This window comes from Felis catus, chromosome C1, assembly GCF_018350175.1.
Source record: "Felis catus isolate Fca126 chromosome C1, F.catus_Fca126_mat1.0, whole genome shotgun sequence".
NCBI classification, from domain to species: domain Eukaryota; kingdom Metazoa; phylum Chordata; class Mammalia; order Carnivora; family Felidae; genus Felis; species Felis catus.
The window spans coordinates 167,784,383-168,361,098 of record NC_058375.1 but is presented as its reverse complement, the minus strand read 5'-3'; the positions used below and the strand labels follow the sequence as shown (position 1 = coordinate 168,361,098).

At 36.7% G+C, this 576,716-nt stretch overlaps 1 protein-coding gene, 3 long non-coding RNA genes and 1 pseudogene across 8 annotated transcripts; 2 read left to right on the top strand and 3 right to left on the bottom strand.

Annotated features, from left to right (window-relative positions):
* Positions 1-282,850: 282,850 nt before the first annotated feature.
* On the bottom strand, positions 282,851-519,279 carry LOC123379192. Of its 4 annotated transcripts, none has more exons than XR_006583372.1 (4): positions 385,581-386,480; positions 380,743-381,431; positions 336,706-336,818; positions 282,851-291,590 (listed from the first exon to the last, which is right to left on the bottom strand). It is a non-coding gene; the product is annotated as an uncharacterized LOC123379192 (long non-coding RNA). The 4 variants fall into 4 exon arrangements; XR_006583370.1 differs by lacking the exons at positions 282,851-291,590; positions 336,706-336,818 and adding exons at positions 374,456-379,868; positions 518,796-519,279 and having other exon boundaries at positions 385,581-385,708; XR_006583371.1 differs by lacking the exon at positions 282,851-291,590 and having other exon boundaries at positions 335,298-336,818; positions 385,581-386,478.
* On the bottom strand, positions 313,748-316,122 carry LOC109502760. The gene is made up of 2 exons (XR_002745053.2): positions 315,554-316,122; positions 313,748-314,205 (listed from the first exon to the last, which is right to left on the bottom strand). It is a non-coding gene; the product is annotated as an uncharacterized LOC109502760 (long non-coding RNA).
* LOC123379193 lies at positions 452,260-460,071 on the bottom strand. Its single transcript, XR_006583374.1, has 2 exons — positions 454,870-460,071; positions 452,260-452,692 (listed from the first exon to the last, which is right to left on the bottom strand). It is a non-coding gene; the product is annotated as an uncharacterized LOC123379193 (long non-coding RNA).
* On the top strand, positions 474,411-475,025 carry LOC101081069 (annotated as a pseudogene).
* Positions 519,280-519,402: 123 nt separating the features above from the next.
* Positions 519,403-576,174, top strand: CWC22 (CWC22 spliceosome associated protein homolog). Of its 2 annotated transcripts, XM_003990908.3 has the most exons (21): positions 519,406-519,539; positions 531,227-531,366; positions 534,499-534,637; positions 539,216-539,283; positions 541,214-541,324; positions 544,489-544,734; positions 548,287-548,415; positions 549,931-550,099; positions 550,479-550,532; positions 552,324-552,459; positions 552,553-552,759; positions 552,852-552,914; positions 557,321-557,425; positions 558,810-558,891; positions 562,623-562,683; positions 566,443-566,520; positions 567,188-567,340; positions 569,021-569,148; positions 570,673-570,774; positions 570,871-571,091; positions 575,332-576,174. In XM_003990908.3, the coding sequence occupies exons 3-21, from the start codon at positions 534,611-534,613 to the stop codon at positions 575,916-575,918; spliced, it is 2,727 nt and encodes a 908-aa protein (XP_003990957.1). In that variant the 5' UTR covers positions 519,406-519,539; positions 531,227-531,366; positions 534,499-534,610; the 3' UTR covers positions 575,919-576,174. The 2 variants fall into 2 exon arrangements, with proteins under 2 accessions (XP_006935454.1, XP_003990957.1); XM_006935392.4 differs by lacking the exon at positions 531,227-531,366 and having other exon boundaries at positions 519,403-519,539.
* The last annotated feature ends 542 nt before the right edge of the window (positions 576,175-576,716 follow it).

Here is a 576,716-nt window from a genome sequence, read left to right as displayed (position 1 = left end):
CAAGTTATTAATATGCTATGCAAAGGCTTGCCAACATTACACAAGACATTCTTCTAAGGAGATAAGTAGATATCGTAAATCAGATACTTTAGCCCCCCCCCCCACGGCCCCCCAAAGATAAGAATAGGTCCTGCCCTTGAATTCTGCATACAAAGATCCACTGCACTAAAATAATTATTTTCTCTTGTCATTGCCTGCTGCATGTACTAGCATTAGGTGCATTTTTTATCTGAGGAATAAAAGAGAGTTACAGCATACATTTCTTCTTAAACCACTTTTATCTCACCTCCTTCAGTGAAGTTAGTATCATTTTGTTCTCCATTATAATTTTGAGATTAACTACCTCTTTTTTTCCAGAAAAATCTCCAAGAACTAGAAAAAAGATCTTTTTAAAATAAACAAACCAAAAAATACATTTGGAAAATGACCTTTCTTTCCTACTCATGTGATTATTTAACTATGCATTCCAAGTGCTACAGACAACATATGACCTAACAGTTTGGTTGAAGAAGAAAAATGCATCACTGGGTAAAGTGCAACGTTAAGGGGTTAATGATCTCAATAATAAGACACTAAGAGATGCCCACAATTTAACATTTGAGGGAGATTTATATTGTTTATAAAATTAGGAGGCTTTTTTAAAATTTATTTTTTTATTTTTAAAAATTTTTCTTTAATGTTTATTTATTTTTGAGACCAAGAGAGACAGAGCATGAACGGGCGAGGGTCAGAGAGAGGGAGACACAGAATCTGAAACAGGTTCCAGGCTCTGAGCTCTCAGCACACAGCCTGACGCGGGCTCGAACTCATGGACTGTGAGATCACGACCTGAGCCGAAGTCGGACGCTCAACTGACTGAGCCACCCAGGCGCCCCCAAATTATGAGGCTTTTAATTTTCTTTTTGGCCCATTGCATACTCCCACTACAGTGAATGAGTGCTATTTTCTGTATTTTCACAACTATTATTGAATAGTTCAAATGGCTAGAAATCATTGCTCTTAGGAAAAATAATGTAGCACCAAACAAAGAAAGGCAGATGCCACAGTATAGCTCCCAGTTCTGTAAGGAGATGATGAGAGTCACACACCTTAGGAATACCCTCCCCATCATCACAAAGGCTCATTTTTGTTATGTGCATTTTATATGCATTGCCTCATTTAATCCTCACAAAAATTTCGTAAAATAAATACTACTCAAAATCCATTGTATATCAAGAACCTGAGAAATTCATTTATGACTTATACAAAAAAATCCATAATTACAAAGGCAGTGCTCTAAACATTATCGTGCCCCTTTGCCTTCCTGAAGGTATACAGGAAGCAAATTGGGTACTGTAGTACCTATAAGTAACAATACACAGTAACTACGATCATAAGCTCTGAAGCCAATTTGCCTGGATTCATATCCTAGTTCTGCTACTTAAATGGCCAGTAAGTGAGTATTTACCCTCACCTTTCTTTAGGCAAAATAGCAAAGCCTATCTCATAGGGATGTGGTAAAGTTTAGATGAGGTAGCATGTGCAAAGTGCTTAAAACACTGCTTGGCATATAGAATGTCCTCAGTAAACTAGGTGATTGCACATGCATTAATTCACCAATTATTTATTAAACTTTCCCTGTGTGCAAGGTACTTGGCAGTTTGGAAAATGAAGGACACTCTACATTCTCAAAGATAGACTCTAACAGGGAAACTTGCACATCATTAAATAAATGTCAATAATGGCTATACATCTATTGCTAAAAGAGTTTAAAGAACAGAAAACATATATATGAGTATAGATGAGAGACTGCTTCATGGATGAGGTGTGTTAACACATAACCTGGAAGAATGGCTGCATTTTGGAGAGGTAGAGGAAAGGTGGTGGGAAATAACTTGTTGACCTGGGTAGATGAGATAGCCAGATAATCTTAAAATCTCTTCCAAAAAAATCTAGGGTCTATCATTCTTTTACAGTAGGTGCACTACCTATTTTCTGGACAAATGCACAGAATGTGCTTCTAGGCACAAAAGAAAAGTATATTAAAGAAGAAAATTGAGGTCAGTCATTTCAGTGTCCTAATCTTCCACAAACAGTTAGTTTGTGTTTTTAATTTTTTATGAAGCAAAAAAAACGATGATTTCATTTTTTAATTAGGGAAGTCTTTTGGTCATCCTAGACCATTTCTAATGTGTGTGGTGGGGGGATTCCCTAGACACCACCAAGCAATTCTCAGACACCAGGGCATCCAAGAACTCAGCATAGTTCTGCCATTATCTACCCAGGGGATAGCAGCAGAATCCACAGGTTGAGGGCTCGGTCCTGCAAGACAGCCCCTCTAACTTCTGATGCCAGTCAAGAGCCCAGGTTGTCATCTGTGCCTCTGACAACCTTGGGGATTTCAATGACCCCCTTATTGGACTTCAGATGCCATTTGCAAGTCCACGTTGTTACTGTACTTGTGACTGACTGGCTATAAGTCAGAGGTTCCCATGACCCCCTCCTAGCATTTGATTAATTTGCTAGAGTGGCTCACAGAACTCAGAGGAACATTTCACTTACTACTACTTACTCTTTTTTTTTTTTTCAATAAAATGATATAACTTTGGAACAGCCAGATGGGAGAGATGCATAGGGCAAGGTATGGGGATTGGGTGTGGAACTTCCATGTCCTCTGGGTATGCTTCTCTTTCCAGTATCCATGTGTTCACCAACCCAGAAGATTTCTGACCCTGAACCCCGTCCTTTTTTTTTTCTTTTTTTGATGGAAGTTTCATCACATAGGCACGATTGGTTAAGTCATTGAGCATTGGTGACTGAACTCCATCTCCAGCCCTTCTTCCCTCCATGGAGGTTTGGGGGTGAGACTGAAAGTTCCAACCTTCTAATCACACAGTTGACTTAATTGGCAACCTGCCCCCATTCTTAGATGGGGTTCAAAAGCCACCCATTAACTTAACAGAAGACACCTTTATTACTTTCAACACTTCCTAAATTCCAAGCGTTTGGGGAGCTCTGTGCCAGAAATAGGGACAAAGACCAAATATATATTTCTCGTTATAAATCACAGTATCACAAAAAGGAAGAAAACCAATAGCTACAATCTGAAATTGGTCTGTATGTGATTGTGTTAGAACAGCAAAGTCTTATCTAAAGGGGAAGAGTTTGTCATGGATCTTTACATCTTATCTCTAGAATGTCATGTCTCTACACCTCCTCCTTGACCCCTCTTTTCACTTCAGTTTGGCATTTAGGTAAGCAATCTAGAAAGGATAATGGATAGACTGTCAGACTTAGTTTGTCTGAAACACCTCATGCTCTCCATAAACCAGCTGCTTGCTCACCCTCCTACTCCTCACACTGGCCAGATTAGAAATTTATGTATCATCATCAACTTTTTCCACTTGCTTGTCTCAAAGATCTGGGCCTTGAGATTAAAATTCCAAAATGTCACTAAGATTGGTAGCTTCAATCCCTATTATCTTCCCACTGGACTGTTACAATTACTTTGCAATTGGCCTATTTCCTGTCCATTTCCCATACAATTCATCCTAAATGTTTTGCCAGGAAAAAAAAAAAGTCTAAAGAATACTAGTTTCTCAGCTGAAAAAAAATTTCAGAGTCTTCCTATTTTCCACAGAATTAGGTTGATACTTGGCTGCCAATCAATGCATTCTTAAACCACACCCAGCTTGCTTTCTCTTCCATTCTTGCCCTCTTATTGCCCTTTGTTGGAGACTTCAACTTAAACACAGAATACAGTGATCATTCTTTCGAACAGGTTTCCTCTCTCGAATGCCTACCCCCTCAAAGATCTTCCCATTGAAAGTCCATGTATTTTTGAAAACCAATCTCAGTAACTATATCTCTGAATCTCACCAGGAATCCCTCCTTTCCCTAAATTTCCTATCACTTTGTATTTACCTTATGGGACATTCAGCATATTCTAAATCATGTTATAATCACATATGTAACATTTTCAATGAGGAGTCACTTACATTAAAAAAAACAAATACCCTCCACAGCACCTAGCTTACTGCCTTAAATAAAAGCTCTGTAGATGTCTACCAAATGAATGAACAAATGCATCAATGAATCATGGAGAGTGCAAAAGTGAAGATAAGAAAGACAGACACTGGTCAATTTGCAAAAACCAGATTCCAAAATTGTTTCACTTACTTAGTGCAGATCTGAACTCAGTCTTCTGATAATTACATACACACTATTGCTCTATGTAGTAGGAGTGGAATGAGAAGGTGGGCTTTTGTTAAAACAGGGAAATCCAGGAATCGGCATTTTCTGATAAGAGAATAGGTCTTTAGATATTGTTGACATATAATTCATCATCATTGTTTGTCTACCTAGACAAAAATATTTCCATATTGAAGTATTTTTAAATGTATAATGTAAGATAAGTTGGCAGTAGGCTGTGAAGGATACAAAAAGACAGATGTAGATATTGTTCTAAATTTATAAAGCTTATAAAGAATGCTTCTTGCCTATCTATGGAGAGATACCTGTAATTGTGTCCAGCAATTAGTTAAGGTTTATTGTTAGAGTTTAAAGATTCTGTGGACTCTAGTGCTTCCAGGTTCTTCAGCTTATAAAATTTCAAAGTCATCCTTGAACCTGAATATGCTATATACATTCGAAAGACAAATAACACAGGAAGCCTGCTATTCTTGTACTGACAAACACTCACGCTTTATATGACCTGATGTCACACACCTACTGGATTCTAAGGTTACTGAAGGGTAGAGATGAAGCTTTGGAATCAGATAATTTCATTCCATTTTAACTGTTTCACAAGCTAAAAGTATCACTTGGAATTTAAATCAAAGCCAGCTTTAATGAACTAAACCAACCCTGGATGAAAATGCTCATTTCACATCAAATCTCAAAGCTGATTATGTATGTATGCTGTTCTCAAAGGTGAAATTCGATTGGCTCCAACACTGACAGCTCTGTTGGAAGCTAGTATTACAGCCACTTATAACTCAGATGAAATGAGGCATTAGTTTGCCTGATAAAATGAACAAGCCACAGTGAAAAGATCACTGCCACAAACAATTTTTTGCTAACAAGATTTGGGGGTGACTTAGTTATGCATTATACACTCACTGGATTCAGGACTCAGACTCTGAAAAGATAGAAAGCCGTGCTTTAAAGTAACAGGGCAAAGGGGCACCTGGATGGCTCAGTTGGTTGAGCGTCCGACTTCCCCTCAGGTCATGATCTCACAGCTTGTGACTTCGAGCCCCGTGTCCGGCTCTGTGCTGACCGCTCGGAGCCTGGAGCCTGCTTTGGATTCTGTGTCTCCCTCTCTCTCTGCCCCTAACCCACTCGCATCCTGTCTCTGTCTCTCTCAAAAATAAATAAACATTAAAGTAACAGGGCAAAGAAATCCCCTGCCCAGATGACTTATCTGGATTGTGACCTCCAAGTATCCCGGATGATCCAGCCCCTGCCTCCCCTTCAAACCTCCACTCTCCCACTTCCTCAGCTGCTGCCAGCGCTATGGAGTGTCTCTGCACCAGGCTTTTCTCATGGGCTCCTGCTTATCCGTGGATTGGCTCTGTGCAGTACAGTCATCACTAGTCACATGTGCTAGGGAACACCTAACATGTGGCTAGTACAAATTAAGCTGTGCTGTGTTGAATATACATTGGATTATGAAAGTTTAGTATATAAAAAAAATTGTTCGTATTGGTTACACGTCAAAGTGGTAATATTTTTGATATTTGGGTTAAAAGAAAATTAATTTGACCTGTTTCATAATGTGGCTACTAGAAAAATTTAAATTTCACATGTGGTTTGTATTTGTGGATTGCATTATATTTCAAATGAACTATAGTGCTCTCTACATTAATTCAGATGTCACCACAGAGAGCTGAATTTGTCAGAAGGCATTTTTTAAATGTTCTCTATTTTATATGCTGCCGTATCCAAACCACCCTTTATTTCATATGAGGCATGAAATAAATACGTGTGGAATGAATGAATGATTGAATGCATTATAGATGCGCTAATTAAGAGCTCAGATTCTGGAATCAACCTGCCTGAATTTCCATCTCAGTTCTGCTATTTATTAACTGTATGAGCAGGGACAAGGGCTTATTCTCTCAAGGAGTGGTTGTTAAGATGAATTCTTACATCTAAAATGTTTAAATCAGGGTATGATATGTAGTAAGTGCTCAATAAATACTAGCTATGGATAAGTATTATTCCATTCTATAGACAGAAACATAAAGCACAATAATGCTAATCTTTGGTTACTGAGATGGTGAACGGGAGCCAGGATTTAACTCTTGAACTACATGACTCCAAGATACATTTTCTGCCCATTATATGAATGTAAATCAATAGGTGATATAAATTAAAAAACCTGAAGTCAATTTTAAGTTGCTTCAATAATGCTAAAGGAGGTTATATGATTCATATCTGCTCATCTAAATGATATTGGACTTTGGCCTCTGAGTATTTTTTTTTTTAATTTTTTTTTCAACGTTTATTTATTTTTGGGAAAGAGAGAGACAGAGCATGAACGGGCGAGGGGCAGAGAGAGAGGGAGACACAGAATCGGAAACAGGCTCCAGGCTCTGAGCCATCAGCCCAGAGCCTGACGCGGGGCTCGAACTCACGGACCGCAAGATCGTGACCTGGCTGAAGTCGGACGCTTAACCGACTGCGCCACCCAGGCGCCCCTGAGTATTATCTATTAACAATGTGACATGTGCTAACAATTATTATATTGGCTAATATTTGTGTAGTCTTATTAGCAGCAGGAATTTTTCTTACCTAGTATAGTGCTAAAATATTCAATTAGTGTACCAGCTTTGAAAGCGGACACTGTTCATCATCCTCCCTACTTTCCAGATGAGGAAACTGAGGTACAGAGAGGTTAACTACCTTGCCAAAGTCACACAGCTAAGCAGTGAAGGAGATAGAATTCTAACTCAGCTGGTGTGGCCCCAGAACCTGTGCTTTCCCCCATTTCTGCTACATCACATTTTCCTCTCACATTTTATGCTTGTAGAGCAGTAAAAGATGGCTGAGCATTCAGCCTTATAGTTGCTGCGATTAACTCTAAGATAGGAACTGACTTCTGGTATTTATCAGTAACAGTACATTTTCTAAGAGAAATTGTTTTTCTGACTCAAGCTGTGGAATGGACCATCTAAAAGTAAATTTTCCTTCCAAAAGACATCTTTGTAATCCATACAAACCTAGGCCATCAAAATCTCTGCTGTACTGGGGACTATTTCCTCTGAATTAGACTTAGAGCAAAGAATAAATTATCCTGCATGTCATATCACATCAGGCCCAATCAAGCTCAGTAAGTGACTATTTGCTTCTCTCTTCAGAAGCCCAGCACAATAGATCCTGTGCTGATGACACTTAGAATATTTAAATAAAGCCAGACTAAGTTTATGATTGAAGAAGCCATCATCTGTCATTAGAATGAGAAAATAAATTTTCAATAGTAGACCACTAACATGTTCGAATGGCTCAATTCATTTTCTAGCAGGTCATGGCCAATATCCACTACAGAGAAGCCTTGTTGAAAAACAATCCTCTTAAAGAATCCACTTTGTCTTGATGACAAAGAGGTGTGTTCTTCCCCAGACAAGAAATGGGGGGAAAATAGCTAAACCCTCTAAATGTTTTTACATTTCAGTGATTTGGTTCTGCGACATTCTATCCCATGTGAGGGGGGAAAATGAAACAATGGATAAGGAAAAGGACAGATTGTTATTAGTGAGCACTCTTAGGTATATGGCAGAAGCAAGTAAAATCTGGAAACCCAGCAGCCAGAGGCAGCCTGGAAGAAAGAGGTAGTGAACAAGAGTCAGAGAGGCCAGGTTCTGCCTCCACCTTGTCACTCACTCACTACCTCTGTGTATTCAAGCATCTTGCAGAACTTTTCCAAGTAATTATAAAATGAGAGGGTTACGTTAGATCATAAGATCACTTTCAGTCTCTAAAGGATCTTCCTTACTCTGTACATATGTCTGAGAATTCCAATGTCTAGAATCTTGTTAGAATATGCTGGTCACAGGGAGATGCTCTTCCCCATAGAAACTGATGTGGAAGGACATGATGCTCTCTGGTTGATAAAGTAGCAACATTCACACTTAAAGTTGTGAACGGTCATCAAGGAGACTTAACTGGGAAAATACATGTGATTCTGTGGTCAAAGGGTTTGGGAACACTTGCAACTCAGAAGCACAGAAATAGAAGTGAAGACATCTGGGTGTGTTAAAATCTAAACACGTATTGTCTTTTTTTTTTTTTTTTTAAGGAGGATGATGTGAACAGAGGATGCATAGTCACCCTGGAAAATGGATCAGGGAAGGCCATGTAGATTTGTATTATTTACTTATCTATCCAGTTCTGAGTCTGGGAGTGTGAGCGAGAGGCATTTCCCTCTGTGAAGATGGATGGGCAGATCAGCCCCTAGAGGTTGATGCATGTGTGTTCCAATCAGATAATATTCACTTGCCTTGTTCTGATTCTGCTCATAGCAGGCATCTGTTGGCCCACAGGGACAGAGGCAGTGGGAAGACTGACATCCATATCCAGTTTTCCTATGGTTATATGTTTTTTGGAAATAAGTAAACATGCATTCTGGTGGGCTTCCTATGAGAAACGGGTCTCAGGGAGTATATGTACCAAGTGGCCAGCTCAAGTATTTAAGTCTACCTAAAATTGTATTTCTCATTCTAAATTAATTCACTGGCATTGTACTTGAAATATATCCTTCTCAGTGAGCTTTATTAACGGGGGTCTGTCCCTGAGAGATGTACCTTTTCTAAAGATTCTGGCAAGATAATGTTTAAAAGTACATATCCTCAAGTATTCCAGACTTTGGATTCAGTCTTCCTTTTAAAATGCAAACAATAGTCTTGGTCTCTATGCTACCTGATTAGTAGTGAATCCTGTCTTTTTCCCCTCTGAGTATTTCTTAGTTTCTCAGGAATATCGACAAGTCCTGAAACCCATCCTGGTGGTCACTTGACATCTCTGTCAGTGGTTTTCCTCCCTCCCAGCAAGTTTCTTGGTCAGTTGCTTTTTGCATATCCTAACTAGCACTACCATGCTGCTGAGGAAGACATCCCTATACAGCATCACCTGTATCATCACCTGGCACAGGCTTGAAAACAAACCCAGTTTACTTCATATTACAGATGGGGGCTTATGAGGGGCACCTGGGTGGCTCAGTTGGTTAACCATCCAACTTGGGCTCAGGTCATGATCTCACGGTTTGTGGGTTTGAGCCATTTGTCAGGTTCTATGCTGACAGCCCAGAGCCTGGAACCTACTTTGGAGTCTCCTTCTCTCTCTGCCTTACCCCCATTTGTGCTGTCTCTCTCTCTGTCTTTCAAAACTAAATAATAATGAAAGAAAATGTTAAAAAATTAAAAAAAAAAAGATCTGGGCTTATGAAAAGAATTAGAAGAAAAAGGAAAAACTTCTCAAAGTTGCACAACAGTATCGTTGTGAGATGAAAATATTGTTATGATTTGTTGAAGACCTAGCCCTTAGTACCTCAGAGTGTGACTGTGTTTGGAAATAAGGTTGTTGTTGATGTAATTAGTCACGTTAAAATGAAGCTGTATATGAGGAGAGTGGGTCCCTAATCTAAGTGTCTTCATAAAAAGCAGATTTTTGAAGAAAGAGAAAAATAAACCAGGAGAACGCCATGGGAAGGCTGGGGTTAGATGCCCACAGCCAAGGAACTACCAGAAGCCAGGAGAAGGCCTGGAACGGATCTTCCCCTGCCACCTGAAGAGCGAGCATGGCTCTGCTGACACTTTGATCTTGAATTTGTAGCCTACAGAACAGTGAGACAATAAATTTCTCTGGTTTAAAGCACTTGTTTGCAGCACTTTTACAGCAGCCATAGCAAACTCGTCCTGCTATTATGGCTCCTTCAAACTTCAGACTAGGCCTCAACACAGGTCCTGCTGCATGTGAGCCCCAGCTGGCTGCCACACTGCAGGGGACAGATCACCTATATATAAATCTGTAACTCTCAGGGGCAGGGATGCTGGGCTCTCCTTACCTACTGCCTAAGCCCTGCAACCAACTTCCTCGTGTCCCCTGTGACATTTTAGAAGAAAAAAAAATTCTTTCTTTACAGCTAGTATCAGGTCTATTTCATAGCCAGGATCAAAAGGAGTTCTGTAGATGTAATTCTGATTATAGTGAGAGAAGTTGTCTCAAACCTCATCATTACAAGGTAATGTTTAGCTTTATCTTTTATAACCAAAGAGACCCCTAAAGCATTCGCCCCAAATAAAAAAGTTTTCTTCCCAAGGTTGAATTCTGCATATCATTTCAGGAAAGAACTGTAAAATAGTAGCTTGTTTTCTCTCTGGTCATTTGGGCTTTAGGGTATAAGGCACCCTGTGTCTTTTTTTAGCTGCTGTGACATTGATGAACTCACTGTGGACACAGTGTGAACTTTTTGGTAAATGTCACCTCTGGAGGCACCCTGGCTGGTATTTTCCATGTGCAGTGAATAGTGTCCATACTCCACTCACATCCCCATATCCCCTCAGTACTCACTGTTCTCATACATGCTAATGGCTGGGAGCAGGCTCTGCCTGATGGTGTTCTCTGGCCTCAGTATGTTTGCAACACTCATAAGGCAGGATGAATTGCCAGAGTTCACAGCCTTGGGAGTGGTCCTCAACCAGTGCAAAACAGGAGATGGTATATCATGATCAGGGTCCTCTCTGACTGTTGGATTGTGTCCCCTCAAAAGATATGTTGAAGTCCTAATCCCGGGCACCTGTGAATAAGACCTTATTTGGAAATAGGGTCTTTGCAGATCTAACCTGGTGAAAAATGAAGTCATACTGGATTAGGGTGGGCTTTCATCCAACATGACTGGTACCATTACAAGAAGAGGAAAATTTAGACAGACACAGAGGGAAGTTGCCCATGTGAAAACAGAGGCAGAGACTAGAGTTATGTTACCATAAACCAGAGAATGCCTGACGCTACCAGATGCTGGAAGAAGCAAGGAAGAACCCTCCCCTACAGGCTTTGGAGGGAATATGGTCCTGCTACCATCTTGATTTCAGCTTTATGACTTCCAGAACTGCAAGAGAATAAATTTCGATTGTTTTAAGCCATCCCAGTCAGTGGCACTTGGTTAGGGAAGTCCTAGCAAACTAACACAGACAGTTTGGCTGGGCTATAGTACCAGTTATTAGTTCAAACACTAATCTAGTGTTGCTGTGAAGGTATTTTGTAGATGTGCTTAACTTTAAGTACAGGAGATTTCTTTCGATAATATGGGTAAATCTCATTTAATCAGTTGAAGGGCTTAAGAGCAAAAAATGAAGTTTCTGCCTCAAAAGTGCGGCATCAACTCTTGCCTGAGTTGCCAGCCTGCTAGTCTACCCTGCCTTACAGGTTTTTGACTTGCCAGTCCCAACAATTAATGCTCCAATTCCATAAGATACATCTCTTTATATTAATAATCATATATATACATATGTGGTATTATTGTCCTTATGTGATCCTGTTTCCTTGAGTGTGGGCAGGATCTGACACTTGTTTGTGACTACTAGAGGTGATGGGACATATGCCATTACATGCACATAATCACATTATATAAAATTTCAGCATCTGCCTGGCTAACAGTGTCTCCTTTTTGCTGGCTTTGAATAAGCAAAGGGTCATGATGGAAGAGTCCATCTGGCAAGGTACTGAGGGCAACCTCTGACTGACAGCCAAAAAGAAGAAACTGAGGTCCTCAGACTGGCAATTGAGGAGGACCTGAGTGCGGCCAACAAACATGGTAGGATATAAGTAGAGGCATCCCCAGTCAACCCTCACATGAGACCACAGTCCCAGACAACACTTTGATTGCAGCCTTTGAGACCCAGATGCATATTAGTTAGAAATTTTGAGCAATTATGGTGACATACTAAAATGGAAAAAAAAAGGAAAGAAAGAAAGAAACTAGAACTTGACTCATCAGAATCCTGGTTCAAGGGCCTTTCTGCTCTCCAAAAATTCTGGAGAATTTGTTAGAGCTGAGAAAAGGCTCTAACTATCCTTCGTACAAGAGTAAGCATATAAGTGTGGCTGTGGATATATGCATGCGTTTGTGCTTTGTAAGAATTTAATTTATACATTAGTACCTCTGTTCATCAGTACCAATCTCTATCTCCATTTCAGAGCAACTTGGTAGTAATGAGCATCAAAGGTAATCATTTCATATGAGGAAATAGAGGGTTATTCAGCTATTAGTACTCAGAAAAATTTGCCTTGCTGGCTTTCCACTTCCTGACTGATATTGATTCAATTGGAAAACTGCACAGATGTGACTGTTTCACCTCCATTTAAAGTAATTAGAATTAGTGAGAGAGTGTGTTATTGTCATACCTATTCACTAGTTTTCACAATTTGCCATGAACTTCTGGGAAGGAATAAAGGGAAACCCATGTTGACCTCTGGCAGGCCAGATTCTGGTAGCAATCAACCACTGAGCTCATAGGATACCACTTCCAGTAGGTTTTTCTCATTTATTTTTCAAAAAAATTATTATGTGATTTATTACCTTAGCATTGATCTATAACTATCATGTTGAGGAAAATGTATAAGACCTGAAGTCCGAAAACTGCTTGGAAGTATTCAAAGTAGCATGTACCCATCAACTTGCCCTGAATTGAAAAAGCAACCTAAAAGCTAGGGCATTCCCCTCCCCTAGGAGAAACTTCAACATTATAAGATATAGTAAATGATAGCACTCAATTTTAACAAAATGCCAGGGGAAAATGGGTAACTCCACCCTCTGTAAGTGCCATGAGGGACTTTGAGAAGCATGGAGATCTTTTATGCCCCACTCTATGCTGTTTAAAAATCTCCTAAGATTTTTTCTAATCTTTAATTCAACCAATTTTACCTAGCCATGTCTGTGTCTTTCTGCCAATCTTACCATGACATTGGTACATGGTGCAGTAGCCATAGAGTTGGGGTTGGGTGTGGACATAGGGGACAGAATAGATTAGCATGTTGATATTGTTTGTGTCTTGTGTCCAAGTGATGAGATTACAGATTATTTATTTTTGCTTATTTTTATTTTATGAATTTTCTAAAATTAATATGCATTACTTGAGTAATTTTAAAGTTATTCAAAACTAGTTTTGAAATAATGTGGATATTAGGACATCGAGTTTGATTTGGTATATATATACCATATATAAACCAACTTGGTTGTGGTTAATGTCTTTAGCTGGTGATATTATGATTTTTTGCTTCTATGTATTTTAAAATTTATAATCAGGGTAATGCCAATACTTAGACTTTCAAGGGTATCCTCATACTCGGAAACAGTCTAGAAATCACCACATGGGCTCTGGTCACTCACAGCGTAGATCACTGACCAGCATTGTTGACATCACTTGGGAAGTATAGAAACTCAGGCTCCACTCGAGAACCAATTCATTCAACATCTACCTTTTAGTAAGATCTTGATTTGTATGGATATTACAGTTTCACAAGTGGTTGTGGTTGTGTGGTTAAAAATTCATTACCCAGGGAACTTTTTTTTTTCCCTCTATGTTATCAAGGCTCTTTACTTTCCATCTTAAATGTTCTGATTGGCAAATAAATGCTGCTATAATTGGAAGTGATTGAAGTCTGATAATGGACATTTGGTCACTTCAGGGTTTTGTATAAGACTTATTCTCTGTGATATTTTGAGAAAAAAAATACATACTTTAGGTTATACATGACCTATGTGCAAGATAAAGTATGTACAAGAAGAAACTTTGTCTATAATTAACCCTCAGCAGTGATGGCGATAGGAGGTATTCAGAGTTAGGAAAGTCAAAATGGGGGTATTAAGAGGTAAATATGGTCTTCCTGATCATAACTCTTGTGTTCATCATTAATTGTCTGATTATGAAAGGATTTAGTAATCACACCTATATGTAGCTTTAGATTTTATAAAGAATTTTACAAATTTTATCTTTACCACTACCCAATGGGATAAGTATTTTAATTAGGAGCATTACAGTTTAGAGACATTAACATCTGGCTAAATATTGGAGAGCAAATCAGTGATGTGACCTTGGGTCAAAGCTTCCCTTTGTACCACTAGCCAAGTTTAAACAAGGAAGAACCATTCTTATGACTTCCCCTCCTCACAGGGTCTCTGGCTCTGGCTCTAATACTATTCACTCAACCATGTGTCCTTCTCACCTACCAATGCTGGGTAATGTGTGTGATGCTAGGCAGAAAGCAAGGAAACATGACACATGTCCCCATCAACAAGGAGCTTATAATCTGGACAGACCATCCTTTCCATATTTTATGTTTATTTAATTCAATATGTCAAGTACTCATGTCATTGTCTTATAAACATGATATACCTCACACTGGGTAAAGGGCTCATTCTGGGAATCATTTTTCCTTAACTTCTAGCTCAAAAACTTATTTTGTGACAGCCCCAGGTATTTACCTTATATATAAATCAGCAAGTTTATCTTAAATATTTGAGTCCATTTTCATCAGAATACTTTTTCACATTTTCATTGTGTTCTCAACACTTATTCAACAGAAAACAGGAATAGAATTTCCCAGACTAACAACTCTGAACCATTTCACCATTTCAAATGGAAATCCCCCCCCATGTGTGGCATACTGCACCCCAGAGAGCCTAGAACAATGTTAGCCTGCAGGGCTGTTCCCAGTGGGAAATGACTGCTCAATATCTCCACCTAAGTGGCAGGTTTTGCCTCTCTGTGTACTTGGTCACAGGACTCATTAAGATCACTGAAAGGTTTTAGTTAATAACAAGACAAAAAAAAAAGTGTCTTCAATAATGAATGCTTTAATGGAAATAACAGCTTTTCTTTCCATGTTAACTAGAAAATGTTCTAAAGCAAGATTTGCTTTATAATAGAGTACTCTATGCACACAGAAGTTTGTTTTTTGTGTTTTTGTTTATTTTTCAACCTCATCTGCATGTATTTACTCATTTTGGTTAGTGATCTCAGATATGACCTTGATAGGCAGCAAAACAGGGTGGTTAGAACATGGCATCTAAACTATATTTCCTGAGCATGAATTGAAATTCTACGAAGTATTACCTGTATGCTCTCAGGTGAGTTACTTAATCTCACTCTGATTCAGCTCACTCATCTGTAAAATGGGAATAATAATAGGATCTCAGTATCTCAGGGTTGTCATGAGGACTAAAGTACCATATATGCTACTGTTAAATTGTGTCTTTACTGGAACTGAGTCTAAGCATCTTCCCTCAGTAGGAGTAAAATATTTCCCTTCTATCTATGTGATAGTGTAACTCTTTATACCCACAGAAAAGGATGGCACAGTAGAAACAGTACTGAACAAGGAATTAAGAGATATGTGCTGGAAGCTCTAATTCTCTTAATTAGCTTGGGGATCTCAGGTAATTTCTTAGCCTTTGAGATACCATTTCTTATTTACAAAAGAAATTAGGGTAGGTATTCTCAACATTCCCTTCCAGTTCTAAGTTACAATGATTTTGAGTTTTTGTTTAGGGTTCTATTTAGATTAGAGAGGGAAATTTGCTATGACTCATAATTGCTAATAATTGTATGTATAATGTAATAATTCATATTTGAAGCTGAAAGAAAAAACATTTTAGACCTATTTAGTTAACAGCTAAAAGCTATTCCTTACCAAAGTCTATTCCAATTATTTGGTGTTTATACCATTGGACACAGAATCTACTGTATTAGGGCTAACTGGATCTCTTGTAAAAGTCACTCCAGAGAACGGATATCTATGTGCTAAACCACACTTCCAGGAAAGTGTCTAAAATAACAGCAGGAATCTGACCCTGAAATAGCAGGCCAGCGCTGTAACAATTTCATGGCTCTAGGGTCCAGTGCAAGGCCAGAGCAGTCCAGCCACGAGAGGCTGAATCATGGCCAATAGCTCATTATCCTGCAGGAGGAAGGGGGCTGTAACTGAAATACCCTGCTGCTAGGAGTCTTTGAAGACCCAGAGCCCTCACATAGCGTATTCAGCAGATGGCTTTAGTTAGTGTGACAGTGTGTTGTGTATGTGAATCTAATAAAACACTCCTGACTTATACCAGGGCACAAAGTCTTAAAATCTGTCATCCATGACTTTCAATAACAATTGAGAGTGAAAAAGTCTTATCCAAGCTAAATATGAAATGTAAGAGGTCACGTTTGTGGTGTTGATGTGGTTCCTGGACCTCCTGATACATCCATTCCAGGATACATGTTCATTCGGAACTCTTTCAGTCTGTCATTCTGCATGGACGATAGCCTATTTAAATCTGAGGGAAGCCTGACATGGTTTATAATTCTCACATGACCACCCTCCTCTAACCCACATAATCCCATATAAAACAAAGTGGGAAAGTAAATCCCTGTTGAGATGTGATGCTAAGTGACCACCACTGCAAAACTACAAATTAGACCTTGGGTGTTCTTGAAACAGGCATAACTGCTAACGCTAAAGTCCATCATTTAATTACTGTAACGGAGGAGATTTTGCTAATGGTAAGGAAAAAAGTGATAATAGTTGGTAAATGGTCTCTAGATCAGCACCGTCCAACAGAATTTTCTACAAAGATGGCAAGATACTACATCTGTGTGCTATCCAATATGGTAGTCACTAGCCATATGTGGTTATTGAACATTTGAGATATAGCAAGGGTGACTGGGACACTGAATTTTAAATCGTATTTATTTGAACTACTTTATATAATGTGGCTAGTGTTTATCATTATGGACAGTGCAGCCATAGAGCCTACAAAGCAGGAAACCTGAGTTATTACCAGTTAGTAAATAACTTGAATCTAAGCCCTCTGCCATTATCTCTACTGGCTTTTCTCAAAAGCACTTGAAAAAAAATTATATAAATTTTACATTAATTTCCAAACTGGATTTGAGTAGTGTTGTGTAAATCTAGCTCCAAGGAAAATGGCAAGGTAGGTGATGTCTGTTTTTCACTTGTGGTTTTTCCTACCATCCATATTCTCCTTGATGCCTGTTATCTTTTTCTAACCATCAAGCATCAATCCAACCCCAACCCCACACTCCATATTTTGCTCTACTGTTTATGAACTATTAGTTCATAATTTCCACTAGGTGAATTTTCATTGCAATATGTGACTATTGACGACCAAACCATGTCTTTGGATACCAAAGTCAATGCTTTTCAAAGCATGGCCTGAGAACCCCTAGCAATGGAGCCATCTAGGGGATAGGAGAAGTATATCTTGAAAGTTTGGATTCCTGGGCCCCCTCCCAGATATTCTAATTCCAAAATCTCTGGAAAGGGAAGAAGGAGTTCTCTTAGGACCAGCAGAACGGGTAAAAACACAGGCTTTGGAACGAGGCTGCCTCAGTTTGAATTCTAGTTCCAGACTTTATTAAGAGTTAAACTTTGAACAACTGACAAAGCTTCTTTGCAGTTCCACTTTCTTTCCTATGAAAGGAAACTTAACTCAGGGTGTGAGAGAAAGAAAAAAAACAGTTGATAAAGTGCGAGATGCTTCAAAGAGTACCTGATACATATATTAAGCACTATAGTAACCATCATTCTTGATACTTTTAGCGAACAACTTAAATGAGTCTCATACACATTTAAGTTTCAGAACTCCAGACAAAGGAAAATAGTGAAAAAAGTAGAGGAATAAGGGAACCCATGTTGTGTGGTAGTAGTTCCTATCTGGGATCTCTGTGTTTTCAGCTGTAAAATAAGACAGGGTTATCTGCTCAGAATTAAATGGGTATAGAAAACAAATGTGAAAGCCAAGCTGCACGAAGGTTTGCACATGAGAATACCAGATTTGGTATTTTGAATGGAATGAGATGCGTAGGGGCTATCAAATGGACAGTGTCACATTGGATAACCACAAGAAGGAAGAATCAAACCCACTCATGCAGGAGGGAGAAGTGGTATCCCCATGCGAGTGCAATTTGCAAATAGTTGTACTTATAACACATAAAGACTTTGAGTAGAACCATTGTGCATGCATGCCAGGTTATAAAGCCTTCCATTTCACAAATCACATACACCTGCCAATTGGGACAGGCACTTTTCCCTTGTCAGCAAGCTGGAGTGAAAGCTTTGCTGATCATCATCCTGCCAGCTAGAAAATGGATCTCACCATCAATTTATTCTGGAAGTGAGAAGCTCCTTGCCTCTGGGAGAGATTATAAAATGGAGTCATTTTACTCCTGACACCTTCAGAGTCAGTTACTCCTTATGGGACAACTCAAGATCCACGTTCTATGCCTTTGGCAAGAAAACATTTTCTACAAGCTACTGGCTAACACCTCACAGAGGAGTTTTATTTAAGGTCCATGTGGGACCAGAAAACTAAAACCAATAAATTGACACTTTCTAGAGAACACAAAATACCTCAAGACTGAAACTGGAAGACAATTTTTTCCCTTTTCTTTCAGTATTATTTTTATTCCAGTATTATTCTAAATGCATGATTAAATTCTGAAAGTAGCTTAGAGTATGTTTTGACATTTTCTACCTTCTCAATTTCCGAAATAGATATGTAAACTAGCTCATCTCTCATTTTACCTTAGCATACTGTACTCTCTTTCCATTAAAGAAATCATGCATGCTGCCCTCTTTTGATAGGAAATACATTTTTAAGAGACCTAGATGTCTGTCATGTAAGTATTTTTCTATGAAACATGTTTGTGCTTTCCAGCTTACTTCAGAAGAGCAAAGGTTGATCTAATTGCCCAGTATATTTATCTGTTGCCATAGGGCAGTTCAGTTCAAGCTTCCCTTGAGCATGGATCATCTAGCTGCTCAGAAACGGATTTGGGAAAATCGAACTGGGGGTACCCCTGCTACAAAGGAGCCCTGTGAGCTCTGGTCAGCTCTGAAGCTGAGCCAGGTTGAGCCTCCGACATCTTGGAGAGATTGTTATCTAAGCCTCATCATAGAGTATTTCATTAGCCAGAAAGAATTTGTCAGTAGTTTTGTTCAACAGGCCTTGTCCTCCTGAAAGACTATGAATAGAAAATCCACCAGATTCTGACTAGAATGAACAGGGTCAGGTGGATACTCAAGAAGGTCATAGTGACAACTCCTGGGGCTGGTAAATGTCTTCACAAGATTTTGGGCATAGAGAACCAGACACTGAACATATTACTATTAATCTGTTCTTCATACCAGGTTGAGGTTGAGTCAATTTTTTTGCTCTCAATTTGGAGTTAACTTCATTGCATGAACACTGAAATAAATGAACACAATTGTACAAGCTTATTGAGAGAGAAGCCTTTATTTACATCCTTCCTTTTTTCTGCCCTCATCATAATTACAAAGTAACTTGTTCTCCACTGCTGCAGAAAAAGAAATACCAACACCAAAGGCAAAGAGAAATATAATCTATTGATTCTTGCTTTTGAGATTCCAGTGGCTCAGTCTAGATAATACGAGGTTCATTTAAGAAAGTTTTAGAGATAAATCACTATGCTCCATATTTTATATCACTGGCTAACTTTAGTGCCCAAGCCCCCATGCAAGTTTTCACTTAAAGTGGCTTTTCACCTTGTGGGAATTCATGGACACTTTTGAGAATCTAATAAAAACAATGGACTCTTGCCTTTGGCAATATGTCTAGTAAGTGCTTCAGCTGAGGTCCAAAAGGTTGCTGCCTATGTTCTTCTCTAGGATTTTGATGGTTTCCTGTCTCACATTTAGCTCTTTCATCCATTTGGAATTTATTTTTGTGTATGGTGTAACAAAGCGGTCCAGTTTTCCCAACACTATATGTTGAAAAGACTTTTTCCCATTGGATATTCTTTCCTGCTTTGTCAAAGATGAGATGACCATGTACTTGTGGGTCCATTTTTGGTTTTTTTATTCTGTTCCATTGATCTATGTGTCTGTTTTTGTGCCAGTACCATACTATCTTGATGACTACAGCTTTGTAATAAAGCTTGAATCTGAAATTGTGATGACTTCAGTTTTGTTTTTATTTTTCAGGATTGCTTTGGCTATTTGGGGTCTTTTGTGGTTCCATACAAATTTTAGGATTGTTTGTTCTAGCTCTGTGAAAACATGCTGGTGGTACTTTGATAGGGATTGCATTAAATGTGTAAATTGTTTTGGGTAGTATAGACATTTAACAATGTTTGTTCTTCTAATCCATGAGAATGGAATGCTTTTCCACTTCTTTGTATCCTCTTCAATTTCTTTCATAAGTGTTCTATAGTTTCTAGAGCACAGATCTTTTCCCTCTTTAGTTAGGTTTATTCCTAGGTATCTTATTGTTTTTGGTGCAATTGCAAATGGAATTGATTCCCTGATTTCTTTTTCTGCGGCTTCATTATTGGTGAACAGAAATGCAACAGATTTCTGCACATTGATTTTATATACCGTGACTTTGCTGAATTCATGTATTATTTCTGGGAATTTTTGGTAGTATTTTGGGATTTCTACATAACAGTATCATGTCATCTGCAAATAATGAAGATTTTCAGTACTATGGTGCGGCCACTCTGGAGAACAGTATGGAGGTTCCTCAAAAAACTAAAAACAGAACTACTCTACCATCCAGCAACTGTACTACAAAGGGTACAAAAATACATAGTTGAAGGGGTACATGCACATGCACCCCAATGTTTCTAGCACTACTAACAACAAAAGCCAAATCACGGAGAGAGCCCAAATGTCCATTACTCAGCCATCTAAAAGACTGAAATCTTGCCATTTGCAATGATGTGGGGGGAGCTAGATGTATCATGCTAAGCGAAAAAACTCACTGAAAGAAACACAAATATTATATGATTTCACTCATACGTGGAATTTAAGAAACAAAACATGAACATATGAGAAGGGGGAGGGGGGAGAAGAGAGGGAAACAAACCACAAGAGACATTTAACTATAGAGAAGAAACTGAGGGATGATGGAGGAAAGATGGCTGGGGGGGTGGGCTAAATGGGTGATAGGCATTAAGGAGGGAAATTGTGATGAGACTGTGGTTGTATGTAAGTGATAAATCACTGAATTCTACTCCTAAAACAAATACTGCATTACATGCTAAGTAAAACTTAAATTAAAAAAAAAAAAGTAAAATGCTTAGAGTAGGATAATAACCAAAACAAACAAACAAACAAACAACAAAACAAAACATTGAACTCAATCCCTGATAAAAATTATCTCGTACGGACAAACAAAATTTGGGCATACTTTTAGGGGGGTCTTGGACATCATGAGGGCATATATTCCAAACAATCTTATTTTAAACCAAAATACTAAATACAAAAAGTCTAAAAAATAGCCTTTGGGAACTGATACCCTAAATTTCTACCTTGACCCTGTTGTTGGCTGTTATTGTGATGTATTTTAACTAGACTTTAATTCTCTCATCTGTAAGATGAATATAATAAAAGCACTATTTCCTAGAGGGTCTGTGAGGATAAGACGATATCATGCACATAAAAACACTTAGCATCACCCTAGCACATAGAATTCAACTGAAGTTGATACTATTTTGATATTCATCATTTAAAAACAAATATGGATGGGATTCAACAAAATTGAGAATTAGCCTACATGTTGGCATTCTCCTGTCATCTCATCCCAGAAGTTGTCCTGGAGGTAAAACAAAGTGAATTTGAAGAAAAGAGATAGACAAAAGTTGACAGAAATGCTTGAAGATGGAGATGTGGCTGAGGAATAAGGCCATGGTGGAGGGAAAAGATGGGGAGGGTTTTAAACTGTTTTTTTTTTCTTATCCTGGCCACATGATAGTTCCAGGGACAGCTGTGCCTATCCAGTGGCACCGGGTGAGCAGATTATACCCAGGCTGCACAGGAGATTGGCAATGGGCTCGGAGAGATAACAAAAGAGCCCAGTGATTATGGCAAACCCCATAGCATCATCAAACTCATCTCTGGCAATAACCAGTTACAACCAAGGGGTAAGTAAGATTGATGAGGAGATAGCAAAGAGGGGTGGTCAAGTGCAGACTACGGCATATTAGGCTCTTTGCCCAGGATCATCAGTACACCCCCCCACCCCCTGCCAGTTACCTTCAGCTCTCAGAAACCACAAAAGCTAGAACCTGGGACTCCTTATTTACAAAACCAGCCACAGGGAAACAAGTTTAAAGGCAAAAATAACTAGATATCTGAGGAGCATAACTGCTACAAAACAAAGACAACAAACCCAAGTACAAATATTAAGTGAGCCAACTCTTAGTTTTTACTTTTTTTTTATATATATGAAATTTATTGACAAATTGGTTTCCATACAACACCCAGTGCTCATCCCAAAAGGTGCCCTCCTCAATACCCATCACCCACCCTCTCCTCCCTCCCACCCCCCATCAACCCTCAGCTTGTTCTCAGTTTTTAACAGTCTCTTATGCTTTGGCTCTCTCCCCGTCTAACCTCTTTTTTTTTTTTCCTTCCCCTCCCCCATGGGTTCCTGTTAAGTTTCTCAGGATCCACATAAGAGTGAAACCATATGGTATCTGTCTTTCTCTGTATGGCTTATTTCACTTAGCATCACACTCTCCAGTTCCATCCATGTTGCTACAAAAGGCCATATTTCATTTTTTCTCATTGCCACGTAGTACTCCATTGTGTATATAAACCACAATTTCTTTATCCATTCATCAGTTGATGGACATCTTAGTTTTTACTTATTTGCTCATTTATTACCCAAAATAAAACTAATGAAAATTTTCAGAGGATTAGGAGAGAATAGTTGGAATATGAAGCAGAAACAAGCCTTTTAAAATAAGAACCAGGTAGGCATACTTGGTGTGAAAGATATGTGAGTTTCAATAAATTATTAATGCACTGGATAAATAACTAAAAGGATACAGCCAAAGAATAAAATAGGGTACTGGAAAGTAGGCTAGAATATTTTCCCCAAAAAAGCATTTGTAAAGAAGAAAGAGAAAAGGCAAAAAAGTCAAAAGATATAGTCAGCAATAGGAATAACAAAATATATATTTAAGAAGTCCCATTAGGAGAGAGAAAAAATGTATGTAGGCAAAGAAAAGAAACTATTTCAAGACATGGCACCCAAGAACTGAAAGGGGTTAGAAAACTTCAGATTCAAAGGGCTTCAGAACCAAAAAGCATAGAGAATAAGATATCCAAATCTATAAACATTATGGTAAAATGTATGGATATTAAAGACAAAGAAAAAATCAAGAGTTTCTTGATAAAATAGACAACTCATAAAGGAAAACAAGTCACACATCAAAAAAGCACACTTGAGTGTGGAGTGGAATAACATTTTCAAAAGGCTTAAGAAAATAGCTTTCTTTTTTCAAAAATTTTTTAACATTTATTTATTTTTGAGAGACAGAGAGACCATGAACAGGGGAGTGGGGGGTGGGGGGGAGCGGGAGACACAGAATCTGAATCAGCCTCCAGGCTCTGAGCTATTTGTTAGCACAGAACCCAATGCGGGGCTCCAGCTCATAAACTGTGAGACTATGACCTGAGCTGAAGTCGGACCCTCAACTGACTGAGCCACCCAGGTACCCCGAAAATAGCTTTCTATATAAAATGTAATGCTATGTTGCTATGTATGGTCATTAAGGGACATATTTAAAAGGTTTTTTGGGAAGAATTTGAAAACTCACACTAAAATTTATACAGCAGAAGAAAAGCCCATAAATAGCTAAGTCAGCTTTAAACAAGAAGATAAAAGGTGCATGGTGGGGTAGCAGGGGACGGACTTCCCCTTCTAGATATTAAGACAGAACCAAAGCTGTAGTGATAAAAATCAGCATAGTGTTAACTCTGGAACAGAAAAGCAAACCAATGAATAGGAATAGAACTTGGAAGTAAAATATAGCACCACAAAGCAACGGGAAAAAGGATTGTTTATAAGTGGTATTTAGAAAACAGGCTCACTATATGAAGAAAAATAAAGTTAACCATATATATTTTATAGCATATATGGCAGTTTAAAAACATGTTAAAATTTTTTTAAATTAAAAATAAATAGGTAGATTTAAAAATATAGAAAAAAATTTTGTGACCTAGGAATAGAGAAAATTTTGTAAAACCAAAAACATACAAAGTATCAGGCAAAAATTAAAATGGATTTTATTACATCAAAGTAAAGATTTCTTTCTAATGAAGGACTATATAGAAAAGTTAGCAGATACATGGACTACAGAGAAAGATACTTATATATCAGCAAGAAAAAGGAATCTCAATAGAAAAATGGGCAAAAAAGATGAACAAGCAATAACATATGAAAGGATGCTCAATGCTACTGTTAATCAAATAAAGGCAAAATTAGACAATAATGAGATATCACTTTTCATCAGTCAGAATGGCAAAAATACGAAAAAACATTTAATAACGAATGTTGGTAAAGATGAGAAGAAAGAGAAACTCAGAAACTGCCACTAGGAACATAAATTGGTACCGATGTTTCTGAAAGAAAACTGGTATTTTATTTACTGGATTAAACTATTCATTTTCCTCATACCCAAGGATTCCAAACCTGAATCACACCCAGGGAAATTCTCACACAGCTTCCTAAGGGAACATGTAAAACAATGTTCATACATATGATGCCAGGGAGGTGGAAACTACCTGGGTTGTTGTAAAACATGAACCATGAAGATAATGGGAAAACCATCTATAAATAAAAATAAGGAGAGTAAGTGAATGTACATCCCACAAAGTGGACAGATTTCAAATGTGTTTGATATGAAAAGTAAGAAACAGGCAAGATTAACAGTAAAATATCCTGTATGTAAGTTAAAAAAAAAATACCCTCCTACAAAACAGCACTATGGGGATGTGTGCACAGACCTGTGTCACAAATAGGGTGGTACCTATGTGTATGTGGAGAATGGAAGCAGTGTTAGAAAGAAGAAGAAAAATAGTAGTTTGAAGACTTGAAGTGACCAATGATGACAATGTGCAATTAGCTGAGGGGTATAACTAACACACCTTTATACTTAACACAACTCAAAAATACAAACAAATCCATACACCGTTAAGGCTTAAAACAAATTAGAAAATAAGGAGGCCTAGATAGAAAATGTTAAAGAAACCAGAGTGAAACTTTAAATTTGGGTAGATTTAAATATCTTTGGGCTCAGTCTAAGTGCCGGGGTTCTTGACTGTGCTGTGCCAGGCGCCTGTTGTAGCCATGCAGGGAGCAGACTCAGACAAGCCCTTCAAGCCTCCGGAATGCACTGACAGCCCAGGAACGCCCCCCAAACACCCTGTCTGAGGCTGGCGGAGAGGTCCCTGAGCCCCAAACTCTACCCTGACCACCAGACCTGGGCCCCAAGCAGGGGTGCTGCTTCCTGAAGCACAGGGGCCTCAGTAATCCCGGACTGCTAGAATGCTTCCAAGCAAATAAAATCACAGGTTCAATACTGCTCCACCTTAATGAGTGTGATCTTGAAGGTCTTGGAATACGTACCTTGGGCGACAGAAAGAAGGTGAGTAATTATACCCAACAACTGAGTGAAATTCATGTTGATGCAATGAAGATAATTACTGATCCTATCCAGGGCCACATTGAACTCCACCCTCTCCTCATCCGAATCATGGACACACCTGAATTTCAGTGGCTTTGAAATATCGCACAGTTGGGAGGCAGTTACTATATTTTTACAGGTGCTTCTCACAATTGATTTGAACACAGTCTAGGTGTAGGGTATCTAGCAGGATGTCTGGTTCATGCACTGCGTGAAAAACAACCAGAGCTGCATAAAGTGAATGAGATGTGCTTTGTGTTCAGAAGATGGCCTTTGTCATGATCTCAGTCATGGGCCATTTTCTGCTATGTTTGATGGAAGATTTATTCCACTTGCTCACCCATATGTGAAATGGATGCATGAGCTCAGTGAAAATGTCTGAGCAAAATAAATAAATAAACAAACAAATAAAATATCTTTGGAAGAAACTGCTAAGAAATAACTTTTTAAACTTCTCACAATATAATATTTTCTTTTAGGAATAGTTTCCTTAAATATATCTTGCTCTTTCCTATTTTCAAAGGATCACATATCTGATGTGATATTAAAATTGTCATTCAAAAGATAATGGAACCAGTCATATCTAAAAAGATAAAACTGCAGAAATTGTTGAGAAGTCACCTAATATTTAGTAATGATTATATAAATAATAGTGTCACTGTTGTCTGGAATTAATATTTCCAGGTGCGCAAAGAACTGTGCCTATAGCTCACAAAAGATTTGACACTAATATTACATGGTCATCATTTTTCATAGGTTATTACATCAATTCAGTGCAATCAGACCTGGTGGTATCTGATCTTCTCTGTCAATATCAGAAGGATTTGTGGCCACATTCTTATAACGAAGAGTAAGACTAGGCTGTTTGAACTAGCCTATGGCAGTCATGCTGATCATGGAGATGACTCACGCAGAAAGAGATGGAGATTGAAAAGAAATGACTAAAAAAATCAGGGTGGAAATAGTTTCAGAAATTGGAGAAAGTACTATTGGAATCTCTCTATTCATGTTTCAGTGAAAGATATTTTTTTGCCTCCATATGGTTCCTGTAAACTGGTCACTAACATTAAATGTTCCCATATCTGTCACTACCAGAGTACCTATTTCCAAGACACCAAATCCTTGTCCTTTGCTACAGCCAAGCCTAATCATTTCATGAACTCAGTTTTACCTTCTCTTCAACCATGACTAGTGTGAATTAACATTATGAAATGTTGATATTTTACTGACTTCCTCCCGGCCCTCTTTATCCCATTAATCCTCCATTCTATATTTAGAGACACTTTTCATCTATGAATTTACACATTTCTTTATCTTCCTTCCTCTACAGCCAGAAATAGAGTTGACAAAAACAGCCATGCAGTGACACTTTTTTTAAATTAACATACTCTTTCTTCTTTCCTTAAAGAAAACTGACCACATGTCTTAATTTCTGAATATGGAACTTTTTAGCAATGCTCTGGATACATTCTTATCTTCCTATTTAAAACTAGCTCCGAATTCAAACAGAGGGTTGCTGGAGGGATTGTGGGAGGGGGGATGGGCTAAATGGGTAAGGGGCATTAAGGAATCTACTCCTGCAATCATTGTTGCACTAGAATGCTAACTTGGATGTAAATTTAAATATATAAAAAAAAAGGGGGCGCCTGGGTGGCACAGTCAGTTAAGCGGCCAACTTTGGCTCAGGTTATGATCTCGTGGTCCGTGAGTTCGAGCCACGCATCGGGCTGTGTGCTGAGAGCTCAGAGCCTGGAGCCTGTTTCAGATTCTGTGTCTCCCTCTCTCTGACCCTCCCCCGTTCATGCTCTGTCTCTCTCTGTCTCAAAAATAAATAAATGTTAAAAAAAATTTTTTTTAATTAAAAAAAAAACAACAAAATAAACTAGTTCTGAATTGTGATTTCCATGCCTCAAGTATGTCAACCTTTGTTGTAATTCCTTACAGACCACTGAACACTATACACTGTTACATAACTTGCTGAATCATTTTGACCGTCTTATAAGCAATCATCAAAATTTTATGGATGCAATGATTCACAACGATTATTTTTCTTCTAAAAGGAAATGTCTCCCAGATGAACTTGAAATGAACAGGTTGGGCATTGTAACCAAGCATATCATCATTATAACAAAATACTCCAGGAAAGAAGCAAAATTCCAATGCAACAATTACCCAGAATCCTCTAGGTCTACTCATGTCAACTGAGAATTAAGGGAGGAACTTTCAGTCGTTTGATGACAGGGCTACAAATTATACACGGTTCAGATGCTAAGGCCCAGGAGGAAAAAGCCTCAGAGTTTATACAATAGTTTGTACTGTTGAATGAGTGTTATTTTTCCATTAGATAAAAACACACAAGGTCTCTGAAACCGTGACTGAAGAGAGGGAATCCTTTACACTCTGTAGAATATTGAAAAATCCTTTCCTGAGGGAAAATAATAAAATAATCTTATGATGTTTTTATTAACAAATGTAACCTTTCGATTCTCAGGCAATTTATCTAGTTCTGGCAAATATATGCCATCATTAGTGTATTCTCTGCTGCCTCATGATTTTTGCTTAATAATAAAGTATAGAGTGTTTTCATAAACCACAGATGTTTATTTAGAAGTTTATTACTTTTCTGCATATAAAGCTTAAGTGTATTTGCGAAATTTCTTCTCCTTCCCTCTGTCATTTTCCTAATTAACAATTTTCAGCATCCCCAGGCTGGGGTGCATTGGCTTTGTAGCTAAAAGATCAAATACTTAATTTGAACTGCATAAATCAGGAAGAAATAGAGTACCAAAGAAAGTGCTCAGCTCCCTCTTGCAACTTCTTGGCAGAGGTGTTTACTTTGCCACAGAAATATCCCTCAGGAGTCTGTAATTAGAGATGGAAGGAGGAAGAAGGAAAGGGGGGATGAGAAGGGAGCAAGAGAAGGAGACACTAATATAATTGGGCCCTACTCTTCTCAGATATTTTACCTAACAATTTACTAATTGTCATTTTGTTGATATGACCAGGCCTTAAAATCGCTATCCCTTTTCCTTTTTAATAATTTTGCTCTATCAGAGGCGCCTGGGTGGCTCAGTCAGTTGAGTATCCAACTTCAGCTCGGGCCACGATCTCGCAGTTCGTGGGTTGGAGCCCCGCGTTGGGCTCTGTGCTGATAGCTTGGAGCCTGGAGCCTGCTTCGGATTCTGTGTCTCCTTCTCTCTCTGTTCCTCTCCTCCTCATGCTCTGTCTCTCTCTCTCTCAAAAATAAATAAAGATTTTAAAAAATTAAAAAAAAACAAATATAATTTTGCTCTATCAGAGCTATCCCTTTATTTGAAAGCCTCTGGATTCAGCTACAAAAATGTCATACACCAGGAAAAATAAATCGTGGTGTGTCTCACTTCAAAAGCTGACACATGAAAGATCCAAACTTATTAAAAGTGACTTTTTTTTTTTAATTTTTTTTTTCAACGTTTATTTATTTTTGGGACAGAGAGAGACAGAGCATGAACGGGCGAGAGGCAGAAAGGGAGGGAGACACAATCGGAAACAGGCTCCAGGCTCTGAGCCATCAGCCCAGAGCCCGACGCGGGGCTCGAACTCACAGACCGCGAGATCGTGACCTGGCTGAAGTCGGACGCTTAACCGACTGCGCCACCCAGGCGCCCCTAAAAGTGACTTTTTAATTGAGATATAATTCACATGTATAACATTCATCCTTTTAACATGTAAGGTTTAGGGGCAGCTGGGTGGCTCAGTCAGTTATGTGTCCTGCTCCTGGTTTTGGCTCAGGTTATGATCTCACGGTAGGTAAGTTTGTGGGATGGAGCCCCGCAGGGGGCTCTGCACTGATAGCATGGAGCCTGCCTGGGATTCTCTCTCTCTCCTGCTCTTTCTCTGCCCCTCCCTGGCTCAGGCTCTGTCTGACTCTCTCAAAATAAATAAACATTAAAAAAAATAAAAAATGAATAACCTGTAAGGTTTAGTGATTTTTAATCTGTTGGCAAAGTTGTGCATCTATTACCTCTAATTCCAGAACATTTTCACCACTCTAGAAAAAAACTCCATACCCATTAGCAATCCTCCCCATTCCCTCTTCCTATCAGTCTTTGAACTAACTTACTTTCTGTCTCTGTTGATTTGCCTACTCTGGATATTTTACATAATATTTGTCCTTTTGTGTATGGCTTCTTTTGCTTAGTATAACATTTTCAAATTTATCCATGTTGAAGCATGAATCAATATTTCAATCTTTTTATGGTTGAATAATATTCCATTGCACAGACATAGCAAGTTTTGTTTACCATGTGGGTTGTTTCCACTTGTTGGCCATTACTAACATGTTTTGACTGCAATGAACATTCACATACATGTTCTTATGTGGATATACGTTTTCCATTCTCTTGGGCACATGCTCCAGGGGTGAAATTCTTGTGTTATGTGTTTAACTTTTTGAAGAAGCTGCCAACCACAGGATTTCTTTAGATTATGAGTTCTCTTGTTCATTTAAGTTATGCCAACTTATTACAAAAATCAAATTTGGCAAAACTGCAAAGGTTTCTTACTAGAAGAAAGTGATGCCCTGAACACACCTCTCAGTTGAAATTATATAGTAACATAGGAAAACTTTTTACGCGAGGAGAGAGCTGAAATGCTGAAGACTGATATTGTCATGGTAGCAACTTATTTATATCTGGTATCATTGGGGAATGAAATGGTCTCTTCTGGGGAATTGTTAAGCACGTGGCTTAAAATTTCTAATACTAGGCCATTTTTAGTAGAACCCTTTCTGAAGTGCCTTTTAAGATAGAAACTCCAAAGATGATTCAGCCATTCTTGATAACTTCTGGGAATGTGCTGTGAACATCTATCATAGTACTGTTTAAATCCAACTAAACAATCATGGAGTTATCACCTGAGATATATAAAGCCATCTGCCATTATAATAAATTCCCATGCCTTTTGAGATCTTGTAATTATTTTATAGATTTTTTTCTTCTTTTTTTACTTTTCATTTACCAAAAGGCTACATCGCTTGTTACTGCCAATGAGAATGTTTCTGAATACTTTCTATTAATTCTCATTTTCTTGATTGTGATTTTTTAAAAAGTTTTAATGTTTATTTATTTTTGAGAGAAAGAGACAGAGTGTGAGTGGGAGAGAGGCAGAGAGGCAGAGAGAGAGAGAGAGAGAGAGAGAGAGAGAGAGAGAGAGAGGTTGGCTCCAGGCTCCATGCTGTCAGCACAGAGCTCAAAGCGGGGCTCAAACCCATGAACTGTGAGATCATGACCTGAGCCAAAGCTGGATGCTTAACTGAGTTACCCAGGCACCCCATCTTGATTGTGATTTTTAAGTTAGAATGAAACCTTCATTTATTTTAGAGCATCTCTGAGTCTCCTGAATGGGCACACAAAATTTTATGTCTCTATACGTATATGCATTTCCTGGACAGAAATTCTTTTAAAATAAGAAACCAAGAAAGAAATCCATGTTGCCTTATGGCAATAATCTTTGTTCATGATAAAATACAGCATCACTGCTTGTTAAAATTATCATTGGTAAATTCTGGGTAAATATGATACTAATGTAAAAATTTATTCTTTGTCAGTATTATGAAACCATACACATTTATTTTGAAGTCTTTGGGAAGGATAGATCTTTGATAGATCCTTTTCCTCCAAACCACTCTAATTTTGACATGATTCATTTTGAGTGTAACAGCAGGCCCTGTTGTCTTAGAAACCAGTCCTGGTTAAAGGTCTTTAGGTCTTACATTTGTTACACCTCAAAAATGTATGCACTCAGCTCCCCCTTATCACTTTACCTCTTTTTTAAACTCTTCCAAAGTTGTTTTCAGATCAGTTATTTTAAATGTCATGAAAACTACTTAACATATACTTACTGTGTATAAACAAACTTTATTTTATTGAGAAAGTCCTCAGTTGGGAACTAATAATCTAGGTATGGCCCATTCTTAAACCTATACCTTCCTTTCCTAATTTTGCTAGAAAATGCATTTTCTTGCAAGTGCCATAAGATTCTATTGGTAAGTCAAACTGAGATCCTATTCTCTGACTCCAGGAAAATCAAATGTCCAACACTAGGATATTAGTTACATAAATTATGTTCCATTCATATGATGGAATATTGTACTGCCATTAAAACTATGAATCATAAAGAGCTTTAATGACATAAGGGAATTCTTATATTAATTCTGTTAAATTAAAAAGTGAGAGGTAAAACTGAACTTATAAATGATATATTTTATGCACAAAAGTAGCAAAAAAGATTAGGAGGAAATGATTATTAAATATGTTTGCCTCTGGATTTTGAAATTATGTATATAATTCAAAGTAAGAAATCTGGACTTTATTCTATTGAGAATAAAAAAAAATTAAGATTTTTAAGTGGAGAGCGGCATCATTTGGCTTACAACTTAAGAAAAAAAACATATATAATTGTAAAGGGCTAAGAAAGTCATTCGGAATCTACTGCTGTAATATAGATGTAAGCTTTAAGGGACTCAAACCAGAGTGATGGTGCTGGGGTGATGAAACCTGATGGTATATATGTATGTATATATGTGTGTTTATTCATTTATTTTGAGAGAGAGAGAGAGAGAGAGAGAGAAACACGTGTGTGCAAGCAGAGGAGGGGCAGAAGAGAGAGAATTATAAGCAGACTTCATACTCAGTGCTAAGACTGATGTGGAGCTCGATCCCACGACCCTTGGATCATGACCTGAGCCAAAATCAAGAGTCAGACACTTAACCACCTGAGCCACCCAGGTGCCCCAAAACTGATGGCATTTATTATATAAGTTAGAGCTAAATATGAAAGGGCTAAGGGTTTTACACCAAACAACTGAGTATATAATAGTGAATTTACTGAGAGGAGAAATATTTGGGGAGGAATAGATTTGGGAGAATAGCACAAAGTGCTGAATATTAATTGCTTTATTTTTACCATATTAAATTTAAGATAGCTATCAGATGGCTAGGTCCAAGTTTACAGTAAGTTGTATCTAAATATCTGGAGCTTGGTGGTAGGGCTGGAATCAGACATCTGGGAGTTAGCAGGGTAGAAACTATTTAAAGCCAGAATACTGCCTCAGACTGACAAGGGAGAACATGTTAATAGAGAAGAAAACATGACAAGGGCTAATGTTCTAACATATAGAAGAGGACTTGGTTACTAAGAAGTGGCAAATTGTGAGAAGTCCGAGATTTTGTCTTTCTTGAAAGCTATCAAGTTAGCTTGGTAAAGTTTCAGGGATCCTTGCAAAAGACACGAGGCTCCTGGGTCAAAAGCAAAGGGCTTTATTACTCCTAACAGAGCAGGTAGCGTGAGCATGAGCATGTTTTCATCAACTCCCCTTGCTCCCAAGTTTCATGGTAGACGATGCCAAGGGGTCCAGGTGGGTGCTGTACATGTAGTGGATTTGTGCCATAACTGAAGAACTGTGAACTTAGAAACTCAAATCTTTCTAATAGAGAGTAAGCCTTTTTCACTTCTGCCCCAGAGAAACACATTTTTTTTACTATACTGGGCAGTAAACAAAGCTATCCTTTGTACTGGGGAGAAACACCACCTATTTGCTATACAAAAATGCATGGAAAAAAAATAGTATGAAATGAAGACACCCAGTGCCTTTGTTTGCAACATGAGCTGAATGTTCCCCAAAATGAAATAAATAATAGAAATAAATTAGAAGAAGTGGGTAAATTAGTAAAAGTATTATTGAATGCAGTGAAAGAAAAGCCTATAAAATGGAGAGTTAGAAGATAAATGAAGTCAACCACATCAACTGCTGTTATGAGACCTTTCTTAGACTTAATTCAGTGCTGGGTTCAAAAGTTTGATTAAAGAGAATTGAAGAGAGAAGTGAAACTTGAGGAGGTGGAGACAGGGAGCATAGGCAGTGAATACATATAGTGAGTATAGGGCCTAGATGGAAGCAGAACTTCTTGGTATCTAGTGGAAGTTTTGAAGTTACCTATGTATACTGATGGGGACAATCTAGGTCAGAGCAAGAAAATGATGCAGGAGATAATGGGAAAATTTGCAGGAACAAAAATTTTGAGAAAAAATAAAAATGGTTAACATTTGCAAAGTACTTGTTATGCCCCGTCCTAACGTAGTCACTTGGCACATACTAATTACTCCCCACTCACTTTGAATGAGGTACTTCTATCGTCCCTAGGTAATGAATGAGAAAACTAAAGCGCACAGGTGAAATATTTTATCTTCAGTGTTAAGGACTGCATGGTACTACCTCAGAAAACTGAAGGACACACAACTAGAGGGTTAACAATGGAAAGGGAGAAAGACATTTCTTCTCTTTCAATGGAGGTTTGTGTATAGATGTAGGGTGAATTTTCTTATGGGAACAGGAAGCAGTTCTCATCTGATAGCATCAATTTTCTCTCAATATGAGACAGCAATTAACTAGCCAAGATGAAAACAACAGGAAGTGTCAGAAACTCAAAAAGCACCACCACCACCACCACCACCAGCAGCAGCACAACAAACAGGTCTGGAATATTCATTTTCATTAGAGAAGTATGATTACCTGGCAGCATGTGAATGGTCATGAAGATTCATGAATGTGGATAAAGAGTAAGAGAATGTTTGGATTTGCGGAGGGGCAAAGGTATTGAGGGAAAAGGTGTGTTTATTTTGATAGACCCAGAACCCAAGCTGGGTAAGGAAGGACAGGACATGGTGGCGACCGAGAGTGAAAAATAGGAGAGTGAATGGATTGGAGGACCTGATGGGTCAAAGAGTGGTTGGAATGCAAACACACAGCAACAGATGGAAAAGACTGAAGGCCAGAGCAACAGCTTCAACAGCTTGAAACGGAGAATTTTTAAAGTAGTGCAGTTAAGGAGGACCATATCCTTTGAGGGGGGCATGCCAAGGAACTGGACGCCAGCTGTGGGATGGGTCATCACTATGGATAATAAATGGCGAGAATGAAGATGATTACAGTGAGTCATGTAGTAGAGTAACTAGTAACTATGGGATCCAGGTGGGGAGTGCAGTTGCAGGAGTTGGGAGGTGACAGCAAAAAGGAAGAAGAAAGGCTGATAGAATGTACTTCAAAGAGGGTGGCATTGCTGCACCAGAAATGTTTTAGAAGCAAAAATGAGGAAAAAGGAGGATACCTACTCTATTTAACAAAATAATTCTGTGTCCTATAAATGGTGTAAATGTACTGAAATCCACATACTTGTATCAATGAAATAAAGTATAGACCTATAGGTATTGAAACTATGTTTTTACAAACTGATAGTATCTCAAGTTAGACTACAAGGGAAATGATTGTTTAAATATACCACGGCTCTAAGTATAACAAAATCTGAAATATTTCCTTTGTACTTCCTAGGAATGACGACTCCTATAAAGAATAAATGATTAAGATGTGAGAAAATTAATTTGATTGACCAATGTGCTTCTGCATAGAAACACATCTAATGTGAAACTGGCAAAATCACATAAAATGAAATGAGTGCATTCAATTTTATGTAACTACTATTTATCCTAAGCTTTTTGTTTGTTTGTTTTTAAGTTTATATTTATGCTGGAAATAAATATAATGAACAGTCACATAGGTTGGGTGGAACTTACATAGTAAATCATCTAATTAACTAGTCACTTGAAAGTGAAAAAGAAAATTTGGGATCTGTTGTTTAATTGCCACATTTCAAAAACACATTTTAGTTGGCTGCATCTAAAAAGAAATAATAATGTGAGATCATGAAAGCATTTCATAGTAATGAGTAGGGTCTGGTTTCTATTTATTGCATATACAAAGGATACTGACAATAGTTTTGGAAAAATGAGTAAAGCTCTCAGAATAGCTAGCACAGAGATATGAAACACTGGTGTGAGACAGATCAATTATAATACTATCTCCCCGGAAGAAGACAGAATTTCTTCTTTTTTTTTTAACTTTTTTTAAATGTTTATTTATTTTTATTTTTGAGAGAAGAGAGGCAAAGCACAAGCGGGGGAGAGACAGAGAGAAGGAGACACAGAATCTGAAGCGGGCTCTAGACTCTGAACTGTCAGCACAGAGCCCGACATGGGGCTCAAACTCATGAACCCTGAGATCATGATCGAGCCAAAGTCATACGCTAAACTGACTGAGCCACCTAGGCGCCTGAAAAAGACAGAATTTCTTAAAGCTATAAGAAATGCCTCAGAATGATATGGTTATAATTAGTCACTTTTGCAGTAAATTCCAGTTTTAGCCACACACATTCATAGGAGGGAAACACACTGGCCTACTAAGGACTCATCTGTTAGATCAACTATTATTGTGTTCATATTCTAGCATCCCCTCAGACAGGGTCTTCCTTACACATGCCAGCTGAAGGTTCCAATGTCTGAAATGCTTTCTTTGTACTTTCCCTTTGTGTTAAACATTGCCTCTTTCACGTCCAAAATTAATATATCAACAGTAATTAAACATCAAGTCCCTAACACTTTAAGAACAGTTATTTTTCCCCTCTGGGCACCTATATGAGGTAATGGAGATGGGAAAGGATAAACTGAAATAAACTATGAGAAAGAAGAGGGAATATATCTGGTTTGTATAGACCTATATACATCCATATATCTATATCTGTATCTGTATCATCCATCCATCCATCCATCCATCCATCCATCCATCCATCCATCCATCCATCTTGTATAGAGGGTTGCTTATGCTCTGCTGGTCAGACTAACAACATTTGGGGAATTACTTTCTATCATGCCATATGGTCATCATAGGAGAGGATGACATGATAAGGAAAATACTTTTGATATGATGGTAAGTGAGAAAAAATAAGCAACAAGAATAAAAGCGCTCAAGGCCTTACAGTGGCTCATGAAGCCCTACTCTGACTTCTCCCTGCGTTGGCTCTCTTGACTTCATCTCTTGCCTCTTTGCAATACTCCCTGCACTCCACCCACACTGGCCTCCTGTCCTGCTCCTGCTAGAGGCCTTAGCCTGGCTCTGTTCTATGTCTGGAACTCTCTCAACCTTGAAAGCCACATGGCTAATGCTTCACTTCCTTTAAGTCTTTGTTCTAATGTTGCCTTCTCAAGGAGACCTACTCTGTTTATGCTTATGTTATGTAACTATAATGTCCCTCCTCCTCCCTTGTACTCCAGACACCATCATATTCTCTCTGTTTTCTAAACAAAGTATTTATCGTCTTCTAAAAGTAATATAAATTTACTTTTTTATTGTCTTCAATCCCCTAGAATTTAATCTTCATGAAAGCAGAGGGTTTTTGTTTTTTGTTTATTGTTTTTTTTTTTTTTGGTCTTATACATCACAAACTTCCTAAAATGATGTTGGCCTTAATACATATTTGGCAAATGAATGGATAAATAAATGGTTTTGTTGCTATGTAAATACTATGTTAAATTTTTTATATGTATATTGTCAAAGCTTCAAAAGGATAATGAAAAACTAAAAAGTATGATTTGTTAAGGTGACAGGATAATGAACAAATGTTGTCTTTTTATTTGGTGTTTAACTACAATTTCTAAAATATTTGTATAATAAGAAATAAAAATGAAAATTTGGGGTGTTTTTCTTCCCTTTCATGTAATGCAGGAATATAAACACATATGATGATCAGTTGTGCACTGTGAAACAGAGAGATGGCTTAATTCACACTAGTCAATATTACATATATTTACCTTCCTTTGAACAAATTTTAGCCTGCATCAACTAAAACATATGGCATAGAGAGCTTCAGGTGTGAGAACACATATATTCTCTCAGAAATACATTTTAACTCTAAGTTCATAAAATAATTTGTGACTCCAAATATGTGTCTAGAAAGAAATTTTATATGGAGTTTTGCCTTATTTCCAAAAATTCTTTATCTATGTCAATGTCTAGTAATACCTGAGATACCTATTTTTTCCAATTAAAGCTAGATGATGAGTAAGTCACAGGCAATTCATTAAAATGATGCCAAGTATTACAGCATTAGCACTTAAAGGATAAGCCAACATTTCTCACTTCTTTCTAATTCATGGTAATGAGTTTTATAGTGTAGTGAGCATGGATTACTGGGTGAGATGAGTGGTTTATCAATGCACTGCATGAAAAAAAAAGTACTTCAAAGTCTCTACATCACTTCTGATATTTTTACTCCTACTTCTCTTTCCATATGATGGCATGCTAATTGTCAAAAGGATTGTATAGAAAAAGCTCTACCAATTTTAATTTTAAAATAATCATTAAAATAAGAATTTTCCTTCCCAAGTAATGGAATAAGAACAAAAACATTATTTACTTCACAATGAATTTCTGAGTTTTTAAAACAAACAAAATGGTTTTGTTTATGATTTTACCTACTTGTTTACAGACTTGGCATGAAAAGAAGGGGAATTCAGAATAAAAGAAAAAGTATAAAAAGCTTTCTTAAATAATACTCTTTAATTGATACTTTAAGGTAATATTTGATGTCAGTGAAAAGATTTACTGTAAGATATCACCCTGCCACACACCAATTCGTGTTTATTGAAAAGAAAATGAAAAGAGGTATATCTAGATAATAGTCCTCAAATACTGTCACTTGTATAGCAAACATTCAATAAATATTTGTGGAAATAAATGTATTGCTTACTTACTTCACTTGAATGTAGGATGACAACTTTTTTCGAAGACAGATTCACCAAGGTACAGTTGACATGCAGTCACCTTTTTTAGCATATAGATGCATGAGATTTGACGAATGTATATATAGTTATATAACTGCCATAGCCATCAAAGTATGCAAGTTTCATTCCTACCCAGAATTCTAGGCTCCTTTGTAGTCAACTCCTCCCCCAAGCCAAGAAGAACCCCAGTCCCTGGCAACAACTAATCAATTTTCTATCAATATAACTTGGCCCTTTGATTCATTTTGAGATGTTGAACTAGCACTGCATTCCTGGGATGAATCTCATTTGGTCTTGTCACCTGTCTCTATACATGTTCATGAAAACTATTTTGGACTTGTCCTGTACTGTCTCTATCTGGTTTTGATACCAGGGTAATACTGGCCTCATAAAACAAGATAGCAATGTATTTTTTAACTTCATTTCCTTGAAAAGTTTTTGTAGAATTGTCACAATTTCTTCCTTAAAAACATGATAAAATTTGCAAGTGAGGGCCTCTAGGTCTGGAGTCTTCTTTCTTGGAAGCTTCTTAACCATAAACATAATTTATTTAATAGATGTCACAGTATTCAGATTATCTCTTTCTTCTTCAATGTGCATTATAGTAGCATTACTTAAGGAATTTGTTCATTTCTTCCAAGTTGTCAAATTTAAGGACACAGAATAGCTTGTTATTGTCCTTTTAATATCTGCTATTTCTACAGTGATAGCACTTTCTCACTCCAGCTGTTGGTCATTTGTGTCTTCTTCTCTCTCTCTCTCTCTTTTTTTTTCCTGATCAGCCTCACTAGAATGTTATCATTTTATTGATCAAAAATAGTTTTTTGGCTTCATTTTATTATTTTTATGTTCCGGACTAAACATAATTTGGGCTTAATTTGCTTTTCTATTTGTAATTTCTTAAGGTATAAACCTATAGGATAGGTTTAAGACCTTTTTTTTCTTTTTTAATATTAGCATTTGACATAAATTTCTCTGTAAGCTCCACTTAAACAACATCCCACAAAGTTTGATATGTGATATGTTTTGATTTTCATTAAATTCAAAATATTTTGTAATTTCCCTTGTGATTTCTTCTTTACCTCAAGGATTGTTTAAAAATGTGTTATCTAATTTCCAGATATTAGAATACTTTGCAAATGTCTTTGAATTATTTATTTCTAGTTTAATTATGTTATGGAGAATTTATTATATGATTTAAATTCTTCTAAAATTGTTAACATTTGCTTTATATATTGGGGTATGATCCATACTAGTGAATGTCCCATGAGTACTGGAAAAATGTTTATTCTGTTATTATTGGATGCAGAATTCTATAAATATTAATTAGATGAAGTTAGTTGATAGTGTCTTTCAAGACTTTTGTATCCTTCTGGGTTTCTGTCTACTTCTTCCATTGATTTTTGTGAGAGGAGCACTTAAGTCTCCAAAATTAATTGTGGATATATCAAATTCTCCCTTAATTATCTCAGTTTTTGCTTCATGGAACTTGAAGTTTTGTTGCATACACATTTAGGAATCTTATGTCTTACTGTTTAATTGCACTCTTTATCATTACATAATGTCCTCTTTTTTCCCTAGTAGTCTTCCTTGATTTGAAGTCTGTATGTTTGATATTAATAGAGTCACTCCAGCTTTATTTTAATTAGTGTTGGCATAATATATCTTTTTGCATTGTTTTGCTTTTAATCTACATTTTTCTTTATACTTAAATGGTTTCATCTAGACAAAGTAAAGTTGGATCTTATTTTTTTATCTGGTAAAAACTGAATGTGTCCCCCACAAATTCATATGTGGAAATCCTAGACTTCAGTGTGATGGTATTACAAGGGAATCCTTTGGTAGGCTCTCATGAATGGGATTAGTGCCCTTGTAAAAGAGACTGCAGAGAGCTCATTCACCCCTTCTGCCATATGAGGACACAAGAGAAGATGGCTGTCTATGAAGTGGGCTCTCTCCTTCATCAGAAACCAAATCTGACAGTGCCTTGGTCTTGAACTCCCAGTCTCCAGAACTGTGAAAAATAAATTTTTGTTGTTTATAAGCCACTCAGCCTATAGTATTTTGTTATATTATTCCATCTGTTCTTTGTTCATTCTTGTCTCCTTTTCTCGGCTAATTTTGATTTAATAATTTACATAATTCTATTTTATCTCCATGATTAGCTTATTATATATACTGCTGTAAAAAAATTTAGTGGTTGCCCCAGAATTTTCCATGTATGCCATTAATAACAATGTACTTTCAAATATTAGGCTGCTTCATTTAGAGTGCAATTCTTAAAACAGCACACTGTCAACTCCTCCATCTCATCTTTTGTGCTATTGATGTCATCCATTTTACATTTACATATGCTATAAACCCCTCATGCATTGCTACTAGCTTTTCTTTCAACACTTAATTATTTTCTGCAATGTATAAAAGTAAAGAAAATGTATGGTTGACCTTTGAACAATGATTTTGAATTGCATGGGTTCACTTATACATATTTTTTTTTGTAAATACAATACTATAAAGTATGTTTTGCTTGTGGTTTTCTTAACATTTTCCTTTTTCTAGCTTATTTTATTGGAAGAATACAGTATGTAATACACATAACATATAAAATACGTATTAATTGACCATATATGCTATTGGTAAGGTTTCTGATCAACAGTAGGCTCTTGGTAGTTACATTTTGGGGGAGTCAAAAGTTACATGTGGATTTTTGACTGTGCAGTGGGTCAGCACCCCTACTCTCTGCACTGTTTAAGGATCAACTGTATTTTACATTTATCTTCATTTTAACTATTCCTAGAGTTCTTCATTTGCAAGTATTTGTATAGATTCCAGTTTCTGCCTACTGTCATATTCCTTTTGCCTAAAGACTTTTTTTTTGTTTTGCATTTCCTGTGGTGCAGGCCTGCTAATATTAATTAGTTAATTAATTAATTAACTTATCCTTTAGTCTCAAAAACTTTATTTCACCTCCATTTTTAAATGGTCTTTCTAGCATTTCTATTTAACATTTTCTCATAGCTTTCATCTTTTTGCTAAATTCTGTATCTGTCTAGACCTGTTTACATTTTCTACTAGAAATTATAATTTATTATTTACTAATGATAGCTACTTAAAATTTCCTAAGGGACATTTCCAATGTTTGTGCCACTTCTGAGTCTGGTTCTGTAATTTGATTTGTCTCTTGATAGTGGGTTCTTTTTTCTTATTTGTGTGTTATGTATATGTATTTCTTAATTGAATGCCAGTCATTGTCTATGGCACAAGTAGGGAGTGAGGCAAATAATATTTATGCTGGGCAATGGGTATGTCTCTTCCGTTAATCAGTAGTGTGGGAGGTGGAGTCAGTCTACTGAGTCTCTGAGCTTTGATTTGAGTTTTGTTGTTGCTATTGTTTCCTTCAGGTTATCTTGTGTTAATCTTGGGAGCTATGCTTCCAGAAGGTTTTTCCTAAATGTTCTTGCTCCACCCTCAGCCTTCAGCCTTCCCTTTGTGCTTTCATCTCATGGTGGGAGTCTCAATTCTCTTACCTCTTTCTCAGGAACAGACATTTGTTGTCCGTTATATGGTATTTTTTTTTTAAGTTTATATTTATGTATTGTGATAGAGAGATAGCAAGTGGGTGAGAGGCAAAGAGAGAGGGAGACAGAATCCCAAGCAGGCTCTGCACGGTCAATGCAGAGCCTGATGCGAGACTCCAACTCATGAACACTGAGGTCATTACCTGAGCCGAAATCAAGAGTTGAGGCTTAACTGACTGAGCCACCCAGGTGCCCCTATTACTTGGTAGTTCCTAAAGTTATTATAATAGTGACGAGTTTCTCTGTTGTCCTGCTCAGGCCTCATTCTCAGGCAGGTCTTGTGCTCCTTGACCTTGGAGCTGGAGCTTTGTCAATGATTTTTTTTCTTATTTCATAAATATATTTATATCATAGAGGCTTAAAAAATGATTCCTCAGAATGATTCCTTGTTTTTCTAGAAAACTAAGTCTTCTCATAGATTTGATGACTGTCTTATAATTTAAAAGGGAGCTCTATCTTTCTACTATTATGTTGTTATTTTTTCCTGGTATTCTACGAATCCTATTTTCTGAGTTCTCTCCATATCATACGGCTGATCATCCATACACTACATACCCCAATAGGGTATTGCAGGCTGAAGTCTAGAACAGGCCCACAGCTTTTTATATATAATATAAACATATATATATACATACATACATATACACACACATACATATATATACACATATATATAATGTTTATATACATAATATATATAACACATATATTACATATGTGCTACAATGGCAGAGGTGAGTATTTGCAGCTGAGGTCATATAATCCACAAAGTCTCAGTAAGTACTATCTGGCCTTTTATAGAGCAAGTTTTCTTATTCTGGTCTAGAAATTGTAGAGTGTAGAAATTGTAGGAATTGTAGGTCTATGGATCTAGAAAGGTAGAGTGGTTCTGAAGTGTCAGTTGGGAGACATCTAGCTCAGGGTACAATGCAGAATAAATCTGCTCTGTGTCCTTCTTAAGTTTATTTTCTTCAAATGGAAGTTTTCCCATTCATTCACTCATTTGTCTTATGGCATGGTTCCTACCACCTCAGGCACAATTACCTGGAGTTCATTATAAAATGTGGCTTTAAATTCATAGTTCCAGTAATATATTTCATTGATTACATATATATATATATATATATATATATATATATATATATATATATATAATAGTTTAGAAACCCTGCCAAACTTTCTTTATGTATCTACTTCTTTAAAATGCAGAAGCGTGGGTATAGTCTGGCCAAAATTTCCCGTTTGGAAATAATGTCACAAGTTTTTTCCTATACACGTTGGAAGGTAGCAAGAACCTGAGTTCTCATTCCTGTCCAAAACCTCTCATGCCAATTCATTTCAGTTTGCTTTTCCGACAACTGGCAGAAATGGCTTGCCTGTGAATTTTTTTTTAATGAATCAATGTCCAACAAAAATATCAACAGATTTAAGTTTCAAATAATGACCTCCTTTACCAGGCAAAAGTTAACACTATTTTTTTTAACTGGATTGGAAATACCTACTGTAATTCCATTTTTCTTTCATCAGTTAAAAAGAATTCAGGGTTTTAGCCAAAGCAGGTTTTCAAGCATAACTTACATTCGTGTTGCTCTTAGTTCCACCCTTTGAGCAACAGCATGTGAAAAAGTGCTTCAAGTAACAGCTTCTCTGAGATGAAGTCTTACTTCTTCCTTGATAACTTCATATAAATCTATATACATACATGTGTAAATATGTATGTATATGTCTGTTTTACATACATACATACATACTTTTTCTATCAATTTAAGTTACAGATGGTACTAGAAATCATGATTTAATGCTTTAAATGCAGACCAAACCATGCCAATTGAAAAATTTAAGAATAATCTTGCCATTTATATCTGGTTAATATTATATATGAGTTTATATTTACTCTTGTCATCTTCCAAAATTTGGCTTCCTTGAATTTCCTTTACTTTTCTGTAAGTATACTAACTTCTATCTCCCTTCTTTCACAAAACCCATCTAAGGTAGAAGAATATATGTAATGATAGGCAGTTTCATTTCATCTCTATCTCTAGGTTTTACAAAGGACTGTGATATTGTATAGTGTCCTCCTATAGAACTGTCTTATTCTCACCCCAACTCAGAAAAAGATATTGAATCAATGCCAGGTTTTAAAGCCAAAGGTAGGAACTTAGAAGAGTCAGTTTCCAAAGTCAAGAACAGGAACATTAAAGGACAGACTCAAAAGAAATATACAAGGAAAACAAATAACCAAGAAATCTTAGAATAAGAGTTAAAATACTAATTTTTATAATTATTAAATTTTAGAATAGTTTGAATGCTTACATCATTTTATTGCCATATGTGATATATAGAAAACTCCCCTCCCCTCCAAAGATGCCTATGTTCTAATTCTTGGAACCTGTGAATATGTTACCTCACATGGCAAGAAGGATTTTTATATGTAATTAGGTTATGAAATTTAAGATGACAAGATTTTCCAGGACTATTCTGGTGGGTCCAATCTAATTACAAGGGTGCTTTAAAAAGAGGAAGCAGAAGAGAGTCAGAGGGAGATGGTACTATAGAAGATCAGTAAAAGAAATGCAAGATGAGTGAAGAAGATGAGTTTGAAGATGAGTAAAGAAGGACCATGAATAAAAAAAAAATGTTGACACCCTCTAGAAGCTCAAAGAGGCAAAAAAAAAAAAAAAAAAAAAGATTCTCCCCTAGAGCTTCCAGAAAGAATTCAGACCTATTGAGTCCTTGATATTAGCCCAGTGTGATGCATGCCAGACGTCTGATATATAGAATTCTAAGATAATAAAGTTTTATTGTTTAAGCTGCAAAGTTTGTGGTGACTTGTTACTATAATAGAAATTCATGCATCATAGTTTTCATAGCTATTTATATTCTGCTGATTTGTTGTTCACTAATAATTTTCTTAATACCATTGCTTCACTATTCCTGTTTTCTACTTGGATTAAATCTTACTCTAAACAACTAATTATATGAGAAAAATAATGTTTTTATCAGTAAGGGCATAAATGTGGGATTTTATATATCCTTCCACCCATGAGCATAGCTTTCAATTATCCTTGCTCATAAACAACAATTTGACAGAATACTTTTTAAGTTTTTATTTATTTATTTTGAGAAAGAGAGAAAGTGTATGTGTAAGAGGGGCAGAGAGGGAGGGAGAGAGAGAATCCCAGCAGGCTCCACACTGTCAATGCACAGCCCAGTGTGGGGCTTGAACCTACAAAACATGAGATCATGATCTGAGCCAAAATCAAGAGTCAGCCGCTTAACCAACTGAGCCACCCATGCACTCCAAAAAAAATTTTTTTTTGGTCTGCCTCATTGACAAAATAGAATTTTTGAGTGACAATCTTTTATTCCCTTTACTCTCTAGATTTGTATTAATATTTTTTTCCTCTAGCTCTCTCTCTCACTCTCTCTCTCTCTTTCTCTCTGCTAGACTATACTTTTTTTTTTTGATAGGAAATCTTTGTTTCCTATCTATAATTTTTCACTTGTATCTGTGCAGATCTTTTTGTATTTCTCCTCTCTAGATCTTTTGCCTGAAACACACCAATCTTTTTTAAGACATTTTCCTTCTCATTATTTGTTTTCTTTATCTATTCCTTGGATTCCTATTTGTATGTTATAGCCCCCAGATCTGCTTTTCACATCTCTTCTTTTTTCTCTCATTATTTTTCTTCTTTTCCAAGATTTTGACTTTAATTAATACTGATTTAATGTTTAAAAGCCTATTATGCTCTACCACAACCAGACGTTTTAATTTAGAAAAATTTTATTTCTTTAAAACTGCAGCCAGGCCTTTCGGATCCTGGATTACTCTAATTTTATGCATAGTATTCTTTAAAGCATAGTATCCTTTAAAGAAGATGGGTCAGAGATTTTCCAAACTTTAGCCTTCTTCATTCTCTCATTTTCTCTGATTCCTCAGAATAGGTACTACCTCTTGAACTCAGTGATGTTTCTGTTTTCTCATCCTAAATTCAAATCCTAACTCTGCTTCTTTCTAGATATATAAGCTTGGGTAAGTTAGTAGTTCTCTCCAAACTCAGATTGCTTATTAAAAAAATTCCTATAATGGCACCTACCTTATTAGAGATCGTCTAGGGATTAACTAAAATAATACAAGAAAAAACTTAGCATAGTGCAATGTACATGATAACTGCTTAATGAGTGAATGTTGCCATTATAATCATCCCTCTCATCCCCATCATAACCATCATCATTATCACCATTATAGAAGAAGGTCTATTATTGTCTAGACAGGAGCAGAGGTTGGTTTTATAGGAGTGCTTGGAATTTTATTTTGATCTGATAGACTAGATTAAAAGAGAAAAATAAAATTTAGACTTACTGTAGTGTTACTTTGTTACTTACAAATTTCACTTCTCTGGGAACCAGTCTGGATGGCACCTGAGGCCAAGCCAGCTGCAACAAAAAGCTTTATTTCCAGTTGAGGGTGTCTTTCCCCTTGATACGGCAGTCAGAAATTTGCTGAGGTATTCTGTTTCAACCTTCATTTCTCTTATGTGCTTGTCCTTACTTCCTCTTGATGAAAGGCAACCATAGCCATTCGCCAACTCTTTGCCTGACTTGGTAACCCACATCAAAAGTGTTTGTATGAGAAGGGAGCAGTGAGTATTATCAAGGGTTCTCCAACTAATGTGGGCAGTCACATGGGTGTGTGCCTCCAGCCTCTGCCCCTATGAGTTGGGGGTAATTGTATGGCAGTGGGGTGGGTTAGGGTAGGGGTGGGAGGATGTTGAAGCCTTGTATTTGTTTCCCCTGCAAGGAATGACTTCACAGGTGGAGATCCATAAACTCTCCTTCCCTTCCTTAGCTATATTCTTAGCTGCACTTACATTGCAGAAATTTCTCAAAGTTTTTGGACATGAATATCTCATTCTCCTAATTTTCACTTGATGTAGCTTTCCCACTTTTATATTCTATTTTCCATTTCACTAGTCAACTAGGAGGGCAGGAGTTAGACATGAATGCTCATATTAATGTTACAGAAAATCAACTATTACTCTTGAAATAAGTTTTCTTTGTCAAGCTCATCTTATACTCAATAAAGGGCTCACTGTTTAAAAATCATAATAAGGCAAAATGTCTTCTAATGCTTTCACATTATGACAAAGCTGTAAATGTGAATCTTTTTCCATTTTTTTAAAGTTCTCAAATCTTATTTCTACTGCCTTAGAATCTATTTAAGGTCCAGTAATTTCTAAAAATACTTTGCTCTATTAACCTAAAATGATCTAACATTACTCTATTACAATAGCAATGAAAACTAAGCCAGATTTTTATATCTATTGAATTTCTTATATTTTCAACTATAGCCCAATCCTCCTATAAAGCTGTTCAGCCCTTTAGATACTTAGTTATATATTGTGGAAATAGAGCCCCTCAATAATGTGAAGCAATCTAAAATGCATAAAAAATACTTTCAAGGAGATCTCTTTCCAACTGTGGTTAAACAGATGTTGAATACATTTTCTGTTTTAAACACTCTCAGTGTGGTGTGTTCAACTTCTTCCTGCTTAGCTAAGAATGAAATAATCAGATTTTTAACTTTTCCCATTAAATCACTGAAGATAATTGTTTTGTGATGTGGAATGTTTATTTTAGATCATACATTAGTTTATAAGATTCAATCAATTTTTCAGCATTTCTTAGTTCTCTTTTTATGAACTTCCACTTAAAGCTAAAAGACTCTGGAATAAGCTTTATTGCTAATTCCTTGTTAAAATCAATTATGTTTAAAATATCTAGAACATTACAAAACCATTTACAATTGCAAATACAAAGGCAATAAAAACATATGGCAGGTCTGGGCTGGGTCCTATTTGTGACACTAATAACAGTTGAGAAAATCTCTAAGATTAAAAAGTTAGGAAAATTTATGTTTTGACTTCTCTTGAAAATATAGGGTTTGTATATAGAAACGGAATAGGCATTCACCCAAGGATGGGGATGTAAGGCTTTTTGAGAGGGATTATCTCACTCACACTACAAAAATATCTCTTGTACTGATCTGTTGATGAATATCTAAATTGTAGCAGTGCTTATTTACTTATTTGTTTAGTGGGCAGATCTTTCCCTCCCCCCTTTCCCCCTTCCCTCTTTCTCTCCTTTCCCTCTTTCTCTCCCTTCCCTCCTTTCTCTTCTCCTGTGTATGGGTGTAATCTGTAAGAGCAAACAGCATTTAGGAAGGCATTAAACATACTGAATAAACACATATTGAATTGGATTATTTTGTTTTGTGTGTTCCTCTCTTAAAATAGTCCTGGGAGAGTTGAGATGTTAAGTCTCTGTCATAGTGATTATCAAAATTTACTGGGCATAAAAATAATCTTGGATGCTTCTTAAAATGCAGATATCCAGGCCCCATCCCTTTGAGATTTTGATACAGGAATCCTTGGTCCACATTGTCTGAAACCACTCTGCAACATATTAGTATGAACTTGTTTATTACTTTCCTCTGGGGAAAGTTGAGAGTTCCTGGATGGAACCAAGCAAGAACAGTTTAGTTGAGAATGTGAGTTAAACCACCGTCATTTACACAGTCTCATTATGCAGGAATTTGAGTAAGAGAGTGAATTTTAGAGTGGATATTAAGCAGCTTCTTTTTGCTTCTGCAATTAAGCATGGGGTAGTCAACCACACAGTGTTAGTAAGGTGGCCTTCTTCACTCCGCACCCTTACATCCAGTCAGTGATTTCTCCACTGGCCCTTAACCAGTGACTCATAGTCTTCGCTCCATCTCCATGGCATTGCCACTGCTTTCATCAGTTTTAGCATTGTTGCTAGACTATCATGATGAAGTAACTTCCTTGTTGGGTTGCTCTACCCTCATCCTCTCCCGAATTGCTGATGAGTCAGATTTCTAAAAAAGCAGATCTGATGAGCTCACTATGCTGCTGAGATTCCTTCTAAGGATCTTCACTAATTTCAGGATAAAATTCAAATGTCTGAGCAATTTGTGAGGTGATGCTTATGGCTCCTCCCTACACTGACCTCCAGCCATGTTGAACTCTGTCCACATCCCTGGACAAAACTCACTCTCTCACATCCACAGACTTTGGCTTCCTCTCCTTGTCTTTGCCTGAAGCACCAAACAATCACCAAAGAAGGCTGACTAATGTCTAATCATCCCCTAGAGTTGTATGTAACTTGATCTCTAGATTAAAAATACTATGACATTAAGAAATAAATATTCTGCATAAATAAAATATATGAACTTAAGCAATTCTCTATCTTTCATAAAATTCTATAATCAGAACAGCAAAGAAGTATGACTGTCTTCAAATGTTTTGGGGATAACTGGACAGAGAAATGCAGAAGAATGAAAATGGACCACTTTCTTACAACATACACAAAAATAAATTCAAAATGGATGAAAGACCTAAATGTAAACAGGAAACCATCAAAATCCTAGAGGAGAACACAGGCAACAATCTCTGTGACCTCAGCCACAACAACTTCTTACTAGACATGTCTCCAGAGGCAAGAGAGACAAAAGCAAAAATGAACTATTGGGACCTCATCAAGATAAGGAAAACAGTAAAGGAAACAATCAACAAAACTAAAAGGCAACCGATGGAATAGAGAAGATATTTGCAAATGACATATTGGATCAAGGGTTAGTATCCAAAATGTATAAAGAACTTACCCAACCCAACACACATAAAACAAATCATCCAGTGAAGAAATGGGCAAAAGACTTGAATAGACAATTTTCCAAAGAAGATATCCAGATGGTTAACAGATACATGAAAAGAAGCTCAACATTACTCATCATCAGGAAAATACAAATCAAAACCACAATGAGATACCACCTTAAACCTGTCAGAATGGCTAAAATGAACAACTCAGGAAACAACAGATGTTGGCAAGAATGCAGAGAAAGGGGGACACTTCTGCACAGTGGTGGGAATGCAAACTGGTGCAGCCACTCTGGGGAATAGAATGGACATTTGTCAAAAATTAAAAACTGAACTACCCTACAACCCAGAAATTGCACTATTAGTTATTTATCCAAAGGATACAAAACTGCTGATTCAAAGGGGCACATGCACCGCAATGTTTATAGCTGCACTATCAACAATAGCCAAACTATGGGAAGAGCCCATATGGATGGATAAAAAAGATGAGGTATATATATACCTATATCTATCTATCTATCTATCTATCTATCTATCTATCTATCTATCTATCATCTATCTACTTACATACATTGGAATATTACTCGGCAGTCAAAAAGAATGAAATCTTGCTATTTGCAACAACGTGGATGGAACTAGACGGTATTATGCTAAGTGAAATAAGTCAGTCAGAGAAAGACAAATATCATATGATTTCACTCATGTGGAGTTTAAGAAACATAACAGATGAACATAGAGGAAGGGAAGGAAAAATAAGTTAAGAACAGAGAGACAAACCGTAAGAGACTCTTAAATACAGAGAACAAGCTGAGGGTTGCTGAAGGGGTATTGGGTAGGGGGATGGGCTAAATGGATGATGGGCGTTAAGGAGGACACTTGTTGGGATAACACTGGGTGTTATATGTAAGTGATGAATCACTAAATTCTATTCTTAAAACCATAAAAAAAGAAAGAAATATTTCTGCCTTCAGAAAATCTTTAGTGACTATACAAAATATTAACTATGTACTGAGTCCAAGATTACAAATTATTATTCTTCCTTTATGCTTTTTTATATGTTCTAAGTTTTTTGACCCAGGTATTTACTAATTTTGTAAATGGGGAGAAAAATTCTTACAATTTTTTGATGAATGACTAATAACAAAACCTGTCATTCCTACATAATTTCTTTCAAGGAGTTGCAAGTTCATATATACTCACTCACTTGTAATTTGACATGTTTCTTAGCAAGGCTGAAGCCTAACGTATTCTCACTTTACAGACACAATGAGTAACTTGCAAATAACATTTCAGGGAACCAATGGCAGAAGGTCTTAGGAATGTTTGCCCATAATCCTCTCCTAGAAACTACTGGCAAAGGTCCTAAAACTCAAACAATTATCAAGTTGCTACCATTTATTAAGCAGTCAAGTAGTATAGGTCTCTGTATCAGGATATCCAGCAGTAAGGAGACCTTTTCAAATAGCAGATATGGTCCCTGCCCATTAACCCCTAATCCCCTATATCATTTAGCAAAGACACCACAATACCCCACTTAAAGTGACAGAAAACATTAAAAGTCTGTTAGCCACTCCAGGTCCTTGATTAAAAACAAGAGACACAACACTGGCTACATTGAGCAGGAAAGGAATATACAGGAAAGATCTTACATAGCTCACAGAACTCACAGAAAGTCAAAAGAACTAAGCTCTGTAAAGAGAACACAGCCAGAGTCAAACTATAGGCCTGATCTGCTTAAGCCTCTAACTGTCCTACTGTCCTGCCTCAGTACCCTCTGCCTGCTCCCCACCAGGGTGGAAGAACTAGACTCTCTGTGTCTGAACCTCTCCAGAAGTCTAAATCTCCTGAAGCTATGGCTTGTTGGTAGGCTGACTTCATATGTTCACGACCGCAATGACAAAGGAGCAGGGAGTTCTCCAGAAACAGGACATGTGTTCCAGTGCTAGGTAGAACTAAAAGAAAACAATGTTTGGCACACAGAGTACCATGCCAAACCAACAGATGCAGACACACGAACTGACACAGTGTGGCTCTGAGCCTTGGAGGAAACACTGGCTTGTGAAAGGATTGGATTTATCCGTCTTGGGTTGTTAACATGCTTTAGAGAAGAGAAGAAGGAGTTGCTTGTGAAACTGTCCTGAAGAGGAGGGAAAGACTAATGCAAAAGAAGAGGGGGAGGAGGAAAGAAGGAAATTTGAATTAGAGGAGAAAGACAGGAAAGAGGGAGAAGTGACCATGGATGGCATATAAAGAGAACAGAGACATAAGAAGGAAAGGAAGATGCGGGAGGAAGGCATGTGAAGACCAGCAGAAGAAACTACAAAAAGCCATGGATCCCTGATCTCTATATTCATAGCACTGAGTTACTTAATTAAGATTCTAAGATTAGAGTATTAGTACTTTCCACTACTTATTAGTACACACTCAGTAATACTAGTTATAGAAACATTTTATCCATTAAATAATAACAAATCCTATTAGTGCTATAGCAGTATAGGTACAAAGTGAGGATTTTAAAGGCAGGCAGAAGGAAAATATTATATTATTGGCTCCTATCCCTATGTAAGTTTTTAAGAATGTATAGTTTTACAAGTTACCTACTCTTTTTGTAGTAACGACTATAAGTTTCATGAAATGTTCTATGCAAATATGTACAAGTCAGTAGCTTTCCTCATCTTTTTCTTTCTCACTTGACCACCTATAATCTTTGTTAATAATACTTGATTTTATTGCTTACGTTTGTTTATCCTAAATAAAATACATACTGTCTTAAGCATCTAATTACTAATTCCACAATTTAAGCTAATTTTTTTTTTCTTAGCCTAGAGTAGAGGTAGTAGGAATACAGTGGGTAGGAAAATGAAGTGGGATTTATACCTGGGATGCAGAGCTGGTTCAATACCTGCAAAACAATCAATGTAATTCATCACATCAATAAAAGTAAGGAAAAGAACCACATGATCTTTTCAATGAATGCAGAGAACACATTTGACAAATCCATGCGAAGTTTAGTGAAAAAAAGTGTATTTATTGGCAAAAAAATGGATCCCAGTTATTTATTCAATCTTTATTATTTCTTTAGAGTTTTGTTTGGTTTTGTTTTTTTTTTTTTAATTTTTAATGTTTATTTTTGAGAGAGAGAGAGAGAGAGAGAGGCAGAGTGTGAGCAGGGGAGGGGCAGAGAGAGAAGGAGACACAGAATATGAAGCAGGCTCCAGGCTCTGAGCTGTCAGCACAGAGCCCAACGCGAGGCTCAAACCCACGAACCGTGAGATCATGACCTGAGCCGAAATCGGACGCTTAACCGACTGAGCCACCCAGGCGCCCCTTCATTAGAGTTTTAATATGGGTATCATTTAAGGCTAATCTTAAAAGTCATAATGGGCAAACTATGTATTCCTCTAAATTGCAATTAGTGAGATAGAAGCAGATATAGTAATACGGTATTAGGATATTGAATCAAACAGAGGTCCACAAGAGAAGGTAGAAGCAGGGTTCACTAAGAGACTTAGTGCAAAAAACTCTTACATGATAGGGGGTGCTGACTAGCTACGTATGAAATCCAAAGGCTAGTGGCCTGGAAACCTCTGAGCAGGAGCTGACCTTGCAGTTTACAGAGGGAATTTCTTCTTCCTCAGGAAAACATCAGTTTTACCCTCAAGGCTTTCCAACAGATTGGATGAGGCTCACCCAGATTATGGAGGATAATCTCCTTTACTTAAGGTCACCTGGTTGTAGATGTTAATCATCCCTGAAGAAATACCTTCACACAACTAGCGTTTGATTAAAAAACTAGCCAACTTGACACATAAAACTTACTACCACAGATTTCAGTGAATAAAAAGAGATGCCTGAGCAGAGTTGGAACAGCAAGTCAGCAAAGTGTGTGTTAAAGCCTCTGCACAGTGGCAAGGGAGGCTCCGGGGCCAAAGGAGATTTTTCTGGACATCCAGTGTAATTTTTAGAAAGACAGATCTACCCTGAGATTGACTGGAAAAAGAAAGACAGTTGTGTTTGAGAATCTCATAAATCATATCTCTAGTGAGGGATTAACAACAGAAGCAGCTGCCACTGACAGGCTTCTCACTCTGCCATGTCCTGTGCTAAGCATAATCTCATTTCATTTCACAAAACCCTCATGGATTAATATAATTAATGCTTACTTATATAGCTGAGGAAACTAAAGTTTAGAGGAATCGAGTCTTGCTTAGTAAACTAACATTTGTTGAACACCTTTGATGCGGTAGAACACTGCTGGGCTTTTATGTGACTTGATCTTTATCATATACTTTCACATGTAGAATTCTCCCCTATTTTATACGTGAGACTTTTGAGAGCCCAAGAGCTTAAAGAGCACACGCCACATTAGGGTCCAGGAAAAAGTGGATTCAAATACAGATTTTTCTACTCGAAGTCCATATTTGTTCCACTGCTTGATAGAATGTCAACAATCACTTTTCACTCAGAAGGATCCTGATCTTCAAAAAAACAAGAAGAATTAATACAAAGTGGTGACAGGAGGGGAAGGGGATTATTTGTAACTGGCTAGCCAAGAGAGACAGTGGGTCACTGTGGTAGCTTTCAGGTTACAAAAATAAGCAGAGAATTGAGGAGTGTGTGATATGTCCCCCAAGGAAGGGTTTATGTAATAAAGGTAAAGCATGTACGTGTGTGTGTGTGTGTATGTGTGTGTGTGTGTGTGTGTTTGTATACATATATTTTTGAGGAATTATTACGTAAACAATGAGGCATCCATCCATTCATACTATTGCTTTACTAGACGGAACCCAAGTAGCTAATACAGGACAGAGGAGAAATGATGGTAATAACAATAATGGAGTAAGAGTTTCCTAACCATGGTGTCACAATTCGTATGTTCTCCATAGTCTTTCATGAAATGTACATTAAGTATTATAACTATTAAGCGCTGAAGCTTGTGAATAATTTTTGTTCCTAAATCAGAGCAGCTACAAGCTATATCACTCTCTCTCGGTTTGGTCAGTCTCAGTTTGGTCAGGAAGACAAATTCCCTGCAATTATTCTAGAAATAAAGAATTCAATACAGAAATTGGGGTTTCACAAGTGTGGCAGGTGTTGGACAGCTATAGCACTGGGCCAAAGAAACAATCACTAGTGATTTCAGTTTCAAGTCCTGGAGTGGCTGGGAAAGTTGGGCTGGCGGTCAACCTAAGAATTGCCGTGTCTGGCCACTGGGGCTGCAAAGCAGACGCTGGTGGGGAAGTGTCTGACATTGCCGTAATGGTGGTCTCCCGGGAATAACAACTTTCTCTTTCCACTGCCTTCCAGATCTTCCACAGGTGCTGCTCTTTGGCAGACTAGCCTGAAACCAGACAGGAAAGGGGGTTCTGGGAAACAAGTCCCCGGCATCAGAAGGGAGTAGTGGTGGCACTGAGTTTATTTTTACTTTCTCAAGAGGCAGAGGAGGAGTGAGGTTAAAGCTAAGACACCAAGAATTGTATACAGGGGTGTATCACCTGTATGAGTGTGTCTACACCATAAAAGAGAAAAAAAAGTTTGAAACATCTGCGATAAAATGTGTGCCTGAGTGGCCTATGAAGACTGCAGGCCGATGTAGAGCCATTTGAATACAGCATGATAATCTCTATCAATAGTAATCATCTTTTTAGTGATGATTTCTTCACACTAGATCCCATGGAGGGAGGAAAGGAAGAAGATCAGGTCAGTCTACATCCCTTGCGACAGCAGGCGTCAGCCTCAGGAGAAATAGCGGCAGCAGCAAAGTCATCACGTCCTGTAGCAGCATAGCAGGCTGCCGTCCAGCTTGCGTGTGTGTAATTCCCCTGGCTATGCTGCCTGCTGAAGAGGCAAGGTTGCTTTTCCACCACGGCTCTGATGTGACCCTGAAAACCTGGGCAATTTAGCTCACTTATAAAACCAGACCATAAAGCAAATAATTGAAAAACAGCACTAGAGGGATGGCTGGGTGGCTCCGTCAGTTAAGCCCACCACTTTGGCTCAGGTCATGATCTCACAATCCGTGAGTTCAAGCCCTACATCAGGCTCTCTGCTGTCAGCACAGAGCCTGTTTCAGATCTTCTGTCCCTCTTTCTCTTCTGCCTTTCCCTTGCTTGCTTTTTCTCTCCCTCAGAAAATAAGTAAACATTTTTAAAAAAAGCACCATAAATTCAGGGTAAAGTACCTTACATAGATGAAAAATTAACACCTTTTAAAATAAGGTTTTACTCTTTGAGTGAGGCAGTATGTGCATTATTATTACTTAATAGTTAATGAAGGCCACCAGTGTGCCAGGTTTGTACCCTGCACAAACAGTTGTGTGTAGACATAAGAGCTGGATTCCTATAATTATAGGGTCATGTGGCATATGGGAGAATGGACCATATCCTAGAGCAGTCCAATGAACAACATTAACCATAACTGGTTTATATACTTCATTTCCACCAACTGAGGTTTCATCTTTCTTGATGACATTAACTTTTATATTATAGTTCACTGGCTATATGAGACTTATTGAAAATTATGACTGCTTGAAAAAGAGTTAAGCTCTTTTTGTCCGGTTGTAAATTGCCCTTAAACAGATTTCTTTTTTATGTATATGAAATACTCTTTCTTTTTTTAAAAAAAATTATTATTTATTTAAATTCAAGTTAGTTAACATACAGTGTAGTATTGGTTTCAGGAGTAAAATTCAGTGATTCATCACTTATATGTAACACCCTGTGCTCATCCCCACAAGTGCCCTCCTTAACACCCATCACCCATTTAGCCCATCCCCTCACACAAAACCCCTTAGCAACCCTCAGTTTGTTCTCTGTATTAAGAGTCTCTTGTGGTTTGCCTCCCTCTCGATTTTAATCTTATTTTTCCTTTCCTTCCCCTATGTTCATCTGTTTTATTTCTTAAATTCCACATATGAGTGAGATCATATGGCATTTGTCTTTCTCTGCCGGACTTATTTCACTCAGTACAATACATTCTAGTCCCGTCCATGTTGCTGCATATGGCAAGATTTCATTAATTTTGATCACCAAATAGTACTCAATTGCATATATAAAACACATCTTTATCCATTCATTAGTCAATGGACATTTGGGCTCTTTCCATAGTTTGGCTATTGCTGATAGTGCTGCTATAGACATTGGAGTGCATGTGTCCCTTCAAATCAGCAGTTTTGTATCCTTTGCATAAATAACTGGAAGTGAAATTTATGGGGCATAGGGTAGTTCTATTTTTTAATTTTTTGAGGAACCTATGGACTGTTTGTCAGAGTGGCTGCACCAGTTTGCATCCCCACCAACAATGCAAAAGCGTTCCCTTTTCTCTGCATTCTTGCCAACATCTGTTATTTCTTGAATTGTTCATTTTAGCCATTCTGACAGGTGTAAGGTGGTATCTCATTGTGGTTTTGATTTGTATTTCCATGATGAAGGGTGAGGCTGAGCATCTTTTAATGTGTCTGTTGTCCATCTGGGTGTCTTCTTTGGAAAAGTGTCTATTCAGATCTTTTGCCTATTTCTTCACTGGATGATTTGTTTTTTGGGTGTTGGGTTTGGTAAGTTCTTTATATATTTTGGATACTAACCTTTGACCCAATATGTCATTTGCAAATATCTTCTCCTATTCCATCGGTTGCCTTTTAGTTTTGTTGATTATTTCCTTTACTGTGCAGAAGCTTTTTATCTTGATGAGATCCCAATAGTTCATTTTTGCTTTTCTTTTCCTTGCCTCTGGAGACATGTCTAGTAAGAAGTTACTGTGGCTGAGGTCAGAGAGATAGTTGCTTGTGTTCTCCTCTAGGATTTTGATGTTTTCCTGTCTCACATTTAGGTCTTCCATCCATTTTGAATTTATTTTTGTATATGGTGTAAGAAACTGGTTCAGGTTCATTCTTCTACACTTTGCTGTCCAGTTTTCCCAGCACCATTTGCTGAAGAAACTGTCTTTTTTTTTTTCCATTGGATATTCTTTCCTGGTATGTGAAATATTAGTTGGCCATACATTTGTGGGCCCATTTCTGGGTTCTCTATTCTGTTCCATTGATCTATGTGTCTGTTTTTGTGCCAGTACCATACTGTCTTGATGATTATAGCTTTGTAATACAGCTTAAAGTCCAGAATTTTGGTGCCTCCAGCTTTGATTTTCTTTTTCAATAGTACTTTGGCTATTCAGGGTCTTCTTTAGTTCCATACAAATTTTAAGATTATTTGTTCTAGGGGCACCTGGGTGGCTCAGTCAGTTGAGCATCTGACTGTGGCTCAGGTCTGATCTCACTGTTTGTGGGTTTAAGCCCTGTGTCGGGCTCTGTGCTGACAGCTCAGAGCCTGGAGCCTGCTTTGGATTCTGTGTGTGTGTGTGTGTGTGTGTGTGTGTGTGTGTGTCTCTCAAAAATAATAAAACATTTTTTAAAAATGATTGTTCTAGCTCTGTGAAGAATGCTGGTGTTATTTTGATAGGAATTGCACTGAACGTGTAGGTTGCTTTGATATTTTAACAATATCTGTTCTCCCAATCCATGAGCATGGAATGTTTTTCAAATTCTTTGTGTCTTATTCAATTTCTTTCATAAGCTTTCTATAGTTTTCAGCGTATACATCTTTTACCTCTTTGGTTAGGTTTATTTCTAGGTAGGTTTCTTATGGTTTTCAGCGCAATTGTAAATGGGATCGATTCCTTGATTTCTCTTTCTGCTGCTTCATTATTGTGTATAGAAATGCAACCAATTTCTATATGATGATTTTATATCCTGCAACTTTGCTGAATTCAGTATCAATTCTAGCAGTTTTTTTGTGGACTCTTTTGGGTTTTCCATGTAGAGTATCATGTCATCTGCAAAGAGTAAAAGTTTGACTTCTTCCTTGCTAATTTGGGTGCCTTTTTACTTCTTTTGTTTTGTGATTGCTGAGGCTAGGACTTCCAGAATAATGTTGAACAACAGTGGTGAGAGTGGACATCCCTGTTGTGTTCCTGACTTTAGGGGGAAAGCTGGAATATTCTTTCTACTGGGTTTGAGAGTTGCTGGTGTTGAATGATATATTTTAAAGAGGGGTAGTAACTGTATTAGATACAACATTTATCAAAAAGAAAATAGTTTTGTTTAAAAAAATCTCTAAATATTTTAAAGAAATAAACCAATAAACTGTACCCAAATCTCTGCACCTTCTTGGATGATTTGCCTACCAAGGATACTTTTTTCCATCTTAGAAACAGCACATTCAAGACAATAATCATATTTTTGAATATTGAAAATGAGTAATTGCAAAGAGAAATAATGTTGGGAGAAATGGATTTTAAAATGACACACATTCACCAAAAATCTCTGTAAGTTAAAGAGTTCCTTCCAACAGGAATTCTTATGCCATTCCATGGGAAATTTTGTTTTGTGGCAGAAAAATAGTAACAAAATCTTAGTTCATTAATTCTGATGCCTAACTTTTAAAAGTTCTTAGAAATCAAGCTAATCTGCAATAAGAATGGTTGAATTTCCATAATTTAAGGTACAGATGAGATAAACATTCTCAAACTCAGGTGCTTGTAAATTTTTTATAGTACAACAGTTTGCCATGTACTAATTGATTCACAAGACATTTCTATTACTTCCACAGCTGGGACTAGATATAATCAAGAAGAACTACTGTGGCACCCAGAAATAAAAGTTAATGGAACTTTTGCTGAGCCACAAAGAGAGTATTTTCAGTGTTTGGCTAAGGGTTCAATTTCACACTTGAGAACTTTCTTGTCTGCCCTGTTTTTCGCTGGTCTGTACCACTAACACTTCAAGAAAGGATGGAAAAAACTGAGCCAAGCTGACAGGAGTGATGTCTTTCAGGCAAGAAACACGACTGCCAAAGAAGGCAAATGAGGACTTTATACAAGTGTAAAGCCAGCAGGGTATCTGGGGACATCACATTTCATTGCTCTCTTCTGTTTACTACAAGATATAAAAACAGTCGTTTGCCACTTGGGGGATGTTTCATGAATTCACTGTTATAATTCTGTAACTGGATATTATGGCTTTAGGGAACTAAATGAACTTTTCAGGAAGATTTTTTTTTTCTCCAAACTGATTCTAGAACAGATTCTAGTAATCCTTCCATAGGTAAATGGTAACTGTTTAGGCATCTCCTGTTGGTCCTTTCTGGCCAAAACAAAGAACTTCAAGAATTCTTATCCCTTTAAAATTTTTTTTTAATTCCACTTAAAACTTAAGAAGAGCAAAGTATTTTTAAAGAAACAATTCAGTTGCTTTTCTTCTGTCTCTCTTTTTCCAGCCTTCTCCCTCCTTCTCTCTTGCAAAACAGGTATTTCTTTCCCTGTCCTTCCCCAGTTTCCCCATATGTAAATGAATTCTTTTGATTCAACTTTCAATTGTCTAAGCCAAGGTCAGTTGGCAGGTGTAGAGAAACTTTACCTGTAAGAGGGTTGGTAGCTAAGGAAAGCTGAGGCTCAAGGAAATTGGGGAAAGCCATTAAGTGGTAGAACTAAGATTTGAAGCCAAAACATTTTTATCCCACTTAAAAAGAGATGTTTATTTAATTTGAGAGAGAGAGAGAGAGAGAGAGAGAGAGAGAGAGAGAGCGCACATAAGTGTGCATGAGCCAGGGAGGGGCAGAGAGAGAGGGAGAGAGAATCCCAACCAGGCTCCATGCTCAGCACACAGCCTGATGTGTGGCTAGAATTCACAAACTGAGATCATGACCTAAGCCAAAATCAAGAGTTGGACACTTAACCGAATGAGCCACCCCAAGTGTCCCTCAACAACTTTTAATACTATTTTCACTGTAACTTATTTTGAGAGGAAATCATTATTAATATGCTAACCACAACTGAATAACTTTTAAAGATGATTTTATGAGGGGTGCCTGGGTGGCTCAGTCGGTTAAGTGTCCGACTTCAGCTCAGGTCATGATCTCACAGTCTGTGAGTTCGAGCCCCGCGTTGGGCTCTGTGCTGACAGCTCAGAGCCTCGAGCCTGCTGTGGATTCTGTGTCTCCCTCTTTCTCTGCCCCTCTCCTGCTCATGCTCTGTCTCTCTCTGTCTCAAAAAATAAATAAAAAACATTAAAAAAAAGATGATTTTATGAATGATCTCAAAAGTATTCTCAAGAATAAAGTCAGTTATAACTATGTTTCCCAGGGTGTAGTCTCCATTTTTAGCATCAATATTAAAAGAAAATCTACTCAGTGCAAACTTTCTCATTACTTGTAATACTAACAGTGTCTTTAGTTCTTAATAAAAATTTTAAGATGATGTATTATAACCACTTACTTGTTCACCAATATTTATTGAGTGCCTATTGTATTACTGTTCTAAATACCAGGGATGCAGTGGTAAACAGCCAAGATCTCTGCCTTGTGGAGCATCCCTGCAAACTATGAAAAGCTAAACCATACAAAAATAATATTAAATTTTTGGTACTGTTAGAGAAGATAAATAGATCTGAAGGCAAAAAAAAATGTGTTATATGGTTACTTCATCTCTAGAGCCTCAATTACGAGCCATCTTTGTTTTCAAAAAAATTGTTTTAAAGAAGTGATTGCCAACTTTTTCCTACTGGCAAGCTTAGGGCCAAAAATGGAAATTAGGAGAAAATGACGACAAATGGCTCAGACCAAATATCCAGTCTAAGTTAACTGAAAGATCTGAGGAGTTTCCTGGAAAATATCTAGAAGTTCCCAGAAGTTCCTATAGTGCTGTCATGGCTGTGCTAGGATGCCCATGAGAAGCTATATGCTACATAGATGTGCACAAATTTCATGGGTCTTCTGGATTCCTCTTTAAGTCTACACCTCAAAAAAAAATCCTCATTCATATTTCTCAATTGTCTCTGATTTCTCTACCTGCCAGAGACAAAGCATCCAAAAAAGATTTTTCTCTCTTACTAGAGAATCCAGCCCAGCAAATATAGCTCATGATACCACAGAGAGAATATCACCCAAATATTTAATATTTAGCCACAGAATTAATTTCCACATCTCCAAAATGTGGAAGATTTAAAATGCTTAACTAGCTTTTAGGGTTACTGTGAAAATTCATTAATAAAGAGCCTTGAGGAAGAGTATTTGTGAAGCACTTGAAAAGGATAATTACAATGAAAGGCACATTTAGCAGGCATGTAAAATGTGGTTTAGTTTCCTTTGGTTATGAAGCTCATCACTGTACATAAAAACCCAGATTTTGCATGAATGGATAAGCCAGTTAGAAGAACTCTTGATAGTCAGTTCTGCAAGATATTATATTCAGTAATTAATTTTATAATAACTGATTCACACATATAAAGTAGTCCATTTGCATAAAAAATGACTGCTTAAATGACAAATCAATTATTGCACACAAAGTCAATTATTATACACTTGTTTAAAACTGAATATCATAATTAAAATTTGAGTAATTTGCTGTTTTTCCTATTGCAACACAGTTCAGTAATTAGTATTCTGGCTCTGTGAGATTAAGTATCTCCATAAAGTCATTAAAATAAAAATCCCTAAATCTAATGCATAGTAAATGCATGATAATTTTAATAGTCAAAGAAAGTTTTTTTTTTCTTTTTTAATAGAAACTATCATTTGAGCCTCCTTCTCCTTTCTAAACCTTCTGACAGGGTCCATATGACTATCGGTTATCACTTTTTTTCTGAAACAGAGGTGGGGGTAAGAACTGAGGATGTAAAACTACAGGACAAGTATCCTTCTGATCAAATGAAATTCACTTATATAAAGTAATTGCAAATCTTTTAAAAAGCATCAAAAAGGAATTTATTGGTGAGTTTTCTAATGGAACCTGTAACTCCCAGTGAATAGAGAATAAGCTCTTAGTTTGTTTCAATTCCACAGAAATACTCTGCAAGTGAAAAACATTCAAGATGGTAGCAGAATCATCATGGATGGATAAAAGAGTCTCAGAGGCACTATTGAATAAGTCTTTGCACTGAAGAGGGCCACACAGGCCCACATGGTCATATGGATCAGGCAAGTTGCAGGTGTTCACAAATATGCTTCTCCTTAATGATTTTCTATGAGCAAAGTACACACTGAAAGACAGTTGTAGCTTCCAGTTTTATCCAAAATCTGACCCCTTTTCACTTTCTGTACTCTACCACCCTAGTCAAAGACACCATCATCTCTTACTGGAATAATATAATAGCTTCCTAACTCCCACCCTATCCCTTCTAGTAGTTCAACAAAACAGTCAACATAGTCCTTTAAAACCATAGCTCAGATGAAGTTGTGAACAGGTAAGTTAGCAGATAACTCTGCTCAAAACCCCCTGATGCTTCTCATGTCATCCACAGATGTCAAAGCCTCTTCCATGGCTAACAAGGCCCCTCTTGACCGACCTGGTAGTAATAGAGCCATGAACAGAAATGAAGAAAGTAAGAGGTTGTACAGTGTTAAGGGTGCTATTTGAGAAGAGGTGGTGAGGGAAGCCCTTTTTGAGAACGAGGTATTTGAATAGAGCCCAGAACGAAGTATGGGATTGAGCTAAGATGGTATCTGGGATATTGGTGCCAGATGATAACTATGGGCATGCCAAATGGAGAATGAGTTTGGCATATTGGAGGAAAGGAGGCCAGGGTGGTGGGAGCAGAGGCCCTGGAAGGGTGAGGGGTGAGTGGAAGCAAATGAAGTTAGAGAAAAAGCCAGGGGTAGGTTTTATAAAACTGCTGGATAGCTATTCTCAGTGTTCTGGGAAGCTATGGAGAGCTTTCAGCAGGGGAGTGACTGGATCTGACTCATATTTTATGAAAAAAAAAAAAAGATCACCCTGGCTGTTGTGTGGAAAACAGACTCAACAGGGGCAAGTGCTGAAGCCAGGAGAGCACAAAGCCTTATAAGGGAGAATTATTCATAACAGTGGTGGGATAATATCAAGAGCTCCTTGGTAATATTTGGGAGCTGAGATAGAAGGCCCAGAATGGCAAATCACGTAGGTAAATATAGGAGCAGAACAACATGGGGCAGCGCCCTCTCAGTCACCAGCACAGTCATTCAGAAAGTTCAAAACAGAAGCCCAGTGTTCAGTGTACTCTGGGTTATTCCTCCTAATGCTGAAAAGGAACAAGAAAAACACTCCAGCAAGAAATACTGCATTTTTTGATCCTTCATGTGGAAAGAGAGAAAAATAGGATCAGGAGAAATAGCACATGCAACTATCTACACAGGCTGGGAAATGTATGGCCAGATTGGCCCTTCTTAGTCATTTATGTTCACATAAATAAAACACTGATGGAGGAACTCACCCTTAACCCTTAAGGAACAGCTAAATGAGTAACAACATTGAGATCTATTTTTTCTTTCACTGTCCTAATGTATGATTTTCTTCTTTTTCCCTAATATTCCATCTGTTAAATGTAAGTGGCCTAGAGTTGGTTTTACAATAAAAAAAATATACTATGATACTATGTGGCAACTGTACTAATTTCTTCCATTAGAGTTAAACATCTACTAATTCAAACCCATGTCATCTGCCTATCTATGCCACAATCCTATTGACCATGACCTAAAGAGGAACTGATGAGTTAATAAAATCCGTTAAGTCCCTTGGACTCACTGGACTATGGCTACCAAAGGTGACATTTACATTTTTGCACAGAAAAAATGATTTGAAGCTTCTACCAGTATGAAATTCTATATAGTATCCTCTCTCCAAGTGTTCTTGAAAGAAAGGCCTGTTTCTAGAAAGGCCAGTTGTTCTCATATGACTAACTGGAATGGTCATTAGGTAACAGGCTCACTGTTTTTTTAGGTAACCTATTCCCTGTGGATTGGGAAAAAGTATGGCATAGCAATCACCAGCTCAGGCTCTGAGTTCAGACTCTGGATTGGAATCCTAACACTGCCACTTACTAGCCACGTGACATCGGCAAATTACTTCATCTCTATATACCTCAGTTTCCTGAGGTGTAAAACAGAGATAATACTACCTTCCTGCCTCCTAGTAATTACCACTCAGACTCATGTTATGAGGAATAAATGAGACATCTGTAAAACATTTAGAATAATGTCTGACTTCTGATGAATGATTAATACATATTAGTGATTATTATCATGTCTTGGAGAGGGGAGTTGTTTTCAGCCTCACTACTGCCCCCACTGTGAATACCCATCTTGAGAATGCCAGTGTCTGGGTCAAGCATTCTGTACTCAGGTGTCCCAAAGCTGTCCTTCTTTAGTGCTGAGCTCGGGATAAAGGTAGGAAGATTAACTCTCTCTTTAAATTCTTGGCTTATTTTTCTTGGTCTCAAACAGAACTACTTAGATCCATCATTTTGTCAAGCCTAGACTGTGGTCTCTGTTTGTTAGTTTCTGGTCTTCTCTCCTCCATTTATGAGGGTTCAAGTTCAGACCTTGTGCCTAGCTAGACAGGGAACAGACCTCTTAATATCCTCTACATTCTATTAGCACCTGTTTCCAGTTGAACTCTTCTCCTTTCCCTTACAAACAAATGCTCACATACGTACCAGAACATGCAAAAGGAATGAGGGAGAGGAGTATTTTCCACACCACTGAACTTCTAGTTCTGTCAGCCAAACACTTTCTATTGTATATGTTGGAGTTTTATCTACCTAATAGGGTTATATTTAGATGGCCCATGGTTACTGGGTTGAAAAGGTGTATTATATTAAAATAGGTTAAGTGTGGATTTTAAAACACAGAGGCCAAACACATATGGTTCAGATGCAATAAAAATCCTATTTCTTACTTGTGAACAATCCAAAGTTGATGTAACTGTTGGGAACCTCTCTTCCACTTGGCAATTCAGGGAGTGACCCAGATTTCTTCTCTTTTAAGGCTCTGGACATTGTGATCATCTGTATCTAGCTCTCTAAAGGAAAATAGAGCATAAAGGAGGCATGTGTACTTCTAACAAGACAGAGCAGAAGAGCACACATCTTTTCCATTCACAGTCCATTGTGAGGTAGTCACATGCTTATACTTAGCTGCAAGGTCTGTCAAATGCATTCCCTGGCTTGGCATAACTCCCCAGTTCCACCTGTGTACTCTAGAAGGGGGGGGGGACATCTTTTTATGGGCAACTAGCCATGTCTGCACATAGAAAAAAGAAGTTCACATTATCACAGTCAAAAGATCAAAATACTTAAACTTCTCATTCAATTTTAGAACTGCATTACTCCAGATTAAAATTATAGCTCATCAGTGAAATATTATAAGGTAAAACTGAATTGTTTTTTTTAAAGGTGTAACTTTAGTTAAGTATATTTATTACTCCTGCATATTCTCCATAAGGAATTATGGTTTAAATAAGAGAAAAAAAATTACTGACAAAGATTATTAATTTCAGTCTTCATTCCAGAAATCACTTCTGGTAAAAATTAACATTGGCCAAAGAAGAATAGTAAAGAAGTAAACACTGGGACCTAAACACCACCTCTTTCTTTCCCCCTTTTCTAACATCCAACCAAGGATTTAAGTCTCTGCCAAGAATGGAGAAGGTGGTAGGTACTTCATGGTACTCATTAGCAGTATTTTTAAAGACTATTTTTAACCTTAATAAGTTAATTCAATTCATGCTCAGGGAGCTGCTAAAATTACTAGATTTCAAAGTGCTAAACAAATACTCCTGACTCAGGCGGCATCTTTTTCTACATTACTAATGCATTACACATAAGCTTTCCTAATATTGATACCGCTATGCAAACAGTACTGTCACTTAGAGCCACGTTCACCTTTTGTAAACAAATGATTCAATTAATAACCCTCACTAGGGAATAGTACTTTTGACTTAAAGGTTGCCTTTCTAAGATTGCTTTATAAAACAGTCTTCACTTTCCTGGAGCTTATGACCTACGTGCAATCAGGATTTGCTAATGAACTGCTCAGCTGCTGAGCTGAGTAAATAGAAAAGGCCATTTCTCTTTGCTCTTTTCACACCTTTTAATTGGAAGAAGTATGTTTTGGTCTGATTCATACTTCTATTTTATGTGTTAGAAACATGTGTGAATAAGAATTTGGTTGAAATTCTGCAGGCAGCAGAGGTCATATTTTTTAACATGGGCAGGATGGTTACTTTAATTCGACAGGACAAGATTTAGTAGATCATGAGTGACATGATGGATTGGTTTGAGAATTGTATTCCAACCTGAGTGAGTTTTAACTCTCATAATGTGTCTTTCCATGTTTCTAAAGTAATTATTTTCCAAGGAGAATATACAAGGTGGCCGAAGGGGGCTAAGAGAGATTGTATTAGTTAAGACTCTTTCTGCTTGCAAGTGATAGAAACACTTCTCAAAACGGATTAAGCAAAAAATAAAATGTTCGTGCTCATGTATGTGTGATGTCTAGGGTTGAGCTGATTCCAGGCAAGGTTGGTGTATCATTGGGTATCTCAACAGGAAACAGCTGGCACACTCACAAAAATAATGACAACAGTTTATTTACACAAGGGCTACTATGTAGATGTGAGAATAGTGAGTGAAAATGAATTAGTAACCCAGGTTTTGTGAGACTAGAGCTCTTACCACCTCTAGGCCTGATGATCTGAGAGGAGGGAGAAGTTCTTAGACCCTGGAAGGAGTTTTGACAAGTCATCCTGAGACAGTCCTGTCAAGGGATCTAAGGGACCAAACTGCCTCATCTCTCTCTGCTGGGCCTCCTCAGCCTCCTGCCCTCCATGTGGAAGCCAGAAGTAATTCATGTGAATAGTCTCCACAGGTCAGACACCTGAACTAGAGTGCCTATGGGGAAAGGTGGAGTGTGGCTCTGAATAGGCAAATAGAAGCTATCCCACACAGTTCAAAAGGATACCTTCAGGGCTGGGTCTCCATCTCCTACACCTTTACTCTCTGTTACCCTCACTGTTAGACATGCTTTCCTCTCATGGTAACAGAAAGACCAGTAGCAGCTCCAGGCCTCAATTTATCAACCTAGCCACCACAGAGGGTTTCTTTTTTCTGCAAGTTGAACATAAGTTCCCAAACTAGCTCACAGATCCTTCCCTAAACCAACCACTGTACCAATTTCAGATTACGTGCCAGACTCTGGAGCTTGAGAGGATTCAGCCATATCTGAACCAAAAACAAACGAAAAAAAAATTATAGAAGACTGCCTCCTTAAAGGGAAAGGCAGGAGGTTATTATTGAGGTTTCCCTCAAAGGGAAACTGATGCTGAACAGGTAGATATGCACTGAATAGATACCCATTTTGGGGACCAAGATTGGAAGCAGTGTGTGACCAAATCCACTCCTTGCATCCATCAAGCACAATTTCAGTTATTTTTTTGTTTCTTTTGCCAAGATCCATCCCGAGATATCTCTTTTCCTGGGATATACCTACTAGGGAATCTGAAGACCTAATATTTCTTTATCTGTCAGTTCATTTCTTTGGTAATTTTTCTTTCCTTCAATTGGAAAACAACCCTATTCTCCCCTGTGAGGCATGTAAATGAAAAGGGTGATATGTTTTTTTTTCGGAGTTTTAACATGGAATCTTTAGATCCTAGGGAGTTTAGTTATAAACTCTATGGTTCTTGTGAACACCTGTAATTATACATAAATACATCATTTTAATTTTTCTAAGAGGGAGAGTCCATAGCTTTTCTTGGATTTTCAGAGAGGTGATCCCTTAACTAGTTAATAGCCTTTGAATGCTCACTCTTTTTCATGAACAAATATCCTTTCTGGTGCTCACAGCTCCTATACAGAGCAGCTATAAGAATATTTCATCACTATCTGAATTCAAGAGAATCCAGACTCTTGTTTTTTTTTTTGTTTTTTTTTTTTGGTTTTTAAGGTGTAAGCAGGCAGGCTTACTCTATGCAGCAATAACCATTGTCTATAAAAAAAAAAGAAAATATTTAAATATACCAAATTAAACAAATTAGATACTTAATAAGGATGCCCCCCAAAAATGATGGGGGGTCTAGTAATTAGCTATACAATGGAAAGAAGTTCTTATAATTGTCTAAGGTTAATTCTATTGTTAAAACTCAACAAATTTTCTCTTCCATGTTGATTTTCTGTGCCTATAAATACTATATTAGCATATTGGAAGTGCTGAAAAGTCTCATGACCAAAACATATTTTTAATCTTGATTGAATCAGAGTTTTCACTAATTCCTATTTATCATCTTGCAGAGTTAGTGCTGTGTGCCACACATTTTCGGAAACATCAAGGTAAATATTTACTAGAACCTATTCTGGATCCAAATTTGCATGGCTTTCTGACAGGAACAGGGAGGTTGGAGAGGGGACATGACAACTAAATAATAGTTTTTTCTCTACTACTTTGTCATAGGTTCTGAGCCTACTGCTGTGTCTCTAGGAGGTAATCCAAACATAGAAGACTCATAGTTTCGGCAAAGCCCTAGCTTCTGGATGGGAGAATTTACTAAGAATTGTATCATTCATAGCTGGGTATCCAATCAGGAAAGAGACAGAGGACCTGCCATCAGGATGCTAAGCAAATACATAAATGACTCTGATGGAGCATGGGACAAGGTCTCATAAGAAAAGTACAACATGAACTGGTTTGGAGTACAAAGCAAGGACAGCATACATTTAGGCCTAGACTTTAGATGCTTTTAATGTACATGCATAACTCTCGGAAGTCAGTGTTATTATCCCATGTGATGTTCAAGGTCCCACACTAGTTAGCAATTAAGCTAGGATGGAAATCTAAAGTCCTGTGCCCCTACACCTGTGTCCTCACCATCACACATTGATCTGAAAAGATCCCCAGGAGAGAAGGAGGTCCTGGAACATGAGCAAGAAGTCCTTCAAGAAACATAAGGAAAGGGTGCATTGGTCAAAAGGCCCTGTTCTAGTATATAACACGTTCCATGGCTTTTAGTAGGAATTTGTTGTCACATTATTAGTGCTGTTATTTATGATAAACCTGAATAAAATAGAAAGCACAAAATAACCTTCTCAGACCTAAGAATATGCTGAGCATTAAAGAGTCAAAAACTATCTCTGAGTTCTTCAGTCTGAACGCAGATTTGTCGAGCAATGCTAATTGACAAGACAAAAAAAAAAAAAAAAGAAATAGATTAATTTAAAAAAAATTCACATCCTTTGGGACAGACCCAAATGTGGATCTGTGCACTGGTTGTGTCTGATCTTCAAGATGCCTGCTATGTCTTTGACATACCTTGATGCTGTAGCAGTTTCCCTGAATCTCGTTAATGTCAGCAGCCAACCAAAATTAGCATAAAATGAAACAATCTGGGATTGCCAAAAAGATCTTGAAGCAGTCAGTATAAAACAGCAGCCAATGTGGTTATATACCTCTGCCCCATGGGAGACACATAACAAACATAAACCAGCAGGAGTCCAAATGGCAGCTGAAGAACAGGTTGAACTGAGCAGCTTTCTAGAGACACTGCAGCCCAATTTCAAGTGGCATGGCAGAGCTGAGAATGAACTTGAAGCATCGCTGATAGACAGAACAATATGGCAGGAAGTATACCGAGATAGGGTGACTCTTTGACTAAAGGTGTCAAGCAGACTGTGAGGAAATGAAACAGATCCTCCCGTGGTGGCTGCAGCTGAAAATGAAAGGGCAATGTCTATGTGTCTGCAGTGTGGAGAACGCCGCTTTGCTTTCTCCAGCATCAGCAACGCCCATACATCCAGATTGTGAGCACTGACAGAGCAGATTTTTTTAAGTTTTTGAAAAATCTGACTCACAACAATAACCCTTTTAAAGTACTGAGCATTCACACATTGTTATATACCATGGCATTATGTGCTCAGTATAGTCCAACTTCCGAACATAGTTGGTCATTATCATGCTATTGTACTAATTAATCATTTTTATTGCCAAACCACATGGGCTTTTTCTTCTAACCCAAACCAGACAAATGGGGGAACATGAGGGAAAGGGCAAAAGTATCTTAAAATATTATTACATAATTAAAAAAAAAAACTAGAGAGGTTTAGCTAGAAGAAACAAATAACGCCATTTGTTGAAGTAAACAGAACCAAAATAGGGACATAAGGGTCTTCAGATATTTGAAGGATTATCCTACAAAAGAGGTAGTAGATTGTTCTTGATTCAAAAGACCAGAACAAAAATAAATGGGACAGGGGGATCCTGCAAAGAAACAGATTTTAGTGGGGCGCCTGGTTGGCTCCATCGATTAAGCATTGGACTCTTGGTTTTGACTCTGGTCATGATCTTATAATTTCGTGAGTTCGAGCCTCGCATCAGGCTCCATCAGTGCTGACAGTGCAGAGCCTGCTTGAGATTCTCTGTCTCCCAATCTCTCTACCCCTCCCCAATCTGTGCTGTCCCTGTCTCTCTCAAAATAAAAAAACTTAAAAAAAAAAAAAGAAACAGATTTTAGTTCAGTGCAATGAAGAATTTTCCAATTACATTTCAATGTTACAAAACAATGGATAGCACTGAGGTAGCCCCTTTGCTGGCAGTGGTCAGTGACTAGAGAACTATCTGTGATGAAATAGAATAACCTTTTTAGTGAGTCAGAGGTTAAAATAAATTTACTTTATATATTTGTTGTTGTGGCTGTTGTCTCTTATTGTTCCTACTGGGTTGTAAACTCCTTGAAGACAGGAATAGAGTATTTATATTTATCTCCACAGAGCCGAACAGAGAACCTTGAACACAGCAGTTTCTTAAAACCTATGATGAAATTGATGTTACAGCTTATTTCATGTTGAGACTACTATGACATAAAGAATTCAAAAGTATCCATTCAATCCAATTCAGCTAATTAGTCCAAAAGTAATCAATTCAACAGATTTACTCAAACAACTAAATTTTCTAAGACAATGTGATTCTTTGTTATCAAAGTGCTTAAGTCAGTTCATGTTATGTGTATCAAAAGGGCCATGTCAGCTGACTATACTTTCCATTCTCCAACCTTATACTATCAATAGGATCTAACAATTTACAAAAGAAAGTAAAATTTATACTTCTAGGGGATTTGGACCAGTCAAGTAAAAGTAAAATCAGACCAGTGTCAATACTTTCTAAACTTAGGCTGCGCTCACCTATTCTATTAAAAAATTTAAAATGTATCAAATTAAAGAGCGATTTCAGTTATATTCTTTTAAAAGTTAATAATTGTTTGATCCACTTCAAAATATCATGTTGACCTTTGAAACTTTCACACTTAAGCCCATCTTTAAAAGTATGGCACTGACGTTTTTGTCTTAATAGATGTTTCATTAAGGTCACTGCTACATTTACGGCAATAAGTAGAGGAGAATAAAGAGCTCATCAGCATTGTCATAGTACGCATTGAAAAGACTGAATTATGTGCTGAAGGAGATGAATTGATAATCATTGGCAAACTACTGACAAAACTTCTGTCTTAAAAAGTATCTCAGAGAAAAAGTGTTTCCATGGATATTTCTCCTCCTCCAGCATATTTTTATTTTGATAAAATATACCTGTAAATTAGGGTTATCTTTTAAAGATTCAAGCTTCGACTCTGTGATTTAGCCTCTAAATAGCTCGAAGGGATCACTGTCATAGCTACAATTTCGAAGTAACTCTGAAAACCTGCCATTGAATCCTCATTGAAAATGGGAGTTGTTAGGGGCGCCCGGGTGGTTCAGTTGGTTAATTGTCCGACTTTGGCCCAGGTCATGATCTCGCGGTTTGTGAGTTCTAGCCCCGTGTTGGGCTCTGTGCTGACAGCTCAGAACCTGGAGCCTGCTTGGGATTCTGTGTCTCCCTCCCTCTCTGCCTCTTCCCCACTTGTGCTCTGTCTCTCAAAAATATATAAAAAGTTAAAAAAAAAAAAAAAAGAAAAGAAAATAGGAGTTGTTCTCCTGACCCAAGAAAGTAATCGAATTGCTGTCTGGTTTTTTAAAAAACAAAAACAAAACAAAACAAAAACTCCAAAATAAAAAACAACACAGAAGGAAACTGAAGAAATATTAAAATAATGAGGAAATATGTAATGTGTGTAGTCTAGAGGTATACTCTGAGCTATTTAAAATATCCTTTGTATAAAATGAAATATCAATCTAATTCCAAGTGTGGAGAGCGAGCATGGCAAATCCAATGTAGCTGCAAGGCAGTTTACATTGTATCTTACCAATGTTCAATTTAAGAAAAGATTGAAGAACATCAGGCTGCTATAAAAACAATTTGCACAGAATAAATTTGGTGCTTGCCAACCATTTCTCAGAGAAAGCAGCTTTCCAGCAGAGCTAGGATGTCACGCGACATGGGTTACTGGTACTCACGCAGAATGATTATTAGGCCTAAAATTAGTTCGAAAAATAGATTTACAGAGGTATTAAATGTTTGAAATAAGAGCAATATCTGCCATCTAAATCATATTTAAATTTTGCTAACTGAGAATAGGTAGTAAGAGATGCATGTTCCTTACAGAAACTTACAGAGTTGTTTTTTCTTTTCTTTGTCAGATTTTTGCTACAGCTGCCTATAGAATAATGGGTTAAGGAAAGACAGTCAACATCTATGAATTAAGCTTCTCTATGTCATGCTATTGAGGGATGGGTAAAGGGTCAGAAAGAAGAGGGAAGCCTGGAGGAGGGGTGGAGACACCAAAAAAGTAAATGTCACGGTCCCAAATGCTAGAATGTTTTATATAAATAGGTACAGAAATCATGGAAATTCAGAGAAAATTGGTCATAGGGAATGAAAAGAATGATTTTGTGGAAGATATGAGACTTAAGATAAATCTTTGAAGAAGAACAGAAATCAATAAGGGTTGTGAAAGGGAAGCATACTTCACTGACAGCAAATCTTAGTAGTTCAGGGCAAAGGCTATGGGGTCAGACGCCTGGCTTCAATTTTGCCACTTCTTAAATTTGTGTCCTTGTGTTTGTTTTTTCAGCTGTAAGTGGGGATAATGAGAGCATGTGCTCCTTTGGGTTATGTGAAGGATTAAATAAGGTAATATATGTAAAGCTTTTAGAACAGTGCCAGGCACGTAATGAATACTCAGTACAGTTAGCTATTGCTATCTCCATCAGCAACATCTGGGTTGAAATTCCTGTTATTAAATTCTCTTTAACTTCATTTTTACCTCATTATATATATTGCTTTTCACAAAGAGTAAGCCAGAGGATCTCAGTTGGTTGGGAAATAAACATGGACTTCAAAAAATCCAGTTGCTTTTTTTTTTTTTTTTTTTCAAAACTAAGCCAAATTCTTCTTTTTCTCTCTCTGGATGTATGAACACAGAAAATCTTTATGTTGTATAGATGCATTGTCCAATGTGAACTTTAAACTCTTCATGACATTAAAGCAGATACATGCCTAATGCCTGAAAGAAAATATTTGTGAAATAGTAATTGAAAAAGGAATGCAAACTTGAGTAAATGTGACTGAAATTATAAAAAGGCATATAAACATATGACCAAAAAATTGGAAGGCAATATGAATTTAGTAGGGGAAGAGCTATATTATTTCTATGCTATTGTAATTTCGTTTAAAACTTATATATTTAAAACATGTATTCACAAATAAAATAACCTGATGCATAGTACTACAGGAGAAAGAAGTTTTATTTTCCTATGTGTCAATAATCACACAGTCCAGCTTTGTCAGTAGCTGAAAGGTCTCCCTATCTTTTCCAAGTGATTATTGTACTCCCTAGCCCAGTATCTTCTGTCATAAAGAGTTGTCACTTTTCTTTAGATCTTATTGTCATGTTTCCTTGCATCTCTGTTTTCTTCTTCATCTAGAGCAGGAGTGTCAAGTGACCTTGATGAGTTATCAATGGGAATTTGGCTTACAGAGAACACTATTTAATTCTGTCAATCCCTATTAGACACTAATGGTTGCCATGGTATCAATTTGAATCTTTCTGCTTCCTTATGGTTTACCATCAATGTTTTTTCTTCACTGGCATAAAATTGGGATTTCCCTCAGAAGACCAGAGTTAATACATTTGAGAGTTGGACTAGTTGACACCTAGTCAACTCTTCAATAAATTAAAGCAATGGAAGATGTTTAAAACAAATTGCTAAGTGGCCAGCCAGTTCCACTGCTATCTGGTTCGGTAATTTCTTAAACATACACTTTAATTAGTATTTTCTCTAAAATACTGAAGCCATAATAGTGGAAATAGGAGTATATACAGAAACCCTCCCCACATAGCTAACTGGGCTTAATATGCTAACCTATGGTAACCAAAATATTACAACATTTTCATGCCCTGAAGCCCTTATGCTTTTAGCTGTTTATGTTGATAGGTTCTTCTGGACCACTTTGCAATCATGGGATAATTTTTCTGAGAATACTGAGCTGGCACAGGATAACAGTTTGTTTTCATAAACCTGTAGCCAATTAAGATATCTGGGGGAAAGAAAAAGACATCTGTCTGGGAATCAAGTCTGTATCCTTGTCCTTAATTTACACTACCCTAACTAGCCACAACCACCAAATGTCAACTCTTTTCTCTTAAAAATATAAAGTGTAGTATTGTTTTGCAAAATTACTTTCTCTTAGTAGAGAAAAATCATTTCAACTGTATTTCTCCTTACTGAAAAACTTCACATTACACTATCATCACACTAAACCCTTAAGTTCTTGTGTCACGGTTTTTTCGGACAGTATTGTGCTAGTGAATTTACTTTTATAAAGAAAGTCCCACACTGGGATATTATGTCATTACAATCCTACCTTCAATTAACCTTCTTTCCAGTGGCTAAATTAACACAAATGAGATAGGATGTCATTCTAAGCTATATGACCTTGGTGTTAACAACTGGTGGTCATTTCATAAAAGCAGTGCCTTGGTTAGAAAAAAAAAATCATTTTGAACGCATCACTGCACATAGGTTTCATTTATCTCTTAGTCCTTATTATACAGTGATATTCCTGGAAATCAGTAGCTACATATGTCAGTTTATTCTGGTTTTCTCTCCTTCCTAAATGAAATGTTCTAAAATGGCCAAAATAGCATTAGGTCTTCCACTTTACATTCGTTAAGTCACGCAGGAAGTTAATCATCTGAATATAACCGAAAGCTTGTACCAGTTTCAGTAAGGCAATATTTATTTTCTTTTTATCTTCAGTGATAGAAAGCCTAACTGGTAGAGGAAATTAAGCCTGACAAGCCTCGAGATGGTCTGATTTCTAAACAAATATTTTTTCTATTGAAATTTCTCAAGGCAGAGATGTTCAACACCATATAATGAAAGGGAATGAATGTACCCCTCGGTTAAGACTAGGTGAATCTAGAGAAGGTAATGGTCCATGAGTGAGAAGTGGAGAAGGAGAGTTTCACACCTCATTTTCACACTCTTGGTCATAAGCACAATCCTCTCTCCATATATCAGTGCAATTTGGAGAGATGTGGAGGACAAGCTTGACAACTGGCTGCTTTTATTACCTTGAATCTCAGGTAATCTCAATTTGAAATTCTGAAAATCTTTGGGTAAAGAAGATTGACAACCACTGTTAGCCTGAAATTGACTCTCAGGTTTTCTTACTGATTTGAAGATTGAGCCCATACGTGTATCAATTATTACTTTTATGTCACTGAATAGCAAAAGGCCTTATTAGCAATGAATTGCAAGACTATAAGGTAATTATATATTTTTAAATTACCATTTTTATTAAATTACTGCAACTTAAGATCATACTTTTCTACTGGAAAAGAATATCAAATAGGATAAAAATGATTAGTGACAATTGTACTTAGTAGACTACCTGGAAGATTTTCCATTCTAAAATGGTTGACCAAGCATAAACTTTTACCTTGTTTCTTTTGACAAAGCCCATTAAAATGAAAGAAGATACACACAAATAAGAATAAATCTGATATAATAGAACCACTACTGTCAACAGAACTGAAATTAAGAATTTCTAGAAAAAAGAGAACAGTTAGAAACAGACAAACTATGAAACCCAACATAGTTGAAGATTTAGAAGATCTCTGCAAAAAACAGGTCAACCCAACAGAAACAAAAAAATAACCCCAAGATCAGGAATGGGTGTTAGAATAGCAGTGAGCTGTATAGCAGTAGGCATGAAAATTAATTTAAAAGCTGTGGCATATTTATCCCAATCTCAATTTCCAGTTGCAATGTTTGTCTCCAAGAAAAAGCTATTATTAGAAGTCACTCAATAAAATGAGATTTGTTGAAGGAAACTCTCAGAATTAAGATGGAAGTGAGAAGAAAAGCAAGGCAGTACCCACTCCCCCCAGGTAGTCACAATGGTAGTCATCATGGTGGACAAGAGGCCACCTAGAGAGCAAACTCTAGACACGAAAGGACCAGCAACTTTCTGTCCTCACAAACTGAAGCCAGCACTTTCTGTGATCATTCCTTGGTAGAGGAAGAGCATTTTTCATTTGTGTTAGGAAGACTGCATATACCTAATAGTATTATAAATATGAATAAATCCAACATCACCAAGCATTTGGGGCAAAATCATCATTCTGAATGAATGCCAAATGAAAATGTTGATGTAAAAGGTAAAAGAGAACTTTAAAATGAGTAATATTACTATTCTCAGAGAAATTCAAAGGGCTATCATATCCACACAATAAAAATAGACAGCCATTGTGTGTCTACTATACTTAAAAAAAGAAGAAAAAGAAAGAAAGAAAGAAAGAAAGAAAGAAAGAAAGAAAGAAAGAAAGAAAGAAAGAGGAAAGGAAAGGAAAAGTTCCCAAAGCAAACAAACAAAAACACAGACTGCTATGAAAAAAGAATTAAGTCTTTGAAATGAAAATCATGGCAGTGAGAAAAAAAAAATCTAAATAGCAAATAGCAGGCCTTAAGGATGTTTCTCTTTGGTTTTCTATATAATCTTTCATGTTAACTGAAGTTTCACCTTCAGGCTCCAAATGGTGACCCTTCAGCCAGTTCCTGGTCATCCCCTCAAGGTCAAACAGTAACTGGCACTGCTACAAATCTCAGATTTTTTCAACATCTAGCATGAGACAGAGTTCTGCTCTGGTAGCTGCTGTGTGAGCCCCAGGGTTCACTAACTTCCATAGGCCTGAGCTGGTCAGGACTGATGGTCTACCCATGGTAACAGAGGTAAAGGCAATCTCACCCAAACCATTTGAAGGAGAATGGGAGTAAGGTGAATCTGTCATGGAAAAAATAATTGGTAGGAAAAAGGAGGAATTGATGCTGCAGGGCCAATCAACTATACAAATCAAACATGTCAATACATAAGAACATAGAGGATCTGCATAACATTTTTAACATGGTGAATTTTAACAGTCATATGCTCGTAGATGTAATAATTAATAAATAATATAGGTAATGCATAAAAGGTTAATACATTTCAATATGAGAATTCATACAGGTCTTTTTTTTTTTAATTAACCTTGGGTCAACAGAACTCAATATTGACACCAAATGACAGAAAAAAAGGTTATAATTACAGAAAATATAAAGGCATTATTAAAAATGTTTTAGGTTATAGACAAATTCAAAATGGAAATTATAGATTATTCAGACCCTGTGTAAATGATAATCTGGGTTATACGGAAACAACAACTAGGGTGTGGATGTCAGGGGACCCAGACTCATTTCCTTTTGCTGATCAGATCTGTGACTCCCAGCATGCTACCTATCTCTTCTCAGTCTCATTTACCTGTCCTCTTTACTTTGTTAGCTTAGGAAGAAAGAGGGTTTTTAAAAATATTCTAGTAATTATCTATCTATCCACCTATGTGTATCATAAATATATTGCTACATATAGAAATATACAAAGATATGTGTGTATGTATGCTATTGTTATTTTCAAAATAATATTGCTGATCCTAAAAACACCAGTTGTCATAACTTCTAATGTTACATACAACAGTAGTAACCAAGCTTTTATTCTCTGTGTTTATATCTTAAGACAATATTTTATATCACACATACAAAACATATCCCATTATTTGGGGTGGTGTGGAGGACAGAGCACAAATACCAAGCCAGTTGCCTTGACTTTTTAAAAAAAATTTTTTTTAATGCTTTATTTATTTTTGAGACAGGGAGAGACAGAGCATGAACAGGGGAGGGTCAGAGAGAGGGAGACACAGAATCGGAAACAGGCTCCAGGCTCTGAGCTGTCAGCACACAGCCCGACGCGGGGCTCGAACTCACGGACTGCAAGATCATGACCTGAGCCGAAGTTGGCCACTTAACCAACTGAGCCACCCAGGCACCCCGCCTTGACTTTTTTTTTAAATGCAGACTAATCACTTCATAAATGTATAACAGTATATACAGAAGCCTGCCCAGGTGTTTCAAAATAGAGAGATTTCACCCCCAAATTCTCTAAAATACTTTTCTGGAAGCTAACTTTAAAATCTTTTTTTTTTTTTAAATTTATTTACTTATTTTGAGAGAGACAGAGACAGCATGAGTGGAGGAGTGGGGGAGAGAGCAGGAGAGTGAGAATCCCAACCAGGCTCTGTACTGCCAGTGTGGAGCCTGATGCGCGGCTCAAACCCACAAAGACATGAGATCATGACCTGAGCTGACTGAGCCACCGAGGCACCCTCTCTGGAAGCTATCTTTGAGAGCTTCTCTGGAAAATTTTTTGACAACAACTAAATACTGCTAAGAATGATTACATTTCATTCCTCAGACCAGTTGATATTCATCCCTCAGACCAGTTCATATGTTTTCATGAAATCATGTTCAAGACTCTGGTTCTTAAAAACTTCATCAACTTGGGAAATATAGATTATAACTTGTTCACTAATTTATAGTATTCAAAATCATATTTGGTTATAAATATTTGCAGTATATCATGAAGAATAATGTTGGAGTCAGCCCTATGGAAATCCAATATTTTCAAAACTTTACATCTACCTGCTAAAGATACCAATAGTCACTGATTTTTTTTATTTTTGAAGATGTTGAAATTTGTGTTATCCTTGCTATAGTAAAAATGGGAAAACTATAAATATGGGTGTTATAGATATGACCAAACATAATTTCGTTTTATAAGCAACAATCCTCAATATGAATCAAGAGGGCTTCATGACCAGCATTCACACCCATTCAATGCAAAGAAAATGATCTGATAGTTAACAGATAATTTTTGCATTATAGAGTTCCTTGATGATGAAGTTAAGGCCATTTCACAGATGGATGAACATAGTTTTGAAGGTCAATGATTGGAGATGAACAATTAGTTCATCTGCCAAATCATAAAGCAGAGAGTTGTTGGACCAATATCATACTGCTGCTTCTAATCACTGCTCACCCTGTCCCCTGCTGCAGCCACATTTTAGCACATTCTCAATGAGTAATGTTCACACAGCTTCAATGATAGTGAAGAGCTCCAAGTGTTAAGAAAAGAGCATTTTTTCCCCTCATGATAATTTTAGGCAGAAATTGGGCATAATTAAAATTTAAACATAAATTTCATTCCTGATAGCCAATAAAGAATGAGGGCCATAATTTGATCTTTGGGAAACAGAGAATTTAATATTATTTCTTAAATCTTCTATTCAGTTTTGACTATATATTTTGATAAGGAAATACTCTAAAATATCATTTCAATTTCCTCTCTAAGTAATGTTTTGGCACAGTACTCAGAATGCAAAATTTCACAAGAATTTCTCAAATGGTGTGATTTTTTTCCCCTCTAGTGATTAAGAGGACTATATTAAATAAACTTTCACAGCTTTTAGAGATTGCTGGTATGTTTTATTACCATTTAACCTCGTGTACTTCAGTGAATTGCACTTTCAAAAAAAAATCAGTAACATAATTAAAAATAAGCTTTTATATTTTTATTCAAATAGGAAGGCCACATGGTCTCAAAGCTCAGTGTCTGTAAACATAAAATTTGGTGAGAAATTCTGACTGTCTTTTGTAATATATATGAATATAGATTTAATCACCATTTTTTTTTTTTTTGGCAAAGATCTTAAACAGTCACTCTCTTACTAGCAGGTGAATAAATGTGTATGTTAGCTGATAGGTGTGAGATGTTCTATACATCTACATATGCCTGAGGCTCAACTGAAATTTAATTTCCATATAAACCTATACCTGCAGCCCGATACCTGACATTGTTTTATAATACTAGAGGACAGCTTCAAATGACCCAGCTTTGACATGCCCTCATTTCCAACATGTTAAATCAACTTACAGATGAAATATAAGATATAAAGTAGTAGGCTTGTTGAGGTGCAATACTAGCTATTGGAAAATCCACATTTACTTTTTATACTAAAGTATAACTCAGAGCAAAGAGAACAGATCTGATTTAAAGTTTGATCAATTTTGACAAATGTATGCACCACTGCAACCCAGCCCTGATCAAAACATGAAACATTTCCATCATGCCAGAAAGTACCCACGTGTCACTTCCCAACTATCTTAACCATTCCACTCCCCATTCCTCTGCTGCCAGAAGCAACAACTGTTCTGTTCTCTATCACCATAAATGAACTTGGCCTGTTTTAAAACTTCATATAAATGCATGTAATCTTTTGCATCTGGCTTCATTCACTGAGCATAATTTTGTTTGAGATTCATCTATGGTTTTCCATATGTCACTAGTTTATTTCTTTTTATTGCTAAGTAGAACTCAAGTGTATGAACATGCATGGTTTGTTTATCTATTCTCTTGCTCATGGAACATAGGCTGTTTTCAGTTTGGGGCTATTAAGAATAATGATGCTATGCATATATTTATGAAAAGTTTTTGTGGACATCTGCATTCATTTCAACAAATACCTAGATGCTGAATTGACTGATGATAAGGATGAAGTATATTTAACTTTACTTCTTTATGTCTTTTAGTTTTTCATGCCTTATTGTACATCCAGTTTAATCTTGAATGAAAGTAATAAAAGCTGATATTTTTTCCTTGCTCCCATCTCAAGGGGAAAACATTCAATATTTCACTATTCAGTATGTTAATTGCAGGTTTTAAAAAAATGCAGTTTATCAGATTAAAGAAGTTTTGTTTTATTCTTAGTTGGCTGAGCATTTTAGTCATTTCTGGAATGAAGCCCACTTGCTAATGATTAATTTTCTTTTTATGTCTTGTAGATTCTCCTTGCTAATATATTTTTGTATGTGTCTTTAATCATGAGGAACATTAGTCTGTAATTTTCTTTTCTTCTATTGTCTCTGTATGGTTTTGGAATGTGGTTATACTGGCCTCATAAAATAAGTTTGGGAAATATTCTTTCCTCTGAAATAATTTGTATAGGATTAGTACTACTTCTTCCTTAACACTGATAGGATTTCATAATAAAGCTATTGAGACCTATGGTTTTCTTTTGGGGAAAATTTTAAATTAAGAATTTAACTTCTTTAAGAAATGTTAAAATTTTAATTTCTTGTAACAGTTTTGTTAAATTGTGTTTTCAACAAATTTATCCACTTCATCTAAGTCATCAAATTTATTGGAATACAGTTGTACACAATAGTCACTTATTATCTTTTTAATGTCTATAGAATCTGAAGTGAACTCTGCTGTTCCATTTTTTCTTTTGTCCCCAGTTTTAATGAGAAATAACTGGCATACATGGCTGTATAACTTTAAAGTATCCAACGTGATGGTCTGATTTACTTCTATTGTGAAATAATTACCACAATAGGTTTAGCAAACATACATCTTCTAATACAGATAAAATAACAAGAAAAGAAAGGAAAATACTTTTTCCTTGTGATACAAACTCTTAAGATGAAGTTTAAGATTTTTTTCTATGTATCATACAACAGCATTAGCTATAGTCATGATGTTATACATTATATCCCCCTACTTATTTATCATATAACTGGAAATCTGTACCTTTTGACTACCTTCCTCCAATTCTCCCTTCCCCTTCCCTCTGTCACTAGTAGCCACAAGTCTGGTCTCTTTTTCTATGAGTTTGGTGGTTTTTTTTTTTTTTTTTAAGATTCCATATATAGGTGAGATCATGCAGTATTTGTCTTTGAGCATAATTCCCTCAAAGTCCATTTATATTGTTACAAATGGTAGAATTTCCTCATTTTTTATGGCTGAACAACATTCCATTATATGTATCTACACACACACACACACACACACACACACACACACACACACACACACTCTTTATCCATTCATCCACTGACAGACACTTAGATTGTTTCCATGTTGTGGCTATTGTAAAAAAAAATACCACTACAAACATGGGGGTACAGATGTCTTCTAGTGTGTTCATTTCCTTTGGATATATTCCCAGAAATGGAATTGCTGGATCATAGGGTAGTTCTGTTTTTACTATTTTGAGGATCTTCATATTGCTTTCCACAGTGACTGTACCAATTTATAATCCCCACTAACAGTGCACATGCATTTTCTTTTTTTTGCATCCATGCCAGCATTTGTTATCTACTATCTTTTTGATGGTGGTCATTTTAACAAGTATGAGGTGATATCTCACTGTAGTTTTAATTTGTATTTCACTAAGGCTATAGTGATGTTGAGCATCTTCTTATGTGCCTGTTGGTCTTTTGTATATCTTTTTTGGAGAAATGTCTGTTCAAGTCCTTTGCCATTTTGTAATAGGGTTACTTAGCTTTTTGCTATTGAGTTGTGGGAGTTCAGTTGTGGGAATTCTTTATATGTTTTGGACATTAAACCCTTATCAAATACATGGTTTGAAAATATTTTTTCCCATTCTGTAGGTTATCTTTTCACTTTGTTGATGGTTTCCTTTGCTGTACAGAAGCTTTTTTGTTTGGCGTAGTCTGGCTGGTTTATTTTTTTATTTTGTTGCTAGTGCTTTAGCTGTCATATCCAAAATATCATTACCAAGACCCATTCAGGAATCTTTATTCCTATATTTTCTTCTAGGAGTTGCATGGTTTCAGGTCCTACATTTAACTCTTTAATCCATTTTGACTTACTTTTTGTGACTGGCATAAAATATAGGTCCAGTTTAATTCTTTTACATGTGAATATCCAATGATGCCATTTATTGAAAAATCTGTCCTTTCTCCATTGAACACTGTCCACTCTCTTAACAAAGATATACTTTGCTTTATTTTTGAGCCTTCAATTCTGTACCATTAGTCTATTTGTCTGTATTTATGCTGATATCATACTGTTGGGTTGACTACAGTTTTATTGAATAACTCGAAATTAGGAAGTGTAATGCCTCCTGCTTTCTTCTTTCTCAGGATTGGGGGATAGGAGTGTTTTTTCTACTTCTGTAAAACATGCCATTGGAATCTTGACAGAGATTGCACTGAATCTATAGATGGTTTTTGGTATTGTTGACATTTTAGCAATAGTAATTCTTCCAATCCATAAACATAGGACATCTTTCCATTTATATGTCTCTTCTTCAATTTTATTTATTAATGTCTTATAGTTTTCAGAATTGAGATCTTTCACCTCAAACTTATTTCTAGGTATTTTATTGTTTGATGGTATTATAAATAAGACTGACTTATTTCTTCTTCAGAAATGTCACTACTAGTGATAGAAATGCTATTTATTTTGTATATTAATTTAGTATTGTGATTATTTACTGAATCCATTGATTAGTTCTAACAGTTTTTTGGTTGAGTCTTTAGGATTTTCTTCATATAAAATCATGTCATCTGCAAAAGAAATAACTTTTCCTTTTCCTTTCCAATTCTGATACTTTTCATTTATTTTTCTTGTCTGATTGCACTAAGATTTCCAGTATTCTGTTGAATAGGAATTGTAAAAGTGGGCAGATTGTCTTTTTCCTGGCTTTTAGAGGAAAAGCTTTCAATCTTCTACCATTAAGCATGTTAGCTGTGAGCTTGTCATATGTGACCTTATTATGTTGAAATAAATTCCTTCTATGCCTTTTAGAATTTGTTTAGACTTTTTATCATGAATGGACATTGAATTTTGTCAGATGCTTTTCTGTGTCTATTGGAATGATCATGAGTCTTTTCTTTTATTCTATTAATGCAATATATCACACAATTGATTTGCATACGTTGAACTAGTCTTGTATTCCAGGGATAAATCCTACTTGATCATGGTGAATAATTTTTTTAATGTGCTGCTGAATTTGGTTTGCTAGTATTTTATCTAAAAATTTTATGTCTATACTCATCAGGGATATTAGCCTGTAGTTTTCTTGTAGTGTACTTTCCTGGTGTTGGTATCAGGACAATGTTTCTTAAAATGAGTTAGGAAGTGCTCCTCCTCTTCGATTTTTTGAAAGAATTTGCGGGCTGATGTTAATTATTTTTTAAATGTCTGGTAAAATTCACCAGTGAAGCCATCTGGGGTTCTGTGCTTTTCTTTGGTGGAAGATTTCTGATTATTGATTCAATCTCCTACCTAGTAATGGGTCTATTCAGTTTTTCTATTTCTTCCCAATTAGTCTTGATAAGTTGTATGTTACTAGGAATTCTTTTTCTTCTAGGTTGCCCAGGTTGTTGCATATAATTGTTCACGGTAGGAACTTATACTTTGAGTTTCTGAATTAGCAGTTGTAATGTCTCCTTTTTCACTTTTAAGTTTGTTGATCGGGTCCTTTCTCTTTGTTTCTTGGCTAGTCTAGCTAAGGGTTCATCAATTTTATCTTTTAAAAGAACCAACTCTTAGTCTGGTTAATCTTTTCTTCTTTTTTTTTTACTATTCTCTATTTATTTCTACTATAATATTTATTATTTCCTTTCTTCAGTTTGTTTGTTCTTCTTTTCTAGTTCCTTAAGGCATAAAATTAAGTTACTTCTTTGGGATCTTTCTTGCTTCTTTTTTCTTTTTTCTTTTTTTTATTTATTTATTTATTTTTGGGACAGAGAGAGACAGAGCATGAACGGGGGAGGGGCAGAGAGAGAGGGAGACACAGAATCGGAAACAGGCTCCAGGTTCCGAGCCATCAGCCCAGAGCCCGACGCGGGGCTCGAACTCACGGACCGCGAAATCGTGACCTGGCTGAAGTCGGACGCTTAACCGACTGCGCCACCCAGGCGCCCTCTTGCTTCTTAATGTAAGGAGTTTATTGTTACAACTGTTTTGCTGCATCGCATAAGTTCTAGTATATAATGTTTCTGTTTTTGTTTGCCTCAAGAAATTTTATTTACCCTTTAATTTCTTTTTTGAGCCACTGGTTGTTCAGGAGAGTGTTAATTTCCATGTGTTCATAGTTTTCCAGTTTTATTTTTGTTGTTGGTGTCTAGTTTCATGCCATTGTGGTCAGAGAAGATACATGGCATGAATTTAATCTTATTGAATTTTCTAAGACTTGTTTTCTGGCCTAACATATGGTCTGTCCTAGAAAATTGTTCCATTTGAACTTGAGAAGAATGTGTATTCTGCTCTTATTGGATAGAATGTTCTGTATATGTCTGTTAGATCCATTTGGTCTAGAGATCCATTTGGGCTATAGGTCTGGATGACCTATCCATTGTTAAGAGTGGGGTATTAAAGTTCCCAACTATTAGTATATTACTATTTATTTCTCCTTTTAGCCCTGCAAGTTTTTGCTTTATATATTTAGGTGTTGACCATTCAGCCCATAAATATTTACAATTGTTGTATGTTGACATACTGACCTGTTTACCATTGTATAATGACCTTCTTTGTCTCTTTTTACCATTTTTAAAGTTAATTTTGTCTAAGTATAGCTCCTCTTTCTTTCTTTTGGTTACCATTTGCTTGAAATATCTCCATCCCTTCTCTCAGTCTATATGTGTTTTTAAGGCTAAAGTGAATCACTTGTAGGCAGTATATTGTTGGATATTATTTTTTTATCCATTCAGACTTTATCCATTCAGTCTTTTGGTTGGAGAATTTAATCTGTTTACATTTAAAATAATTCCTGTAAAAAAATAAAATAATTCCTGTAAGATAAAGACTATTGCTACTTACTTAATTGTTTCCTGGTTGTTTTTCATATTCCTTTTTCTTTTTTTTCTTATCCGTGGTGTGTGTGTGTGTGTGTGTGTGTGTGTGTGTGTGTGTGTGTGTTTGTGTGTGTTATATCTTTTGGTATCAATATGCTTTGACTTCTTTATCATGTTCTTTTGTGTAAGGCCTTGTAAGGCAGGTCTGGTGGTAGCAAACTTCCTCAGCTCTTGTTTGTTTGGGTATATCTTTATATTTTTATCTCTCCTTCATTTCTGAAGGACAAACTTACTGGGTACAGAATTCTTGATTGACAGTTATTTTTTTTCCAATATGTCATCCCATTCTATTCTGGCCTGAAATGTTGCTATTGAGAAATTTGCCAATAGTCTTATGGGGGTTCCCTTATGTGTAACTTCTCTTGCTGCTCTTAAAGTTTTTTGTCTTTGACTTTTGACAATTTAATTATAACGTCTCAATGTAGCCCTATTTGAGGTCATTTAGGCCTCATGGATTTGGATGTGCAGTTCTGTTCCCAGGTTTGAGAAGTATTCAGTTATTATTGCTTTGAATATACTTTTTGTCCCTTTCTCTTGCTCTTCACCTTCTGGAATTCCCATAATGTGAATATTGCTTCTTTGCATTGTGTCCCATAATTCCTGAAGGCTTTCTTGACTCTTTTTCATTCTTTTTTCTTTTTGTCTTCTCTAACTTCAAATTTTCTATTTTCTATTTTCCACGTTGCTGATTCATCTGCATGGCCAAGTCTACTTTGAAAGCCCCCTATTGAATTCTTCAGTTCAGTTGTTGTATTTTTCAATTCTAGGATTTTTGTTTGATGTTTATAATTTCCTTGGTGAACATCTTGTTTTATTCATGTGCTGTTTCCTAATTTTGTTTAGTTGTCTATGTTTTCTTGTAGTTCATTAAACTTCCTTAAAAGGATTATTCTGAATCTTTGGCAGTTCACAGATCACCATTTCTTTAGGGTCAGTTTTAAGAAAACTTTTTTAAGCTTTCTTTTGTGGTATTATATTTACCTGATTTTTCATGATCTTTGATTTATTATATTTATATCTATGCATTTGAGTAATGGGGCTCCTCTTCCAGACATTATAGGCTTGCTTTGGTGGAAAATCTTCCACCAGCCAACTCAGTTTGGGTTTCTGGGTGTTTCTGTTAATAATGTCCATAAATAGGCAGAGGCTATACTATGGTCTACTTTTGAGCAAGACAACTGTTTGAGCGCGGAAGATGGAGATAAGAGAGTGTGCCACCATAGTTATATATGAATGTTAGCTTAGTTCCTTACCCAAGGGAAGCCATAGGATGGGCTCTGACATCTCTTGGACTCTTTAGTCAGGCTTATGAGACTGTCAGGACTGGTACTACAGTTCAGTAATAGAAGGGGCTGTGAATAAGCTTCCTTGCCCTGGCAGGGGAGCAGGCCAGGACTCAGGGCCTATATAGGTTGTCTTTGGAGGTCCAAATCAGGCCCGAGTGTGAATTCCTTGGTCAGAATGTCACTGGTTTTGCTCTGCAGATGGGGAAGCCACAGGCTGTGCTCTCTGTTCTAGTGCCACTATACATAGGGCTACTGAACGGGCTATATAGTTTCCTGTGTGCTCTGGTCAGGTCTTTGGTCAGACCAGTAAAAGATTATATTCAGTAGTAAGTGGGGCTCTAAATTAGATTCCCTTCTCAGGCACAGTGAAAGTAGTTTTAAAACAAGTAAAGCTTTTTGTTTTCTTAACTCAATCCAACCTGCACCCCAAGTTTCCTTGTTGAACTGGGCCACTGGCTTTGTTCTGCAAACTATCAGCTGTGCCTGCCCTTCTCTTGGCTTGAGTGCCACTGGGCTGCACAGTTTCTAGTTGTTGGCAGCCCTTCTGGTCAGATGGGACTGGGACACACCTTCCAGAGTGGGTGGTATTCTCAGCTCCCTTGCTTGGGCTGGAGGGGAAGTGACCACTCCAAGCTACTCTTAATTTCCCAAACAGGCTCTATGGTCAGGAGTTACCCTCAGCCTTGGTTAGGATTTAATTCTGCTGACCTAGCATGAGAACATTCCATGCTCCTTATTCTTGGAGTGATCAGCTTTGCTCACCTACCTCCTGGCTGCAGTGTCACTGGACCACACAGCAGTTAGGAGTTGCTGCCAGACATTCCGTTCAGATGGGGCTGGAATATGCTCTCCACAGCAAGTAGGGCTATGCTATGACTCAGCATTTTGTCTTGGTGTAGGGTAAACTGGGCTCTATGGCCAGCAAAAGCCCTCATTTGAGAATCTGAATCAGACAGATATACACCCTGCCAAGTTTCCTGGTCAGAGTGTCCTCCTCACTTGGTTCTGCAGACGAGCAAAACCACTTGTTGGGAATACTACTTGAGCACTGCAGGTAGAACTCAGTCTGCCAGGATCCATGTGCTGGTTGTTGCAAGCCACCTCACTTTTTCTGTCACAAATTCCCAGAGGTTGAGCCCTGTAATCCCATGGTACAGGATCAGAATAGGAGCTCCCATAAAGCAACCTGCAATCCCGGGAGTGTATGGTTGGCCCCCCCAGGGCTATCTTCTCTCACTGGGGGAAGGAGGTTCAGGGGAGACCACTTTGTGTGGTGTGGAGCTGGCTGGGGGAGTGGGCAATGTGGTTAATGTACAGCCACTTCTCTTACCCTTCTAATGTGGTCAGTCTTCGTGACTGTGGTCATGGGGTACTTCAACCTCACTTCAAATTCTAGGATTCTATCAGTGGTGCCTTATTCTTGAATAGTTGTCAGTTGTTTTTCTTGCAAGGGGAAGCAAAGTCAGGAACAACCTCTGTTGTCATCTTGGTGACATCACTCCCTAGTCACATTTCCTTATAGCCATAATTCAGTTACTTTGGTAGTCTATCAGTAAAAAGTACTTAATATTTTCCAAATAATGTAATACCATCAGGTACTATTATTATTTTATTTACATTTTATCAATATTCCATTACGTACAAAATAAAATAAAAGAGGAGTTACAGGGGGAATTATTTATGGGCTCTAGTTAAGTACAATCTGTTACTCTACATTTACCTTTTTAATAGGAAATCATTTACCTAAATTAAAAAATTTCTTTGGTAGTTGAAAAAGTAATCAGAATCTATGTCAATATACTTATGCAAGATGCAGTCTAAATGAAAACAAGTAACAAAATAATCTCGAGAAACTGAAATCCCTGAATTTTTCAGAGTTTTTCCCAGTTGGCATATTTCACTGTACTATTCTATATTATTTAGAATTAAGATACTAACCTGTCATATTGATTATGTAAGGTTTTTCATTTTTATAACTCATCATCTAATTTTAAAATAATCTTTGTGTATGACAGAAATGAAAAATAATATTTAAAGATAGTAACCATGAATAAAATTTGGCAATCCCCACCCTACAAACTTATTCTGAAATGTTATAAACAGATGAACATCTAGCTATATTGTTTTCATCTCTAATAATCTACATAATAAAAATGATTGACTGAAAGAAGTTCACAACTTTATTTCTATTTGCAAATCATAAAATATACCATATTAAGCAGACTATATCTATTAGACTAGGTTGAAAGATAATAATAAAGTATTTGCTACTGTGCCTAAGAGACCTTTGCAGATGTAATTTTTATTTTGAGAGAGTCTACTCATATTTTATGTATGCTCACAGCAAAGGGCTGAAATATACAAATTATATACACATACATGCACACACAGCTAACTACATGCATCTGATTTTTAAATGCATATGTACTTATTGATGGACTCATAAGGAAGAGTTTCTCTACTCCAAAGCTTATGGATTTTTTTTTTTTTTTTTTTTTTTTTTACAAAACAGGACAACTAAGGTGCAGTGAACTCCAATTACTTGGGAGTTTGTGGGAAGAAATGCTGTGAAAAAAGCATCCTGACTATCACATTATACAGCCAGTGATCTTTACTGTTATTTAAGTATTTAGTTTTAAAAATGTACCATTTTTATCCTAGGATAAGATATTTAAAAAGTAAACCATTTTTAGAGTTTATCTAACTATGTCAGAATGAAACAATAATTTACACTTTGAATGCAGATGATGACATCACATCTTGATTCTCTTAACCCTACATTCTCCAAAAATCATTGGTCCAGTTCACATCACCTAAGACATATTTTTATAAAGTTGGATTAAATTATTCTTCAATAGTAATGTAATTAGGGTTAGGGTAACTAAACTAGTGTTTAGGGTAAACACTAAAAACCAAAGCTTAATATTCATAATTTAGTAGCATCCACATTCCTAGCCATTTCCCTCTTTAGCTTTAAAATTAATTGCTTTCTGAATAATATGATTGCTCATATCTTATCATATTACTCATATCATATGGAATACTCAAATATTTGGACACAGGAGGCATATTCATCCTATGTGCCTCCACAAACGTAAATACAGACTATATATATGCTTCTCGTACCAGGTTATAGTTGGCATTTTATTTGTATACTCCTCTCCCCTGCAATAGACTGCAAGTTCTAGAGACAGAGATTATAACTCTTTTAATCACTACTGATCACTATTTTAGTACAGGTATATAACTAGTAATCAATATAATTTTGTTGAACTTTTATTCATTCATTAAACAAATACTTATCAATGCCTTCTGTGGGCACTGTGATGGGCAATAAACATTCTGACATGAACGTAACTAAGAAGCTCATAGTGTAATAGAAGAAACAAATAAAATGGTGTGACAAGGGCAACAACATAAAAGTACATCATTTATAAAAATCTCAAAAAAGAAGGAGGACTTAATTCTCTCTGTTAAAGTCTATAAAAGATTCCAGAAAGAAGTGACACCTGAGCTGGATTTTCAACAATGAATGGGCTTCTGTCAGGCAGAATATGGAGCAAGATGTGACAGAATTCTAAATAAATGGTGCAGTATTTGAAAAAGCACATTGGACATGATGATAAAAGTTGACACAGCCTATATCCCTGAAACATAAAATAAATCAGTTCTTAGAGTATGTGGCAGTTCTCACTCCACAAAGAGTGAATTCTCACTCCAAAAATTCCGTCAACATCTCCTTGATATTTCTGTTACTTGATCCTAGTCTTTGATAATATCATCATTATTAGAGTTCTATTCTAATTTAGTCAGTATGTCCCATTTACCAGCATGAGGTAAAAAATTAAGTTACATTTATTTTATTCAAATTAAGTTTTTTGAGGCTCTTTTCCATTTGTTCAAAATCCTCTCATTATTGATTGCTCTTAGATCCCCAGGGATAATTTCTTAATCTGAAGGGTCGTCTTGGTTACTACCACCTCAGGGATAGAATCCCAGAAAGCATTTCCTGTCAGAGGACCGGCCTTGTTCCTGTTTGCTGTCCTGTGGCTGCCCAACACTGATAGCTGATACAGGTACAATTCCTGCCCTACTCAATAAAGTGTTTACTGCATCCATGCTTGGTCCTAGATGAAGGTATAAACAAGATAGTCTCATGCTTAGGTTTCATGGTTCCACATACCTCCCACTTGGGCTCCGGGTTTGGAAATTATTTAATAACACATATCTTTCTCTTTATACACACATAACACACAACCCTTTTTTTCCCTCAAACAAGCCCAGATCTAGAGGAGTTTTCTATTTCACATGCTATTCCATAAACTACCTTATTGTATAGTTCCAGAAGGGCTAGAGGCCTTACCTCTTCCAGGTACACTGCTAATCACCATTTCCTATTTTCAGGTAAATGATATCTCTTCCTGTGAAACTCCTGAATCCAATCCACCTTCTCAATTCTTCCCAACTAAACTTCTTAAAGTATAACTCTTCTGGTGCCAGTTAAATTCTGTTATTGGTTCTCTAGTGTACATTAAACTGTGGCCATACACAGCTTAGCATTCATGGGTTCCCATGTTCCAGGTTTTTGGTCATTCCACTGATAGCACACCCCTTTGTATAATTATACATTTAGATATGCTTCTAGCCATAAGAAATTAGACAACATCTACTTCTAATTCAACCATTTTACTTTGATGGTGAGGAAGCAGACATGGAATTTCAAAGTTCTATTATGGAATTTACATGTTCACCATTGTATATTCAATGCAAAGAAGAGTGCCTGGCCTACAGAAAGTGCTCATTAAATATTTATTGCATGAATGAAGGTTCATCCATTAATTTTTCAGTTTACTTCCAAGGTATATATCAAAGTATATACAGAGAGACTGGACTCTCACAATACTCATACTGTATATTGAAACAAATAAAAAATATACATCTATCAATATTCACCAATATCAAAGTGTGTAAATGCAGAACAACTGTAATTCCCATATTACTAATAAGAAATATGTGTTGAACACTTTAGCATGTGTCAGGTATTCATCTAATACTGTACATGTATTAACTAATTTCATCTTCAAAACATTCCTCTACCACAGACCTTATTATGTCCACTTTGCAAATGAGAAAAACAAAGCCTAAAGAAATTAAATATCAAGTACAATGAGAGAAGATGTAAGAAACTTTTCACTACATCTTGTGTAGGAGTAGATAATGTCACAACTAACTTCAACTTCTCTGGCCTAAGTATCTGATTGGGTGGAAATGCCAAAAGAAAGATGGCAAATATCAAATGAACTCTTGGATTTGGAAGTGTGTACTTTCAGTGTTTGCTTTAGATTATTTTGTGTTAGAGGAAGCTCTAAGACATTCAAGAAGATATATGAAAATGACAATTGGTTAGAGTTGTACAGAAGTCTTGAGTGGGGAATATAAATCTGGGAATCATTGACTTACAATTTATAAAGTGTCCAGATATGCGCACGCATGCACACACACACACACACACACACACACACACACACGTTCAAACACACATATACACACATATTCAGATATTAATATATGAACTATGTCATGTTGAATATAATTTAGCCCACCTTCTAAATATATCATCTTATGACATTAAAGCTTGGGTATCTGTATCACTTAGGATTGATACTAGCTGCCTGTAATAGAAGCCAGGTTACAAATATTACTTAGATAACAAGTCTGTAAATAGGTATTTTAGGGCCAATGAAGCTGTTAAGGGACCCATTAAGGACCCTTCCATCTAATGCTGCATTTGCATTTGTTGTGCTGTGCTATATTCTAGGCAGGAAGAAGAAGGAAGTGAGAAGGAGGAAGAGTAGTGTCTATATCAGGAAATTAAAACATTCTATATTGTTTCTATTGACTGGAATGTGTCACATGGTCACCCCTATTTAAAAAAATAAAGGCAGCTGGGATATCAGGTTTTTACCTGAATATGTTGTAACCCCAAATAAGATTAAGATTCTTTGTTAGGAAAGAGAGAGAGTAACTATCGGATAAACAACTGATGTTTCTGCCAGAGTCACAGAGTTTTAGCACTTGAGAAGAATTTGAAACTGCCTAGCTAGCATAAACCCCTTCATTTTCTAGATGAAAACAGTAAGAGATTTGCTCCAGGTTACCAGGTGTGTAGGCAGAGTTGACAGGAAGTGAAGTAGGTAAGAACAGAACCTGGGTGTTCTGGCTCCTCATTCAGTGGCACACCCATCATATTACAATGCTGCATCAACTGCCTTAAGGTTTGTCATAACTGCTCTATTAACCTTATCCCAGAGCCTTTCATTTCCTGCTCGGCTCATAGTTCTTTATGCAAATGGCCACTATCATACTCAGTATACTCTATTGTAATTATTTGTTTGTGTGCCTATTTGCCCTATAAATTGGAAATACCCCCTGGAGCAGCCATTGTGACTTACTCATCTTCATTTCCCTGCTCCTTCCCCTGAGGGTCTCAGAGAACACTCAGCGTGTTGCACACAGTTAATAGGTTCTTGTTAAATGCATTAACCTGACACAGAAAATATAACTTCAGGATATTTTAGTGGTTTCTGATGGAAGAATATTAAGCATTCTTATGATACGGAATTTTACCCCAATAGCCTCTAAGTCATTGGTGAATATCATCATTATTATAATCTTAACAATCATAGATCTTAGGGCTAGTAAAAAAATCAGCTGATTTACTCCCCATGTTCTCATACAGTCTTGTTTTATCAGAATCAACTAGGGACTAGAGACATTACATTGCCCAACTTCACTGGATCAAGCCAAGAGTCCTCCTTCTTAGGGCATTTATTGTTGTTTTGTTGTTTTTCAATACAAATGTAATGTACTGATAAATTACATTTCCAAACCTTAAATAATGATATATTCCACTTTCATATTTTATATGTTCAAAGTCTAAAGGGGTCTATTCTATTTTAGAATACTGACCCTTTGATATATCTCTAGGTGAAGAAGATACAAAGGTTTTCACATGTTGGCTATTGTAAATGGACAACAAAAAAGAGATCCAAAATTTATTATCAAGATTAAACTTGAGGTTTTCCACTTCTAGGGATGATACTCATAATACATTTTTAGCATCCCTCCAGGGCAGCTTAGATATCCTACTTTCTATTTGTAACTGGGAAAATAGAGGTTAAGATAAAGGCCAGAGCAACTGTCAGAAACCATTAGTTTTGCTACTCTATAAACATCCATTTGCTTAAATTACATTGGCTCTTAGCATCCACACTTTTACTATATGTAACATGGCCAATGCTATTTTCTCAGCACTTTACTCATTTGAAAATGAGAACGTGCATTTTATATGATTAAATAAATTATACCAGGCTAGCATATGACACATAGTCCTTGTCCCCAAGACCTAAATGAAATCAGGGAACCTTATTAAGAGCTAGAAAATAGACATAAAGACAATCAGGTGCAGAAGTAAACATGAGCTCATGTATTTCTCATATTGTATATGTCAAATATATCTTACCTATTAATAGCAATCTTCATATTTTTGTTGTGTGTAGTCATGTGAGCTCTATTCCCCTGGGACATGAACTTCACTTAGTACAAATTTGTTGAATAAAAGTGATTCATGTTTCTTCATCAATTTAGTGCAACTTACAGAGAGAGGAAAAATTTTGGAAGTTATTTGAACAATGAGAGATTGTTACTTAAGTCAAACAGGATCAGATGAAGCTTACATATGTCCCTAATGTATCCATAGGGTTAGAGCCTAGGCTTCTGTTTACAAAATACATTCTTATTTGCCTACTTGATTCAATCCAACTATTTCTAAAACCTCAAGATATAAAAAAAGAACAAGTTTTCTTACTTCTAGATGAGAAAAATGAGGCTCAGAGAAGTTATGCAGTCTGCCCAAATTTTTATAGCTACTAAGACCCAGAACTGGGAGTCAGAGCTCTGTCCCGCTTGCTCTGGGTTTCTTTTACTTCAGTGTCTTTTCCTGTTGTTAGAAATGCAGTGATGGTGTTACAATACACATTGTAAGAGCCAAGCTGGTACTTCATAGATTTGTTTTTTTTAAAAAAAAAACAAACTTAAGTCTTTATCTATTTATTTTGAGAGAGGAAGAGAGAGAGAGTGCACAAGTGGGGGAGGGTCAGGGAGAGAAGGCAAGAGAGAATTCCAAGCACGCTCTGTGCTGTCAGTGCAAAGCCCGAGGTGGGACTAGATCTCATGAACCCTGAGATCATGACCTGAACCGAAATCAAGAGTCCGACTCTTAACCAGCTGAGCCACCAAGGCACCCATAAAAATTATTTTTTAATCTAGTTTAGTTACTAAACAACTACACTCAAGACAGGTAATCATTTGAAACCTCAATCATTTGACAAAAGTACGAAATACCTGAACAGTAATTAGTTCGGCTACATAATTGCTACATTTAATAATTATTCTTTTTAATTCATAGTTTTCTAATATCTACCTATGTATTGCTCTGGGACAAAGAGACCCTTTTCTGTGATATGTGTGCCCTGTAATCCTGGCTTTAGATTGCTCCATGAAAAGCTGATTAGGAGTAGAACCCATTAAGGTCTACATTAAAATAACTGTGGGAAAATAATGACTCAGAAAACTGACACAGGGAGCTAAATGGAAAATAAATCCTTTAACCCCTGGTCATTCTTTTAAAAATGTATGTATTCCTTATGCAGGGATGTTTTAGAAGTCAGTTAAAAACTTACTTCAAAAAAGATTTATTGTGAATAATTCAGAACCTTCTTCCACACAGCACTGCTCTCTTGTATCCAACCTGCCATCCAAATAACAATATTATATATACTACCACTACCTTTATATTTGTATCTGTTTAGTGCTTTATAGCTGAAAAGAGAATTTTCACTTATTTCCTTGTTCTCTTTCTTTTTAGTTTGTGCATCCTTTCCCACCTATATACCACTGTATTTCTCCAGTCATCTCTTTTGTCTAAAATGTTAGCTCAGCATTTATTTGTTTATCAAAGTAGCAAAACATGTGTGTGTTTAGTTTTGAGAATATAGAGAAAGCCTAAGATCTTTAGCTAAGCAAGAAGATAAATGTCCTAAACGTCCTGCAATAAATTTCATGACAAAATATCCCATAAATCACCCAGGAGGTCCTCATTTTCTTGGATCATAAAGACTTGAGAATTTCAGAAATGTAGTGATGCTGTCATCATCCTTTGATACTCAAAGGTGACTCTTGTTACCTATGTCCTCATCTCTACCTGACGTTACACTTGAACAATGCTTAAAATTCTTGGTCCTTTCCATGCAGACTAGGCCCCGTTACTGTTAATGGCTGTCATCAAAGGATCTGGTTTATATGTGCCTTGATTTTCCATGCTATAAGTTCTGCTTAAACATTTGAACTCTGTATGTCAGGTTAGCGGACCTGCTGCCAATCTTCTCTTATCCCATAGCTCAATTCTCCTGATTGAAATTATGTAACCCTGTAATGTTTATTTCACTCATGCACATTACTTAGTACTTATTGGAGTACTTAGTACTTAGAGGAGTAGCAGGGAGAGAGGGAGACAAAGAATCCGAAGCAGGCTCCAGGCTCTGAGCTGTCAGCACAGAGCCAGATGTGGGGCTTGAACCCACAAACCATGAGATCATGACCTGAGCTGAAGTCAAGATGCTTAACTGACTGAGCCACACAGGCACCCCTGAATTCGGCTGATTTTTTATCTGATTATAATCTGACTTTGTGACCTTAAGAGTATTTTTCTTTGCTCCTCTGACAGATGTTCCAAAAAGATTAAGAAGTAGAGTTTTGACATTTTAATTTAAAGCTAAAAAGTAATATTTGGCTTTAGAAGAATGATGTCAAATTTAGTGCCAAAAATATTTCAACTCTTTTATTTCATTTAATACTTGAAAATATTCAGGAAAAGAAAATATATTCTTGGGAAAGAAATGGGAATGGAGACATCCTTGGGAAAGCAGATAATAATTGCTGAAGTACCTGATTCTTGATGACTAAAAAGGCATCAGAATCATTTCCCCTTTCTATCATTTTGCCCACTTTTTTCAAAAATATGTTTTAATGTTTATCTATTTTTGAGAGAGACAGAGTACAAGCGGGGGAGGGGAAGACAAAGAGGGAGAGACACAGAATACGAAGCAGGCTCCAGACTCTAAGCTGTCAGAACAGAGCCCAACGTGTGAGGCTTAAACTCATGAACTGTGAGATCATGACCTGAGCCAAAGTCGGACACCTAACTGGCTGAGCCGTTCAGGCACCCCTCATTTTGCCCACTTTCTAAAATGAAGTTTGCCTTTTTAAATTGTACTTGGATCAACTATTAGATGTATTAAAGTGTCAGCTTTAAGATAAAAATTGGTCAAAGGCATCACCTTGATTTTTATAATTTTATCCCTTGAAAGTTACAATTTGAAGTGTACATTTAATAATCTTAGTAATGGGCTATGGAAATGCCAGGTACAGATATAGGTATCTTCTGTGGCAGAGTATATTTTCCCAAGATGGTTGCACCAATGTATACATCACATATTACATATTCTTACAATCTGAAATAAACACTTCAATCAAGAGGTAGGGTGTCTCTATTTATTCTTTCTAGATCTCTATCTTCACCCTCCCTCTTTGTCTCCAGTCACTGTGAAAACCCAGCCACCATGCAGTATGCAAGACCATACTATCCAACATGGAGAGAACATATAAAGAGTTCAATACTCTAGCCAATAGCTAGTCACAACTCCACTTGATTTCAACCCCCACCCTTGGAGTTTTCCAACTGAGGCCCCAGGCATTGTGAAAGAGTGATAAGTTGTCCCCTTTGTGCCCTGCCCCAACTCTTAACCCTCATGGTCCATAGACATAATAAATGTTGTTTCATTCAAATATATTTTGCATGATTTATTATATAGCCATAGTAACTGAAACATCATCATACTAGAAATATGAACTTGATGTTTTTGTTTTCTATTTTTGGCTTCTATCATCGGTGCACTTCTTGATTATTTAAAGGAATGATGAGACATAGTGCTACCTCATCTACTCCATTCTTTCCATATCACTGAATCTCCTATGAAGGTTCAATAAAATTCTAGAGGTAGGACATGGAAAAACTATATTTCAAGACTAAATCAGCAATTTAGAAGCCACATGGGAACAACATATTCTTTAGCCCTATCTGTGGTAATACCCACGTACAGAGATATTCAACTTACTTCAACAGCTATTTATTGAGTATCTGTGTGTACAAAAGGAGAGAAAGAGGGAATTAATGTTTATTAAGTAAATTGTACATGGCAGGCACTATTAGTTCCTTAAATATTTATAACAACCTCATGACACAAGGCTTCACCACAGATGAGACTCAGGGAGGTTAAATAACTTTCCAGATCTAACTGCCAGTGGGTAGCTGAGTCGAGATTTAAGCTTCCATCTTCATTATGACAAATATATGCTTTTTCAACCTGCTTTATTTTTGTAATGGGATAATAGCAACTTCAACAATTATTATGCAAATTGAATAAATTCATAAAAATGACAGAAAAAAGTAAATAATATTAAATATTTCTTAATATTGTTGTTATACAATGTGCCTTACCTTTCAATTTCATTCTAGATACTGTGAAAACACAATAATGAGTAAGATACAGTCTTCACTTTCAATGCATTTAAGTTATAGCTTTGGATGTGTTGAGTTAGAGCTATGGTTTAGGTGTTGAGGCAAATACACACAAAGAACTATAATAGAAATTGGATTTTAATTAATGACTCAGGAAAGGTAGAGTAAAATTCTTACATCCAGTTAAGATTTCAAGAAGGTCTTCATGGATGCAATGGTGGCGATGATGCACCTTGATGGTTAAGATGTTATTTCAGTAGATAGAGTGGCTAATTCCATGTGGAAGGAATTGCATAGCAAAATAATATAAAATCACTGAGAACAAGTAAAAAATTCCAAGAAATTTAGTACTCCCAGAGGAAAAAAATCTCAATTTTTTTAAGATGGAAGAACTGGATATATTTACAGGCTTAAGGGAAGAAGTCAATAAAGATTTTAAGGATAGATATAGAAAGACGATGGCTGTCCTTAAAGAGGTGAAAATGAATTAGGTTGAGGGAAGTGGAAATGGATGTGGCTGTGAATAGCAAGTGGGGTCTTATTCTTAGAGAGTAGAGGAAAGTGTGCATGAAAGGATAAGGAGAGGAAGAAGGATACATATGGCAGCCTCAAGTCCTCCACTGAATAAGAAAGGGGATTATATAAGGGGTAGAGGCGAGAAGAGGGCTTGAAGAGGATGGAGAATATTTAGAATCATTTTGAAAGGGAATAGAAGAAAAATTGAGGACAAATCCAAGGTTTGTCAGTAGAGTTGCTCCCACAATAAACATTGCTTGTTCACCTCCCATGTGGTAGATGTTGGGAGCACCATAATCAATAAAGTAGACACTGACTCTGCTGTCAAGCAGGGATTAGGAAAGTAAATGGGAAGTTACCATTCAGTATGATATAGCCAAATAGAAGCTTATTGCATAGACCTCTCCAAAGGCACAAAACATCTAATTTGTGAGTTAGAAGAAGACTTTCCAAACCACATGCCACCTCAATTGAAAATAACAACAGTGTCAAAAGCAGTAGGTATAAACCAAGCAAAGGGAGAGAGGAGTGGGGGGAATGTTGTAATACATGGCTTGGTGGGTACAAAGACCCACAATTTTACGAAGTCTAGCGTACTTTCCACAGAAAACAGTATCTCCTTTCTTTTAGGAAGTCTAACATACTTTCCATAGAAAACAGTATCTTCTTTCTTTATATGTTACACCAGGAGTGTGAATTAAACCCCCAAGATATTAGGGAAGATTTTACATAGAAGAAAAAATAAGCTCCAATCTACATTTTGGAAAGATGTCTTAGTCAAAGCTCTCAGTGGTAAAACACAATCCCACTTGAGCTGATTTAAGCAAAAAGGAAAAATTTATTAACTATATATTATAGTGCTTTTCAACCTTTTTCATATCCTGGCATAGACAGAAAATAATAATATTTATACAACACCCTAGAGAAAAGAGACGAGACTGCTTGTGGCAGGAAGCAATCAGCCTGGGGACTTGAGCTGCCCTGAGGGCTTGATGGGTCAATATTGAAGCACACATCTTCAGCATACCAGCTGGGGAATCTCAGATGCATTATATGAAATTATAGACTCAGGGATAAATCATGAACCTGAAAGACTGGCTAAGCCTTATGCAGGGCTGATGCTAGGAATTCCAAAGCCAAGCATGCTTCTCTCTCTTTCTGGGGCAATGAGGTCTTACCTCTGCCCCTTTCTGTATATACACTTCTTCTTTCTCTCTCCATGAGCTAGATTCATTGCTTCCTTGTATATATGGCAGAAGATACTGCCTCATAACTATCACATGTGTAAATTCTTCCAGTTAAAACATTTAATAAAGATAAATTAGAAGTTCTTAGTGTTAACCCAAATCCCATCCCCCCCCCCCAAAGTATCAGATTGGCCCAGATATCCATTCTGTTTGAAATTTTTTGTAATAAGTAAGAAACATAGGGCCACAGAGGCTGATCATCATGTAGTTGGAGGGGGCATTTCCACAGAAGGGGCTGCAAAAGCTAGCAGGTTCTGGAAGGCCACTCTGGCTACAACATGAGTATGTCCAGAAGGAGAGGCATTATGGGAGTCGTGGAATTGAACTGAGAAGCTGCTGCAGTAAGCCAAGAAAAGGTCCAGAATGGCCACGGCTGGGATGAGAACAGGAATAACAAATTGCATAGATCTGAGCAACAGTAAATAAGGCAGAACTAATAAGGCTTGGGCTTTGATTGCAAATGGGTGTAAGAAAAAGGAGTTAGATTTCTGGCCTGAACAATGAGGTGAAGAGGATGGTATCTTTCACTGATAAAGGACAAAAAAGAATAAAAGCATAAGAGACGGAAGAGTTTCAGTGTTGGATACAAATTTAAAGTTTCCTTGAGAAATCCAAGTAGACATATCCAATAGGCAGCTGAGTAGGAGAGACTGGAGTTCAGAGGAGCCATCTAAGAAGATAGATTTGGGAGACCTTTAGATGATGGCTAAATTTTGGGGATGAAATTGTGCATTAGAGAGTTTAGGATGAGAAGATAAGTGATACAACAGTGGAAAAACCTCTACGAAAACCTAGATTTTGATCAGAGTCAGAGGCCTAGGCCTCCAAAAGAGATGGAGAAAGAACACAAAAATAAATGAGGAGGGGGTGAAAGACAAAAGAAAGGATTGTTTTTCTATAAGTAGGAAGCAACCAATATCAGAAGTGCCAAATGCTGCCAAGATATAAAATAGAATTAAAAGGACTTGGTAGATTTGCCAATAAAGACTTCAGCAAGAAAGCAGTTTAAATAGAGGGGTGAGTACACAGGCCAAATCATAAAGCATTTAAAGGGTAAATGAGAGGCAAGAAAGTAGAGCATGAACAAGACTTATGAGAAGTTTGGTTATGAAAGAGCGGAGAAATATGCCAAAAATTGGAGAGGGTTATGGGCTCAGGGAATGTTTTGTTTTGTTTTTAAATATGTCGCATTAATTCCACATAATGATGTGGCTGGCTGGTATCCCTGAGCTAAAAAATAGAGCTTGAAATAGTGTCAGTGGCCCCAAAACAGTGCTGCAACTTTGCATCTTTGCTCCATGTGCCTAAAAATGCAGAAAATGATGCTGAACTTCAGGATTTAAAAGTGGATCCTCTAGTCATTATACACATCAGGTGAATTAAAGCCTTCAAGAAGCTGACAGAGATCGTGGTCATACCACCTATATGAGAGCACCCCCAGAACATGGAAGGGCCTCTTATTGAAAAGGAACAACTATTCTGAAGCCAAAATAGGAGTCTGCCTTAAAGGAAAGATAACCCAAAAGAAATACAAGAAGAGACCTCAGGGCTATGAAATACATGGCATACAATGTGTGCAAATAAAAAGGAAAGGAGGGAGGGAAGGTAATAGCTAAAGGAGAGCTTGAGATCAAGGAAAGGGGTGTGTGTGTGTGTGTGTGTGTGTGTGTGTGTGTGTGTGTGTGTGTGTTGTTTTTATAGAATGGGAGAGACCTAAGCCCTGAGTATCATGCCCAGCACATAGCAAATACTCAATACATATAGTTATAAAGGAAGGGAGGGAGCAAGGGTGGGAGGAAGAAGAAGGAAAAGAGAGAGGAAAGGAAGAGAGGGAGGAAAGCAGTCTGCAGGCTCAGTAGAGAGACTCCCTGAATGATAGTGTTATTGACATAAAGCAGAAAGAATAACTAAATGATGACTAAAGTCCCAGTGAAATCTGAAAAGAATGGAGTCTAGAACCCAAGTGTTTGTTTTTAAGTTAACTACAATGGGTTTATTTTTAAAGTGACTAATATTTACTAAATAAGTAAAAAGTTTTGGAAGAGAACTAAGAATAGAAATATCTGAAAGAGTAGAACAAAGTCCCAAAAAACAAAGTCTGGTAACACCAAAGATAACTGCCACATCTTCAAAATGGTCCTTTTGGGGTGAGCTGAGCTACTCTTTCTTGGCTTCCATGAACAATAAAGGAAAAAGATAAACATAGACCCTGGAAATTGTTGATTATTTATACAAAAACCTAAACTATCATCTCTAATGAGAGCCAGACTTAACAGGATGTTGAAATGAGCTGAAGCCCCAAAATAATAAACATAACATCCTAATTGAGGTACAAGATAAACATGCAAGATTTCAGAGGAGATGACCAAAAACAAGTTTTGTGATTATTGATCTCTTACCCCTATTTAGCACATAAAAGGGGGTTTGAGAAGAAGGTTGGAGGAAAGTGGAACTTTTGCAAGGAGCTGGTATTTGCGAGATTCCCTCCCAAGGGGGAGAAGTCAGAGTTGCCTGTTCCCTACCACATTCCTAGGAAAAGGGGTTTCTCAGGCATCACTCAGAGGGTCTGATATGTGCTCCCAGAGCCTGAGGAGTCACAGTGTGTAGGTTGTCACCTCACACCTAAGGAATCAAGATTCACAAGCTGTGGCTGGCCAAGCACCTGAGAACAGAGCCAGTAGGGATGGTCTCCGTGCTTCTCAGGACAGAAGGGATGAGTCTTTCCTCTGGACCAACAGTGGAACTCCTGTAACAGAGATAACATGAGCCTTTTTAAGACTCTGCCTTGAGGGATAAAAGAAGTTGAGCAGAAAGAAGCTGGTGGTACCCTGCTGGAGGCAGAAGGACTCTAGAAGACATTACAAAGAAGCAGTTTGAGAAATATATGTTACCTCTGTCAAAGTCACTGCGATGAGAGGTCCCCAAAGGGAAGGCGTCTCCAGGGAGCTCACTAAAGTAACACGCCAGAAAAAATTGCCAAGGCCAGAGGGTTGTTACCAAATCTTGAACGATTTCTGCAAGTAAAACTTTCTTCCTCTCTTAAATTTACCTCCTCTGCCCCCATCCAGATTCCAACCATAGGAGGATCAAAAACTGTCAGAAAGATGAACAAAGGGATAGAATTTCTATATTGGGATTGAGAGAATCTCGCTAAGCCTTTTCCCTCATTTGCCACTATAGGATGCAAGCCTGGGTAGATACAAGGAGGGAGCAATTAACTTAAAAATAAATTTGGAGTGTTAATTATTATACCAGACTGGACATATTAATTATGGAAATGAGACCGTGATCTGTGCCTTGAAGTGGCTGGGGAGTTTTCATTATCAGCAAGTGACCAGGAAAGTCATGGGTTTGCCCAAGAATTCAAAGGGCAAGTTAAGTGTTAACCTCACATAAAAGGCTTGAGTGGTGGGAGGAAAAAAAAAACCATCAAGTTGTTTTCTGGTTGCCCTGCAAGACCCTTCTGTTCATCAAGATATTTACACAAGTATTCATAATCTTTCCAATACTTGCTCCCTCTCTCCAGGCAGTAGAAAAAAATAGACATTTGTAGAATCTTGAAATTTTTACCTGTCTTGCAACTTGAAATTTTAAAAAGCAATAAAGGAATGGAAAAATCAGATGTAACCTAAAGTTATTTCCTTTCATAAAATGTTGATACACAGTTTCTTTTCATATGTTTCCTGGGAGAAGTGAGTTAGAGAAAGTTTGAAGGAAAATGCCTTCTACTTTCAGAATATAATCTCTGCTGAATGTGTCCACACATTCGATTAATTTACTCTTTCACTAGTGTGGTAATGCCTATTCTTGAAATATACTTCATTAATCTGATGATCCTAGGGAAATGCACTTGATAGGAAATAATGAAATCTGTAATACGTTAATATTAAGGGCTATTTCTGTCCTGGCTGATTCTGGTTTCAGACTATAAATTATCTGTTCTAAAGTGGAAAGTTCCTTATTGTTTATTTTCTGAGAATTCATAACTAAACTGTGGAATCCTGATTTCCATGAGTAACACTTGAAGAAATAAAAGCAATCATTTGGAGGCGAACCAAATTCTCTGCCTATGAAAAGCAACCAACGATATACCCAAGTTAAACACCAGAGTGTGGGGTAATTGTCTCTGTCAAAATCACACACTGATTAGCTGATTTTTTCATGTAGTGCCTGACCCAGGCATTTAGAAATAAAGCAAGTTTGCACTGACTGAACCATTCTTTCAGTACACTATTGCCACCACACATTCTCTACTAAAACCAACTTTTGGTTAATAGCTTGTTGAAATATGAGTGTTACATTTTTATAAAGGTCTTTTGAGGCTTTAAATTTTGGAGGAGTAAAAGGTGAGTTTATGTTTTCCTGCAACAGATAGAATTGTTCAAGTTTTCACTGGAGGCATAATGTTTCCTTAGTTTATTGTTTTATGATGCTGAAATTTTTGCTGAGTTTGAATGATAAATTCAAAGAACAGATGTACAGAAAAATGTTTCTTAGACTACTTTTCTTCTACTTGAAAAATCACAACAAATGGAAAATATTATATGTATTAGAACAAAAGTGTTTCTTTTAATTTTTTTAAATGTTTGTTTATTTTTGAGAGAGAGAGAGAGAGACAGACTGAGCATGAGCAGGGGAGGGGAAGGAGAGAAGGAGACACATAATCTGAAGTAGGCTCCAGGCTGTCAGCACAGAGTCTGATGCGGGGCTTGAACTCACAAACTGTCAGATGATGACCTGAGCTGAAGTGGGACACCTAACTGACTGAGCCACCGAGGCATGCCTTAAAGTGAAAGTTTACATGCCTTGTTAGGAATGTCTTTGTATGTGTTTTCTTCCACTGGTACTAGTTCTCTAATGGTATAAAACAGAAAGGACAAATAGTATGCTTTTACCAAGGTCGAACAAAAATCCAGAAACAGAATTTGGACTAACCTGGATTCAAAAGCCTGATCTAAGCCCCCAACTCATGTTCCTTTTTATGGTCTAGTGAAAGGAAATACTTCTTACTCATCACGAATCTAGAAGTCTCAAATTCACCCTCTAACTCCAAAATCCTTTTTTTAAACTTGGTGCAGGGTGTAGAAAGTACAAGAGCAGTCTTTTATATTACTATTGAGCAGTATCTCTGGGAAGAGATTAATAACTGCTTAGCTTGGAGTTTTACCTTGTGCCAGAGAAGGCCTTTGCATGGAAGCAATTTTAAAAACTCCCACTGCAATCATTAAAAATAAAATATACACACAGTACTGGAACTCAGAGCCCATTGATTTGCTTCTACTTATTACCTCAATTCATATTCCCCAGGAAAGGAGTATATGACTTTTGGAGGCAGAAGGTACAGCTCATGGCCAAAATGGGGCCAAGGCCCTCCTTTTAGAACCAGTGTTGTTACAAAGACAATTGCCTCCTTGCTCAGTAAGTCATTGTATTCCTACAATTTTGAGAAAAAAATTCACTCAACAAGGGCTGATCCAAATAAGAAGCATTAGGAATTTCATGCCAGATAATCAAGAATACTTTATGTCACATGAAGTTGAAGCTCCAACTATACTTCCAAAATTCTATAGTAATTTATGCCCTAAACGACTCAGTTTTTAAAACAAAAATTTGATGTGGTGCTGATGAGATTCCTTTGGGTCATCTTCCTTGTCTTCTTAGCTTTCCTACTGTGTAATGCATGTTGAGTGTTCACGGAAAATCTTGGACCAGCTGTACAATCTATTGTGCTGCCCTAGTTTTCATGCCCACCACTTATTAGAGTCCCGTGGCTTCAGCTTGTTCATTAATTTTCTTCATATATTTGCTCAGTAAATTCTAAGCCACAAAAGCTAAGGTAAGCATTATTTCTGGAGACCTTGACCATACTAGGGAGTGAAGATTTAGCAGTTACCTCAAAAGACATGGGCCCTCCCATCATACTGTTTATATCTAAGTAGAAGAGAATGATGGTAAATCACCTCTGACATTATTAATTATTCAAGTACAACTGTGGTAAGTGCTATGAATGGCAGGATAGGGAACAGTGAAAGGTTTTAATGGAGGAATCTGAACTAATTTGGAGTCTTGAGTGTCTAGGAGTCAATGGGGCAGAGGCATTTCATACAAAGGAAATGATAATGTGATGAGCATGAAATGGAAAGAACATTGTGCACTCTAGGAAATAAAATAAATCAGGGTAACTAAAGAAGATTTTTCATCTGAGCTTCCACTGAATTTTAGGATGCTATAAGATGTCACCAGGGGTCTCATTAGATTGGGGAAAAGTGGGGAAGATTTTTTTTAAACTTCACACATCACACATTGTTAGCACTTGCAGTGGTGGCTATTTACTGAGTGGCCCCAGTAGAAATGCCATCAGCAGTCATGCAGCTCCATCTGACAGTATGCAGTCATACTGTGTCACTTGGTAGAGTACATTCTCAGCTGTTTCACGAGTTAGGGGAGGTCACTGACAAATGGTGAACACTGTGGTACACCAAAGGGAGGCTGGTAGATCTCTGATGACATCAGCCTCTTCCTCCAAAATTGTCTCCCGCACTTTCCTCTTCTGTGTTAACCATTGCCTCAGAGGACTGACTGAACTCTACGGGTGTAACAGAAAATTGCAAAGTAACTTTTATTCTAAAGAAGGTATTTTAGGTGTCATAACTCAGTTTATTTCATGATGCTTTGTTGTTGCTGTAAATGCTGCAAATACGGATTGCAAAGGTTAATGGTGAACTATTTTGTAGTCTCATTGTCTTACACTTCATCAGTATTTATGTTTTCTAAAATGTCTGATATTCCATCATGGCAATTTTTGAAGACAGAGTGTGAAGTGGATAAGTAAGATTCTAGGCCTAGGTATACGAATGCTTCTAAGTCATTTCCCTGTATTAGTATGAGAAGAGATACAAAATAAATTCATTTCTACACTAAAAACTACTTATCAATGAATTTTTCATGGGTTGGTTATCTAAATTGTATTCCACTGTGCAAATCACATCAATGGCTGCAGGAAAATTAAAAAGACACAAGTACAAATCATAGCCATTTGACAAGTAAAGGGGTTATTTTAGACAAAACCAAAATATTTATTTTAGAGTAAAACTTTGTTTAAAAAAGTCACATTTAGTGAAAAGACTCAGGAAGCAATTATTTAGTAACAGAACTCATTGCCCAGAAAAATGAAAAAACACCATGCACTTGGTGAGAATCTATTAATACCAGCATATAAATATATAATGATGAAAATGCTGACAAGTTGCAGTATGAGAAATTGAAAAGGTCCCATATTACATGGTATGATAAGTTGTTATATTGATGATATGTCACATGATGCTGAAGAGCTTTGGGGTAATAAACTAAAGAACAACAGCTTCCCATTACAGGGTGATCAATCAACACATTTCATTAGTAAATGTCATGTTGTAGAATTTGTATGATTTCTAAATGGTGGTGAAATTTAAGAAAATTTTCTGTTGCGTTTAGCCTGCCCAAATGAGCAAAGGCCAAGATTTAGTTAATGTCGTGCCATCATGTCTAGAAACAAAAGGCCTGTCTTGGGAAACTATTAGCATCTGTGTTGATGATGCCCCATCAATGATGAGCTACATGAAGGGTTCTGACTCTATTATAAAAAAGAAAGGAAAGAAAGAAAGAAAGAAAGAAAGAAAGAAAGAAAGAAAGAAAGAAAGAAAGAAAGAAAGAAAGAAAGAAAGAAAGAAAGAAAGAAAGAAAGAAAATAAAGGTAATTCTAATATTGTCTCCCAAATTACCACTTCACTGAGAGGTACTAGTGTCAGAAACTCTTCAACATGAAATAAAAAGATTATAGGTAACATTGTAAAAATGGTTAACTTCATTAAACAAAGATTCAGTTTACACAAGAATGTTTAGAAATGTAGAAAATATAAATCTGCTACCTACAGACATCCAAGTACTTAGCATAGGAGGAGATCTCTACAGGGTGTGCAAGCTGAAAGGTAAATCACAGGAATACTTAGAAGGACCCACAAGGCCAGGTTTTACTAAGTGCTTGAGTGATAAAGAATAGCTGCAGACTAACCTGCTTAGCAAAAATTTGTCATTACATGAACCAGTTGGACAAGTTTCTGCAAGAAAATGTTTTGACTTCAAATGACAAGATGTTTGGCTGTAAAAGCAACAGAATCATTGGGGGAAAAACTCATGTTTCAACAGGAAATCTTGAAATATTTCCCATGCTACTTGGATTTGAGAATGAGATTATCAGCAAGTCTCTAGTCTTATTGAAATCCACTTGGAGGAACTGCAGAACAAAAGCTCAGTTTTCCCCTCACATTCAATACAACTACCTGGCTAGGTGAGGGGCCCTTTCTCTGACAATATTGCTCAGTCTAAGAACCTCATTTATTTGTATTTCTGAAGTGAAAAACAGGCACATGATTTACATGAATGAGGTGAATTTCATTCTTTGTTTTTAGTTTATATATATATATATATATATATATATATATATATATATATATATATACAGGCTTCTAAAATAGATCAAGAAAACAATAAATGTACTTATAGATTTTGTAACTATCTAGGCCTATATTTGAAGCTGATATGTGATTCGGCCAAAAAAAAATCTTCTTCAAAGTCTTGTATAAAACTGTGCTAAGCTATATTTTTTATTCATACTGATTTGTCTAGTAGCTTTGCTATGTAACATTGTCAATAAATTGTCATTGTTGAAATAATATTAATTAAAATCAATTTATGACCTTTATCTAAATGAAATCTATAGAACATATCATTAGAAAAGTTAAATTCCATCTTGGCTCAAGGAAATTATTTAAAATACATTTAGTAAGTTTGTTTATAATTGTTTTTTTTTGTTTTTTTTAACGTTTATTTATTTTTGAGACAGAGAGAGACAGAGCATGAACAGGGGAGGGGAAGAGAGAGAGGGAGACACAGAATCTGAAACAGGCTCCAGGCTCTGAGCTGTTAGCACAAAGCCCGACGCAGGGCTCGAACTCACAGACTGTGAGATCATGACCTGAGCTGAAGTCGGACGCTTAACAGACCAAGCCACCCAGGTGCCCCTAATTGTTTTTGAATCTATATAAAAAATAATTTTTAAAACAATAAACTTAACTTTTCTAAGGAAAATTTGGACAAAAAGTCATTTTTAGATTTAAATAAGGAAATACACAATGATTCTTGTATATACTATCCATAATACATAACAGGTCTTATTAGCATTTCATAGAGGATAAATTTATAATAAGATTTTTTGGTCTATCTGATAGTAAATTTATGATAAGATTTTTTTGGTCTATCTGAATATCTTTTTAAAAATCAAACATAAAATTTTTAAATAAAGCCAAAGTTGAAATTCCCTTTACTAATTTGTTGACTTGAATTAGAGTTGACATCCTTGTGGAGAGGTGGAACAACATGAGAGTAGACTAATACATTATCCAAAATAAAAAAGATCCACTGAAAAATATTTTCCACTCAAAAGAGCTTTGACAAGATCTTTCATCTCCATGGTTAAGTTTATTTTTAGGTATTGTATTCTTTTTGATGCTACTTACTGTAAATGGAGTTGCTTTCCTAATTTTCTTTCTTATGTTTCATTGCTGGCACATAGAAACACAACTGATTTTTGTATATTAATTTTCTATCCTGCAACTTTACTGAAGTTGCTTACAAGTTATAACAGGTTTTTTTTGTAGAATCTTTAGGGTTCTTTTTAATATATCATATCATCTGCAAACAGAAAATTTTTCTTCTTCCCTTTCCAATTATGATACCTTTTATTTCTTTTTCTTGTCTAATTGCTCTGACTAGGACTTCTAGTAAGATGTTAAGTAAAAGTGCTTGAATGGGCATCTTTGCCTAGTTCTTACTCTTAGAGGAGAAGTTTTAGCTGTTCACCCTGAGTATGATGTTAGCTGTGGGTTTGTCATATATGATGTTTAAGTATGACGTTGAAGTATGTTCCCTTTAAACCCACTTTGTTGAAGTTTTCACCATGAATGAATGTTGATTTTTGTCAAATATTTTTTACACATCTATTTAAATGATTATATGATTTTTATACTTCATTTTGTTAATGTGGTATATTACATTGATTAATTTGTGAATGTTGAACCATTCTTGCATCCCTGGAATAAATCCCACTTGATCCTGATGTATGATCCTTTGAATGTATTGCTATTTGATTTGCTAATATTTTATTAAGGATTTTTACATCTATGTTCATCAGAGAGACTAGCCTGTAATTTTCTTTCTTGTAGTCTTTGCATGGCTTTGGTGTCTGGGTAATGCTGGCCTTGTAAAATGAATTTGGAAGTCTTCACATTTCTTTATGTTTTGGAAGAGGTTGAAAAGAAATGGTGTTAATTCTTCTTTAAATGTTTGGTAAAATTCACCAGCAAAGCCACATGATCTTGGATTTTTCTTTGTTGGGAGGTCTTTATGGATTCAATCTCCTTACTAGTAATTAGTCTGTTCTGATTTTCTATTTCTTCATGATGCAGTCTTCATAGGTTGTATGTTTTTAGAAATTTATCTATTCTTCTAGACTATCCAATTTGTTAGCATATAATTGTTCATAGTTGTCTCTTATGATACTTAGTATTTTTGTGGTATTAGTGGTAATGTCTCTTTCATTAATAATTTTACTTATGAGGGGCATCTGGGTGGCTCAGTCAGTTGAGCATCCAACTTCAGCTCAGGTCATGATCTCGCTGTCTGTGAGTTTGAGCCCTGCGTCGGGCTCTGTGCTGACAGCTCAGAGCCTGCAGCCTGTTTCAGACTCTGTCTCCCTCTTTCTCTGCCCCTCCCCCACTCATGCGCTCGCTCTCTCTCTCTTTCTCTCTCTGTCAATAATACACGTTAAAAAAATTAAAAAAATTTTTACTTATGAGACCTCTTTTATTCTTGGTAAGTCCAGCTAAATGTTTGTTTGTCTTTAAAAAATACAGCTCTTATTTTCATTGATCTTTTCTACTGTGGGTTTAGTCTCTATTTCATTTATTTCCACTTTGATCTTTGTTATTTCCTTCCTTCTACTAACTTTGAGTTTCATTTGTTCTTCTCTTCTAGTTCCTTGAGATGTCAAGTTAAGCTGTTCAAGATCTTTCTTTTTGCTTAATGTAGGTATTTATTGTTGTAAACTTCCTTCTCAGAACTGCTTTTGCTGCATGCAATTATATTTGGTATACTGTATTTCCACTTTAATTTGTCTCAAGAGATTTTTTTATCTCTCTTTTGACTTCTTTGACCTATGATTGTTTAGAAGCATGTTGTTTAATCGCCACATATTTTTAGATTTTTCCACATTTTGTAACTGATTTCTAACTTCATACCAGTATGGTTGGAAAAGATGTTTCATATGATTTTAGTCTTCTTAAATTAAAACTTTTTTATAGAATAATATATGATCTACCTGGAGAATGTTCCATCTGTACTTCAGAAGAATGTGTATTCTGCTGTTGTTAGAATGGTCTGTATATGTCTGTTAGGTCAATCTAGTCTAACATATAATTGAAGTCCAAAGTTTCCTTACTGATTTTCTGCCTGGATGATCTATCCAATGTTCAAAGTAGGGTGTTGAAGTCCAACACTGTTATTGTATTACTATTTCTCACTTCATTTGTATGTTTATATTTGCTTTGTGTATTTAGGTACTCCAAAATTGAGTGCATAAACATTTACAAATGTTATATATTCTTAAGGGATTCATCCTTTTATCATTATATATAATGACCATCTTTGTCCTTTGTTATAATCTTTGGATTAATGCTTATTTTGACTGATATACGTTTTCTATTTTACTTCTATATCTGTAGTATTATATGTTACTCCAGTTTTCTTGTGGTTTACTCTTGTATTGACTATCTTTTTCCATTCTTTTACTGTCATTCTGTGTGGGTCTTTTAAGCTGTAATGACTCTCTTATAGGCAGCATATACTGGGAATATTTTTTTAAATCCATTCAGCCACTGTATACATTTTCATTGAAGAATTTAGTTCATTTATGTTTAAAGTAATTATTGATAGGTATGGACTTACTATTCCCATTTTCTTCATAGTTTTCTAGTTGTTTTGGAATTACTATGTTTGTTTCTTCTTTTATTGCTCTTTCCCATTGTGATATGATGATTTCCTGTATTGATATATTTAGATTCCTTTTTCTTTATCTTTTGTGTATCAACTGTAGGCTTTTTCTTCATAGTTATTCTGCTTACATAAAACATCTTATATTTCTAACAGTCTACTTTAAACTGATAACAGCTTCATATGCACATAGAAACTCTACATTTTTACATCCTCACCCCAAATATTATGTTTTTGATGTCACAATCTACATTTTTTGTACCTTGCATGTCCCTTAAAAATTATTGGAGTTATAGTTTTAATATTTTTGTCTTTTAACTTTTATACTAGAGTTATATGTGGTTTACTTACCACCTTCAAAATACTAGGGTATTTTGAATTTAACTGTATCTTTACCTTTACCAGTGAGTTTTATACTTTCACATGCTTTTCGGACTAGTTAGCATCCTTTAATTTCAGTTTGAAGAACTCCCATAACATCTCTTATAAAGCCAGTCTAGTAGTGATAAACTCCTTCAACATTTTTGTTTGTTTGTTTGTTTTCGTCTAGAAAACTCTTTATCTTTCTTTCGGTTCTGAAGGATAACTTTGTCAGGTTAAGGGTTCTTAGCTGGCAATTTTCTTTCTTTCAGCACTTTTCATTTACTGTGCACTCCCTTCTGGCCTACAAATTTTCTGCTGAAAAATCTGTTCACAGTTTTAAGGGGGTTCCCTTGTGTGTAGCAAGTTGCTTTTCTCTTGCTGCTTTTAAGATTCTCTCCTTGTCTTTAACTTTTGATAATTTAACTATTATGTGTGTCAGTATGCATCTCTTTGAAATAAGGGCTGAAGTTCTAATATATAACATGGTAACCATAGTTGATAATACTGTATTGTATATTTGAAATTTGCTGAGAGTAGAACTTAAATTTTCTTATCAAAAAAAATTTTGTAAAGGGTAAATATATGGATGGTTGGATGTCTTAATTAAATCAATGGGGGAAATCCTTTCACAATGTATACACATATCAAATAATAATGCTATGTATTTTAAATATACTACAATTTTAGTTTTCAATTATTCCTCAATAAGATTTTTTAAAAAGCATTGATAATTGTTATTGTATTATTTTGTCTACAAGTTACTGTCCAGACTAGTATACTGAGAGCTGTAGATATTCCAACTGATATACATGGTTTTCTGGAATCTGAAAATTATTTCAAGGTTCCCCATGGATTTAAAAAAATGAGAAACCCGGTCTAGAGAAGAAGTAAAAGATTGGCATATACTGGATAAAGTTGGGAATGTATGTTAGGATTAGATCCGGAGTGGAGCTGCCAGAGACTTAATCTCGGTATCCCCTCAAAATTAATATGTTGAAACCTAGTCCCCAGTGTGATGGTATTTGGAAATGGGGTCTTTGGGAGGTAATAGGGGATGAAAGAAGAGCCCTCATAAACATGATTTTTTCTCCTATGAAAGAAACCCTAGAAAGCACCCTTGTCCCTTCCACCATGTAAAGACCCAGCAAAAAGATTGCCATCTAGGAATTAGGAAGCAAGCCCTCACCATCCCACACACCTGCAGGTGCCTCAATCTTGGACTTAACCAGCCTCCAATAATACTGAATACTGCTAAGAGAACAAGATTAGGCCTGAAGATCATGTTTACTGGATTTTTCCAACAAAGAGTAAAGAATGACATAAGCAAGAGTAGATTTGTTAAAGGTGTAACTGCTGAGGCCAAATCAGGTGAAGGGAAAAATGGGGATGAGCAAATGGGATGCAGCAAGTTGAGAAAACTTTGAAATGTTTAGTTGTGAGGGAGAGTAGAGAGATAAAAGTGGGTAGCAGGTAAGCCTAGGGCAAGAATACAAATGGTGGCTCATATGTCAAATGTCTAAATATTTAAAAGTTATAAATCAAACTGACATAATGACATAATGACATAATGTTAAATAAAATGTATTTTCTTACCTTTAAAAACTTTATCTTTTAACAATCAGGAAGGCCAGGTTCAAATTTGAAATTTTTGGACTTTTCAGAATTATGCACTGGATTGTGACATCATGTAGAATCCTTGCTCCAAGTCTGTATCTTTGGCCAGTAATTTGTTTCTCCTTCTAGTTTGGTTCCCTTAGGTACCTCACACTCAGGGTGTGAGGACATCCCAGCCTTCATGTCCAAGCTCTATCCACACCCCTTGTATGTTACCCCAACTTGGTCATATCTCTGACTCAGGTGCAATGAAGTCCATGCTTAGAAGGATGGACCTGAAAAAAAGGCTGTGCAGGTCCTGGAGGTGGGCTTAGGTCACAAGTACTTGAAGCATGGTCCCAAAGGACAGAACATGACCTGTGAGTAGATATATCTGCTTCCCTGTGGCTCTATGAAGAGTAATATGGTATAAAATTAGACCCAGGCCCTCTAAAGCACAGGGTCGGTGTCAGAAGTCCCTCTTCTGGAGTTCTGAGGGCAGTAGTAGTAGCTTAAAAGAAGGGGTATTTTTAAAACTCCAGTTGCATTTTTCCCTCCTTTGGAATTGAACTGATATTTTTGGCAAATAGGTAGAATGACCTGCTTCTACACCAGTTTTTCCTATTTGACATTATCTAGAGGAGGAGATCGATAGGCTGTAGCAGGGCTTCAAATGAAACAGGCTGGTTACCAAGTTCTTGTAAGACATTGATTTGTGAGTTATTTATTCAAGTTCACTGAATAAGCAATTTACAAATCACTTTTCATTGAGCTTGATTCAGCATTCTGAAGTAAATAAATATGGAATCTCTATCAGGCTTTTAGTGTTATGTCAGTCTTTCCTAAATAGAGGATGCTGGATTTATGCTACAAATCTAACTCTATTTTGCTATATTTGGGCTCTGTTTTCTTGTTGTTATTCCTAGGATTTGTATAAAGGCTGGATCTACATTAGCAGAATAAAATGAAAAAGAAAAAAAGCTGCAACATTATTTGCCACAATAAGATATTTCAAGTAAAATGATTTAGCCTTAATTATCCAGATTAATTTTCTTCTTCATTTTGAGTCAAACTGTCCAAACATACAGCTTTTTCCTAGTATTGTTTCTTTTAAAATTTGACAATATTAGGTAAAAACACCAAGTCTTACATTGTGTCTCTAAATTTAAAATTAGCAGAGTTTCACAAAAATATTTTCCATATGATTTATATTTTTCTCTATAATAAAATAAATAATTCACTACATACAATACTTGATATAATGTTATAAACTGTACAGATTTTGGACATATCTCATTTATTGCATTAAAAAAGACAATATTAATGCTCTGTTCCCATTTCCTTTCTCTCCTTAAAAATCCAAGAAGGGTGACAGATGTAAAGAAACTGCATTAAAGTGCTGTTCAGTTGTTTAAGAAATCATTAGAGAACAAGATAACTAGAAGAAATTATCTAGCACCTATCAAACAATTAACTATTTTGATCATTAATAAACTGGAAGAATCAGAGGGTCAGAGATATGAAACAAGGTCATTTAAAGTTATTTTAAAATAACAAATTGACCTAAAGGTTAATCAATGAAAATTATTCCCAGAAAGTCTCCTGTTACATGGATTTATACAACTATATTATGTGGTATATGAATGCCTTATGAATTATTCCCACATATTTCCTTCTATCTCTCTCATGTTTGATGTAGAGTATAATAAGAGGCCCCAAAGTATCATTTAGAACTCTTATGAATTATTTGAAAATAAGAAAGATTTCAACAGTGTTGATCACATTAATAATTGCTTTCCTCATTGGGATAAACCCAGCTTTTAAAAAATATTGATACTAAGGCAGTAGGCAGAGGCTGACTCATACAACACAATTACAAGCAAAAGGAGCAGAGATCCACAGCCAAGGGTCAGGTTTTATAATGTTTTCCTCAAGTTCATGGGTACCAATGTGCCCACCTTCTTTTGGGTATGAAGTCAAAAACAGAAAGTAAATAAAGAGACAGATGGCAGGGGAAGGCAAAATTGTGTCAACCCACTATCTTCTTGGTGCTGACTAATGGGGGAAATCTGTTTTTATCTTGGATCTTACATATAAAGTGACTCTTGCCCACAAAAGACATTTAAAATGACCTTGCCACTCTCTCACTGCAGAACACCAATGGTGCATTCAGAATGCTGATCAGGCAGTGGGAACACTGGTCAACGAGAACACAAAGACTCACAAATGAACAGCAACTCCAGGTAGCCATTCACACTAAGAATGCACACAAAGCATTTGGGGGACAAACTAAGTCTTCCACAGAAATCTACCAAGAATGATTTGGTGCTTAAAGTTATCCGTTGTGTGATTCTTTAAGCACAGACAGGAAAAAAAAAGAGAGTCTCAGTCATATGAAGCTTGAAACAAAATTATAGATACCATGGTACTAGAGAAGAATGGCACTCATTAAAGGAGATTCTCTCCTGACCAGAATCTTTGAGTTTTTAATTATTCCTAAGCAAAAAGGGAGTGGTAGACATTGAAAGCTAACACAATACGTGGCTTTTGCAAATTCTGTATATTAATATGCACATTAGACTGCATGGAGTTCTTATCCTAGTGTATCAATTTGATCACTATCAAAAAATCCTTTTGTCATTTTTTTGCAAAATACCAAGCTGAAATCTCCTCCGAGTACTGCTGTAGTTATATAGTTGAACTGGAATATTTCTAGTGAATATAATGGGAAATCCAGGTAATGTGTACCCATCTGAATGGGGCATATTACATAAATACTGCCTTTAACCAAAATTAATGAAGTTGATCAAAAGTAGAGAAGAAAAATTTTAAAGTTTTGCAATAGTCCTTAAATCTTTCCTAGAAAAAATCACAGTATATAAGTAAATATACTCAATATGAATCTCAGTTATACATGCCTCGATGAATTAAAAATATAATTTTAGGGGCGCCTGGGTGGCTCAGTCGGTTGGGCGTCCGACTTCGGCTTGGGTCACGATCTCGTGGTCCGTGAGTTCGAGCCCTGCGTCGGGCTCTGGGCTGATGGCTCAGAGCCTGGAGCCTGCTTCTGATTCTGTGTCTCCCTCTCTCTCTGCCCCCCCCCCCACCCCGTTCATGCTCTCTCTCTATCTCAAAAATAAATAAACGTTAAAAAATTTTTTTAAATAAAAATATAATTTTATATTCTATAACAACTTGAATTAATTTCAAGTCTCCCAAGAAAGAAGATACATACCCAGTGAAATCTGGGTTTCTATTCTTCCGTCTTAAGTTTATATCAAAGGTCCAAGCCACGAGAGATAGGAGAGGGGAATCAATTTCAGGATTCTTGAATTATTTGGGCACAAGGTAAGGTCTGACCTTAAAATAACCCTCAGCTTAGTGAACCTGTGGGTAGCTCTGCAAAGGTCTCTATGGCTCACAGTGAACTACAGGGAACTCAGAGTCGTTTCTTTTTTTGAGGTCTTATACTATCTTTAGGCTCTGCCCAAGAGAAGGACATAGATGATGCCACCTCCATGGCCCATTAATATATTTGCATCTCATTTTTTCTCCATCTCTCCTTTCTCTAGCCTAAGGGGATTATTTTCTAGACTAAAATTTAGGCTTAGGAGACCTTTCCCTTGTTCCTTCTAAGTATTTAGTCTAATGTTTGAACACTTTTCCATCCTAAACTTAGGCTTACAATTTTGGAAACCAAAGTTAGGATAATGTATGGAATTTCTCTTCTCTCTGTACACCTAATCCCTGAGGGATTAAACATAGAATCCACTCGCTATTCCAATGAAGTATTTTAATCCAAGAAAAATAATCAGAGGGGAGAAAAATAATACTGGTCAATAACTAAAATAAAGAGGCGTTTTTCCCCCCACAAAGTAGAAAATGAAATGACCAAAAGATGACAATTTACTTTGAAATCCTAATACATACATCACATAAAATATTGCCACACATATGCTACTACAGCATGGCTTTAGGCTTTATATCATCAATTTTCATAGGTCATAAAATGCAAGTAATCAATGAGTAGTACCTGGAACAATAGTTTGGGCTTAAAACTTGGTATTAAAGATCTTTAAGAAAGAACATTTTTTTTTATAAAACTTCCAAATAGGCCAAAATATTATGATTTCCACTTTCTAAATGTCACCATGTTCTATGCCTTTTGCTTTTAATGATAACCAGAAATTTCTGAAGACATCCAGCAGTAGTCATGACATCAGACAGGAAGAGACAGCCCTCTGTATAACATACACCCAGGAGAGACGTCCTGCAGAGGAAATGTCATGAACAATGTTATGTCGGGGATTTCTCTAAACCTATCATTGCCAGGCACCTGTGCTCCAGGGCATCCATCCAATCAACCAGAGAGTAGGCACCTTGCCATTTCAGCAGATGGGTATTAGTGTTGAAGGCAAAGGAACCATGTACAGTATATATTTCAATTATAAGTGTGGAGACTTGGAGTCCCAGTTGGAATCATGTCCATTCCTTTCTGCGCTGGTAACAAGCTAGAGATTGTACCATCCAGAATGTACTTTACACAGAATTAGCTTTCAGGAAAAATACACATTTACAAAGGGAAGAATATATTTTTATGACAAGTCAAGAGTCAAAGGAAAGAAGATGAATACTCCTGAAGAAATATCCTAGGCTTTGTATTTCTACTGAAACAGCATGGAGAAGGCAGAGGGGAGGGAACGTTGCCACCACACAGATATATTATGGCAGAATTAACAAACTTTGAAAGCTTGTATATTCCTAAATGTCAGTGTGTTTCAGGTTTTTGAAGTGTTCCAGTCAAACAAACCTCAGAGGTGAAGTGGCTTCTGGAACAGGACAGGATCATCTTTCATTTTTGGTCTGTATATTCTAGACAAAGATACCTAAGTCCATCCTTCCAGGTCATACTGGCTTACACACTGTTAAATTTTAAAAGCGTTTCAAGTAAAAATATTTAGGTATTATATTGATACGATTTGCTGGCCAGTTACTATTTCAGTATGTGATAACACAGAATACTATATGACTCTGCATTTAACTATTTACCTAATCTCATTATCATCATCAAAAATTATATAAATACTCCCTTAATAGTTTACACATTGTTCTGGCCAGTCAGCATGATAAAACAGGTACCCACACCTGGGCGAATGGTGGCAATTATCTAAAGAAACATCATCTAGATTGTTTCTTCATTCAAATACACACAAGTCTTCTTAAAGCTTTTACTCTGTTCTAACTAACTTAGGTATAGAAAAAGAGGTGTTTTTTTTTTCTTTTTGTCCTACATGGACTAAAAATGTATCTATTATTGCACTTGGTACATCATCAGTTCTTATGAAACTATTTTATAACACCTGGGGTTAGCATATGGGAAGAATGTCAGCATATCTCAGAATTCATCTAGACCCTGAAATATCTCTAAGTTCTTGCTCAAGGATTCAACTGCTTATTTTACAGACCACAAGAAATGCTGATTTCCTACTCCAGACAAGCAGTCACAGCTCAAGGGTCAAATGGGAATTAGGTATAGTGTAGGGTTCCTGCTGAATACACTCCTGTGTGTCTTATGGTTATGTACCCGTGGCATAGACTTTAGACCACTGCACTTATTCCAAAACCTGATAGCTCTGCTTGCTTTATAAAATACTGCTCAAGGCTTACTCTCCTTTAATAATTCATTCTGGTAACACAGAGACTGTAAAAAGTAGCACCTGCAACACTCGAGGGAGCTGCACAGGCAACCAGATGGCAGAACCAGTAGCTAGAGAACACGAGTAATAGTAGCAACAAAAACACCCACAGTACTACTGTCTGTCCAATATGGATTAAGTAGCCATGTGTTGAATCTAATTCCTAATCTTCTCTTCATTTCCAGCTCAGGTAAACTCCTGTCTTCCCTTGCTCTTAGAATCTTAGGGTTAAGTTTGAAACCCCCAGGCTGCTCTCACCATCATCCTAAAATAGAGGTCCACATGAGCACATGCCCAACATCAGGCTGGCCCGGATCTGTATCCCCACATAAAAAACAGATTTTCAGGTCTGTGAATATCCACCACACACTGAGTTACATTTGATCCATCACATCAGTGTCATTGCATCCTAATAACAATAGCAACCACGTATGAGCACTTACTAGGCATGAGATACAAACCACTTACTAACACTGTTAGTAACTAGCTTCCTAACAGTAAATGTCCAGGAAAAATTACCCTAGAAGACACGGTGAAGTAGTCAATGATTTGTACCCATATGTGATATCATATGGAAATACAACCTCCTCAAATGAAGTATGATAAGGCTGTTTCACTGAAGTCAAATACCATACACAGCATTGCTGCTTCCTATGTGATTTTTTTCTCTTTTTCTAAAAGGGTGAACAACTATTGATAAATAACAATAAACAAAACAAAGTATAATATTCCCTCAATTTAGATGATAGTAATTTGCATTCCCGGAAGTTCAGTGGGTTTTAAAAGCATGCCAAAACTGTATGTAGTTAGGTTCTAGGCTTAGATAATTATAAAAAGGACTTTCACCTACATGAATGTCTTGGGAGCACTAAAAAATAGTTCAGGGAGTAGTCCAGTCCTCCATGGTGGGACTGGCCCACACATTGCAGGGTGTCCCAGCCCTGCTTTTTGCCCCCCACGTGCTACTGTCTTTTCCAACCCTGTGATCACCAAAAACTCCCTTCCGGGAAAGCACTGCCCTCATCCCACTTTGGGAGCCTCCATCCAAAAGAATAGGCATCATTATCCTGTTTACAGATGAAAAACCTGATTCTTGGACATTTAAATAATTTGCCTAATGTTAAATAGCTAGAAAATGAGATTCAAACACAGGCCTCTTCTGTTTCTGAAGAATGGGCTTTTCTCTTTACACTATCCTGACTTCTAATTATTCCTCCAATTAGAAAATTCCCAGGTAATGTAATTAGGTAGGGCAGAAATGAGGACTGAACAGTCCCTGGACTCCAGTCTCATATTCAAGAAATTTCTACCTATAGTAAGCTTTGAGTGAGCAGGAAACCTCAAGACTTCTTTATTACTCTATCAGTTCATTTTCTCATCCAGTTTTCTAATTTCTATTTTGATTTTAAAATACTTTGACCAAAATCCCTTAGAAGTTAAAGAAAATTAAGAATATAAGCTATGAGACAACCCATCTTCATTCCATTTTATATATTATGAGTGTTAGCTCTGCTACGCTAGCTACACTAATGTAATTCCAGGGCAGCCTACAATAGCAAGGACCCTTCAAACACTGAATGCTTCCTTCAGTGGAATCATCACCTTTCTGTCTACTGAAAGAGCCCTCCAGTTCTTCACTTTGGTCCATACCATAGCCACATACTCACTTGACAACTGTGTTCTCACCATATGAGACTACAAAGCAGGGATTATCTCATCAGTTAAGGATCTGTCCTCATACTCCTTAAACAACAGCCATTAGTATTTCCAGCCTCCCGTTCCAAGAAACACTAAAGCAGTGGTTCCCAAACTTGAATGTGCATCAGAATCATCAGGAAGATTGTTCAAATACAGCTTTCTGGGCCCCACCCCAGAGTTTCTGATTAAGAACATCTAAGGTTAGGGCCAAGTTCAAGTAAGTTCCCAGGAACTTCTGATGCTGCTGATCTGGGAACCACCCTTGGCAAGCCATTGAAGAAACTTCCCTCCACTGCTATCTGGCTGAGGAAATATTATATAGAATTTGTGTGGTGACTAAGGAACTACCTATATATTCTTGTGCACGTTCCAATTAAATATTGAACAAACTGGGTGCTGGAACCTTTATTATAGTTATTTAAAAGAAATCCTTGAACTCCTGTTATTATGAGGTAATAAGGAGGTGTGACTATCGAAACCAAGACCCTAGACACTTTAACTAGGAGCCTTATTACCCAGGGAAATCATGCTATATTAAAGATGCCAACACCTAAAATTTTAATAATACAATATTAGTAATAATAACAACTATTATTTATTGAATATTTACTATAGGCACTAAGTATACTTAGTATAAGTGTACTATGCACTTTCCCTGAATTATTTCCCTGAATATTAGATTTGCAAGATGCAGTTATTATTAATTCCTATTTTACAGTTGAGCAAATTGAGACCCAGAGAGGTTATATAACATGTGCAAGGTCTCACAGCCAGAGAAGTTGCTCTGTCTGCCCAACTCACCCTGCTGAAAGGTTCCCCTCAACAGATCTTCCTCTTCTTCTTTTCATTAGGTGTTCCCATTGACTAGATCCCACCAGCCATGGGACATGGTTGTTCATGAACTTGACAACCATTAACATACTTCTTCCAGAAGCATTATGTCTAAAAGGCAAGATTTGCATATGAAAAAAGTACATGAAGCTAATTAAAGAATTCATGATCTTATGATCTGGATCCTAAAATCATACTGATCTGGCAACTAACCATTTGGCAATGGGACCACTAGGGCACTAGAAAGTTTTCCATACATGGCATTTATTTGTCAAGTTCATAGGCCTCACATTTCTATAAACTGTGATAAATTCAGAACAAAGTTTGCACACTTTATATTAATTTTCGTTATTATGCAAGCATGGTTTTCACTTAAATCAGGACTCTGAGAGACCACTGTGCAAAGTATGGTTTGAACATTTTAATAACAGGCAGCTTATATGGGAGGAGTTTTAAAAGAACTTGAAAATTACAGTGAGAACCTGGCTTTATATAGTCTCTTCAGTCATATGATAAGCTGAGGTAAAAGCTCTAAATAAGGGGAAAAAAGCAGTCCAAATAAATCTTTGCTTCATAATGGAAAAATAAAAAACAAAACAAAACTGCTTTTAATAAATGACTGTAAATGTTAATAAAATGTCAGTAGGGTAAGTGATCAACTGTTGTGACATTAAGAATAAGAATTAAGTAATACATATTCTAAAAGGTTAGCCCACAATTGGGGTGTCATTTTACTTCATTCATGTTACAGCCTTATAAATATACCATCCTATAAACACAGTCTAGAAACACACAGTGATGAATACAACCATCAATCATTGTAGCAAAATATTCCTCAACCAAAGCCGTTACCTTTTGATAGAAAAAAAATCTGTAGTGTTACTTCTTAAAATTTTTATGACAACATTGATGTTTTGCTTTTGAATTAATTGTGCTTTCTTTGATTCCTAACACCCCTCACAGGTTATCTTTAAATATCTAGATTTCTAAATAATTGGGTCATGAAATCTTTTGAAAATTGATTTCCTACTATCATTTTGAGGTATTCATTTTTAAATAACATAGAAAAAATGATTTGCCTCTAGATCTTCCTTGTGAGAATGAACTTTTTACCTAAGGCACATTTAAAACAAAATTTTCTCAGATGGTTCATGACAGAGTAGTACACTAATAAATTGCAAGAAAGTCAGAGACTGATTGCAGTTAATAGTTTCCACACAGCATGACAATTACAAAATACTCGCTTCTAAAAAAAAAACAGTAGACTTGAGATTATTTTATCATTTCAAAAGAAACTCAGCTAACTTGGATTCACAAATTGGACAGGTGGAAATTTTGAAATAGTATTTCCCACATGTTTTTCTAATGGTGGCATTAATTTTTCACTGTCTCTGAGCAAGGTGAAAAAAAATGGATAAAAATGAAATACACATTGGGCAAAAACAAATGTTCTTTTGCCTTTTCCCAAGTTCTACTGGTGTGATTTTAAAGGAAGCGTGAAGCAGATGCCCTCAATCCTAGTTCTCTAGCAGTTTCCATGACTGCTTAATCCTCAACACTTGTGGATTGTGGCTGAGCCCAGAAAGGGAGGGATAAGAGTGAGAGTTGGAAACAGAGCTAGGAACAGGAATGAGGACAGAGGGAAAGGAAAACAGGACATCAGGAAAGATAGAGATGAAAACATAATGGAATAGGCTGAAGATGAATTAAAAGTAGAAAGTGAAAAGTGAAGAAAACTGAGATCATGACAAAGTGTCTTAAGGGTTCTGGAGCATCAATGCCTTGATTACTTTCCCTCCAAATACGGTTCTATCACATCATTCATAAAGCTCATATTTAGATAGTAGAGGTTCTATCCCATCATTTATAATGGTCAGATATAAAAGCCAGATATACACATGTGACAAAAAGTTCACTATATCTTCTAATCATTAACTGGAACAGAAGATACTGGAACACACAATGATAATACTTCCAGTAAACCAGAAAGGTACATAACACATATTTATCTTAATAATAATTTTTTATATATATTTCTTAAACACTTAGAAGTAATCATTTAAAAGTTATGAAAGTGAATTTTATGCTTTCAGCTTTTCAATAGTTATTAACCTCAAAATATTTCGTGACGTTACTGTTTTTAAGCAAAGTCACTTATCACATCCAAAAGTATAGACATCTTCCCCAAAGAGGGTCTCTACAAAAATGTCAAGGCATCATCACATTCAGTACATGATTTTGTCCTCATCCAGGTTAACCAAGTAATCAGACAAAGAGGAGAAAATCACACTCAGGAACTGTAAAATCTGGTGATTGATAACTATGCTGATTGTAAGATAAATAGCAAAATACCCAAAGTGTTCATTTCAGAAGATCTGTTCTCAATATGATGTGATCATATTTTAAATTGTATACGTTCCAATATGTATTATTAACTCCTGTCTGATAATAACGATCACAAAAGCAAAAACATTTAAATATGCTCTTATGTGAATGCATTTGTCTTAAGATTTTTGTGAATTCAGAGAAGGGCCAAACGTGGACCCAACTATACCCTCACAACCTTAGGCAATAAACACACCAAACTATTTCCAAAATCTTGAAGCAGAACGTAATATCCTTTTATAAATCTTTGATAATTATCATAATATTAATTTCTCAAATGATGCACATAAGTGTTAACTAATGCTCTCTTCTATTTACATGTCTACTAAACTTCCATAATAAATAATAAATTCTGATCACAGATTCTAGCCTTGACCTGTTGGTTTGCCCTAAGAAACCCTGGCATCTCATTCCCAATGCGCCAAACCACTGAGTGGAAATAGCCGGCAGCTGGTGTCAGACTGGTTTGCAGCAGCCCATATGCAACAGGCAACCTGATCCCGATGCTTTACTGAGGTGCATTATTTATGGCCCCTGGCAACTGCAAGCCACATTACAATGCATTATGCAAGTATTGCATCTGTGGTTCAGAACTGGAGGAGAAACAGATTTTATTAAATACAGGTCATATTCGATACGAAAAAAGAAATAAATCATATGTGCACTCCACAAGAAGAGTACTCTAACATCTATCTAAAAAGCTATTAATAATTATTCCTTTAGTGTTGAAGCACTTGATGCTATTTTTATGCAAGTTTTAGATCACAGATCACAGTGGAATGCCAATTAGATATTTCTGGTTCTGGCCAGGTCTGAGTCATTTTATAAAGTCCCATATAAGAATTGCTTCCAGTGCTGACACTGGCATCTGCTTCTATGCCAACCTGGATAAAGGCAGTTCTATACACAGGTATGAGGGGTCAGCAGGTGTGCCTAGGGTAGAACCAAAACCATCCAATGGTTCAAATCCTGTGCCCTTATGCAGCAAGTCCCCTATAACCTCTCTTCTTCCACTAAACACTGGGTGCTTCTCAGAATACAAACAATAGTAGATCTGTAAGTTTTCTTCCCATTCTAACACTTTTTTAATCCTCAATAACTCCAGACATATCTGTTCAGACACAAAATAAGATTTATCTCCTGGAACCCTCACAACTATTCCCCACTAAACATATTGAGAGCTTATTAGGTGACAGGCTCTTACTGAAGTGTTTTGCATTCAGAATCTCCTAAAGATCACAATAATTCAATGAGAAGTAATCAGTACTGATTACTGGAACAATATCCTTACCTCTCCTTTTGGTTACTTTGCTTGGTAGTTTCATGACAGTGTACCTAAGTTGGTATATTTTTCTATAAGCAAATTGTGTGTGTGTGTGTGTGTGTGTGTGTGTGTGTGTGTGTTTAAGACGAGCTAAAAAACAAACAAACAGAGGGAGACTGGAAAGAACAAGTGAGAGAAAGGAAAGTAAGAGTAAATACTATTAAAAACCTGTTTAAGTTTTATAAGCCAAATACAATTTTTGCAAGCACAAATTTTATTAAATGTGATTTAAGAAATGAACAAAAAGATCTTAATCACTTTGTCCCCCATAGCACTCTCTACATGCATTCATTATAGCACACAGCATTTAGTTGATACACAAAAATACTTTTTGAATGAATGATGACGACTGAATGAATGAAAAGTCTTAAAGCACCAATGTTTTCACTACTCTCAAGAAGCTCAGAATAGGTCCTTAGAAGCCATTCTGAAAGAGACCAACTTTCCAAGCAAGTTCCTTAAGCAAGAGTAATGTTCAAGCAAATGTATTTGGTCGATCCTCTTTGCCAGCCCAGGATATAAATTTTTATATCTGTTTTAATACTTAAAATAAATGCTAGAAAACCTTCTGTGTCCAAAATAGTAGACCCTCTAGTATCTCTCTCCTCTTCACCTTACCTAAATGCTTGTACAATATATCTGGAAGGCTCTTTCTTTCAGTATGAAAGAAACAATTCTCCTCTGAAACAGAAGTGAGGTGATTATGTGAGGTAGTAACAATTTCCCAAGAATGCTAGAATGGGAATGATTTGCCTTTTTGGCTAGTAATAGATGATGAGTTGAAAACTTGTTCTACAAAAAATTTTTAACAACCTTATGAAGATATAATTCATATATACTACATAATCTAGATTATAACACCATACTTTAAACTCATAAACTCAACCATTGTTCCCAGAATATAATCCTTACCCTAATGCCAGTTTGACTGAATGAGAAGTAAATTCACCATCCACCAAGATCTGGCTATTGAGCTCTGGTTAACAGTCCAGATTTCCTGTGGTACATACTGAGCTATGCTAAACAAATCTCCCTTCAAAGAAAGACAGGCTGCCCAGTGTAGGGAATATGGTCAACAGATAGCCTCCAGCTCTCAGTGCTTTTAGCATTTGCCTCAGCTGCACAGTTTCCCAACCCAAGATTCCATCTTTCTTGGGTAACTCAGATCCAATCACTGAGTGAGCCATAGGAATAAAAGCTTAGCCTTTTGGATTGACATGGGACACTGATGGCCAATACTCATTCCAGAACATTTGGCAGGATGGATTGAGACATTGCTGGGTTGCTTCACAGTTTGACTTGTTCCTCTTCCCAATACTGTTCCTTCTCTTTCCTTTTTGTAGGTGTTAATCTCCAATAAACATTTTGCATCTGAGATTCCATCTTAGTGACTCAAGAGTTGATGGTTGTTCTCAGGAGTGGTCTGAGAAAGTAGGCAGTAAGACAGTTTTGAAGCTGCATCACTTACACCTAGGTAGTAATAAACGCCCCATCGCTTGTAAAGATGAACCACCAATAGCCCCTGGCACAGGTGGTAATCTAGTTTCACAACTAGATTAGGTGGTGAATTAGGGTGTACCAGTGAAAATGAGTGCATTGGGTACAGCCAATAGAGTATTTGAGACATACAGAGGAAATAGCAGCTATAAAGGTTACAGGATTAGATGACTATTTCTAAGTTCCATCGATGCTCTACAGAAAAGTATTGCACAGTGAAGGGTGAGTAATAGGAAGTTGAAATCCAGGTATGAAATGTAGGGAATCTCTTTGATTACTTACATACAAAGAAGTTCTCATTAGTCACAGGGGAGGGCAGGGAAAGTTGAAGACCAAGCCTAAATCTAACAGTAGGAATGCCTTTATTTTAAAGAAGATTAAAAACAAAAACAAGGAAGCTATATTATGAATAGTTCAGAAAAATGTGCAGGTTTGTTGGGAAAAAAAAACAAAATTGCTGTATGGCCTACCCAACGTGAACTGACAGGAGCCAGGGAATAGGCATGCAAGTGGATTCTGAGGTATTTGAGCAGGGGAACTAGAATATGACATTGTATAAGAAAGAGTCTACTGACTTTGAGCTCCCTGTATCTACTGCCAGATACACCTGGCAAAGACCCCAGGGCATAGTGTGAATTTGCTACCAGGATGGCTCCCAGAAGCATGGAAAAAGTGATGGCTCATTCTGAGAAAAGTTGAAATGCCATAATTATCATGGTAGACAGTGACAAAAGGAATAAGGGGCTCAGAGAAGTGGGTATCTAGGAATGAATATATATATCATGTAAGGTTGGAAGACCCACCAGATGATCAAGTTCCATAGGAATGCCCAGAAGACACACTATTTACTAAGCCATAGGAATGCTGTGGTGAAAGGGGTAACAATATTACCTAGGAGTGTAGGGGTATCTCTCTTCTATGAGCCAAGGTTGGCAATAGGAAAGACTGTTACATAAATTGGCTTGTTGATAGCAAAAGAGATAATAGGATTCTAAAACCACAGAGCTAGGTAGCAGCCTTTAACCTCCGAAAGCCAAGGAGTTTCAATCACTGATTGTAAAGACTAAACAGGTCAAAGTTCCAGTCAAGAGACCAAGCTTCAAAAAGTTAGAGAGATAATTAACAGAACACAACATTCTAAGGGTCATAGAGATGTATAGACAACAAGGGTGCTTCTCAACTGTAACAGAAGAAACCAAGCATGAATGACCAGAGGGCTGAGGACTGCTATCTCAATAAAAATTTATGATCCACTTCCATTTTTCAGACCTGAGCTATTTCCCACACCCATAACACAATGACTGAAAGATGGCTGGATATTTAGAAGGAAGGATCCTAACAACTACAATAACAGCATAGGATTCCTGTATTTCTTCCCCAAAGGGATACATAGCTATTTAGACAACTATACCTTGTGGAAATAAAGATATACAGACACTTTAAGGGCAGTTGCACATCAAGTCAGAGTTAATATCTAGAGACCTAAAATGTTACGGTCCCCCTGGAAGAGTGAGGGCATGTGCCAGTTCATGTCCTCTGTGAAACAGATGCTAAATTGGAATTAGAAGTGGGAGAGATTTACTGGGAAAAATTTCTGTGAAAGATAAAGAAAAACAAATAAGAACACGCAAAGAGAGTCTTCAGGTTTGCACCAGGCCTATGCTAATTATCTGGCACTCTTGTGTATGTAGAATCATCTAAACGTCATGCAAAATACCATTGATCCATCGTATTGGTGACCTTTTTTGGTTGAGCCAGAGATAAGCAAGAGATGGCTAGCATGTCAAAGGTCTTGGTAAGTCACATGCATGCCAGGAGGAAGAAAATAAAACTTTATTAAGATTCAGGAGACTACTGCAACTATAAATTTTTAGGAGTCAGGGTGTGCCAAGACATCTCCTTAAAGTAAAAACCAAATTATCACATCTTATGTGCATCTTACCATCAATAAAGAAGCATCACACTGGTCAGCCTCTTCCATCTCTGGAGTTAGTGCATTCCACATCTATATCCAAGATGATAAGACTGTCAGCTTTAAGTGGGTTGCACAGCAGGAAAGCACTCTGCTTCAGGTCTTGGCTGCAGTGCAAGCAGCCCTCATACTTGGACCATATGATCAGGCACACCCTGTGATGTGGGAGGTATCAGTGGTGAGAAGAGATGCCATATGGCAAGTCCCAATGGGAGACTTGGGTCCCCATCATAAAGTGGGTCCCCTGAAATTTTAGGGCAAGGTCTTGCCATCTGCAGTATAGAATTACACATCTTTTGAAAAATAACTTCTGGCATGCTTCTGGCCTATAGTAAAGATGGAATGCCTGACCATGACTCACCAAGTGAACATATGGCCAGAGCTAGCCATCATGAGTTGAGTCCTGTAAGACTCACCAAGTAGTAAGGTATTGTAGACCCAGAAGCAATCCTTCATAAGGAGAAAATGGTATATCTGTGACTAAGCACAAGCAGGATTAGAATCAACCACTGTTATACCACGCTCCTCCCTCAGCTCATTGCTATAGCTGTATGGGGAATCTTTTATGGCCAGCTAAAGAAGGTGGACATCCTCCTAATGGACATATTAGGTGCAATACACCTTGTCATTCATTTTAGCTAAAATTACTGAAGTTATAAATATATTCAGGCTTACAGGCAGTAGTGAAAGTCCTGATCAACTCTGCAGGGACATGAAAAGAAGATTAGAAGGTAGAGTATAAGGAGGCTGGATTAGATATGTGGAATACCTATGAGATGGATGTATGTGAATGGGCATTAAGTATGAATATCTGTGTATCATAAGTTCTTGCCCACTAAAGACTCAGTAATCAAGTAGACAAAATAACAGCCAGTTAATGTCAGCCAGCCTCTGTCATCAGCCACTTCAGTGCTGGCTCAGGGATCAGATAAACAAAATGGTCATAGTGGCAGAAAAGGAGATCATGAATGTGCCAATATCATGGACTCCTACTTATGAAGGTCAGTTTAGCTATTGAATTTCCAGTCTGCCAACAACAGATATCAGTTTAAAGCCCCTGATATGGTATCACTGTTTAAGCAGTTCATCCAGCCAAATGATCCACTTCCATCCTGGAAGGACCATTAGTTTATGTTCATAGGACTAGATACAACATGTATTCAAGACATGGGTTTGCTTTCTTTGCCGAGGGGCCTCAGCCAGCACTCTGAGAGATTATGAAATTCCTGATACGGCAGTATGAAATCCAACATAACATATCCTCAGACCAGGACACCACTTTACAACATAGGAAGTGCCACTGTGGGCCAATGACCATGGCATTCACTGGTTATATCACAAACCACACTATCCAGACACTGCTGGTCTAGTAGAGCTTTGAGATGCCCTGTTGAATGAAAAGCTAAAGCTCCAAATGAGAGCCAAAACTCTGTGAGGATGGGCTATTATCTTATAGGATGCAGTGTTTATACTGAATCAAAGAACTTTATACAGCACTGCATCTTTGAAAGGAAGAATGCAGGGAACCAGGAACCAAGAGGTAGAAATAGGAGTTGCCACACTTACTATTATATATTATAACAAATAATCCACAAGGAACTTTGTGTTTTCTGTCCCTGAAACTCTGTGCTTTGCAGGATTAAAGGTCCTGATGTACGAAGGGTGACAATTTCACTAGAGGACACCATCAAAGTCCTACAATCTGTGAGTGCTGTCTGAAGATTTGGGGCAAGAAGAGGGTCATCATCTTGGCAGGAATAACTCAACTGGATCATCAAGGCCAATGGACACATGAAAAGATGCTCAACGTCATTCATCACCCGGGAAATACAAATCAAAACCATGCTGAGATACCACCTCACATCAGTCAGAGTGGCTAAAATGAACAAATCAGGAAACTACAGGTGCTGGAGAGGATGTGAAGAAATAGGAACTCTCTTGCACTGTTGGTGGGAATGCAAACTGGTGCAGCCACTCTGGAAAACAGTGTGGAGGTTCCTCTAGAAATTAAAAATAGAACTACCCATGACCCAGCAATAGCACTACTAGGAATTTACCCAAGGGATACAGGAGTGCTGATGCATAGGGGCACATGTACCCCAGTGTTTACAGCAGCACTCTCAACAACAGCCAAATTATGGAAAGAGCCTAAATGTCCATCAACTGATGAATGGATAAAGATGCAGTGTATATATACAATGGAATGCTACTTGGCAATGAGAAAGAATGAAATCATGCCATGTGCAGCAATGTGGATGGAACTGGAAGGTATTATGCTGAGTGAAATAAGTCAGTCAGAAAAGGACAGTTATGAACATAGGACATATGAAAACATATGATTATGTTTTCACTTATATGTGGATCTTGAGAAACTTAACAGAAGACCATGGGGGAAGGTAAGGGGAAAAATAGTTACAAACAGAGAGGGAGGGAGGCAAACCACAAGAGACTCTTAAATACAGAGAACAAACTGAAGGTGGATGGGAGGATGGGGGAGAGGGGGAGATGGGTGATAAGCATTGAGGACAGCACTTGTTGGGATGAATACTGGGTCACTGGGTGTTGTAGGTAAGCCAATTTAACAATAAAAAAATATTCATTAAATAAATAAATAAATAAATAAATAAATAAATAAATAAATACTCAATCATCAAGAAGAGGTAGGACTGGTTACACCAAGGAGGCTGGGAAAAGTACATGTAGGACCCAGCTAAGCCACCAGGGGGTGGCATGGTACTCCCTTGCCCAACTGTGAGTGTGAATAGGCAGATAGAACAATGCAGGCATAAGAAGAACATGGTGACCAAGAGATCAAGATGTCTTCTGTATGAGAGTCTGGGTAATGTTACCAGATAAGCCACCAAATCTAGCAGAGGTGGTGGATGAGGGTATAAGGAATCTAAAAGGAATAGTACAAGTGAAGGAAAGTAACTGTAGCCTTGAGATCAACTGCAACAGTAGAGCTGGAGTTGCTTCTGTTAATCTCCCTCTTTTACATTTCCTATCAGGAAAAGAGGTTTGGAGAAGCGCCTCTCCAACCATTTACAGAGAAATGTATACATGTGAGAAAAGGGGGAAGTGTGATAGATATGGAGATGTGCCACTCAGATCTTCCTTCAGTGAAGAACTTGTTGTCTTCAGGGTTTGCCCACAGCTGTATGAGTTACTATTGCTGCTAACAAACTACCCATCAAACTTAGCTGTATAAAACAAATATTTTATCTCAAGTTTCTGCAGCTCACGAACCAGCATATGGCTTAGGTAGCTCAAAGGCCACTTGTGAGGTGGTAGCCAAGTTGCTCACTGGAGCTGCAGTCTCAACTGAAAGTTCCACCGTGTGGGTTGGGGTTTGGAGGGTCTACTGACATGGTTCCTCAGCCCCTCACCAAGTAAGCTTCTCTGGAGGGCTGCCTCACATCATGATACTGGCATCCCCAGGGTGAGTGATCCAAGAGAAAGCATGAGAGGGAGACTTACCCAATGTCATACCCTTTCCAGGGTGGCTGGAAAGGGTACTGAATAACGCATCCAGGGACTGAATAAGGCACAGATTGAAAGACCTAGCCATTTCACTCTGACATGGGCCACATCCAGGGACTGAATAAGGCACAGATTGAAAGACCCAGCCATTTCACTCTGACATGAGCCACAGATAGTACCACGTGCCTAAAGTTCCCTGTAAGGTTGGCCTGGGCATTATCAAGCCTGCATCACAGTTCAACTTCTTCCTATGGTCAATCCAACCACCTCACCTGCTGCCTTCCTCTCATAAAAACTGATCCCTAAGAAACATCTTGTATCCAAACTCCATCTTTCTTGAGGGAGTTGGTGGGGGAGGTGCTTTATTTCTTTTCCCATCATTGCTGAGTGTCTTCTTCCCAGGAGACTTCAAGTCTCCTTTTCTAATTCACTACTTCCTCCCCACTGACTAAGTCTATAAGCCAAAAGACAGGAAGTCAATCTCTCCTAAGCCATAAATGGTCTTGTTATACTTTTCCCAAGTTAGCAGCCACCTCCTGACCTTATATTTAAGAGGGTTTTGGTTGTAGAGATGGCAGAGGAATTGGGGAGAAGTTCTCAGGTTACTTTTCTTGAATTAAGAGGTCTACACAACACTTAGTAATTTCACCTAAATAGAGACACAACTATCTCAAATGGAAGTTTCCTTAAAATTTCACCAGAACTACCTAGTAAACAAATAATGGTGTCAAGTGAGAGGTTCTCTCAGGGAGGTATATGGAAGGTGGTGGGTGGTACATCAAATGAAGCAAATATTTTTGTTTTTTATTAACTATCTAATAATTTTTAAGAAATTAAATTTGGAACACATAAACTATTTTGGTGCTACCTCAAGATAAATATTCTCCATTGAAATATGAGTTTTCCAAATCTTTTGAGAGTATACAAATAATCAAACATAATATATACGATTTAGAATTACAGTTCTAACACAAATGCAAATTAATTCAAAGGTCCATAGTGAGATCATTCAGCCATATGGTCACTAATGAAGTTCCTAATTGCTACAACATCAACACTCCTGTCAGGAGGCAAGATGGAGAAATTCTGCTGTATTTTCACTTCCTCAGAATATTTTTAAAAGTTTAATTGAATTTCAAGAAAGTTTTCATCTCTGAAACATTTTTTTTACACGGAGGAACACTGCAAACCTTCTAATTATAAAACTTAAAAAAATTTTTCAATGATAATTTCCCAAGTTGTATAATGAATAAAAAAATCAAAATACTATATTCATAATTTAGCATACAAAATATATGCTAAATATTAATTTACTCATTCATCCAGGGCATATTTATTGGCATCTATAATGTGGCAGGAACTAGGCCTTGGAGAGATGTAGCAGTAATCATCCCTGCCTTTATCCCATCCCTTCATCATGCCTTCATTCTACCCAGGGAGACAGAAAGGAAAATAATAAATAAAATGTAGAATATGTTAAATAGTAAAAAGTTCTAAAAATACAAGCAGATAAAAGTGATATAAAATGTCAGTAAGGGATAGAGATAAGAGTTTAAAGTTTAGATCTTGTGTCGAGGAAAGATCTCACTGGGAAAGCCTCTTGAGTGAAGACCTGAAGTGAGGAGATGAGCCAGGCTTCCTCTGGGGAGAGAGCACCCACTAGTGGAGACAGCAATTGCAAAAAGTCCCTGAGGCAGGATTTGACCTTGCATGAATAAAAAATGGCAAGGTGGTTAGTGCTGCCATTGAGGAATGAAGGAGGACAAAATACTAGAGATGGGGTCTGACAGGTGATAGATCATTTACACCTTGAGAGTCACAAGGAGGTCTTTGGCTTTACTCAGAGGGAGAAGTGAAGCCTTTGGAGAGCTTTGGGTGCAGGCAACATACCAGGATCTCAATGAGGTTTTAACAGAATCACTCCAGCTGTTCAGACAAGTAGAATGGGGTAAAAATAGATGTAGGGATACAAGTTCAGAGTTAGATGAAGGTGAAAGGTGATGGGGACTTGTCCAGGGTGATGACAGCAGGGCTGGTGAGAAATGGTCAAATTCTGTAGTACTTAAGATTTCCCCAAAGTCCAGATAAAGGAGCGTGACTTTTGTTGTTGTTGAAAAGTGTGATTCTAAAATATCTTTAACTTTTATAACGATGTTCTATAAGAATAATGGTGCTAATTATAGACATACAGACATATTCAGACTTATAGACATTATAGACATATTTATTGTCTGTTTGCTTATTTTCTTTTAGCAAAGAGACATATTACTGAAGTTTAGCACTTAACACTGCCCTGTAGATAATGTTTATTGGTTAAGCTTTTTATGATGTCCCAGTTTAGTATTGAATAATAAAATGTTCAAGGATTTATAAACTTTTGACCTATTATCATGTTAAAGAAGATACTTGGAGGAAAACCCTATTGAATAAATTCTTTACCTTAGTCAATTCTAGATAAGTAAAAGTTAACTGTGGCCTGCCTAGAGAGGGCAGGAGAAACTGGACAGAGTAGAGCCCTGTGTTTACAAAGGCATTTGGAAACTCTTCTACTAACAGAAATGTCTCTCCCCTCCAACAAAAGGTGGAGTTCTTGATTCAATAACTACTCAAATACTCAGAGCAGTTACACTGTGATCTTCATCATGTTTAGAGAGACATCATTTTTTTTCCTGATTCATAAAAACCAATATATGTGACAACCTAGGACAACTCCTAGCAAACTGACCTAAAAACCCTTAAAATTTTCCAGCCATTTTCTCCAAGCTGCTTCTGCTGATCTCCTATTCTGGCATGCCTTTAAGTTCCCCTTCCCCTTACTCTGTCCTACCCTTGAACTCTAGTTATGATGTTTAATTTTATGTGTTAACTTGACTGGGCCAGAAGATGCCCACATATTTCGTCAAGCATTATTTCTGTGAGGTTGCTCTTGGAAGAGATTAACACTTAAACTGTTGAACTGAATAGAGTGCTCTCCCCAGTGTAGGTGGGTACTAACCATCCAACCCATTGAGTGCACCAATAGAATAAAAAAGTGGAGGAAGTTGAATTCTGTCACTCTTTCTGTCCCTCTCTGCCTATTGAACTGAGAGATCACTTTTCCCTTTATCTTGGACTGGGACCTACACTATCCATGCTTTTCAGGCCTTCAGACTTGAACTGGAATTTCCATCCCTGATTTTCCTGAGTCTCCTGCTTGAAAATGGCAGATTGTGAGATTTCTCAGCCTCAATAATCTTATGAGCCACTTATTTGTAATAAATCTCATTTATATCTCTCTCTCCCTCCTATTGGTTCTGTTTCTTTGTAGAACCCTAATACATGATTCAAACCCCATGCATCAAGACTCAGTGTAGAAGTAAAACTTTAATTTTGTTTTTGATTTGACAGAGAATGAGCAAGAAAACTTGAGTGGGGGAGAGGAGCAGAGAGACAGAGACAGAGACAGAGAATCTTAAGCAGGCTCCACACTCAGCACAGAGCCTGACACAGGGCTTGATCCTATGACCCTAAGATCATTGCCTGAGCAAAAAGCAAGAGTCAGACACTCAACCAACTGAACCATCCAGGTGCCCCAAAGTAAAACTTTTTATATTAAACCCTTCCCATTTTTCTCCAACTAAAAAGGAATTAATTTCTCTCAGTTCTAATCATATAGCATCCTCTACTTCTCTTATTTCTTCCTTTGGCCTTGTACCATGCTACAGTCCTTATCATAGCCATTAGAGTACAATCTTTGTACTCTCCAGTTTCCAGAACAGCTCTGTGAATGTTTCTTGAATCCATTTCATTTCTAATGGGCCTTTGTTTATAATTAGATGTAATAAAAAATGAATGCCAATTCTTCAAACACTTAGCATTGTGGTGGTTGTTAGGGATATTCGTATCAATTGTATTAAACTGGCTCAGTGATTTGTTCCTGAAGGAGAACCTAGGTAAAGAAAGCCAAATTATTAGCATCTTAAAATAGCAGGAAAAATAGAAGACTAAAGACAGAAGAATCAAATGGTATAGTCAGTGGACACAATCAGGAAAGGGAGTAGGGTCTCCAAATAAGAGCAGAGAACAAGATCTGAACTAGATTTAGGCACATGGAAGCATAAAAAGAAAAGGGCTTTGTGTATAGGACTTAATACCAGGAAAATAAAATAAAATTTAAAAATCAGGAAGGGAGAATAAAAAAAATCAAAAAGATTCTGAATATTTAAAAGGATGACACAAACCTGCAAAAAAGAGAGATAAATTACAGAGTTTATTAAGAATAGTTCATTCATTGTCCAAATAATATTTATGGGTATAAAACACAAAATTTATGTTGGAAATTTTTGTAATCAGTTAATTGCAAAATGGCATCTATAGATGCCTTTCCAAAAATAGAAATATAATCCAGTCTAAATAAGTTGAAATCAAGATCAAGAATCTATCAGCATGACACATTTGGAAATAGGAACAAAATTCCTGGACAGAGTTTATTGTTATTAACACAGGGGGTCCAAGATAACTCTCTTAAAAAGAAGATGAAGGAAGGAAGCAACACACAGGATGAAAGCATTCAATCCGATTCACATGAGTCAGACTTTTACGCAATGTCAAAATTATTAAATGATTACAAGAATACAAGGCATTAAGTGACATGGATAAAGCAGAATGAGGTCTAGGACATTAACAATGGCTCCCTAGGTCCTTTCTTCCCACATCGGACATGCACCTGTAGTCCAGGAAAATGGATAGGAAAGGGAGACTCTTGGATTCCTTACATAGTGAGATAGGTTTAAATTATAAAATGTTTCAATTTTTTTTTTAATTTTTTTTTTCAACGTTTATTTATTTTTGGGACAGAGAGAGACAGAGCATGAATGGGGGAGGGGCAGAGAGAGAGGGAGACACAGAATCAGAAACAGGCTCCAGGCTCTGAGCCATCAGCCCAGAGCCTGACGCGGGGCTCGAACTCATGGACCGCGAGATCGTGACCTGGCTGAAGTCGGACGCTTAACCGACTGCGCCTCCCAGGCGCCCCTAAAATGTTTCAATTTTATACCCAATAGAGTTTCATAGCCATGTGACATTCTCCAAGGAGCCATGTCATTTATCGTAGGTTTCATTTATTATAGGTAATCTTTAGTCAGGGACTCCTGTTAAGGGCATTTCAGCAGTAAGGTCTCTTCCTCCCAGCAATTAGCATTAGCGTATTTACCCAGAGGGCCAATCTACAAGATTAGACTGGATCATCTGCCTTCTTTTCTTTCCTGAGGGGACCTCCCTCTTGTGAAGGGGAAGAATGGATCCCATCATCCTGGCCAGCTGCTTTAACATCTTCTTCCCAGGAAGTGCAAGAGATTGTTTCTTATGTAGTATTTTTGTAAGCAAATGTAAGATGATTTTAGGAAAGCGGGGTTGGGGTGGGGGGGGGGAAGAATTTTAAAAGACTTAAGGTAAACATGTGCTTATAAAATCCCCGAGTCCACAATTTGAAGGAAGTAAGAATGATATTTGGAGGAAGGGTAAAATAAATGGTAACTTGATTGAGAATACTTCGGTGGTAGCCTGGGGAGAAACAATGGCTAATGTGTTTAAAGTGCAAAGAATTTGGAATGTTGTCATATGATTGGTAGCAACAATGATTCCCAGCCTGGCACTATGCCATTAGGGGTGAACTAGATCACCTCCCCTCGCAACTAATATATGCTTAAACATATAAACCACATGTGATATCATAGTAAAATGAGGCTTCCTGCTTCTTGCAGCTGAACAAGATAACAGCTGCTCTATCCCTAAGTGAGTATCAAGACATCATTGTGACCTAGAACCCGTTAGAGGATGTGGCTATTGTGACCCCAATAGCAAAGTCTCTGAGGAGTGGACAACTAAAAACTCAAGGGCTAGGGGGGAAGCTGCAGCCTGAGGGGAGAACAGCACATGCGTCATGGAAAGTTGCAGGGCAACTCTCCTGACGGAAGTTTCTGAGGAAACTCTGAATTGTGTTCTCTGGAAAGGGTCAGTTTTGAAATCCGCCAGGCTCACAGAGCACCAAGTGTCCAAGGAAAAAACAAATCACATAACTTTCCCACCCTCCTATTTCTTTCTGTCTCTCCTTCTACCTCCACATTTCTTCCATTTAGAAACCGGAAGGAAAACTATCAACACTGTCTAACATTGAGGGAAGAAGGAGGAAAGATCAGTTTTCCCTTATTTGACTTCTGCATGCTGGCAGTCCCAAAAGTTTGAATATTATCTGGGACCAGACATTTTTAATTACTTGAGATTTTGGGGTGTGTATGTGATTTCTGTTACCTAAGAGTAATCAGAAAAATTTTTATCCAGTCATCCAGATAGGAACAATACCCAATGAACAGATTTAGAGAGACTGTGAGAGACTAAATAAAATTGCTTTTGCAATTATACTTTGTGAAAACTTACTCTTCAATGTATCAGTCAATTTACTAACTTTAATCTTAATATCCCTATAGAAAACATAGTTAACATAAAGTTACCTAATTGGGAAAAAAAATTAAGGAAATCAAACTGACTCCTAAAGGAAAAGCATATGATTTAAACTATTGTTTCTATTCATTAAAATAATGATCAATCATTGGCATGTAATCAAACACTGCATATTTGTTATTTTACAAAATGAGGAAATATATACAGCCAAAAGAAAAAGAAAGAAAAATAACTGTATTCTACCTTCCGGATAACTACTATTAACACTTTGGATTATATCTTTGGAAGTGTTTCATAGATGGGATCCTCTGTGATTTTTTTTCCCCACTGACAAAGTATCCAATTTCCATTTCAATAAATATATAATTTCTTGATTTTAAGGGTGCTATTATAGCCCACTGTTATTAACCACTTTTCCCCCTCACTTTTCTACTCATTTTCCCCTACTTTTCCCCCCACTCATTTTTAGGACTAACTCCTAGGAATAGAACTGGAAGTTCACCATATAAACTTTATTTATGCAAAATTATAATATATATATTATATATATTAATATATTATATTATATACAATATATGATATATATTATATGTAATATATGATATATATTATATACCATATATATCATATATAATATAATATATATTATATAAATATTATATTATAAATTATATTATAAATATATATTATATAATATTATAAATATTATACTAATTTCCACTTCACCCTTAGCAATGTATCAAAGTAATTTTAATCTTCACCTATCTGAGAGTTGAAAAATGGTACTTTCTACCTGTATTAGCTTCCTAGGGCTGCCATAGCAAAGTACCACAAACAGAGGGCTTAAAAAAAATTTAGCATCTCACAGTTCTAGAGGCTAGAAGTCTACATGCCAGCAGGATTATGCTCCCTCTGAAATGTGTAAGAGAGAATCTTTCCTTACCCCTTCCTGGCTTCTACTGGCAGGCAGTAGTCTTTATTGTTCCTTGGCTTAAAGTCACTCCCATCTCTGCCCCTGTTGTTACATAGTATTCCCGTGTCTGTGTTCAAACCTCTCTCTTGTTATGAGGACACCAGTCCCATTGATTAGGGCCCACTCTAATAACCTCCCCTTAACTTTTGCATCTGCAAAAACCCTATTTCTAAATAGGGTCACATTCACAGGTACTAGAAGTTAGCACTTCAACATATTTTTCTAGGAGACACAATTAAACCTATTGTATTGCTCTTATCTAGATTTCTGTGATTACTAGTGAAGAATTTTCTATATTTTATTTAAAACTTTTTCATGTTTGGGGCACCTGGGTGGCTCAGTCAGTTAAGCATCCCACTGCGGCTCACGTCATGATCTCAAGGGTTCATGAGTTTGAGCCCTGCATCCAGCTCTGTGCTGACAGCTCAGAGCCTGGAGCCTGCTTCAGATTCTGTGTCTCCCTCTCTCTTTTCCGCTCCCCCTGCTCTGTCTCTGTGCTGTCTCTTTCTCAAAAATAAAATGAAACATTAAAAAAAATTTAAACTTTTTCATGCTTAATCCTTTGTCCATTGTTCTAGTAGATATACAGGTGTCAAAAATTTACTGGTAATGTCTTAATATATAAGACATGTTCGTTCTTTTATAGCAAGTATGTTGCACATGTTTTCTAATGTCATATGCCCTTCCATTTTCCTTACTCTTTTTTTTTTAACTACAGATAGTTTAAAATGCTTATTTAATCAAATTTATCAACATTTTCCTCAGTGGGTTCTGACATTAGGGATTAAAAAAGAATCCATCCCAAAGTATTAAACTGATAATTGAGTATATTTTCTTCTAGTACATTTGTGATTTCATTTCACTAAGTATTTCACTTTTAGTCTATCTGGAATTTATTCATGGAAAGATGTTTATATATATAAAGTTAGAACTTCAGAAAATATATAATATTATAAGAAAGGATAATTATGTTAAAGTCTAATCAGCCAAACATTACTACAGAAACAAGCCTGTGGTCTGACCAAATCAGAGTTATTGACCCAGAGTGAGAGACAGCACCCAGAGAAACCATGAAATGCTACCCTCCACAAGAGGAAGGAGAAAAATGTCTTTTGTGAGCTTTGTATCCCCACAGAAGTATGCTCAATGCAAAATAAGGGGCTCAGGGATCACTTCTGTATTGGTTAGTGTTTCTGAGCTGGGATTGAAAAAGCTGAGTTAAATGAGGTTTGGGTGCTGTCAACCAGACAAAGATGGCTTAGCAATTGTGTATCCCCAGTAAGAGATGGGTGTATCAAAATGGTCTGGGGACATCATTAGTAAACAACAACAACAAAACAAACAAACCAACAACAACAAAAAAACCTAGTTACTCAAAGAGGGCATCGTTTTGGTATTTATAGTTGCTCTATCGCCTTAAAAGAAACAGTGGTTCCTATCAACTTTGGAGCAGATTTATCAGTATCGTACTCATATCCTGATGAGTGGCAGGGCCGGTTTTTCCTTTTCTTATCCAAGCTGATTTTTCACTATTCCAGTCCCAGAAAAGTTTTTAGTTTTTCAGTGTATTTGTTATATATTTAATATACATATTTATATATCACATGTATTTATTTTATAATCCACTGGGAAATGAATCATTAATCACATTTTCACATATACTTGCCTATTTCTATTCATTTTTTTTTATTCCAACAAACTTTCTGATGATAGTGGCTTCAGAATTATGTTGTTTTGATTATGGCTCATATTGATTCTTATTTTAATGATATTCTAATCTTGAGTTATAATACTAACACTGTACTATAAGAGTATAGTATAATACTAATATTGCAAAACAGGCTTAGTTAAGATTAACTTCAACTATGAGTAGAGGAACCCCAAATAACTGGTTTTCCCCTATGTCAGACAGCAGGCTTCTTGTTTTTATTACTCAATTGTGGATAGCCTTAACTTGATGGTCCTGGATAGGAGCAACCATGCTTCTAGCTGCAGGATGGGGAAAGGAAGAAAGATTGAGGAAGGGATGAAGATGAAGAAGTGAAGAGCACATATACAGTTTCTTAAGGAAGACTTGGGAAGCTGCTACAACACATCGCTGCTTCAATTTCATTGGCCAGAGAGGTCACAACCCACTTGCATGGGAGGCAGACAAATATAGTCTTTATTCTGGGCTACTAGGAGATGAGCCAAAACGTCCATTACCATGAAAGAAGGGGACAGTAGACATGAGAGCAACTGGCAGTTCCTACTGTAATGTGCCCAGTGTGTCTTCAATTCTTTTATTTATTCCTTTTGCTGATATCAAAGTTATTCTTTCTTATAGACTTATGTATCAATAATCATTCTCTAAGTTTTATTACAGAAAGTAACTGACCCTAGAATTCCCTCTACACCCATGGTCTTGCTCCATACAGGCAAGCAGCATCTTTGAATATTTCATTTTTAAACCATTTTTCAAAACAATAGGTTTATACTTCCTTTTTAAAAATGTTTACTATGGATGATAAGAATTTAGCTTTTTTACCACTTCTCTCCCTCATCCACATTTTACCCATCCATCCAGAATACAATTGGTTTAGATTCTTAGATCAGCATTCCGTTTTTAATGTAATTATGGTAAAATGTTAAAAGCTGAGCCTTGTAGTATAAAATTACTTCATTATTTTATACCGTTATACCTTCTCCCAATTAATAGTGGTTGCTTTTTTGTTTTGTTTTGTTTGCTTGGTTTTCCAATCCATCTCTACCTCAGCCATTCTCTCAACAACATTATCTTAGACTTCTATATAAATCTCAGCTGAAATCTGTACTGGTTTATTGCTAGTATACATCTCTTACCCTGTACTTCCCTTCACTGTCCCCATGATGATTCCATCTGCTTCTCTCCTGTGTACAACCCTCTGATTCCTGGTTCCAGGTTCCTCATTCTTGGTTCAATCCCACTTTTTCATGCAGTAACTGTTTCAATAGTTCACTGAGATTGTTGACTGGAGAGGGAAGTTTTTTAGAATTTTCCCTTTTAAAAATATGATACAAACTTATTCTTTATTTAATGTTTAAAAATATATGTTGAAAATCTTGATATCTAAAGCAAACACACGATTTCTAGACTTGTTATATGCTATGAACTCCTTATAAATGTCTTAATTTGATGCAAACATCTTGGAGAATCAAAGTTTTTGTCTTCTCTAAAATCCTGAAATACAATTTTAAAATACCTTGACCTGAATCTACTTTTTAAAACTTTGTATATAAACACTTCCAGTCTTTTTTGTGTGATGGAATCAGGCCTCTATTTTGGCACTTTTATGTCTAAGGTAGAGAGGGTCCCATCTCTCTGAAGAGGTATCTCTTAGGTTCAGGAAAGTGCTTTGTTGCATTTATGTGACACTATTGGTCAAAAAACAAACAAAAAAAAAACAAGAAAACAAACAACAACAACAAAACCAAAAAGCAAAAAACAAAACAAAACTAAGATAAAAGCCTATCATTGACAGTCTTTCTATTTGGGTTAGCCATGAATTTGATCTTTTCCTGCCACAACACCTGAGAGAGTCCTGGTATGGGTCGTTGGAAGGACAAGGAGCTACACTGGAGAGCCCTTGTCCCTCCCATGGGGAGTGCTTTTCCATGTACTAAGATTGCAGAGATTGCCATTTCTTACACCTCATAAGAGCACATGCTTTATCTGAAAGAAGAGCTAGAATTCAGCTGGTTCCACCTATAGTCTACCCAGCAATATTTAAAGTTTTTGATACATTAGTATTTTTCATTTGCTTTAGCAACTTGCTTCAACTAACTTTGTTTAATACCCCCATCACCACCCTTTGACAGTTGCAATGATTTACTAGAGGAAATTTTTAGAAACTTTCTCTTCTTGGAGCCCCATTTATCTCTTCAATATTCCTTCACATTCTAAGGACAAAATGATAACATTTGAGCACTAAATTAGAGTTTAATCATTTCGATTTGAAATTTTGGAGAGATAACATGGAACTATTTTAGGAACTAACAGAATGATGACAGTTTCTTTCCTATTTCACCAAAATTAGTTATTAGGATCCAGGGTTTAGGACAAAAATTTGTCAAGTACCAGATATTCTGGAGAGAGCAATATTAGGAAGGATGAAAGTCACTTCAAATTTTATTAGAAGACAGTCAAAGTGGCGATGCTACTTCATCTGTCATCCAAGAGCTTCCTAACCCATCTATATATGCTGAAAACTACATAGGAAGGAGAGAGATTTGAGAGGCAGGGAATAACCCAAGTCCTGACACAATGGCTATATTCAGGGGAAAGGTCTACAGAGAGTCAAAAGGGAGGGAATCCCTCTATAAAGCAATCTAATTACAGAGGTTGGGAATGCCAGTAGAGCAAGAAATCTGGGATTTCATTCCCTAACAGAATACTTCTGGCAACAGCAAATTTGCTGATCTTATTTGAGCTAAAAAGAAAGTATAGGACAGAGAAGAGCTCAACCATGGAGCAGCCTGCACTTCCATCACTTGGCATGGCAAGTTTGTGACTCAAGTAGATACAACAAAAGTTAGCCAGACTTGTGCACATCCTAGGATCCCCATCCAAAGTGACTGCCTGCTGGAAGAATAACTTCAGTAACAAGCAGCTATGGGGACCCTGCTAGGGTATATATTAAAAAGGGGCAGTGGAAAAATCTTATCAGCAATAAGGATGCCCCCATAACACATCTGAAGAACTCAACTGTGCCTTCCATGAAAGTGATAGCATTTGTGTGTCTTCCAGCAAGAGAACATTAATGGTCAGTCAGGGTTCTCCAGAGGAACAGCAATAACCAAGAAAACACCACAACACCAACTAAAGAAGAAACACCTGTGCCTTTCCATCTTTCTTATTCCCTCCTTCCAGGCTCCAGCCCCCCAAAAGATGTTAATCCAGAACTAAGAGTGAGAAGACGAATGAAAAAGTAGACTGTGCTTCCCCACAACTTCAAGATAAAGTCCAGGAAATTTATAGATGGCACTAGAAAGTTTGGGAGTCTTACTAAAGTTTGGCCAAGCAAAGAATCTTTGTCATCTTCAAGGCTTTATTTTTTTGTATTTTGGTTTTTTTCTGTGTGTTTTGTTTTGTTGCTTGTTGCATCATAGATGTAAAAAAAAAAAAAAAAGCTATTATTACATACTGTTTCTATCATTCCTCCCAGTTGTGAAGGCTCCAGGACAGAGGTCCTCCAGGAGTCATAAAGGGCAGTTTAGATAAAGGGGTGAGTAAAGGTTTTGTCATTATTACAGAAAAGTGGCAAATCACCCTTAATATCTGATATGACTTACATTTAAAGTGGTGACCCTTGATCTTGAAGGTATATGACATGTTATAATAATTTTGCTAAGGTATCCCCTAGGTGGGGAGTGAACCTGCTTCATTTTTGGTATTCTTATGTTAATGTAATTTAAAAAAATCCAATGTATCTAAACAAACAAAAAAATAACCAGTTCATCCATTTCTCCACCCTTTTACCCTGTGGCTATGGCAACCACCAATCTGTTCTCTGTATCTATGAGCTTAGATGTATGTATGTATGCAGATAGATAGATAGATAGATAGATAGATAGATAGATTCCACATATAAGGCAGAACATACAGTATTTATCTTTGTCTGACTTATTTCACTTAGTATAATGCTTCCAAGTTTCACCCATGTTGTCAAAAATTGCAAGATTTTATTTTTTATGGCTCAATAGTATTCTACTATATACATATAGGCCATAATTTCTTTATTCATTCACTCATTGATGGATACTTATTTTCTACCTGTAAACTTCCTTGTAAAATGCATTTTAGCAGGAACCTCTCCTAATACATACATCCTCAATTTCTGATCACACTTGATATCTGATTGTAGTCCTCATCCTCTACATTCCCCCAACTGATGTCCTATCCCTTTGGCCTACTGTCATCAGGAATCCTATTAGGTTGGTTAAACCAAAATTCCTCCTCCTGGTCTCTGATGTTCCCTTGTAGGAAGTTTTCATCCACTAACCTCCCACCCTGTTTCTTATCTATAAATTTCCACTTTCCCTTGCTATGTTGAGTCCAATCACTCTCTTTCACTGCAAAATTCCATTGTAGTGGACCCTAGTTCTATTCCAACCATCATGAATAAAAGTTGCCTCCTGTGTTTTAACAAATGTCCTTGAATATTTTTTTAAGATAGATAAGTACTCATTTCTATTACCACACAATATTTCTAACTTATGCTTGGGTTACTACATGAAAATTTTCAGTGAATTAACAAAACCATGTTAAATAAAAACATTGAATCAATTGTTCAATAGAAATCAAGTGAAATCTATAAGTAAAATTTCTAACAACAAAGAAACAAAGATAAACAATTTCTCCTCAAGGTATAATATATCCAGAGACGACCAGTACTAGGGCAGTCAAGTTAGACCTAGCATAATCACATGAATAAACAGCTCATGACTATAGATGGCCTTGGTTCCAGCCAGTAGTCTGTGTTCCCTTGGTCAGGTGTTCCTTCTGCTTTAGCTCCCAAACACCAAGACCCACTTTGAGAAATGCCATGAAGTTTCAATATGTTCTCTCAGGTTATGTGTACAGGAGGAAAAGATCATAGAGTCCAACCTCCTTCCCTTGGTCATGACAGATCACTTGGCCTCTGCATGAGCATTTTGCAAATTATCCATCTGTGGTTGAAAAGCTTTTGTTACCAGAATGTTTTTCCTTATATTGAGCTGATATCAGATGCCCTCCTAACTTCTTTCTCTTGGCTCTAGTTCTGCCTTTTGGAGGAACACAGACTAGGTCAAATGCCTTTTCTGTGTGTTAACAACGCAAATGGACTGTAATTTTCCTAAATCAGCTCTTCAGGATAAACATCTCAGGTTTTTAGAACCATCTCATTATCCAGATCTCTGGGACTCCCTTTCTCACTCCTTTGTCAACATTACACTTCAAAGTGTGTCACCTGGAATAGTACATAAAGCCACCTGACTAACTCAGTGCTTCTGATTTCTTCCTTTGGTCTGGTCACTGTTCTTCTAGAAATAAAGCCTAAAATTTCATCATCTTTTATACTACAACAATTTAAAACAAAACACTAGATCAGTGGCTTTCAAACCAGCCTGCATATTAAAATCATCTGGAGGAGGTTTTAAAAAATACTGATGCTCATGTCCTGACCAAATAAACCCAACTCTCTGGGGAAAGGCCCAGGTACAGGTATGTTTAAGTGCCTCAGTGACTCTGATGTGTAACCAAATGAGTTTAGCTCTTAAATGCAGTTTGTCCCAACCTATCTGTAAATGCATTTTTTATTTGAATGTAAATACCAGACTTTTGCTTTGTTCCTATGTAATTATGCTGATAATAGGAGTCCCGGAATTTTCAAATGTAATTTTATAAAGTCAATTTTCTTTTTTATTTTTAAGTTTATTTATTCATTTTGAGAGAGAGAGAGTGAATGAGAGCAGGGAAGGGGCAGAGAGAAAGAGGGAGGGAGAGAGAGAGAATCCCATGCAGGCTCTGCACAGTCAGTGCAGAGTTGATGCGGGGCTCAAACTCACAAACCATGAGATCATGACCCAAGCTAAAACCAAGAGTCGCAGATGCTTAACCTACTGAGCCACCCAGGTACCCCTATAAAGTCAATTTTCAACGAAGTTAGAACATTAAATTACTATTGAAATCCATAAAATGTTTAGAAAAGATTTTGAAAAGTAGAGAGATTATTTTAATTTAATATTTCTTACACTGTTAGGTTTATACATAAAATACTTTGGTTAGCACGTACTGTAAATAAAGGCATCTTAAGAGCATACTGTGAATACACTTGGATGATCACTGATAGCAAATTACATAGCACAGTAAGCATGGGATACAAGAATGGTTTTCTAAATTCATGGTCTTTCCAAATAAAATAAGCATTAATTAAAAAAAAAGAGAGAAAGAAATCCAGGTATTCCTGGGATGAAGGGAAAGAAAATCAAATTGGATATGAGGTAGAGGTTTTAAATGGAGCTCAACTAAAAATAACTTTTTAATAATTGAAAATGATCAAAGAGTTATAGGATCTGCCTGAGATAGCCTTAGGGGACAATAAAGGAAAAGTCTGCATAGCCCAGTTGGGACAGCAACTGGAGGAAAAGATGAATCAGGCATGGCTATGTTCTTACCCTATTAGATTCAGCCAATTAATAGCAACAAATTTAGAAGAAAACAAATACAAAATGAGATAACTTTGTAAGAGAAAAGTGTACAAATAAATTTGGTTTATACTTGGAATAATGGGAGGTGAGGATGACAGATATTGACGAATTTCAAGAATGTAAAGTTGCTGATGAACAATTTTATGTTTCATGATTTTTAGAAATCAATTTTTGCTGAGCATCAAGTGAGGAAAAATAAAAAGCTACTCTCACCTGGGTTCTATGAGAAATTAAAAATCAGAATCTCTACCATTTGGTAATTACAGCTAAGTAAAGCAGATGGATATAAATATATATGCAATTGTTTATAATACAAGATATAACATGAAAAGGGCCATAAGCAAGAAATAAACGCAGTGATAGAATTCAAAGTAGTGACTATTTTTAGCCAAAGAATCAAGGAGGGCTTTTTGAAAGAGACAGCATTTGAGCTGGACTTAAAAATGGACGTTGAAATTTATCAAATGCTTTTTTAAAATTTCTTTTAATGTCTATTTTTGAGAGAGAGAGAGCAAGCATAAGTGGGGGAGGGACAGAGAGAGGGAGAGACACAGAATCTGATGCAGGCTCCGAGCTGTCAGCACAGAGCCCAATGCAGGCCTCAAACTCACAAATGAGGAGATCATGACCTGAGCTGAAGTCTGATGCTTAACTGACTGAGCTACACAGGCACCCCTATCAAATGCTTTTAATATTCTGAGGTTTTCTTCTTTTGATCAAATTACATATTAACTTTTTTCATAGTAAGTCATATATTCCTGTAAGAAAAAAATGAATTTAAAAATAATATTATGTTGGATTCAACTTATATTTTGGACTTTTGCACACTTATTCATGTATATTCCAGACGACTGGTAGGTGTTTTTCTTTCTGTGTAACTCTTTATAAAATGTTATCATCAGGTTAACATAAAATGAATCACGTAGCATTCCATCCTTTTCTATATACTAGCAGAATTTACCATGGTGATTTTCAGTCCCTTGGACATTATGAAAGGATTCCCCAGTAAAACTCATCTGTTTTGGATTTTTTTTTTCCTCTAAGGTAACTGACAATTCTGATGGCATTTTCTGTTTTCTCCATGGCAATGAACACACCAACAGCTCTGTTGACATTTGTTACTTCTTCCAAAGTTCATTGTAGTGATATTTCCTAGAAATTGTCTATCTCACTGAAATGTTAGAATTAATTTGCATTGAGCTTGAGTTTTCTTTCCCCTTATTGTCTTAAGTCTAAAGACTTCTTTTCCATTACATGTCATTGTTTTTTATGTAATTTTGTTTATACATACTTTTAGTTGGGTCTTCTAAAAATTTCTTGGTTTACTTATTTTTACCAGGAGGGCTGATCCCCAAGAGGACTAAAGTTGAGAGGCACAGAGGCAGGTGGGAAAGGAAAAGGAAGGTAAGAGTTTCATCAAAGGTTTCATTTTGTTGATAGCAGTGAACAGAGGGGAAAAAAAAGCAAAATGGGCCTTCCGTAAGATAAGAAGTATTGTTTGTCACGTTACTATAATAAGGCTTTTTGAAGTACTATTTTATTAACCCCCTTAAATGACTATTGTATCTTTTCTTTTTAATTACTTTTCAAAATTTTTTAACGTTTATTTATTTTTGAGAGACAGAGCTCGAGTGGGGGGAGGGTCAGAGAGAGAAGGAGACACAGAACCTGAAGCAGGCTCCAGGCTCTGAGCTGTCACACAGAGCCCTACGTGGGGCTTGAACCCATGAACCATGAGAACATGACCCGAGCCGAAGTTGGATGCTCAACCGACCGGGCCACCCAGGCACCCTGAGTATTGTATCTTAATGGGCAAACACATTTATCAAACTGAAGGTCTTCAAATATAGGTGGTATGGGCTAAGGCTTATACTCATCCGGAGAAAAATACACTGAAAATGGAGAAATGTGCGTGCTAACCAGGACACAGGGCTGGGAAAACTGTTTTTAAGCATTTTGTTTATCTTACTCTTCCTCGTCCTTTGTCAACTGAGGATGATACCCACCTCACCTTTATCATCCAAGGGTATTTTGTTAATAAATAAGGAAATACACAAAGTATTTCAAATCTTTATAAATGGATGGTTAAGAGAAAACTGCAATGTTCTATTTTAAAACATATTTAAAGATAGAGGTTTCCTGGCCAATATTAGTAAATTCGCATTTCTACCAGAATATTTATCATGCGCCTTAATTTCAGTGTCTTAGATCAAATTGACTGAAATTATGGTTATTAAGCAACTGGAACCTCAGTTTGAAACCCCTCAAGGCAGCCTTGTAACTCCTCACTTAGGTAGAGGCACTTGGCAATGTTAAACATCAGACTGTCTCCATATTGAAATAAGGAAAGCCATTCGTGAGGAAGCCTCCATTATTTATTTTGTTGGCCCTCTCCTCTTCTATCAGCAAGCACGAGTACAATGAGATCCCGGAACAAATGAGCTTATTAAGATCATGGTTAGACATATCGTTTTTCAAATCACACTCTACAAGACAGATATGCTGGCAAAGCTGTAATAAATGTCAAGGCTCAAGGCATCCACCATTCTTTTCAGCAGCCCGATGGCTTGGCTAGAAAAGCTTTTCATAAATTTTAGTGCACACCTGTCAAGTGGCAGGTGTGATAGTCTGCTATCGTGTAGCCCGAGCTGTGCTTGCTGGGCTGGCAGCACAGCCACCATGTGCAGTGCAATCATGTGCTTTTCTCTGTTTGTGACCGAGGAAATCTATGTGATCACACTGAGAATCGGTGCGTCTTGGCAGATCTGCCGGTAGCACTCATCATGCAGAGATTATTTTAGATTGGCTGCCATGAGGTGTTATTTCCCATTTGTTAACACAATGGGGTTTCATGACTACGACAGCTGAAATACATTCATTTGTATATGGGTGTTGTCCTTGTTGCGGAAATAAAAGCCCATTCCATCTTTCCTGGATTCCTTTAACCTTTTACAGCCGATGCTCTACCTGAAACAACCGCAGTGCTAATCACGTCACCTTCTCACGAGAGGAAAGAGAGGGGGAGAAAACACACTTTGGTTTCAGTAAGCTGGATTTGTGAGTCAGAAATAAACTTTTTGGTTCAAAGTATAGGAAATAAAATTATATTTCTCATACATGCATACAAATATGATTAGAAAATTTCTGAAAGGAAACTCAAACTGTTTCTAGTGATACCACTGAAAAGAAAGGACGATTTGGAGGTTGGGGAGTCAGGGTCTCCCATTCTGTTCTCTGTATATTATGGAAATGCTTGAATTGCTATCATAATATTTTCATATATCCCTTGTGCAATAAAAGAAGGAAACTTTAAGACAGGGAAACCTAAATATTAATATCAAGGTGAGAATTGATATTAATCCTAATATCTGATACTGATATTAATTCTACTATCTGATATTAATTCCAAAAATCCTACTTGGATGAACAGTGCCATATAGAGTGCTGTCATATTTTCTGTCACTAAATCCTCACATTCAGTGGGATGACTGAACCAGATATTGGCATTCTCACTTACACAGGTAAAATCTGAAACTTAATGAAGTTTAGTGACCTGCTTAAGTTTCAGACTAGGTTTTCTGATGTCTACTTGTAGCTTCCATTGCTTTCAAGTCCCTATCCCCCACTAGCTCATTATTTTCTACTCTGGAAGCAACAATAAATTCTAATACATTTGCTATAATACATACCATCGTTTTCCATTTTTTAATATTTCTGACATATATAATATATACGTATAGATATAGATACATGGTATATTCAATTTACCAATAGAGTTGCAGTTTTACATTAATAAAACACATTATTTAGGGGCACCAGGTGGCTCAGTCGGGTAAGCATCCGACTTCAGCTTAGGTCATGATCTCATGGTTCATGAGCTTGAGGCTTTTGTCAGGCTCTGTGCGGACAGCTCGGAGCCTGGGCCTTGCTTTGGATTATGCGTCTCCCTCTTTCTCTACCCCTTGTCCACTCACACTCTGTCTTTCTCTCTCTCTCAAAAATAAACATTAAAAAAAAATTTTTTAAAGAAAAAAAATAATACACATTATTTAGAATTTTTCAGACATAAAGAGAAATTTAGATTCTGGAATATAAACAGAAATTTCAGTACTAAGCTTTCCACTGAAGAAAAATCAACCACAATTTTGTTTAGCATACCAGATTCTATTTTGCAAAATCATGGTAAATGCAAAGCCTCTGGTTTGTCAATACATGGATGTCTGCCATAAATACCATTTAAAAAATAATTGGTAAGTGGTCTCAGTTGGAAGAACATGGGACTCTTGATCTCAGGGTCATGAGTTTGAGACCCGGGTCGGGTGTAGATACTAAAAAAATAAAAATAAAATAAAAAGTAACTGATAAGTGGTAATATTAGTTTCTACTGATGGCACAGTCGAGTCTACCAGAATTACTAACAATTTACAAGTTCAGCACAGGCACATCTTTAAAAATCTTCAATCTACTAACCAATAATTACTTAGGGTGATAATTTAGTAGGAGGATTTTAGGAAACTGCTTACCTGCCCACCCCTCCTTTATTCCCACATCCTTGACTTTTCATGGTAATATAATACCCTATAATCATTTTTCTTTCTTTTTAAAAAAATTTTAGTGTTTATTTTTGAAAAAGAGAGTGAGACAGAGCATGAGTGGGGAGGCAGGGAGCAGAGAGAGAGGGAGACACAAAATCTGAAGCAGGATCCAGGCTCCTAGTTGTCAGCACAGAGCCTGACATGGGGCTTGAACTCCGGAACCATGAGATCATGACCAGAGTCAAAATCGTATGCTTAACTGACTAAGCCACCCAGGTGCCGCAATCATTTTTCTTTCTTCTTTTGTAAATGGTTCAGAGAAGACAATATTGAAAAAAGCTCTTACCTCATCTTTATTATTTTAGTACTAAAACAACCTATATTCCAATCCATGTGCAGAAAGCCTGCATTCATATGCTAAAGACCCCTTTGTGACCTAGAAACTTTACCTGAAATTTTTGACACTCACTCTAGTGACTACCAAATCTGTTCCTGGCACTCTCAGGAATTAGAATTGGGGTGGAAATGGGGGAGAAATGCTGGAGGGCACTAAAAATCTTCAAACAACATCAAAAGGTGTCAGCAATGACAACTAATCACAACCACCACACAGCAGGGTCTTCTGTGCCTTACAAAAGCACCACACTGCCCCTTAGCCCTGTCACTGTTTGACTCTGTTCCCTTTGAGTTTTCCTCACAAGGCAAAGTGCCAGCAAAACTGGACTTCCTTTTGGGGCAACTAACCATGCTTCTGAACTGGGAACACTGGCTCTCACTCTCTGTCATTTCATAGGGTAAGCTCAGTTCAACATTCACTCTGGCAGACATTCACTGCAGCCATCTTCAATTGAAGAAAAAAGCATGCTTTGCTTTGTAATTTTGGAAACACACCTGCGAAGGAGAGCGGGCAAGTGACTGGCACCAAACACAGGATGAGAACCCCCACCCCTTTCCTCTCCCAAATGAGGCTATGGCTGTGACTGGCACAGGGACTCTGGAGAGCGGTCAAGCATTTCCCGTGAATGCCTGCTGAACTAGAACATCCCTGCCGCCCCCCCCACCCCCCACCCCCAGAGATGGTTGTGATTTCTGCATCCCCTACCTGTTCTTAAAGTCCTTGAATCTGCACTAGTAGTGACCCCACCAGGGACTTTCTGACTTGCTGGGTGGAAGAGCTAGAAGAGTGTTCTCTTTCAAGGAGGTTGGAGGCAAGACAGGCTCATCACATTTAACAAACAATTGCCATTTTGGTACTTGTCTTCATTTGAAACCTTGATCTCTGCCTTCCAAGAACTAAGATTCATTTATTAAGTGTAAAGATAGATTTCTAAGAGCTTTACATTAATTAAACAGTAATTAAGGTCACCAAAGGAAAAGATCTCACTGTTACCCAGATTTTATAAGTGAAAAAATATCAAGATACAGAGAAACAGGGATTTGAGAACAGCTGTATCTTAAGTGTCATATCTCTCTCAAGTCTGTGGCCTTAATTGACATGTGATACTATTTCATTTACTGATTTCTCTGTCAATTGGTTCTTCCTCTGCCTGTATTTCCATTTAGACCACAGCACTTGAAATTTCTAGGTTCTCTGGGCATCTCATACAGCCTCATGTATTGAAAAATAAACTATTTTAATTAAACTGTTCATCTTGAAATTAAAACCTTTGAGATTTATTGTATTAAAAAATCTTTAAAAATGAGTGAAAGCTGGCCTTTGTATATTGTACAGTATTTTAACTTAGAATGCTTAGGTGTTGTACTCCCAAAGCCGAACACTTCATTGAAAAGTGATGCATTTTATGAACCATCTTTTACCTCAGAGTCCCAAGAAAATGGGAGAAGGCACATCTGACCTTGAAATCCCTGCTGACCTTCTTAGCCCCTTGTAAGAAATACTCTAGCACTCTGTGCACATGTGCCTTTTCTTTCAGTGTCTCTTGAAATTGTCGCTTGAGGGATTGAGAAGGAATGTGAATAAGACAGAAAGGACACTTGTGCTAATTCTATCCAGGCACTAACATTCTAATCTTAGATGAAATAAAGCATCATGTATATGTTGATTTTAGAAAGGGTTTGATGAAAGCTCTGGCACTTAAATCAATCTACAGCTTGTTTCCAGCATGAAAAGAATGTTTTAACTAGTGTCTTCCTCTACTGCATTTTGGGGTGATTTCCTTTTCCCTTTCCACCCCTGAGGCTAGAAGCCCAGCGCTGCTCTAGGGACTGCAAGTACAGAAATAGCGCCTGTGGCATAGTCCCTGCTCTGTGGGATTTCAAATGGTGTCACGGCAAGTTCAGCACCCTGTGACACAGGGCTTCAAGCGGGCACCGTTACGCTTCTATTTCAGCTTGCCAACTTTCCAGGTTTGAATTTCAAGTTGCATTAATTGTTCCATTGTCCTCTGGAGCTGTCATTCCCAATTGCCTTAGAAACAAATACCCACATCTTGCCTAAACTGGTGATCAAAAATTTTAAGTAAATGAACACTGCAACAGAGACTATCCATCTAAAGGAAATGTTCATTAGATTCTGACAGGGAAGCCATTAATACTCGAATAGTTTCAGGGATTGTAATCAGATGCCTGATTAATTCAAAGCCATGTTCCGCTGGCAGCCTATGCAATCCTGAACAAAATGGCCAGATCCCTAGGAGGTAAAAATTTAAAAGAGACATAGGACCTAGAAATAGCTTCTTTGCTGGAACACTCGAGAGTAAGTGATAAGTAGTTCAGCTGCTTCATTTCTCTGATGTTCTTGCAATAAAGGCTTGGCTGACTGCCTTTTAAATTTTTTTAGGGGTTTATTGCATTCAGCTTGACTTGAAACTGTAGTTTTTACTCAAGGAAGGTGTGGGGTGATTATTTTTCATTTGTAAAATATAACTGCTATTTTAGTTGGTGAATTGTAAACATGCTAATATTCCCCTAGCTGCATTGCTAGAGGTTTTTCCTCACCCATTAAGACATCTACTGGCTGCAGTTCTAATATCCTTCACTGAAGGTAAGCAACACTAAAATGTGAATATTACTTTACAGGCACCCCAAGGCCCTGGTTCACTTGCTGTTTGACTGGGCTGGCATAGAGAAATAACATGAAAAGCTGAGATACATCATTCCTTTACAGGCAGCGAGGTGAGCAACCTACCATTAAAAAAAGACAAGAAAAGAAAAGAGAAATAGCTACCATACACTGAGCCCAGACACCTACCAAACACTAAGCGTTCAGTTTCATTACCAACACCGTCACTGACATGACAGAACTGTGCTAGGTTATGTATTTCCTAAAAATTTTTTTTCACAAGTATGTGAGATACGTAGTATGGTTATCTGTTTTTACAGTTAAAGAAACCGAGTCTAAGAGAGACCAAATGACTTGTTCAAGTCCTCTCAGTTAGTCAGCTGTCCAATCAAGGTGGGAACTCTGGTCTGATTCCAAAGCTAAACAAACTCTAGCCTGGACCAAGCTGCTTTTAAGATGGAGAAGTTAACTCAGTGCAAACTACTAGTTTCTCGCATAGCATGGAAAGAAAGTCAGTCTGAAGTCACTTCTGAGTTAAATAACATGTTCAAACTTTACTTGCTTATTGTGGCAAGTCACGAAGTTAAGTGTATAATTATAAAATTGTTTATTTTTTTTACAATAATAACAGAATCACTTTTAGTCTTATGTCTATAGTAGGTTTTTTTTCTTAATATCGCATTGGCATCCTTTCAAGTTAGCATATACTTATCCAATATTTTATTTCTCATAACTGCATCCCACTTCATGGAACAGATAAGCCATCTGTATCTACACATTCCTCTATTAGAGGGAATCCAGGTTGTTTCCATATTTTGCTATGACAAACAATGCTATTATTAACAGCCTCCATATATGTACACACATACATATATACTGACAGACACACATATATGTATACTGTGTGTTTATATGTATTACGGGTATGTATACACATACACACGGGACTTTATTCTTCTCGATTCCAAAAGTAGAATGGCTAGCCAAATAAACTAATACAACTTTTTCTGAACTGTTTAGCTATTTTTCACACCTCCCAGCAATGTAGGAGAGTGTATGCTTTTCCAGGTCTTCCTTAGACCCAACTCGTTGCTTTTTTCAGCTTTTGAAAACCTGATGGTGAAAAAACTATTTTACATTTCCCAACTAGTTAAGATGCAAATATATTAACGTACAGTTACATTTTATTTGCTACTAAATATTTACTACATTAGGTGTTGGTTTTTCTATTTGATTGTGTTTTTATTAGGTTGTATAAGCTTATGGTATAATAGTGTCAAGGGCTGTGAAAATCTCCAGTTTTACCCTATTTGCATACTAACAGTTAGTTTACTGTAGTTTTGTGGATACTGGCAGAAGACACAAGATGCCTGGGCCAGAGCCAAAGGGCATTCTTTCTTATACCACATGAGGCATCATGAACATCAGCGTGTTTGTTCCCGTTCTCCTTGCCTCCAACTCCACAAAGGTGTCGATGGGTCCAGAGGAGGCTTGCACATGAGTTTACACCTTGTCTTGGTGTGTCCTTCTTCCTATGGCCATTGGTCTTATTTGCACTATTTTCATGTTAAAGTCAATATAATCACATGGAAATCATTTCCCTAATTTTGGTTACAATTATTGCTTTGCTTCTAGTCCAAATGAAAACAGTTATTATCTAACTGATGTTTTATGAAAATCCATGTCCTTTGTTTCTGTTGTGTTTTTGCCCTAACAAATGAGGGGGAGAAAAAAACCTAGAAAGGGAAGCCCACAGGGACTTTTGCTCAATCAAAATAAAGACTTAAGGTACATAACTCCTTTCTGTCAATGTAATTGCTATAAATTCAGAAGATTAGCAATATCAGGACCCTATCTACAGGAAGACAGAGGTTAGACAGATCCATGTTTTATGGGGCTTGAAGCTTCTGTAACTGTAGAGGGGAGTGTGACTGAAATGTAAGAATACAAAATTATAAACACAACATGGCTTTGGCCTGCAAAAATTTATATGGCCCATACCAATGTGAGTCCCTACAATGTCAGCTAAGCTTCTTTAGCTTCACGATAAATCTTCTCTATATGGTAAAGGATGTGAAAGACAAGGTTGAAGCTAATCATAATTTGAAATTATTTTGCTTTTCTAGGCCATAGTGCTACCTTAGAAGCTCAGCTAAATATGTACCATTGGTCCCTCAAGGCAAACATTCCTTAACTTCTGCCCTTCCTGACCTTGGATTATGCTGAGTTGCAATACAGGACAAATGACGTTTTGTTGAGTTTAGCCACTGGGTACAAAAATTATCACATCAGATCCACCTCCTGTGCTGGGCAGGGCAGGGTGGGGGCGAGGGGGGATAGAGTAAATGCTATAGCAAGTGTTTGTAAGGGTGAAATCTATGCTAAGTGGATTTGAAAGGTAAAGGTGGCAAGAAAAGAGCTCTAGAATATATACTAGATAAATAGCTCTAGAAGAAGTACTAGAATATGAGGGATGATATTTAGGAATGCGCATGGAATGAATTGGGAATTAAGTATTTTCAGACAGCCTTACTTAACCCTGTTTCATCTTTCTGATTATTTATATGTGCCCTATTTCTTTTTAAAGTAACAGTAACTGCCTTCTTCCCTCTTTGACTTGCCCCAGTCACTTGGTTCATGTTTCAGTTAGCTTTAAAAAAAAAAAATCAATAATACTGAATACCTAGAATTCACATGGTACTCTATAAACCATTAACACAAAGATTATTATAATGTTCCCTACCCTTCCAGTTTTCTTTTAGAAATAAAACCAGTACACAGGTATCTTCAAAGCTAGATAGAAAGTGCCTTGTGGCATAGAGATCAACAGACAATTATTTGAGTTTAAAGAAGAGGGGCGCCTGGGTGGCGCAGTCTGTTAAGCGTCCGACTTCAGCCAGGTCACGATCTCGCGGTCCTGGAGTTCAAGCCCCGCGTCAGGCTCTGGGCTGATGGCTCAGAGCCTGGAGCCTGTTTCCGATTCTGTGTCTCCCTCTCTCTCTGCCCCTCCCCCGTTCATGCTCTGTCTCTCTCTGTCCCAAAAATAAATAAACGTTGAAAAAAAATTAAAAAAAAAGAAGAAAGATTTATGAGAAGTAGTAGCATTTAAGATGCCTGAATGATGAGGTTGTCTACAATGTAGACACAGAGTGTTCTAGGCAGATGAAGGGGCAAAGCCTTAGGTGTGGGAGGAGAGGAAGAAAATTTCAAGGAATGGGAAGTAGTCTAGTTTTAATTGGATGATAGAGTAATATTAAAGAGATTAAGCAAGAAAGGTGATTGTATTTTATCACTGAGGTCTTTGCACTCCCATCAGTTGTGAACACTGATGTGATCATCAATGGGGAGGTGTTTTCTTTAGGGGAATAGATGAACAGTGAGGTAATTTTGGAAAGTTAACCTGAAAGGAGTAGGTAGAGCAGAAAAAAACAAAAAAACAAAAAACAAAAAACAAAAAACAAGGGAAAGTACTGGGAGGCCAGGTTACAGAACATACAATAGGTATGGAGGCAAAAAGGTCATTTGCAGATCTCCTTGCAGAGGTTAGATCTTGTGATGAAAATGGGAGGTGTGGGGAGAAAGAGGGTGACAGCTTTCCAGGAATCTCACAAGTTTGGGATCTTGCAGGACAATCTAAGCACATTTATCAGGCTGAATTTTTCATGTTGTTTTTTTCTTTAACATTTTAGGTAGAATGCTGCCCTAATGCGCGCTCTCTCTCTCTCTCTCTCTCTCTCTCTCTCTCTCTCTCTCTCTCCCCTTCTCCTGTGCCTTCACCTATCAGGAGCATCAGCCATTTTACTCAGCTTTGTTAGTGGAATAGTGGATTAATGCTCCCCTGCTAATTAATATCTTAGACATTTTGTGGCGTTTCAAAAGAAAAAGCAAGCTCAATTCTTCTTAAGGGGATGGGTCTTCCCTGAATTTAAGACAAGAAACTACATGTGATAAAAACATGCAAACATCAATACTACCAACTGTCTCCAGGTGTACAAAAAAAAAAAAAAGTGCACCAAGACATAGCTCCCCAGGGAAGGGGGTGGAAAACACAGATCTGTGGAGAAAGGTGAGGTGGCTACTGTCAGATGGTGATGCTATGCAAAATCTCTGACTGAGGACAGTCAACACACAGCAGAAGAATTACTATGTGGTTTGGAAAGCAGGAGTATATTTAAGGTCAGGACATGGGTAGGGGGCATGGTATACCAAGGATTTTCCTATCAACCATGAATGGCCTGTTCCTCTCTTCACTTCCATCTTGTTCTCATCGTCACAGCCATACCCATAAGCAACTAACAGATTCAATAGGAAAGGCATTCTAATGCCATAAAATATTATATGACATCATCTCCTCCCCATGAAGTATTTATTTCCATGTATTTTCATCCCCTCAGTTTTGTAAGGCAGAATCGTGCAATCTTGATTTTAACTATAAAATGTCACCAGATTCCTGATAGTCATGATTACAGACAGAATGTCAGTCAGAGGTTCACAGTAATTGATATCTGTGCCAAAAAGTGGATCACATCTGACCTGAAAAGTAGATCTACTTGGCACCATTTGGCAAGGATTTAACACTTTGTCACTAAAGCTAGCAGATGTGTTCAAAATTTCACTGTGCCCCTTGCTACATATGATGGTGAAATCACCACTTTAGGCTAGGAACTAAGATTCTAGAAGTGCTTCATACCTTACTGATTTTGTGATATTCTGCAATGTTGTTTTGAGTATCTGGTGAAACAAATAAAAATATCCATAAACTGTAAAGCCCTATGTAAATGAAAGTTCTTAAATAATTATTACTGCAAATGCCATAATTTCCTGCGATACTCATATCCTGGTGTTGGTGGAACTTAGCGTGGGCCATTAGAAATGACTTTTCAGAAAATTCCTGAGGCACCCAGATTTTTCTCTATGACCCAGCTAGTATTTACCGGCAGCACAAGTACCACCCAGGGGTGAGCAAGCAGTGTTTACTTCCTAAGAAACTAAGTCAGAAAACTGTGAGAAAATACAACCAAAGAACAAATCCAGGTTTTGTTGGACTAAATGCTTATAGTTTGGAGATCTCTTTTAGAAAAAGAATATAAAATCACAAGTACATTATTTGGTACAAAGTACACACACACTTAGATTGAGGAAAGAAATCACAATAAATTACAAATTTTAAAAGGCTGACAACACAAACATACAAAGTTTCAGAAAAATGCAATAAATGCTTAACACATGATCTAAAGACTTTTTTCCAAAAACTTTTTTGCTGTATATATACTCTTATTACCTTTTTTATATAATAATCATTTTATACTATTTTCCATAGAGAAAGCATGACAATTTAGTCTTTCCTCTAGCATAGGTGATTGAGATGTTTTTTATTATTTATAATGGAAATGTATAAAACATCGTCCTTCATATTTAGATGTACTCTTTGTTTGCTGTTTTAGATTTGTGCTCTCATACTGGGGATTCCAATAAATTTTGTGATCTCTTTAAAATATCATATGCATAGTACATTTGTAATTGTATGTATTCATTATTGAAAATATTCCTGACAGAAGAGAACTTCTGTTTAGATTTGATGTCAATGAGAACTGAATCTTCTGCTTGCAATTTTACACATCTGCTGTTTGGAAAAATTTGCCACAGAGTGCTTCTGGCTCTGTACATCTGTGACTTTATTTATCCTAAGCTGCCTGCATATGTCCTATGACAGATGCTGTGGGGACCTGCTCATATTGTGATATGACCTGCACATTCCTGACATGACAGCAAGTGAGATGGCTCCATGAATAACTTCTAGAAGCAAGTCCCACATTGAGTCATGGATGTGCCTAAATATCTCATGTACACATCTAAACTATACACAACACAAATACATGTCTACTCAAACTAAATGTATTCTTGACTCTACTTCTTTTCACCTACATTTGCAAAATTCTCAGTTACAAAAACACTGTAATACAAGAGGGGATGGATTTAGGAGCATTTTTGTGGAAGGAGAGAGCAGTCTAAGGTGGGGGTGTCAAAATACCTTTCTTTGCAATATTATAAAATCATATGGCTATATTCCCACCGTGCTAAGGCCATCTTCAGTCCTAGGAAAGGTTCAAGCAAATAAGGACCCTAAAACTTAAGTTACTAAATTAGCCTCATGGTGAGTCTGCCTCTGAATCAATGATATGTGAAAACAAGTGACAAACACTGACTGCATTCACCTTTTGCATTTGTATCACAGAAGAATGTCAAGTCTAGATCAGTGGTACGTTACAGTTCTTCAAGCTTGATCAAGGATCAGGGCTGTAAGGTCAATTAGATACAACAAAAAAGTTTAACCAGGAAAACAGGATGACAAAGTTGAAATTCTAATTGAGACTTAAAGAGAATCAGAGGCAAGAAATGGGAATAAAAAGTTAATGATCACAGTTCAGGATCACTGGGAGTGAAAGCAAAGCAGGAACCATACCTAGAGATGCTTTCTTCATTGGACCCTCATTTTCTGTTAACACCTAGATATTATAAACTTATATAGCCAAAGATATTCAAATAAGAACCTGCCCACTCTAGGAGTTTATATAAAAGGGAAGACATGCTAGTGTTAGTCTAAGTTGTTTAACCATGACGTAAACTTCTCATCACTGGTTTAGTTGACACTTCAGTCAACTAAAGTGGGTTTATCAGGAATTTCTTACATATAAGACTATCATTGCGGAACCGAGCTAAGGAGATGCTGTGTCACTAGTGCTTCAGTGGGAGCGCAGGTAATCGCACTGACTTATTTCTAAACATTTTCTTTAGTGCTATCAGCCTTACTGAGCTTAGGAATTTACAGTCACTCAGGAGGGAGAGAGTACAACAAATTTTTTATTTATTACCAGAAAATAAATAATTTTTCCCCTCCCCTCAAAGAAACACATCACATTTCCAGGGGAAAAAAAATATCGCTTCACTTCTTTTGGCTCTAGGTCAACTTTGGGAAAATCATACTAGTGAAGGTTAGATTAAGAGATTCAATACTTACTATAGTTTAACTGCAGGGTGCCTGAATGGCTCAGTCAGTTGAGCGTCTGACTCTCGAATTCAGCTAAGGTCACGATCCCAGAGCTGTGGAACTGAGCCCCGTGTTGGGCTCCTACGCTGAGCCTGGAGCCTGCTAAAGAATTTTTTTCTCTCTCTTTCCACCCCACCCCACCCCCGCTCATGTGCACATGTGCATGCCCTCTCTAAAAAAAAAAGTAGTTTCACTGATACTCTCCTTCAAATCTCTCTTTCCTGGGAAAACTACAAAATTAACAGGTCTTGGGTAGAAGTCAGAAAGCAAATGGAACTGCACCCTCCAAAACAATGTTGTCCAAAGAGTGATTTTAGGCCCAGCAGCATTCGAATTCTCAAGGTACCTGTTCAAAATGCAGCATCACTGGCTCACAAAAACTTGAAGGAACCATAGTCTCTGTGTGTGGTCCCCATAAGTATGTGTGGCTAACAAGCACCCTAAAGGATGCTTACAACCATTGTACGAACTCCTAAAAGTGGTAGAAGCTGCCATAAAGGAGTGGGGCTTGTTTAAGTCAGGGTCCTGAAGTACCATGAAGACAACTCAAAGAATGGCCTCAAGTCCTAAATCTCAAGTACAGAGACTCTCCAAGCATGGATGTTCCTGCATTTGAACCCTCCCTTCCCTCAGCTATCCTTCCTGCAGATGAATGCCTTACACATCAGAACAACAATTCCATTTTGCTGCTTCCCTTTACTGCTCCCCTGCCTTTTCTTCTTTCCTTCTGTCTGATGCAACTTCATTTTGGGTGTTTCCATGGCCCTTCTGCTCATTCTAAACTCCCAGGTCTGAAAGAGATCTCAGATCCAACCAGTGCTTTAATTCCCTCTTCAATATTCCTGAAATGTTTCCCTAAGAATGTTTGAATAGATTGACTCTACTGAAATGGCTGCTTGTTTCATTTTTAGACACTGCCTATCATTACAACCATCTTCCTTATCACCAATCAAAATATATCTCTCTAATTAGCACTACTGGTCATAGTTCTGACTTCTGGAAATACACTTCGGGTAATTGCATTCCCTTTCCATATGACAGTTTTGGCTGCTCTCCTATTGATGGGTATTCAGCTTTAAATATTTTGTAATGTATCCAGGATGAAGGTACTCTATGAATGTGAACTGGGCATTAACAGTCTCAATTGCCATTCCTATGATAATAGCTTCATAGCATAACCCTAATTAGATAAAAACTATGAGGTTCCCTGTGCCCCTCCCTAGATAAATAACCTAGGTCTAGAATAAACCAGCCAGAAGCCTGAGGAAACTTGTCTTTTTGTGTTGCAGTAGTCGTTCTCAAACCAGGGTAATTCTCTCAAACTGCCCACACCTTCATCCTGAGTACAGGAAACACTTGGCAATATCTAGAGACATTGCTTGTCACACTGGAGAGAGAGGTGCTATTGCCATTTAGTGAACAGATGCCAGGATACATCCTACAATGCCCAGAACATCCATCCTTACAACAAGGATTATCCAGACCAAAATGTCAAGTGTTGAGATTAAGAAATCTTTGTTAGAGAAATCTCAAAAAAGGCAACATAGAAAAACGTATGCAATGATTACTTGTTACTCACTCTTTCTTGGGATTCCTTTCAAAATAGCTGAAATTTTCAGATTCCATGTCACTTTTCACCTGAAAAATTATTAATATTATTTTTATGAGTTAGGACTATCATTGACATTGTTCTCAGTCACTTAGACACTGTCTTAATAAAAAAGAAGTAAATGCTGGACTTTTTGTTTTTTGCTTCTCTATAGTCTCTAACTGTTCTGAAATAATCCATTCTCTTCTATGACTGGGTGGCTCAGTCAGTTAAGCGTCTGACTTCAGCTCAGGTCATGATCTCACCGCTCACTCGTGAGTTCCAGCCCTGCATTGGGCTCTGTGCTGACAGCTCAGAGCCTGAAGCCTGCTTCAGATTCTGTGACTCCCTCTCTCTCTCTCTCTCTGCCCCTCCCTACTTGCGCTCTGTCTCTGTCTCTCAAAAATAAACAGTAAAAAATTTTTTTAAAATAAAGTGAAACAAATGTCAGCAGAGGAGAGCCTGGCTTTGAGGTCAGATATTCACTATCAGCCTTCCATAAACTTTGCCTTTAATTCTACTCTAATGAAACAAACTTTAATGTAAATGTGTTCAAATTACATATTGAAGGTGAAGACAAAAGTAACTTTTAGACATTATTATTAGAGTTTTATAATTATTCATGAAGTATTTAATGTGTGCTAGACATTTGGTCAGATATATGTTATGAAGATAGAGAGGACATGATCCCTAACTTTAATAAAAAGTCTGGTGAGAAAGTAAAAACTATTTACTCAGAGCTAAGGACCTTCCTTCTAATTCTACTAAACACACACACACACACACACACACAAAGAAAGAAAAAGAAAAGAATAAAATCACAAGAGCCCTTCTTTATACTTCTGCCATTGAATCTTCCTACCCACCAGCATCTGTAGCCATGTATGCTCTGCCTCCATATTGACTCAATGGATTCGCTATCTGTGTCCTATATAGGCCACCTTCTCTCACACACTGAGTCCCATCTCTGCCTACTCCAGAACTTTTCTCATGCAATTATTCCCTCACTTTTCTCCCTCATCACATCATCATTTCTTCTCTCTTCTCTATCAGTGTTTAAAAGCATGCTATAATATCTATCCCAGGCAGTCCCCATCTCCTCTCTATCCCAGTCTCTTTCCAATCTCCCTTCACCTTCTTAAACTCTCAGCATCATTTGATATAATCCATCACTACTACTTCCTTTAAAATCTTTTTTTTTTTCTTTTAACTTGAAATTTGGTATTCCACGGTCTCCTGATTTTTTTCTTACCCATGTGGCAACTACTTCTCAGTCTTCTTTATTGGACCTACTTTAATTTCCCAACCTTAAATGCTGTAGTGTCATTTACTCTTAGGTGATCTCATCCATTCCAATGGCCTTCTTTAGGCTGATGACTCTCAAATTTGTATCTCCAGAGTGAACCTCACCTCTGAATCTTCATACTTGTTCTAGGATTTCTAATGGATATTTCTATCTTAGCAAATCCAAAACTAAGCCTTGATTCTCTTGTCTAACTTGCCAACCATATTCTTCTATATGTCCCTATCATAGCTGTTATTATCATAAAGCATCCAGTTTCTCAGGTAAAAAACCCTGGGTACCACCATTGATTCCTCCCGTATTTCTCAATATTTTTTCTTCCAATCCATCAAATGAATCCTGTGAGAACTACATCCCAGTAATATCCTGTTCCAGCCAAACCCAAACCATCTCCATCTTTTTCTTGGGTTCATTTCCTGGTTCTCCAAGAAAACTTCTGCTCTGGTAAATCAGTAGTCAGTTCTCCCTGCAGTAGCCAAAGCAAATCTACTAAAATGGAAATTATGCCCTATCACTCAGCTCCTGGACACCTGGAAGTAGTTTTCCAACACTCAAAATAAAATCCTAAATCTTTGCTGCATCCTATTAGACCATAACTTATCTGATTTGGGTTATCTTCATACTCCCATTTCCTATCATTATTCTTTTTTTGCTCATGATACTTTGTGGGCCTCTTTGCAAGTCTCAAACACTCTTCCTCCTTAGGATCATCATACTCACTACTCCCTAAAACAATCTTGCCCCAGATGATGACATGGCTCACTCCATTCATATCCCTGCTCAATGTCATTCCCTAAGAGACAATCTTCTCTAAAAAATAACACTCTTCTCTGTTCCCCCATTCTGCTATAATTTTCCTCCTAGCATTATTAGCTAAGACAATTTACTTTTCTATTTCCTGTATATCCCACTACTATATAAACTTCATACCCACCGAGTGGTTATTTTGTTCTCAGCTCTATTCCTAGTGTCAAGACTCTGCTTGGGGTATAAGTCGCTCAAATATTTACTCAACTACTAAATGAACTGGTCTCCATATTCAGCCTGATATCACCTAGAACATGTAATCTCAACTTGTATAAACTCATCTCACTTCACATGTATACAAACATTATACTTTTGGAAGCAATAAACCTGTTGTTTACAGTTAACTGAAAATAAGCATTCCTTTATAATATCTCCTATATTTAAGCAAATCTTATCCTAAGGTGAGAGCAGACAACATATAACACAGTAAATATAATGCCACAGCACATCAGTTAAGTACAAATCAACAATTAAAATCATTACCAATATATCACATTTGAAAGCTAATTTTCAATATTTTAAATAATAAGCAAAAATTTACAAGAGGTTGTGTGCTTTGGGAATGAAATAGAATGACCCCTACATATCACTTTAGAGATGGGAGTAATTTATACTCTTCAAAGACAATTGCAGTATATCTAATGGCTTTAAACAACATTTTGATACAAGAAGCAATATCTGTCTTTTCTGAATTAGGTTTTGATGCATTGCCTGACATCTAGGATTTGAAGTTTTACACACTGACAACATTGAAACTTCACTTTGTCAATAGCAAGTGGAAACATATATTTGAGAATCATTTTAATAACGGTGCAACCTAAAAAAAATGTGAATAATGTTAGTGAGTCATAACATGCAGAGATAAATAGATTGTTCCCACTGTTCTTGTGTAGCCTTAGATTAATTGTCAAACTTCCAGAAGCACTAAAAATGAGAATTGAAGAGTAGCTTGCCTCAAATCTTGTTAAGAATAAAGATTCTGACACTTATTTGGCATTAGAAAGGTGACTAAATGTCTTTCAATAGGGTATTAAAGCACTGGATTGGGAGGAAAGAAGCCTGGCTTTTAGTCTTTGCTCATCCACGAAGTAGTTGCATGGCCTTAAGCCTCACCTTCTTTTTTCTAATAAAAGAGGGCAATGAAATAAAATAATTCTACCTTGTGTCTTCCACTTGGGGCCAATTTGCAATTTAAGTCACAAAGCTACTCATTAGAAGAGCTGAGATTTGAATTTGTATCAGTCAGGATAAGCAAGGTTATGCTGGGGAAAAAACCACCTCCGAGTCTCAGTGAGTTAAAATATTAAGTCTATTTTTGACTCATACTACATGTCAGCAGGCAGAGTGTAATCTTACTGATCATTCAAAGACCCAGTTAATGAAGGTGCCATCTTGCCATGTGTCCACAATCACTGAGGCAGAAAAAAGGGAACAGGATGCTTGAAGCTTTTGACCAGAAGTAACACACACTTTCTCACATTTCATTGGTCAAAGTCACAAGAACACATTTAACTTCCAATGTAATGGAGAAATGCATCTCTCTGTGGGCATGGAAGAAGAATCAGAATCTTTGAGAAGCTCCATTGACTACACAAAAACTAATCTGGGTCAAGAGACCATACTGTTCACTTCTGTGCTAGAGGGAAGCTTGTTAGAACTGCCTGGTATACAACGTATCAACAGTGCTTATCTGTTTCTGATGAAAGTTTACTGAGAAAGAGAGGGGAGAAAAGATACAAACAAACAGATATATTTCATATAAGGACTTTCTTTAGGTCTTCTACTTAGACACAAGATATGAAATATATTCATGATATAAAGATACATGTGTCATACATGACCCTGTAAATGACTTGTGATTGAATAAAATCAAGAGGAAAGTTAAACTTGTAATAATATGTACAAAAATTAAAAACAAAAAAAATTTAATGTTTATATTTGAGAGAGAGAGAAAGAGAGACACAGAGGGAGGGGCAAAGAGAGATGGAGACAGAATCTGAAGCAGGCTCCAGGCTCTGAGCTGTCAGCACAGAGCCCGACATGGGGCTCAAACTCATGAGCTGTGAGATCATGACCTGAGCCAAAATCTTATGCTTAACCAACAGAGCCACCCAGGTGCCCCAACAAAAATTTTAAATGTTGCTATCATAGAAATAACCAGTAATAAAGAAAAAGTCAAAGCAGCCAGATGATTAAAAAATATTGCAAATTTTGTGAACTTTTAATTGTTTTAATTTAAAAATTAGTTGAGAGTAAATTCTATGTAACATTGAAAGGCACAAAAGTATCCATAGTGGAAAGCATGTAATCCTCATGTATTATCCCCCAGTCATCCAGTTCTTATTCTAGAAAACAACCATTGTTTTTAGCATGTGATCTTTAAAATTTATGGTAATTTTTATTTCACAGATTCATGTGTGTAAAGCTGAATGTACCAATCATTCACGGGTTCTGTTTTCTGGGTTTTTTTTCAGTCATTCCTAAATAGGTATTCTAATGCCAGAAACAATACAAAACAAAAACCCAAGTTTTTTTTTTCTAGTAGTTTTATGGTTTTATTTTTTCATTTTAATATGTATGAAGTACATGTAGAATTTATTTGATGCAGAAAGTGAAATCAGAATGCTATTATTTTCTTATAGTTAGATATCTGATTATTCCATGAATGTTACCACAAAATTCACAATTTCTCCACATATGAGAAATTCCTGTGTATTTATGTTTATTAGGTATATAGGTCTCTAAGTTTTTATATCAATATTACAAGCAATATTTTAAATTCAGCATTTACTATATTGTGACACAAATTCAAAAAAACTTAAAATACTTTTTTTACTTAAAAAGTCTGAAGGGCTGGGGCACCTGGGTGGCTCAGTTGGTTAAGCATCCACCCTCAGCTCAGGTCATGATCTCATGGTTTGTGGGTTTGAGCCCCGCATGTGCTGTCAGCACAGAGCCCACTTTAGATCCTCTGTCTCCCTCTCTCTCCACCCCTCCCTGCTTGTGCTCTCTTTCTCTTTCAAAAATAATAAATAAACATTAAAGTAAAAGTCTGTGAAGGGAATCATTTCTAGGATAGTGAAGTAAGAATCTCCAAAAGTCTGCTTTTCAATTAGATTAGAAAAGAAACTCAAAAGCAACTCTTTTAAAAATCTGAAAATAAACCAATAGTTGATATAATCCAGAAGCATTTATTTAAGAAAACTGGCTGCATCTTCCTAAAAGCAGTAAGCTTTGTGAGACTTTTTGTTTTTGTGTTTGCTTCATGGTATTTTTAATTCGCCTTGTTTTCATCTAACTACCTCTGTGTTATCCATGAAAACTGACAACCTTCCAATCTACTGTGAAAACCATCAGCCCAGTAGTCACTTGTTGGGAAAGAGTAGATTTGGAGCTCCCCAAGCAGCCCCATTCCCAGATAATTGTCAGTTGACTTCTCTGCCAGCTCTCTGAAAACAACTGCACACATGGCTTATATTTATTTGACCAGACTCAGAACTTGTTCAGTGAGAAGAACCCTTTCTTGGGGATATTTATCTAAAACAATCAGTGACAACTGTGTAAAATTAGTTCAGGACAAACAAATAGCAAAACTAGTGAAGGGGGGGATAAGATTTTTGGAGCAAATGCATGTATTAAAGATGTCCAGTGTTCAACAATAACACAAAATCATTAGATATGCAGTGAAGCAGTAAAGTATATCCCATACACAGAAGAAGTTAACAGAAACTGTTCTTGAGGAAGCCTAGATGTTGGACTTAAGACAAACATTTAAATCAACTATTATAAATATATTCAAAGAACTACAGGAAACTATCTTCAAGGATGAAGAGAAGTATAAGAAAGAATTTTCACCAAATAGAAAACAACAACAAAGAGATATACATTTAAAAAACAGAAAAACTAGGATTGAAACGTAATGACTAAAATAAAAACTACTAGAGAAGATCAACAGCAAATATGAGCTGGCAGAAGAAAGAATCAGCCAACTCAAACATAGGTCAATTGAGACCCCTTGGTGTGAGGTATAAAAAGAAAACAAAAAGAAAAATGAACAAAGACTTAAACACTTATGGGACAACATATGCAAAATGAGAGTAACAAAGAAGAAAGGAGCATAAAGAATACTTCAATACTGGGGCACATGGGTGGCTCAGTTGGTTAAGTGTCCGACTCTTGATTTCAGCTCAAGTCATGACCTCACTGTTGTGAGATCAAGCCCTGTGTCAGGCTCTGCACTGAGTATGGAACCTGCTTGGCATTCTCTCATTCTCTCTGCCCTTCCCTGACACTTGTGTGCATTCTCCCCCCAGCCCCCTCTCTGTCTCTCTCTCAAAATAAACATACATTTTTTTAAAAAAAGAATACTTGAATACTAATATAAAACTTCCCAAACTTGATGAAATACATGAGATTACCTATCCAAGAAATTCAATAAACATCAAGTAGGATAAAGTAAAAAAGGTCCACACCTAGATGCATCATAGTTAAACTTTTGAAAGCTAAGGACAAAGAAAATCTCAAATACAACATGAAAGACAGGAATAATAATGTACACAGGACTCATAGCAAGGTGAATAATTTCTCATTTTAAACTAGGGAGCCCAGAAGGCCAGTGGCATGGCATTTGCAAAGTGTTGAAACCAAGAATTCTATATCAAGCAAAACTACCCTCCAAAAATGAGGTTAATAAAAATAGGTGAATAAAACCTAAGAATTCATTACTACTAGACCTTTCTCACAAGAAATAATATAGGGAGTCCTTCAGGCTGAATTAAAAGGACATTAGAGAGAAATCTGAAGTTACAAGAAGAAATAGAAGCATAATAAAAGGTAACTACCTAAGTATAAACACAAAAGAGAGTAGGTGTATTTTTTCCTCTACTCTTACCTTATTTAATGGCAACTGAATATACCAATTATAAGACTGCACTGATGTTTGTGATGTACAAAGATGTAATGCACAAAAACTGTAATGTATAAATAAGACAACAGCACAAAGGGTGAAGGGAATGTAGACATATTGAAGCCAGGTTTCTGTAGACAATTGAAATTAAACAGATATTAATTTTAACTAGATTATAGTTAACATGTTAATTGTAGTCCCCAGGGCAACCACTAAGAAAATAAAATTTTTTTAAAAAATAAGGAAATTAAAATGATATATTGGAAAATATCTTTTTGACATTAAAAAATGGAGGCACAGAGGGGGAAAAAGGCATATAGAAATCAAAGAGCAAATTAGCAAAGTGGATAAAAAACATTATTCAACTATACTCTGTTAAAAAGAGACCCTTTAAAAGATACAAGTAGGTTGAAATTATAAGGATGAAAAAAGACATGTCATGCCAATAGTGATGAAGGGCGTTAACATGGCTATATTAATATCAGACAAAATATACTCTAAGATAAAAATTCTAGACAGGAAGTATTATTTCATAATGATAAAAGGGTCAATACACTAGGGAGGTGTAATTTAACCAAATATGCACCTAACCATAGAGCCTCAAAAAAACAAAAATAGAATTGAGGAAATGGACAATTCAACAGTCACAGACACTTCAGTACCCCACTTTCAATAAGTCTTCTATTACAGGTTCTTAATAGAAGAAACAAGCAATAGATGAGTCCAAAAACACTGTAAGCCAACTAAAACTGACATCTATGAAACACTCTATTGAACAACAGAATACAGATTTTTTTCTCAAGCACACATAGACTATTTTCTAGGACAGACCATTTATTAGACCATTAAAATAGGCCTCAATACATTCAAAATGTTTGAAGTCACCCAAAACGTGTTCTCTGATCACATGGATGAAATTAGAAATCAACAACCAAAGGAAATTTGACTTCACATATATTTGGAAATCAAATAACATACCTAAATAAATGAGTCAAAAATGAAGTCACAAGAGAAATTAGAAAATATTTAGATATGAATGAAAATGAAAAAACCTGGCATCCATATGGTAAATAACTCAAGTAATACTTGAGCTGCAAATGCCCATATTAAAAAAGAAGATGTAAACTGAGTTATATACATTGTGTGGTATTCCTGTTCCTGTAGTTTCATGAGTATTTATACATCACATTCAGTGTTCTGTATAAACCTGCCTTCATTTCCATTTATTAACCACCTCTTCATTTGAGAGAGCACTAGCATCTATTGTTAACTCTGTTAACTCTTGTACTGGCTACTGAGTTAAACACGGACTCATCAGCTCTTTTCTTTTATCATGAAAGTGCGTTACCTTGCAATTCATCAAAAGTTTAGTAAGCCAATGCCAGCTTTACTGTTGAAAAATTAAAGGAAAATACAAATTTTCAAAATCATCTTTTGATTGCAAAACTGACACATCTATGAGGTTGCATTTCATTGTTGTACATTTGTTTTCATTCCTTTGTGAAAAATCACCTCATTTACTATAATATGCTCACAAGTACCCTTGTTAGTTTTGTTAGAATTTGAAATTTGAAGACCATTTGAAATACACACTGTTTTTCTATTCTATGTCACTTGCAAATCTTTAGATTTGTCCTTTATTCCATTAACTGATATCCTGTATTTGATTCTCAAATATGTTGCTCTGCTAAATATGTCATACCTGAGAAATTGCACTCCATCCTTTTATTAGTATAGCCTTATTACTATAGAATTTATTGCTATAATCTCTACAACTCTTCCTTTTTAGATTACAATTAGTACGCTTTTAGTTATTTAAACATTAAAAATTTGAGTATGTACATTGAGGCCATTTAAAGTCCTAGCTAATGCAATACGTTTTATTCTTATATCATTTGCACCTGCTGTCCATACACACATGATAAATGTGAAGGAAAGTATATTAAAATATTTTGTCCTTGCACAATTTTTGATACTGATTCAGTAACATTTTTTATTTTTTTAAACAGGAAAAAAGTGATAAAGCAACGAAAAGACTAAAAGTTTTAATACAAATGCTTAAGATCATTTAAACTTTGCTGGCCAACAGACAGACTCACATGTTAAATTTATTTACTAAAATAATTATTTTTCAAAAGTCATTCTTTTCTGTAGTTTTGGTATGAAACTGTCAATACCATAAATAGTAAAGGAAAAACAGGTAATTTTCAGTTGTATTGGTGTTACCTAAAGGAGCAGTGTGGAAGCAGATGCAACCAGCCAATTTTATGACTTGGATAGTGCTGATTTTATGACTTGGATAGTGCTGATTTTATTTTTTTCCTATGTAATCATATTAACCAAGACAAACTATTTCATCATTTAGTGTAAATAGCACTTTCTCCCATATCTACCAGGAGATTTCTGTGACATATTGTCTTTTAGTTGCAATAAAAATGACTGAGTTGAAGCTAGGGAGGAAAAGAGGAAGAAGAAAATCTCAAATCAATAACCTAAACTTGCATCCTAAAAAAACTAGAGAAAGCACATTAAACTAAATCCAAAGCAAGAAAAAAGGAGTAAAAATCCCAATAGAAATAAGCAAAATAGAGAACAGAAAAACAGAAAACCAATAAAAACAAAAGTTGTTTCTTTTTGAAAAGATGAACAAAATTGACAAATATTTAGTTAGACTCACCAAAGAGAAGACTTACAGGGTACAGAGAAGGCTTAAGATTCAAATTATTAAAATCAGGAATGAAATAAGGTTTATTTCTATTGACTTTAAAGATAAAAAGGTCTATAAGGAAATACAATTGTATTTGTGTATGACAAATTGTAGGCCAACACATCAGATAAACTATATGAAATGAAAAATTTGCTACTAAGGCAAAGGTACTGAAACTGACTCAAGAGGAAAGAAAATCCCAATAGATCTTTAACAAGTAAAAAGTTTAAGTAACGATAAAAACAACAACAACAAAAGCTTCCCACAAAGAAGAGCCCAGTCCGAAGTGGCTTTACTGGTATTCCAAATGTTTAGAGAAAAGTTAACGATTTGTCCCTAATTCTTCCCAAGAAAAGAAGATAAAGAAAAACTTCCCAACTCACCTTATGAGGCCAGTAAACTGATTAAAAAAACACATCACAATGGGGCGCCTGGGTGGCGCAGTCGGTAAGCATCCGACTTCAGCCAGGTCATGATCTCGCGGTCCGGGAGTTTGAGCCCCGCGTCAGGCTCTGGGCTGATGGCTCAGAGCCTGGAGCCTGTTTCTGATTCTGTGTCTCCCTCTCTCTCTGCCCCTCCCCCGTTCATGCTCTGTCTCTCTCTGTCCCAAAAATAAATAAACATTGAAAAAAAATTTTTTTTAAAAAAAACACACCACAAGAAAACTATAGGCCAGTTGTTTTATGAATACCACTACAATAATTCTCTACAGAATACTAGCAAACCTAATCTAGAAACATGAAAAATAATTACCCATGATGACCAAATGGGATTTATTCCAGGAAGGCAAGGTTGGGCATTAGCAAAATCGATCAGTGAAATCAAGGACAAAAATAAATGAGCATCTCAGTAACAGCATAAAAATATTGGTAAGTATCAAAGACCTAAGTGAGTGGAAAGATATCTCATTTTCATGGATCAAATTAAACTAATTAAGATGATAATATTCACCAAATGTATCTATAGACTCTATACAATCCCCGTCAAAACTCTCATCAGGCTTATTTGTAAAAATTGGCAAGCTGATCCTAGAATTCATAAGGAAAGTCAAGGCCAAGGGTAGCCAAAATAATCCTGATTGAAATAATGAAGTTCAAGGACTTCTACTTCTTGATTTCAAACCTTACTGTAGAGAGGCTTTCAATGTCTAGTTCTATAAGTAAGGGGCTGCAAGTCACTACTCCATCCTTCCCAAAAGTAAAAAGCTGAATAGAATGAAAAATCAATAACTCTCTTAGGACCTAACAGAGGGCAGGACTCAGGGGACACCACTGCCTCCAAGAGTAGAGAGATGGACAGGTAAATATAGGGAGAACTGACTTACCAGAACAGAGACTGACAAGTAGAAGCCACCACAGGAACCAGTGCTGGGAAAGGAAAGCTTGAAATGTTACTGACAAATTACTAGAGGCTCAGTGTGGACAAGTTTCAAAGTTAAAAACTCCAGCAGCAATCAGTCATAAGGGGGCATCCACAATATTGTGCCATGTTGCTCCAGGGGCTCCAACAGATTCTCACAAACACCAGAGAAAAATCCCCTCCCACTTACAGCAGGGGGAAGGGAAAAGTAAAGATTGTGAAATACACCAGAGCACTCTGTTCTTCTTAACAAGGCCTGCCCTCAGGAGAAATTAGTTAATCAGAGCCTAATCTGCTAGAGTATTATAAGAACCTAACTGGTCTGGGGAAGGAAAATACCCAAAGCTGTCTATAGCCATCTTGTTCCAACTAAGCAGAAAAACAAATGCAGAAACACTTGTAAAAACACAGTTTAGAGGCACAGGCTCATTAAAAAACTGGTCTAGTTGAAGACTATAGAATGCTTCCCCTACTGCCCCACCTCATCACCACATTAGTAAAGACCTATTAATAGCAGTTTATTTTACCCATTACTTCATGTCCAGCTATCAAGAAAAAATTACAAGGCAGACCAAAATGTAAAACAAAAGAAAACAAAAAAACATTTAAAAGATGAAAAATCCTCAGAACCAGGGATGTTGAGATGATCAGACTAAGATTTTAAAAACATGATTCATATGCTAAAGATGGTAATAAAGTAGTTGACATATAAGAACAAATGGACCATGTAAGCAAAGACAAAAGTCCTAAGAAAGAACCAAGAAAAAAAATGCAAGAAATAAAAAAAAAAAATCAAGGCTATCCCTCACAACTGATAAAGAGATAAAGAGATTCCTAGACAAATAAAAGTTAGACTGTTAAACCAGCCTTATAAGAAATGGTCAGAGGACTTCTTTAAGTGAAAAAGAAAAGACCATAATTAGAAGAAAATTATGAAATTTAAAAAATCACTAGTAAAACACTAGTAAAAGCAAACATACAGTAAAGGTGGTAGATTAATCACTTATAAAGCTAGTATGACAGTTTGCAGACCAAGGTAGTAAACCCCTATCTAAAAAATTCATTAAAGACACAAAAAGATGTAAAATGTGACAATATAAACATAAAATGTTGAGGGCAGGGGAATAAAAATGAAGTTATTACAGAATGTGTTTGAACTTAAAAGACCATCAAATTAACATAAACTGTTATATACTTACCAACATTATATGTGAACTTCATGGTATCCCCAAATCAAAAACCTGTAATAGTTACACAAAAAATAGAGAGAAAGGAATCCAAGCAGAACACTAAAGAAAGTCAATCACAAGGAAAGAGAACAAGAGAAGGAACAGAGAAGTACAAAAACAACCAAAAATATTAACATTGTAGTAATTACACACCTACAAATATTTTTTTTTAAAGCAAATGGTCTAAATGTTACAATCAAAAGACACAGGGTGACTGAATGGATAAAACAAACAAGATCCATCTATTTGCTGCCTATAAAAGACTCACTTCAGACCTAAAAACACATACAGACTGAAAGTGGAGAGATGGAAAAAGATATTCTATAAAAATAGAAGTGGTAAAAAAAAAGCTGGGGTAGTAATACTTGTATCAGACAAAATAGACTTTAAAACAAACACTCTAACAAAAGATCAAGAAATGCATTAAATGATGACAATGATAAAATGATCTAACAGGAGAATTTAACAACTGTAAATATTTATGCACCCAGTATAGAAGTATCTAAATTCATAAAGCAAATATTAACATACATAAAAGGAGAGATTAACAGTAATGCAATAATAGAAGACTTAACATTCACTTACATTCATGAATAGATCATCCTAACCAAAAAAAAAAAAAAAAATCAATAAGGAACAGTGGCACTGAATAAACACATTAGACCAGATGAACTTAAGAGATGTATACATTCTATCCCAAAACAGAATACATGTTCTTTTCGAGTGCACATAGAACATTTTCCAGAATAGATCACGTTAGGCTATAAAATAACTCTCAAATCTAAGAACACTGCAATCATAGCAAGCATCTTTTCTGATCACAATGGTATAGAACTAGAAATTACAAGAAAAAAAAACTGGAAAAAAAACTCCCATAAACACAGACACACTAAACAACATGATACTAACCAAACAGCCGGTGAACAAATAAAAAGAAAGTAATGTGTGTGTGTGTGTGTGTGTGTGTGTGTGTGTGTGTGTGTGTATACACATACATACATACATACATACATACATAAAAACTAATCAAAATGAAAACACAATGGTCCAAAATCTTTGGGATGCAACAAAACAGTTGTGAGAGGGAAGTTTATAGCAATACAGGCCTACTCAAGAGACAAGAAAAATCTCAATCAAATCTTACACTTAAAGAAACTAGAAATAGAAAAATGAAGCCCAAAGTTAGTATAATGGATATAAAGATCAGAGGAAAGAGGCTCCTGAGCAGCTCAGTCAGTTAAGCCTCCAACTTTGGCTCAGGTCATGATCTCACAGTTCACGAGTTCAAGCCCCGTGTTGGGCTCTGTGCTGACAGCTCAGAGCCTGGAGCCTGCTTCAGATTCTGTGCCTCCCTCACTCTCTGCCCCTCCCCCACTCATAATCATCTCTCTGTTTCTCTAAAAAAAATTAAAATTTAAAAGAAGATCAGAGCAAAAATAAAAGAAAGAGACAAAAAAAATAATTAAACCAAGAGCTGGGTCTTTGAAAAGATAAACAAAACTGATAAACTTTTAGCTGGACTCATCTGGAAAAAAAAACGGGGGCCCAGATTAGATATGAAAGAGAAGTAACAACTGACATCACAGAAATACCAAGGATTTTAAGAGATTTCTACAAAAAACTGCATGTCAACAAATTGGACAACTAGAAGAAATGGATAAATTTATAGAAACATACAATCCTCCAAAACTGAATGAGAAAGAAGTAGAAAATCTGAACAGACCAATTACTTACTAGTAATAAGAATTGGTAATCAAAAGACTCCCAAGAAACAAAAGTCCAGGAATACATGGTTTCACTGGTGAATTCTGCCATGAACATTGAGGGTAATATGCTAAGTGAAATAAGTCAGAAAATGACAAGTACTGTATGATCTCACACATGGTATCAAAAACTCAAACTTTAAAAAAATTTTTTTTTTAACATTTATTCATTTTTGAGAGACAGAGAAAGACAGACACTGAGTGGGAGAGGGGCAGAGAGAGAGAGGCAGAAGCAGGCTCCAGGCCCAAACCATCAGCACAGAGCCTGATGCGGGGCTTAGACTCACAAACTGTGAGATCATGACCTGGGCCGAAGTTGGAGGCTTAAGTGACTGAGCCACCCAGGTGCCCCACAACTCAAACTTATATATGGAGAACAGATTGGTGGTCTCCAGAGGTGGGGAGTGGGGAAAATTCATGAGGATGGTCAAAAGGTCCAAACTTCCAGTTATATGTTCTTGAGATATAATGTCAGAATCATGACTATCAATACTGTGATGTGTATTTTAAAGTTGCTGAGAGTAGATCTTAAAAGTTTTCACCACAAGGAAAAAGAAATGTAGCTATTGAGGGGAAAAAACCAACATTGAGGCACTACAACATGAAAGAGTGCTGTAACATCAGTATTTACTTATTAGTCATTCAACTCTTTTGCTCTTTGAACTTTTGTGAAGTATATGGGAACTGTGAACATGAGAAATAGTTGGAAATGAACTGCTGACAAAGGACAACAGAAACAATGGAACTAATCAATTCTGTCTACTATGTAAAGTAGTTAAATTACTGGACTCATCATAGACACCTTTAGACTGCACAACCAATGTTGCCAACAGTAAAGATTGAGCACCCTGGACTAGCTCCTTTATTTTTCTTCCCAGGATATTTTAGGTATTTTTGCAAACACATTAAATCCTCCCCTTATCATGACATGAAAGAAAAAAAAGCCTTTGGAACCCCCATTTGGGTTCAATGCTCATAAACGGGAGAAGAGTAAAACAGTTAACCTCTCAGAGACCCAGATTTTTCATCAGCAAAATGGACTTAATACCTTGTTGAGGGATATGCAAAGATTAAAAGATCTTTTTAGTACATTACATAAAAAGACCTGGTATAAAATAGAGATTAAATAAATTCTTATTGAATAGATTAATTTTATTAAATAGTGCCTGATTTTTGCTATTATTTCAAGCCATTACAATTTTACTTCAAAAATTCCATTTCTTACACTAAATGTTAACCCTAGTGGCTTGGAAAAGCATATATTTAATGCAAAGATGTCCCAAGTAGTTTACCTACTGGAAGAATGTGGCTCAGTCACTGTGAAAGCACTCCACAGTCCTTGCTGAGCATTAATGGGGTTTCTATCTGCATCTCCACGTAGGAGAGGTTCTTGAAAGTATCACGCATGATCTCAAGAACAAAACAAGGTCAATCTTTCAGCACTAAGTTAAGGATTCTCCATGATAATGCTGTTCCCATTTAAAAGGAGCAAAATGAAGTCAGTTTCAAGACCACAAGATGCTCCAGGAGTTTTAACGTCACCTCTATTTTATCTGGTTTAAACTGCTTAATTCTAAGATTTGAGATTGCAAAAAGAGATATAAAAAAGTTTACCCATCTTAAATAGATCTTTTCTGAAATATGTTGAAAACTAAGTAGATTGTTTTAAAGCTGACCTGTGTCCACTAAAAACTTGAGTTTTTTTCCATATACATGACAGTATTTCAATCCTTCCAATATATCAATACTTCAAATAAAGATAATCAGTAAGAACATTTAATTTACTATAATCTGTATTTGACAGTGTATCAGTAGGACTAAGTATATCACATAAAGCTACACAAATGGATTAAAAATGATTTTTAAAATATGGTGTGTTTCTCAGAAAAAGGAAGGTGACAATAGAAGCCAGTTAAAGGAATTGTTTAAATCTTCTCCAAATTTAAGTTGGGTTTTATCAGGTCTCAAAAATGTAAGGATCCTCAACTTCAAATAATTTCAACGTAACAAATGTCATAGTATTTACTATGTGCCAGGCACTGTTCTAGCCCATTAACTTCCTTCCTGTCCCATTCAGCATTTTCACATGTGGGCCCTTAAAAAATCTTTTATTGCTTTTCCCTTGGTTCTCAGAGAGTATTGGGGATAATTAATCATGTTCTCTAAAAAAAATTAAAAACTCTGTGCTTCAAAAGGACATCTTCATGTAAGTGAATTGTTTTTTCAAATCATGTCAGATAATGAACGTTTATCCACAAAATACAAAGAACTCCTACAGCACAAGTTTTAAAGAGGCAAATAACCCAATTAAAAGATAGGCAAAGGATTTAAATAGGCATTTCTCCTATGAGCACATGAAAGAAAAAAATTCAACATCATTAGTCACTAGGGAAATGAAAAAAAAAAAAAACCTTCACACACACACTAGGATGGCTAACATACCAAAGATAGTGAATAACCAGTATTAGTTAGGATGTGGAGAAATTGGAACCTTTATATACTGCTATAAATGTTTGGAAAACAGTTTGGCAGTTATTTAAGATGTTGAACAAAAAATAGCTGTGACCTAGAACTTCTACTCCCAGGTATATATATCCAAGAGAATTGAAAGTCTCCACACAAAAACCTGTTCATGAATGCTCACAGCAACGTTATTCACAATGGCCAAAAGGTAGAAACAACTAAAATGTTTATCAAGTGGTGAATGGACAAATAAAATGGTATATCCATAAATGTGGCATTAAGTCATAAAATAAATTAGGTATTGATACATGCTATATACCATGGATGAACTTTTAAGACATTAGGCTAAATGAAAGAAGCCAGGCAAAAATAGCTACATAATGTATAATTCCTTTTATGTGAAATTTCCAGAATAGGCAAATCCACACAAATAGAAAGTAAATTAGTGGTTGACAGGGTATGTATGGGGGAGGAAGAATGGGTAAGGACTATTAATGGGTGATGAAATGTTCTGAAATCAGACAGTGGTGATGGTTACACAATTCTGTGACTGTCACTAAGTTATACACCTCAAAAGCATGAATTTTATGGTATATGATTTATATTTCAATAAAGCGGTTTTTAAAAACAGTCTGAGTCATCTTTAGTTTCAAATCTAACCTACAAAATATAGACATATTCTCTTATAAATACACACACATGCACATCCAGGCCCACAGTTTCTGGGTATTTGAAAATGCATATATTTGACTTCTCCATAATTGATGAAAAATCAACTTGCTCTGTGTTGTAAATTAGCAAGTTAGTTCTATGTAGATATATAGATCTCTGGACTGTCACAAAACTCATTTGACTATTTCCAGTATTTATCCAACATAGTATGATTCATATGGATCATTCCTGGAAAGATTCCTACACTTTCCTAACTTGAAGACATTAACACATTGTATTGATTTCTATCAGGCCAGTGTCATTATATTAAAAACTTAAGTATGTAAAATTTGTCAGTCAAAGCCATTTCTTTATATCATTTAAGATGTGCCACTAGTTAGATAGCTATGAGAACTAAATAAAGTCCAAATTAGAATATCTGCATGGTTAGTCTTTCCCCCAAAATAACCCAATCTGGAAGACAGTATTATCGCTTCTGCAGAGCAGTAAAGTCATCAACTTATATAGGTCATGCTCATTTTTCTCTTCCACAAATTTCTTATCTATTGCACGCAGACCCTCTTTGGGAAACCACTGGTATGAGAGAGCAACAGAAGTGTGAATTTTTTAAAACCTTTTTCCGTCAATATTTTCCTTTAAGATCTCCCTTGTTCCATTACAAGCTTGGAGCTCAAGTCATTTTCTAGTCAATAGCTCTTTGTATCTTTTGACTGAACCAAGAAATAAAGAGACTCTCTATGGAAAATCAAGCTGTGATTGACCATTACAAAAGAATCAATTTTAGTCAGAAATACATCAGTTTGTTTCACTTGACAATTAAACTGGTTCAAGAAAACTAGGTTGTAAATACTGTGACTGACAATAATAGTACATACTGAAGACAACCAATTAAACTGTCAACTTCATATGAGCAAAGAGTAAATAATTTTTAGGATCTTATGACCCATATCATAGAAATGGCATTGGATAGCAGAATTATTGAAAAGCCATTTTAATATAACTTTACAGAAGTGCTATCAACTTTATCCCAATTGTTTCTTCAATATACCATAATGAATATTAATACTCTTCCTTATTTGAATGGCAACCATAGACCTTATAATTTAGATCACTTTGGGAAAATTTTTATTTGGACAAATTTTATCTGAGGAGAATTACAAAGCTAGACACATTTAATGTAGTATTATCTAAACTTTAATACAAGGAAATTAAAATACTAAGATTATGGCTTCTTAATACATAATAAAATATTTAAATCAAGTACTTTAGATACAGGCTACCCAAATTGTTCTTGGCAAATCATACCCTGATCTCCTTTATGTCTTAAATTACTAACCAGCATTGGTATCCTGTTCCAATAAGATTAGTGTTTTTATGTACAGAGAGTAAAATTCTCCATTTGACCTTTTGAGACGCTTGAAAGATAAAAAGAATTGATTGACTGCCAAAAAAGGGGATTTAAGTTGACATTACAATTTTAAGGTTGAACAGCTATGTGCTAACATATCTGGAAAGTGTACAAAATTCTTGTTGTTACATTTCTGTTTTTTGTTTTTTTACATCCATGCTAAGTGTCCTTGGGTGAGGTAAGAGTAAGAGGTAGCCACCCAAAACTCTGGCTACAAAAAAATGGAACAGCCAATTTAGCAGAAAAGTAGACGCTCTTAAGAAATAAGTCAAAATTGACACCAAAAGTCATGGGCTGCTGCCATAAAGACAAATTTTCTCTACAAAACTAATTTTTGCCTTGTATGGCTTTTTACTACAATTTTAATTTATCTGTAATTAAATTTTGGAATATTTCAAAAAAAGAGGAGTATCTGGCCTTTCTTGAAAAAAAAAAAAGTCACAAAATCTGGAAACCCCAGGCTAATTTTTCACAAACAGCAAAAACTCAGTAGAAGTGAGTGAAGTATGATCCCTTAGATGAGGCATGCTAGAGCATTGTTTTCAGACTGTTTTTAGGATGTATGGTGATTTTAACCTATCAGTGTTGCTGATTATATCACCCATCCTAAGCATCTAAGTGTATGACCCCATCAAAATAGATTTAAGTGCTTTTATTAAAAACAAACAAACAAACGTTTTAAAAAGTTTAAATTGCCCCAGAATTTCTCTTCCATACTTTTATTTTGATATAAGTAATGACTTTGATTAGTCTTTCAAGGTATTAATACATATATCAGGTCAAGTCTAGGTTTCAAATCAGCATGAAAAGAAAGCCTTACAAACCTTAGGCACCTTGTGTTCTCCACTTGCCACAAGCTCTGCTCTCCTCGGTCTCCTTAGAATCTACCATTACAGCTAATGAAAATTACACACATATGAAAGTGAGCACAGTTAGAGAAAACAGAAAGGAAGCAGTCCTTCCCAATCTGGCATATGTATTATTTTCCCAAAACACAAAATTGGAATTTCAAGATCTAATCTGGAATATAACCTACCCTTAACATTAATATTAAATATATACTGAGTAGACAACATGTTGAACATTTAATAACATTTTTCCTAGAACTAAGTTCATTCTCTCCAAAAAGGTTTCTGCCATTCAGAGAGTCAAATGGTGTAAGCCAAATATTATTAAAAGTCTTTGGAGAAAAATATACCCTTAGGCCATGCAATTCCCTATCTACCACAGGGTCTCATGTTGTGGAAACAATCACTGATATATCCAAATATTTGCATACAAGGAAGTTCTTTATAACTTTATTTATAATGGCAAAAATGAGGGGACAATATAGTGTTGGTTGAGTTTATTTGGTATGCTAGAAATGTAAAAGATAGGGGATTAGTTAACTCCACAAGACAATATTCACACTATCAAATGAAGTAAGCAGGTCCAAAGTAATATGTGTACCAAGATCCCAATTTCATAATATATATGAACACAAAAATGAAAAAATGTGCATCAAAATATCAACATAAATAAGATTTTACGTATAGTGGACTGAATAATGTCTCCTCAAAATTTACATCCACCTGGAACCACGGAATGTGACCATACTTGGCACAGGTAGTTAACATGAGGTCATACTGGATTAGGGTGGGCCATAAACCCAACGACTAGTGTCCTTTTAAGTGATGATACCCAAAGACACACAAAGAGGAAGGCCATATGAAGAGACGGAAACTGACACGATGCAGCTACAAACCAAGGAATAGCAAAGATTGCCAGGAGCTACCAAAGCCTAGGAAGAAACAAGGAAGAATTCTCCCTAGAGCCTTCATAGAAGCAAAGCCCTACTGACACCTTGACTTTGTATTTCTTGTCTTAAGAACTGTGAGAGAAAAGATTTACTGTTTTAACTCATCAATTTGAGATCACTTGTTATGGTAGCCCCAGGAAACTAATACAAGTAAGTGATCTTTATTTTCCCCTTCATGTGTATGGTTTTTGTCTTATTTTATAAGTTAAACATGTCAATTTTGTAAGGAGAAAAAAATGTCATCAAAAACATATTGTGGCCTAATAAATACCTAATAACTGATAAGTTTAGAACTTTAGAAAATTAGAACTTTAGAAAAGTTCTAATTTACCCCTTTTAAAGAGAAAAAAAATCTATGTTGAAACATTCTAAAATACTGAAGACTATCTCAAGTTCCAATGTTTTATTATTTATCTTCTACATTTATAAGATTCAAGGAGAAACAAGCAAAATCTTTCTCCTCTAAGAATAATCAAACATCACTAAAATGTATGAATAATAAAACCAAAATAAACCGAACAGCTTGGTAAAAGCAATAAAGAACTTCTGAGACCACAATTATGTTTGGTTCATAGAATATTGATTTGGTTTTAGTAAATAGATATACTTCTCAAGTGGGCTTTCAGAAAATTCAATATGGACCAAGTAAGGAAAAATATACTTCAATACAAGACCAACAGAAACAATCTAAATAACAAAATGTTGAAATTGGAAGATTTAGAATTCATCTGGTACCTCTTCCAATAATTCAAGAGTCCTCCTAACAACATTCCTTAGAAGTGATTCAGTAGAATACAATTTTCTAAGTACCATACTTGCCAAGGATGCATCACTATTTTATCCAGTGACTGCCTCCAAAGGTAGAAGCTTACTTCTTCAGAAAGCAGTCTATTCTGTTCTTTTACAATTCTAGCTCTTAGAAAATTGTTATGTTGAGACATAATTATTATATTCTTCTCTCTGGAATAACTTTTTATTCTGCTTCCATACTTTTTCTTCCTTCTTCCAGTTATCCTTCATAACCAATCTGTATCATAGCTTGAAGTCATAAATTTAAAGATATTTAGAAGGAAGTCAAGAGACTTTGAATTTCTCACTAATGACAAAATTTTCTTTATGGCATTATTTATCAAATTCCTATACAATATTTCAATACAACATTCAAATAAAAAAAATAAAAGTCCTCTGTGTGGACAGGCAGGTCTACTTTAGGCATCTTTCATGTGGAGCTGACTTTGACTGTTGCCTTCCTATGAATGTCACCAATTGAGTTAGGGTTACCAGGCATCTGAAAATCACCGCCAGCATTCCCCTTAGATCTCTACTTCACTAGGCAAAACACTCCTGGTTACCTTTCCTGGCTTTGAGACTCTTTATTATTCACCCTCCTGGTCATATCTCGGGGTCGTGACATGGAACCCCACATCAGGCTCTGTGCTGGACTCTCAAACAAAAAAATAAATGATGTGTTAAAAAAAAAAGGAATCTAGTGTTCCAGAACTGTCAAAGTTAAAAGATGAATGAGGTATATCTTTCTGGAAGAACTGTACACAATGCTTTGGGAAAACTATTATGTACACATTAAAACAAGTATTTTATTGGATAGAAAAAAAATCATCTGCCTGGATGTATGAGACAAAATATGGGACTTAGAAATTCATTAATAAGGCAGATCTTTCCTATTGAAATACTTCAGAAGAAACACTGGAGAAGTACTGATGTGGGAATTCTCCAATTGAGCAGTTTAACACTCTCCAAAGTGGGAATAACTTCTTCAGTCTAACAAAAAAGAAACTATTTAAGAATGGTAAATTTTACTATACAATTTTACAACTTCTTTACAATTTTACTATACAATGGCATATATGGTCAGGAGGCAATTCTCCATAGGTCTCTCATTCCTGCATGTCTGGTAGCAGAGGCACTGACAAGCTTTTATGAATCATCTTTTCAAGGACATTTATTTAGCAACAGTTTGGGAAACAAAGATAGGACATATTCATTTGCTGTCCAGCATAATAAAGACAATGGCTCCCTACAGAGCAAATATTGGGCAGATTTTCTTCCTGGTTATTAAAAATATTGCCATGCTCTAAGCTTGGGGGTACTATCCTGTAATGCAACCCACTCCATGTACAAACATCACCTGGCTCTGGTCATGTTGCCCCGTGGGAACTGAGGCTGCTGACATTTTGGTACTGCTATGGCTATGAATAATAAACTATCTATTTTCTCTCATCGAGAGGTCTCAGGTCTTCTGCCAGCATCCATGAAATTGTGGCAGGCTAACTTATTGGCTTACAAATAGGGTAAAATCTCAGACTCTTCACAGTTATTGATTTTACACACACACACACACACACACACACACACACACACACACACATATATATCAATAGGTCTGAAATGTAAATGATAAAGAAAAAGCATTTAACTATATAAAAGACAATGGGTTAATAACTTAAATTTTAAAAAAAGCTTTTGAAAATCAAGAAAAAGATGAACATTTTTCAAATGAGCTAAATGTATGAATATGTCATTACCCCCAAAATGTTGAAGTTAAATGCGATAATAAAAAAATTTTATAAAAGAAAAACATGTTTAACCAAAGAAAAATTTATATAGAAAAAAAAAATTGTAAATAATGACAACACTGAATTTAACATAGATTTCCAGCTTGTGGGATTCTAAGTGGTAAAAAACATTTTTGGAGGGAACTTTGTAATATATATCACAGTTTCTAAGAAGAATGCATCCCACTTTTAAAAATCCAACCTATAGAAGGAATTAGACAAAATATTATTTCATCATTTCATATATTGTGTATAATAGGCAACAGCATAGATATCCAATGACAAATGAATATTCAGTTTTTAATTATGATGTAGAAACATAATGGAGTATTATAGCATGCTCAAAATAATTTAAACATACATTTACTAATAAGAAAAGACAGGACATTTACAATGTATTCTGAAGTGGGAACAGAAGCATTACAGGAAAGCTACTATAGTAGAGTCTTGTTTTGATGAAGAAAATTTCTATGTATAATTTCCCATAAGGAATTTGAAAGCTTATATCCCCAAAAGTTGGCAGTAATGATCTTTCTAAAATAGGGAACTCAAAGTAGTTTTAATTATTCTTTCCTATTATTTTAAACTTTTATAAACTTTTAAAATCTTAAAAGAAACTGTTACCTTGTCAATACTGTTTATCTTGGTCCTTTGTGAGCTCCATCTCTTTAGTAAGTGGTCAAAATCCATGTGTTCACAAAGATTTCTCTAGTTGTCCGTATGGAGTGGTCAGTGTCACTAGTCTGAATGATCTGCAGTTTACCTTCTCTCATATTTTAGAAAATATACAAATATACAAATCTTTGTCATTTTTTGCTCCTTGAATGACAGAATGCAAGTGTATGCTCTCTGCCATGTAACAGCCATTTAACTGTGTAAAGAGGTTGCCTCTTTCCTCTGCCTGTTTCCATCTTCTCTGGTATAAACACATGGCTTCATCAGTCTTCTAGCACTTAACACCTACATCTTTCTCCATCACAGGCACCTGTTCCCACATTTCTTGGAGCTCTGAGATCACTGCCTTCTTAAAACTTAAGAAAACATTCTTATGTACCTAGTTTAACAGAGTAGAAAAGACCACAATTTCCATCATTTGTACATTTAATTCCCATCAATGCACCTCTGTGTGCATCTTTTAAAAAGTGGTTATATCCCTCTACTGATGCATATTGAATTTTTCACTTATGAAAACTGTTTTCATAAAAATATCGGAAGATGATAGAAATCCAATTTGGCATTTCCTAATTGATTTTGTATTTAACTATTTTTGTGTGTATACTCATAATTAAGTTTAGGCCTTCACCTTTCCCCCCTACTATATTTCATTTTATTAACTCTGGTCTTTATTCCAGTCAGAAAACTGTAATACAACTTCCAAGCTTGACAAATCTAGGTGAATTATATATGCCTGTAATTAGCCTCCTTTGTATATTTCTTATGCACATGTATCTTCAGAAGATATAGTTAAATAGTTTGTTTTCCTTCGGAGATTAAGCTGTCATCTTGAGAGGATCCTAAGTGAGGGCACTAGAAGTTTAGAAGGAAGGGAAACAGATCATTTTAATAAGAGCCTCAAGCCTTTGAGCAGGTAATATAAATGAGTGAAGCGGGTTCCTGCTGGACAGACTACATCATCCAGAGGAGGTCGCCACTTCTGAATGGTGCCATAAGGAAATGTGGCTACTGCTCTGATTTTTCATGAGAATCCAGAAAGCTGAGTTTTTATGTGAAATAATTCAATTTTTAAATTAATTTTTAACTTTTTTTTAAAGAGAGAGAGAGAGAGAGAGAGAGAGAGAGAGAGAGAGCGAGCGCACACCATTGGGAGACTGGCAGAGAGAGGGAGGGAGAGAGAAAATCCAAAGCAGGCTCCACACTGTCAGCATGGAGCCCAATGGGGGCTTGAACTCACAAACCATGAGACCATGACCTGAGCTGAAATCAAGAGTTGGGCACTTAACTGCCTGAGTTACCAAGGAGCCCCTGAAATCATCCTATTTTCAATCTCTTCATTTAATTAAAAAAGTTTCATGAGGGGCGCCTGGGTGGCTCAGTCGGTTAAGCACCTGACTTTGGCTCAGGTCATGATCTCACTGCTTGTGGGTTTGAGCCTCGCGTCAGGTTCTGTGCTGAAAATTCAGAGCCTGGAGCCTGATTCCAGTTCTGTGTCTCCCTCTCTTTCTGCCCCTCTCCCACTCATGCTCTGCCCCTTTCTCTTAAAAATAAATAAACATTAATTTTTTTTTTAAGTTTCATGAGTTCTCTTTCCAAATTAAATATATCCACAAACCAAATATACCCTGTGGATGGTCAATCTGTGACCCCTGAGTAGACAGAAGCTAAGCAAGAGTCTCAGCATCCAACTGCCAACTACCGATGGCATGCCATGCTTTACTGAGCATTGATTCAAAAAGTACTTATTGGGGTGCCTGAGTGGCTCAGTCGGTTGGGCAGCCGACTACAGCTCAGGTCATGATCTTGCAGTCTGTGGGTTCGAGCCCCGCGTCGGGCTCTGTACGGAGCGCTCGAAGCCTGGAGCCTGCTTCCGATTCTGTCTTCCTCTCTCTGCCCCTTCCCTGCTTACTCTCTCTCTCTCTTAAAAATAATAAACATTAAAAAAAATTTTAAGTACTTATTGATCTCTTTCTATACTCTATAATCAATGAAAAAAATCAAGGTCACCAACCTATTAGCATCTACCCAGAATCTAGAAGAGTTTCAAGAAAGTCAAAGTTTCAAGTATGAGTCCCTCTAAATTCCTTTAATAAAAATCAGATCAGGATTTAGCATGAAAGCTGTTTACCTCCTAATCACCATAAGGAAAATTACTCACAATATGAATCTTTCATAATCTAGAGATACTTCAGTGCTTTGGGATTTTTAATGAGACTTCCAGGGAACCTCACCTTTGTTTAATATAACTATTATACAACAGTTGACACAATGTCAAAATTCCATGAGCAAAAAACCTCTCTCCTTTGACCTATAGCAACTGTACAATTCTATTTCATGCCTGACAGCTGATTCTCACAAGACCCCTGACATACCAAACACAATCCATGACAGCTGATTCTAGCTAACAGCAATCACTGCAGACAATTCTTTTTGGCTAGTTGTCTGAAAGAAGCAAGAATGAGTTATATATTTGATCTCATCATGTACAGAGATAGTCTTTCATTAGACCAAAATCTAGAATTACTAGGAAAATTTTCAGTTTGTAAATTGACATATTACTTTAGGAAACACAGAAGAACAATTTGATGACATATTTCAATATCATTGTTCAAGTTCTTCTCCATCCCTCTCCTGTAGCCATCCTTTAAGCTAAAGGAAATTCTGTTTAACATGTAGGTTTCCAGGTCAAAAGACTGAGAGTTTCAGTCTTCCACCTAGAAATGACTCCTAAATCTGCATTTTATTGGACACTCTAGGATTTTAGGAAGCAGGACATCTGCAAAGTATACCTAGAAAGATACTATCTAAATCTCCATTGCTTCCCCAAGTGTTACCCATATAAAAACTATATCCACCCTCAATTCTCCATCTCCTTGATACACACATTACATATTATTCATATCACTTGCAGAAAACATACTAAAAGAATGCACGAGACACAGGCACCAATTCATTTAGCGACTGGTAGTCCCTACCAGCCTATCTCCAATTATTTCTTCCTCTCACTTCAGAAACTGACTACAAAAGAATTTGGCCAAACTTTGATTTTTCAAATATAAAAGCTTTAAATTTATTTTGAGAGAGAGAGAGAGAGAGAGAGAGAGAGAGAGAGAGAGAGAGAGAGAGAGAGAGAGAGAGAGAGAGAATCCCAAGCAGGCTCCACACTATCAGCATGACATTCCACATGGGGCTCAATCTCCCCCATGAGATAATGACCTGAGCCAAAATCAAGAGTCAGACACTTAACTGACTGAGCCACCCAGACACCCCTATAAAAGCATCTTTAAAATCAACATATTGGGGCACCTGGGTGGCTCAGTCAGTTAAGCATCCGACTTTGGCTCAGATTATGATCTCGCGGTTCTTGAGTTCGGGTCTTGCGTTGGGCTCTGTGCTGACAGCTCGGAGCCTGGAGCCTACTTCAGATTCTGGGTCTCCGTCTCTCTCTCTCTCTCTCTCTCTGCCCCTCCTCTGCTCGTGTTCTGTCTCTCTATCTCAAAAATAAATAAACTTAAAAAATTTTTTTACAAATCAACATATTGATGATATATAAAGAAGGTTGCTAACTCTCCTAAGAGAGAGTGACTTTGAAGCAGCCAAGGCTTCATCCACCACCATTAGGACCTGAGGGTACAAAGAGCTCAAGTATCAGTCAGCCTCCAGGGCCAGATAACAATTGGCTAAGCCCCCAAGAAAGACAGCTCTGAAACCTATTTGTGTGTGGATTAGTTTTAGGAACCTCTGGGAGAGTTTTGGCTCTAACCCACTAGGCCAATTAATCAAAATCTGGCTTCATGTATGGGTTTCTCTAATAAATAGTTATTTCCCGTTGTGGGCAGTGATTTGGCTGTGGATTTGGGCCCCTGTGATCAGATTCTTCCAAACAAAGTTCAGCACTGGGAGTAAGCATTTTAACTGGTTATGCTGGCTTATCTGATAGTAAATAGGAGTCAACTATGTGGGTAAGGGTGTGTGTGTGTGTGTGTGTGTGTGTGTGTGTGTGTGAGAGAGAGAGAGAGAGAGAGAGAGAGAGAGACAGAGAGACAGAGAGAGAGAGACAGAGACAGAGAGAGAGAGAGAGAGAGAGAGAGAGCTGAGCATTACAACCTTCTCTAACAAATAAGTGACTCAGCTATAATGCTAACTAGCCATATCACCCTAGCAAGTACTTCAACAAGAGCACCCACTAGCAGTACAATTACTCAACATAGTACTAGAAGTCCTAGCTAGAGCAATCAAGCAAGATAAAGACATAAAAGGCATCCAAATTGGAAAAGAAGTAAAACTACCTCTGCAGAGGATAGGACCTCATTTATGGAAAAATCCCAAAGTCAACCAAAAAGCTGCTGGAATTAATCTATGAATGCAGTAAAGTTGGAGGATTTACATACAACAGTAATCAGTTGTATTTCTATATACTAACAACAAAATATCTGAAAAATAAAGAATACCATCTTAATCACAATAGCATCAAAAAATACTTAGGAATAGATTTATCCAAGGAAGTGAAAAGTCTGCCATAAAAATTGTAAGACTTTTATAGAAGAAATTAAAGATGATACAAATAAATGCAAAGATAGCCCATGTTCACAGACTGGAAAATTTTGGACTTCCAGTTTTTATATACAAAAAGGAGTTAGATTTAATGATGGCAAAAGACTCCTTCTCTAATGCTCTATGTTTTGGTCTTAAATTGCATTGCAGTCTTAATACCTCATTTGTATATTTCACCAACAAAAGTGTAAACTCCATGATATTATATATTATGCTTTTTTCCTTCATTGTATATGAAAGTATGTGTTCCTTTTACTCGCAAGTTTTGATAGACTGGTAAATAATTTCCCTCTTCCTCTAAAGTATACTTTCTGTACTCCCCTTAAGGTTATATATGATCATGTGATTCACGTCTCAATAGAATGTAGATAGAAGGGAGGTGCACTATTTCCAAGCCAGATCCATAAAACCCTCCTACACACAACTGTCCATTCTTTACCCCCATATAACATATAAACAGAAAACTTGAAGGTCTGGAAGAGAACGGAGCCACAAGATGGAAGGTACTTGTAACCTTGAGTTACAAGTACCCATGGAGAGTTATCCAGATTGCTACCTAATAAGGAACAATCATGGTGAGTTGTAAACTGAGCAAGAAACAAACTTTATCATGCAAATGCTGTGAAATGCAGTTTTAAAAAATATGTATAAGCATTTAGGTACCTAATACATGGTAGTACCTCAATTATAATATCATTTACTTATTTACTTATCTTCCTAAATAGTCTAGAAACTCCTTAGAGACTGGAAATATGCCTGTTCTTGCTTGCCAGCAAGTATCTATCTCCTGGGAGAATGTCTGGTATGTAGAAAGGTCTCAATAAATACTGTTGAATACATGAATACAGGAAAACATGTGCAACAGGTATAAAAGTTAATAAATACGTATGGAATTGAAGCATAAATGCAGAGAGAAATCCGTAATTTGCATACTGCATTTCATTTCTTATTTTATCTTTCTTCCTCTGATCCCTAAAATTTCAAAATACTTTGAAGAGAATCTTGGTGGGTTTTATTAAGCAATATAGTAAATTCAGTCCCAGCAATGGATATTTAAGCACTCTGATGTTCCCTGTCCTCATACCGTGTCAATGTAACTTTTTCTTCCATTACTCATATGATTATGTTTCTATGTGACATTCTAGCAGTCAACCGATATTGCACCTGTATTAGCACCAAAATTAACTATGCTAATTTTGACTTATTTGTTCTGATTTCTAATAAGTTCCTCCCAGCCAGATAGTTCCAGATGCCTGCCTAATACAACACGCATCTCTGTATGAGTCATCGTGTAGATCATATTAGATTGACAACCCCAGTATCAAATGCTGAAAGGTAATCTCTTTGTCTTCTTTGACTGTAAAGCCAAATCAATGCCAACAGGTATCTTTACATGTTATTGTACTTACTGTCAGTCAGTGCCAAAACAGATGATCTTAACAGGATTAGAAGTAACATGGTGCTTAAAATGTGTGTGCTGCCTAGACAACAGAGTAGATTGCATCTGTTGCCTGGGATACACATCAACAACATCCAACAAATAAGCTATACAGTTTAGTGTCTGAGAAAAGCCCAGAAACTGCATATCAAGCAAAAAGTTGAGGAGGAACTGCCTTAGAAGACAAGCACAATCCATGTAGTCACAAAAGGGATGAAGGCCAAAGCACTAGCTAAATATCAGATCTGTGCACCAAATTTTAACAGGGAGAAATCCATGAAGACCCTACTTCTTACAGTGGTCTTTGACCCAATGATTTTATGCTCTAGACAGCACCTGTTCAGTCGGACTGCATAAGGTAAAGAAATTGTTTGCCTATAGACAATTTTCCATTGACCTCTAAAGGTCATATAACTATACATATGAACAATTTTGGTTCTTTTCTAAGACTCATTCCCTAGGTTATCCTGTGTTGTGCATCATATGGTAGATTAAAGAGGGCCACAAATTCTTGGACATCATTCTTATCAAGAGGACAAGCCTATTTACCTTCTTCAATCTGGGCTATTTTGACACATGATATAGAAGTGATGCTAATTCAGCCCCAGACCTAACCATTAAGAAACCTGGCACCTTCCACTTTGATCTCTTGAGGACCTGAGGCTCCAAACAAGAGGTATGACAATCCTGCTGGAGAGACCACCTAATGAGGACCTACAACTACATTGAGAAAAAGAGGGGCCAGTTGAGGTCAGCCTTCTACCTGTCACCATCAGAACACCAGGCTTGTAAGTTAAGCTGTCTTGTTTCCTTCAGACTAGCCAAGAAACCAGCTGGATATCACCAAAGGACCCCAGATGACAGTTTAAGATGCAGAATAATCACCTAGCCAGGCCCTGATGGAATTCTTCACATAAAGAGTTGTTGTATGTAAAGGTACTAAGTTTGAGAAATTTTTTATACAGAAATAGATAACTAAAACACATGGATATCAAACACAAAAATTTGGTGGTACAGCTTTTATGTCAATCTGGATCTATACACTGATGATCAAACAATAAAATGACTCCAGCAGAAGAATGGAGGGGAGGAATCTAGGTGGACAGTTACCTGCTGCAGGGGGAGGACCCTCAGAGCTGGCCTACCAGAACTACAATCCCTCCAATACTCCACTCAGTCACCATTCCTGAGCTTCTGCTGACTAGCCTAGGGGATTTTCTTCCAAAACCCATAAAATTAAATTAGAATTCACTGCTTAAGCATAATGACTTCCCACTGTTTATGTGGGTTATCATTTACAACCAACTGGCATTTAATCAAACCACTATTTTTATTTCAGGACCAGAGGCCACAACATTGTGTTTTTTCTCTATGTCCCTGTAGAGCCAAGCAGCTTCATCCAAGCTGTGAAGGGATATCAAATTGTTTATGAAAAATCAGCATGCAGTATTGTTTTCAAATGTATTTATGATTTCACACCAACTTAGTGAGGATTTAGTTCATTTTGCTGATTGACACATAATTTTACATTTACATATATAATAATGCTAACATTTCCTGGAGAAAAAAATATTAAAGGAATGTAATCACATTCTGATACAAATTTACCTGTGAGACAAGCTTTATGTCTGAATTCTGACTCTGCCCTGAATTGGGAGTATATAGAATACATCTGTTATCCAGAGCCCAAATGAATAATGTCAGCCTTCACCTGATGCCTCCGATGTCCACATTCTTGCTCCTGCAAATCCCTCCACCAAGAATTCCCTCCCTCTCTCCTTTCTACCTCTTGAAATCATCAAGCCTCAGCTAAATATCAAATCTGTAATGGCCACTCTTGGGTTTGTCTGCAATGAACACCTTTTTTGAATTCTGAGATACATTGTTCTCTTCCCATGCAAGCCTTATCTCCCTCCCCACCTTGACCCCAACTATCTACATAGCTGCAGGAAAATAAAACACATTTCTTGCTTTAAACCAGCCAGAGTTGATTTCTGTCATCACTTGCAACCACTTTAGTCCTGACTTCGCTTTCAATCTTTTCCTGTCTCAAGCTGCAAACTGTCACCTCTGCATACCTTAGAGTTATGTTTATTCCAGTCTTAAATTTCAAATGAACTTGTAATAAATTAGATGTTCTTTGTGGTGGATACCTGATTGTTTACTCTCCCTAAGACCGAGCACAATGTCCTCCTTGCACATAGTTGGTATTTATTTGGCAAATGGTGTTAAATAATGTAGCATCTGTCAAAATATTGAAATAAAGAGAACTGCAGAGAATCTTCTCTTCCCTTTGATAAACTTTAATGACAGTGGAAATGTGAATTTGGTAACACACTAGCTGGTTACTATGAAAATCACATATGCAATCTCTCTCCTACCGTAGTCCCTTGATGGTACTAATGCTGGGGAAAAGAGCAAATTTCTGTCTACTGAAGAACAGTTTAGTTAATATTAGGTTTACACTATCTGTGTAATTTGAGCCATGGTATAACCAATTTCATCTAATAAAGCAGTATTATGACAAGGCCTATTAATTTATTTAAAAGAATTAATGGGCTTCAAAATTTCTTAAGAGCTCATAAGGCAAAACTTTTGAAAATATATAAATCTCTATAGTATTTCAGGTAAGCCACTAATTTTCAAAAGCAGGTAAAGTAGGGTTTTTACATATATGAGCAATCTCAGTCCAGGGAAACAGGCATTTTATTTTACATGTGCTGGTAGCTGTCATGATCATGCCACAGCTGTTAGAAATTACAGGTTTTCAGTAGCAAACATCAGCCATCACTGTAATTATTATTATTTTATCAAACACAATCACAGGGAGTATTTTAGGCTGACAAAAGCCTTCTAGGTCTTTGTTTATTCACTGAACTGCATTTTCTGCCCTCCATGCTGACTGAGTTAAAGTTCTCGTACTCCTGATTTAAAACCTATTATTAGAGAAAGCAAAGGTTCCCATCTTTAACACAAAGTAAGATTGTTGCTTGCACGGAGGGAACACTAGTCTGAGAATGTAAATAAAAGAAAGCACAACCTGAGAAGCCTTATTCAGGGGGCTTTCGGCAACATTCCCAGAGAGAGACTGCAGACCGCCATGCAAGGTCAAGAAATAAGAGTAAGCCACAGGCAAATGCCAGGATAATGGAATTCAAACCTCAGATACAAGACTAACAACTCATGAAGGCCAAGTTTTCTATCTAAGCAGCAGAATAGCGAAAGCTCCCCTCTATAGCCTGCACATTTCACCTCTGCTAGTGAACCATTATTGTCATGAAAAGTCTCTCATGGCACAGAGGGACTTTTCTTCTATAAACTCTTCCGTCAGTGTGTAGAAGAAGATTCGATAAAGGCAGAGAGTTCAGTGATCTAGTGCCTAAGAGAAAGAAGACAGAGGTCAAAACTGCTTGCTCAGAAAACAGATGCTGAGCCAAGTGCCGGCCAGCCGGATATTGGCATGGGGCATTTCTATCTAGGTTATAGCCACTATCACCACACAATTAAAACTGTATATTACACATTAATATTATACATACTTTTAGTGCCCAGTTATGTCACGAACAAGGTGTGGAGACGATGAAACTTGCATTGCAGAGCATATTATTCAGGGGGGAAGAAAAGATATTCCACCACTGCTTTCTTGAATAAAATGGGGAAAAAAGTTATAATACCCTTAGTCTATGTTATGCAAAGAAACATTTCATATTTCTGTCAATAGTGTAAAGTGTCTCAGGAGCTGATGCTATAGGAAAACCATGACATGATCTCTAAATGGTTGTAGAATAGTATTCTCTCATAATAAGAGCTTGGAATTTCATTATTTGGCTCATAAAATCCTAAACTCATGAATAACGTGACCAGTTACAGTTCCTGACACGATCTTTTGAAATGCGAAGCACCTTTTCCATTCAATTAGGGATTTTTTTTAGAGGAACTCAGAGTTTTAATATTAATGTTAATGAATGCTGAAAAAGATGACCTCTTGTGTACCTAACATAACAGTAGGGAATAAACAATCCATTCATATGCTGAAATGCCTTACCACTTTGGCAAGCTTAAACATCATTAGCTTCATCCAAATATTAAAATATAATGTACATCATTACATTGGAAGCTTGCACTTGCTATTATTGTTTGCTCCTAGAGCTTCCCATTTAATACTATTACAATATTCAGAAAGGAAAGGTCTATCTGAGGCTCAGTTGCTCTAGGAACCAAACAAAGCTGGGCCTACTTAGAGACCACATACTTGCCCTGAAGTTGGAAAGGATAGTGAAAATCAGTTTAACCACATCAGTTTACTCTATTAGTCCTAAGAGAATAGAAAAAAAAAAAAAGAGTCCAATTTGGGTCACTGGTCTGTCTTTTCAGTGCCAAATTTAAGGGCTATTCTATAAGGTCATATTTGAATATTTAACCCAGTCAAACTTTCTCCTTTTATTTTTCACAGCCCAGTAGTCACACCATTAATTTCCACTGCAAATTAACCTGTTGACATTTCTCCAAATGATCTATTCTAAAATTAGCCATTACTCTCCTTCTGTTTAATTTAAAAATCTGTTAAAAGGTTTTGAAAAGTAAAATTCACACATCACAAAAGTAGACATCAATAACATACTCTTAGTTTCAGAAAAATATTATACCAAATAGGAAATGCACCAAAATTTCTAAGCATCTAGAAAAAAAGAAATGGGGGAATACTGCCACTTTCAAAGGTAAAAACTGAAGTATAAAAACCTTTCAAACAAAAATATGTAAACTTTAAAGACACTGCAGTCAGCAATGAGGAGTTAAGCTGTGTATTACTCACTCAATATATATATATATATATATATATATGTTATATATACTACATATACTCAAAATATATACTACATATACTCAATATATACTATATATATACTCGTATATACTATATATACTCAATATATACTATATATATAGTATATTGCTGTAAATGTGTATTGCTCATATATATATAAATGCAGCAAATATCCAAAATACCTCAAGATATAAAATGATTATTGTTGGCAGTGTGATGAGATTCAAACTCTGGAGAAGCACTGCAAAGCCAATTCATTATATCAAGGTAAATCTGAAATAAGTGCCCAAATTTGCCCTGAGCAGTAGGAACAAAAATCAGATCTTTTCCCCCTTTCTGTAGTCAGAGGCCAGGCACTGTGCATCATCTCTTCAAGCCTTCCTACACAGAGATTGCCAGCACACACAGATGTCCTTGCACAAAAGAGGATGAGCCCACATCACAGGTGCCTTCTAGTCGCCTAATTACAGCTCTATTCAAACAAGAGATAGGGAGAAGAATCCCATTCGGACAACATAAAAAGGTATCACTAAGATGAAGGTGTTTGCACACCGCTGCCCACCAATTGTATTATTTATCTGAAGAAAAGTGTTTCAGAAAGGAAAAAAAAATATTTGGGGACAATTGAGAAAGTTTGGATTTCACTGAATATTAAATGACATTACGGAAGCATTAGTTTTCTTGGGTGTAATAAAATACTGGAACTAGGTACAAGAATGTCTTTATCCTTAGGAAAAGTACACTGGAATAATCAGGGAGAAGTTCTAGCAAAGCAAGAAAGAAAAAAAGGAAACAGCAAATCTCTGAAGATTTGACAATTTCCAAAATAAAAATGTCAAATATTGCATAAATAGAATATGGTAACTGATTATGGATCTGAATTCTTATGATAAAATTTCTCAGTTAGCCCGACTAGTTCTTTTTAAAGAATTTAGGAGGTAAATTCAGCATAGACAGATCATCATTTCTGGCATGTACCTTTCAAAGGACCACGTTAGCCTTCAATCCAATATGTACCTTTTAATCCACCACTTTGGCCTTTCGGCGGTATGTGTGGTGAGAGCTGACTGGGAACAACGCTGAACTCTGGAGTGAGACTGTAAAACCAATTTGCTATATCAAGGTAAATCTAACCTGTCACAGAGGGACAGAGGGGCTGAAGGGCTGAAAGGCTCAGGGGAGGAGCGTTGTATTGTGGATTGAAGGACGAGCCATCGAACCTTAGTAAAACCTAAGTGTGTAAGGAATATGCAGGTCTGATGCTGGACAGAATGAGGCATAAAGGGGCCAAGTCAGAGAGAAGAGCTCTAGTTATTCAGAGTATTTTTTTGTTTCCTTAGCTACATTATACATGCCACTCATTTACAAATATTAATTGTATATACAAGTGAAAATCAATGTCTCAAAATCTTAAGCTTTAGCCTCATCAAGCTTTGAGGAACACTGGCTTAAAGCATAAGCAAAAAAAATATCTATAAATTCTCTAATAGATTTTAAAATGAAAGTTCTACATCTCTACTCTAGGTGTACAATGTAGAGTATAAGTGATATTTTATTTTATTCATTCATCCTTTCATTCAAGGAAAGTTTTAGTTTTGGGTACACTGTTTTAGTTTTAGGCACACTTTCTCCTACTCTTTTCTTTTCCTACACCTTGTTTTTACAGGCCTCTACCTACATCTTATTTCCTTACTTGTAGATAGAGCCATCTGTTGATAATGAATTCTAGGAACCCCCGTCATCTAAAGGTTTTTCAGGATATGTGGAACTTTAAGGAACCTCTGATCGCAAGATGTTGGAATTACCAAGAATTAACCTAGGAAATTTTCCAGGGCTAAAGAGCGAGTGTTAAATGTTACAAGATGCCAAGAGCTTACACAAAGATAAAATTATTCTTTTAGACTTCCTAGGATAAACATCTGAACTGGGAAACTAAAGACAAAGGTCTCATTTTCAGGCTCATTCTCTCAGTTCATCCTTTCTATATGCCCACAAGGGAAGAAGGTTTTCATGATAGTAACTGCCAGAAGTTGCTGATTCAAAAAGAGATTGTGTTAAGATTTTACAAAATGGGAAGTCAGTAAGACTTCTACAACCTTGTAAAAATGACTGGCTTTGAGAGAGCTTAAATATGTTGCTTGTCACCATGACGCAGTGATAGCCCAAGGTTAATAATTTTCTACAATTTGGCAGGCCATATGGGTCTCTATCTTCTCCACATTATTCTAGGATCCCAAAGAAACCATATTTGCTGAGGATGGAAGGGTACCAGGTAGCCACAAAGTATTTGACTTCAAAGGGAAAGGTAACCACTTGACTGTATATATAATTCTCAATTGTTGACAATGACATATAGGGAGGCTTAAGCTCCCCCCACAACATAGTGGTTGGAGTCTAAGAGTGAGTGTCCTGAGGGAGTCAGGTGGAAGCTGAATCACTGTTTATGACCCAGCTTCAGAGCTATGTACGAAACTCTACCATAGTCACAAGCTCCCCTAGATTCAAGGAGGAAATAGCAACCCTACTTCTTCATAGGGATAGTATTTAAGTCACATTTTAGGAAAAGTATGTGAATTAAGAGATACTATTGTGGACATCTTGAGAAAACACAGCTTGCCACACTCCCACAATAGGATTTCGAGAGCTGTTAAGAGTGTGCTAGATCATCTATTCTCAACTTGACATTGTCTCTACTCCTACCCGCATTCTCTTGTGCATGGCAGAGGAAGAGTCTGGAATGACAGTTATCAGAATTCCTTTCCCCATAACTTCTTGCTTAGATTCTCCCAGGGGATATACTTGCAGGTGGCTTAGAAAGAAAAATAGAAGGTATTCTCTAACAGCAGCTGCTCACCATAGCTGAGACCATCAGCAGCATGTTCAGCTTGTGAAAGTGTTCCTGAGAAACATCCATTACAGCACTTGGGATCATGAATGGGGGCCCTTAACCAAGGGGGAATGGGCCCTATGCTTCTTTCAGATGAAATTTATCATCATGGTGTGAGATTTTCTTAAAAAAAGAAACTGAGGTCTTGAATAGGACATAATGTAATCTACGCACTAATCTAGGGTATAGATTAATCTGGAGATGATTTAAGTGTTTGAAATATTGACGCTTTTCATCAAGAAATGTTTTCTTCTTTGCCTCCTCAACAAAATGCTATAGTCATCTTTACATAGTCTTATTATTGTGGTAATTGTTAAATATTGTGGTAATTGTTGATATTGTGAATAGATGAATTTTTCCCAGTATATTTTTAATTGCTTATTAATCTTGCACAGTACCTTATTAAAGATTAAACTCAGCAAAAGGAGAAAGAAATCCAGAGATATTTGTCAGTTTGTTTCCCTGCGTGCACATTCCCTACCTGCTTAACAGAAACCACAATATGCTTTACTCCTCACCCTTGGAGAGTTGTGCCTTCCAGGAATATATTAAACCAAAAAGAAATACCAAACGAAAAATAATGCGATTATATTCTAAGTGCAGAGATAATGTTTGTGTGTTACTAGTAAGCAGTATGATTAACCACGTAAAAGAAATTCCAAGAAAAAATTAAGTACTGAGCAAAATATTAGTGGTTTTTCACAACTGAATTTAGTTCATCTCAACTAAATTTCCTTAATTTATCTACAGATTATTGTCAAAAGCCCTGTATTCACTCATTCTGACCCCACAACTTAAATTTTTATTATACAAGAAGCACCTCTTGGAATGAACCCCTGACTCTGGAAGTTTACATTTAAAACATCACTGGCTTTTTAACAGGTTAATCCCAGGTTTACCATTAATTCTATGCCTCACCGGCAAAGCTTTTTAAAAATGCAAATGACAAAACCCTACAACAAAGTCTCTGAGATTGTTGTATCTTTAATAATCCATATATATATGTGTATATATATGTGTGTGTGTGTGTATATATATATATATGTATATATATATATATATATATATAGCCAGAGTTGAAAACTCTGTACTCTCAATCCTCAGAGAAATTATAAAGGCTCTCTTAATCAAAATATTAATGATTTATTAAAAATAGCCATCAGTGAGCAGGTGCTAACATCCACGTATTGTGTTAAGTACATTTATTATAATTATATAGCAAATCCCTACCCAATTAAAAGTATTACATAATTTCATTGATAGCCTTTCTCCCGGAAATTTAGTAGGAAAGCATCCAAAGTGTAAGTTCCATGTACAAGGAATTTTTCTCATTTGTACTTAAATAGATTCTGCAATGGAAAACAATACTTATCTAGCTATTAAATATGATCCACTGGACACTTGGATAAATTGATTGAAGTGATCTCTAAACCACTAATAAAAGATTTTCTCAAAAGCCTCAGAAATCTAAGCACTCCATGCCTGTCACTTTCCCTAAACAAAGAGAATCTCCCAAAATGTTATTCTGGGGAGCACTGTAATTTCGAGATCTTAATAGGTGAATACAGAACTGCTTTGCCAAATAAGTTTGAGAAATTAGAAATGAAATTAAATAGGATTCTTTACTAGAGGATTTCTTATAACCTCTTATATGACAATGTGTCTAATAAGTTAGGAGAGATACATGTGGTATTTCCAAAATATATTTAAACATGTAACTCTTATTGAGGAAGCATACCTGAAGACCAGTTTTTAGAGGCAGTAATTAGAAAATACTGAAATAAGAAATAAAAATATTTATGATAAAGACTTATATATACCTGGACAGTGATTTAACTTTACAAAGGCTTCATTGTCAGTGGAAATTTAACTTCAAAGATCCAGTGTTACTCATTTTGTTCACTTGTTTTTTTCCCCAGAAGTTAGAGCCTAAGATAAGAATCTTCATGTAAATAGTTCATGCTGGGAACTGTTTCCAGGGAACCAGAGTCGAGGACCTTGGTCCTCAAGGGGAAAAGGGGAACACCAACCCAAAGATGTGTTCAACTGCTTAACACTGTGGTCAATTAGGGCTTAATGGCCAGCCACAGGGCACCTGCTTTTGCTTCAGCTAATGGTCTGTGACTATGAGAATCTGATTACATCTGAAAGCTGTTAAGGGTTAAGAATTATCCACTGCAATGGCTGACCTTGCCTTCTGTTTGCCAGCTCTTAATTATTATTATTATTTTTTGTTTATATAGGTCACGCAAAACCCTAGTTAGCTGTCCCTCTATTTCATCCATAGGAACACAATACTCTATTAGTTATTGACACAGGTTCCTACAAGTCAGGGCTGCTACTCTGACTTTGCTGCTTATATTAGTATATTGTTGTCAGGTAAATTCTGCCATTTGATCCTCTACTATTTTAGAAACGTAGCCATCCCACGAATACTACAGAGCCTAGGTAAATGGCAACATCTCCTACTGTCAGTGCTGGCTGCACATTAGGGAATTACAACCCTTATTATGCTTTTCAACAACACAAGTAAGTACTCACCACCAGGGTCTTCATTTCTTGGCATTTTAATGAAGGAAGTTTCCTCCTGGCCCTGCTGAGGAATCTAGTCAGCGAGTGGGTACTCTGTTCTCACAAAGTGAACTCAACCCAACAGTTTCCTTCGCCAAGCCTCCTCATCCCTTTCTTAATACTCTGCCAGGGCAGTTCCACTCCCAGCAACTCTACTTGATTAACTCCAGTCATTGTGTCCAATCTTCAAGGAGCCACCCCAGCGGCACATTAGGGCCAACTGCAAGTGTTCTTACCAGGACCCTGGGTCACAGGAGGGGACTGCCACACATCCCTCCCTACCTGGCCTTATATTCTCCCTTCTTAGGTCCAACTCCCTCAAGATCCTCTCCCATGTGTGCTACCCCAGTTCCAGCTGGTACAGTCCTTTGGGTGAGTATATTATTTCCTCCTGGGCTGTGCTATTTTCTGATCCTAATTAATGATCTTCAGTCAGTGAGGGAAGGGGGGCGATTTTGATAAAACACACATCAGTTGTGAGGGAGCCACCACAGCTGGGGTGGTTTTGGTCTCCAGGCAACCAGGAGGCAGCTCCCCTCTAGAAAGGCACAGGAAGCTGTTGCCCCTAACCTGGAGGCCTTGAGTGAAAATGGGGAGTGTCAGGTTCAATTTGCATGCAGCCTGTTGCTACAGAAATAGCCATCGCAAAAAGGTAGGCCAGGAAGTTGCAGGGCAGAGTATAATAAGTATCTGACAAACCGATGAAGCATTTTAGGTAGGTTTTAGTTGTGAGGTAAGCTGTCAGTCCATTACTAAGGATTTAATGAAAGAAAGCAGCCAACAGCGAGTGGCAATAAACACCATCAAGTGTGAAAGAACAGGTGGGCCCCACTGGTGAATTGGCTGCTTACTAAAGGGAAAGGGCAGAGCAAATAGAAGACAAAACACCAACCCTTGTTCAAAACAGTAATAGACTCTTTTTTATTTGGGATTCATTAAGTCATCAGAGATCAAATCTGAATTAATAAAAAATTAGCAAAAGCATCATCATGGAGCAGCTCCTCTGATAAGCTTGTCATTAAAAAATTAAGAAATTGCACAAAAAAATATGTATTTGGGTACCTTGAAATAGCTCTGACTTACTCAACAATTTTGAATCCAGGTTAAAAGTGAAAGGAAAGAAAAAAAAGTCAACTTATTTATCTTTTAAAGTTTATTTATTTATTTCGAGAGAGAGAGAAAGTGAAAGCAGGGGAGGGGCAGAGAGTGAGGGGAGAGAGAATCCCAAGTAGGCTCCATGCTGTCAGCACACAGCCCAATGTGAGGCTTGATCCCATGAACTGTGAGATCATAACCTAAGTCAAAACCAAGAGTTGGACGCTTGACTGATGGAGCCACCCAGGTGCCCCAGGATAAAAAGGTCACATTAGAAAAATAAATAGATTTGTGGGGTGCCTGGGTTGCTCAGTTGGTTAGGCATCTGACTTCAGCTCAGGTCATAATCTCACAGTTCATGAGTTCAGCCCTGCATGGGGCTCTGTGCTGACAGCTCAGAACCTGGAGCCTGCTTTGGATTCTGTGTCTCCCTCTCTCTGCTCCTCTCCTACTCAAACTGTCGCTTTCTCTCGCGTTCAAAAATAAACATTAAAAAAAATTAAAAAAAAATTTTTTTTCAACGTTTATTTTTTATTTTTGGGACAGAGAGAGACAGAGCATGAACGGGCGAGGGGCAGAGAGAGAGGGAGACACAGAATCGGAAACAGGCTCCAGGCTCTGAGCCATCAGCCCAGAGCCCGACGCGGGGCTCGAACTCACGGACGGCGAGATCCTGACCTGGCTGAAGTCGGACGCTTAACCGACTGCGCCACCCAGGCGCCCCTAAAAAAAATTTTTAAAGAATAAAGAAAAAAAAGAAAAAAATAGATTTACAACCTGCACATCTTCTTTTTTCTTTTCTTTTTTCTTTTCTTTTCTCTTTTCTTTTCTTTTCTTTTCTTTTTTTCTTTCTTTTTTTTTAAAGCATGAACAGAGAACGGACAGAAAAAGGAGGACAGAAGATCCAAAGCAGGCTCTGTGCTGACAGCAGTGAGCCTGATGAGGGGCTGGAACTCTCAAACTGCGAGATCATGACCTGAGCCAAAGCCGAATGTTCAACCAACTGAGCCACCCAGGCTCCCCACAACCTGCACACCTTGATTTTGGATGATGTATCCGTAATTAAAAGGGCCCTATTGCATAAATAGTGTCTATCACTTATTTAAAAAATTAATAATAATCAAAATAAGACAAAGGAAGTTGGTTCTAGCAGGGTGGCATAGCAGCCAAGGGCCATCCCCACTTCTGACTAAAACTAAAAATTCTGGAATAAAGTACAAAAACAAACAACTATCTGGCTGAAAATTCAACAAACATAAGCAGGAAGATTATACAGGAGAGTGAAAAACAGAGAAACAAAGAAACAACAAATGTTATTTATTCTCTTCCAACTTTGCCCTAAGGAAAGGTCTCAGTGCAGAGCAACATGTTACCATTGGCATTAAAATCCATGATAGAGGGGCCCCTGGGTGGCTCAGTCAGTTGAGTGTCTGACTTCATTCAGGTCATGATCTCGTAGTCTGTGAGATTGAGCCCCCTGTCAGGCTCTGTGCTAACAGCTCAGAGCCTGGAGCCTGCTTCAGATTCTGTGTCTCCCTCTCTCTCTGACCACCCCCCCCCCCACTTCACTCTCTGTCATTCTATCTCTCTCTCAAAAATAAATAAACATTAAAAAAATTAAAAACAGTGATATAAAATCATCTTTTTTGGCCAGAACAATCAAGAAAAGAGCCCATGCTGGACATATAGTTTGGGGTCAGGGAGTCTGAAGGACAGAAAACTCCAGAAGGAGACTAATTCTGCATATGAATCTATGTAAGGCTCAGCCTAACCCCTCAATGATGCGTTCATAAGAGGGATCCAAGGAATTAGAGAACTTAACCAAAATTTAAACAACTGCCCACAGAAGAAATAAACAGATCTTATTAAGTGAATATAGCCAGGCTGATTGCCTGCTAATATGAAAATTAAATTTTCTAAAGGACTATTGTAGCTGCTTCCCAGGAAATGCACATTTTGCACATTTTGATCACCAGGTTCTGGGGCACAAACAAAAAAAAAAACAGTTATTAATTGGCTCTACCCCCAGAGCTCAGTGCAGAGGGGGCAGACAGAAACACCCATCTTCCCCTGAAGGAAGTATATCTCTATACTTTAAAAGTTGCAGCCTGACAGCTCATATGTAATTGCTGATTTATATCCTTCTCTTTGGGACACTGACAGATCTTGGCACACACTCAACTCCTGAGAGCCACTAAAACAAAGAAGACAGCTTGAATAATCAAGAGATTTGAGAGACAACCAAGAGCTCAGATTGGGCTGAATGATAAAGTTCATCTCCCACATAAGACCACTCCATCAAGACTGGGAGAGGTGGCCATTTTATATAGGATGCCAGAAACCAATAAAGAGGGTCAAGAAAAATGAAGAAAAAGATAAACCATGTTCAATACAAAAGAACAAGATAGAACTCTAGAAATAGACTTTAATGAAATGGAAATATGTGATATACCTAATAAACAGTTCAAAATAATGATCACAAATATGTTCATCAATATCAGGAGAAAAATGCATGAACAAAGCAAATTTTTGAACAGAGAGAAAATATAAGAAAGTACCAAACAGAAGTCACAGATCTGAACAATACAAAAACTGACCTGAAAAATTCAAAAGGAGTTCAATAGCAGACTAGGTGACGTGGAAGAAAAGATCAGAAAACTCAAAGACAGAGCAGCGGAACCCATCAAATCAGAGGAGCAAAAAGAAAAATAAAAAGAATGAGAATGGGTGAATATAGTTTTAGGGACTCATAGGATACCAACAAGTACACCAATATTTGTGTTATAAGGAACTCAGAAGAAGAAGAGAGAAACAAGCCGAAAGCTTATTCAAAGAAATAATACCTGAAACCTTCCCCAACTTAGGGAAGGAAAAAGACATTCAGATTCAGGAAATTTAGAAAACTCCTGATGAGATATATCCAAAGAGACCCACACAAAGACGCATTATAATTACATTGTCAAAAGTTAAAGACAAGGAGAAAATCTTAAAAGCAGAAAGAGAAAAAACTTGTTACGTACCAAGGTACCCCCATGAGATTATCAACATGTTTTTCAGTAGAAACTTTGAAGGACAGAAGGAAGTGGCATGATGTATTTTAAGTACTGAAAGAAAATAAAAAGTGCCAACCAAGAAGATTTCAAAGACATATCTACACTCCTGTATTCACTGCACCGTTATTCGTAATAGCCAAGCTCTGGAAACAATCTAAGTGTCCACCAATGGATGAATGAATAAAGAAATGTGGTGTGTGTGTGTGTGTGTGTGTGTGTGTGTGTGTGTGTGTGTGTAATGTAAAACACAGTGACTATAGTTGACAACATTATCTCATGAAATTGAATTAGCTAAGTGTAGAATTTCACCAAAAAAAGAGAAAAGAAAGGAAAAGCAATAAATGTGTGAGGTAATAAATGTGATAATCAACTCAATGTGGGGGAATGCTTTTACAAGGTATATGTATATCAAAAAACCACAATGTATATACACTTTATCTTACAATTTTAATGTCAATTATACATCAATAAAATTGAAATTTTAAAGAAACACAATGGAAATTTTAAAATGGAAAAATGCAATCGCTAAAAAATTTTAAAGCTTCTGGAGTAAACAAAGCAATTTTAGAATACAACAAAGTTGGAATATTTACCCTATCTAATTTCAAGAGTTATTATAAAGCTGCCATAATCAAGACAGTTAGGAATTTTGAAAAATCTGTTTCATAGATCTGTTCCACGGATTACTGGAATAGAATAGAAAGTCAAGAGATGGAACAGATTAGAGCATCAAGAAATTGCCATATACATAGATGGTCAATTGGCTTTTTGACAAAGGAACAAGGGCAATACAATGAGAATGGAAAGTCTTTTCGAAAATATGATACTGAATAAACTGGATACCCAAATGGGCAGAAAAAAGAATATTTACCTCACACAGCAAACAAAACTTAACTCAAAATTGATTCAAGACCTAAATGTAAAATCTAAAACTGAAAAACAGGGGTGCCTGGGTGGCTCAGTTGGTTAAGCATCCAAATTCAGCTCAGGTCATGATCTTGCGGTTTGTGAGTTTGAGTCCCACATCAGGCTCTGTGCTGACAGCTCAGAGCCTGGAGCCTGCTTCAGATCCTGTGTCTCCTTTTCTCTCTGCCCCTCCCCTGCTTGCACTCTGTCTCTCTGTCTCTCTCTCTCTCTAAAAAATAAACATTAAAAAAGTTTTTTAAAATAAAAAAACTAAAAAACAGATGAAATAATGGGAAATAATTGTTGCTTTCTTAAAGTACACAAAAGTTTCTTAGAATACTGAAATCATAAAACATAAAAAGGAAATTGATAAATTGGACTTAATCAAAATTAAAATATTTTATTCTTCAAAAAGATACTACTGATAAGTTGCACTGTTATGCACACTTGGTTGAATCTCAAAGACTTATAGAAGCCTGTCTCAAAGGTTACATACTATATAATTCTCTTTATATAGCATTGGTAAAGGACTAATCTATAGTAATGTAAAGCCTATCGGCAGTTGTTCAGAGTTATAGGTGGGTGAAGGAGTAACTATAAAATGATAGCATGAAAAAGTTTTAGGGAATGATAGAACTGATTTTTTTTCCTGAATATTGTGATATTTTCATGAATTTATATACATGTTAAGATTCATAGAACTCTACACATAAAAAAGTCACATTTATTATATAATAATTTTAAATATTAAAATAACAGCAACAAGAAAAAAAGCCCCAAACTTTCCTCAGAGTGGTTGCCCAAATAAACACACCACTACATTCCTATTAACAGTATATAATATGAGAGTCTCTTCTTTTCCCATGCTCTGGTCAACACTCGGAAATAGAACATTTTTATTACGTTTTCATCTGAGAAGTGAAAATGGAATCTTAATGTTATGATTTGTGTCTCTTTAATTATAACAGTAACGCCTTTTCATATGTTGAATGGCAATTCACAGTGCTGTGTTGTTTACAGAAGACTGTATGGTTGTGTATATATGTGTGTGTTGAGGTAAAGTAGGGGAGTTCTCCTGTTAACTTCCTATTTAAATCCCTTGCTCATTTTTCCTACCTTTTAAAATACATTGCTTTGTATAAACTTATAAAATAATGAAAAGTGTTGACTGATTTAATTTGGCAGGATTGTAGAAAACACTAATGAAAATAATCGGAGCTGAGATTAGAAACATTCTTTTTTTCCCCCCAAAGATCACACATGGCTTTGAAAGTCATGTTAAACCATCCATATATTTAGAAATCAGCAGTCAAGTTGGTAATGATCTATATTCTAAAGCTATTGTACGAGAAGTGCTGGCATGACCAGTGAGCTAGACTGGGGACTGAAATTAAATGGACAGATATTTATTAAGTCTAAGAAGTCTCAAAGGAACCGTATCTAGGGTAACATATGGGTTTACCAGTATTTTAAAAGAATATGCATAGGTAATGTAAGTGGAAAAATTGGAATTCAATTAATGGCATATTCTTGATTAAATTTCTGTCCCTGATTACCAAGAAATGTTTTTCGATTTGGTACTGTCACTGGGCCATAAATTCCAAGAAAGATGAGACTTACAGTTATCAATCCCCATTGCTAATGTGAACATCATTAGACTCTCGACCAGATTAGAGTTCCCTTTTCATATTCTCCTATTATCCCCTGTATTTCCTCCAAATGCTTATCTAGCAGAGTGCCAGTAAGTTTGTATCTAATTTTTTTTTTCAAAAGAGAGAGAGAGAGAGAGAGAGAGAGAGAGAGAGAGAGAGAGAACAAGACCACCCCCTTTACTCATGAGTCAATATATCAGCCACCATTTTTTGCTATCCTCTAGATGAATTGGCTTATTTTAAACTATTCTTTTTTTAAGTGGGGTTTTAGTATCCCTAAAAGCTAATGAATTAGTTCATTTATTGATGTATTTTAGTCATTCTTTGTTACTATTTTGACTTCTGTATGATCAGGGGTAGACCAGGCAGAAGACAGTAGAGGAATATTGCAGTCACCTGTCCCCACTTCAGAATGAACACTATCTGCATTGCAACTGTGACTACTAAGTAGATGTGACATTAATCAAAATTAAATTATAAACCAAGACCAGAATAATTAATTGCTGAATATCAACATAGTCATATTTAACCACAAAACTAAACAAGTAAAATAGTCTGTTTTTTTTTCAGCTAAAAGAATAAAACACCAACAAAACGTGTGTTCTTTAAAATTCTGTATAATTATATGATTAAATACACTCTCTCCCTGTACCCCATGTAAATTAGAATAACTGAATGTTTGAGGAATACTTTCAGCCTAAATATTTACTCAGGGAAGTGAGTTACTTGTAGTTTGTATAAACAACTTATTTAGGCATAATGTTTATTTCTAAGTAGTAAAGTAATGATATAAAACTCTTTGGAGCTGAATTCTGCAACCCTCTATAATGTTTGCCATTTTAGAGTATATTACATTTTCCCTCCTGTAAACATTTTTAATGAAGAATTTAAATGCATGCAACCATATGTCTCTTTTCCAAGCAACAACTACTCAGAGGAAACAAAGTCCCCAGTGATCAGTTCGCTTATGTGTTAAGTAAAATAATATCCTAAAGAAGACACACATTAGAACACTTGATGTATAATGTAGCCTTTACCATATTTCATGCAAATATAAACCCTAGACTATTTCTACAACTATGTTATTCAAAAAAGAATATTTAGTAGAAAATTGACTTCAGAGATTAGATCCATGCCCAGGCATGAGGCTGTTAGGATGACTCACAGAAGAAGCTGCATGAAGCATTAGAACTTGAAAAGAAGGACTTAAGAAACCACCCCATCCAAGCTTCTGTTATTACTGAAAGACCACTTACAGCCCACTGCTCTGAGAAGGGTATGTTTTTCTTCCAAGTGAGAGCTACACACACACATTGCACACAGTGGCCCCTCTGCCTTCCTTCCTGCTACTATTACAAAGCAAGACTGCTGTTGAAACTTATGACCGATATTTTTAAACATTTTTTCATGTTTATTTATTTTTGAGAGAGAGAGAGAGAAAGAGAGAGAGACGTAGAATCCGAAGCAGGCTACAGGCTCTGAGTTGTCAGTACAGAACCTGAGAAGGGCTCAAACTCACGAACTGTGCAATCATGACCTGAGCCGGAGTCAGATGCTTAACCGACTGAGCCATTCAGGCACTCCTAAACTTATGACAGATATTTTACGTTATAATAATCTTGGCAGCCATTAAACAATTCTAGTTTGGACCTTCTTATTTTACAGATGTTCCAAATATCAATAGCAGAGGATATTCTACTGGGGTCGAGAATATTTGAGATGCATGTTGCCTTGTGTTGACAATTTTCAGGTCAGTATTTATGATTCCTTTCTAAAAGCCATTGACCTGCTTTACGCTTTAATGTTTTTACAAGTGGCAGAGTTATAGTTTGACAGTATATACTAGAGTCAAATTTTATCTTAAGTGTCCATATTTGTATCTCAGATACGTTTAATAAAAAGAGGCTCAAAATTCTGCTTCTTTCCTGATCTGTTGGATGCAACACTTTATAATATTCATTTATTACCAGAGTTTTAATTCTTCAGTGCTTATAATCATATTTTTAGTGTTCTAGTGGGAAGATGGCATACCTTTGGTTTGATAATGTTTCCCAAAAATTATGTTTATGTTATTGGTATTGAAATTTACTGTTTGCACAGTATTATTGATCTGCCCTGAACTTGTCTCTATAGTCCTCCAATTACTGTGTCATTATAGAATTGGCTAATGTTATGATTTTCAAATCAGATTCCTGTTGTCATATTCATATTCATTGTATTTCAAGTAATCTATTTTTAAACACAGTAATATTGAACTATCTCCACCAAACCCTGTACTCAAGTTTTTCTTTGACAATTTACACCCAGACATTGAATAGCATAAATCCTCTTAAACTGAGATTTGTAACTATCTTTCTGGCTGTTGAGTATCTGGAAGATTGATTAAAAAAAGGTTTGTAAATAAAACAAGACAAGATTAGTGGAGTTTGCCAGTAATTCAAGTAGACGATTAGACCACTTACAGAAATGAATACTGTAACTTGCATTAAAACAGGGGTTAAAAGAAAGCTTGCCATTAATGAATAAAGGGTAAATTAAATATTAGTGACTATCTAACAAAAACATGATATAACAGAAATTTTTACAAGTGAAAATGGGCAATTTTGGGGGGTAGTGCCATTATCACCAACTATTTTTCTTTCAGAATAAATGGCTATAATTTATATGATGCATTGTAATAACAGGATGATGACACCTTTTCTGTTTCCTAGAAGCATTACTACTGTCCTATTCATTTTCAACTTTGACCAATGGTGAATTGAATTTGACTAATCAGGCAGTAAGAACTGTATTGCACCCATTGTTGTCATTTAGATTGAGAAAGTGAGGGATACAAGTTTTAGAAGTACTTACAATGTTTAAGAAAGTAAAAATAAAACAGAAGTGTTCACACAGCAAGTAAAGAACTATGTAGAACACTATGCAGCTAACTTTGAATTGTATGAGTCATACTATAGGGATATAAGATCACTGAGTTGGAAATCAATGCGTAGCACCATGGGCTGGATAGAGAAAGAAAGAATTAAGTTGAGACTTGAAAATGGAAAGATCTTCAAGCAACAGGAATAACCCAAGACTGGTGGAAAGAGAAGTAGAAGGATACTGGGCAGAATTACTTTAAACGAACATTATTTGTGGGGCACCTGGGTGGCTCTGTTGGCTGAGCATCAGACTTCGGCTCAGGTCATGATCTCAATGTTCCTGAGTTTGAGCCCCATATCAGGCTTTCTGCTGTCAGCACAGAGCCTGCTTTGGGATTTGTCCCCCAATCTCTCTGCCCCTCCCCCACTTGTGCATGCTCTCTCTTTCAAAAATAATAAACATTTAAAAAATGAACACAATTTGTAGGGGGAAAAAAGCCTAAGATTAAACTCTTGCTAAAGATGATATACCAGGTAAATGGGCACTAGACAAAAGTACACACAAATTATGTGTATCTAGTAAGAGAAATACACAGGAATCCTAATGAAATTCACAGTTACTGTGTTTAATTGTTATTTGAACAATATGAATTAAAACTATTGTTGAAAGATCATGTGGAATAAGGAAGTCTATTAAGGCAAAAGTTAATTTCATGGTTTCTGTTCTGTTACTCCAAATAGTGATTCCATTGTGAAATCCACTGGTGTAATTTAAAATCCTTTAGTCAAGCCTATGAGAGTATAGAATTAACAAAAAGGATACCAATCTATTAGTTTTAGTGCTTACAGCTGAGATTATATATTAGCATTTTTCTATGCTATCCTTTTTTATTTATGAAGAATGTGATATTACCTAGGTGGGCATTATGGATTCAATTAAACAAACAGCTATTGGATATATTAAGTATATTTGGGCTTTTAGTAAGTGTCACTATGGTGAGACATGCAAATAAAGCACTGAGCTATTTCTCCTCCCTAAGGTCCAAGATTTTGGAGATATGTAACATTCAGTAGGTCAAAGAGATGTGGAAATTCAGCTTTCAGTGAATGTGGGACTCAATCAAGAAAAAGAATTATAGACATCAGGAAAGGCAGAAGCAGAGTAGCAAGATGGAAATTAATAGGTGGTGTTAGGGGGAAAATAAGGGTCAGTGTTCAGGAAATTGAGGGTTTCTGTGAGTGAGATAGCCGGATATGGCTAGAGATCACATGGCTTGAACAAGATAGAAGTGGACTTGGGGAGTTAAGGAAAACAAATCAATTGAGAAGAAGTAATGCATAATGTAAACAGCAGACTTTGATTCAAGATTTGAACTCCGGTATTGGTATTTGTATTGACACTGAAGTGTGTAAGAGGTGAGTAAAGTTAAGAGTTTAGGAGTGATTCAAAGATGTGAGAAGATACAATTAAGTATAACTTAAACGAGTGTGTTAAACATCAATAAAAATTCCTGCAAAAAATACGCTAGGTATTTAAGTCTTCTGGATGTGACAAATTATAGTTTTAATGAAAATGGAGGGGTGCCTGGGTGGCTCAGTCAGTTAAGCATCCGACTGACTCTTGGTTTTGGCTCAGATCACAGTATCACAGTTTGTGAATTCAAGGCCCACATCGGGCTCCGCACTGCCTGTGCAGAACCTGCTTGGGATTCTCTCTTTCCCTCTGTCTTTGCCCCTCCCCACTATCTCTCCCTCTGTCTCTCTCAAAATAAATAAGTAAACTTAAAAAAAAAAATAAGAAAGTGGAGAGGAAATTTGAAAGATGATTCTGAAACTTCCGATCCCAAGGATCTAGTTTTCTAAGGTATCATTTCCTCCAATATCCAAAATCAGCCATAATTCAAATTGAACCCAATAGGAAGTTTGTTCTCTCTGCAAAGCCATTCCCATCAGATTTCTCGCTCCAGATCATTGCTCTGGGGAAGCCCCAGGTGCCCCATCACTTCTGGCCATTCTGTAATTGCCTCTCCATGAAGCTACTTCTCTTTTTAATTCACCTTGGTTTCAATACCTGCAAATGGATCACTTGCTTTAGTCTCTCAAGCATATGTGGCTTGATAATAAAATATAAGAATGAAAGCAAAGTGGAAAAGGACATTTAAAAACTAAATATAACATGCCACTGCCACAAAACTCACTGCCCCAAGTTTTGTATTATGCCCTTTATTGTGTCCTTACACAGAAAATTCCATAAAAACTATCTCCCTTCTGCAATCCAACCTGCCATCTTAGCCTTTGGGCCAAAGGCTCCATAGACCAACTTGAGTCCCCCACATTCTCCTCACCTACTGTATATCTCATATACTGTATCTCCAATCTTGGACCTTAGAAAGAAGAAATATCTCAGGGCTTTATTTGGATTTCTCACCACACTGACCCTGAATGTACTTACTGTATTCAATAACTGTTTAATTGAATCCATAGTGTCCACCTAGGCAATTTCACATTTTTATAAAGAAAGGATAAAAAAGGAAAAATACTAATATCTCATGATTAAATTCATAGTATGCATACCTACAATCTCAGCTATAGATACATCCACTTAGTCACACACACATACACAAAAAATGACATTCACCTTAGACTCTGACCTGTCTCCCACTCAACATTTTTGGTTTAATATAAAATCCTGTCCATTTGGCTTTCTATTTAAACTACCATCATTGCCCCATAGACTGTGGTAGCAGCCTCTTTACCTAGTCTCTCTCCATCCATCCTTCATATTATTATCAGAGTGGTTTTTGTTTTCTTAAAACATAAATAATACAACACTTCCATATTTACAGTCTGTCAAAAGGCTTCCCATTGTCAACAAAATAAAGTTCAAACTCCTTCACATATTCTACAAGATTTATCAAGTCTTGGTCCCTGTTTACCTCCCTAGCTTAATTTCCTGCTCCTTCCTCTTCCTTGTCTCAAACCTGATGCTTTATTAACCACTTCTAGTTAGGGAGCTGTGGAAGGGGTGGGAAACTAAAGCAGATGTGTCCATCCAAAAGGGGCCAGGCTACTAGGCCTCAGCAAACCATTGCTAGGAAGAAAACTAAATCCAGTATTGCCAAATCTGATTTTCTGAAGGCCTCAAATCCAGATTATTGTGTGTGATATCCCAACTTTTGAGCATTGCATCTAATTCAGAGAAGTCTGTAAAATACTCCTCTGCAAACCAAACTATACATATACATGGATCCGACTCCATGTATGGACTGAGTTTGTGAGTTCTGAACTAACACTTGTTCTGATGTAAGGACAAACTCCAGTATCTACTGAAGTATCTGATACACAGTGGCCCTCTATAAGGGATTTTTGCACATGTATAGAATAAGATTAAATGTTATTAATACCTTGATTTAAAGGTAGTTAAAAAATTATTTGACATGTTTGGGGACTTTAAAAGTAAAAAAGATAATACATTAATTCATTATATCCACTCAGAGCATATTTTAAAAAAAGTTTCTCTTCCTTTGACCCACTCCAACAGATATATTTCACACAATTGGCAGAAAATCGAGGTTGACATGTTACATTTCCTCCCATTATTTAGCTCCTCCCCTACCTGTACTCCCCAGTTCCACAGATTGAATAAACAGAAAATTAAAGCAATAAAATCCATTTCATTACAACTGACCCCCTATAAATTATTTGTGACTCCATGAATGTAAACACATGGCAAGCTACAAGATTTTCATATAGACATGCAAAATATTTACATAAATGGCCTTGTGATTTGGTTATAAATTATATGAATTACTCAAAGGAAAGGTGCTGTGTAAATGTGAAATAATAATGATGATGGAGTATCCATTATTAACCATATAAAAAGAAAATAAAATACTTTGTGTATACTTAGCACATAAGCAAATTCTTTTACTAGAAACAATTAAACAGCAAATAAAATATGCTTATGTGCTGGAAATGGACAGCTGGATTTATGCCACTCTTGCATATCTTCATCTCAAGCCATATGGCTCTTGCTCATTAGTGCAATTTTTAAAGAAAGTCTCACTTGAGAGTAAGTCTGAAGTATGATAAATAAACAAAAACTTATTATATCATTGTCCCTCTTTTGCATCTTAAGTGTTTTTATTCAATTTATGTCAGCAGTGGGGTTATCCCCAGCAACATGTTCCTATACAATGTGACAAGTACCCATTCTCTTTAACTTACCAGATCTAGTGACTCCATTTCTCTTTACTAACAGAGTGACTTACAGCAATGAGGCTAACCACAGTTGATGAAAAGGGCAGTAGCACAGCAGTATTTTCAGACATTCCAGCGACAATATTTAATTTAGTTTAAGTATCTGCATTGTTCCAGCCCATACAGAGATTAAATTTAAAAATCCTGCTATCCAAGAAAACCCCTTGAATTTTAAAGGTTATAGATTTCTCTTTAATTCTGGGACAATAAATTTTGAAATACAGGTTACTCTGTAGGGTTCACTCAAAGATAGGCAGGTCTTCTTTTAAAAAAGATTTAGTCAGAAGAGAATGTTAAGAAGCCTTTTAGAAGTCAATGTAAGGAGAGGAATATCTCTGTGAAAACTGCTGTGCCAAATTCTGCATAGAGAGAACATTTTCTCGCTTCCAATAGCTTTATATTTGAAGAAACATATATATTTTATTCCTAGTGTACTGTGACAGTGCATTTTGATGAAGTAGGTGGTCATTTAATGGTAATGAGAAAAATGATAAGCTGAAACATATAAAAATATGTTTGATGATATTGGATACTATAGAAGAGAGATGTCTGTGGTCGAGTTCATCCTAAAATATGTGGATTACATAATTTTGACTCTAGACAGATGGCAAAACATGTACAGATTTTAAGGGTCAGTGCTCACCATTCTCTTTATTTGTCAGATACCCATTAAACTATCAAAAAGAAAATACCTTCAACACCATAGGAAACAATCCAGTATATTCTATATTCTTGAAGGCATTTTAACATTATTTAAGAAAGGATGAAACACTATTCAACCTGGGGGTTCTCCAGACTTTGTCTTGGGTAGCATATCTACCAAAAGCCACAGAAGTGGGTATCAGCAGAATAGGCCCCAACCTCCTGATTGACAGTCACAACACACAACACAAAGATTGACTTCGGGTGGGGTTGCCCTCTAAAGAATCCACTGAACAGATGAAAGAGTAAAATGCTAAGTGTATAATCCTTCATCCCAATTCTCAGGAAAGCCTTGCAAGATAGTAATGGAAAGTCTTTAATCCCCAACAAGCTGTAACATCAACTGAAGCTGGCACAATACAAGGAGATAAATTAAGACAATATCTCAAGGTGTTGTTCTTCTCAGCTCCCAAAATATAGAAATGATTTCCCTGGATAATCTTCCTCAGAGTGAGCAATCATTATAGGCTTGGAACTCACCCACTAACCTCAGCTTTCCTCTCTCACTACGAATTAGTCTTTCACCAATATGGCTGCCAGCAACTTTCCACTGGGATAAACTCTGAGTGACTGAAAAAGCACTTTGGAGTAGCTTTTCGTAGACCCTTCTCTAAGAACTAGCAAAATGATTACAAGGAAAAAAAAAAAAAAAAAGACTAGTGTAGAAGGGAGGTCCAGCAATCATTTCAATAGTTTGACTCTCATGAGAAAATTCTATATTAAAAAAAATGTTTCCTTGAGCACTTTTTATTATTGTAATATTTTGCTTTTTCCTAAGTGCCATCTATATCTATATTTGTTTTACTTTTTACTTCATTTATTTACATGGGGTCTTTTAAAATGTGTCACAATTAGTGTAAAGCATTGAGCAAGCACCAAAGCCTATGTGCCAGCCGTTCTCAGACTGCATAGTGTGAACAGATGCTGAGGGCTCTGTGAAGTGCTCTAGCATAAATTTTAGTTTGGGGTGGGAAAATCTGTGGGAAATTGAGTCAACACAGGGTACACAGTAGTGTTGGATGGTGGACGAAGATGGAATCAGGACTCTGTTCATATTTCAACCAGAAATGTCATATCAGCAAAGCAATATGATACTTATATTTTTGTTTAAATTTTATTATGTTCATCTTTTTTTTGTTTATATTGAGTCAGTACATTTACTTGGATTTTATACTTGTATAAGAGCTATTAGCATGTGGGTCTTACCTATTTTATATTTGAACATGTTTAAATTTTTTTTAATATTTATTTATTTTTGAGACAGAGACAGAGCGCAAGCTAGGAAGGGGCAGAGAGAGGGAGACACAGAATCCGAAGTAGGCTCCAGGCTCTGAGCTGTCAGCACAGAGCCCGATGCGGGGCCCTAAGTCACTAACCGTGAGATCACGACCTGGGCCGAAGTTGGACGCTTAACAGACTGAGCCACCCAGGCGCCCCTGAACTATACAACTCTTAATTTCTTTTAAACTATTGGAATTCATGCAGCTGAAGTCCCAGAAAACAATCTTGTGTTTACTCTTTGGATAATAAAAGCATTGTCTGAGTTTTGTCTTCCAAGATACTGGACTCAGCAGATGAGGCAAGTATGTTGCCTTCCTTCAGTGCATAAATCAAAATGAGATTCCACTAAATACAGCTTTCAGACTCACACAGTAACCCAAACCCAGGAACTGTGTTTCATGTCCCAAAAAATCATACAAAATATTCCATTCTTTTTGGTCATAGAATGGACCTGGTTCTAGAAATTTTCTTCAGTACATGTTATTTTGCTTGATTTTTGCTCTTTTCTTCCTATTGATAGAATTGAGCCTTGCTATCCGCCAAATCAGTACGCAAGTCATATTCCCCATAATCCTATAGTATGTTAAACAACAACATTTGCAAGATAAAACATGTCCTCTTGGGCCAATGTTTTCCAAAGAACAGGAGAGAAAAGACTTACCTTTGCTTCACTCATCTTTCTTCTTAACTATCTGACTTAGTCTTGCAGAAAGAAACTTGTTGCCTTGATAATAGATCCAGTGTGAGCCAGATAAACCTCCTTTAGATGATGAATGTTATTCTTATTTGAGGAGTACTACCTAGGTAGGACATTGATAATTTATTAAATCCAGGAGAGAATTTTGGGTATCACTGTCCTCTTGGCTACAAAAGATGTCTAGGGAAATCTTAGCATTCAGACTCAATTTCTAGCTGGCAAGTAAATATATCATATAAGAGTTTGTTATATGACATAATAAAATATATAGATTCAAGTTATGAAATTGACCATCTGGGTTACCTTACTGGTAAAATGTCATTGGTGAAGGCATGGTGAGGAAGGGGGACCTGTAGTCTACAGACTTATTTAATTTGGCTGAACCAGTTTTTACAACAATTTATATTTGAAAATCTTTACCCAGGGCACTCAAAGCTCACCACTTCCTACTGTCTTATAGCAGGCCAGCTGTGCTCATTTATGTTACCTACCCAATACTTGAAGGCAATACTTTGCTTTGTAATCCCTCGATAGACTTTAAAAATTCTCTCTGTCACAGTTTATGGGGCCCGATATCTGAAATACTTTCTATGCCTAACAATCCTCTTTACTATTTCAGATTGGTATAATATTCAAAGTGCATTAAGTCCTTGGGGGATTTTATGAGAAAGGTCAGCTGTAAGAGCCGATTATTGCTCATTATTATTAAGACTCCTTTGTTCCATACAATCCCTTCATACAGTTGGGGAACACCCCTCAAGGGATGAGTTTATCTCTGTGTACTTTTGTAATAAAAGCAGTATTCATCTGCGGTCTTTGCCTTATTTTAATTCCTTCCTAGTCGAAGAAAGCCTGTTTTTCTGGTTAATGCTTTTAAATTATTACTTTAAAATATATCCCTTCTGAGACATATTAGATTCATTTTTACCTGTTACCTCTAAACTTACAGTGACTCTGACCCAAAATACACATTCAACCTCCTGGCTTACATTTTTCCTAAATTTGGCTCTCACTACTAGGCACCAGTTCCTGGTCTAAATGACAAAATTATTACTTTAAAAAAATGCTTTTAAAAATCATATACTCATGGGTGCCTGGGTGGCTCAATCGGTTAAGCGTCAACTCTTGTTTTGGCTCAGGTCATGATCTCAAGGTTCATGAGTTTGAGCCCCACGTCAGGCTCTGAACTGACAACACAGTGCCCAATAATGAATCGGCAAAGGGAGTCTCAAGAAAAAGCATGCTGTAACAGTCTAGATACCAAATTGTCTTTATCCTACCAGCTGCAAGGTGACGGCAACCTACAAATGGAAACTACAATCTTGTGAGCTGATCAATGAGCCCTATCGCTTTAGAACAGAAGTATATTCAGCTGTGAGAGCAACTGACATGGTACATGTAAGATATAGAGAACGTCTCTGAGGAAAAGAATCAGAGTCATGTATAAGGGAAATTGATTTCCATGATGGTAGAACCAGCCTTAAAATTCAATAGGTTCTCCTCTTCTCCTTAGTATGCAGAAAGATGGAAAACAAAGTATTATTCAATCCTTAACAGTGATGAGTTAAAAAATACAAAATCAGGGGCACCTGAGTGGCTCGGTTGGTTAAGCGTCCCACTTCAGCTCAGGTCATGATCTCACAGTTTGCGAGTTCGAGCCCTGTGTCAGGCTCTGTGCTGACAGCTTGCTCAGAGTCTGGAGGCTGCTCCAGATTCTGTCTCCCTTTCTCTCTGCCCCTCCCCCACTCACATTCTGACTCTCTCTCAAAAATAAACATTTAAAAAATTTTAAAAAAATACAAAATCATAACTTTAGTTGACCAACCAAAGAATTAATAGGCAGGGCAGCAAAGCTGGCAGAACTCCAAAGAGGGATGAGCTTCTTCAAAGACAAACACAGAACATGTTGACTGCTTCACTTGTGAGAAACCATGGAGTCAAGAGTAGTCATCACACCTAAGTGAGATTAGAGGAAATCAGCTACAATTTTCACAAACAGTTGGAGAGTATGAGCTAATGTGTTTGTCTGACAGAATTGAGGACTCTGGACATTGTTGGTTTCTTGTTTTACTCACTAGCAAGTTTTGTTTTGTTTCATTTTTATCTGTTTTTGTTTTTTCATGAACCTCCACTATGTGCTCATGAGAAAAAATGGAGCAGAGAAATTCAGAGAGAACCTTGGGCACAACAGACCTGAAGGTGATAAGCAGATGCCTAGGCCCCCTCTCTAACTTTAAACAAAGCCTTGAAATAGAATAGAAACCCCAGAACTAGACCCACAAACATATGGCCAACTAATCTTTGACAAAGCAGGAAAGAACATCTGATGGAAAAAAGACAGTCTCTTTAACAAATGGTGCTGGGAGAACTGGACAGCAACATGCAGAAGGTTGAAACTAGACCACTTTCTCACACCATTCACAAAAATAAACTCAAAATGGATAAAGGACCTCAATGTGAGATAGGAAACCATCAAAACCCTAGAGGAGAAAGCAGGAAAAGACCTCTCTGACCTCAGCCATAGCAATCTCTTACTCGACACATCCCCAAAGGCAAGGGAATTAAAAGCAAAAATGAATTACTGGGACCTTATGAAGATAAAAAGCTTCTGCACAGCAAAGGAAACAACCAACAAAACGAAAAGGCAACCAACGGAATGGGAAAAGATATTTGCAAATGACATATCAGACAAAGGGCTAGTATCCAAAATCTATAAAGAGCTCACCAAACTCCACACCCGAGAAACAAATAACCCAGTGAAGAAATGGGCAGAAAACATGAATAGACACTTCTCTAAAGAAGACATCTGGATGGCCAACAGGCACATGAAAAGATGTTCAGCGTCACTCCTTATCAGGGAAATACAAATCAAAACCACACTCAGATATCACCTCACTCCAGTCAGAGTGGCCAAAATGAACAAATCAGGAGACTATAGATGCTGGAGAGGATGTGGAGAAACGGGAACCCTCTTGCACTGTTGGTGGGAATGCAAATTGGTGCAGCCGCTCTGGAAAGCAGTGTGGAGGTTCCTCAGAAAATTAAAAATAGACCTACCCTATGACCCAGCAATAGCACTGCTAGGAATTTACCCAAGGGATACAGGAGTACTGATGCATAGGGGCACTTGTACCCCAATGTTTATAGCAGCACTCTCAACAATAGCTAAATTATGGAAAGAGCCTAAATGTCCATCAACTGATGAATGGATAAAGAAATTGTGGTTTATATACACAATGGAATACTACGTGGCAATGGGAAAGAATGAAATATGGCCTTTTGTAGCAACGTAGATGGAAGTGGAGAGTGTGATGCTAAGTGAAATAAGCCATACAGAGAAAGACAGATACCATATGGTTTCACTCTTATGTGGATCCTGAGAAACTTAACAGAAACCCATGGGGGAGGGGAAGGAAAAAAAAAGAGGTTAGAGTGGGAGAGAGCCAAAGCATAGGAGACTCTTAAAAACTGAGAACAAACTGAGGGTTGATGGGGGGTGGGAGGGAGGGGAGGGTGAGTGATGGGTATTGAGGAGGGCACCTTTTTGGATGAGCACTGGGTGTTGTATGGAAACCAATTTGACAATAAATTTCATATATTGAAAAAAAAAGGTAAAAAAAATAAATAAACAAAGCCTTGAAATCATAAAGAGGGTGAAAGAAAACCCACTGTCTTTAAGGAACAGAAAAAGATCTACTGGAGATGAGGCTAATGTAGAAAAAATATCTTTCTATGTTTGTGGGAGGGGCAGAAAAGCATCTAGTCCCAAGGATACTGTTCCAGTATCAAGCAGAAGTTATTTGTTAGCATTTAGGAAGGGGAGAAAAAGTGTTGCAAGATGAACCACAGAAATAAGGCAGCAATTGACTACCATGGGTAGTAGAGGCAGGAATACCAAGAAAACCCAAACCCAAAGTCCAGGTGAACAGGGCCATCTAAGATCAGGACAACAGAAATCTATTACCATTCCTCCAGTGAGTGACAAACAATGGCAGTCTACCCTGGGTGAGGGCCACATCATGGGGGAAAAAAAAACCCATGCAAGGGTGCAGAAATGGCTACCAGCTAAGAGTGGATACAAACCCTCAGGATTCCCCTTGGCAGCACAGCCCTCATTCTAAGCACAAAGAATGGCAACCCACCACTAGAGGAACTGGAATCTTATGAGATACTGAAAACAAACAAACAAAAAACCCAAGGGCTATGGACGGAATGTTTGCTTCCTCCCAAAATTCATATGTTGAAATCCTAATCTTCAAGGTGACAGTATTTGGAAGTAGAGCCTTTGGGAAGTTGATTAGGTCATGAGAGCTGAGACAACCTGAATAGGATCAATGCACCTATAAAAGAGACGGCAGAGAGATCCTTTGACCCTTCTGCCACATAAGGACACAATAAAGAAACACTGCCAGTGACCCAGGAGGTGGGCTGTCACCAACACCAAAGCTGCTAAGCACTTTGATCTTGAATTATTCCAACCTCTGAAACTGTGATAAATAAATTTCTGTTGTTGGGGCACCTGGGTGGCTCAGTCAGTTAAGCGTCCAACTTTGGCTCAGGACAGGACCTCGTGGTTCCTGGGTTTCAGCCCCACTTCAGGTTCTGTGCTGACAGCTCAGAGCCTGGAGCATGCTTCAGATTCAGTGTTTGTCTCTCTTTCTGCCCCTCCCCCACTCACACTCTGTCTCTCTCTCAAAAATAAATAAACATTAAAAAAAAAAGTGTATCCTGGGGCACCTGGGTGGCTCAGTCGGTTAGGCATCCGACTTCAGCTCAGGTCATGATTTTGCAGTCAGTGAGTTCGAGCCCTACGTTGGGCTCTGTGCTGGCAGCTCAGAGCCTGGAGCCTTCTTCAGATCCTGTGTCTCCCTCTCTCTCTGCTCCTCCCCCGCTCACGCTGTGCCTCTGTCTCTCAAAACTGAATAAACGTTAAAAAAAAATTAAATAATAATAAAATTTAAAAAAGAGTATCCCTTAAATAACATTAAAAAAAGAGTGGGGGAGCTCCTGGGTGGCACAGTAGGTTAAGCCTCCCACTTCAGTTCAGATCATGATCTCAAGATTCTCACAGCTCATGTGAGTTCAAGCCCGGGGTCCAACTCTCTGCTGACAACTCAGAGCCTGGAACCTGCTCAGATTCTGTCTCCCTCACTCTCTGCCCCTTCTCGTTCATGCTCTGTCTCTCTCTCTTTCTCAAAAATATATAAGCATTTTTTAAAAAAGTATCCCTTAAAAATATATATAAATAAATAAATTTCTGATGTTTATAAGCCACTTTCTCCTCCCCCACCATTTTCATAGCATTTCTGTTACAGCAGTCTGAACAGACTAAAACACTAGATTCAGCACAACCCTTAACAGGACTAAGCCAATCCCAATCCCCCACAAAATTGACCTGATACAAGAAGAAATGAGCCCATTTCTGGGTATAAATAATATTTACACCAATTTCAACTGTTTTATACTTGATGTTTTACATTCAAATAAAAATTATGAGAAATACCAATAAGGAAGAAAAAGCAAACTATTTTCAAGAGATAATAAAGTCAAAACCTAGAACCACTCTCAGAGATGGCCCAGATGTTCAAACCATCTCATTAGGACTGCAGAATAACTGATTAATATGTTAAAAGGTCAAGTGGAGAAGGCAAACATCATACATAAACAGAAGAGAATTTTTAGAAAAGAGATGAAAACTATCATCAAGAATCAACCAGAAAACTAGGATCAGAAAATGTTGCATCACTCTGATAGGTTTATCACTAGACTTCACATGACTTAAGAATCATTGAACTTGAACAAGGATCAATATAAATTATTCTCACTGAAGCAAAAACGATGGAAAGAGTGAAAAAACATAGAATAGGCCATCCCACTGTTGGATGATATCAAGTGGTCTAATATATGTGTAACTGCAGTCATAGAGGAGATGAGCAAGAACAGAACACAAGAAATATTTGAAGAGACAAAGGCCATTTCTTTTTAAATTATGAAATACATCTAACCACAAATCCAAAGAAACTTGGAGAACTGCAAGAAGGACTAAATTAAAAACAAAACAAAACAAAAATAAAACAAAACACAAGATACATCACATATGATAGTCAAACTGCAGTGAACCATAGAAAAAGATAAAATCTTGAAGGCAGACAAGAGAAAAAAAAAAGAACATATTATAGACAAAAAAACAAAGGCAAGAATTAAAGCAGACTACTTGTCAGCAACCATGCAAAGCAAAAGACAACAGAGTGGCATCTTTAAATTGTTGAAAGAAAAACCCTGTCAACCCAGATCCTAAACCTAGTGAAAATATCTTTCCAAAAAAATGAAAGCAAAAATGAACATTAAAGAAAAACAAAATCTTAGGGATATGTCATTGTCAAGAGGCTTGCACTAAAAGAAATGTTAAAGAATGTTCTTTCAGGCAGAGAGTATAATATTAGATCAGAAGTTGGGTCTACACAAAGAAAGAAAGATCCCTGGGAAAGGAATGACAAGGTAAATTAAAAAATGTGTTTCTTATTTTTAATTGCAACAAAGATAATTAACTCTCAAAAGTAGTAATAATAATATCCTATTGTGGGGGTTATAAAATAAGTTAGGAGTGCCTGGGTGGCTCAGACAGTTAAGCGTCCGACTTCAGCTCAGGTCATGGTCTCAACCATGTGAGTTTGTGAGTTCGAGCCCTACGTCGGGCTCTGTGCTGACAGCTCAGAGCCAGGAGCCTGCTTTGGATTCTGCATCTCCCTCTCTCTCTGCCCCTCCCCAGCTCGCACTCTGTCTCTCTCTGTCTCTCAAAAATGAATAAATGTTTTTTAAAAATTTGTAAAATAAGTTAAAGTAAAACATCTGACAATAGCCAAAAAAAAAAAGTCAAAGAGAGAATTTGGAAGCATATTGTCATGAGAGTCCTACACTACATGTGAAATGGTATAATAATCCTGAATATAGACAGTGATAAAATGACTATTGTAATCTGCAGGGCAACTACTGCCCATCCCCCACCCCCCATTTTTAAACAGTACAACTGGTTTAGATTACCTGAAATGAACAGACATTTTAGTTGTATGTAGTCAACAAGAAGCTTGGAGTAAGAGATACTGCCAAGAGCATGGTGCTGGAATTTTAGCCCTTAATAAATTAAGGGCTTAATAAATTAAAGATAGACTAGAGTGAAAAGCAGGGCTTGGAGACTATACAGAGCCACATTAGGATTTTAAGTTGACTGGGGGCTCCTGGGTGGCTCAGTCCTGACTTCGGATCGGGTCATGATCTCACGGTTTGTGAGTTTGAGCCCCACACTGGGCTCTGTGCTGACAGATCAGAGCCTGGAACCTGCTTTGGATTCTGTGTCACTCTCTCTCTCTCTGTCCCTCCCCCCCAACTCATGCTCTGTCTCTCTCTCAAAAATAAATAAACATTAAAATTTTTTTTTTAAAAAAAGGATTTTCAGTTGATGTTGAGAGATCTCAACCACCAACAAGCAGGAGAGTTTTTCTCAAGCCATGTACAGGGAAATGATTACCATGCAGAAACCCGGTATTCAGTAGAGTAGAACTATCACAAGAACTAGAAGCTATTCATCATGTTTTCTATATTTTTGGATACCCCGGGTGTCTGGCAAAGTATAAGGACCCACAGTAGTGAAAAAGATAAGACCATTTCCTGTATTCATGGAGCTTACATCATGAAAAAAGCAGGGGAAGTGAGGGTAAACAGGTAAACACAGGCAGATATATTGCAATTCGAGATAAAAACAAGTGTGATGAAGTCAAAGAAATAGGAACATGAGAAAGAGTCCCTAGCTGCTGAGCAACACAAGCTGGTTCAATCAGAGAAGACATTTCTGAAGATGGAATATTTGGGCTGGCTGGAATGATCAGAAGGAGGTGGTCCTACACTCTAAGAAGAAGAAATATTAAATGAAAGTCCCTGAGCTCCGGACTTTGGAGCAGAGATTATTGACATGTGGCTACAGATACAGACAGAGGCCAGATTCTGTAGAAACTTAGAAACCATGCTATGTCTTCAAATATTATTTTAATTGAGATGGGGAAAGCTATGAGAGTGTTTTAAGGAAGAGATAACATATGATTAATATTTTAAACAGTAAAGCTGGAAGCCATAATAATGCTATGTAAAGACTGCTGGTCTCAAATTTCGGTGACAGTGGACTTGCACGTGGGGTCTAATAGTAAAAGTGTTAACACTTCCACTATTCCCTGTATTACTGTTCCTATCACTTATTAAGTGTTTATTACGTACTAGGAGCTTTGTAGAGAGTTTTTCTGTGCATTATATTTAAACTTCACAACAATCCCGATAGGAAACTGAGCCTTAGAAAAGTTAATTGCCATATGGTCATACAGTGCGTAAGTTTGTTACTGCTGCTGTAAAAAATGACCACAAGCTGAGTGGATTAACACACTTTGATTTACACCTCTGAAGGTCAGAAGCCTAAAATGTGTCCACAGGGCTGCATGCCTTCTGAAAGCTTGAGGGAAAACTAGTTTCCTCTCCTTTTCCAGCTTCTAGAAGCTGCCTACATTGATTAGCTCATAACCCATTCCCTCATCTTCAATGCATATCACCCTAATTTTTGAGTTCTGCTTCCATCCATACATCTTCTCTTGGACTCTAACTTTTCTGTCTTTCTCTTTTTAGGACCCTCTAAAATACACTGGACCCACCCAGATATATTGGATAATCTCTCCAACTTGAGGTCCTAAATTTAATTACATGCAAAGTCCCTTAGTCACAGAAAGTAATATTTTTACAGGTTCTGAAGATTAGGATGTATATGTCTTTAGGGAGTCATTATTCAGCTTACACATAGCCAGAATATGGGTCCTCCATTCTTTGGGTATAAAAGAAAGGCTATTATAAAGTGAATGAATCTCTGAGCAAAAGATGAGGAAATGCATTCATTTTTCAGGATGAACTGGAAAGGATGTGGGTAGATGCAGAGTGAAAATGAAACCTGGCCAGGAGCCCCCATGTATGGCCCAGATTGGCATCACCAAAGGAAAAGAAGAATCAACATTTATTGTACTGCCTACTTTGTGCCAGACCCAATAAATATGCCCTAAATACACATTACCCCATTTAATTCTCACAGCAAATATGTAAAATACATATTAGAGTCCCAGTTTTAAAGAGAGGAAATCCAAGCTCTGTCAATGCAAGTTAATGAGGCAGTGGGTCAGCATCCCTATCTGGCTCAGATCCCAAAGCTTATGTTGTATCATTTTTTTTAATTCGAAATATCAAAAAGGAATTTTAAAGAAAATGTGTCAAACTGGAATACTGGACTAGGAGGCAGACTGGGAAAATGTGTCATTTTGAAGAAGGGTTAAAAGAATTGGGGATGATTGGGGCACCTGAGTGGCTCAGTCAGTTAAGCATCAGATTTAGGTTTGTGATTTCGAGCGCCACATTGGGCTTTGCACTGACAACTCAGAGCCTAGAGTCTGCTTTGGATTCTGTGTTTCCCTCTCTCTCTGCCCCGCCCCTGCTCATGCTCTGTCTCTCTCTCAAAAAAATAAACATTAAAAAAAAAAAAAAGAGAGAGACTAAGTAAAGGAGAAATTAAAAAAAAAAAAAGAATTGGGGGTGATTAACTTGGAAGAGAGAAAACCTTGGGGCACCTGGGTGGCTCAGTCAGTTAAGTGTCCAACTTCAGCTCAGGTCATGATCTCACATTGGTGAGTTTGAGCCCTGCATCGGGTTCTGTGCTGACAGCTCAGAGCCTGAAGCCTGCTTCGAAATCTCTCTCTCTCTCTCTTTTTCTCTGTGCCTTCCCCACTCGTTCTCTCTCTCTCTCTCAAAAATAAACAAACATTAAAAAAATTTAAATAAAAAAAGAGAAAACCTCAAGAAGAAATGATAATGTGTGATTTCATGTGGAGAAGTGCTAGACATAGTATATAAAACTGAAAGAAAAGTCATACAAGCAGTATGGATTTGATATATTTGAATTGCATTGAATTGCATTGCTAAAACTCAGAAGGCTCCAGACTAAACTAGATTGTTTCCACAACAGTGGTTGAGAACCTGGGCTCTGGAGCCAGAGTGCCTCTGTTTGAATCCTAGCCCTATTATATACCAGCTATTTCATTAAGCAAGATATTTAACTTCCATGTGCCTGATTCCTTAGTTGCAAATAAGGACAAAAGTAGTACCTCACCTCAGAGGTTTGTTATAAGCATTCAGTGAACTAGCAAAGTATTTCTGAAAGTTTCTAGCAATAATAAGTACTCAAAAATGTCATTTATCATTATACCTGTAAAAAATTGAACCAATGAAGTGGGTACTAGTTACAAGGGAAGATCTGGACATGTGGGGTTGGAAGGTCTCCATTACTAGAAATATCAAACCAAAGTTAAACAGTCACAGGTAAATGATGCTTACAGGAAGATTCCTTCATTGTGTAGAAAGTTAAAAGAAAACGCCTTTTGACAAATTGTGTTCCATGAAATGCTAGTAAAATGAGATATTAAAAAATGTTCCATGGGTTGGGAATGAGGATAATAAGATAATTGGTTAAATAAGTTCAGAAATACTATAAATCATATTCTTGATTTGGGAATTCATAATATGTATTAGTATGTGAAAGCTTTGAGAAGTCCTACAGGAAAAGAAAGCTGCAAAACTTTTAAAACCCTGCTTTTCAACTGTGTGTGTGTGTGTGTGTATGTGTGTGTGCAATGCTTGTTAATATCTAGTGAAATCTTCTTTGGAGTATAGTTTGTGAAATGTAAAATTAATAGACTAGATAATCTCTAAAGTACCTTCTGCCTCTAAGCTATTACAATTCTAGGTTTATATAATGCAACTCCAAATGTGTTAAAATAGCATGCTCTACAATGATGTGAACTCTCAGGATAGAGCTCTATTACACTATATACTTAGAATGCACTGCCTAGGCTATAACTGTTTCACTATAGGCTTAAGATACACTGCAATCCTTCAAATACTGTTGCACGTGTCATTTTAAATTTTCAAGTAAGAATACTCCTAAACATCAACTTCCTTTGACAGGGTACTTTCAGATTCTGAGCAGCTGACTTGGTTTTTACAACCAGTCTCAGCAATAATTACCTTATAATTCAGGATCAGCCATAAAGAGATAATGGTACATTCACAGGCAAATGACCAGATACATAAAATTCTGACCAGAAATGTTATACACTGCTTCAAAAAATTTAAGAAATACATTGCATAAGACACATGAAAATGTTTCACAAAGTGTAACTATAAACTTCATCTACTCAAGAGTAAAATAGCGTATTTTTAAAAATCATATACTGAACATGTCAGGTCTTTTTCATGCACGGACCAAGAGAATTTGTATTTTACAGCATAGGCATTGATACACAGTAGGTATGCTCCCATTCTCTTAACAACTCTGTGAGGCATGTATTATAATCTCCATTTTAGTTTCAGAGAGCAACGCTCTCCGTTTGCTCACTATGCTGTAGCCATTTGACCTTCTCTCATACCTCAAGCTCTCACCTTCCTCCAGGCCTTTATGTCTGCTGTATCCTCGGCTTGAAAGTCTTTACCCCTGGCCTTAGCTCACTTCCTCTTTTCTCTTACGTCTCAGTTCACAGTCACCTCCTCAAAGAATCTCTCCCTGATTACTCTTATCTGAAAGTGCCAGTGCTCCTATCTGGTGACTAGCTATTCTTTGTATTTGAGACTATATTATTATTTTTTGTATTTTACAAATTATATGAACCACGCTATCATATTGAGCTGAATCCTTTCAGACGAAATGGTTCACTTTCTACAGTCTCTGTTCCTAGCACAATGCTTGGCCCATAGTTGATTCTCAATAAATACTCTTTCAGTTAATAAAGTTACATCTTGCCATTTTGATTAAAAGAAAACAAAAAAAAAAACAAAAACAAAAACAAAAAACCTCTTTCCATACTAGTGTATTTTAGTTTCAGTATACCTCAGATTCACTAACAAAGGAAAATTATTTTTTTTACTTTGTTTTCCTAATTACTGATAATGATGGTGCATACATGACAACAATAATACTGCTCAAGAAGTTTTGGTAGACTCAGGTCTCATAGCCACAAACGGTATTAAACACAAGACGAAAAATTGGAGCCTGTCCAAGTAACTGACAACACAATGCCATATAATGGAAAACAATTGTCAAGTGAGATCACTAATCATGCAAAAAATGCTCTGATAAAAATGATCTTGGGGGAACTGCTCAAAGAGTACACAAATCTGTTGATAACATTTGTCAAGCCAGAATAAAATATGCTATATGTATTTCCTGATGGAAGGATCATCTGAGTCGGATCATAGGAATGTATGTCAACAGTGCTCTGAAAACATTGTCATTATACTGCATCAGTACTTACTACTAATTCCAGTATACCCTAACCTATCATGAGTTTTAGCTCCATAAATTAATTTTCCCAGGACTTCATAGTCTTTGGATTAGTCATACTTCAAGTTTGTTTATTTGTTTGTTTTTATTTTTTATCCTTTAAATCTTCTTCACCTATTTTTCCCACTCCTCACGCTGCTTCTGGAAACCGCCCATCCATTTTCTGTACCTGTGAGCTTGTTTATTTTGTTGTTGTTTGCTTGTTTGCTTTTAGATTCCACACATAAAAGATATCATACAGTATTTATCTCTCTCCGACTTATTGCACTTAACATAATGCCCTCAAGATCCATCCATGTTGTTGCAAATGGCCGTATTTCATTTTTTTATGGCTTGATATTCCACTATATATATACCACAATTTCTTTATCCATTCATCTGCCGATGGACATTTTCGTTGTTTCTATATCTGAGCTGTTGTAATAATGCTATAATGAACATGGGGTTGCATATGTCTTTTTGAGTTAGCATTTTTGTTTTCTTTGTATAAATACTCAGAAGAGGAATTGCTGGATCACGTGGTGGTTCTGTTTTTAATTTCTTGAGAAACCTCCACAATGCTTTCCATAGTGGCTGCATCAATTTACATCCCCACCAACATTGCACAAGGGTTCTCTTTGCTCTACATCCTCACCAACACTTGTTATTTCTTGTCTTTTTGATAACTGACATTCTGACAGGTGTATGGTGATATGTCATCATGGTTTTAACTTGCATTTCTCTGATGATTAGTGATATTGCGTACTACACTGTAGCCATTTCACCTTCTCTCATACCTCAAGCTCTCACCTCCTTCCAGGTCTTTTATGTCTTCTGTACCCTCTGTGTCTTTTCATGTGTCTTTTGGCCATCTGTATGTCTCCTTTCGAAAAATGTCTATTCAAACATTTTGTCCATTTTTTTAACTGGATTCTTTGTTTTGTTATTGAGTTGTATGAGGTTTTTTTAAAAATATATTTTGGATATTAGCCCCTTATCACATATATGACTTGCAAATATTTCCCCCCACTCAGTAGGCTGCCTTTTCATTTTGTTGATGGTTTCCTTTGCTGTGCAGTATCTTTTTAGTTTGATGTAGTCCCACAATATTATTTTTGCTTTTGCTTTTGGTGTCAGATTCAAAAAAAATCATCACCAAGACTTATGTCAAGGAGATAACTGCCTATATTCTCTCTTAAGGTTTTTGTGGTTTCAGGTATTATGTTCATGTCTTTAATGCATTTTGAGTTAGTTTTAATGCATTTGAGTTAGTGTAAAATAAGAGTCCAGTTTCATTCTTTTGCATGTGCCTGTCCAATTTTCTTGACACCATTTATTAAAGGCATTATCCCTTTCCACTATAAATTCTTGGCTCCTTTATTTTAACTTACCACATATATGTGGGTTTATTTTTGGGCTCTCTTTTCTGTTCCACAGATCTCTGTGTCTGTTTTTATGCCAGCACCATACTGTTTTGATTACTAACACTTTGTAGTACAGTTTGAAATCAGGGAGTGTGATGTCTCCAGCTTTGTTCTTCTCAAGATTGCTTTGGCTATCTGGGGTCTTTTGTGGTTCCATACAGATTTTAGGATTATTTGTTCCAGGTAAAAATAGAAAAATGTCATTGGTATTTTGACAGGATTTGTGTTGAATCTATAGATTGCTTTGGGTAGTATGGATATTTTGAAAATATTGAATCTCTCAACCCATGAGCACAAAATATCTTTCCACTTACTTGTGTCTTCAATTTCTTTCATTAATGTCTTATAGTTTTCAATATACTGCCTTTTACCTCTTTGGTTAAATTTATCCCTAGGTATTTTATTCTTTTTGTTATAATTGAAAATGGAATTTTCTTAATTTCTTTCTAGTTTCTTATTAGTGTATAGAAACGTAACAGGTCTTTATGTATTGATTCTGTATCCTACAACTTTACTGAATTTGCTTATTAGTTCTAACAGTTCTTTGAGGTCTTTAGGGTTTTCTATATATAATATCATGGCATTTGCAAATAGTGATAGTTTTACTTCTTCCTTTGCGGTTTGAATGCTATTTTTTGTTTTTTGTTTTTTCTTGCTTAATTACTCTGGCTAGGACTTCCAGTACTATGAAAAATATAAGTGGCAAGAGAGGACATTTTTGTCTTATTCCTAATCCTAGATGAAAAGTTTTCGCCATCAATATGAGGTGCACTGTGGGCTTGTCATAAATGGCTTTTATTATGTTGAGGTGTGTTCCCTCTATATGTTTATTGAAAGTTTTTGGATGTTGAATATTTGTCAGATGCTGTTTTGGGGCATCTATCAAGTTGATCTTATGATTTTTATCCTTTTTTTAAATTATTTTTTTTAATGTTTATTTATTTTTGAGAGACAGAGAGAGACACAGCATGAGCAGGGGAGGGGCAGAGAGAGAGGGAGACACAGAATCCGAAGCAGGCTCCAGGCTCTGAGCTATCAGTACAGAGCCCAATGCAGGGCTCAAACTCACGAACCGTGAGATTATGACTTGAGTTGAAGTTGGCCCTTAACCAACAGAAACACTCAGGCGCCCCTCCTTTGGTTTATAATATAGTGAAAACTATTATTTTCAAAACATTCTTCTTATGAATATTCTTAATTAAATATGGACTTTTAACATAATGCCAGCAATAGCTTACTCAGATACTATTTACTAAGATTAAGGCTGTTTCCACAAGGCCAATGGCAAAATGGCTTCAAGAAATTTTGCAACTGTAATTTACAAATGTACCAGGTACTATACGACCCTACTGTCCAATTGCCACCATGTAGATGGAGTAGGCCAAACAATCTGATCCAGAGATATGTTTGAAAAGATCCTCATAGTTTTTCTAGCCTCATATGTAGGAAAAGCCTCCCCCCCTTCCCCCCCCCAACCCCCCTCCCCCCCGGACTAAAGAACCAGATATTCCATTATCTCTAAGGACAACAGTTCTGATCCGTACTCCCAGTAATTAGGAAAATCAGCCACTGGGTCAAACTGGAAGGTCTTTAGGCCTCATTTACTATAATCTTCTCCTTTTGCAGATATGGAAGCTAGATGTCAGACAAGTTATGCAACATCTATGGCCACACAGTGGTCGGAGGCAGAAACGATAATACTCCAGCTGCCTTAACTCTGCCATTCAACTCCCTGTCCACTAGTTCACACCAACCTCTCTGCAGGTCTAGGATTCTTCGTGTCATGTCCACCTTCTTTACCTCCTCTTATTTCCCTTCTTTATCTCTCTTTGGAAGAAAAGATCCTTAAAATCAAGTGAAATATTATTTTTTTCATTCTAAATTTACATTCACTTATAAAATCTGCCTTATGATTCTTACTCGGCTATGTTCAATTTTAGTGCTTGATCATTGCCTAAATCACTGATAATCTTAAATTATTCTCTTACCAATCCACCAAATGCTTTTTTTGGCGTAAAGCTCAAGCCAATTGAGCTTTATATTGAATTTATCTGTGTGGTCTATTCTTCAAGGTCAGCTTAGGCACTTGTAATTTAAGCCCTCCCCTAGAAAGCACTTAAATGGCCTAACCATAACCTTGGAAAACATATGCTTAAATGCTGATAGAGGAATTTTGACTAACAGATGCAGTTGAAATAAATGCCTTTATGAACTATATCCTACTATATCCTAGTAATGGACTTCCTGCATCTTAAGAGCTTCATTTGCTATTTCCATAATCATCATGCTGCTAGTGTCATAAGAAACTAGTGTGTGCTCACCTTGCTATCTGTCCTTCATAATTATTACATTATTGTTATAATAAACTAATGATTAAATTGAAAGCACAAGACCACAATATTAAATGGTTTTCATGGAGAAATGTTTAATAATTTCATAGGAACCAAAATTAGTCATTTTATAAAACTGAAGAGTCTCTGAGACATAAAATTGGTTTATTACCTTTTCCTCATAAAAAATCATTTGCTTAAGAGGGATTCATTGTGGGTGTTGATGATGCCTGAAGATGTCATAATCAAGGCTGATTTAGACCAACATGGCCTGACTGAAGATGCATAAAAGCTATTAAAGACTGGCATCAACAAAGCATAAGAGACTGCTAAAAACTGAGAACAAACTGAGGGTTGATGGGGGGTGGGAGGGAGGGGAGGGTGGGTGATGGGTATTGAGGAGGGCACCTTTTGGGATGAGCACTGGGTGTTGTATGGAAACCAATTTGACAATAAATTTCATATATTAAAAAAAAAAGACTGGCATCAATATATAACAATCTCTGGACCACTGAAAAGAACTGCTTTGTCAGTATGTAACTTTTTTTTATTGACATAACCCCACTGCTGAAACATTAATTTTGAAATATGACATGTTTTATACTTACAAGTCCTAAGTCGATAATCAAAAATCATCATAATAAAATCTACTAGTAATCAAGAAAGTTCAACTAATACATATAAATTAGCTGTTCCTCTGCTATCAGCAGCTCCTATCAGTGACTCTTTAATAAAGAGATCTCAGTCACTGAAGCCAGACCAAACCTTGGATTCCAATTACAGCAACACTACTTATTACCTGTGTGATCTAGGACAACTTGCTTAACATATGTCAGTCTCAGTTATTTCACAAGTTACAGGAGAATAATAGTTTCTACTTGTTAAGATTGTTGTGAAAATAAAACATCTTTAACATTAACAGTACCTAATAAGTGATCAGCAAATTAATTAGCTCAGATTATATTAGAGTTACCATGATGACATGCACAAAAAAACCTTTCTTTGGAGATTAGTTAATTCAAAATATGTAATAATCTGGGTTGCCTTTGTGGACAATGGAAATGATGATTGTGATGGAGAAATGCAGAAATACCTTATAGATAGGTATTTAAGATTAAATGTTTCTAAATGGCATAACTTATTACCATTTGCCAATTTCAATAAAAAGTTTTCCTATTCCTTTTCTTGATTTCTTCAGAAAAACACTACTGTTATCAAGAATACTATTATCAAGAATAACACTACTATTATCTTATATTATCAAATATAAGAATATTTAGAACAAAATTAGTCAGAAAATCCCAAACTGGAAATAATCCAAACACCCATCAACAGGAAAAAGGACAAACAAATCATTACATACTTATATACTAGAATAGTACACAACAATAAAAAGTGAATGAGTTACTGATACACACAACATAGATATATCTCAAAACTATTATGGGTGAACGATGCCATGCACAAAAAGGTACATACCATATAATTCCATTCAAAGGAAGTTGAACACAGAAAAAGTGTTCTATGGTGACTGAAATTAAAATAGTGCTAATTCTGCAGGGCAAGATGGTGGGTCCTACCTGGGAAAGGGTGTGAAGGAAACTTCTAGGGTTATAGAAATAATCTATATCTTGATCCAGGTGTTTTCCTATGTTTATACATATGTAAAATTTATCAAACTGTACATTAAGATTTATGCACTTCATAGTATATCTATCACAAAAAATTCACTCTAAAAATATGGCAGATTACTTAACATTTTTTTTAAATGACTGAACCCTGACACTGGACTGCCTATCATCGTGTTTTTACCTCTTACATGTATATAAACTAGGACTTGCATTTCTGACTGAGAAGGGAAACAAAATCTGGATCTATCTTCCCACATGAAACAATGAAAAATCCAGACAAAATATGGACATCATTTAGTATACAATAGTAATTTCCAAAAGTTTGAAACTAAAAGAAGCAAGCCCTACAACTGTCCATATTACTTCTTGGAGAGAGATATTAGGCTGCAGCACAGGGAAAGATAATCCAGGTAGAGTTTCTCTGAAGCTGAAAATCTAAGAAGACCAAGATAGCTAGAGTTTGCAGAACATAGTACTAAAGAGGAGAGCAAGACACAGAATGGGAATTCCAGAGATCTGTAGAGCATGGTCTTGGATCTTTAGCTGACCAAGGATCCATGACGCATTTGAGAAAACTGCGTGAGGCTGGGGTAAGAACTGCCTGGAAGTATTTGAAGGAACAATAATCACATTAAATTTAAATAATGTAAAGACAGAAGATAAAAGGCTGAAATTCTTAGATTGGTTTCAAAATAAAGCAAAACCCAACTATATGCTGCCTAAAGGAAGCCAACTTTATAAATATAAGGACATAGATTGGTTAAAAGTAAAAAGATGGAAAGAGGTATGCTAACAGTAATCAAAGGAAAGTTGGAATGATTTTTTAATATAAAACAAAGTAGATTTCAGAGCAAAGAATAGTACCAGAATAAAGATCATTTCATAACAATTAAAGGATTAATTCTTCAAGAGGACATAACAATCTTAACTTTTATGCACATAAAAACAGAGCTTCAACATAAAGCAAAAAACTGACTTCTCAGACTGTGAAATCCAGAAGACATGAGAAATATTTATTCAAAGTGCTAAAGGAGAAAAAAGTCAACTAGAATAGACTATCAAAATTATTATTCTAAAAAGAAACTGAAAAGATTTTTGGGGGGAGTTAACCAAAAAATGAGAGAAATTTTTGCCATTCAATATGAACTACAAAAAATGTAAAGCAAATTATTTAATCTAAAGGAAAAACATGGAACCACAAGAAGGATTGGAGAGCACCATAAATTATAAATATGTGATAAAAATTAAAAATTTTTATAAATATGTAATAAAAATTAAAAATAAGCACTATATATTTTTTCTTTTCTTAACTTCCTTAAAAGATATATGTTGAGAGTCAAATATAAAACATTATATTAATGAATTCATAATGTGCATACATGAACATTGTATGCACAAATACACAAATACACAGGGGAGAGCACACTGTTTCAAAGTTCCTCTAATACCTGAAGTACTGGGTTATTAACTTTAAACAGAATGGGATAAATTTAAGAGGCATGTTTTAATCCTCAAAGCAACTACTAAAAGAGAAAGCAAAGAAATTGAGCTAAAAATCCAATTGAATTAAAATAGAAATATCTGATAAAAACAAAGCAGAAAGAAGAAACAAATGGAGAACAAAAGAGCTGAGACAAAAACCAAAGCAAAATGACAGGCCTAAATAAGCAATATCAAAAATTATTTTATATATAAATGGCATAAAAATCCCAATCAGAAGTCAGAGTTTGTCAGAATCGCCTACATGTTACCTCAAGAGATAAAAATACAAAGTCGCAAATAATAAACATAAAATACTGGAGGGGCACCCGGGTGGCTCAGTCGGTTGAGCATCCAACTCTTGATTTCGGCTGTAGTCATGATCTCATGGTTCACAAATTTGAACCCTACATCAGGCTCTGCACTGACAGTGCCGAGCCTGCTTGGGATTCTCTCTCTCTCTCCCCCTCCCCCACTCATGCTGTCTCTCTCTCTCTCTCTCTCTCTAGATAAATAAATAAACTCTAAAAAAAATACTGGCAATCATGGTGCCTGGGTGGCTCAGTCAGTTGAGTGTACGACTCTTGGTTTTGGCTCAGGTCATGATCTCATGGTTTCATGGGTTCAAGTCTCATGTCAGGCTCTGTGCTGATGGCATGGAGCCTGCTTAGGATTTTCTCTCTCTTTCTTTCTCTCTCTCTCTCTCTCTCTCTTTCTCTGTGTGTGTGTGTCTCTGCCTTTCCCCTACTCGTGCTCTTTCTCAAAATAAATGAATAAACTTACAAATAAATAAATAAATAAACAAACAAACACTAAAAATACTGGAAATAGATATGCCATGTCAAATAGTATTGTCATATTGAGAATGACAATATTAATATAAAAAATCAAAACTTGAAAACTAGACATTACTAAAGCCAACGAGAATCTTTCATAATAATAAAGGAGTCAATACATCAGGAAGCTATAACAATTACACATATAAATGCACCTCAAACAGAACTTAAAAATATATAAAACAAAAACGTACAGAAATAAAGGGAGAAACACACAAATACACAGTCATGACTGGAATCCTTAACACATCAATTTTAGTAATTGATACAACATCTAGAGAAATAAAATCAGTAAGGTAGAGAATCTCTGAATGACACTAACACGATCATGTTGATCTAATTAACATTTATAAAACACTATACTTTAACAATTGCAGAATACACATTCTCTTCAAATGCACGTCTTATGGGTACAAAGATAAATCCCAGCAGGGCTATAAAGCAAGTCTCAATAAATTTCAAGAGATTAAAGCTTTATCAGGTATGTTCTCCAACCACAAGAAATTAAATAAGGAATGCAACCAAAAACACACCAAATCACCTCTGTGAATCCACGAATCAAAGAAATAATGAAGAATATTAGAAAACGGTTTTAACTGAATGATATTTAGAGAATTGCACATCAAAAATTGTGGGCTACAGCTAAAGCAGTGCTTAGATATGTAAAACATTAATTGATTATATTAGAAAACAAGAAAGGTCTCATATATAATATCAAAGTTTTTATCTTACCAAATTAGAAAAAGAATGACAAATTAAATTCAAAATAGGTGGAAATAAGTGAAATACAAAACAGAATGGAGAAAATTAATGAACTGCAAAATTCATCCTTTGAAAAGATCAGTAAACTTGACCAACCTCTAGCCAGAATGACAAATAAGAAAGAGAGAGGAAACAGATTATCAATATCGGGAATGAAAGAGGGAAGACTATACACCCTGGAGGCATCAAAAGGATAATTAGGGAATATTACAAACAACTTCATGCCAATAAACTATAAAATTGAGATGAAATGGACAAATTCCTTGAAAGATAAAAACTGTTAAAGCTTACTGAATTAAAAGATAGATAACCCCGATAGAGCCCCATGTCTATTACAGTATTGAGCCTTGTAGTTTAAAACTGTTCCCTTTCAGCCTTTTTGGCCTTTTCAGCTTCTCACAGGAGGTAGGGTCTGCCAGCAAGGAAGGAGCAGATGGTTGCTGATAGGACAACAAATAGCGTGTGCCTTATCTCCCCCACAAAACAGTCGACATCAAATCTCCCTGAAATCTTTCTTCTGCCTCTCAAAGGCCCCACCTGCCTGCACTGTGATATAAACATTTAGGGAACTCACAAAGAAAGGAAAGAAGAAAATTACTGCTCTCTTCGCAAGCCCCAAATGGAATACTATGACCTACCTATTCTATTTATATTAGACTTGTCTCTTGTAGCAACGCTCAATTTATTTGGTATTTTGGTAGCACCGGCTTGCCCTGCTGCTGTAACTTCTACAGTTATCTTCCATGCTCTTGCCTGTAATGGCTAGTGCTGCCATCTGTGACATTTGACCGCCAGGTTCGAATTACAGCCTCACCCCGTAACCTTTAGGTGCGTGACTCTGAGTAAGTTACTTCAACACTCTTGTTCAGGACTTCCCGCATATGGTTGACTCTGTCAATACCATTGAGTTGTGAAGAGTAAGTGACTTAATACACATGAAGCATTTCGAATAGGAAGTACACATTGTCTACCAGCACTATTATTATTATTGCTATTATGATTCTGATTAAGGGGCAAACATATCCTTGGTGATTTTGTGAGACCAACGGGAAAAACAGTGGTTAGTACAACTTAAAATTATTTTTGGAGTCACTTAGCTCGATGGCTAACTAACAAATAGCCTTTATTCCTATGGTTCTTTTCAATTTTCAAAGACACTTTGCATACCTTTTCTATTAAGTACCATTACAAAAATTCTTCCTTCTTTCTAGCTGCTGGTAAGAAGTCTCTAACATACCAGGGAGTAATGTCCTAGCCGGCGGCCGACAGTATTCCTAACTGAGGAGTATATTTTATGACTTCTTTATGGTGTTCTCTGAAAATTAACAGTGTGACTACATTAAAACGTTTATTAGTGTGTTTATGCTTTGGCACTCCTGTTAGACTTTCATTTAATTTCTAAGAGGGATAGTCATTGGAAGAAAAGTTCCACATAAACAGATAATGTAAGTGGCAAAGGAAACTGATATGAATTCTAATAGAATGCAGATGTCCTGAGCACCGTGAAAATGTTGTCTCTGACACAATCATAAAATGTTAGAGTCCAGAGACTTCCCAGATTACAAAACGTTGGAGTTGGATCATACCTGTGAGGTTGTTTGGTTTATTTCTCATTTCACAGGGGTGGAAAGAAGGTGAGACAAAGAGAAGTTTAATACCTATTCAAAGTTGGATCTCAAAACAAATTCTTGGGCCTTTTGACTCACAGTCCAATTTTCTTTCCCCTATGCCAGTTTTCCAATCTTGTTGATTTTTCTTCCTTGAATGATAGTTCCAAAGCTGACAGTTGAATTTACTTTTCCATCGCTTAAACAGACTCTCATTCAGAAGTGTTTCCATTAATCATTAAAATACTTGATTGAGACTTAATCCAAATATTATTCTGTTTAAATTATTTTGCATTTACCTACCAAATCTTTCTTCCTCTCAAAGGTCAGAATTCCAAGTTACTTATAAGATTTATAATAGACTGTCTCCAAAATTTGTTAGTGCATAACTAAGGCATCAGTAAGTGTGTGAGATTTCTTTCAACAACTACTTCCTAAAAAAGAGCTGGAAATTTTATTTCTCAAAGAGCTTGAGTTCAATTGCTCTGATTTCTACTGAGAGAGTAGCCAGGGTGGGTCACTAGCCCCACTTAATCTATTTAATGTCATAAGTACAGTTTACACACATGGTCAACACTGAGGTGAGCCGGTCTGGAAAATTTTTGCTAGAGATTTTAGGAAACTCCACCTCTTCACAGGATCACACTACTAAGGACTGAAACCTTCTCAAAAATGTGTAGAATATGCCTACTCTGAAAACAAAACTGATAAATTTAACCAAGTAGCAGGAAACAAAACAGTATCATACTCAGTGTTGTTAACCTAAAAAATATTTACTCACATATGGAGCACACGATGGCTTAAGGCCTAAAAGTAAGGTCTGATAATATGTGCTACCTTGACATCTGGTAAAACTGGGAAGTCCTCAAATAGCCTCTGTGCAGGCTCTCCTCTCCATCCTGCTCCCAAGAGTATGTTGCTCTAGCCAAACAACCCTCCTTATCAAACAAACCAGGTGTGGCTTTTGCTCATCCCCTGAGTAGCAGTGTGAGTTCCCTGCGAGCCTGCAGAATTATTCAAACAAGCAGATCACACCCTCTTGCGGGAACCAGAGAGCACCCACCCTCTAGTTACCATGAAACCTGCCTACCACAGCCCCTGGTTGTTCACTCTGTTCCCAAAGGCAACCTTCATGTGGACCTGCATAGTGAGCAACAGTGTTCTCCTGTAGGCTGTGAGTACTTGTGACTAATAACCTACTGTGGGTCTCAGCTGTCCAGTGTTGGTTGGGCGTCATGTGTTCAGCCTTCCCCATAAATTTAGAGTAAGGATCCCTCACCACCCGCCCCCGCCCCAGGCGAATAAGGGGGTGACTGAAACACACACGTAAGTGATTCTGTTTTGTGGTCAGTGAACTTATTAGCTGAAAGAGGAGAGCTCTGGAGGTCCATCCTGTTCCATACTCTCTGCATTACGTATCCAAACACCCTCGGCCCATGCACCCCCTTTAAGGTACATAACCACTAAAATTACAAAACAAACATTTTATACTTCCATCCTTGTTCCTGTGGGTAGCCAGCTGTTTTCCCTTTCAGACAACCGAATGAACCAAAGAAATGAATAAAATGCTGAATGAGATTACATAAAAGAAAGTGACAGGTGTTAAACATTCTACTGGATGTTCTTCATTATCATCTAAAAAAGGACAGATTATCATTTTTAATTTAATGCAAGGAAAAGAATAGCAAATGATTTCACATGGATTTTTTAATACTATGATTATACCAGGATGACAAAATAATTTTTACATAACACTTATAGTAGATTTACAGGTTAGGAGGAGAGACTTAAAACAGATTTATATGCCTTGTGCCTCCTGAGGACTCACTGCAATGAAAGTAAAGGAATAAATATTGTATAAACTGACAATAGCAAAAAGGTTGAGAAATGGGGCCATGAGAACAGAAGTGATTTTAATGAATTTCTAAAGTGAATGACTGCATATTAACCACGAAGACAGAATAGAATTTTGTCTAGAAAATGAGTCAAAGTCTGGAACATGACCCAGAGAAGGTGAGAATTGAGAATTCAGAACCTACAAGTCAGAGAGAGAGAGAGATACTGACAGCAGAAATAAGAAGGAGGGAGGGGGAAATAGGGGTACTATTTATGGGTCTCAAAAAAGAATAATATTACCCTACATCCACTCACAATCTAGAGGGCATATCACTACAACCAAGCAAAAGAATTATACCTCTGATATAGTTGTGTTGTATTTTAAATCAATCCCTTGTGGGATGTGGCAAGCATCTTTAACCTAAAAACTCAAGTTTCTTTGAATCTCCAAGAAGTTTTATCATTTTTAGGGAGTATTATATCTTCCAGTCGATATTGGTCATCTGTAGCTGTTTAAAAGCTTAAAATACCATCCCTAAAGATTGGTAATTTTCCACAATGTGACTTCCACCTTCCAAGTTAGAAGTCAATATACTGAGAAGGGGGAATGGCCTTCTGGCAGGTGTGGTGGTAGGGATGTCACACTCTTGGGGCTGAGCAGGATGGAGAGTCCTTTTCCCCCAGCCTTAAGTAGTGGTACCAGTGCCATTTGTGCTGTAGAAGCCCCTTTGTGCTTAAGCATTATTCTTTGCTGTCTAGATTCAAAATCTGGTCCTTTGTCCTGAGTGGCAGAGGCACCCAATGGTTAGGGCAGTCGTGCTTCTTCTAGAGAAGCCCCTAAGTTTTTCTAGGGCATTGTGTCTAGCCCCATAGTACCACAAGCTAGCTCTCCAGTCATACTGCAGATTCCACCAAATACATTTTAATAAATTCATTTACTCCTTCAACTAGCCAGAGCACATTCTGTTGTTTGCAGGAAGAATCTTGGCCAACATATGTTTCCTACTGTCCCATTTTTCCTTATGGAAATCTTACCATTGGCTTACATACAAATCTACCATTGGCTTATATTTCCTAGAGTGTTCATGTCTTTTATCAATATAATCACGATTTTATTTCTTTACACTTTTGTACTGTGTTAAGTTGTACTATACTTCTTCCAATCCTCCAGAAAATAAACTTAGTTGTTATTTTAATTTTTAATTCTTCTGTTACTATTTAATCTTCTAAAATCATGCTGTGGATTTTTCTAATCAGAGTTCCTTAAACGTCCATAATACCCTTAAAATGTACTGATCTGTTTCTCTCATTAATTCTGTGTCCTATAGAGAGGCGTTTGCTCTTACCGTTGGTTTACTTTCCCTGTTCCAAGCTCATATGTTTTCTTCTGTGGAGTATAATTGCTCTTTGCCTAGACATGACAGTGAGTATGGGATCCTGCAGCATCAAGGCCTATCATCTTTACACTCTCTGAGAGACAGTAAATGACAAACTGGGAGTTCACCTCCAATGGACCAGCAGCAAAAGCACTCACAAGCTAGGCCTTCACCACTGAACCATATTAAGGAGGTTAGCTCTAACTTTTAGATACCTGTGGCCTGGAAGCCTAATACTATATTAACACTGGAGTGTTGCAGTGTCCGGGGGGGACAGGTAGTATCATGCAGCATTTACATGTGACAAGAACATACAAGCAGTACTCTCAACTGGGTGGAATCTTCCCAGACTCTCCCAAACTGTCATTGCTTTTACCTACAACTTTAGATCTGAGATATATTCAGTGAGAATTGAAACTAACATAATTCACTTTTCTTGTGATATACTGAGACCAGACACTTTTTTCTTATCTTTGGAAAATGTCGGTGGCATTAATGTATTTTTTCAGTGATTTCTAAATTCTTTCACACATTTGATCCAAAATCAATTGATTGTGGGTGTCATTTTACTTGGTCACATACATTATTCAATTGCTTGATTAAACACTAAGTTTTTATTCTCACTCAAAAGAAAAAGAATGGAAAGTGGTCACCTATAATAAAATGTAATTTAAAATATTTCATTCTTTCAAAACTTAAGTTATTAACATAAATTTCTATAGAATATTAACCTTAACCATGGTTAACCTTAGGTCTGACAAAAACACACATGCTTGGTCAATTTTGTTAAATGGTCATTTTCTTTATATTAATACATTTTATGTCCACTTTCTGGTGGTCTTAGGGACTTAAATATGAAGTTTACAGTTACACAGTTAGGTATTTCAGATTAAAATTATGTCTATCCATCTGCTGCTTAGATAATTAACAGGTAGGTACTAAGTGATTCTAGTAATAAAGTTAGAGAAATGCAACTAATCAAAATTAGCAAGCTATTTTATGGATATTAAGAAATTGGTTCTAAAATTTATATAACAAGCCAAAAAAAAAAAAAAAAAAACACTCCAGAATAACCAATACAGAACCGACAACAGTGGTGAAAGAATAGGCATATAGATCAATGCAACAGAAGGTGGAGCCCAGAAATAGACCTAAATGTATATAGTCAATTGAACTTTGACAAAGGAACAAAGGCAATTTAATGGAGAAAGAAGTCTCTTCAATAAGCAGTGCTGGAACAACTGGATATCCAGATGCAAGAAAATGAATCCAGACACAGACCTTTCACAACAATTAACTCAAAATGGATCGTTTAAGTATAAAATACAATACTATAAAATTTCCAGAGGATAACACAGAATAATTTCTATGCTTGGGTTTTGTGATGAGTTTTTAAAAACAATATCCCAAAAAGTAACTATGAAACATAAAATTGATAAATTAAACTTTATTAAAATTAAAAACTTCTGCTCCACAAAATACAGTTAAAAGAATCAAAAGACAAGCCACAGACTGAGAAAAAAATATTTTCAAAATGTATATCTGATCAAAGACATATCCAAAATATACAAAGTACTCTTGAAACTCAGCAGTAAGAAAAGAAATATCCCAATTAAAAACTGAGCAAAAAAATAAAATAAAATAAAAAATAAAAAATAATAAAAATAAAAATTGAGCAAAATATCTGAACAGATATCTCACGAAAGATATCCAAGTGGCAAAAAAGTGCATATATAAAGATACTCATTATTTGTCATTAGCGAATTGCAAAGTACAGTGACAATGACACACCTATTAGAATAGCCAAAATCCAAGCCCTGATAACTCCAAATACTGGTGAGGATGTGAAGCAACATTCATTCTCTCATTCATTTTCTCATTAATTCTCTTATTCATTGCTGGTGGGAATGCAAAATTCTATAGCCACTTTGGAAGACAGTGTCATACTCTATTACATAACTAAACACAGTCTTACCATATGATCCAATAAACAGGCTTCTAGATATTTACCCAGTTGATAAGAAAACCGATGTTCACACAAAAACCTACATGTTTATAGCATCTTTATTCAAAATAGCCAAAAACTGGAAGCAACTAAGATGTCTTTAAATAGATGAATGAATTAACAGGCTGATACATGCATACAAGATACTCTGAGATAAAAAGAAATGAACTGTCAAGTCATAAAAACACAGGGAGGAATCTTAAATGCATATTGCTACATCTGAAAATGCCAAAATCTCTAGGATTCCAATTCTATCACATTCTGAAGGCAAAACTATATCACTGATAAAGAGATAAGTGGTTGCCAAGAGGTCAGGGTTAAATAGGTGAAGCATAGGGGATTTTTTCAGGGTAGTGAAATTATTCTGCATGATACTATAATTGGGATACATGACACTATATATTTGTGAAAACCCATAGATTTCATGGCACACAGACAGAGTCTCAATGTATTAAATGTTTTAAGAATTCATTTCGACATTAAGCAGCTCCTAGAATAGAATGCAGAATGTGACAAATCAATCTAATTGTATGATAAATGTATGAAATTATCTCACAGAAGAGGGTAAGGAGAAAGGTGCTGACCTAAGTAACTACGTATGAGTAGAGTCTGTAATACTAAAGTCAAAAGGAACTGTCCATAAGAACTATATTCCGGTTGAGAAAGTTGCTTCCTACGGGAAATTCTGACACCACTATGTACATTACAACAGATGGATTCCCAAGGATAGCTGATGGTGGGAGCCATGTTTCTCAGTTAGAACAGGAGGGTGTAGATGAGCAAAAGGAGGCTGGAATGATCCATGGATTTTGAGTTGGAGACCTTCATATGAACTTGTGCTTAGATCAATATAGATACAGATGGCTCCATATAAAAATTTATTTATATGTGTATATAAATAGGTTAGTATACATACATAAATAAACTTTTTGCTCTATCAGTTGAAGGGGCCTAGAAGCAAATACACTTCAGTAGCAGCAAGGTTACCTAGGGCCCCGTTCTTGATTTCTAACACCTTTCTTCAGTAAAATGAACTTCAGTAAAATGAATGAGAAGAAAATATACAGATAGAGGAAAGAGTACCTTGTAGTTCCCCCAAAATAAAGAAGTGCTTTAAAAAATCCACAATAATGGTGGTATACCAAAGAAATACAGGAGTCAATGGAAAGAGCTCTTGATGGTCAAGGATGGAATGGTTTGAACAACAAAATAAATAGAGTAGCATGCATTATAACCCTGAGTATAAAATAAATACCTATGTCTCTATAACTGGTATAAATAAACAAATAAGTAGGGGAGAAGAGACAAATCTCCCATGAAGAATTCCAAATAATTTATATACATACTCTACTTTGAAGTAGGTGGTGCATAGTTCTTCACTCCTTAATATAGGCTGTGCACAGTGATTCCTTCCATTTCGTATGAAAAAGGAGGAAAAGAGTAACTTTATAGTAGAGAATCCTGACAAACACTACCTCAGCCAGGCGATCAAGGTCAATATCAATAGTATTAAGTAATGTTGACAGTATGTCCCTTTGATGTGATGTGATGGAAATGGCACTTCAACTTTGGGGTCTTTTCCCCAAAATCTATAACTCCAGTCAGTCATGACCAGAACATCAGGCAATTCCCAAATGAGAGACATTCTACAAAAATATTTGTCAAGTACTCCTCAAAATTGTCAAGGTCATGAAAAACAAGGAAAATCTGAGAACTGTCATCTCCAAATAGGAGCATAAAGAAACAGAGCAACTAAATGTAAATGTGATGTCTTGGATGGATCCTGGCACAGAAAATGGCCATTAGGTAAAAACTAAGAAAAACCAAATAAAGAATGGACTTCGGTTAATAATAATGCATTGATAGGGCTTCAATAATTTAACTAATGTTCTATAGTTACGTAAAATGTTAACAATAGGGGGAATTGAATAAGGGGTACATGGGAAATCTCTACCATATTTACAAACTTTCTGTAAGTCTAAAATTGTTCTTAAAAAATAAAGTATATTAAAACTTAAAAGAGAAAAAAGACAAACCCATCTATGCACTGCCAGGTCTGTATAGAGCAACTCAAAAGGACACATCTAAAATCAGAAAAACACATACTGTCAGCAAAAAGAGACTCAAATGCATCCATTTTCCTTTGGCTAAAATATCATCCCCTTGTTTCTTAAAAACAATTTTTTTTTTACATTTATTTATTTTTGAGAGACAGAGCACAAGCGGGGGAGGGGCAGAGAAGGAGACACAGAATCTGAAGCAGGCTCAAGGCTCTGAGCTGTCAGCAGAGCCCGATGCAGGGCTCGAACCCACAAACCGTGAGATCATGACCTGAGCCGAAGTTGGATGCCCAACTGACTGAGCCACCCAGGGGCCCCATCATCCCCTTGTTTCTTAAAACACGTGTTGAGTTTTATAAGATTAGAAATGACTGTCAAGTCTTCATAAGGCATTTGATCCTATAAAATTTTAAAAAGTTCACCTATAATAAAGTAAATAAGTTTACTAACCAAAACGCTAAATTTGAAGTAACTATTGCCAGTCTACAGATGGCTCTATTTCTTGGAGAAGAATTACTATTCATATAAATATATGGTATTAACTCTGAAAATCAGTCCCTAGGAAAACTAAGTGAAATTGTACTCCTGCCAACTTCATCTCTGAACTTTTTGGATTAATTTTCAATTAACGTTGTCTCTGAGATGAATAGATACAACATTACTTTTGTTAATTTTGGCCCTACATAGATGTTGTTTAAGACGGGTACTGATTAAAATAGACATTCAAGGAGTAGTGTGAAGAGGGAACAAGTCACAGGAAGAGAAAAGAATTATCAAATATCTGTGCATCTCTGAGTGTTTAACTACAGGCAACAAAAGACACTGTGGCTGTAGTCAACCCAAAGGATTTAATACCAAGAATGCTTACAAAATTGCTAGATGGTCTAAAGAAAGTACTCTGGGCTCCATATCATCACTGCATAATCAGCTCAAAGGAAACTGCTACTTCAGCTATAGTCAAGACACTGGGAATCACAAAGACAGTGCCTCCTTTTTGTTCTAAGCATCAGGATGCTGCTGCTGGAAGTGCTGGCTCGTCGCATCCACGCCAAGAAAATGCATGACCCCTCCAGGCCCTCCCTTTTCCCCACTTCACTCTGCTCTGCATTCAAACCTCTCATGAGCGCATTTGATTGATTGAATTTAAATTACGTCTGGAGCTTCTTCTCCAAAGGAAGTCTGAGAAATGTACTTTGAAGCTTTCCAGTCTCTGCCATACAGAAAGCACATTAAGGAAGGTAGAATAAACGTTGAGTCGGTCGATCTAGCTTATCCACCATGTATGACATTAGATGACCGTAATGTGAGAAATGCATCTGGTGGGCTATTATCAACCGACCTCTTACTGGAGGCATATTTTCCTTGGGAGTTTAGCGAGGAAATAGATCTGTGCCCAATAGATCACCCAGAAACCCAAATGAACCAAAAATATAGCACCCTTTCAAATTTTTACAATCTCACAGTCATCTGCATTTGTCCTAAAACATGCCATAGAGTCTGCATCCGAAATTCATTTTCCAGCTTTTTTCCTGAATTCCATATAATCTCTCTTTGGATCCTTGAAATGTGTACACATTCACACACATCCACTCACATATACACTCTCAGAAACAGACTCTATTCAGCATTAATCAATATGAGAAAGGCCCCTCTGGGTACATACATATCTATTAATTATGAAGATGTCTTTGTCTATATTTACAACTTTAGTATTTGTCCTTCCAACTAAAACGTTTTCCCTTTGTAAAGAAATACTAGTTCAGCACTGGCTATTTATCCCATTATCAAATATTCCCACAGGCTAACCTCCTAATTGAGCTCTTGCTTCCCATTATTGACTTCTTTGTCACCAACATCTTGTCTTCTCTATAGACATGAAGAGATTATTAAATTTCTTTTATTAAAAATTTTTTTAAAAATATTTTATTTTTTGAGAGACACAGAGACAGAGCATAAGCAGGAGAGGGGCAGAGAGAGAGGGAGACACAGAATCTGAAGCAGGCTCCAGGCTCTGAGCTGTCAGCAAAGAACCCGACACAGGGCTCACAAACCACAAGATCATGACTTGAGCCAGAGTCAGATGCTTAACCGACTGAGCCACCCAGGCTCCCCTGCTACAGAACATTTCAAAGAACCTCTCAATTATAGATGGTACCAATGAGAACACACAATTCTGAAATAAAATCTCCTTATTTTTTCATTCATTCTTTAAATACTTTCTAAACAATACATTCTACAGTAGAAACTGTTATACCAAGAAGTTCTTCAAATGGATTGGAAATAACAATAAAGAAGAGATCTGAGCATAATATTAAAAAAAAAAAAACTAAAATAACCTTCTCTTCCCAGTCTATAAAATTTCTCAGATAAATTTTTGAAATAATGTACATATTCATCATTCAGAAAGAGTGCCAAGAAATAGTGGTTTAAGAGGACCCTAAATTTAACATGCTTACACTTGAACTGCTACTATATCAAGAAAAGAATGTTCTACATTGAATTTACTAGCACACATCAATTTATTCATGAAACATCTATTCTACTATAAAATATACTTCATTTTATCTTCACTTTTGTACACCATACGTGACCATATGAGTTCTTCATGAATGCCTTCAAGAAAGAGGAATAAACAAAAAATTGCACAGATTTTCACAACAATCCATTTGTACACTAAATTTTTATTAACTAGAATTAGCAAAGGATACAATAATAGATTTTTATCAACAAAAGTTACATTTAAGTCAGAAGTAAGTTATATATTATTTTCCCTTACACATGAAGTTTAAAAGAATTATTTTGTGGTAAGATTAAAGCAATATTTTTTTCTTCTGCTTTGCCTCTAAGTAGCCAAGGTAGGGCTACATTTAATATGCATGTATCCTATTCAAAGCAGGTATCCAAATAGCATAATAGTAATAGGTGAATGGTAATATTAATACTGCATTTTTCTGTCAAACACTTTAATAGCATATTGTGCTAGCAAACTATAACCCTATCTTATTTTTCCCATATTTCCATTCTCAATTAATTGACAATAACTTTAAAATAGGTAAACAGCAAAAGTTTGCCAATTAACAAAATTATTTTGACCACACGTAGGTCAAAAAAACCAGCATCTACTAAGTATCTACTATATACCTGGCAAGATGACTGAAGTACTCATATTTGTTATTTTAATCTTCTCAGCAGCAGCCTAAGTTACCTATCAATAACCACCTTTATAGAAAAGTTAACAAGGAGACTAAAGAATTTAAATATTGTGGGGCGCCTGGGTGGCACAGTCAGTTAAGCATCTGACTTCAGCTCAGATCATGATCTCTCCTTCTGTGAGTTCGAGCCCTGCGTCGTCAGGCTCTGTGCTGACAGCTCAGAGCTTGGAGTCTGCTTCAGATTCTGGGTCTCCCTCTCTCTCTGCCCCTCCCCGACTCATGCTTTGTCTTTCTCTGTCTCTCAAAAATGAATAAACATTAAAAAAAAAGAATTTAAATATTGCATTAAAAGTTATATTTTTGGTAAGTGATAAAATCACTCCAACACAATTCTGTTATTCTCCAAAGACATGCGCTTTCCATAGCCTTACATATCTGCTGCTATATGAGATTTACTGTTATAAACACTGAATAGAGCAAGCATTCTTTTCTACTCATGCACAGGCCCATAAAAGAGGTGCCTGAGTACAGAGCTACCTGGTAAGAAGTCTCTGAACAGCTCTTCAAAAAACTATACCTTTGTCCCCTTTCTTCTGTAGCCCAGGATATACAATAATGACGTGTCCTTCACTGGAGAAGGTGGCCCATCTTTGTAGAAGATTGTTTACAAAAGGGCATTTCTTTTTGGAAGTCACTTGTTTTTGAGAAGTTTCCCATGCTATAATTTGAATTATTAATTTGGGTCACTAAAGTATAGCACAAAAAGGGACACCGATTTTCATAAACATAAAATCACCCAAACTTCCCCCAAATTAATTCCACATCCATTGTTTCAATGTACACATCATTTTGATGAAATGTTTTCATAAATGCTGAACATGCATGATGGGAAATTCTGCTTAAGCTAGTTATAAAAGACAAAGTTTAACTGGAAAATGGACCTCCAAGGAAGACTGTCTTCAAGTTGTCCACTGGCCTTTGTAATGCAAACAAATGCAAGGAAGATGAGGCTGCAGGAACCTGTGGATTACTGAGGAACTGGGATTTTTCTCCCTTTCTTTTGGGGGGGAAACACTCAATTGATAACAAAAAAATAATAATATGGACCCATTGTTTTGAGTTTCACTTTAGCCTGAGTGACCCCTTTGAACATCATAGAAGTTACCTCATAGCTGTCTCCAAAGAGGTTCTTGATGATGCTCAAAGGCTGACTCTGTAGAGTGTTCTTAACATTTCATTATGCTACAATGAAACGGTCATCAGTTAAGTAGACCACAAGCAACCCAACATCATCTTCTCTGTCCCAGCAGAATCCAACATATCACGACAAATTATGACACACATTGCTACTGCCTGCACCATACAGCTGCTTGCAAACTGTCAATTATGGTACAAGCATCAGGGATAATTCTCGGCGCTTACTGATGTTCATCCGATATTCCCCAACAAGGTATGATAAAAATATTCGTCAGAAATATTCTTATTTCTCCTTTTATGAATATTCAGAACTGAAGTGAAGAAGAGATCAGTGGAAGAACTTAGATGAGTTGGTCTATGAAAGAATGTAAAAGCACCTCACATTCAAATGGAGCAAGTATGACAATGGCTTCTAATACTAGAAATGTGTAGTCTGAAGTATGTTCTAAACTTGGTATAACTCTACCTTTGATAATGGCTACTGATTCTCTTTGCAGGTCTGCTAAATTCTCTGCTTGAAGAACAAGGATATGTGTTTAAAAGCCTAGGAGTCTTGAGTACTCTACCAGATGAAAATCTAAAGAGATCTACTACTATTATCTGATATCAGACATAATAATTCTTTATTTTTTCCCCTAATCCTGGACCTCACTTGGGTGAACATGGGAACAGTGGAACATACTCATCAGGTTTAGGGTTTAGAAAACTGGTGTCCTAGAAGAAGGAAAAGTTCAACTTCCTAGTCAATTGTATACACATAGATACAGGAATATTTGGATTTTGAGGGAAATAAATAACATATTTCAAAGGTTTCGAAGAAATGTAACTGAAATAAGTTTAAAACCAACAATGTATGTGGATATTAAACATTGTCTTACAGCAAAGGCAAATAAGCAATTCTTAACGGATTTTTTTTAAATCAAAGTAAGGCAAATATCTCAGGGGTTGGTTATATGTTTAAATGATAATATTTAAAAAATATTGGGCTGAATATAATATTTCACTTCCTTTCATTTAGTGTTTTTTAAATGTGGTTACCAGAAAATGTTAAATTACATTTTGTGACTGCCATATTTCTAATGATGCTGGTTTAGACCTTTGAACCAGCAACATGGCTAGAGAGAAACTACATAAGAGAAAGTTTCCACTCTCTTCCAGGAGCCCTAATGACAGAGAAATGGGGCCAGAACCACTGACCTCCTTATATATAAGATATTTTTTTCTGAAAGAACCAGAATTGTTTTCTCCTTACATGCCTTTGACATCTATCAGTAATTTTCTCCCTATATCCATCAATGAAGCCAGATCTCCTGGCAATGCAACATGACTAAGAGTAAAGGGCACAGGCTGTAATAAAATACAACCTGGAATCTTGTTGGTAATAGCTAAGGGCAGAGAGAGGAAAAGTGTGGGATTGAACTGTTCTTCTAGCATATTACTCAGGAGTAAAGTCACCTATTCGTATTAAAAAGAATAGGTAATCAAAGAATAAGAACACTTTCTGTATGTCAAAGGAATAGTAAATAAAAGATTTTATAGAATAGAAATTTCACTAGCAACTGTGTAGATCAACTTTTGTTTCAGTATGTACTCTAAGAAAGAGAATCTGACAGCACAGAGATACACAGTAAAGAGAATCAAATGAATATCTTGTCCAAAGTCATATTGGGCTTGGCTAAATCTTTTCCAATTCAAGAAGCCTATGGAAAGATTTATAACATGAAGCAAGGAAATCAATCCACTTAAGACTGGAAGAAAAGCATGTCTATGAACGTAGAAGAAAATGTGACTGAATCTGGTTCCATAGATTTTATGAAACAAGAGATAAATTAACGTGACAAGAGAGAACATTAGCTAAGACAAAAATAGAGTTGGCAGATATAAGAAGATAATTCAGAGAAATGAAAACAAAACAGCAAAATTAAAATATATACTGGAATCAGTAGACTGTAGAATCAACACTAAAGTAATGAAAATAAAATGTAGAATATTGGCTGTCCAATGCTGATTAACAAGCTAACCCTATCAGAATCATATGGGCTCCTTTTTTTTTTAAAGTAGCCTCCATGCTGGATGTGGAGCCCAATGCAGGATCTGACCTCAGGATGCTGAGATCAAGACCTAAGCTGAGATCAAGAGTTGGACCCTTAACCAACTGAGCCACCAGGTACCCCTGGACTGCTTTTTAAATATATAGACATGGGGGGCTCCTGGGGCCTGCTTAAGATTCTCTCCTTCTGCCCTTCTCCCCTGCTCACATGCTGTCTCTAATAAAAAAATAAATAAAATAAATAAAAATTTAAATATATAGACATGGAATCCTAACCTTCAGTCTGACTCAATTGATATAACAGCTCTTGAAAATATGTGTTTTAAAAAGTTCTCCAAGTGACTCTAACATACACACTACTGTGGGAATGACTAGTGTGGGAAAGAAGGAGCTAAATACCAAGGAGAGGCAAGAATAAAGATGAGAAAAATAACAAATACAGAAAACAGAGAATGGGGAGAAAAATTAGCAATTATAAGCTTCTTTAGGAAAGACTGAAACAAGGGAGTAGAAGTATTTTCAGAACCTTAAAAATAGAAAGGTTAAGTATATATCTGCAGACTGAAATGGATTTAGAATTCTATGAAAAACAAGTAGAAAGAGAAACACATTCCTGAAAATATCTTGGTGAAGCTCCTGATTGTCAAGGATAAAGAAACAAATCTTACAAAGATCACAGAGATATAAAGGTACTTGTAGTTAATTTCAAAGAGTAAGAAATCAGGCTTTTTCCAACTTCTTGTCTGGAATTGATTTATAGCAAGCAATCAGATAATATTTAGAAATTTTATTAAAATGGTCTTTAATCTCAGAACTATATAAATATCTGGCATCTTATTTATGTGTAAAGGAGATAAAAATATTGCAGGTATTCAAAGCACAAAAATGGATCAACTAGAACTTTTTTGTGACTACTCAATGATTCAGTAAAACATTGAGCAAAAAAAAAAAACTTAAAAATTGGTGAATTAGACACATAATGAAAGAAAAGTAGCAACACTAGATATTAAGGTATTCCTAAGAACAGAACAAAAAAACAGAAACAAACTGAAGTATACATAAAGAAAAAATATACATGAATGCATCTAAAGAATATTTAAGGAAAAAGAAATATTTTCTAGATATACTGCAGAGAAAAAAAATTATAGGAAGAAAATTCAGCAAACAAAAAATTTGGTTTCCTCTAGATGGTGGGAGATTTTTATTTCACTCTATTTTACTTTGCCAAGGGAGTTTGCCAAGGAAATAACATGCATCACATAGAAAAAGAACCACAAATGTCAAAAACAAAATTAGAATCTTTAAAACTATTTTTCTAATACTGTAAATAAAAACAATGCAAAATATTATTTGGTTTGTAATACAAGGGTCACTGTGTGTCCTCCAAACTTTAATATGCAATGAACAGAAAGTAATAGAATGTCCTGGGGAGATAATAGCTTAATCACTTTCTACCCTCCTTCTTTTTACAACCCTAACCCCAAATTGATACAGCTCCTAGGCCAAGCAAATGCTAGTGGCCTCAAACAGGTAATGTTCCCACTGACAGACACTGAAGAACTTCCAAGGTTGGAGAGCCTAAGCTGATGGATAAGTCTTGGGAGAAATCCAGGGACCAACAGAGAAAGCTCATACTGGCCTCAAGAGTATACTTTGATTCCTTCCTCCTAAACAATGAAGGAAGATGTAGACAATGGAATGTGTTCTTTATATCTACAGAGCTAAAGTAATCCAGAAAGCAAAGGATCTTATTTGGCTGCAGGGGGTAACCAACAAAGAGCACTGTCAGGCAAAACAATGGAAAGAAACTGAGTACATGAAAGACACTGCTAAGCCACTGAATCAACCAAGCAAAAATGAACCCAACTTCTCTGAATGTTAAGACAAAATAATTCTAATAATATTGTCCCAATATTTTCAGCCAGCTTAAATTCGTTTATGTTACTTGCCATTAAAAGTCCCTTAATTAATACAATAGGAGAAGATGAGGAGAGAAAATTGTGACGGCCAGTAATTCTTAAAATGTGTACTGCTAAATTCAAATAAGCAATGTTAGAGTCTATGGGATTGTGTAATATATGTGATAAATATAGTTTCTTAAAATAGAAGAGATACACTCTAGTGGAAATCCTAATATCCGCCTGGCACTAACATTTCTAAACTAGAATTTGGGGCTTGGTGGTGCAAGGCCAGAAGCAAAAGTTTTCAAAGATTTTATCTGGGAAGTGGAAATGGACATTAAGAAAAGTGAGAAATGAAAAGTATAGTAAAGTTTGTATCTTATGGAGAAAGGAAAATTAGAAGCAGGCTAAAATAATGTTTGGGGGATAAATAATTGGTAACTTATTTTAATATATGGGTAGATACACATGTGTTTGATTACAAGGAATAAAAAAAAAGAAGGTAACTATTAATGAAACTGGAAATCATAGTAAAATTCCTAAATTTACAAGGTTGAAAAGGGAATAACTTCCTCAAATCAATACTAATAATGAAAAGGAAGATAAAAGTTAAATGGAATTTGTAAAAAGTAGAGCTTCTAAATATGGATGCAGAAAATTCTAAAGGTAATATTAGCAAGTAATAACCAACAAATTATCAAAAGAAGTAGCACTTGAAAGGTTCATTCAACATAAGAAAATACATCCCCATAATTCATTATAGCAAAAAATGTAAAACAGAAAAATCATATTATAATAATAGATGCCGAGAAGGCATTTGACAATATTCAGCAGACACTTCTAAAAAAACTCTAAGTAGAAATAGAAAGTCTATTTAAATATAAATAAATCTACTCATCAAAGTTCAATAGCAAATTTCACATTAAGAGATAAAGCACTAAAATAATTTTATTTATAGTTTGGAACTCAGCAGAGATGTTCACTGCTGTCATTATTTTTCAATGTTATTTTGGAGGTTCTGGCAAATTCAATTTTAAAAATGAAATAACTTATATAAATATTTTAGAAGAGATAAAATTGTCATTTGTTGATAATGCACTTATATGCTGGAGACACCAAAGAGATTCTAATTTAAAACTTATAAAATTTTATAGAAGAGATTTGTAATTTGGATGGATAAGAGATAGATATACAAATCTCAGCAGCTTTACATTAGAGTATGCAACTACATCAAAAAGCATAAAGGAGAAAAGAATAAAACTAACAACAGTAATGAAATAGGTAGGAAAATTCTTAACCTCCCAGGGCCCCACAAAGGACACCTGAAGAAACTTACGCAATCTCATTGACACTACACACCTTTAAGAATGATTAAAAGCACCAAAACAAACAAACAAAATGAAACAAAACCACAATATGTCCTGACCAGGATGCAGAGCAACTGGAACTGATATACCACTGGTCGGGAGGCAAAACAGAACAACCATGCTGGAAAGTTTGCTGGTGTCTTATAGAGCCAAACATAACTTGCCATACAACCCAGCAATTCCACAGCTGGTTGTTCACACCAGAGAAATGAGAACATAGTTCCATACTAAAAGCTATATGCAATTTTTTTTAACATTTATTCATTTTTAAAGGAAAGAGAGAGACAGAGCATGAGTGGGGGAGGGCAGAGAGAGGGAGACACAGAATCTGAAGCAGGTTCCAGGCTCTGAGCTATCAGCACAGAGCCCAACGTGAGGCTCAAACCCACAAACCGTGAGATGATGACCTGAGCCGAAGTCGGACTGAGCCCAACCAAGTCACCCAGGCGCCTCTCTATATGCAAATATTTAAGGAAGCTTTATTCCACACCACTACAAAATGGCTATTACCTGGTAAATGGTAAAAACAAACTGTGACTATTCAAGGGAATATTCACTTCTCGATTAAATTATAAGCAACCTCCTAGTACATGCAACAACATATATATTTCAAATGCTTTATGCTAAATGAAAGAAAGTTGACACAAAAGGCTATATTCTATAGACTTTCCAATATATGATATTCTGGAAAAGGCAAAACTAATTGAAAAAGATTTGATCGATAGTTGCCAGAGATTGGGGGATTGAGAAGACATTAACTAAAAAGGGGCATGAGGAAACTTTTGGAGATGATGGAAATGTCCTATATCTTGATTACAGTGGTAGACATGTGACTATACTTTGGCAGAGTTCATCAAACAGTACACCACAAACATTAATTTTACTGAATATGAATTATACCTTAACAAACATAACTTAAAGTAATTAACGAAGGCTTTAAAACACAATGTTCTTAGATAATCACTTAAAATCAGAATATATTAACTCAAAATTATCATGTAAATTAATGCACTTCCAATTAAAATCCCAAAATGATGGTTCTAGAATTGGATAAAATGATCTTGAACTTTATACAGAAGAAGTAATGTTCAAGAATAGTCAAGGAAATAGGAATGAAAGATAAGTTAAGAGATGTCATATTATGTCAAAATATACTATAAAACTACTAAAACCAAATTAACATAATGTCAGTCTAGGAACAGACAGACTAAAGGACAATAGAAGATATTGAAATGGATTCCAGTATATAAGCTCATTTACTATATGATAATGACGTTAAAAAATAAAGGGTTTATTTATTAACCACTGAATAGCAACCATTTATTTAGCTAGGAGAAAATTATGTTGAACCCCTACCAGACATCATAAACAACAATAAATTATAGGGGAGGTAGAAGATCTAAATATTGAAAACATTATAATCATTAAAAAAAAAAAACAGGAGTAGGGAATCTTCTTAACCAAAACAGAAAACCCCGAAACTAAAAACAAGAAAGGAGACATATTTGTAATAAATAATTTAAATGATTTATATAAAAAAATGCCAAAAAAAGTTTTAATGTATATTATATTCAATGAGATAATATAACATACAAAGAGCCCTTTAAAACTGGGGTCGTGATGGGTAACTGATTATATACCCTCAGGTTGGGAGGGGGTCAGGGATAGAGTAAGTCTCTAAGGTATTTTGGAAGCAAGGTTTCCAGGACCTTGAGGGGCTAGCTGTTGCTAGGGAAAAGCCACTTATTACCGTTTAATAAAACCGCAGTCATGAGACCCTTCAGATGTATACTGGGGGACCACAAGCTTGGAATATGATTGCCGGCATGTATCTTAGGACAGTTGAGATGAAGGAAGTAGACTTACAGGATCCTCGAGGGATCAGGATAATATTAAGCTAAGATTCTCTTCTGCCCCTAGCAAAGTGTCATCATCCAGGCAGCTGAGCTCCTAAAGGGAGGTCACTCTGCCATTTCAAGGATTTGTCAATGGGCTGTAGGCAATAAGGGACTTTAATTTTTCATTTGCTGTAGTTTCCATGGCAAGCACTTAAACCCGTGTCCTTTGTTCTTGGGTAGCCAGGAGTATCTGAGGAATATCACACATATTCCACCTGGGTGGGTGGGGGTCAGGAGGGTGTGCTAGTCTGTATTTTGCCCTCAGCTTGCCCCCACTTCCTCATCACTTGTACTTCTGTTCAAGTGGCAAAAAAGGAAATAAAATTAATATTCATTTATAAAGAGGAATGGCAGAATGATATTCACCTTTTCATCATGAAATATTACATAATAATTAGAATGAAATGAGTTGGTTTTATTCCAGTTGATGTGGTAACATTTCCACAAGGTACTATTGTGTAAGGAAAAAAATGCAGAAAAGCATTTAATATGATGATTGGATGGATGGGTGGGAGGATGGATGGATGGATGGATGGAGAGATAAAATCCTTATATATGGTTATATGAACATAAAGGAAAAGATAAAACAATAAAGACACGGTTGTTAAGCATTCAATAGAGCTGAAAGGGTGGTGGGAAAGCAAGGCAGATGAAAGAGAAAAAAGGAAAGAAGAGACTACTCAAAAAGAAAAAAAAAACTATTAAATAAAAAAACTGACACAAAAGGGATTATCTTTTTTATGTACAACTACACATATAAATATGTGTGGTTCTAAGGATGCATGAATTAATAAAGAGATTTGTAAAAACAAAACTAACTCCATGTCTGCTGATATATGAGAATGCCAAACCAGATAATTTTACGTGAAAAAAGCAAGTTCTTGTATGGTGATTTATTTTTGCATATATTGAATGAGAAAAGAGAAAGCACAGAATGATAACACCAGGTTGTTAATCCTGACTCCAGAGGTTAAGAATGGGTGACATGGGTGGTCATACAATAGAACATGCCACAAGTTCCTGATAACAAACTTTTCCTCTATACATCTTTGTATTTAATTGTTACAATAAGTGTGCATTACTATTGTAATTTAAACAACATAAAATAAACAATATCACATACACATTGTGATGCAGGAAGAAAATAAATTTACTACTTAAGGTTAATGCTTTCAAAGTAGTTGAGGGAATAAGACAGATTCTAGGAAATGATTTATTGTGAGTCCCTGGGGGAAAGTTTCATTTATAAACATATGTTTAAACCTAAAGCAAACATATTAAGCATTTACTTTGGTATAGCCTACGGACTAGCATTTCTGAAAGTGTGGATTTCAAACCACCTCTTACAGAATCAATGGGGGAGCCTATAAAGGAATATTCCCAAATCCACCCCAGATTTTCTGAGCTAGAGTCCCCAGGAATGACACTTGGATCTACATTTTTAACAAGTGCTTTCCCCTCCCCAGGATGAATGTTATGCTAAATAAATAAATAAATAAATAAGGTGAGAGACAGAGCTTTAGAACAGTGATTCCAAGAATTGACAAATCTTAAGAATCATCCATTAAAAAAAAAAGTAATTTTGGGAGCAGCAAGTTTGGGAAACACAGACTCGGGCAGTTTCAATAAAGCCTTCTAGAAAACAATTGTCATAGCCATGAAACAGGACCACTGTTTTACTGCAATGTGGTTATAATTTTATAGCAATATTAACAGTGTTTATGCAACAGAAAAGGGAAAGTGAGATCACAGGTTGTTTTGGTGAGATCTTTATGCTAATATTTCTCACACAATCTCTTTCTCTTTCCACACAGGCCACCTTATAATAACTATGATCTTCTTCCTAGCACACGATTAATTCCCTGGCCCATCACTTTTGGGCTTTTTTTTTGTCATTTAGAGACCATCAAATGGCAAACCCAGAAATACAGTTCCTTCAGCAGAAATTCCTGAAGGAGAACCCCTTGGCATTTGTTAGCAGCACAATAAAAAATCCCTAGCTATCACAGGAGCTATTTGAGCAGAATTTGTATTAGTGAGGACTTAATATATGTTTCCTTGTTCAGTTCACAGTCTTGTGAGTGATTAAGCCCAACAGCTCAGTTATCAACCTCCGACAGGTAGACAAGAGTCCGCAAATCCAGTCTAAGTTCCATCTCAAGTAAACCCTGTGGTTGTGAAAAAGTCACTTCACTGTTCCTCAATGTCTTTGTCATTATATGAAGAGAATGGGCTTGAAGAACTCTACAAATAAACTTAACATCCTTCCATAAGTTTTAAGATATTCAGCAGAAGATAGTTATGTAGCAAATGCAATATTCTGTGGAAATTTAGAGGACTCCAATAATGTACAGATAAATAGGTATTAAATTAGCAAATACTCTGACTATTCTCTGGCCTTCATGCCATATTTTATGGGGTTTGCCTTTTGCAATGCTTTTCAGCTTCTGGGTTCCCTTAAATCCCATGTATTGTCAAGCTTTGCTTTTTAGACATAATGAATATGGGTAGACTGGAAATCCATGTATAACGAGAAGAATAAATGTTTTAGCTGGCATAAGAATTCTTAGAAAGAGAATAACTCTTTGTGTTAAGAAAATGCAGCAATAACCTTGTTTAGAATAGAAGGTGAAAAATAATGGGACCTGAGTATCAGTGAAACTGTTCTGCCTGAGATAAGATAGACTGCTTGCTTTTAAAAAGGAAATTCAAAAAAACAAAAAAGAGAGAGAGAGAAAAGAAAGGAAAGGAAAGGAAAGGAAAGGAAAGGAAAGGAAAGGAAAGGAAAAGTAGAAATGAAAATAAAGGAGAAAGTGGAGGTGATGTGAGAAGAAAGGCTGTGTAGTGTGACTGGATTTCTGCAGAGAGCCCCGGTGTCTGCATTAAAACCAAAAAATTCACAAAATGCTGGCCACTAGTAGATTTAAAAAAAAAAAAAAGAGGAAGTTTGGAGCTTTGAACGTACATGACAAGGGGAGAAAACATTCTCTGCTGAAAATTTGCAGAACTTATGGAAAGCATTCTGGCAATGCATTTGGGGCTTAGAAACTCATAAAAACACCAACCAACTGACTTCTGTGTACATTAAATTTAAAGATCAAACATTAGTACATTATTAAGGATCTGAGAATTTACATGTGGATCGAGAATAATAGCATGTTGGGGTCAAATGAAGTCTTCCATACCAATACTGAAATTTAATTTCAGTATCGTTATTTAAAAATATGAACAAAATTGGTTCTCTGATTTGTGTACACAATCTCAAGTAGATAGCAATATGCTAAGCCTGTAACTAAAGTGTTTCTGTCATGCAGAGAACATCAACTAGCAAAACCATTTGCATTGTTTAGACAAGCACCATTTAAGTGGGAGTAAGAAATATAAAAGCTATTTCATAATCGACTTTCAACATTTACATGTTTATTTGTTTACCAGGTATTTATTGAACACCTCCTAAACGCATTCCACCGCAGAGTCCCTAAGGGAATTTAAAGATATATAAGAATTCATTCTTGAAGAAGCTCGGTAACTAAGGAGACAGACTTTTAAGCACAGAAAGTTAAAAAGGAAAGAGTAAATGAAAATCGATTTTTTTAATTGGCTAGAAGAAAATTTCAGAAGCTGAAGTGTCCTTGGTTATATTTTAGGGACCACATTAATAGCTAATAAGTCACACAGATAACAAAAGCTATAGCATTTCAGGTAACAGGAAGATAGCTTTGAATTTAGTAATCAGTGAAGCCTTCACATAATGGAGAAGCTAGACTTAGCATTCCAGCATAAATGATGTGGGAGATAAAATGTTAGGACACGATCAGGTCTGCTGGGCTGAAACAGGATTTTGGGGGGCAAACACAGAGATTTTGTGGAAGAGGACAGGAGCAAGCACCAGAAGTCCAGGATCTACATACACCTCACTAATTAAGAAAACCTGGAATATCTGCTTTCAGATTATAAAATAAAAATTAATAATGTCTACCCTACCTTCCTCATAACTATGCTAACAGATCAAATAAGTTCACATATGTGTAAGTAATAGAAACACTTTAAAGTTTCATACAAATATAAGTTAACTTTCTTACTATCAGGGACTCACCTACATTTTTAAGACAGATAACCTCTTGGGTTCTCAAAGAAGGGTCTTGCTGGTGTTCATCTTAGCCATCCTGAAACCTAACACTAGGGATGTTTCTAACTCCTCCATGTGTTCTCTCAATTTCACAATTTAACTTTGCCCCTCCATCTTAGGTTTTTGATACACTGGTAAGTCCACTTTCAAGGGTCCCTGCCACCTGCTACCGGACCATAATACCACCTTCAGAATTAAGAAAACAAACTGTTGTCCACTAGTGTTCAGTGGATACTGACTTGAGCCATGCTTAGACAAAACCCTGCATATCAATCACATCTGATGTGAAAATTAACATACAGGAACCTGGAGTGTAATACACATCCTCAATGCTACAATGGGTCTGGATTTGTTCTGAGAGTAAAAGGAGCCAAAAGAGTTTTAAGCACATATTGGGAGGATGGCAAATATAACCGTTATAGGACTTTACAGGAATATTAACATACTTGGATTAAGAGTGAACTGAATGGAAACAGTACTGTTGGTTCCAATAGTGTGCCAACATATTCCATTATCAAGGTTACATATATTAACTCACAAATATTCAAAGCACTTTTAATAGGCATTAATTAATTTATGACATACATTATTCCAGAAATGAATTAAGGCAGTTTACCAAAAGGCATACCACATGACAAATTTAGATTTTTTTAAAAGTAAGAGAAAAATCATCTGAAATGTAAAATGAAGGTAGGAAAAAGATGATAAACCCAAGAGTGATGTTAATATATAAAACCATACTTCAAAGTTATTTATCTTCATAAAGAGAAGCCAAAAATTCATCTGTGCATATTTTATAGCATCCTACAGAAAGAATGAAATGCAATCTGTTTCACAAATTATAATTATAATTTTTAAAATAACATTTTCTCAATTACTCAACAAATATTTATTGAGTACTATGTGGAAGGCAAAAGTACAATCCAATGCGCTACCAGTACATTGGAGAACAAGATGGACAAAATTTCTCTTGGAGTTTACACACTTGTGAGGGAGACAGATAATACACAAATAAATATATACTATGACATCAGGTAGCAATAAATGATAGGGGAAAGCTGACACAGAATAGAGAGTGACTAAAAGAGGAGGTGTAGTTATTTTAGATTAGGTAGCCAGGAAAGGCATCATTGAGCAGAGACATTTGAGCAGAGACATGACCAAAGTTGATTTTATTCTCAGTTTGACAGGAAGCCCTGAAGATTTTAAGCAAGGAATGATATGATCTCATTATATACTAAAAGGATCCCTTCTAGCTTTTGTATGGAGAATGGACTGTGTGCAGACAAGAGTCAAAGCAAGGCGATGAGCCAGAAACTTCTTCCAATAAGAGAACATAATGGCTTAGACAAAAGTGACACCAGCAGAGGTGATGAGCAGTTGGGAGTTAGGATGTATGGTGAAGGGGGCTTGAACATGGATTGGACATGGGGTGGGAAGAAAAGAGCAGCATCTAGGAAGACCCCTAAGTTTATATCTTGAGCAAATGAGTGGTGGGTGTGTTTATTGAGAGGGAGATGTCTTGGAAAGGTGTGGGTTTGTTTAGGAAGTAAAATCAAAACATTAATTTCATATGCCTATTTTATTTATATCTAAATGAAGATGCCTAAAAAACACACATTTGAGGAAGGAAGAAGTCAGGACTAAAATCATTAATGTAAGTGTCATAAATATCTATATAGTATTTATATATTAATTTAAATTTTAGATAGGACAAGATAAGGTTCAGAGTACAGATAGAGAAGAGACCATGTTTAAGTGCTGAGTCCTTAAAGTATTTCAACATTCAGGGGTTGGTGAGTTACTTTCTCTTTGCACACCATCCTCTCTAAGAAGATCAATCATTGCAGTTTGCTCAGGACTTAAGGCTTTCCTGGGTTGTAGGATTCTGAGCGCTGAAAACCAGAGTCCCAGGCAAACTTGGATGAGCTGACCCCACTAAACAAACCCTCAGTCCATCCATTCTCCACTCTTTCTTCCCAGCTTTATGCCCCCAGGAGACTGACATCAGCAGACCACTATCACCCCTAAGCTTCCTTCCTTCTGTCTTCCTAGAGCCCAGCAAATGGGAGGCATCAGTAGATTAGGTGGGAAGAAACAAAGGCATGAATATTTCTTTCAGTGTCTCCCTACCTCCCTGCAAAAATGGCAGTTACCACTTCTGTGCAGCAGCCCTTTTTCGTAGATCCAAGGTCTTCCTCCAAGCTCTAATTCCAGCACTCTGTCTCCTTGCATACTCAGCCCTAAGGGTGGTACAGCTTTCTGCTGATGCTAATCCCCAGGTGCTTCACAGTCCTTTAATGTTCCCACTAACCTGCCTGCGCTTCTCCAAACAGCCCCTAAGTTAAAGTCTTCATGATCAAGCCTGATAGGGCCAACTAATTCACAGCTTGGGGAGAGCAGGACTATCCAGCAAAGGAGAGGCCTGTGAGTTGGAAGCAAGGAGGTTCAGGAACTAAAAGGCCAGGGGAGTTATGAATCGTCAATGTCAGTGATTTTCAGTTTGGTAAAATCTTCTCCTAAGAGATGTTTTAGAAACTTGTGGAAGTGATTTTTGTTCTCATGAGGAGGGTGCTACTGGCATTTACTGGGCAGGAACTGGAAGTGCTAGAAGCACTCCTATATATATGGTCTCAATTGTCAAAGAACTACCCCATGTCCTGGCAAATTCTGAAATGCCTCGTTGGAGATTCACATAAGTGGGGGCAAAAAGAACCCCCCCAAACACAGTTTGGCCTAAGCTTAGACTCTATTTTAACATAAAGTATTTTTGGCACAGTTTTAATATACAATTTACATTTTCAATAAATGCAAACACTAATCAAAGGAAGGTTGTATGAATTCATTTGGAAATTTACCTAAGTAATTTATCATTCAGAAAAATTACGTATGGCAGCATGGTATTTAATTCTCCATTATAACATAGCCACTTCATTCTGTAATTCTGTATTTATTGCAAGATTACTATTTGCTTATGTCTTCTAGTACAAATGTTGAGCAGTCACATATTAAAGTACATATTATTATATTAGACACTATTTTTCTCATATTACAGTTAAGTAATTACATTGACTTTTTAACAATTGTATTTGTTGCTAGATGATATTATCTATGAAATTCACTTCAAAATAGTAAAGGGAACATAGGAATACATGTTATAAAACATACCAATATTTGTTAGGGGTGAAATATTGGGTCTGACAGAGTTGAGAATAACTGATAAACATGGATCTAGAAATCAATGAGAAAGATGACAATTTACTGATAGAGAGCCAGGTGCTAAAAGTTTTCAATGAATGGTTAGGGCAATGGCTCTGAAACTTTCCTGCATCTTTAATCACCTGGGAGCTTCCTTCAGTCCTAATACTCAGGCTGGCCATGTCAGAATCTCAAAAGGTGGGGCCTAGGCATCAGCATTTTTGAGACCCCCCCCCCCCTTTAGTGAAGCCAAGTTTGAGAACACTAAATGAAAAGATCAGAAGAAAATTACAACAAGGAGGAACCGAAGATGGTCAAGTCTGATGGTGTGTCATTTAAAGAATCAGTGGTTTTTCAGAATTGGGGAAAAGAAAGAAATGGTCCAAAATGACAGTGGGGAGCACCTCTGAGCCTGAAGAAAAATATAGCCAACATTGAAAAGACTTCCAGTAAACTGGAACCCTCAGGAATCACAGGTTTCATTATGAAAAATAATTATAAATTAGAGGAATGCAGTAAAGGGGACATTTAAGGATGGGGTTGGGGATAAAGAGATGTCTGCTAAATTCTAGAGGCACAGTGGAAGGTCACAGAGTAGCTGAGGAAGGAGACAAGTTTGAATCATATTAGGGGAGGTATGGAGAATGTGCTGATAAGGAGTTCCAGGAACGACCTGGGAGAGACAGATGGCACAGCTTATGGGATCTGTCCTGATGTTTTTAGAGGAAGATGGGCAACCCTTCTAAGTGTAGACCTTGCAGCAGTCAGTCAGTGCTCTACCTAGGACCCCTGGGATCCCACTTACCACTTCTGCTGCCCTGTCCCTAGTTTCTTTGCATTTTTGCTTATAATGGCTGGCAACTGCAACTCTCTTCAGAGGATTGCCCTAGAGCTAGTAGAGTCATCTGGCAGATCTGGAAATATTTGGACACTTATGCTCCCACCGGGAAGCCTTACCCTAACTATGGGTAAGGTACAGCAACATGAAACTCAGCTCCTTTGCCTTGTCAGGAAAAACTCTGGGATTTAATTTATATTTCAGAGTTTTCTTGTAGGCTCAAGCTGAAATAATCTTTCCTAATTTGTCTAAAATTGTCCCTTTGCTTTGGCTTCTTTCCCTTCCCTGTCCTGCTTTTCCCACTTCCTTACCAGTTTCTCCTTGCAAACAATTCAATAAATCACTTGCTTTTGAATTCTTGCTTGGGGTTCAGCTTCTGGGAAACTTGACCATGACAACTTATGGTGGACAAACAGCAGTACAGGTGAGCAGGAGCAGGAGGCACCCTGGGAGGGGAGGGGGGTCCCAAAACCCCAGCTGAGGACAATACCACTGTGCAAATGGGAGGCAGTTTTACTGCGTGCAATTGGAATCACTGAGATGAATAATTTTGATAGACCACAGAGTAGGTTTTTCCATAGGCCCTTGTAAAGAAAACAAAATCTTCAATTATAACTTCCAGGAACTCTAATGCCAATTTACAGAAGGATGTTTTCTACATCATTATTTGTCACTCAATATAATCAAATTCTGTTTAGAAACAAGCAACCACGCAGGTTGCCAAAACAACACGGTGCTGTGTGAACCCATCTTCCTGCAGTTTAATTTCATGTGGACATAGACTTGAGAGTACCTAGAAAAACAGAGGAAACTATATCCATCAGCTAATCTCCCTAAAATATTATTTTAAAGTACAGTCAACCTGTGAGGTGGTTATGTCACTATAAACCCATCATTAAGTACAAAATAACATGAGTCAAAACTGCATTTAATACACCTAATCTCCTGAACAGCATAGCTTAGCCTAGCGTACTTTAAACATGCTTAGAACTCTTTACGTTAGCCTATACCTAAGCAGAATCACCTAACACAAAGTCTATTTTATAATAAAATGTCGAATGCCTTGGCCATTTGTTGAATACTGCATGGAAAGTGACAAACAGAATTGTTGTGTGGGTAGAGAATGGTTGTAAATGTGTTGGTAATTTACCTTCATGCTTGCGTGGCTGACTGGGAGCCGTGGCTGCCACCACCCAGAATCACAAGAGAGTATTGTACTGCATATTGACAGCCTAGGAAAAAAATAGAAACTCAAAATTCAAACTATGGTTTCTACTGAATGTGTCTCACTTTCACACCAACATTAGTCAGAAAGTCGTAAAGTGAGCTACCATGTTGGGGATTATCTGTAGTTAAGCTTTTGGTAAATATTGAGCATTAGCAAGTTCAAAGTTATTTTTTTTTCCTGATTAGCATTCAAAATCAAATCCAAGTTGCTGGTTTAGTGAAGAGCAACATACTTTAAGTGTCAGTCAAGGTGATACTATAGTCTATAATTATCAGACATTATAAGGTGGGCAAAAATGATGAAGCATAGGTGATGAGAATTAATGCATCTACCTGACTTCTGTTTCTTGTCTTCTCCAATATTCAATATTTTGGAGTTAAGAGTTCAAACACTGTATGAAAAAAAAACGGTCGTTTCTACTTAAAACCAAAGCCCCAGAATTACAGCAACAAGAACTGAGACTTTCACAACCACCACTTCATATTAGGAAATGTACAGGCTTTGCTTCCTCTCTCAGAAGTCCCCTTTAGGTTCCAAAGGGAAGGAAAAAGGGGAAAATATTTCCAAACCAAGATTAATAAGTGGAAAAATTCAAGAGATAATGGATACAAGTGATTATATAAACATTCTCCTTTTAGGGAACATCTTGAGAAACTGAGTGATGGTCATAATGTGTAATTTTTCATCAATAGATTCATCTAAGCTTAATACCAACACAATACTGACTTTTTATTACCAGCATGGTAATATCAAGATGTGATGATGACAATAACTGAAGTCATTGAGTTATTTTCCTCTCTCTTCTAGTGGGAAGACACATCCAACACTCAAAGCCAGCAAATCTATTTAAGTGTACAAGTGTACCTTGCAAGGTTGCCAAATCTTAAGCTCTCTTAAGTTCTTTCTTCCAGAGGCAACCCACTGACATGAGAGGACCCTAACAGCAGGGCAATGAAGAGTGGATTGCTCTCTGTAGACTTGAGGGTGGGGAGGAAAAATCCCATTGTGGAGGTGGGGGGAGGGATGTCTCAGTAAGACTATTAACCCACAGAACTGCACTGGAGGAAGTTCCCTATGGAGCATCCAGAAAATAATAAAGTTCCTGTAGGAGAAAATCAGTATTTGGCAACCAACTGCAGAGCCACAGTTAGATGAGAGAGCAACAATCCTCAGATGAGGAAGATCATTCACTACCACAACAGTAATTCCAATATTCAGAACTTCTCCTTCCTTGCTCCTCTCTACCTACCTCAACACACACACACACACACACACACACACACACACACACACACACACACGATAAGCAGGTACAGATGCATGGAAGGAGAATCAGTCTGCCATCCTTCCCACTGAGTAATCTCAGAAGCCAGCATGACCTGAATGCTGAGGTTTTGGAGAATTTTCAGTAACAAAATAAATACATAATTTGTTCCCCAAAGTAAACAGAAGTGATTAAAAATGGTACTTGCTGTCAATTTTATATTATCTCAATCCATTGGAATTTGTCAGCTAATATCTGTTATCAGTGATAATAGAAAAAAACTGCCCTGTTTTTACCATGTTGCTGAGTTGTAACCTTGCATTTCTATAAGGGTCTGACCTCCATCGTTAACCAGGACTTCCATCAGATTGACCTTTAATCCATTCAAATATTTATTAAAGGAAAAAAGTTGTGTAGTAGAAAGAACTATACTGGCCTAAGTATCAGTCTGGTTCTATCATGTACCAACTTCAGGATTTCAGGAAAGCTTCTCCTTTAACATCTCTGAGTCCTAGTTTTCTAAAATTTAAAAAGGGGCCCATAACGGGGCACCTGGGTGGCTCAGTTGATTAAGCATCCGACTTCGGCTCAGGTCGTGATCTCACGGTTCATGGGTTCAAGCCCTGCGTTGGGCTCTGTGCTGACAGCTCAGAGCCTAGTGCCTTCTTGGGATTCTGTGTCTCCCCCTCTCTCTGCCCGTCCCCTGCTTGCATTCTGTCTCTCTCTCTCTCTCTCAAAATAAATAAACGTTAAAAGGGGGGGGGAGGGCATAGTATTTATCTATATAGTAAACACTCAAGCTCAACAATGTTTGTTTTCATTCCACTCATATCCTCAACCTCTAGACCAATCTTAAATAGTATTTTTTTCAAACAGTGGACATTAATTAATTGCATTAATTTCTATGGTGTTATCTTTTTAATCAATGAGTTATTTCCTTTTTAATTCTGCTAAGGAAGTGAACAGATATTTTCCCTTTAGGATTTTTTGTTCTTGTTGTTTCACATCTTTAAACGATGCTTAACATTTGGGCAGCTATTGTCTATAAATCTAGAGTGTGTGTGAATTTAGAGCCCCAATTCACCTTAGCTTGTTAAATCTGTGCCTTAACAGCTTTTGCGGAGCAGGAATACCAACATGACTGAGTTGTATGCCTTCCCTGTGTGCATATTTGTTTTCCTTCATTGTTATTTGAGTTAGTACTTTTAATTTTTTTAAGACAACAGTATGTTTGCATTTGGCCTAGTTCAGCTATAATAAATTCTTGCTCTATCCCATGACAGGTTTTCCTAGGCTGCCATGTAAGTGTCCTGTATCCTGTCAAATTTGCTATTTAAATATTTGGATTTTTCTTCTTACTTTCTTATGGCTTATCTTCCTTCTACTTTATGGTGATGATTGTATTCTGACCCTCAAAGGCTCTAATTTGCATGCCTCTAGTAACCAATTTATAGTTAGCTGCTGTAATAGTCCATAACAGTGCCTGCAGTCTTTAAAATAGTTCCCTGTAGCAAATCATATCTATAAACATTTTACAGGAAGGGTAAGTCAACATGTTTAAACGGGCTGCCTCAAAAAGGACCTGTATAATTTATGGAGTAGAATGGAAATATTGCTACTTGAAGCATTTTCTCATCCCACTAAACCTCTAGTGTGGCTTCAATGTTCAGTGACTGAAAGAGGAAATAAATGTCCAGGTATTCTTCTGGAATCTATTTCTTTTTCCATCTTTCCATGAGTATAAATAGCTCTGGACCACATCTCTTGAAATTCTCCTTCAATTTCCCTTGACCTTGGGCAAATTATATCAGTAACTTACCTCTGTGCCTCAGTCTCCTCATCCGTAAAATGAAGATAATAGCAATCTCTTTCCTAAGGTTGTTGAGAGAAGTACATGAGTTTATATGTAAAATGTGCTTCAAAAACCCCTGGCCTTCAGTAGGCACTCAGCAAGTGTTAGTTATAATTTTTACTCCTTCAATCACCTGTTCAGTGCCTTCTTCATCTCCACCAGACTCGGTCAATCTAACGAGGCAAAGGAAGATGGGGGACCAAAGCCAAGGAGAAGGAAAAGTCCTGTTCTTGGACTCATACATTTTGGGTTGACTATCACTTCAGGGAAGACTTTGAATCATTTGTTCCAGTCCAATGTTTTCCATGCAGCACCTTCCTGTCCCCTGCTGTCCTGTAGATTCCTATATAGCTCTTGAATCTTATTTCAGTGAATAAGACCACAAATGAAACATTCTTGTTTTACTTTCAGTTTATTATCACTGACACAAGGAACAAGCAATAAGTCCGGAGGAATCAGAGCTAAAAGAAAGCAAGCTGTGGGCACGTAAAGATAATAACGACAATGAAAAAGCAAGTTCTAGTAGCAGACAGTCCTCACGTTTCCGATGTTCAGTTTCCTATATCCTTCCTTCAGAAATAACCCTGGGAACAGCTAAGAGGTTGATCAGAAAGCCAAACAGACGTTCTGGCTCCACAGAGGAGATTATGTTCTGGTCATTGAGAGAGAAGCATACGATTTTCAGTGTAATCAACACAAATTGAAAAACTATTTCCCTAGATCTAACCTATTCAATAATACTTACTGAATACCCACTATGTGGGTATGTGCACTGAGGTATGAAATGATAAATAAAATACAGTAGTCTGTCTTCAAGTAGCTCATGACCTAGTAGGAGAAATTAAGTATACAAATAGCCATAAGGAGAAAATATTAAGTTCTGTAGGCAACAAATAAATAAGGATCTCCGAAGCAAAAACTGAAAAGTGTAGTCAGTTCCCATGAACTGTTGAGAGATACTTGACATTCAAATAAAAGTTGACTAAGTGCCTGGTCGGATCAAGGCTCTGTCCTGGATTCTACATTAGGTGCAAAGGTCAAGAGGTAACCTATAATCTTATTGGGGATGTAAGACATACAGACACACAACGATGTAAAAAGCTGAATGTTAAAAGGCACGTGGGAACACAGAGCAGAAAGTACTTCTCAGCAGACCCACACAGGTGACATGGGTGGAGGTGGCTGTCTCCCTCGTCCAAGCCCACTCCAGGTCTCAGGTGGGCTACAGCAATCGCTCTGCGGGGATCTTGCTTCTGCTCTTTCCTCCAGCAACCTTGCCTTCCTCACACTTTGCCCAGACTGACTTTAAAACGTAAAAAGCAGATCATGGTTCTTCCTTGTCTATGGCCCTTCAAAGGCCTCTTACTGGCCTTGGAGTCAAACCCAGACACTTTGCCACGGCCTAAAGCTCTGGGCCCCACTACTTTTGTAGCTGGGCCCCACTCAGCTCACAACACTTGCCCACTCCCCTGTATTTGCGCTGGCTCTTTGCTGGTCCTTGGCCTTATCAAGCATGTTCCCTTCTCAGAATCTTTGTACTTACAGCCCCCTCTTCCCTGGACTCTCTTCACACTCTCAACATGGGTCATACCTGGATCCTAGCCTTGCCTCTTGAGAACCCCTGCTCCTGTCCTCCAACACAGCAGCCAGTGGCTGCCAGTGTTACTTCCTGTGCCTGAGTCATTCTCTTGATACTCTGCCTGCTTTTCAGGTGTGGTGGGACTGGTGGGAGATCTCCCTTTACTATCTCTTGAATAGATCTCAGAGCAGGCGTCTTAAGTCGCTTGTTGGGGGAAAAGTAGCCCAATGAACCATTGCTGGGGCAGTGAATTAGATAATGTCTTGGTCTGTGTGGTGACATAAGTGTCAGTATAGAGTATATAGTATGAAACCTACACTCCACTTCCAATGCTTTAGTCGTTTCCTTTGTGACCTCAATCAAGTTACTTAACCTCTCTGTGTCTTTCTATCTCCATTCGGAATGTCCCCTATGTCCCTCCTAGGTCCAAACTTCTTTCCTCTATTCCTCCACTTGTTCATCCCACACATACTTACTGAGGGCCTGCTTTATACGTGGTGCTGTGCTACCCCCAAGGGCTAACCTGTGAATAAGACACATACCATATGTGCATTTAGGAGCTTAAACTTGAGCACAGGAGACAGACACCAGGCAGTTTTATCCCATGTGCTAATGGAATAACAATCTCCTTCTCAAACCCCTACTTGGGTTTTCACACATGGGAGAAGATAAATACTTGGATTTTTCCAGATCCTATTACAGAAACCAATGGAAAAGAGCACCCTTCCCAGAAATTCAAATTGGAAAGGTACAAGGAAAACTGTCATTTCAAAGCATCCCATAGTTGGTTATTTTGCTGGTTTGTTTTTCCTAAGAGTAGATGGTGCCTTGTTGTTTGAAAAGGCACAATCATGGGCTCTGCTTTTTCTGTACTTCTTTTTTTTTTTTAATTTTTTTTTCAACGTTTATTTATTTTTGGGACAGAGAGAGACAGAGCATGAACAGGGGAGGGGCAGAGAGAGAGGGAGACACAGAATCGGAAACAGGCTCCAGGCTCTGAGCCATCAGCCCAGAGCCTGACGCGGGGCTCGAACTCACGGACCGCGAGATCGTGACCTGGCTGAAGTCGGACGCTTAACCGACTGCGCCACCCAGGCGCCCCTTTCTGTACTTCTTATGTGATGATAAACTTCTAAGCAAATCTAAAAGCAGGAGAGTAAACGAAGGAAAAGTGTCATTTATCTGCACAAACTGTCATCTCCACTGAGAAGAGGGTAAGCTGTACAGATTAAGTTAGATTTAGGGAAAAGTTTTTATTCCTTAATATGGATCTAAGCTAAGTCTATAAGAATTATTGCTTTCCCTGGAGAGTGTGTGTATGTGTGTGTGTGTGTGAGTGTGTAAAGTGTTCCAAGAGTTTCTTCCAAGAGATTTAAAAAAGAAAAAGGAAACATGCCTTCACTTCATAGGAGTGAAAAGTCTGCTAAAGTTGGCTACCCTGACATGAAAACACCTCTCTAGGTGGTCTTATAGAATGCCCCCATGCTTTTATTTCAGACAAAACTCAGATTTTAGGAAACATTCCAGTATGGTTAGTTGCATGCCTTCACTAACCCTGGTAGACAGAGAGGCAAGAATTACAAAGCAAGATCAGCACTTCTGAGTAAACAGTCGAACAAATAAATAAAAATTTGTCCGAGGATAGTCTGAAGAGACGATCTTACTCTCCGAGGTACAGAAGGCAGACCTCAAGACTGGGAAAGAGGCAGGAGTTAAGGTTGCCCATCAGGAGAACCTATAAGAAATTCTTTCCCTTGAACTTCTGGAATAGTGACATTTCACAAATAGTTTTGAAATGTTTCTCTCCCACACTATAGCTTTCTCTGGTAATCCCTGACTCTTCAGTAGAGTGAGCTACACATGGACAGCCTTGTGTTAGTAGGATTGTGAGTAATTAGGTTCAAGTTCAGTGAAGAGAATGGTGCCCTTTCTCACATCACTTCCTGCTGAACTAGCAGCAAGTACTGAAGGAGACCATGGTCCCAGCATCACATAAAGGGAGGTAAAGCAAGTAATATTCAAGACATTCATTTCTGAGAGTACAAGGGAGGAGATCTTGATGTGGTGATGTCAATGCCAAGTTAAATGGCCAGAAGCCAAATAGTCCTTTTTTGTTGTTGTTGTTGTTGTTGTTCCAAATTTACTAAAGGAAAGAAATTCTTAAGAAGGTGAAGCTGAAAGGGGCACCTGGCACGACATTGCAGTCGGTTCAGCATCTGACTTCAGCTCAGGTCATGATCTCGCAGTTCATGAGTTCGAGCCCCGTGTCGGGCTCTGTGCTGACAGCACAGAGTCTGGAGCCTGTTTCGGATTCTGTGTCTCCCCTCTCTCTGTGCCCCTCCCCTGCTCATGTTCTGTCTCTCTCTGTCTCTCAAAAATGAATAAACATTAATTTTTTTTTTAAAAAAAGGTGAAGCTGAAATTGAGGAACTAAGCAAACACAAAATCACAACTGTGGTGGGTATTCCCTGAGAAAGCCCAAGACACTAAAAGATTAAACAATGGAGAAACTAACTTAATTCTCAAGTTCTGAAGAATGAGTAGGATTTATCAAGCTAAAGGGGAGCATGCCAAGAAAAGCATCTGTGGAAAGAAGAGGGAAGTGAACGCTGACAAGGTTTCATAGAACTGAAAGAAACCCTGAATGGCCCAATCACTCACCCTGAGACAGAATGAGACTGGGACTGGGTCCTGCAGGGACCTAGGAGGCAGTTTTAAAATGTTGAATTTTATCTTAATACAAGAAGCTTAGGCATTTCCTCCAGGTCCCCAAGTGCTGTTAACTGTAGAAAGAAGTGAATTAAGTGAATTAGTGTTCTGGCTTACAAGAGAAGGAAAATGACGAGAAAGAGCTTATTGGAACTTGTATATTCCAAGGATGGTCATGAAGGTTGATAGGTTTGGTAAGCTGAGAGAACAGAACAGGGTTTCCAAACAAGAAAAAACGGAACACGCATAGCTCAGAAGAGGAGAATTATCAGTTTTCATAACAGGGAGTAGCTAAGTCTATCCGCAAAAAAGAAGTCACAATCCCCCCCCCCCATAGGAAATCATTATTTCTACTTGCAAAATATCATGATTGTATTTTTTTTCTTTCCAATGACATGTGTAATTAAGTATTTAAGACAAGATGAGCTCTGATTTTCTTTGGCAACTAGACTGTAGGATAATTTCTAGCGTTATCATCCAGCCATTGAAATCTTTCATGTTAAAAGTTTATTCATTAATCTACAATAATTTATTCAAGGAACTAGGGTTAGATATTTTCCTTCTTAACTATTTCTACACCATAGGAGTATACACACAATCAAGGAACAAACCATAATTCCTGATTTCCTGCCCACTCCTCCTAGGTTAAGGGACCACCCAGTTTTTAAGAGTAATTTGAAGTGGTATTTGTGAAGTCATACTTTTTTTTCTAGATCAATTTTATTCAGAAAAATAAATCTCTTAGTTGGGATCTTTTGAGCTGCAAATGACATAAGAAGTAACTATAAATCAGGGCACCCGGGTGGCTCAGTTGGTTAAGTGTCTGACTTGATTTCGCCTCAGGTCATGATCTCACAGTTTGAGAGTTGAGGCCCACTTTGGGCTCTGCACTGACAGTGTGCAGCCTGCTTGTGATTCTCTCTCTGCCCCTCCCCTGCTTGTGCTCTCTCTAAAAAATAAATAAATAAACATTTAAAAAAAAAGAAGTAACTATAAGTTATTGAATTAATAATAGGTACACAACTGTGCGAAACAAGGCAGGTGGTTTCAGGACTGAAAGTCACAGGCACGATGGCCTGAGCAAGGGCCCGGGTGTGCTCTACCTTTCTGCTTGGCCATGCCCAGTATGTCAGAGATGTCTTCCTTGTGGTTTAAGGTGGTGGTAGCAGCTCCCAATGTCACATACAGACACATTGGCATCTATCGTACACAAAGATGACTTTTCTCTTATAAAGCCTTTTTATTGGGAAGAAAAAGTCTCCCCAAAACTCTCTGATGGAAATCTTCCCCTCGGGCCTCATTGGCCACATCTTGGTCACATGTATGTGCGTAATGTGATCACTGGAAAGATGAATGGGATTACATGGTTTGTGAGACCAATGACGATTTATGCCTTGAGATTTATGCATTAAGAGTTGCATCTTTCCTGAGCAGAGCGGAAGGTGGATGCTAGAGTAAAACTGGAAATCTCCTTGAAGAGTAGAAAAAGAGGAAGACAAGAAAGGGCAGGAAAAGGTGTAGAGAATGAATAATTCTGAAATTAGAGGGCCTGTTTAAAGAACTGAGAGCAGTACTTTAAGAAAACCAATGGCAGTGTGCTCTATATTGTTGGCCTGAAGGGGCAGAGTAGTTACCCAGACCCAGAAGGAGGTTATGTTTTAAAGCCTTCTATAAAGCCAGCCAGAGGCAAACTCACAATGAAGAAGCCCAGGAGACCATCTGGACTCTCCTCATCTCTTGTTGAGGTTCCCCATTGGCCAATCGTGCCTGGAAGCCAGAAGGCAAGTAGTTCATCTAGCAATGTCTCTTGTGGCAGGATGAGGGGAAGAGTGGAGAGCTGATTTGCAGGTGCAAATATATAGCACAATCGAAGTAGCCATTCATTAACTCCATCCTCACTGTCATTGCAAACAGAAACCACACTGCACATGCCTTTTCAAACAAAAATTAAGTTACTTTTAATTAAGTAACATAAAGAGTTGTTCTCTTTTCCTTCCTTATCCTATTCCTTTCAAAGTATGCCTACAACATTGTTTCCTTTAGTTAGTAACAGATTTTTTTTTTCCTTTAGCCTGATCATTTAGCAACATGTTAACAATCACTCAAAATGATTATACACACAGGCGCAGTCTAAGGAAAGGGAAATCGATACCTCCATTGTACCTGTTGCACAGAAGACCCCCAAGGAGTAGGGTCTTGGGAGACAAGGCAGGCAAGGAGTAGTTTAAGTTGTTTTAGCATTTACATTTTCAAATGTTTTTTCAAAGCTCTTTTAAAAATTCAAATAATCCCTGGGGAGCCTAGGTGGCTTAGTCGGTTAAGCATCGACTTCAGCTCAGGTCATGATCTCACGGTTTGTGAGTTCGAGCCCCACGTCAGGCTCTGTGCTGTCAGCTCGGAGCCTGGAGACTGCTTCAGATTCTGTGTCTCCCTTTCTCTCTGCCTTTCCCCTGCTCGCACTCTGTCTCTCTCTCTCTCTCAAAAATAAATAAAAAAACATTAAAAAAAACCCTTTTTTTAATCAAATAACTCGAACCTACACAGAACAATGTTATCTTACTTTGCCTCCCTAGATTTCTTACCAAAATTCCTTACAAGAACCTCTAATCTGGGGTGCCTGGGGGGGCTCAGTCAGTTGAGCCTCCGACTTCGGCTCAGGTCATGATCTCACAGTTTGTGGGTTCGAGCCCCGCATCAGGCTCTGTGCTGACCGCTTGCTCAGAGCCTGGAGCCTGCTTTGGATTCTGTGTCTCCTTCTCTCTCTGCCCCTCCCCCGCTCACACTTTATCTCACTCCGTTTCTCAAAAATAAATAAATGTGAAAAAACAAAAAGGAACGCCTAATATTTTTCAGAGTGATTCAAACTTTTCCTATCCTCCAAGTCATGCATCACCAGGAGAAAGAAAAAGACAGAAGGGCATAAAGAAACCACAGGAAGAACAAGTAAAACTTGAGGTGTTAACCCTCAAATTCTCAGTCTCTTATTCTAATCTCTACCCATCCACTTCTTCCTTCTGCCCTTTGCTGCTCTGATAATAGGACAATAAACTCCAAACGCATGACATGCCACCTCCATCTGGGGTCTATCAGCTACTGCGCTTGGCTTTCAAGACTCTCATTTTGTCTTGCTCCTGGCTGAACCACGAGAGCACATTCCAGTGTGCTGCTAATATTAAGGTGCATGTACCATGCTTAATCAATTGACTCCATATTTTAAAACATGATGGTTTCAGGTGAAAGAGCCAGAGAATGAATAAAATAGTTATGCAGTCCCCATTATATGGTACTAATTGATTTTAGTACCTCTTCTAAGTCAAAGAAATTTAAATGGGTTAATTTGGGATAGCTGTTAGCAACACTTAATCTTTTCATGCCTGAAATTTATACTTATCTACGGATAAAATTATGAAATCTCTTTGAAATACTTAATATCAAATAGAATAGAAAAGATAAGCTGGACTTTGTTTTAAATAGCTAACACTCTAATAGTTCCTTGCGTCTTTTTGCTAACAGAAAGGCAAGGTAATTAGTCCACAGATGTAAGATCCACAAGAACAGATACTTTTATCTCCTGTGTTCACTAATGTATTCTCAAGGGCAAAAACAGTGTCTGGCACGTCATAGATACTCAATTAATATATGTTGAATAATGAATGAATAGCTAAAGCCCCAAAGTAAGACTATCAAACAATTTAAGTTTCAAAAATACAGTTAGCTTATTTTAGGTGCTAAATACTAAAAACTATCAATAATAATAACAACATTATTACCGTTTTTAATATATATTCTTTGCCAGCTTGAGTGTTTCATTTGTAATACCTCGCTGAATCCTTACGAAAGATTCAATTTTACCATAAAACAAGTAGGAAGAATCCCATTCTTTAGATGAAAACACTGAGAGGCTATTGTTTAGTGAACCCAGGATTCACATCCTTATCTATATCTGTCTCCAAAGATCAGTTTCTTAAGCGCAAAACTATACCGACAGTTTGTATCACCAAAGTGTAACATCTCAAACTTGGAATCCAAGATTTAGTTCTTGAATCAAAAAACCTTTAACTTGGGATCAGGCAGCTCTAGATTTGAATATCTATATGGCCTCTTAGAGTGACAGCACACAAGTTCTTTAATTTCCCAGGGCCTCAGTTACTTTATCTGTAGGCTGTGTTTAGTTATCCTACCTTAGGAGGATTTTACTAGAATTCAGTGACACATTCTCATGAAGCTTGCCTAGCATATAATAAATGCTTATTTTTATGATTTTGTGACTAGCCACAAAAAAACACATTGAATTGGTGGGTTAAATTATTCTATTTGAAACAAAAATGCATAGAAATGTGATCTAAATAATTCCAATACTGAAAATGCCTATTGTCACTTCATATTTTTTTTTCCTCTTTGTTAGTTGGGGGTGGAAGAGACATTTCTCTCCCAGGATCCTATAATAAACTTGCTGTTTCACTTTGGCTATAGAGAGAGCTTTATCTATTAAGTCTTCAGGACCCATTCTCAGGAAATACTAGTCACTGTTAATGACTGATGAAGGAAACATGAGAGGTCAGACTGACATTAAAGTCATTCTTGTTTCATATAGCTTTGTTTTCAGAGCTCAAGGAGAGCACAGAGAAGTAGAGAACATTGCCTGCTAATTACTTTTTACTAAGTCCTAATTGCTAGCTTTTTTTTTTGTTTGTTTATTAAACTTTCTGTTTTCTTCATAAGATCACAGACATTTTCCTTTATTGCTTAATTTTTCCAAATTACTGGTAGGCACAAAGCATCCTCTGAGACCTATCTTTTCAGCTCTACTTGTACCAAAGGGCATTTTTAATTACTTAAGCTTTTCAATTTTTTTGAGAACTATTACATACCACAGTAGAACATCATCTTAAAATGCATGTAATATCTATGCCAATGTTTGTCTGAGTTCCTCATTTCCTTAAGAGCTTCCCTCTAAATGAGGGCAAGACATGACAGGCAGGGGGCAGGGGGAAGAAAGAAAAGAAAAAGAATTTCAAGAGAAAAGGGGGAAAATTAGCATACCCTTTTATTTTGTTGATTTTAAGAATTATTAACTTCTAAATCTCTGGCACCCAGTAGACATAAACGAAGCTATGTCTTGATATGATGGTAAGAAAGTGAAGTACAATGGGGATGAGAAGGCATAAGGTAGCAATGTTTAAAAAGTGTTTGGGCATAAACCACACAGGTGTAAAGCAAGAGTTCAGGTGAGACAAAGGAAGATGGGATGGATTTGACTGAGAAGACAACAGGGTAGTTCTGAAAACAATTTCGGACAACAGGCTAGGCTAATGCACTTTCTCAACTTAGGCTGGTCATGACAATCACCTGAGAATGTAATGTCCTGATGCCTAAGCAGCCATTGGGGCATTGAAATCACAATCTCTGAGAGTGGGATCTGGGCACCACGTGGTTTTAAGCTCCTGGTGATTCCATGAACAGCCAAGGCTGAGAGCCACTGGGCTAAGCAGGAAGATTCTAGTGCATGATTCTCCCCCATCGCTTTGAATAACACAGACATCTTAGCAGGCAAAATCATTATTTTTAAGGAGACAGTAAGCAACCTAACACATTTTCCTGTATGAATTCACTGCCTGAGTTTCCTGACAACTTCTGTCCATCCTTGGTAGAACTGGAGACAATGCTCTGAGTAAGAATCAAGTTGCAGCTCTGAGTCTTCAGAGTGGCAGAATTATAAACAAGGGGCTGTTGGGTCTCTACACTCCCCTACAGCTGCTGAAAAATCTTGATCTCTGGAGCAGCTGTAGGTAAAGCCTGTCTTCTCTCCAGCTGCCCAAGGAAACACTTGCCACCCCAAGCAGCTGTCCCAAAGCATAAATGAATTAACCTCCACCAGGAGTCACAAACAGCTGCTGAAATCAGCTGCTGGGACTGAGGTGAAGGGAAGGGCGGGGAAGTCATTGTCAGTTCCGAGGGGAACCCCACGATACTCCCAGTATTGCCATGGGTGGAGAGTACACAAAAGGGTGAAAGCTTGTGCAACAATTGCAAATAAACCTCTGCCAATGAAGTTACTAATTAAGAAGGACACACTTTGACAAGAAGCTATTAATCACTTTCCATTTTCTTGGAAACTTAAATATCCAGCATGTTAAAAAAAAACACACACATCTTGAAATGCTAAAATAGTTTTCAAATTGACAGAACTGGTTTATTGTTTTCTCATCCATTGTTCCTTTTTTTAAAATCTAGGCATTAACAAGTTTTCTTCTTTGTACTTGTCAGGTTTTAGAAACATGAGCTAAGGCTTTTTTTAAAAAGCTACTTTAAATGAATGAATTTTTCCTTCATTTCAAATGGTGGCACTTTACATATTTTTTAAATGCATTTTTAGTGAGTTAGAGCGTACATTTAAAGGTGTTAACAAATTCTGGAGCTTAAGACATATATTCCAATTTTTCTGGCACCTGGTGCATGTTGCTAAGCAGTGGCAGGAAGCTTCACAATCCAGAAGGCACCAAGGTCCTATGCCATTTTAACACTTAATTTTTACCTCTTACCCCCATGATAATATTCTTACCTTCCTGTCTTGCTCTCTTATATTCTTATGCCTTTAATATCTTACTGCCTGAGTTTATCACATTTTTAGCTTATTATCTTTTTAGTTCAAGATATGGTAGGTTAACCGACAGAGCTGTAGTAAAAAGTATTTTAAAAAGGATAGTTTTGAAGTAATCCCATAATGATTTCATGTACTTTTATGGTTCAAGGTCTATAGATTTAAAATGACACCAATTGAATCTTTTCTATCGTAAAGCCTCAAATATATCAGTAGGGTTGCAAATATAGTATTTTAACTCCATCACCAATGTCTTTTTGATATCATTTTTTTTCCCTCAGGGTAAAACATATTTTTAATATATTTTTATAAGAATGTCCAAAAGAGAATATATACATAACCTTTTGAAGCAGAGAAAGACAGACTTAGAAAAATCTAGAGAATTAGAGAAAGTTCAAAGAAGCACTACATAGATAGCCATAAGGTGGAACTTAGAATACACATGCAACAAGGGAGGAGTAAGGAATATGTCAGTCGGAACAATTTCTGTTACAAATTGCAGAACTCAACTCAAAATGATCTGAGCAAATAAATATTTAAACTCAGAAGTAGCCACTTTCAGTTAAAACTATGTTTTTGATAGATACCATTAGGACTCTGTTTCTCTTCCTTTTACCTCTCCACTTTCCTTTCTAAGCCTTCATTCCTGTTCAGGTTCTCTCCCAGTGATGATAAAGAACACAGGAAAACCCACGCTTACATAATACTACCTTAGCAATCACAGAGGAAAGACAGCACCTCTTTCAAATATATCTAGTCTCAGGGCTAAATTTTACTGAACCAAATTAGAGCAAGTGCCCTTCCCTGAGCTGAACTGTGGCCAGGGAACATACCAACGTATGCAGGCCACTTGCCAACTTCTAGATCTGGAGAAGGGTAGACTCATGCCTACCTGAATTACATGGACTGAAAGTGGAGGAAGGGTTGTGATGCAAAAGAAAGTCTGTGAGATATGGAGAGGAAGCCACATATGCACATTCATGAAAGCATGTGCCCACACACACACACACACACACACACACACACACACACTACACGCCTATACCTTTCAGCATCCCAGATAATGTGCTCAAAATAGGATAATTTAAGGAAGGTTTGATAAAGAACTATTTACTTAATAAAGATATGGGCAGGGTAAAACGGAACAAGAAAAAGAGGAAACGGCAGTTAACAGAATCTGAAAGAAGGCAATCTTATAGAGATTTCTCTCCCTTGGAGAGAAATAACAGCCTTTTGTCAAGAAACAGAGCCAGCACAAGACAACCTGGCAAGGAAGAAGCCAGGGGAACAAATACGCTAGCCTCACTCACCTCCTTCCCTCAGATCTCTGATAGAGGAGCCCCATTGGCTAAACCCAGCAGGAAGTCAGATGACAAGGGAGCTCCCAGGACACGGTTAAAAATAGAATGGACATGGCAGATCAAACAGAAGATATCTAGCACATGCAGCCACTACAAAAAGATAGTTCATAACAGTGTCTGGTAGCAAATGTATGATGGAACAAATCCCATTACAATAAAGAACATAGAGATAAGATATCTGTAGAACTTAAAGGAAATCCATCCTCCGTTCCATCTAATCTCCCAACATTTATTTGTCTCCCTGCTTTTCTTCATAGCCAAGTTCACTGAAAGAATAGTTCGTGTACCCTACTTCTACTTTCATCCCCAACAGTCGACAGCAGTGATTTTCCAAATGTGGTCTCCTGACCAGCAGCATCAATATCACCTGGAAACTGGTTGGAGATACAAACTCATCTGACCTCATCCTAGACCTGCTGAATTAAAAACTCTTGAGAAGTTGGGGCTCACCAATCTGTGTTTTAACAAGCCTTCCAGATGACCCTGAAACACATTAAAGTTTGAGAATCACTGCACTGCAAAATGCCTATTTCTAAGATTACCAATGAATTGTACCATGGTAGTGTCTATGAACACTTTTCTGTCTTCCTCTTTCTTGACCTTGACTTTGACCTTTTTGTGCAATATGTGATACTGTGATCCTATTTCTAAGATTACCAATGAATTGTACCATGGTAGTGTCTATGAACACTTTTCTGTCCTCCTCTTTCTTGACCTTGACTTTGACCTTTTTGTGCAATATGTGATACTGTGATCTCTTCTGCATGGGGGATTATCCTCTCTGTCATTTCATGCTCCTGTCTCAGGTCATAAGGCAGGAATATCCATCCTCTTAAAATATTAGGAAGAAAACTAATGCTCATGTCTTTACCCATCATATCCAAACCTCCCTAATACCAGTAAGAACCACTGATGATAAGCAGAGCTAATGAAGTGAAAATAACTGCTCTCATGAAAAATGCCCCTTAGGTATGTATGTTTGTTTGCTTGCTTGCTTGTTTGTTTGTTTCTTAGGTTGCCTCCTTGAAAGCTTTATTGTGTGTTCTTTGATCCTGCATCTGCCATACATAAAACTCAGTTACAGCAGTATGGGAAGGTGGAACCTATAGTTTTCCATCCATTGTTTCTTCTAGTAGAAAGGGTAGTATCATTCAAGGAGTATATAAGAAGGCAACCCAGTCTGGCCTAAGGCAAATTTTCCAAGCCAATAAATAATTGCTGGATATCAACAATTGTTTGTCAACAAATAATGCTGATATCTTTATCTGGCTCTTATGTATCATTTTTCAATTCAGAATCCACTAAACTAGTGGAGAAGTGTGGTTAATTATGACTCTAAACCCCCAACATAAGATGTATTGTCTGGAAAACTGTGAGAATAGATTCATGACTTAACCATTTTAGATCAAACTATGACATGGCCAGACTGAACATTCTAATGTGTCTGAAATGGCTACCTTTAACAAGTGGTGGTTATTGAGTTTTTTGAACTTTGAAATCAGGAAGCTTATATTTTGGCAAGAGTCTACATGAGTCTCTACAAGAGTGTTAACAGGTTTCGGCTATGTAGGTAGGCTTTAGCTTAAGTGAACAAGGGGCCGGTTGGATCTCTAAGCAACACTTTAACTGGTGGGCTTGAGCTTAGGACCACAGTTGGTTTTAAGCAGGAAAGGGAGTCATAATAGCACTCATGATGAACATTTCAGAGGCTTCAAACATAACAGGCAGAAATCTGGTTGTAGGTGCAAATAATGTGTCCTTTCCCAAGGTCAGGAGAGACTCCTTTTGGGAATTTAAATTAGGAAGACAATTTCACTTCTTCTGGGACTTGGTCCCACATAGAGTAAGATATTTGTTAGAGCCAAGAAAGGGTCCTATCACAATATTCAGACTTTTTGTGCATACACTTTTGGAAAGCATCTCAGCCTGGAATATGAAGTACAGGGCTGGAGTTAGTGTCTCTTGAGCCATAGAAGTTGAGATTTTTGGAGTCCTGAGAATCAGTAGAAGAAATCTAACAGGTTGTTTGTTCCCACCCCTATCCTATTTCTTAGCTGTTGCTAAATGATCCATTATGGGGAGAGAGGAGTCAAGTCCTCCTAAAAGAGGAATATAAGTGGTAGAGGTGGTGCCACTAGAGTCCTAAAGATGGACTGATGACAAAGGAATTAAAAAAAAAATACTAGAAGTTTATTGTAAAGAAACACATGGCATTGGTCATTGTTTTTCATTGGACTTCTGCTCTTGCAGCAATGAAAACACAGGCTTTGCATAAATGGGATCTAATAATAGCCAACTTAACAATTTCATGGAGAAACTAAAACCAAAAACATTTCTATCATTTTTTAAATCTGTCTATCCTCCAAATGCCAGTAAATACATGATCCTTAGCTGACATCAGTAGTGAGTCTAGATAGTGGTATATTTTAAGCCCTGATTATGTTATTTTGGTAAAATTGATGTTATGGAGCCTATGGATTTTTGTGCTTTCTCAATCATGTGGGTAAGCACGTAGCACTGCTGTGATCCAGTGTGTCCTATTGATTCTCAGGCTCCTTTAAAGGACCCACTAGAAGATACTGGAGGAATTCTCACTGACTTAAAATGCTGAAGGAATTCTCACTGACTTAAAACCCCTACTTAACTGAAAAACAGAAAAATAAAGCATGATGGAGAGCTAAATTTTAGATTTTAATTCTTTGGAAATTTAATTTAGAAGCAAATTTATTCTGGGCATTAATTTCTCCTCAGCAATTTAATAATTAGAGGGTGTTCTGATTGTGAAAATTTGGGTCATGTTTCTAGTGCTGCTGGCATTGTGTTATCTGGAACATTTTCTATTGTAATTTGACTGAATATGTAACTCAGTGAATTATATAAATGAATATAATTTGAGATAGTGAATAGAATAGAGAATACATATAATGCATCTTAGTAGACAAATTATTGAATGTAGTCTTCTTTTCACTATTATAGATCATTCTGGGGCAACATCTGAATTGCCCACCATGGTTCAAAGAGCATAACAGGAGTGGTAGATGGTGACAGTGTGTGATATCACAAAGATGGGAACAAGACTGGCCTTCCAAACTACAGCTCCCTCCTGCACACCAAGTTTTCCATAAGCTTAACAGTCAAGCCAAAGTGTCAAGAAAATGGTAAGCTGTGGTGTATAAGAGAATCATTTCCTGATACTGATTACATTTCAGCTTCAAACCCTAACATGGGACCTCCCACCCTCTCTAATCTCCTCACTGCTCCCAAAGGAAGAGGGAATGACAGATATGGGTGAGAGTCTACCCTTTGTTGGGGACGTTAATGTGATAGTCTTTTTGTGCACTTCCTCCTTTATAAAACTCCATCTTCTTTTGGCTACTGTAACTCCATTTTCCTCAAATGTTTTTCCTACCTCTCTGTCCAATTCTTCACAGTATCTTTGACCAGCTCTACTCTCTCCACACATTCCTTCAGCAGGTTATCCAGGATACTGTCTTTGGTGCTTTCAGAATAACTGTGCTAAAATGCAAATAGAGACATGTCACTCTTTGACTTAACATTTTTCAATGGATTCCTTTAGCTTTTGGAGAAAAATCTAAACTCTAGCTTAGTCTATGAAGCTCTTCATAATCTGGTCCCTGATGGCATGTTGTAAGTAAATGAATAGGGACATGATAAAATTTACAGATCTGAAATACCACTGCAATAACAATGTAGATGAACATAATAGGTGTCCAGTAAATATCTGTGAATAAAGGAATGAAGGAATAAGGATATGAGATCCTGACTGAGGATCTTTTAAAAAAAAGTGAGAGGAAAGAAGGACTCAGAGATAATAAGTTAGTAAGTCTTCAGCAAGGGAAAATAATTAATTAGAGGTAGGAGATTGTAGGGGAAGTGATAATATAGACTTTTTGTGCAGTTGATGGTGTCATTTTTCAAGACAGAATCACAAAGAAGACAATTTTAAGGTAAAATTTGTAAGTTCAGCATTAGAAATATTGGTCTCAAGCTTCCAACCACAACCCAATTAATTCTTTGCTCCATCTGTTTGAAATAATTTATCTGAACACAACATTATATTTTCTCTGTATTTCAAACCTATTCTGACTTTCTTGAGTGCATTTCCCTCTTTTGTTCCTGACATCTTTCCATTCTTTGAGACTCATTTTAAACATCCTTTCCTTTAGGAAGCTGCTGTGCTCCTTCTATCAATCCATAAATTATAAATTATATCCATAAAATTCATGCACCTATCCATCCATTAATTTACTTGATATTTAAGTATCTAGTTAACAATGTATTAAATATTTATGAAGTGCCTACTATGTGTCATGTACTGTCCCTGTTCTGTACCCCTTACTTCTAAAATAATATTTAACATATTACACTGTAGTGCTTGATGTAGAATATATCTTTTCCACACAGTATATGCTCTTTGAATGTAGATATGCTCTATTAATTGGATTTAGTTTTCCTAGCACCAGGCTATAAAGGCATATGGAGGCTGCTAGGAAAATGATTGTGAGGGAATGAATCCAAGAAACCTATTGATAAGTTAGGTGTTAAACTCTGGCCAATGGTGCCTTTGAAAATCTGATCCCTGTAGATTCTACTCTGAGAAAGACAAGAAACACACATAACGTAACACCAAATGTCAGGAATCAAATTTTGCACCAAGGTGAATGAAGTAGGCATCAGTGGGACTGAGCAGCTGGCAAACCTTGAAAGAACCAGAGGAGAAGCTGTTGCAACAAGGCATCTCACAAGTCAAATTCATAAATGCTAAGCAATTACCTGGAGGACCCTTTGTGTATCATTAAGAATGAATTTCTCTGAACCAGGACTGGATTCATAAAGGAGTAGAACTCAATGAAATACTGTTAGTATTATCATTATTAGGTCTTTACTGAATTGTGAATGAATCTTCCATTACCTTAAAATATATTGCAACTTTATTATAACTGCGATTCTACAATTTTCTCTGGCTATTAAATGTTACTGTGTCTTAAAAATTCTTAAAGGACTACTGCTTCAAAGTCGAGTTACGATTTTCCCCATATTTTCCAGATATAAACAAGTAATACAAAATTTTCCATTTGACTTGATTGCTACACTCAATAAGTTGTCCAAGTGTGTCCAACGGAGATCAAGATCTTTCTGTTATAATGATTTCTGAATTTGTTTAAACTGACTTTAAATTTTATCTTTTAATAGACATGCACTCATTTGTTAGCATTTCTTTCTGACAAATGTTCTTAAAGTCTGTCGTGTTTGTTTTTACATATAGTTATTGGAGAAGAAATTTAGCATACTATGCTTGAGGGCAAAATGTCAAACACACACAGTATTATAACACAAAAGTAGTGAAATTTACCTTTAAATATAAGTTTAAATTAGATGTGTAAGTCAATAAAAATCTACAAATGTGTTTAAAGGCCATAGGATTTTCACTAACCTAGCTCTCACTTACTGATCACTTAAGGAATTTGAAGGGCTAAAGAAATGAGGGAAAGTTTATAGAATATGACTGATTGGTTATGAGAGGTCAAGAAAGGTTTCTGGCCTAGTTAACTAGATAAATAGAATAACTATTAACAAACAGGAAAATAAAAATGAGGAGCAAACAAATTTATTAAAAATGAACGAGTGTGGCTTTTTAAAGATACTGAATTGGATGGTATAGTGGGATATCAGAATGACAAAAAGCATTTATACATTACTTAGAGATATGAGAGTAGAATTCAAGAAGGAGATAATGACTGAAATAAAAAGTATGTGTGAGAGTCCTTTATAAAAAATAAGGATGTATGACATGGTAAAGAATTCAGAGAGTAGAAATTTAGAACAAGAAGGGACGCCTGGGTGGCTCAGTCGGTTAAGTGTCTGACTTTGGCTCAGGTCACGATCTCACAGTTCGTGAGTCTGAGCCCTGCATCGAGCTCTGTGCTGACAGCTCAGAGCCTGGAGCCTGCTTCAGATTCTGTGTCTCTCTCTCCTTGTCTCTCTATGCCCCTCTCCCACTAGCACTCTGTCTCTCTCTGTCAAAAATGAATAAGCTTTTTAAAAATTTCTTAAAAAAGAAATTTAGAACAAGAAGAAGACAGGAACAATCAATAGAACAAGAAGTAACAGTACTAAGAAACTGAAGAAACCTCCAAACAAGAACCATCTTGCATAATTTTTCTCCCTTTAAGGGAGACGGAAGGGTGTGTTAATCAGAATAGTCTAGGCTGCTTTAACAACACCCAGACCTAAGTAGATTAACAAAATGAAAGTTTATTTATCTTTCTCTCAGGAAGTCTTTTGTACTTTGGGTGACTCTCCAGGACAAGTGTCTTCTCTGAAGCCACTCAACATTCCAAGAAACTTTGATCTTATGACTCCACTGTTTCAATATGTGGTCTGTATGCTCACTACTGGAAAAATAAAAAGAAGCAAGCAGGCTGCACAAGGAGTGTGGCAGTTGTATCTTGCATCAACTTGTCCAATCTGAAACTATTTCCCAGAATCCCTTTCCGCTTTAAGTTTCCCAGTTAAAGGTGGCCAATGCAAGAATAGCCCAAGATTAGAAAGGTAAAAATGAAATGGTAGTGGGGCACCTGGATGGCTCAGTCAGTTAAGCATCCGACTCTGGATTTCAGTTCAGGTCACGATCTCACGGTTGTGAGATCGAGCTCTGTGTTGGACTAGGCATGGACCCTGCTTAAGATTCTCTCTCTCTCCCTCTCTGTCTGCCCCTCCCCACCCTCTCTCTCTCTCTCAAAAGAAAAAAAAAATGAGGGGTGCCTGGGTGGCTCAGTCGGTTAAGCGTCCGACTTCAGCTCAGGTCACGATCTCTCGGTCTGTGAGTTTGAGCCCCGCGTTGGGCTCTGGGCCGATGGCTCAGAGCGTGGAGCCTGCCTCCGATTGTGTGTCTCCCTCTCTTTCTGCCCCTCCCCTGTTCATGCTCTGTCTCTCTCTGTCTCAAAAATAAATAAACGTTAAAAAAAATGAAATGGTAATGGTACACTATAAAAATCATGACTGGAGATAGTGAGAGACAGATGCAAAGCTATCAGCAGATTCTGCCTTGTCTTTGCTCTCCCCACACTAACAAATAAATGGGGAGGCACAGAAGATCTAAGCTTCTTACTCACCCTCACTCCATGTCCTGACTACCAGCCTTTCTCATCAACAGTAATACCCAGCCCACTAACAGTTGCAAAGGCAACAACCTACCATATACTTCTCCAGCTCTCTTCTTTCACAGTCCCACACTGGCAGGTGGACATATCCGGCTTATGTAATCCCTGACAAGCACTAATTTATCCACCCGTGCCAGTGCTTCAGAAGTACTGCTTTGTGACTTTTTTTATTGATCTCCAAATCACCCTTTTATACTTCTATTTCTCCGTCCACTACAATTGTGTAAATTCTTATCAAATAATAAGTCCCTTGTTCCGTAATACTTATAGTGGTTCTACTTTCCTGACTGACACTTATTGCTAAAAATTTTGGGACCAAGTGTGGTTCCAGGGGAATAGAAGTTTAAGAATGGGAACAAAGAGGGGCGCCTGGGTGGCGCAGTCGGTTGAGCGTCCGACTTCAGCCAGGTCACGATCACGATCTCGCGGTCCGTGAGTTCGAGCCCCGCGTCAGGCTCTGGGCTGATGGCTCGGAGCCTGGAGCCTGTTTCCGATTCTGTGTCTCCCTCTCTCTCTGCCCCTCCCCCGTTCATGCTCTGTCTCTCTCTGTCCCAAAAATAAATAAACGTTGAAAAAAAAAAAAAAAAAAAAAAAAAAAAAAAAGAATGGGAACAAAGAGGGGCGCCTGGGTGGCTCAGTCGGTTAAGCGGCCGACTTCGGCTCAGGTCATGATCTCGCGGTCCGTGAGTTCGAGCCACACGTCGGGCTCTGTGCTGACAGCTCAGAGCCTGGAGCCTGTTTCAGATTCTGTGTCTCCCTCTCTCTGACCCTCCCCTGTTCATGCTCTGTCTCTCCCTGTCTCAAAAATAAATAAAACATTAAAAAAAATTATAAAAAAATAAAAAAATTAAAAAAAAAGAATGGGAACAAAGAGTTAGTTTTCTTAGTAAATAGTAATGAAAGCATTAATGACCCTATTGACAGTGACAAAGAAAACTGTTATTCTGCAACATGCAGTGGCAGAAATATTACTTAAATTATCACCTGTACTCAAAGGCCTATAGAAGGGAAAGATTTGAGTGATTTGCTCTTTTAGAACATTTTAATACAAATAAAAGTATAATGAGTTGTCTGTTCTAAGTGCACTAGAAAACTTGGAGAAAAAATGATGGACTCAGGATGTTAAATTTACATCTCAAAGATTGGTAAAAACAACAACAACAACAACAACAACAACAACAACAACACACCAAAAATAGTTTCTCCGCCTGCTCCCAAAAGGCATCCTTATTTCTTTAATTGTATATCAAGATTTCTGAAGGCAGAACCCAAAGTCTAATCCACTGTGTGGCTGCATTAGAACCTCAGTTGGATTCCCAACCTCAGGGTAAAGACATTAATTGAGAAAGAGTGAGACGCTAAAAAATATGATGGGCACATTCCAATGAAGTATAGGACCGTGACTCCCTAGATTGTACTGATCTTCCTTTGCCAGTAAAAGCAGCCCTGCTCACCCTGTCCAAGTATGGAGATGTACTTCCCTGAGGTAGTTATCATGCAGGGATTTACCCAATCAAGACCGACTCTCCTTCCATCTAGGCCTACAAACCAGACCTAATTCCTGCCAGGCTCCAAATGGTCAGGTTCAAGATAACGACTATACCCACTCAAAGACTTCTAATATGTTTGTCATTTTTGTTTAATCAACAAACCCGAGTAAATATGTACAGCAATGGCTTATTAGAGTGTTGAGTTGTGGTAGAAGGAAGATCTTGTTTGATGGGACAGAATTTGTTGATATGGCAAGAATCAAATGGAACTCTCTTAATTTTGAGAGATGAGCAAGACTACTGCAACAGGCCGCAGAGCCATAGCAGTAATTAAAATGGTTTCAACAGGGATCTTTGGCATTTGACAATTTATCATGGCATACCTAAAATGGAAAAACTACTGATGTCTTAATTTATATAAGCAGAAATTACCTAGGAATGGAGAACAGATGTCTGACTTGAATCATAATAATAGTCACAGCTCCTTAAAAATTCTAAGTTTTGAGCCAGTTCACAAACCCTGAGGCATTTGAGTGAAAGGAAGAATCCCTTGAGGAAGGACCCTGTCACATTGCCAAATAATATATCCTAAATCTTTTTCTTAGTCCTTCCTAAGGGACATGTGGCCTTTTACACATTATCTCTGAGCCGAAATAACTTCTTTTTGTCCATTTGCTTGTTAGTTTTTAAAGTTTATTTATTTATTTTGAGAGACATAGAGAGAGAGGAAAAGAAAACACATGAGTGGGAAGGGGCAGAGAGAGAAGGAGAGAGAGAGAGAGAGCAATCCAAGCAGGCTCTGCACTGTCAGCTTCAAGACAGGGCTTGAACTCATGAACCATGAGATCGTGACCCAAGCTGAAATCAAGAGTCAGACACTTAACCGACTGAACCACCCAGGCACCCCTGAGCTGAAATAATTTTTGAAGAACCAAAACACCACAAGGGACCACCAGCCAGTCACAGTACAGGCTTGAGGAAATCAGGCAATTAATTAAGTTTTGTCTTGAGTCTAATTCATAGTAAGCTCAGTGTATGCCTAAAATCAATCAACCCATCCTTCTTTTCCCACTTCTGGAATGCATTATTGGAATAGACATGATAAACAGGCAGAATCTCCACATTAGTTTCCTGGCTCATGGAGGAAAGAGCTATTAAGGTAAGAAAAACCAAGTGGAAACCTCTACAACCACTCTACTCACAAAAATAATAAAGGCGGCATTTCATTCCTGGAGGGATTGCAGGTACAAGTGCCAATAACAAGGACTTGAAAGATATAGAAACAGTGATTCCTACCATATTTCTATTCAACTTGCCTATTTTTCCTGTGCAAAGGACAGATGAATCTTGAAGAGTGACAGGAGATTATTGCAAACTTAAACTGGTGGTGACTTCTATTACAGCTGCAGTTCCAGACGTGATTTTTTTACTGAAATAAACCAAATATGTTCCCTGGTTCCTTGTATGCAACTAGTGATTCTGTGAATGCGTTCACCTAGCAGAGATAGCAATACATTATTATGAATCTGCTTCAGGACTTTACCCACTATATAGTCCTATGTCATAATCTATTCCACAAGGAACTTCCTTGATCACCTCGCCATTCCACAAGATACCATGATGGTTCACACTGATGATATCATGCTTAGATTTGTTGAGCAAGAAGTAGGAACTACACTAGACACCTTGATATGTATACGCAGAAAAAAAATCAGAAAAATTTCTAGGATTCTAACAGTCAGGAGCTCTTCCAAAGTAAAGGTTAAGCTTTTGAATTTGACTCTTCTTAACACTGAGAAAGGGATTATGCCTACTGGGTCTCTTTGGATTTGAAGGCAACATTTATGTCATTTGGGCATGCTATTAGGACTAAATAGTTTATTTTTAATTGAGATAAACTTGATATATAAAATTATATGTGTAAGGTGTAAAACATTATACTTTGATATTTATATATACTACAAAGTGATCACCACCACGTTGTTTTGCTATTGGGTTGTATGGGTTCTTCACATATTTTGGATATTAACCCCTTATAAGATGTATGCTTTGCAAATATCCTCTCCCATTCAGTAGGTTGTTTGTTTGTTTTCATTTTGTTGATGGTTTCCTTCACTGTGCAGAAGCTTTTTACTTTGATAGATACGTTTATTTTTACTTTTGTTTCCTGTGCCTATGGAATCAAATTTAAAAACAACAACAACAAACAAACAAAACATTGCTAGAACCAATGTCAGGGAACTTACCACCTCTGTTTTCTTCTAGGATGTTATGATTTCAGATCTTACATTTAAGTCTATAATACACTTGAGTTAACTTTTGTGTACAGTGTAAGATTCTTTTGCATGTGACTATCCCTATCCAGTTTTCCCAACATTTATTAGAGACTGTCCTTTCCCCATTGTTCATTCTTGGCTCCTTTAGTGTAAATTAATTTGCTATATATGTTTGGGTTTCTTTCTGGGCTCTCTCTCTCTTCCACTGAACTCTGTGTCTGTTTTTATGCCAGCACCATACTCTTTTGATTACTGAAGTTTTAAGCTTGTTGTATAGTTTGAAATCAGGGAGTGTAGTGCCTCTAGCTTTGTTCTTCTTTCTCTAGATTGTATTGGCTATCTGGGGTCTTTTGCGATTCCATACAGATTTCAGGATTATTTGTTCTAGGTTTCTGAAGAATGCCATTGGTATTCTTGATAAGGATTGTGTTGAATCTACAGATTGCTTTGGGTAGCATGGACATTTTAAAAAAATGTTAATTCTTCCAATTCATGCGGATGGAATATCCTTTCATTTATTTGTATCTATATGACTTTCTAGAGTCATATAGTTGTCAGTGTACAGGTCTTTCACTCCCTTGGTTAAATATATTTCTCGATATTTTATTCTTTCTGATGCAATTATAAATGGGACTGTTTTCTTCATTTCTCTTTCTATAGTCTGTTATTATTGTATATAAATGTAGCATATTTTTGTATTAGTTTTGTATACTGCAATATTAATGAATTCATTTATTAGTTCTAATAATTTTTTGATGGAGTCTATAGGGTTTTCTATATATCATGTCAACTGCAAATAGTGACACAGTTGTACCTTATCTTTTCCAATTTTGATGTCTTTTCTTTCTTTTTACTTGTTTAACTTCTGTGGCTAGGACTTCTAATATTATGTTGAATAAAAGTGGTGAGAGTGGGTATCCATGTCTTTTTCCGGAACTTAGAGGTAAATCTTTTAGCTTTTCACTACTGAGCATGATGTTAACTGTGGGTTTCTCCTATATGATCTTTATTATATTGAGGTATGTTCCTTCTGTACCCATTTTGAGAGTTTTTATCATAAATGGATGTTGGATTTTGTTAAATGCTTTTTCTGCATCCATATGATTTTTATCATTCATTAATGTGGTATATCATGTTGACTGATTTGTGAATCTTAAACCATCCTTACATCTCCAGTATAGTCCCACTTCATCATGGGGTATGATCCTTCTAATGCATTGTTGAACTCACTTTGCTAATAACTTTGTTTAGGACTGTTAATTCGAATTAATATTCATCAGGGATATTGGCCTATAATTTTTTGTTTTGTGTTGTCTCTTGTCTGATTTTGGTATTAGGGTAATGCTAACCTCATTAAATGAGCTTGAAAGTGCTCCCTCCTCTTCAATCTTTTGGAAGAATTTAATAAGGATAGCTATTAAATATTCATTGAATGCTTGGAAGAATTCTGCAATGAAACCATCTAGTCCCGGGCTTTTGTTTGCTGAGCGGTTTTTGATTACTGATATAATCTCCTTGCTAATAATCAGTCAGTTCAGATTTTCTATTTCTTCATGATTCATTTTCTAAAATAGGTACACCAGCTTTCTTTTCATTTCCATTTGCATGGAGCATCTTTTTTTGTCCCTTCACTTTTAGCCTGCATGTGTCCTTAGATCTGAAGCATCTCATAGGTAGTATGTATATGGGTCTTGTTTTGTTTTTGTTTTTGTTTTTGTTTTTGTTTTTATCCTTTCAGCCACCTTATGCTTTTTGATTGGGAAATTTAATCCATTTACAAGTAAAGTAATTACCGATAGGTATGTACTTAATTCCATTTTGTTTATTGTTTTCTGGCTGTTTTTGTAGTTCCTGTCTCTTTTCTTTTTCTCTCGATCTTTTTTTTTTTTTTTTCCCTGTGCTTTGGTAATTTTCTTTAGTGTAATGTTTAGATTCCTTTTTTATTGCCTTTTGTGTATCTACTATGTATTTTTGTTTTGTGGTTACCGTGATATTCACATATAACACCCTCTATATATAATAGTCTCTTTTAAGTTGATAGCATCTTAAGTTTAAACATATTCTAAAAAGTGTATATTTTTACTCCCCACATATGTTCTGTTTTTATGTCATATTTTACATCTTTCTATTTTCTGTATCCCTTAACTAATTATAGTAAACTTTACTACTCTTGACTTTTAACCTTCATATTAGCTTTGTAAGTGGTTAATCCCCTACCTTTATTGTAATTTGCATTAACCAGCGAGGTTTTTACTTTCATATGTTTTCTTGTTACTACTAGTGCCTTTTTTTTTTCAGTTTAAAAAAGTCTCTTTAACATTTCTTATAAGGCTATTTAGTGGTGATAAACTCCTTTACTTTTTGTTTGTCTAGAAAATGCTTTATCTCTCCTTGAATTCTGAATGATAACTTTGCCAGGTAGAGTATTCTTGGTTGGAAATATTTCCTCTCAGCACTTTGAATATATTATGACATCCTTTCTGCCCTACAAAGTTTCTAGTGAAAAATCATCTTATAGTCTTATGGGGGCTCCCTTGTATTTAACAAGTTATTTTTCTCTTGCTGCTTTTAAGATTCTTTTTTTTTAACTTTTGACATTTTAATTATAATGTGTCTTGGTTTGTATATTGTTGGGTTCATCTTATTTTGAACTCTCTGGGGCTCTTGAACCTGGATGTCTATTTCCTTCCCCAGATTAGGAAAGTCTTCATTCATTATTTCTTCAAACAAGTTTTCTACTCTTTTCCTTCTCTTCTCCTCCTGGGACCCATATAATGTGGATGTTATTCTGTTTGATGTCTCACAGGTCCCTCAAGCTATTTTCACATTTAAAATTCTTTTTTTTTTCTTTTTGTTGCTCTGTTTGAGTGAATTCAACTGACCTGCCTTCTAGGTCACTGATTCATTTTCTACTTTGTCTAGTCTGCTGTTGAACCCCTCTAGTATTCCGTTTGTGACTTCTGTTTGGTACTTTCTTATATTTTCCACCTCTTTGCTGAAGTTCTCCCTATGGTCATCCAACCTTCTACTGAGGTCAGTGTGCATCTTGGTGTCTATCACTTTGAATTCTTTATCTTTATCAGGGAGATTATCTCCCTCCATTAATTGAAGTCTTTTATTGAGGTTTTGTCTTGTTCTTTCATCTAGAACATACTTCTCTGTCTCCTGATTTTGCTTGACTCTCTGTGTTTGTTTCTACATATTAGATGACCTCTAATACATAGATGACTATGTATTAGCTACCTCTACCAGTCTTGAAAGAGTGGCCTTGTATAAAAAAAATGAACCTTATCTCCAACCTTGCCCTAGCTTTTTATTGTTTTTCAGACCATTGAGATTGCCTGAGTAGCCTGATTTATTCTTCACAGGCCCCAGTTGTTGGGGATTTGCCAAGATTTGTCAGTATTCCTAAGGGAGAGCTCTCTGACAATGCTACATTTCAGGCTAATTGTAAGCCAGATCTTCAGGCAACAGCTTTTAAGGCATATAAGTATATAGTCTTGTGGGTCCATAATTGTAAACCCTGCTGACTTCTAGACCAGGGATCTAGAGGCATCCACTGGGTTAGGGTTGTCAAAATTGTGGCTTGGAAAGTGTGTATAAGTTCCTTTCAAAAGGGTATCAGTAAGCTGTGGGAGCCTAAGGGAGGGCACTAATATGGTGTCCCCCTGCCCATATTCCCTTGGGGACTCTGTAGCTTGGAAACTTGAAGCCTGCTCCATAGGATGAAGTTCCAGGAAAAGAAAAAAAAAGACTTTTTTTTTAATGAAGATTGGATGTGTGTTTCAGTCTGAAGTTTGTGGAGTGCCCTGGGAGTGGTGGCCTGCCAAGAACTGTCTCTCAGATTGTTTCAGATCTATGGGGCCCAGAAATACAATCCCCACTGGCACTAGAGCCAGGCACTCAAAGGATATCTTCCATCTGTGCATGCCTGCCACTGTGGCAGACTAGGCTGTACCTGAAACATATGTGGGCAAGGTGCTTGGTCAGCCCAACTGGGGTGGGGCAAGCTGCGGCATACGGGGATGGGGGAACTTGGTCAGTCCGGTTGTGGCAGGGCGAATGACACAATTACTGAGTAATCCAAAAGGCTGCCAGCTTTGAGTAGGGTTCAAACAAAGAAAGGATGTAGAAAAAAATCCAAGCTCCCGTATAAGTTATTCTTCTGCTTAGACCATATAATATAGCAGATCCAACAGTGCTTGAAGTGTTTGTGGCAGTAGGGATGCTGAATGAAGCCACTGTAAAGCCAATAAAGGTTTAAAAAAGTGCACAACTTTAATATTTTGGAGCTAAGTTGCGTCATCCTTTGAAGATAATACAAAGGATATATTTTTCTTTTTGAGAAATAGCTTCTGGCGTTTAGAGAATAGGTGCTCTATAGAGAATAGATGTTTAACAGTAGGCCACCAGATAATCCTGAAAACTAAACCGACTATCAAGAACTGATTGTTAATTTACCACCAAGTTATAAAATTGGGGGGTGTGGGAGGCAGGAGCACTCCATCATTAACTAGAAGAGGTATACACAAGATTAGGCTTGAACAATTCCTGAAAACACAAGCAAGGTGTATGACCAAATAATCCAGATTCCTGTGATTCCTACTTCTGCTACCTTGCCTTCACTTTATCAGCCCACACATATGGAAGTTCCTTTCACCAGCTGACCAATGAGAAAAAAAAGTGGTGATGGACTTACAGATGGCTCTGCACAGTATACTGACACTACCTCAAAGTGAAGGGCTACTCCACTAAAGTCCCACTGTGGGGTGGCCCTGAGGACAGTCATGAAGGAAAAGCCCTAGCAGGTACAATTCTGAGCAATGCACCTATTTTTTTTTCCTTTGCCTAGAATGAGAGATGTCTACAAGTATGGATCTATGCTGATTCTTAGGCAAGGGCTATAGTTTGTTTGCTAGTCAGGGACTTGGAAGACACGTGACTGGATTTGTTAAAAAGTTCTGGGTAAGAAGCCTGTAGATGGACCTCAGAAAATGAGCACCGAGTATGAAGATACTTGTGTATCATGTCAATGGCCACTGAAGAGGGACTCTAGCAGAAGAAACTTTAGAAATCAGGTGTACAAGAGTAATCATTCTATAGATGCTTTTCAGCGTCTTTCCTTAGCCATTCCTGACTTTGCTCCACTGGTTCACGAATAAAGTGGTCATGGTGGTAAAGATGAAAGTTGCTCATGAACTTAGCAATATGTACTTCCACTTACAAAGGCCACTCTGTCAAAAGCCACTGCTCATTACTCAACCTAAAAATAGCAGAAATTAACACTGAGAACATGGTGTGCTATTCCCCAGGGGAACCAGACACCTCATGGTAGGTTGATTATTTTGAACCATTTCTTTCATGGAAAAGGCAGAAATCTTTTCTCACTTAAGACAATCATTTTGGATACAAATTTGCCATCCTCAACCACAAGGCTTCAGCCAAAACCACCATCTGTGCACTTTTAGAATGTCTTATCTATCAGCATGGTATTCTACACAGCATCGCTTCCATCCAAGAAACATATTTTACAGTAAGTAAAAAGCACCAATGGGTTTTTGCTCACTGAATTCATTCATCTTACCATGTTTCCTGGAATCAATGGAAAGATTCTAATACAGTGTCAATTGGATGGTCACACACTGTAGGGTTGGAGTAATGTCCTTCCGCATGTAGCATATGCTCTGAATGAATGACCAACATATGATGCTGGGGTTTTGTTCCCCATAGCCAAGATTCATTGGTTGCAGAAACAAGGAATGGAAGATGATTTACTGTTACTGAGTAACATTTGGCAAAAGTTTTGCTTCCTGCCCCCACAAACTTGAGATCTGCTAGTTTAGAGACATTCATTCCAAAGGAAGGAATGTTCCTAATGGGGGATGCAACAATAATTCAAAGAAACTTAAGGTGAAACTGCCACCTGGCCACTCCACATGATGGTGAATCAGCAGTCAAAGAAGGAACTGTAGAGGGTACAATGATTTATTCTGACTACCAAGATAAAATTGTGTGGTTGTGGCAGAATTCTTAGATAGCTCCCCAAACTCCCACTCACTAGGGCACGCACTAGTATAACTCCCTCCCCTCGAATGTGGGCAAAACCTACAAATATGATTGGATAGGCACTCCCTTGATTAGGTTACATTATATAAGACTCAGCTGCAGCAGACTGGAGTAAGATTCTCCTGCTGGACCTGGAAAAATAGCCGTCATGTTGTTAGATAAGACAGCCTCAGGTCTAGAACCCATGAGCACCTTCTAGGAGCTGAAAGCAACCCTCTCTCCCCCTCAGTCAATACACAGAAAATAAGTGGGACCTTGGTCCTAGAACTACAAGGGACTGAATTCAGCCAATAGTCTGAATGACCATAGAAGAGAATCTTGAGTATCAGATGAGATCACAGCCCTGGCAACAACTTGGTTTCAGCCTGGTGAGACTATGGGCAGAGCACCTGGCTAATTTGCACCTAAACTCCTAACCCACAAAAACTGGGAGATAATAAACGGGTATTGTTTTAAATTGCTAGTTTATGGTAACTTGGTATGGACTAATAAAAAAACTAATACAATTGTATTGTTTCTACACAACATGGTAGGGAGGCAGATGTTTATAACACAGAACACTTCTCAGGACTCATATTCTTACAATGAAAACTTCATGGAACACTAAAATACTTCAAAATAACAGAACTACTAATGGCATAGACCCTTCAGGAATTCAGGTTTGGGACACCCCACCTGTCAAGAAACCATGATCAGCTCAGTTGCTTGCTGAAGGCAAAAGGAATAAGGAACAGGTATTAAAAGAAGCAAGGTCTAAACACCAGCTACAACCATGTGACTATTCCCAAAAATGAACACTATAATAGTTATGACTGTTTCCTCCTTTCTTTGATATAGTTGTGTGCATACATTTTTGTGTATATGTCCATATATCTATATAGATGGATGGATGGATAGATAGATATGTCTTTTTCTTTATCACTTTGTTTTCTCCTGCTGTCCTACTATTAAACGTAATATGTGTTAATAACAATTAGCTAATATGTCAGTATTTAAGTTAGAAGATTTCAAAAACAGAGTGGGACTCAGCTAGTAAAGATACGAACAATACCCAAAGACAGATGAAATGACTGTAGAATTTTGTGTCCTCTTTTGGGGGAGGATACAAATTAGCATGTTTTCAGTTTTGTGTAGATGCATCACATTAAGTGGAATCATGATTTAGCTATTAGACATAAATGTGGTTCAAAGCACTATGAACAGATGCCACACTGACAAGAGGTGGTCACCATTGTTCTCTACTTTATCAAGTTGGCTAATCTAGAGCTATGTTTCCCAGAGTCCTCTTCCTCTATATGGTTCTCATTTAAAAGGGGTTGAAAGAAGAAATCAATGTGTGAGAAATAAAGCAGCCACCATTACTTTCTGAAGGTCATCCGAGTTTAAAGGCAATAAGAAACACAAAGATCTTCCAAAAGATTTCAGCTTGTCTTTAATCTTCTTCATGTTGAGAGCAGACCCAAACGTACTCCTAGATTCAGCTTATTCTCACTCTTCCCCAGTCTGCCTTCACCTCCAAATTGCTAACTCAGCTAATGAACAGGAACCCCTACTCATCACCAAACATAGAAACAGTAACCTTCCACAGATTTTTCTACCAGTTCTCCTTTATAGTCCTACGCTAGCAGCTGCACATGTAATTAAATCATTAATACAAAATGAAATTTTAAAAAGGAACATCTTGCTTATATAGAGAGGCATGTCCTAGCTGAATCTAAATAGCTTCAGAAATCCCCTGACCTTGTTGAGCCACACCAGTGCATCAGAGGGGCTGGTTAGCAGCTCTGTTCTCTAGCTTCCCCTACAATTTTTACAAGGCCTTATTCCTATCACAAATCCTTACTCCACAGTATTCAGTGGTCTGCTTCCCTGAGTGAAGCCTGACTGATACTGGAGCTTCTCACTTCTGCAGCCACAAAGGGATAGTTCATGGGCCAGAGTCCATAGTGCACTTACCTGCAAGGAGGCTGGAAAAGACTGGGGACCTGACAAGCAAGCAACAGTGATGTCCACCATTTCTTTTTCGTTTTTTAAATGCTAATTTTGTATTTTAAAGAAAGAAAAATAATAGCCATGTGCTAATTATTTATAGAGCTACCAGGAATATAAAAGCTATATCTTACAAATATCAAGATGCTCCCTTTATCAACCTCCCAATAATACCACTTTAAAGGAGCCCTTTCTTTTGGACACAAGGTGTAGGACGAAAGTTTTGGAATGAAGTTACATTACACAACTCTACAGAGTTCATTTACTTTCTACACCTCTAACTGGTCAAAGACTTTTCACATACTGAAAAGGTGAGTAAGAGGCCATAAAATGCCTTTTAAAAGAACAAGTTCAGCATCTTTGTTAACAACGAAAGAACAATAGTAAAGACCAGAACTAGAGCACTGGCTGTTGTATGTAAGCAATGAATCACGGGAATCTACCCCCAAACACTAAGAGCACCCCGTATACACTGCATGTTAGCCAACTTGACAATGAATTATATTAAATAAATAAACAAACATTACAAAATAAACAAATAAAATAAAATAAAAACCATAGAACTAGATAGTAAGGAAACAGCAAAGAGCATCCTGTCAAGAAGGTAAACGGTGGATGGAGGAGGAGATGGGACAGCAAGCTGAGACAGCAATTAAATCTTTAGAAGAATCCTGAGAGCAGCACCTGAGTGGCTCAGTTGATTAAGCAGCCCACTTCGGCTCAGGTCATGATCTTCTGGTTTGTGAGTTCAAGTCCCACATCGGGCTCTGGTATTGGCAGCTCAGAGTCTGGAGCCTGCTTCGGATTCCATGTCTCCCTCTCTCTCTCTCTGCTTCTCCCCCATGCATGCTCTTTCTGTCTCTCTCTCAAAACCACATAAACATGAAAAAAAGAGATAATCCTGAGACAGAGGATCTGAAAACACTCATAGAACACAAGAATGATGTTAGGGAGCCCAAACTAACAAAGGGAAAAAAAAAACAGCTGAAGTTTCATTGACCAGAAAAAGACGAAGACCGGAATAAAGAGCATTAGAAGAGGGAGTACCTTAAAAATTATGGACCCCATGGCCCCTGCTAACAGGGAGAGAAACAAGAGCAGGAGCACAGATGCCAAAACGTCCCAAGAGAAAAAGGAGTACAACTCTTTTCTCTATCTTTTTCTTTCTCTCTCTCCCCATCCCAACCACACCCACCCACAATGAAAAGATTTTTTTCTATGACACGGTAATTAAATAATTAACACAAATTCAAATTTTAAAAAGTAACATTTTACTTATACAGAGGCATGTCCTGGCTGAATCTAAATTAAGATCAGAAGTGTGAAACCAACAAAGATATTCCTGCCCGCTTGCCACCACCATTATATTATAATATATATATATTATATTATATATATATATATAGAGAGAGAGAGAGAGAGAGAGGGAGAGAGACAGAGAGAGAGAGAGAGAGAGAGAGAGGGAGACAGAGGGAGAGAGAGGGAGTGTGAGCACGTGAGCGAGCCCAGAGAATACTTGAGTAATATGCATGAAACAGAAAGTGACCTGTACAGAGAGATTTGGTAGATAGAGAAAAAAAAGTTATAAATAGTATAGTATCTCCATACATCAGTTGGGAAATTATTACATAAACCCATCATAAATTTGATTTAATTTAATTGTCACCATCAAACTGGTGATTTCCAGAACAAAACAAAAAGGTATAATTAGGAAAAACATTAAAATATAATCTAGTTTTTAGTAGTCACTCTCAAATATCACAGATGAATAGTCTATTGACAAGCTTTGAAGAAAATAATGAAACTTGGCTTATATCTGAAGCTGTGTTACAAAAAAATTGAAGCATAGTTGTTGCAAGAAATATGATGTGATACAGTACATCAATTTAGCTTTTGGTCCTTAAAATCTCCATAAGATCAATCACACTACTTCCTAGTAATAATAATAATAGTAGTATTAATAATAAATAATAATAATAAATAATAATAATCTGATACTAATAATAAATAATAATAATAATAATCTGATACTACTAAGAGCTTACTCTGTTAGACACTTTCTTAAGTGCTATTCTTATCTCACTTAATCCTTGGAACCCTAGAAGGGGAGCACTATTATTGCCTCCATTTCACAGATAAGAAAAATGTACTTGAGATACTAAGTGATTTATTCAAGATCACACAGTAAGAAAAGAAACTCAGTACTTAAACCTACAGCTCTTTGACATGCAATTTCATGCTGTTGTCCAATCGATGCTACCCTCTTCTATCCACACACTTCCAAAACTGTTAATCCAACTACAAACATTATGCATCCCCAGCAAAAAATTTTTCCTACAGATTTTATTAAAAATGTAAATCTTGTGGCGCCTGGGTGGCACAGTCGGTTAAGCGTCCGACTTCAGCCAGGTCACGATCTCACAGTCCGTGAGTTCGAGCCCCGCGTCGGGCTCTGGGCTGATGGCTTGGAGCCCGGAGCCTGTTTCCGATTCTGTGTCTCCCTCTCTCTCTGCCCCTCCCCCGTTCATGCTCTGTCTCTCTCTGTCCCAAAAATAAATAAACGTTGAAAAAAAAAATTTAAAAAAAAATGTAAATCTTTTATGAAACTCTACATTAAAAAAAACAATTACTTTGGTTATTTTCTTGGATTTACAATCTTTCAAGAAGACAGTGTCTGCAAATTCTAGTTTAATTTAAATTCAACCCAAGTTGAAAAGGTTTGCCACTCTCCAGAGTACCACCATTTCTGGTGTGGAACTGCTGACCTTGTTCTAAGTAAGGGATAAACTCACATAGCTTGAATGTAATCCTTAGGGAAAGAGTTGAGTTATTGTTCATGTCCCATTTATATAAAATGCTGACCTTTCAAAATAATCCATTTCTTATTGTGTTTAAAGAATAAAAATAATTGTGCTTATACTTTAACATCAATGATCTATGTTACTTTGACATTGGTTTTTATATCTTATTTTCTGAATACCCAACTTAGGTTTAGTCTTTGGAAATATGACAGTATTTTATGTTGTGTAAAGTAAAATATCACATCCTTAACTCTATACACTTTTAATCTGGGAGGTAAAATGGGTATGTAGAAAATAGCTGTCTCGGGGTGCCTGGGTGGCTCAGTCGGTTAAGTGTCCGACTTTAGCTCAGGTCATGATCTCGCGGTTCGTGAGTTTGAGTCCCATGTCGGGCTCTGTACTGACAGCTCAGAGCCTGGAGCTGCTTCAGATTCTGTGTCTCCCTCTCTCTCTGCCCTTCCCACTCATGTTCTGCCTCTCTCTCTCAAAAATAAGTAATAAAACATTAAAAAAAAGAAAATAGCTGTCTCTACTTCATTAAATCTGATAAAGAGGAGGGGAAAGCCCATTAATTATCTAACTATATGATATTAAATAGTTATTACCAATTATTGTATTGGTGGCATATAGACATTGATTTTGGTTCATATCACAAAGTGTCAACAACACTAAAAAGCCTACTGATTAAAGATAACAAAATTATAACATGTGACACTAACAAGCTTCAGAATGAGAAAATGCCTCCAAGCTTCTTCTTGTTTTATCGCATTTACAAAGAACATTTATTTAAAGGAACATTGCAGAATTTAGAAGTCATTACAAAATATGGTAAAAAAAACTCCAAAAAGATAAATATTAGATAGCAAAGAAAACAGAGTTGTAGTTATAATAATCTTAATGTGGCATAAATTTAAAACAATGACATTCAATGGGATCAATTAAGAGCCATAGGTTAAATAAAATAGATACATCAAGAAAAATATTCAGGGAAGAATGTAAAAAACCTATGTTTTAGTAATGATATATTTAGTTGCAAGGATCAGAAATCTTTTAAAACTAGTTTAATGAAAACAAGGCTTAATATAAAAGTAAACATGCAAATTCCATGGGCATTCAAAGAAAGGGAAATGAAGCACTTACTAGACCATAAGGATCTCAGAAATGGAATTGGAAGGCAGGAACTAAGACACGCCTCCATGTCTTTCAAAGATCACCCATGTCTCTGTTCTCCCCCTCACCACTTTCCTAGACTTCTACACATACAGCATGGCAACATCATCCCCAGCTCTCAACTCTACTGTTACTTTAAGTACCTCCTACTATCAGATGAGCACAATTCCCAGATGCCTCAGCTGTGGGTTAATAGTCCCTGGGTTGGGTCCTCATCCCAAAACACAGACTGAACTGAAAGACAATTTTAATAAAGAAAAACTTTGATACTGGGGCACCTAGCTGGCTCAATCAGTAGAATGTGCCACTCTTGATCCCAAGGTCATGAGTTCAAGCCTCACATTGGGCATAGAGTCTACTTAAAATTTAAAATTTTTTTAATTAAAAAAAAAAAAAAACTTTGACAGGAAAAAAAACCAACAAGTTGCATACCTACCTCCACCTACAAGAAAAACAACAGAAAGAAACAGTAAAATGTAAGCATTAGCCTATATATTTGAATTTCAAATGAGAAAAAGAGAAAAAGAAACCCATATGGTGGCATTGGCCCTGCCCAAATACAAAAAAAAAAAAAAAAGGGGGATTCTCAAAATAATTTATTTGGTCAAGATTTCCTCCCATTTTTAACACAAGTAAAACAACTTTATTTTTAGATTACCTAAATTGGAAACAAATGCTTAACAATACTTTGATTTTGGTTTTTGAACTCAATGAAACTGTTTGAATAACATAAGTCAACAGCTTCAACATGCACATTTTCAAATAAGTCTCTAGATAACATGTAGAAATGATGAACACAGAATTCAGGCCACTATTTTTAAAAGTGTTTAAATGGTACCCTTCAATAGGATTTCTATTATGGTTCAAGAAGAAAAGAAAAATCTCAGAGGTTAATGCAATTTATTTTAAATTGAGTTTTGTTAGGTGGACTCATAAGATAAGTTATTAATTAAAAATCAAATTTTTGTAATGTCTTCTAAGTATGCCTTCTAGGTATATATCTAATATCCAACTATCAAAACATGTGCATATAATATTATATAAAGTATCTCACAAAGCAATAAGAAAATGTCAGACACTGCTGTTTTTCATTCATTACAGAAACACTTTTTAATCTTTTTTTTAGAATCTATAAATTATTTTCTGTTTTCTATAGAATTCTTAGTAACGTGCTTTCCACAAAAGAGGCATTTTAAATTCACTGGCTGATTTTAATTTGCAGTGGTCTATCTTTCTTTTATCTACAATTCCATAAGTTTTATTAAGTGCCCACTTTGTGAAAAGCACCATACTTAGTGATGCAATTAGGTTTTAGACTGGCTTTAATCAGTGATTAAACTTCCACTTTACTCTCCTTTTCTATGATTCCCTAACAAATGAAGAAATACATACTCGAACTGGTAAGTCCTTAGATAATTGAAGATTGATTACATTTCCTAATAATTTACCCACTTTAATTGGTTCTCCTTTGCTTCTATATTCTCTTTATTGCAGGATTCCTCCCTTAGCAATTTTTCTCTGTGCATCTTGAAATGACAAATTAATGTCAAGGAAAAAACCCTAACATTTTTGTACATAATTAATCACTGGAGTCATCTTCAATGGATCTTTCTTTAAATGGGATTAACTAGAAATTTGGACTTCTTTTATTTTCAAATTTTGTGAAGCTGAATTACACTATTTTAGTTAAGAAATGTTTCTGGGGATAGAAACACCAATAATTAATATTTAGCCAATAATGCAGAGAAGTTGGTGGCTTTCAAGTTGTGTGCGGCATTGCTCTAGGTATAGTATATAAAGATTTACAAATTTTTCATCTACCTGGAATTTATGTTCAGCTTTCTTCCAAGTAGTTATCAGTGAAAGCCTCACACTTCCAAATTCCTTCTTGTAATATTAAACATATATATATATATACATATATATATGTATATATATATATACATGCATATATATATACGTATATATATATGTATATATATATACGTATATATATACATATATATATATATATACGTATATATATAGTGTTGACTAAGTATTAAACACATTTTGAAAACTTTTCCCACAATAATGGCTAAAAATGAAGCTCAGTTATAGTACAATAATAAAACACTGCTGTCTACAATCTCACATATTGAGAGGTACAAGCAAAACTACAAAGACTGGTAAATTAAGGACAGATTATATGAATCCAGTACAAGAAAGCCATGAACTAAAATTTTAAAGTAAACTGACTCAGAGAGTTGGGAGGAGAAGACAAACCAGTTGCTAAGGCCAAATCAGGAGCCAAGTACCCTAACTCAGGTGTGAGCAGGTTGAGGCCATTATGTACTAAGTAATAAAGCCAAAGGTCAAAACCCAATGGAGAAGTCAGAGGTCAGATCTTTGGCAAGTGTTGACAACAACCCTTAGTTTCTTCAAAACTAAGGTTGGTGGCAAAATCAGGGGCAGGCAGGAAGGGGGAATGGGGCAGGTCTTCAGGATAAAACAGGGAAGCAGTAAAATAAATAGTATATCCAAAAAGTTAAAGGCCTAAAGGTAACAAGAGAGCAAGAAGTAACAATACTCTATAGCAGTAATCTTCAACAGAACTTTCTACAGGAGTGGAGTGTTCCAACTCTCAGCATCCAGTACAGCGGCCTATCCACGGGTGACTTGAGAGCATCTGAAGTATGAAAAGTGCAACTAAAGAAATAAGTTTTAATTTTTAATTTAAATTTAACTAGTTTAAATTTAAATAACCATTTGTATTTACTATTCTGGACAGTGTACTTCTATGGGGTAGAAATATGACTGACTCCAAATCACATGGACTGTGTTTTATTACTACATGATCTCCTTCAAGGGCCCTGTTATATTATCATCCTTCCACTAGTTAAAAAAAAATGCAGCTCCTTTCGCCCATCATCTGATACTACCCATTCTTCCCTGTTTCCCATCACAGTGATATCCAACCAGGGCAAGATTTTTATTTCTTGAGGGTGTGTTATATCAGAATATTGGGTTGGTGGGCATATAGTTCCTAGGCCCCCAGGTATGTCTGCTGTGCACCTCCCAACGTGCATTTCCCAGTTAATCCACTGCCAGGAGATACCACTTTCCTTGGTCACATCCTGGGGATAAGCATGGAGGTAGTGCTTGCTGGCCTGGCCCTGAAAAGGAGAAATAAGAAGAGAATTGGGAATACAAAGAGTAATGGTGGTGATGGAAAGTGGAAAGAAACAGGACATATTTATAAGAAATCATTCAGGAACATTTTGCTAGACTTCCAAAAGATCCTTCTTTTTTCCCTTCTGAATACTGTGGTAAGATTATAGATCTGATGATCCTGCTCTCTGGAGGTCTCAGACGGCCTGAATTTCAAGTTCAGCTTAAGAGCAGATATCTGAACTATATGAATAAAAGAGATAGTACGTCTGCAATTTCTAGATTAGGTATAGAGGGAGCTATAGGAAGCTGGCCCACCTTATACACTCATAGTGAAAATAATATTAATTCCAAATAATTTGGGAACAGCAGGAGGACATCATCTGTGATAACTAGTCCCTGTTGCATTCTTCTAGAACAGTGACTGCCACATAGCTGGCACTCAGTAATTATGAGTTGAATGCCAAACCATGGTTGTCTCAGCATCGACTATACATTTTTCCAAAAATGATACTGGATGTAAATGTCACCATCCCTGTGGTCTGTCTGCTGTGGATTTCTGAGTCTAAGGCATGGATAAGGATTAGGTAATGCATCACATTTTAACCATCAAAAGTAGAGCAGACTTCTGCTTCCAAGAATATAAAGTAGAAATATTCTTGCCTATTCCTCCTTGCTAACTACAACTAACCTCCCTGGACATCATATATAAAATGCATAAAATTTCTCAAATTTGGAGAAAAGAAGACTGATCAGATAGGAGCCAAGGAGTGACATAAATTTTCTTTTTGCCTCATATATCTCTGACTTGGAGCTAAGGAAATTGGCAACCTGAAAATGCCAATGGGCACAGAAAAAAAGCCCCAACAAAAGCCTCCTGTCTCTAGCCACATAAACAAGAAAAGGCCAGTCTAGCAACACAGAAAACTTTTAGACAATAATTGCTCTACTCTGGACAAACAACATAGAAAAAACTATGGTCTCACTCCCACATCCACAACAGCAAAAGCTAATAGAGAGTTTAGACTTCCACCTTTATGAGGCTGTAAACAAGTATCCCCAAACCCATACCAAACGATATCAGAGAAGGCCAAATAAAGCACTATGACTTTCATCTCCACCAGCAGTGTAGGTGGAGATTGTATGGGGAGCCAAAATTTCTATCTCCACCTGGAAATAATAACATACTTTTCCAAGACCCTGCTGGGGTGGTGGAGGTGGAGGCCTTAGTGGAGAGTTAGGCTGTTCACCATTGCCCAGTGGTATCAAAACAATGCCTCACTGCATGACATTGAAGACAACCTGGAGAACTAGAACTCCCATCTCCACCCAAAAGTAATAATGAACCCTCACCTCAGGTGTCGGTGCAGGCAAAATGGAGAACTTGAACTTCGACCTCCATCTGGCAGTAATGAAGCAGTGTCCTCTCCTCCCTTCTTATGCCAGAGCATCATCAGACAAAGTCAGCTAAAACTGGTTTAAATAAGATCCAGAGTAGCATAATATAAAAATAGCCAAAACCCTAGACAAGAGTGACAAAGGAAAAACAAGAGACACGACACAAATTACCAATATCAGAATTGAAACAATGGATGTCACTTCAGGCTCTGCAGACATCAAAATGATAATAAGGGTTTACTACAACCAACTCAACAAACAAATTTGACAACTTAGATGAAATGGACCAATACCTTGAAAACCACAAACTCTTACAACTCATCCATATATAAAAGAAATCACTGAAATGGTCCTGCAATATTAAGGAAATCTAATGTGTAATTTTAAAACTCACAAAAAAGAAATTCTCAGGCCCACATAGTTTCACAGATTTCTGCCAAATGTTTAAAGAAAAATTAAAACCATTTGTACAATATCTTTTCTAGAAAATAGAAGAGGAATAAGCACTTCCCAACTCATTTTAGGAAGCGATATAACAGCCAGAGAAAAACAGTACAAAGAAAGGAGAGAGAAGAAAGGAAAGAAAGAGAAGAAAGGGAAGAAAGGAGGGAGGGAGGGAGGGAGGGAGGAAGAAGGAAGGAAGGAAGGAAGGAAGGAAGGAAGGAAGGAAGGAAGGAATAGAGAAAGGGAGAGAAAGAGAAAAAGATAAGAAAGAGAGAAAGAAAGAAAGAAAAAGAAAGAAAGAAAGAAAGAAAGAAAGAAAGAAAGAAAGAAAGAAAGAAAGAAAGAAAGAAAGAAAGAAAGAAAGAAAGAAAGAAAGGGGGAGGCAGGCAAGAAATGAACCTTGGCCTAAGTCTCACGCCTTATACAAGAAACTAACTCAAAAAATATCATGAATTTAAATGCAAAATATAAAACTATAAAACTTGTAAAAAACCTTGGAGAATATCTTTATGATCTAGGGCGATGCAAAGAGTTTCTTAGACTTGACACCAAAAGCATGATCCATCAAAGGAAAATTTATAAATTAAACTTCATCAAATTTTAAAACTTCTGCTCTGCAAAAGACCCTGATAAAAGGATGAAAAGCAAGCTATAGAGTAGGAGAAAAATATTTGCAAATTCATATCTCACAAAGGACTAGAATCTAGAATACGTTTTTTAAAATTCAAAATTCAACATTAAGAAAGCAAACAATCCAATTGGAAAACATGCAAAAGACGTTTCACACACACACACACAAACACACACTATATAGATACACACACACGTACACACACACATATACACACACAGAAGTCAACAAACACATAAAAATATGTTCACCACCAATTGCCTTTAAAGGAATGCCTTTAACACCAAAGGTGCCTCATTTAAAACCACAATGAGGCACCACTACATACATATCAAATGACTAAAATAAACAATATTGGCAACATCAAATACCACCTGGATCATTAATACATTGCTGGTGGCAATGTAAAATGGTAGAGCCACTCTAGTAAAGAGTTTGGTAGTTTCTTTAAAAAACTAAATATTCTACAACGAGACTACCCAGCAATTGCAATTCTAGGCATTTATCCCAGAGAAATCAAGAGTTGTATTTACAAACCTGTACACAAATATTTATAAATGCTTTGTTTATAATGGTCAAAAAATGGAAACAACCCACATGTCCTTCAGTGATGAATGCTTAAAGAGACTGATACATCCATGCCATAAAATACCACTCAGCAATACAAGAAGGAATTTTTTTTTCCAAATTTTTATTTAAATTCTAGTTAGTTACCATATAGAGTAATACTGGTTTCAGGAGTAGCATTCAGGAGTAGCCAGTGTTCATCCCAAGTGACCTCCTTAACACATACCACCCACTTAGCCCATCCACCTCCCACCCCCTCTCCATCAACCCTCAGTTTGTTCTTTATAGTTCTTCATAGTCTTTTATGATTTGCTTCCCTCTTTTCTCCCTCTTTCTCCATTTTCATCTGTTTTTCTTAAACTCCACAAATGAGTGAAATCAAATGGCATTTGTTCTTCTCTGCCTGACTTATTTTGCTTAGCATAATACACTCTACCTCCATCCATGTTGCAAATGGCAAGATTTTATTCTTTTTGATGGCTGAGTAATATTCCTTTATATATTTTACGTGTGTGTGTGTGTGTGTGTGTGTGTATATATATATATATGTATATATATATATATATTTTACATATATATATGGGTATATATATATATATATATATAGGTGTATGTGTATATATATATCATATATACATTCATATATATCACTTTGTCTTTAACCATTCATCGGTCAACAGATTTGGGCTCTTTCCATAATTTGGCTATTGATAATGCTGCTATAAACATCGGGGTGCATGTGCCCCTTCAAGTACTTTTGCATCCTGTGGATAAATACTTAGTAGTGCAATTGCTGGGTCATAGGGTAGTTCTATTTTTAACTTTTTGAAGGACCTCCATACTGTTTTCCACAGTGGCTGCATCAGTTTGCATTCCTACCAACAGTGTAAGAGGGTTTTCCTTTCTCCATATCCTTGACAACATCTGTTGTTTCCTGAGTTGCTAATTTTAGCTATTCTGACCAGTATGAGATGGTATTTCATCATGGTTTTGATTTGTATTTCTCTGATAATCAATGATGTTGAGCATCTTTTCATGTGTCTGTTGGCCATCTGGATGTCTATAAGAATGAACTATTAACACACAACTTAGATGAATCTCCAGAGAATCATGCTGAGCAAAAAAAAATCAATCCTAAAATATTATATATGATTCCTTATATATCACTCTTGAATCACAAAATTATACAAATAGAAAACACATATTGACACAGAGGAAGTAGACGTGGGTGTAGGTGCAATTATAAAAGGACAACACGAGGGATCCTTGTGGTTATAGAAAGATTCTGTGTCTTGACAATATCAATGTTAACATCCTGGTTTTGAAATTGTATTATTATTTTACCAGGTATTAACTACTGTTGGGAGAAACTGAGTAATGGGTACACTTGGTCATTCTGTATTGTTTCTTACAATTCCATTTGAGTCTACAATCAACTCAAAATTTAAAAATCCATAAAACTAAAAAAAAAAAAACTTTAAAAACAAAACCAGAGCACAAGGAATGTTCAGGGTCAGGGTGAAAAATAAGTGACATTATTAAATGGGGTTTCTTGGCATTATTTGATAGCTATATGTATTTTGCATATACACATGAAGGAGGAAGAAAAGACATTTTTGCTTTAAAGGATAAAATTAGAAAAAGAAATTATAAGAATACAGGCTCAATGCAGGGAAGGACGTTTGCAATAGTGTGTCCAACACTGTAATGGGTTGCCTAGAGAAGTGAATTTCAATGTAATGCCTTCAAGTAGAAAGAATGTTGCAAAAGGCATAAATGTATTTGGTGGAGGGTAAGCCTCATCAGGGAATCACAAATTCACATGCCAAGAGGGAGCTGGCTAGGTATTGAACAGGAACTGCTAAAGCATGCTGGGGGGAGGAAAAAAGAAAGAGCAGTAAGGAACAGTGGAGTCATGGAAAACTGGAGAAGCCACCTGCAACTCAGCTCTGAGATGCTATTGCCTTGTGAGATTGCAGACCAAAAGGAGATCTTCAGATGTTTCAAGAGAAGCTGGAAATCTGGCCTTTTACATGTAAACTCCCAATAACCAAAATGCCTTTACTAATTTGTTTATTATATTCAAATACTATGAGGTGTAAAACGGTATAATCCAAATAAAACTTATCCTATTGTTTGAATTTCAACACTTCAAATGAATCATAAATAACGGTTCCTATCACGGCATCCTGCATTTCAATGTCCAAAATGTCTTACACTGACATCTATCATAGATTGCTATTTCCATGAAAACATTTTAAGAGTAAATATCTCATTAGCTGCAATTTGTATTAAGACATTAAGGGAATAGTTAAAGCAACGACTTTCTGTTAAGCCCTGCATAGGATGGCCAACTTTTTTTGAAAGTCATTTGTGAAAGCTCTAATTTTCTTGCAGAATATATTTTCTTTACCACATATTCAGACATATAATTAAATGTTTCATTGTTCAAATTTACTTCACAAAGGTATGTTTTTCTCTCCTGACATGACTGAAACTTTCTTGAGAGGAATTGTCAAGTCTTACATTTCCTTTTTCTATCCTTAGTATTACTTACTATAGTTTGGGTCATACAATAAGTGCTCAAAAATGGTTAGATCATAATGATTTACTTACTACCAGGCCTTGTGTCAAGTGATGTAACTGAGGATATTCCTGGTCAAAAAGGTAAAAGTTTGGATAAGTGGGTCGTAAGATTTACACACACACACACACACACACACACACACACACACACACACACACACTAGAATATTACTCAGTGATCCAAAAGAATGAAATCTTGCCATTTGCAACCACATGGTTGGAACTAGAGGGTATCATGCTAAGCAAAATAAGTCAAGCAGAGAAAGACAAATATCATATGATTTCACTCATATGTGGAATTTAAGAAACAAAACAGATGAACATAGGGGTAGGGAAGCAAAAGTAAGATAAAAACTGAGAGGGGCAAACCATAAGACACTCTTAAATACAGAAAACAGACTGAGGATTGCTGGCGGGTGCTGGGTGGGGAGATGGGTTAAATTGGCGACGGACATTAAGGAGGGCACTTGCTGGGATGAGCACTGGGTGTTATATGTCAGTGATGAATTGCTGAATTCTACTCCTGAAACTAATACTACACTGTATATTAACTAACTTGAATTTAGATAAATATTTTTAAAAGAAAAAAATAAAGAAGCTTCATCAAAAACTACTTTTATGAACACTTGGTTCCACACACAAAGTGAGTTTCAGAAATGCCCATATGCCAAGAGTGGAGCTGTTCAGCTGTTGTTGATGGGCATCATGCCCCAGGCAAAGGTCCTACTTTTCAAGACAATGCAGTTTTCACACCACTGTCTCCTGAATGGGTTGAGTCATTCTGCTTTCCACCCCAGAAGCTTTATCTCCTTTAACATATTTCTTTGCCTCCATCAAATTTCTCCACACGTTGTGCATGCCTTTTCCCCGACGGCTGCTCCAAATATGACACATCCCATTCTTTTTTATCCACTAATGTGGTAACTGTTATTTGGGCTTCATGAACACATTTTTTTATAGAAAGAAAAAAGGACACAAAAAAATCCACGTCCTACTGGGAATTTCAGCTTCAAAACTCAGTTCTGAGGACGCAAGCTGCATTGGGAATGGTTGACCAGAATTGTGGGCATGACAGTATGTAAACTTCAATACTAGAACAGTCTTCTCAGATCCTGAAATGCCACAGAGCAGTACAAAGGAGAGAGATGTGCTCTCTGCTATTTCATATCACCTTTTAGTCCTAAAAAAATAAAGGTACCAAACAACAGACAATGTCTCTCAAAGTGCAGTTCCTTTGCTGACTTTGAGTGTCAGATCTTACTCTAGTGAAAACAGTAACAACAGTGTGACTTGAGCTTTTTATTTTTTTTTTCAATCTATAGCGAAAAGGAAGGCAATTTCTTATTTACCTGGTTAATGGACCAGCCTGTTAACTGGTGACTGACTTCTGCCCTTGCTTCCCCCACCCCTGTAGTTTATTCTCCAAGAGCAGCTAGTGAGCCTTTAAAAGACTTCAGATGGTGAACCTCATCCACTCCAAACTGCAATGGCTCTGCCTTTCAATTGGGATTAAAGCCCAAGTTGTACACCATCTCCTCACATACTCATCTCCCTCACTGAGCTGACCTTATCTATACCCTCTCCCGCCCTTCACTCTACTCCAGCCACAACAGTCTCTTTGCTGTCCTTTGAATACACTCAGCAGGCTGTGGCACTAGGGTGTCTGCACGTTCCCTCTGCCAGGACCACTTTCCCATAGACATCACTGCCTTCAAGATTGTGCTCATATATCAACATCTCAACAAAACCTGCCTCAAAAATGCTATAAACGATCAAAATCCTTTCTCTCCTGTACTTCCAACTCCTTTCCCCCTGATCTTTCATTTGTCCATATTATTATTTATAATGACAGTCATATTATTTGCTTGAATTTTGTGTACTGCTTATAATGGAATTTACAAAGGCAGAAATACTGGTTTTATTTTCCTATTTAACCCAGCTACCTAAAACAGTGCCTGGCATATATGCACAGTAGACACTCAATAAAATTTGTTGAATAAATAATTAATGGTAAATTGGTTTATTTTGTTCTTTGAAGATAATAAAGGTATTATCCTGGACAGAAAAAAAAAACATATTTTTAACAAAGTAATTGTAATTCATCATCACTGAATAATCAAAAACTTTATTTTCTGAATTCAAACTCATGCACTTTTGTTTGTGTTTTTTTTTTCCCCCAAAGAGCCACAGAAAGCCTTCAATACCCATATAGCATAAAGGTAAGCTGGAAACTTCCAGTTGAATTTGGGTTAGCAAATGAATTGAAAATTTAGAAAGCATTTTTTAATTATCTTCATTTGGAAAACAGGAAGGCCCATCTTTTGCCTCAGATGTAAAACACAGGAACTAGAATATTGCCTCAAGCATCAAAATTCTCTTTCGGTATTTGGTGCATATGTCAGTTAGTCAAACTCCTCCCCAGATCTTGAGCTTCTCCTGGCAATTTGCTCTGGTCTGGGACCTGGGCCCGTGTCCCTGACTCACACTTTCTAGGACCCTGTTAGCCCTCACCTCTTAATCTCCCTGTTCTCTGGGTCTTTTGATTATGCACACTCATGTCCTCAACTTGCTCCCTGAGCCTTGGCTGATTTTCCAAATACTGACCTATGTAATAGAAACAGAGATGTGTCACCCACATCTCCCTTCTCAGAAACACTTGTTGACCAGCTGTGGTGAATATGGTCAGCAGACCACCTAACTAGCAGCCCCATCAGGGACTGCCCCAGCTTCAAATGGCCATCTGCCCATAGTCACACCCTTCCTTGAAGCAGCATACACCCCATTATGGCCCAATGCTGGACATTCTCAGGAGCCATTCTTGTTCCAGAGCTCCCTTCACGTTGGCCAAGGTACTGCCGGCATGCCTCACAATTCAGCTTCTCCCTGTGCCCAATCCTGCTTCCACCACTTTCCTTCACAAGAATAGATCTCCAATAAAAATCTTGTATCTCCAAACACCATCACACTATCTGCTTCTGGAGAACTCAACTGGCAATAACAACATCCAATACTTCTAACTAAGGGAAAAGTCAAAACTGACAAACTTGAAGAGGTAGAAAGTGAAGCAGAATGTGTGTAAGCAACACTCAGGGAGCAACAGATGATGACATAAGAGCCTTATCTACTACTGAAGCAATGTTAATAATGCTAATGAGTCCTCATTGTACTATGTGTTTTTAACATCAGCTAATAATACAAGAAAGCTACTTTGCTTTCTTCAAACTCTGAGCCAAAATTCTCTTCTAACTCACTCTCTGGAAAATTCTTCATTTTAAGTTGATAATTCTTTTATGAGACAAATAAATAAGCAAAACATATCAACTGTGAGATAATCAGAACATAGCTTAGGTTCTGAAGGAGGATGTAGGAAAGCTAAGCTTACTAGATCATAGAATTCATAAGAATTTCATCTTGAAATTACATATTAACAACATTCACTTGTCAGAAATTCACTTTCAACTACATATCTTTCAGTTTTAAAATAATTCTAGGATAGAGTGGGTCTTTTTTATCTCTAAGATACAGTGAATGTATTGTAACTATTTCTGCTGCTGGTTGGCATAATCTTGTATTGGCCAAGATCATTTACCCCTTACTTTATTGTGATATTTCCCTATATTATTTGAGGTAAAACTACCTTTGATCCAATGCACCTAATATCCAGGAAAGACCTTAGCCAGATCCAAAATCACGCAAAGCAACTGTCTTGTCTTTGCCTGAGGGTGAATATAGTTAGTATTTTCCAAACTCCCTCTAGTCACCATGCGATCCTTTTGAGTAGCTGATTTCTGTGCCAAGCCCATTCCGCTTGGCCTCTTATGAGTGGTTCTGAATTCCAAAGGCTGCTTGTTTGAAAATTCATGAGCTTCTCAATGATGCGGTTCCTTTTTTGGCTGCCCCACTGCTCAGTTAGTTCAGACAACAAGCTGCTTAGGGATGGATAATTTTTCCATTTAGCTGCCAAAACCTACAGGGGGGTTGGTATTTTACTGCTATTGTGGAATTTTCAGAAGTTTGGAAAACAGAGGATTTTATTTTTTGTTTTGTTTTGATATAGGACATTTTGACAATGGCTTTGGCAGTGATACAAAAATCTCCATGCTTGTAAACCAGAATAACATTTTCAGCCATCTGGCTTGCATGTAGCACCCTCTGAGTGGGATAGATATAAAAACAGTTAGCAATTAAGAGGTTTAAAATGGCTTTCCCATTAGTTTCTGAACCGAACTATCCCATGATAAAGATATAACAGGCAATGAAGGGGGTGCTGATTCCTTGTCAGCACACTTCTCTTTGTGATAAAAATTGTCTGACACCTCCATAAATTCTTAATCTCTCAATCTTCCTTCACTATCACCACAACCATTCACCCGGATTTCTGGACTCAGACTTTTCTTTTGTCTTAAATATAACATCCCCAATCATAATGAATCACGAATTCCATTAAAAGATCCACCAAATGCCCAGTTATGTTGATTATTCTTCCTTTTGAATATGACTGAGACTTCATACCAAACAACAGAGGAAAATTCTCAGGCCAGCATAATGTGAATCTCTACCTTTTAATTTTACATTTCAAGGCTTAATCTTCATACGATAAACATTAGATACTTTATCAGGATCGTTTTAAACAATAAAACACAGAAGAAAGTTTTGATTCTTGAAACTGAAAAGACATAGCCCTTTTAAATCAGAAATCATGCCTTTTGACCTCTTTAAAACTATTCAAAGATATTTATTATAATAATCTATACGTATATAAATAGCACTACCAACTTGGAGTCTTGTCGATTTCTGGTACAATAATAGGAAGCCAAAGTTATCTGATGCTCTAAAAGCTAATTGTGACAAGTGATGCTGAAATAAAGGAGTAAAATAAAGTACAGTTTGGGAAGAGGTGTTTATCTTCCATCCAGCTTGCTCCCCAGAATCCTCTCCTGCCTGTCCAAGAAACATGATCTGCTAGTAACCTGCAGAAGAGGCTTTGTGCTGTCACTTATTTTGCACATTTTACACAGCGCAACATATTTTTATCCAAGGCTTTCAGAGATTTCTCACTTAGTTGTCAAGTTCAAAAAACCCAGAGCTGGAAGAGATCAGACAGGAATTTTCCCAAACAAATTAGCATGTTGAAGGAGGATGATGTAAATGGCAGCATGAGTTTCCCCATGCTTGAGCACGTTTTTCAGCACAGCTAAGACATTAACAAGTGATGGTCTCATGCACTTGGGCTAGTGATTTACGAAGTTGCTTCCTGATTTAATAGAGTGCTAGAAAGGATTGTTGTTATACCAACTAAAAGAATCATAAAATGGTAATGAATGTTATGAAACTTCATGAATATTTCATCTGAAGATAGGCTGTCAGATTTATCTTGAGGTTAAAGAGCACACAGGGCATAAATCAGGCCCAAGATGGAGTTGCTTGAGGTTCATAGTTGGTGAGAACTGTTTACATGTTAGGCAAGGCTATCTGTGGATGTTTATTACTTTAGTCACATGTTAGACCCTAGTTAAGATAAAGAAAAAAATCTGGTTTTAAAATAAATCACCTTAAAAGGGATCAGCAAAGATTTCTAGGAAGGATTAGAGGTATTTTTTTGAGCCCAAATTGGTTTTACGGTAATTTTCTCATTGACTGTATTAAGTATTCAAAACTGTAATCAATATTCAATAAAAAGGGATCACAAGGCTATTGAATTGGCACGATAAAATGGAATAATGAGCATAAACTCATTCTTTAGCTATGAACGACACACATAACCATCATTTATACTAAATCTTTAATATATCATCAGTTTCAAGGCAATTTCTCAGTTGAAATATTTATAGTTAGTTTAAAATTCACTACTTATTTTGTTAGGTATATTTTATTTCTTCCAACAAAATCCCCCAAAATTATGCTTCCCCAGCCTCCACTAAAAACACAGAAGTGAAATTTAGTTCAGTGATTATGAAATTTAGTTCTAGCTCTATAGCTAGCTGACAGAAATCCACTTAATTCCTTTAAATTAGGTTTTCTTCCTTTCCTATGTCTTTCAAAGTGTAACACGTGTTATTTAAATATAAAGATGAACTTTCTGATTTTTCAAAATTTACCTGGCAGTGGAAATGGAAAGATAACAGCTCATTTATTCATTTGATCAGCCATTCAGCACAATTTTGAATGCTTACTATGTGCCACGTACCTTGCTAGGTGAGTGGGATGAAATGGTCATTGGATGAATAAAGGTCCCTACCAGCAGAATGTTTTGCTTTAAGAGGGGAACCCATAAGTAAATAACCAATTATAAAAAGTGTGATGGCTGACATACGGGGCTGTTATGAGAGCATACAGAAGGAGTGTACCTTCCCCAGAGTTTAGGGGTCTAATGTAGCACTTTGAGAAAAAAATTGTGTAAGGTCAGACTTACTTGGAGGAATGAAGTCATGATGAAGGAAGGTGTAGACCAGGAGAAAACAAAAACACATGACCTATTAGAGGAACGAAGGAAAAGTTTTAAAGGCTGAAGTGTATTGAATGTATACTTTTGGGGACGAGGATGAGAAGATGGTAAGGGATGTTACTGAGGGCATAGACCAAGTCTATGAACCCTGCAAGAGGTTTGAACTCAACCTCAGGGCAATGGATTTCACCGGAGTTTCAGCAGTGGAATGATATTAATAGACTCTCATTTCATATTGTCTAATATTACATTTCTTGTTTAATAGAGATAATATTTTATACTTCTACTCTTCATATAAAATGAAAATGAAGAATTTGATCAGATGTCTTAAGTCAGTGACTGATGGGTTTTAAAAGTAATTTTATAAAGAAAGTAGAGGAGAAAATAAAATTATTTATGTAAAAAATGTTGAGTGGTAGAAAGGAGGGTTAACAAATAAATATACCTCTCTAAAAATAAAGTCAGATTGGGTTGGTTACCCTGAAGAATTTCCTGAGAAGAAAGGAATAGTTTCAAAGTTAGATCGTGAAATCTCTTTATGAAGGTATTAAAAAAAACATTTTAAAGAGAAAAGAATAGCTTATATTCTGAAGAAATCACTCCCCTAAGGAGGTTTATTTCTGCATTTCCACATCCTCATCCTGCTCAATACCCAGAAAATGTAGTACCAAAATAATAACTAATACTCATTAAAGAAATGCAATGTACTTGTCTTTAGGTGTTTTACAAGTAGTAGTTTATTAAAACTCCGAAGTGTTTTCCATGTATGAGCTTATTTAATCCTCACTGAAAAATCTGTGCAGTAAATCTATTATTATCCCTATTATTATGGGAGAGTTAGGAACAGAGAGTCAACTCATTTGCCCAAGTCACATGTCAGTAAGTTGCAGAGCTGGGATGTGAAACTAGGCAGCCAGGTTCTTAACCACAATCGGTGTCCCAGAGTACTCAGTCATGACATGCTACATAGCAACATAGTTTACACAGTTTTGATAGCAATCAGCAGGAATATAAATAAAAATTAACTGGGACACCCAGGTGGCTCAGTCGGTTGAGCGTCCGACTTCGGCTCAGGTCATGATCTCCCGGTTTGTGAGTTCGAGCCCCGCGTCGGGCTCTGTGCTGACAGCTTGGAGCCTGGAGCCTGCTTCAGATTCTGTGTCTCCTCCTCTCTCTGCCCCTCCCCTGCTCATGCTCTGCCTCTCGGTCTCTCAATAATAAATAAATGTTCAAAAAAACAAATAAAAATTAACCATCACAAGAGAAAAAATATGGTTTCTGTCTATCCTTGAATACTGTTTTCTCTCTGTGTATTATGGAGTCCATATTTAGGGGAAGAAGAAAATCCCATTTCATTTTCTGTGAGACAAGCTTACTTTTGGAGATTTGACACTCACAGCAGTGTTTGTACGTTGATTATTGATGAATGAACTTTGATTGCATTTTTACCTTGGTACTCATGTACAGTAAATGCATCGAATACATGATATCACTTATAAGGGAATAAATAATTAAAAAAACTTTCCTTTACAGAATATATCATACTGAACTGTCATGCACATTGCCCTCAGCTGAGTTATAATGTTATTACCTAATAGATGTCACATCCTTCATTCAAAATGAAAATCGTGTTTTTAATTTCCAGAAAAAAACCACCCTACATGTTTAAGCTGATGTACAGGGCATAATATCAAAGTGTCCCCAACACAAAGAGTCATTTGTTCAATTTTCTGACCTGCTCCAGCCTAAAGAATAAGGAGACCACAGGATGACAAAAGGTTTCCAGCAGAAACGGATTTACAGTCAGAATCGGTTTCCTATGTTTTCATTCATTTTGAATGAATACAAAGAATAATCTCTTGCTGCTAATACAAATGCAGCAAACTGAGCCATTAAATTGACAGTGTGATCTATCCCACTTCACACTGCTTTATAAGCAAAATGTATCATTCTCGGGAGCTTTCTCCTGGTTAAATAATTGTAAGAAATATATCTCTTGCCATTGCTTTTATTGATAAAACACAGCATGTCATCTTAATTCATTCTTCCACTGCTCTGTTTCATCATCTTCTACCAAGTGATTGGGATTCTGATCACCCTGCGTTCGCTTTCAGATTGAAAGCCTCTATCTACTCATCTGTTCTTCTTCACGAAGAAAAGCTCTGGGGAAACATCTGTTTTCTAACTGAATCTTCGCTGGAAACTCAGATGCCAGCAAGCAATAACCTTGGGGTTCCTTTAGAAATCCTCACGGGTCCCTGCTACATCAGGGCTTGAAGCTAACAGAATTAACGGACAAAGTGCTGTTACTTGATTTTCATTTCTGAATTTGATTTGGGGTACATGAGCTTCACGGAGTAATGATAATGTTTTACTGATCTCTGAAGTTAGTCATCACTTGATGAAAGGTTTAGAAGTCTGGAAGCTTTAGCTGCAGATCTTAAACTTTATTCTTTCCCTTTTCCTCCACTGACATTCAATTAAGTTTGCAGCTTATTTTAATTTCAGAATGTGAAGAACAATTGTGTTGCCTCAATCAGGTATTGTTATGAAATTTCCCACTTCTAATAGCAAACGGAGATTTACAATTTTAGTCTGAAATTGGCATCAGTTGGAATTTTTTTTTTATTTCCTCATGGAATTTGCTGAAAATTCATCTACCCATTTAATTCAAATGACTGAGAAAAGTAATAAACTTAAATCAGAAGCAGACTTTAGTCATCACACAAGTCAAAAGAAATACACAACCTAGAAAATTTGTAGATATTGATCATCTTTATAATTAGTCTTAACTTTTGCTAAAAACCAAACCATAAACTTTTTTTTTTAATTTTTTTTTTCAACGTTTTTTTATTTTTGGGACAGAGAGAGACAGAGCATGAACGGGGGAGGGGCAGAGAGAGAGGGAGACACAGAATCGGAAACAGGCTCCAGGCTCCGAGCCATCAGCCCAGAGCCTGAAGCGGGGCTCGAACTCACGGACCGCGAGATCGTGACCTGGCTGAAGTCGGACGCTTAACCGATGGCGCCACCCAGGCGCCCCCCAAACCATAAACTTTAAACTGATGTGTGTGTATGCGGACACACACACACACACCTACATATAAACACTTACATGTATTCATATCATACACCGTGTTAATAGAATTATTTATATTTTCTTTTGTGTCAGCTTTACTGAGGGATAATTGACAAATCAAATTGTAAGATATTTAAAGTGTATATCATGATGACTTCATATACATATACACTGTGAAAAGATTTCTCCCCTCTAGCTAATTAACACATCCATCACGGCACATATTTATCTTTATTTATGTATTTTTTTGTAAGAACGTTTAAGTTGTATTCATTTAGCAAATTTCAATTGTACAAAATAGAATATTGGAAGCAATGTGTCACCCACTGTTTCATTATCCATTACTATAAAACAATCCACTTCAACTGAACAATTTAGAGGAACAAATTATTTTTTATAAGTCTCTCAGTTGACTCAGCTGGGAAATTCTTCTCCTTCATATGGCGGAGTCCGGGGTCATTCACTCAACTGCATTCAGCTGGAGACTGAGCTTGACTGGAAGGTCCCAGAAAGTTTTGCTCATATGTTTGGCCCTCCGGTGCTCTTCTACATAGCCACTCCATATAGCTAACTTGAACTTCCTCACAGCATGGTGACCTCAGGATAGATTCTTTTTTCTTTTAATTTGATACACAATATTACGTTAGTTTCAAGTGTACAACATAGTGATTACCACATAAGTGTAGTTACCATCTGCCACCCTACAAACTGATTACAATATTACTGACTATATTCCCTGTGCTGTAATTTTCATTCCTGTGACTTACTTATTTGACAACTGGAATTTTGTACCTCTTAATCCCCTTCACCTATTTTGCTCATCCTCCTAGCCCCCTCTTCTGGCAACCACAGTTCTCTGTATTTATGGATCTGTTTCTGCTTTTTTTGTTTGTTGTTCATTTGCTTTGTCCTGTTTTGTTTTTTTTTTTTTTGATTCCACATATAAGTGAAATCATATAGTATTTGTCTTTCTCTGATTGACTTATTTCACTTAGCTTAATATCCTGTAGTTCTATCCATGTAGTCATGAATGGCAATATCTCATTCTTTTTTTGTGGCTGAGTAATATTCGTTGTATTTTCTTTCATCAGAGTCTTACACTTTTCAGAGTACAAGTCCTTCACATGCTTCATATTCTCAGATATTCTTTTTGATGCAATTGTAAATGGGATTATTTTCTTAATTCCTCTTTCTGCTACTCTGTTATTAGTATATAAAGATGTAAGATTTCTGTATATTAATTTAGCATTCTACAACTTTACTGAATTCATTTATTAGCTCTAACAGTTTTGGGTAGTATTCAGGGGTTTCTATATAGAGTATCATGTCACCTACAAATAGTGACAGTTTTACTTCTTCCTTACTAATTCAGATGCATTTTGTTTCTTTTTCTTCTCTGATGGCTGTGGCTAGGATTTTTAATACTATGTTGAATAAAAGTGGCAAGAGTGGACACTCTTATCTTGTTCTTGATCTTAGAGGAAAAGCTTTTAACTATTCACCATTGACTAGGATGTTAGCTGTGGGTTCTTCACATATGGCCTTTATTATGTTGAAGAACGTTCCCTCTGAACTAACTTTGTTGAGTTTTTATCATGAATGGGTGTTGAATTTTGTCAAATGCTTTTCCTGCATCTACTGAGATGAACATACGGTTTTTTAATCCTTCATTTTACTAATTTGGTGTATTAATTTCATTTGCAGATCTTAAACCCTCTTTGCATCCCTGGAATAAATCTCACTTGATTGTGGTGAATGATTCTTTTAATGCATGTTGAATTCAGTTTGCTAACATTTGGTTGAGGATTTTTGCACCTATGTTCATCAGGGATATCAACCTGTCATTACCTACCTTCCTCCTTCCTCCTCCCTTCCTCCCTTTCTCCCTCCCTTCCTTTCTCTCTCTCTCTCTCTCTCTCTCTCTTGCTGGTTCTGGCATCAGGATAATGCTGGCCTCACATAATGAATCTGGGAAATTTCCTTCCTCTTCTATGTTTTTTTTTTTTTTTTTTTTTTTTTTTTTTTTTACTAATTTAAGAAGGATAGGTATTAACTCTTCTTTAAGTGTTTTATAGAATTCACCTGTGAAGTCATCTGGTCCTAGACTATTGTTTATTGGGAGGCTTGTTAATTACTAATTCAATTTTGTTGCTAATAATTGGTCTGTTCAATTTTCTATTTCTTCCTGATCAGTTTTGGGAGGCTTGTGTTTCTAGGAATTTATCTATTTCTCCTAGGTTCTCCAATTTCTGGCATATAATTTTTCTTAGTAGTTTCTTATAATCCTTTGTGTCTCTATAGTGTCAGTTGTTACTATTCCTCTTCCTTTTCTCATTTTATGATTCCTTTCTCATGTTTTCATGATAAGTCTGGCTAAAGGTTTAACAATTTTATCTTTTCTTTCTTTTTCAGCACAGCCTCCTCCATCTGCTGCCCCCTCCCACCTCCACCTCCAGCACCTCCCAGCGACAGTTCATCCTGCAACTATTACACCACACCAGGATGGGGGGAAAGAATAAAAATGGGGAAGGTTCACACCACCCAGGGGTCACCAGGCTAGAGTGCAGGTCAGTCAGGCTTAGATCATGCCCTTCCTCCTTCTCACACCCAGGTACACCCATGCAAGTATACTCCAACCTCTGGGCAGGCAACTGAGTATAGGAGAGGGACTGCACCCCAGGGACCAGGGGAGGAGCTGACTCTTCAGAGGTCTCCAGGGTGTGCTCTGCACCAAGCCTGGCAGGCTCAGGTCAAGGTGCACCTCGCTCCTGCCAGCTGGTGAAGGGGCCACACTTACATGGAAGAAGGCAGATGACTGGAAGAGCCCCATACTCTCCCCCAACCCTCATCCAGGACCCACAGACCAGGCAGCCACCCTCACCACAGGTGCCAGACCCAATTTTATTTTTTTTCAAAGATCCAGCTGTTGGTTTCTTTGATCTTTTCTGTTATATTCTGTCTCTACTTCATTTATTTCCACTCTGATCTTTATTATTCCCCTCCTTCTACTAAATTTGGGCTTTGTTTTGTTCTTCTTTTCCCTAGTTCCTTTAGGTGTAAAGTTAGATCATTTATTTGAGATTTTTCTTTTTTTTTCTTGGGTTGCCCTGTATAGGATAGTCAGATTCTTACACAGCAGCTGGCTTCAATAATAATAAAGTAAAAGCTTCCAGTCCCCTTCAGGACTAGGCTTGGAATTGGCACAACATCACTTGAACTGCATTCTATTGGGCAAAACAAGTCATAAAGCCAGGTCAAATTCAAGCGGAAGGGACTGACTCTACCTCTTTATTGTGAGAACCATATGAATGAGGGGAAAGGAAGAAACTGGCGGCCACCTTTGAAGACTACCTGGCACACCTAACTAAATTTCAAAGGCCTCTCTCTTTAAATTAGAACGGACTACTCTCAGATTTCTTCATCATACTAGACATTAATTAGTTTTTCCAAAATATCAGTCTGTCTAACTCACACAAAACCCCACATGTTTAAAATTGCATGGATTAATTTGCTCGTGATGCTATCCTACACATTCACTAATTTTAACACTGAAATCAAACTTCACACTTCAACTTTATAGTCCTTTCCTCACTGTGCTTTCAGTTCTCACTAGCCCTGTCTTCATCTGTTCACATTTCCCCCTGGGATATCATTTGAAATCAAGCAGAAAATAAAAACTGAAAACAAACTTACAATGTGTTTACATGTATGACCCAGGCAATCTAGTCAAATCCAACCATCTATCCAGAAGGTCAAGAGGAATCGTGAAACCCGAGAGAAGTCACCAAGTAGCATGTTTCGCCATCCATCTCACTCAAACAAAGTAACTCCCGTTTTCAATTATCCACACCAATGGTTCCTTGCATTGACAGGAGTAACCAAGAGGTGACTTCACATTTAACAAGCATTTAATAAATATTAGTCACAAAATATTTTTTTACACATGTATCAAAAAAGTCATCCTAATTCTTTTGTGTGAAAACATCCATTGAGATCCCTATATATGCTAGATGTTGGGAGCATAAAGGTAAATTATCTCCTTCACAAAGTCTCAGAAAGCTAAACATGTAAAATACTTCCTGAGGTTTCTAACCATTTCTTTTTTTTAATCTTTAATTTAATCACATAAAACAAAATGACCTCTCATCAAAGTTTCCATTCATAGTGCTTTCCATAACCTCAAGTAAGATTAAACCAAATAAAACTGCTGTATTGACATAAGGATATCTAACAATAAAAGATTTCTAAAAAAAAAAAAAAAAGACAATAATTTCAGAAAGTTTTCTCATCTCCAGATCAGAGATTTGAGAGACATAAACCTCAAACAGAAAAATTCTCTGTAAGTTATTACTAAGTGGGAAAATCAGCTCCCATTACATATGAGGGGTACATGAAGGTTTAATTTATTTATTAATTCAATACATATTTGTTGAGCACCTGCTATGTGCCAGCTTGGCGATGGGTGTACCATGGAAGGAAAAAACAAAACAAAACAAAACAAAAATTCAGTCTCCTCTCTCACAGAGCCTCCTCTCCCCTGGTAAATACAGACATGCCACTATAATCTAGTGAGGTACACTTTCCAAGTGAGTAATATGAAATCCCATGGGATACACAATAGGGTTCTTTAATCTAAAGGGCGCCTGGGTGGCACAGTCGGTTAAGTATCCGACTTCAGCCAGGTCACGATCTCGCGGTCCGGGAGTTCGAGCCCCGCGTCAGGCTCTGGGCTGATGGCTCGGAGCCTGGAGCCTGTTTCTGATTCTGTGTCTCCCTCTCTCTCTGCCCCTCCCCCGTTCATGCTCTGTCTCTCTCTGTCCCAAAAATAAATAAACGTTGAAAAAAAAAATTAAAAAAAAAAATCTAGGGCAAGAGGTCAGGGATAGCTCCCATAGAAAAGAATGAGTATAAATTAGTTACATGTAAGTGTGGGGGTGGGAAAGAAGAATGTTCCAGGCAGAGGGAATAGAATGCGCATAGGCTCAAAGTTAAGAGAACATATTCCCTTCTGGGAAGTGAACATCCTTTAGCCTGGCTGGAGCACAACTGTGACAGGAAATTGTGGAATAAGTATGTAGCTCACACTTCTGGAATGCTACTGCTTCCTGGTGAGCAGGAAAGCAGGAGGTTAGTCATGTAAGTCCACAAACATCCCTATTCTAAAGACTTATAGAACATACCATGCACATTATTAGTTTTGAACAGCATATGTGTATGTATTTGATCATATCACACAAACACACAAAAGAATGGCAAAGAAAGTACATCAACATGTTAACCATGATAGGATTACAGATTATTTTATTCTAAATTTGCAACTTTGTAAAATTTTTGCATTTTCAAAATTTTATACAAGGCTACACATAAAAATTATATTCTGTTATTATATTTAACACAAAAACATAGTTTTAAATGTAACATAACTTCTGAATATAACTACAAATGATATTCCTGAACCTTTTTATAAATCCTCTATTTCTCAGGACACTTTCCATTCTACTGTTCTTTCTGTTTTTTATTTTTTTTATTTATTTATTTTTTTTTTTAATTTTTTTTCAACGTTTATTTATTTTTGGGACAGAGAGAGACAGAGCATGAACGGGGGAGGGGCAGAGAGAGAGGGAGACACAGAATTGGAAACAGGCTTCAGGCTCTGAGCCATCAGCCCAGAGCCTGACGCGGAGCTGGAACTCACGGACCGCGAGATCGTGACCTGGCTGAAGTCGGACGCTTAACCGACTGCGCCACCCAGGCGCCCCTCTTTCTGTTTTTTAAAAATAAATGTTTTACAGGGGTGCCTGGATGGCTCAGCCGGTAGAGCATCCGACTTCAGCTCAGATCATGCTCTCACGGCTCGTGGGTTCAAGCCCCACATTGGGCTATGTGCTGACAGCTTAGGGTCTGGAGCCTGCTCGGGATTCTGTGTCTCCCTCTTTCTCTGCTCCTCCCCCACTCACACTCTGTCTCTATCTCTGTCTCTCTCTCAAAAATAAGCATTAAAAAAAACATTTTTTAAAAAAAGACACAAAAAAGTATGCATTTTAATCATGTTTCTAACTCGTAGAGCATAACCCTGAAATTTGGTAAATATTATATATATATATATATATATATATATATCTTATATAATCATATTATACAAATATATGATTTTATACACTGGTATGATTTGAATCCAACATATTACATATTATTTTGACAACTCTACAAATACCCTGAATGTTGCTAAAATTTCTCTCTTACACAAACCACCTCTAAACTTTGGTGGACTAAATGGAAGTTAGCATTTTTTTCTGATTCTAGCAGGCTCTTCCCAGTTTTCTTTCATTAGTCACCCCACATGATGTTTCCTCACTATTTGCAAATTCTGCCTATCAAACCCAAATCCACAAGCCCATCACGGTTCAGAATTTAAACTCAAAGTAGACAGGAAAACAAACTTGTTTTTAACCTTATGTGTGTGGCTGAGACCACAGAAGATGCACACAGAATAAATGCATCTGGTGACAACTGAAATGAAGATGGCAAGAGTCATGCACATCCTCGAAAATCAATACAAATAAAAAGTGCTTTCTGTTCCTCTAGTTCCATTTCTCAGAGCTGAGTTTATGCTGTTTTCTGTAATTCCAGGCATGACTGCCAACATAGAAAGAGAATAATAATCTAAGTCTTAGCTCACACACAGGCCTTCAGAGGCCACTGGCATATTCTGAACATCAAAATTCATAAGTTAATTTGTTTACTTAAGGAATCTCTCAGTTGGTTATCAAATGTGAAGTGTCTTAGAGCTAAGATTAAAAAAAAAAAAAACCTAACACGCCTGAATTATTAATTATCAGTTTACGGTTTAAGTCTTTACTTGGCAAAAATAATTCACTTTTCAAAGATTGTTATAACAGGTCTTGGGCACAGCTAGAGCAAACATTTGTGTTTGTATTAAATCTGGCTATTTCCACATATGCTCACTGTGACTTTAGGAACAGAGCCACAGGGAGAAAGTAAGGCCGGCAGTCATTCACATTGTGCTGATAACAGCAATTTGGGTTGGTAGGCTAGCTGTGTCAAAAGGAACAATATTAATATTAATATTTATAACTTGCCTTTCTCCTGCCTTAAATCTACTGAAGACATTGTCATATTTATCTTTAGGCTATTCTTGTGGGGAGCACAGGTACCAATTTTAAAAAAATGTAAGAAGATTTCTATAATCCTCTTGGTGATGTCTAGTTCCAAATTAGAAAAAAAATTATAGGTATTTGAAGTTCCCCAAACTGATATTCCCTGATTGAATGAAAAAGGCATTCCAGTTATGTGTTTACTGTATAGCTGTCTACCAAATCAAAAGTGTGACTTACAGATTGAAGACAGGAAGAAGACGGACCAAATCTAAAGGAGATTGATAGGATTTGCAACAATGTTCCTCGGTCATTTTCTCCCACAATAGAACACTGTGTTCCAATCCTAAAGTCTAGATGGAAAAAAATAGAGCTGTAGTTCTAGGACCACATGGTAACAGAGAGGCTAAAGAGATCTGGGGGTTATGTGCACTATTTCCCACCCTCTAAGCCGACTATCACCCAAACTATGTTGCAAACAAGTACAAGCCATAAATGGCAGGACACACTGATGAATTAGATTTAGTGATGAATCCACTGAATTCAAACCATGTATTCAGTAAATGTGTATTAATGCTTAAAATTCTAATTTTGGAATATAATTTTTGTACTTTACTCTTAGAAACTTAAAAAAGAATGCATCTAAGATTTCTTTCTCTCCTCCCTCCCTCTCTTCCTTCTTTTTTGATTGATTGATTTGATATGATTAGATTTGATTTGATTTGATTTTCGAGAGCAAGAGTGCAAGCAGGGGATGGGGCAAAGGGAGACAGAGAGAAAGAATATTTTTTAAAGTATTTATTTTGAGAGAGAGCACAAGTTGTGGAGGGTCAGGGAGAGATGAAGACAGAATCCCAAGCAGGCCCGATGCTATCAGTGCAGAGCCTGATGTGGGATCCAATTCCACAACCGTGGGATCATGATCTGAGCCGAAATCAAGAGTTGGATGTTCGACCAATTGAGCCACCCAGGTGTCTCCTTTTTGTGATTTTTCTGAACTAAGTAAATTTTCTTGCTTGTAAAATCTTTGGGACAATTTCTCAATCATAGTTTATGCTCAACAATCTGGCTTACCCAATAAGTTCTACAAGTAGCAGAACAGGCACGAGGTCCATTAGAAATGAACTCAAGATAGTTTCAGATTGAATGATGCAAACTTCATCTGTTCATAACAACCACTAATAATTGATAGTCATACTAATGAGGGACACCTAGGTGGCGCAATCGGTTAAATGTCTGACTTTGGCTCAGGTCATGATCTCCCAATTTGTGAGTTCAAGCCCCACCTCAGGCCCAGTGCTGGCAGTGCAAAGTCTGCTTGGGATTCTCTCTCTACCTCTGTCTGTCTGTCTGTCTCTCTCTCTCCCTCTCTCAAAAATAATAATAAAAAAGTCATATTAATGATACCAAGTAACAAATCAAAGAGAGAGGTATAATATACACATGAAGCATGAATTATACAAGTCACTCTCAAATTTTTGTGTATCTCAGAATAACCCAACGCACCTGGAAAAAGACCCATTTCCTTAGAGATGAATCCCATGATTCTGCATTTTTAATTAGCATCAAAGTAATGCTAAGTAATGCTAAGAAGATGGTCTATGGACCATACTTCAAGAAATATGGATTATGAGTAAATATTCTTAGGGCACCTGGGTGGCTCAGTTGAGTATCTGACTCTTGATTTTGGCTCAGGTCATGATCTCATGGTTCATGAGTTTGAGCCCCACATCAGGCTCTGCTGACAGTGTGGAGCCTGCTTGGGATTCTCTCTCCCACTCTCTCTCTACCCCTCACTCACTCTCTCAGTCTCTCAAAATAAGTAAGTAAACTTGAAAAAAAAAGTATATATTCTACTCCTAAGAAAAGTCAGTCATGAATCAGCATTTAAAAATATCACTCCATAACACCCAATGCCCGTAACTCAGCAGAAAATAGGTCAGAAAACAAAGTAGACATTGTCCTGTCATGGAACTCTTAGCTGTTGGATACAAACAACAAGAAGAAAAAATATGGCTATATATCTATTAACATAGTTAATTTTTATTACATCCTTCATTCCTGATTTTGCCTCTCAATATCCTTTACACAGTATAAACTTTGAACAATGAAAACTAATTTAGAAACAAAACATACTTCATCTATTTTTAAATTCATATACAATGATAGATCTCCAGTGATGAAAGAAAATATAATAAAATGTTTCATTAGGGCTTGATTAAATATTACGATAATTTAGAGCTTGAGTTCTACTTAAAAGTATTAGACTAGGAAAGCCCACTATCCTGAATCAGGTTGAACTGAGCTGCTTCACTTGGTTTTCATTTTGGGACCGAATTGCTAGATGTGCAATCATGTAGTTATGGTAAGGGCTTTCATGAGCTTAGGTCAGGTCTGGTTGGGGCCCCAACGGAGTGATACCTAGGGAAAGAATATTGACAACTCAAGCATCTGGGGGTTAGCTAATCAATCTTGACCACTAGAAGCTTTCAGTTGAGCTGGGAGCACTAAATTTTAAAAACTAGGCAAAAATAATACTGAGCAAGGTAATAGAGCAAAAAGAAAGAAAAGTCCACTAGGATTTCCACAAAAGGAGATTAGCATAGTCTGGAAAAGGAGGAAGTTTCTTGTGAATAAAAGGTATAAAATGGGCACTAAAAGATAGAATTTAATAGATGGAAGAATATCTAATAGGAACATAGTACGAGTACCAGCTGAGAGATGAAAATAGTCTGAATAGCACTAATAATTTTGGAACATCAGGAAACATTAGATAGAAAGAATCAACCCAGATGAAAGCAGGGCCTTGAAATCCAGATCAATTGCAGCAATTACAAATTGATTTAAAGTTAAAATGAAGATTTAAATAGATGTTACCAAGTTTCTTTTCAAAATCTATAGCTACTTCTACAGTTTCATTAATGAGTAATGGTACCCCATCCCTAAAGACTCCTCTTCCTTGAATCTACCTTTGCAGCGAATATTAATTGGGGTTTGCATTTTTGCATTTTTTCATCAGTTTGAAGGGTATACAATTATATTTAATTGTTACTGTAATGTACATATTACTAAGTCCAAGTACTATTTTATTCGTTTCATCTTTTTTTTTAATGTTTGTTTATTTTTGAGAGAGAGAGAAAGAGACAGCACAAGCAGGAGAGGGCAGAGAGGGAGAGAGACACAGAATCTAAAGCAGGCTCCAGGCTCGAACTCATGAACCATGAGATCACGACCTGAGCCGAAGTCCAACACTCAACCGACTAAGCCACCCCGGAGCCCCTATTTGTTTTATCTTGCTTTGTTTAGCCATTTAGACCTGTTCTCTCATGATTAGCCTCTTCCTATCTTTCTCACATTTTTCCATTGGCTTGTTAATTTTTAAGATCGCTCTCTGTCCTCTGCATTGCAAGTAGTTCTTCCAAATCTATGAATTACCAGTTGACTTTCTTACCGATTTCTTTAACCATACATTTATCTAGTCAAGCAATTCTCTTTCCTTTTTTGAAGGCTTTGTTTCCAATCTTGGCTAAAAAGTCCTATCCTGACCATTCAAAAGAGTAATCACACATCTATGAATCTTTTTCAAAGAAATAACAACATATAAGAATTCAGGTACAGGATATTTAACACAGCATTACATTAGCAAAACAAGGGAATGTCTTCCAGAAGAAAAACAGTTGGGCAGATTATGGCACATACAGCCCTTGGACTGAATTTGAGCCCAGTCAGTTGAATCAGAGGGAATTCTACAAGGTGTTATTGAGAAAAGTAAATGCAAAAATGTGTATAATTAGATCCCAGTTTTGAAAATCAATGATAAAACAGTTGTATATTTATTTATACATGCTTATGTGTGTTTCTAAGTCTTTAAATTATATAAATATATATCCTATATAATCATAAAAACCTGCAGGATTCACACTAGACTGTAGCTATGGACGAGGACTGGGATCCCTAAGAAAACTGGGGAAAGGAAATAACATTTTATATATGACATATAACACATATGTGATATTATACCACATATTACATATAATATTATGTGTATATATGTATTTGTATACATATATTGGGAGGTGGGGAGAGAGAAACATCTTCTTAAATGTAATGCCATTTTCCTTCCCAGTGAAGGAAATAAATAAGACAACTCCCAACAAGTTTTATTTTCAAAATGCAAATTACTTCATTCCAGCATTAGATGCCATCTGATAATTACCACATTATACCAATTGTTCAAACACTGACCATCACTGATATCACTAGAAGCTTCTCCATGTGACTTTGAGAGGGTTAACTGCTCTGTGTCTCACCTTTGAAAGAAAATTAGGAGAATACCAGGATTCATCGTAAAGGATTAATGTGAGCATTAAAGTAGATAATCTATGTAGGATTTAGGACACAGTCTGGCTAAATAAACACTAGTGGACTTAGCAGCAGTGCAAGTGGAAATGGTAGTAAATAGTTACCTTACGACTGCTTTCAAAACTCTTATCAACTCTTAACCAAAACAGTGCTTGGTTTGTACTGATCTCCTTCGCAGTTTCCAGGTAATTTGTAATTCATTTATCAGCAGGAGAAAGGGCATCACCCACTGCTGTGCTAACACTCTCATACTCATTTTCCCCGTAAAGTGTGGTTCCTTAACTTCTGCTTGCTTATTGAAACTATTTTCTGTGTCCCCATCATGCCTTTAGACTTGTGACGTATCTTTACATGAGCAACAGTAATAACCTGCATTTCTGCAGTTCCTTACAGTTCACAAAATGTTTACATACCTTCTCTCATTTAATCCTCACAATTCTTCTGATAAAATGACTGAGGTCTAAAGTAGTTGCAGTTTTCCCTAGATCATGGCCAATAGGTGAAGAGCCAAGAGTCAAACCCAGGACTTATGCCTATAAAGCTCTTGGCTCTTTTCAATTTTGATAGCTAGTGTCGGATTGATTTTCCAAATACAAAAAGGATGGGCAAAGACCTAGTGTCTTTTCTTCAAGGCAATCCTTCAAGTTGTGATTATGACATATTGTATGTAATTCTAGCACTGGATTTGTAATTCGTGTCATTTTTCTGACACCACATAAGTCCTGGGAATTTAAGCTCACGATCACGGAGGAAAAAAACTATTACGATGACAGGCAAACTTAGGGCAAGTTGTCCCACATATCTATTTGGCTAATACAACGTTCATTCTCTTATATATGGCCCAGAGCCGGGAAGGAAATTTTCCTGTTCAAGGTAAGCTAATAAAGTTTTCCATATATTAGAGAGTGCATTTGTCCCTAAAGTACATCTACTTATACATGAGAGAATCTGAAAAGCCAGTAAGCATATCCAATCATCTCTGACAGAAAAAAAAAATTATATAACTATGACATCTTGCATACAAATTCACATGTTTAATGCCAAGGCACTTGTATTTGAATTTCCTGTGTTTGAAGAGATGAGTACCGTGTGTTCACAGATTCCTTTTATGTGTTTAGAGAATAAAATGGCTCACAAATCTATCCACATTCCTTAATTCTTATAAAAGGAATTCCTTTAAATAAAAGAGGCCTTTATTTTGTCTCAGAAGTTACCCAGCAAAGTCTTTAATTTGACTATAAACTATCATCACATGTTTTGAGGTGCTTTATAAATATATGGCCCTAAGAGAGAAGTGACAAGGGGATAGAAAGGAAGATGCATAAATAATTATACATGGAACTATCCTAAAAGAATCTATAGCCTGCAAACAAAGGAAACAAGACACACACACACACACACACACACACGCGTGCGCGCACACTCATGCACACTATAAAGTAAATGGTGATAAATATAAAGGGATGAAGCAAGATGTTGTACGAAAAAAGGCATGGGTTCTAAAATCAACCAACAGTGGATGTGATTTTCAGCTCTGCCAACATGACTCTGAACAAGCTACTTAAACAATTTTGCTTAGTTTCATTTTTTGCTATAGAATGGGCATAATATTGTATACTTTACATAACTACTATGGTAACTGACCAAAGCAATGTGTGTAAATCACATAACTTGGTGCCTGGGCCAAAGATCTGCCCTGTAATGGTGACTGTGATCACTATAAAAAAGAATTAATGAGGTACCATCAAATTTCAGAGGATGGAAACAATTTGAAGAAGCATTATCGAGATAACATTTATAAAACTTGTTAGAGGTGAAAACTTATTAGAGGCAAAGAGAAGGGAAGCAGGGTCGATGGAAGTTTTGAAGACAGATGAGTTACAGGCGCCGTTAATAAAAATATAGCTCAGGAGCAGGAGGACAAGATTAACCAGGGAGAAGAACTGCTGTTTACAGAAAATGACACCATTATACTTTAACGAGCTTGCATTTAACCAGGTATTTTCCTGATGTTTAGAAATAGGAAAAGCATGAAAGTCCTTTTCCCATGGGTGTATTTTAAGCAATCTAAGTTACATGTTCAGCAAAAGCACTTGATACTACATGAGATGTGCTTTTACAAAACTTCACCTGCACAGGCCTCCTTGGACTCCACAGCTGGTTCAGAATTACCTGACTGTGCAAGAAAATGACTTTGACAGATTTGAAAAATCTGGCTGTGGCAGAACAAATGTTATTGAACCCACCAAACGAAAAATGAAGCCCAAACTTCAAAATCCTCTATGTCAAAGGAAAAAGGAAAGTCTTCAAATACAAGATGATGCAAGCTTAAGTTGGGAGATGCTTTGAATGATGAAATCCTCTATTAACGTGAAGAAACCTACAATAAACAAAAAACCCTGGGGTAGTTTCACAGAGTGCAACTGACTTTCAACTTGGTAAGCTACAAGAAAGCTGATCACAGTAAGTTAGGTGGATAAAGGCACCTTCCCATTCCCAGTGGCTCAGCTCTTGGTATACACCCAAATGCTTCAGGTAGGCCGCATTTTTTAGTTTTTCTCCAGAAATGATTAGCATCATATCGTAAAGTTATTTGGTATATAAGCTACTTTAAAACACTTTTTTCCACTGCGATAATAGAGAAAACACTCCGTGTGTCTGAACTAACCTTACTGACACATCCAGGAAACAAATGAATTTACTACGAACGAACGTAGGAATAGTTTTTCCCACAGGAAGGGTCTAACTGGGTTGAGGGGTCTAACTGGGTTGACTCTGCTAGGCACAGCAAGTAAAGGCAGATCCTATAGCAGACTATTGAACCCCAGAAAAAGAGAGCATCTTTTTAAAAAGATTGCATTTCTTCAGTCTTTGGATTTCATCCTAAAATAAATATCATGGTTCTCTTGTTTTTCGGCTTTCATAAAAGCAATATGTGTAGCTCTTTCTAATGGTAGTTTTCCCAGTTAGAGTTCTGAAGCTATCCAGAACCCTATCTCTACTTAGCTCTTCCATACCTAAAAATGAAGGAACATCATAGTCACAGAGTATGCATTCATAAAACCACAGGATGCAGTCCTTCCGCAAGTGTTAAACATTCTTTGGGAATACAACTCTATAGGAAAGTTCTACTCAACAAAAAAAATAAATCTCTTCTCTCATGCAATATGGTGAGAAGAGTCCTTTTATATTTTTAATATTCACTGGTTTCTTTTTAATACAGAAAATATAAAAAAAAAACAGTTCATCATCCACAGCACATATACATTCTGATGATACTAAAAACAGAAAAAAAAACAAGATGAATAATACATGCAAATGGTAAGAAATTTCAAGTACTACTGAAAGGTACAAAATTAAAAGTCTCCTCCTCATCCCTAGTTCCAAGCCCTTTCCACAAAGGTGAACACTGCTAACAGTTTCTTGTACATCCTTCAGGAAAATAATTGGCAAATTCATTATACTAATCCTTTAAAATGTTAAGACCAAAGAATCATACAAAGCAATTATCCTGCGCTTTGCATTTTTTAGTTAATATATCCTAATGAGTACACACAGACCTATTCAATTTCTTGAAAAGAGCTAGGTGGTGTTCCAGTGTGCATGAGTCATAATTAGGTAACAGTGTCCTTAGTTGGTAGACATTTAGGCTGTGTCCAATTTTGTTTTGTTTTTCTCTTACCAATAATGCTACAGTAAACACACTGCACACGTAACTTGGAGAATGTCTGTGAGCATACAAAACTTTCTAGGAGTTTTACTGCCTGTACAAACAGTATGTACATTTGAGGTTTGTATAAATGTTACTAAATTGCTTTCTGAAAGATAAGACCAATTTACTTTCCTAACATCTGTATGAGAACGCCTGCATTCTTCTACCTCACCAAACTTTCCTGAAAGATACTGAAGTTCTAACCTCCACTACGTGTGAATGTGCATTATTTGGAAATAGGGTCTTTGCAGATGATCAAATTCAGATTAAGTCATTTGTGTGTGAGCTAATCCAGTACGACCATGTCCTTAGAAAAGGGAGAAACCTGATGCAGAGCCAGGCCCACAGGGAGAGTACCATATGAAGATGAAGGAAGAGATTGAAGTGATGCATCTACGAGCCAAGGAATGCCAAAGATTGCCTGAAGACCACCAGAAGCCAGGGGAGAGGCATGGAACAGACTCTCTCTCACAGCCCTCAGACTGCACAAACCAGAGACTGCTAAACTTAGAACTGTGAGACAATATATTTCCAATGTTTTAAGTCATCCAGTTTATGGTACTTGAAAATATACTTCATTGTTTCATTTGCTCTTAATTCATCCTTTCTCTTATCTTCACCTACCCTCAAAATTTTCATTTGTATGTCTCTACAGCACCCTAGTACGGTGTTTTAAATATAAACCCTAATAAGGGGTGCCTGGGTGGCTCAGTCAGTTAAGTGTCTGACTCTTGATTTCGGCTCAGGTCATGATCTCATCATCTGTGAGATGAAGCCCCACGGGGGGGCTCTGCTGTAATAGTGTGGAGCCTTCATGGGGTTCTCTCTTTCCCTCTTTCTCTGCCCCTCCCCTGCTTGCATGTGCTCGCTCTCTCTCTCTCTCTCTCTCTCTCTCTCAAAATAAGTAAATAAACACTATAAACAAATTCTGTAATAAGTAGGCTAGTAAGAAAAAAATTATAGGAGAAAGTGATAGGTTATTATTGTTTTGATTGGCATTTCTTTGTAAGTGAAGTGGGGCATCTGTATATTATTTTTGGACTTTTGCAAATTTTTTTTTGCCTGAAAGTACTTCTTCATATTCTATGCTTATTTTTCTATTGAATTTTGGATTTTTATTCACTTGTACAAGTCCCTTAGAAACCAAAGAGATTATCAGTTTATCATATGTGCTGCAAGTATATTTCCAGGCTCTAATTTGTTTTTAATTTAATGAAAGCACGTTATATTATTCTTTTATATTTTTATATTACTATGCCGTTACATAATCAAATTAGTCAAAGTTTTCCAGGAAGGCTTTCGAGTGTGTGTCTCATTTGAAAACACCGTTATACTTTTAAATCATAAACAAACAAACTTATTTTATGGTTGTATTTTTTACATTTAAATTCTGATTCATATATGAGGATGAACTATACATCAGGTCAAAAATGTCAAATATCACCAGTTTCATAAGATTCTACTTATTTCTCAGTGCAAGTGAGGTAGTTGATTAGCTCACTTTTTTCTTAATGGCTATCCAGGTCCCAATACTCTTTGATGTATAAACTGGTTTTTCTCTAATGACTTAAATAAAAACAAATATGATCAATATTTAGGTCAATTTTCTATATTTCTGATCGATCTGTTCTTATTTCTAATATATTCTATTCTTATAATTGTGAGGACCTTAGAATCAGTCAATTTCCTCTCCCTTTTCCGTCACCATTAAAAAAACAAAAATAAAAACAAAAATAAATAAATAAACAAAAACAAGATTTGGATTGTGATGGAGTTTGCACTAAATTTATGTAGATTATTATTGGGAGACTGATAGCCTGACAAAACTGACTAGACTTTTTTAAAAATGTCCCTCTGAATAGTTAACTATTTTCTTAATGTAGTACTTGTTTATGTCTTCTTATATTTACCCGGAATATTCTGGTTGTTTTTTAATTGGCATTATGAATAAAATCTTTTCTTTCTCAACATGTTCTTTCTTATTAATGTTAGTTGACTAAAATTTATTGACTAAGTTACATTAATTTTGAATGTGACCATTTTAAGAATAGTCTAATTTATACTAATTTTTATGGTAATTCTCTTTGATGGTTCACATTACAATCACATCATCTACAAACAATAATGTCTGCCTCTTTCTTTTTAGTATTTTGTTAGTTTTCTTATTCAATGGCATTACTTAGCACTTCCATAAAACACTAAATAATAGTGCTCATGGGGGTTCTACTTTTCTTCTGATCCTAAAAAGATCCTTTTATCATTTTGCCATTAAGCTTTAACTCTAGGCAGGAAAACAGAATGGATAAATTCTAACATTTGAAGTTCAGATTCTATAAAGTTAAAATTAATTATAAAACACCTGTCTTATATGGTTGTTAGGAGAATAAAATTATGATACATTTAACAGATCTGGGGCATGGTAAGCATTTAATAAATGTTACATGAGCTTTCTCCTGGAAAATTTTAGATGATTTAATAATTTTAGATATTTTTTAAAGGAGAATACTATTTTGGGGGCACCTGGGTGGCTCAGTCAGTTAAGCGTCCGACTTTGGCTCAGGTCATGATCTCACGGTTTGTGGGTTCGAGCCCCGCATCAGGCTCTGTGCTGACAGCTCAGAGCCTGGAGCCTGCTTTGGATTCTGTGTCTCCCTCTCTCTGCCCCTCCCCCACATGTGTTTGTGTGTGTGTGTGTGTGTGTGTGTGTGTGTGCGCGCGCACGTGTGCACTCTGTCTCTCTCTCAAAAAAAATTTAAAAAGGAGAATACTATTTTTACTTAAGCAAAAATTATTTGGATTAAGAATATTTAGGAATATTTGAATTATCACATACATATTATGTCGCTACTGAAGGGGTTCAGAGCAAGTCTCCCCCGAATGTGTCATTTTATCATGTGGACTATTTTGAGCTGAAGACAACTGAGACCCTTGGGCTCAACAGAAACTTTGACTCTGCCTTAGCTACCTAGAAGAATCTAAATTGGGGGTCTTTCTCAGAGTAAGAGTTGTTACCAGAGAAAAACTTTATCTGAATGACCTATCTGTATTGCAGGGCAAACATCTAATTACCAAATATCTGCTCTTCTTACTGCCCCATGAATTGTCCTCCCCCTTGGAGTCCCCAGGATCCTATTCCATTCCTTAGTTGGAATGCACGCCTTTACTGTGATAGTCTCATCAGTCTTCCTGACCCCACCTCTCCTTTTATCTGACACTCCTCTGTCAGTTTAATGTGTTGGAAATGGAGTTCTGGTGCAAATATCTTAATTTGGCATTTATAATGTCTGTAAATCAGATTCCAATCTACCAAGCCCCTTTAAAAATATTTCTATGAATATTTTATGTTTTTGTCCAAGCTGAATCTTTCATTATTTCTTGAGAATATCTGACATTTTCCAAACTTTCATTTGTTTTCTATACTATTTCCCCTACAAAGAGTAGTCTCTCCTTACCTCTTTAGAAATTCTAAGCCATTTTTCAAGCACTCTTTCAAGTGTTAACTACCCGAAGGAAATCTTTCTCAAGCTCCCACTGAAAATGGTTTCTCCCTCTTCTTCCAGTAGCGATTTGAACTATATTTGTGGCGTGAATCACATTCTATTCTACACATAGTTATTTGTGTACACATGGTCACAGCTTGGGCTGGTGTGCTAGTAAAATATTTACAGAGGAGACTGTATTAAAGTATATTGGGGGGGTTAAGATCAGGTTGAGTTTGGATAAAAAGGGGGATGAGGAGACTGTTACAGAAGGAGCTAAAAAGTGGAGGAATAAGGAGGTGAGAAAACTAGAAGGGACATTTTGTGTATGAGAGCAGTTGGAAACAAAGCTGAAAAGGTAAAATGGGGCCAGACTATTCAAACACATGTAATTACTTGTTAAATAAGTTAGATTTGATATTGAATGTGATGGAAGACATCTAAAGGTTTTACATTTGGGAGTGAGTGCCTGCAAGTGGTGTCCTGGGAAGGTTAATCTGGTGCCCAGTGTGGGATGGATTCGCAGATGGGAAGACTGGAGGCAAAGGCATAACCAACAGTCGAGCCAGGATGAAAATTCAATTATCCTTGTGATTAACCTTGAATCAATTCTTAGATATGACTGGCCAGAGTATACTACTCTCCCCGAGAAATTGTCCCAAAGCAGCTACTCAACAGCAAAATCTTTCAGGTCAAAAGGACAATATTGCTCTTGGCAACCTACTTTATAATCAAGTTTTCTCTAACAGCAAGGAGAATTTCCAGGCTTGTATCTATTGATAATAAAGGCCTGCACTTCCATTGTTTTCTAACTTTTCATTCTAATCCCTGGAAACACATTTCTGCAACTCCTTAATGGGGAAAGGGAACCAATGTTTGTAGACGGATTACCAGGTTTCATATCTAATCTCTACAACAAGGCTACAACTTTGATATTATTTTCCTCATTTTACAAGTGTGGAAGAGGAGTCTCAAAAAGAAATTAGGCAACTTACCCAAGATCATATGCCTGGTATGTAGTAAGAACAAGAATTTGAATACAAGTCTGGCTGCTAAAAAGTCTCATCCCCTTTAAGTTTATTACAAGCCCGCCTCAAAAATTTGGGCTTGTTTTTAGACTTACTGGATAGTGTATTTGATAGAACTTTCACAAGAAGTTCTATAAGACACTAATTGTAGAGAAATGGGCCCATCATTAACAATTTAGCAAGAGTACTTACTCATTACTTAGTACATTCATCGACAGTGCTGAGCCTGCTTAGGATTCTCTCCTTTTCCCTCTCTCTCTGCCCCTCTCCCACTCACATGCATGCTCTCTCTCCGTCTCTCTCTCTCTCTCTCTCTCTCTCTCTCTCTCTCTCTCTCTTTCTCAAAATAAGTAAGCTTAAAATAAAGAATATTGTTCTGGTTACTATTGCAGCATAAAAAATTATCCCCAAATTTTATTTTGCTCACATTTTATAGGAGCTCAGCTAGGCAGTTTGCACTTACAGTCTCTTACGCAGCTGTAGTCAGGTTTTGGCTAGGACTGTAGTAATCTGACTCAACTGGGTTCATCAACTCAAGACTGTCCATTGATGCTGGCTTTTGGCTAGGAATGGACTGCCAACCACAGCATCCACTCATGGGCCCTCAGCATAGCAGTCTCATAGTAACTAGACTTGTTACATGGCAAGCCTTCTCCCCTGAATGACTATCCCAAGAAAACCAAACAAAACCTACATGGTAATCTTGGAAATTACATGGCATAAGTTTTGTTGTATTCTCTTGATTATGAATGACTGACTAAATCGGTCAAGAGGAGAGGACATAAACCCCACATCCCAGTGAGAAAAGTATCAAAGGATTTGTGGATAGGTTTAACCCACCACAGAAATTAGTTGCATTGTTATTAGGCTTCATTGATCCGGTTCGAAATCTGCCTCTATTAAATAGCTGCTTAAATCTAATGAAACTTAAAATAGCCTGGATCACTGAATGCAAATACATATGAGATTTCATAATTAATTGTTGTGGATAACATTTGATGAAAGAGGAAATTAACTAGTAGTACTTGTTGATTTTATTAATTGATTAAGGCAGTCTAATTTATAAGCATGCATGTTTTACAATCAATATTTAAATCTAAAATAATGGTATAACTTGCATTAATAAAGATATTGTGACAATTACTATATTTATTCATCATTTATTTTTCTAATAAGAGGGATGTATTTGTGTTTTATATTACATTTGTATGCATTGTATTTTTTATGTTGTATTTCTATTTTTGAGGGGAAATGAACGTCTTGATGAGTTGCCATTTGTGATTCTGCACCCAATTTCAGTGTGGGGGATTTTTTCCTACACACAACCAAACAATCCTGCAACACCAGCTGGGTGTCCTACAATTCAACTCAGTTCTGACACGAATTACCTGGAGATAATGTCAGATCCCACAGGTTAAGGGCTCAGTCCTAGTCCTACAAGACTGTGTGCACTCCAATCCCCCACTTCAGGTGCCACCTGGGCTTCTGATATAGTGGCTACAGAGCAGAGGTTGCAACGACCATATTCTCAGGTTTGATTAATTTGCTAGAGCAGTTCACAGAACTCAAGGAAACATTTCACTTACTAGATTACCAGTTTATTATAAAAGGATGTAACGCAGGAAAAACCATATGGAAGAGATGCATAGGGCAAGGCATGTGGAAAAGGCAGAGGTCCCAGGCTTTCTCTTTGTGAGCCACTCCCCCCAAATCTCCACGTGTTCACCAACGCAGAAGGTCTCTGACTCCTGACCATTTGGATTTTTATGGAGGCTTCATTACATAGACATAATTGGTTAAATCATTGGCTGTTGGTGATTGACTCAAACTCCAGACCCTCTCCTGTGCCAGAAGGTCAGTGGTGAGACTGAAAATTCTAACACTCTAATCCTAAAATCAGTTCCCCCGGCAACCCCATCCCCACCCACATCCTTAGGCTACCTGGGGGCTTTCCAAAAGCCACTTCACTAGCAGAACAAAAGACAATGTGATTGTCTCAACATTTTGGAAATTCCAGGGGTTTTAGGAACTGTGTGCCATGAGCCAGAAAAAGACCAATCATACATATTTCTTATTACAAATCACAATATCACACAATTATTCTTTAAAACTGTGAAAAACTAAATTATCATTCAATTATGTATACATGTGTGAAAGGAAGAAGAAGGGAGAGAGAAAAAGGTAGAGAGAGAAATAGTTAAGGATTGAAAACAAAAGATTTGGACTAGGGGTTGCTAAACTACACAGGCTAAATTGTACAGACCAAATCCAGCCTGCCCCATTTTTATATCTTTTTTTTTTTCCTGTATGGCCTGTGAGCTAAGAATGTTTGTTTACATTTTAAAATCCCTTTCAAAAATCAAAAGAAAGATAATATTTAATGACCCATGAAAATTAAAGAAATCAAGGTTTTGATGTCTATAAAGAAAGTTTTATTGGAGCATAGCCAAGCTCCTTTACATATTGTCTCTGGCTGCTTTAGTGCTATAACAACAGCAAAGTCAAGAAGTTGTGACAGAGACCATGTGGCCTACACCACCTAAAATATTTACCATCCGGCTCTTAACAGAAACAAACAAACAAGCAAACAAAAAAAATCAACCCTGATTCAGACAAAATGAGAATTGGAGAAGTAGAATGATAGATGAAGTTATTCTTCTTAGCATAAAACACAAAGGGTCACATAGAGCCAATTAATAATGCTGATAGAAATAAGTCTGCGAACTTTTTAGTAAATTATTGGGCGTATAAAGTTTTCTTTCCTGATTTTACACCTATGATACTGACATATCTGCCCTGCACATCTATGCCAATGCAAAGCTGGCAAATACAAACATACATCTTCATATCCATAATTCGATTTTCCATAGTTACAAATCAGAGGCTATAATAAGCAGATTTTTCATAAATGTGCATGCTACAGATGGGAAAGTTCAGAGAGAATAAAGCTGGGGATGGTTTTTTTCCATTTCATTCTCTAATTTATTTACTATCATACTGTAAATTATTAAAGAGACAGGTGCCCTTGCAACATAGTTTCTATTGTTCTTTGAGCTATCACTAGCAGAGGATCAATGTGCTGACAGGTAGCTCAGCCACAAACTAAAATTTCAATCAGGGACTCATGAAGCTGGAACATTAGAGTCGGACTGTATATATTTTTCTTTAGTCTAGCTATAGAAACAGATGCCAGCAATAACAAAAAGCACTAATGACTTTAGTCTGCACCCCCCATCTAATGGACATATCCAATCACAAGTTAAATGACACAAGAACAGCAGCTCAGATACAATAAATACAGAGTGCTTCATCTCTAAGCTACACTGAATTTAATCTACCCTGAATGACATTCTGATTTTATCTCCCATAGAAAATCAATCATTCAACGGTCTTTTCAGGGGTAGTTGTTAAATCCGTAAGAGTGGATGGGATTACCCAAGGAAGAGTGACAAGCTAGCGACAGAATGTGTGTCTCATGGGATCACACGTGGGCCAGAGCTCCTGGAGCTGGGACATGGACAGAGATAGCCATAAGTGCTCTCAAGCTTCAGAGCATGGACCCAAGAGATTTCTAGAAAAACAATGCCCGGCAGGATAACTAGACATCAAGTGACTCCTGATGTCAGCAGCCAAAAATGTCTAGGCGAACTCTATTAAAAATTTTAACATTTAACTTTCAGTTATGAAGAAATACAGGGAATAGAGAATAATGAATATCAGGAAGGAAAGTCTGAAAAAATCAGAATATGAGGTTTTCTCTAAGAAAACTGGCCTCTCTTGGAAAAGTCAGTATTAAGGCAGGGTGGAGGGAAGAAGGATAGAACTATCCTAGATTAAAAGAAATTTAAGGGATAAAATTTAAGAGATTTGCATGTAATGCATAATTCTTGATTATACCTTGATTTTAAAAATACAGTTAAAGATTCTGGAAGAAATCTAGAGAATATGAATATCAACAGAGAATTAAATTATGTGAGGGATTTGTGGCTAAATTTGTTCAATGAGATTCTGATATTGCAGTTATATAGGAATACGTACTTTTTTTTAATTTAAAAACGGATACTACAACATTTAGGTAAATTCTTCTAGAGTTCTAACTTACTTTAAACTAATTTATCCTTTGCTGTATATAAAGATGAAACAATATCAACATGTAAGTTGTAGTTACATGTATGTTAATTCTACTTTTTGCGTGATTGAAGAACGTATAACAAAACGTTCTTTACAAAAATCTTTCTGGGGGCGCCTGGGTGGCTCAGTCGGTTAAGTGTCCGACTTCAGCTCAGGTCGTGATCTCACAATCTGTGGGTTCGAGCCCCGTGTGGGGCTCTGTGCTGACAGCTCAGAGCCTGGAGCCTGCTTCAGATTCTATGTCTCCCTCTCTTTCTGCACCTTCCCTGCTCATGCTCTGTCTCTCTCTGCCTCAAAAATAAATAAAAACGTTAAAAAAAAATTTTTTTTTAATCTTTCTGGGCAAAGAGGGAGATAAACTATTCAGCAGCTTTATCAAAGTCTTGGTCTATGGGTTTATACTATAATGACGGAATCCAGCTAAGCCAAAGAAAAAGGGGGGCAGTTTAAGCAGGTTTGGAAAAGAAAAGCAGAAGGCAGGACTACAGTGATGCCCTGAGAGGCTTACACCCAACCAAGTGGTTGTAGAAGCTCTCATCCATGGCTTTGGGCTGTCTACACAGAAAACGGAGCCCTTGTGGCCTGTCCCCTAACCCTCTTTCCTCTAAATGCACATTTCAACTTACTCCATCATTGGCCTTCCTGATGATTTTCTTATGGGACCTTATTGATTTTTTTCATTAGTCTTTAGTTATGCATCTTCTTTGCCTTTTGTAAATGTTTAAATCTCATCAAAAGGCTCTGTGAACCGCAGCATTGCTTTCTTCCTTTCTATCTCTTTTTACTCCCGTGCATCTCTTTCTTTCATATTTGAATTTTTGTTTTGGATAGCTCTCAAACTTCGGAGATTTTTTTCTTTCTGCATTTTCAGTCTATAAGAATATGATCATTTTATCTCTTCTTTGGAACCTGCCTTCCCAAAACCAAGACACCTGCCTGCCCACTGTTTCCCTTCCAAGACTGCATGAGAACTGGAGGGACAGCAGTCCTTCTACCTCAAGGTCTAGAACTTCTGGCTCATTGATCAATTCTTCTTTATGGCCCAAAACTAGGTTCAGGACAGCAGCTTCCAAGTTTCTAATTTCTGAAAAATTAAATAATCAACAAGAGCAGTAAAGAATTTAGCTTTGGATACTATTTAACTCAAATGATTCAGCAGAAATCTGAATACCTGAATTCCCTAAAACTCACTTTGCATGTGTGATCTGTGGCAAGATTAAGACTTTGTTTCCCTCCATGTGGCCATTTGACTCTATCCTTTTATCCTCACTTGAATGATCTACTAGTCTGTCCTTGATTTTCTCAGATATTCCTTTATAACATACTTCATCACACCCTTATCTCCTGCCCACTTTTGCCAAGGGTTTCCCAAAAAATGAGGAATGGAGTCAGTATTAGAGAACAGAAATCTGACTTCCCATGAGAGTTGACTCTACTATGTTATGCTGCTTTTCCTTCTAACCAACAAGGAGAGACAGATTGGAGAGACAGAATTCTATTGGAGACTATTAGTTCCTATTAGTTAGCAAGGGGAAGGCTAGACAAAATTAACTATGTCCCCTAAGGGATTAGGTTTAGGAATGACAAATTAAACCCCAGCTTCTAGTAGAGAAATCTTGGTGGAAATAAGCCAGTGAATAAAACGGGGGTGGAGGGGGGGGTGGCAGGGAGAAACTGAAAGAGAAATAAACCCTAATCACAGATGTGACTGTTATGGGGTGGTGGAATCCAAACCCAGTGAGACCCTTTGGCTTTCTTCTGAGATTTGGTTTCTGTAGCAGTCAAACCATTGTCTAAATGGAGTCATCACTATCACATTAAATGCCAACCGACTCCAATCAAGGGAGAATGGCCAGCCCAAAAGAATTTCTTGACCTGGGACTAGTATTGGTCCTAACTATTTACTTACTTGTCAACTGTTCCCATAATACACAGGAACCTATTTTTAAAAGCCTGTGTGTTAGGACTGCTTTGATTAGAGTTACCCATATATGTAGGTCAAGGGGGGTTCTCCATAAATGCTGTTTTTCATTTAAAGAATATTTCATATGTTTCAACTTATAGAAGAGTAGAACAAGCATTTTAGGGAGAGTGCAGAAATATGTCATAGGTGAGGCTAGAGTAAAAGAGCTTCCAGCTTCTCTAAATGAGTTTAAAATGCTAGGTTCAGATTAACTCTAATTTAAGGTATTAAAGAATTTAAAAGCATGATCTCAGAGCCAGGTTAGTGATACCCTGAAAGAAAGTAGATCCAGATGGCTCGAAATGGCAATGTTCAATCAGAGAAAAAGGAAAGAACATAAAAACTACACATGTGGATACTCGGGAAGTTCTAAATATTCAATAACTGATTATTACACAGTTAGTTTTGAACACTTATAAACAATGCAGTGATTGCCAAAGCAATTGTATATTCTGAACCAATAGCCAAATCATACTTAACAGTGAAATAAAACAGAAAAGATAATTTAGAAACAGTAAATCTGGAAAGTTGAATACAAAATTTTCATTATTTCCAGATGATATAATTGTATAATCAGATAATTACAGAGAATCAAATGAAAACTCATGTTAATTAATAAGACAGTTCAGGAAATTAGCTAAATAAAATATAAATAAGAAAAACCAATAGCTTTTCTATGTTTTGTCAACTTCCATTAGAAATTTTAATGGAAGCAAATTCCAAAAGATGGCACCTGCCTGATGATGCATGAATCAGTTTTGTTCAGCTTCCAAAGAAAATAGCTATGAAAATTCAGAAAAAGATGAACGCTCTTAATAATGCTGAAAATTAAGACTACAGGCCAATCTATGGTAGGAACTGGGGAAAACTGGCACTTATAACAAGAACAATGGAGGGGCGCCTGGGTGGCTCAGTCGGTTAAGCGGCCGACTTCAGCTCAGGTCATGATCTCGCGGTCCGTGAGTTCGAGCCCCGTGTCAGGCTCTGTGCTGACAGCTCAGAGCCTGGAGCCTGTTTCAGATTCTGTGTCTCCCTCTCTCTGACCCTCCCCCGTTGATGCTCTGTCTCTCTCTGTCTCAAAAATAAATAAACGTTAAAAAAAAATTAAAAAAAAAAAAGAACAATGGAGATCACCTGTTAGAATCTGTGGCCATGTCACATACATACTTTGCATTATCCATGGAGCAGTCAAGAAATACTGCTTCACTTTTTACCTAAACCATCACAAAAATTCAGGGCCAACCATTTTCAAAATTAAAGGTTAAAAACTAGTAAAATTTAAAACACTGTAAAATTTGAAAATAATTTGAAGAGAAATGAAAATAACAACAAAAAAGTCATCCACGTGGCAAAAGATAGATGAAAAAGAAGAAAGAGGAGGAGGAGTGAGCAGACAGGGAGGACAACAGAATTGAAAATAGATAGTGTGTATGAAAGTAGTAGGCAAAACTCTCAATTACGACAATGAATGAAAATGGATTAAAGACAGAGTCTCCAGTAATGAACTTTAAAAAGCCATAACCACACATTGTTGGTAAGAATCGCCCTTAAGACACCGTGGCATTTAAAAAAAGTTTAAAAAGTTAAGCATGTAAAAATATTGGGATCAAACACAAAAATAATACAAAAATTGAACATTAATATTAAAGAAATGAAGATGCAAACATAATCACCAAGTGAATGAACAATGTGAAAATAATAAGAAAACAGTACAACTAGCATGAACCATTACGTATTAAGAATAACAAAATAGTGCAAGAGCAACATTTTTTAGCAAATACAAGGAGAAACTGAGAGTAATACAACCTACAGAGGACAACATATCACTCTCAGCCTTTGATCAATTTGAAAAAAAATAGATCTAAGTAAGATAATAGCATGGTTCAAAATTTCTATCCACAAATAGCTTTTCAAAACTACATAGTCAACATTTAGCAGAACCAAGAGTTTCTTTAAGTAAGTATTAATTATAACCTATATGCCAGACAACCCCAGTACCCTGACCCAAAGATAATGCCATCAGTGTAAGGTCATAAAGAGAACTCCAAGACTCCCCCAAAGCAGCAATTAGTTTGACTGTACTGTCTGATCACAATGTAACAAAACTAGAATTAAATATACACATACACACTCATACACACACACACACACACACACACACACACACACACACACACACCACTTTCTAAGTACTCCTGGGAAGAAGTGAAATCAAAACTGCAATTAATAGTATTTAGAAATTAGTGGCAATGAAAATATTATATATAAAAAAATTAAAGAGGTATAAGAGAAATTTAACCAAGATGCCAATCCATGGGTTTAAATGATTTCATTATTAGATAAGAAATATTATAACTTAATAACCAAAGCATTCAACTCCAGACAGAAAAGTGAAATGGACCATAAATAAGGTAAGTCTGGTCAGGATGTAAAAAGTCAAAAGTCTATCTTCTCACCCTAACAACCAAAACAAACCAAGTAAGCCACAAAACCATAGTTTTTAAGCCAATTAAAAATCTGAGGTTACAAAGAAACTTAAATGAATAAATTCAAGAAATGAAAAAGCCCTTCATAAGAGGGGGAAAAAAAAAGGACCACAGCTGCTTATATCCCAGGCATCGTGACAAGAATGAGGACAAATGCACCACAGATGGTTTAAGGAGGAATGAATAGAACTTTTAACAAACTTTTAACCACCATATGGAATTACACACTAGAATTCAAAGGAGCCCCGGCCACAAATTGTATCTGCACCCACATGCCACCCTCTCCTATAGTTCTTCACCTAGTTCTTCACAAAGACAATTCACCAGCAACTCAAAAAGCTGGCAGTCAAAATAGAAAGAAAGATCACCCATAGTTAAAAAAACTGATGGCTCACCTATAAAGCACAAAGAAAGTTCTGGAATCTTGCCAGGGCTTAGACTCCAAACACCATTAAAGGGAAAATTTCTGATCCCATCCTAAGCTGTTGGGCCAATGCTGAAGAGAATCAAACAAAAGCTGAATAAATAAATTAATAACATACCAACTCAACAACAACAGAAGACCACATTAACTTAGGTGTCACTCTAGCAGTGTGGCAAAGAAGTGGCATGACCTATTTTAGGTGGTAAATACTATTAACTTCAGTGTCTAGTGTCCTTTTATGCAAAATGCCCTCTATGCAATCAGACATTATGAGACACACAAAGAAGCATGGAAATGTGCCTGTGGCCAATTAGAAAGTAGAAAAGTATCAATGTAAGAAGATCCGAGGATAGCTCAAAGGTTGAAATTATAAGGTAGGGACTTCAAAATATCTGATAAACATGCTAAGAGATTCACGTGAAAATGTGGACAACATTCAGGAAGACATAGGGAATTTCAACAATGAGTTGAAAGCTGTAAAAAGAAACGAAAAGAACCAAAGGAATGCTAGAAATGGAAAATATGATATCAGAAATGTTGAATGGAAATATCAGAGTAAACATTCTCATTTTATTGATTTTATTCAGCATTCAGTGTTTCACTATTAAGTATGAAGTTGAATGCAGAATTAGGAGAGAAGGGAGCAGGTTTTTTTCTTTTTTTTTTTTTTTAGATGTCTTCCAATTGAAATAAAATTCCCTTTTTGGTTTGCTGGGAGTTTATTTTATGATGAATGAAGGTTGAATTTTGTTACATTTTTCCGTATCAATTCACATAACATAGTTGGCATCACAAGTGGGATATTCTAGAATGACCCTGACTCATTAAAGCATGGTGAAAGCATTAATTGGGAAAAGGATAGAGGGGCAAGGAATGATGAGCCTTTAATGCCTAGATAGCTACCAAGTCCCCTGTGGTATGAGATGGCAGCTACTTCGCCGTTTGTTACTGGAAGTAAAAGTTGCTGGTGGAACTTAGTAATAATCCAACTTCCAGGACGTCTGGATGCCTCAGTCAGTTGAGCATCTGACTCTTGATTTGGGCTCAGGTCATGGCCTCAGAGTCTTGAGATGGAGCCCTGAGTCAGGCTCCATGCTGGGAAGAGAGCCTGCTTAGGATTCTCTCCCTCCGCCTTTCCCCTGCTTGTGTGTACTCTCTCCAAAAAAAAAAAAAAAAAATTAATAATAATAATAATTAAGAAATAATCTAACTCCCAAGGAGTTGGCTCACTGGATGCATAAAAGCAAAATCATGACAAACTAGCTAAATATACAGTCCTTTGTTTATTTTTATCTGTACCAGTTAAAATCAAAGTAAAGCAAAGTGCTGGGCGTAGATTCTGGTGCTGCACTAAGCTCAAATTTTGGCCTATGGAAAACACAGCCTTTAGCCTTAGAGCTGCTACCAATGGGAAAAAATTATGCTGGAAAAACAAATCGCACTTCTATAACCTCGCGTCACCTAAAAAGTAGTCAAGGTTGTGAGAGGACAAAGAGCTACTAAAACTAGGGAGTATAAGGTAAAGGAGTTGTCGGGGCGCCTGGGTGGCTCAGTCGGTTGGGCGTCCGACTTCGGCTCAAGTCATGATCTTGCGGTCCGTGAGTTCGAGCCCCGCATCAGGCTCTGGGCTGACAGCTCAGAGCCTGGAGCCTATTTCGGATTCTGTGTCTCCCTCTCTCTGACCCTCCCCTGCTCATGCTCTGTTTCTCTCTGTCTCAAAAATAAATAAATGTTAAAAAAAAAATTAAAAAAAAAAAAAGGTAAAGGAGTTGTCTCATTTAGTGAACTGATGTCATCAGCTTCCTGAAGAACTGTCAGTAACTGGATTGTGAGAGTGACTAACTTCGCAGCCGTTGTTTTAGTTTAGTATGATGCAAAATGGAAGAGCATTTTGGGGTTAATACAAGACCCATGGCTCACTATTGAACAATTACCACATTCACAGATGACAGTACAATTTCCCCAGGAAGGAGAAAGGTGCCAAACATAGTTGGCAAGTAGGACACATCAGGCCCCTACCAGTAACTCTGGAAGGCTACCAATGGGTCTTTTTTTTTTTTAATGTTTATTTATTTTTGACAGAGAGAGAGACAGAGCATGAGCGGGGGAGGGGCAGAGAGAGAGAGAGAGACACAGAATCTGAAACAGGCTCCAGGCTCCAAGCTGTCAGCACAGAGCCCGACACGGGGCTCGAACTCACAGACCATGAGATCATGACCTGAGCTGAAGTCAGATGCTCAACCAACTGAGCCACCCAGGCGCCCCGCTACCAATGGGTCTTAACAGGACAGGACAGTCACTCTCAACAGAGATGTGCATACCTGGTATTAGACGCAAATGCTCAAAATGATATAACAGGACTGGAACAAAATTTACCACCCCAATTTGGACCACCAAATTGCATGTCTTTAGAACAAGGAATAGAGTTTACAGCCAATAGTATGAGGTCAGTTTAATGATAATTCTTAACATGTAGCAATGGCTTCTAAATCTGCATTTTTGGTGTTTGAAATTTGTTTGTGATGAATTCTTACACAACTATGATAAAGGAATGATATTATTCTATTTTATACTGGGACATCTGCTTCTTTTTTATATAATCCTTCATTTAATTGCTCTCTATATTCATCTTTAAATCCTCATAAATTGCGCCTTGTCCATAAACTATATGGTGTCTACAAAAGTAGCAAAAAGCAAATGAACAAAAATCTGTAAAGATAATGAATATGATAATGTTAACGACTGATATGCAGATAAAAAGTATACATAGCTAATTAAAACTTAATTTCCATTTCATCCAAAAAGAATATCTAGGAATAATGAGAGCAAAATAGAAGTTAACAGAGAGAAAATACAAGGATTCTTAAAATCAAGATTCAAAAGAAAAGTGGGAGAGAAAGCAAATAAATCACTTAATAAAATGTTCAGTAAAACATGTAATAGGAAACTGGAAACGCTTAAGGCACTGATACAGTGGCAATTATACACACATCTCCCATTAAGTTTCCAATTTGATGCCTCAGGGAGTCTCAACTCACACTCCTGGGAGACCTCATTCCTGAAGCTTTGTCTACTTATTTTCTTGTCCTTTTTTTTTCTTTTAGAATTATTAAATTCTCCATCAATGTATTAAAACAAAATGCCTAACATAGATAAGAATCACTTGTAATAAGAATTTGATTGTTTTGTGAATGGATTACTTATTTTGATTTTGATTGAATATGGGATAAGATAAATGGGCCTTGCCACTTTATATCTACTTATTAATGAAGACACTTATTTCTTTATATTCAGCAAATGCCCCATTTTGTAAATCTTTCCCATAATTCTTAATACCATGGTAGTGATGGAAGAGGTACCAGAAAAGCTATAGGCCTCCCCCAGGCCAACAGCATCCAGGGATTGTAGCCATCTATGTTAAAGCTGGAAAGGATATAAGAGTTGAGCTTGTTGAACTTCCTCTGGGTGAGTCTCAATGGACTTAAAGCTTCCCTGTATCAAAAAAGTCCATTGAGACTCACCCAGAATCACACACGAGGATAGCTGCAGATCTAGAGTGAAGCCCCAATCTCCTCACCACTCTTTCTTCATTTCTTTTTTTTTTAATTCTTTTTTAACATTTATTCATTTTTTGAGAAACAGAGAGAGACAGAGCATGAGTGGGGGAGGGGCAGAGAGAGGGGGAGACACAGAATCCGAAGCTCCAGGCTCTGAACTGACAGCACAGAGCCGATTTGGGGCTCTAACTCAAGAGCAGTGAGATCATGACCTGAGCCAAAGTCAGCTGCTTAACCGACTGAGCCACATGGTGCCCCTGACCTAAATGACTTTTTATGGAAGATAAGAATATATTCAAGCCTCACCACTGAAGCTGGTGTGGGATGCCACCCTTATGAAGAATGGGAGGTGGAAAATATTCCACCTGTGAGATCATGACCTGAGCCGAAGTTGGACGCTTAACCAACTGAGCCACCCAGGCGCCCCTCTTCATTTCTTAATCTATCATATTTTATACCAAACTGGAAACCCTTTGTATTAGTCATTCTCCAAAGAAACAGAATCAATAGGAAATGTACATATATAGAAAGAGATTTATTATAAGGCATCAGCTCACACAACTATGGAGTTGGCAAGTCCAAAATCTGCAGTGTGGGCTGGTAGCCTGGAGACCCAGGAGGACTAAGGGTGCAAATGAAGTTCAGAGTAAAGGAAAATTCACAGAAGGAACCTAAAGACATACTTCCCTTAAAAAGTCCAGCAGGAAACTTTTGTTCAAGTCTCAAAGTGTGTGGATGGGGATGAACTCAGAGATACCAAAGTCCCACCTCTGTAATTCTAACCAGGATTTGATAATTAAGACAACAGTGAAATTATTCAATTGCAAGAATTATTATTATCTGTCATTCCTATCTTCTGGTTCATTTAGCTTTCTAATCTGTACCCACAAGCACTAAGTTTACTTTGAATACAATTCAAGGATATTGCTTTATTGCAAAGTGACTCGAATATGAAACTAGTCTTTTTAGGGGCACCATCTGTTGTTCATGACACTTTAAATGAAGGAGATTTCAGTTGCTAAATATTCCACAGAAACATATGAAGAGAATTCAAAGGGTTTAAGTTTCTAAGAAAATACAATGTCCCCTAAGCATGAAATGAAACCCTTTCTTCAAAGTGTTTGCAGTAACAAAGAAGTGTTTAATTATACTTGATATACATAAATCTCTTCTGGAAAAACAAAATAGCACATGAGTCAAATCAAGTTTTCTGTAAAGCAAGTGGAACGATGAAAATTAATGATATTCTTATTTACAACCATGTAAGGACAGAAACAAATGGAGGTAAAGGAATTTGCCCCAAATCAAATGGTTCTCAAAAGGCTAATTGATATGTTCCCCCCTACTCAAGTCATAAATATGAGTCAACTATACAAGGACAGAGTTGAGCTTTGGAGAACAAGTGGTCTACCACTCTTTCTTTCAAGGGGTTAATCCTTAGCCTCAGCAACTCATTTTTAAATGACTTGAATATTCTAGAATATCCCATAGGAATAATTGATGAATACTAATTATGATTCCAAATGCGTTGCACATAAGTTGCTACTAGATAAATGTTTAGACATAAAAGTACATGTTAGTAATGTTTTGAGTCCCTCAGATGAAAGCTTTTCAAAAACAGCTCAGTTGGACTATTACAAAAGAATAGAAGCTGCCATCTTTTGTGAACCACTCTAATCTATAATAATCTACCCTGTCAATAAACCAGTTAAACTGTGGCTTTGTTGGAGAGCTGGGGTCAGAAAGTATTATCGCAGATTGTCATTTTGCTCTCTACATGGTGCACTACACATCATTTTAAAATGATATGCTGTGTTCAATATTTTATATGACTGAAGGATAACTCTAGACTTGAATTTATTGCCACACATACTTGCAGCTAAATCATATAATATTACTTCAAATACTATTTTCAAGATATCACCTAGCATAACTGATGATAAACTATTCTATGTATAAATCCATTTTGTCTCATTTTTCATTTTCTGTTTTATTGCTTTATAGTTACCCGAAATATTTCACACCTGGAAAATGCTTTGACAACTTTACATACAATCTAATTACGTTGGGGTGAGATAACTAAAAAAGAAAACTCGCTGCCTTTATGAAAAACATTTTAAGGTTTTGTTTTGTTTTGACCTTGGAGTTGCTTTGATTTGGGGGGAAAAAAGCTCTTTGTTTTGGGACAAAAATCAATGCTGTCTTATTGCAAACACTTGCTTTCAATATGGCTGAGAAAAAAAATCAGGACAGAAATCGTTTGTTATATTTATCTCTGAATTACTGGTATCTTGTACAAATACCAATTCATCATGAATTTCAGTTAAAATTTTATTTAATGGTCCTCAACTTTCCTCACAGTGACTATTGCAACACTTCTACTTCAACAACAATCTTATATTCCAAAATTTAAAATAGCAACTTCTCTCAACAAAAATCAATGAGGTGCTTTCCAAGACATTGTATCATTCAGTATATAGAGAACTCAATAAAGCCAAGAGTTTTCTCATTTAAAAGAAAGCACAAAGTTATCTAATATGAGCAACGATCACATGACTGCAGAAAGCACTTATCTCTTTGGTATAAAAATATTAACTGACAAAAATCTGAAGACAGATTTCTCAAAAGATTTTTTTTTTTTTTTTGCTTTCGGAAAATGTTTTGACAGTCCAGCAATGCAATTTGTAAGTATAGAGACTGCTGTTCTATTTGTTTTCTCACAATTTTAGTAGAACCTCTTAAATAATATGGGGCCCACCAACTAAATACTATAGCTTCTAATCTTATATCCAAGGTCATTCAGGTACAGTGATTGCTCTGTTAAAATAGAAACTAAATTAATCCCAGGAATTCTGCGTAATTATTTTGTGCACTATATGATCAATCCATAAGGCATTATATTTTGGCATTTAGGATCACATGCGAGTATACTGTGATTAATAAAATGTTGTAAGGTTCTACAGGAATAATGTGCAGAGATCAAATCATGATTGTCTAATGGGCATTTACCTAAGAATAACCTGTGAAGGCACTGTGTGTAATATTATATTTCAAGTAGACATAAATCAAGGAGAAAGATGATCCAGGGAGCAAAGGAGCCAGATATTTGGTCTCTCTCAGTCAAGTGAAGATAAAGTCCACGTAGCTTAAGGTAAATTAATTGGCATCTAGTTCTCATCCCCTTTTCCCACCTCCATAAAATAAAAATGATGGCATTTTCCAAGGATCACAGGAATGCCAGGATATGAAAAGATTATCTTGTTCATCTACACTCTAAGATTTTCAAAATACACCAAGTAAATTGTGTTATGATAACTTTATTTCCCAATGTCAATTTTATATTTTTTGTAGTTATTTTGTAAAAAGAAAAAAAGAAGTCTCTAGTAAATTGGCTGAAATAGCATCTCTGTAAACTTACAGAAGACTACAGTGGGAAAGTGACCTTAAGAATGCAGAGGATTGGGGCACCTGGGTGGCTCAGTCAGTTGAGCTCCCAACTCTTGATTTCTGCTCAGGTCATGATCTCACGGTTGTGGGATCGAGCCCAGTGTCAGGCTCCACACTGAGTGTGGAGCCTGCTTAAGATTCTCTTTTTCTCTCAAGGTGCCCAGGTGGCTCAGTCAGTCAAGTAGCCGACTCTTGATTTTGGATCGGGTCATGATCTCCCGGTTTGTGAGTTCAAGACCTGCATCCGGCTCTGTGTGGACAGTGTGGAGACTGCTTAGAATTCTCTCTCTACCTCTCTCTCTGCCCCTCCCCAACTCGTCTTCTCCTTCAAATAAACTTAAAAAGAAAAATATTATCTTTTACTCTCTCCATTCTCTCTCTCTTCCTCTGCCCTCTCCCCTGCTATCTCTCTCTAAAAAGAAAAGAAAAAAATGCAGAAGGATATTTTACACCTTAAATTTACACAATGTTATTTGTCAAGTATGTTTCAATAAAGTCAGGGAGGAGGGAAGGGAAAAACAGGAAGAAGAGAAAAGAAAGAAAGACAAATAAACCTCCAGGCCTACTATGTTTAAGTAATTATAATGGTTTGCATGTAAAGACTCATGAGAAGGGAATTATGTTAAAGAATGGAATATGGTGAGTTAGCAGAAAGAGGAATTAAAACTTTCCAGGAATTAAACATGCTAAATTATGGCAACAGTGAAATTAAGGATTAAAATGAAATCAAATCAAGCACTCAAATAAAATATAAAGGAACAATCTTCAGGTAAAAGTGTAACATCTTTGCAATTGCAAAACCTATGACTAAGATTTTCAAGAGAGTTTCTGTTCTCATCAATAAGTTTATAGACTGCTTTTACAATCATTGTTAACATCCAATATAATATGTAAATCATCCACAAAATTGCCTACTGACCCTTCATGAATTTATCTGTTTTTAGCTAACAGCCCCTACTGTGTCTGGCTCTGAGTTAAACTCAGATTAGAAATATTAGTAAATCTCATAATATATTATTTGAAAATTTCAAAGAAAAAAAATCTATGATCTCTCAGAGTACCCTGAAAAATCAACACCTATTTTGAACTTTATAAATTATTTAACTTAATTTCTAAAATAAGATGTAAATATTAGAAAGGAGGAAGCAAATCTACCCTAATTTGCAGATGACATGATTTTAATTCCAACTACTTGGGGCACATGTTCAGCTTCTGGACAAATCACTATGCCTTGGGGTAAAGAACTATCAATGGTGCAGCTTACGCATGTTTGACTCTAGTGGGTATTTATTTGGAAGCTCTACTAGAATTCTATGAATTAGATAATATTGGTTCTCCTAATGAAGAGAGGGTTATTAGCAGAAGATGGGGGGAAAGAAATGCTAGACATTAAAAAAAAAAAGGTAGGTAATCTTACTGGTTTACTATGAGGCTTTAAATATACTACAAATGCAAAGTACTTAGCACAGTGCCTGGTACATAATAAGTGTTCATTAAATGGCAGTTACTAAAGTGGGGACCATCTCTCCCAGCCTAGATATTCCTGCTTTTGCCTATGAAAAGTGACTGCCTTTTCCATTCAGAAATACTGAAAAGAAGGAGTTTCTCTCTCTCTCTCTCTCCCTCCCTCTCTCTCTCTCTGTCGCTCTCTCTCTCCCTCCCTCTCAGACAGCAAGAGTGACTTAACTGATTGGTAAGGTTTGAAAAAACACCAGGCAACAGTGACTTTCCTCCCAGGATGGACCTTTTGCAATAGCCTGTCCCCAAGAAGGGAAATCTATTCTTGCCCCTGCCACTATGTAGGAAGCACAGCAAGATCAAAGCTCATGGCTTGCTTAGTAGAAGTCGCACTAGAAGCCTGCCTCTTCCTTTGGATATCAAGCACGTTGATTCCCCACACATGTAGCCAGATGTCTACTTTAAGTCTTCTTAAATGTCCATGCTAAATACTAGCTATGAAGACAAGTCTCAGGAAATCTATGGTGGCAGGTCCACAGTCCAGTTTTATCAGAAAACAAAGAAGAAGAAGAACAACAACAACAACAAAAACCTAGTATTATGCTTCTGTATAAGAATTGTGTATTTTTTTAACTGAATCTAAACTAGAGGGAAAAAGGTACAATTAATCATTATGTATTTGATTGACAGACATCTTCAACATCACCAGCATTAGCTGCTACTATAGTTATTGATATATAGCCCAGCATTAAACAAGGAAGAGATTCATAGTGGCTGCTCAGTGTAATTTTAGGTTTAGTCAGTTTTCAGATCACCCATAAGGCTTTATTAAAAGCTGTCTGATAGAAAGAACATATACACAACAGAGTATAGCCAAGGGGGCAACACTGGGACCTATTATACATAATAGCTGAGATTTTGTAGATTATAGCATACTAATCTTACATTTTTATGATACAAAGGGGTTTATTAACCCCTTTATAGGTTAAAATACCTATATAAACAAACAACAAGCCAAACTTCAGAATCTTGGAGTTCCCCCCACTGCCACCCCCCACCAAAAGTTAGGCGTAACCCATGTATCGGAATGATCTCAAAGTATCTTAATATGGGGTTAAATAAATACCAGAATTAATTGAGCTCCTTGAACACATACGGATATACTTTTTCAGGGAAGAAAGCCAAGCAGGAAAGAGTAAAATCAAAGGGAAGGTCAGAAGGGAATAAAATCATGGGATAAAGAGACTTTACCTTCAAGGGAAAAGCAATGTTTTGAAGAGACAAGATTTTAAGTATATGAGAAAAGGTTTGGGGCTATATGGGAAGAGATTATTTTAAAATAATTAACATATACAAAGAAGGTACAAATAGGTTAATTTTCTATATTGTGAGTGAACAGACCAGATGACCCAGCTCCATGAATCCATGAAATTCTTTAAAAGCAAGTCTCTTGGTAACTTTAATGAAATGAAAGTGGTTTAAATTAATGCCTTTAGTCACTGTTTTAACACTCCTAGCTATAAGAGTCCTATAAGTCCTATTAGTCCTATAGAATTTCAAAGAAATTATATATTAAAAAAAAATAAATTGTGATATAAAGGTTGCCTTTCCCAGAAAAAAATGTATCAGACAGTAGCAAGAAATCTGAATCTGCAAGAAAAATAAACAAGTCTTCATCACCATCAAGACAAAAAGTATCCTATTTTTGCTCCTTCATTAAAGCTACTGAAAATCTATAATTTCTAGAATCTGAAAATCTAAAAATCATTACAAGAATGCGGCTCACTGGAATTCTACATTCAAATAATTTAGAATACTCCTTACTATGCCAGTTCAATGATACCAAAGTGATATTGCTATACAGACAAAAAAAGTTTGAAGTTGCACAGGTAGTATGACTACTCTTGAATAATATATGACTAACAGATACAAGAATAATCATTAACAAAAAGTCAGAAGTACACAAAAAATTCTTTTGATGAGATGCCAGGAAGGCACCAAGAATGAAAGTTCTTTTTTCTGATGTCCTTATGAATGCCAAGTAATTCCATAACTTTCATTTTACATATGTATAATAGAGAGAGAAAAAATGCTTAGATTTTTCTTTGCTTAGTGGGATAAAAAGGACTGCTTAAGAATTTGAACTAGGATATGTTAATGGAATATTATAATTCTGAATCTTATTTCAAGATGTTTGCAAAATTTCGAGTATGATTGGGAGGAATGTTCAAGGGAGTAAGGGAGATCCTATTAACATACAAAAGTCAAGGAAGGAGATAATCATAAGGAATCCCAAAGGTAGAGATGGCAAGGAATTTTAAGAAGAATGGTTTTAGGTTATTTTCTGTTGTCTGCTATGCTGAGCATATGCCACCATGATTTCAAATGTTCAACTAAAGTGTACTTTATGCACCTGATGCCTTGGGCAATATGGGAGGCACACGGTCACTCACTGGCAAAGTTGGGCAGAACTCAAATAGTAGCTTCGAGAAGAATATAATAAGCAGGGATCGAGAACTGAACATGAAATCCCGTAAAGAGGTGGCTGGGAGAAAAAAGTCCTCCCCACCTCCAGTTACATCTAGAACCTTCGAGCTGCCACACATTAGCCAAATGTTTAAGTTCCTGATTTGCTTGCATACAAATGTATGGCTGGCTGCGTATTATTTTCAGATAGGCCACTTAATTTTTCCATGCACCATTCATTTTGTTCTGAGTTACTTAAACTTTTCAGTCACTGTCCTTCTTGCTTTTCAATTATAAATTAGTGTTAGTCTACATGAGTTAAATTTGCCCAGGGTTATCAGTTAACCATAGAACGTTAACAGTACTTATGAGCTACACCTTTCCAATAACTAGATTTTACAGTTTAGAATTTATAGGTGTTGCAGCTCAAATACAGAATGACCCATTTTCCTGGCTTGAAAGCATATATAAATCTAATACCTCAAGAAAAATATACTTGTGCATTGAAACTGAAATGTTTTCCCTACCCAAAGCAGAAGCAGATACAGTACGTGAGTCCCAGGCTTACTTGCCTAGCCCAGAAAGAACTGGGCCAAAAATTTGAAGAATTTGAGACATGCTCAAATTTGTGCTCTCAACTGAGAATAAAGCTATCATTTTCTAACATGCCTAGGGTTGAACCATCATATTCTGAGTCCTTCACAATGCCAGGCAAATTTTATATATGATTCAGGTTGTAAAAAGAGCAGAATTATAACTGTCGCTCTACTGAATGAAATAGATATACTGCCTGAACTCTTCTCTCTATATATGTTATAGATGCATATCAGATCCAATTTAAGATTATCTTTCATGAGCCAATTGGAATAACAAAAGAAAGCAATAAGAACAATTTACACTGTACAACTGATTATCTTCATGCATCACTCATGCAAAATTACATTGTCCTTAGAGATAAACTGTTGATAACTAAAGACAGTGATCTCTCACCTCAAAATTTCCTTTGTCCCTCAAACTGCCCTCACATAGTTTCCTGGTAACCAAAGGTGTAAGATGGAAAAAGGTAGAAATTTTAACTACTTTCTAAAATCCATGCATTTAACATCAAATAATATAGAATATGTAATCCTGGTCTTATACTCCCACATTGATCAGACAGTGATATAGTGGAAAAGAAGGTAAAATATATCTTCTTAATTTGTATTGTTTTCAGGGTAACATTTAGAGCATATGGCTACCATGGTAATAAGCTAAAATAGTCACAAGAGGTAGTGAAGAGTTGCAGGTAATTAATTCATGTCCCTAAACTATAGATGCAGAATTTTAAAGGTTTCTATTTATAAACTATAAGAGAAACATAACCTAGGATTACAGTGGAGTGTTTATGTGAGTACAAATTCAGAAAGTACAATTATGAAAAATTAATGAAAGGAAAGTAAGTTTAAACATAATGTTATCTTTCCTCACAATGCAAAACAAAAGTATTCAATTATTACTATTATTCCCCTAGAGAAAGAAGTTAAAATAGAATGATCCAGTGTTGGTAACCTCACACTGGATAAGCAGTCTACCTCTCAAAGGCCAGCCCCTGGGCTCTCATAAAGGCAGAACAAGGTGGTTCACATCTGTCAAACAGATTGTATTGTCTTACTGCAGAAGATTATTACCTCTGGCAAAAAAGAATGGATGTGAAGCTCTTGGTTTTCATAAAAAAATTTAGGTTCTGGCTTATTGATAAAGGGAGTTATAAAACATGGGGTTACCCTGAGTATAAGGGTGTGCTTTCAAGCCTCTTTAATGGACTATAATTTCTTATGACTTCTTCTGATTATCTAATTAAACACAGGTCAAGCGTTTCATTCTGAAAAGTCTAGTGTTCTCTTGGTAAGCTCACCTTCTCAAGGTCCAGGCCGTCATGTGTGTGTGTGTTATCATCTGCTTCACCAACTTTCGAGCCCTACACATGCCTGCTATTCTTTACTACACCAGCCAATGAATGTCCTGGTTGATGTGCTATTTTCTGGCACGTGCAGGATTTGCTAAACCCACCTAAATAGTCTCCCATCCTGGCCCCGTGGGAGTTATGCCAACTTGAACAACTTATATGTCACTTTTATTTTCTGATTAATAATTCAATGACTGGAGCTGAATTTTTAGCAATTAATGAAGTTTTGACAGTTCAACCTTCTTTCCTAACCAATGGCTAAACAAGAACAATGAACACATGAAATACTGAAGGCTTTCTCTGTGTGTTTGCACCCCATGTTTGCAGGGTGAGATTTTTAAATATCCAGTATAGTCAATCAGAAAATGAAAAATTATTGTTTCTGGTGGTGACAAAATCAGAAAAGACTAAATCATATGAACAAGGAAAAAATATATTTTTCCCCCTAAAATTGTCAGTTAAAAACTCATTGACTCCTGTTGGATTCTGACTCTAATGACTTCCCTGGGTATTTCCTGCATGTTTATAGCAATTTGGCTAATATTAAACTTTCACCATCCTAAGATTGCTAAAGATAGATGGGAAGATTTTATTAGTTCTTGGTTAGTTTTATGATGGATAACGTTTTGTTATCACTTCAAATCATTTCACAGAACTTCAATCCTATTTTGAAGGAAAATAAATAGTTGTTGACTGTGCTTCAGAAATTAGGATTAAGCTGCCAGTGACCTTGATGTCAGACAGTGGAGCAAGCAATAAAATAATGAAAGGCAGAAAGACAGCCTTATCTTGAACCAGGTAAGTCCTAGTCCTCTCCTCTGGAGTCCATTAAAAGAGCATTTTGTTTATTAGTTTGTTTGCTCTCTTATGTAAAAATAAGAATTAGGCTCTTCACTCTAAATCTAACTTAGAAATTACATGATTTTGGTCTATTGCTATTATCCTTAAGTTAATTAGTTCAAAAGAGTTTTCCTGAGATACTACTACTACTAATTACGCAAGACATAAAATTGGCCCTATTGATATTCCTATTGTTTTGACTCAAAAGAAATTCTAGAAAAAATTATCTGATACCTGATAGCTGTCAATTATGGACACAGAAATTTTAACTTCTCTATATTTTCATTGAAAATATCTTCCTTGTTGGGGCACCTGGGTGGCTCAGTTGGTTAAGTGTCTGATCTCAGGCTCAGGTCATGATCTCATGGCTCGTGGGTTCGAGCCCCATGTCGGGCTCTGTGCTGACAGCTCAGAGCCTGGAGCCTGCTTCAAATTCTCTCTGCTCTTCCCTCTCTCTGCCCCTCCCTTACCTGTGCTCTATCTCTCTCAAAAATAAATAAACATTAAAAAAAATAAAATACCTTCCAAGAAAGAAAGAAAGAAAGAAAGAAAGAAAGAAAGAAAAAATGTCCTCCTAATAAATCTCGATCCAATTCATTTTTTGTCACCCAGAAATATTATTTTCCAGATTTTTCTAATAAAGATTTTTTCCTTATATTTTATCAGCAAGATTTGCCTTGATATTTCCACTTTATTTTTTAAACGCTCATTTACTTTCTGTACTGAGGTTGCTTGCTACAGATGTAAAGAACAATTTTTTATTATAGTAAGAACAGTTAATATGAGATCTATCTTCCTAACAAACTTTAAATGTGTGATATATTATTGTTGACTATAGATACAATGCTGTATAGCAGATTTCTAGAGCTTATTCATCTTGCTTAACTGAAACTTCATGCCTGCTGCTTACTCCCTATACAGTAATTATTGATGTTAAGCCTCCACAAGAATTTTAACTAAAATCCCATTGATCAAACCCAAATCCCCATATTTTCTTATCACATTCTTAAGATTATTCATCTTAAATACATTTTTCTTAAATGTTTATTTAACATCCAAATATAAACCAAAGTTTCAGAATTTAATATGGATACTGTTTATGAATGGCTTTAGTCTTACAGTACTTTTGTTAATTTAAGGTAACTCAATATTTCACTTTTATTTTTTATTCTTTTTTTTTCTTTTGGTCTTGATTTGGAAACATTTTCAAAGAAATTACGAGAAGGTTACAATCATCGTGGAGTCATTAACTGCTTTTCCCAAATAGGACTCTCTGCCATCTAGCCCCCACCCCCCAACCCTTACAGGTAAAGGACAGGAAGGACTGAGTTTGTTCTCTCAGAAAAGAAGAAAAGAAGATTCTTCGTGAAGCTCATTTCATCTGAATGGTAATAGAGAATGTTCCTGGACTTAACATGGAAGAAATAGAAATTTTATCTGATCTTGCACATAGTCTAATAAATAGATATTAGGTAAAAAAAATTATTAACATATGCATCTACCAGCGACATGAAAGATCCTTATGGAAATGTTCTGTATTTTGACTGCATCAATGTCAATATCCTGGATGTGATATTGTACTATAGTCACACAAGATGGTATCATTGGGGGAAACTAGGTAAAGAGCACATGCTCTCTCTCCATATTATTTTTTACAACTGTATGTGAATCTAAAATTATCTCACAATTAAACACTTCATGTATTTTGAAGTGCTCACCTAATCCCCTCTGCCCTTCTCTGGAAGTTGGCAGACATGAAGAAAATCTACCTCAGTGTTGTCCTGAATCCAATATTCTCCAGAAGAAAGCTCTGTTCTCAATTTTCTCTTGTATTTTGGTTTAGTAGTGCTGAATTCTAGACTCAGCTTTGCCAATAAAGGAAAGATCTAAGCTTCTTTGTCTTCTCAGTTTTCTCATATAAAACGAGGAATTGAGCCAGATAACTTGTAAGGTTTTTTTTTTTTTTTTCTAACCAAAAATTCTATGACTCTAGGTATACTGAACTAGTGCTAAGTGTTTTTCAATCAAATTATAGTAACTGTGACACATTATCATAAAAGCGAGTCCTTAAGTAGGATATCTAACAACAAAACCAATACCATGGGCTCCTGGGGCTTTTTCATCTATTGATCAGCAATTGAAAGCTTTGGAGTAGAAACAAAGAACACTTCAGGAATTTTTGAACAATTCAGTCTCCAGTAATGGACTACAAGTAGTTTTTCCCATACTCCTCTCATTACGTAATAACCTAGGCCACAGTTACCTAAACATTTTGATACTTTCCCAAATGTTCCTATTAATACCACATTTTGATAAAAAAAAAATTTGAACCAGGAAGCCCTGTGATGATTCTGTCTTTATCTTGCCCTCCCCCTCCTCAAGAATATTCCTTACAATGCAGAATTGTTTGAACTAGTCATTATTAATCTTGATAAAGTATAAAAAACAAATTCAAAATCAGCTGGGAAAATGCATTCATGCAGTTACTTTAATGTTTTACTCTTAGTTTCTGTTGAAGATTAAATAAACCAAAGACCACATAAAAACCATTACTACTTTTTTTTTTTATTTTTAGGGTGCCTGGGTGGCTCAGTAGATTAAGCATCTGACTCTTGATTTTGGCTCAGGTCATGGTCTCACTGTTCATAGACCCACATCAGCCTCTGTGCTGACAGCATGGAGCCTGCTTGGGATTCTCTCTCTCCCTCTCTCTGCCTCTCCCCAACTTGTATGTGCACATTTTCTCTCTCTCTCTCAAAGTAAATAAACTTAAAAAAAAACTTTTTAAAAAGATTGTCTTTATATCACTCAGCATCCTCTTTAAAAGGATTCATGAAGAGTCAGCATGGATAGGGATATATACTTTCAGGATTTTGAACCGGAAAAAGGCTTATTTCTCATAAAGAATTTATGCATTTATTTTCATCACACAATTAGAATTTATATCCTATAATGTTTTCCTCATGATCAGTGCAGCCAAAAACTCAAATCGTAATTTAAAGCTCAAACTTAGCGCTTTTACACTAGTGGTATTAAACAGTCCTAAGTATACATTCAAAATATCACAAAAGTTATATTAAGAATAAACATTTCTGGGCCCACATCAAGAGATTCTGATTACGCAGGTCTGGGATAAGGGCCTCAAATCTGCCTTTCCAATGAATATCTAAGATGACTATGATGCAAGGGCCCACAGTCCTCACCTTGAGAAATACTAACTATATAGTTTTAAATTGTCTCTCCTGTTGTTGACACTTTGAATGTATCCATTTTTATAGGAGTAGGCTTTTTATACAATTATTTTATTATACATCATCTTGATTATTTTCTAAACTTGAGCAGAATATAAATAATTTTTACATTTCTGCATAAATATAAACATATATAACAAGTAATTAATTTGCAACCAATGGGAAAAACACGGGTAAACATTTTTTGTATCCTAAGCTAGCTACGACTGCTTAAAAAAATTATAAAGACTAAACAAAGGGAAGGGGATGAGTTTCACTGCAACCAAATTAAGGATTTCTATTCAGTGAAGGATAACACAAAGTTAATAAACCATTGACAGAATGGGAGAATATATCTGAAACTTCTGAAAGCATCAAAGAATTACATGAGGATATGCTATATACATAAACATACAGTAGATTCTACCCAGAACTTATGTAAATCAATAGGAAAAAAATAACAGCCCAGTGGAAAAATGGGCAGAGACTATGAATAAACAATGTATTTTTTTTTAAATATCAAAATGTAACAAGCATTTAGTGAGATGCTCAGGTTCACTGGCTATCAGAGGAATGCAAATTAAAACAAAAAATAACATATCACCTTACATTTAATAAACTGGTAAACATTAGGCAGCTAGACACCGTCAAGGACTGGCAAGAATATGATGACATAAGAATGCAGCTATTCTGAGAGCAATCTGGCTGTCAAAGAAGTCTGACAGCCCTTCTCTTGCCATAAGATTTTCCAGGCAGTGATTATACATCCATCATTATGTTCACCAAATCACCAGAAGTCCAAATTAAGTCTCTGCCTTCTCCTTAAATCACACTTTCTCTTGACTTGACAAAAGGCAGAAACACACCATTTCTCTGTGGAAAGATTCAAGAGTCACAGCACACCAAATAGCCCTCTGTGAAAGTTCTCCTTCACTTCACAATCCAACCCTTGACCCTCCTGTACCCTAAATGCCAGGGAGGGGTTACGACAGTCACACAGCCACCTTCATGCAGTCTCTTACCATCTCCCTTAAACATCCCATACCATAGACTCATACCTACTCAGAATGTGGCATCTGTTAACTCAATGATTCAGTCAAGTTTACCATTTTATCAATTACAAGAGCTTGTATGTGTCCAATTGAAGAAGCAGGTAAGACCAAGTTTTAGACTTGGTTGATTTCTATCTCAGAAGGAGAACAGATTCATGCTACCAGAAGTGGGTTAACTTTTATATACACCTGTCACCTGAATATCTTTAGGGTCCCCTCTAGTCCTAGGAGTATAAGATTCTAGATAAACCAGAATCCAGCTACCTAAAGTCTATGCAAAAGTGACCACTGAGGGCCGCCTTGGTGGCTCAGTCAGTTAAGCATCTGACTCTTGATTTTCGGCTCAGGTCATGATCTCGTGGTTCATGAGTTCGAGCCCCACATTGGGCTCTGCACTGACATAGAGCCTGCTTTGGATTCTCTCTCTCCCTCAAATCCCTTTGGATTCTCTCTACACCCCTCTCAAAATAAATAGACTTAAAAACAAAAAGTGACCACTGAATTCAAGAGAAAGATAAATCATGTGTTAAAGTTTTTTAAAAACATTACAGTTATTCATCTGACAGTACAATTTAAAAATAATTATGCTTAAAATTTTGTTAACTGATTTTTAAATAAAACTTATGAATAAAGCATAATAATTGCACTTACGGATTTACCCTTCCAAATTGAGGGAAAGCGCTATGTTTCAAGTTCTTAAGTAATACAGAATATCTTTCTCTAAAGAAATTACATCCTTTTAATTTCAGAAAATTGGGTCCATTTCTCTTTCGCACCAGTATATTAACTCGAGGCTTGTAGAGCAGTATCTCAAAGTGTGGGCAGGACCACGGGTCTCAGAATCATCTGGGTTATATTTAATATATGCAAATTCCTAAGCCCCTTCCTAGATGTATGAAAGCAGACTATCTGGGACAGACCTCAGATTTTGTGTTTTGAAAGCTCCCCACTATTCTTAAGCAATAAATTCACAAGCTCAAGTACTTAAGAGCTCAAATTAAAATGGGAAAATCACTGGTTTGGAATCTGCATTTGTGAAGAATTTGTTTTTTAACATGGACTAAATAGAATCTCTTCTCTAAATTTATAAACATCACCCTCTACAGAAATCATCTTGGTTTAATGATTAGGGCTATGCAGCAGAACTCAACAAATGTTTTATTCCCTGTGCCACCATTTCCCCCTATGAAAGATATCAGTGAATTATTTAAATTCACTGTGATAAATAGGATATACAGTAATTCCTTTTTCCTGCCTCAGAGGCATAGTGTGAGGTTAATTAAATAACAGCTGCAAAATACTTTTGGCTCCTTAGAGAAAGACATTATATAAGACATTATATTATATATGCAGCATTTTTTCTCTCCAATGAAAATAGAGCTAATTGTTCTTCAGAACTCAGCCCATGGCAGAGAAAACAACCATGACATGGTTTTCACAGGCATTAAATTCACAAGGGCAAAATTTTGTCACAGTTGGTATCAGACCCAGTGAATTGCTATGCTTCAATTCTTTGCACAAAGACCACTGCCATCTTGTGGAAAACAGCCATTGTCCTTATCTTGGGCTTCTATTTCATTTGTGTGAAATGGTGACAAGATAATTTGGGTTTTCTGCTATCGAGGATTTGTGACACATACAGTCTTAGTCATCCTGAGGCCTGTTATCTGTGGCACATGAGGGCTCCGTGAGACCACCCTGAAGGTCAGGTAGTGTTAATGGAAGGAAGAGCTTTATAAACAAGACATCTCCCTAGGGCTTTGAACTATACTTATCCCTCAAATGGGGCTTGCCACATAAACCTGCTTTTGTGTTCCATTTATATTGTAGAATTAGGGCTAAAAATGAAGAAAAAAACGTCATCACTGGCAATCATTAAGTCCAATGATGATGGCGCTGGGAAAAATATGTCAGTCTGTAAATGCTGTTTGCTTTCATTTGTCAAAAGAAGGAGAGGGATTGCTTACAGAAAGTAAATGAAATAAGACCAGGAAACAGCCCTGAAGTCTATCAAGTTTGATAAATAATTGTCATATTTTGACAAATATGATGAATTTTTAAAGCCATCCTACAAAAATAGGTTTTCATGAAAGGAAGATTCCTTTCTAGCTTTTCTCATATTTGTTGAAAGGCTTAGAAGTGTACCTAGAGAAAATATAGTAAATGTCTTTCATTTATTCCAGAGAAAACTTTGCCTTAACAAGTAATACTACATGGGGAAAAAAAAAAAAACATAGTCTTTCCAGCCTGAAATATTGCCTTTTACTTTTATAAAGGAGGCTTTCCTGGAGAAACATAACTTTTTTATTTGCATTTTTAAATTTCGGTGGCTAACTCAGCCTTAGGCAAAAAAGCAAATAGATGAAATCTGTCTTTGATTCCCTCCTCTGCCCACTTCTACACTTTTACTCTATTCCCACTTCAAATACCTTCCCTCAGCTGGGAGTTTTCTCACCTGTGTCCCCAGGCCCTAGTTTCTGCAGTTATCAGACAACTGAAATGTAAATCAACGTACACTAAAATGTTAGAGACTGAGTAAGTCACTCCACAGAGGAAGAACAGGTACATTTTTGGAGAACTGTCTGTCATTGCTTAATCTTTCAAAAGATAAATTCTAAGAAACTGGGAAGGGGAGAGAGTTTGGTGAATTTTATTCTCTAGAACCCAAGATGTCATTATATGGGTGGCTATCTATTCAATTTATTGATCTTTAAAGTTCAAAAAATAATTGGGCAGAGGAATATCCTAAGTCCTTCAAATAAAATGGCGTCTTCTTAGTCCAGCCTCAAATCTTATCTCAGTACAGTGCTGCATAAAAATTAAAAAAAAAAAATCAGATGACCCAAAGTACCAAAGAATAATATATTCTTGAAGAGGCAGGAAAAGAAACAACCCAAGAATGCAACACATAATACAAATAAATTTTTTTCTATAATCTTTTTTTGGATAGATTTTTCTCTTAACTCCCATGAATTGAAGCAATCAATCCCCTAACTTTTCTATCCCTGTGTATCCAAAGGCACCCCCAGCTTTCTGTTCCATTATTGAACTCCAGAAGAAGCATTTTCTTATGTGAGCAGCATTCTTTCTATGCTGCATTTCTATCCAGTAGCCTACTCAGTACATCAGAAGACCAGGAACCTAGCAATGATAACAAAGAATTCCCCTTAAAGGATGAGGGGGTAAAAAACAATAAGCATGTGTTTTTCAATAATTTTGCTCCTTTAGCATAAAAGTAATATCACATTACCAAAAAAAAAAAAAAAAAAAGTCTCTCCTTGAGATCGTTTTATCCCAACCAAGGTTGGTCCTTATTCAGACCTCTGAAGGGTAGGAAGTATGCAAATGAATGGCACACTGGAAGATGATTTGCTGAGGTCTAGATCCACACTGACTTAACATACTTGTCCCAGAACACCACTCTCCATGCTGTTGGCCTAGCAAACTCCAACTCATGCTGGAAGAGTCTTCTGGTAACTCACATACCGAAATTGATCCTCTGGCAGAGACTGCTAGTTACCTTCTTCTCCTTAATCCATTATTTGCTTGTATTCTCATAACAAAATGAACCCTCTCCATTTTAGCTGAAGGCATAGCCACCACAAGAAAGAATGTATTTCCATTTGCACATACCTTTCAGTTAGATACGGCCATAAAACTAATTTCTGACCAATGATATATGAGCCCAAATGATAAGTGCATCTTGTAAGCTGTGATCTGAAGATTCTCTTCAGTGCCTTCAACTTCTCACTCCCCCTTTCCTGCTGGCTGGAGTGAGGATGTGGGAACCACAGTGGACCATGTGGATGGATACAGCAACACACTGGTGATAGAAAAGCAACAAGATAGAAGGAATCTAGAGCCTTGATGGTATGTAACCACCAGTGCACACCTGCACTTTCATGCCCAGAATGTCAGGTATGAGAAAAATGATTTCATCTATTTTGGGTATCAGTATGCAAACTCAGGAGACCTTCATCATTTCCAATAGCACCTTATGCAGGCTCTTCTTGACACACTGATCATTCTGCATTCGATAAATGTTGGTTTTCTTATCTGTAGACTTGTAAACTCAGGGCAGGCAAAATATTTTGTTAACACCTGTATTCTAGGTACACCATATATTTTCAATAAGTATTTTCTGGCTGGATAAATAGATGGACAGATGGGTGGATGAATAAATGAATGAAGTAGATAACTGATGATGTGATCAGTTTGTTTTCATTCAGATTCAGATTTTTTCCCTTATAAATTAATGGAATTTTTGAACATAGTTTTCATATTTGGACCATAACATTTAAAAATTTTTTTTAAATTTTTTTAATGTTTTTATTTATTTTTGAGAGACAGAGAGAGACAGAGTGTGAGCAAGGGACGGGCAAAGAGAGAGAGAGAAAGACACAGAATCTGAGGAGGCTCCAAGGTCTGAGCTGTCAGCACAGAGCCCGACGCGGGGCTTGAACTCATAAGCTGTGAGATTATGACCTAAGCCAAAGTCGGACACTTAACCCACTGAGCCACCCAGGCGCCCCTAAAAATTTTTTTAATGTTTTATTTTTTTGAGAGACATGGACCATAACATTTAAATTATAATTAAAAAATAAACTTTGGAAGAAAAATGCTATAAGAGACAATAAAGGCGGTGCTTTTCTAAAATGACTGATATAAACACATACATACTTAATGATAACACTTACCAGGTGGGAGTCTCTTTTCATCAACGGTGTCTCTTCAAAGTCTTAGGGCCAGTACTAGTTCTGTTTTTATCTTTCTTACTTTTATCAAGGAGGTCTTCTGATAGAGGTAGAAGCTCTAAATGTAACGAGCTGCAAAATTTCTCTGCAGTCATATAAATCCAGCTTCTAATGTACAAGGCCTCCAGACTCAACTGTTATTACCACTGTCCTCTTATGTTCATCTATCTCCATTCCTCTTCACTGTCATGTTCACACGTTGCTGTGCACTGCTGTATGGGAGAACCTTCGTGATCACTCACGAAAACCAAACTTGTCATTTGTACATTACACTTTGCACTTGGTACAGAGTAGTTATCTGGGCCAACAGGACAGTTTCACCTACTCCTTACTCACTCTAGGATATGTCTGTCTCCTAGATTCCTCTGCTGATGCCGTCTGCAGATACTTGTACGGACTGTGGTTTCAATGCTCCAAGAAATAGCTCTCTTGTCTCAAGATGCTGCTTGGCTCCACACCACGACTGGCAACATTTTCTTGAACTCTCTGACCACTAGTAGCTAGACTGTCCAGCCTAGATGTATAGTTTGCTGGACAATCACACTTTTGAATCTGTATTTTCCTTTTGGGGATTTTCTTGACCTCCGGTTTCTTCTGTTCTCTCTCTTTTGGCAAGTTAGACATTATTTAGCCTGTCCGAAGAGTCCAGACACAAAGAATAGCAGTGAGGGGAAGTAACTCTGGGAGTACCTTCTTCTCCATGCCCCTTCCCCATTTCACCCTCCTCAAGACGCACACATGCACGCACACACACATACACACACACCCTCGTTCTGTCACCTCTCCCTATATTCCTTTCAAAATCCCTCCCTTCCATAACTACGATGGGACAAGAGTGAAATGCTCACGCTTATTTTGCAAAAGCTGCAGCTGACTTAAAATACTGCGGTACTTGCAGAAAAATCTTCAGTATTTGTTCTTCTTTAATTCTTTCACCAGTCTACTTTATGTGGTTTACTCTGATTATTAGACAAGACCTATGAGACACAATCCTGGCCTTCAGAAGTTTTATTCTAAGAATGAATACCTTTTCAAGAAGTCCTGTATCCATGCGGTGTTTTTCTCACTGTTACAGCATAAGTACATGTTTGTCAGTCTACAACATGCCATAACATCATGCTATCATGTTACCGTATCTCACTCCTCTGTGACTTGAAGTTTGAGGCCAAGGCCTTAGCAACGTTGATTAAAAGGTATCTGAATAAGTTATTTTGCTTACTGTTTTAAACAGACAATTCATTTCAGATATGGCTTTGTTCATATACAAATTCTCAATTCTGTGGCTAGCAGTGCTTATCTTTTCATCTGATGAACTTTTTTTTTCATTTGTGCATTGATGCCAGTAGAGTTTTCTTTAATCATGTACCTATAACATACAGAATCAGCTATGGAAACACTGTATGGCCTTCACACATATAGAAATAGTAGGAAAACCAGGGCGCCTGGGTGGCTCAGTCCGTTAAACGTCCGACTTTGGCTCAGGTCATGATCTCATAGTCTGTGGGTTCGAGCCTCATGTTGGGCTCTATGCTGACAGCTCGGAGCCTGGAGTCTGCTTCACATTCTGTGTCTCCCCTCTCTCTGCCCCTCCCCCACTTGCATTCTGTCTCTCTCTCAAAAATAAAACATTAAAAAAGGAAAGAAATAGTAGGAAAACCATACACAAATGTACTCATTTTTCCTCAGCAAACCCACATAGTGCCCAATTCTGATAACTCGGCTTTTTTACCACCTTTTATACAGTAATTTGTCAAACTTATAGCTTTCTTGTTCCATTGTCTATTAGCTTAGTTCAAATGCTACCATTTACTAGGCTTTACTCAATATAATCCTCTCAATTTTCCCCACTGAATTTCAACTTTCATTCCTCAAATATCTTCCAAACCTCATTTCATGCAATTGTGCCAATACATTTCAAATTGATAGGTTTCAATCCAGTAAAATGAATGGCACGAGGTTAAAACATGACTGAAGAAACTGTATTTGCCCAGACTATATCTATCAGAATACCTGGAAAATAAACTGCGGGTCTGACCATTTTTAATTTTCTTTATGATGAATCCACGGTAAATATCTTAGATATGTATGCTGTGATAAAGCATCCTCTCAAAGTAGGAACTATTAAGTTACTTCTGTTTAGTAAAAGGGCATGCTAAGTGTCTTCAGCATGTTTTCTTAAGGCAATTACAGACGATAGAGGTTTTCTCACATGAAAATGTTTAGGCACCTGACACAGTCACAGAAATAACTGCTTTCCATATTTTGATTATATGAATTAAAGTGTTGTTACTTTCGCCCTTTCAAAAAAACTCTTTAAAGATGGTGAAGAAGTAAAATCGGTCCATATCCTGGGTACTTTGTGTTACAGTAAGCCAGAGGCAGCAACCCTCAGTGCCTACAAACAGCTCGGCAAGTGAAAGGTGGTAAAATGGATAGCAATAAAGAACTATTTTTTTTAAAAAATTTAATATGTATATATTTTTGGGAGAGAGAGAGAGTAGGGGAGGGGCAGAGAGAGAGAGAGAGGGAAACACAGAATCTGAAGCAGGCCCCAGACTCCGAGCTATCAGCACAGAGCCCAACTTGGGGCTCGAACCTATGAACCGCGAGATCATGACCTGAGCCAAAGTCAGACACTAAACCAACTGAGCCACCCAGGCGCCCCTTGAAGAACTATTTTTAAATTGATGAAATGATTTACTATAAGAAACATCCTCTCTTGAACACATACATTTTAATTCTGAAATGAAATTATTAAATTTAATTATTTCAGATGAGTTCTTCCACCCAAAACTGAAACCAAAGAAGTGAGAGGTATGGGAAGGGTAGGGTTTGCCCTTCGGTAGTGTTTGAAGCAGCAGGCCTGCATGCATCAGAAAAGGAAGAGGGGGCCATGAGCTCTGCAGAGACACCAGCCCAGCTGACTACACAATGGAATGATCAGATTGAGGGCCAGGCTGAAACCAAACAAATGAATAATTGATAAGAATATCAAGTGAGTAAAGCAGCAGGTCAGAAAGGCACAAGCCACTAAATTAGAAAGACAAGTCCTGAATGCCTAAGTCTGCCTCATTCAGCTTTTCACCACGGTTACCCGTCATTTTTGTTTAGAATCTTTGGAGTGCTTTAAATTGGTAGGGTAAATTAGAGGTATTTTCTTCATTGGTCACTACTCACCTGACCCCAGATATGCCGATATGTGCCAAATACTTTTTCTATTAAAAATAAAGCTCAGTAAAAAATCACAAGGGAATTTCAAAGTTTCCTTTTACATGGTTCACTCTGATGACAAAAGAGGAAACTCTATTAGATTTTTTTAAGAAATTCATATATTCTTGGGGTGCCTGTGTGGCTCAGTCAGTTAAGCATCCAATTCAACCCAGGTCAAGATCCTGAGCTTTGTGGGTTCGAGCCCTGCATCGGGCTCTGTGCTGACAGCTCGGAGCCTGGAGTCTTCTTCAGATTCTGTATGTCTCTCTCTCTCTCTGCCCCTCCCCTGCTTGCACTCTGTCTCTCTGTCTCCCAAAAATAAATAAATATTAAAAAAAAAATTTTTAAAGAAATTCATATATTCATTAATAAGTAATGTATAATTAATTAGCCTAGTTCCACTGGCAAAAACTGCCTATGTAATATAAGCCACATAAATCCTTCAACATAAAAAATTATATTTATTTATCATTGTTTTAGCTGGAAGTAGGAAGATGTGTTTTATTTTATTTTGATATCCTTCTTAGCTCCAGTAAAAATGAGACAGCAGCATAATAAACTTTCTAGAGTTAGGTCTGTGTGTATGCATATGTGTGTCTGTGCCTTTGTTTCTGGGTGTGTGTGTGGTTTTTAACTGTTTTAGAAAGGGAAGTTAAATTTTGGATCCTTCATATTTCTTTTTTTCCCCCAAGAAGTCCTCAGAGAATTCTGAAAACACATCTGGGACTTTTTCTGGTTCTTCTCTTTAGGTAAAATTACATAAATATTTTCACTTACAGTAAATATCCCTCCAGGCTTGGTGTTGCTGTTACTGTTATTTATACTTTCTAACCTTCTATAAGATACTTTTACTTTGAATAAAGAAGTCTTCTAAAAATTCACTTGGAAGCTGACCCCATTTACCAATATGCACAGTCTCAACATTATTACCAGGGGAGAGGCGTCCCACTGAAGTCTTTGTCAAGAAGTGCATACATTCAACAAGTATTTTTTGCTTACTGAGCATCTTCTCTGTGTTCAACATACTGCTAGGATATGAGTATGACACCAGTCGGTCTATACTTGAGAAGTACATGCTTTTATCAGAGTTTGTTTGTATATATGCATATTTGCGTGCATATTCAATCATTCCTTTAGCAGATACATAATAGTATAGCAACAAGTACCAGGAACTGTGCTAGTCCAGAATTAGAAATATAAATACAACATATATTCAACCTTCTGGCTGCTCACACATTAATAGGAAAGAGGGAAATACCTACTAAAAACCTCTATGATAAGTGCATTAAGGGAATATGTCAAAGATACTGCAATAGCACAGAGTAAAGATAATCAGCTTCATACAGGGCCATCAAGGGAATCTGTACAACCAGTGGGCATGCTTGAGGCTGACAAATAAGGAATATGATTCTCTCATTCATCAGTAGGGCAGCAAGTTTCCTACCATTGTGTCTCAATTCATCCTAAAAGAATGCCACCTTCAGACCACCCACCAAATGTCTCTGTCTCTGGGCACAGTTACCACTTGGCATCTGCGGAGATGTGTAGCAAGGGTATTAATTACTGCTCACCATGTGATTAATGTGGCTGATGGTTCTTGATGAGGTCAGTGTATTTTGCGGATCTTAGATTAATGATTCCAATTTGACGGACAGCAAGCCACTAAATGGTTACCAGGTGGCAAAAATATTGTGTTACCCTAGGCAGAACCAAACAGAGTAACATGGCTAAGAAATCAACTCATAGCAAGATTAATTACTTGACAACAGTTTCCCCATATTTTACCAAATAATCTTAATTTTTTCTCACATTTATATTTAGGAAACAAACTGACTTCTCAGTGTCCTCTATAAAAACTAAGTAAGTTATGTGAGAGGAGTGCCTGGGTGGCTCAGTCAGTTAAGCTTCCAACTCTTGGTTTCGGCTCAGGTTTCTTGGGATCGAGCCCTGTGTCAGGCTCTGCACTGACAGCACAGAGTCTGCTTGGGATTCCCTCTCTCCCTCTCTTTCTGCCCCCCTCTCTGAAAATAAATAAATAAACTTAAAAATTTTTAAATTATTCGAAGACAAAACATAGATTTGATTTCACGGAAGCATAATGAAGAATATCAAGTTTAGTCTGCACAGTCTCCCCATTGGATAGAAGGGGCCACATAAATGTTAAAGAATTCAACCTTACCACTTACATATTTAAATACTTAACCATTTAGATAGACTAAGCACATTTATGAGAAGACAGCAGAAGATATTTCCTGAGATTCTGAAGGAAAATTGTATATTGTCTTAAATGAAGTACCTCATTAAAAAATATTTTTAAAAGATTTTTAAAAATAAAAAAAAAGCCAAGAGAAAATAGTCTGACAGAAGAAAACTGAATGGAACAGAATTAATTATATTTATTTTTTTTAATTTTTTTAAACATTTATTCATTTTTGAGAGACAGAGAGAGACAGAGCATGAGCAGGGGAGGGGCAGAGAAAGAGGGAGACACAGAATCTTAAGCAGGCTCCAGGATCTGAGCTGTCAGCACAGAGCCCGATGTGGGGCCCGAACCCACGAACCATGAGATCATGACCTGAGCTGAAGTCAGACACTTGACTGACTGAGCCACCCAGGTACCCCTAATTATATTTCTTTTTATTGTCTAGTAAAAAAACAGCAAAAATCCCAACATACAACACTGACATCTTCCCCAGGTCATGAGCTCAGTGAGGAAGAAGGCATTCATTACTTATTCTTATATTCCCAGCACTGAGAACAGGATGCAATATAGGGGTTGAATCATTTTGTTGAGTCATTTACCAACAATATATGGACTATGGAGACTCAGCCTTGACACATTATGCCACTGGGCATATGGAACCTCGGCTTCCTATATCCAGGGTCAATCTGCAAAGAGGCAGACCGTGCATGTCAGTGAGTGCACACAGGCACAATGTGTGAGGCTGCAATAAAAATGGAATTTACATCATTCTTCTTAAAGGCCTTAATATAGTTCCTGAATCAGGATGGCTGTTGGTGGGTAGGAATATTTTGTGTCCCAGAGACTAGAACATTTCACCATACAATGCTTTGTATGTGTTTCACTCAATAATGCTGACCTAACTTATGACCTCTCCACTTATGCAACTTCTTTTTTTAAGTTTTTATTTATTTATTTTGAGACAGAATATGCAAGTGGGGAAGAGGCAGACAGAGAAGAGAGACAGAATCCCAAGCAGGCCTCACACTGTCAATGCAGAGTTCAATGCGGGGTGTGATCCCACGAACTGTGAGATCATGACCTGAGCTGAAATCAAGAATCATACCCTCAACCAACTCAGCCACTCAGGTTCCCCATTTATGCAACTTTTATCATCATAAGTAAGACTGCTAAAGTGACAGTAAAATTTCATATGATCAGCCAGAGTGATACTTTTTTTTAAAGGGATTATTTTTTTATTTTTTTTTTCAACGTTTTTTATTTATTTTTGGGACAGACAGAGACAGAGCATGAATGGGGGAGGGGCAGAGAGAGAGGGAGACACAGAATCGGAAACAGGCTCCAGGCTCTGAGCCATCAGCCCAGAGCCTGACGCGGGGCTCGAACTCACGGACCGCGAGATCGTGACCTGGCTGAAGTAGGACGCTTAACCGACTGCGCCACCCAGGCGCCCCCAGAGTGATACTTTTGAAAGGACAACGGATCATGCCTTTCTCCAGCTAAAACCCTACAGTGACTCCCGCATTTCCCTCAGGGTAAAAGCCAATGTCCAGGGAAAATCTGGCCTCCCTCACTTCCCTCACTCCTCCCTCTCGTCTCAGAGCACTAGCAGTGCTCTCCTGCCTCAGCTTTTGTACCACACTCGCTATTACTCTTGTCCTGGAACCCCCATTTTACCCCCTGTGTTCATATCTTTGCCCAAAGGTGACTCTCTCAATAAACTCTATCCCACTCACCCCATTTACAACTGGAACCTTTCTCAACAAATATCTCCCACCCCTCCTTATTCTGTTAAATTTTCTGCATAGCACTTACAATGCTCTAACATATTATACACATACTTATGAAATTTAGGATTGATCTCACTTTACTACAAGGTAAATTCTATAAAGACAGGGATTCTTTTCTCTTTTGTTCTCTGCTTTATTTTCAGGGCCAAAAAGAGCTCCTGACACATAGGACACATTCAGTATTATTAAACAAATGAATCAATCAATTGCACTACCATGGACTGCACATAAAAGCTGCACATAGGAGCTAACAGACATTAGAAAAAAAAAATTAGAGCTGGGGTGCCTGGGCGGTGCAGTCGGTTAAGCACCCCACTTCAGCTCAGGTCATGATCTCACCGGTCATGGGTTCAGGCCTGCATCAGGCTCTGCGCTAACAGTGCAGAGCCTGGAGCCTGCTTTGACTGTATCTGCCTCTCTCTACCCCTCCCCTGCTTGTGTGTGCTTGCTCTCTCTCTCTCTCTCTCTCTCAAAAACAAATAAGTAAACATTAAAAAAAAAGAAAAACTATAGTTAAATTTCTCACTGGAATTGATGAGGAAGGGAGCACAGAAGTCATGCTAGAAATGCTCCTTCTCCAGAATTTATCATAAAAGATTTTCACAGGCACCTAATAAACACTCTACCTGCAAAAAAAAAAAAAGAAAGAAAAAGAAAAAAAAACTCTAAAAAGAGATGATCCTTATCTCAAAAGCAGTTTTAAGGTTTTTGGAACAATGATGAATGCCTATGCATGCTACACAGAAATTTACCAGCAAAGGAAGACTTCTGTCTAGATTTTATCTGCCAAGGCTTCAGGCAGTCTACCTTTGCAGAACCTCACCCCCAACTTCTAATGTCATAAATATATAAATATATATGCATGCACAAATATACAAATATACATATAAACACACACATACACAGACCATGGGATTATCATGTTTCTGTCACCATTTTAGCCTTGTTAACTAGCCCCAAATTGCTTACCAAATAGTTTTTAATGCCGAGTACATACCTGTAAAAGCCTACCTATATATGAAAGAGTTCCCTATTTATTTTCATAATCAATTTTAATGTGTTATGATTTTTATAAAAGGGTCTCCAGACAGAACGCCAAATTACAACCTAATGCGTATATAAGAAAATAAAAATTCAACTATGAGCAATTAACTTGAAAACCATGTTCAAAACAAATCAGGTGAGACCTGGAAGTGGTCAATATCCTCAGCACTATGCCTAGATTGGTTCTAAACTATGATGAATTTCCACTATATATTGTTCTCTGCTTCCTCACACTCAGGATATTTTGGGCTTTTGGTGTATAAAAATGGTATAAGAATCTTGACTGCACAATTAATCATAACAACAAAAACTGTTTTTAAATCTCCTTGGAAATATGAAGCTGTTAAATCACTGTTAATTCCAAATTTAATTTGGTTATATGTCATTTAAATCTATGGTGCCATTGATTCTATGATGCACATTCTATGTCACTAAGAAAGAATAAAACACTGCCAATTATAATTGCACAATATCTCTGACTACAAGAAATATCCCAATTTCAGAGATTTTAAAGTGGGGGAAATTTCTATCTGAATCAACGAGTCATTTATTAGTATTTAAGGGAGTTATAACCAAGGTGGCCAAATATTCTTTTTCTACCAGAGCAACAGTGAGAGTAAATTAATTACTTGAGTAAGCTGCTACTTAGTAAGAATGTTCTTATGACACTACAGATTATCAAACACTACACCAGATTCAAGAATAATTGTTGAATAATCCTAGAATGGAAAAATTCTGACTTGCATGACCCATACAATTAATGATCCACAAGAACAAGATCTACAAGAAATTGGTTTGGATATAAAAGAAATTACATCTTGGCTATAGTCTTTTTGAAGGAAATACCATGCTTCCAAAAAAGTATTATCTTAGGATAATATTGGCTCTTCTTAAATTCATGAAATAATTGATTTTCTCAAATTGTTTTTATTAGAATTTTGAATTTTCACAAAATGGTTTTGTCTAATGAAAATATTCACCAATATGATCTTTTATATCCAATTTTTCTTCATGCTGCACTCTAATGGGAAACTAGAAAATGTCATTCTAAAAACTGTTTTGACAAATAGCAGGTAAATCACATAACATAAGCAAGATAATGTTTAAAACGGGAGAGGATTTGGCAGCCAAAGAGCCAAGAAAGAAAAATGAAAACTACTAGTATGAAGACTGAAAGCATTTGTAGAATTTCAAGAATGCGTGACTAGATCTTTCAAAATGGGAATTATAAACAATAAGAAATGTCATGCAGCAACTTCATTTTATGTAGAACCATGTAAGTAAATGTACCATTTGATTTAATAATGAAGATATGAAAAAGATAAACTGTTAACAAAATATAGTCTGCCATGGCGTCTTTCAGCAATGGTGTATACATTTTAAAAGGAGAAAGTCAATAGATGTAAGATTAAAAAACATTATTCATCTCGTTCTCACAGCAGGGTGACTAAGCCTGCTGTCACCGAACATGTTACCTCCCTGCTCCCTGATGGAGTCCCTTTAATAGGATGAGATGAATGTAAGTGTTTAACTATTATAACATATCAACAACAGAAAATAAAAGCAGCTATTGAAACAAATGATCCCACTAATTGAATATGTGTATGTCTTTAGACAGACAGGTATTGATGCCAAAAATTTTTATAATGCCATAGGAATAGAGGTTTACCAATTAAAGGACAAATTAGGTTCAATACCAAGTAGATCTCTCAAGCTTTAGCTGATCCCTCACAGACAGAAGGGCTTACACATGAGTCAGGGAGTTCATGTGTGTTAATTTTAAACATAAATTGAATATAAACCATGACTTCAAAAGTTCACCGCTTCCTAACTAATGTTGGTTCAAAAGCAGGAGACTGCTTAAGTTATGAATAGGTCAAACTGCCTTGGACATGTCTATAGTAATGTGAGAAGTCTGTAGAATCTAGAAAACCTGTCTGGAATGCAAGACACCTTACTATAAAGTCTATGGTCCTTTTGTTCTCTGAAAGCACCCGCAAACCAATGAAGTATAATTTGGAAAAAGTCACTTGAAAAAAGTCAGAGCATCAATTCCACAAATGAGCTACTTCCAAATTTCTGAAGTTTTGACCCTAACCTATCATTAAGTCAAAATGGAAAATAAAACTCCCTCTAGTCCTCATTATTTAATTTACTTTTCTTTTGTTCCATTCTGTTCTGTATTCATTGGCTCTCTTTTCCCAAGTCTCCCAATTTTTTCACCTAATCTCCACTCATAGAGAATGACTTGATACACTTTTGCCAAGTAAGGACCTAAGAAATTATTTCTTCTACTAACATGTACATTTCAAAAGAGGATAGTCTAGAAGATTAATAATGTATCAATAACACTGGGATTTCTGGAGATGGCTTTTAGTTATAAAGAATGAAGCTAAGCCTCATTTGTATTAAGTTGAACCATATCTCATATTTCACATGCCACAACTACATATACTTCCAGATTTCATGACCTATTATTAAGAATTTTGCATGGAAATATGTAGAATTTTCCAGATTAAGTAGGGAACAAAGTATTCACATATATGGTTTCATGAAACTCACATGATTCATACAAAAGGAGTTTGGTATTACAGAATAATTTCCAACTCCAGCAAGTAGTTCTACAGAATTTTTCAACAATTATTACAGAATGTTTTCATTCTGTCTATTCAGGACGAAGTAATGAGATGAAAACCAGTGGCCTTTTTTCAAACCTGATGTATTTTTTTTTTACTATCATATTCTTTAAAATAGAAATTGTAGCCTGAGGGCACCTACAAACGTGGCCAATGGCAGAAAAGAAAGGCGTTTTGTGGTTTATAATATTTAACTCATAACATTGATTGTATGTTTTTGGTCAATATTTTCCTTTTAAGTAGCCCCAATTTGTGGCCACAATTTTGGATTTTCAGTCTTTACATCAAGAAAGAAAGAGAAAGAAAGAAAGAAAGAAAGAAAGAAAGAAAGAAAGAAAGAAAGAAAGAAAGAAAGAAAGAAAGAAAGAGGAAGGAAAGAAGAAAGAAGGGAAGGAAAGAGGAAGGAAAAAAAGAGAGAGAGGGAGAGGGAGGGACAGAGGAAGAAAGGGAGGAAGAGAGAGAAAGAGGAAGGGGGAAAAGAGAGGTTGGAGAAGGGGAGTGATGCTTTTTCTGTATAAGAGAATCTCTTTTTTGAATATCAAAACTGACCAAGACAACAAACTCCACTGTTGAAATTTATACTGGAGTATGAGGTAATCACCAAGATTTCTCCGTTGAACTAACTTTGCCACAAATTTAATCTCAACCTCTTTAATACAGTGGTTCCCAGTCCTAGATACATATGTAGAATCACCTGGTAAGGTTTAAAACTGTACTGATGCCCTGGCACTATCCCTGAGGTTTTGATGGTATTGGCCCAAGTTGCAGCCAGGGCATCAGATTTGAAAGCTCCTCAGGTGATTTGTAAGTCAGGTACTCAGCATTCATTAAAGGTCTGAAAACAGAGCTATCTGTTTGAGCCCATTATGCTTGGTTTGAGCCCACTATGCTTGATTGATTGAGCCCCAGACTCAGGGGCTCCTTGAATCCCCCTAGCATCCCCATGTTTATTCAGTGAAATGGGAACAATTGTGGAAGCAGTCTTATATGATGGCTCTCTGACCCACTAAACTCACTCTCTCTCTCTATCTCTCTCTCTCTCTCTCTCTCTGACTCATGTTGCAGTAGAGGAAGACACAAACAGCCTCGCCAATAAACGACCGCTGCCATTGGACTGCCTTTCTTTGACTACAGCAAAGAGACAGAAATAGCCTTTCAGAAATGCAGACACCGCAGGAACAAGGCTGCCATCTGGTGGCCTTCCTGGACATCTCACACTTCTTTCTCCAAAAAGTATGAATGACAACCATACCCTCCACTTCATTTACATACTAGACACAAGCTTAAATATTCCCCTCTGTGGTGATGGGGGCTGGGGGGGGGGGGCAGTTGTGGTGACAGGCAGACCCTGAAGGGAGGGGAGAACCAGTACTCTCCATAGATCAAGTGGAACACATTCTCACCTCAAACATTTTCCTCTGCCTTTCTGCCTTCAAAGTTTGGCTTTAAGGACTTTCAGGAAACAAGTTAGCCCAAATGGGGTAAGAGTTGTATTACCAGAAAGGATCTCATATGCCAGTTCCCAAGTTCAACGTGCAGTAGAATCACCTGGAGGGCTTGTGAAAATCCAGATTGCTGCTCGCCACCTCCGAGTTTCCAATTAAGCGGATCTGGCTTTGGGCCTGAGAATTTGCATTCCTCACAAATTCCCAGGTGATGCTGCTAGTCCAGTGACTGCACTTTTGAGAACCACTAGACAAACCGTAAAACAATTAGTTAATTGTTAACAGTTCTTAACCTAATAAATCCATCACACCCCTCAGTCAGCGGAGACAAGACTGGGTGAAGTATTCATTAGACTGGGGCAGCAGCCAGGGTCTAAAGACGATGTAACTTCGGGACTGTTTGTAGATATCAGGCGAGTAGCATAAGGGAACCAAAAATACCAGCAAAGGAGTGGTCTAGATGAAGACTGGACAAAAAAAGCCTTCTTCATTGTTTTGCCTAGTGTCCTCTAAGGGCCTCTGGGAATGCATGGTCTCTTACCGAAATATCAAATCATCCCAATCCATTTAGTTTAGCAGGGAGCAGACATGATTCGCAAGCCAAAATGCCAAGCTACAATAGATTTCAAACTGAGGGTTTTACAGAGACATAGCAACCAAAGACATATTGGTTTGCGTTCCAATCGCGCCATCTAGTGGAAGTTGTTTTACATCAAACAGCCTAAAATCGTAGCGGTTTACTTTTTGACAGGAAGAGGGCCTCATCAGTTGCTAACTGTGATACAACCCAGAAGGGCAAGTAAACAAAAACAGTAAATTGTGCCTATGTGAAAGACATTTTTGCAATCATGCATAATGTGTTCTATGAAAACAGAGCAAAGCCATTAGCTGAGAAATCTGCATACACAGAGAAGTGTGTACAAATAGCTTTTCCTGAACACACGGGTAAGAACAGGTAGTGAAAATGGGGAAATCATATCAGAACATTAGGCTCATGTGTTGTCTTTATAAGCTAATTCCTAAAACGTCCTCATAACAAGTGATAAATAATTGTGAAAATTAAGAAAAAAAAGTTCAAGTTCTACACACCTTGTAAAATTCATACAATTATATACATATATGTATATATAATTCAAGTAATGATTTATATAACCACATACCTTATTACACAGTTGGATAAACTGAATTCTCTATTCCCTACTATGGACCCCAGGAAGAGATAAAGAAGAAAAGAGAGATGCTAAATCACTACCACTAACCCTGAGAAGAGATAAGAAAGGAAAAAAATTTAAAAATTCAAGATGTTAAAAGTCTGCTTCACTGGCCTAGAACTGTGTTCTGAGTGAGCTGATAGTTTAAGTGTAATTAACTATCCACTGAACATTCAGTTGAACACGAACAAGATGCAATTTTATTCTTCTAATCACTGCTCCAAATGTGATTGGTTGACTACTGCTTTCTTGCCTCTGAATATCTCGGGTAGATTCCATCAATGTCTGATCATCTCCATGATTTGAAAAAATCATAAAACTTTACCTAGCCTAAGCTAGTGAAACTGGTGGTGCACAGGTGTCTGGCCTGACCCTTCTCCTCTGACTCCAATGTCACAAAGCCAACTTGGGATCTTGTTAGAAATGCAAATTCTCAGGCACAAGTTGAGAAGACAAAGTTCCTCTCAACATTTGTCATATGCAATTAAATGCACGGTCTCCTGTTCCTTGATAAAATAATAACATGCAGTTGCCTTGATACTACACAGGTTGGTCCCAAACTCTTCCTCAGGTATCTTTATAAATATTGTTAATAAAATTTTACCTAGCCCATATTTCCTATCTCAAGTGAGATTTCAATATGTCTAAGATTTTTAAAATTACATTTAAGAAAGTATATATAACTCTATAGAGAACCCCTGAATATATTATATTTCAGTACCTTCAACTAAGGTTTTATTAAATTGTGTTTCTATTTCATATATCAAGAATCCCTGTTCTAATAAATCTTCATTGAATTTTATATGTGCTCAGCGCTCTGCTTTGAACGAAAGATAACTATCTTAGGTTAGGTTCCCAAGAGGCAGACTCTGAGATGAAGATTCATGAGCAAGTGATTTATTAAGAAGGTGCTCCCCAGAGAAATCAGTAAGTGAGAAGGGAAAGCAGAACAGTGAGAAGCCAGGCAAGGATGTGTTTCAGACTAAGTCCCATGGAGGGTACCCTCAACTTAATCCTGCAGGAAACTCTTGACATTTATCCAAGTAAAGCAAAGGAGTTGGGCTTTCATATTCCCAAGCACATTACTCATGAGATAAGGAAGCTGAGGTTGGCCTGGCAAAGAAGGCTTACAGGTGCTGGCCATTGGAATTAAAACCATGCCGAGGCTGCAGGAGGGGTGAACCGATTAGTGAAAGATATAAAAGAAGATCTTGGTGGAATACCGACAAAATCTCTCATCAGTATAAAACGTGTTTGCTTTCCATCGGCGTATTTTATTCTACATGAGTAACAGATAATAATAATAAAAACAACAAATGGAGACCAATATTAGACCAAATATACAAAGTCAAGTTACAGCTGACATACATTACAGCAAACCAAAAGCAGTGATTCCCCAAACTGCACTGCACATTGGAATCACCTGGGGATCTAAAATACACTGATGGCTGGCCCCCACCCCTAGGCACTCTGATTTATTTGGTATGGGGTGTAACCTGGGCATGGGAATTTTTTAAAGGCACTCCCACCTCCAGGTGATTCTAATTTTCAGGAAAGTTTGGGAACCACGGCAAGAGAGAGCAGTGTGAATTGTTTCCAGTTGGGGAAGAGACATAAAGAAAATGGTGGGGCTTGGACTGGGCCTTAAAAGATGGTTAAAATTGGGGAAACGAAATAAAAGGGAGCTGACACGACTGGAAAGAGATGTAGCATTAGTCAAAAGATAAAAATTAGGATGACTAATAAAGGAGAATAAGGAAACCAACTTGAAAAGTTCTTGCTGAAACTAGGAAAGACAAGATTTTATAGATAAAGCTAATCCCTGTTACAATTGGCCCAGAAGTCAAGGAAAATATTTTGAACTTGACCCAGCGGGTAAGCACTGTAGATTTTTTAATAGAGGAGTGAAATGATAACAGTGGTGTTTAAAGAAAACTATTCTAGCAACAATACAAAAGATAGATTCAAATTGCAAGAGACTTGAGTCACTGAGGTCTGCTGAGAGGCCATTTCAGTAATCCTGGTATTTGATAGGGTCTTCACTAGGGCAATAGCTGTCAGAATTGAAAGGAAGGAACAAATAAGGAAGTGTATTTTAAAGAAAAGACAGGTCTTGGATCCTGGATATAGAAGCTAAAAAGAGGAAGGAATTAAATATAAGTCCAAATTTAATAGGCAATGGGAATTATAAACTGGTATGCTTTTTCCACATGTACATTAACCCCCTGAACCAGTTTCAGATGGGCTGGGGGACATGAGGCAGACTTTGCTCTATTTAAAGTGTCAAAGAAGTATAAGAGAAAAAAGACACCAAATCCTTTGCTTTAAATGAATAATAATAATAATAATAATAAAGTTGCATTGCACATATAACAATCGAAGATTCTCAAGGAAAATCATTAAGAAAGTTTTTTTCTGCCCTCCATGCAAACTCTCCCTGGAAAGGAAGGAAAAAAATTAAGTGAGAAGAAGAGAACTTAGAGACTCAGAGTAAGGAACTGGGACACTGTCCACCCCCATTTCTCTACCTCTTCCACATTCCTAAGTCCTGTGGGTCAAAAAGAGTCAGAAAGATGTACAAGCCTCCTTTATTCTTAGGGACCCAAGGATAGAGGGGAAGTGTATCCTCCTTTTTACTCCACACAATGGCATCAAGGCTTGTAATATCTCAGGCATGCAGATCTTGATGATGGTTCTATATCTCGACAGACCTGAAAAGGGGTCCTCAAGAAACTGAAGTTTTTTGATAACTGGTAGCCCAAAGGGGTGTTAGATATGGTGATAAAAAATTATGGAAGCAGAAAGTGACATTAGACCCTCAGTTCCCACACTGTAGTGGTACCCCAAAGACATCTCAGCAAAAGGAAAACTGATGTTGATAACCAAAGATGATGTCAAGAGGATTATACATCTCAGCCAATGGCAGCGTGGGGCAGATCAAGACTGAGACAGAGACCCCTCCCACCAACAATGGGAAATTCCTCTGCAGGAAAGCGAAAAAGAGTAGGAAATATCAAATATGAAAAAAAAACATATATAAGTGTGTATATAACATAAATATTAAATACGCACGACTAGGAGATCACTGAATTTGACTGAGTTTAACAAGAAATCATTAAAGTAAGTTTTCTAGGAGTGATTGGGTGGCTTTGTTACCACGAGAAGGAAAAATGCATGAGGTAAAAATATGATTACATTTTCATTATAGGAAAATTAAAAATGTTACATTTTACACATGTGAATTTTCACTCTTCGAATCATACTGACTTCATAAGGTTTTGAGCTAATATGACAGGAAAAATGGCGGCACCAACACAGTGAGCCTTGCTTGGGGGAATGTCAACTTTAAGTAACAAGAGAGGCGGTAGAAAATCTCCTGTAGGTAAGTTATGCTAAAACACAGAACTAGAGCCAGAGTAGAAGATAAAGGCAAAGTTATAGATTCATTCAGTAGTTATTAGAATGGAGGTGATCGTTCCAGCCAGGGTGAATGTGAAAAGAAAAGCAAACAGCCAAGAGCTCTGAACCTCTAAGTTGCTCCTTGAGGACATAAAAGTGAGCTTTGCATTTTAAATATTGGTGGAATCATTCAAGTATATAAAAGGAAATGACATAAAATGTACACATTTTTCCCCCTGGGTCTTTTTCACTATCTGACTGAACTGAATAAATCATAAGAATTTAGTAGGCTTATATTTTTTCAACTATTTATTTTATATACTTACATGTAATATTTTCAAATATGATAGGTACATGAAGGATGAAAGAGATCTCAGAAATGAAAATGCAAATTGCTAAAATGCATGACAAAGGTTGAGAGATAAGGTTGAGAACATTTGCCACAATAAAGAGCAAAAACAAAACAAAACAAAATCCAATCGGTAAATAATGAGAGAAATGATAGGAGATATAAAGCAGTCCCAGGAGATCCAACATCCAACTAATAGGAGTCAAAAAGAGAGAAATAAGAGAAGAGAGAAGAAAGAAAAGAGAAGAGGAGAGGAGGAGAGGAGGAAGGATAGGAGGGGAGGGTATAGGAGGGGAGAGGAGAGGAAGGGAGGGGAAGAAAGGAGACAAAAGGTGAGGGGAGAGGAGAAGATAGAGGAACAAAAATTATCTAAGAAATAATAAACTTTCCCCGAGTAGTTTCTGCAGTGAATAATATTAAATGCTCATTGTATGATAATCTGTTTATTGATTTTTATTTCAAAGAAGGAATCCATTGACAAGGCGCAGAAGATATCACTTTAATTCTATAACACAGCATAAATCCTGTGAACCTTAACAATGTTTATATTGTCATTTAGTACTGACAGCTTGACATGTGGACACAGAGGAAGAGGCCCAATATAAGTATGGGAACCCAGCTGTCTTCACATTAAATAGCACAGAGGAAAAAGACATTGTTTCAAGGTAATAGAATACAAAACAAAGTTTGAGAATATTATTACAAATCCTAATAGTAACTAACATAAACCCTAGAAATAAGATTATATCTGACTAAATATGAGATACAGAAAAGATGGGGATGGGGTAATACTGTGTGGCTAAACAAAATTCCTGGGACAGGCAGCCTCCAGGATGATTCCCAATGATCCCTGCCTCTTGTTATTGTAATCCTCGGTGAAACCCTATCCCCTTGAGTGTAGAGTGGACTTAGTGACTCATTTTAAACAGAATACAATAAAAGTGATAAAATGTCACTTTGCTTCCTAGATTAGGTTATGAAGAGACTTAGGCTCCATCTAGGGTACTCAAGCTATCTCCTCCTTGTTTGCTCTGAGGGAAGACACCTATCATGTTGTGGTTGCCCACATGACAGGGAACTGAGGGAGGCATCCAACCTTTGAGGAACTGAATCCTACCAACCACCATGCAAGTAATCTTGGAAGCAGTTTCTCCTTTGGTCAAGAGTTCACATGAGAATATAGCTCTGGCTGACACCGTGATTTCAACCTTATGAGAAACTCTGCGATGAAAGACATAGCTAAGTCATGCCTGGATTCCTGACCCCCTGACTATGAAATTAATATACTAAAAATGGAATTAGTGATTTAGAAGAAAAATCAAAGAAGCTGTCTGAGAATGAGAAAAAATGTGCAAAAATAGGAAAATTATTAATGCCATGATAACAGACAAAAAAATCCAACTTAAAAAAATAGATATTTTCAAGGACAGATGAGAACAAATGGAGTCAAAGCAATAATCAATGAGGGGAAGAACATTTTCCTGAACAATAAAAAAGATCTGAGCCTGTAGTTTACAAAAGCTCGGTATCCCGTATACAACATTGATAAATAGAGAGACCTATGCTTAGAAATCACCTGGAAAAATCATTTCAGGAATGAAGGGGGGGAAAGCCTATAAATACTCAGGAAGAAAACATGGAATAAAACTTCAAAAAAATAAATAAAAATCATTCTCCTCTAAGACACTGGCCACTAGTGTCTAAGCCATGTCTGTAGAGCTTTGAAGAAAACTGTGTTGTACGGTTGTTTCTGTGCAAAAGCCCCTGAAAGGCACCCTGAGGCATAAAAGGGCTATGAAAATAAACAACCCATTAATGCTTTGCTTTAAAAAAAAAATAGAAATAAACTTTACCTAATTGAGTAATCAATAAAAATATTTATTTGATAATAAGAAAAATGGGATACACAATGTCTGTGGGAAAACATTTATATCAGTTAAATATGTGGGATGAGATCTAAATAATAATATATTAATATTCACCTAATACTAAAAGTAAATGTGTGCAAATTCTTAATTTCTCATAGAGTTTCAAAAGTAATTTCATTTTTATTGAATTTGATGAAGACATCGTATGCCAGAAGGTCTTTGTAAGAGTGAAAGAGAACCAGTAGAATAATTTATCCATTAAATTTTACTGTGTAACAAACCACTCTAATGCTTACTGAGCTAAAACAACCACCATCGATCTAGCTCACAATTCTGTGGGTAAGAAATTTAGATTGTGTTCAGTCAGCCAGTTGTTCTGTTCTCCATTAGCATCAGGTGGCCTGGGAAGTAACTAGTTTAGGATGGCCTGGGAACTAACCAGTTTAGGATGCTCTCTACTAGGTGGCCTGGGAAGTAACTAGTTTAGGATGGTCTCTACTAGGACAGCTCATGTTTGCTCCATGGTGTCACACATGCTCCAGCATGATAGCCCAGGCTTTCTCACATGGCAACAAGGAGGAAGTTTCTAAGAAAGCAATGGGAAGCATGCAAGGCCTCCTGAGGTCCAAGCCCAGAACATGATTACACTATGACTGCATTTTGTTAGTCAAAGCAAATTATAAGGTCAGCCCATACCTGAAGGGTAGAAAAATTGACTCTAATTGCTGATGGGAAATTCTGCAAAATTACATTGCAAAGGGCCACGGAGATGGAAGGGAAATAATTGTGGCCAATTCTGCAAACAATCTACCACAGCTTGATGTCTGGCCAGAATTATTCACATCCTTCTAACAGGAAAAATACACCCCTTTCCCCTGATACATCCCAAAGTCAAATTTAATCACTGCATTATGCTCAAAGTTCAGAATCTTAAAATCTACATCTGGACTAAATGCAGATCTTTTTGACCTAGAGACCTCTGACCTAAAATGACAAGTTATCTGTCACCTGTACAACCAACCTACAATAGTGAAACATAACAGGATAACCACAACAGACACTCCCATTAAAAAAAGAGAGAGAGAGAGAAAGATCAAAGACACATAACAGTCATAGTCCATTGAAATTCTGAAATCCAGCCAAGCAACTGTTTCTAGTATCCCCTACTCAGAGATAGGAAATGTTCCTTGATTAAATCTCAGTTCTGACCCTGGAAGTAACTTCCCAATAAATTGTTCTTTATGACCCTTGGCCCCACCCTCTAGATGTTCTTTCTTTTCTGAGTCCTGCCACATCACCTTGAATACAAGTCTGAGTGATAACACTGTGGCCCCATTGCCTCTCTATCATCACAGCTGACTGCCAGAAAATTCCCAGAAGAATCATATTATGAATGCCTGAAGAAGTCCAACGGAGCCATCAAAATTCACTCTAAATTTCTGACCCACTGAATCTGAGTTAAATAAATGCTGTTTTAAGCCACTTAACTTTAAGGTGTTTTTTTACACCAAAGTAATTCATAAAGTTTTTAAAAATAGTATACCTACTACAGAAGATAAACCAAAAAAAAATCATAGTCCTTATAAAAAGAGAAGATAAAGCCAAAAGGATCATAAAAATGAGATGACAGTATCAGCATATTATTCATACCAAAAAAAAATGAATTAATCCTTCAGGTAAAAGGCAAATGTTCTCATTAAGTTCAAAACAAATTTCAACTAGATGTGGCTAACAAGAAACACCTAAAATGACACGATAGAGAATTGTCCAAAATAAAATGGCAAAACAATTATTAGGCAAATAGAAGCAAAAATAAATAGGTGGTTGCATTATTATTGTGTAATTAAAGACCCAAAGCTTCAGTAATCTCCTTATGTTTTAGAAAACATAAATCAATAAGAAATACATATCTGTTGTGAATCATTATTGCTGAATATCATCAAAATATGTAAATATTATTATAAACACAAAAAATCATAGATATTTAAAAATTATTGAACTTGAATTCTATTAATAAGATTGAATGATTTAGGATACAATATCCTATATAAAGAAAATATGCACTATTCTGCATCCCTAAAACATGTCTAAAATTTGATCATATAGAAGATGATAAAAATAGTTCAAAAAAATCCCAAAAATAAAAAATTTCAGGTGCTTATTTTCTCACCCCATGGCTAGGGCCATTAATCAGAAGTCTACTTATGGGCTTGAAAATCCATGCACTTCCTGACACTGTATTATGTGTTTATGAGTGTTTTTCTCAGGACTGAGTGCATAGTATTCATCAATTTTCCAAATGGCTCCAATCTCTCATAAAAATGTAATTGGGAACCAATCAATACAATTTTAAGCGAAACATTAAAACCCAAGTCACACAAAACTGGTTTATTTTTTCAAAAAATAATATTTTTTTTGAGAGAAACAAAAAGGGAAGGAGTAGGGGAGGAGCAGAGAAAGAGAGAGAGAGAGAGAGAGAGAGAGAGAGAGAGAGAGAGAGAGAGAGAGAGAGAATCCCAAGCAGGCTCCATGACCGGCGCAGAACTCCACACAGGGCTCAATCTCACCACCTGAGATTATGACCTGAGCCAAAATCAAGAGTCATATGCTTTTTTAAATTTTTTTTAACGTTTATTATTGAGAGACAGAGAGAGACAGAGCATGAGCAGGAGAGGGGAAGAGAGAGGGAGACACAGAATCCAAAGCAGGCTCCAGGCTCTGAGCTGTCAGCACAGAGCCCGACATGGGGCTTGAACTCACAAACTGCGATATCATGACCAGAGCCGAAGTTGGTCACCCAACCAACTGAGCCACCCAGGCGCCCCCAAGAGTCATATGTTTAACTGACTGTGCCACTCAGGAGCCCCTAAAAATATTTTAAATATCAGTGTTAAATTTAACATAATGCAGACACTGTTCAAACTATTGTTTCAACTTGGTGAACAGGTGTATGTAACTGGACTTGCTCTGGGTTTGTCATTGGACGTAAAGTTTCATATCTATCAATAATCCATTAAAAAAGCATTTTTGTCATTACATTGATTCTAGCATGCATATTGCAATATATAAATTGGTTTATTGTTCTTTGTGTATAACTTTCATCAATTAGAACTTTTTTTTTGCAAGTAAGAGAAAACATAATTCAAAATGGCTTAAGCAAAAAAGAATTTAATGATAATGAAATTGAAATTTCTAGGAATAGGTTCATATTGATGCAGAAGCTCAAACTGTGTCACTGGGGCCTGGCATATTTCCAAATGTATTTCCTGCTCCATTTGCAGATGGGCTCCTCCCTTATACAAAAAAGAGAGCTTGAGCAGCTTCAAAAACATATACAACCTCAGATTCCATTTGGGTGGCAGGTTGCATCTCCCTCTATCCCAAAAGACTCTAGAAAGTGTCAAGACATCTCATTGGCCCTGATGGCATTGTCTAGGCATCCCCGAACCAATCACTGAGTACAGGGAAAAGTGGGAATTTGAATGGCCACAACTAACTCATATATCATCCCTGGCCCTTCACCCAATCTCATTTACTGATAGTAAATGATGTGTACCCCAAGTTTAAAAACAGGAATATTATCTAAAACAGCTGAGTAGATGACAGAAAAGAATAAATAGCACTAGTAACATCACATATGCATTTTACTGAGTATAAAAATTTCGTATTTATGTATGCAATGTCTGTTCTTTTAGTTCTGCTATTTCTTAATGAAATGGGGCAATTAAAATTGCCAGAACTTGTTTATCTTAATCAAATATTGATCATGTGCCTTTCCTTTTTGTCATGCCTATTTTCAAAATCAGCACTTACTAGAACCTGGCAGTCCCAGGTAATTAAGATTCATGGAATAAAACTATCTGTATTTGAAAATTACTAATGATCGGGGAAATGCAAATCAAAAACACAATGAGAGATCACCTCAGACCTGCCACAATGACTATTATGAAAAAGACAAGAAATAACAAGTGTTGGTGACGATATAGAGGAAAGGGAACCCTGTGCAATGTTGGTACAAAGATAAATTGGCACAATCACTATAAAAAGACTATATGGATGCTCCTCAAAAAGCTAAAACTTCAAGTACCATATGATCCAGCAATTTCACTTCTGGATATTTACCTGAAGAAAACGAAAACAATAACTTGAAAAGATAAACACATATTCACTGAAGGATTATTTACAATAGCTAAGACATGGAAACAACCTCAGTGTTCATCAACAGATGAATGGATAAAGAAAGTGTGTGTGTGTGTGTGTGTGTGTGTGTGTGTGTGTGTGTGTGTGTGTGTGTGATATTATTCAGCCATAAAAAAGAATGACATTTTGCCATTTGTGACAACATGGATGGGTCTTAAGGGCATTATGGTAAGTGAAATAAGTAAGTCAGACAGAGAAAGATAAATATCAAATTATCTTACATATATAAAATCTTAAAAAGAGAAAAAAACCCACACAAGCTCACAGAGAACAGATTGGTGGTTGCTTTGAGGCAGGGGGTGGTGGTGGGTAAAATGGATGAAGGTCATCAAAAGGTACAAACTTCTAGTTATAAAATAAGTAAGTCATAGGGATGTGATGCACAACATGGTGTCCACAGTTCATACTGGACTGCATATTTGAAAGTCACTAAGAGAGTACATCTTCAAAGTTCTCATCACAAGAAAAACATGTAACTATGGTGAGAGAGGTTAGCTAACTGCAATGATCATTTCACAACACATATAAATATTGAAATACAGATATTGTATATCTGAAACTAAAATAATTTTATATGTCAATTATATATCCCAATAAAAGCACGTTTTAGATAAAAATTTGAGGATACATATACTATCTGGCCCAGCAGTCCCATTTCTATGAGTTTACCTGAGAGAGAGTACTAATATTGCATAACAATGCACATTGTTATAGTGGCAAAAACCTGGAAACAACATAAATATCCACCCGCCACAGAATAAACAGATTGTGGTATAATCATTACATAGCTTCTGAAATTATAAAAGAATCTATTGTGAATCATGAATAAATCTTGAAAACACTCTTGGATGAAGAAAGAAAAAAAAAAACCTGTATTTGCATTATCTCATAGTTTATATGTTGAAAATAAAATTCAAACAAATGCCCAAATTTTAGGTATTTAACTAAACCTTGAACTCTTGATGTTTCCCTATTTCACACATTTCCATAGCATCAAATCAGACTAATTCATTGTTCATATTCCTCGGACATACTGTGATCTAAAAATAATTGAATTCTTTACTTACAAAGATACTCTCTTATTTATAACTGAAATCACAATGTATAGAAATTCAGTAGAGATAATTAATGGGAGATAAAGGATTCTTTTACAAAGAAGTTCAATGAAGTGGAAATGTCATATAAAAGAAAGGCACATATGAGTGTTAAAAAAAAAAAAACCTAGCACACTGAGAGAAGACAAGGGACCAAAAACTGTTCAAAGAATGTCTAAGAGCTTAACCTCCCTGACCTCAGCATAGCAGAGAAGAAAATAAAACTTATTTAACATTTCTTGGGCTTCAGAATGTATTGTACATTGAAGGAACACAAGATAAATTATTTAGACTGTTTCAACCAAGATTGGCAAAATCCCAACCTGTCATAAACAGGGTTTAAAAAGCTTGATACTGCATAAATAATTTATAGTTTCTAAACCAGAAAAGTTTTAAAATTGAAACCCTGCACTGAATAGAAGACTCTGTATCAACCACAGGGTACTCATCGCCCTTCAGGAGTTGACTGAGATACTTTATAAAAAGGTCACCATCATAAATAAAAGCATAATATATCATCTCTTATTTCCTATTTTCAGAAATGTAAACCAAACACAGGATATTTAAGAGATATGACATAGCAATTTTTAAGTAAACGAGAACAACAAAAATGCTACCTATACATTCTTATATTTATTATGCGAACCGCATGCCAAATTACCCTGTCTTTTTCTTTGTACAGGAGAATCAGGTTAATTTTGTATTTACCCAAGTTCCACAAAAGAGTCCCATATTACAATGTGCTTTTAAAGTGAGGCAAGAATTTTAAATTCTTTACGGAGAAATCTGACTACAGAATATTTCTAGATTTTTAGAATTTTTTTATCTTTCACATTTTCTTGCCCACAACAAATGTGACGTAATTTTTTAATAACTTGCTTTTATCAACTAAACCCAAAACATTCAATGAGGCTAATATAGAAATATCTTTCTTCCCACATCCATTCATTCATGTTTCACTGGCTCACCTAATAATTCACTCAGATTATATGATGGAAATAACAAATAACTGGCAAACAGGTTTGAGAACAAGCACATTTTACCTTAGGGAAACATAAAACACATCAGGACACCTGGTGAGAGCTGATCTGCATTGGCATAACCATGGTATTTCATGAGTATCAGTCATAATGTTTTACAAGGGAAATAGATCGCATTGGTTAATCTGGTGAGTCTATTAAGCAGAAGTCAGAAAAGAACACTTCCACAGTATAATAAGGAACAGCTACTATCTGTGGAGTGTTCACTATGGACCTTGGCACTATTCCAAGTGCTTTACTGACCATTTCTCTGATTTAAATAATCAGCAGGCAGTGAGACACGTATTCCACATAATAAATGTCCCTAACACAAGTAACTAATTTTTTTTCAAGAGTGATCAAGGTAGAATTTCTAGAGTTCCTTTGCTTTTAAAACCATGCGTAATTCAGCCCCCCAAATCCTGACCAGTCTTAGCTTCCACTGCTTTCCCATCTAAGCCTGCTACTCAAGCAAGAAAGTCTAGCCAACATCCTCATGACTACTGTGTCCTACAACAAAGTGGTTAAGGGAGCTTTGGTTTTTCTCATGCTGCTGGGCTTGTCTCCTACTGTGTACTTACTGGCAATGGGGCAATGGCTAAGTTACCCAGCCTTTTTGAGTCAGTTTCTTTATTTTTTAAAAAAATGGGAATAATACAGTAATAAAGATAATACAATACTTACCTCGTGAGATATTGCCTGTAAGGTAGCAGGCCAATGTCTGGCACATACTAAGTGTTCAATAAATATCGCCTATTATTGCTGTTTTTTAATAGTATTAATTATAAAGAAGTTTGAGAACCAAGGGGCACTTTCTTCCAGTATTTTCTACCACTTAAAACAGGACAACTTTGAATAACTACCTAGTGCTTTTTTCCTTTATGTAATAAAAATATTACCAAACCCTAAGACTAATTTACAGCACTCCTAGTTAAACTAAAAAAGACTAAAATAAAAAATACACATTGAGGATTTGGGAGTCTCATATAAAGGTCCCAATATTTTGCTTAGTATCAAGTAAAAAATAGTCCAAAATAGTCAGCTGTGATAAAGTATTTCTATGTGCTTAGTACTGTGGTAAGTGCTTTATATGGACTATCTTATTCAATCTCCAGAAAACAATGAAGAAAGCATTACTATTATTATCCTTTTTCATTTTCACGTGAAGAAAATGAAGCTTAGAGCTCTTAGTAACTTAGTAACAGACTTGGTAAATAGTGTAGTCAGCATTTGAACTCAGTCTAATGCCAGAGCCAAAATTTCAAAGCTCTGCGTGCTATGTTGCCAGAATTTTCACTGATAAAGATCAAAAATGCAAGGGGTCACAAGGTGAGATCAGAGACCTTCCAGAACAAGGTTGAAGGTTGCAAGTTCTACTGACAATATTCCCCCTAGCCCTACTCCAAGTGCTCTTAACATAGGGATAGGAGAGATGCTGTAATGTATTGGGAAGACCAAAGATCACTGAGTACTTGGGAAGTAATGTAAATGTGGGATGTTGCACAATCTTTTGAAAGCTTTTCTCTCTGAAAGGGATCCATTTTAGGATAATGTCTGACTCTGATGGTTTGAAGGATGTTGAGAACTGTAAACATTTCCTAATGTCCTGTATGGTAGGGCCCATAGTTATGCTAATGGAGACAGGGATAGGAAATGGGTCCTGGTTAGCTAACAATAACATTTCTAATTACAATAATTTTAATTATAATAATTATTGTGGTTTTATTACTACCACTACCCCACTACCACTACCACTCTTGGGTCTTCATTCAGGCCATCTCTTCCCCACTCTCAATTCCTGACATTTCCTCCTACTTAAATAAATGTATCAAAATATACCCAGTCACAGCCTGGGCAGCTTTTTTCTGACAGTACTAGCTCACCGCGATTGCTCCTGGATGTGAATTCTTATAGTGGTTATTGTCCCCATCAGTTTTCACATTGTTGGCTGTTTTTTTATGCATGCTTGACCTATCCCTACCTATACAGAGATTATAAATTCTTTGAGAACTGCACTATTTCTTCTATGTCTCATCACTCTCAGTATCTTCCTTGTGAGATACATTCAACCAAAATACATTGATTTGCTACTTGGAGGAGACATAACCACAGCATGGCAGCACCGAAAATCAATTGGCCTTAGGATCTTTCTTACTCACTATTGTGATCTACATACCAAAGAGAAGGAACAGAATGTGATGTGATGGAAAGGGTAAGGAAGTGGGGACAAGCTTGTTCATCGAAAGGATTTAGGTTTTCACTGTTAAGGTCCTGAGAGAAGAAATTTCAGTCACCCCATTCTTAAAACAATCAATCCCAAAATGAATAAGCAGAAGAAACTAAGCTTTGGCCATTCTCTAATTTATTAATGCTGGAGACCCTTCAACACAGTTGACTCAGGAATTACATGGCCTGCATATGAGGTAGAATGACAGCACTCATATTACTGAAGAGCCCCTATCTGAAAAACACAACATCAAAGAAACCAAGGCTCAAAGACGTCGACTTATTTTCTCTCCAAATAGACCTGCCTAACATCAGAGCTTAGATGAGAATGTGGGTCTCGTTTCTTGTATTGTCTCTCACTGAACAATATACAAATGATTATCAAAAAAGGTTTTATTTTCATTTTATAAGACTTGACTCATTATGACACTAAAAAAAAAATCTAGGGTATCATTAAAGCCAATTTAAGATTATTTAAAATAGAATCAAGCTAATAAGGCTCTGCCGCATGTTCCCTAGTCCCTTGCCCATGACCTTGGAGTTGTAATAAAAGATGCAATTTTAATAATTACTTTTTCAAAATATATATTTTATTGTTGTATTTTTACCTTAAACTTTAAAGCAAAAGATCGATGGGATAGTTTAGTTTTCATATAACAGTAAATAAGTTTTTTCCCATTTAAAAAAAATTTTTTTAATGTATGTTTATTTTTGAGATAGAGAGAGACCGAGCATGAGCATGGGAGGGACAGAGAGAGAGTGAGACACAAAATCTGAAGCAGGCTCCAGGCTCTGAGCTGTTAGCACAGAGCCCAACGCGGACTCAAACTCACGAACAGTGAGATCATGACCTGAGCCGAAGTGGGACGCTTAACTGAGCCACCCAGGTGCCCCAGCCCATTTTTTTTTTTAATTTCAAAATACATTTAAGTTATTTAAAAATAATTTTCTAAATGATGAAATATGCTGGAAAAAAAAGAAATAATAATTATAGCATGGAAAGCACAGCCATTAAGACATGGAAATCACCAAGAGGATGAATGGATAAGAATAATTTTCACATGTAGCAAAAGACACAAAGTCTTAAGGTTGATGATTAAGACAGCCATTTTGGTGGTAAACCCTTAAAACTATTAATTAAGAAAAATTAAATTTTTCATTTAAAAATATGCACATGGGGTGCCTGGTTGTCTCAGTCAGTTAAGCGTTTGGCCTAGGTCATAATCTCACAGTTCATGAGATCAGAACCCCCTTTCTCTCTCTGCACCTGTGCCACTTGTGCTCTCTGTCTCAAAATAAAATAAACTTCAAAAAAATATATGCACTTGAACAATCTTGAGGGATTTCTGAGAGGTATTTAGTGAAGATGCACAAAGCCTATCTTAGAGTCAGTCTCAGTAACCCCCTTGCCCTCCCTGCAGCGCAACAGCCAGTCCGCAAACAAGGCCTGCCTGCTCCATCTACACCAGCATCTATCTCAATTTCTTCTCATCTCCACTGTCACCTCCTTATTCCAAATCACTAGCATCTCTTATCTCTGGACTAATAGCATTGCTTCTTTTTAAGTTTACTTTTGCTATTTTCCCCCTTGGTTGTAGGTATTTATATTTTCTTCTCTATATGTTCTGTTTTCAAAATTTTATATAATGAATATATATTATATAATAACTGCAAAACTATGAATAAATGATATATTTTAAATGCATATTATATATTATAAAATATATTTTATACTTATGTATTTGTGATATAAATGTAACGTATATTAAAAACACAGATTTAGCACTGAGCCAAACACTTTTATGCCACCCTCATTTATCCACTCCACCAAAACTGTCCTTATCAAGGTAACAAATGGCCTCCATATTACCAAACCCAGTGGTCAGTTCTCAGGCTTCATTTTATTTGATCTATTGGCAGCATTTAGCATTCTGACTTCCTTGAAAAATTTTCTTTTGATTTCCAGCACACCAAGTGCTCCTTACTTTGCTGGCTGCTTCTTCTCAGACTTCTTTACTGGCTCCTCTTCTTCTGCCTCACCTTACCAGGACCCGAGGACTCAATCCTTGAACTCTCTCTCTACTCCCTCTGTGATCCAGTCTCATAGCTTTAACACCAGAAACCTCCTAAATGTGTATCTCCTGCCCAGACCTCTCCTGTGAAAATCTCGCTCATATGTCCAACTTTCTACCTTCTGCACTTAGATGTCTTGGGCATCCCAATCACCTTCCATCCTTTGAATTCCTTTGACCTCTTATCAATGTTGTAACCCTTATTTTCAGGACCCCATGTCATCTTTCTGGTTTAAATCTTTGTTCTGGTGAAAATTCCCCAGTAAACTTCTAAGAAAGGATGCATCAGAGGCAAATGACTTGAGGCCTTGCCTCTAGAAATATCTTTATTCTACCTTCACCCTTGATTGGTAGTTTGGCTGAAAACAGAATTTCAAGAAATGTCCTGTCTCTATTTCTTTTTGTTCTATCTTCCAGAAATTTCTCAATACTTCTAATACTTACAATGAGTTTCTTAAAAAATTACCGTTCCAATTTTTTTCCCAAGGGCTCCTTTTATTCTCCAAAGGTACTTTTGCTTCTAGCATCCTTTTCTTGTTGAGAAAATACAATATTTTCTATGGTACTTATTACTAATGTCAAATAACATCTGATTCTCCTCTTGTTGCAGACACAGGTAGGATTGTACTTTCCTGTCCCTTGAAGTTAGCATGGCTATAAGTCTTGCTTTGGCCAAATAATTTGAGATTAAGTGACTCTTGTCATTTCTAGATGAAAATATTTAATTGTAGTACTGAAATCCTTAGCCTCTCTTCCTTATAATAGTGACGGTGGAAGCAGGTATTGATATGAAGATCAAAGCAGCTTGGAATACTGAGCTGGGAATACATAGAAAACAGCAGCCCAGAAAAGAAGTGTAGAACTGCAGCAGATATTAAATGAAAAAGCAAAAAAAAAAAAATTAGTTGTATTTAGGCACCCAGATTTGGGGGTTGTTTGTTATCAAGTGTCTAGTGTGCTATCCTGATTGATTCAATCATTGGTACCACAAGTGGGGTGCTACCATAATAATAAATATCAAATATGTAACATAGGATTAGTGGATAGACAGAAGGTGCTGAAAAAACTGATATCAGAGGCCAGGAAAGATGGTGATTCATGCTATGTAATTACAAAATAGTTGGTACAACTATGAACCAAGAGTCAGATTGTGTTATTATTGACCTCATAGTTACAAAGGTACAGGTAGGAAAAATAGAACTGAATTCTGTGACAGGTTTCTGTGGGTAGTGAGTATTTGACAATATATTATAAGAAATAGATATGAGCAAAGAATTGCCCAGACTTCAAGTAGGAATGAAAAAAAAAATGAGTCCAGAAATTTGAGGACGTGTTAAGATGTAACTGATTTTCAAACACAAGCAATAAAATATAAAATTGATAAAGTCCTAAATTAGGGAAACTCATTAAAACTCAGTCTTAAGCAAGGATTAAAGTTATGATATAGTTGCCACAATCATCAAAGCCTCTAGGTAGTTTAAATGTTCTTAGATTACACAGTAAATTCTTCAGATTGGATGAAAAGCATAAAGAGATACTAAACAGTGCCTCTTACTAAAGTCTAATAACACAAAATCTTAAGCTGCCAAATTTCCTCCAAATGCTCCAGTCTCCTGTCTGGGAAGTAGAATCCTGTCTGGGAGCAATCTCCACAAGTGGAGCAAGGGAGAGAGCTGAAAGCTTTCCATTCAATACAAACATTTTCATTTAATCTCATTGTTCTTTAGGATGACACCCCAAGCTCCAGAGAATAAATCTCTATTCTCCTGCTCAATACATATAATGTATCTATTGTTGTCTCTCATCTCATGGATTTTTGTTTTGTTTTTTTTTTTTCTGTCTGAGTTCATTCCTGTTTGTCCCTTTCTCTGTCATTTTCATGGAGTTACAGGAGAGAACAAAGGTAAACCTAAGTGTCCAAGGCACCATATTTAACTAGAAGTCTACAAAAGCCCTTACCTCAACTCCCTACCTCCTCTCCAGTGCCTTATAAACTATTCTCAACACCAGAGCCAGTATGATCCTTAAAACATAATCCATATTGTTTCCTTGTATTAAACTCTCTTGGATTTCCATTGAATTACAATAAAATTCTCTCTCTTAACCGTGATCTATAAGTTCACACGTGATCTGAGACTTGTGGCTATTTATGATTACATGTCACACGCTATCTCCCTGTTCTCTACATGAAAGCCACTCTAGATTTGTGTATGTTCCTTGAACACACCAAGATCATCTCTACCTTAGGACTGTTTCTCTTGCTGTTTCCTCTAGGAATCCTCTGTCCTGTAAGTTTGTACAGGGCCAGTTATTTTTCATTCAGTTCTCAGCTCACCTCTTCAGAGATGTTCCTAACCACACAGAGTATTCACTCTACAAAAGCCTGATTCCCCGCCCCCCTCAGTCTCTATATATCACATTGCCTAATTTTATTTTTTACAGTACTTACATTTCTCTTAATTATCCCATTAATACTGTTAATATTCATTTTCTGTGCCTCCTTCCAGTTGAACCCCTTCCAAAAGAATATGAACTTAAGATACCTTGTTTGTCACATTCAACAATATTTACCTAGTATGGAATATTACCTGGCAAGATTAGGCACCCAGCCTAATATCTTTAAAATAAATACCTGACTAGCAAATCATTTCTATATTATGTTCTAAATTAGAATTATTTATGCACTTCATTTACCATTTAACTCTATCAAATTGAACTTAAAAAAAATTGTGTGAGACTACTTCTCCTTTCTACCTGTGGCAAAAATAAAACTTGCAGAAGAGTTGCTGAGAACAGCAAGAAACATGGGACAAAATACTACTACTACTGCTACTACTACTACTACTACTAGTAATGATCAGAGAGCCATAGAGACAATAACTGAAGGAGCAAAATCAGAAAAAAAAACACAGATGAGTAAGCCAATGTTCTATGAGTTCATTTTTCCTTGAAGTATTTGTCAATTGCAGATTAGCAGTTACAAGATTAGAGACTGGAGTTCCTAGCAAGGAAAAAGCCCTATTAAGAGGTAGAGAGGCCAGCAGAGCTTTTGACAATATTATTGCAGTTAGAAAGAAGGGCAGAATGCCAGAAATAGTAAGTATAAAGAAAAATCTAAATGAATGTTGATCATACTAAACAATAATAATGACTTGTGAAGGTTTAGGTATATGTAGAATTTAAATGACTTTAAAAAATAACATAAATGGCAAGAGTCGGGGGGGTAGTAAATGTGGTTTAAATATTCTGAGTAGAGTACATGTGTCTGGGAAGTGAAAAAATACAAAGGTGTATTTAACTTTACTCAGCCAATGAATGTTTTTGTTTTTTGGTTTTTTTTTGGAAAAGAGCTATTTTTTTTTAATTCTCAAGTTAGTTATCATACAGTGTAGTCTTGGCTTCAGGTCTAGAACCTAGTGATTCATCACTTATATGCAACACCCAGTGCTCATCCCAAAAAGTGCCCTCCTTAATGCCCATCACCCATTTAACCCACCCCCCCCACTCCCCACCCCCATCAACCCTCAGTTTGTTGTCTGTATTTAAGAATCTATTATGGTTTGCCTCCCTCTCTGTTTTTATCTTATTTTTCCTTCCCTTCCCCTATGTTCATCTGTTACGTTTCTCAAATTCCACATATGAGTGAAATCATATACCTGTCTTTCTCTGCCTGACTTATTGCATTTAGCCTAATACCTTCTAATTCCATCCACATTGTATTTATAAATTTTATATATATATATATATATATATATATATATATATATATATATACCACATACCACATCTTATTTCTTTTTCTTAAATGAAATTTATTGTCAAATTGGTTTCCATACAACACCCAGTGCTCATCCCAAAAGGTGCCCTCCTCAATACCCATCACCCACCCTCCCCTCCCACCCCCCCATCAGCCCTCAGTTTGTTCTCAGTTTTTAAGAGTCTCTTATGCTTTGGCTCTCTCCCACTCTAACCTCTTTTCTTTTCCTTCCCCTCCCCCATGGGTTCCTGTTAAGTTTCTCAGGATCCGCATAAGAGTGAAACCATATGGTATCTGTCTTTCTCTGTATGGCTTATTTCACTTAGCATCACACTCTCCAGTTCCATCCACGTTGCTACAAAGGGCCATATTTCATTCTTTCTCATTGCCACATAGTACTCCATTGTGTATATAAACCACAATTTCTTTATCCATCCATCAGTTGATGGACATTTAGGCTCTTTCCATAATTTGGCTATTGTTGAGAGTACTGCTATAAACATTGGGGTACAAGTGCCCCTATGCATCAGTACTCCAGTATCCCTTGGGTAAATTCCTAGCAGTGCTACTGCTGGGTCATAGGGTAGGTCTATTTTTAATTTTTTGAGGAACCTCCAAACTGTTTTCCAGAGTGGCCGCACCAGTTTGCATTCCCACCAACAGTGCAAGAGGGTTCCCTTTTCCCCACATCCTCACCAACATCTGTTATTTCCTGAATTGTTAACTTTAGCCATTCTGACAAGTATGAGGTGATATCTCGTTGTGGTTTTGATTTGTATTTGCCTGATGATGAATGATGTTGAGCATCTTTTCATGTGTCTGTTTGCCACCTGGATATCTTCTATGGAAAGGTGTCTAATGAATGCATATTTTACACACTAAGATAACCACTAAGAGAGCAGAAAAAAAAGTATATGACTAAAAGGATGATTGGAGAAAAAGGAATATTTTTTAAAATTTGATTAATCTAAAAGAAGGTAAGAGTACAAAAAAGAAAGATAACAAGTAGGAAATTAGAAAATAAATAAGATTGTAGATATAAACTCAAATAAATCAGTAATCTGTAATTGGATTAATTAGTCCAATTAAGAGATTAATATTATCAGATTGCATTAAAAAACTCTAATGCTGGGCGCCTGGGTGGCGCAGTCGGTTAAGCGTCCAACTTCAGCCAGGTCACGATCTCACGGTCCGTGAGTTCGAGCCCCGCGTCAGGCTCTGGGCTGATGGCTCAGAGCCTGGAGCCTGTTTCCGATTCTGTGTCTCCCTCTCTCTCTGCCCCTCCCCCGTTCATGCTCTGTCTCTCTCTGTCCCAAAAATAAATAAACGTTGAAAAAAAAATTAAAAAAAAAAACTCTAATGCTGATTACAAGAGTCAGACTTTAAATATAAATACACAGGTAGAAAAGAAAAGATGGAAAACATACAAACTAGAACCAAGAGAAAGTCAGTGTAACTACTGTAACATGACAAAATGTTCTTGAAGACAAGAAGTATTTCTAACGATAAAGACCACTATTTTATAATGATTAAATAATCAATTCCTCAGGGACATATAGCAATTCTTAATTCATATGCACACAATAATGTAGCTACAAATATACTTTAAAAATGTGCAACAGTTGGAGACTTTAATATATCTCTCTCAATAACTGATTAAAGAAATAGACAAAAAAACTCAGCAAAATTTGACAGACTATATACATGTTTATACACACACAAACACACACACGGATTTATATATATATATATATATATATATATATATATATATATATATATGATATACATAAATACATACAACCCTGCCCCAAGAATGTCAGGATATATATTATTTTCAAGAACAGTACAACATTAATGTAACATTTATCAAAATAAAACATATGTTGATGCTGTTGATTCATAAAGCAAATCTCAACAAATGTAAAGAATTTGGATCTTTCAGAGAATCTTCTATGGCCACAAAGAAATTAAGCAGAATTCAACAATAACAAAACTAGAAAATCTCCATATTCTTAAAAATTAAGGAAGGAGCACCTGGTTAAGCATCCGACTTTGTCTCAGGTCATGATCTCACAGTTCGTGAGTTTATGCCCCGCATTGGGCTCTGTGCTGGCAGTTCAGGGTCTGGAGCCTGCTTAGGATTCTGTGTCCCCCTCTGTCTCTGCCCCTCCCCTGCTTGCACACTGTCTCTGTCTCTGTCTCTCTCTGAAAAATAAATAAAACATTTAGAAAAATTTTTTAGGGGCGCCTGGGTGGCACAGTCAGTTAAGCGTCCGACTTCAGCCAGGTCACGATCTCGCGGTCCGTGAGTTCGAGCCCCGCGTCAGGCTCTGGGCTGATGGCTCAGAGCCTGGAGCCTGTTTCCGATTCTGTGTCTCCCTCTCTCTCTGCCCCTCCCCCATTCATGCTCTGTCTCTCTCTGTCCCAAAAATAAATAAAAAATATTGAAAAAAAATTAAAAAAAATTTTTTTAATTAAGGAATAGACTTCTGCATATATATATATATATATATATACTTCATTTCTTCTATATATATATATAGAGAGAGAGAGAGAGACAGAGAGAGAGAAAGTCCAAGAAACCAATAATAGAAATGAAAAGGACACCACACCACAGATCATACAGACATTGAAAAGGATAATGAGGGGATTTTATGAAAAACCTTACATCAATAAATTTGAAAATTTAGATGTAGACAAATTTCTACAAAAGCTTAGCTCATCAAAAAGAAAGGAAAAGTCTGAATTTTCTTGTATTTTTCAATATATTAAGCTTGTAATTTAAAACCTTCACACAAAGAAATCTCTAGGCTTATATAACATCACCAGAGACCAGGAAGAATCATCAATCTCAACCTTGCACAAACTCTTCTAACAGAAAGAGAGAAAACACTTCTCAGTTCATTTTATGAGGTCATTATAAAGCAAAATCTAATTGGGCATCCAAAGTTAGGAAAATCATAAGGTAACTTCTATTGAGCATGGATGCAAAATCCCTAAGCAAAACATCAGCAAACCTAACCCAGCAATTATAAGAAGGATAACACACATCATGACTCTAGGGAGTATTCCAGAAATATGTGGTTAGAACCAGCCCCCCTTGTCTTGAGCCTCCCAGCTGGTCAGAACCAGGAGAACTGCACTAGTGACAGCCGAAAGGGGCCTCCTGTGTCTGAAATCATGGAGAGGGGTGTGTGTAAGGTTTGAAGGCTTGGCTGGGAATTCAGAATCATGCAACCTGCTCATATCACACATCAGGAAAATAAATAACAAAGAGATTAACTGAACTGAGCTAACCAGAGTCTTATCCCTAAGACTGACTGGACTCCACTTTTCTATCTCCAGGCCCTTGATCCCTCACCACACAAAGCAGATCAACAGTATTTGGTAGAAATGCAGACACTCAGGCACCATCTCAGGCCAACTAAATCAGGAACTATTTTTAAACAAGATCCCCAGAAAATTCCCTGCACATGAGTATGAAAAGCATGGCTCTACACCACATTATTTAACTCTTGTAATCCAGTAAAGCAGATCTAGAGACTAACTTCCCAGGTCCCAATCTTGACTACCTCACTTACTAGACCCTTCCCATCTCTTGGTTTCCATCTGTAAAAATCATCACAATACCTATCTCATAGAGTTCTTTTGAGGGTACTCAGTAATTAAAAATTATTAAGTATTATTCTAAAAACAAAAAGAAATACGTGGTTAGTTCAACATCTGAAAATCAATCCGTGTCATTTTCCACAATAACAATAAAAAAGAATCATAAAAGCAGTTGAATAAATGCATTAAAATATTTGATAAAAGAAAACACTAAAGCAAACATAATTTCTATTGGTGAATTATTGAAAGCTTTTACTCTAAGATTAGAAATAACAAAAAGATGTTCTTATCACTACTTCTATTCAACGTTTATCCTTTCCTCCTTCCCTCCTGCCCACTTCTTTTTTTTTTTTTTTTTTTTCCCCTTTGGTCAAGTACATATGGTTTAACTTTCATTAGTTAAATGCGCATATTAGGAGACTCTACAATATTTGAACATGGAGCAAAATCCTCTTCTCAAGGACATTCTGACAGTTTTTCAGATGGGTAAAATATAATATTACTGAAAAAGTTATCTGTTCTATCTCTTAAGCACAATTACTCTAATTCCATATAAATGTTTTTTTCATTTGATTTGGGAGACACTAAATGCTAAGTGTGACCTTGGGCAAGACACTTCATTACATTTCCTGGCTCACAGAGTTGCCATTGCTTGAAATGGGGCCTAGCAACGTTAAGTATTATATACATACTTATTAAATAAATAAGTAAATAAAACTACTGATCTTTCTGCTGCAAATACTTTTAAGCATGTACCTTGAGAATAAAACATTCATAATAAAAATTAAAAGACTCCATGACTTCCTTTATTTATAGGAGTGTCTCTGCTACTTTATGTGATAACAAATCCAATTCAATAAGATTACCTTCAAAACACTGTACTCTTCATTCATATCTAAGCAAATACCTTTAGCTGCTTTAGCACTCCCCTCTGAAGCTTGTTTCTAAGAATAAGGCCTTAAAAAAGCTCCAAGGCATTCATCTGGTCCATGCCCTCAAGCTCTGGGGACAAAGGCTTTTTTCCAGTTTCAACACAATTGGATGTCCCATTGAATTAACTGTCCCTGCCAGTCATCCCTGCATGGAACCGTAAGGCAGCACTCATCTTATTTGTAAGGCACCACCCACCAGGTCCTTCAAAGTACTGGGAAAATCCATGATAAATAATAAAACACACAAACAGAAAAGGCCAAAACTAGCTCTCAACAATATACCTTTCTTGCTGATCTGAATAGGAAAGAAGGGAAGAAAGCATCTTATAGTATATACCCATACCACATTATTATAGAAAATTGCATTAAAAACTTGGATGTAGTGTCACCAAAATTGATGACTTAACATTTTATAAATACAAAGCAAATAAAATTGTTCTAAAATAGTTTAGTGCCTGATAGCATTCTATGTTTGTTTATGACTGTGTTCCCTCATACTTTGCTTATTCTACCTTTGTGCTTTGGACTGGATTGTATCCCCCCCCCCCAAATTCATATATTGAAGCCCTAACCCCTAGTGTAATGGTATTTGGAGACGGTACCTTTGGCAAGTAAGGCCTTAAGTTTAGATAAGGCCATGAAGGTGGGACCCTCCATTTGGTGCGATTAGTGCCCCATAAGAAGATACCAGAGAGACGGTGTGCTCGTGATCTCTCTCTAGCTCTTGCTTATGCTTGCTTGCTCACTCTCACTTGCTCTCTACCTTCCATTTGAGGATAAAGTTTAAGGTGATCATCTTCAAGCCAGAAAGAGAGTCCTCATGAGACCCTGGCCATACCAGCACTCTAATTTTGGATTTCTAGCCTCCAGAACTATGATAAAATAATTTTTTGCTGTTTAAGCTGCCTAGTCTACGGTATTTTGTATGGCAGCCTAAGCTGACTAAGACACTATATACTATATTTTGGTGGTTCAAAACATTGCTTTTTAAGTCTTAACTCATTTGTTTCCAAGGGAAAGTCATCTCAACTTTTTTCAGATTAAGTCTGTTTATCTGTTTAACACTGAAAATGTTTGTTCTGTCTTTTACACAGACTTTTTAGAGGAAAATGATATACATGAAAACTCTTATGAAAAGTGAATAGAACATTTTCTAAAGCTATTTCCAACTCAGAACAAATGCAAATAGGAATAATGTTAATTTTTTTTATATTTGAAATTTCATCAGCATTCTTTGCATTTACTGTGACATTATGTGTCTCATCTATGTAATTTTTAATAGACATTTTATACATAACCCAAATAATCTTAGAACACATGCATTGCAAATCCTGAAAAGGGACACTTCCACAGATTTCCTTCAGGTTGTTAGACCATTTGCCCTATATGTCAAGTGGCAGGACCACAGTTCTCCCTCTTTTGTCTTTCTGGGAGAGCTGGCATGCCATCCTCACAGACTGTGAGGCTCCACTGCTCAACTCTTCCTGTTCTTGCTGTGTTCTATGTATTATTTCCAGTCTAACTTGTGGTAACTTAATATGGATGCTAATGTCATACTAAAATCACTGTTACGTGTTGAACTGTGTCCTTCTCAAATTTGTATATTTAGGGGCACCTGCATGGCTCAGTCGGTTGAGCGTCCAACTTCGGCTCAGGTCATGATCTCATAGTTTGTGGGTTCAAGCCCCGCATCGGGCTCTGTGCTGACAGCTCAGAGCCTGAAGCCTGCTTCGGATTCTGTGTCTCCCTCTCTCTCTGCCCCTCCCCTGTTCATGCTCTGTCTCTCTGTCAAAAATAAAAAAAAATTAAAAAAATTTTTTTTAATTGTATATTGAGGTCCTAACCCTCAGCACCTCAGAATGTAACTGTATTTGGACACAGGGTCGTTAAAGAGCTAATTAAATTAAATTAAGGCCATATCGGTGGGCCTTAATCCAATATGACTGCTGTCCTTATAAAAAGTGGAAATTAGGACACAGACATTGCACGCACAAAAACAAAAGACCATGTGAAGATGTGAAGGCACAGGGAGAAGATGAACATCTGCAAGCCAAGAAGAGAGGTCTCAGGAAAAGCCAAGCCTGTGTAAATCTCAATCTTAGACTTCCAGCCTTCAGAATCATGAGGAAATTAACTTTGGTCATTTAAACCAACCAGTCTGTGTTGTGTTGTGTTGTGTTTGGTTTTGTTTGTTTTTGTTATGGCAGCCACAGCAAACTAATATAGTGACCTTTAATACAGTCCTGACCCAAGCTTGGTCTTGAGTGTCCCCTTCTACCACTCTTCCTTCTCCACTTCTGTTGATCAACATCCCCATCCCCAATATTACATTGTCTGATCCCTATCCAGCCCTCTTACCTTAATGCCTAGCATTTTCTGGGGGCCTCTAGAAATATAATTCCCTCTATGTCACCTAGCATATTCCATAAGATGTATAACGGCTTTCAAAAGGCAGTCATAAGGGAGTTGGAGCCAGGGAGGTCTCAAGAGCAGCTTCACAATTTATCCTAAACTACAGCTTCTTCCTAACCTTCAGAACCTCTGTTAAGGAGAAAAAATTTTCTTTACTTTTTAAGATTATTCTGCCTTGTCTAAGAATTAAATTGATATGAGAGATTAACAGGATACAATCAAACAAAAGTTTAATAATATGTATACCTCCTGGGGCGCCTGAGTGGCTCAGTCGGTTAAGTGTCTAAGGTCAGCTCAGGTCATGATCTCATGGTCCATGAGTTCAAGCCCCACGTTGGGCTCTGAGCTGACAGCTCGGAGCCTGGAGCCTGCTTCAGATTCTGTCTCTCCCTCTCTCTGTGCCCCATCCCCTACTCAGTCTGTCTTTCCCTCTCTCTCAAAAGTAAATAAACATTAAAAAATTTTTTCAAAAATAATATGTATACCTCCTGTATACATAGAAGAGACTCAGGAAAACTAAATAACTCTCCAAAATGGCCTAAGCCATCACCTTAAATACTATCTTCAAATAAAGACAAATATTGGAGGTAGGGAGAAGTTGTGGGAGGTTACTAGGAAAAGCATAGTAAACAAAGATAAGATTATTACACAGATTTAAATACATGCCTTCTCCACTGGTAACAGTTTCTAGAGATATAGAGTCAACCCCCACTTTCTAGTGCAGCCAGAAAGACACTCTAACAAGTGGAGATTTCTCTTATACATGCAAATGTCTCTTACAAAAGGGTAATTTTTGTTTAGTATTCAGAGCTTCTCTTGCGTCTGCACTTTCTTAAAAATAAGCAGCTTAAATTAATCAATATTCCAGAACTTCTGGGAAGATGGTAAAGCAGGAGAATCCTGAGCTCACCTCATCCTACAGACCCACCAAAATAACGGCCATATTAGTGTACCTCTGAAAACTACTCAAAGACCTGCAGAACAGACTTTCTACAGTTAATTGTAAAGAGGGGCAAGGATGCAGTTGGGACCCAAACACCAGTTGAGACCATCCTCAAATGGGATGGACACCACAGGCACAGGATTAGACCCCACACCAGGCACCCCAAACATGGGAGACCCATACTAAGATAACATAACATTTTTATTTCGAAAACCAGTGGGACTGAACTTTGTGAGTTTTTACAATCAGTGGGGATTGACTCTGGGTACTTTAAAAATCAGTGAGCTTAGCTCTGGAGAGCCAGTAAGCAATAAGAAACTGGGTCCCCACCTTTAAAGAGCAAGCAAAACAAAAACAATGGGCCAGATACAGCATAGAAGCAGCAGTTTGAAATGTGGTTGAGATATAGAACATTTATTTACTAATCTCAGAATGTGTGATGAAGGGATCTGAGAGAGATTTCTCCAACAACACAAGTGCTGGTGGTGGGAAACCATTTCCCACCCCTCCTGAAGCCCATATACCAAGACACTTGAAGTAATCAGTGGGAAAACTGTCTACTTATCTTGTTATCTATCACAGCCTGTTCTGCCCCCATGCTCTCCTATGGTTCCACCCCATCCAACATGACCCACTCTGTAGGCATCACTTCAAAGTGGCTCCTGCCATGACAAACCTTGCTAGCAATCCCAGCAGGGATCAGTGCCACTCCAAAGTGACTCCTGCTTTGGGGAAAGGGGAAGATAACTATATAAATCAGTGTACCCACAGTCTCAGTAACCTCAGTAGCCAAACATCATAGCTGGCAGCACAGAGAGACTGTCTTACTAACCAGTGTCATTCAGCCCTGGCAGACAGGCTGGGAGCAGGGATCTGGTCTGACTGCTGGCCCCATCCACCAATGAAAATTTCTCACATGGCAGCACAGGGAAAGAACCCCTGCATTTCAATGTGACTGCACCATTGGCCAATGGGCTTAGAGCAGGCATCTGGTCTGACTGCTGACATCATCCAATTACAAGCCCCAGAAAGGCCCCTTAACAGCACAGGGAACAAACCCTGCTCATTATGCCCACAACAGGCAAAGTGGGCCATTGAAGCCTACTGGATTGAAGGCAAACATGGCTCAGGCACAAAGGTAGGACACGTACAACCTACAGTAGAGACATCCCTGAAATGCCTGGTTCTGAGGTAAAGAGGAAATTGCACTACAGGGCACCACAGGACTTCTTCACAGGGCCACTGCACTCATAGATGACTTTCCTAATACATAGAAAAAAAGAGAGTTAGACAAAATGAGGAGACAGCAGAATATGTCCCAAATAAAATGATAGGAAGAAACCACAGCAAAAGAGCTAAATAAAACAGAGGTAACCAATATGCCTGATAAAGAACTCAAAGCAATGATCATAAAGTTATCTCCTCACTGGAATTGAGAAGGAAGTCCTTTAACAAAAATAGATATAGAAAATATAAAAAAGAACCAGTCAGAGATGAAGAACTCAGTAACTAAAATTTTAAAGATACACTGGAGGGAATCAATAGCAGATTAGAGGAGGCAGAAGGATAGACGTAGATTAGTGATCTGACAGACAGGATAATGGGAAGCCAACAAGCTAAATAGCAAACAGAGAAAAGAATAATAAAAGCTTAATATAGGTTAAAGGAATTCAGCAACTTCATCAAGTATAATAACATTCACATTATAGGGATTCCATTATACAGATAAGGAAAAGAGAGAGAAGGGGGAAGAAATTTATTTGAATAAATAATAGCAGAAATGTCCCTAATCTAGCAAAGGAAACAGATATGCAGATCTAGGAGGCACAGAGAGCCCTGAACAAAATAAACAGAAAGAGGTGAACACCAAGACACATAATAGTTAAAATGACAAAGAGTAATGATAATGAGAGAATTTTAAAGGCATCAATAGAAAACAGTTACATACTAGGGAAACCCCATAAGGCTCTAAGCTTATTTTTCAGCAGAAACTTTGCAGGCCAAAAGTTAGTGGTATGATGCATTTAAAGTTCTGAAAGGAAAAAAAAAACACGACCAATAATACTCTACCCCACAAGACTATCATTCAGAATGAGACAAATAAAGAGTTTCTCAGACAAAACAAGACAAACCAACTAACTAACTAAAGGAGTTCATTATCACTAAATCAGCCTTACAGGAAATGTTAAAGAAAATTCTTTGAGTGGAAAGGAAAGACCATAATTAGAATTAAGAAAATTATGAAAAAAAAAACCATTTCACAGGTAAATGCAAACATATAATAAAAGTAGTGGATTAATCACTTACAAAACCACTATGAAGGTTAAAGCACATAAGTAGTAAAATCAATTATATCCACAGAAATCAGTCAAGATGTTTTATATTAATTTAATGGTAACCACAAACCAAAAACCTGTAATAGATACACACAAAAAAAATAATAAAGAAAAAAATCCAAGAATAACACTAACAAAACTTATCAAGCTACAAGGAAGAGAGCAAAACAAGAAGAACAGAGAACTATGAAAACAACTATAAAACAAGTAATAAAATGGTAATAAGTACATACCTATCAACAATTACTTTAAATGTAACTGGACTAAATGCTCCAAACTAAAGACACAGGGTGACTGACTGGATAAAACAGCAAGACCCATCTATATGCTATCTCTTGTAGGTTGTCTACAAGAGACTCATTTCAGCCTAAAGACACATGCAGATTGAAAATGAGGAAACAGAAAAGCTTTATCACGCAAATGGAAGTGAAAAGAAAGCTGGAGTAGCAAATACTTGTATTGGAAAAAATAGACTTTAAACAAAGACTGTAGGGGTACCTGGGTAGCTCAGTAAGTTAAGAGTGCAATTCTTGATTTTGGCTCAGGTCATGATCTCTCAGTTCGTGAGACTGAGCCCCACATTGGGCTCTGCACTGATAGCATGGAGCCTGCTTAAGATTCTCTCTCTCCCTCTCTTTCTGCCCCTCCCCTATTCTCTCTCTCAAAATAAATAAATAAATTTAAAAAAAAAACCCAGACTGTAACAAGAGACAAAGAGGGACACTACATGATAAAGAAAAAAATCTAACAAGAGCCTACAACAACTGTAAATATCAGCGCACCCAACATGGAGCACCTAAATACATAAAGCAACTATTAACAGACATAAAGGAAGAAACTGACAGTAACACAATAATAGTAAGGGAGTTTAGCACCCCACTTACATCAATGGATGGATCACCCAGACAGAAAATCAACAAATAAGTAGTGGTTCTGAATGACACGTTAGATCAGATACATCTAACAAATATATTCAGAACTTCCCATTGAAAAACAGTGGAACACACATTCTTTTCAAGTACACATGAAACATTATCTGTAATAGATCATGTTAGGCCACAAAACAAATCTCAATAAATTAAAAAACACTGAAATCATATCATGCATCTTTTCCAAACACAATGCTATGAAGCTTGAAATAAATTACAAGAAAAAATCTGGAAAGAACACATATATATGAAGGTTAAATAACATGTTACTAAACAATGAATGGGACAAGCAAAAAAACAAAGAGGAAATCCAAAACTACATGGAGACAAGTGAAAATGAAAATGCAATAGTCCAAAATCTTTGGGATGCAGCAAGAGCTGTTCTAAGAAGGAAGATTATAGTAATGCAGGCCACTCAAGAAACAAGAAAAATCTCAAATAAACAACCTAACCTTACACTTAAATAAGCTATAAAAAGAAAAACAAACAAAGCCAGTAGAAGAAAAGAAATAAAAAAGATTAGAGCAAATCTAAGTAAAATAGAAACTAAAAACAAAACAATAAAACAGATCAATGAAACAGAAGCTGGTTCTTTGAAAAGATCAACAAAATTGATAAGCCTTTTAGCCCAACTCATCAAGAAAATGAAAAAAAAAAAAGAGAGAGAGAGAGAGAGAGAGGACTCAAATAAACGCAGAATGAAGGAGGGGATACAAGAATCAATACTACAGAAATACAAAGGATTATAAGAGAACATTATGAAAAAGTATATGTCCAACAAATTGGACAACCTAGAAGAAATGGATAAATTCCTAGAAACATAACTTTCCAAAACTGAATCAGGAAAAGAGAAAATTTGAACAGACCAAATACTAGCAATGAAATCAGTAATCAAAAAACTCCCAATAAAAATACTGGATCAGATGGCTTCACAGGTGAATTCTAGCAAACACTTAAAGAAGAGTTAATACCTATTCTTCTCAAACTATTCCAAAAAAATAGAAGAGGACGGAAAGCTTCCCAATCATTCTAGGAGGCCAACACTACCCTGATACCAAAGCCAGATAAAGACACTACAAAAAAGAAAACTACAAGCCAATACTTGTAATGAACACAAATGCAAAAACCCTCAACAAAATATTGGCAAATCAAACATAACAATACATTTAAAATATCATTCACCACAGTCAAAGAGGATTTATGCCAGGGATACAAGAGTGGTTCAATATTCACAAATCAATCAACATGATGCATGACAATAAAAAGAAAAAGAATTTTTAAAAATATGATCATCTCAATAGATACAGAAAAAGCATTTGACAAAGTACAAATCCATTCATGATGAAAACCTTCAACAAAGAAGGCTAGAGCCAACATACCTCAACATGATAAAGGTCATATACGAAAAGCCCACAGCTAATATCATCCTCAATAGTGAAAAACTAAGAGCTTTTCCTCTAAATTAAAAACAAGACATGGATGTCCACTCTCTCCACTTCTATTCAACATAGCACAGGATGTCCAAGCCACAGCAATCAGATGACACAAAGAAATAAAAGGCACCCAAATTAGTAAGGGAAAAGTAAAATTTTCACTCTTTGCAGATGACATGATAGTCTACAGACTCCACCAAAAAACTACTAGAACTCATAAATGAATTCAGTAATGTTTCAGGATACAAAATTAATATACAGAAATCTGTTGCATTTCTTTACACTAATAATGAAACAGCAGAAATGAAATTTAGAAAAAAAATCCCACTTATAATTGCACCAAAATAATGAAATACCAATGAGTAAACTTAAGCATGGAGGTGAAAGACCTGTACTCTGAAAATTATAAGACACTGCTGAAAGAAACTGAAGATCACAAAAACAAATGGAAAGATCTTCCATGCTCATGGATTGGAAGAATCAGTATTGTTAAAATGTCCATACTATCCAAAGCAATCTACAGGTTTAATGCAATTCTTATCAAAATACCAACATTTTTCACAGACCTAGAACAGAGCACTACAATCTGTTAAACCATAAAAGACTCTCAATAGCCAAAGCAATTTTAAGGAAGAACAACAAAACTAAAGCTATCACAATCCAAGATTTCAAGATATACTACAATGTTGTAGTTATCAAAACAGTATGATACTGGCACAAAAACAGACACATAGATTAATGGAACAGAATAGAGAGCCCAGGATAAACCCATGTATATATGGTCAATTAATCTACAACAATAGAGGCAAGAATTACAATGAGACAAAGATAGTCTCTTCAGCAAATGGTGCTGGAAAAACTGGTCAGCTATATGCAAAAACCAAAAATGAAACTGAACCACTTTCTTACACCATCCACAAGAGTACACTCAAAATGGATTAAAGACCTAACTGTGATATCTGAATCCATAAAACTCCTAGGAAAAAACATATGCAGCAACTTCTTTGACACTGCCCATAGAAACATTTTTCTATAAATGTCTTCTCAGGCAAAGGAAACAAAAGCAAAATTAAATTATTGGGACTATATTAAAATAGGAAACCTCTGCAGGGGCACCTAGGTGGCTCAGTCGGTTCAGCACCTGATTCTTGATTTTGGCTCAGGTCATGCTCCCAGGGTCATGGGATAGAACCCTACATTGGGCTCTGCACGAGTGTGGAGCTTTGTTGGAATTCTCTCTTTCCACATGCCCCTCTCCCCTGCTCACTCTCTCTTTCTAAAATTGTGGTTTACAGGGGTTCCAGACAAAGGGTAAAACCACATGTCTCAACTAGATGAACATTAGATCTAACTTGATAGTGAGGAATAAAACATTAGCCTGTCTCATGTGTACAGAGTTTCAGCTGAAGAAAATGAAAAGTTACGTAGATGGATATACAACAATATAAATGTACTTAATGCCACTGTGTATTTTAGTAAATTTTGTTATATGTATTTTATCACAATAAAAAGAAAAATTTCAAAAAAAAAATAAATAAAATAAAATTGTGGTTTATATACATAATGGAATACTACATGGCAATGAGAAAGAATAAAATATGGCATTTTGTAGCAACGTGGATGGAACTGGAGAGTGTTATGCTAAGTGAAATAAGTCATACAGTGAAAGACAGATACCATATGTTTTCACTCTTATGTGGATCCTGAGAAACTTAACAGAAGACCATGGGGGAGGGGAAGGGAAAAAAAAAGAGGTTAGAGAGGGAGCGAGCCAAAGCATAAGAGACTCTTAAAAACTGAGAACAAACTGAGGGTTGATGGGGGGTGGGAGGGAGGGGAGGGTGGGTGATGGGTATTGAGGAGGGCACCTGTTGGAATGAGCACTGGGTGTTGTATGGAAACTAATTTGACAATAAATTTCATATTTAAAAAAAAAGCTTCTGCACAGCAAAGGAAATCATCAACTAAACAAAAAAGCAACCTACTGAACTGGAAAAGATATTTGCAAATGATATATCTAGTAAGGGGTTAATATCCTAAATATATAAATAGCTTATATAACTCAACACCAAAAAATCCCAACTAGTCCAATTAAAAGTAATCTAATTTAAAAATGGTCAGAAGACATGGATATTTTTCCAAAGACATACAAATGGCAAACAGACACATGAAAAGATTCTCAACATCACTAATCATCAGGAAAATGCAAATCAAAACTACAATGAGATATTATCTCATGCCTGTCTGAATGAATAAAATCAAAGGAAAAGAAAAGGAAAGAGAAGAAATAACAAGTGTTGGCAAGGATGTGGAGAAAAAGGAAACCTCATGAACTATTAGTGGGAATTCAAATTGGTGCAGCCACTGCAGAAGTTCCTCAAAAATTAAAAATAGATTTACCATATGATCCAGTAATTCTACTACTGGAAATTTACTCAAAGAAAACAAAAACACTAGTTTAAAAAGATGTACTCCTGTGTTGATTACAATATTATTTACAATAGTCAAGATATGGAAGCAAGCCAAGTGTCCTTTGATAGATGAAAGGATAAAGATGATGTGGTATAAATATATAATGGAATATTATTCAGTTATGAAAAATAATGAAATCTTTCCATTTGCAACAGCATGGATGGACCTAGACAGTATAATGTTAAGTGAAACAAATCAGACAAAAAAAGAGACAAACACAATATGATTCCACTCATATGTAGAATTTAAGAAACAAAACTAATAAAGAAAAAGACGAACAAAAAACAGACTCTTAAATACAGTGAACAAGGAGGGGTGGATCAGAAACTAATATAACACTATATGTGAATTTAAATAAACAAACAAATAATCAATATGCCAAAAAGGCATATCTTGGGACGGCAAAATTTGCTCCCCTATTCCTCATAAAGTCTGGTCAAACTTCTTAGTTCTTCTTATACACATCATATGTTTATGATTTTTCTTTCATAGTTTCCTTTTCTCTTTCATTAGACATGTCTGTAGATGGATGGACCTCTTTCATGGCCAGCATTCAAGTTTGTTCACACAAAGCTCTTAAACCCCCATGAAAATCAGAGATGAGACTGAGTATTATTTTAGGGTCCTCAAACTTTCTCTGATATTTATGTTCATTGGTCCAGAGCATCCTTAAACTCCCTGGGGTAGATTCTGTAAGAATCTATGAGAGCCCCCACTCTGTCTCAGCTGATAAACTCTTATCATATAAATATTCCATTCTATTGCTTTACTATTTGTTGTAAGAATCTTGTGGAGCAAGATTAATACTATTCTACTTTATAAAAAAAAGGAACTCAAGTCTATATATCAGGTTTATTTACCTAAAGTTACTAAGGAATATTTGTGTGTATAGATACATACGGAGAGAAAGAGAGAGAGAATTAATGTATCTAGAAAAGTGTTTCTACTAAGAGAGCTTAAATTTTCATAGAATTTTATTTTTATGTCTTTTGTGTTTCTATGCATGAAAGGCTGGTTATAGAAAAAAATTACAAAACAAATATATGGCACTCAGTGTTATTTGAATGTAACTAACCTTGTGAAAACAGAAATGCGTCTCACAACTTCTAATTTACACTGTTACAACAGCACCTTGTAAACCTTTTTAAATATATCTAATATCTCCCAATTTAAAAAAAATCTCCCAGGAAACAAACATACTGTTCAAAAAGACAGTATTATTACGTTAAAATCATTCGAAACACTCCATGTAATATAAGAGCTCATTCCATACTTTTATGTTAAAAACCTGAGTACCCACGGAATTTATTTTAAGGGAATGACACAAGATTTGAACTCTACAGAGATGCACCCAGAGCAGTGATAGTTTGACACCTGCTACAATAGGATCCAATCTCCCAAGGATACAGGGTCTACAGCCGTCTGTTAATCAGAAAAGAGTGTTATACACAGAGATTAACTGCTCCACCCCAAGCTTTATGAATTAATTCAATACAAGCATAAAGCTTCCTTTTTTATTCCTCCTTTGGCAGCATCACTTCAATGCACAGCCGGCTGAGGATGGCAGGAAGCAAAAATACTAGTGCAAAGAAAGAAAACTGAGGCCACCAGATTCTTTTCATTTACAAACACAAACTTCTTCAAAACAATGATGCAGAAGAAAAACTGTCAATATGAGCATGAAAGATGTTCAACATCTCTATTCATCACGGAAATGCAAATTAAAACCGCAGTAAAATACACTATATACTAACAGCCTGGTTAAAACAAAAGACTAACATTCCTACCTATGTATCAGTATTTGGTAGAAACAGATGGGGGAAATAAAAATGGTAAGAATAAAAGCTTTGAAAAACTCTATCAACTTAAGCTAAGTGACATCCAACAAATAAGAAATGTATCATCTTTTCCAGTGTGCATTGCTGTATAAAATAGCTATGTACAGTGTCTACCTTTTTTTTAAGATGGTTCCAACTTTAAAACCTGATTTTTGAGCAATCACTTGAAAAGCTGATCAATTCCTAACCATGTAAGACTTAGGATTTCAGTCTGGTCTTCATATCAGATCACTGTGAACAGGAATTAAAAAAAAAAAACTTGAAAATTTCAAATTTAAAGCACAGCATTAAGATTAAGAGAAATATCTTATGAAGATAAAAAGCTTCTGCACAGCAAAGGAAACAACCAACAAAACTAAAAGGCAACCAACGGAATGGGAAAAGATATTTGCAAATGACATATCGGACAAAGGGCTAGTATCCAAAATCTATAAAGAGCTCACCAAACTCCACACCCGAAAAACAAATAACCCAGTGAAGAAATGGGCAGAAAACATGAATAGACACTTCTCTAAAGAAGACATCCAGATGGCCAACAGACACATGAAAAAATGCTCAACGTCACTCCTCATCAGGAAAATACAAATCAAAACCACACTCAGGTATCACCTCACGCCAGTCAGAGTGGCCAAAATGAACAAATCAGGAGACTATGATGCTGGAGAGGATGTGGAGAAACGGGAACCCTCTTGCACTGTTGGTGGGAATGCAAATTGGTGCAGCCGCTCTGGAAAGCAGTGTGGAGGTTCCTCAGAAAATTAAAAATAGACCTACCCTATGACCCAGCAATAGCACTGCTAGGAATTTACCCAAGGGATACAGGAGTACTGATGCATAGGGCCACCTGTACCCCAATGTTCATAGCAGCACTCTCAACAATAGCCAAATTATGGGAAGAGCCTAAATGTCCATCCACTGATGAATGGATAAAGAAATTGTGGTTTATATACACAATGGAGTACTACGTGGCAATGAGAAAGAATGAAATATGGCCTTCTGTAGCAACATGGGCCATATTGGAACATGGCCCATGGAACTGGAGAGTGTGATGCTAAGTGAAATAAGCCATACAGAGAAAGACAGATACCATATGGTTTCACTCTTATGTGGATCTTGAGAAACTTAACAGAAACCCATGGGGGAGGGGAAGAAAAAAAAAAAAGAGGTTAGAGTGGAAGAGAGCCAAAGCCTAAGACTCTTAAAAACTGAGAACAAACGGAGGGTTGATGGGGGGTGGGAGGGAGGGGAGGGTGGGTGATGGGTATTGAGGAGGGCACCTTTTGGGATGAGCACTGGGTGTTGTATGGAAACCAATTTGACATTAAACTTCATATATTGAAAAAAAAAGACTAAGAGAAATATCAACAAAAGGCAACCCATTAACATTTTGGTATGTGTCTCATTTTTTTCCACATACTTTAAATCATTATTTGCATTTTTTTCACTTAATATATACAAGTTTGCATGAAATAAAAACTCTTCACAAACAATTTAAAGGTAAATATATTCTATAGAGTAAGTGTATCATTTTCTTTTTTTTTTCTTTTTTAAAAATTTTATTTATTTAAATTCAAGTTAGTTAACATACAGTGTAGTATTGGTTTCAGGAATAGAACCCAGAGATATATCACTTACATATAACACCCAGTGCTCATCCCAAGTGCCCTCCTTAATGCCCATCACCCATTTAGCCCATGCCCCTCCACCTCCCCTCCAGCAACCCTTCGGTTTGTTCTCTATATTTCAGAGTATTTTTGGTTTCCTCCCTCTCTGTTTCTCTTATTTTTCCTTCCCTTCCCCTATGTTCATCTGTTTTGTTTCTTAAATTCCACACATGAGTGAAATCATATATTTGTCTTTCTCTGACTGACTTATTTCATTTAGCATGATACACTCTAGTTCCATCCGTGTTGTTGCAAATGGCAAGATTTCATTCTTTTTGATTGCTGGGTAATGTTCCATTGTGCGTGCGCACACACACACACACACACAGGCACACCACATCTTCTTTATTCATTCATCAGTCAATGGACATTTGGGCTCTTTCCATAGTTTGGCTATTGGTTTTTTTTTTCAATATATGAAATTTATTGTCAAATTGGTTTCCATACAACACCCAGTGCTCATCCCAAAAGGTGCCCTCCTCAATACCCATCACCCACCCTCCCCTCCCTCCCACCCCCATCAACCCTCTGTTTGTTCTCAGTTTTTAACAGTCTCTTATGCTTTGGCTCTCTCCCACTCTAACCTCTTTTTTTTTCCTTCCCCTCCCCCATGGGTTTCTGTTAAGTTTCTCAAGATCCACATAAGAGTGAAACCATATGGTATCTGTCTTTCTCTGTATGGCTTATTTCACTTAGCATCACACTCTCCAGTTCCATCCACGTTGCTACAAAAGGCCATATTTCATTCTTTCTCATTGCCACGTAGTACTCCATTGTGTATATAAACCACAATTTCTTTATCCATTCATCAGTGGATGGACATTTAGGCTCTTTCCACAATTTGGCTATTGTTGAGAGTGCTGCTATAAACATTGGGGTACAAGTGCCCCTATGCATCAGTACTCCTGTATCCCTTGGGTAAATTCCTAGCAGTGCTATTGCTGGGTCATAGGGTAGGTCTATTTTTAATTTTCTGAGGAACCTCCACACTGCTTTCCAGAGCGGCTGCACCAATTTGCATTCCCACCAACAGTGCAAGAGGGTTCCCGTTTCTCCACATCCTCTCCGGCATCTATAGTCTCCTGATTTGTTCATTTTGGCCACTCTGACTGGCGTGAGGTGATATCTGAGTGTGGTTTTGACTTGTATTTTCCTGATGAGGAGAGACGTTGAACATCTTTTCATGTGTCTGTTGGCCATCTGGATGTCTTCTTTAGAGAAGTGTCTATTCATGTTTTCTGCCCATTTCTTCACTGGGTTATTTGTTTTTCGGGTGTGGAGTTTGGTGAGCTCTTTATAGATTTTGGATACTAGCCCTTTGTCCGATATGTCATTTGCAAATATCTTTTCCCATTCCGTTGGTTGCCTTTTAGTTTTGTTGGTTGTTTCCTTTGCTGTGCAGAAGCTTTTTATCTTCATAAGGTCCCAGCAATTCATTTTTGCTTTTAATTCCCTTGCCTTTGGGGATGTGTCGAGTAAGAGATTGCTATGGCTGAGGTCAGAGAGGCCTTTTCCTGCTTTCTCCTCTAGGGTTTTGATGGTTTCCTGTCTCACATTCAGGTCCTTTATCCATTTTGAATTTATTTTTGTGAATGGTGTGAGAAAGTGGTCTAGTTTCAACCTTCTGCATGTTGCTGTCCAGTTCTCCCAGCACCATTTGTTAAAGAGACTGTCTTTTTTCCATTGGATGTTCTTTCCTGCTTTGTCAAAGATTAGTTGGCCATACGTTTGTGGGTCTAGTTCTGGGGTTTCTATTCTATTCCATTGGTCTATATGTCTGTTTTTGTGCCAAGGTGTATCATTTTCTTAAACTCCCATTCATATTAAGTATGTGAGATGCTTCCAAAGTTTTGGTATTTTAAATAATATTATTTTATATTTATTACTAAATATAATATATTAAGTATTCTTTTAGACAATATTATGATGAACATCTTACAAGAATTCATTTAAGTTATAGCAACTGTTTTTGTTAATTAAAAATATTGTTTTCTTGAACCTGAAATTGGTATATTCACAAATAAATCAGGCACATCAGCGCTCATATAGCCTCTTAAATTCTCAGACTTTATACATGATGTTTCCCTTACAACCAAAATTGAAGTGGAGCATTAAGGAAATTATCTAAATTTATTGGGGGGGGGATAATTAAAGGTATTTCTTTACTGGAATTATCCACATTTGCAATCTATATTAATTCCATTACAGACGTAATAGATTACTGTGAACATTTTATACCTTTAAAATGATAGATTTAAATTGAAATTGAATAAATATCAGAGAAGAGCTAAGGATGAAGATGAAAATTGGAGAAAACAAGGTTGGAAAATTGGTCAGAATTTCAAAAGCCTGATCCACAGCCAGAGTGAAACAATGAAAACTGAAGCTGTGATAGAATCCATAAAACTGTGGGTTGGAAAAAGGGAAGGAAATGGAAAGGAATGAAGAGGAGACTTCCCCTCTAAATGACGTAATATCTGACCCAGTATCTTAGGGAAATTTTAATGTAATCAATGCAACACAGCCACATTTACCAGAGACACTACATAACAAGTCCTTGACGGTTATCATCAGACCACACAAACGTCCAAAGCAACCTCTTCCTCAAGTCTCTCTTTCTGCCTAACATGTTCTGTTTCTGGAAGTTAGATTATAAACTCATGTATGAAAATTCACATGCTACAAAAAATAATATATAATCTTCTCACTTTTTACCCTTAGCATGGCATAATGATTTTAGAAGATCAACTAACTGCCACTGAAGAAAGCAAGAGCTCCTACTCTAAGAGCTGAATTACAAAACAGACCTATTATTACAGGATATGTTGACCGAAGAAAAACAGCTACAGAGAAAGAGAGCCTAGAGACATAAAATTCAGGTAGTCAAAGGTTACCACTGACCTGTATGGATCACAAATGGCAGGTCCCAGGCCAGAGGGTCCTGAAGGACCCAGGCTCAATAAACCATAAAGAAGGGGGCCGAGGGGGGAGGTTAGGAGAAGGGTGTATGCACACATAAGTGCATGTGTGTGTAAGAGAGATGGAGACACAGAGGGGGAAAATCCATGCCTATGCCTGCAACAAAGGCAATAAAATGAGGAACTGGATATAAAAGAAAAGTTTCTGTTTTGCAGAAGGGTAGCTCTAATTCTTACTTTCAGAAATAATTTATTTTGTTCACCTGCCATAAATTTTCTGGAGAAAAGCCTTTAGTCATGATTTACACAGAGTGCTATTCCAATGGATGGAGATCTTTGTGAAAAAATTTAAAACACACACACACACACACACACACACACACACACACACACACCAGGTTAATCAATAAAAAGAATGAAGAATTTTTTGCATATTTTTAAAAAGATGGTTCCTTTTTGTTAGGTTCTCTATACTGGAAACTGCAGCATAAATTTGTCCTTGGCATTAGAATAAATTACAGCCCATCTCTTCCTAGGAAAACTGTATTCCTGTCTACCGTGCTTAGTGGGAGTAAGCTAGGAACAGCTTATCAGATTACACAGTATTACTAAGTACATACAGCTCTCATCTGATTGCTTTTCAATCAGAACCTCACATCTTTTGCCAGATAGAAATCATCTCATATAAAAGAGCTTTAGAATACAAAGTCAATGACATATTTTTTTTTTCTGGAGGTCTTAATGAAACCCTTATTTGATTATATAAAACCCAAACTTGACCACTATAGTCTATATAGATGAAGTATGCTGTGTTTACAAAGTACATTTCTGTAACACAAATTATACAAGTACAAACTATATGACCTTGCTACTGAACTGAAAATTATTCAAATGTAATTCTACCCTAAATTAGAAAAATAAGCCATAGTATACTTTCCACCTCTTCCAAATTATAGTGTAATTACAAACATAGCTTCTAGCTCAATTCCCAAGAGCAACAGAGAAAACAGAATACTGGTATGTGCGTGAATATGTGACGGGGCAATTGTGTTGGAGAGAGAAAGGAAGAGGGACTATATGCAATAGACAACAGGTAATAAAACCCTGCCTCCCTGATCTCCAAGCTGGTGGTTGGAAAATACCTCAAGTGTTCTGGGATTGACCTAATAGCCAAGTATCCTGGGTTCAAAATCAAGTCCTAGGACTAATTCACTCTGAGATCTGGTAAATTACTTCAGGCCATTGAGTCTCAATATTCTCAGCTAAAAATAATAATAATAATAATAATAATAATAATAATAATAATAATAATATGGTTATATTTTGCCCTATCTGGGAATTTTATTATTATTTTCAGATAAACTAAGTATACCATGTACATGGCACAATCATGATCTTTACTTGTTTGCCTTATTTTTAAACACTGGATAAAATGTAAAAAAAAAAATGGAAAAGACAAATAAATAAAACTAGATACCTCAAGTCATTTTTGAAAAGCCTCAAGTTCATTATTCAACAATTATACCCATTGAGTACCTACAACATACCAAGTATAGCCCAGGGCACTAAGTTATAAATGAAAGGATAAATGGGTGGTAGGATACACAGGAAATGAGAAAGAAGGGAAGAAGCAGTTAGCTAGTTGCTTAGCTGGATACTCAAACTTATAACAAAATTGGGAGAGAGTGAGAACTACACTCATTAGGACAGAGTTTCCCAAAGCCTAGCACTGATAAAATATGATGTAATAATATCATTTTAGGTGACACACTAAAGAATAATTTTATATTAACAATTATAGTTTATATATATAATAACCAATAAAATAAATAGCACACATAACTGGCCATACCTATATTTTCAGGGATATTATTGGTTAATACAAGGCAATATAAAATAAGTGAGTTGAATTAAGGTCAATTTAAAGAAATATTACATAATAATACGACATGTGTAGAAAGCAAAGATCATGAAGATGGCATTTAAAATGACTAAACATGGGAAAATATAAGAAAAGAAGATAAACCTCTGATATTTGGCTGCCATTCTCTTGAATTCATAGCCCCTCTCATGATTCCATAATCTTTAAATTCTCACACTAGAGAAGAGCAGCTTATCTCTAGGCAACAGATTAAGAATTATATATATACACAAACAACATAGGCCAGCATTCCCTCAACAGATGGGCTCCAAAAAGTTATCAGAATGGACAGGAGATAACCTAAGAGCTTCACAGCAGGGGGGAGGGGGTGGGGAATGGTACTAGAATAAGGCACATAGTGAAAACTACCACATTCGTAAACATCTACTCTGTGTCTTGCTTTGTACTTAACATTATAGCAATATCTTCATAACAACCTTGAAGGTAGAGTTTCTCTTTTTTTTTTTTTTTCCTGTTTTACCTATAAGAAAACTGAGATGGATATATTTTAAGAAGTTTTCTTAGATAACACTGAAGACACAGGCATAAATGAATTGAGCTCTTATCACGTTGTTACTAAAATGAGTTTTAGTTTCTATTTGTGGTATAGTTTTCTACTTTAGATCAAATGTTTATAAAGAACAACATTTCGCTCTAAAAGTTCTCTCTATGAAATAAAGCAAACCTAGCAGTGGATATAGAGATATGAGGGCTATTGGCAATTACAAATGTGATTGGGAGACTGCATGCTCTACCAAACAGAACATTCTCCCCCAAGATATTTAAGAGGAAAACAGGAGGCTGAAGCAATGAGGCACTAAGTATAGACAATGGGCGGGGGGAGTCAAGGTTCTAGCTTTCTCCATCAGGCCCTCTACCATGAGCAACATTCATTCACAAAGGCACCTCAAGCTCAGAAACGAGTTCTGAGAACTCTGCTTTGGAATTCAGGCTGCCTGTCCATTTTATCTATTTTCTAAATTACTTAGAACATATGTACTTAATGTAGCCAAAATAATTCTTGCAGAATAACACAAATAGAATTACTGACAACCTGATCTATAATACCAGATGATCTTAACATTAGTAATAGGAGGTAGGACAGAAAACAAAAAAGAAAAAGTGCTTACATTTTTCTTTAAATTGATTTTACACCTTGTGAGAACACCATAAGCTTATGCACTGATCTTGCGTGTGTTCAAAAAATTTAGGGTAACCTCCATAAGATAAATGGAGCATGTATCTTTCAAACCCAGAGGAAATTTTCCTAAAAGGTGTAATTAAAACACAATCCACAAAAGGCAGACAGAGAAATAAGAAGAAAAGAAAGACAAAAGAGAATAGACAAACATAAAAGAAGATAACAAGTCCAAGATGAAAGGACTCCATTCGTTAGATAGAGAGAGACCACATGGGGAGGCCCAAAGGGACAGAAATGGAGTCTCCACCAGCCAGTAGCCAACATCAGTGGGCAGGCATGTGAGTGAACAGCCTGCAGATGATTCCAGCATCTGACCTGTGAGTCTTCCAAATATCATGAGCAGACACAAACCACGTTCACTGCACCCCATCCAAATTCCTAATCCACAGAATCCATTTGTTTTTAATGCACTAGGTTTTAGAGAAAACCTATTATGTAGCTATAGTAATGAAATACACACACACACACACACACACACACACACACATATTCACACACACAAAGAAAGTACTAGTGATAAAGTAAATGGGTCAAAATATAAACTATTAGTGAAGCCTGGTAAAGGCCATATGGGAGTGAATTTTACTATATTGGCAACTTTCTAGAGATTTGAATTTATATCAAAATTTAAAGACAGAAAAAGAGACAAAGAGATAACAGAGACAGAGAGAGGAAATATAAGGCAGAGGTAACAGAATGAAAACATGTATCCTATGTCTGGAAATTTTTTTAATGGAGGAGACACAGATGCAGGAAGGGCAACGTAAACAGGATCGATGAAAAGAAATCCACTTGATCTATTGGAGTGAAACAGCAGAAGATAAAGACAAAATCTTAAAAGCAGCCAGAAAGAAATGAGAGGATATGAAAAGGAATGACAATTAAACTGACAGGAGGTTTCTAAAGGGTAGCAATGCAGAGGATAATGAAATCATACCTGTGAAGTGTTAAGAGGAAAAAACACAAAACTCTTAGCTAGACTTTAAGAATAAGGGAGATACTAAACATACTAAGGAAATTCTGAAGGATATGTCTCAAGAAAAAAAAAAGTCCCCAGAAGAAGGTAAGAGAAGGAATGGTAAGCAGAGAAGGTGCCAAGCACACCAGAAACCAGGATGGACATGATAAAGCACCACACGGTGTCCCTTTCACAGAAGGTCTAGTGGCTCTGACAGTTAGAGAGCTGTCAGCTAATGGCATTCACCTATCAGCCCCTCCAGGGAGTGCCCAGATGAAGAGAAACACCTTACTCAAAGTCAAAAAGCAGTCCACATGTGATGATTGATCAAGGCAGGGATACAAAGGCTGTCATTTTGGACAAAGTTCAGATAACTCTGGCAGACCATTTACTCCTGGTGAGGTCAACTGGGACTGTCATTGGACCTGCATCACAGCTCAACTGCTCTCTCCTGTCCTTCCTGCTTCCTTTCCCTCCCCTCCACAAGTGTTGGTCCTGATGGCACTCCGTAATAAGCATCCTTCACTCTGAGGAGAGAAGGGAAGGAAAGAAGTATGAAGAAAGCAAGAAAGGGAGGGTTAGAGGGAAAGAGGGTGGACAGAAAGAGATGGAAGAAAGGATGGATGGTTGGAAGTAAAGAAGAAAAAGAGAAAGGGAGGAAGGAGGGGGGAGACAGAAAGGAGGGAGAGAGCAAATGAAAGAAAGAAGGAAAAAAGGAAGGGAGGGAAGGAGGGAGAGAATGAATGAAAGGAAGGAAGGAGATAGGGAGAGAGACAGAGAGAGAGAAGGGAGAAAAAAGGAAGGAAAGAAAGAAACAGAAATCATAAATTATTTAGAAATAAATGAAAAATTGGAACACTGCATATCAAAATCTGTGGGATGGAAGCCAAAGCAATAATATGAGGAAAGTACTTAGCCTCAGTTGTACTTGTTGGAAATCAAGAGAATGAAAAATGAATGAAATGAGATTAAAACTCCAATAGCTAATAGCAATTAATAAGAACAAGTTCCAACAAAAGACAAAATAAATGAATAAAGATAAAAATAGAAATAGAAATAGAAATAATAATTTCATCAATATAACCAGAAGCCACCTTTTTGAAAAGGTGAATAAAATAAAATTTAAAAACCTTTGTAGATGTGACCAAAATAATGTCATAAATGCAAAAGGAAATATAACTATAGATATAGAAAATATACCTGAAGTGGTAATTAAGTGCTTTGTCTCATCACTTCCTTTCCATAAATTTGATCATCTAGGCTTGAATAATTTTTTGGATGAATCCACATTGCTAAAATAATGAAGAAATTTCGAACAGGCTGATAGTCAAAGAATAAACTATAGAAGTGGTCAAATGCCTACCTCTCAAGAAGAACATTCACATAGCTTTACCAAATCTGTAATAAATAATTACTATATACAAAAGTTTTCTTTTCCAGAGCATAAAATAAATAGCTTTTAAAGCATTCTTTAAGTTACTCTACAAAGGAACCATTACCATGATGCCAAGACTGAACCAGATAGCTCAATAAAGGAAACAAATTTAAGGACATAGGTGTAAATGCAATAAGTAAATTATTAGCAAATTGTATCAAAAAGTGTAGATTAAAAAAAAAACTTACCTTGACCATTCGAGTCTTACCTAGAAATGCTAGGGTGGTTCAACTTAACAAATCAATTAAGGTAATTTGTTATACTATCATATTATAGGATCAAAACATGTAACCATGAATCATGCGATTATGTCAAGAAAAGAAAGGCTTAATAAAATTTCTGGTAAAAATGCTTAGCAAAATAAAAATTAAAAGTCCTTCACAAGGTGAGGTATATTTATAGGACCCCTGAAATTTAATGATAACCAATAGAAGCATTCCTGTTAAAGTCGAGAACATAGCATAAATGTCATCTAACAATCTTGCTTTACAAACCGTACTGGAAGTCCCCAGTGCAATTAGGGAAAGAAAAGATATTGTAAAGAAGAGACCAACATCGTTATTTATGGATGAAATCATTGATTTTCAGATCAGCTGAGAAATAATTAGCATTAATGAGAGTTCTATAGGGGGCCAATACAAGATCAAAAGACAAACACTGGTAATTATTTTAATGTTTATTTCTTTTTCAAAAAAAGAGGGGGGGGGTGGGCAGAGAGAGAGAGGGAGACACAGAATCCGAAGCAGGTTCCAGACTCTGGGCTGTCAGCCCAGAGTCCCATGCGGGGCTCAAACTCAGGAGCCATGAGATCATGACCTGACTGGAAGTCAGATGCTTAACTAACTGAGCCACCCAGGCACCCCAAGAGACAAACACTATTAATAGATCACTAATACACCAGCAATGATCAACTATAAAATAATATAGAAAAGTATACCCCATTGACAATAGAACAAAAATAAGAAACCTAAAAAAGATTCTAATAAGAAATATAAAAAGACACATCACATTACTGTCACGTTTACCTATTTATTCCATCTGAAATTTAAATTGAGCCCCGTGTCAGGCTCCACGCTGACAATACAGATCTGGCTTGGGATTCTCTCTCCCTCTCTCTCTGCCCCTACCCTACTCGTGCTTGATCTCTCTCAAAATAAATAAATAAACTTTAAAAAATCTTATAAAAAACATAAACAGAGAGAGATGTGCAAAATTCTTATATGGGAAGATTCATAATGTCTTAAATATGTAATGTCTCACCAAATTAATGTAATTGACACAGTATGAATAAAATTTGACAGGATATTTTATAAAATCAAATCATCTGAATGCAAAATTCATACAAAAAGAAAAAAGGTACTTGAGTAGTGCAATAAACTTTTGAAAAAAAATAAAGAACATAGAGGTGCCCCACCAGATACAGATAATATATTTTAAAACTACAACAATTTAGATCTTGAGATACGAGAACCATATTCAAATCAGTGTGGAAAAGATTAAGCTACTTAATAAATACTATTTGGACCATTAGCTATTCATTCGAGGGGAAAGGAAGTAAATGAAACCATAAAGTATAAAAACATTGTACAATAATTTTATTGTCATGAAAGGGCAAACACAAAAGCCAAAGGAAAACAAACACAGCATTTTGTTTAGGAAGACAAAAACGCAGCCTTTAAAAGAAGAAAGACTAACATACCTCAATATAAAAAATGTATAAATTCTGTCTAAACAAGGACCACATAATCTTATTTTTAAAGTAGACAAAGAAAAGAAACTCTACAATATATAAAACAGAAAAAGTAAAATCTAAGTATAAAAAGACGTTCTACAAATCAGTGATTAAAAGCCAAAAAAGCTCAATAGAAAAAGGGATAAACACATGAACAAGCAGTTCTTGGAAGAAAAATATAAATGACAAATAGATGTTAAGTTTCCCAACCTTACCTGTAATCAGGAAAATATTAATTAAAACTATAGTGAAATAAAACTTTTTACCCAACCCATCAGCAAAAATTAAAATATTAATATGATTTAGCTTTGAGGAGAAGGTTAGGAATAGACACTCTTCCTGAAGCAACACTCTCTGCTGGATGCTTTGTCAAAATATAAATATATAATGGATTTTTGGAGGTCAGTTTAGCCATATCTCTCAAACCAAATATATGGTAACCTTTTGACACATTGATTCCAACTTTAAGCATCTATCCCAGATAAACAGTTATGAATGTTCTCTAAGAAACATGCAGAAAAAAGTAATTCTAGTATCATTCATAATGGTGAAAAATAAGAAATATTCTAAATGACTGCCAATGATGGAAGAATTAAATTCTAGTAACACCATCCAGTGCAGCAATTTAAAAAATGTAAATAGGATCTAGATGCATTTGTATGGAAAGATCTTCCACATATTTTTAAGTAAAAAAGCAGTAAACAGAATAGTTGCAAATGAATCCTACATATGACCTCAAAAAAATAATTTATTATTTGTCCTTATGCATAAAATATATGTAAATGGATAGAAAATACACTGGAAAAATGTATACTACACTGCTAACAGTGTTTACTTCCAGAGAAGAAACTGGGATTTAGGCAAGGAGAAAATACCTTAACCTCTTAATTCCTTTTCCCATATTGTTGAAAAGTTTAACTATGGGAATTTATTTATTCATTGTTCAAATAAAAATAAAAATAAGAAAAACAACTTTTAGCTAGGCAATACTTGATTTGTATGTTATTTGAACATATTTTATAGGTACATTTTCCTCTGAGTAACTTCTTCAGCTCCAGTGATTTCTTTAAACTATAAAATATACTTCTAATTACAGAATACAAGCAAGCTCATTTGATTCTCTTCCCCTTTTTTGGCACTCTTTCATAGCCCACAAATTAATGACATGAATAGTAATCGAAAGCCATTTCATAAAACAGAGGTAAGTATAGAATATGAAACCATGAAACCACAACAGAGCCTCAGTTTGATGACTGTTTGAAAATTCTAATTCTACAATGTAAGCATATGATGGCTATCCTGACTATGGAATATCTAAGCAGTTGGTACTTCATAAGTAGGAAGGGCTCACTCAGCATTTAAGGTCAGAAGACCTTAACTGTATGAGTCAGGTGCATTACTTAACTTTCCTTATGTTATTACCAATCACACTCTCTAAATGTATACATTTGGGTAAGTTATTCAGCTTTCCTTATGTTCATTTTTTTCTTCTTTAAAGTGGGGGAAAATAACAGTAATACCTCTTCCCACACAGTTGACTTGAGGACTAAAGGAGATCATAAGAACAGAAGTTCTTTGTCATCTGTAAAGCAGTATTAAAAATCAATTAATATAGTAGTAGTATTCCTTTCAGGGAAGAGGGTGTGAAGAGCACAACAAAGATACAAAGAAACTTCACTAATGGTGGATTATAATCTTTCTAAAATGCAACGTTTTATTGCCCCTTATAATACGAGATACAAGAAACAGGCATCCTGTTTTTCTGTTACTACTTATTAACATGTTCAAGTATTATACAGAATACACATTATTTTAATTTTCGAAGTGAGATCTATTATACTTATGGAGAATTAAAAGAATTTACAAGCTTTTCTTTCTGAAATTACCCTCCTTCAATAGCACACCATATTACAACACAAGGGGGCAGTATTTCTTTAAAAAATTTCTCTGTCCGATGAGTAATGTTATTCACTGAGGTGGCACGATGGGAGCATCTTTTAACAATACGCCAAGATTAAAACAATTTAGCATCCATGTGAACTATAACTCACAGCCACTGGGAGAAAAATCACAGCACTACATTTCTGGAAACACTTGAATAATTCCTAAAGCAAGAAGTTCATGGGTTACCACAGACGTAGAGATGAAACGTCTGCCAACCAGACCAGAAAGAACAAATATGTAGTTCTTGTCCCAGCTACACAAGCCGTCTTCATAGTCAAACAGGCTGGGGAGCATGGTGCTGTCTCAGCAGCGGCAGCAACAATTAGTATGTGCAAAAGAAACAAAATCTAGCGTGACTTCACCACCCTAATAAAGTCCATTAGGGAAATATCAAGTAAATTAAATGGCTGTTTCCCTGGAAACGGGCAGCAAAAATCCTTACAAAGGACTCTCTACCTCATACTTAAAGAACTGACTTATATGAACTTCAGTTTAATGTATACAAGTACCAGGGAAATATAGCCCAATGCTCCTTTTTATGGAGGGTCTAATGGCATTTTATGCATGGGTCACGGCATGGGTCAACAGGAATAACCTCCCTAATGGGCTGAAAAAGTAAAACATAACACTATGGCACAGGCTGAAACTACTAATCGCTGAGATGATTCTAAATATAGGTCAAAAGGCAGAGCAGACCAGCCTCCTCAAGGCAGCATGATGTTATTACCATTTATCTAGTGCTCACCATGCTAGGCTATCTTAGGTTTCATTCAGTTCATTTAATCTTCCCACTAAGACTATGATAGGGATAGGTGCTGAGGCACAGGTTAAATAAATAGCAATGGTTGAGTTGGAGTCAAAGGGAAACCCAGAAGCTCTAACTGCAGAGCTAGTGCACTTAATCAGCACATGATATACTGCTTTTCACAAGGCTGAGTTCTGTGCGAGCATCCAGGTGGTCTGGCTTTCAATCTTCCACTGACACTACATGTGTGAGGCTGGCAAAACTGCATCACTTCTGGGCCTCAGTCCACCCTCCCAGCTCACCCACCACCCACCACCATCACCTCCATAAATAAAGGCACCAGACTAGTAAAGTACAAGACCTTTCTTTGGCTCAGTAATCCACGGCAATATTACGAAAGCAGGGGCTGAGTTGATGCAAAGTGTGTAGATTCTGGTCCTTTTAGATACCTGCCTTCTGTGATCACTGATAGTAGCAAAGAAAACTGGTTTGTTTGTTTTAATTCCTCAAAGGCATACAAAAAATCACCAGTTTACTTGTTTAAAGAAAATTAGAGCTATCTATTATCTGTTCTTTATCTGGAAGCAGGTTTTTACATAGAGGGCAAAATACATGCACTGTATGTCTATAATTAAATGGGGATTGCTGGGTATTCACATCAAGAATGTAAAAAAGCTATGGCGCCTGGGTGGCTCAGTCAGTTAAGCGAATGACTTCAGCTCAGGTCAAGATCTCATGGGTGTGTGGGTTTGAGCCCAGCATGGGGCTCTGTGCTGACAGCTCAGAGCCTGGAGGCTCCTTCAGATTATGTGTCTCCCTCTCTCTCTCTGCCCCTCCCCAACTCGTGCTCTGTCTCTCTATCTCTCTCAAAAATAAATAAACATTTAAAAAATTTTAATGTAAAAAAGCTACCAAATACAGAAGTTCTGGGCAGTAAACACGAATTTCATGTACCATACTTTACAAGTCTGACTTGACCTGACTCCAGTCCTTCCACTGGGATTTAAATACTGCGATAACTTTGAGAGACTTGGTAGCATAACATAACGGAAATCACATGTAATGCCTGTTTACATGTGATAACGATTTTTATATCTTGAAAGATGTTTTTACTGCAATTACTGATCTTTTCATTAAAATTTCCAAAAATTTAGTGCAAAACACTGAGATCCTATTAGATAATCTTACAATCATTTCAAGAAGTCTCTAGATGTTCCCCTAGAATATCAATTCTGTTTCAAATTTATCACATTAAAATTATTTCTTGAAAGCATAATTTCAAACTGGCCATTTTTACAAATTGAAGGAAATACTTCCTTCTTTTGATGCAATTTAAACTGTATCTTAAGTTCTTTGAGATTTTTAAACATGAAGTCAATTTATCTCTGTTATATTCCTGTTCAGGCTGATGTTGCCAGAGGCTTATTTAGAAAAAAAAAAAAAAAAAAAAAGAAGGAGGAGGAGGAGATATAGGGGGAGAAGGAGGAGGTGAAGGGGGAGAGGGAGGGGGAGGGGGAGGAGGAGGAGAACAACAACAACAACAACACTATTCTCAAATATATAAAAAAAAATTAGAGCTCAAGTATCAAAACTGCTATTATTTCAGATTTGAAGTAGATGCTGGGGGCTAAAAAAAAATACAGGGAGTACTTTTTTAATAAAATTTTTAAATCTTTAGTATTTGGCACTCTACTTATTTATGAAATAGTAATAGCATTCTGGCAGACTTTATAATTTCTGACTGGTGAATTAACTTTGGCCTTTTCTCTGATAATATAACTGCTATGGAGACCCTATAAATTTGGGGAAATAAGCTCCATTAACATTGAGTAATCCTCCCTTTCAGTCTTCTTAATAATTCACTTCTTGTTGTTTCATACATATACAAGCCAGAAACTCAGTCAAAGCTAGTCTTCTATGATAGTTCTAAGGACTAAAAATATTTCTCCAGAGGTTATACAAGGCTGATAGATTCTGCCATTCAGCTTACGCTGTATTTTCCCATCTGGAAGTAAAAAAAGTGGACATGGTATGTATAACATAAAAACTGAAAGACCTTTATTTAATTACTCTGAGGATCTTCTGATAACCCTACAAATATTAGGGATAGTGAACATGACTGTAATCACCTTAAAGGTTTACATATGTATCAATGTCTTTATTTTTTAAGAGTAGCAGAGAACTAAAAACATAATCAAAATTTTCACAGAACACTTCTCTGAAATCCACTCAAGTCTAATTGTTCTCAAAAGGCACATTAGATCAGACCAAAAAGCTTTTCCCAGAGTCATAAACTAAACTAGAAAACAGCATTCCAGACAGTAATAACATAATGAGCAAACTAGCTCTATTTGTGCCAAAATTAATTGAAAAAGTTGTTTGAATTGATTCTTAGCTTGATTTAAGCTACATTTAAACAAACAAACAGGCAAAAAGCAAAACTATATCTAGGTTAGAGTACTCAACTTTAATAAACTTCAAAAGCCATTTTGAATTTTATTACCTTAGTCTCATCTTAAAGATTATGCTATATTTTATCTTAAGGTGTCACGTTTGAAAGGAGAAAAGGAAACTAACATTTATTATGTTCCAGCAAAGGGCCTTTGGAAACTGTGAATTTTCTGGTTTAACCCTCATAACTTCCCTGGAAGGAACACATCATTTTCCAGAGATTTCAAATGAGGGCCTCGAAAAAAATTATACTATTTACCAATGTGCCTAAAAACACTGACCTGGGAGCAACAATTTTTCCATAACATAATCTAAGCTCTTAAATGGAAAGATGCCTGAACCAAGTGATTAACTTGGACTTTAGAAGTCATAGGATTGGTCAGCAAGAGCTTGCTGCTGTTCAACAAATGTGTACTGAGGGTCCACAGAGTGGACCTAGGTACTGGAACTAGAGGTAACACAGAGTCCCTGCCCGAAAGGGGCTTATACTGTAGGACACATGTAGAGAATTAGGTAAGGGTTAAGCACTTACTTAGGTCTCCATAAACATCTGGTCCCAGAAAGATTTTCTATCTAACCCAAATTTCTCCCAAGTGCCTTCTAACTATAATTAACTAGAATAGATCCCCACCATGCTTCTGGACTTTAATGTTATCTTCCTCTAAATCTCTTAGAGACCAATATAAACTAACCTCTCTCTGAGCATGGTACTATTTTTAATGACCCCAGCAGCTCTTGGACCTCTTCCCCAACTAAACGATGGCAGGATCCGGTTATAGGAAATGGAGGAAATATAGGAAATGTATGTATGTACTCCATACATCTTACTCCAACTGCAAGAAAGATTATGCTGCTGCTGATACTATATACAACTTGAGGACTGTATGTAGCAGTGGCTCTATGGCATCACTTGAAGAAAACCTGAATTAGTTCCTTTGCAGTTTCCAAAGAGCTCCTTTATTTGCTTTTAACAGCGCTGGCAACTGCAACTGCAGTCATTCTTTCATTAGATCTAGAACGGAAACGCTGAATACATAGAAAGCACGCGCTTATTCTTGCCTTCTGTGCCACAGTAGGACATCAGTTATCAACCACAATACCCTCTCCAGGTGAGCAAGGACACTTACCTTAGGGTGCTTCCCAAAACAACATTACAATCCATCTACTGAAGGAGGCTCACAGGCACATCTCTTGTCTAGACAGTGTTTCTAACTGCCACTCACTTACCAGTGTCTGCAAACCCGCTCTTAAATGCAAACATGCAAATTCAAAAGGGAATTGCCATAAGAGATTCCAACAGATTCTGCTGCCAATTAGAGAAAAAGGTGTCTGCTCTGGCTGACCTCAGACTGATACACATAATAAGCAGAGATCTGAAATGCAGTCCCAGACCAGGTCTACTGCCTTCTACTCACACAACTATAACTTCAACCTGACTTAAACATTCCTAATTCAGACGTTTGGTGTGAGGACTTGTCCTGGGGAAGATTTAGGGGAGAGGGAGAAAGGTCAATGCTAGAAAAAATTCCAGCGAGAATAGTGGAAGCCAGCACAAGGAGCAGCTATCCCCACTGTTCAAGCTAAAGAAAGAAATTTCATTTGCCATAGAAGTTAGGCAAGGCACTGTGCCTAACTGACTCTGTCTATAAACAGTCCCCATTCCACTCTACTCTCTAGGCAAGAAAACATTTAATACATTAGTGTAAAAATGTTAAAAATGTAAAATTTCCTCTTTACTTTGGAACTAAAATTTTGATGAGAAAGCCACGAAATTTTGGCAGAACCAGTTACAATTCTCACTAAAAGGAATCTCCATATAAGGATAAGCAAAAAAAAAAAAAAAAAGCATATGAAAAACTTTAGTAAATGAAAATTCAAGTATTGCCTTTTTGATCACCTCTCCTAATCTCTCCTCCATACTCTTCTGTTTCAGCAACACTGTTGTCCTCGCTGCTGTTTGAACATAATGGACACCCACCTACCACGGTTCCTTTGCACTCTGAGAGTTCCTCTGTAAGCCAGTTCTTTCTTCAACTATCTATGTGGCCCAGTGACTCACTGCCTTCATGCTTTTGCCCACATATATCACCTTCTCATTGAAGCCCTCTCTAACAAACTACTTAAAATTGGAATCTATTTTCCCATTGCTTCTCCATCTGGCACCCCAATCCTCCTTATCCTGCTCTATTTTTTCATGCCCTTTATCATGTTATATTAAATTTAATATTGTGCAGAAAATGGCTCACATAGAAGAGCTACTGTTATTGTTCTTTAAAAAGGCTTGCTTGGGGGGCTGGCCCTCAGCTGGCCTGGTTAAGTTGGATTTTGGAATGTTCCCTATTTTATTTACTAATAAGATCCATTTGTATGTCAGGGGCACCGAGCTCTCCTTGCCTATGCTCTTTGTGAAAACGTGTGATTCATGGTGAACAACTGCTTTCTTTCTGAGAGTCTGGAAGTTTGGTAACATGTGGGTGATTGCATAGGGAGAATGCACCTATGTGACTGTCCCATAATAAAAACTCTGGACTCTTGAGTCTCAAGTGAGCTTTCCTGGGCAGAAAACAATGCCATTGCACATGTGTTACTACAAGTCATTGTTAGAAGAACAAGCAAGTTCTCTGTGACATGCCAGCCCATGGGAGAGAGAACTTTGGAAGGCTGTGTCTGGAAACCTCCAGACTCTGCCTGATGTGACCTTTCCCTCTGCGTATCCTGACTTGTATACGTAGCTCTGAGTACAACTGCCTCTGAGTCCTGTGAGTCTTTCCAACAAGCCACCGACCATGTGAATGATCGCGTGACCTTCAAAAAATATGTTCCTTGTTAATGTTTCCTCCCCCATTAGCATGTAAACTCCCCAAGGCAGGAATTTAAAAATCCCTTTAGCCCACTGATATATTATACACCCATATAAAATCCCTTTAGCTCATTTATATATCCCCAGTGCCTAGAACAATGTCTTCCCACATAATGTGTTCAGTAAATATTTGTTGAATGAATGAGTAATAAAGCAAATATTCTTCCACGAAACAGAATTTTTAATAAATAACGAAAATATCAATTTATAATCTCAAAGATATTTAAGAGGACATTGTTTCTATAAAGAAAGAACACTCTGCTACCAGGAAAAAAATGCTTTTAAATTAAAAGCAAGAGCTGAATTACAAACATTATAGTTATGGCAACAGTAGATTGCATACTTCAGAAATACCATAAACATGAATGAGACCACCTAGAGAAATTCTCCTAAACTCAGAAGGAAAGGAGGAAGAGATAAACATAAAAAGTAAGAATAAATGAATTTCAAAAATCAAAATTATAAACATCCAGGGAGAAGAAATCAAGTTATCTACACTAGACATAGTAGACTCACAATAAGTAATTGCTGAATGAACTGAATGAAACAGGAAAACAATCATACTGGTATCAATATATCCTTTTCCTATATAAAAACAAGTGAAGCATTTTAGAAGAAAAGATAGCGACATAACAATTCAATAGACAGGTGCGAGATTATATGTGGGGCAACAAAAAGACCTTCCCAGAAACTCCTTTATTCAGAAAATATAACAATTATGAACTCTTCCTAACATTTATGCAAGGAAATACTCCTGCTGACTATGAAATTAATCAAATAACAAATGCAAGTAGCAGAATAACCAGCATGATATGAAGCCATGAAATAATAAAAGCCTTTCATTAAATTAAGAAGACAGGGATTTAACTGTCATAACTTTATTTAATAAAGTTTGGTCAGGCTCCCCCTCTAATTTTTGTAGGTTCTGGGACAACAGAACAAAAAGAGGCCATGTACCATATTACCAAATAATTAGAAGTTAAAAAAATCAAGCTATCAGGATACAAAATCAACATACAAAAATCTGTTGTATTTTTACACAGTAATAACAAAATCTCAAAAAGACAAATTAAGAAAATAATCCCATTTACAACTGCATCAAAAAGAATAAAATACCTAGGAATAAATTGAAGCGAGGAGGTAAAGACCCATGCACTGAAAACTATAAGACATTGATGAAATAAACTGAAGAAGACACAAATAAATGGAAAGATGTTTAATGTTCATGGATTTTAAAAATCAGTGTTATTAAAGTGTCCATACTACCCAAAGAAATCTACCGATTCATTGCAATCTCCATCAAATTCTAATGGCATGTTTCACAAAAATAGAACAATCTTAAAATTTATGGAACTATAAAACACCCTCAATAGCCAAAGCATTCCTGAGAAAGAAGTACAAAACAGGAGGCATCATGCTCCCTGACTTCAAGCTATATTACAAAGGCATAGTAATCAGAACAGTATGATGCTGGAATAAAAAGAGGCACAAAGATCAATGGAACACAATAGAGAACGCAGAAATAAACCCCCACATATATGTCAATTAATTCACAACAACAATAAAGGAGCCAAGAATATGTACCAAGGAAAGAGCAGCCTCTTCAATAATGGTGCTGGAAAACTGCACAGCCACTGAAAAAGAAATGCAAAAGAATGACCCAAGCCTTAAAGACAACGAAACCTCATCAACACATGTAAAAAATATGGAGAGTTATATGAACAGAACTAGCAAACACACCACTAATGGTATAAACGAGGACTTGAAATAATGGAGAGATAATTCACGTTCTTAAATAGTCTACTGGATCATTGTATTTTCAACTTGGTTAAGCTAAAGTTCCCAGATGCCCCCTCTCTGTATGGTTCAAAGTTACAAGTGACCCAAAGGAATATTTGAATAGTATTTGAGAGGCAGAAGTTAAGCAGGAGCCATCGGTCTTTGAAACTGGTAACAGTTCTATGAAGTGACAGATACAGAGGTTTCAATGAGCTCCAGCTTGCCCCCCCCCCCCCAGCTTTTGCTCCACGTCCAGCACTTTTTCCTGACTGTTAACTTGCTAACCAATACTGGTTCCGGCCCATTACCAGACACCATCAAATTCTCTCCTCCCTGACTGTTACCCCTTCTATCACAAGGTGTAATTTATTTCTCCACTCTCTAACACTGGGCTAAATTTGTGATGACTTGACTAGCAGAATGCAGTGGAAAGTGATGTTCACAGCCTTGACTCCAGGCTGTAAAACACCTGGGGCTACCATCTTTGCAGTTTTAGAAGCATGCTACCATGCTAGAAGGGAAGTCCAAGGTATCTAGCAAGAGAAAAAGGCCATGTGGACAAGACCTGAGACATCTAAACAACAGTAAGAACTGAGACTCCAAACATGTGAGAGTCCTTCTCGGACCTTCTAGACCAACTGCAGCAGAGCTCCCAGTTGAATATGAGGACATAGGCAAGGTCAGCCTATACTGCATGGACCAGAAAAGAACTGACCAACTCAGCCTAGTCAGCCCACTGGATAGTGAGAAATAACTGTTCTTGTTTTAAACCACCAAGTTGTGTGGTGGCTTATTTCACAGCAATGGGTAATGATGTGGTTTGGAGTACTGGGGCTCAGAGCCAATGGCTAAGAAAGAATTCTGGAGAGGTCTTGGATGCCAAAAGGTGGTTTTTTAAAGCAAGGGGACAGGAGCCATGGGCAGAAAGAGCTGCACTGAGATTGTGAGGAGTAACTGATTATATAAGACTTTCTATCCTCTGGAGGGGAGGGTGATGTTAGGGCTCTCAGAAAATTGAGTCTATAGGTTTCTGGAGATTGCCTTTTTTCTTGTAGATCATTAAGACAGTCGCAAACTGATGGAGGCTCATGTCCTGCATGACTGTGATGTCTACCAGTTGACCATTTGTTTCTTCCCTTCCCTTGTTCCTGGGCAGCCAGAAGTGCCTGAGGAATGTCACACATATCCCCACTGGAGGGGGAGAGGATTGTTAGCTTGTACATCAGGTAACTGAAATGGGGAAACTTATGCTGTAAATATGACAGCACCATTCTACCCCCCTGACCCCCTTTGGGTCTCAATGAAAGAATTCTAAAGGTCATATGTAAGAATATTCAGTGATTTTTTAAAAAAAACTAAAATAATGAGGGGATATTGGCCCTACCAAACTTTGAAACATTTTTAAACTTTAGCAATCAGAAAAAGAATAACAGTTATCATTTACTGAATGTTTACTGTGTCTTAGCCATTGTTTAAAATATTGCCATGACAAATAAATAATGCTATTGTTCTTTATGTTTTCAGATAAAAATATGAAAGTAATTTTCTAAGCTTTTATGTTAATAATTGTAAGACACAGGGGTGACTGGGTTGGCTCAGTTGGTTACACAGCAGACTCCAGCTCAGGTCATGGTCTCGCAGTCTGTGAGTTCGAGCCCTGCGTCGGGCTCTGTGCTGACAGCTTGGAGCCTGGAGCCTACTTTGGATTTTCTGTCTCCCTCTCTCTCTGCTCCTCCCCTGCTTGTGCTCTACCTCTCTCTGTCTCTCAAAAATAAATAATGTTAAAAAAATTAAAAAAAATTGTAAGACATCAATGCTTTAGCTAAACTAGAATAATAGGAAAGATACTCAATAAAACTGCAAATGTATTGAGTTAGGCCAGGTCGGCCTGTCAGAGTTCACTAAAATAAATTAAGTATGTAAGAACACTGGGCCTGTCCAGGCATTGTGCTAAATAATAATCATCAGAACTAAAGAGCCCTCAACCTTTTGAAAAGTTTCCTAAGGGATCTAAGACAACTATGATTCTCACCTAAGGCAAAAAGATCAGGAGACAAGAATGAAAAGTCCGTGATTTCAGCCAGTCCGTCATCTTGCTCTGTATAACAGGGTGAACCAGGAAGAGAATCATCAGGGAAGGATAAAGTAAGGTCTCTGCTTAGCATATAAACTTTGCTGTGGGAGGAAAGCCCATCCCTGGAGGCAAAGAGCAGATTTCCTCCATTCATAAATTAAAGCTGGAAAAACCCTTTGAGATCAAAGAGCAATTCATTCATTTTGCAGATGAAGGAGCTGATGCCCAGTGGGTAATGTGATTTGCTCGGAGTCATTCACTGGTGCCAGAAACGTTCCCCAGACCCCAACTCCCACTCCACTCCAGATTGATTCTTTCTCTGTATCCTTTCTGCACCAAACCCACTTAGAAACACCCATCTCCAGCCCCAACCACTTCACTGTATGAACAGACAGTAATTTAAACAAGGAAGACAGCAAAGGCAGTGGCCGTCTTGTTCATTTTCTTAGCATCTAGCTCTATTCTTCTCCATGGAATAACACTCAAAGAGCACTGATGGAGCAAAGGAAGTGAAATGCGTATTAGCCAACAATTATCTTCAACTCTCCTCCATAAAGGCAAGCTATGTGTGAAAATAATTCTGTTGAATATGTCAATCGTCTGTTAACACCCAAGTATTCATTTCTATCTATGTTAATCAACTTTAAGACAAAAATAATGTTATTCTTTGAAAGTAAAGATTTGTTTTTCTGGCATAATTATGATTTTGCTTTCATAATTAATATAGTCATTATATAGAAGGAGTTACTTATTTTCATTTATCACCAAGAGGGCAAGATGTTTACTTATAAATAATGATTAGAAAGCTCTGAGGTGGGCAGCCTGCACTTTGCCTGAAGTGTCATTTCATCTGCGGGAATATGACTCTCAGTTCATGAAGCCACATTAAAACCATATGTTTCTTTATTTAAAGACACCTGTTCACAAGAGGCAATGCCAGGATAAAATTAAAATTCAAAAGCGATCAGAATGTATTACAAGTGAAGGGATGCTTCAGGACCACAGGTTTTTACAATATCCTAAACAAAGAAAATTCTCCCTAAAGCCCTCAGAGTGGCTGAAATACATACCATGTCGTAATATTTTCTTCTGTAAATAATTCTTAAACTAAATAGTTAACTGTATGCTTCTCATGTTTTCAGAAATTATCCTATCCTCAGCATCCCAGTATCGTTACACCAGAAAGTCTTGGATATTCCCTAACCCTCCTCAGCATTCTTGGCAGAGGCCACGTATCAGTGTTTCTTCAGTGGCACTTACACAATTTGGCTAGAAATTTTTCTGTTATTCAGGACTGTTCCATCAACTGCTGTCCACTAGATGTCTACAACATCCCCAGTCGTAAAGACAACCAAAAACATCCTCACTTTTCTCAACTCAGTCCACCAGGCTACACCTGGATCCCCCTGTACCAGCACAACATAGCCCACCCCTCTCTCAGTGTAGTTAAGTTGAGGCCATCATAGGCCTCACTTCATTTTCCCCTATTTCTCAGAGATTATTGTCCTTCACTGGATGTCTTGAAAACCACTGTTTCAGGTATTTTGTCCAGTTTTACTGTTTGTTTCAGGTAAATCAAAAGTCAGCAATCAGTTATTTTTTAAGTTTAATGTGGATGTGGATATAATTCTGACTTTTTTTTTACTAGATACAGGTTTTAATGGAGATAAGAAAGAAAGGAGACCTGAGACACCATGGGTTTCTGAAGGGGAGAGGACATTAAGGAGTGGAAACAAAGAGCAGGCGGACATCAGACACTAATCTACTCTACCTCCCAGGTTTTTCTAGGAATGGCCCAGGAAAAAAAGAGTTCAAAAACACTAGACTTTAGGGTTGTGTCAAGGCTTATATTTATGATTCGGCACTTACAACAATAAAAAAGCAATTCTTCACTCACGAAGACCACCTGTCCCAAGCTACACAAATAGGCAGCTTACATAAAGACACCTTCTTTATGATTAGTGCTCTGCAAATGGTCCTTAGGTCTACACCTGCTGATGAGCAGCTCCTTGCAAGGTGTCCATACTCCAATGTGGAAATAAAGTTATCAGTTCCCAGAATAGAAGAATCTATACACACCTGTGTTCTGCATATTGACCTCCACCATTTCCTCCCACCGTGTTCCTCAGTCTCCCTCAGGTCACAGAGCTTGTAATACTTACCAACTGACCAAAAGCAATCCCTGACACAGCACTGTCATTCTAACATACATGTTTTACATCCCATCCTCCTGAATAATGAAGCAGGCATGTGGAGGAGTTAGGGCAAACCCAGAAGTTTCTAAAGTAGATTCTTTTAGTGCAGTGAGAGAAGGGACACTTAATGAGGTTTTTAATTAGTTGAATACAATTTCCCAATACTAAGAAACATAGCACTATTTGCATATCCAGTGAAGTTTTCTTTATAAGGGTAGTAGGACCCTGGCCTAAATTTATTGGCAGGCTAGATGTAAAACCATTAGTAAAATAACAATCACTGATCCATGCCAGTGAGGAGACATGAGTCTTCTCTAGTGCCTGCCCATGGATAAAATGAACCAGTCCTTATCTCTTTACTTGAATAAAAACAAGATTTCTGTCATCTGAATGTTAATCCATGCAATCTCACAGATGTTATTTGAATGAACGGAAACTGTCAGCATGGCTCCATTTAAACAGCATGTTGCTTGGACTTTTCTGCCTGACAGAGCAGGGCTGAAATGTGGCAGGTGTGGATATGCCAGATGACATACTGAATCAGGCCATGCTCAGGGGGATGAGTCTGATGATGCAAGCCATTAAGAGGAAGGAAAAATTACCAAATAATAAATATGTTCTTCTTAAAGCACAGTCTCAATCACTAACTTAGAAGAGAAAAAATCTGGTCATGCCTGACAACCGGGTTGATTCAGAGAGTTGGCTAGGAAACCGCATAATATAACAAGCTCTAATCTGCCCTTTGCATATGGAGAACAGCAGCGCTTAAGATATCATTTCTATACAAGGCAGCTTTATGTGTGGTCTTCTATGTAAAGGGTAAATGTCATTTACAATAACAATAACAATAGATGTATTGTTACTGCAATACCTTCTATATACTTCAGTCCATGTTCATGTTCAGAAATAAAATGTACAGACACCATGAACTCTACCTCACATTTTTAGCCATACTCAACTACAGTCCATGATATTCAGTCATAGGTTTCAGCTCTAAAATTCCTAAGGTAATTACAAACATGGCATGAAGTGCAAAAAAAAGTCTCCTTGATGCTTACAAATTTAGTTCACTGCAAAAGGTTTGCCATTTGGCAAGCATAAGCCCTTAGCTCCAGTGGGCCCTCCAGTCAGCACATAGCATTCAAATCCCTACTGGGTTCACTCACGCTGGAAGATTTGCCTCAAGTTCCTGCTTAGTACTGTAGTGCTATTAGGGCTGTCCTTGTTAGTGAGGATTGTGAACCTGGTTAACTTAACTGTTTGAAACTGCTATGGAGAGGGGAAACCCTGCCCCTTCCATTCTCAGCTGTAGTCTGGAGTCTGGTTTGGAATAATGTGATGATCTGGAGAATTCATTCTGAGGCCTCCCCAGCTTCCCATATGAGCACTGCCTAAATCCTTCTACTGCTATCTACCATCTTCCAAATTAGACCACCGATGAGACAAAGTCTAGTCAGGGCATCGGACTGCTAACTACCCAACTTGAAGGCAAATCTTAGAGCAAAGATTCTTCTCTCTTGATCCACAGAACTCTGGATGACTCATGAGTAAGTTTCAGACAATCCATGAACCCTCAACGTTAATTCTGTATATTGATAGTTTGGGGTATATGCAAATGAATTTTCATCAAACTTTCAAAGAATCCATAGACCAAAAGTAGTTTAAGAACCATCAACCAGCAGAGAGACCTGTTTTTCCTGTCTAGGTTTCTTCTAGTCTTAGTTTCTTCTCCCTACTGATGAGCACCAATGAAATCCTAAAAAGTACAACAAATGAGCGAGATAGAATTGTAACAACTATAGAGCAGGTTTTATAGGTAAACTGTTATTCCAAAATGTCCCCTTTACTCCAACGTTTTCTTCACATTTCCTACTTGCAGTTAAGAAAAATCAGCAACTATTACTTAATGATATAATGTTCTCAAACAGCTCCTTAATGGATGCTTAACTGATTTTCATCCAATTAAATTATTTGCTTTCAAACTGCACAGGATACTAGAGAAAGGCATCAATTTCCAAGAATATCCTCTGCTACAAGCTTTCTTTTCCTTTGCTTTGCTGTTCCTACTCTATGGATTAAACTATGATCATAGTTTAAATGGGAAAAATATCCAAACTTAACTGTAGTTGACATGGAAGATTTTAAACACGTGCCAGTTAGCTTTATTTGAATGGCCTTTCTCATGTTGACATTGTGATCTTCAGAAACTGAAGTTCTCCTGTCAAATCACAATTCATAACTTTTCTCATTTCTGGTTTCTTTTTCCTTCCAGTTTTTATTGCAATAAAATACACATAACATGATATTTACCATCTTAACCACTTTTCTGTTCTTACTGATTTTTATAGACTATCATTCACAGCTACAGCAAAAGGCACTCTATTGTTTTTATTACATTTCATTTTCACCCCAACTACTAAATTTGTTAATTTATTTTTATCAGATAGTTTTCTTTAGTCCATGTCTAGCACTTTCTCACCCCTCCCTGGAAATGAAGTTAAGAAAGCTCAGTGGTTGGTTGATTCTGTAGGAAAATTACCAAGAAAAAGAAAGATTCCTCTTCTTGGATGGACCTTCCTATACTCTTTTTGTTTTTCTTTCAGTTTTTAACTCTTTACGGCCAAATAGTTGCACTATGCACAGAAACTCCTGATAAAAGCTAACAGCAAAGAGAAAATAGATTACATTGCCAATTATAGTAAGAATGAGGTCAAGGTCTGAAATTGTTTACAGTAGTACTTTTCTTTTTCATTATATCAAAAATTACAGTGAATGCATTAAGAAAAAAAGGTATATATTTGAAATCCTACTAAATAAATGCTGCCTTTTCATTGACTAATACATGAATAATTAAATTTAAAACTACAGCTTTCAACAAATGAATTCTCACCTGAAAACCTGAACTATTTTTTCTGAACAAAAAATCACAAAGATCAGGGATACGTGGGTGTGGGTGTGTGTCAGAACTGGCTCTATTTTTGTTGCTATTGATTTTTCAAAAGAACAATATATGTGTATATATACATATGTATGCATATGTACAGATATATATATGTACATATACGTATATACATATATACACATATGTACACATATATACATATGTATGCATATGTACAGATATATGTATATGTACATATACATATATACACATATGTACACATATATACATATGTATGCATATGTACAGATATATGTGTACATATACATATATATATACACATATGTACACATATATGTGTATATACGTATACATAGATATAGATATAGATACAGATATAGATATAGATATAGATATAGATATAGATATAGATATATACACATTTCTGTAGGGAACTGCATCAGCATTTCAGCATGGACACTGTCAGTACAGAGCAAAATGAAGGCTTGTGTATTAAAGAAGGTAAACAATGTTGGAGAATACAATGTATAAGGCTTACTTTAGAAGTGAAATTAAAAAAATATTAAAAACAAAACATAAAAACACTTACAGAGCTTCAGAGAAGCCTGTTCTTCTTTCCCCTAAGGTCTAGCCATAAAAGGCCTCACCCTACCAAAGCCCTGGGAAGAAGTAAAAACACATCTCCCCATACTCCATTTTCACCTATGGGATTATAATCAGGATCATAAATGTCTTCAAGATTGGGCAGCCCAGATAAAAAACTGAAACTCTTGTATATTTACTAACAGACAGTGTGGGGCCAGTGGTAAACTGAAGATCACAGCTTTCAAATTAAAGGAAGGAAGGAGAGAAGGAAGGAAGAAAGAAGGAAAGAAGGGAGGGAAGGAGGAAGCGAGGAAGGATGGACGGCAGGCAGACCATATTGGCCAAACAAAACACATCAACACAGTAAACTCAGCTGTGGTTCTATCTGTTTGTTCCCTAACACCTCCTCACACTCCCAAATTCAAGTTTCTGCTGCAGTTCTCATGGCCTGGGGAGGGGCTCCAACAGAATATGGCTTGATGGGGTTCTTAGGAACTGGAGTCAAGGGCTCCTGAGAGCGAAAATAAATAAGGCCACCATCTTGGGCAGAACCCTGTCACCCCCTTCCTTATCTCCTAAAAGTCTTGACAATTAGCCAAGCTAATTCTACTTTTAGTATTATATCTTTTGCTTCTGCCTAGGGCTCTTCTCTGGCCAAGTGAGAAACATGGTAATCTCACAGAATTTACCCTTTTCTCTTGGTCTTAAAGCAAGCATAAAACTATTTTTGTGGATTTTCTCAGTTTTATTTTTAATAGTTAAAGATAAAATGGGATTTAAAGATAAAATGTGACTTACATAATGCATATGTATATCAAATCACCATGATGTACACTTTAAATACCGTTAAATTTTATGTCAGTGATAGTGCAATAAAGCTAACAAATAATAAATGAATAAATAAAAACGTGGCTTAAAAGACTGCTACATACCTAGCTTGTTTTCTTCATCTTTTTCTGCTTCAATGCTAGTACAAAATAAAGAGGACACAGGTGATCAGAGCAGGGTTATGTAGTAAAATATGCCTCGTGTTCAGAAGAATCCTAAAGCAGTTCATAAGAACATATGGGGCATAGTCTCTTGGTAGGAAACTGAAAGGGGAAAGGGATAGTTTTTGAGAAATGAAGGGAAATATTCTAAAATTCTGAGACCAGTCCTAGGGCTGAGAGAGAACAAGGGTAAGAATGGAAACAGTAGCTGCCTCAGTGGCTTATAGGCTTACTCTCCTCCTGCTTCTCTTCAACCTTCTCTCTCTTGCTTCCATAGAATCTACGTTGAAAGATAGTGAGAGAATGAGCAATGGATGAGATGGCTTTGAGAAAAAAAAGAAAGACATGAGGTGAGAAGATCCTAAGATGGATTAGATAGAAGGGAGGGGGTGGCCTAAACCCAGGGGATTCTGTGTAGCCATTCTAATGAATGGGAAGGAGATCCATTATTAGTCTAGACCAACATCCACTGTTGACCATACCATCCAAGCAAATCCTTCATAGTCCCTCACCTGTATTCAGGGCAGGCACTCCACAAACAAAATAGGAATGATGTGAACTAAGCATTTCCAAAGAAATGTCCAAGGTTATCCAATATTTGAGCAGTGGTTTCATTCTACTTCCTGTTTTAATAGCATAGTTTCAGTTGTCATACAATTTTAGACTCAAACAACTGAGGACAACATTTGAAATATTCATTTGGTTTCAAACACAGGGCTGTTTGTGTCTCAGTGAGTGAGTGAGTGTGTATGTGTGTGCGTGTTTATTTTGGCTGGTTTACATTGCTGAAGTCAAGCAGATAACTTTTCTGTATTCCTTTAGAAAACAATTTAATAAAGAACTTAACTGAAAGGCAAAAACTCTATTAACCAATGAACAAAGGAATCCAGAAAAAATGAAGAGAAAGAGCAGAAGTTGGCCTGTAGTATTCATTTTTGTAAAACTAGCCAAAACATACTAACTGGAACTTGTGACCTTCACTGTTTCAACAGGGAAAAAGGAAGTCAACATCTCAGATTGACAATTTTGTTGGAAGCCTCTCTCAAGCAATTTTTAACTTGGTACAAATGTTTTCTGCCAATTAAAATTGTGTAATATACTCATAGATTAAAATATTCTTGGCAAGTACATCTCCTTGGAAAAAAATAAAGAGTTGGGTTTTTTAAGTGCTTAATTTAAGGATGTCTTAAGTAGGTCTAACAACTAAATATTCACTTTAAAATATAATAAACATTTTTAATTACTATTTTGGGGCTGAAAATGAAGACCCAGAAATTTCTCCATTATCAAAACAAAACATAAAATAATCTCTAATAATTTGTAACATAATTTTATAAGTCTGAGAATTTCTAAAAATTATTAAAGTCATTTCCTGTTGATCTACTATGAGTTGGTCTTTTGATCTGCTACAGGTCCAAGCATTGGAAACAAAATTAAAAAAAAAAAATCACTACCCTTTAGGTAATAAAGTTTCATCATCAAGTGGCTATGTAAATAAAACAAAGGACAAAGGATACAAAAAATAGATCATTCACATAAAAGGAAATCCACATGGACAATAAACATATGGAAAAAAAGTTAATATATAGGGCACCTAGGTGGCTCAATCAGTTAAGTGTCCAACTCTTGATTTCAGCTCAGGGCATGATCTCAAGGTTTGTGTACTCAAACTCCATATCTTCACTGACAGTACAGAGCCTGCTTGGTATTTTCTCTCTCTCTTTCTCAAAATAAATAAACTTTTTAAAAAAGATAACTTAAAATTCTTACGAGCATTAGGCTCTAGACTCAGGTCATTTAAAGTCAAATCTAGGTGACCACTTACTAGCTGTTTGGCTTTGGACAAGTCACTGATCCTTCTATACCTTTTCATCTGCAATGTAAATATCAGATATTCTAACTCACAGGGATACTATCAGGAATAAAGGAGACAATACACGTAAGGGATTATCAAATAATTGTCATGATATACGCACTCAATAAATGTTGGTTATTATTACTATTATTAGAAAATAGACTCAACCTTATTAGTAATCAGGAAGCTGTAGATTAAAATAAGATTTAATTGGGGCGCCTGGGTGGCGCAGTTGGTTAAGCGTCCGACTTCAGCCAGGTCACGATCTCGCGGTCCGTGAGTTCGAGCCCCGCGTCAGGCTCTGGGCTGATGGCTCGGAGCCTGGAGCCTGTTTCCGATTCTGTGTCTCCCCCTCTCTCTGCCCCTCCCCCGTTCATGCTCTGTCTCTCTCTGTCCCAAAAATAAATAAACGTTGAAAAAAAAATTAAAAAAAATAATAAAATAAAAATAAAATAAGATTTAATTTTACCATTTTAGAGTAGCAAAATTTTATAAAGGAATTGATAGTACCCAGTGTTGCCAAGACAGTAAAGAAAGTGGTACACATATATACAATTAGTAGAAATATATATTGGTTCTGCCCCTCTTGATAGCAATTCAGGGTAAAGGAGGGAAGTGGGCTATGGGAGAGAAGAAGAGAGGCAAATATATATATATATATGCAGTGTTCCTAAGTACATCTTACTAAGGACATTTTTCATCATCATCATCATTTGTTACACCCTACTCCATGCAAGTCATTTATCAGAAGTTGTTCATTTACTGTATTTGACAAACCAAAATAAGATCAAAAGAAACTGAACACACACACACGCACACACACACAATCCTGTATTCATGTGAGCCCCTGTAAATCTTTAAATTGACTCTATATTTAATAAAACAACCATGTGGTATCTATAGACTCTTTATTGTAAATAGTCCTTGATATATAATACATAATCTATTTTTTTTTCTTTCTGCCTCTCTCTTCTTTTTCTATTGGGAAATGTTTTCAAGACTTCATTCTTCTAATCTGAATCAGACTAACTTCATACATTATGGTGGGGAAATTCCCTTGGCCACAACCTTTTATAAAAATAAATAAAACATAAAATAATAAACTATTAAGTAGTAGCCATGGCATGGTAGAAAGAAAACTAGTCTAGTCAAGAAGGCTGAGTTGTGCCATTCTGACACCTCAGGCAGGTTTCTTAACCTGGCTGAGACTCAATTTTCTAATCTGTAAAGCATAAGAATGTTATGATTTCCTAAAATCATAATGGGAAAAATATACCATCCCCAAACTGATTTTTGTTAATATTTGAAACAATTGTCTCCCCTCAGTCTCTATGGCAATAGAGATATGATCTTGCAGAGGCCTCGCTTGATTTCATCCAAGTTCAAGAAGAACAAGACCTTCTCTAGATCAGTGCTGAAATGGGATTCTCCAGTATTAACATTACCATCATTGTGGGGAAAGATTAGGAGGGAAGAGAGAGTTGAGAGAGGAGAGACGTAATGATTTTTAAAGGGCATCAAAGTTCATTCTCTTGATTTGATTCTCAAGGACAGGGAAAAACAAAAGGATTATAAATCAAACCAGAGCGATCAGTTCTGTCTTTACTACCCCTGGAAGAATAACATCAAGAGAGACCCAAGAAGGGAAAATGGGGTGAAAGAAGTCTGGGAAGGGAAGATGGAAGGAAGCTCAGGTCTAAACCTATCCTAGACCTTAACCTAGCATAAAAACAATCCTTCAGATCTTAGATATGATGAAACAAGAATGAAGTATGAGCAGGTGCAGTGGTTGAGAATTTCCTTTGTCTAATTCTTAATGCTGCAAGTAAAGTCCTAAGTGACTCAAAGGGCATTTGAGATTTTGAGATTGAGGATTTGGTTTTAACTTGCTAAATGAAGTTTCAAGCTTTAAGGTCATGCAAGATCTGGAATTGGCTCCCATCTTTATTTCCTCCCTGCCTCTTCCTTCCAACACACACACACACACACACACACACACACACACATACACACACACACAATATTACATATCCATATATACTTCCTGTGATAATCTTTTAAGAATTTTTTTTAAGTTCACTTATTTATTTTGAGAGACAGAGAGAGAGAAAATTGTAAGTGGTGAGGGGCAGAGAGAGAGGGAGACAGAGAGAGAGAGAGAGAGAGAGAGAGAGAGAATCTCAAGCAGGGCCTCCACTTACTGTCAGTGCAGAGCCTAATGCAAGCCCAAACCCACAAACCTTGAGATCATAACCTGAGCTGAAGTTAGATGCTTAACATACTGAGCCACCCAGGTACCTCCCTGTGATAATCTTTAACTCTTTCAGTCTTAACGTAGATTAGGACTCTGGAGACAATGCCCAGAGGCCTGGTCTTTCATTCCATGGGGACTCTAGATATGGACAACCTGTTATTTTTTAACAACAAGGTTAATTTTTTATGTTTTATTTGTGTTTGAGAGAAAGAGAGAGCAGTAGAGGGGCAGAGAGAGAGGAATACAGGATTTGAAGCAGAACCCAATGCAGGACTCAAACTCATGAACCGTGAGACCATGACCTGAGCTGAAGTCAGACACTTAACCGACTGAGCCACCCAGGTGCCCCTGGGACAATCTGTTCTAACAAGAGTTTGGAGCTTTGGGAACACAGCTTTTGTTATTTTTTCACCCCCCAGATCAATAGCGCCTCTCTGGTAACTCTGAGTGTAGTCAGAGTCCCCAAAAGAACACTTCCTCTTAGAATTATTGCTTCATTTGGGGCATTAAAACTGTCTATCAAGATTGCTAAGTTTCTAAAGGTGTATGTTGTAAACCAGGAATCCCTACAAACAACTCAAAATAAGCGTTCTATAGAATTGCTGCATTCCCAAAGATTTATTTTCAGTAACTCTGGGGAACAGTATAGGAAGTACATGGAGTACTCATTTGAATCATTAAAAGTGATAAATGTCCACCATTACTTGCTGTCATGGGTTGATGCAATCTGAGACAGTGTCCCAAAATAACAAATGGTGTTATTTAAAAATTAATTAGGTAATACATAACATTTTTACTTTTATATGTTTTTAAGATCCAGAAATTGGTGAAGCCCAGTTTAATGTCAACAGGGCAGAGTTAGCTGTAGGCAAATTTATGAAATAGAAAAGTTTTCTTTGGCCCCCTCCAAACATCATCTACTCTATATTCTGTTACTCTGTGAAGAATCCTCAGCACTGAAATCCCTCTTAATGCCTTCTGGTAAGCCAGATACTCCCATGTAGTGTCCTTCTCTGACTGGCCCACCCTAAGTAGGGCTTCATTAGTTAGGTCTTTACTTCACAGTAACTTCTAATCAAAACTTAACTTGTCATATATTCTACTCTTATTAGACTCTTTTATTTTAGCTTAAAAATTGTTTATGACTAAGAAGTGAAAGTCTGTTAAGCATTATTACTCATTGGTTATAGTTATATTATTAAACACCAATATATTAAAAAGAAATTCATAAGATCTGCAATATATTTCCACAAGACCCTTTGTCAGCATTAGTGAAAAAGCAATCATCGGCAACACTCTCACTTCAGATGCCTCCAGCAAAGGTTAAGGGTGTGTTATGTATCCAGGTACAAGGCCATTATGAAATGATGCCTTGAACTCTCTCTTCCCCAGTATAAACAAATGGAACATTTTATGGATGAAATTAAAGGATCATAGAAATATGACATTACATCCTGCATTTTTTTCTTCTCTTTGGCAAACATCTGGGGATCCAGCCTTTTGTTTTGGGACACCTCTGACTATACCTAGCTGAGGGAACAAGGTTACTACCCCAGGGAAAGAAAGGACCTCATCTGGATGTCCAGACCTGGGTCTTACGGTAATTTTAAGGGATGGTCATAAAAGAGGTACCAATATTTAACTCGTGGGAAGAAAAGTGGAAAAATACTCAGGATAAAAGCTCTGTTTAGAAATAGTGTCTTTTGACTAGGGATGTTTTCATCCTCATACCTCTTGAGAATGTAAGTTCCACAATAGTGACTAGAAGGTAAGTGGGTTTAATGGTAGCAAATACGGTTTCTGAGAGAGTAAGTCAGTCTCCTCCCCCAAGAGTAAACTACATTTTTCTATCATTATTTCTTATTCCTTTCTTGTTTTGTTGCTTCCACACATAATACCAAAGGAAGAAATCAGTCCCTCTTTATCCCCACTTCATAAGTTGAATTTCTCTTTGTTTTTAGAATTTGGTAAGCTAAAAAATCTCTTTCTCCTCTTCTTGCAGTGAGAATTTAGCCTCCATCCTCAATCATTGGAAATTAGATCACTAGAAATCCAGAGGTTTCAGAGTAAATAATCTTGACAAAATAAGTTCATATCTGTTGAAACCTTCAGACCCTGTCTGTGGAGACCTTTCACCTTGCACCATTTTCCCATTCAGCACCAGAGGCACAATGATCTTGGCCTGTGGTATTTGAGTGCCTTTAAAAAGTGAGATTATAAAAGAGTTATTAGATGGATACGAAAGGAAAAAGAGACAATTCAATAATAGGTGGAGACTTCAATACTCAACTTTTAATACTGGATAGAACAGCTATGCAGAAGATTAACAAGGAAATAGAAGACTAGAACAACACTATAAATCAACCGGACTTAACAGATACCTATGTAATATTTCACCCAACAATGACAGAATATACATTCTTCTCAAGTGCATAAGGAAGATTCTTTAAGATAGATCACATGCTAGCCCATAAAACACACCTCAAAAACTTAAAAGGACAGAAATAATACAAAGTAGATTTTCCAATCAAAATGGGATGAAAGTAGAATAGAAAAAGATTAGAAAAATCCTCAAACGTGTGAAAATTAAACAACACACTCCTGAATAATCAATCCTTCAATGAAGAAGTCAAATAAGGAACCAGAAAATATTTTGAGATGAATGAAAATAAAGACACAACATACAAATGATAGATGTATCTAAAGCAGTACTTAATGGGAAACTTTTATCTGCAAACGCTTATATGTAGAAAGATCTCAAATAGTAAAGCTAAGCTTCCACCTTAAAACACTAGAAAAAGAAGAGCAAATTAAATCTAAAGGAAGAAAATAATAAGAATTATTTTATTAATAAAAAGTATAACAGGAATTAATGAAATAGAGAATGCAAAGACAATAGTGAAAAATCAATTTAAAAAAACCTGGTTCTTTATAAAGGTCAACAAGTTTGACAAACCTATGGATAGATTAACCAAAAAAAAATAGAGAAACTTAAAATACTAGAATCATAAATAAAAGAGAGGATATTACTACCAAACTTAGAGAGGGAAAAAAAGTATTACAAAGGAATACTATGAACAACTGTACACTAATAAATTAGATAATTTTGATGAAATAAACTCTTTGGAAGACACAAACTATTGAATGGATTCAAGAAAAAACAATCTCAAAATATCTACAACAAGTGAAGGGAATGAATTATTAACCAAAACCTACCCAAAAAGGAAATCCAAGCCCAGATGGCTTCACTAGTGAATTATACCAAAGAATTAATAACAGCTCTACACAAACTCTTCCAAATAATATAAGAGGATGAAACACTTCCCAACTCATTACCTTGTATTACCCTGATGCCAAAACCAAACAAAGACATCACAAGGAAAAAAACAAAAAACAAAAAAAAACTATGGACCAATATTTCTTAAGAATACAGATGCAAATATCCTCAACAAAATACTAGCAAATTGAATCCAGTAACATATTTTTTAAAAAATGATACTCCATGACCAAGTGGGATTTACTCCAGGAATGCCAGGTTAGTTTAACATCTGAAAATCAATTAATTTAATGCATCATATCAATAGAATGAAAAATTAAATCACACAATTATCTCGATAAACACCAGAAAAGCATTTGACAAAATCCAGTAACTTTTCATGATAAAGCCACATGACAGTGAAGGAATACGAGGAAACTTCCTCAACCTGGTAAAGGCCACCGTCAAAAAACATTATAGCTAACACCATACATAATGGTGAAAGACTAGATGCCCTACCCCTAAGATCAGGAACAAGACAAAAATGCTTTTTTCAGCACTTTTGTTCAACATTCTACTGGAGTTCAAATTAGGACAATATAGGCAAGAAACAGAATACATCCAGATTCGAAAAGAAGAAGTAAAACTATATCCAAAGAAGGGCACCCGGGGGGCTCAGTCCATTAAGCATTGGACTTCAGCTCAGGTCATGATCTTGTAGTTTGTTGAGTTTGAGCCCGGCATCGGGCTCTGTGCTGACAGCTCAGAGCCTGGAGCTTACTTCAGATTCTGTGTCTCCCTCTCTCTCTTCCCCTTCCCAACTCACACTCTGTTTCTCTATCTCAAAAATAAACATTAAAAATAAATTTAAAAACAATAAATAAATAAAAACTATGTCCAAACACAGGTGGCATGATACTGTATAAAAGAAATCCTAGGGAATACACTAAAAAATTATTAAAACTAAAAAAAAATTAATTCAGCAAGTTTTCAGAATATAAGGACAATATACAAAAATCAATAGTATTTCTATGAACCAGCAATGAATAATCTCAATACAAAAATAAGAAAAACATAATTTTTACAATAGCATCAAAATGAATAAAATACTTAGGAACAAACTCAACAAAAGAAGTGCAAAACTCATAGGGCACCTGGGTGGCTCAGTCATTTAAGCATCTAACTTCAGCTCAGGTCATGATCTCACCATTAGTGAGTTCGAGCCCCTTGTAGGGCTCTCTGCTGATAGCTCAGAGTCTGGAGCCTGCTTCAGATCCTGTATCTCCCTCTCTCTATGCCCTTCCCCCACTCATGCTCTGTCTCTCTCAAAAATAAACATTAATTTTTTAAAAAAAAAAGAAGTGCAAAACTCATACTTTGAAATTTACAAAACACTGTTGAAGGAAATTAAAGAAAATCTAAGCAAATGGAAAAAACATCCATGAGCGTGGGTTGGAAGACTTAATATGGCAATACTCCTCAAACTGATCTACAGATTCAACAGAATGCCTATGAGAAATTCCATCTGACTTATTTGTAGAAATTCACAGGCTGATTGTAAAATTTATATGTAATTACATAGGATCCAGAATAGACAAAACAATCTTGAAAAAGAGTAACAAAGTAGGAGTACTTATATTTCCTGATTTTAAACTTACTACAAGTCATTGGTAATCAAAACTGTGTGGTACTCACAAAAGTATAAACATATAAATGAATGGAATAGAACTGAGTCAAGAAATAAAATCATATGTCTATGGCCAACTTAGTTTTTGACAAGGGTGCCAAAACCATTTAATAGGGAGTATTTCAACAGATGGAGGTGGAATTACTGAAGAGCTATGTGTAAAAGATTTAAGCTGGACCTTTGCCCCAGGATACACAAAAATTAACTCAAAATAGATCAAAGGCATAATTGTAAAACTATAAAACAAAAAAAAAGCAAAGGATATGTTCCCTTGGATTTGAAAAAGATTCTCAGATATGACATCACAAGCACAAGCGACAAAAGAAAAATAGATACCTGAATTTCAGCAAAATCAGAAATGTTTGTGCTTCCAAGGATACCACTGAGAAAGTGAAAAGCCAATGCACAAAATGGAGACAAAATAAATCACGTATCTGATAAGAGACTTGTATCCAAAGTATACAAAGAACTTTTACAACTCAGTACTAGAGAGACACGTAAGCCATTTTTTTAAAAAGAGGTGAAATATTTAAATGAACGTTTTTCCAAGGAAGATATCGAAGTGGGCACCAACCACATAAAAAGATATTCAACACCATTAGTCATCACAGAAATGTAAATTAAAACCATGGCATATCACTTTGTACCTACTAGGACGTTAGAATCAAAAGCCAGATAATAACAAATGTTGACAAGAACGTGAAAAAAATCCAAACTTTCCTAGACTGCTGGTAAGAATGTAAAATGGTGCAGCCACTTTTGAATAGCAATTTCTCAAACATTTAACCATAGAGTTTAAATAAGTTACCATATGATCTACTAATTCCACTTCTTATACCCAAAAGAACTGAAAGTAGGCATTCAAATAAATAGTTGTACACAAATAATTAAGCAACACTGTTTACAATAGGCAAGAGGTGGAAATAACCCACATGTCCAACTGATGAATGGATAAATAAAATATGGTATATCCATACAATGGAAATATTATTCAACCATAATAATTAATAGATTAATGATACATGCTCCAGCATAAATAAACCTGAACACATCATGCTAAGTAAAAGAAGCCAGTAACAGAAGACTAAATGTTAATTATTCCATTTATAGAAAATATCCAGAATTAACAAATCAATAGAGATAAAAAGCAGATTACTGGGTGCCTATGGATGGGCAGGGAGTAAAGAGAAACAAGTAGGGATGGTAATACTAAAGTGAATAGGGTTTCTTTTTGAGGTCATGAAAATGTTCTAAAATCTACTGTTGTAATGGTAGGAGTCATTTGTGAATGTACTAAAACCCTTTGAACTGCACGTTGTAATGGCACAATTGTACGGTATATGAATGATCTCTTAGTTAAGATACTTTTTAAAAACCATTGTTCTGAGGGCGCCTGGGTGGCTCCATCTGTTAAGGGTCGAACTTTGGCTCAGGTCATGATGCTTCCGTTTGTGAGTTCGAGCCCTGCATCAGGCTCTCTGCTGTCAGTGCAGCAGACAGATCCTCTGTTTCCCTCTCTCTCTGCCCCTACCCCACTCTCATGCATGCTTGCTCTCTCTCTCTCTGTCCCTCTCAAAAATAAACATTAAAAAAAAAACAGTATTCTAGTTTGAAAACAAAAGTTATTGACTCCCAACATAAAATAATTAAAAGTCTACAAAATAAATGTGATGTTTATTTCATTGATCATTAAATTTAATATTAATAACAATTTAAGTTACCCAGTACAATTTGTAGATTAGATTGTCTCATTTCAAAATAATTCTCTAGTAAGCATTATTATTCTTTAGAAATCAGAACCAAACACAAATAATTTAAACAACAAAACTATAAAAAGCATTTACATCTTGTTCACTGTGCAGAAATTATACTTAATGAGATGTGGGTACACTTATGAGTTCTTCGTAAGATATAAAACACAATTTTCAAGAGCTAAGTGTTGCACACTAAAAAACTCTTAAAATGTCCCTGCTTTTACATGTCTTTCCCCACAGGCACATGCCCAGACATTGTGTTTGTCAGTAAAAAAGCCTTACTATTGCAATGTCATTCCTCTTGACTCAACACATTTTCGTTTCCAGGGACTCTTGGCCCCAGCTTTCTCCTCAGGTTTTGATCATTAATTCTTTTTTGTCATCTTTCAGCACACCAAGGCTTATGCTTTCAAGTAAGAAATATGGAAAATGTGAACTGATAAACCTATAACATGGACTGAACAGATAAAGCACTACAATATGGATTAGCTCATTTTCATGCAAATGTCTTTATTAAGAGAAAATGTCTTTGTGTCAAGAAAGAAGGGTTAAAAGTGCTAATCTATAAATACCTGAAATGAAATTCGTACAGTACATAAAATTATTCCTCTTGAAATAAAATTATAGCTATTAAGTATTTTAAATGTGGCCAATCATCAAGATAGAAAGCTTAGAGACACTTTGGAGATAGATTATCCTAGGTTTGGATCTCTTGTCTTTCATTTACTGGTTGGATGATCTTGAGCCAGTTGCCCAAATTCAGTTCTCTTATTTTTATAAAAGAGAGTAATAAATTATTCATACATCGTAACATTATAAGGGAAAAAAAAGGACTATGCCTAGCAAAAATAGGTATTCAAAAATTTTTCCTATCTTAATATTCTATAAAATAGTGATATCCATAATGGCACCACTGGCCATTCAAGAAATGTTGATTCCTAACAGGAATGCTTGATTCCTCACAGCTAAAAAGATTGATTCTGTTTGTTCTAAATACACACAGATTGATCAGACACTTGGTAGACGACAAATACATCTTCTCCCTACTGCTTCATACTCCTTAACCTTTTATAATATCTAATAAAATAGTTCCCAAAGAGCTTCCTGTGAAAACTGAGGAGTATAGACTCCAGAACAGGGCAATCACTGGAGCACATGTGATAATTAATAGGCAGCAGGCACTCAAGTTTACCGACAGTAAAATAATTGGTCATCCCTCCCTCTCTGGTGTAGCACTGCATCTACAGACTATCTTACATCATAGGGATGTCATGAAGAACTAAAGACCTAATAGAAACTCATAAGATGATTACAGGCACCAAATGCCTACTGAATTAATGAAAGATAAATAAAGCATAAAAGAAGTAAAGGAAGGGAAGGAACGAAGGAAAGACAAAGTTATCCTCAACAGTAGAATAAAGAAAAAGCAACTTGAGTAAGGTCAAGAAAACATGTTAAATAGAATACTTGAGAGAAGCCTTCTAAATGTTTCTAAATATCTGACGTGATTTTATTTATTTCAACTTGCATTTCTTTCTATTTTTCACTTTCCTTCACAAATCAATTCTTGTGAAACTGTCCTGTACCTATAATGGAAGGGCACACACATAGTGATAGAAATTTTCTAATGAACTATGGCTCAGAAGATAGATTCTGACCTTTTCATACACCTTCCCTGGATCTTTTCAAAGTTAAGCTTAAAAGAACTGGAGTCAGGAAGAGTTGGGGATTGATTTAGTTAAGTCTATTTCTAAAGAGGTCTGGAAATGAACCATATGGATGAGAACGGGATTTACTTGTTTGTGTTTATATTTTCTCTTTGGCAAAATAAGACTATATATTTCCTACTAGTGGAGGAAGGAAAGAGATCGTTTTGAAAGTGTCTTTATGGTCAAAATGATTTATGAAACAAATGGTGGTGTATCTTCAATTAATATAACAAAATCTAAACAAAGAGTTGAAAAACCACATAATATTTTTACAGTTTTTAAAATTGTGATTAAAACTACATAACATAAAATTTACCATCTTGGAGAGTGTGGCCAGGTGGCTCAGACCAAGCAGGGTTTTCCTTACCAGCAGATTGAGTAGAACGCACTGCCAGTCTTGTAGTCCATTCGCCATGGCTTCTTCTGATATCCCCGTGAAAGAACTGGAGAAGTATGCCTCAGGCCAGGCTTTTAAGCTGATTCTCAGCCCTCAGTCAAATGAATCTGTCCCAGAATTCCCCCTTTCCCCTTCAAATAAGGATCTTTCCCTGGAGGAAATTCAGAAGAAATTAGAAGCTGCAGAAGAAAAACACAAGTCCCAAGAAGTCGAAGTCTTGAAGCAGCTTACCAAGGAACGAGAACATGAAAAAGTGCTTCAGAAAGCAACAGCAGAGAACAACTTTGGTAAAATGGCAGAAGAAAAGCTGACCCACAAAATGGATGCCAATAAACAGATCAAGAGGCACAAATGGCTGCCAAACTGGAGCATTTGCGAGAGAAGGGCAAGCACATGAAGAATGTGAAGTGTGCAAGAACAAAGACTCCAAAGATCCTGCTGATGAAACTGAAGCTGACTAATTTGTTCTGAGAACTGACTTTCTCCCCTTCCCTTTCCCAAATATCCAAAGACTGTACTGGCCAGTGTCATTCCATTTTTGCTGTCCTGACAAATATTCTAGAAGCTAATGTAGGACTATATAGGTAGATCTAGACTGTATGTTGTTGTTTTAGAGGCGAAAGGGGAAAGACTCTTCTCCTAAAGTGTTTCTCATGTAGCTATTTTTCTTGTTGTATCTTTTCTATTTCAGTACACTTGGCTGGGTTAATGGCTAGTACAGTACTGGCTCTGTAAAAAAAACATGTTTGTGAAAAGAGTATATAGTGGCTTCTTCCAAACTGTTAGATGTTACATCTGTTCACATTTAAATCCCAATTCTGTCCTGATCTTACCAGATGCTCCTGTACTTAACTGGCTAATAAAACTGCATAGTGCTATTGAAAAAAAAATTACCATCTTAACCATTTTAAAATTTACAGTTCAACAGTGTTAAGTATATTCATATTATTGTGAAACAGATATTTGGAACCTTTTCATCTTGCAAATCTGAAACTCTATAATCATTAAACAACTTCTATTTCCCCCACCCCAACCCCTGATAACCACCAGTGTGCTTTCTATAAATTTTATTATTTTAGATACCTCATATAAAAGGAACCATATGGTATCTGTCTTTTTGTGACTGGCTCATTTCACTTGACATAATGTCTTTAAGGTCCAATCATGCTGTAGCATGTGAAAAAATGTAAAAAGGATCCCCCTCCTTTTTAAGGGTGAATAATATTCCATTGTATGTATATATCACCTCTTGTTGATCCACTCACCTGCTGATAAACATTTGGGTTGCCTCCACTCTTAGGTATTGTGAATAGTGCTACCATGAACATGGATGTGCAAATATCTCTGAGTCCCTGTTTTCAATTCTTTCAATCCCAATTGTTTTCAATCCCAAAGAAGGATTATTGGACCATATGGTACTTCTATTTTTAAGCTTTTGAGGAACTACCATACTGTTTTCCATAGCAATTGCATCATTTTACAATCCCACCAACAGTGTACAAGGTTCCAATTTCTCCACATACTCACCAACACTTATTATTCTCTGTCCTGTTTTTAAATGTTTATTTATTTATATTGAGGGTGGGGGGAGAAAGAGAATCCCAAGTAGGATCCACACAGCACAGAGTCCAATGCAGGACCTGATCCCACAAACTGTGATATTCTGACCTGAGCCAAAATCAAGAGTTGGACACTTAACTGAGCCACCCAGGCACCCTATCTGTGTTTTTATTTTTAAGAGTAGACATGCTAATGGTTGTGAGGTAATATCTCATGGTGGTTCTGATTTGCATTTTTCAGATGATTACTAATGTTGAGCATCTTTTCGTATGCTTGTGGGCCATTTGTATATCTTCTTTGGATAAATGTCTATTCAAAGCCTTTTTTTAATTTTTAACTTTTAATTTTTAATCAGATTATTTGATTTTTTGTTGTTGAGTTGTAGCAGTTCTTTATTTATTCTGGGTATTAATCACTTATCAGATATAGCTTACAAATATCTTCTCCCATTCTGCAGCTTGCTATTTCATTCTGACTGAGCCACTTGATGCATAAAAGTTTTTCAGTTTAATGCAGTCCTATTTTTCCTTTTTTTGCTTGTGTTTTCTGTGCTTTTGATGTCGTATTCCAAGAAATCATTGCCAAGTTCAACATGATGAAGTTTTTGCTCTTTGTTTTCTCCTAGGAGTTTCATAGTTTTAGGTCTTGTCTTTATGTCATTAATCCAGTTTAATTTTTGAATACAGTAAAAGATAAGGGTCCAATTTAATTCCTTTGCATATATATGCCCACTTTTACCAAAAATATTTGTGGAAGAGATTATCTTTTCATATTGAATAGTCTTGGCACCCTTGTCAAAGAACATTTGGCTATATATGTGATGGTTTATTTTGGGGCTCTCTACTTTATTCCACTAATCTATTTGTCTGTCTTTATACTAATGCCACACTGTTTTGATTACTGTGACTTTGTGGTATGTTTTGAAGTCAAGAAGTGTGAGTCCTCCAACTTTGTTTTTTTATTACAAAATTGTTTTGAATATTCAAAGTCCCTTAAGAATCCATAAAAAATTTAGGATGAATTTTGCTATTTCTTCAAAAAGTGCTGTTGGAGGGGCACCTGGATGGCTCAGTTGGTTAAGCATCTGACTCTGGATTTCGGCTCAGGTAATGATCTCACGGTTTGTGAGTTCAAGCCCTGCATCTAGCTCTGCACTGACAGCGCAGAGCCTGCTTGGGATTCTCTCTCTCTCTATCCTCCCCTGCTCATGCTCACTCTCTCTCTATTTCAAAATAAATGAATAAACTTTAAAAAAAAAGACTTTAAAAAATTCTGTTGGAATTTTGATAGAGACTGCATTGAACCTGTAGATTACTTTTGGTAGTATGGACATGTTAACAACATTAAGTCCTCCACTCTACAAAAACTTGAGGTGTATTTCCATTTATTTGTCTTCTCTTAAATTTCGTTTAGCAATGTTTTGTGGTTTTTACTGAATAAGTCTTCTACCTCCTTGGTTAAATTTATTCCTAAGTATTTTATTACATTTGATACTACTGTAAATATTGTTTTCTTATGTTACTCTTGTGGGTAGTATATTGTTTCATCTGATAGGTTTTTATAAATAATTTGCCATTAGCGTCCCCCCTCTTTGCCAAGATTCTTTTCTATGGTAGGTGCATATAGTCATGAGGCAGAATGGATGTCAGGGTCTGTGTTCCTCTGATGTACACCCATTTCATTGTCAGCCTCTTCCCTGCTTCCAACCATGGTACCTTCAATACTTTAGGAGACCAGAATCAAAATGCAGAGTCAATGAGATGGGTGACAGAGGAGGTTCCTGAGCTTCCCTCCTCCCACAGATATACCAAATATGCAGCTATACATGGAGCAATTTCCTGTGAAAAAATACAGAAACTAGTCGAGTTACTCCTACACACTGGGCAAATGAGAAAATAACACTGAAAGGAGCCTGGATGGTTCAATCAGTTAAGTGTGTCCGGCTTCGGCTCAGGTCATGATCTCATGGTCTGTGGATTTGAGCCCTGCATCAGGTTCTATGCTGACAGCTCAAAGCCTGGAGCCTGCTTCAGATTCTGTATGTGTGTGTGTATGTGTATGTGTATGTGTGTGTGTGTGTGTGTGTCTGTCTGTCTGTCCCTCCCACACTCATGCTCACTCTCTCTCTCTCTCATAATAATAAATAAACATTAAAAAAAGGAAATATATTGAAATGGGTAGGAAAGTCTGAGACACACTTTTGCCATAAAACCCACACCTAGTACAGCACTATGCAATAAGAATGGAACACCCAACAGCCAACTTCTCCCTTTGGAGCAAAGGGGGTTGGGATCCTACCTCTAACACTCCAACTTTTAAGACTCCCACCTGTGAGACAGGCTCCCAAACACCTTGTTCTGAAAGCCAATAGGATTTTCATCCATGAGATTCACAAGACTGTATCAAACAGAAAAACAGTTCTTAACTGGCTACCCCCACCAAGGCTCAGCACAGTGAGAACAGACAAAAACTACCCATCTCCCATTCATTCCCTGAAAAGAGTTTATCTACACATATCAAAAGCTGCTTCCTAAAGGTCAGGCTTCTAATTTAGCAGGCATCCGGGGCTCTGATCCTCCCTCAGAGACTAGGAAAGTTGGCAAACATTTCCCCCATCTACTCCCTCCACTCACTCCAAGTCACTAGTATTTCCCTGAAAGAAGCTTGTACATACATCTATACCCCATTTTTTTCCAGCCGCTGACCAAGGGATGGGTCTCTGGATTGCCTGGTTCTGACAGCCAATGGAGTTTCCATTCATGAGCCCCACAGGGATACAGCAAACAAAGAAGCAATTTTTTTTAATGTTATTTTTGAGAGAGAGAGAAAGAGCACATGCATGCAGGGGAGGGGCAGAGAGAGCGGGAGACAGAGAATCTCAAGCAGGCTCCACACTGTCAGCACAGATCCTGACATGGGGCTAGAACTCAGGAACCCATGAGATCATGACCTGGGCCAAGATCAAGAGTTGAACGCTAAACTGAATGAGCTTCAAGGCACCCTCAAAGAAGCAATTCTTAATGGGCTATCACCCCAGAGCTCAACACAGAGAGAGCAGGCAAAAATACCCTTCTTCCAGTCTCTCTATGAGAGGGATTTATTTGCATACTTTAAAAGCTGCTGCCTGAGGGCCAGGTTTCTAATTTAGCATGCATCTAGTGGCTGGCAGCCAACATCTCCAGACACTGGGAAGACCAACAGATACCTCCCCTGTTTTCTCCCTCCAGCCTGCTCCAAGTCACCAGTATTTCCCTGGAAGAAGCTTGTACACATGTCTGCACTCCAACTTTTACAGCTGCCACTCAAGGGACAGATTTGCAAATCACCTGGCTCTCATAGCAGCCAGTCCCACAGGATTATAGGAAACAAAGAAGAGTTCTTACTCAGCTATCCCTCCAGGGCTCAATACAGAAGAAGCAGGTGAAAATGCTCCTCTCCAAGTCTTTCCTTGAAAAGGATCTAGTTTCTTAAAAACTAATGAATGAGCTGGGGGGGGGGGCAGGGGAAGGGGGGGATTGGTTTTTGTTTTTAATGTTTATTTATTGTTGAGAGAGACAGAGACAGAGACAGAGTGCAAGTGGGGGACGAACAGAGAGAGAGGCAGGCTCCAGACTCTGAGCTGTCAGCACAGAGCCTGATGCAGGGCTCGAACCCAAGAACTGTGAGATTATGACCTGAGCCAAAGTCTGACGCTTAACCTACTGAGCCACCTAGTTGCCCCACAACTCAAGCTTCTAACTTTAATACATATCTAGGGCCTGACTATGACATAAGTACATACTTTCCCAGCTTCTGCCTGACGTTCCAGCTTCTAATCAATCTATATCTAGGTGCCAACTGTAATCCTCCCTTTTGGAACACTGACAAGACTTAACTACCAGGAGCCACTAAAACAAAACAGGCATCTTGGTCAATCACAGAAGTCCGAGAGAAAGCCAAGAGCTTGGCCGGGTTGATTAACAAGTTTGATCTCCTACATGAGATATTATGTCAAGAGGGAAAGAAGTGGCTATTTTATACAATATACAGAAACCAACAAAGTTAGGAAAATGAAGAAACAGAGAAATACTTAGCAAACAGTAGAATAAGATAAAACTCCAGAAAGGGACCTTAAATAAAATGAAAATAAGTAATTAATCTAATAAAGAGTTCAAAATACTGGTCATAAAGATGTTTCCTGAGGTCAGAAGAACAATTCAGTGAAAATTTTGACAAATAGATAGAAAATATAAGAAAATATCAATCAGAAATCATAGAGCTGAAGAAAACAATAACTGACCTGAAATTTTCAATAGATGGACTCAAAAGCAGACTAGATGAAGAAGGAAAAAAAAAGATCAACAAAATTCAAAAGACAGGGTAGTGGAATTCAGCCAATTAGAGAAGTTAACAGAAAAATAAATGAAAAAGAATGAAAATAGCTTAAGAAATTCATGGGACACCATCAAATGGGCCAGTATTCATACTACAGGGATCACAGAAGAAGAGAGAGAAAAAGAGAGCATATTCAAAGAAATAATAGCTTTAAAACTTCCCTAACCTAAGGAAAGAAACAGACATCCAGATCAAAGAATCTCAGAGAGTAAAAAAAAAAAGACAAATCCAAAGAGACTCACTCCAAGATGCATTACAATTAAACTGTTAGAATCTTAAAAGCATCAAGAGAAAAGCAAATTGCTATGAAGAGAGAACCCTCATAAAAGTATCAGCAGATTTTTCAGTAGAAACTTTGCAGGCCAAAAGAGAGTTGGATGATATAGCCAAAGTAATGGGGGAAGAAGACTGCCAACCAAGAATACCTTACCTGGCAAAGTAGTCCTGCAGAATTAAAAGAGAGATAAAGAGTTTCCCAGGCAGACAGAAGTTGGGAGAGTTTATCAAGACAGAAGAAGGCAGACAGAAGTTGGGAGAGTTGTTTTGTTCTCAAGCTAAAACAAAAGGGTGCTAATTAGTTACACAAAAACATATGAAAGGTTAAATTCAGTCATATAGGTAAATATATAGTTGAATGAAGAATGATATTGCAATGGTGGTAGGTAAACCACTATTACCACTAGTATAAAAGTTAAAGGATAAAAGTACTAAAAATAAATATAACTACAATAATTTATTAATGGATATGCAACGTAAATAAAGAGATATAAGTCGTCAGGATGCCTGGGTAGCTCAGACGGTTAAGCATCTGACTCTTGATTTTGGCTCAGGTCATAATTTCATGGTTCGTGAGATTAAGCCCCATGTTGGGCTCTGTGCTATCAGCATGAAGCCTGCTTGGGATTCTTTCTCTCTCTCTCTACCCCTCCCTTGCTCTCTCTCTCTCTCTCTCTCTCTCTCTCAAAAATGATTAAACATTTTTAAAAACCATATTTAAAAGATGTAAATTATGATATCAAAAACACAAGAAGCACCTGGATGGCTCAGTCAGGTGAGTGTCCAACTTCAGCTCAGGTCATGATCTCCTGATTCACAAGTTTAAGCCCCCTATCAGGCTCTGGGCTGACAGCTCAGAACCTGGAGCCTGCTTCATATTATGTGTCTCCCTCTCTCTCTGCCCCCTACTCTGCTTGTGCTCTGTCTCTCTCTCTCTCTGTCTCTCTCTCTCTCAAAAATAAATAAATATTAAAAAATTTTTTAATGTAGGGGGAAGCAAAAAATGTAGAGCTTTTTTATGCATTCAAAGTTAAATTGCTCCAAGCTAAAAACAGACTGTTATAATTTACATAAGCCTTATGATAACCACAAACCAAAAGCTATAGTGCATACACAAATAATAAATAGAAAGAAATCAAAGCATACCATGACAGAAAAAAGAAGGCAAGAGAGACAAAAAAGAACAAAGGATTTACAAAAGAACCAGAAAACAACAACATTGCAAGAGTAAGTCCATACCTATCAGTAATTACTTTAAATATAAACAAACTAAAATTCTCTAATCAAAATATATACAGTTGCTGAATGTATAAAAATAAGACCCACCTATGTTGCCCACAAAGAGACACATCAACTTTAAGGACACACACAGACTGAAACTTAAAGAACACAAAAAAATATTCCATGCAAATGGACACCAAAATAAAGAAGATGGAGCTGTACTTATGGCAAACAAAACAGACTTAAGCCAAAACTATAACAAGAAATAAACAAAGTCATCATATAATGATAAAAGAAGTCAAGTCATCAAGAGGATATAATATTTCTGGCCAAGGTGGCAGAACACCATGGAAGTTCTGAACTTCTCTCATCCCTGAAATGCAGCTAGAACAGCACCAAACCATCTTGCACACCTAGAAAATTGACCTGAGGATTAACACAACAATCTGCATAACTTGAGCCATAGAACTCAAGAGGTACTCAGTGCAGAGAGGTGAAATGGATGAGAGAAAAGCTACAGAGGGTAGGGAGCTGTTTTTGTGGAGAGAGGACAGATAAGGGGGGGTGGGGGGAGAGAGTGCAGCACACCGGAGAGTGCAGGAAAAGCACTCTGCCCAAAGGAGCTGAAGACAAAGAGTAGAAACACAAGGGACTACACAAGAAATCTATTCCCCAAAACCATTGATAAGGAGAAAGGAGAGGGTTTCAATACCATTAGGACTCTATAAACAGGAGAAAACAGAGTCTAAAATTCTGGAACTTAATACCTGGCAGTGCTCTGGTGGGGAGGAAGGGTGAATCCACGGGAGCAGACAGCGAGGTCTGAGGGGTCTGTAGGTCACATGCGAAGAAGCAGTTCCCCTGCTAGGAGGGCATTTGGTAGAGTCCATTTGGCCACCCCACAAACAAAGGTCCCAGGGGACCCCAGGGAGCAGCCATGTTTGCTGGTATTGGAACAAAGACACCAGGGTGTGGTGACACCTGGTGCCAGTTGTGTGTTGTGATTTTCCATAACCCATGAACCACTGCCTCTGAGCAATCACACACACTTTTTCTTAGGTGCCAGCACATAGCCACAATCTCTGAACCTCTGCCACAGAGAGATTACAGGAACATCTCTGGGACAAGCCAGCACCCTGCCATTGCACAGGAAGACCCTCCCCCAGAGGGTTGGCACAGCTCCAAGCCACAGGGCTTTCAGAAGTGAAAAGTTTGGAAACACAGCCCCGAATGAGATAAAATTTGGGAGGGAGGAGTCGCCTGGCAGGCTGACAGCTTGGACGCAGACAGTGTACAAGCAGGGAGTGGACAAAAGCCAGAGACAAAAGAGGAGTGCTTAACTGCCAGTAGGTGAGAGTGCAGAGTTCCTGTGCCAGAGACTAGGAAGCTAGGTGATGCCATTTTCACCTCACCCACGTTTTCACATACATGTGTACACACGCCTCACCAATCCACCCCAGTAAGCCAATCAGCAACAGCTGGTAGAGAACAGAGCCTGTACACCAAGCCCCGTCCAACTGCACACAGCAAGTTCATACCCTAGAGGACCACCACAAGTCTCTCCACCTGCTTAGTGTACAGGCTATAAAGTATTTCACAGTTTGACTTCTAGGGGAAACTGGATGTACTTTAATTTGGGTTTCATTCTGTTTGCTGGTCCACCTAATCATTTTTCTTTTCTTTTCTTTTTTTTTTTTTTTGCTTTTGCTTAAATTGTTATTTCTTTACTTTCTTTCCATTTTCATGGATACTAAAAGAGAAAAAATTATTTTTATGTCCTTTTTAAATTTTTTTATCTTTCTGCTATATTTTTTCATTTTTTGTATATTTTTTATTCTATTTCACTTTCATTTCATTTTATTCTATTTTATTATGCTTTTTTTAAATTTTTAAACTTTTTCCTACTTTCTTTTTCTCTTTTTTCTTTACCTTTTTTCTCTATGCTACCATGCTTCTTTCAACAACCAGACCAAAACACACCTAGACTCTAGCTTCCTTTATTTAATTTTTTAAATTTTATTATTGTTTTCTTCCTCCAAAATGATAAAATGAAAGAATTTACCCCAAAAGAAAGAACAGGAAGAAATGATAGCCAGGGGCCTAATCAACACAGATATAAGCAAGATCTCTGAACTAGAATTTATAATCACAGTAATAAGAATACTAGCAGGGGTGGGGAAAAAAAAGCATAGAATCCCATTCTGTGGAGATAAAAGAAGTAAAAGCTTGTCAGGACAAAACTTAAAATGCTCTAACTGAGATGCAATCTCAAATGGATGCCACAGCAGAAAGGATGGATGAAGCAGAGAAGTGAACCAGCAATACAGAAGACAAAATTATGGAGAATAATGAATCCAAAAAAAAAGAGAGAGAGAGAGAATTAAAGAGTATGATATAAGAATTAGAGAACTCAGCAACTTATTAAAAAGGAATGATATTTGAATGATAGGAGTCCTGTAAGATGAAAAGAGAGAAAAAGGAGTAGAAGGTTTAGATGAGCAAATTATAGCAGAAAACTTTCCTAATCTGGGGAAAGACACAGACACCAAAATCCAAGAAGTACAGAGAACTCCCATCATATTCAACAAAAAACGACCATCAACAAAACATATCATAGTCAAATTCACAAAATACACAGACAAGGAAAGAATTATAAAAGCAGTAAAGGAAAAAAAGTACTAAACCTATAAGGGAAGACAGATCAAGTTCATAGCAGATCTATCCACAGAAACTTGGCAGGTGAAAAAGAGTGGCAGGATATATTCAATGTGCTGAATTGGAAAAATATGCAGCCAAAAATTCTTTATCCAGCAAGGCTGTCATTAAAAATAGGAGAGATAAAGAGTTTCCCAGACAAACAAAAACAAAGGAGTTCAATGACCACTAAACCAATCCAGCAAGTAATTATAAGAGGGACTCTCAAAGGGGAGAAAAGATGAAACAAAACAAAACGAAAACCAAAAACAACAAAGTCTGGAAGGGACCAGAGAACAGCACCAGAAATTCCAACTCTACAGGCAGCACAATGGCAAATTCATAACTGTCAGCACTCACTCTAAATGTCAACAGACTAAACGCTCCAATCAAAAGACACAGAGTATCAAAATGGTTAAGAAAACAAGATCCATCTACATGCTGATTACAAGAGACCCATTTTAGACCTAAAGAGACCTTCAGATTAAAAGTAGGAGGATGGAGAACCATCTATCATGCTAACGATCACCAAAAGGCAGCTAGAGCAGCCATACTTGTATCAGACACTACATTTTATTTATTTTTAATTTTTTATATTTATTTTTGAGAGAGAGAGAGAGAGAGAGACAGAGGATGAGAGAGGAAGGGGTAGAGACAGAGGGAGACACAGAATGTGAAGCAGGCTCCAGGCTCTGAGCTATCAACACAGAAAACGATATGGGGTCCAAACTCACGAACCGTGATCATGACCTGAGCCAAAGTCAGATACTTAACCAATTGAGTAACTCAAGTGACCCCAATTTTTTAAAATAAAGACTGCAACAAGAGATTAAGATAAATATATTTATTTATATCTTAAATAAAGGCCAAGCCACCAAGAAGAGCTAACGATTGTAAACATTTATGCCCCCACATGAAACACCCAAATACACAAATCAATTAATCATGAACATAAAGAAACTCATTGATAATAATACCATAATAGTAGGGGACTTCAACACCACCACTTACACCAATGGACAGATCATCTAAGCAGAAAATCAACAAGGAAACAACGGTTTTGAATGACACACTGGACCAGATGAACTTCACAGATATATTCAGAACATTTCATCCTAAAGCAGCAGAATACACATTCTTCTTGAGTGCACATGAAACATTCTCCAGAATAGATCACATACCGGGACACAAATTAGCCCTCAACAAGTACAAAAAGATCAACATCATGCCGTGCATATTTTCAGACACAACGTTATGAAACTCCAAATCAACACAAGAGCAAATATGAAAAGACCAAGAATACCTGGAGATTAAGAACATCCTACTAAAGAATGAATGGTTTAACCAAGAAATTAAAGAGGAAAATAAAAAGGACATGGAAGCCAATGAAAATGATAACACGACAGCCCAAAACCTCTGTGATGCAGCAAAGGCACTCATAAGAGGGAGGTATATAGCAATTCAGGCCTTCCTAAAGAAGGAAGAAAGGTCTCTGATACACAACCTAATCTTACACCTTAAAGAGCTGGAGAAAAAGAACAGCAGATGAATCCTAATACCAGAAGAAGACACGAAATTATAAAGCTTACAGCAGAAATCAATGCTATCTAAAAAAAATTTGAATTAGTAACCAAAAAATCTTTCAAAAAAACCAGAGTCCAGGGCTGGATGGCTTCCTAAGGGAATTCTACAAAACATTTAAAGAAGAGTAAACACGTACTCTGTTGAAGGTGTTCCAAAAAATAGAAATGTAAGGAAAACTTCCAAACTCATTCTATGAGGCCAGCATTACCTTGATTCCAAAAACAAAGACACCAGTAAAAAGGAGCACTACAGTCCAATTTCCCTGATGAACATGGATGCAAAAATTCTCAACAAGATACTAGCCAACCACATCCAACAATACATTAAAAGAATTATTCAGTGCAGTCAAGTGGGATTTATACCTGGGATGCAGGGCTGATTCAATATCAGCAAATCAATCACTGTGATATATCACATTAATAAAAAAAAGAATAAGGGGCACCTGGGTGGCTCAGCTGGTTAAGCATCTGACTCTGCTTTCAGCTCAGGTCATGATCTCACGGTTTCATGAGTTCAGGCCCCACATGGGGCTCTGTGTTGGCAGCAATGAGCCTGCTTGAGATTCTCTCCCTCCCTCTCTCTTTCTGCCCCTCCCCCATTCATGCTGTCTCTGCCTCTCTCAAAATAAATAAATAAACTTAAGAAAAAAAGAATAAGATACACATGATCCTCTCAATAGATGCAGAGAAAGCATTTGACAAAACACAGCATTCTTTCTTGATAAAAACACCCAAGAAATTAGGGATGGAAGGATCATACCTCAAGATTATTAAAGCCATATACTAAAGACGGTATATTATCTGTCTTATGATGACGGTTATCATCATATAAAGACGCTAATATCATCCTCAATGGGGAAAAACTGAGAGCTTTCCTGCTAAGGTCAGGAACAGGGCAAGGATGTCCACTATCACCACTGTTATTCAACAAAGTGTTGGAAGTCCTAGCCTCAGCAATCAGATAACCCAAAGAAATAAAAGGCATCCTTGGGGCGCCTGGGTGGCTCAGTCAGTTAAGCATCCGACTTCAGCTCAGGTCATGATCTCACAGTCCATGAGTTCGAGCCCCATGTCAGGCTCTGTGCTCACAGCTCAGAGCCTGGAGCCTGCTGCGAATTCTGTGTCTCCCTCTCTCTGCCCCTCCCCTGCTCATGCTGTCTCTGTCTCAAAAATAAATTTAAAAACATTTAAAAAATTTTTTAAAAAAGAAATAAAAAGCATCCAAATTGGCAAGGAGGAAGTCAAACTTTCATTCTTCACAGACAACATGACACTGTATATGGATAATCCTAAAGATTCCACCAAAAAACTGCTAGAACTGATCCATTAATTCAGCAAAGTCACAGTATATAAAATCAATGCACAGAAATCAGCTGTACTTCTGTATACCAATAATGAAGCAGCAGAAAGAGAAATCAAGGAATTGATCCCATTTTCAATTGCACCAAAACTATAAAACACCTAGGAATAAACCTAACCAAAGAGGTGAATAATCTACACACTGGAAACAATAGAAAGCTTGTGAAAGAAATTGAAGAAAACACACAAAAAAAATGGAAAATCATTCCATACTCATGGATTGGAAAAATAAATATTGTTAAAATGTCAATACTACCCAAAGCAACCTACATATTCACTGAAATCCCTATCAAAATAACATCAGCATTCTCCACAGAGCTAGAACAAACAATCCTAAAATTTGTACGGAGCCAGAAAAGACCCTGAATAGCCAAAGCAATCCTGATAAAGAAAACCAAGGCTGGAGACATCACAATTCCAGACTTTAAGTTGTATTACAAAGCTATAATTCCCCAAGACAGTATGGTACTGGCACAAAAACAGACACTTAGATCAATGGAACAGAATAGAGAACTCAGAAATGGGCTCACTAATGTATGGCCAGCTCATCTTTAACAATGCAGAAAAGAATACCCAATGGAATAAAGACAGTCTCTTCAGTCAATGGGGTTGGGAAAACTGGACAGCTACATGCAAAAAAATGAACCTGGACCACTTTCTTACACCACACACAAAAAATTAACTCAAAATGGATGAAAGACCTAAACGTTAAGACAGGAAGCATCAAGATCCTAGAGGAGAAAGCAGGCAAAAACCTCTTTGACCTTGGCTGCAGCAACTTCTTACTAAACATGTCTTCAGAGACAAGGGAAACAAAAGCAAAAAGAACTATTGGGACCTCATTAGGATAAAAACCTTCTTCACAGCAAAGGAAACAATCAGCAAAACTAAATGGTAACTGACAGAATGGGAGAAGATATTTGCAAATGACATATCAGATAAAGGGTTAGTATCTAAAATCTATAAAGAACTTATCAAACTCAATACCCAAAACAAATAATCCAGTGAAGAAATGGGCAAAAGACATGCATAGACACTTTTCCAAAGAAGACATCCAGATGACTAACAGAACATGAAAAGATGCTCAACATCACTCATCACCAGGGAAATAAAAGTCAAAACCACAAGGAGATACCACCGCACACCAGTCAGAATGGCTAAAATTAACACCTCAGGCAACAACAGATATTGGCAAGAATGTGGAAAAAGAGGAACCCTTTTGCTCTGCTGGTGGGAATGCAAACTGGTGCAGCCACTCTGGAAAACAGTATGAAGGTTCCTCAAAAAATGAAAACTAAAACTACCCTACGACCCAGCAATTGCACTATTAGGTATTTATCCAAAGGATACAGGAGTACTGTTTTGAAAGGGCACATGCACCTCAATGTCTGTAGCAGCACCATTGACAATAGCCAATGTATGGAAAGAGCCCAAATGTCCTCAACAGATAAATGGATAAAGAAGATGTGGTATATATATACAACAGATTATTACTTGGCAATCAAAAAGAATGAAATCTTGACATTTGCAACAGCATGGATGAAACTAAAGTGTATTGTGCTAAGTGAAATAAGTCATCAGAGAAAGACAAATATCATATGACTTCATTCATATGTGGACTCAAAGATACAAAACAGATGAACATAAGCAAAAGGAAGCAAAAGTAATTAAAAAAAACAAAGAGGGGGACAAAACATAAGAGACTTTTAAATACAGAGAACAAACTGAGGGTTGCTAGAGGGGGATTGGGTGGGGGGATGGGCTAAATGGGCAAGGGGCATTGAGGAGGACACTTGTTGGGATGAGCCCTGGGTGTTATATGTAAGGGATGAATCACTGGATTCTACTTCTGAAATCATTATTTCACTATATGCTAACTAATTTGGAAGTAAATTAAATTAAAAAAAGAGGTTATAACATTTGTAAATATTTAAGCAACCAATATAGAAGCAATATAACCAATATAGAAGTTAATATATAAAGCTTATATATATATAATATATAAAGCTTACATTAACAGATATAAATAAATAGGCAGTAATACAGTAATAGCAGGGGTCTTCAATAATCCACTTTCAACAATGGATAGTTCACCCAGACAGAAAATCAAAAAGCAAACATTGGAGCTAAAGGTGCATTGATTGGATCAGATGAAACTATCAGACATATACAGAATATTCCAACCAACAACAGTAGAATACACATTTTTCTCAAGCACACATGGAACCACCTCCAGAATGGACCATATGGTAAGCCACAGAACAAGTCTTAATAAATTGAAATCAGATCAAACATTTTTTTCTAGCCACATGGTATGAAACTAGAAATCAGTAAGAAAACTGGAAAATTCACAAATACATGATTGAACAACATGTTCCTAACAACAAATAAGTCAAGAAACCAAAAAATAAATCAAACATAATCTTAAGACAAATGAAAATGGAAAGAGAACATACCAAAACTTATGAAATGCAGCAAAAGCAGTTCTAAGAGGAAATCTTATAGTAACAAATGCCTACATGAAGAAAAAAGAAAGTTCTCAAACAACCTAACTCAACATCTCATGATACTTGAAAAAGAACAGACTAAGCCAAAGCTTACAGACGAAAGGAAATAAAGATTAAAGTCGAAATAAATGAAATAGAGACTAAAAAGACAATAGAAAAGGTCAGTAATACTAAGACACGTTTTTTGAAAAGATAACCAAAATAGACAAACTTTTACAAGACTTACCAAGTAAAAAAACAGAGGTGTCTCAACTATATAAAATTGGAAATAAAAGAGATGACATTATAACTGATACCAAAGAAATATAAAGTATCAGAAGACACTACTATAAACAATTATGCACCAACTAATTTGACAATGTAGAAGAAATGGATAAATTCATAGAAACATACCACCAACCAAGACTGAATAATGAAGAAATAGAAAATTTGAAAAGACCAATTATCAGGAGACTGACTTTGTAAGCCAAAACCTTCCAACAAAGAAAAGTCCAGCACCAGATGGTCTCACTAGTGAATTCTACCAAATATTTAAAGAGTAACTAATACCCATCCTTCTCAAACTCTTCCAAAAAATAGAAAAGTATGGAACATTTCCAAATTCATGTTACAAGGCCATTATTACTGCAATACCAAAATCAGAAAAGAACACAAGAAAAAAAATTGCCAGTTAATATCCCTGAGAGAGCAAAGATGCAAAAATCTTCAACAAAATATTACCAGAGTTCAATAATATAAAGGATCATACACCATAACCAAGTGGGATTTATACCAGGGATGCAAGGATGGTTCAACACCCACAAATCAATGTGACATCACATTAACAAAATGAAAGATATGATTGTCTCAATAAATGCAGAAAAAGCATCTGACAAAACTCATCCTTACATGATAAAAATGCTCAATAAACTGGGTATAAAAGAAACATACATCACTTAATAAAGGCCTATTTAACAAGCCCACAGCTAACATCATATTCAATAATGAAATACCAAAAACTTTTTATCCTGGATCAGAAATAAGACAAGAATGCCAATTTTATTCAATATAGTACTAAAAGTAATGAGTCAGAGCAAATTAGGCAAGAAAAAGAAATAAAAAAATACCCAAATTGGAAAGAAAAAAGTAAAATCATTTCTATTTGCAGAAAACATGATATCATATATAAAAAAAATCCTAAAGAATCCACCAAAAGTCTATTAGAATTAATAAACAAATTTAGTAAAGTTGTAGGCCACAAAATCAATATGCAAAATAACTTTCATTTCTATATATCAACTATCAGAGAGAAATTAATACATTTACAATAGCATCAAAAAGAATAAAATACTTAGGAATAAATTTAACCATGGAAGCAAAAGATTTGTACCTCAAAAATCATAGGACACTGATGAAAGAAACTGAAGTCATAAATAAATGGAAAGATATTCCACATTCATTGATTCTAAGAATTGATAGTTAAAATGTCAGTACTACTCAAAGCAATCTACACTTTCAATGAAATCCATATCAAAATTCCAATGAAACTGTCTACAGAAAAGGAAAAAAAAAATATTACAATTTGTACAAAACCACAAAAGACCCTGAAGAGCCAGTGTACCTTGAGGAAGAAGAACAAAGTATACTGTTGGAAACATCACACTTGCTTTCAAGCCATATTACAAAGCCATGGTAATCAAAACAGTATGGTACTGGCATAAAACCAGACAGATCAATGGAACAGAATAGAGAGTCCAGAAATAAACAATTACATAGATGGTCAATTAATTTCTGACAAAGGAACCAAGAATATACAACTGGGAAAGGACAGTCTCTTCAATTGAAAGTGTTGGGAAAACTGGATAGCCACACGTAAATGAAAGAAACTGGATCCCTAACTTATGCCATACACAAAAATCAAATCGAAATGGTTAAAGACTTGAACATAATACTTGAAATCATAAAACTCCTAGAAAAAAATATAGGCATGTAAGCCCCTTGACTTTCGATGTGGTGAAGGTTTCTTGGATTTCACACCAAAAGCAAAGGTACAGAAAGCAAAAATAAGCAAGTGGGACTATATCACACTAAAAAGCTACTGCATAGCAAAGAAATTATCAATAAATAAAAAGGCAATCTAAAAAATAGGATAGGAGAAAATATTTGCAAATCATATAGCCAACAAGCAGTTAATATCCAAAATATACAAGGAACTCCTACAACTCAATATCAAAACAAAAAACAAAAAACAAACAAACAAACAAAAAGCAATGGCCTGCAGGTCCATGAAAGGGTGAATATCACTAAATATCAGAGAAATGCAAACTAAACCATAATAAGCTAATACCTCATATCTATTAGAGTAGCTATTATCAAAAAGAGAAGACATAACAAATGCTCACAAAGATGTGGTGAAAAGGGAATGCTTGATACACTATTGTTGGGAATGCACACTGCTACAGCCACTATAGAAAACAGATGGAGATTCTTCAAAGAATTAAAAACAGAATTACCATATGATCTTGCACTTCTAGGTATATACCAAAGGAACAAAATCATTATCTCAAAGAGATATCTTTACACTCTTTACAATGCTTCACTGGAGCATTATTTACAATAGGCAATGTACAGAAACAACCTAAGTATCCATTGATTCATGAATGGATAAAGAAAATGTGGCATATGTATACAATGACATATGATTCATCCTTAAAAAAAGAAGGACATCCTGACATTTGGAACAATACAGATGAACCGGGAGGGCATTAGTTAAGTAATACAAGCCAAAGATAAACACTACATGTATCGTTTATATGTGGAATTAAAAAAAAAAAAAAGAGTCTCACTCATAGATACAGAGTGGAAAAGTGGTTGCCAAGAACTGAGGATTGGAGATAAGGAGAGGATGGCCAAGGGTATAAACCTTCTATTATAAAGTAAAATGAGGTACCAGTATCTAATGTAAAACATGGTGACTGCAGCTAATAACACTGTATTGTGGGGCACCTGGCTGGGTCAGTCAGTAGAGCATGTGACTCTTGATCTCAAGGTTGTGAGTTCAAACCACATTAGGTGTAGAGATTACATTAAAAAATTAAATAACCCTGTATTGTATAATTGAAATTTGCTATAAGAATAAAAAGTAAATATGTGAGATGATAGATATGTTAATAAACTCAATGAGGGGAAATCCTCTGACAATGTGTTCATATATCAAAACATCAGGTTGTATACTTTAAATATCTTATAATTTTATTTATCAAGTATACCTGAATAAAGATGAAAAATGCTTCAGACTAAAAGCAATCCCTCTTCACCAAATATTTAGGAATCCTCAATGACAATATCAATATAAAAAGCTAATCTTAGTAACTATAAATAAAGTAAACCTCACCTTTTTCCTCTGTTCTTTAATGTAAATTTCTCTACCTAGATAATTGTCTTAAATCTTCATTCTATAGTTTAATACATTACCACTACCAGTTAATACCCAACAATCTCTCTGCTTTTATCTCTGAAGAAGAATTAGATGGTTCAGAAGGGTGGAGAGTCATAGTAATTTCCTGAGGAGACTGTTTTAACCTGTGAGGTTCAGGCATGACGCATGGTGGAACAGAAACTGAAGATGCAGCATAAGACTGGAGAAGGACTGGATGTACTAAATGTGCTTCAAGACTTGGCCTCCTGGTGGGAGGCTGTCCACACACCAAATCTCAATACCCAGAAGAGTTTAACAAGCTCAGAGTCAATTAAGAATGGCATCATTACCTTGGCAATGGCAAACCAGAGGTCGTTTAGTGTAGCTACAACAATATCTTCTATGAGTCTTTTTGAGAGACAGGCAAAATATAGTACTCTTAGGATACCTGATCAAAAGAGTCCTCCAATCATGATGTTGGTGACGTGGCTCTAATTTCTGGGAAAAGGAAATTACCAAGTGTCTAGGAGTCCAAGCTAAGAGGATGGAGGTTAAGCCAATAAGAAGACAGGTTGGAGTATAAAATCAGAAAACCAAGATAGCAGTTCCTCATTTGGACTTTGCAGATACAATTAGGATTTGGGAAAGGGTTCACTAAAAATACTGAAGCTCAAGGGTGCCTGGATAGCTCAGTCAGTTGAGCACCCAACTCTTGATTTTGGCTCAGGTCATGATCCCAGGGTTGTGGGATTGAGCCCTGCACTGGGCTCCGCACTGAGTGTGGAGCCTGCTTGGGATTCTCTCTCTCTCCCTCTGCTCCTCTCTCCATCTCTCTCTCTCTCTCTCTCTCTCTCTCTCTCTCTCTCTCTCTCAAAAAATAAATATAAAATACTGAAGCCGAGAACTAAGGCTCATCCTAGACATAGCATACCTAGAGCAGAGAATTCTGGGTCTAGTAGCAGGTCTAGTAGCAGGGATAATATGCAAAACATTTAAAAACTAGGACGACATGAGCCCTGACCATCAAAACAGATGCTAGTGGCAAACACACTGTCTATAGGTACCCATACATACTCCCTGATCTGAACAGTATTCCGGCAAACTAGAATACCTTCAGGTGAAAATAAGTACAAATTCCAATCCAAATGTAAAACATTGTGTTTCTCAGTTGGGAACCACTATTAGCATTTTAGCTAGGACAATTCTTTATTATTCAGAACTATTCTTCACATCACAAAATGTGTACCATTCCTGACTTCAGAAACTAAATATCTGTAGTAATGAGTTCTGACAATAGCATCCCTCACAATCAAAAATAGGGGATAGTATAAACCTTGGTTTAGAATTGCTGCCAAACAGTTCATAAGTAGGCTTCAGGTCATGCTTAATCTTGACATTTGTAAAGTTAGTAGTTATCTGTTTTTCACAGGCCAGCATTGATCCCAGGTTAGCCCCCAACATAACAATGGCTGCAACAATTTCAGACTTCACATTCCTATCACATTGTCCAGAAGGAAATAGCATCTTTACTCCAGCACTCCTATCAAAAATCTCAAGGCTCACTGTAATTAGATTGCCTTGGTAAAATCCCATCCTTGAAACAATACTGACTCCAGGGCAATGCAATACTTTCACTGACCTTGATCACATGTCCTCTGGTTGAGTGAAGGGATACAGCTGGTTTCCCCAGGTGGAAAAGCAACCCCAAAGAGAAAATTAAAGTCTTCTGTGAAAGGGACAAGTTGAGAAATGGACACTGGGACTATAATCAACAAATGAACTCTAAGAGTTCAAAATATCAGTGTATGAATTGTTTGTTACCAATTAAGGACAATGTAACAAATGTTGTAACTTAACGTAAATCACTATGTCACTGGAAAAACACAGTTTAGTTAATACTTATTTCATAATAAGACTTTCTCAGCGAAATTGACATCATGTGCCTCCTGACATCATACACTGAGAAAAAAAATACATCATTGCTTTTGGGGCTTTCCTATCAAAATGAACACATAGACTAAATCTAATTGTGAGAAAACATCAGACAAACCCAAATTGAAGGGTATTCTTCAAAATAACTGGCCCAAGCTCTTCAAAAATGTCAATGTTACAAAATGCAAAAAAACTGTTCCAGACCCAAACAGACAAATGAGGCAAGACAACTGAAAGCAACATGTGATCTAGGACTTCCTTTTGCCATGAAGGACTGGTAAATTTGCAAAATTTGCCTAAGATCTATAAATTAGATGGTAGTATTTTGTGAATGTTAATTTCCAGAGTCTAACCATGTTATGGTTACATAAGAGAATGTCTTTGTGTTTAGAAAATAAAAGCCAAAGTATTTAAGGGTAAATACGTCATTTTTATAGCTTCCTCTCAAAAGATTCACACACACATACACACACACGTGCGTGCGCGAGGGAGGTGGAAAGACAGAGAAAGGAGAGGAGGTGTGTATACATGTGTTTGTGTATGTGGAGAAAAAGAAAGAGAATGATAAAGCAGATAAATGATAAAGCAAAATGATAAATGTGAGAAATCTTGCTTAAAGGTATATACAAATTTGTTGCACTATTCTTATAAATATTCTGTAAGCCTGAAAGTATGTTTATTTAAAATTAAATGAAAATAAAATTTTAGAATTCATAAACAACAGCAATAATAAGGAAGCTTCTATTTAAATATTCACTCAACTTGCTTAAAATGCATGTGTAATTTTTTAGCTACTGCCTCAAGGTCTTATTTTTATTTTTGGAGTGTATAATTCAATATACATGTGTGCATGTGTGAAGAATATCAACTATCTGAAATAAAAATGCTCTTCTTTTTACAGGAAGCCAGAAAAACAGATACATAGGAGCAGTCTTAGAGTGTGAAAAGTGAAAAGTTTTCATGAAATCTGGGATTTTAAAAAAAATCTTGCCTGTACTTCCAGTAAACCTCATGAAACCTTTTTAGAGATAATGTTGACAACTTTAAATATCAAATCCAGAAGAAAAAAAAAAAAGAATGCAAATTTACTAGGGTCCAGAGCCCTGCAAATGTCCAGAAGTCTCACCCAGAGCAATCTCCAGAAAGGCCCCATCCAATCTTTGGTCCATCACTGCAGAGATGCCTATGGGTACTTGACTTCTGTGCCAGACTTAAAGGCGATGAAATCTTGGCCAACCTGAGGTCTTGCCACCTTCGGTGCTCCATCTGGTCCTTCTTGCAATCCTGCCATCCTCCCAAAACAGGGCACTATCATTGAATGGGGCCTAATTTCCTCATACCTGCAGACTTACCCACCTCTGTGCCTCCGGCCTTCTCCCTCTCTCACTATGTGAGCCTCTCTTCCCTGCCACAGCAGCAGTCTTCCCTGCAGATGTGCCTACCTTCAGAAAACAAAAGCCAGCAAAATCTTCGGGCAAGTGGTTTCTATTTCTAGACCTATCACTAACCTTCCTTGAGGAAGGTGGTCTCTATCTACTTGCAGGCTTGAAATGGGGAAATACAAAGGGAAAACAAACTCAGTACATTATCATTTCATATCTATGAGCAGAGACCCTTTTTTGTCAAGGAGAAGAGAGAACATTTGTTCAGTCATTTTCCTGATATGGGGGTTAGCCATTTTTAACTAGCTCTGGAAAAGAACGGTGGTAGCTACTGCTTCAAACGGTTAGAGCAAACACTGTTGATACTGTGACCAATATCCCTTGTCCTCTGCAGAGGTCACCTACACCGTGGTGGACTGTTCTTCTAATGGCTTTTTAGCACAAGCACTGGCATCTCTCTGCCTGAGGCCTTTCTGGCTACAGAAGCAAGCTTAGCTGGAATGCCAGCCTGCCAGAAGAAATTAACTCCCTCAGGAGCAGCTCTTAGTCAATGAAGGATCACACTGTCCCATTAGGGGCAATTATGAAGTAAGTTCTCTAAGCTGTCCAATATGGTAGCTACTAACAAATGTACCTCTTAAGCCCTCAAAATATACCTAGTCCAAATAGCCACTTTAAATGTAAAATATACACTGGACTTCTAAGATGCAGCATGAAAAAAAGGTAAACTACATCCTTAATATTTTTATTGGTTATATGCTAAAATTACAATATTTTGGACATATTTTACAAATAAAATACAACATCAAAATTAATTGTACCTTTTTTTCCATGTAATTTACTAGAAAATTTTAAATTACATATGTGGCTTACATTACATTTCTGTTGGACAACACCATATAGTTTATTACAGGATCTTTCACAGAAATGTGCTGCAATTGCCCACACTAACAGCTTAACCATTTTGATTTTATATCTTCCCCACTTTCATCTGTACTAAAAACATTAATTTAGGAACTGTGACAAATTACAAAGACATGTTTTTTGTGGGTTTTTTTTTTATTTTTTGTTTTGTTTTTGGTTTGGTTTGGTTGGAGTCTGGTTTAGATGAAATCAGACTCAAATCTGTGCCTGTTGTTTAGGCTTAGCAGAAAATTTGCATTTGGGGAAAGACCGCTCCTTGGTAAAATACATTATAGACGTTTATGGGCCTTTAAGTTAAGCAAAGCAAAGGAGAAAGTGGGGATGGAATACATGAGACAATGTCACCTGGTTTTCGCTTTTCCTTGAAAAAGCTGGACACAGAGCAAATGGCGGACCTGGGCCCTGAGAGAGAAAGCAGGAGTGAAGAGACATCCATCGGGGGAAAATGAGTCAAGCCCTGGACGATGGCAGCAAAGCAGGAGAGAGGAAGGAGGTAGCCTGCCTAAGAGGCTCTTTGGAAGGCATGAATAATGAACTCTAAGAGAAGTGGCACACACCTTCATCTTAGGCTTCTTTTCCTGAATTGCACTATCATCTCTTGAATGACTTCAGTGAAGTTCTTTAAAATGTCAAAGCTGTGATTTGAGCAATTAAGGGTTAGAAGTCCTGTTTGTCATTGGAGCATAACTAGTATGGGAAGAAAACTAGATAAAGTACTTACAAGATGATGATGAACCCGAAAAACAAATAATCCAGTGAAGAAATGGGCAGAAGACATGAATAGACACTTCTCTAAAGAAGACATCCAGATGGCCAACAGACACATAAAATGATGCTCAACATCACTCCTCATCAGGGAAATACAAATCAAAGCCACACTCAGATACCACCTCACACTGGTCAGAGTGGCTAAAATGAACAAATCAAGAAACTATAGATGCTGGAGAGGATGTGGAGAAACGGGAACCCTCTTGCACTGTTGGTGGGAATGCAAATTGGTGCAGCCGCTCTGGAAAACAGTGTGGAGGTTCCTCAAAAAATTAAAAATAGATCTACCCTATGACCCAGCAATAGCGCTGCTAGGAATTTACCCAAGGGATACAGGAGTGCTGAAGCATAGGGACACTTGTACCCCAATGTTTATAGCAGCACTCTCAACAATAGCCAAATTATGGAAAGAGCCTAAATGTCCATCAACTGACGAATAGATAAAGAAGATGTGGTTTATATATACAATGGAATACTACCTGGCAATGAGAAAGAATGAAATCATGCCATTGGCAGCAACATGGATGGAACTGGAGGGTATTATGTTGAGTGAAATAAGTTAATCAGAGAAAGACAGGTATCATACGTTTTCACACATATGTGGATCTTGAGAAACTTAACAGAAGGCCATGGGGGAAGGGAGGAAGAAAAATAGTTACAAACAGGGAGGGAGGTGAAACATAAGAGACTCTTAAATACAGAGAACAAACTGAGGGCTGGTGGGAGGTAGAAGAGGGGGGGAAATGGGTGATGGGTATTGAGGAGGGCACTTGTCGGGATGAGCACTGGGTGTTTGTATGTAAGCCAAATTGACAATAAATTATATTAATAAATATAATGGGGATGAGCAAAAAAGCCTCACTGTGATTTTGCAGAGAAAAATGAGCAACACTTTTCTAGCTAATAATAACACACTCATGTTTTTTGAGCCAGACACATTTGAACTACTAGGTTCTAAGTATATTCACAGATTATCTCATTTCATTCTCACAATAACCCTTTAAGTAATATTATTATTATTCCTGCTTTATAGATAGGAAAACTGAGGTACAAAGATGCTAATTAACTTGATCAAGATCAAACAGCTAGCAAATCAGGTACAAAGGCAGGGTCAAGGTACAGATACTGGCAGTCGTGATTGTCTTGGAGCCAGTCACCTTAACCACTTGTAAAAGTCTGTCTCTTGAGACAGGTTTGCAAAACAAGCCTACTCCCTCTGGAGTTCGAGAAATCAGGAAGGACATCTGATAAGAGAATTGTATGGCAAATAAGGCCTTTCATAGAAGTTCTCAACTAGATGGAAAAAAAAAATCATCCTTCACAAAAAAACTCTCAATGAGACAGAAAATTTGAAAGTAGAGAACAATTTCCTAAACTTCACATTCTTCATTGTGCCTCTGTGATCTGTGCTTAATAATAATTCCTACTGATTAAACACACAAATGTGAGAAATAGCCTTTTTTCCTTTTATACCTAAATGTCCTGATACATTAAACACTGACTTTTAAGCTTCCCAAATAGCATTTTTCCTAGCACAGCTTTGAGTGTCAATAGAATATCTGAAGTATTCTAATATAGTCTTAACTAATTTGCTAACTACAGATATAGGACTTTAAAAATACTACCAAGTGATATTAAATTTTAACTCAATATAAACCTCAACTTCAGGTAGTGAAATCCCCATTATTACTTTTTTAGGGTACTTTCATTCTACTTAATCCGAGGATTATCAAACACATGCTGCATGATTCGATGAGAGATTGTAGAGACCTTCCCTCTTCATAATTATAGTCTAGCCATTTTCCTTCACTGAATTGCTTATTTAAATGTCCATAACTTTTGCCAAACTTATTCAAAAGAATTAGGGGAAAAAGACCTTTTAAATATGCTATACATGATTTAAGCAGGAGAAAGCTCAGCCTTCACTCTACTCTTCTTTCCTAAAATCTGCTCTATCCCTACAATTTTTCCTATATATTTGTTCTCCATCCCAAACTTTCTGTTTCTATAAGGATCTGGGCTTTTGGAAACCAAACCAGAAAAACCAGCAAGCCTGGTCCCATTTTGCCATATCTTAGTCCTCAGGAATGAGCCAAGAAAACCAACTGCTTGCATAGGAGAAAGGAAAAGGAAATCCCTAGGAGGAAAAGCAGTCAATATTTCAAAATTATTATTCTACATAAGGCACTATGTTCCGCATCTTACATATATCATCTTAGTTCATCCTTCAAAAACTCTAATGTTGTTTATTGTGTTCTTTAATGCTACCAATGGTCTTATTTGTCCTCACTTTACAGTGAGGGAAACTGAGATTTGACAGTTTGGGCTCCTATCTGGTGGGATAAAGCAGCCTCTGAGATGACCCCTCGTGTCATCTCCTCCCCCTGAGCATGGGATGATCCTAGTCACTTGATTCTCATGAAAGGAAGAAGATCCAAATGAGATGTCACTTTTAGATTACAGTGTGCCCTGTGTCACCCTTTCTCACTTGTTTGCTCTGATGGAAGCCAGCCACCCTATTGTGAGCTGCCCTAGGGAGAAATCCACATCAGTGGTAGGGAACTGATGATTCCAGCCAAAGGCCAGTGGGAAGCTGGCCAACAACCACATGGGTGAGCCTGGAAGGGACCCTCTCCAGTCAGGCCTTAAGATGCCTGAAGCCCTGGCCAATACCTTGACTGCAGTCTTGTGAGAGGACCTGGCTAAGCTATACCTGAATCCAGTCTTGCAGAAAATGTGACATAATAAATGTTGTTTTATGCACTAAGCCTTAGAGTTAATTTATTCTGTGACAATAAGTAACTAATACAGCTGGTAAATTTCAACTCCGGTGATCTGGCTCTGGATATCATGTTGAGCCAGCACACTCTTCTCCCTAGGACTGGTTCTGTCAGCTTCTCTCACACAGGCCACCATTTGCAGCCAGGCCCAGCATGTTCCCTCCTGCTTGTGAAAGGCCTGAGTCGTGCTGAGATTCCAGCACATAGCACATACCAAAATCAACTCCTTCTCTTGTACTAAAGAAAGGATTCTTGGCCTCTTGTTTGCACTACAAAGTCACTGGTAATGCCTGTTGGATTATGACTCAGAAATGTCCATTCTTGTTACCATTTCATTTATTTCTTTCCATTTCCCAACCTTCTCTTTTTTCACTGTGTTTCTGCTCCTTTTTTGATCTTCTTTACTCGTAGACCCTATTCTCCTCTTCATCTCCACTTTCTCCTGTAAACTGTTTTCTCTTGCTGCTATTTTTACTTACAGAAAAATGCACTATTTGCCTCCTGGAAAAATTTAATGTTTGTCTGAAAAGAACAGTTTTCTGGAAACATCAACAGAAAGAAAAACACAGGTGGAGAGTGGGCTTGGGGGGTGGTGCAAGAGAACCCTCTTTAGTGGGTTTTTGGTTTTGCTGCCACCCGTCTCCCATATCAAAACATCCCTTATGGCAGTTAAAAGCTGTTGGCCACCCCAATTAAAGTGTTTTCAGAGAAACTGTCAGAAATAGTTCCAAGAGCACTTTTAACTTATTACATGTGGGTTACATAAGCACTGGAAGCTTGTTAAAACATTCAAAATATGATATGAATTAAGTCACACAACAGTGGGTCAAAGCTTTAGCTTTTCGGTGTGACTAACTCCATCATCTGTGATTTAGGCACCCTCAACAAAAACACATCTTAAAGAAAATCAATTAAAGAATATCTTTGGTTCCTTCCAGGAATCTATATTCCTAATGTTAAAAGTATGGCTATAATTACTCTGTATTTGGATTAAGTATGCTTTTAAGCATAGCTGTAACAGGACCTGTCACATTACAAATTGGATATGGGAAGCAATGGTAATTCTTTATTTGATTTAAACTAATTTTATATTTCTCAAGAGCCTTACCCACTAGTTTGTGTGGACAGAAAAAAACAAAAAAACAAACAAACAAAAATGCCCAAACTGTTAAGCCATTCTTCTAAACTCAAATGAACCTTGTGATTTAAACAACCCCTTTCATATTTCTCATGATAACTCAAGTGGCACACTGGGTGGGACAGTTCTTCTTAGAGCTTGGCAGACATTTAGCACTCCCTCCCTCTCATCACCTCCTCTACAAATGCCAGTAGCAGTCTTTCCTGGCATGCTGACAACCTTAACCATCCTTACACATTTCCAAACCACCCCCTTGTGGGTCAGTACTGCCCTCCCTCTAAAAAAAAGAAAGAAAGAAAGAAAGAAAGAAAGAAAGAAAGAAAGAAAGAAAGAAAGAAAGAAAGAAAGAAAGAAAGAAAGAAAGAAAGAAAGAAAGAAATCTAAGTAATGCTCAGGTATTTAGGTTAAACTTTTAGTGCTCTAGATCCATCTTTCCCCCACCTCCTCTCCAAGATGCCCCTAGGCTTTATACAAAACGGAATTAGCAAGGACCCTTAAATCTGTGCAGTATTCCCAGGTCCTCTGGTCTCCAAGGCAATGGTTATTACTCAGCTGGCTGGCCTCCGCAGCTAAAGTCAATAGCTAATGTCATTCATGAGCTGGTCTCCATATATAGTCAACCCCTGTTGATACATGATTAAAGGAGAATTATTCTCAAATGTGACACTTTACATAAATGTTGCATAAATGTTTTGTCCAATGTATTAAGGAAATATTCTTATCAATCCTAGGTAAAAAATTACATTGCTGTGAAAATAAGGAGACTCAGGAAAAATAGTTGTTTCTCAATTCTTAGAAGTCAGTGAGAATCAGATCCCAAAAGCAGAGTCAATTGAATTGAAAATTTGAAATAGCTTCAAAAAGCAGATGAAGAAGAAGAAGGTACTCTCTTCTATGAGAACTACAAAATTAAAATAACACCAAAAATATTTTGAATAAATTACATGACATTTTCCTCATTAGTTCATTAAGGCCACCATAATTAATACTGTGTCTGCTCTTGGACAGAAAAGTGTCTTGCAAATTCTGACTTGGTCTACTGGTACAGACTGACAGTTTCTCAAGAAATGTTACCTTGGAAAATTGTACCCTCTTCTTTGAAATATCCATAGTTCAGAGTACCTAGTACAGTCTTTTCCACAGGGCCAATACTAATACAGAACATACCAAACCAACCTAGTTATTTATAGAATCTCTCCAGTGCTACTACTTGTTGTGCAACATATAGAAATGCAGCATTCAGATGTTCACATCCCTTTTCAAGAAAGGACTTATGGCCTCTAACTATTAACTCCTTCCAGTTGGCCTCTGCTTTGGAGCTCAGGTCATGGTCCTCCTGGAGTGGTCCCAGCTAATGACCAAGCAACATGTGTCACAGGGCCTAGACTTTGACCCAATGCAAGAACCTTTTAATAGTTAATCTTCACTCTGGACCTCTCTGTAGAGCTTTCCGAGACTTTGTTAGACCTGAATCATGGTCTGTTGACTCTTCCTACTCAATCCTACTTCCTGCTTTTTCCTTTCTCAGGTGTTACATCCCCATAAACCTTTTATATGCCTGTCTCCACCTCAGTGTCCACTTCTCAGAAGTCCCAACTGACACAGTGGTACCAGGAATGACCCAAAAAAAAGCAAGTGGTAAGTTGGGATTTTGAGACTGTATCCCTAACTGCTTGACTGGCAAAGAAGAGCCCATCCCAGGTGGTGTATGGGGTACAATTAGTCTTTGGCACAATATGGTAGTATAATTGCTCAACAATACTAGATATGAAAAGTTTATTTATTTGGGGGCACTCTCTTGGAATATAGGATTGAACACACTGGAAAGGATCCAACGGTGTAGAGCAAATCTCAGGTAGGGTGACTCCCAGACACCTGGAGAAAGTAATGACTCATGCTGAGTAAAATGAAATACCTGAACTGCCATAGCTAACCCTGGAGAAAGGAAACAAAAAGCCCAGGAAAGTAGATATGCTACAGTGAATATATGAGGCCAGAAAACCTACCAGAAAAGTATTTTCCATGACGGCTTGGAGAACATATTCCACAAGGTTAATAGGAATGTGCTAGTAAGAGGGGCACTAGCATCACGAGGATGTCCAGTGCTGGTCTTCTTTACAGGTAAGAGCTGACTATAGATAAGGGTATACCATATATGAAAAACCCACACCTAACATCATCCTCAATGGTGAAAAACTGAGAGCCTTTGGGAGGGGGAGGAAAAAAGAAAAAAAAAAAAAAAGAGGTTAGAGTGGGAGAGAGCCAAAGCATAAGAGACCATTAAAAACTGAGAACAAACTGAGGGTTGATGGGGGGTGGGAGGGAGGAGAGGGTGGGTGATGGGTATTGAGGAAGGCACCTTTTGGGATGAGCACTGGGTGTTGTATGGAAACCAATTTGACAATAAATTTCATATATTAAAAAAAAAAAACTGAGAGCTTTTCCCCCAATATCAGGAACAAGACAAGGATGTCCACTCTCATCAATTTTATTCAACATAGTACTGGAAGTCCTAGACACAGCAATCACACAACAAAGGAAATAAAAGGCTTCCAAATTGGTAAGAAAGAAGTAAGAATTTCCCTGTTTGCAGATGATTATATATGGAAAACCCTAAAGACTCCACCAAAAACTACTGCAACTGATAAATAAATTCAGTAAGGTCACAGGATACAAAATCCATATACAGATATCTATTGCATTTCTATACACTAATACTGATGTAGCAAAAACAGAAATTTAGAAAAACCATCCCATTCACAATTGCACTAAAAATAATAACATACCTAAAAAATAAACTGAACTGGGTGGGGCCGAGATGGTGGAGCAGCATGGAAGTTCTCGGCTTCTTTCATCCCTGAAATGCCGGTAGATCAGCACCAAATCATTTTGCACACCTAGGAAACTGACCTGAGGATTAACACAACAATCTGCATACCTTGAGCCACAGAACCCGGCAGGTATGTGCTGCAGAGAGGTGAACTGGGGCAAAGGGAAGCTGCAAGGGTAGGGAGCTGTTTTTGCAGAGGCGGGTAGAGAAAGGGGGAAGAAGTGCGGCACACTGGGAGAGTACAGGAGAAGCACTCGCCACAAAAGTAGCCGGAGGAAAAGAGAAAGAATGGAAACACTCACAAGGGACCAAACAAGAATTCTGTTCCCCAGGACCACAGATGGGGAGAAAAGAGCAGGTTTCAGTACCATTAGGACTCTATAAACAGGGGAACATAGAGTTGGAAATTCCAGCACTCATTACCTGGTGGTGCTCTGGTGGAGAAGAAGGGCAAATCCCCAGAAGCAGGGCAGCGAGGTCTGAGGGGACTGAGGGCCACACAGGGAGAAGCAGTTCCCCTGCTTGGAGGGCATTTGTTAGAGGTGATACAGCCTCCCCACAGGCAAAGGTCCAAAAGGACTCTGGAGAACAGCCATGTTTGCTGGTATCAGAACAAAGACACCAGATTGAGGTGAAACCTGTCAATGACTGCGTGTTGTGATTTGCCATAATTTCTGAACATTAGCCACTGCATAATCACATGAACTTTTTCTCAGGCAGTCTGGCACAGGGCCACAATCTCTGAATCTCCACAGTGCAATCACATCAATGTTCTCTGGGCAAGCTGGCAACTGGCCATTGCTCAGTAAGACCCTCCCCCAGAGGGTCAGAGCAGATCAAAGCCACAGGGTTGAGAGATTTGGAAACACAGTCCCATCTGGGATAAAATTGGGAGAGAGGTGCTACCTGGCAGGCTGACGGCTTGGACACAGACAGTGTAGAAGCTAAAAGTGGATAGAAGCCAGAGACAAAAGGAGATGCTTAATTGCTACTAGGTGAGAGTGCAGAGTGCCTGTGCCAGAGACTGGGAAGGTGGGTGACTCCATTTTCACCTATCCTGTGCAAGCTCCACATGGATCGACTCCAGTAACTAAGCAGCGCCACCTAGTGGAGAATGGGGGCTTTACACCAAGCCCTGCCCAACTGTGCCCTCCAAACACATGCCCTAGAGGACCACCACAGGTCTCTCAACCTGCTAAGTACACAAACTATAGAGTGCTGCATAGTATGAGTTCTAGGGGAAACTGGATGCAACTTCATTTGGGTTTTAGTCTGTTTGCTGGGTCATTTATTCATTTTTTTACTTCTTTATTTGTTTTGCTTTTGCTTAAATTATTTTTGTTCTTTTTCTCCTTTCTTTGCTTTTCCTTGGACACAGAGAAAAATTTAGTTTTATTTTCCTTTTTTAAAAAAATAAAAATATTTTTTAAAATTCTTTTCACTATGTTTTTTTAGTTTTTTTGTAAAGTTTTAAATTCTATTTCACTTTCTTCATTGCATTATATTCTATTTTATTGTATATATTTTTAATTTTTAAACATTTTAATTTTTTTCCTCTTTTCTTTTCATTCCCTTTTTTCTCTATTCTACCAAGCTTCTTTCAACAACCAGATGACAACTCACCTAGAATCTAGCTTCCTTTACTTGATTTTTTGTGTTGTATTTAATTTTTTAATTTAATTTTTTAATTTTATTTTATTAATTTTTTTCCTCCAAAATGATGGAGAATAATGATGCAGAAAGAAAAAAGGGAAACTAAAGCACAAGAACACAATATAGAATTAGAGAACTCAGTGACTCATTAAAAAGCAGCAACATCCAAATCATAGGAGTACCAGAAGATGAAGAGACAGAAAAAGGAGTAGAAGGTTTAGGTGAGCAAATTATAGGGGAGACTTTTCCTAGTCTGGGGAAAAACACAGACATCAAAATCCAAGAAGAACAGAGAACTCCCATCATATTCAACAAACACAAACTGTCAAAAAAACATATCATAGTCAGATTCACAAAATACACAGACAAGGAAAGAATTACAAAAGCAGCAAGGGGAAAAAAAAAGTCCTTAGCCTATAAGGGAAGATTGATCAGACTCATAGCAGACCTATCCACAGAAACTTGGAGGCCAGAAAGGAGTGGCAGCATGTATTCATTGTACTGAATCAGAAAAATATGTAGACAAGAATTCTTTATCCAGCAAGGCTGTCATTCAAAATAGAAGGAGAGATAAAGAGTTGCCCAAACAAACAAACAAACAAACTCTAAAGAAGTTGTGACCCCTAAACCAGCCCTGCAAGAAATTATACAGGAGGCACTCAGAGGGGAGAAGAGATGAAACAAAACAAAAAAAGACCAAAAGCAACAAAGACTACAAAGAACCAGAGAACACCACCAGAAACTCCAACTCTACAGACAACACAGTGGCAAAAAATTCATATCTTTCGGTACTCACTCTAAATGTTAATGCACTAAACACTCCAGTCAAAAGGCATAGGGTATCAGAATGGATAAGAAAATAAGATCTATCTATATGTTGTCTACAAGAGACCGATTTTAGACCTAAAGACACTTTCAGATTGAAAATAGGGGGATGGAGGACCATCTATCATGCTAATGGTCACCAAAAGAAAGCTGGAGTAGCCATACTTATATCAGACAAACTAGAATTTAAAATAAGACTGTAACAAGAGATGAAGGACATTATATCTTAATTAAGGGGTCAAGCCACCAAGCAGAGCTAATGATTGTAAACATTTATGCCCCCAACGTGATCTCCCAAATATACAAATCAAGTAATCACAAACATAAAGAAACTCATTGATAATAATACCATAATAGTAGGGGACTTCAACACCCCATTTACAACAATGGATAGATCATCTAAGCAGAAAATCAACAAGGAAACAATGGCTTTGAATGATACACTGGACCGATGGACTTCACAGATATATTCAGAACATTTCATCCTAAAGCAGTAGAAATACACATTCTAGAGTGCACATGGAATATTCTCCAGAAGAGTTCACATACTGGGATACAAATCAGACCACAAAAAGTACAAAAAGACTGAGATCATACCATGCATATTTTCAGACCACAACACTAAGAAACTCAAAATCAACACAAGAACAAATTTGGAAAGACCACGAATACTTAAAGATTAAAGAACATCCTACTAAATAATGAATGGGTTAAGGAGAAATTAAAGAGTAAATTAAAAAGGACATGGAAGCCAATGAGAATGATAACATGACAGCCCAAAGGCTGTCCCTTTGACCCCAAAGAAAGGTCTCAGATACACAGCCTAACCTTACACCTTAAAGAGCTGGAAAAAGAACAGTAAATAAAGCCCCAAACCAGCAGAAGACAGGAAATCATAAAGATCAGAGCAGAAGTCAATGATATCAAAATCAAAAAAACAGAACAGATCAATGAAACCAGGAGCTGGTTCTTTGAAAGCATTAACAAAATTGGTAAACCCCTAGCCAGATTGATCAGAAAGAAAAGTAAAGGACCCAAATAAATAAAATCATGAATGAAAGAGGACAGATCACAACCAACACTGCAGAAATACAAACAATAATAAGAGAATATTATGAGCAATTATATGCCAATAAATTGGGCAATCTGGAAGAAATGGGCAAAACCCTAGAAACATATAAACTACCAAAACTGAAACAGGAAAAAATAGAAAATTTGAACAGACCCATAACCAGTAAAGAAATTTAATTAGTAATCAAAAATCTCCCCAAAAAATAAGAGTCCAGGGCCGGATGGCTTTCCAGGGTAATTCTGCTAAACATTTAATTTAAAGAAGAGTTAACACTTATCCTGTAGAAGGTGTTCCAAAAAATAGAAATGGAAGGAAAACTTCCAAACTCATTCTATGAGGCCAGCACTACCTTGATTCTAAAAACAAAGACCCCACTAAAAAGGAGCACCACAAACCAATTTCCCTGATGAACATGGATTAAAAAATTCTCAACAAGATACTAGCCAACTGGATCTGACAATACATTAAAAGAATTATTCACTGTGATCAAGTGGGATTTATACCTGGGATGCAAGGCTGATTCAATATCCACAAATCAGTCAATCTGATACATCACATTAAAAAAGAAAGAATAAGGAGCACGTGGGTGGCTCAGTCGGTTAAGCGTCCGACTGTTGCTTTCAGCTCAGGTCATGACCTCACGGTTTCATGAGTTGGAGCCCCAGATGGGTAGGGCTCTGTGCTGGCAGCCGGGAAGCTACTTGAGATTCTCTCTCTCTCTCTCTCTCTCTCTCTCTGCCCCTCCCCCACTCACGTGCGCGCGCGCGCTCTCTCTCTCTCAAAATAAAGTTAAAAAAATTTTTTAAAAAGAATAAGAACCCCATGATTCTCTTAATAGATGCAGAGAAAGCATTTGACAACACAGCAGCCTTTCTTGATAAAAACCCTCAAGAAAGTAGGGATGGAACAATCGTACCTCAAGATCATAAAAGCCATATACTCAAGACCCACCACTAATATCATCCTCAACAGGGAAAAACAGAGCTTTCCCACTAAGGTCGGGAACACGACAAGGATGTCCATTCTCACCACTGTTATTCAACATAGTATTGGATGTCCTAGCCTCAGCAATCAGGTGACCCAAAGAACTAAAAGGCATCCAAATCAGCAAGGAGGAACTCAAACTCTCACTCTCATAACATGATATCCTATATGGATAACCCAAAAGATTCTACAAAAAAACCTGGTAGAACTGATCCAAGAATTCAGCAAAGTCGCAGTATATAAAATCAATGCACAGAAATTAGTTGCATTTCTATACACCAATAATGAAGCACCAAAAAGAGAAACCCATTTTCAATTGCACCGAAACCCATAAAATACCTAGGAATAAACCTAACCAAAGAGCTGAAAACTACAGAAAGCTTACGAAAGAAATTGAAGAAAATACAAAAAAAAAAAATGGAAAAACATTCCATGATCATGGATTTGAAGAACAAATATTGTTAAAATGTCATTACTACCCAAAGGAATGTACACATTCAATGCAATCCCTATCAAAATCACATCAGCATTCTCCACAGAGCTAGAACAAACAATCTACAATTTGTATGGAACCAGAAAAGATCCCAAATAGCCAAAGCAATCCTAATAAAGAAAACCAAGGCTGGAGGCATCACAATTCCAGACTTTAAGCTGTATTACAAAGCTATAATCCCCAAGACAGTATGGTACTGGCACAAAAACAGACACTTAGATCAATGGAACAGAATAGAGAACTCAGAAATGGGCTCACAAACGTATGGCCAGCTCATCTTTGACAATGCAGAAAAGAATACCCAATGGAATAAAGACAGTCTCTTCAGTCAATGGGGCTGGGAAAACTGGACAGCTACATGCAAAAAAATGAATAAGAACCCCAGGATTCTCTTAATAGATGCATAGAAAGCATTTGACAACACAGCAGCCTTTCTTGATAAAAACCCTCAAGAAAACCCTGGACCACTTTCTTACACCACACAAAAAATAAACTCAAAATGGATGAAAGACCTAAACGTAAGACAGGAAGCATCAAGATCCTAGAGGAGAAAGCAAGCAAAAACCTTTTTGACCTTGGCTGCAGCAACTTCTTACTAAACATGTCTCCAGAGACAAGGGAAACAAAAGCAAAAAGAACTATTGGGACCTCATCAGGATAAAAACCTTCTTCACAGGAAAGAAAACAATCAGCAAAACTAAAAGGTAACTGACAGAATGGGAGAAGATATTTTCAAATGATGTATCAGATAAGGAGTTAGTATCTAAAATCTATAAAGAACTTACCAAACTCAACACCCAAAAAACAAAGAATCTAGTGAAGAAATGGACAAAAGATATGCATAGACACTTTTCCAAGAAGACATCCAGATAGCTAACAGACACATGAAAAAAATGCCCAACAACACTTATCATCAGGGAAATACAAATCAAAACCACAAGGAGATACCACCTCACACCAGTCAGAATGGCTAAAATTAACAACTCAAGCAACAACAGATGTTGGTGAGGATGCAGAGAAAGAGGAACCCTTTGTACTGTTAGTGGGAATGCAAACTGATGCAGCCACCCTGGAAAAGAGTATGGAGTTCCTCAAAAAATTAAAAATAAAACTACCCTATGACCCAGCAATTGCACTACTAGGTGTTAATCCAACGGATACAGGTGTGCTGTTTTGAAGGGCACATGCACCCTGATGTTTATAGCAGCAATATAGACAAGAGCCAAAGTATGGAAAGAGCCGAAATGTCCATCAAGTGATGAAGGGATAAAGAAGATATGGTGTATATATACGTGTGTGTGTGTGTGTGTGTACGTACAACAGAATATTGCTTGGTAATCAAAAAGAATGAAATCTTGCCATTTTCAACAGCATGGATGGAACTAGGTGTATTATGCTAAGTAAAATTAGAGTAAGATAAATATCATATGACTTTATGTGGAATTTAAGATACAAAACAAATTAACATAAGGGAAGGGAAGCAAAAATAATATAAAAACAAGGAGGGGGACAAAACATAAGAGACTCTGAAATACAGAGAACAAATGAAAGTTGCTGGAGGAGTTTTGGGTGGGAAATGGGCTAAATGGGCAAGGGGCATTAAAGAGGACACTTGTTGGGATGAGCCCTGGCTGTTAAAGGTAGGGATGAGCCACTGGATTCTACTCCTGAAATCACTGTCGCACTATATACTAACTAATCTGGATGTAAATTAAAAAACAAAAACAAGCAAACAACCAAAAAAAATAAAAATAAAAAACCACAGTGGCCCAGAAAAAGGATCAAAAGCCTTGTCAATAAAATGCCAAGAACAGAAACTTGATTTCTTGAAATAAATAAATAAATAAATAAATAAATAAATAAATAAACTAAACTAAACCAAGGGGGTAAAGGACCTATACTCTGAAAACTATAAGACATTGATGAAAGAAACTGAAAAAAAAAAAACATAATTGGAACAGTATTCTATGCTCATGGACTAGAAGAACAAATAGTGTTGAAATGTTCATACTACTCAAAGAAATCTACAGATTCAATGCAATACCTATCAAAAGAGCAACAACATCTTTACAGAACTAGAATAAATAATCTTAAATTTGTTTGGCATCACGAAAGACCCTGAATAGCCAAAGCAAACTTGAAAAAGCACAGCAAAACCAAAGGTATCACAATCCTACATTTCAAACTGTTCTACAAAGCTGTAGTAATCACAAAAGTATGGTACTGTTACAAAAATAGACACACAGAGCAATAGAACAGAATAGAGATCCAATAAATAAACCCACAATTATAAGGTCAATTAATCTTTGACAAAGGAGGCAAGAACATGCAATGGGAAAAAGCCTCTTCAACAAATGGTGTTGGGAAAACAGGACAGTAACATGCAAAAGAATGAAACTTGACCACTTTCTTACACCATACACAAAAATTAACTCAAAATGGATTAAGGATCTAAATGTGAAATCTGAAACCATAAAATTCCTAGAAGAGAGCACAGGCAGTAATGTCTCTGACATTAGCCATAGCAACATTTTTCTATCTATGTCTCCTGAGGCAACAGAAACAAAGCAAAAATAGACTATTGGGATTACATCAAAATAAAAAGCTTCTGCACAGCAAAAGGAAACAATCAACAAATCTAAAAAGAAAACTTACTGAATGGGAAAGATATTTGCAAATGACCTATCTGATAAAGGGTTAGTATCCAAAATGTATAATGGAATATTATTCAGCCATCATATGGAATGAATAATGGAATATTATTCAGCCATAAAAAAGAATGAAATCTTGCCATTTGCAACAACATGGATGGAACCATAGAGCAGAATGCTAAGTGAAATTAAGTCAGTCAGAGAAAGACAAACACCATTTGATTTCACTCATATGTGTAATTTAAGAAATAAAAACAAATGAACAGTGAAAAAAAGAGACAGACTAAATAACAGACTCTTAACTACAGAGAACAAACTGATGGTTGCCAGAGGGGAGGTGGATGGAGAGATTGGTGAAATAGGTGAAAGGGATTAAGAATACACTTAACATGATAAGCACTGAGTAATGTATAGTATTGTTGAATCACTACATTGTACATTTGAAACTACTGTAATATTGTATGTTAACTATACTGGAATTAAAATTTAAAAATTAAAAAAAAAAAGAGGAGGCTGCCATGGAACTTGGTTCATTTGTAGCAGTGAGGATGATGGGTCCCTGAAGCAATAGAGGCTAAGGCAATACTTAACCCTCAGAAGCTAGAGAGTCACAAGAATCATAGTACCAGTTGTTGGAATAGTGGCCAAGAGTGAATTGTACAGATGGTTAACAGAATAGGGTGTCACTATGGGCAAAATATATGGGTTGTCAATGAGAGTAATGCCTCATATACATAATTAAATGAAAGAATAAATAAGCAAGAGACTGGTCACCCCAATAAAAAGTCACAATCTCTTGCCCAGTTCCTGGTTCTGTATCAGTTTTCAAACCATTGACTGAAGATTTTTCTGGGTCTCAGAAAGAATCACCCTGACTTGACCATGTCTTGATCACCCTGACTTGACACCATGTCAAGTATATATCATGGTGATTCCCCTGGACCTTCCCCAAGGAGACCCATTTGCACTTATCTGAATTACCATGTCCTGGGGTAAGGGGAGTACCCACATATTTTGAGGACTGTTAGATACCTGGTTAGAGTCAACATTAATACCTGAAGAACTGAAGCAACACCATGGCAATACTATTGAAATGGAATCTTATGAAAGCCAGGTAATAAATGGAGTTATGGCCAAAGTCTGGCTCATAGTGGGTCCACTGGGTTCACAGATCAACTCAGTGGTCATTTACCCAATCCCAAGTGTATAACTGGAATTGATATACTTCACAGTTGGGAGTCATTTCTATATATTCTCCTTGGCCTGTGGAGTAAGAGTTATCATAGTGGGGAAGGCCAAGTAGACATCTTTGAAACTGCCTCTCCTGGCCAAGAAAGTAAATCTAAAACAATATCACAATGCCAAAGGGTGGTGATTAACAATACCGTTAGGACATAAAGCATGCAGGAATAGTAGTTCCCATCACACCTCCATTTAATTCGACAGTTTGGCCAATGTAGAAACCAGACAAATTAGCAGAATGATTGTAGACTACTGGAAGCTCAACCAACTAGCAGCCCCAAGTGCAGCTGTCTTGCCAAGCAAAGTGCCATTGTTGAAGCAGGATAATATGGCCTCAAGCACAGGCCACTGATTTGGAGAATGGATTCTTTTTTACCACATCAATGAACACAATTAGAAATATTAATATCCAAAGGAAATAAAAAAGCAACAATATGCATTGACACTTTAACCCCATGGCTATGTTAACTCTCCTTTCTTTCTCATAATACAGTCCAAAGAGATGCAGATCATCTGGAAATCCTGTAGAGTATCATATTGATCCATTATATCAATGATACCATGCTGATTAAACATGTTGAGCAAGTGTTGGCTAGTATGCTGTTTGTGTTCTAGAAAGTAGAGGATCAACCCTGTGAATAATTAGGGATCTGTCCTTCATTAAAGGGTTTAAATGTCCAGTGTTCTGGGGAGTGCTAGAACATTCCCTTCAAAGTAAAAGACAAAATGCTACCTCTTGCATCCTCTACAAGAAAGGAGAAAGCACAGCGCCTAGGAGGCTGCTTTGGGTTCTGTAAGCAACATAATTCACACCTAGAAATATTTCTCTGGCCCACATGCTAGGTGACATTAAAAGCTGCCAGCTTTACAACCTGGCAAAAGAGCTCTGCAGCAGGTCTGAGTAGTGATGCAAAAAGCCTTGGTACTTGTGCCATAGGATCTGGCACTTTCTATGGTGTTAAGAGTTGTCAGTTTTGGGAAAAGATGCATATGGAGTTTATAGAAATCTTACACAGTTCAAGCCCTTGGGGTTCTGGAGCAAGGTTGCACATTTTTTAAAAGTTAAGTCTTGGCATGCTACTGGAAAAAAAAAAAAGAGGGAACGCTTGACCATGGGACACTAAGTGACACAAAATGCAATGTGTCTTGTTGAACCCATCATGTCATAAATTCTGGAGGACCCAGTCATAATTCATCATAAGATGAAAGTATTATATTTGGGATGGCGCACAAAGAATAGCAGAGCCACAAAAATCCACGTGAACAGATAAGTCTAGACCTTGATATCACCCTTCAGTTGCATCAACACCCTCTCTCAGCTTGTACTGATGGCCATATTGGGGTAGGGGTGGTGTCTTGATCACCAGCCGAAGAAAGAAAAAAATGGCTGAGTTTAGTTTACAGATGAATTGGCTAAGTATGTGGATGAAACCTGAAATTGGACAGCAGTACAGGCTAGGCTCACTCCCAAATAGTTTGAAGACAGGAGAGCTTCCTAATGGGCAGAGCTTCAGGTGGTGCACCTGGTCTTCCACTTTGTATGGTAAGGAGAAGTGGCCTGATGTCAGGGCATAAATAGACTAATAGGAAATGCCACATAGCCTGGCTGACTGGTCAGAAGTCTGAAAAGAAAAAGATTTTAAGCATTGCAACAAGGAAGGGCCCCTTAGTGTATCAGTCAGTTAAACGTCTGACTTCAGCTCAGGTCATGATCTCACGGTCCGTGAGTTCGAGCCCCACATCGGGCTCTGTGCTGACAGCTCAGAGCCTGGATCCTGCTTCAGATTCTGTGTCTCCCTCTCTCTCTGCCCCTCCCCCACTCACACTCTGTCTCTCAAAAATGAGTAAATGTTAAAAAAAAAGAATTGCAGACAAGGAGGACTTAAAGAATTAGAGGCATGTGGATATGCATAGCATTGTGAGTAAAAAGTGAGAGGATCTTTTTATCATACATCAATGTCCACAAGAAAGCATACATTACAGAAGAAGTATTAAATAATCAAATAAACAAAATTACTCAGCTAGTTGATGTTAGCTGTCTTTGTTAGCAGTCACTATAGTGCTGGCACAATGAACGCTTGAGTGAAATGGTTATGGTGGCAAAAATGTAGTCTTTGCATGGGGTCCATCAGCATGAGGCCCATTTACCATAGTTCACCTACCTATGATACTGCCTCATTTGCAAGTTCAACCTGCCAGCAAAAGAGAGCAATGTTGAGCTTCTAATATGTCATCACTCCTTTGGGAGATCAAGCAGCCATTCCATGCCAAGTTGACTACATTGAGACCTTTCATCCTGAAAGGGGCAATAGTCCAATCCCATGGGAATAGATCATACATACATATTGGGTATATATTTGCACTTCATACCCACAAATCTTTATCCAGCACCACCATATAGGAACTTATACAATGCCTAATTCACAGACATGGAACACAATACAACACAGCATCCAACCAGAGAAATCACTTCACAGTAAAGGTAGTTAGTGTAGGAAGTGCCTGCGACCATGAGTTCCACTGGTTGTATCACATGTTGCATTTCCCAGAAGCTGGAGGCCTAATAGAGCACTGGAATGATCTGTGAAGGGTAAAGTTCAAGCACCTGCTAAGAGAATACTCTGCAAGGAAGAGGTGCTGTTCCCCAGCGTACAGTAGACTTTGAGATGGCTTAGAATCTCCAGTAGGAACAATATATGGGTCCACAAACAAGGGATTAAAACAGGATTAGCCCCATTTACAATCATTCCCACTGACCCATAGGGAGACATAGTGGTCCCCATACCTGCAACTCTGACCTTTTTGGAATAAGAGGTCCTAGTCCCCAAAGGTGCTATATTCTTGCTAGAGGACACAGCAAGAGTCCCATTGAACTGAGCTTCATCTGCTGCATAGGCACTTTGGACTTCTTGAGTTCAGGGAAAAGGAGGCAAAAAGAAGAGTTAACACCTTGGGAGGAAAAGCTAAGTCTTATCATCAGGAGAATGTAGGCTTGATGTTACATAACAGGAACAAGCAAGACAATGAGTGACACTCAGGTGATCTATTTGGGCAACTCTTAGTGCTACCTTGCCGAATAGTGAGTGTTAATAGCCAACTGCAGCAGCACCTGCATGAGAAGGTGATTATTACTAAGGGTTCAAATTTCTCAGGAACTAGGGTTTTCACACAACTAGTGTAACTACTAAGACCAGCTACCAGAATGGGTAGCTGAGAGTGTGGGGAATTTAGAATGAATAGTGGAGGACAAAAGCAATGGTTCAGCTGTGGTTCAAAACCAACTGCAAAGATGGGGACTATAGTTTGTCCCACTAACTTCTCTCTACTAAGTTTCTTTTCAGGAAAAGAAGCCACTGGAACCCTAGAGGAATTGTTCTCTGAATGTGTATACAGAGTGGATCTAAATGGTGCAAGGGGTTGACTGTGACAGAGAAATTCTGTTCAGATACCCTTTCAAGAAAAGGCTCTTTGCCTAGCTGCTAGGAGTAGTTAGGTAACACCATTCAAATGTTAATACTTCCAACTGTATATCAGGTTTTGAATGGTGGCCACATTTTTCTTGGGGTGGCTCCAGCCAAAGACTGAGCAAAACTGTGTTACAAGGGCCTAGCCATTTTTATCCCAGTGTGGGACTCTTCATCCCAGCGTGAGACTTTTCATCTTTGCTCTGAAGTTACCATACCCAAGCCAGTTTCCTCCCTTTTACTTTTACTGTTTTACATTCTTTTTTAAAAAGGTTATTTATTTATTTATTTTTGAGAGAGAGAGAGCGCGCGAGTGCACATAGGGGAAGGGCAGAAAGAGAGGGAGAGAATTCCAAGCAAGCTCCACACCGTGAACCCACAAACTGTGAAATCATGACCTGACCCCAAATCAGGAGTCAGAGGCTCAACTGACTGAGCCACCAAAGCGCCCCTGTTTTACATTCTTAACCCTATGTCACAGTTTGCTTCCTGGATTCCAAAATGACAAACCTAGTCTTTTCCAGCTCCATCTAACTACCCTAGCTTCAACTCTAACTTTCCTATTGCTACTGATAATTGTAGAGGTGGTATTGTGCTTCTTTTCAGTATGGATACAAATGTTTACCAGATTCATCTCCTATGCCCTGTATTGGTACAACTGAAATCTATTCACTTAAATATTTAAAGACACCAAAATGTGCCTTTATGGTCAAACATGTTAGATAGGGAAAAAAAAGGATGGATAATACTGTTATGTAGTAAGAATTATCTCATATACATCAAGTGTATCAACGAATTCAGTTCTTAAGAGTATTCTATGGGATGGGCACTCCCCCCCCCCCCCGCAACATCAGAAAATGGGCACACAGTGTTAAGTAAACTGCCCCAGAAAAATTACCCATGAGTATATCAATAGATTTAAGAGTTAAACATAAATAGGACTTCTCCAGTATCTTTATCTGTAATCACTGTACTCTTCTGCCTCAAAGAAAGGGTTACTCGCATGAGTACTCTAAAATCCTAATAGAGAAATGTTTGGATAAACCAGGCCTGGTGTACACAAGGGTGGGGAGAATAAAGATACAGTTGCTTTAGGAAAAGATAGTTTCCAAAACAGTAACAAGCAGTTGAATTTTTTTAGGTTTTGTTACTCTTGAAAAGTAAAGCATAAGAAAACAGTTTCATGAATTACCTCTGATCTCTGCACAGTTCGCTATTTCCAAGTTGGCCAGCCAATCTCCTTATCCTCACGATGTCTTGCCAGCTGGTACCTTAAACTCAATTAGAAGCATCATCTTCTCTACAAAATTAGCTTTTCCTCATTACTTCACTTTGTGGTCCAAAATCCTCCCGTTCTCGCAGCTTGAAATCTTGGGACTTAGTAGGCACTTAACGTTTCCTAACATTTTTCCTTATATAGGCTCTTGATCTAACTACTGCCAAAAGTCTGTCTTCTCCTCTTAAAGATTTCCACAGAAAAAATGACTACTGAGGTCTACTTCTTGCCAACTGCAGAGAAAGAGCTTTAAAGTAAATTTTGAGAAATCCTCATCACTATCAGCTTTCAGATGAGCCGCCTGGATGTGCTCTCGGGAGCCTACTCAGAAGAACTACAATTCCCGTCGTACATTGCGACCTTCTAAAAATTACAATTGACGCGTCATTTCCGTCCTTACTGGCGGCGGATGCTGGACTTTGTAGTTTGCATTAACTTCTCTTTTGTCGCCGTCTTGGAAAGAGGAAATTGTGGCCAGACCAACTGCTCTCAACGTGGTATTAAGTTATGGTATTTAAAGTAAATTAATAGGATAACGTTTTAAAGTGAATTTAGCGTCAGGTTTGTATGTATTTCACGTTCCGCCTTCCTCGCACTGCCGGAGCCGGAGAAGGGGAAGTGACGTGCGTCCGGTGTAATGGCGGCGCGGTGGAGCTCCAGGTAATTACCGAACTCCGTAGACTCGCCTCAGGCAGCGAACCAGATTGGGGGTGGCGGGTTGCCGGACCGGGTGGGAATAGAAAGCGGACTAGGGGGTGAGCAAGGATTTGCTGGTACCTCCGCGGGCAGCTCGGAGGTGTGCGCGCCGGCCCCCGAGACTGAGGTGTGAGTGCCGGTAGTGCGGAGGAGTCTGAGCGGGTAGGGAAGGGGCCGTGAACTCCGTTCCCGCCTGCGCGGACGGACCTCGCTTCCTGATGAGGTTGCTGGAGCTGTCTGACCGTGGTGTTTTTGTTGCTGAAGTCTAGCACCAGCGCCTGGGCCTCTGTCTTGTCGGCGCGGATCACTTAGAACTTCTCAAGTCCTTTAGGTTTCCCGAGGCCCCTTTTTTGCCCCAGGCCGGGCCCCAGGCCGTGGGAGTGGGATTAAGGAACTGTGGTTAGTTAGAAAATAGTGGAAGTTCCACTGTTATGCCTCTATCCAGCGTATATCCCTGTGACGGCTTCTTTACATTTTCATTAATCGTTTCTTTTTCATTCATTTGCCCTGTAAATACTAGATGCCTTCTAGTGTTTAGTCCTGGGGGCTCTTTTCTGTCGTCCTTTATCCTTCCATAAGTTGATCTACCTCCAATAAGGTACTGACTCTCCAACTTGGATCTCCAGTATGTCCACCTCTCTGTGGAGCTCCGGATCCTACAATACACTTGTGCATATCGCTATCGTAATAGTTAATTTTATTGAGTCTTAACTGCAATAACCGCTTTACCTATTTTCACTTCACCCTCACAACACCTCTTTGAGATAAATAAGGGGAAAAAAATGAAGAAAGGATGTTCTAGATGCAAGATATAGGTGATTGAAAGCATACTAACAGTTCCTTTTACGTTTTGATGTGTCCACAGACTAGCAATAGCAGATAGAAAAACAAACTTGGCTTTCAGAAAACTAGTTAGCCTGCCTCCTCATCATGTTTAAACTTGTTTTAGGATTGCCTGTGAATCTGGGAGTTAGCCTCAATTATCCTTCTCTAGAAAAGCGGATTTAGAATTGGCATTAAAAGTGTGACTTTGTTCTTAGAAGCATTGTGACAAGCAGCATCTGTAGGAGGAGGAGACCTGCTAGGGTGGGTGCTGGGTGATGGACTCCTAAGCCAAAGATTCCAGTCTTGATTCAGGCCTTAGAAACTCTGTCACTTAGGCAGGTTACTTAACATCTCTAGTCTCAGCTTCCTCATCAGAAAAATGTGGATGATAATAATATCTAACTTAGTGGGTTGTTTTGAGGATAAAAATAAATAACAATGCTTATATATAAGGCCTGTGTACAGTGCCCGGCCTACAGTGTTAACTATTATTGTTACTGTTGTAATATAGTTGATGAATCCTCTATGCTTCAGTTCTTGTTCTTTGCTTTTGAATATTGCTCTTCCATATTTCCGTGCCCATTCCACTTTCGTGGAGCATTTCCCACCCCATTTGACTGGGGTTCTGGTTTGTGTTCTCCCTGATGATTGTACATTGCCAGGTGATCGACAGTAAGTTGTACCTGAGACCATCTAAGAGAACACACTTTTACAGCCCCAGTGCCTTAACAAACATTATTTTCTGTTTACTACCCACTTGTATCTAGACTGAGTTTTGTATTACCTGGTATCTCTGTAACGTAAGTTCTAGCTGGCCTAAGAAAGAGGTGGTTATTGCTAATATAGCTGACCATACTGATGACTCTGTGGGCTTCCTTGTTGCATTTCTCTTCTGTAATGTTTGAAAATTTTAGCATGGGAGGGTGATGAAACAAAAAGGCCTCTGGCACATTAGTTTCATCATACTTCTGGACTGAACCTGTCACCTAAATATTTTATCTCAGTGTATACATTTCATTTCAGTGCCTACAATAAAGTGCAAATTTTCGAAGCATTTTCTTCCAAAATAATACATCAGGAGAGGAAGCAGTGGACTAAAGCAAGCCTTTGCTATTTGTAGCCAAGCTAGTAAGTGTTTTCCCGGAGAATAGATAACAACAACAGCAACAACAAAAATGGTATAAATTACCTTGGCCTGGAGACATTAAGACTGCTGTGATTATAGAAGCTAATCAGAGGAAGAGACTAAGTGGAGAGTCATGTTTAACTTGACTTTAGGCCTAATTGAAATGGATCAGGATAGACAGAGTTCAGCACTTCCACCTGAAAGGTCCTGTGAGTTCTTCCCTCAATTATTTTATCAAGACGGTTTAATTCTAGACTTGGTGACAGGTGCCTCTGTAATGAAATAAAGTGCTTTGTGTCTAGGGATTACTTCATAAATTTCTCCGTGGAGACCACCACTTCCAACTTTTCTTTAACACTTAGAACATGGCTGGGTGCCGAGGTGGCTTAGTTGTTTAAGCATCTGGCTCCTCATCTCGGCTCAGGTCATGATAGGGTTTGTCGGATGGAGCCCTATGTCGGGCTCTGTGCTGACAGCACAAAGCCTGCTTGGAATTCTCTCTCTCCCTCTGTCTTTCTGCCCCTCCTGCATGCATGTGCTCTTTCTTTCTCAAAATAAATAAACTTTCTTTAAAAATCTTAAAACGTGGTTTACTAAATAGCTCTTTAATTAATAATCAGAAAGGCCACTTTCAAAGCTGTGCTGAGTGTTGACAGAATGTATTCAGCCCATATACTTATTTAAGCAAGCTGAGGAACACATTTTGGGGGAGGGGGAATAAAGTGATATGAATATTCAAAGACATGACATAGACTCACTGATTAAACATGGTTTTGTAAGTTGAAGTAACTGCACCTTCAGGATCAGGTTTCCTCTTGCAGTGCCTTTAAAGGAACTGGTATTTTTTTCATCTTCCATAAATTGGAAATTTATTCAGCCCTCCAGGTTAACACGGGGTGAAGACAAGGGATGAGCCCTGATAGTGCTGTCTTGATGCAGTTGATGACAAACAGGTCGGGGCTTCCTAGAAGTCAGTGTTGATAGTTAAGACAAGTCTGCTGTGGTATTCCTTGGTAAAAGTTGTCTAAGTATCGTTATAGAGAGTTCTTTGTGGGAAGAAATAGGAATAATCAGGGCACCTAGGTGGCTCAGTCAGTTAAGCGTGTGACTTGATTTTGGCTCAGGTCATGATTTAACAGTTAATGGGATCGAGCCCTGCTTCGGACTCTGCGCTGATAGCACAGAACCTGCTTGGGATTCTCTGTCCCTACCCCACTCGCACGCATGTACACACACTCTCTCAAAATAAACACGTTAAAAAAACAAGGAATGGGAATAATCATTAGAAGTCCACACGCCCCCTTTTATGTTTAATTTTAGAATTGGAACCTGTGAAGTGGTAAGTACTGTCCTGGGTTCTCAATGTATAGCAGTGACCAAGAATCTCAAAAATCTTGTTCTCATTCAAGGTGTTTCATACTTTAGCTTCATGAGTCTCATGTTCCATCTCATTTCTGCTCAATCTTACATTCACACCCTGTACTCAAACAACTGAGAATCCCCTAAACTCTTTTTTTATATCTCAGTCTTTACACATGCTGATCTCATTGCCTGAATGACCTCTTTCCCCTTTCATGCAAGAAGTGATTTTTCCCCCTTTCCTACTTGTACTTCAGCATTCAGCTTTTGGACCCACTTTTCTTCTGTATGCCCCAGACCCACTTAGTTGCACTTCCTCTCTTCCAGGAATACTGTGTCTATAACATTGCTACAGCACTTTAGACTTTTCTTCTCTCCTGACGTTAGCAACTTTCATTTCTCAGATCCCAGTTCCTTGTGCGCAGCTTAATGTATGTATCGCCTCACTATTAACAGACACTGCCTTTGACCCCCTATTCTTAATTTGTTTCCAAAAAATAGGGGGTAGAGTAAAAAAACAGAAAAAGACCACAACCATACTGTTCTTTCTCTTAACCTTATACTTTCTTATTTTTTGTATACTACTTTACAACTTCGTAATAGAAGCGTCAGTTTTGGCTTATCCTCATCATTTTTGTTCTAGTTCCATTTACCTGTGTTAGTCCTATACCAAGTGTCTTAATTTTTATGACCTTACAAAAGAGAGACTTCTGCAAAAATTCAAATTTTAACATTAAATGAAAAAGAAAGCATTCAGTGGGTGATAAAGAAGCACTAAAGCTATTTGTTTACTACAAGACTCTTCTTTTACTATCAAGTAAAGTGGTGAGGGTTATGGTATAGATTTGAAATTTAAGGTTTTATCTATTTGTTATTGTGAAAATGGATATAAAACTTAGCTTAATCACTAGACCAAGAAAACCCATAATGTTTGTTCAGTGAATGAAGATGCTGGAGTTAGTGAGGAAAGTTCAGTCCTGTTGCTGTGCAGTTGAATTGTGAACCAAAGGGTGTGTGGAGAAACTAAGGCCAAGACGAGGTGGGCTTAGGCTGTAAATACAAGTGACTGAGTGATACAAGTAGTAGCAGCAGACTCCTCCCTTAGGATTTGTTTTTATTCAGTAATTACAGGAAGTACTACTGAAGAACTCTTCTCTTAAAGATTTTTATATGGAAACAGATTGTTGATGCATGAAGCATTGAGACAGAAATTTCCATTTTAAAAGCTTAGAAGGAGGGCACCTGGGTGGCTCATTCATTTAATTATCTGACTCTTGATTTTAGGTCAGGTCATGATCTCATGGTTCATGGGTTCCAGCCCTATGTTGGGCTCCATACCAGCAGTCCAGAGCCTGCTTAGGATTCTCTCCATCCTTCTCTCCCTCTTTCTCTCTCTTTCTCAATTTGCCCCTCCCCAGCTTGCGTGTGCTCTCTCTCTCAAAATAAATAAATAAACTTAAAAAAAGTTAAGTAGCATATTGAAACGATTATATCACTTTTAATTTCTTTGGTTAAATACAGACCAGTATGGACTGGCTTCATGATATAGGAAATGAATGAGGGATAATACCTCCTCTCAGTTTATAATGAGTAATTTTTATTAAAATGTTAAGAGCTTTTAGATTTTGTCTTTTTTTTTTTTTTTTTTTACTAATCTGTGTCTTTTTACCGTCGTCTTAGGATGTCCCCAAATTGGGGCTGTCTCCCCTGCACAGAGTCAGAAACTAATCAAAGACCTTTATATTTTGTTTATTCCTCATAAAAAGTCAAATAGTATCCAGGTACTATTTGCACACCTCCCAGCCCTATAATTGAACATGGGAATCTTCAGTCATTCAAATGGTTAGAAGTCAAAGAGCACACCTGGTATATGTATTGACTAGGAAACAATAAGAGTACAGGTCTACAGTTCTTTATTTGTAATCTTAGAGCCAGAACTGTTTCGACATTCAGAATTTTTAAGATTTTAAAGAAACACAGTGCACATATATTTATGAAGTAATAGCCCTTTTGGAATCCCAGGCAATATTTTCCAATCAAACACATTAATATTTCTACAGTTCAACAAATGAAGAGTCACATTTAAGTCTCAGGTTGGTGCAGGTCAAGTTTTGCTGCCAGATGAGTTTCCCACAAGCTTAAGAAAAATCTTTGTGGGGCACCTTGGTGGCTTCGTTGTTTGAGCGTCCGACTCTTGATTTTACCTCAGGTCATGATATCACGGTTCGTAAGTTCGAGCCCTGTGTCAGGTGCTGCGCTGATAGGGTGGAGCCTGCTTGGGATTCTCTCTCCCTCTCTCTCTGTCCCTCCCCTGTTTGTGCTCACTCTCTCTCAAAATAAATAAACTAAAAAAAAAAATCTTTGTAAGTTGTGCTGAGCATAGCATAACGTATAGAGTTGTCAAATTCCTATGTTGTATACCTGAAACTAATATAACATTGTGTGTCAACTATCCTTCTATTAAAAAAAAAAAGGAAAGGAAGGAAAAGAAATATTGTATTTTCAGAGCTTTTCAGATTCCATAATTGCAGACAAGGGATCATCACCTGTACCTGGTGACTTTTCCTTATAGTGATAGTAGCGTTCAGATGCTTTTATTTTCTTGAAATTGTGAACCTATGCTGAAATCAGATTGCAACATCATTTGTCCTTGTGTGGTATATAATGCAGCATATTTCTCACCAACATGTACGCATTTTTAAAAATAACAAGAAACAATAGTAGGAAAGCAATTCTCTTAAAAGGATTTTTCCTTCAATACAGATATGTAAAGGCCATAGACATCTTATCATATATTAAGAAATGTGGCCAATCTGTTTTTCGTATCTTTTCCCTGGGAAGGAAAATTGCCTGTGGAAGGGCCAGGGGCTTGGGTCCTCTTTGAGGATTTTCTTGAGGATCCTACTACTATCTCCTTCCCATTTCAGTTTTGTATTTAGAACATACTTAAACTGGTTTTTCTTTTGAATACTGTGTAATATTACCATTTTCCCTTATTGAGCAACTAAGATTGTTTTTTTTTAACTCTGTTATCATGTTTGACATTTGTCAGGTGTGCTGTTACTGTGTAGAATGCAGTAGAGCAACCTGAAGGAAAGGGAATGGACTTTGTTGACTTCCTTTTAATTTATGACAGTTACAGCAAGTCACGTTGGTTGAGGATGCCTTGGGGACAACGGGGACAACGGTAGGAGTGCTCAACAGAAATCATTGAGAAAGAAGTGCATTACAGCCATTAGTTGATGTTTTCATCATCTGAACTTTTAAGATAATTACAGAATTTACAATTTCATAGTTTCCAGTTAACAATCTAAAGTGCATCCTACAAACATTATTAAATATTTTGCCTTCTGATGCTTGCTGACACTGATGGGAAGATAATTTTTAAACTACCATCTTCTTATCATAAAATGCCCTCGTTGTTCAGGAGAGCAGGTGTGGTTTTGCTGAGTTGCTTACTTGTGACAAGGAGAGAGAAATTTAATAATTCATCATAAAATCCACATAGTGATACTCAGAAGAGCAGCGAGAGCTATAAACTCTAGATAAATCGCTCTCATTGCAGGAATTTCCAATTAGTCTAAGTATCAAGCATGCACATGTTGCACTCCCAGAATTTCCTTATGGGCGTATTCTGTATAAATCTGGACGATGATAGGACTTTATGCATTTTTTGTTAGAATTGTAGTAGCAGTCTACTTTGTAAAATTGTCAATTTCACAGTTACATTTTGGGACATGGAAATCTAACAGAGTGTGCTTGATTGGCAGAAAATTATTTGGTGATGATGGTTGAAGGGTAGAAAGGAAAAGATGACACACACTGATGAGAAAGAAAACTCATTACATTTAGATAAGTAAGGTAATTTGAAATAAAATACACAGAAAATTGCTGTGTATATGTATGTGTAGGTAAGTTGAGAAGAGAAACCAGGTTTCAGAACCAAGGATAGCCAAGGAAAATGGTGAATCTTGCACAGTGGAGTCAAGTGACTTATTTGCTTATACTGTACCTGGTCAGAGTGAATTCCGGCTATGCTGATTAAACAAAGGGAACCTTTAAAGTATTATTTTGCATCTTTAAAAAGAAGTGGGTAGGGCTTTATATTAATATCAAAACCTTTGCTATCTGAAACTTCGGAAAAATGGGTCAGTTTAGGATAGGAAGATTTTCTGTATAGTAGAGACTATATCTGTTTACATTTTATAGTTTACCAATACTGTATCCATATATTAATGTTGTCATTTTCATTGGGATGCAATATCAGATGGTTTTGGCATCAGATAAACCATCTAGATTTTAGCTCTGCCATTTACTAGCTATAATTTACTTGGACACATTGTTTCAACTCTTTGAACCTCAGTTCTCCCATTGAAAATATGGCTAAAAAATTAACAAAGCAAGGTAATTGTGAGGATTGAATAAGAATATATAAATGAAATGCCTAGTGTTGTATTTTTGCGGCTGCAGTAATTTATCATTATTTATTGCTATTGTTATCTTAATCTAAATTACACATTTCAGACTTCTAAAGTATATGTAGTTAATTGTTCATCTCTGGGATATCTCAGGAATATCATTGTAATGTGCTGTATAGACCCTATTAGTGTCAAGGGTAGATTAGTTTGTTGAAGAGCTACTGTGTACATTGGCAGTTCTCCCATTGGCTGGTTTTGAACGGTGATGGTTAGTCTACATTCACCACTGCACATCAGCTTCAGGACATTCATCATTATATTATTCTAAAATGACTTTTGTATCAATGGAATACATGTTTATAAGTTGAGGAAAATATTAAAGTTCATATATTACTAGCATTAGAGCTTAAAGTATCTCCATTATCAACTTGGGCACAGTATTTAGGTAACAGGTGATTTTGAAATGAGTCTTATTTCAGGTACATACTAAGATAAGTTCTCTTGGATGGAAAATATGTAATAAGGATTTAAGTAATTCTGAGAGTCTGTGTCCCACTGTATTTTCATTCTCCCCCTCCCCGTCCAAAAACCATGATGTAAACATGCTAATAATTTTAGCAAGTTGACAATTGAACTGGATTAAAAAATGTTCTCTTCCATTATTTCATCCCTTATTCAGAAATAAGAACTTCAGCCTACCTCCATTTTAGAAGGAAAGTTGGGTAGAGTTTATTAGTCAGTTGAGTTAGTACTGAATTCAAGTTGGTAAAGTGGGTTCTACTATATAAATACATCCCCTTTTAGAGAAGGGAAAGTGTTCAACTCAGGATCTAAACAAGGGCCACACACTAAATCTGTTGTCTCTTTTGTTCTATAATAGCTATCCTCCTTTTTTTCTTTTTTCTTTTTTTGTCCCCCATGGCATTGAATTATTTGAGAAACTGGATCATTAGGCTTGTATGTGAAAGCTCACTAGTGAATAATCACCAATGACATACCTCATTAGCTGTCAAAGTTTAGTATTAATATGCAGCAAAGGAGACAGTATACTGTGGAGGACCATGGAGCATCTCAAAAAGGTGGTTTAAGAACGGGTACTTACTATCTTTGTGAGACTAGAGGTTAGTTATCAGATCATCTTGGCAGTGATTGGGCAGAATTTGAATTTGTAAACTAGCGAGTTGCTGGGACAGTAAATGGTCATATCTTTAAAACTTATAGGTCCTTGCAGACATCATTTTGTGGTCTTACTTTGGAACAGATGGGTCTAAAGTAACTAGAAATAAGAGTATGACCTTAGCTAATCCATGATAAGTATATTGTGACTTAAACTGGCATAGTATTTATGTTTTTCAAGTTAGCAGAATCCATTTTATAAGTAGTAGTTTCTGTTTCAGTTGTCAATTCTCCCTTCATAGCTGCCATCAGAGTTATTTTTAACTTTATTAGTACCTCTGCTTACTCAGCCTCAGCTGCAGAACAGGCCGTTATCTTCTGGAGATACGATCAATCAATAGCTACACTGTCTTTCAGTGGGTCATGATCATGTATCAAGTTTGTGATTGTCCTAGTATGTCTAGTGCCATGTTTTCTTGACGTTTATGTTAAACGATTGTTTGGCATCATGGTGGATGCACTGCATTTAAGACTGTAGAGATCACACCTTGGTGATTGAAACATAGACAGACTCTAGGACCAGGATTATTATATTATCCCTTATTTCCCGTAATCTGAACCTTTCGTAGAAAATAACCAAGTGACTTTTCTCACAAGTTGGATATGAGTTATTTTACTTTGTCAGTATCTAAAGAATTAATACCATATCTGGAGATTGTCAAGGACAAGGATTTTGAAGTACCATGATTAAAAGACCTAAGTGTCTACTAATCATTTAGAATTATGTTGCCCAATATGGTAACCACTAGCCAGCCACATATGGCTATTCAAATTAAAAGTAAACTTAATTATAAAATTAATAAAATTATAAAATTATAATATTAATTTTCTCAAATCCATTGGGCACATTTGAAGTGCTCAATAGCCACATGTGGCCATTGGCCATTGTGTTAATGAAGTGGCTACTGACAGTGCAGAATATGAACCTTTCCATTAATGTAGAAAGTTCCATTGTACAGATTTAGAAGCGTCAACCAGCAAGGAGAGAAAAAATAAATAACCAAGAGGATAAAAAACAAAAATACACAAAGAAGTGCATTATCATCAGTGGTTTCTATCATCAGGGGAAGGAGGGCCTTATTCTGTAGCCTTGGTCAGAAGTAGTTTTCAGTGTTTTCTGCTTCTGGACCAAAAAAGTCCTTGAAATCAGTTGCAGGTGATGTGTGGTGATGATGATGGCAGCAGCATCCATCAGGTTATTTCCTGTAAATAGTAAACAGAACTAGGTGGAGTCTTTCACAGATTCTTTTGATTTTCCTTCCGGACAATTCACTTCCTAATGTTTATAGAAGGAGTGTTTAGATGAATGTAGGGAAGCAAAAACTCCTGTGTACAATAAGTAACTCTGATTAATGTATATAATAATAATAGAACCCAAAGAGAATGGAATCCTCCACTGAAGTATATTATAGTCTCAGTTTTATAGGGACTTAGTCACTGGTTATCCTGGAAATAAGAACAAATTAAGGACATTCATAGTTTTCTAGGCTTTTAATTTTTCCATAAAATATATTCCAGATCTCACTAATTAATAAGCTTATTTAAACTTACAGGCAAATATTTTTACAGAAGTTATTTTAGTCTTTATATATGAATGTATATGAAATTTGTGTCCAGTTTACCTAGGAAGGCTGAACTTCTCTGTTGATGTAGGTTTTTTCTCTTCCTTTCTCAATTTTTCATGTTTTATATTAATTTTAAGAATAATAAAAGCATTTTATAAACATATTTTATCATCTGGATGACTCCATTTTAGTGCTTATGTTTGTTTGTGGCCATGTTGCAGTAGGTAATGTTACTTTAATTATCATGGCATATATCTTAAACTCCCACAGAACCTGTGCTGCGGCAATCAGTGCATTACCACTGAGAATTTTCTCCCTATGAATTGTGCCCAAAATTTCTCATTTAAAAATCACTGCTTATTGATATTCTTTTGCACACATATATATGCTTCTTACCAATGAGTTAGTAAGGATTAATACATTTGGAATGTATGTGTTCCTTTCCAAATGATTTTTGACTAAACATTATAAAGGAGGTAGGCTATGAAATCTCTGTATTTTACCTAAAGTAAAGTACAATTTTACCCTCAATTTATGGCAAATTGAGAACCAAGATTTCTCATCCAAAATTGGAAAGCTGAGGCAACCTGGTGATGAGTTGGATATTGGAAATACATCGGAGATACTTCCATGAAACCAGCATGCCTAGGCATCCCTTTTCCCCTACACATCTGATGTAGTAAGTCAGGTAGGCCCCAATATATGTACTAGTAATTCTATACACAAGTGTTCATAATTTAATTACTTTTAACATAATGAACTAGGGAACCAGTTTTACATTAAGTAATGATTTGAATGAAACTGGCATTTGCAAAAAAAAAAAAAAAAAAAAAAAAAAACAAAACTTAACCAGCCAGTTTGCTTGAGCAGCTTAGTGCTGTGCTTATCATTATAGATTTACTTTTTAGAACTAGAATATAAGCTCAATGTGTGCAGGGGATTTTGATATGGCTGTTCATTGCTGTCTAGCCAGTGTCTAGAAAGGTGCCTGGCAAAATAACAGAAGTAGTAAATATTATTTGTTCTTGAATGAGTGTATAGATAAATGATGCTGGGTGATAAAGGTGATAAGTATTTGTTAGAAATGATATAATGATTGGGCTAGTGGGGGTAAAAACCATCACCTTTAAGCAAAAGTTAATTGAGTGAAATTTTGAGTTTCATGGCTCTATACGTTTATAGCCATAAATACAGGAATGAGTCATGTCGAAAAAAGTCATGAAATTTGTGTAATACGGCACAGTCATCTTGTCTGAGAAGGCACATGGGACCTAAAACCCAGTGGAGACAAGATCATGCCTTCAGGGTCGGATCCACCTGAGGTGAGAGAGAAGTAGCTTCTGTTTGAGTTGTTTGTTCATTAATATTTAATATAATTAACAGAGTTAATCTTGTTTTTTTTCCTCCTTCTGTTTTTTGTTCCTTTGCTCTATCTTGCCCTTTTAAATTAATTTTAATTTTAAATTTTAAATTTAAATATTTTTAAATTCTATTTTAAGTTATCTACAGGCTTTTTAGCTATATTTTTTAACATTACTTTTGCAGTCATTGTTCTAGGGGAAACAATATGTATCCTTAACTTTCCATAAGTTTCTTAGATTTGATATTAATTACTACCACTTCACAAAAAACTTAGAAATCTTGGATCATGTAGGTCTATCTTACCTCCTCGTATATATGCTACCTAATGTGTCTATTTCATCTACATACACTATAACCCCTCAAGATTTTTTTTTTTAATAAGTGCATTTATTTATTTTGAGAGAGGGAGGGTCATAGAGAGAGGGAGAGAATCCCAAGCAGGCTCTGCTGCACCAGCAGCATGGAGCCTGACGTGGGGCTCAAACTCATGAACTGTGAAATCATGACCTGAGCCAAAACCAACAGTCAGATGCTTAACTGACTGAGCCACCCAGGTGACCCTCAAGATGTTATTTTTACTTTAAACAGACCTATGTATTTTCAGTGAAGGAAAAAGTAGTCTTTTATACTTCCTGAAAAAGTCACCATTTCCAGTGTTCTTCATTACTTTCTGAAGTCTCCATTGGTGTCATTTCCCTAAAGCCTGAGAACTGCAGCATTTCTTGGAGAATGGGTCTGCTGGTGCTGCATTCTGTTTCTCTTAGTTTTCTTTTGTTTGTTTTAATTAGTAAATGTCTTTATCTTCATTCTTAATATTATTTTTGTTGGAATCTTAGGGTAGCAGGTTTTTTTTTTAATCTTTCAGCACTTTAAAGATTGTCTTCTAGTCTCCTTAGTTTCTGATGAGAAGTCAGAAATAATTTGCCCTGTATGTCATGCCCTGTATGACTAGGCATGGTTTTCTTTATATTTATCCTATCTAGGATTATCTGTGCTTCATGAATCTGTAAATTTATGCCTTTTGCCAAATTTGGGGGGAAATTTGGTTATTTCTTAAAATATTTTTTTCCTATACCATTTTTTTCCTTCATGAACTTTGATTACATGTATATTAGGCCTTTTGATAATTGTCCTACATGTCTCTGTTCATTAATTTTTATGTCTGTTTCTAGATTGGATACTTTTTATCTTTTAGATTATATAATTTCATTGACTTTCTATTATCTCCATTTTGCCTTAGGTTTGGCTAACCAGTGAGTTTTTCACTTCATATATTTTTCAGTTCTAAAATTTCATTTTGGTTCTATTCTTTTCATTGTTGTTTTTGTTTGCTTTTGTTTGTTGCATTTTTGCTGAAATTTCCTGTGTATTCCTTGCAAGTGTGTTTTCCTTTGTGCTTTGGAATATGCTTTAAAAACCTTGTATGCCAATTCCAACATCTGGGCCATCTTAATGTTGGTCTTTGATTATCTTTTTTTTTAAAGATTGGACCACAGTTTTCTGATAACTTTTTTAATTGTATTCTGGTCATTATAACTGTTAGTTAAGACTGTACATTCTGTTACTTTCCTCTGAGGAGTGGTGACTTTTTAGACAATTAACTTGATTAGACTTAAATTGCAAATTCTGTCTCTTAGGCAGCTATTCATATCACAGTTCGGTTCTTTGATCCTGAGTACTGTTTTGTTCATGTGTTGGTTCAGAGGTGGTCAGAGATTTGGGCACATGCGGCTCCTCTTCTCGGGCTCTCTCCCTTCTGAGAGTCCCCTAGCAGCATGCTAATCTAACTGCAGCTACAAATACTTAATTGGTGGTGTGCTTTAGGTTGCAATTATACTTTATACGTTAAGTTTGTAAAGAATCTCATATATATTGCTCTTAATAACCTTGATACCATGCTAACCACTGTAATAGAAACTTTTCTTGATTTAGTGATCTGTGTATATCCCTATCTGCATTAAATGATAGCAACTCTGTGTCACTTTATAGTGTTAGTATTATTTTTGTGTATGTGGTCTAGTGGAAAGAAAATTTAATTGGGTGTCCTTAGGCTAAGTTTCCAGTTATAGGTCTGCCATTAACTGGTAGTATTGCTTAAGACATTGAAATAACTTATCTGACCTTCATTATTTTTATCTATAAAAAGAAGGAATTGGACTAGATAATCTATAAACCTTTCTGGCATTCAAGCTTAAAAATTTTCCTAGTTGTATTCAATTATTTTGGTACTGGCACAGTTCTTTCTCTGTATTTTCTACCTCTTTTAAATCTCTTATTTTCTACTCTTTCATTTGATTTTTGTTGATTTCATTACCTTACACCAAACCATTTAGATACATAATTAAAATAAAATACTTAAATGACAGTTCTGTGTTAACATAACTAGCAATTCAGCATTTTTCAAAAATTCCTAAAATGTAATTAACAATAGATATTGGAAAACTTTTATTTTAGTATTTAACATTGGTGACTAGGTTTATTCTGAGACAAATGCTTAGTTCTCATGCCTGAATATATCTGAAGTCATGCACCTTTGATAGATTCATTAAAACTTAATTACTTATATTTTTATGCAGAGCATATTTATTTCTGAGTGATCATTATTACAACATAATGATAATTGGATATTTCACTCCTAGTCTATATAGAAACATGGAATATTTTGTACTCAGTTTATATAGACTTTATCTTATATCATTTCCTTTGTTTACTTGTTTAGTGTAATACCACAGCACTGTTTTATGATGTAGGTATAGGTTTCCCTCAAGGAAAACGATTTGAATAAAGTTATCTGACATCAGTTATTAAATTAATTTTTGTTCCTTTCCATCATTAGACTAAAATACCTTATGGTGTTTAATAATGTTATTATTGGCTCTCTTATTCAGAGTCTGTTCTACATATGTGTTCTTTATACATTGTTATGTGGAACCATTTAAGGACTTTTTAAATTTTTATATAATTATTGATTATCTGTGCCTAGTGATTAAGAAAAATAAGATGGTCAAGGGTTCATTGTGTGGAAATAATATGTTGTTATTTCACATACATTTTATCGATGTTAACAAAACTTTCTTTGGTCTATTTCACAGGTAGCGTTTGCAGACAGAAAAAGTAAACTGTCAAGGAATTCATACTGTTTGGTACCGGTTATTTGGACCAACTAAAGAAGTCTTTGATTTATCAGACCACTGTCAACAAAAAATGAAAAGTAGTGTGGCACAGATAAAAGTAAGTGTTTGAAATTTATAATGAAGAACATAAGCTTGTAGTCCATTATCTGTCCTTTAATCAAAAATGCATTTACATAAATAGGACATTAGAAACAGACATTGTATGCATATCTAACTTAGACAATTTCAAATGTAGATCCTTGGTCAGATAGAAGCAATAGTGTGCAAGAGGACAAGTGAGAAGAGAACATGCGGGACGTATGCGCATGTATGTGTCCATGTACATGTGTGTGTATATCAATGCCTGCACAAATCAAGAAAGTGCATGTGAGTGAGCACATGCAGAAGAAAAGTAAATAACAGGGCAAGAGAATCCACCATTCTTAAAGAGCATACTTTCCTGAATGAGCATGAAATGGGGGACAGGTGTCTGCTTCCTCAGTTGATCATAGTTCCTGCATGTCTATCTACAAGTGAGCCTTTTATTGAATATTTCATATGCATAAATGAATTCTTTATTCTGTGTCATCCTTTACTTAGACATTATACATTTATTTATTTAACAGATAGTCACTAAATTCTTAATTATGTCCCAGTGACCGTTCTAAGTACTTTAGGTAAAGTGGTAAACAAAACAGAAATCCTTGGTTTTGTGGAGTTTGCATTCTAGTAGGGGAAGACAAAATAAATTATAAAATTAATACATAAGTCATTTCTATGGTATGGTACAGTGTTAAGTGTTAGATTCGGGCTGTAGACAAAAGAAATAGGATAAGGTTGATCGTTAGCATTGGAAGTTGCAATTTTTAATAGGGACCCACTGAAAAAGTAGCTATCTGAGCAAAAACTTGAAGGATATGAGGAAGTCAGCCATGCAGATGACCAGGAGAAGCATGTGCCAGGCAGAGTAAACAACAAGTATGAAGACGGAGTCTAGTGTGGCTGAAGCAGGCTGTAAGAAAGGTAGAGTGGTAGATACAGTCAGAGCAGTAACAGAACCAGTAACTCCATCTACTTTCAGAGCTGCTCCTCTGCCTGTTACTGGACTTAGCAGGAGAACAAACCATTCCACTTTTTTTCAGTTTCACAGATCTACAAGCAGGCGCGTCATTTCTTGGGGCTTAGAGTCAGTAAAGGGGAGGGTATATTTTTAATTATAGATCTAGGCACTGCTCCCTTCCTCTCTCCCCCACCACCCCTGCACCCCTAAACTTTCTTCTTTAAAGAGAAACAGTAGACCGAGCTTAACAGTGGACACCAGGCACTGAGGCAGGCTCTGCTGCAATCTTTTCTAAATCCTGTTGACTGTTGTACTGTCGAGCAGAAGGCAGACAGTAGCAGACCCAGCCCGTCCTTGCATCTCTTTTGGTGGGAACTCACTGTCTCAAGCAGACCCATCTGTCAGTAGATACCTTCATATATTGTTCTGGAATCTGCTTCCTTGGGACTTGTACTCGTTGGTCCAGTGGCACTTAAGCAGTTGATTAATTGTGGGCCTAGTAGGTTGCAGACTATACTAAGAGCCGGGGACATAAAGAAAAAGGAGACCTGGTGTGTGACTGGCTCTTGACTGACAAGAGCACTCAGGTTTAGTCGGATACTTTTTTCACAGAGGGCGACATGTTTAGTCTTTCTCAGGATCCTCTTCCTGCTCCTTTTATACTGTGCTTCTCCACCTTTGCCTCCTGTGGTCCTGCTGAGTCCTCTGTGGCATCCCCTAGGCTGAGAGTGGCTATCTTCAGTCACATGCCCTTCAGGCTTGATGGCTCAGCTCTCCCTGCTAGTACTCAATCTAGTCTGCCTCCCTTTTTCCATCCTTTTAGCTACAGGCAGGTCCAAAAGCTGGGTGGGGCCCATTTTTACCTCAGGTGAAGCTCACATCTTCCTTTAATGTTCTGAGGACTTACCTGCTAGGTTCAGGAGGCTTTAGCTGAGGATTCCTTGTTTTTCCATTGAGTCTTACTGCAGCCTCCTTAGCTATCTAGAAGCAAGTTACCCACCTATTGCCAGCCCTTCCTCTCCTTGCTCTTAAAGACTTGTTCCCTGAGGCTAATGGATGCTCAGAGGTCTGGATTCAGGGTTTCTGCTCCACTCACCTTCATATACTGCTCTGTTTATATTGTTAGACACTATAGGTAACTGCATGATATAAACATTTGTTTTGCTTAATGAACAACTTAGAGAATTTTTTAAGGTAATTGTGACAATATATTATTTTCAACTGCTACTCTGACTTATAATCTGAACTTTATGATAAAGGAAATAGGAAAATTCAGGTTATTATTTGGATCGCATGTCAAAAATGAGTGAAATCCCGTTCATCTACCAAATCCGAGTTCAAATCCTCCTCTACCCACTGTCATCCCTCAGTATTCAGTACTGTTCCCTACTCAAGATGTCCTGTTAGCACTTCTATGTGTGCCAGTCACGTTAACTTGATCATATTTACGAAATTCTGATTCACGACTTCAATATTTTTGGTTTCCCCCCATGCCTACAACAGATGTTGCGGAGATGTGTTAAAAATCATTAGCAAAGAACTGAGGCCTTTTCCCTAATGTAATCAAAATAATTGCTGTGCCTTATAAAAGAAAAAGTAGACCATGCAGTTTTGTTGAGTTCTCTCTCTCCTCCTCCTGTCCTCCTCTTCTTCCTCCTCTTCATCCTCCTCTTTTTCTTCTCCTTTTTATCTCTGTTGTTCTCTCAGGAACATACAATCTGATATGTTTAATTACGGAAATCTTTACAATCGTCTCTCTCCCATAAGATCTTAAGTTCACTGAGGGTTTTTCCTATCTTGTGTATCCTCCAGAGTATCTACACAGGAAGAGCTGTGTCCTGTAATAAATGATCAGTGACTACTATGTTTGATGTTGCCATGAATCTAATGAATCTTGTGCTCCATTTTAGGTTTAGGATCTTGGTGTCAGGTTTTGTAGAAATCTATGTGCTACATACTGAACAAATGTCCTACTTCATTGTGTTGCTAAGGGAAATAATTTTTAAAACTTTCTTATATGCATTAGAAACATAGAAACAGATTTTAAGATAGTTGTATTCAGTATAAAATAGTAGCCAAACTATGGCTACTGTAAATTATAAATTTTGATCACATGCTAATTCACCTATATACAATAGTTTGTATATACTATTAGAAAAATTCAATAGTTGTGGGGGGAGAAAAATTCAATAGTTAATGAGATTGTTTGGCAGTATATTTATGAGAATGTTAGATTCAAACTGCTGTTAATTAGACGTTCATAAAACAAAAAGTTGAAGTTTGTATTTCTGTGCAGTATAACTTTCTATTTTTTTTTAATTTTTTTTTTTTTTTACATTTACTTATTTTTGAGAGACAGACAGAGACAGAGCACAAGCAGGGAAGGGGCAGAGAGAGGGAGACACAGAATCTGAATCAGGCTCCAGGCTCCCAGCTATCAGCACAGCGCCCGACATGGGGCTCGAACTCACAAACCGCGAGATCATGACCTGAGCCAAAGTCAGATGCACAACTGACTGAGCCACCCAGGCACCCCATAACTTTCTATTTTGAAATGTATCTTTTTCCTATTAAGGAGGCAAGCATATAAATATGCAGAACTAGTTGCTCATTATTTGATTTACATTTTCTTAGATTTCTAGGTGAAGGTACTTTAAAAAAACATACAATTTTTCTTTTCTTATAATTAGGTAGTTAAAATTATTTTAATTCTAAAAAAAAAACAAAAAACTGGTCAACATGAATTTTCACCAGTAATGTAAAAAACTTACCTATTTACAGAGATAAATATTTTGGCTTTTTAACTATATTTGGATTTTTAAATTAGGATGTGTTCTCACTGGATAGTTCATATTTCTGACTCCTGTGACATGTCTCTTCAGTTTCATGTTACAGTGCAGTTACTTATTTGTATGTCTTTTTTTTTTTCCAAAGGATTTGGCATAGGAGCTATCTCTCACAAATCGTGTTTTTCAAATCTTTAAAGTCTAACATAGTGCTATACATATCAGACTTTCAAATGTTTTCTGAAAATAAAAAAGAATTTTCATAAATATACTAGAGTTGGTTTCTTCTAGCTGTTTATTCAGATTTACTAACCTGGATTAAAGTGGTTTTATAAGTCAAAGTAGATCCAAGGAGGTAAGTGCAGTATTATAAGACTTCGATATAACCACAGAAGTGAGCTCTTTGTGCCAGAAGACCTCTGGCCCTTAGTCATGTTTTTCACCAAGAAAAACTTTGGTCTTGTTTTTCACCAAGAGAAGGTCTTTATAAAAATGATACTCTATACATTTATAATTTATTATATAGGAATAAAATATCAACTAAGTAACTTAGCATCACAAATTTGAGAATTATTTGCTTCTACCTTGAATTTTTCTTGTTTCAAAAAAGTGGTTGGTCCATAGTGAAACCAGAGATCTGCCACAGATATTTACCTTGGAGGCCCTGAAAATTTTCTTTTATCTTATGTACTATTTAGATAACATGTATTTTTCTTATGATTTAAAAAAATGTTTTGAAATAATTTGTACGGCACTTCTGTTTTTCTGAAAGACATATTTCATTTTCTGTGTGTTTTTATCATAATTTTTTAAATGTCCCCCCCTCCCTCTTTTTTTTTCCCTTTGAAAGCATTCTTCTGGTCATGACAGAAGGGAAAACTATAATTCATATCAGAGGACCTCCTCTCCAGAAGACAGGTAAATAATTTTATGTGCTTCTGCAATTTTTTTGTAATAAGTTTAAGAAATTATTTAGCTGTTAGGTTCCTAATTTTAGGGTGAACAATTTATTTTTGATGGTTTTCAGTATTATTTGAATAAGCTTGAGGACAAATCATTTTTGAATGACTGTTCTGGTAGTTTCTAGTAAATAATTCTAGATTTTATCTAATTTTGGAGGTGAGAAAGAATAATTTCAGCATATCAAAAAATTAAAGTTTTATAAATTGAAATGGATACTAAATGAAAGTTTATAAAATGGAAAACAGAGTTGAAATTATTTTGAAGTGTTGCTTTTGTCACCACTGTCCTATACATGGCTCTTAATAGATTTCAGAATGCTTTTATGTGTATCATATCTTATAATTGTGTTAAGATCAAAGATCTAGAAATATTACTATTGTTCTAAGTTAACTATTTATTTTGAGAGAGAGCACACAAGTGGGAGAGACACAGAGAGAGAGGGAGAGACAGAGAATCCCATGCAGGTTCCACCCTGTCAGTGAAGAACCCCATGGGGGGCTCGAATCCACGAAACGTGAGAGCATGACCTGAGCCGAAATAAGGAGTCACATGCTTAACTGAACCACCTAGGCACCCCGACAAATATTACTATTAATGTTCATCAGGCATTCATAGTAGTACTTTGATTATTTCACTTAGTGAACTATGACCATTAAAAATAATTTATGAAGGGAAAAGCATCCTCTAAACCTTCTTTCAGTTGTCTGATCTCTGCCTTACCCCGTATGTACTTTCTTTCTTCTTATGCCACTCTGCTGTCTCTAAAAACTTTTGTTTCATTGACATCAAGTTAATTGTGATGGTTTGCAACTACTTAGTACTTTTCATCAATCATCTACTCTGTCTAAAAGAAAAAAAAAACTCTCTGCATGTACTGATGCACACCTGTATCTGTATGTATATAAATTACTTGTAGAGGTATACAGTTGACCCCTAAACAGCCTGGGAGTTAGAGGCAGTGGTGCCCTCTGCAGTCAAAAATCTGCTTATAACTTTTAACTCCCCAAAAAGTGACAACTAATACTTTACTGTTGACCAGAAGCCTTACCAGCAACATAAACAGTCAACTAATATTTTGCATGTGTTATCTGTGTTACATACTGTATTTTTACAATAAAGTAAGCTGGCGAAAAAATGTTATTAATAAAATCATAAGGAAGGGAAACATTTATAGTACTAAGTTGTATTTATTGGAAAAAAATCATGTATAGGTGAACCCTCACGATTCAAGCCTGCAGTTGTTCAAGGGTTAACTATACATGAAATATGAATCACTATAATTACTGTGTATGTTACTATGTATGTTTATTATGTGTGTACATGTTTAACTTCTCTTAAGGTTCTCTGATTTTATTGTTTTAGGTTTAAGGCAGATCTTATACTGTCATCCTTGTTTGCTAATAATTTCAATCTGTTTGCACTGCTATTCGGTAAAGCAGATTCAAGAATAACAGCTGATGTTTTTTGGATGTCTGTTGGAGTGAGTTAAACTGTTCTTTATGGAGGCCAACCCATGACGTTGGTCTCATTTGTGGTTATTGCTTTGATAAAATGAGTCAACTAGGCAAACGAGTCATTTGCAGGGTGGCCTTTTTCATGCTAACTACATATGATATCCAGATATATAATCCTTTACTTGAGACCGTGTGAATCAGGATGACAGGTTTGGTTACGTGAACTCTAGTAGTTATTTTGTACACAAGCTGAAAGCTTCTATAGTCAAGACTAAATGAATGTCAACCAAATAAGCTGTTTGTTAAAAATAGTTTGATAAGACATTGTTCAGCCATAGAGTTACTTTAGCATTACCAGTATATGACTTTGCTAAGTATTTATAACAGTTGTTTTCATCTTATAACTTTGGTTTTCTTATTTTATGTGTTAGATATGCAGAACAAGACAGATCCCCTCGGGATAGAGATTGCATTGATTACAGCAGGTCGGACTATGAGCGTTCAAGAAGAGGACGATCTCATGATGGTAGCATGGAGTCGCGGTTAGTACTAGAAATTTTAACTATAGAAAAATCACACTCGTTTAAATTTTTTTTTACGCTTCATAATGAAAACAATAATAGCTAATTTTAAACGGATATTCTTAGGTGCCAGGTTTCTAATAAAGACTTCATGTGGATTAACTCCTTATTGCAGTAAATATATGAAGTAGATACTATTGTGTATTTTATAGATGAAGAAACTGAGGCATAGAGAATTAAGTCATTTGTTTTTGTTTTAGAAGCAAGTCTGTGGCAAGTCCAGGTCTGTCTGACCCTGAGCCTAAGCTCTTATTCATGATATGATACTGTAGTGCATGAGGATGAGTTTTTTAGGTCCCTTACTGAATGAAAGTCATTGATACCATATGGATAGAGTGATCTCAGTTTACTTTGCTGCATGATGGCACTAGGACAGTGAGAGTGAAGCTGCCCGTCTAGTTTTTATCTAAATATATTCTTTCCTGAGCCTTTGGAGAATTTGACTACCCACCTTATTATTGGTCATCCATGTTCAAAAACTTGTCTACCATATTTTATTGTTCACTGAGGTCTGTATCCTTTTGATATCTCCCTCATATTACCCACTCCATGACTACCAAGACTATACCCCCATTAAAATTTTTATTAAATTCCTCTGCAGTTTGGAGCTAATCACGTTATGTGATATCTGCAGCCAAACTTTCCTTCTCACTACTTACTTTCTAATATACTATATCTAAAATCAAAATGTCAGATTAAATTAACCTCCAAAAGCCAGGCTCATCTGCTATCACCTTAATGACACCCATTAAGAACGACGACTGCCATCATAATTGGTGAGCTGGGCATTCTGCATACTTTGTCAAATACGGTTAAAACACTTAAAACTAGATACTATTTTTCACAGTTTACAAATTTTAAAAAGTGGGTTTGAAGGGATTAAGTAATTTACCTGAGGTTGCAGTTGCCTATCTGGTTGACAATGAAACTGGGATTTGAATTCAATTTTGACTCCAATGCCCATGTTTTTTTCCAAAATCTCTGACTATTGCTTCATTGTAACTGTTTTTGGTCCATTGTATGTACATAAGTCTCATTTGATCTGTACAACAATACTGTGAAGTAAGCAGACTGTGTATTATGTAGAAATAAAAGCTAACAGTATGAAAGCATTGGAAGAGATGCTATTTAGTCTCAAAGAAGACTGACTCTATTACTTCTGCACTCCGAAGTTCCAAATATTAAAATTATAAAGATGCAAGTTTATCAGCCAGCTAGCAGTCTTACCTAGTGTTTCTCAGAAGAATCATAACCCTTGCCAGTAAATTCCTGCTGTATCTGCTCTCTTGGAACATATCACACTCACAATAAGAAGCAACTCTGGGGCGCCTGGGTGGCGCAGTCGGTTAAGCGTCCGACTTCAGCCAGGTCACGATCTCGCGGTCCGTGAGTTCGAGCCCCGCGCCGGGCTCTGGGCTGATGGCTCAGAGCCTGGAGCCTGTTTCCGATTCTGTGTCTCCCTCTCTCTCTGCCCCTCCCCCGTTCATGCTCTGTCTCTCTCTGTCCCAAAAATAAATAAACATTGAAAAAAAATCTTAAAAAAAAAAAAAAAAAAAAAGAAGCAACTCAGTTGAGGGGCGCCTGGGTGGCTCAGTCGGTTAAGCGTCTGACTTCGGCTCAGGTCACGATCTCACGGTCCGTGAGTTCGAGCCCTGCGTTGGGCTCTGGGCTGATGGCTCAGAGCCTGGAGCCTGCTTTCGATTCTGTGTCTCCCTCTCTCTCTGCCCCTCCCCCGTTCATGTTCTGTCTCTCTCTGTCTCAAAAATAAATAAAAACGTTAAAAAAAATTAAAAAAAAAAAAAAAGAAGCAACTCAGTTGCAAATCACTGCCTAGATTTCAGTGCACCTGGCTTTGTGACTAATTAACGTGTCTATTTGGAACCACTTTTCTTCCCTTCTGTTCACTGTGTCTCCGTGGATAGTGGTATACTTAAGTTTCAAAGCAGCTTCTCTGCATCTACCTGGCTAGGTGACTGCTTTCTCTTTGTGTGTAAGTTGTATTACTGTTTGTTAAGACAGACCATCTCAAATACACCCTTCCTAGATCTAGCTAAAATCTAGCCAGCAGTTTCCTGGTAATAGTGATAAATGAAACTTGTTTTTATTTACTATATTCATTTAACTCATGGTGCCCAAAGTGTGAGCAGAATGATCTGAGTTTCCCAGGTAGTATAGGTAAAAAATAACTAAGTGGACAAATTCTTCTCAAAAAAAATAGCAAAAAGCAGGTATTTACTATTTCCCATTAGTTCTTGGTAATTTCAGAGAATAATACCTTGATTGTTTTAAAAATGTTAGCCTAAGAATGGATACTCACTCACTGTTTCCCATTAGTTCTTGATCATTTCAGAGAATAATACCTTGACTGTTTTAAAATGTTAGCTTCAGAATGGATACTCAGCTACAAAAATGATAGCTTAAGAATGGGCACTTATAGGTAGAAAATAGTTGATTTTTTTTACACTGTCTCGAATAACCAGATGTTTCTGATATTCTGAGGTTTTAAATGCCACTTCTATGGAGGAATAATTTCAAATGTTACAGTTTTTTAAGATAATTTTACTTCTAAATTGCCATTTGGAGATAAATTCTGGTTTCTTCTTTATACAGTTTATCATGTATGTCAGAGGCTAAATTGTCTTCTTAAAACACTTATTTTCACGTCATTATCACACTCAAAAGCTACTAATGATTCCCCATCAACTCCAGTATAAAAAACTTGAAGTCTGTTCCTTGTCTTTAAAGATTGCATAGTCTGACTCAAATTCATCTTTCCAACTGCCATTATACATGATTCCTTATTGTTTCCTGACTATTCTGCTAATTAGCTTGAACATCCCTGCTCACTTTTCTAGTAGTTACTCTGTCTTCCACTAGTTGCAGAATGCCCTGCTTCCTCCTCCACTTTCCTCTACTTGCCCCAGTGTAAATTCTGTCAAGCTTTGAAGACCTCTTTTAAGTTCTGTCTTCTCTGTGAAGCACTTCCTCACCATTCCAAACCACTTTTCCTTATCTGAATTTGTGACCTGCAAATGGTCTTGCTCATTTGGTATGTAGCTCATTTAAGAATGTAATTTATATGGTCTTTTCTCCAAAAAAAAAATTTTTTTTTTTAAATATTACAGAAGTAGGGACCGAGAAAAACGCAGAGAAAGAGAAAGAGATGCTGATCGTAAAAGGTCTCGGAAATCCCCGTCTCCTGGGAGAAGAAGCCCAGAACCGTCAGTAACCCAGAATTCCCCTGCTCAGGATGAACCTACTGCAAAGAAGAAGAAAGATGAACTGGATCCTCTTCTTACTCGTACTGGTGGAGCATATATTCCTCCTGCAAAGCTCAGGATGATGCAAGAGCAGATTACAGACAAAAACAGGCATGTTAATATCACTAAGTGTACAAAGCGATGATACCCTTTCTGAAAAAAAATCAACTGTGGTCTAATTAACCTTGGCTATTGAGAGTTTACATTACTAGTCCAAAATGGTAGGGACCTCAAATTAGACTTCTCTTCTTTATTCCGTAAGCTCCTTTGGAGCTCTGCTTACTATTTGCCCTGACATTAGCTCAACATTTTATTTTTTTGCATGAGTAAATCAAAGAGTTTAAGGAAAGATCTTTTATTTTTACTATTTTCAAACTATTCCTTTTATAGTTGTATGCATGCCTATTAGTAGTATCCATTTTTCATAGATAGTCAAGAGCATTATTGATATTTTAGAGCTAAAATGGATCTTTCCAGGGGCGCCTGGGTGGCTCAGTTGGTTGGGCGGCCGACTTCGGCTCAGGTCACGATCTCGCGGTCCGTGAGTTCGAGCCCCGCGTCGGGCTCTGTGCTGACAGCTCGGAGCCTGGAGCCTGCTTCGGATTCTGTGTCTCCCTCTCTCTCTGACCCTCCCCCGTTCGTGCTCTGTCTCTCCCTGTCTCAAAAATAAATAAACATTAAAAAAAATTTTTTTTAAATGGATCTTTCCAGTTATACCAAACCAAGAGTGGCAAACTTTTTCTGTGAAAGGCCAGGTAGTAAATATTTTAGGTTTTATGCATTGTTCTGTCTGTTGCCGCTGCTCGACTCTGCTCTTGAATGCTGTGAATACAGCCATAGGTAATATGTAAACAAATGAATATGGCTTTGTTCTAGTTAAGCTTTATTTATAAAAATGGACTATAGGATGCATTTGGGTCATGGATGTAGTTTGCCAACTCCTATACTAATCTATGACATGAAGTTGACAGTTTTCTCTACCCATACTTTTCTTAGACCATGCCATGTTAGACTATAATTTTTTGCTAAGGCAAACAGTCGAAATTCATATATGAACATACACCCTGAAAATACATATCTTCACTTCCCTTTTCAAAATAATTGAGACGAGAAGAACTATGTATGAAAATACAGCTAAGTTTTCAAGATGTTATTCTCTAGCAGAATGAGGTAATATAATCCAAGATTGAAATGATCACTCAGTTGCCAGTTAGGTAATAAAAAGATGGGATAGAGGGTAGCTACACTTTAAGAAAAACAGATTTCCAGGTGAGCCAGTAGTGTTCCCACATCTTTCATAGGTATTTTAATGGCAACGTGAAAGTACTTGAGAACCTTTTTATAAATGAAATCTAAAGTTACTTCATGAATTGGCTGGAAGTAGAAATGCCATTTATATCAAGTATAAATATTTGAGATAAAATTTGTAAAATTTATGAGCTAGAAAGGGACATTAGATGACATTAAATTTAAAACTAATTAGTAAGTTTCTCTGTATGTGTCATATTCCAGTACTTGCTGGCAATGCCTGCAGTGTTATGTTGGGAAGGGATTTGGAAAGGGCTTCTGTGGTCAGTAGGAGCTTCATGAGCATGTAAGCATTTTGCTCTCTGCCCTCCGAGGCAGTAGTAGCAACATTAGTGAGAAAGAGTCATGGTCCCCAATTCTGTCCAAAGCAATCCTAATTGTAAAAGACCAGAAACATTGTTATTAAGCCAAGTCTTACTTCCTTGTAAATAAAGTGGGTGGAGAAGAGTCCACAGTGTTTGTAATTTTACACAGATTCCTGGAAGATAATTTTATATACATTTTAAGTCTGTTCATAGGCAGGGGACAAGGAACAAGGAGAAGTAGAAGTCTCTAAAAGAAGCCTACAGACTTTGCTTTTAGTAGATAATAAGTCAGGTGAATTGTATTCTTAATTATGCTTCTTAATTAGGAAGTACAGTTGTACTTGATTAGTTTTTTTCCAAGCTTTATATAGAGAGATTGATTGTGTATCAACAATCTTATTAATTAGGCTAGTTTTTAAGCCATTGATCTTCTTTCTCAAATAATAGCATACTAAAGGGATGAGGTTGGGGGCCATTGGGAGTGTTCTGCCCACCTCAGGTGCAGGCATTTAGGGGATACATGATCTATACGGAATTTAAAAACAATATAATTAACTGCAGGTGAGTCCGCTTTTTGTCCTCAGTATCTTCTGAGGACAACGTCAGTGATGAAATAACTCTTCCGCACCAGGGCAGACTGCTCTCACCACCTCTGCCTTGGTAAGCCACTCCAGAACAGGGACTCGTAACCTACAGACCTTCTACCCATGGGTAGAATTTAGGCAATCTGTGAATGTAAATGGAAAGAAAAAAATTGCATCTTTATTATTCCTAATCTCTCACTAAAATTTGGCATTTCTTTATATTAGGAATGTAGGCAGTAGATCATAGTATTAACAGACTATTTGTTGCAAATATCTCAAAATACTGTGTATGGCCATGCTAATTTGGAAATTAAGTGATTAGGCCCACCACCACGTTGTATTATTTAATGTGTTAAGCACATAGAGGGCCTCCTGAATGTCTCAGTCGGTTAAGCTTCCGACTTCAGCTCAGGTCATGGTCTTGCGGTTCATGAGTTTGAGCCTGGCATCAGGCCCTGTGCTGACACCTCAGAGCCCAGTGCCTGCTTCAGATTCTTTCTCTCTGCCCCTCCCCTACTCGCCTTCTCTCTCCCTCTCCCAAAAATAAATATTTTAAAAAAAGACAGACACATAGAATACTGTATCAAACTTTTTTTCTTTTCATGCTTTGAAAACTATTTAAATGATTGCTATCCTTTGTAGTCCTATATATTTATATATATTATTCCAAGAAGTCCATCAGCTTCACCAGACTGCCAGAGAAGTATAAGGAAGAAAAAAAAGATATGACTTTCTGCAGGTGAAATCATATTTCACAGAGAAATAAATGTAAAAACTATAAAATTTTAGAACTTTAAAAGAAAATAAACCCAATTAGGCTAAATTATTTGCCTGAGATCTAAGTTAAAAAACAGCCAATATAGCTGTGGGATTACTGCCTAAATGTAGAGATGTTCTTTAAAATACAACAGTCTTTCAGCCCTATGATTTCATGTGACCTTCCCTTTTCCTGTAAATTTTACCATTTCTTTATAGTTTAAAATATTTGCTTTTTTTCATGCTTTTATGAGAAAGGTCATAATAAAAATCTCCTTTTTATGGCTTATATTTGGATACTTCATATTATAATTTAAATTTTTTAAAACTCATTTTTAAATATTTTTTAAAGATAATTTAAAGTAAGTGAATGTTATAATGTAAAATAAATATGCATTGAATCTAATAAATGGATATTATGATTTGTAATGTACATGGATATAAGAATAAAACATTATCCTTACACAATTTTATTATATTATTAAAGAGAAGTGATCTATAGATGAGCATCATATGTACAGAACATCAAATATGGTTTAGGATATAATCTATGTATTTGTAGTCATATAGTCATATTGCACTTTGAGGTCATTTGTGAATATAATGTTAAAAACAAAGGAACACTAAGTATTTTTTAAGTTCTTATTATAACCTCTTGTTATTGTAATCATTGTGTAAGTTTTCACTTTATTAAAATCAATTCTTTTTAGCTTAGCATACCAGAGGATGAGTTGGGAGGCCCTAAAGAAGTCAATCAATGGTCTTATCAACAAAGTCAACATTTCTAATATAGGTATTATTATTCAAGAACTTCTTCAAGAAAATATAGTTAGAGGAAGGTAAGCATCAACTATTTTATTTATAGTATTTCATAGCAATTTTTCAAAGGAACATAATATCCACATGGACAATAATCACTGATTCATTGTGCTGCTTTAATAGTAGTTGAGAATAATTATTTAAAATGCAGTTCTTGTAAAAATGTAAACTACTAACAACTTGTGCTTCACTGTTAGAAATTGCATGGAGTTTTTGCTTTTTGAGAAGGTTTGATGTCACATACTGATTTTGGGGCAGATATTTGTTTACTGAATACTTCTAATTTAAACTCATGAGGAATAATGAATATTTTATTTTATTTTTATTATATTTATAATATTTATTTATTATTAAAATGTTATTATATAGCGTTCATTTCTAATGAAAGCAAAGTGAGAATGGGAAAGAAATGAGAAAAATCAGTGGCAAATTTTAGAAAAGCAGAAGGGAGTGACAGTCATTTTCTCTGTGGTTTTAAATGGTCATGATTTTAAAAGGGTCAGGAAATAGAAATATTTCATATGCTATTTTTTATTTTAAAATCTGAGGGATGCTTTCCAATGTCATTTCACATGACCTTGATTTATCATCTCAAAAACATTGTGGGGAGGTCATATAAAGTAAGGTGTAGCATGTTGTGGGGTTATAAAAGTTGACCAAGAGGCACCCACTGTCCTTAAAAGGTAGGTAGAGCTCTCCCGTTTTAGTCAGAAAGCAGCAGAAGCTTTATGGGTTGCTTAAGATCTCACAGTTTATAAGCTGGGTGTTCTTTTCTCATTTTCTACTCTGGTGATTCAGTTGTCAAAGTTAAACCTAATAACTGTTAAGATATTGTTTTCCTGCCTTTTGACAATCCGGTAATTATTTGTCATTACATTGCTAAAAATAACTCTTCAGTTAGCTCACTTTGCATTTCACCCCTTATCAAATGCGTATACAACCATGCTCACTTCGGAATGAGTTAGAAGTGGAACCTTATATTTTCCTGTCATTGTTTTAGCATTATTATTCTTGCAATGCTTTAACTGTGTCTGTCTCATAGCAGTATTCCAAATCTTCATTTTACTAACATAGGCTTAAAGATGGAAACCATCCAAATTTGTCTTTAATCACAGAATTAATTTTATATAAATGATGGGCTCACAGTGGGAATTCAACTTCTAATTTTAGTTTTTGATGCAGATCTTTTTTTCCTTCGCTTTTTTGAAGATGTAAAACATATTAGTATAAAATGCTTTAAAAACTCAAATTCATGATTAGATCGAAGAGACATAAGCAAGGAAAAGAGGAATTTAGAGAAAAAAATTTTTTGAAGAAAATAATTGTAGACAAAGCTGTTTTAAAAAAAGCACAGATCCGAAGTTTTGTTTTTCAAGTTTTTGTTTATCAGTAAGACTAGATAAGGTGAGGAAGATTTAGTCCAGTTTTAGCTATTGTGTTTATTTACAGATGAGTCATATTGCTGGATTTTAAATGTTTTTTTTCTTTTAATTAATTTGGTGATTATTGACTCTTTTTTTTTCTTTTTTAAACAGAGGCCTGCTGTCCAGATCTGTTTTGCAAGCACAGAGTGCTTCTCCAATCTTCACCCATGTTTATGCAGCATTAGTGGCAATTATCAACTCAAAATTTCCACAAATCGGAGAATTAATCCTCAAGAGGTTAATTCTTAATTTTCGAAAAGGCTATCGAAGAAATGATAAGGTATATATTATGGGCTTCTAAATTGCCTGCCACATAGGGACAGACTAATCTATTATCAACAGTGGTAAGCAATATTGATTGCTACATAGGAATTCCTTGCATTCCTTTCATGAGAACATTTTTTTGTTTTATTAAATATCCCTGGCGACTAATGATGAGCCACAGACACAATGGCTATAACTGCAGAATTGTAATTATTTAGCCAGAAACGGCACTATTTCACATGTAATAGTTTTTATCTTGTAACTTTCTGTACTATAAAAATTACGTTTGTGTGCTACATATTTTAAGTAGAGTGTGTAAGTGAGCTGGAGATTCAGTAGTTAACTGAAAATTGGTTTTAGTTTATAGATTTACTTTGTTTCTGTTCACTTTTCAGCAACTTTGTTTGACTGCTTCAAAATTTGTGGCACATCTTATTAACCAAAACGTGGTAAGTAATTTTTAATACTTGATGCCGTTCAGTGGCATTAGACCACATGCTTGATGCCACTTCATTGACACATCTCTATTTTTGTTTCGCCTTGTAGTCTTTCAGAAAAGTATCTTGGATGATAGTTTAGTTTTAAAACTATAATAAACGTGTTTAACATTCTTAAATAAAAAGAGGAACACAGAACAGTATTTTATCACATTGATAATACTATATGTGGTTATTCAACTATAAATTATTCCTTCAAAGAATATAATTTAATCATATTTATAAGACAATAAAGTTGATATTTCTTCTACTCTTTTCTCCTGTACCTGTTGTTTTGAGAACCTCGTGCTGATATTCTATTCTATAAGAAATTATTTTCTCTGCAACTACATAGTATATAAAGTCATATATTCTTAGAATCAGTTTATAAAATATAAATTTTAAGTAATTCTAAGTAATTTTAATCTGTTTTAAATGTAAATAGTTTTGTCTTTTTATTGTTCAGGTTTTATGATTATTTTGTATTCATCCATTGATCTATTTGAGAGGGGTTTTTATAATTTCTGTTTAAACTTGAAAATAATAAAATTGCTCTTATTAGCACTCAAAGGTTTCTTTCTACATATAAGATGAAGAATTTTGAAGTCACACTTAATCTTATTTATCTACCATTAATATTTTAATTCTTTCCTACATGAAATGCTTTCCAGTGTTCACTCTTAGAAATCTATTAGATTTTAACCTAATGAGTTAAATTACTACAATGCTAACCTGCTTCTTAAGACCATGGAGACTTAATTTCACGTGCCTATAACAGAACAGATAGTAAGTTTTAGTTTTGAATGTATATTAACTACACTCATTTTGAAGATATTTTTGGCATTGCTACAAAACAGTTAAAATGTTAAATATTTTAGATTCTCAATTATGGTACAGGGCAATATTTTCTAATCACTGATATAAGACTGTTAAGACGTGTTTTTGATATTGTGCTCAGTGGAAAGAATATTTTCCTAAGAGTTAGACTGTTTCCCTCCCCATCTCAAAGAAGGATCCAACCTTAGAAAGGCATATAGACAGTGTCTTAAAAGTGCCTCCCGGTACATTTTCTTTTCACAGCAAAGCTTCTCAGGAGAATTTTATTCCCACCCTTCCTGGCATTATTTAGAAGTACTAAGTTTCAAACGTGACCAGTGTAAATAACTTGATTTAGTTAAAAAAAAAAAACTAGAGGGAAGTATTTCAAAAGTGTCCTTGAGTACCAGAAACAGTTAAGATATTTTTGGATAAAATTATTCATATAATTTATGAAGTATTTGCTAAATAACAGAGTGGCTGATAGAATGACCTGGGAAATGGCTGTAAAGACTTGTGGTTGTGAAAAAGGGTATTAGAAAAAATAATAGTATTACTATTCTTCACATAGTGATTGTAAAAAATTAGTACATAATTTTTAGCTTATATTTGGAAGTTAATTATGGCATTTCCTATAAACATATCGTTTGATACATGTAGTGTGTAAGAAGAATTATTTCTTCTGGAGATAAATCAAATAGTTGTATTCAGTATAATTCAGATTTTTGGAACAATCATCTGGAAATTTTTAACAGATGCCTAATGAAAGTAAAAAAAATTGTATCCCATATTTGGAGTATTTCTATATGCATTATAAAACTTTGCTTATCAAATGTATAGTATTATTGCTGCAAAAACAAGATTTGCTAATTTTTTAAATTAATGTTAATAGTAGGTTAATGTATTTAAAAGTATTTTCTCTATCCATATGTCTTCATTCTGTTTAAGGCACATGAAGTTTTATGCCTAGAGATGCTCACTTTGCTCCTGGAAAGACCAACTGACGATAGTGTTGAAGTAGCTATTGGTTTTCTCAAGGAATGTGGCCTTAAATTAACACAGGTGTCACCAAGAGGAATCAATGGCAAGTATATGCTCTCAGTTTGATATCGAGCTTTGGCTTGAGTATTATATTTTTTGCTTATTTTCCTGTTTTTTTCTTTGATTTTAACTTTAGCTATATTTGAGCGCCTCCGAAATATTCTCCATGAGTCTGAAATTGATAAAAGAGTTCAGTATATGATTGAAGTGATGTTTGCTGTACGGAAGGATGGATTTAAGGACCACCCTGTTATCCTAGAAGGACTTGATTTAGTAGAAGAAGATGATCAATTCACTCATATGCTTCCTCTGGAGGATGACTATAATCCAGAAGATGTTCTTAGTGAGTCAGGGGTTGGGGGAGATTTGGGACGTGGGACACCAACAAATGTAAGTATAGAAAATAAACACTATTTTTTAATTTCTTTTTTTAAGATGTTTTCAAGATGGATCCTAATTTCATGGAGAATGAAGAGAAGTACAAAGCTATTAAGAAAGGTAGGTAGAATTTTATAGCCTATTTTGGATTAGTAGAAACGATTCATGTAGCTCTATAATACTAAAAGAAAGGTTTAGATCACTGACCTGATGAAATCTCTGCTCTTATGAAGCCATTTTCTTCACTTTTTTCCCCATGCATTAGTATTCTGCCTAGTGCTTGTTGGTGGTATTACTTCATTCTAAATTATTTACCTCTTTGTCCCTCTCCTCTTTTCCTGTGTTTAAATTATACAGCCCTTAAGTCTTATTCCTCTTAAGAAATATCCATATATTACTAATGGCCTTTATTTTATTTACTACCACTTAAGAATTACTGGTGGCTTTCATTTTAACTTCACTGCCACCTAAGAATTAGTACTTAAGTTTACCCCTGATTTAATGATCAACTGAATGCTATTCTTTTATTATAAAGTGCTGTACTTTATTATTCTTGAGAGCAGATTGATATCCTGATAAAATCAATAATTCCAGACAGGGTATCAATGGTCAATAAATTGATAAATTGATTATTATTATCATTTGTATGTTGCCGATGTATTGTAAACACTAACTTTGGACAGACTTTGGTTTGTATTTTGTCTGCCTTTACAAGCTAAGTGACCTAGAACAAGTTACAAAACTTGTTTGATGTAAATGTTACTTGTTTAAGGATAAATAAAGTGTAGAGCCAGTATTTAGGCAATGTTTTTTTTTTTCACATTTGTTATCATTTTTCTTCTAAAGCTAATATTCAGAATTACCTATATAATTATATTATAATTACAATTTTATGAGTTCCATTTCCCTCAAGCTGTGATTTTGTGTGAGAAGTACTTACTGTTCTGAAATCTCTCAGGAAGCAAGCAGGCAGCCTAGAGCTCTGTCACTGCCTGCATTTCCTATTTTAGTCATTTGGAAGTAGAATGAAATAGCAAGTAAAGTGTAAGCAGCTTCACATTTCTATACGCTATTCTACAAATCTGGTTCAATAAATAGATTTCTCTTCTTAGGTGCCAGGTTCCTAGGGGCATTTCACTGCAACGGCCAGATTCCTTTTGCTATTATAATTTAGTTTCTAAACATGGAGAATTCCTTGGACCCATTTTGCCTTCTTTTCTTATGAACTTGCTTTTCTACAGTATCCCTCAAAGATGCTAAATGGATTTCTGGAATTTTTACCATACCTGTTGTTTTTTTTGTTATTGTTTGTTTTTTTTAACTTGGGAACTCTCCATCCGTTTCTTTACGATATCAGCAGTTGGGCAGTGCCAGGAAAGTGGTACTTTCTTTAATTGTAGCACTTTCTTTTTCTTTTTTTATTTTTTAAATTTTTTTTTTTTAACGTTTATTTATTTTTGAGACAGAGAGAGACAGAGCATGAACGGGGGAGGGTCACAGAGAGAGGGAGACACAGAATCTGAAACAGGCTCCAGGCTCTGAGCTGTCAGCACAGAGCCCGACGCAGGGCTCGAACCCACCGACCGCGAGATCGTGACCTGAGCCGAAGTCGGACGCTTAACCGACCCAAGCCACCCAGGCGCCCCTGTAGCACTTTCTTAAACTCTTTGAACTCAAGATCCCTTTCTACTCTTAATGACTACTTTATGAGACAAAAGAAATTTAAGAAAAATGGCATGTTTCATATATTTTGTACAATTTAATATCTGACTTAATAGGAAATGGATTTGGATATTGTTTGTGTTCAGTCTATTGCAATAGGTTGTTTGGATGTAAAGGAAAAAAATTTCGCCTCACAGATAATATGTGGTTGGAAAAGAGAGAAGTATTTTAATAGCCTTTTCAGATAATGTGTATATTCTTCCTTAAGAGTATGCCTGTATTTAAAAGCTAATAGTTTTGGGTGTTTTTTTTTTTTTTTTAATGTTTATTTATTTTGAGAGAGAGAGAGAGAGAGAGAGAGTGTGCAAGATGGGGAGGAGCAGAGAGAGAAGGAGAAATAGAAGGAGAGAATTCCAAGCAGGCTCCATGCTGTGGGCACAGAACCCAAAGTGGGGCTTAGTCACATGAACCATAAGATCATGACCTGACCCGAAATCAAGAATTGGACACTTAATTGACTAAGTTACCCAGGTGCCCCCAAAAGCTGATAGTTTCTTAAAGATTAATTGAAATGTGAAACCTGAAACAGTATTCATGAATTTTCATACTCTATTACATTAAAATCCCCTGGCATATCACTTTGAATGGATCTTTTACCCATGCATGATTTCGTAACATGCTCCACTGATCATTTGGGAAATAGCAATTCACGCAGTTATGCATATCTTCCAAGTGTTAACATGTTAACATTATCAAAATTAAATTAGCACAGTATCAAGAAATCACATTTATTAATATTGCCACCTGTCTTACCAGAGAACTCTGAGTATTGGGAAACTGTCAAGCTCACAAGAATGGATACGAGTTTTCTAAAACTCTAATTTTCTCTTGAGAATTCTGATTTTATCATGGGGGTAAATATTTTTAATTGTTTTCCTTGAAGTGACAGTCTCACTTTGTTTATATTTGAGAAAATGTCTGACAAAATGCCTAACAACTAACGTCAGCCATTCTGTCAAGTAAAAATGAAAAATGTAGCGAAATCCCATGGCAGGTCAAGCAGTCACATAGGTGCTTTTCTCTAAGATAACCATCACCATTGTGCATCTGTCTTTAACAGAAGGGCCATACATGAACTTCATGTTTTGTTGTTCATGCCTATATATGCCTACACATAAGGACTGAGATTTAATGAAATGAAATGCCCTTCCTCTTCAAGGGCATTCTTAAGTCAGACTGGCTTTTTAAAACCTCCTGCAAGAGCATGGCAGTAAAGAACACAGTGACTGGTGCAGTTTGGTGCCTTGATTTGTGCTCAGGTTGCAGTGGTTTCAACCTCCATTGCTTTTGAACCACTGTAGATGTCAGCACAGTGAAAAGGCAGATAATGTCTTTGTATTGTTATGAAAACAATTTTGACCTCGCAGACCACCTGACAGGCCTCACTGACCCCTGAGGGACTCACAGAGCATACTTTGAAACCACTGCTTCATTCAGTTAATGAAATCCAATTGTCATTGCCTAAGTGATTTCAGTAAGTAGATTCTAAAGTGGAGAGATGAGGAGAGGATGATGTAAACGACTAGACAATTCATTTGACCTTCATTCTTTCATAAAATGTTCTAGAACTGGCATAAAAAAAATGGCCACAGCAGGAAGTGGGCACAGCTTTAGTAATTAGCACCTTAGAGTGACCCAGGTGCACTTGTGTTTTAGGTCTTACAGCATTTGGGAAAACAGCAGGAGTGCCTGTCTTCCTACTATTGAATGCTAAATAGTTTCCTCTCTTAAAAGTCTGTCTAAGCCACATTATGTAATAGGAAACTAGACACATTAGATTATTACTTGAAGTCACATTTGTTAGAAGTATTCTTGGGATTTGTGTGTCAGCTAAGGATTGAATGACACCTCTTCATTTTAATAAAATGATTTATTTTTTAAGATAGGAAGTTTTCTGCTAACATTAAGTGTTATATGTGGCTCCTGATTTATAGTGCTCAGTTAAATATAAGAAAGTAGAATTCTCCTAAAAATAAGTTCACCGCAAAACTTTATATTAAAATCTCTGATTGTACTAGAAATACAAAAGTGAAGTATTAGCCAGGTTTGTAAAGTCTTTTATCTGATTAATAGAGGACACCATTGGGCAAAATACAATTTTAGTTTTTGTCATTTGTTAACTATTAATATGGTGACTGGACCCACGTATTGTCTGATTTACATCACTGTTTTCATTTCCTTCTGAAGGTGAGTTGTATTTTAAGATGCAATTTTCCAGTGAAGCGCTTATCTTACTAGTTTTTTTTTTTAAGGCTTTTAAACTTCTGTTTCTGTTTACATATGGAAAGTCTTTAGATTAATTGTAATGTTCTATTTAAGTATACATAAGAATAAAAATCTCAGCACTGTTTATTTAAACACTAAATTATGCAATTATTTTTTCTTCGTTCTTCATCTTTCACAAAACATTCTTACCCTAAATTCTTTTTTTCTAGATCTAGCCTTAGCTTTTTATAGTAGACGATCTCTTTTTTGATGCTGAACTATTATTTTGACTCCAGTGTACCTGTTTCCATTCATAATTTATTTTTCCAGTGGTCTTGCTGTTTTGGAAAACCTTCATCTACTATTTCTTTGTTCTTTTCATCCCTTCCTTATTTTATGACCATTTTCTAGCTGGCAGAAGAATGATACATACGGCTCTCTGACCACCTAGGCAATAACATAGGCCTGGGTGATCATCTTTGTTGGGTGGTAAACTGGAACAACACTATGGATTTCGGCCAACTGAGAATTATCTTCTCAGAATGAGATTCATGTGTATCACTTGCTCACTGATATTTTCCTATACTTTGTTCTGGTAGAAATTCTTGATGAAGGAGATAGTGACTCAAACACAGACCAAGATGCTGGAAGTAGTGAAGAGGAAGAGGAAGAAGAGGAGGAAGAGGGAGAAGAAGATGAAGAAGGTAAAAGTGTAGCTCATTCAAATAATACTGTAAAATATTCTGAAATTAAATTAATTTTAATGTAATCCTCTAAAATAAATTAGGATTGTTCATTAAATTTATTTATTATTTATGTATTATATTATTGCATTTATTAAACTAACATTATCCTCTAAAATTAATTAATAAATTAATTCTAATGTAATCCTCTAAAATAAAATCTGTGGAGGCCTGGGAATTGCTACTGGCATCTGGTAGCTGGAGGCTAGGGATGCTGTTAAACATACTACAAGTCACAAGACTGCCCCCCAGGACAGATTATTATCTAGCCAGTAATGTCAGTATTACTGAGGTTGAAAACTCTGCTCTAAAAGTATTAAACAAGGAAATCATTTTTTTAATATCAGCATAATTTTAATTTGACATTTTATGCATGTGACTATAAACTGTGAAAAAGATGCATTCATGTTGAGTGCATGTGATTTCTGCAACCCTGGCATGAATGTGACACATGAAAGTGATGAGATATTTTCTATTCATTTTGGCAAAATAGAGTGGGGAGGCCAGAAGCTGTGTTTGCACAGAGCAGGCATGATCTTCTTTAGCTTTGATTGCTTTATTTCACAGAAAAGTAAGCTCAGAACTTTAGTTTGGTTAAGTCTCAGTTAAAACATCAGAACGTACATACACTGGTCATTATTTACTTATATTACATACTTGAAAATATTAAAAGTATGTCTTTTCCTTCTAAGACACAATGCATTTTAGCTCTGTCTTGAAGTGTAATTAGTTTTCTACAACATATTTTATGAAAGTAAATTCAATTTTTCCAGTGTCTTTCTTATTTAAAATGTTTCCTAACTACCTGTGTACTACATTTACTTCAGAATTTTTGTTTCATGTGAAAATACTGTTCAAATAAAAACTATTAAATATTTCTAAGAGAAGTTTCCATGAATTAGATAAGAGAAAATTTTGATAAATACACATATTTAAAATGGACCCATCCAGTCTGTCATGATAATCCAGTGTTCTCTGAAACTGAATTTCTACCTGTAAATTACAGTTCTTCCAAATTGTCATGTTTATAACTCTAGAAATAATATCTTAGCAAACAATACCATTAGCGCTGCCTTTTATAGTGTCTAAATGAGCAAGTGGCACAGAAACAAAAATAATATTTCTGGCTTGATTCTGGACTTCTTTGAACTGACACAAGTTATTAAAATACTCTAAGATATGACAAGAGACTAGAAATGGTTACTTTGAACTCCACAGAAAAGAGTAGAATTATTATTAAACTAGATTCTAAATATTTATGAAAAATTATTATGTAGAGATACATGTACATTTCTTCACATTTATTTTTGTAGTTTTGTAATTGGTTATGTTTAATTTCTTTCAGGACAAAAAGTGACTATTCATGACAAAACAGAAATCAATCTAGTCTCATTTCGTCGTACAATTTATCTTGCTATTCAGTCAAGGTAAGATACTGTAGCTCTGTTGATCCTTGCTTTTCACAGGAGATGGAAAAGAAGATGAAATTTTTAGTATCTGATAACAGAAAACTAGATACCATTTCAGGGATTCTCAAACTACCTGCTCAACTTCATAGATTCCCTACTGTTGGTTCTTTGATTCAAAAGAAAATTATCTTTTCTTATTTGGAAGGTCTATTCATGTTACATAATTAAACAGAGTTCTTTTAACTGTCATTCCTCATAGTTAAATATAACTAATAAAAACCTGAAAACAACTCTATATTATAGAGCTGGCACAGTATATAATTGTGTAGTAGAAATTTAGTATTTTTTTAATTTGGTTTCTAATTCTGATTCTAAGCAGAGAAACACTGTTATGATAACTTTTGGATACTGATTTGCCGTGCGGATGGAAATGAATATAAATGGAAATAAGAATTAGGAGGTTTTGAGGACCCTTTGAAGTAATGTTAAGTAAGAACTACTATGATGTCATACAAATATCCTATTCCCTTTGAAGGCTGAGTTTGGTTTTGAAGAGAAATAAATGAAATATGAAATGCTTAGTACATCTGTTGTTTTTTATGCGAATCAACCTATTGATTTAATGGGCACAGTGTTTACATTTTACACTGGAGGATGAATGTTTTCTCAGTTTTGTTTTCTTACTAGGTTTTGTATATTTCCATTTCATATGATGTAATAGCAAAAATGATTCATACGTAGGAGTCATCCTGTTTTTATTCTGTCTGAAAACTTTTTGGCTTAGATTCATCTTCAGAAAGAAAAATGTTAAAAAGCAAAACATTGGCTAGAAATATTTTTGGTTTATCCTTACCTATTTCTTTGCCTCTCAAATGAAAGAAAAACTATTAAATATTTTTTCATACAAACTTAAAACAGAAAATGAGTTTTTGTTACAGATAAAAATTCTTAGAGTTTGACCTTTCATTTATCCTTTTTTACAAATTCAACAGTAATCACTTGTAAACAGTAGATTCACTGCTTTAATATTGCTGTTAACATTAATTTTGAAAGAGTTGCAGTGGAGCTCTTTGAATAATTATTTAAATAAAACAGTTTTTTTAGCTTACCAAACCTTGATAATCCTTGAATCACATGAAATATTTGAACAAGGAAGCATTAGGTTACAGTCACAATTACAGAGTGGTAAGAACTCTAGTAACAGCAATACTGTATTATATGTTAGTATTTGTTAAGAGTTTTGAGCCCCCAAATGCCAAGTAAAAATATTTGTAACAAAATTTGCACATAACAAAATGTACTTAATTAAAAGCTCATACAAATTTTAGGAAAGAACCACACAGACTTCAGCAGAAAGGTGTTTAAAGGACCTGGTTGAGGGATTCATGTAATGGGATCCTGAAACATAAAGTTATCAAATAAATATCACTCTAGAACAATAAATGCTATTGTTGGTCATTAAAACAGCAAAGCGATTTACTTTGGTTTTTTTCCCAAAGCAACAGTACTCAGCACTAATGATTTTAGTGAGAGACATATAAACATCGGTGGGAATTTAAAGGGATACACTGTCTGCAGAAAGCCTTTTGGTAACGTGAATCAAGGGCTTAGTGTCCATGCCGTTAGACAATCCTTTTTCATTATATTTCTTAAAGAAATACATACTGACAGAGAATTACAGAGAGAATTGTTCAATATGGAAAAAAAAAGAGACCGTCTTGTCCAATACAAATAACAAAATGTCCAGTTTATGCCACCATTGAAAATCAGGCTAGTGGGGAATTGTTACTGATTTGGGCAAGTGGTCTAACTTAATGTTCAGTGGGGAAAAAACTGTATACTGTATAGTACTGTACCAGTAGTGTTTTCTTCACTGTTTCAATAGGTAGGCAGATTCTAGAAGTAGTATATAACATCTCAACAGTGGTTGTCTTGAGAGGAAATTGGATTATAGACTTTTGTGTCTACTTTTTCCAGTTATTTTTAGGTTTACATTGATAGTAAACCAGTCTATACGAAATATAAATTAAGAATGGAATATAATTCATCAAGTCAGCTGGCAGTGAGGGCATCATACAGTTTGCTTTCGGAAATCTTGTAAACAAAACTAAGGTCGGACAGCTGAACTGTGTGGTGATTTTATTGTTTTTATTTCTTTCCTTTTAGACTTGTTGACTGATCTCACCAGCACTCTTTTTATCATCTTGTTACTATCCTGGTTCCTAAATGACCCTCTCTCATTGACACAAAACATAAAACAACACCATTGGTTTTGTTATTGAAAAGTAGACATTCCTGTTTATTCTTGCTTTCAAATGATGTTCCACTCTGATTTTGCATTTTTGAAGCTGTAGCATTAGAAGGAGGTGGGACTGTCGTTGCCCATCAGAGTTTCTTAGGTTGGAAACATCAACAAAACCATTTGTAAACACAGCTTGAAAACTAGTATCATGTGAAATCTTTTTTTCTGTACCCTTCCCTCAATACTTATTTGTGTTAAACCTGAAATTCATTTGATTTAGCAACCTAAGATAACTGAAATATCAAACTTAGTTCATTTAATATTCACGTTTAGTGTAACTTCAAAACAATCTTGATATGGGGAGTCACCAAATACTTTTAAAATAAAACAAGAAGGAAAAGAGACTATCATACAGTTAATTTTCTCCCTGGTACTTACTAGATAAAAGGACAGTTGTAAAATATTTTCCTTGACTACTTATTTTTCAGAAATTTCATAGGTTTATTCCTGCATACTAATTCTGTTTCTTGAGGAAAATTAAAACTAGAAAAGAAAACAGTGTCTTTCAAAATACTTTTTGGTAATACTGCTATATTCTTGAAGTTTATCAACTGTAGTTTAATATTTTAATCTTAGTGCTAGATATTTAATATTTCCCATTGCAAAAGCTCTTTTTGATATATTTCTTTTTTCTTTATAGTTTTTTTCTTAATTCCATTACATTGTACCATCCACAGTTATTACTCTGTTTTGCTTATGAAGCTCAATAAGTATCAGAAACTAAGGAATACAAAGGAATTATAAAACTAAATTCATAATCATTCTGATTATTTTATCCTGATGTTATCAAAAGAATAAAGGTTGAACATTCTGCAAAAAGTACAAATATATTAGCATTATTCCTAAATTGAATTCACAGTGAATTTGATAATTCTCTTAAGCATATTAGAATTATTTTTACTGCAACTTATATGGCATAAAAGCAGTTTTTTTCCTTGTAAGTGATTTTGGTTATTTACTGTTGTTATACTTAGTTTTTGAAAATGTAACACAAAAGCACTGTGTTTGAGTATGAATCAAGATAACTTGTAAATGTGGTGATTAAGCCCTAGATGTCATGATGGGCTCTGGAGCATCTTTATCTCTTCCTGACTTGGGTCAGAGATAAGTGCAAGTAGTTAGCAGTGTAATAAAATTTGTCCACTTTCTATCTATATGTTTGCCTGTTCTGGGCATTTTATATAAATGGAATCCTACTGTATGTGGTCTTTTATATCTGACTTTTTCCACTTAGCGTAATTCAGAGTTCATCCATGTTGTAGTATGTCTCAATACTTCATTCTTTGTAGAATTAAGAGTTATGTCTTTTGTTTATACACAATAGAGTACTGTGAAGTTACTGTAAAAACTTATTTAAAACAATTATTAAAGTAAGATCCTTTTTTATAAAACATAGTTCAACTATGCTGCAAGTTTTTAACCTATTGTGTCTGTTTTTTCTCTACAGCTTAGATTTTGAAGAATGTGCTCACAAATTGCTGAAAATGGAGTTTCCTGAAAGCCAAACAGTAAGTTGATGTTTTTTTCTTCTATTAGGAAATAATATAGTTTATAAAAATATTTAAAGCAGTTCATAGGTTTTATGAATTGAAATAACTCAGTATTGGATATTCTGTTTTTAATGTAGTTATTCTAAAATTTTAAAGTAACTTGAAACTTAGTCCTAGGGTGTTTCATAAGTGCTACTCATTGCAATGAATTAAATGGGCTGCTTAAATGGGATGTGGGGGAAAAAGGAAGAAGTCTGTCAGAACCACTGCACATTACATGAGTTTCTGAGTGGTTGCCTATAAATCAAATAGGTGGCCTAAATACAATAAGAAATTTGTTCCTTCGTGAATTGCTTAGCCCATCTACTTAATGTGCTCAAGCATTCTTTTGTGGTAGAAATTATAAAGGTCACCATACATGTTATTACATTACTTTAATTGTATATGGAAGAATCTGTGTCATTTTTTTTCATTCATTAATTCAGCAGTCTATGTTTACCATATACTACATGTCAGACACTCTACAAGGTGTCAGGGATTCAGTGGTCCATAAAGTACATATTAGCCCCCTCTTAGTCCATGGGACTCATAGTCTTATAACTCCCTATACTTCACTGTTCAAAGTATCATGGAACCCTAATGCCAAAGATAGTAAAGACTGGATTGAGTAGATTATCTTGTTTTTTTTTGCTAGTTGCATTCTTGTGTATGTTGCTCCCTGCCCATCTGCATTTTAAATCCTTGGAACCTGAGCCAAGACTTTTAGGGTTTTGTTCTTCACATCTTGCTTTACATGTGGTATACCCAGCAGAGATGCCAGAGTGAATATATCAACTGTAGGCAGTTTCGTTTCTAGTTCTAAAAGATCTTGTCTATCTGAGCTGTTACCATTAGGTGTGAGTGCTTTGTCTTAAGGCTTTAAATATGATCTGTTATGGGGATTGGCAGACTGTAGCCCAGGCCCACTGCCCATTTTTGTAAATAAAATTTTAGTGGAATACAGCCATGCCCATTGGTTGGTGGATCATGTATAGTTGTTTTCACCCTATAGCAGCAGAATTCACTAGTTGCAACAGCGACCGTATGGCCTCTAAAGCCTAAAATATTTACTATTTGGCTTATGATAGAAAAAGTTTACCAACCTTTGTTCTAGATTATAGATTTCTTCTTGAAATGCCATGGTATGTAATTTTGAGATGAAATTATTTTTTTCAAATTTAAAAAGTTCTTTTTTCCCTCTTAAAGTTTATTTTTTGGTAGATTAATAACAGTATACCTATTTGTACCCTGGGTGTACCTGATGTGTCACCATTGAAAGGAAATAAATTAGGGAATTAACCTTTAAAATTATAATTGAAACTGAAATTACTATATGATCTTGTCACATTATTTGAGGAGTATAATTAAGTCTTTATATGTTTTATTAATACTAATTCAGAGGATAGTTGTTCTAGAACTAACCTCAACATATTTTGATAGCATTTGGAAGAATGTCTTAGTACATCTATTTTCATGCACTCAAAAGACTCTCCTGAAATTGCTATAATATTTAATTAAAATGTTAAAATATTTAATTATTCTAAGCCACAGGGAATAACTCTTATAATTGCATTTAGTCTAGGGAAGAAAGTAATTTGTTTTGCAAGTAGCACTGGCTTTATTAGCAATGCTATCAGTGTATTACTATGTTATATTGTTTAAAACCTGATTAACTGTTATGTTACTGTAAAATACAATGTTGGTAGAAAGAGTTGAAAATGCATTTTAATATCAAATTAACATAATATGGCAGAACTCAGAAAAGCCTTATTTTAACTTTTTACTACTATATTAAAATTTTGACAAAGTACATCTTTTCAGAACTTACACATTGAGAAGCATTTTATTTAATTGAGGTAACTTCTGAGTAATCATAAAAAATAATAATTTAGCAATGTAATGACATCTAAAAATATCCTCATATTGTGAATTAAGGCCTTTGAGTAGAGTGTTTTATAAGTAGACTCTCAACTTCTAGAGCAGCGTGGTCCAATAGAACTTTCTGCATTGATGAAAGTATTTATATTCTACACTGTCTAGTACAGTAGCCACTAGTCATATACGGATTTTGAGTACTTGAAAATGTGACTAGTGTGACCGAAGAATGGAAATTTTATGTAATGTTAAGTAATGTAACTAATTAGCTACATACAGCTAGGGGCTACCATGCTAGTTGAAAATATAAAGGTAAAATTAAATAGAAGTAAAAATGAACTGAATGGGTATATGTTATATTTTGTAGGCTGGCTTTCCATTTATAGAAAGCAGATATATTACAATTACTATATTTGGAAAAAATAATTTTTAACTTTTTGATAAATGTCTTGTAGAAAAAGATACTTAATCACTACTACAGCAGTGGTCAGAGAATGAATATATGCCTATTTTCATTTTGTCTCCAATGATGTGTCCATGTTGTCTGAGTTTCATCATCAGTGAAATTGATACAGTTTGAATATTGGGATATTTCATTTGAGTATTTTAAAATTATAAATCGTTTGTGATGATGGTATTTCCGGTCCTGGATTTACTCTTGCATTTATTAGTTCAAGAGAATTTTATTTTCCCCCAAATGATTTTTTTTATCGTTTATTCATTTTTTGAGAGCTAGAGAGAGAAAGAATGCTAGTGAGGGAGGGACAGAGAGAGAGGGAGACACACAATCTGAAGCAGGCTTCAGGCTCTGAACTGTCAGCACAGAGCCCAACGCAAATCCCGAACCCACGAACCAAGAGATCGTGACCTGAGCCAAAGTTGGACGCTTAACTTTCTGAGCCACCCAGGCACCCATAGTTCAACAGAATTTTTATACAGGAATTTTCAAAGCACAAAAATAGCTGATTGGCAATATATTATTCAGCAGTTATGGAATGATTTGATCTATTTGTATAGATTTATCAATAGATCTATGTATAACATTTATTTTGAGGCTAGCAAATCCAACCACAGAGGTGTTTTTTTCTTTATTCTTTTAAATACATTTCTTGTTGGGGCGCCTGGGTGACTCACCCAGTTAAGCGTCCAACTTCAGCTCAGGTCATGATCTCACAGCTTGCGAGTTCGAGCCCCGCGTCAGGCTCTGTGCTGACAGCTCAGAGCCTGGAGCCTGCTTCAGATTCTGTGTCTCCCTCTCTCGTTGCCCCTCCTCTGCTCACATTCTGTCTCTCCCTCTCTCTCAAAAAAATAAACATAAAAAAAATTAAATACATTTTTTCTTTATTAACCAGAATGTCATTTAAGTTAATGTTGTAGCTGTACTTATTTATGCCTAAATAAAGACTCATCTTCTACCTATTCCATACTAATTAAATATATTCTTAAGAATTGAGTTTAAAGGTATGTAACTAAACCTGTCAGGTGGTATATTGATGATCTATATTTTAAAAAAATTTGTGTAGAATCTTTTTGGAATATCGTCTATTCAATCTTCTTGGTGTATCTTTTTCATATAGTAGATTTTATTGAAGTGGTTCATACTTAATTTGAATTGAGAATTTTATAATCTAATTAGCATAAATGACCTTGGAAACTGTCAGCCAGACTGAAGGCTTTGAAAAACTATAGGCCTGACATAGATTGAATTTTTTATTTTGTCTTAATAACTTAAGCTCACAAAGCTTAGGAAATTTTGTGTGTTTAAAATCTTATTTAAAAATGCAGGCTGTCTCTATCATATTGATAAATTATAGCATGGATTCATTGTATTTTGAATCATTAATGAATTTTTTTTCCAAATAGAAAGAACTCTGCAACATGATACTTGATTGTTGTGCCCAACAAAGGACCTATGAAAAATTTTTTGGCTTATTAGCTGGGGTGAGTTCCAGCCTCATTTTTCTTGTTGGAATTTAATAGCATCACTAAGGGAATCCTTAACATGAATATTGTGAATTACTGTGTCTTCTTTGTGGTCTGGTCTAATACAATAGCGTATCTCTGATAAAATCTCGTTGCTCTTCCCTTCCTCAGGTTTCCTAACCTGTGTAGTTTCCTCCTTTCCTACTTCATTTTGTGGTGCCTTAACATTGCATAGGTCTCTTCCAGAACTTTTTGAGATTCTATATGCTTTGTAACAATTTCCCAAAGAGGACAATTAAATGTTGCCTTTTCAAAATCTCAAAGCTGTTTTTGAAGTCAAGTGCATGTTCAGGCAGCACAAATAGATCATGAGTTAAAATAAGTTTTTAAATCTAAACTCTACCCACAGAGAAATATATTTGTATACTATGCAAATGTATGTGTCTATGATAAGATACTTGTATAATTTTGTTTTAGCATATAAATCCCAAGTAAATAGGGATGATATATATTATCCTTTTTTTTTTGAGCATTCTGTCATACAGCACAAAAAGATTGTGTAATGTGATGTATAAAAGATTTACTAATTTTTGATTCAATAAATTTAGGAGGATCTGATATACTCATAATGGTATTGACAGTCAACTTTTAGTAGTACTGACATTCAATTTTTTTTATTTATTAGCGATTTTGCATGCTAAAAAAAGAATACATGGAATCCTTTGAAAGTATATTCAAAGAACAATATGATACCATCCATCGCTTGGAAACAAACAAATTGAGAAATGTTGCTAAGATGTTTGCTCACCTTTTATACACTGATTCACTTCCATGGAGTGTAAGTAGATGGATCGATATTTATACTTCCTTCCTAATCCTGTTATTCTCAAGTAGGTATTAAGTATAGTATAGCTGTACTTTTCCTATGTAGGAAATGTACTTTAAAATGAAATGTATAGCTGGGGTGCCTGGGTGGCTTAGTCGGATAGGCATCCGACTTCAGCTCAGATCATGATCTCACGGTTAGTGAGTTCAAGCCCTGCATTGGGCTCTGTGCTGACAGCTTGGAGCCTGGAGCCTGCTTCGGATTCTGTGTCTCCCTCTCTCTTTCTGCCCCTCCCCCGGCTCATGCTCTGTCTCTCTCTCAAGAGTAAATAAACATTAAAAAAAAAAAAAAAGATTTAAAGTGAAATATATACCAAACTTTTACTGTAATGGCAGTCTTTGAGGCTATATTCAGATAACATGAGATCGAGAAGCTAAGTAAATAACATGAGTGTTAAGAAATACAACCCGGGGTGATATTAATAGTCCAAACATCACGGTGCTTTTTAAAAGTGATAGCTAGTGGTGTTTTCAGGGAAAACAATAGATTTTTGTCTTCTCTGTGTGTGCACACATGCATGCACACTCATATACCACATACATCTTACTTTGGTGGTCATGTATCATGTAGCCATACTTATTTAGAACAAGATAAGATATTCTTGATACAGAAATGTACACTGGATTGGAATTTGAAATGCATTCATGAAGCTGGCATTTATTGTACAACCTCTGTTCATCCAACAACCATTCATTTAGTTACTAGATAAGAGCCTAGTCACTTGAGAGAGATAGTGGGCATCCAGAGTGAATTATTTATGGTCTCTGCTTTCATAAGAAATATATAAGGTAAGGTATGCCCATAGTGCTAATATAAAATAAAGGGTGATAGGTTATGAGAAAAGTGAAATTGAAAGAAGGAAATTACATCCAAGAGGAAAGAAAGAAAAGGATCACACTGTGGAATACGACAACCTGATGATAGAATGAAGCAACAAAGTGAGCTCATAAACATTGGATGGACTGTTGTAATACTGTAGGTACTAAACATGTCTAGCTGTACTAATAGGCATTTTGTGAGCAGACCTAGGAGCCTGATCATAATAATTTTTTTACTTCTTTCTTTTCCCTCTGGGAATGAAAATGAAATCAAGTTTTTAAACAATCGAAGCAAATGGGTTTCTGGAACACAGAACTCATAAAAACTGGAGGTTACTTTTATTTTTATTTGTCCTAAAACCTCTCTCCATGAACTTCCGTTTTTAAGCCTCGATCTTAATATTCAGAACAAGCCATCACTCTTTCTGTCTTTACTCTTGTCGTATATGTCCTATACAAAACTATAGCCTAATGCTCTAAGTGGCAGTTTGCCCCAAACCCTTATACATCCATGTTTTGATGAGTGAGTTTTAGGAGCTAGTAATCTTTCCTTCAGCATTATATACTCATGGCAGAATATATCTCTGCTATAAAAAGCACATTACTCAAGAAAGAAAGAACTCTATTTCTGTAGCATCTTAGCATTATGAAAATTAGCATAGAGAGGTAGTCTTAAACTTTGCCAAGAAGTAATACTTACTAGGACAAAGAAAGATATTCACAGATAATTCTTTAGAGACACTTCAAGTTATCAGTGTTGGTCATTTTATCTTTTGAACAAAATAAACTTGTCTTTTTTAATTTTAATTTTCAGGTTCTTGAATGTATAAAGCTGAGTGAGGAAACCACTACATCATCCAGTAGAATTTTTGTTAAAATATTTTTCCAAGAATTGTGTGAATATATGGGTCTTCCTAAACTTAATGCAAGATTAAAGGATGAGTAAGTTTATCGTTATGCACTTTTTATTCTTACTGTACTCAGGAATTTTCCTCCATTTTAGCGACATAAGTCCACCCTTAGTCGTAAAAACAAGAGGTAAGCCCCTAGGACTTTCTTCATCCGTTAGTTACTACTCTGAATCTCATGTTCTGTGGCACAGGACAACATGTAATTTTAGTGATGGATTTTAGTCCCAGTAGAGACAGCACAGAATTAATGCCTCTTTGAATTTAGTTACAACACACAGGATTATTTTGCATGCCCACTGGAGTTTTCCAATAATGAGTGCTTACAGTTTTATTTTCATTTTTAATGCTAATTTTGAACCTTAGAATATTAATTTTTGTGTTATCAGTGGACAATTGTGAATATATACAGATGATTCAGTCATGTAATTGTTCACATTATTACACTGAATTAGGGCCTTATTCCAGGACTGTCGTGTAATCCCTATCCCAGTTTTCTTATTTCCTGTATATTCACATTGCCTCCTGCCACTTGCATCGGCTTCTACTGCATTCACACTACTGAAATCATCCTTTCAGATTTCTTAGTGACTATCTGCCAAATCAAGTACTTTTTCTCAGCCCTCACAGCCCTCACTTCCCAGCCTCCCTTAGACAGTTGACCACTTCCTCACTGTGGCTCCTCACTTTCTTGTCATTCTGCCTCACTCCTCATGGTCTCTGCTCTTCAGCCTCCCTCTCCTCTTCGACACAGTTTCTATTCTGGGCTCAACATGCCCTCTCTGTGCTATTCTGTCTACTCCCCTTGGCTTCAGAGACTTAGTTATTGGTCTCCATCTACTTCACCAGGTTTATCTCCCCCCTCTCCACAGCCTGCACCAACATTGCTCCACTCGTTCGTACTTCCTTACCTCCAGAGCTAGAAATATACACTCTTGGTCTATCCATCAGACTCTTCCTCATTCTTATTTGTCAGTTTTTTCTATGAAACAGTTTGTCCTGACTCTGCTGGTTAGTCATTTGGTGTAGCGCTCCAAAGGACATGTCCAAACCACCTTGTACTGTTAATGTTTTCTGTTTGTTCCCCTCCATAGAAATAGTAATTACATGCAGTCTTCATCCATCACTTCTTCCTTTTGTTGACGATTTTTCCCCAACCCCCAATGCCATGCATAGTGCTGTGCATGCATCCATGTGGATATATGTATAAAACAGAGATTTGTTTTTACTTTGCATTATATACATTCACATACTGTGTGTGTGTGTGCACGTGTATTTGTATATGTTGCACAATATGTGTGTGGTGTATAAAAATGTTTTTAAATTCTCTGTTGTATATTTATAGAAATCAAGTATAGTAAATTATGAGTTGACCCTATTCATTTCATTTAGATAGCATTGTAGTCTAACCTAATAAATGATATAAATCACCTCCTTGATTGTATTTCATTTATTAATTTCGTAATACGTAGAAAATCTGAAAAATGACTGTATATGAACTTTGCCTTTTAATCTTCAAGCAATGTGTTCTCTTTTGTTCATTTTTTTCTTCTTTTAGAACCCTACAGCCATTTTTTGAAGGGTTATTACCCCGAGATAATCCAAGAAACACTCGGTTTGCCATCAACTTCTTTACTTCTATAGGACTTGGAGGTTTAACGTAAGGATAATTTTCAGGATTTTTTTTTTCATCTTATAAAGCTATCCCACAGTTGCCTTTGGAGCAAAAACTAACAGAGGTTGTATCTTTAATTAGGGATGAATTGCGCGAGCATCTCAAAAATACACCAAAGGTCATTGTGGCACAGAAACCAGACGTTGAGCCAAATAAATCCTCTCCTTCCTCTTCCTCTTCCGCATCCTCATCTTCAGAGTCTGACTCCTCTGCCTCTGAATCGGACAGCAGTGATAGCAGTTCGGAGTCTTCCAGTGAGGAAAGCGATTCTTCATCCAGCAGTAGTCAGAGCTCTGCCTCAGGTACTGAAACTCATTTATAATTGATTGGGCTCTTTTCTAACAAGTATATTGCTGGTGATGTTTATACAGTGAGGGAAGAAAATAAGTTGATTGCTTAATTATTTTAGAGTTCAGTTGTTTAAAAGCCACGATTAATAATATAAATGATCATCTGTCACTGCTGGAGTCTGTAGTGAATTACATCATTTATAATGCTAAGATTGGCTGTTGGAATCTTTTTCATAGAAAGATATTTCATTGGTAAATATTTATTTGAATGATGACTGAAATACCATACATTCATAATGCCTGCAGTCCAGCTTACAGCTTTCCTGGTGTTTATATTTTAAATAAATTATAGTTTTTTTACTTTAATTAGTGAGGGTTTGTGTTAGTTACTGACACGTGCCATGCATCAAATGCATACATACTTCACAAGTGTACAGCTCTAGAAATTTTCATGAGAAGAACATATGCATGTGCTGGCTACCCATAACAAGAGTTAATAGCTATTGCCACTCCCCTGTCCACTGCCTCATGTTAGCCACTACTCTCATTTATGATTCCATAAATTAGTTGTGCCTGTTTTTAACTTTATCACTATGTTTTGTGAACTCCTTTGTCTGGCTTATCTTTCACAATCACTTTTGTGAGCTTCATCTGTAATATTGCATTTAATTATAGTTCATTCTTTTTGCTGTATAGTTTTCCACTATATGAGTATGCTGCAGTTAGTTTAACATCTCTTTTACTCAGTAACAATTTAGATTTAGAAATATTCCCATGAATACTCTTATTTACATTTGGTATGTGTATATATACATATACATATGTATACATATGTATACACACATATACATATACATATACATATACATATACATATACATATACATATACATATACATATGTATATATACACATATGCATTTCAGTTGGGTGTGTACTTAGAGATTCACTGCGAATTCCTGGGTTGTAGGTTGTGTGTACGTTTAGCTTCAGTAGATACGGCCAGTTTTGCAAGTGGTTATTTCAGTTTATGCCCCCATCAGCCGTGTATGAGAGCTCTAGTTGACCCCAACCTTGCAACACTTCACTTGGCTATCTTTTTCATTTTAACTATTCTGGTAGATATGTCATGGTATTGCGTTGTGGTTTTAATTTGCATTTTCTTGATCGCTAATGAAATTGAGCACTATTTTATATTATTATTGGCCATTTGGGTAGTTTCCTTTTGTTAAATGGCTATTCAAGTCCTTTGCTACCCACTCTTTTTGTTTGTTTTATTGTTATCTTTTTATTTGGATTTGTAGGAGTTCTTTAGGTTTTCTGGACATGTATCTTTGGTTGCACATATATATTGCAAATAGTTCCGTTCCATTCTTGTATGTCCAGCCCTGTGCAGCTGCCAGAGCTCTGCTGGTCTCTCTGTCCCTCAGCAGCAGCCCTGAATCAGCAGACAACCTGCAGGGAGCAAGTGGCTATATTATGTCAGCTTACCTCTCTATGGTTCTGCCTTCTCTTGAATCTTGGTCCTTATTCTACGTAAAGAAAGTTGAAAAAATAGTACAGAAAATTCCCATATAGCCTTCACCCAACTTCGCCTGGTGTTAGCATTTTACATAATCATAGTTCAATGATCAAAGCCAGGTAATTAACATTGAAACAACACATTAAACAAACAACAGATCTTATTTGAATTTCACCAGTTTTTCCATTAATGTCCTTTTTCTTGTTCCAGGATCCTACATGCATTTAACTGTATTTCTCCTAAGTCCTCTATAACCTGTTGATAGTTCTTCACAGGCTTTCCTTGTTTTTAAAGGCTTTGATACTTTTGAAGTCTTCTGGTCACTTATTTTTTAGAATGCCCTTCAATATGGAGATCTGTCTGATGTTTTTACATGATTAGATTGAGGTTATGCATTTTTGGACAGAATGTCATAGAAATGATATGTTCTTAGTGCATGTTATCTGGGAGTTCATAATACTGGCATGACATTAACTGATCACTTGGTTAAGTTGATATCTGCTGGATTTCTTTCTGGAAACTCCTTTTCTCTGTAAATTAATGTGTTGTAGAGAGATAATTTGTTCAATTTTAGCATCTATCTTTGGACCTTGTCTGCAGTACTTAACTGCCGTGGTGTTTGCCGAATGTGATGTTTATGTTTGTCTTTTTTCTTCTACGCTTAGTAATTGAATTTCTTCTGTAAGTGAGAGTTGTCCCTCAATCCCCATTTATCTATTAACTGTATATTTCATCAGTCTGGACTCATGGATATTTATCTTATTCTATGAGTTAAAATCCAGTACTATCATTTATTTTGTTCAGATCATTTCAGCTTTGGCAGTTAAGAGCTCCTTCAGGTTAACCCCTGTGTTCTTTCAACATACCCCCATCCTTTTTTTTGAGCACCACCCGTCTTTAGAACATCTCAAGTTGTTTAAGATCTTTATTGCCTCTAAACAGAAGATTTTACATTTTTATCTGGCACTTCTAGTTGTTTTCAGCAGGAGCCCTGGTCTTCCACAGCTTTCTCCATTCTCCCTGGAAGTGGAAATGCTGTAGTAAAGGATTTTCAAATGTGCCATTTTCTGAGGAGGTCTCTGTTGTTTTCCCCAGGGTCAACTCTGCTTTCTTCCATTGTAGCATCTTAATCTGAATAAGACGTAGTCTGATTGTCCAAAATGCATGTCATTTCTTCTTAACTTCTTAATGCATATTTCAGAGAAGCAGCACTTTTCCCCATAGTCTTAGTAGGTTGGAAGGTTGATCTTTACACTCTGGTTCTCTGGCTTGTGGCACTTGAAAGTGTGTCACGTAATGTGTGGCAGCCAGAATTGTGGGACTCTTGGTGTTTTAAATTATCAGAGTAAGATTCCATTTATCCACAGGAAGTCTTATTCTTGAATTAAAATATATTAACATTGTTCATTTAATATTCACCTCTTTTAATTCTAAAGAATTTGTTATTTCATGGTTATCTGTTTTGAGAACAGATGAGAACACAGCATGAATTGCTGCAATAAGGGATCTTGCTGATTCAAAATTAATTTGCCTCATCATACAATTTCAGTAGAGAGTTTTCAGTTTTATTAGTAAAATATTAAACAGCATAAAAGCGGTATGAACTATCCCCAAATTAGAAAATTGTAAAGCAAATGCCAAAGACGGGAGATTGCACGTTGTGGTGGGGCTCGGGTTCTCATGTCAGCAAAGCCCTGAGAGTAGCATAGAGTAGGGTCAGAGAGACGTTGATGGAGCACACAGCCAGATGGTTTCTGCTTGGCGAGCTGCTGCTCAGCTGAGCTGCTTGATAGGAGCCAGAGAAATAAATCCTTAGTGGCAAACCAATGGACTGTGCCAAGGGTAGGCATTTGGCAGAAGAAATACAGGTTGGTACGGTGAGATTTGGGTGGAGATAGGACGAAGGTGGACACTTCTCTTCCATATTTTCTTCTTTCTGTATGTATATGAATTTGACAGAAATTTTGGTCATCTCAGCACCTTTGATTTATGTACCCAAAAGAAATCACACAGATAAAGTGATTAAATTTGTTTTATACCTTAAAATTTCACTGTGATTATTTAATATTTATATTTGTGATTCTATCAGATTAAATTGTTCTAGGCCTTTTCAGAAGAGTTTTCTCAGAAATCAAGCCTTCATGGCTCTCATAAAGCCTGTGATTATGTCATAACATCACTTCTCTTTCTAGTGCAGGTAGTGCTTCTCTGATAGCAGAACTGTTGTTTTTTGTAGGAAGAGGTTTTTATTTGAAAAATATATATTCATGCTGTTAAGCAAACTAGTCATCCCTTTCCCCTTTAAGGGGGATATTGCTGGCATGTATTTTGATTATTAACATAACCAGATCTGACACAGTACTTTACTTTATGTGACATAATGCACATGGGCTGAAATTTCTGTTTTTGAATAAAATTTGTAATGGAAATATACCATGCTAGTCACCTTATAAAAAAAATTTACATTTGCTGTAGTTCATTTAAAGTTTCCGTTTACTGCTTTGAGTCTAAGGATCAAAACAGTACTTTGGTAACTAATGGTGATATGTCGTATATTCTTAAAATTATGCATCTCGTGAAATATTGTCATTAGACTTTCCGTTCAATCAATTCACTTTTGCATCCAGTTTATCTGAATTAATAAGCCTGCAATGGACCAATAAATGTCATTGTTAAATTATGAAATTAAAGATTAAAATAAAAGCTAACTATTTCATTTTACATGTGCAGCTAAAGATAAAAGAAAGAAGGGACAAGGGAACACCAGAAGTAAAGAAGTAGATAAATTGATCAGGAAACAACACACACATGATAGGAAACAAGAAGAAAGAAGACTGGAACAAAGGCATCAGGAAATAAGGACTGAAAGAGAAAGGAGGTCAGAAAAACATAAAGATAAAAATTCAAGAGAGCCAAACTGGAGAAATCCCGTAACAAAATACAGTGCAGACAGAGGTGTCCCTGCTGAACGAAATAGTTACAGTAGAATCATGAATGACAGAGACCAAGAAATGCACACAGATTTGGAAAATAAGCATGGTGATCCCAAAAAGAAGAGAGGAGAGAGAAGAAATTCTTTTTCCGAAAATGAGCACAGGCACCGAAATAAGGACAGTGAACATTTTACAAGAAGAGATAGGTCAAAGTCAAGAGAAAAGAACAGAAAACATTCGGGTTCTAGAAGTGATGAGGATAGATGTCAGAATGGTGCTGAGAAGCGATGGGAAAAATCAAGCAGACGCTCTGAACCCTCCAGAGAATCCAGGAAACATCCGGACCGGCGAAGAGAAAAGTCTCCAACAAAGCAAAAAAAGTAATGCTACAAAATTACAGAAACTGAACTTGCCTTATATTCAGTTGAAACAAATTATTTTTTACATTAACGAACTTTATAGAGAATTCTTGTATAAAGTACTGGTTTGTATTTGTACATTTAAAATTTTTTCATTTTAAACATGTTTTATAATTGATACATCTCAAGGCCCTCCACATAAAATTATTTGAAAAGTTTCACCAGAGAGGGATGTAATCTTGCTTATATTTTGTTAATAAAATGATCAAATGCTCATTGAATCAGTGATTTTTTTTCATTGACAAAATTTTTTTTTCCTGATGTTTCCAATTGTTCACAGAACTATTATATGAATTAGTAGTGGCTTTTTTTAATAGATATAACTAGAGACCAAAATAGGTGAACCATTTCCATGTAACATTTTTGCTTTGTTATGAGATGCTATGAACCTCTTTTAGGGGTCACCCTTTTTTAAAAACGAATTATTTCAAGTCTCCTATTACATCTTGAACAAGATAGGTATGTGTAATTTTTTTTTAACAGGTGTTTTCATGAAGCTATGGGTATGTTAGTCTTTTAAACAGATACACAGTTATATTATTTATAATTAGGACTTCTCTGTTTAATAACATTTCTTCTCTCTGGACTGCTAGATTAACATTTAATTGAAATTCTTTGTGATTAGTGCATTTTCTGAGCCTTGACATTATATTGTTGTTGGTGAGTTAACGTGTATTTAACTTTTAATTTAGATTAACGGGTTGTTGGAAAACATAGTCATGAGAAATGTGAACAGCTTAACTGAAATAATTCCACTTTTTTA

Bases quoted from the DNA above. Each gene is read 5' to 3' on its own strand.
- CWC22 (XM_006935392.4), top strand. From the start codon at position 534,611: ATGAAAAGTAGTGTGGCACAGATAAAA. The intron at 552,915-557,320 runs GTAGGTAGAATT...TTGTTCTGGTAG, and splicing joins GTACAAAGCTATTAAGAAAG to AAATTCTTGATGAAGGAGAT. The intron at 571,092-575,331 runs GTACTGAAACTC...TTACATGTGCAG, and splicing joins TAGTCAGAGCTCTGCCTCAG to CTAAAGATAAAAGAAAGAAG.